At 41.5% G+C, this 466,806-nt stretch overlaps 4 protein-coding genes across 10 annotated transcripts; 3 read left to right on the forward strand and 1 right to left on the reverse strand.

Moving 5' to 3' along the window:
* Positions 1 to 21,133: 21,133 nt before the first annotated feature.
* Positions 21,134 to 47,259, forward strand: SYNM (synemin). Its single transcript, XM_055326317.1, has 5 exons — positions 21,134 to 22,041; positions 29,892 to 30,016; positions 39,793 to 39,863; positions 43,070 to 45,495; positions 46,356 to 47,259. The coding sequence occupies exons 1-5, from the start codon at positions 21,214 to 21,216 to the stop codon at positions 46,692 to 46,694; spliced, it is 3,789 nt and encodes a 1,262-aa protein (XP_055182292.1). The 5' UTR covers positions 21,134 to 21,213; the 3' UTR covers positions 46,695 to 47,259.
* Positions 47,260 to 50,111: 2,852 nt separating this feature from the next.
* On the reverse strand, positions 50,112 to 143,451 carry TTC23 (tetratricopeptide repeat domain 23). 3 transcript variants are annotated; one of them, XM_055326318.1, is made up of 12 exons: positions 143,261 to 143,451; positions 128,057 to 128,256; positions 123,452 to 123,575; positions 120,436 to 120,586; positions 120,121 to 120,246; positions 100,980 to 101,157; positions 83,039 to 83,144; positions 72,563 to 72,690; positions 67,677 to 67,826; positions 59,754 to 59,876; positions 53,146 to 53,228; positions 50,112 to 52,382 (listed from the first exon to the last, which is right to left on the reverse strand). In XM_055326318.1, the coding sequence occupies exons 2-12, from the start codon at positions 128,234 to 128,236 to the stop codon at positions 52,268 to 52,270; spliced, it is 1,464 nt and encodes a 487-aa protein (XP_055182293.1). In that variant the 5' UTR covers positions 128,237 to 128,256; positions 143,261 to 143,451; the 3' UTR covers positions 50,112 to 52,267. The 3 variants fall into 3 exon arrangements, with proteins under 3 accessions (XP_055182293.1, XP_055182296.1, XP_055182295.1); XM_055326320.1 differs by lacking the exon at positions 59,754 to 59,876 and having other exon boundaries at positions 50,114 to 52,382; XM_055326321.1 differs by lacking the exons at positions 59,754 to 59,876; positions 67,677 to 67,826 and having other exon boundaries at positions 50,113 to 52,382.
* Positions 143,452 to 145,692: 2,241 nt separating this feature from the next.
* Positions 145,693 to 306,022, forward strand: LRRC28 (leucine rich repeat containing 28). 5 transcript variants are annotated; one of them, XM_055326365.1, is made up of 10 exons: positions 145,693 to 145,775; positions 149,643 to 149,870; positions 168,310 to 168,350; positions 184,152 to 184,189; positions 185,078 to 185,215; positions 240,314 to 240,520; positions 258,549 to 258,651; positions 282,650 to 282,825; positions 284,646 to 284,805; positions 305,715 to 306,022. In XM_055326365.1, exons 2-10 carry the CDS (start codon positions 149,703 to 149,705, stop codon positions 305,785 to 305,787), a joined length of 1,104 nt encoding a protein of 367 aa, XP_055182340.1. In that variant the 5' UTR covers positions 145,693 to 145,775; positions 149,643 to 149,702; the 3' UTR covers positions 305,788 to 306,022. The 5 variants fall into 5 exon arrangements, with proteins under 5 accessions (XP_055182340.1, XP_055182342.1, XP_055182344.1 ...); XM_055326367.1 differs by having other exon boundaries at positions 149,643 to 149,718; XM_055326368.1 differs by lacking the exon at positions 145,693 to 145,775 and adding an exon at positions 145,807 to 146,100 and having other exon boundaries at positions 149,643 to 149,718.
* LOC129510308 (G2/mitotic-specific cyclin-B1-like) lies at positions 227,737 to 229,150 on the forward strand. The gene is given in 2 exon segments (XM_055326364.1): positions 227,737 to 228,668; positions 228,671 to 229,150. Coding segments are annotated over 2 exon segments (1,281 nt in total). The 5' UTR covers positions 227,737 to 227,782; the 3' UTR covers positions 229,066 to 229,150.
* Positions 306,023 to 466,806: the final 160,784 nt, after the last annotated feature.

A 466,806-nucleotide genomic window follows, 5' to 3' on the forward strand; every position in this document is an offset into this window, starting at 1 on the left:
TTGCCTCAAGTCATGATCCTGGGGTCCTGGGATCGAGCCCTGAGTTGGATTCCCTGCTCAGTCGGGAGTCTGCTTCTCCCTCTGTCCTTTCTCTCACTAGTGGTCTTTCTCACTGGCTCTCTCTTTCTCTCTCTCACAAATAAAGAAATTAAAATCTTTATAAAAATAATAAAACATGAAAAAGTTGTCAATTCTAAAACATTTAGAATTTCTTCATTATAAGTGCTAAAATGTTTTTTTTGGTACAGCTCTAAGAAGACACATTGATATTCTGACAGGAAGTAATTTAAAGTAATGTTTATTTGAAAATAATTGGCACTCTTATGATGATCAATTCTTCCCATCTGACGATATGCTGTGCCTCGCTATTTATTCAAATACTGTTTTTATGTCTTTAATAAAATGTTATGTCTTTCTTCAGGGAGGGTCTCATAATTTTTGGCAAATTTTTATAATGAAATAAGATAATGCCCACAAAGCATACAGTAACTATTTTTAAGGGTTAGCTATTATTATTGTTGCTGTTACTTTTACTATATTTATTTATAATCATTAAATAAAATTATAGAAAAGACAAAGCTTAAAAAATTCCATACTGATGAACTCACATGGGTCCTCAATATTGTAAAAATGTCAGTTCTCTCCAAAACTGATCAATAGACTCAATGCAATCTCAATAAAAGTTCCAGAATTTGTGTATATCGGGTCACAAGTTGATTGTAAAATTTGTATAGCAATACAACGTGCCAAAAACAGGCAATCTAATCTTGAATAAAAAGAACAAAGTAAGAGGACTTACACTACAGGATGTCCAGTTTGGTATGAAGCTCAGTCATTAAGACAATGTGTCACTGGAGCACAATTAGACAAATAGTAGACTAGAATAGAGAGTCTAGAAGTACACATACATGCTCAATTTATGACAAAGGTGACGCTTTTGTCATCAGAGCAAGGAAAGGATGATCTTTTCAGTAAATAGTGCTGAGTCAACTGAAAATCAATATGGACAAAATTTATGTTGATTTCTATAAACACACTATGCAAAATCAATTCCAAATGGATTGTAAATCTAAATGTGAAAGGTAAAAACAACAAAGCATATAAAAGATAACATAGGAGAATATCTTCATGATCTTGGGATAGGCAAAGATTTCTTATACAAGACACAAAAAAACCCATGAAATCTGAAGTAAAAGATTGATAAACTGACCTATATTAAGAACCTTTGTTCAGCAAAGGATACTGTTAGTTGGTTCAAGATAAGATCAATCAATGTAATACATCATATTAGAATTAAATAGGCTAGAATAAAAAATATGCTCATCTCAATAGATACAGAAAAATCATTTGACAAAATCCAACATTGCTTCATGATAAAATGATTAACAGACTAGGAATAGAAGGGAACTTCCTCGATCTGATAAAAGCATTTATGAAAACCCCACAACTAATATATAATTAAGGTAGAAAGGCTGAATGGTGAAATGGTGAAATATCTAACATTCTTTTAAGATTAAGGACAAGGCAGGGATATCTACTCCCACCCCTTCTATTCAACATTGTTCTAGGAGTTCTAGTCAGGACAATTATGTAGGAAAGTAAAATAAAAGGCATCCAGACTGGAAAGAAAGAAGTAAAACTATCTCTTTTTGCAGATGACATGACCTTGTATATAGGAAATTTTAAGTAATCTATGTTAAAGGAATCTACTAGAAGTAATAAATGAGCTTGGCAAGGTTGCAGGATATAAGATCAATATACAAACATCAGTTGAATTTCTATGTATTAGCAATTTCTATGTACTAGTAATGACTAATCTGGAAATAAAATTAGGAAAACAACTCCACTTACAATAGCCTCACAGGAAATAACATACTTAAGAATAAATTTAACAGAGGTACAAGATTTACATACTAAAAACTATAAAATGCTGTTGAAAGAAATTAAAGAAGACCTAAATAAATGGAAAGACATCCATATTCATGGATTGGAACATACAATATTGTTAAGATAGCAATACTCCTCAAGCTGTTCAACAGATTCAATATAATCCCTATCAAAATCCCAGATGCTTTTTCTGCAGCAATTGACAGGCTGATCCTAAAATTGATATAGAAATGCAAGGAACCCAGAATAGCCTTTACAATTTAAAAAAAAATGATGTAGACTTCCTAATTTCAAAACTTAATGCAAAGTTACAGCAATCAAGACAGTGTGGTACTGGCATAAGGATAGCCATATAGATCAATGGAATAGAATTAAGAGTAAAAAAATAAACCCTTCATTTATGGTCAGTTGATTTTGACAAGGATGGCAAGGCAATTCAGTAAGAGAAAGAAGAGTCTTTTAAACAAATAGTGCTGGGACAACTGAATTTCCACATTTAAAGAAATGAAATCAAACCCCTACCTCACACCATACCCAAAATTCACTCCACGTGGATGGTAGACCAAAGCTGAAAGTCAAAACTATAAAACTCTTAGAAGAAAACATAGGTGCAAACTCATATATAGCCCTGGATTAGGCGTGGTTTCTTAGCTAGAACACCAAAACCACAAGCAATCAAAGAAAGCAATAGATAAATTAGATTTCATCAAAATTAAAAATCTTGTAATCCAGAGAACACTATCATCAGAGTGAGAAGACAACCCACAGAAAGGGAGAAAATATTTGCAAATCATATATGTGATGAGGGACTTATGTCCAGAATATAGTGACTCTTATTACTCGATGATTTTTTAAAAACCCAATTTAAAAATGGGCAGAGGATTTGAATAAACATTTCTCCAAAGAAGCTATACAAAAGGCCAGAAGGTATATGAAAGGATGCTAAAATAATTTGTCATTAGGAAAAGGCATATCAAAACCACAATAAAATACCACTTCATATCCTCTATGATGGCATAACCAAAAAGACAGACAATAAGTAAGTGTTGGCAAGAATGTGGGGAAATGGGAACTTTCATATCTTACTAGTGGGAATGTAAAACAATGGACTGTTTTTGAGAAGTTTGGCCATTCCTCAAAAAGTTAAACATAGTTACCAAATAACCTAGAAATTCCACTCCTAGTTTTAAATCCAAGAGAATTGAGAACATATGTTCACACAAAATTTGTACACAATTGTTCATAGCAGCATTATTCATAATAACCAAATCGTGGAAACAACGTAAATGTCCATCAATTGATGAACAAAATCTGTTTTATTTATACAATGGAGTAGTATTTAGCCATAGAAAGAGATGAAGTGCCTAATTCTATAACATGGATGAACCGTGAAAACACTTTGTTAAGTGATAGAATCCAGACACAAAAGAAGCATATTGTATGATTCTCTTTTATATGAAGTGTTCAGAATAGGCAAAAAATAGAGTAGTGATTGCCAAGAGGGAATAACAAATTTCTTATGGGTTGACGAAATGGGGTTTCTTTTGGGAATGAGGTTTCTTTTGGGCTAATGAAAACATTCTGGAATTAGATACTGGTGATAAATACACAACCTTGCACTGAAATGTACTCTTTAAATAGGTGTGTTTTATGGTATGCAAATTACATCTCAACTTTAAAGAGACACCAGTAAGGAGGGGAAGAGGAAGACCTGGAGTAGGAGAAGATATTTGCAACACATATAACCAGAGAGGTATAACCATAGATACAATAGAGAGGACTGATATCTAGAATATGTAAAAGAGAAAGAAGAGGGATCCCTGGGTGGCGCAGCGGTTTAGCGCCTGCCTTTAGCCCAGGGCACGATCCTGGAGACCCGGGATCGAATCCCACGTCGGACTCCCGGTGCATGGAGCCTGCTTCTCCCTCTGCCTGTGTCTCTGCCTCTCTCTCTCTCTCTCTCTCTCTGTGACTATTATAAAGAAATAAAAATTTAAAAAAATTAAAAAAAATTTAAAAAAAGAGAAAGAAGAGGTAATCAATGAGCAACACACACACAACCTTACAGAAAAAACGGACAAAAGATGTAAACAGACATGTCACAAAAGAGTAGCCAATAAATATATCAAAAATCACCAGCAATCACAACATATAACTCTAACCCTAAAACTACAGTCAACCCAAAACCTAAACCCTTACACTTATACACCTGTTATAATGACTACAATTGAAAATGTTGAAAAACTCCTGGGACATTACTCTCTTTATCACCCCCATAGGGAACCACAGCTCTGACTTCCAACCCCATAGCTTACTTTTGTTTGTTTTTGAATTGCATATTTGTTTGAGTATGGCTTCTTTGGCTCAACATTATGTTTGTAAAACTAATCCATGCTGCTGCGTGCAGCAACAGGTCATTCATTTTGGTTGCTGTATTCTATTACCTTGTATGAACAGATCTCAATGTACTTATGTATTATTTCTGTTGCTGAGTCTTTGGGTTGTCTCCAGTTCTTGGTTTTTACAAATTAACACTGCTATGTGGAATGAAAGAAATCAGATATGTACGAATGTTTAGTCTGTGATTCTGTTAAACTGGCTACACCAGTCTATGGTTTTAAAGAAGGGAGAGGCTGGTGCCTCGGAGGGGAGATGAGGGAGGCTCCTAGGTGCTGGTTGTCTTCTATTTCTTCATCTTGATACTGGAACCGGGTGTGTTCATGGTGTGATAATGTGAGTAGTGTGCAATTAGGATTTGTGCTCTTCTACACTTCATTTAAAGTCTACTTCAAGTGGTGCCTGAGTGGCTCAGTTGGTTAAGCATCTGACTCTTGATTTTGGCTCAGGTCATGGTCTCAGGGTTGTGAGATTGAGCCCTGCATTGGGCTCCATGCTGGGTGTGGACCCTGCTTAAGATTCTCTCTCTCTCTCTCTCTCTCTCTCTGCCCCTCTCCTCCCACTCTCTCTGAAAAAATAAAGTTAAAAAATAATAAAACCCACTTCAAAAACACAAAATCCACTTGTAACCCAATTGAGCAATATATTTCTTTTGCTACCCATAAGTTACTAAAGCTGCTTTATGAAAATGAGTAAGCTGGAGCTTCTCCAGACAGAGGCCAGCCCTACAGGTATTTCTCTTGGGTATTTATAGGGTTGAGTTTTCCTGCTAGGTTACCATGCCTTTTGGTTTTAGTTCCTGGATATCCTATGTTCCCTTGATTCACCAGCTATATATAGTACTTCCTTGGATCTTCACCCCATTCTCAAAGTTGGTGGTGGTGGCTTTTCTATCCTTGACTGTAAGTACTAAGAGTTGATAGTATGAATAACAGTAGAATCCATTCATTTATGGACTTCTTTTACTGTAAGTAAGTAAATTGTTAGCAGTGATGCAGAACTGGGTGCCATGGTCATAAGAAAAATAGCCATGCAATGGAATATTACTTAGCCATCAAAAAGAATGAAACCTTGCCATTTGTAATGAGGTGGATGGACCTAGAGGGTATTGTGCTAAATGAAATAAGTCAGTCAGAAAAAGACAAATATCACATGATTTTTTTACTAATATGTGGAATTTAAGAAACAAAACAGATAAACATGAGGGGAGGGAAGGAAAAATAAGACGAAATGAGAGAGGCAAACCATAAGAGACTCAACTATAGGGAGCAAACTGAGGGTTATTGGAGGGGAGGTGGGTGGGAGATGGAGTAACTGGGTGATGGGCATTAAGGAGGGTACATGATGTGATGAGCCCTGGGTGTTATATGCAACTGATGAATCACTGAACTCTACATCAGAAACTAAAAATATACTATATGTTAATTGATTGGTTTTAAATTTAAAAAGTATTCATTCATTAATTGTCCTCATTTCTGTCATATAACTTAAATAAAGATACTTGTTACATTATAAATCGCTAGATAAATCAGAATGAAAAGCCACATGGCAGTATTATTTCAACAGGCCCTGAACAACCACACTGGTGGAACATATCAGAAAAACTAATGACTTGGGGCTCCTGGGTGGCTCAGCAGTTGAGTGTCTCCCTTCAGCTCAGAGTATAATCCTGGAGTCCCAGGATCAAGTCCCACATCAGGCTCCCTGCGGGGAACCTGCTTCCTCCCTCTACCTATGTCTCTACCTCTCTCTCTGTTTCTCATGAATAAATAAATGAAATCTAAAAAAAAAAAAAGAAAAGAAAAGAAAAGCTAATGACTTTACACATGTACTTTATCCATATCTCCACTTGGCTTTCTGATAACCACAGGATTAGTTATATACTATGTATTTTCATTTATTAGGATTTTTTTTTAACAGTGAACCAGAAACCTGACACATGTGCCTAAATTCAATGCCTTTCAGAAGATGAGAAAATTGCTTGGAAATTGATATTTAGTTGATATTTAATAATGCCTATTAAATTGATATTTCGTAATACAATCAAGTCTCACTTGTCTCTAGTGGGGGTGTACCTATTCTTTATTATCCTACAATATTTTTAATCCCCAAATGGTTCCTTGAAATCACCCTACATCCCTCCCTGCCTGTTCATCTTTCCCACGTCTGTCCATAATGATTCCTGACCAATTGTGGGCTCATTCCCTTACACTCCACTCCCATCATGGCACCCAGTACATCCTGTCAGGCTGGCAGTGCCCACCTCAGGAATCAGAAGCCATCTTGGACTGCCTTGTGTCCAATGACCAAACAGACCCTTAGTTTAGCAATACTTCCTCTCTTGCCCTTCTTGTCCAAGGCCTTTCTGTGTTAGATTCACTGAGACAGTCAGAAATTTCCCCTGAAATCTCATCACTTTCTCCAAACAGTCCCCTGTCCTTTGGGGTGCCCCAACCTCCCTGGGGTTCCTTTGCCAGGAACAGAAGCCCTTCCTTGGAAACCACCACTCTATTCCTGGCGTCCTCAGCAACTCTTCTCTCCACCAAGTGTGAATGAAGACTCATTTCTAGTCTGGGGGCCAAGGGCAGAGAGCAAAAAGTGCAATCTTTCTCCAGAAGAATCCGGAGTTCTTCTGGATCTACTACATAGCCATGGCTCCTTCTATAACTTCCACAACCCACGGAAAAGCCAAGACCAATGCCCTAATCTTTATTTTTCCTTTCTTTCTGCTGAGTCATCCTTTCCCTGAGCACTAGTGGAGGGGGGTGGCTGTTATTTCAAATGTTATCCACTGTCACCCCCAGGATCAGCCCTGGGTCTGTGGTACTTCATGTACAACCAAACTCCAGGTAATTACCCCATCTCCACCTGACCCTATAATCATGTTGGCTCAGGCATCCTAACATGGTGTCTTGCTTTACAAAGTTCAACATAACTTATTTCTGGATTTGTGTGTTACCTTGGGTCATCTTTGTACTGCGGCCCTCCTCTAACTCAGCAGGTGAATTTTGCGTCTGCTGCTCTTCACTGAGATCCCTGTGGGGATGCTAAGGCGGTCCCAGTGAAAAAACATACTTAGGACCGAAGACATCTCCTGGAACTTTTTACCCTAAAGAGTTACCTGACCCACCCTGTCACACTTAACAAATTGTTAAAAACTCTGTGGCTTGGTTTTGTGGCTGCAACACATCAGTGACATTTGCTTCCTTTCTTCGTGATGGTTATGTTATGAGAATGAGACCATGTTTCCATCACCAGTAAAACAACAGTTAAGATACCTTCACAACTATTACACATATATCCTGAGACTCAGCCTCGGAAAAAATAACCCTCATGTGCTGTACAAAGGGGGAGAAACGGCTCTTTAATACACTAGAAAATGCCTGTTTCCCTGCCTTCCAAAACTCCATTTCCTAGTATTTCCATTTTGACTGGATTTCTGCTCTTCATCCCCCAAGCATATCTTTATTCCATTAACAAAGAAAGCAGCCACATAGAGGAGCAAAAGTGTGTTCAGCTGTGTGTGGTCTAAGACTTTCAAAGCAATCTCTTTAGAGGAGCAAAGGATCTGCCTCAGGAGTCTTAGTGAAGTAGCCCGATTTGCTTGAATCCATAGGAGGTTTGCAGCCACAGCACCCTCTGGTCTTGAGTGTCCCTTGCAAGACTTGACCAGCAGGCTGGGCATGGAGTCAGCTTCTCCCTTGGCCCTCTGTCCTCATACATTTTATTTTTTGGCCCAGTCTCCCCCTTTATTCAGTAGCAATGCCAAAGCCTGAGATTTCTTTCATTGTCAGTATTACTTACCTAGGAAAATGCAATAACAGCCTGTCCGATGAAGGGGATGCTTTGAGAGGAATACACTTTCAAACTCCCAGACTCATCTCCCACCCATCCATGCCTCTCATCCTAATTCCCTTATCACATTCACCTCTGTCCTTTTTTTTTTTTAAAGATTTTATTTAATTTTGAGAGAGAGAGAGAGAGAGAGAGAGAGAGAGAGAGAGAGAGAGGCAGAGACACAGGCAGAGGGAGAAGCAGGCTCCATGCAGGGAGCCCAATATGGGACTTGATCCCAGGACCCTGGGATCATGGCCTGAGCTGAAGGTAGACACTCAGCCACTGAGCCACCCAGGCATCCCTCACCTCTGTCATTTCAATAAATCTCTCTTGCTGATGTCCTTCAGGAAGCCTGAAGCAGGGGTATGTGAGTAAATCAGACCTCTCGATTTGCTTTACCTGTTTCAGACATTCTCCTTTGCCTCTTGACCCCTTTTTACACTCCTCCCAGACTCATTACCTCCCCTGTTTTCCACTCATATTACTGAGGCCATAAGCTGTTTGTTTTTCATATGAGGAGCTACTGGGGCTCATACCCACAGCCAGCGGAGATGCACACTTTTATTAACCATGCTCTTAATTTTCTTTCCCACCGCCCTGTTTATTGTGGGACTGTGGTCTCATTTAAGACAGAAAATCACTTATTGTCACTTATTTTTTTTCTTGTTGATTTTTGAAAATCGAAGTATAGTTGACATACAATATGATATATTAGTTCTAGGTGTATAGCACAGTGATTTGACAATTATATGCGATACACAATGGTCACTGTAATTACCATCTGTCACCATTCAAGGTTATTACACTATTATTGACTGTATTCCCATGTTGTACTTTTCATCCCTAAGGCTTACTTATTTTATAACTGGAAGTTTGTACCTCTTAATCCCCTTTACTTATTTTGCTCATCCTTCCACCTCCCTCCCCTCTGGCAACCACCAATTTGTTCTCTTTATTCATGAGTCTGCTTCTAGTTTTTGTTTATTTGTCTTTTAGATTCCACATAAAAGTGAAATCATATGGTATTCGTCTTTCTTAGTCTGATTTATCACTTCTTGTAACTTCAAAAGATGTCCTTTTTTTTTTAAGATTTTATTTTATTTATTTTTTTAATGTAGACTCCATGCCCAGCATGGACCCCAATGCAGGGCTTGAACTCACAATCCTGAGATCAAAAACTGAGCTGAGATCAAAAGTTAGATTCTTAATCAACTGAGCCACACAAGAGCCCTTAGATTTTATATTTTTAAGTAATTTCTACACCCAACATGGGGCTCAAACTTACAACTCCAAGATCAAGAGTAGCATGCTCTACTGACTGAGCCAGCCAGGTGCCTCAAAAATCTTTTCTCATTGCCAGGCTGTCCCTCCCCAGCCTCCAGCTATTTTTCTGGAGATGACTTAGCATGCTTCTCATTGCTGCCCTGCCTTACATACCCCTGGGATTTCACTGGGCCTGTGGCCACCTGGGTAGATATGCGCAAGTGGTACCACTGCTCAAGACAAATCTCTCAAGATGAACCTGTACAGAAAAAGGTGAGCCTGTACCTTGTTTTTATTCACCACTGAAGAAATATAAATTTTGCAAAAATGAAGAACATCTGTATTATTCCAATCACCTAATTTATCCATATTTCTACCCTCATCTGAAATAAAGGATTCAGTGAAGCAAAATCAATATAGCTTTGGGAACTCTTACAAACATAGACAAAATAAATATTGTTACTTGAAACATATTTTGACATATTTTGTATTCTCTGTGGATTCTGACTGAGATGGAAGATGAAAATTGTTATAAATCAGGCTTTTCCTGAATGCAATAGCTATATTTCCAAATAGTGACTTTTTAGGCTTATAGGATTTTAGAGCCTGAAACAGTTCATATTAGTTCTCTATTGCTACATAAAAGATTATCTCAAATCAACAAATACTTATTATCTCCCAGTTTCTGAGGTTCAGGAGTCCAGACTTGTTAGCAGGCTTATTCTGGCTTGGGTTCTTTTAAGTGGTTGAAGTCAAACTGTGAGCCAGGCTGCAGTCAGCTTAAGGACTTGGATTGGCAAATCCACTTCCAAGCTCACTCCTGTGCTGTTGGCAGCCCTTTGTTCCTTGAAGGCTGTTGGCCTGAGGCTTCAGTTCCTCACTGCCAGCTTCTCCAAAGACTGGCATTTGACCTTCCTGAGAGTAGGTGATCCTAAGGAAAGAGTGACAAAGAATAACCCAAATTCAGGTGTCATGCCCACTCTACTTGGTACAGTCAGGGAGTGAATAACAGAAAGCAGGATCCTTGGGAGCCATGATGTGGGCCGGATAGCATAGAACCTTAGAGATAACATAATCCAGTTCCCTCAATTACAGCCACGGAAGCTGTGGCCCATAGACATGAATTGAGTTGGCTAAGTTCATACCTTTGGTTGATAGCCAAACCAGGACTTGAACCTGGAGTTTCCATATTTCAGGACATTTCAATTTAGCAACTACCTATTTTACTTGGTGATTGTCAAAAGCAAAGACCGGACTAGGCAGCATAGAGATTCCAGGGTGAAGAATATACTCATGATTCCTGCCCACCAGGACATAGGCTGAGGGAGGAGCAGAAAACACTGAATGAGATTACCTGGAAGAATGGAGAACATTTCCCTGGAGTTACAAATGAAGACGCTAGAGTTCAGACCTGCAGTCAGAAGCACCATCAGGGAAGATTTTGTGGATATGGTGATATTTGAGTTGGGCCTGAAAGTAAGGGTGGCTTTAGGCCAATGGGGACAAGTGGGGTGGGGCTGGGCTGAGAGACCCTGATGTCTCCAAACCTAACTGTATGAGGTTCAAACACAGCAGTATTAGTCACAGGCCCAAGCTCTGAATCATTTTATTGGCTACTGATGACTAAAATTTGGGGTTGTCTGGGAGGAGGACTCAGATGGCTTTTCTGAGAGTGCCACTTGCCTTAGCTGCGACTGCTGTTTTTACTGGTGGAGCTCATACTCTGTGATCAAGAAATTAAAGCAGCTACCTGACCATGGCTATCTAGGTCATCAGACAGTCTCCAAATTCAGTGGAGAAAAGTGTAAGTACAGTTGGTGAGTCAATGTTCATTTTGGAGAATCATCTTTGCCCACTGATTTACCTGCCTGTGAGGTGGTCTTTTTTTTTTTTTAAGATTTTATTTATTTATTCATGAGAGACAGACAGAGAGAGAGAGAGAGAGAGAGAGAGAGAGAGAGGCGCAGAGACACAGGCAGAGGGAGAAGCAGGTTCTGTGCAGGGAGCCTGACATGGGACTTGATCCTGGGACTCCAGGATCAGGCCCTGAGCTGAAGGCAGCACTAAACCACTGAGCCACGAAGGCTGCCCTGAGTTGGTCTTTGAGATGTCTTCCTGAGCAGGTGGTAAGAGGTTAGAAAGCATGGACTAGGGCTGGGGGCTGCAGTTCCCTGAGAGAGACTATGAACTTTCAGAAAGGTGGGGGCAGTGGGATGACTAATGGAGGTCAATTAAGAATGCTCCATAGCTGACATATTAGCCATCACATTTAGAAAAACCACGGGTGTTGACAACTGCCAGGTCAATGTTACTGATTAAAATTATAGATAGCATCATTTAGATGAGGAGTTTTGAAGTTATTGTTAAAACTCCATCAATGAGTCCTAATGTTAAATTTGTAGATCCAAACCAGCATTAAGAAAGATAAAAACATTGGAGGGATAAGTATTGTTTTGTAGAACTTTTGTTTCAGTTACTTTCATGTGTATTCAATGTAAGCTGTATTTCCTTTCCATTGTGGTCACCAACAAAGCAGTTTGAAGGCCACCGATGGATAATGATTTGTTCACTATGAGAGGAGAGAGAGGCAGCCAGGTCCAACAGATCACGTTGAATTCTCTGCTAAAACCCAAGAGTTCACTATGGGAAACATACCACAGTGAAAAGGGACATGATTTTAGACAGGAGTGTATGCAAATATGGAAAGCTTGATCAGTTATGTGCTTATTTAAAAATATTCTAGAAACCTATAAATGACATTTCAAATGGGTAATATTGCTCCATACAAATGTCTTTAAAAAAAGAAAAAAACAACTTTGGGATGCCTGGGTGGTTCAGCAGTTAAGCATGCCTTCGGCTTGAGGTGTGATCCTGGGATCCTGGGATTGAGTCCCACATTGGCTCCCTGTGGGAAGCCTGCTTCTCCCTTTGCCTACATCTCTGCCTCTCTCTCTGTATCTCTCATGAATAAATAAGTAAAATCTTTTTTAAAAAATAAGAAAATCAACGTTGTTGAGGTATCCTTGACATACAACAAGATTCATTCATTTTAAGTGTGTAGTTCAAGGAGTTTTCACAAATGTATGCAGTGGTGTTACCACCACCAAAGTCAAGGTATGGAATAGTTCTATTACCCCTGAGAAGTTCTCTTATTTCCCTGTTTTCATTCAAAATCCTTCTAGCACCCCCACTTCTGGGGTGCAATAAAGAAGCCAAAGTATCTAGAGTTGAAGTGCAAGGAAGAGCAGATCAATATGTATTACGGATCTATGTCTTTTTTTTTAAGATTTTATTTATTTATTCAGGGACACACACACACACACACACACACAGAGGCAGAGAAACAGGCAGAGAGAGAAGCAGGCTTTGTGCAGGGAGCCCAGTGTGGGACTCAATCCTGGGACTCTGGGATCACACCCTGAGCCAAAGGCAGATACTCAACTGCTGAGCCACCCAGGCATCCCAGGATCTTTGTCTTGTAGAGCCTTGAAGATCATAGGAAGCCAAGGATTTTAGATTTAGTCTGAATGAAATGGGAAGGTATGGGAGGGCTTTGAGTAGAGGAGTAATCTGAATTAGGTTTTGAAAAGACTACAGAGAAACTACATGTACACCAGGGTTGAACAAATAAGTTAATATACTGTAGATAATAAGAACTAGGCTTCTCACTGTCAGAGAAGGAAGTTATAAATAAATAAGCAAAGGGGGGAAAGAAGGTTATAATGAACCTTGCAGGTTGGAATTGGAAGGATCAGTATGGGCTCATGTTTGTAGATAGCTAGCTAGCTAGCTAGCAAGATGACAAAAATATAGACATATGTGTACACATGGGTTGTGTGTACATTTTGCCATTTTAACAATATTAAATCTTCCAATCCATGAACATGGGATGTCTTTCCATTTGCTTAGGTCTTCTTTAGCTTCTTTAGTTCAAGTTTTGTATTTCTTTTTTTTTTAAGATTTTATTATTTATTCATAGAGATGCAGAGAGAGAGAGAGAGAGAGGCAGAGACACAGGCAGAGGGAGAAGAAGGCACCCTGCAGAGAGCCTGACATGGGACTCAATCCAGGATCTCCAGGATCACGCCCTATAGGCAGCGCTGAACTGCTGTGCCACCGGGGCTGCCAAGTTTTACATTTCTTTTGTTAACTTTATCCCTATGGGTTGTTTTTTCTTGGGGGGGGGGGTGTTGGAGTGTGTGTGTGTGTGTGTGTGTGTGTTGGTGCCACTGAAAATGGAATTGTTTTCTTAATTTTTTTTTAATTTTTTTTTATTTATTTATGATAGGCACACAGTGAGAGAGAGAGAGAGGCAGAGACACAGGCAGAGGGAGAAGCAGGCTCCATGCACCGAGAGCCCGATGTGGGATTCGATCCCGGGTCTCCAGGATCGTGCCCTGGGCCAAAGGCAGGCGCTAAACCGCTGCGCCACCCAGGGATCCCCTGTTTTCTTAATTTTTGAATTGTTCCCTGCTAGTGGGTAGGAGTATTGATAGTTCCTGACATGCTGTCATGGTGTGATGGCTAATGTCTTAGCAAATTGAGACAAATTATAGGCAGAAGGCAGGCATTAGCCGATGCAATATTGTGGGCTTTTGAGAGGGTTGGAGAAAACGTGAACTAGAAGGAGTGTGGAATTCAGTGATTTGCCAAGTGCCACTGAGTCACTAAGAGAGAAAAATGTCCATCTTAAACTATTCCTCAGTGATTGAAAGCCAAGTGTGAGAGTTAGAGCACCTAGTCAGTTGTTCTCCTGCAGGCAGGAGGCAGACAGAGGGGAAGACGAGGCACAATACTTATGCATAGAGGGGGTAATAGTTCTGAGAAGCCTGCATTCTCATTCCAGGCAAGTTTCCTATATTGAAGTCAGGGCACCAATGGGGCAAGAGTGGGACTCAGAGATTTGGGACAGAGGTACTTGGGTACTGTAGGCAAGAACCTAGGGCCTCCAGATTCCCCTGCACCCACAAAGTGACCCATTCCCACTGGTGGAATATAAAACCCCCTCCCATCTCCTTTGAGAAGATGATACAGAGGCCACACATGAGGCAGGTGCCTTCCAGGACAATGCTTGCCTTTGGGATTGACCACCACCTCCCTCCTGGCCTCCCGGACCTATATCTAGGGAGAAACCTCAGCATACCTGATAGGGGAAGTGCTGGGCCTGCATAGGAAGGAAAGGAGTTCAGTCCCAAAGCTGTTCCAGGCCCTGGCTGTCAGCAGGGATGAGCTGGGAACTGGGTCAGGACCAGCTAGAAATCTGGGTCAGGGGGCATCTATTGGTGTGGGGGCACCCTCCTGTCACAGGGGCCCTGGACAATTGTGCCAGTCTGCTGTTGGGCTGGTCCACTTTAAATGAAGTAGAGATGGCAGCAGGATGAGAGAAAACTAGAGGAAGGGAACAAAAGTTAGCAGAAGTGGGCATCAGTCCAGAAACACAGCAGGCTAGCCATGTTTGTGGAGGCTGTGTGGACACTCCATCTACCAAAGTGGAAAGGCACACACGGGCGAGGGGCAAGACATCATTGAGAAGCTCCCTGGTGCCTGTCTTCTGCAAGAGGACAGATAACCGGTAGGAGAGGATATAGGACTAGTATCTCTGGTAGGGATAATAATGCAGTAGTACTGCTCATACCCTAGCATGCATTAAAATCCACTGGAGGGCTTGTCAAAATACAGAGCATTTGAGACAGTAGGTCTGAGCTTGGGGCTGGAGAATGTACATTTCTAAAATGTTCTAGGTGATGCTGCTGGTGCTAACCCAGGCACCGCTGACACGCTGTGGACACAGGCCTGGTGGAGGGCAGGTGGCAGTCTTGTAAGTGTCAGAGGCAAGATGAGTACAATTACCATAATGAGCTGCAAGGTTGGAAGGGGTAGGGGAGATGACCTAAGGGATCTACAGAGATGATTCACAGAACATGGTGTTCCTAGGGGAAAGATAAATGGGGCTGCTGACAAAAATATCACTAATAAATACATAATCAAAACCACCCCTATGCTAAGTCATCACTCAATTTTCTTATGGTAAGTCATGGCCCGATTTCCAGTCCTGAGTCAGTTCTCACACCCAGAAGCCACCCGGTGAAGGCAGGACCTGGCAAACTCCATGGTAAGTCAGTACAGTTGTGTTCCCCTGAGCCTTCCCCCAGGGAATGACAGCCATTCATACTGGAGAAAGGGGAACAGCACTTCTTTCCAAAGTATTTGAGTACCCACAGCCAGCTCCAAATTACCAGATATTCAGGGACCCAAAGCACCCGTATGGCTCTCCTGTTAAGAGTAGGAATATGTAAGGGTCATGTCAGAAACAGAGCCCTAACCCAAGACACAACAGGCTCAGAAGAGCAATCTGAGATGGAATTACCTATTTGAGGGTCACTGGCCTGTGGTTGATATTTAAAGCCATGAGACTGGATTGGAAATCAAGATGGAGGCAGAGAGAAGTCTTGCTGAGCAACTGGTGGTTGCCAAGAAGGAGAGGAAGCACACACTTACAGGGCTACTAGGGGAAGACAGCAGCCCTCCTTGAGCCTCTGCACTCCCCAGACCCTGGGTCCCAGAGCAAAGGGGTTGTGTCTCCCTCTGCTCTGTGTCCCCAGGGCCCCAGCCCAGCCTCCAGCACGGAAAGGGAACTTAATAACTAGCTTTTGAATGATCTGGTCATGGCCACCATCAACAAACTCCACGGAAAATGTATTTTTAAGGGCAGTAATGGCAAACGTGCTGTTCCTCGTTGATAGCAGATTCTTCTTTTTTTAGTTCTGAGGATGAAATGTGAGTCTTGTTTCTCTTGGGAAGATTAACCAGGGGAGGTCTCTCTGCCATTTGGGGCCCTTCCCAAGTTCATTTGTAATGTATATGACACGACTTTCCAAATTAGGGGAGGGAGGTTATGCAGGTTAAGTTACTGTGCATTTTTTTCATATGACAAATGCTATTTTTGCACTTTTAAAAAGGCAGCCTATATGTATCCCCAGTAAACACCTGCTGCGCTCCTACGAAACAGTGATAAACAAATGATCTGCCTTCTTGAAATAGCCAGAGAGCTGTGACAGAGTGGGGAACACTCCCAGCTCCAAGCAAGAGTGGCTGGATTCAAATAGTTTTTTGAATGTATTAGGGCATAAAGACGCCTTGTCCTGAATGCCTTTATATTCTCTATTTAGTCTCCGTAGCAATCCTATGAGGGAAGAGTTATCCTCACTTTACAGACGAAGAAATGGAGTCTGGAAGGTTCAAGACTAGTCCCTGTTTGCTCTCCTGCCCTCCCTAGCCCCACTCAGCTGTGGACTCCGCTGAGCTGTGTGTCATCTGCGTTGGCCCCTGGATCCCAGGCATCACTTCCTGGCCTTCCTGGCAGACCCCTGGCTATGAGCTTCAGGGATCCACCCAAGAGGATGACCAATATTTTCTGGGTGCTGTCCGCCAGGTGCTATGTGACAAGTTTCTCACAGTATAACAGCCAGTCTAGTGGAATGAGTAGGAGCAGGGATGGCTCAAATCCTGTACTTTTTACTTGCATGGCTTTGGGCAAGTTGAATGCTCTGTGGCTTAGTATCCTCGCCATTAAAATAGAATTGCTAATACCCACTTCATACATTGCTGTGCTGCTGATATGAATTAATCCACGTAAAGCCCTCAGAACTGTGCCTGGCACATGGTAAGGTCTATGCAAGGACTAGTTCATCCAACCCAGAGGCTCTCTATGTGTTACTCTGTCTTCATTATTACGTGGATAAGGAAATGTGCTCAGAGAGGTGGTGGTGCCCAAGGTCCTGCTGGTAGTAAGGGCCAGGACATGAAAGAGCTCAATCTACTCTATGCCACTGCGCCCAGCTCAGACCCAGTGCATTTCCCCCACCCTGCATCCCTCATTTTCTACCTCGCCAAACCTGCAGAATAGCAGGTGTGCCTCCCAGACAAAATTTGGGTGTGCAGGCAATAACAACAGATCTGTTTTTCCCTATATTTCAGCCTGATTTCTATTTAGGGCCCCAATTTCCATGAGGGTGATGAAAACTCATCTTCTATCAGTTCAAGGCTCTATCCTCCTTCCTTTGGGCTGCACTAGCATTCTTGAGGACTTAACCAGTGCCAGGGCACCGAGGTTGAGGCCTACCTGGTCCTCGTGTCACTTGCCTGTGCTGGCATCCACCAGCTTTCCACTTCACCTCACAGGCCCTTGGTCTTCATCCACCGAGGCAGAAGCTGGGACGGTGGGCTACCATGAACAGTTGAATGGGTTGCCTACGGCAGAGACATACCTGGATGATGAGGTGAGTGGGAATAAAATCCAGGCTGTGCTGTGCTTGCTAAGCTGTGGATGTAGGTACAGGACCACTTCTCTCCTGAGGAAAGGATACTTTTTCTTTGCACCAACAGACTATCCACTGGCCAGGCCATGTACCTCTGACTCTTTCATCTCTTTTTTCTTATTTGCACAGAAGGCATCTTGGAGCTGGTTGTGGCCCTGCTGGAGTCACCCCATTCTGTGTCTAAGTGTCTCCCTTAGGCCCTCTGCCACTTCTGGGTGGTGCTCTGTCTCCTGGCCTCCCTCATGCTGGGGGTGGACACCTCCAAAAGATTTCCCCGGCCATGACTGCGGCCCTGCCCCTCAGGCCTGCCATCCCCCCTCCAAGGATGCACCCGGGGAGCTGGGCACAAGGCCCCTGCTCTTGGAGCTCACGATATAGCTGGGATTTTGCTGTCTCCCTGAGGCTTTGCTGGGAAAGGGGTACAAGGCTCCCCTCCCTAGAAGCTCTCTAGGATCTACTGTGCTTTCACCACTGCCCTCCATTGCTCCTCCCCATCCCCCACCTTAGGGAACCGTTTCTGGTCTCCTGGGAAGAGAGACTTCCCTCAGCCTTCTGCTCTGAGGCCTTAGGATTTCCTTCCCGATTTTGATCTAGTCAGGAGTCCTCTTCAAGCCCTTAAAACTCGCCAGGAAGACATTTCTGTCCTGGCTTTCTGCCTCCCCTCAGGCAATGGATTGAAGGGTGGCATGAACTGTTCGAGGGAAGTCCATAATCCTTCCACCTTGCTTGGGAGGCCCACCACGGCCCGGGGCACAGTGTTTCGGATCCTCCAGGTAGAGAAACCACCCGCTATTCCCACTTCCCAATCCCTACACAGGCCCTCCCTGCTTCTAGAGCTTTCCCTGAAATTCTGCTGGGAGCCCTCTCTGCTTCTGGGCCGCAGCGCCTCTGAACACAGACTGGAGCCGTGCCCGCAGCGGCCCTGGAGCCCTTTCTAGGCTCGCCATCCTCTCGCAGCGCCCCCTGCCGGGAGGTTGGGACAACTGCCGCTCTCCCTCAAGGTGCGCGGAAAACTTACCTCATTTTATTTTTAACAATGGCTGTTTAACAACTGACTCACAAAGTTCCTGAAAACTTAACATTTGGCTCTTACAAGCCGGTAAAGCTGGGCCCAGCACAGCACTGCTAGGCCGCAGTGACTTCTGTTTCCACAATGAGAGGCATCTGCAGGAGATGGGAGGGCAGGAAGAGGGAAGGTTTGGGCTTTTCTTCACCTGCTCCCTCCTGGGATGCATTCTGCAGCTCCTGCTCCTCTAGGGCCCCCCTTCCAGAGCTCCAGGCTCCTCCAACACTTCTCCCTTCTTCTGCCCCTAGGGTGCTAACAGCTCTTTGGCTTCCAGCTCTTGCTAATTCCTGATGCTTCTGCATCCCATCTAACCCTTTGTAAAGTCTTCTCGTTACATCCCAGTAACCATTCCCTTCCTTTTGAGTGTGCCTCTGTTTCCTGGCTGGACCCTGCCTGGTCAAATCTGCCCCTGTGGTCACAACTTCTAATACTTCTGTTCCCAAATTTAGGGACTGTGTGTCCTCAGGCAAGTTGCTCAACTTCTCTGAGTTATAGTTTTGTGAGAATTAAATTGATGCAGCAGGACATTATTTTGAGGGATTAACCAGTGGTACTTTTGCTTTTCTCTTGCTATTGCCCAGTGCCCTATTTCTCTTTCCCCAAAGTGGGCCACTGTACCCCAAACCAGTCATTTCTCAAGGACAGAATTTAGAGCAGATTTAGGGGGAAAGTTTCAGCTTTCAAAGTTTAAGACCATGATGGGCATCCAGGCAAGGAAAACCTAATGAGTCAGAGCAAAGCATCCTGCTGGGAGACCCACTGGGTCCTGAGAAGGCCCTTCTCACCTGCCTGCCAAGCCAGGAGAGGTGGGCCAGCAGAACCTCTGGTAGCCTGGCGAGCTGAAGAATTGAAAATAAATGGCAGTCTGCTGAGTCCAGGTAGCTGTGCGAGCTTGCCACAGTGCCCTGGTGTCCCGGCGTGGTCCAGGAAAGATGCTTGTTGCTGATAGGACCCCTGGACAGGTCTGGGTAATGACATCGTAGCAGCAGTGTGGCCTGAAAAGCAAGGGCCAGGTGCAATGTGCACCTGGGTGAAAGGAGAAGGGTGAACAATAACAGGGGTCCAGAGTCCCTGCCCCAAGCCTTGGCCCCTCTTTTTCCTCCCCTAACTTAGCCTTGGCAGAAAGGGGGAGGAATTCTAAATCGAAAGATACTTCTACTACCCGCAGAATAGAGTCTGTGATACGAGTTCTCTAGAAAAACAAAGGGCCACCTCTGCCCCATTTGTGGTTGGAGACTTATGCCTGTCACAAGGAGAGCCCTGGAAGCTGTCTCAAGGGACCTGCCCTGGACCAGCTTGCTGACTAACTCACCTTTCCATGCCAACTGCAAAGTCAGTGGATGACTCTCCGGGCCTACCCTATGCACTCTGTCCCCACCAATCCAGGGGTACTCCAACCAAAGGCCAGCTACGTTTGTTCTCATGCTCCCCAATGCTACTGGTACCTGTTCGTTGTCATTTGTGACTTCAATAACTGTCATGAAAACTAATGAAATGCAAGCGTGCAAAAGAGAGCTATGGTTTCTGTGACAATTAAGTGGAGGCACGATGTTGGGAAAAAAAGCAGCTGTCCCATTAGGTGGAACAGTGAGAATCGTAAACGTTTGGTGAGATAGGAGGTGTCCAGGAAAATTCTGCACTCGGAGAACCTCACAATCTTTTGTAGTTCCCGCTCCAAAAGAAAGAAACTGATATTGGAAAGTGTAGACTATGTCTTCTACGGGTAGTTTGTACAAGGCACACGTGGACCTCTAGTCAACCTATAACAAAAGAAAGGTCTTGGCTGTATACAGAAGCCGTGGCAAGTGAATGTGTATTTATGTACTAAGTTAAAATAGAATATTTAATGCACATCCATGCATGCGTATGCATATGTATGTGTATTGGATTTGTGTGTGTACATTATATGTACGTATATAATTTTTAGGCCTCCGAGCTTCAGAACCGTGGATGAGAAGTCTCCCGTAAGTGATCAGCTGTCTCACTTAGGGGCGGCTCCTGTGTCTTTCCATCGGCGCCGGGACACTCGGGTGCTGCAGGTGCGCGTGTCGGGGCAGCAGCGGGGAGCTCTCCTCCGCGTCCCTTCTCCGAGGATCCCTGCCCAGAGAGCCTGCCGCCCGCCCGCCCGCTCGTTACTGGGCTGCTATTGGGCGGCGGGGCCCGGGACTGCCCGCGGGGGCCGGGGCCGGGAGCCCGCGCCGCGCCCGCGTCACTCCGGCAGGGGGCGCCGTCGGGCCGCAGGGCCCGCGCCGGGCCGCGCTCTCATTGGCTGGAGGCCGCGGCCCGCGCCCGCGCCCGCGCCCGCTCCCGCCCGCCGGGTCCGCTAAGTGGCGCGGCGCGCCGGCTCCCGCCCCAGTCTGCGGGCCTCCCGGGCAGCGGCGGGGCCGGAGCGGCGCCGAGGAGGGGACAAGACCAGGGCAGGAGGGACCCGGCCGGCGCAGCAAGATGCTCTCCTGGCGGCTGCACACGGGCCCCGAGAAGGCCGAGCTGCAGGAGCTCAACGCGCGGCTCTACGACTACGTGTGCCGGGTGCGGGAGCTGGAGCGCGAAAACCTGCTCCTGGAGGAGGAGCTGCGCGGCCGGCGCGGGCAGGAGGCCCTGTGGGCCGAGGGGCAGGCCCGCTTCGCCGAGGAGGCGCGCGGCTTGCGGCAGCAGCTGGACGAGCTGAGTTGGGCCACGGCGCTGGCCGAGGGCGAGCGCGACGCGCTGCGGCGCGAGCTGTGGGAGCTGCGGCGGCTGGGCGACGAGGAGCGCGCGGCCCGCGGCCGCCTGGACGCCGAGCTGGGCGCGCAGCGGCGCGAGCTGCAGGAGGCGCTGGGCGCGCGCGCCGCCCTCGAGGAGCTGCTGGGCCGCCTGCAGGCCGAGCGCCGCGGCCTCGAAGCGGCCCGCGAGCAGGACGTGCGGGAGCTGCGCGCGCGCGCCGCCCGCCTGGCCCTGAGCTACCGCGCCCGCGCCCCCGGCCCCGGCCCCGGCCCCGGCCCCGCCGCGCCCCCGCCGCGCCTGCGGGAGGTGCGCGACGGCTACGCGCTGCTGGTGGCCGAGGCGTGGCGGGAGACGGCGCGGCTGTACGAGGACGAGGTGCGCGGGCTGGAGGAGGCGCTGCGGCGCGGCCAGGAGAGCCGGCGCGAGGCCGAGGAGGAGACGCGGCTGTGCGCGCAGGAGGCCGAGGCGCTGAGGCGCGAGGCGCTGGAGCTGGAGCGGCTGCGCGCGCTGCTGGAGCAGGAGCTGCTGCGGGTGCGGGGGGAGTACGAGCTGCAGGCGGAGGAGCGGCAGGTGGGTGCGCGGGGACGGCCGCAAGCCCGCCCCCTGGCCGCGGCGCGGGCGCGGGGCGCGGGGCGGCGGGGCCCGTGGGTGGGGCCCGTGGGTGGGGCCGGCCCGCAGGGTGTCCGCTCGGCCCCAGCAGCTGGGCGCTGAAGGGGACCACCCCCACCCACCCGTAGGGCCTGGTTGAGGCCTCGGGCCCGGCGTCTCGCCAGCCGGGGAGAGCCGTCCGCGGGCGGGTCCCGTCCCTGTCATCTCGTTAGGTTGTCACTTCTGTAGCTTTTGCCCCGAGCGCGTGCATCCTGACAGAACACCCCGGCCCCGGGCAGCGCTAGGTTCCCTTGACCTGAATCTCACAGAAGTCCGCCGCGCAGCCTCTGCGACTTCCAGAAACGGCTCCGCAGCGACAGCGCACTCCTTCTCGGGTGGGTCTCCGCGCTGCGAGGGTGTCTAGGCCGTGTCAGGTCCCCACCGGGAGCCGTTCAAAATGACAGCCCCCTCCCCTGGCTGTGGGGCGCCCCTGGGGAGAACTTAACCGGTTCTTACTTTGCCGGAGGGATTTCCCGGCAGGAGGCAGCGGATTCGGCTCTCCGGGCCACTGCCTCGTTTGCTCTTGGGAGGGGCAGCACTTTCATGCAGAAAAGAGCTCACTCCGAGGTGTTTTTCTCACGGTACAAGCAGACAGCAGATCTCTGGGTAGTGTAAAGGTCGTGGCAGGATGTTATTACAAGTGCGGGGTGACATAAACAGTGACTGTTTCAGAGAAGCAAAGCCCAAACGTCTGACACGGACAGGGTGACACTTGTGGCCGATCATTGTCTGTACACCCAGTCCAGTCCTAGGATTGGCCCTGGTCCTGCCTAGCCCAAGCCACATTTGCAAATATCCCCCAATCATACTATCAGTGGTTCTCAGGTTGACAGTTTAAGATAACATCCACACAAGTTCAGAAATTTTATATATATGTAAAATCTTATATATATAAATCTTATATATGTCTTATATATAAACCTTATATATATAGAAGACAAATATATATATATATTTTTAAAGATTTTATATTCATGAGAGACAGAGAAAAAGAGAGAGAGAGGCAGAGACACAGACAGAGGAGAAGCAGGCTCCATGCAGGAAGCCTGATGCGGAACTCAATCCTGGGACTCCAGGATCACACCCTGGGCCTAATGCAGGTGCCAAACCACTGAGCCACCCAGCCCCCCCCCTTTTTTTTAAATATAGGAAATAAATGGAACACGGGCCTCTTTTTTTTTTTTTAATATAGGAAGTAAACAGGCCACAGTGGTCATGGCCTCGAGGACTATGGTGGTGTGACAGGTGTCCACCAATAATCAGCAAATATCTAGCGACTACTCCTAGCTCTGAGTGCTGCGTTTGTGTTTCCGTATTCAAAGAGCTGGAGTCAAGATGGGAAATCCTATGAAGCAGTACAATACTAAATTGTTTGGAATTTACTCTTTTGGAATGTGGGTTTTGTTGGGCCTCTGCCTCATAATTTTCAAAAGCATTTCCCTCCCCACCCAGGGTTGTAGGTAGAGCAAGGACAGGGACTGGCTGAAGTGTGTGCTGATTTCCAGAGCTTACTCTAGATGCCTGAGTGCTCCCCTCTCCAATGATGGCAGCCGGAGATGCTAGTTCCATAGGGCCCCATGCTCTGTGTTGGCTGGAAGTTAAAAAGTATCTTGGTGGAAGCTTTCTCGGAGCTTTTCACCAAAAAGAAGTGCCTGCCAAACTTAACAGTCCACAGAGCCTTGAGCCTGGCTCTAGGGAACCCCAACTCCCGCCCCCAAGGCCCCTGCTGTGCCAGCAGGTTTGGAAACTGCTTCTCTGAGGTGTGTTGTGTGGGCAAAATCCTCAACCATTGGAATCATAGCTCACTTGGCTCGATTTAGACCTTGAAGCTCTGGTTACAGGGTTCCTTTTTAGAAGTAGGACCCTGTCCCTCCTAAATAAACCTTAGTGCAACCACAGATATGAACAGAGCTCCTCTGACTGCAGCAGAAGTAAGCACCTGGGATGCGCATTCAGAATCACTGTCCTGCTCTTTGATAGAGGAGACCAGGGCCCACTGGGGAAGTGCCTTCCCTGGGGTACACCTGATGGGGACTAGGATCCTGCCCTCAACAGTCTGGTAATACCTCTTGCATTGAAATTCACTTCTTTGCCCTAAAAGTAGGGAGCAAGGAATGCCCACAGGACTTGGATTTTTTTTCACTTCCAATTTGTGTGGTTTCATTGTATTGTTTTCTTACATGGATCTTGAATCTATTCCAGTTAGCCTTAAAGCAACCGAATTACAAATGGCATTCCCAAAGATTCAACACCAAACCATTAGTATTTTTTTTTAAGGGTAAAAATACTAGGAGTTTTGCTAAGGAGTAAGTGTCCATGAGTTAACCCCAAACCCTTGTTTTTTGTTTTTGAAATCCTATCAAAACGTGGTGGGGCTAATATACTGTAGTAAATGTTTCCTTACTAAGAACTAGCCTGTATCAAGCACTTCTCATGTGCCAGGTACCACGGGAACCAGGCCCTTCACGCGTATTCACTCTTAGTCCTCACCTTGACCTTAGGAGGTGGATACTCCTATTAGTCCCATTTCACAGATGATGAAACTGAGGCACTTAGGTCACCTAGTGTGTAAGTAGCTAAGTCAGTGTCCTCTTCAGGTGCCAGTGTCAGAGCAACTAACCAAGGATCCACATTTCTGCTCTTCTCTGTTCCATAAAAGGTAAACATTTGACCAGCATTCTCTCTGCATTTGTAGAATAATGATAGTTGTTTTTCCTTAGGGCTAGCCCAGAGGTGCCCCCTAAGCTGAAATCCCAGAATACTTTCTGACTCTTCCAGTTGGCTGTTGTCAGGATAGTTTTAGTGTCATATGTGTTTTATTTCCTTTTTGTGTAGCCTGTGGTTTAGTGGGAACCGTCCCCTCCCTCACCTGGAGGCAGAGCCCCCACACAGTGCCCCCACTGTCTTCCTGGCTCTAGGCCTCCTCTGTAGCCTGAGTGAACAAGATGCTGGCTGGGACTGTCTTACTGAGAAAAGTGGTTCTTCTGCTAAGGGCTCCTCCTTAGGCCTTCTCTTTCTTAGGCCCCTCCCCCCAGATCTGCCAGAGAGGAGTTTGCTGAACTGACAGCCAAATCCCCAGCATTTTATACGTGGTTTGGATCACTTGAAGCCTGAGCGATACACTGTCTCCCAGTTCATAGGAAGGAGCTTTGGACAAAAACTTAAGATGTTTGTGGTTTATGCCAGCCTTACCTTAGAAACACTGAGATTTTTGCTCTTGAAACTGAGCTCTTAGCCTTTTGAGGCTATCAAAGGTGTCTATGTCTCCAAAATGTGACTGAATGAGAACTTTCTTTTGACTGGAATGGGGATGGGTTAGCCGCCCTGCCTGAGTCTGAATTTTGTCTCTGCCACTGTTTGGGTCTCAGTTTCCTTATTTGCCAAACAGGGGTAATAAAAACAACTCACAGAGTGGACACATTCAGTTCATTCATTCATTAGACTGCTATTGAGCACGAAGTGTGCCAAGCTTGGTTCTTTTTTTTTTTTTTTTTTTTAAAGATTTTATTTATTTATTCATGAGAGGCAGAGAGAGAGGCAGAGACACAGGCAGAGGGAGAAGCAGGCTCCCTACGGGGAGCCCAATGTGGGACTTGACCCCAGGACCCCAGGATCGTGACCTGAGCTAAAGGGAGACACTCAACCACTGAGCCACCCAGGCATCCCCCAAGCTTGGTCCTTAAGTGATAAGGATATAGCAGTGAACAAAACAAAAACAGAGAAAATCCCTTCCTTGCCTTCAAAGGTCTTTTTTTTTTTTAATTTTTATTTATTTATGATAGTCACACACACAGAGAGAGAGAGGCAGAGACACAGGCAGAGGGAGAAGCAGGCTCCATGTACCGGGAGCCCGACGTGGGATTCGATCCCGGGTCTCCAGGATCGCGCCCTGGGCCAAAGACCGGCGCTAAACCACTGCGCCACCCAGGGATCCCGCCTTCAAAGGTCTTGAGGTGGAAACAGTGCACGGTGTCCAGGAAGTGGATGTGGTGGGGTAGGGTGAGCAAGGGGGAGAGTAGCCTCTACAGCACTTGGGCTTTGGCTCTGAGCAGCATGGGGAGCCCCTGGATGACTCTGCGCAGAGGTGAGTGGTGACCTCACTGTATCTAAATGTGATTGCTCTGCCAGCTGTGTTGGACACAGTCTGTGGGACAGGAGTGGGAGCAGGGAGCACTTTTTAGGTGACTTCTTTGCCAATCAAGGCAGGAGGGGCTGGATGCTTGGACCAGGGGCAGCTATGAGGGGCTGAGAACAAGCTCTCTGAGGTTGAAACCCTCAGGGTCTGCACAGATGGATCAGATGCAGTAGAAGAGAGGGAAAGAAATCAAAGTTAACTCCAGTGCTTATGGTCTAAACCGCTGAAAAAAGAGAGTGCTCCTTGCTGGGGGGGGGGGGGGGGGAGGGGGATGGAGCAGGAGATTTGGTAGCTCTGGGTGGGAGATCGGAGTTCACTTTGAGGTGCCTCTTAAATACCCACTAGGTATTGTAAGTGTATTGTCTGGACTAGAGCTATACAAACTTAGCATTCCATTGACTCTTGTTATGATGACTGCATTTAGTTTTGGTGTCTAAATGAGGGTATCACAGTATTTAAATTCCCTCAAGCTCTCCCAGTCCAGATTCTGAGTGACTGTGACATTTGCAGGCTCTTCTGTTTTGTCTGTGTGGCTTGCTTGGAGGAGAGCAGCTCCAGTTGGGTTAAGAAAAAGGGCTTTCTCTGGACACCTAACAGCAGCATGCTCTCCCTGAAACAGACCTCCGTTGCATCATCACTTGTGATGCCATCCAAAAGGTCCCTAAATAGCAATCCAAAGAGGTGACCTCTCTACCCAGCTTTTATAACAGGAGGTGGAACTGCTTTTGCTTGGTTAGAATCAGGAGCTGGTGTCTCTTGCTCCAGTACCTCTGGCCTGGCCCCCAGTTTGAGAACTTCTGGTAGAGTCAAAGCCAAGTTGAAGCTTTCTTCAACCTGAAGGATTGGTTACAGTTTCTGTTGGAGACTGTTAGGAACCAATAAGTCTGAATGGTGTTCCTGGTTCCAAAAGTCAAGTCATTTTCCTTTGACAGTTTAGGGAGAGTTGAATCACATGGAAATGCTGTTGGGACTATACTCATTTTGAAATCAGAGTTTGATTTCCCCCCCTTGATTTTGCGGGGCACAGACCTACTCTGTGCCCTTTGGGAAGAAAGAGAGTCTTCATTTCTACCTCTTTGGCATGACTGGGAGATCCTGACCTGCTCAGGAGGTTTGTGGTTGGAGAAGCGTGTGCATATGATACTTTTTTCTAAGCAATTTTAATAGTAATTGAAGTTCCCTCTATAGAACAAATTACTATGATTTTCAAGTTTTGATATTCAGGTTGAATTTCCTGTAGTAGGATGGAGTACTCTCTGTATTTTTATAGCATACCCTACACTCGAACCTTGTCCCTGGGATTATCCTCCCTCTAAAATGGGGGAACATGGGATTTGAACACAGGACTTAACTATAGGGATGCCTGGGTGGCTCAGCAGTTGAGTGTCTGCCTTTGGCTCAGGTCGTGATCCCTGCGTCCTGGGATTGAGTCCTGCATTGGGCTTACCACAGGGAGCCTGCCTCTCCCTCTGCCTATGTCTCTGCCTTTCTCTGTGTGTCTCTCATGAATAAATAAATAAAATCTTAAAAAAAAAACCGATTTAACTATACAGTGTCTGAATGTCATGGCTAAATTCTGGCAACTACATCACTTACATCAAGACTGGCTAGTGATCTGTTTTGGCGAACCTCTTTATCTACTTATAATGCCAGTTTGGGAGGATATTAACATAGATCTAAAAAAAAAAAAGTAGGGGCAGCCTGGGTGGCTCAGCGGTTTAAGTGCCTGCCTTTGGCCCAGGGTGTGATCCTGGGGTCCCGGGATCGAGTCCCATGCCAGGCACCCTGCATGGAGCCTGCTTCTCCCTCTGCCTGTGTCTCTGCCTCTCTCTCTCTCTCTATCATGATAAATAAATAAAATATCTAGAAAAAGGTAGATCTACCCTGGGATGCTAGCTAGAGGTTCTTAAATTTACTCCTTTGTTTTATTTTTTTTAAGATTTTATTTTATTTATTCATGAAAGACACAGAGAGAGGCAGAGACACAGGCAGAGGGGGAAGCAGGCTCCATGCAGGGAGCCCAATGTGGGAGGCAATCCCGGCTCTCCAGGATCACGCCCTGGGCTGCAGGCGGCGCTAAACTGCTGGGCCACCAGGACTGCCCTACTCCTTTGTTTAAAAAGCTGAGAGGTTTCAGGTTATTATTATTATTTTTTTAAGATTTTATTTATTTGAGAGAGCCTGAGCACAAGCAAAGGGGGAGGGAGGGGCAGAGCCGAAGGAGAGGGAGAAGCAGACTTCCCACTGAGCAGGGATCCCGATGTGGGGCACGATCCTAGGACCCCAAGATCATGACCTGAGCCAAAGGTAGACGCTTCACCAACTCAATCACCCAGGTGCCCCTTTCAGTTTTTGTTTTTAGCATGAGAGAGAACACAGAGAGAACCTAGAAACAATCATTAGCTGATATAGAACTCTTAGGGAGGCAGGATTATTTACATGCCGATTGTGCATCGTTTAAAATGGTAGATCTAGTGTGAGATCTTAGTTTATTCATTGCTTTTGCAGATCTTACGTATTTATTGTGGACCTTTAATGCATTGCCTGGTACCTTTGCTGGAGGGATTACATGGGGAATGGAAATAGATCCCCTCTCCTGATTGTCTTATTTTTGAATTCCACAAAGATAAATGTCTAAAGATGTAGCCAGTTTAGTTAATTGTATTCAGAAATAAGGCTGTTTTCCATTACCAACCAGAAGTTAAAGAATATGGACTCATTTCAGTGTTTAAATATTTGCTCAGTTAATTATTCCCCAGAGCAACTATAAAGCATTAATGCAAAACTGTAACACGGAGTAATGCAAGACTCTAAAATGGGGCCAATGAAGTCACTGTGTGTACCAACTAAAAGATATTGCTGATTTAAAATAGCACATTTTGAGGAGATTGCACCGTCTCCATCACTTCAAGTCCAGTTCACCGATTGTGTGCTGTGTGACTTACAGGGGATGGGCATTTTTCTAGAGATGGGGGGTGCAGGTCATGTCCTTCAGTGTCTCCCTGCCAGAAAGAGAGGGACAGACAGAATTAGCAGGTGTGAGTGGACACACCCTAAGGGCTGGGAGCATGTCAACAGGTGCCAAGGGAGTGCTCAGGACCGACATCTGCCAGGTACAGTCCCCAAAGAAGATTCATATTTTGGTCTGAATTGACATTTATGCCCTGAAGACATTCCTGTCTTTTCTGGGTGGAACAAAGAGTTCTGTGAGTGTACCTGCTTCTTGTTGGGGGAAAATCATGAGTACGAGGGATATTCTGTTTCAGATTGGAGCAACTTCTGTTGCAGACTCCCTGCTTTCTGGTCTGGGCTTCCTTTGAGTAGCATCTGCGTTGACTTTTCCTAAGTAGCCTGATGTCTGAACTGCCATGTTTAATGAACTTCTAAGCATTCCTTCTTACTAAAGAGTAGGAACAGAGAAGCCAGTGTCCTGTCAACATCATCCGTATGTAGTAAAGAAAGAAAAAAAATCTTCCATGGGGAAGAATACTCTATTTAAAATCACTCCTTACAATGATTACATGATTAATAAGCCTAGAGATTTTTTTTTTCTTTTTGCATCCTGAACTGTTGGTACCTGCATTTTGACCACATGGAGCTCCAGCCCTCCGATCTAAAAGCCCTTTGTTCTTTTTAGAGCGTGATCGCCTGCCTGGAGGATGAGAAGGCGGCCCTCACCTTGGCCATGGCTGATCGGCTGCGGGAGTATCAGGAGCTTGTGCAGGTGAAGAATGGCCTCAGCCTGGAGGTGGCCACATATCGGTAAGGATGCTGTGGGGGGACCGCCTTGGCGAAATCACCTGGAGCCTCTGGGGTCCCTGTAGCTTTGTGATAATCAAAGAGCAGACCCCTGGTGTGGCGTGGCAAGGAGTCCAGGGCCAGAAAGAGAGAGAGAAGGAAGAACAGGGCCGCACTTAGACCACTGAGCAGATGCTGTGGTCCCCACCCCACCCCACCCACGATGCAACTAGCAGAACTCACACCCTTGCCTAGTGTTCGTGTGTTCTGGGTGCTGGGGACAAGTTTTGCACATGTCAACACCTTGGATCCTGGGAATTAGGTACTGTGATTCCAGGGGGAGTGAGCTTTGCTCAGAGAAGTTAGGGAGCTAGAGAGTGGAGGCCAGAACTCAGACCTGGACAGGCCTGAGTCTACATGCCGGCTGCTCTGTTGCTTCAGATCCCAGGGCTCTGACTTGACTCTCCATGGGTTTGCCCTGAGTAACTGCATTTTTGCCAGAAGACAAACATTGTACTGAGGCAGCTGGCTTTGTTTGTCAAGATGATGACTTGGGTGTCGGGAGAGGGAGTGGGGTGGTGGTGGTGGTGGTGGTGAGCAGTCCAGATGAAAAAGTGTCAAAGCCTTCAAAGGGGTTGGATGCTGGGTTGGGCAGAGAAGGCAGTCCCGAGTCCCTGGAGCCACCTGTGGGCCAGAAAGCGGTCCTTCTCCTTGGCAGTGTCTGTCCTGCCTCCGGGGGTTAAGCAGTCTTTAGTTGGGGTGGGGCTCCTTATTCCCTGCAGATTTCATGCTCAGTGAGGACTGGTACAGGGAATGGCCAGATCTCAAACACTGACGACAGCAGAAGGACTTTTGAGACACCCAGATTCCCCACTTTGTGAGGATAGTAACAGCCACTAACATGACTGAGCGCTGACTGACTGCCTTTGTGGCTGTTGGCTGCCATGGTACCCTCTCTGGTGGGTGGGTACTACTTGCGCCATTCATAGGGTGAGGGAGGGGGACCTGGAAGCCAGGGGTCCAGGCAGGTGAGACAGCTGTGCCTCACCCACCAAAGCATGTAAAGTGGTCACAATGTCCCCTTTGTTTCCCGGAAATGTGAGAGTATAACTTAGTCGTGAGTCTGAACAAGCTATGGAAACTTTGCCTCTCGGCGGGGGAGTGGAAGACATAATAGGAAATGCCATCTTCCGACGGCATTACTGCTAAGAGATCAGGGGAGTTGAACCTGGAGAGGATAAGAAGGGGGCTGAGTCCACTTCCTTGGTTAGGGGCAGAGCTGGGACAGAGCCCAGGCCTAGTTCAGCACTCCTATGGGCTGCCTAGGGGCCCTTTCTCATCCAATCTCAGTGGAGCTCCTGGGCCCTGCAGTCTGGCTTTTTTGGGCCATGTGCCTCTCCCTAGTCAGGGGGATGGAGTACTCTGGAGCCTGGACAGGGCCACCCTCCTGTGAGCTACATGGATTGACACGGGGGTGGGAGGTGCCCCAAACTGGCACCATCCTAGAGAAGATGTTGGGGTTGCCCCAGAAAACCCACATCTGTGCCTGTGTTCAGTGACCTCGATGTCAGGTGACTCTTCCCTACAGAGGCAGTTGGATTGTCCTTGTAATGGTTCTGTAGGTGGGATACAGAGACTTTGATCTTGTGCTTCTTCTCTCTGGGATTTGAGCCCTTTTCTTCTTCCTTTTGTCTTACTCCTTGTTCTCTGTTGGGAGGAGTCAGAGGGCTTGGTGGGTATCTTGCCTGAACATCTGGGGCCTCACTCTTTGGAGAGGCAGGTCACAACCCTGCTCGTTGAGCTTTTTTTTGAGGGCACTGATGGGGAAGCTTTTGTGCTCACGTCAGCAGTCTGACTGTCGGCAGGGACAGAGTTATGGCTTCTGTCTGTTATGCTTCTTTCTGTCTGTTGCTGGCATTGGTCTAACCCAATTAGGAATTGAGTTGGCTACCTCCTAGCCATTGAGAAGGCATCAGTATTTTCCGGAAAGTGGGTGATTGATTTCACTGTATGTCTTTCTGAAGTCCAAGTTTGCACATGGAAAATGAGGAGCCTGGCACTGCCCAGCTACAGATGACAGGCCCAGTGCCTGGAATAGCTACAGACCTTCCCGCCTCCTAGGGCTTAGGATTCAGTCTGGGAGATGTCCACAGATATAAAAGCTATGGGAGGGGTTGCCTGGAGGGCTCACTCTGTTAGATTTCCACCTTCAGCTCAGCTCATCATCCCAGGGTCCTGGGATTGAGCCCCACCTTGGGCTTCCTGCTCAGTGGAGACCCTCTTCTCCCTCTTCCACTCCCCCTGCTTGTGCTCTCTCATTTTCAATCTGTTAAATAAATAAATAAATAAGATCTTAAAAAAAAGTCATGCAGGCAGTGGAATATAACCCAGTTCTTCTTAGGCACGAAAAGTCTAGCATCTTTATCACTGCTGAGTGTCCTGCAGAAGAGCCCTTGTCATTGCTGATGTGACTCTCCCTATATTTTGCCCTGTTGTCCAAAGGACGGGTATGAAAATTCCTACTTTTGCTCTTCTGACCCTTTTACAGGTGCCCATTTAGTCTTTATAAATCTCTACTGCTGCCTTTGAGGAAGTTGACCTTCCTTTCACACCCTGCCCTAGTGAGTACAGCAGGGACTGTCAGCCTCTTGGGGTCCATGGCCCAGGGCTCCATGCAGTGTGACTCCCCGCCAGCCCTGTCCAGAGGGTCTAAGGTGGCTGGCAGTGTGACTGGCATGGCCTCTCTCCTGAGATCGTGTAGATTTGCTCCACATCTTCCCCGCAGTGGCTCTGCCCCCAGCATTGCGTAGCTGATGGTCATTATGTTGACCTAGCATCTCGTGTAAGGAAAGGATCTGTGGCTCTTCAAAGTTGGAAGCACATCCCAGTACTGCTGGAATTTGTCAGCTATGCTGAAGCCAGCTCTCAAGTGTCATGGACAATTCCAAACCCAGATAACTTGGCCCTTTCCGGTAACCTTCAGTGTGAAGAAGAAACAGTAATAACAAGATAGTATAATTTCCAAAGGAAGTGTAGACTTAGAGTCTATAAGTAAACATGTAATTTAATAAAATAATGAAATTAGGACAAAGCAAACCTCGGCGTCTGAGGCTGGAGGGATCTCATCAAACCCTGCAGGCCAGTTGGTAGCCAGGGAAGACACTGGTGTCTGGCTTCACAGGCGAGTGTGAGAATGAGCCCTCTCCTCCCACACTATAGCTGATGATTGGCAGCATTCCAGGCTGACTGACACTGAGAGACCAGGGAGAGTACAAGAGAAGGTGGCCTGGCACAGGGGACCCGTGTTTGCACTCACCTGCCTGTCACCAGTGGAGTCGTGTGGGGTTGAGGGTGCTTGTCCACCACCTGTGTCATCATGAGGCTTTTCCTGGACTGTGAGTGTTTATCACACTGGCAGCCGAGTGGTTAGAGGGGAGATGCTCTGACAGGACAGGGTGAGGTTCTCAGCCGCATCTGAACCTGGCAGTCACCTAGACAGCCTGTTAAAACATTGGCCCCTGGGCCCATTCCTAGATGTTCCAGTCAGCTTGGTGCTGGATGGGCCTAGGTGTGGTGGTTTTACAGCTCCCAGGAAGATTGTCAGGAGTGCAATGCGGATGCAGGGCCTCACTGCTGCAGGGGCCCACGGGCAGCATTGGGATCGCTGGGCATCTCAAGCCTGTGGAACTGTAGAATCTCAGGCCCATTCTGGACCTTCTGGTCAAAGCCAGCCTTCTAACAAGATGCCACGTGGTTCAACAAACTCACTGCTATTTGCAGAGCAGTTCAGGAAGCATCCTGAAAGCACTAAGCCTATCTGTCTCACAGTAGTCTAGAGATGAGGTGAATGATGGGCAGGCTTAGTGGCGTGCAACATGCTGTGGGGGAGTGGTGGATGAGACATGCAACACGGGCTTCCAGGAAGATAATTTGGGAAGGGCTTCCAGGCAGAGGGGCCAGTCTGGGCGAGGACCTGAGCACTGAGCTAGCATGGCATCTGTGGCAATGCCAGGCATTTAGGCTTCCCCGGGGAGCTCGGGGGCCTGACACGGAGGGCTGTGTGTGATGGGTGGGCAAGAGCCGCACCTGTGAAGCCAAGTGCCCTCAGGCTGCTCTAGAGACACTGGAAGGCAGGGTGCCACGCCAACTCAGAGGGGTTCACAAACCCTCCAACCAGTGTGGCTTGGCATTGAGGGTCATGTGATATGGACAAGGCTGCTTAGACCTAAGTCACCTCCTGAACAGTAGGAAACAAACGTCTCATAAAACACTCGAGTGTGAGGTTTCTAGAGAGGAGAAGGGAGTTGTGAGGATCCGGGAAGGCTTCAGGAGGGAAGTGAGATTGAGCTGGGTCTTGAAGGGTGGTGGAGATTTGAACAGACATTCAGGAGAAGGGGTGGTGGGGAATAGGGAGGTGGCATGTGGGGAGAAGCTGACACGGGTGGCCGAGGGAGGCCCCCTGCATAGGCTGAGCAAGGCCCTGGAGCCTGGCTGGGAGGAGTGCAGAGGTTCCTGGGTGGGAGTGTGGGAGAAGGCACCGCTCATCACATGCTCTTGCGGAGGAGACCACCAGAGGCCAGCCCTATCCATGAACTACCTGCTCGTTCCAACTTAGTTCATAATCAGAATGCGGTGAAAAACTGGGGCAGGAGTGCCCCAAACCCCTCCCTTCCACTGCCAATGCAAAGATCTGGCCCAAAGGCTGAAGATTGAGAACTTGCAGAAGCCCAGCCAGAAAATAGTCTCTCCTCCCTATCCCTCCCTGCCCCCCCGAAAATAAAGAGAACAGAACCCAGTCATTAGGAAGAAGCTGTTAGAAAATATAATGGAAAAAAAAAAAAGAGACTTGAAACAAAAAAATCTAAAAACACCCAGGAATATACCAAGTCCAAAGCCCACAAACCTGCGGGCTTTGAAAACTGTGTGCTCAAGAGGCCCATCCTGGCATTTTGATCTGGGGAACAGACAATGCATTCTCCCTCAAAATTTGAAAAAGAATTGCTTTTTTTTTTTTTTTTAATGTTTTGGGACTGAAATCCATAACAGTTACTCTAAATGTCACTTGAAGAAATGGAAAGCAGGGCAAGATGATTTTTTTTCTTAAAGATTTTATTTATTCATGACAGACACAGAGAGAGAGAGAGGCAGACACACAGGCAGAGGGAGAAGCAGGCTCCATACAGGGAGCCTGACGTGGGAATCGATCCCAGGTCTCCAGGATCAGGTCCTGGGCTGAAGGCAGCGCTAAACCGCTGAGCCACCTGGGCTGCCCCAGGGTAAGATGATTTTTCAAATGGAAAGCACTGAAGGGAGTCTTGGCTGGCCAGATGCAAAAATGCAACACAGAGAAGTGCTGCCTGGATTCTTTTTTGGGCAAAGTCCTTCTTAAAAGGTTAGGTCGGATACAGCAACATCAAAACATATCCTTTGTTCCTCCATACAGTGGGGACATGCAAACTTCCCGTTTCCTCTTTCTGTGGGGCTGGGAGCAGAAACAGTGCGTTTTACCTGGAGGAAGTCAGTATTCAGTCTCTGGACCTGGATCTGGACTGCTAATAAAGCAATAGAGCTCACTCCCCACTGCTGGCGATTCATCATCGTAGTGGTATTTCTGGTCGTTCTATTATTGTTTTAGGCCTGCCTCCACCTTCTCATGTACCTGTGCAAAGGAAAGCCCTTTTTTGGAATTTCTCAGGCTCTTGGAGAGATACATTTTATTTCGCTAAACTGGATCCGACACTTTTTTTTTTTTTAAGATTTATTTATTCATGAGAGACACAGAGAGAGAGGCAGAGACACAGGCAGAGGGAGAAGCAGGCTCCCCGTGGGGGGAACTGATAGGGGCTTGATCCCAGGACTCTGGGATCATGACCTGAGCCAAAGGTAGACATTCAACCACTGAGCCACCCAGGTGCCCTGATCCTCCTCTTTTGAAAACTTATCACCAAGTATTAACATGGAGACTTTAGCTGGTTTATTAGGTAGAATGGCTGAAATTAGTAAAATCTTGTAGTTTCAAGGAGAGGAGACAGAGAGGAGTAACCCATATGTTTGGCTGCTGGCCTCCCCCCTCATCACTGCAGAAACCAATGGTGCTCTGATGACCAGGATTTTCGATTACCGAGTCTCGTGCCCTCTTGGGCTACTTCAGTTAGCTGAATCAGCTTGCTTCTCGGGTTAGTCGAAGATGGTAGTCATGATGATTGTGACAGTTTATTGAGCCCCTACTCTGTGACAGCCACTATTGTAAGAATTTTCTAGTTAACAACCCCCACACGCCTGTGGATGCTGCCTGTTTCAGAAATGAGGAAACTGAGTCATAGGGGGTTTGAGTGGCTTGCCCAAGGTCACAGAACTAGGAAGTGGTAGGTCCAGGATTTGAATCCAGGCAACCTGACTCTGGAAGTTTCTCCATCAACCACTCCCAGTGCTTCCTTTCTCTATTTTATTAAGTAATCTTGGGCTCTCTGTTGATCATTTGATTTTTTTTTTCTTTCTTCAGTCTCTAGAACTGATGGGTAGGTTTTGATATGTGATTTAGAGCCACATACAGAAGGAATGACCAGAAGTGGCATGTATTATCTTCCGTGTGATGCCTGTGGTATGGGACAGGGCCTTTCCAATTGGGATGATGATGCTGGTCCTCTCTCCTGGCTTCCCCCTCCTGTACCCTTGCACCCAGCCTCCAGGCCAGTCAGGGTGGCAGGTGGTCCCTCACCCTCTCTGGAGCTTGGGGGTCAGAGGGGCAGTTCTGAAGCTCCTCCCAGCTCCATCACCTTTCCATCCCACCACTCCCTACCTGCGTTTAGCCAGGAAGCACTTTGTCGACCATCCCAGTAGGCTCCACTGGCATCATTTCTGGAAACATCTTCCCTCTTCCCTCACTCTTGTCTACATTTATCAGGGGCGTGCCTTGTGCCCCCCAAGGTGGATTAACAGCAGCCAGGCCCTGAGGTTCCATTAGGATAATCTATCCTGGACAGAGAACCTCATCCCACCCGGGGCCCTGCTCCGATGGCCGGTGGGGTCTATTAGGGCCTGGAGCCTGGCCAGAGGCCACATTAGAGCTCACTTATGCACTATGGATTTGTCCTGGACTCCTTAGTGAGGCCAGGGACTTGGTTTTCCCGCACATGTTTGCTTATTTTCCTGCTGAAGAGGCTGCCAACCTGTGGGGCTGAAACGTTTGCTAATAGCTCGTGATTCAGGGGGTTGGCATTTCACACAGTCACCACAGCTTGGAGGCTGTTTTCTTCCAATGCTCTCAAAATAACCAGAGAACGCTCTACCCTTTCCTTAAAGTTGCATGAGTCCATTCCTTAAAAATGTGCCTTTTGGAGCTTTTGAGGAAATTTCTGGCATCTTCTCAGCAATCTTATTTTGCCTCTTTGAGCTGTGCTGGTGGAGGGCAGGAGCCATGTGTGTCATGAGAGGTGTCTTTAATTAAGGAGTGAATTAAATGACGGTTGCCAGGCTATGTGCTGGGTGCTAAGGTGCAGAAGGTAGCACATGCCCCTGCCTTCCAGAATTCAACCCTCTATAGCAGGACTAAGTTCCTCCCTTGGGGGGAGCTTCTCTGTAGGGAGTGTTTTGGTTGAAGTCATCAAAAGATGCTGAATATGCTTGCATTAATACAGCCTGGGAAGGGGGCTGTCTGTCTACAGGATTTATTCTTTTGAAAGTTTGTACGAAATGCCGACCTCTCAGGCCCGGCAGGGAGATCTGAGCAGCCTGTAGGAACGGGCGCCCAGGCTGCCTGGGTTCCATCTGACTCTCCTTGCTGGTGAGCTGGATGCCTTTGGCCGGGAAGCTGTCCCTGCACTACAGTCCTCTTACCTCTGGTGCCAGATGCTTATCGTTGGCCTTGTGTGGGGGTTGCTAGAAGGGCCTCCTGAGGTAGGAGATAGGAGGTTCTGAGCTATGCTTGGTACCCAGTCTCAGCCAGGGCTGGTAACCAGCATATGAGCACACAAACTTCTCGGGGGACTGGCACCTGCTCCCAGATAACCAGAGCATCCTACTCAAGGTCCGGAACTCAGTCAAAAAAGTTTTAGAGATTTTATTTATTTGTTTATTCATTGGAGACACAGAGAGAGAGCAGAGACATAGACAGAGGGAGAAGCAGGACTTGATCCCAGCACCCCAGGATCACAACCTGAGCTGAAGGCAGATGCTCAATCACTGCGCCCCCGGGCAACCCCTCAGTCAACATTTGATGGTGGTTTGGATTTCCCCTGAGAGGAACAAAAGCATTCCTCTTTGAGGGATGGGGGAAGATAGTCCCTCTGCCCCTGCAGGGGATCTTCTTTACCCTGACTGCCCTCATCCCCTGCCTGGCCAACCCCCCACCCCCGCCCTCTGCCCCCTGCCCTGTCACGGAGTTCTCTGCTGAGCTGGACTCCTCACAGGCACTTTCTGCCCTGGCCATGGTGGCTCCAGCGAGAAGCCCTCTGGTACCTGAGGCTTCCTGCTGAGTGGGCCGAGGGAAGACCTGCGGTAGAACGTGGCCTTCTCACCCAGGTCTGCCCGGTATGCCGCAGTGTGCCGCCTCTGCTGCTGCTGTCATCCCGGGCACAGACCCTCACGGAGTCTGGCTTCTACCCTGAGCTTTCCTCTTATTGTATACAGACCTCAGAATTTTCTCAGCGATGGAAGCTATTTGTGTTCCTGGAACCTAAAATGCTGGGTCATGAGGATATGAGATTAGTGGGTTGGTGTCCCGTTGCTTGGCTTTTGCCCCTAGTGGAAGGGCTGGGGCTCTGGACTGGGCCCCTCATCTTCCTGAATGCACCCACGTGCACCTTGGGGTAGACTCCCACTGGCTGCCATCTCTCCTTTTTGCCTCAGACGGGCCCTCCCGTGCTGTGCTCCGCCTGCCTGCGGGGTCCTCACATGGATGGGAATCACCACGTTTGAGTCAGTGGAAATAGAACTTGGCTCTGGTTTGCCTGCACTGCTCAGTCCCTGCTGGGAACTGGCGTCCCTCCTCTGTCCCTGTGCCCAGAAGTCATGGGTAAGAGAGCCATTTCCAAGTGGGCCCTGCCTCTGGTTCCCATTTGCCATATACACTGTAGTCTTTGGAAGTGAAGGTAGTGACTTCACACGTTGCTCTAGCAACCAAGCAACTGTTGTGCCCACGGCAGCCAGTGCCTTGGGGGTTTCTCTGAGTGATGGACACCCAGGGCTAACCTGTCCCAGCTTGCTGGGTCCTTTGGGGCCGAAGCCTGACACGCCACTCTATCCTCAGGGCTCTGCATTGTGCATATGAGTGACAACTTACGAAGACTCTTTGGTGTTAGGCTTGTAGATGTGGCCACAGGGATGGCCCTGTCAAGTGCTTTTTGCTGTTCTATTAGAGGAGGTAACAGGATGCTTTTGTGGAGGACACAGGGTCACTGGGGTGGTGCTGGTGGAGGGGTGGCCTGAGCTCCTCCTTTTCCTCTTCTACCTGTCTGCTTTCCAGCTCTACCCTTCCCTTTCAGGGAACTCAGCGTGAAAATCACATATGCCGTCTGGCTGCCTTATTTACAAACAGATGGCAGCCCTTGCTCTGCTCCTAGTCAACCCCGAACCTGTGACTCCAGAAGGACCCCAGTGGGAGTTGTAATTATTCTGGGATCCTCGGACCTGGGGTCACCAACCCCCGACCTCCTCTCCTGGGCCCACGCCTTTCTGTTTACTCCTCTTCCTGGGTTTAGAAGGGCATTCTAGAAGGGCTTGCCTCTCCAAAACTTCTGAAGCCCTCACCCCTCCTAATGTTTCTGATGAGTTTTTTTTTTTTCCTTAAATTATTTTTACAGAGCCTTACTGGAAGGAGAGAGTGATCCAGAGATATTGATCTTGACTGAATGCATTGAAAACATGCCACAAGGTAAATAGAAGAAAAGCTAATTATTTAAGATGTTTTCCGTCTGAACAGGTTCATTCCATGGTTCAATAGTGCAGCTTCCTCTGTCTAGAAGAAATTGGGCTCAGATATGATTTTTTTCAGCTACGTGTCGTTTATCCCTCTCTTAAGTCCCAAACAGATTTTATTTAATGGGCCATGGTTTAAATAAGAATATACATGTAAACGCATGGAAGAGTGCTTAGTAAACTCATTTATTCATCCAGCCAGGGTGGTGAGGGAGGAGCAGGGGCTGATGGGGAGGCCCAGAGGAGGAGACACTGGATGTGTACTCGTTTATCACACCCTTTGGAGGGAACAGCCTTTACAGACTAAAGACTTATGGTTTTAACATAAGTCTGGGGAGGTATTACTTTCTGGAGCAGGGAGTCAGCACTCTGGAACTTGTTCCGCCATGAGGGGCGGAGGTGGGAATGGTTACACGGTTCGTATTACCCCAGGTTGGCCTGAGCAGCTCAGGTTGATGAATGCAGCAGGTGTCCCTTGGTGCCCTGAGGTCTGTCTTGATTGAGGCCCAAAGCTAGAGAATAAAGCTCACATCCCTGTAGCTGCAGAACTGACAAATTAGCGTTCTTTAGAAAGACACTAATGGGGCCCTGGGTGGCTCAGTGGTTGAGCATCTGCCTTTGACTCGGGTTGTGATCCCGGGGTCTTGGGATTGAGTCCCGCCTCAGGCTTCCCACGGGGAGCCTGCTTCTCCCTCTGTCTCTCTCTCTGTGTCTCTCTTGAATAAATAAAATCTTAAAAACAAAAAAGATCTAAGAACCTGTAGGATAACGAGGGAGAGAGAGAGAGAGAGAAAGAAAGAGAGAAAGAAAACTTCTAAAGCCCCATAGTACTTAAAGCACTTTCTGGGTAAAGAAAGGCAGAGGGAATTACTTGTAGTATATGCTCAGTGTATGCCTTCCTTATCAGAGTTTCAGTCTCCCGGGAGTGTTACTGTATTCAAAGTCATGGCACATGGGGAATGCATGTATGTGATTCTTCTATCAGGAGGATATTTGGTTAACAGCCAGTCTGGATAGATAGATGGCAGATTTTTTTTTAAAACCAATACTGTCCACCTTTATTTTTCAAAATCAGCATCTCTATTCAGCACTTGACAGCTTTGAAACTTCACTGGGTTCAGAACAATAGGTTTGGTTCCCGGTGTCTGGTATCTGTGACTAGTGTGGATTTGGTCGTTGACAGTATCCAGCAAGTTTGCTTTCTGATTTGGAGGGTAACGTTGAAAAAAGCCTTGATATCATTCACCTGATTTCAAGGTTTACTTAGTGACATATTTTAGGGGAGGGTACAGGAATCTGCAAGTCCATAGCGTCACTTCCGGGGAGAGAGGAGGAAAGAGCTGTGGCCAGACTTGGAGACTTAGAGGAGAACCAATGGTTGAGGTCAAGACTTGCGAATCTTTTTTTTTCTTTTTTTAAGATTTTATTTATGCATGAGAGACACAGAGGGAGACAGAGACATAGGCAGAGGGAGAAGCAGGGTCCCTGTGGGGAGCCCGATGCAGGACTTTATCCCAGGGCCCCAGGATCACAGCCTGAGCCAAGGTAGGTGCTCAATCACTGAGCCACCCAGGTGCCCTGTCTTTCAGATCTTTGACCAGCTGTGATCGTGGAGCCCAGAGAGAGCCCAGTAAGAGGGTGATTGGGTGCCTCTGTTAACTTGTTTTATTCATTAACTGTTTTGTCAAGCTTCTTAAAGGATACAGAAACCTTACAGAAAGCTAAAGTTAAATTTAGCTTAGTAGTTATGGATTATGCCCAAGCAAGTAGCATTAGAGTAAAGAGGACTGAAAAAAAAAAAAAGGAGGACCAGTTATGAACTCTTTTATTAGGCTTTGAGCTTCCAGATAGTTCTGTGTCCTATGCCCTATACATGCCCGTTAACTGTTCACTGAATAAATGTACAGATGTGTTCCTAGATAATGAATTTATTAATGCTTGTGAATACCCTTATGTTTCTTTTGTAATACTGTCCAGAATAATGCTGGCCACTTGCCTGCAAGATGATATAGCCTGAAACCAGTCTGCCGTCTTCCGTATTTCTTGGTGAACCTGAATTAAAAACCAGATGGTTCCTACACATTCCCAGGTTGGGGGTGGGGGGGCTCATCTCCTGAGGCTTCTCTGTTTAGGTTTAGTATGTTGATCTGAGAAGAGGAATCTTCATGGAAAATGTCCTGGCTTGGTGTTTCTCCTGTCCTGGGATCCATCCTAAAGGGACCCCTGGCTTTGGCTGCAATGACAGGGAGACCCAGCTAGGGGAATAGGCTTTACAGGACTTGGCCAGATGGGGTGTGGTAGGCATGAGAGGACACTCTCAGGGTGGAAGGTGTGCCTGACAACCTTCTAACCCCCAGCTGCCATTCGTAAGAGCAGGTACCTTTGTGGAGTTTGGATACCTCCAAGGGTAGCAGCCTCTGTGGATGATATGGAGCCAAGCAGGAAGCCCAGTGGCCTGCCTCCCAGGATCATGGCATTAAAACAGACCATAGTGTTGGTGACTGGTCAGCTTCCTGCTCTGGCTCATTTTCCAATGAGAAGTTTGTAAAAATAGCAGTGTAAAAATAGAAGAAGTCAGGGAGCCTTAGAAAAAGTTAAAATTCTGCAGGACTCGTTGGCTCAACAATGGAAACCAATGGGAAATAAGAACATATGAAATAGTGGAGGGACAGGCCAGTTACTGTTAAGTAATCCTGGACTTTGTAATTATAAAGCTCTTCTCCATTGAAATAAGTCAAAGAAACTTAGATCAACAAAGTGGAAATAAATGTTTCCAGATCATCAAGACCTTGTGAAATTTCAGCCATGAAAACAGGCGCCCCAACCTCTCTGATGCATGTGCCCTGCTCTACGATCACACACTTGATAACATCTGTTAAGATTCATGACGTTTTGAGATCAGTAACTTGAGAAAAGGGTGGTTTCAAAGCAAGCATAGTGCTCTATTTTATTGTGGCAGCATTAAAAAAAAAACCAAAAGATATGATTTGGGGATTGAAAATCTCTCATTTATAAGGCCCTTTCTGCCGTAATCTTGTGTCTTTATGACGAGGTGATAGGATTTGACCTTTGATGATGCTTTTAAGATGAAAGAAGGTAAAAATAAAATAAAAATAAAAAAATAAGATGAAAGAAGGTAACGATGACTGTCATTTTCTGCAGAGCTCAGGAGCACGCCCTATGGATACACCAACACGATGTTACAGAAGGAAAATGAAAGGAATCTGTTTGCAAGGCAGAAAGCCCTGGCGGCCAGCTTTAGCCACAGCCCAGTGCGGCGCTCTCACCTGGTGCCACAGTCCACCGTGGGAAGTGCTGCCGGAAGAGGCTTCCTAGGCTCAGAATATTCTTCCCGTACCACCAGCCGGCAGGAAACAACTTACGAAAAAGCTACCAACTCTCATGAGAAAACTGCCAAGGGTCACACCAGCTTCAGAACTTTCTCTCCCACGCATGGTCTTTTAAGAGATACAGAAGCTCCCGTGAAAACATTCCTCGATAGGCCCAGGACTGCAGGTACGAAAGATGCCTCCACTCCTGAAGCCAAAGAGCCTGCCATAGCCCCAAAGTCCTCCCGAGAATGCCGGGATGACGTGTCAGCAGGTGCTTCCAGAAGCACCTGGTCAAGCGAGAGGACCGTCATTGTGGGACAGAAGACAGAAGCTAACGCCACGAGGGAGCAAGACAGAAACAGGCCAGGAGCTGTCCAGATGAAGCGAGAAGAGAAAATGTTCGATTCCAAGGAGAGGGCTTCAGAGGAGAGAAACCTACGGTGGGAAGAGCTGACAAAGTTAGATAAAGAAGCAAGAACGAGAGAGAGCCAGCAACTGAGAGATAAGGAGAGAGGGAAGGAGCCAGTGAAGGAAAAGAGTGCAAGAGAAAGAGAGGTGCCGATCAGTCTAGAAGTCTCCCGGGATAGCTCACCACAGGCAGCCCGGAGAACTTTGCAGACGCTGCTGCAGGAGGACGCATGTGACGGTGTGGGGACCCGGGAGGCCGGCTCCAGGCTGGGCCCCGGTGTCCCCACCAGCTCCCTGAAAGGCGAGTCCACCACTGAAACCGTGGCTGAAAACATTGTGTCCAGTATCCTGAAGCAGTTTACCCAGTCTCCAGATACAGAGGCATCTGCCACTTCTTTTCCAGACACGAAGGTCACGTACATGGACAGGAAAGAGCTCCCCGGGGACAGGAAAACTAAGACCGAGATCGTCGTGGAGTCGAGGCTGACGGAGGAGGTGGACGTTTCAGACGAAGCTGGCCTGGACTACCTTCTGAGCAAGAATGTGAAGGAGGTGGACGTGAAAGGGAAGTCGGCCGAGCGGATGCTAGGAGACATAATCAACCTGGGGCTGAAGGGAAGAGAGGGGAGGGCCAAGGTGGTCAACGTGGAGATCATTGAGGAACCCATGAGCTATGTCAGTGCTGAGAAGGCAGAGTTTTCTACCCCATTCGAAGTGGAGGAGGTGGACGACGTGTCTCCCGCCTCCAAGGGGCTCGTTGAGGAAGAAGAGAGTTATGGAGAAGTGGATGTCATGGTCTCTGGTCGTCAGCATAAGAAGACCAAGCGGCCCCATGAGAACGAAACCCGAGTTGAAGAAGTCATGGAGGCCAGTGACTCGGAGGGAGGAGAACAGAGTTATTTTGTGTCAACACCAGATGAGCACCCTGGGGCACAGGACAGGGATGAGGGCTCCGTGTATGGGCAGATCCACATCGAAGAGGAATCCACCATCAGGTACTCTTGGCAAGACGAGATTGTGCCAGGGACTCGGAGAAGGATCCAGAAGGATGCTGTGTCGGGGGAGGCAGTTGTGAAGCCAGCGGATGTCTTTGAACCCCCTCATGGGGAGGACGTGGGCTTTATTCACTGGACGGAACAGGTTAGAAGTGGTGAATTTCATGCCGAACCCACCATCATTGAGAAGGAGATCCAGATACCACCTGAGTTCCACACGTCCATCCAGGGGGCCACCAAGGAACCCAGACGCCAGCTGGTAGAGGTGATCGGGCAGCTGGAAGAAAGCCTTCCGGAGCGCATGAAGGAGGAGCTGTCTGCCCTCACCAGAGACAGTCAGGGCAGCCCGGAGAACGTCTCCATCGATGTAAAGAAAGTCCACACCGCTGGTGGTAGGTCCGTGACCTTGGTTGCGCAAGTCAACCTCTCGAAAACCGTGGACGCCAATCAGCTAGACCTGGAGGAGCTGAGCAGAGATGAAGCTGGGGAAATTGAGAAGGCTGTGGAGTCAGTGGTACGGGACAGCTTGGCCAGGCCGCCTGGAAGCCCGGACAGGGAGAGTGCGGCCGAGGTTCCTGCCGCCGGCCTTGGCTTCAAGCGCTGGGCCACCCAGGAACTGTACCGTCCCTACGGGGAGGAGGACCGGGCCGGCCTGGCCTCTCCCAGCACCGAGGCCGCCGCGCCCCAGGGCCCCGTGTCAGCCACCGTGGAGGTCACCAGCCCGAGGGGCTTTGGCCAGTCACACGTGCTAGAGGATGTCAGCCGCTCTGTCAGGCGAGTCATGGTAGGCCCCGCCGGAGTCTGGAGGACGGAGCAAGTCTCTCGAGAAGGACCCACTGCGCAGGTTGTGGAGGTGAGTGGGGAAGGTGACTGACGTCAGGCAGCCGGCTTGGCCGGGGCCACCTGGTCTGGAAGGCACCCCACCCTGGTTCCTGATCAAAGACGAGTGTCCAAAGAAGTCGTCTTCCAAGGGTCTATCCCTGCCTTTCAGGAGGTGGGGGGCCCAGGAGAGGCTGACCCCATAGAGCTTTCCACACACACACACCCACACCTCAGAGAAGCACAGGGTTTGCCTCCAGTCTCGTGCTGAAAGGGATATTGTTTTTCAGAGCCCCATTTCTGGGCGGGCACAGGTGGTGATTATTCTCAAACCGAAGAGTCAGTGGGGACCCAGCCTTTTGTAAAGCAACTTCAGGTTGACCCCAGAGAGGGGTTCAGTGAGCACATCGGGGCACAGCCCCGCTTCTAGACCGAAGGCAGTGGGGCTTCTGAGAAGCTTCTGTGCCTCCCGAAGAGGGGTCAGGGAACAGCAGATCCATCAGGCGGGTCAAAGGCGGGTCTCCGAGGTATCAAGCCTCTGGCCGGAGAGAATGAAGGGACTCGGGAGGCAGTGCCCGCAGAGAGGGCTCAGCAGGCGTGAGCCAGGCTCCTCGCAGGTACGCTGTGGGCAGGCAGATGCTGGTGACTGGAGTGTCCAGTGGCCTCAGGAGGCCCGTGTGGGCAGGAGAGACGCTGGGCATGAACAGGCACCCTGGGCTGGGCCCCGCAGGAACCCGACCCTCTGAACAAGTTGTCCTCCGTGTCCCGTTCCTGGATCACTGGCACCTGCCGGTTCGGCGGGCTTCCCTGAACCAGGCTGACTTAGCAGACGGCAGCAGTGCACTAAGGCATGTTGCACTGAGACCCAAAGGCTCCTCTCCGTTTACCTTTCAGGTGGATGTGAGCGACACAGAGGCGACTCCCCGCTGGACGCAAGAGACCTCAGTCTTCTTCCCAGGGGGGACAGAAGCAGCAGTGCAGGGCGCCCCTGACCCCGGTGCCTGGAGGGACGTGGGTGGGGCAAGCGCCTGGGTGGCCAGCGTGAGTTTCCAGGGCTCTGCCGGGGACGCACGCCAGGTCCCCGGAGACCAGGCCAAGGAGCAGGCTGAGTTTGACAAGACGGTGCAGCTCCAGAGGATGGTAGACCAAAGGTCGGTGATTTCGGATGAAAAGAAAGTCGCCCTCCTCTATCTAGACAACCAGGAGGAGGAGAGTGAGGGACACTGGTTTTGAGACGTATGTTGTTTTCCCGAGGTTACTTACCTGGTAACGGGGCAGCACACAAAGGCCTTTACTAATTTGAAGGAGCAGGGCTCACTCATGTATTAAGGCTCCTTCTGTTTCTCCAAAGGGCGCTCTGGGCTCTGTCAATTTACTTAATAATCTGCAAAGTTTGCAAATCAACTCACGCCATTGAAGGCGTTGGGAGTTTCATTTTTGAGGCGGAACTTGGAACAAAATTAGTTTTTATCGCTTCAGTCTTAAAAGTTCCTTCTCCTGGACCAGAGTCTCTCCACTCCTAGAGACAATTTCTACCAGTTTTGCTCCTGGTCACAGAAATGCCTCGCATCTGTCTGAAATCACAATTAACTATCTGTAGGTAAGAGGTCTTTATGGTAACAAGATCAAAATATATTTACGAGTCCATCTTACTTGCATGTGCGAATACGAAATAACAAATAACCTTTAAAAGGAAAAATGCATACATTTTTTCTCTTCTAAGTCTTCTCAAAAAGAAATCCTCGGAAGGAAGCAGATTGCTTCTTCTATTATAAAAATAAATTCTAAATGATTTTTATCTTTAGGAGAAAGTTAAATTCACTTTAAGACCCAAATGAATTGCTTTCTATGCGTAGAGCTTTAAAAAAATATATAGTGTTTTATTTATGCAGAGGACGGCCTCAGCCTGTTGTGGTATTTCAAGTCCACACATTTGCTATGTTTGCACAGGTCCCTAGGACCCTGCACTGTGCCCTGTGTGTAGGGGAAATGACTCTTGGGAGTAGCTTAGAGTACTTTTTTTTGCAGCATTAGGTGGTTAAGTAGCACACAGTCTAAATAGTTCTTTTTTGTTACACCCAAAGTTCTGGAGTCTCCAGCTCCTATCAGAATATTCTTGAGCTTCTCAGCATTCTAGCCCTTAGCACCTAAACATTTAGTTTTCCTGGTGGAAGGCAGACCCCGAAGACCATAAAGAGATCGTTGATGCTCAGAGGAGAACTTGGATTGCCAGATGGTCGGGTGCAGGGTGGACGGCGCCTCCCAAAGAGGCCCTTTCAACCCACCTTGAAAGGGGCCAAGGTCTTCCTGAGCTCAAAGACTTAGTGATGAAAAACCACTGCCAACCTCAAGGAAGTTTTTGCCTTTTCAACAGAAATCATTATAGTTGGGGTGCTTTGTTCAGGCAAGTGAATACTAATATAGAATAGAAGATGATGTTTTGGGGGAAGCTGGGTGCCCCTACTGCTGCCCAGCACTTGAAGCACCCAGGAAGGGCCCTAGCGGAAGGCAAGGGCCCTAGTGGAAGGCAAGGGCCCTACCTTCACAGGCCACAGGATGCTGACCTGCAAATACGTACCATCGAGTTCACGATATTAGAGTAAAGGGTGCTTTACTGGGTTTGTTTCATTTTACATAGGGCATTGCTTTTAAGGCTTCCATCTTTAAAGGGATAGTCTCACACAAAAGTATTATCTCTAGTATTAGCACAGTATTATTGTAATCCAAGCTAGTTTCTTGCACATGTTGAAACTGTACTTCTAGCACAGAATCAATCCTAGAACTGCCGGTAGTGAGCTGAGGAATAAGGATTTGAGGTGACATCAGCCTCAGGTGGGGTATGGTGATGGGGTGGTGGTTATGGCACAAGGGTCTTCCCCCTGGGTGGGAGGCGGTCACACAGTGGCTCTCGGATCCTCTCGAGACCTCCCTGTCTCCTCAGCCCCCAGAAATGGCTACAGCAGATAGTTTAGGAGCGCGCATTTTCTTAACTAAGCGGAGGAGAAATGCAGCAAAGCTTTCAGGATGATCTAATAAACACTGTGAATCAGAGTATAGAGAAAGTTGACTTGCAAGTTTAATAAACCTTTGTCATCTGCCAGATGAACTAGCGATTGTCACAAACTGGTACAGAGGTGACAGCTTTGCAAGCAAAGACTTTTCATTTGTAATACAGTCAAGGATGGGCTGATTTTATGTTAGCCATAATGGGTGATGGTATTTGTGTAAGTGATTTATTGGTCAGGGTGACAGCTTGCCATTCTGACGGTAAGACAGACTGATGATGGGGGAGTCTATGATGTGAGTGAGTCCGAGTGGCCTTAGTTTAATGTCCCTCTCCTGCCTTGTGATCTGGTAAATGAGTGTTGATGTGGAGAGGTTATTAATATCATGACCCACCTCTATTTGGAAAAATAAATCTATCTTAGGTCTTAATTCATATTTCCATGTTAGATCACGAATCTTCAAGAAGTAGCCTGCCAAGGGTATTCACCAAGGTGGACTCCTGAGCTGTGTTTGGTTACTTGGTCTCTGGATCACCTAGGAGCAGGGCATGTCCTCCACCCAGTGCTGGTCACCCTACAGCTCCGAGTCCTTTAAAACCAGTCACTCTGGAGACACTAGAAATCAACTTGCGGTGGGGTGGGGTGGGGTGGGGTGGACAGAACCAGTATTTACCATTGTGGAGACAAAACAGTATTAATAGAACGTTTTTCACCCTCCCACTGGTGGTTTCAGTATTGTTTCAAATGTATATTTAGGATGGAATCATCTAAGAAGCTGATCTAAGCTCCTGTTCCCTACAGAGGGAAATGTCACAAGAATGTATAAAAATAAAAATCTAAGGAAAAAAACCCTCCAAATTGTTCCTAGAGAGAATGTTTTCCTGTAGGTGTTTTTGTAGTTTCTATTTAAACTCTAATTAAAACCTGTGTTTACAGCATTGTTTAAAAAAAATTTTTTTTTTTTTAATGGTGGCAGAGAATCACTGGGGGGAGAACATGCATGAGAAGTTCCAGTTCCCTACCCGAATCAGAACTTGATGTTAACACAGAACCAGAAAGCATGGCAGACAGAGCAAAACTCAGCTGCTTGTGTTCAAATGTAGACTGGACAGTTTGTGGTAAGAATGTGGTCATCACAGCCTGGAAGGCTCGTGCCCGCAGGGTGACCAGCCATCCCATTGCCTGGGATGGAGGTGTCTCCCGGGACATAGGACTTTCAGTGCTAGACCCAGGACAGTCCTGGGCACACCAAAATGGTTGGGTCGCATAGGTGCAAATTGAAGGAGTTGGTTAATCGTGGCCATTTCTTAGGCGCTTGAAAGACTTGTAGTTGTTTTGAGACTTAGGCACAGTTATTAGATACCCTGACCAGTGCATAGCTTTTTACCACAAAGACCATGAGGATCTATAGTCTGCTTCTCTTGCTGAAGTTAACACATTTAATAGATGGGAGACACTGGGGCAGGACGTGCCGAAATCCATTCTTTCCTGGGCTTTTTTTTTTCTTTTTTAATAAATTTATTTTTTATTGGTGTTCAATTTGTCAACATACAGAGTAACACCCAGTGCTCATCCCGTCAAGTGCCCACTTCAGTGCCCGCCACCCAGTCACCCCCACCCCCTGCCCACCTCCCCTTCCACCACCCCTAGTTCGTTTCGCAGAGTTAGGAGTCTTTCATGTTCTGTCTCCCTTTCTGATATTTCCCACTCATTTTTTCTCCTTTCCCCTTTATTCCCTTTCACTATTTTTTATATTCCCCAAATGAATGAGACCATATAAGGTTTGTCCTTCTCCAATTGACTTATTTCACTCAGCCTGGGCTAAGTTTTTTAAAAATATGTTTTAGTTTCTGCAATTGCAACATCTTATCCTCCAAGAGGTATAGAGGAAGTCACATCAGAATCCACTTTTTTCCAAAAAAGCCCAGCATGGACTGTCTGCTCAGGCTGATGCAACAGCACAGCACAGACTCACAGAGTGGGAGGCTCACACAGTGGACACCTCTCTCCCTCTGCGTTCTGGAGGCCGGAAGTGGAAGATCAAGGTGCTGGGGGCCTCAGTGCCCGGTTGGAGCTGTCTGGTTCGCAGATAGCCATCTTGCCATATCTTCACGCGGTGGAGAACGCAGTCATCTGTCTCGTGTCTCTTCTGATCAGGGCACTACTTCCATTCATGGAACTCTACTCCCATGTATCCCATCACCTACCAGAGGCCCCACCTCCTAATACTTTCACACTGAGGATTAGGGCTTCGTCATGAATTTTGGAGGCACACATTAAAAAAATAATAAAATGCTTACTCCACCATCCACATTGAAACCCATGTCTTCAATCAGATGGGACACTTGGTGAGTAGTGACCATGTCTCCTGCCTTCATCCCACAGGCCTATCTGGGATAAGTGGGAAGGAGTGGGAATGGCTTGTGTGGCCAGTTGTCACAACTTCCAAAGGGGACAAGGGACCCTGCCTCTCTCTCCACCCTGTCACAGGCCTTTTTGGTTTATTAACACCCTTCATTCTTGAGGTGGGATCCTGCACAAATGGAACCAGAGTGGCTCTGGGTTTCCCATTGGGTACTGGAGTAGAAGGGGGCCTGTGTGCTGCATCCTGTCGCCATCATAGCACCAGCTTGCAGCCTTGCTGGATCATGGTCCATGGGATGACGGTGGGAAGGAGAAGGAACAGCACTGCGCACTGTGTGTACTCTACACCTCTTTCCAGTACCGGCTCTCATGGTTGACTGCATGAAGAAAGGTGCTCAAAACTTCCCACTCTGCTTTTCCATTCTCTAGCGGCAATGACCTCCCTGGAGACGGAAGGCCACTGTGGACACAAGCGCTCGTCCTGCTCCACCCACCCCTCCCTCACATGCTGAGCCCAGCTGAGCCATACCAGCTCAAAAAGGAAGCTCCAGAGGGCAGCCATGTTTCTCCTGCCTGGAGTGGAGGCCACAAGTCAGCAGCCCTCCCCTGCAGCCTCTCCAGGCTGGCTGCCTCGTCTCTTTTCACTGCCTCCCCTGCCCTCTAGCCCGTTTACCACCATTCCCTCCCTGCCTCGCTGAACTGGGCTCTTTCCCTCCGTTACCGACTCATTTCACCCTTATGTGCAGTAGGTAGTGTCCATGTTGGGTGGCAAGCTCTGAGGGGATGGGGACAGCATGTCTTGGTTACTCTTGTGTCCCCAGCTCTCACCACTTGCCTGGTGCACACTGGGTGCTCAGCCACTTTCGGTCAAGGCCTTTTGCATGAGTAAAGGAAAGCTTCCTCATGCTCCTCTCTGGGCTCCGAGGAACTCTGAGGCAGGCTCCTTTTAAAAACACGTAACAACCCCAGTACTTCCAAGATTCTTCTTATTATCATTTTATCCTCAATCCCTATTATCTTCTTATAAAAGGGGCTTTTCCCTGTCAGAACTGTATTGTTTCTAATCTGACTCCAGGTCTACACAAGAGGCTCTGTATGTATAGATACCGTACATGGTATTCCCACACAGCAAGTTTCAAACTTCTGAAGAGAAGCCTTTTTTAGCCCCCGGTAGTACTGATGGGTAAAAATTTTTGTTGGCAAGAAAAATTCACTTGGGCGGTAAAAAAGAAAAAAGGCTTTATAGAAGCACCAGATGGCCCGAAGGGTATCCGAGGTCCCAGTGTGGCCCACAGGGAGTTCGCAGCGTAGCTCCGTTGCCTGCCGCAGCAAACAGCCTGGACAGTATTGAATCCCATCGCCCTGTGGGAGAGGTTTACGCGGCACCCTAGCCGTCGGCTCCCAGGCACGACTGAAGCCTTCTCTGGGGTGGGGGCCTCAGTCCGCTGCGCTGGGCCTGGCCTTCCCCGGCGCACCGTGCTGGGCCACGCTGCTGCAGAACGCCGCTTCGGCTCTGGGGGTCTGCCTGGGTTTCACGGCCACCTCCGGGGCCCTGCAAAGGAGGAGGGGGGTGAGCGTGCTGCCCCTCGGACCTGCACACGGGTACCCTCCAGCTCTTGCCGCTGTGAAGGGAAGCCAGCAGTGGCTGAGCTACTCCAGTGAGGACAGAACCCTGGCACAGGAACAGAAAATGCCAATTCCTTGGGCGCGCTCTCACGGAGCCGCATCAGCCGAAGAAGCTTGGCGGGCGCGGGCGGGCGCGGGCGGGCGCGGGCGGGCGGGCGGCTCTGAGGCAGCGCCCCCTGCTGGCTGTCCCCTCGCCTTCGGGCCTCCCGGGATCCTCCCTGGCGGCCAGCGCAGGGCTCCGGGCCGGGCCGCAGGCTCGGCGAGGGGCGGCGTCTCCACAGCAGAGTGAGCCTACTGGCTGAGAAAGACCTGCGGCGGCCTTCAAGGTGAAGTCAGGGGGCTCTCAGGCACCCCGCCTCCGGCCGGGCACCCCGGGAGGAAGGGAAGCCACAGGCGGGCCCGCTAAAGCACTGCGCCGCGCCGGGGCCTTCCAGCAGGGGAGATGACCTGCAGGTGCCGGTCGCCGGGGGGAGGATCCCAGGGGGGAAGCTAATCGCTCCCTAGCATCGGGGCAAGGGAGATATTTCGCGGCTGGGTTTTCAAAGAAACCACTGGTCCTGCGTAGTTCATGAGTTACAGGGAAGTCACTTAGTAAAACTTTCCACAGAAAGTTCCACACAGTCTCACAGAACCAGCTTCCTTTGAGATCTGAATGGCAAAGGAAACGGTGGGAGGGGAAGCCAACTCACTTGGCCAGGACGTCCATGGTCTGCTGGGTGGCCAGAGTCCTCTTGTCCTGTGGTCCGTATAAGAGAGTCTGAATCTGAAGACACTGCAGAACACCAGGTAGTGATCATGAGATTGTCAAAATGTCTCTGCGAGCATTTCATCAAGTATCATTCTCAATAAAGAATACTTCATTCACAGACCCATGCTTGACGGGACTGGTGCATTCTCAGGGTTTCTCACGGACAGTCTGACCTTCAGTTTGGACGCTCTGAGGGATCCAGGAAACAACTCCCTATGACTAGCTGTATGCAAACTGTGTTTAAAGTGGTATTTTTAGAAAATAAAGGCAAGAACATTGGTATTGACTGGAGATCTCTACTTTCCATTTTTAAATGAATCTTATTATAGCTCAGAAAAGTGTTTTAATGGTTTTGTTTTTTTCTTTTGTTAAAAATGCTTTATCTTATATGGGTTTTCTATATTCATTACTATACAGTAATTTCTTAGGAATTAATTGATTTAGGAGTTAAATATTCAGCTTATGTATATCCAGGGCTAGCTTTGCCTTGATTTCTCCCTTCTGCTTATGGAGCTGCCATTTGGTTGCTTGTACCAGGCTAGGGCAAACTCAAGGAAAGGATAAAGAAAGTTGTGCCCCCAAATGGCCAAACCCAAGAATGGTTTTCATCCAGAGACCGACAATAGACCAATAGAACATGGCAGAGAGTCGAACACTTGACAGATGGCAGGAGTGCCTTGAAAGGTCTAGGGGGAGGAGCTGAACTAGTCAATAAATGGAACTTTTATTTTTTTTTTTTAAATTTTTTTTTTAATTTTTATTTATTTTATGATAGTCACACACACAGAGAGAGAGAGAGAGAGAGAGAGAGAGAGAGAGAGAGGCAGAGACACAGGCAGAGGGAGAAGCAGGCTCCATGCACCGGGAGCCCGATGTGGGATTCGATCCGGAGTCTCCAGATCGCGCCCTGGGCCAAAGGCAGGCGCCAAACCGCTGCGCCACCCAGGGATCCCAATAAATGGAACTTTTAGATGAAAATATTGGAGGTCTATCTTTTTCATCTTGAGGGAGGGAAGTATTTCTTAGACAATATCCAGACAAACCAAAAGTAAAAGACTGATAAAATTTAACTGTATTAAAATTCAAAACATCTACGTACCAAAATTCATCTTAAGCAAAGTACAAAGAGGGAAAGTACAAAGTACAATGAGGGAAAATATTCGCACAATACTGAGAAAGGGTTAGTATTAACAATGCATAGAGAACGCGTATAAGATAATGAGAATAACAACCCACCAATAGAAAATAATCAAATAATATAAACAAATTATTCAAGGAAGTTGAAAATTAAGTGGCTAATAAACACACCTAAGCCCACTAGTAATCAGAAATGCAAACTGAAACTTCAATGAGGTTGTTCCTTCGCCTATTAAATTGCAAAAATAGTCTGATAATAATACCAAGCTTTGTCAAAGGTATTGAGCAAGAACTCTTACATACTGGGCAGTCCAGGTGGCTCAGTGGTTTAGCGCCACCTTCAGCCCAGGGTGTGATCCTGGATACCCGGGATCGAGTCCCACGTTGGGCTCCCTGCATGGAGCCTGCTTCTCCCTCTGCCTGTGTCTCTGTCTCTCTCTCTCCCTCTGTGTCTCTCATGAATAAATAAATAAAATCTTTTAAAAAAGAAAAGAACTCTTACATATTGATAGTGGGTATTGAAATTGGTACAACCACTTTTTTAAAAAAAATTTTATTTATTTATGATAGAGAGAGAGAGAGAGAGAGAGGCAGAGACACGGGCAGAGGGAGAGGCAGGCTCCATGCACCGGGAGCCTAACATGGGATTCGATCCCGGGTCTCCAGGATCGCGCCCTGGGCCAAAGGCAGGCGCTAAACCGCTGCGCCACCCAGGGATCCCGGTACAACCCCTTCTTAAAACAATTTGTCACTATTCAGTAATGGATAGGTAAATTGTGATAAATGTGTATTGTATATGTACAGTATCATACAGATTTTTGATGTGCGTATATGTAGCCACATAGACGAATCTCGTGATTCTAGAGAGGAAAAAAAAGCAAATTGCAGATGGCTGCATTTTATATTATTAAATATTACATATTGTTATAATATATATTTTATATATAATTTACACGAGGTTTAAGAAGCATGTAAAAACAAAGCCATTGTAAGATAATTAAGACAGCTTGAGAATGATATCAAATTTAGGATAGTAGTCATCTGGAGGTAGGGTAGGAAATGCTTATATTGAATAATGAGCTCAAAAGTGTTACATTCTTCCTACTTTTCTGCATATCTGAAATACTTTATATTTTTAAAATATTGAATTGGTTTTTCTACATGGTAACAGCTTGAGTCAAAAAAAGTGTGAGGGTTTGGGGACTTTGTACTGAAGACTGTTTATTTGTTCTAATCTGCCAACATTTTTAGGTCTTTGAGAGAATTAAAATGCAGGCAGCCAAAATCCTTTGTCTAAGATATGGAAAATATCAAAACCTTCTGAATGTTTAGTTCAGTCTGAGGACTTGAGAATGTGGTTCTGGAATCTGAGAATGTGGCTGTCTTCTGGAGGAAAGAAGCATTATTAGATGGAGATGTGACACGGTTCTTTTTTAAAAGAACAGATCTTCACTCTGCTGAATTATATATAACACCAGGAAGTAGTGCACTTGTTCTCTTATTCCATTTAGCTTATAATCCAATATCTCCAAAACCCCAGCCCCTCCATCCAACAAGTCCCAGCCTTTCTGAATCTGCACTGGGGCCCTGGCCAGGCCTGGCCTGGGCAACGTGCTGCTCATTCCATGGGTTTGAGCCAGAACTGCTTTAATCCACAGATAAACTGCTGTGAACTTGGGAAATGCAGGACCCTGAGAGAGTTCTCTATTGCTTTTGGGGACGGGTTTCTGATACCCACGACACTTAACGTAAACTCTTTCAACCCTCCTCTCCTGCATGTCTCCCAGCTGATGGCAGCTTGGGGGTGTCTCCCCGCAGGGCACAGGGCCCGGGAGAGGAGTTGCTTAGGAAGGAACTGCAAGCAGGAAGCCAGCAGGCTTTCCCCTCACCCATGCCTGGCAGTGAGAGGCCTCTGTCCAGGGCTAACAAGACTTCATTTTCTCCTGCATGGCCAGAAAGACCTTAACTCAGTATAAAAGATCAGGTCTAATTTTAAACGCACCTGACTCCTCTGTGTACATATTTATGAGCACCTCCGATGCAGCTCGTTTTGAGATGAGCTCATGCCAACATGCCTTTGTGCTAATTCATTCATTGTGACACTAGAATTTTACTGACATTTTAACAATTATTTGAGATGTTTTGAGGTCTCAGGTTACCCTGCCTTAACAGATGGCCTCCTAAATCCAAAACTCAGGAGGAATTTCCATCCTACCCCTTTGGTTACTGAAGCTTCTCCCTGGCCCCTCATTCTCTCAGGAAAGATATACTGGCAGCTAAATATTCATGGATTCCTGGGAACACGGACATGGCGATTGACAGTGCCTCTACAAATTCTCACTAGTTTTACTAACTACCTTCATCCCAGACCCTGTGTGCCGATCCTTTTCCCCGGAGAAAATGTTTGTAGAGAGATGGAGGTAGGAGAGAGGGCCATAATCAAAACTCAAGCCCAAAAGAGGTGAGCCCTGCCCATCCCCATCCCTACTCCCTAGACCTTGGCAGTCAAGACTCTTCTCTTCCTGGCATTAATAGATTTTTTTAAAGGCTACTTATCCTCATTGAGATTTGCCCCAAATTGTAGCTGAAGCGAGAAGAGTTGTAAAAGAAAGCCAACTAAGAGGGAAACGGGTCCTCAGCCCCTGCCTAACCTCCTTTATGATGCAGCACCCAGGGATGCCATACGGGGCACATCAGGAAAGAATCATTTACCCGTTAGTTGGAATAGTCTTCAACAGCCACCTTTTGAAAAGAGTGAAATAACCCCTTACTGACCCTTACTAGAAAATGTTTACAGAGCTGCGTATGTATCGGAGAAACATAAATTGAGTTTTTCAATGTTCTGCTCCTCTTAGCTAAATTCGCTTAAGCACTTCTGCGTGAAATAGGTATTTCGATTTCTTTTGTTAAAAATACAGACATTGACAGAGGCAAAGTCGATAAGTGTTAATGGAACCCCCTGGGAGGCCAGCATTGTAAACCCTTCTCTGAACTAAGTAGAGAACTCCCAAGCCCTGGTTGTAGAACATTCTATGCTGTAAGTCAAAACTGGTTTTGCACTCTCCAGATTCTTCCAAGGCCTGTGCAGTCCTATTTGAAATCAGCCTCTACAGGGTGTTTCTCATTTTTCCTTAAGTGAACAAGACACCCCGAAGTTTCCAGAATCCAGATGAATTCTGGGGAGTCAAGGCATTGCTGTTATTCTCTTTGATTTTATCTGCAGGGCTTGGGAGAAGTCATTTGGGTTTCTATTATTCCTTAAATGCCAAATAAGCAGCTTTCCTCCAGCTGTAGAAAGACAGAAGGGGGCACCCACTTCTACACTAGCCTGCAAGCTGCCCCTGCAAAGGCTGTGTTTCTGTTGCTTGCCTTTTGTGCTGCTTGCCAGGGCCCTGGCTATCCCCTAGCACCCAGATATGTGCAATAGTTGCTAGGTGAATGAATGATTAAACAAGTGGACAAGCAGGAAGCTCCTGGGTGGCTCAGTTAAGCATCTGCCTTTGGCTCAGGTCATCATCTTGGGGTCCTGGGATCGAGCCCCATGTTCGGCTCCCTGCTCAACGAGGAGTCTGCTCGCTGCTCTCCCTCTGCCCTTCCTGTTCGTGTGTCCCCCGCCTCCTTTCTTGCATACATGCTCTTTCTCTCAAATGAATAAATAAAATGCTAAAAACGAACAAGTGGACAAGCTGTTCATATGAAGAAATAGGGCTCCAGGGATCCATCACTGTGGATGGGAGCTTCACTGTGGGCGCAGCGTTACACACCTTCACCCTCCAAATCCAGGCAGGTTCAGTAGCTACAAGAGTGTTGTTCACTAGGTGCTGCTTCTCTTAGTCATTTTTGGGTGCCAAGTTAGTTAAGACACAACTTTAAACATCTGAGGTGAAATTTTAAAAAATTCTCCTTGACATGACTGAGCTTGGAGAGCTAGGTTTCTAAGGGGCCTGGGAGACAAAACAGTTGGGATTAGAGCCATCAGGTAGTGTCTTCCCAGCTCTGGGCTACCTCTGTGGCCCAGACCTCATGCCCTTCCCAGTGCGGTTGGAGGGGTGGCTCTGGGCTGGGGGGATGGGGGGCCAGCTACAGCATGGAGGTTAGCTGACTCAGTATACTCTGGCTTTAGAAAGCCACAACAGCTAAATGCCCAAACTCACAAAGGAGTGAAGCTTCTGGTTTGGGCAGGAATCTCTGACAATCTGCTGTCCCAACTCAAGGCCATTTATTTTCATGGCAAGTGCCTCTCTGCAGGATGGGATTGGGGTGCCTTAGCCCTCCCTTCCTCCATCAACTTCCAGCCTGGTAAGGGTCTGTGCCAAGCTTGTCCTGCTATTACATGTATTTTGTCCTTATATGAGATGAAAAACAAAACCAGAGAAAGGTAAATTAAAAAAAATACTCTAATTCTCAAGATCTGAAATCACTACTCTTCTTTACACATTATCTGCTGCAACGGTACGCCCATGGCAGAGAAATCACCCAGAAATTCATGAGTTGTGTCTCTGTTTTCATGTCAATTCTCAGAACTGGTATGAAGAAGAGAAGAGGTCAGAAACCAAAATACATGGAAGTGTGAAATGTTTTCAGTGTTTAGAAAAACACAAATATACTTTCATTTACTAATCTTTACCAGGCAGGCAGAAGTGATTTACTTAAATGATGACCTTGGGAGGACTGAAAGGACAAACCGAAACACAATTCATCAGGGGGCATTTTCCTACAGAAACAGGGACACATTTTCCACACAGAAACAGGGAAGCTCGGCTTTCTGGAGCCCTATCCAGGAACCAACCCTTGTCCTCACCAGGCCCCCATCTTCCTCCATCTGCCCTTGCTCCTGCGGCAGATGTGTGCAGAGCCCCTGCAAGATGCCACCCTGTGTCCACCTCAGTGACACAGCAGGGAGGGAGGGGCAGGCTGAAGGCCTTTGTGGGGTGACATGTGAGTTGAGGCCTGCAGGATGGGGAGTTGGCCAGCCATGTGAAGAGCACCAGGTCAGGGGAAGGTGAAGGTGGTGGTGGTGATGGGGGAAAGTCCCAGGTAGAAGGCCTGGAGAGTGTTTGAAGGAACATACTCTGATTCTCCTTCTCTCTCTGTCTCTCTCTTTTTTTCCCTCTCTCCCTCCCTTCCTCTCACACGCACGCTCACTTGCACACATGCACCCTTGCGGCTCCCTTACCTGGAGACCCACTAATTCCAAGACCCACCTGCTGCACGGGTGGGTGGGAAGCCTCCCAGACAGGAAGACAGATAAGGTGGGACCAGAGACATGGCAGATGAGGAAGAAAGGGAGGCCCAGGGACTGCCACTCACACAGCTGCTGAGAGCGGCCCCGTCTGCAAAGCTCTCCCCTAGTGCCTGCTGAGTGCCAGCCTTGGAAGTGTGCATGCCATCCTTGTCTCCCTCACTCCTCACCTCTGAGCTGCCATGTGCCGTGGCTTCTACATCCTTATCGACATCCCTCGACTCCCCCACGACTTTGCTCCATCCCCTGGCCACTGTCTTGGAGCAAGCTACCATCATCTTTCTCCAGGACAACTGCAACACAAATATTTAGAGGACACAGGCATCAGCAGGACTTGCTATTGTGGGGAATCCTGCTGCGCCCGCACATTATCAGTCCAGGCAGCCAGTTTTTTGCATAAAAGTCGAACTTGCCCATTTTGGAGCCAGACAGAGCAAGAGATCCAGACCCTCTTCAAGCAAAGCCCTCTGATCTGCCTTCTTGAGGCCCATTCCCTTCCTGATGTGGAGCTTGGCCGTATCTCCTGCGTCCTTCCTGAGCTGGGGCACTCACAGCAGCCATTCCTGGCCACCACTGTGAACACTCGCAGAAGGTCACACTGAATTCAGGCAGGAAATTTTGCCTTTCCCTCCATTGCTGGCCATCTGCCCGTGAACTCCTGGGTGTCCTGCATCTGGTGAGGCTCTGACAAATCACCTGCGTCAGGCCGGGACAGTCTGTCTGGACCCACAGTTCTGCGCTCTCCAGACTCTGACCACAGTTTAGGAACTTTGAAGGCTCTGAGAACATAATGAGCCAATAGTAAGTGTTCTGACAGCTGAGGAGCTTCCGATGTTCCAGCGAACATCCCCCCCCTTGCGTGGGGGCAGCCTGTGTACACCACTCATCTGTGTTTTCTAAGGGACAGCAAAGGTGGAGGGTGCTGCATGTGGGCTGCCCTCATTGGGCCTTTTCCTGGCAGCTGGTGATATCATTCCCATCTGGCCTGTAGCAGGCAAGAGAGGCTCATGTTTTCCCCACGGAAGGTCAAAAATGGACCTATAACCATCAGCTCCCACTGTTAGACTCTATCAACCGATCTACAAACAGGGAGGAGTGCCTAGAACATCTTTAGGGGTGCTTTTCAATCCAAGAACAGGATTTTTTTGATGTGAAATTCATGTTGTCATGATTTTACTCTCTTTCAAAAAGGATTTGAGGGAATCTGCTGCAGCCCCATGGTGGGTTAGTCAATGACCATTAGGAAAATCCGAATCAAGAACAAATAAGACCACACTTGAAAACAGTGTGGGCTAATATGCGGCTCTATGGAGACTCCAAACTTGCTCTGGATTTCCTGGTATCCAGGACAACCAGGAAAACATTACCCAGGCTAAAGGGAAAGTAAAACTAAGTGGTCTCGTGATGGAATGGCAGTGTGTGAATTATGAATAAAATAGAGCTGTCCAGGGATGGCTTTCTCATCTACAATCTATGAACAACAACCATCTGCCTCCACCTCTCTTCAACCGATTCGTTATCTCATCGTTATGAATTTCTTGGAGAGAGGTCACATAAAATTATGTTATTCTTTTATGGAAATGTTTAATGTTCGCATATGTTCACAGCTGTGAAGCAGTCAGGCAGTGGATTGACCCCTAATTATGATGGTTATTTATGAGGGAGGCCAGATGAAGGGGGGGCTCCACCCCAACTTCATCTTGTCACTGGGCCCAGGATGAGTCCTGAGAGGCTACTGACCTGGGAAACAGTCTTTAGGAAGGCTTTTTTTGCAGCCTTTCACCTGGATGAAAATGTTGGCAGTGATGCCCATCCTAGAATCAAACCAGGTCTCTATGTTGCAAAAGCATGTGGAACTTTTGCTGTGGAAATTTCCATTTGAAGCCAACAGATTTCTCCAATTGCCTCCTGCAGGCAGATGCCTTTGAAAAACAGATCAATAATACGGTTTTCCTTTCAGTAATTTAATCCCACGGTTTGCTTGGTTTCTCATGCTTTCCTGTTTTTCATGCCCACAGGACTATGCCCGGGCCACTCAGCACAGGAGGGCATGTCTGGAAAAGCTAGTATTCACTGGGTTTCTGTTCCAAAATTAAAAACTTGGGGGATTCAGCTGTTGTGAAAAAAAATCAGAGAAACACTAAGCCAGCAGCTTTAGAAAGCTGTTGCTGGTTCCACAGAGTCCAGTGCTAAGTATGGCAATGGAGAAAGTCTGGCTCAGCAGCAGATATGCAAGGGCATGTTTCAGGTCTTGTGTGTGTGCCCTAGCATTCATGGTGTAGCCAGCCCTGTCCTCAGATGAGCACAGAGGAGTGGCAGCGAGGACTGTGTGGACCACAGTGCACACGACCAACAGACATAGAAGTTTCAGCCTTTTCTTCCCACATTCTGGCAAATAACCAGATAGCTTTAAAATGTCAAAGCCATTGTGTTCAGGACTGATGGTTAATGAGGCCAAACTGAAGGGAAAAAAATTGCACTAACTTCCACTGCAGACTTTGGGAGTGATGAAACCTGACAGTTTCTTGAAGCTGACCTGATTTTAAGCCCTGTGGATGGGCATGGGGCCTAGAGCAGTAATCTCAACCTTCCCCCAAAAGCTAAAATGCAGATCCTTGGGCTCCTGGACTCCTGCCCCGGATGCAGATTCAGAAGGTCACCCTGATGCAGGGCTTTAAGATCCTATACTTGGTGAACAGTTGGTAATAAGGAAAGCATGTGGGCTTAAAAGGAACCTGCCCATAGACAACTTACTTGTTTCCAGGCGCTTCAGGCCCCTTGCCTGTAAGACAGGACTACTTGGGGCACCTAGGTGGCTCAGGTCATGATCCTGGGGGTCCAAGGATCGAGTCCTGCATCAGCCTCCCTGCAGGAAGCCTGCTTCTGCCTCTGCCTCTCTCTGTGTCTCTCATGAATAAATAAATAAAATCTTTAAAAAACAAACAAAGAAACAAACACAGAGCTACTAACATCTGACTTGCAGGGCTGCAAGAATTGGGAATGATGTATGGGCTGCCCTGGGCAGCAGCCAGCCTGGCCCCAAGCCTGTGGGTCGATAGTGGTACCTGCCCAGCTCCACTGGGGATGGTGGGACTTTGTGAAGGTTCGAGTGGCCCCTGCCCAAGTTTCTTGGGCATTTGGTCACATTTGCCAGCTTGCCCCATGCCTGGGGTCCCTCCCCCACCTGGAGTTGAGTGGCCAGGCTGAACCCTCGGAAGAGGAATCACAGTGGAGACTCCTTCCCAAGGGCAGGCAGTGCCTCGGCTGGGAAAGCTCTGCCCTCTCCTCCTCCTGGTGCACCCTGGCACCCTGGACTCCACTGGATCTGCTGCTTTCCAAGACAGCCTCGCTTCCTCCCCTCATTCTGTCCCCGGGACAATGTCGGGGGAAGAAAGTCTGGGTGTTGCTGTTACCTCCATTTCACAGATGAAAAACCTGCAGCCTCTTGTCTCAATTCCTGGCCCATTCCAAGCCATTCTCAATGTTGTCCTCACTATGATTTTTTTTTTTAAATCTGAAGTATAAATATAGATCCGTGGTCTATATTATCTGCTTAAAATTCCCTTCTTGGCTTCCAGCTGCTTAGAGCAATGTTCAGGAAACCTCTTCTGCAAAGCACCACAAGGTAAATATTGTGGGCTTTGTAGGCTGAGAGACAAAATTGAGGCTTACGGTGTAGGCACGTATGTAACAAGAGAGAGCAAATGTCCTCAAGTTTGTTTTATCAGTGAAATTATGAGTAGGTTGTTTTTGTAATCTAATTTTACTAAGGAGAAGAATGGGTTTCTTTTTTGGTGCAGGTGAGATTTCACTTAGTGGGGGTTCAATTAGTGCTCCTTCTACTCCAGTCAATTTATGATCACCTATAAAATGATGACAGGTTTTAGGACTATCTGCAAAAACCATTTTTAACTCAGCTTATGTCCTTAACTATAATGAAATAAACACAGGCAGTGAAGTGGCCGTTGTTTGGGACCCCTGCTTAAGGGATCAAGTCTCAGCCCCTTAACCTACAACCATGGCTGCAGGGAGCTGCCCCCATGTCTTTCCCAGATGATTCCTGAAACATGGTCAGCACCATCTAGTTTGTGCTTCTTTAACAGGCTTCACTCTCTTGCCCCTGAGCCTCTTCTTCCACTCCATTTCCAACCTGGGAATTCCTGTCTCTGTTAGGCTACACTCTTTTTCAGGACTACTTATCCGTGGACACCTACCCTAAGCCCCTTCCCTCCCCTAGATCCCAGGGTGGACCTGGACAATTTAGCACATGCTATTGTAGTTGGGGGTTTACAATCTGTAACTCCTTCACTCTCCTTGGGATGCTCTCAAAGGGGTAGCTACTCCACGCCCACTGTACGCATTGCACGTGCTTCAAAAATAGGGAGGGGCTCCACGGACCCTGTCTCAGGTCTTCTGACTATGAGGCTGTGTTTCCTGCACTATCTCCACCCTGGACCACCCAGCTGCCTTGAGGGCACCATGTTCTTACAGCTTACCCCGCCCCTGGCCTCAGCTGACTGATCCAGAGTGAGCACTGGGTTCAAGCCAGGCTTATAGACCTTTCCCTGAGAACTTTCAAGCTGGGACTGAGAAATGGCACAGGGATAGGAAGTAAAACTCTGGAAGGCTGGCAGCCATGATCTCCATCTTGAGGGGAGACACAACCATGACAGAGGAGGAAGAGGATGTGCATAGAGAAGCAGGCAGGAGTTCTGGACAGAGAGAGCCTTGCAACATTCTCCTGAAGCTCAGCTACATCCTGCTCTGCTAATCATCTGCCTATTGGCCCTTCCTTGGAAACCACAAAACAGACACCCATTTATACCTGAGCTAGTTTGTTTTCTGTCAGTGATAATCCAAAGACTCCTTCTTATCCTGATCTTGGCATTCTCCCCACTATGCCACTGGTTCCCAAATGTTTTTAAGCATAGGAAGCCCTGGTTCAAATAAAATCTTACTGAGGAGCCCAAGATGTGAACTATGTGAAATGTAGAACAGATGGTGTGGTCTGTACTGCTTGGTGCCAAATTTCCACTCTGACAACTCCTGACTTTGCAATCAATGCTGAGACACCTATCCTTTTAGCCTCATTTTTTTCTCTTTGTAAACAAAACAAAACAAAACAAAACAAAAGAAGCAAAAAAAACAGAATTAGAGGTATCCAACTCTTCAGGTTGCTATAGGGCTTAAATGAGTTAATATATGTAAATTGTTCAACCCAGGGATATAAAAATCGGTCAATAATTATTAGCTCAGAAGTAAGGGATAGAGGAACCCAGGGCAACTGCCACCTTCACTGCCCTCCTCATTCTTCCCTCAATAATGTCTTTGGTACACGTATAATGTTCAAATTATCTGAAATGATTTGTTTAAATAAATTACAGTACTAGCACAGAGAAGGTGCCGATAACTACTGTTGACTAAGTGATAATAGTTATATGTATCATCTTGTTAAAAAATAGGCACCACTCATGTTCCCAGATCTGATGCCTTCTGCAAAAGTCCTAAGAAGAGAAGGCTCAATGCATAGGGCAGCCTACTCAGAACTAAAGTTAATTCTTTTGGTTTGGTCAGTTATGTTACTTAGAGGTTCTCAGGTTTTCCCCTTTTTCAAAATTAATTCATGTAATGAAAACACAACATGACAAAACTTATGAGATACATTTAAAGCAATAAGAAAAGAAAAAGTTACAGCCTAAAAGCACTATCTCAGGAAAAATGACAACAAATGAATTTAATTCCCAATTCAAAAAGATAAGAGAAAACTCCAAAAAGGCAAACAAAATAAGTCACAAAAAAAGAAGTAATAAAGATAAGATCAGAAATTAGTGACAAAGAACAGGAAGGTGATTGACCTATGGAGTTTGAAAAACTGACAAAAAAGACAAACCACTAACTCAGTCATTGAAAAGTGAGGAAATTCAAATATAAAATGAAGAAATTAAATGGGAAGGTAACTATTAAAAAAGTAGAAATTTTAAAAATTCATGAGATTACTTTGTAAGTCAATTAAAATGCAAATAAATCTAAAAAAATGATAGTGAAATAGATAAATACAGGTTAATAAAATGACCTCATTGGAGATAGAAAGCTTCAACAGAGCATTTTTTTTTTTTTTTACAGAGGAATAGAGAAGACTGTCAAGAAATTCCCTGCCATCCAAAAAAAGCAAGCCTAAAGAGCTTCATTGGAGGTACAAAACTTCAAAGACTAGATACTAGTTTTAGTGCGTGTAAATTCCTTCAAGCATAAGAAATAAAGGTAAACTTCCAAATTATTTTTATGAAGCAAATATAACATTGTACTTAAACAAATATCACTTACCAATACTGGTGCAAAAAGTCCTAAAATAAATGTTAGCAAACAGAATCAACATGTTGAAAAAATAGTTCAATAGGACCAAAGGGGATTTACTCCAGGAATGCAAGGTTGGTTCAATGTTATAATATAATACACCTTTGATAAAATCCAGCATTTATTTCTATTAAAAAAAAACACTCATGAAAATAGAAACTGATGAATACTTCTTTATCAGGATAAAATATATAAAACTTAGTCCAAAGCCAGAATCTACTATATGAAGAATCACTAGAGGCATTTCCACTAAGATCAGAACAAGACAAGGATGCCTATTATCTACACTATTACTTGTTTTGTACTAGAGGTACAAACCAATGCAATCAGACAAGAGAAATCAGTTAGAAGCATAAGAACTGAAGCATAAAACAGAAAGTAAAACTAACTGCAGATGATGTAACAGTACACCTGAAAAACCTGAAAGAACCAATGCTCAAATTAACTGAAACAAGAAAAGAGATAAGCAAGCTAGCAGAATATAAAATAACAGAGATAAACCAATAGTTTGCATACACATAGACACAAGCAGTTAAAAGATATAATAGAAAAGATATAATTATAAACTCCGTTTATAATAGCATTAAAGAAGAGGAAATGCTTAGAAATCAGCCTAATAAGAAATGTGCAGAACTTATATAAGGAACACTTTAAAAATGTGCCTGAATGATACACAAGTAGACATGAACAAATATAAAGACTACCCCTTGTTCTTGGGTAGAATAACTCCATATCATAAAGATGTCAGTCCTCTTGAAGTTGTTATAAATAACACAATGCTCCAAAAAAATTCTACCAAACTTCTTATAGAGCTAGAGAAGTTGATTACTAAAATTCACATAGAAAAATAAATATACAGGGATGCCTGGGTGGCTCAGTGGTTTAGTGCCTGCCTTTGGCCCAGAGCCTGATCCTGGAGTCCTGGGATCCAGTCCCACATCGGGCTCCCTGCATGGAGCCTGCTTCTCCCTCTGCCTGCATCTCTGCCTCTCTCTCTCTCTGTGTCTCTCATGAAAAAAAATAAATAAAATCTTAAAAAAAAAAGGAAAAATAAAGAAAAATAAATATACAAAAATGTCTAGAAAGCCTGATACTCTAGAGAGATAAAAAACCATGCACCGTTCAGGGAGTTGAGTCCTACCAGCTATTAACCCATACTATGAAATCTCTATAATTGAGATAATGACACACTGGAATTTGAGTAAACAGAGAGACAAATAGAAGAGAATAGAAAGCTAGGAATATACTCAAGTATATATAGAAGGGTAGTACATGATGAAGGTGTTCTCTTAAGTCATTGGAGCACAGATGGGCTCTTTAATAAAATAATGCTAGGCAACTGGGTAGCCATTTGAAAAAAAGATAACATTGGATCCTTACCTCACACCTTCCATACAGACAAACTTCAAATTTAAAAAGAAACAAACATATAAATACTAAAGAACACACACAAGAATTCCTCCATAAACTGTGTGTACAAAAGGAGTACAATAAAAGATTGATAAAATGCAGTAGGCAAAATTTTAAAAATATTTGCGTGGTAAAAAAATAATTGATAATTCATCTAACAACATAGGTGTATAAGTGGATTACTGTACTGTTTATCCAAAGACTGTTGGCTTAGATTGACTGTGAAAGTGGTGTCATCTTACCACATAAGCCTCTGTTAAAGTTTCATTTAAAAACAGCATGGTGGAGGGAGAGAATTTTCTCCATATTAGTATTGGCTCCAGCTTTACCTTCTTCAGTTTCTTGTGGGCCCCACTGTGGTTCCCCTGAGCCAGGTCGGTCCCACCCAACAGCCGGTACGTCTCTGCCACCTTGGGACTGAGGTCACCAAATACTGCCACTTTGGCTTCCAAGGACTCTCTCAGGATTGAGGTTGCTTTCTGTGAAAGGAACAAAAGCTAAAGTTTGGTAAGAAAGTTCAAAGGCTGATAAAGATCAATGCCTCTTAATAAAATGGTGTAACTGGAGGCTGCTGAGTGGCTCAGTTGGTTAAGCAACTAACTTTTGGATTCAGCTCATTAGCTGGATTCAGCTTATGAGCCCCGAGTCAGGCTCCACACTCAGTGGGAGTCTGCTTGGATGTTCTCTCCCTCTGCCCCTTCCCTCACTCATGTACTCTCTCTTTCTCAAATAAATCTTTAAAAAAAGAAAAAGAAAATGATGTAACTGATGTGTATTTTCCCTTTTCAGGGGTAGTGTCTCATGAGCTAGGCCCACTTTCCTCTTTAAACAGGACACAGGAAACAGCATGGATGGGGACAGAGAGGTGTTAACTCTGGAGAGAGAATGCATGAACGACACTTGGAGAACAAAGCCACTTCAGATATTACAGGAATTGATTCAGCTGAGTATTAGGAGCAGATGCTAACATCTATTGTGTCCTCTATGTGCCAAGAACTGTGCTGGACAGTTTACCTGTGTGAGGGCATTTAATTCTGTCTCCTCTAGATAAGTACAATTTTAATCCTCACTGAACAGAGGAGGAAACTGAGGCACAGAGTGGTCGAGAAACTTACTCAGGATCAGACAGCTCCGCAGGGGCAGACCCAGGATCTGAATCTGGCCAGTAATTTTAATTCTTTTCAGTGATGTTCTTACATAAGCAAAAGTCAGAGTTTCCTGGCAATTTAGGTCCTTACAAAACATCCAGAACATATTCCAGGGTTTTCTATTTCTCATAAGAAATAGTTTAGGAAACCAAAAGGAAACATTCTAACATGGAGAAAAATTAAATACGTTTGATATTTTGTTTGGTTTATCAGATTTACTTACACCAACGCGGAATAAAAAACATGAGTTGGTCAGAAACCAGTATCTTCTGACATTAAGCTCTTTAGTCAGACACCAAGATGTACAAAGGGAAAGCCCTGCCTGTCCATCCCTAACATTTCTCCTGAATTTCTCCCATACTCTTGTATAGGAAAGCCTGACTATGGCTATAGAATACAAATGCTGACTTTGAGAGCCAAATAAGTCTGGAACCAGTTAAAGGGCTTTCCCCACCGAATAGCCCTGAAGACATCCTGATAAGCGCTCCAGAGACAGAAGGAGCTGGCAAAGCTTTACACGTTTTATTGGCAATAATATGAGTTAAGTGCCAGGGAGGGGTGAGGGGTGTGGAGCAGCGAAGGCATTGATGATGCAGAAATAATTTCTTGGTAGAAAGATGAAATCACATAGGAGCAGAGAAACTGTAAACTGTGAAGTGTGTGACCTACCTCGGTGCATGGGGAACTTGCCTGATGCTAAAGCCTATCATGTCCTTTGTACTGCGATCCATTCCCAGCATCTCTGAGCAAGGATTTGGGATGGCGCAGGTGCTAGACTTGGCAACTTGTCCATGCAAATTGATTGTCAGGTTTTGAGGAGCCAATGATAGAAAGAAGAGCCAGATTCTTTTTCTAAATGAAGCTTTCAATGCCATTTATAGCCTGATTGGGGAAACTAGAGAGAGACATGCATGAACTTGAACGGCAGGTGGAGAGGGCCATGGAAGAGAGATGCCACATGGGTGGACTGACTGTGTCAGTCTGTTAAAGTTAGAACAGCTTTATGGAGAGGGATGAAGGAAAAATAGGACCTGGGTGGGCTGAGGAGAAGGCATGGGAAACTGGGAGCCCAGGTATGAGGTAGGAGAAGGACAGGGTCAGCCCTGAGGGCTCATCTGACTCTAACCCAGAGAGTAGGAAGGGAAACAAGGCATGAGTCACAGGATGGGCTGGTGGTGGTGGAGAGCTTTCATGCCAGGCTCAGGAGTTTTGATTTTCTTACGGGGAGTAAGAAGCTGAAGAAAGTTCTTGAGCAGGAAAGTAGCTAAACTAGAAGATAAACTCACACAAATGGCAGAGTAACATTTTACTTTAAAAGGCATTTTCCTTCCCAAAGATCACCTTCCTGTTAGCACAGGATTCTGCTCATGTATGGGTTGTGACCACATCCGGGGTAGTCTGAGCACGGGGCCGTGCTCATGCCTGGGACTGTCATTGGGCCCAGCCTTGTTGGTCAACTCTGGCTAGAATCCAGAAAGAGGGCTGCGACCAGGGTGAGCACCGTGCAAAGCTACCACATTCGGTTGGATGGGTTGTGTCATGCACAAGGGCAGGAAAATGAGGACAGCTGAAATCCAGCCTGTGTGCCGCTCTCCAAGCAATGTGCTCTGGCACAAGCTGCATCGACCTGAAGAAGACACAGCTTTTTCTATTCTTACCAGGGCACCAGAAGGGCTGGCAGGGGATTGAACAAAAAGAGCCAGTTTGCTAAAATCTCCAAGAGAGGTTGAGGGGAACGAGGTACATCTTTTAGTTCAGTACCACTGATGTGGGTGACTAGGGCAAGGGCAGTGAAGTGTGGCATCAGTGACAGACACCAGGGCAGGATGCCAGACAAGAACAGGGGAGAGGGCAGATGTCCTGTGGTAGCCAGAGCAGTCAGGTGACCCACAGCCAAGCACCCATCCACCCATCTGCTCATCTGGCTAACCATCATGAGCAAGAGGATCCCTGCTCTCACCGAATTCAGTCTAATCACGGGAAAGATAGTACATATCCACACAAAACTTACTATTCTCATTATATTGTTTATTATTCCTATACCATGCTTACCATATTGTTTTTTAATTTATTTATTTGAGAAAGAGCGAGACCTTGAGTGGGAGAGACAGAGGGAGAGGGAGAGCATCCCAAGCAGAGCCCAACAAGGGGCTTGATCTCACAACCCCAAGATCATCACCTGACCCGAAACCAAGAGGCGGATGCTCAACCAACTGTGTCACCCAAGCACCCCTTATCACATTATTATGTCAAAAGGATTCTATGATGAACAACAATGGGAAAAATCTAATGAAGAGTGGGGAAAGGAATCAGGAAAACTGATGAGTCCTCAAAGACAGATCTGCATTAGCTAAATCAGTGAGGATTAGAAAGGCCAACGTGGCCAGAACAGATTAGGGGAGGGGGGAAAATAAGACTGGAAATGTCAGCAGAATCCAGATCATGTGGCAGGTATTGTGAGATATACAGGATTCTGATTTATTTTAAGGGCATTGAGAAGCCACTGGAGTATTTTGCAAACAGGGGTTCATGGATCAGATCTGCATTTTGAAAATATCACCATCACTTCCTTATTCATAATGGATGAGAAAAAGGCAAGAGTGAAAAATGCAGCTGGGGGACCAGAGTCTGAGTGGTCCAAACAGGAGGTGACGATTGGCAGAGGTGGATCTGGCAACCAGGACATTTTAGAGGTTAAAATGACTGATGAGCTGGAAGGGGGAAGGCATGATATGGGCACACTCCCCCTCTTCCCCTCCAGGCTTCTGACCTGAGTACTCTCCAGAGAACTTCTACAGATATTCTAGAATGTGAGGTCCTTGGAAGGCCCCTTTCTACTTAGTTGAGTGATCCAGAAAATCATATAAGCTCCATTTGTTATGGTTACTGTCGTCCTACTTTGGCCTGAGGAACATGGATGCATCTATATTAAATACCTATTTTCCAAGGGGTAGTAGAAGGGGAGGCGGTGGGGGCATGAGGTGACTGGGTGACGGGCACTGAGGGGGGCACTTGACGGGATGAGCACTGGGTGTTATACTACTATATGTTAGCAAATCGAACTCCAATAAAAGAATATATATAAAAAAAAAAACCAAATAAACCCACGTTCCGTAAACTCATATCAATTGAGAGAATGGTGCGGGGAGTTAAGGGCTAAAATCTCCAAGAGAGGGGGGAGGTCTACAGAACAGCAGAAGAAATAAATGTTTTTTATCTCAAGGATTTGCCTTGATAGGTTAAAGTTGAAAACAGATATACCTATATAAATCAAGCCGCAGCAAGTGGCTTTTTGGTAGCTGGTTTTGCATGGAATAAGTTTCCAAGGGTTTAATTAAGTGAATATAAACTCTGGGTCGTCTTCCATTTTGACATAAAGCATATAAAGCATACAAGCCATAAAAAAGCATGCTTGTATGGTTCAATGGACCACGAGCTGTAACCTCTGTGCTGCATAGTTCTCATTAGATATGTAAATTCCATCTATAACCCAAAATAAGGAGAGAGGAATCAGGCATATTATCTACCACCCCCTATCCCAGACATAACTGCAGGCTATGATAATCAGGGTCTGCCCATTGGGTTTTCAAGGTTTCTAGTCCTTTAAGATCCTTTGTGGGGGGGGTGAGGTGCATGGCATTCTATTCTCATGAATAGTTTTCATTTCCCCAGACTGAGTATCTGGGAGCTGCTGAGAGAGGCCACCTGGCTTTATTTATCCCTGTCCCAATGGGAGCTTAGCACATGCCTTGGACATGTAGGCTTAATGGCTGCTTGCAGAGTAGAAAGAGTAGCCCTTTGTTTTTTTTTTTTGTTGTTGTTGTTGTTTTGTTTTTTTAAAGAATTATTTATTTATTTATTCAGAGAGAGAGAGGCAGAGACACAGGCAGAGGGAGAAGCAGGCTCCATGCAGGGAGTCTGATGTGGGACTCAATCCGGGTCTCCAGGATCATGCCCCGGGCTGCAGGCGGCGCTAAACCGCTGCACCACGGGGGCTGCCCAAGAGTAGCCCTTTGTATAACAACTCATGTAAATTAACTAGTCAACTCTGATCCAAACTCACTTACCTCTTTTTGTCCTATGACTTGTAGAAAATGGCAATAATCATCTTGAATTGAAAGAAATTTGGCTTTTCCCATTCCTTCAGCATCCTTAAGATTCGCCATGCTCTCTTGAAAATACTGCTCGGCCACATCTGAAGAAAAGTACCATAACAACATTTGAAGATTGCTTATAGATTTGAAATGGAAACAGGATCAAAATGCTTTTAGTGGTGGCGAACTATTTGAAAATAATAAGTATTTAGACAAGAGGACCTAGTTAATCTACCTGTTTCTCAGCAAAGATTTAGGTCTCAGAAGGATACAGCAGTTTACTTCCCTTGGTTTTCATACATTTTAGCTCTCCAGCAATATGGTAAGCAAAGCTAATGCAAACGGGGAAAATAGTCCCCAGACCTGAACACATTGGTATAGTTTTCCGGTCGATTAACCATTAATTCTTCCTTTAACTCTGGTTGCTGCTCACTGAGGGGAGGGCTCCAAGGGTCCACTTACTTTAATGGACTCTGTTATCTTAGAACCTAGTTTTACAACATTAAAATTTGGGAAAATATGGTTGATATGCCATTGAAGGAAGAAACTCAATCATTCCAAACATATAAACATACTGATTATAATACAATGAAAGTATTTTTAAATATATGCCAATCTTGAAAGCAAGAAAAGGAAAACCTCAGGTATAGAAAATGAAGCAACTGGAAGCCAGAGCAGTGAGTGGAGGCTGAAGCAGAATAGTCCATGAAGGTATGAGAAAAAAAGGTATATTCTATAAGAGTAAGGACTGGAGATGAGGCCTGAGGACTCTGTGTGGTAGGAAGATGGAACAGAGCTCCCTACAAAAAGGCAGCGCAGTAGGCAGAATTCTAGGATGACACCATATGCCCCTCATCTTTGTCTAGTTCCTCCCCTGTGATGGTGAGTGAAACATGCTAAAATGATGAAATATTACTCCTGTGATGAGGTTATGTAAGAAAAATAGCATCTGAAGCTGGTACACCACACAGGGGGCAGGTACATGTGTGAGGTCTCCATCTGCATCACCTACTTGGTTTGGAAATTCTGAACCAAGAAATTAACTAGGAATGAGTCTGAAACTGGAGAAATCATAGGGTACCAGCATAGAGGCTAGCAAATTTATTCTGTGAAGGATCAGATGTATATATTTTAGGCTTTGGGGGCCACCTGGGCTCTGTCTCAGGTATTCAACTCTGCTGTTGAGGCACAAAAGCTTCCATAAATGTATGGTAACACGTAAATGAATGGTCATGGCAGTGTGCCAAGAAAACTTTATTTACTAATACAAGTGGCAAGTGGGGCCAGCCACCCCTGCTCTAGCAGAGGAAAATGCGGTATCTTTCTATCTTGGGAGCAAACACGGGATTCCCCCTGAAGCACCTGCTGTGGACCACCTTACTGCGACACATGACAAGCATACAACTACTGCCAGAGAAGATTACGACCCACATATACAGTGGTCTACTCGACATTTCCTCTTGAAAATCTCACGTGTATCGTGTAGTGCAAATAGATATGGGCAAAAAGATAAAACATAATCTGCTTCTTTATATTTCTTCTACATGTGCTTATTTCCCCCTTATCATCTCTAATGTTGTATTTGTGCTTCCTCACTATTTTGATTAGACCAGCTAATGTTTTATCTAAATTCATGTTTTTTCCAAAGTATCACCCCTTGAATTCATCTTTCTCATATGGTGATGTGAGTGCCAGGTGCTTCCAGAATGGCCTGCATGAATACAGCACTCCAGAACTCACGGAGGAGCAGGAATTGGGTCAGCCTGTGCAGCGAGAGTGAGTGTTCCCAGGGCTGCACTTTGAGGTTGCCCAGGTTTGGGCTCTGCCTCTGCCGCCTGCTAGCTGTGTGCCCCCACATCACTGACCTTAATGCCCTTGTCTGAAAAGGGGGAAACTAGTACCTTCTTTATAGGGTTGTTGACAGCAGTAAATGGGTTCATGCATGTAAACAACTGAGGACATGCCTAACACCTAGTCCATGCTCAGTAAATGGTAATCATTTAAATTCAGGGACAGCTTTGAGGATCGTGGTCATGGACCTCTCTTGCTCATGCTAGGAAGACCAGCAGGCACACCAGAAGCAGAGCGGGACATTAAGACATTACGAGGATGAGAGCTCTATGAAGACAGAGTGGTCAAAACGCAGAGAACACGGGGCTTGTGTGTACTGCAGGCATGCCTAGAGAGTTCTGAGAACACCTAAAATTCACCCTGATCATGCTCCCTTTAGAAAGGAGACAAGTCAACATCCGCACAGCATGTCTATTGAATCCAGTCCACCTAGAGAAAAGTTAGGCCTGAGAATAAGTAAGTTTCATTTCTCTGCAAGGTCTACTTTGCTTGGCACCTAGGCCATTGCTGGATGGAAGCAGGAATTCTGCTGTGAGGTGAAGTCTTCTGGAGAGATCTCAGCGCCAGCTACACTGCCCCCTCCCTCACCCCCAGAGTTTGTACGGAGACAGAAGTTGATTGAACTGGAGTCCCCTGTTCCTTTCTTTCAATGGGGCTCTGTCCACTGCAAGACCAGTAGGTGTATCTCTGAGTATTTACTCAGAAGTTTCTCTTGGTAGGAGAAAATTCTACCAAGTAGAAAATCTCTTTACTTGAGTAGACTCATGGAAGAAAGCATCGCAGATTTAATGCTCCAACTAAGTATTAATTTTGGCTACTCTGATAATCTTGTGACAGCAAATGTGAGGATGATGTGGCGTTTATTCTGTCGATTTTAAAAGCATTAGAGAGATGAACATGCCAGGTCTAAAAATTAACAAGGATAATATGGAGTGGAGGACTCTGGCTATTTTGATTTTCTGTCTAATTGGGAATTAGCCAAAGAATCTGAGCTCTTCTTCTAGCGTAAAGATCTTTCTGAGTCTTTGTTCCCCTGAGATGAGCCCATACCACCAAGACTGACAGATGTCCAGGGCGTAGGAAGGGGTTGCGGCTGGAAGAGGAGGGACTGAGTTTCAGACCCTAGGCTTTAGCAGAAGTGGTGCCCCACTCAGACAACGGGGCAGGCAAGAGGGATGGGAAGCATTTCCCTCCCCTTCCTGAGTAAGGAGCTGGTCTCTCAGACACAGAACACAGCTGTGCTTAATACCCTTCTAGCCCCTTACTTGTAATGTCCTCCCACCTCTTAGGATATCTTCCTCCCAGCAGTCATATGCTGACCAACTTAAGTTGGTCCTCTAGCCCTGAGTACCACATGCCCCCTTCCCTTAGCGTGGCTGATCTCACAGAGATGCTGTGAGAGAGGATGTGATGCGGCTCAGCCTAACTCCAGCTAGTGCCTAAATGGCCCAACCTCTAACTCAGGAAGGCCTATTCATACTTTCCAAAGAGGATAATCATTAGCATGCATGGATCTCTGGAAGAGGGAGTGAAAGGAAAGGAGGACGGGAGGGAGGGAAGAAGGGATTAATTACTGAAATTAAGGTTGGGGGGGGGTAACTGAAGTGAACACTGTGAGGTCCTAGGCCAGGTGGGATGGCAGAGCCGTCTCTGCCCAGAAATCTGCTCTCTGCAGGTGCCGCCTGCAAGGTCGCTCATCAGATGGAGTGAGGATGGAGGAGGGGTTCCTGATAGCTGTTGTCCCATACAAGTGGGCCACAAGTCAGGCATCATGTCAGGGCCCTTGTAGATCAGCACAGCCTCGAGCTGGGGAACAGAGGAAGGTGTAGGCATCCACTGTGGGTGACTTCCCTGTCTCTAAATTTGAAACTACTTTTTCTTTACCTGGGATACAGGAAAACTGCTTTATTGCAAGACCCTGATGTATTTCCCTCACCTGTCTAACCCAAATTAGGTTTTTGAACTGGGAACCACATGATCAAGTCTTTTCGGGGAGAGCAAATTTATCCTGTTATTATAGCTAAGGAGTTACTCCCTGATAAGCAGTTTGTTTTTCCGGGGGTGAGCACCCCACTGGACGTCCATCTCGGACAGGTGACAACAGGATTTTCCAGAGAGATGGAAGGTCAAACAGGGTGGGGAGATACCACATACCCCTGCACCCTGAAGCCATGAAGCGCCAGAGATTTCAGTACTCTTACAATGGCCATCCCTAACTTTAAAAACATCTTCTAGAATCATCTGCAACCTGATGCCTGTGGCCTGGCAGGAGATGAGGTCATTTTCTAAAGCACAGAAGCATGACATAGCTTGTAAATCTGAGCCCTGGTAGCACAGGTGTTCCCAGGCCATGAATCTTCTCCCATTTCCACTACAACACAATGTTCAGTTTGTCTGTGAGTTAGAGTGAGGGAGGAAGTGTGGCCTGTTGGGCAAGGGGGCTTAACGTCTCCTGGAGGCCCTGCTGACTCTGTTCTGTCTCTAGTTCATATACAGGCAAAAGAAAAATCCCAGGCTTTGTTCAAAGTGCAAGAGGATTGCAGGGTTACAATCTGACATACTGGAGGTTAGAAGGCTTTTAATTCCAAAAAAATTCCAAAAAAAAAAAAAAAAAAACAAAAAAAAACCAACCAAACAAATTCCAGTAACCCTGGGCTCATTTTCTTGAGGCTGTGCTAAGGCAAGAGCTGAACAGTGAGGATAGCTTTCATCAAGAGGGAGGCCTGCGTGTACAACGTGACAATTATCTTTTGTTAACAGTCTTAGGAAACAGGCTGTACTCCATACTCACTGTAAAAGCATTAAGGACCATAGGGAACCTAGCCTGGCAGTAACCCAGAGGAGCTCCATCACCTAGCAAACAGACTAGACCCATTTAGACACTATTGGGGGGGTGCCACAGACTCTGCATAGGCAGCTGACGCGAGGTCACCTACTAGCCCTGGTGGGGGTGGAGGGTGAGGGTGGCCTGAGGGCATAGGAAGCCCAGGTCAGGCTCGCCCCTCACCTCAAGGCCTTCAGTGGTCCACACTGGAGACCCTTTTTGGGAAGAACACTTTCAGAGGCCCTGGACATGGCTTCTGAGTGGCAGACCTGCCTCGGCTTACTAGCCGGGCAATCCCAGGAAGTCCAAAGCCATCTCTGAGGGGCAGGTTGGCATCAGTGGTTTCTTCACCACCTACTGAAGATAGTGGGAGGCAGGGTGAGGCTTCTTCTTTGGCCTCGCCCACCACTTGCTCTCTACAGCTTCCCCTATCTCACATGGTCTTTGGGGCACAGAGTAGGCATGGATGCTGACATCTGCTTGTGGAGCTCAGAGGCAGGCCAGGCCCAGGATGGCTGGGCATTTTGTAACAAGAAACGGGCCTTGCCTAGGAGCCAAGGAAGGGTCCCTCGGAGCACACAGGGCTCAAGGGGGATGTGCAAAGGCTGAGGAGGGGAGGAAGATGGTGAGGGAAAGAATGAGGAGGAAGAGAGAGAGGTGGCTGGGTGTTGCCAGCCATGGCTTACACTCATTTCCCCCAGCAGGGCTGTGCCACACACCCCACCTGGAGGCCTCTCCAGGTTGGAAGTGGGGTGGGGGAAACAGTCAGGGCAGTTGAGGAGGGCCACAGGAAGGTGAAGGACACCTGACTGTGGCTTCTCTCAGGTGGCTATGTTACCTGATAGGAGTCCATCAGGGCTGGGCATGTGTGTGTATTCCAGAACCGGTCTGACTTACTGTCTCCATGGGACACACATGGCCCAAGAAGTATCCATCACCCAGGGGACATGGAATGAGCTGGGGGGTGGGGTAGGACCCAGAAGGGAGGCAAGCTGAGAAGGAAGAAGGAAGGAGGAGGAAGAGTTAAGAAATGGGAGGATCGTGGAAGTATATAAAATAAGAGACATCATCAAGACACAATGTCTATTTTATGTCTGCTGTGAAAAATGTGGGGAGAGCCTAGGATAAGTGGGGGCCAGGGAGATTTATATATTTGTGCATAGGGAATTACACCTTGGGAATGCACCCCATGCTCATGAGTCTGGTCCACATAGCCAGGGATCCCACCCCCTGTCCCCAAGGCTCCAACAGAGCTCCTTCCATTCTGCTGTGTCTGGACCCAACAGAGCTCAGGCTACAGATGGAGCCACTTCCAAACAAGGCCGCCTGTGCTCAGCAGGCTCTGCCTCTCAAAGGCTTACACTGAAATGCACTTGGCTTCTGCCCATTTCATTTTAATATCCTTTAGGAGAAGAGTTATAAACACAAGGCCAATGCCCTCAACACTTAGCAGGGTTGGGAGAGCTGTTAATACCAAGTTTGTCTATGGCTGCTCCGGGATGCAGGCCAGGCTCAGGTTAGTGACATTCCAGGCGCCTGAATTGGAAGTCCTTATGCAATCACAATCCTTCGTGACTTCTAGGGCAGTTTTGTCTGCATAAGGAATGCAGGAAAGGCACAGAGCAAAGGGATTAGCTTGAGCATAGAGCCTGAAACACGCCAGCTTCTTGACCAGAGACACTTCATTTGTCAGAGGGCGATGCCTTCAATGGGCATTTAGCAAGCAGGCTACGGAGAATCCCCAAATGAACAACTTTTCTCATTAAAGATTCTTTAAAAAAAAAAATCTGTACTCTGCATAGACAGGTTTAAGAACAGGGAAACTGAGCTGAGGTCCTTATGCACTTGGATTTCCTGGGCATTTGGTGAAACATGCAGATTTGCTCCCAGGGGATCTGGCTGTGATTTCTGAACTTAGTGACTAAAAGTCCAGGTCATAGTTCTGCCATCCTGGGTGAAAGCCAACTAGTGTGTGCATGTGTATGTGTTTGAGGGGGTGGCCTCCCTTTAGTTGTCAAAGATAAGTTCCAAACTCCCCCCTCTAATTCCCCCTTGCTAGAGGCAGCAGAGGCCTAGCCTAGAGAGCCCCCCAGCCGTGGGTGGGCTTCTTTTGTTCCTGCTGAGGGGGCATAGGCCTGTGAGGAGGTAACAGAGGGAGGACATGAAACACCAGGCTCCCTGCAAGCCTCCCACAATGGGGATGCGCCTGCCTGGGTGAGGCCCTCGTTCCTGCTTCCAGAGGCACACTAATTTTATGCTTGGAACATGGGTCTTCTCAGCCCGCACCACATTCAGGCACTGTGGGTAAGAGCCAGAACAATCTCTGTATCTTAAAATGCTGGAGGAGCAGTCGATTTTCCATAGCCTTTCCTATAATTGCCATCAAGGGAACCAGGATTCTGATACATATGGTTTTCAATCTGGTTCACACAGTGGGAAGAGTTGGGTGGGGGGATTCTCTTTGCCTGTGTTTGTTTCTGTCGTGCCCATTTTGATGGTCGGTTTGAGGCCTTGGGGACAAGGGCTGTGCTGCCCTTTGCACTTGCTCCAGGGCTTCATGCTGCTGCCCAGCAAGCAGCTGTTGTGATCTAGTTTCACTGCCCAGTTTCACTTAGCGCTGACTTGCCTTTAAGGCTTCAGTAAATTTTCTTCCTGATGGCACCAGGGTGATAGCCATTTCATGTGTTTTCTGATTCATAGAAGCTGAGCCTGAGAAGGGCTTGTCTAGACATCCTATGGACTCATGGGGACTGTGTCCTTTTTTGGGCAGAGCAGTGAGTAGACAATATAGTTTGACCGAAGTGGCAGGTAGGGAGAGTGGGCTGTGTTAGCTCACTTGTAAAGTGGGAGGTCATGTCCTGCCTTTAAGTTGTTGAAAGGATTAAATGAGCACATGCATAAGACTTCTAGCACCTACATACAGGGCCAGCTTGACTCCTGCTACTATTGTCACCGTTAACATGATCTTACCATGATTCCTGCTACCTACATTTCTAGCAACCAGTCCACTCGGCAGAAGTGACCCCCCCTTCCCTAGTCTAAAGCCAATTGCAGCTCCACGCTCCTGGTGAAAGTTTTCTTCCATCTCTACACTCCTCCTATAGTTCAAATTCTGACTGGCAAGTCAGCTTGTGGGGTTCAGGCCACCAAAGGCAGAAGGGGAGCTGAGACCCTGTGCATGCTCCTAGACTGGCCCCCACCCATCTCTCTGGGCTGCCTCCGCTCTTCTCATGTCCTTCCTCTGTCCCAAATGCCACAGACTCCTAAGCAGGCCTAAAGGGAGGCAAGCAAGGAAGGAGAAGGGGCATGTGCAGCCCTTTTAATATAATATAAAGTCAAGAGCCTGGGTTCAGGGGCACCTGAGTGGCTCAGTGGTTAAGCATCTGCCTTTGGCTCAGGTCGTGATCCCAGGGTCCTGGGATTGAGTCCCGCATCAGGTTCCCCACAGGTATCCTAATTCTCCCTCTGCCTATGTCCCTGCCTCTCTTTCTGTGCCTCTCATGAATAAATAAATAAATAAATAAATAAATAAATAAATAAATAAATAAATAAATAAATAAATAAAATCTTTAAAAAAACGTCTAGGTTCAAACCTGTTACTCCCTGGCTATGCGCCCTTGGGGAAATTACATATCTCTGTGCCTCAGTTTCTCCACCAGAAACTGGAAGTACTTACACCAATCTCAGGGAAATACTGTGGGGATTAATTGATTTAACAGATGTAACTGGTTAGAACCATACCAGAATACACCAGGAAAGCATTAGCTGTTACTATTACTATTCCTGTGTGAGGTCACTGAATTCTCAAAGATCTTGTTACTACTGTCATTCTCAGTTACAATACACTATATTTAGACTAAAAAATGTAAAAAAAAATATGGATTATCTGCTTCTGTGAATCATGCAAAGCAGAGTGGCCTAACTTTGCAGCTAGAGGGAAAAAACATTTCAGGACACAAGTTCTACTGGACCTGACCCAATCCATCCATTTATTAACTAGCTGAGATGCTGGCAAGCTGGAATCCTTCCAGGCATAGAGGGTCTTTGGGCCTTGGTCTCCTCTAGCTGTTTGGTATTCTCTTTCTGAGACTTCACCCAAGACTTCCCCATCCCCACTCCACCAGTTTAAATGCTCAGAACCCTCCAGTTGTCTTGAACCCACGAGCCCCAGAGGATGGCAGGAAGGATCTGACAAGCACATTACACACCTGCTGTCCAGGTCAGACATTACACGTCTGACCCTCACGCTTGTTTTGCCACACTCAGAGCCAGAAACATATTTGAGTTAGTTACCATCAATTATACATAAAAATCTAGATTTTTGCCTTCTCTTGAAAGAAGTGACAGTGATAGGCTAGAGCCCAGAGATCACTGCTCACTTAACAGGGCATGGCCTCTGCAGTTTGCTACAGTCCTCAGTGCTCTGTATTGTCTCTCTTATGTTACAACCAACAATAGCTGCCATTTCCAATTGCGCTTGCTGCTCCTACTGTACTGTCAAGACTATCTGTGTCACACTGCTTCTGTGGTTCTGAGAGACACGTAGATTTGTGACTTCTGCTAGTCAGATTTCCGTCAGACATGTGTTGGCATCTTAACTGTCTTAATTATTGGCAATGGAAGGTTCTTCCCTATTAATTCCTTATTAAAGTAATTTTCAGTACCAATAACCTGGTTAAAAAGACCTGCCGGCTCTTGGAAGGTTCTGAAGTCGATTGTTTTATATGGAGTATTTCAGAGAGAGAGAATCCGAAAGTTTGCCTGCCTTCTCGCTCTATTCCTAGATAGGCTGCTCTAAAAAGGTCCTCAAAGCTCCAGGAGACCAGAATGAGGAGTCTGTAAGGCAGGATGGACAAGATGGGTAAACCTCAATATACACTCCACCAGCTCCTCCCTGGACTGGAGCCCCTGCCTGGCCCTGGGATCTGTGCAGACCAGGCTGCTCACAGAGGTGCCCCTTCATCCTTGCCTGCCCGCCAGCCTCTATATCCTAGCCCAATTCTTGCTTCCTGGACCCCAACTATTCTGGATCTCAATTTTAGGCCTGTTGGCACATTGGATCTTATTTTATTACAGTACATGATTATTTTCATCTTATTGGAATACACCCCTTAGTCTTCTGGATGATGAGTTATACTGTTTCTGAATATTCTGATAAAAAAAAGTCACTGGAATATGTGTTATCCATCAACAGAGGCACACTGTATGCTCTGTGTCCAGAATGCTGGATTAAAGAACTCCCCAGGCTCACTGCTCTACCTATTCCATGGGGCTAAGAAAAACCATATGAGTCATAAATGGCAGCTTCCTCTTGGACTCCCAGAACCATGTAAGTTCACGCTGATGGAAAACTCAGTCCTGTGAAAGTCTGTGGGCTGGGATTCTGACAAGTCAGGTCTGTTGCCACAGTAGCGCCACAACAATTTTTAAAAATAGATCACCTTTGAAAGCAGAGCAGATTTCCCTGTAATCCCATCATAGATTCTCTGGGGCTCTTAACAGCTCCGTTTGGATGAAGATTCACTTTATTTCAAAGTAAAAGATTAGAGAAAGGCCGAATAGGACAGAAGCCAAAGGCCACTGGTGAAGCTAACACAGTGGCACAGCTACGTATGGCCATGTAAAGCCACCAAAGCTCGGCAAAGGATCGCGATGTCACAGCTCAGGCCACCTGCTCACCCCTCCTAAAGGCAGCTGGTTTACAGGCCCAGCAGCATGCCTGCAGGACAGGCAGAAAGCAGGCAGCAAGGGACGCCCACAGGCTTTGCACTCACCATGGTGCTCGGGTCTCCCAGAAGCGATGGAAGCGTGGGCGACAAAATGTGCGGAGACTGCTGCCTCCTCTTGAGAGGGGTTTTTGCTTAGCACGATGAGATGTGCCTGTCATCAAGGAAAGAAGAAACATGTCTGTGTTGGCGGCAGCAACAGGGAACTAACTGTTTTTGCAGTGATAAGCAGAAAGCCAAGGAACTTCCTAGCTAGCTAGATGATTCTTAGGAACCTGGATTTTATTTTTTAAGATTATTTGAGAGAGAGAGAGAGAGAGAGAGAGAGAGAGAGAGAGAGAGAGAGAAAGGAGCAGCAGACTCTCCACTGAGCTGGGAAATGATGTGGGGCTAGATCCCAGGACCCTGGGATTATGATTTGAGCTGAAGGCAGGTGCTTAGCTGACTGAGCCACCCAGGCGCCCCAGACCTGGATTTTTTAAAAAAATTTTATTTATTTATTCATGACAGACATGGGGGGGGGGGCAGAGACACAGGCAGAGGGAGAAGCAGGCTCCATGCAGGGAGCCCAACATGGGACTCAATCCCCGGTCCCCAGGACCACACCACCACAGGCGGTGCTAAACCGCTGGGCCACCCCCAGACCTGGATTTTAAAAGCATTGTGAAGTAGAGAAAGAAAGGCTGAGTCCAGATGGTTTGAAGCTGTGAGCAGGGCTCTTCCCTAAGTATATCATTTAAAAGTCTACTCCTGAGTGTGGTATCAGCCGAGGGGATATGAGGAAGCTGGGAGAAAGGTTTCAGGAAGAAAGGAGATGGGTTATGGAGTGCCAGTGCTGTGCAGAGGAGGTGAGCAAGCACAGCCCCCTGCCTGCCCTCAGCTCAGAAGGGGGACTCAGTGAAGGTATTAGCAGCCTCTTCAGTGCCTGATCCAGCAAGACAATTGGCCTGCATCCTCTTCAAACTGGCCCATGGGGCTGCCTGAGCAGAGAAAACAGCTCAATTCCTTGAAAATAAAGCCCAATTTAAAATTATTTAAGAGAAAAAAATAAAGCCTATGATCCCAAGAATATAAAATAATGATAATCCTCTCAAAAAGAATACAAAATACGTTTCTCCAAATAAAAAGATATCAAATAAAAGAGAAAATAAATATATGTTGAGAAATATATAAGTATACAATATACAAGAAGATATATACTCATTTGACTGTTGACATTTAAGTTTTTAAAAATGCTATAAGTAATAAGGTTATATTCATTCAATAAACACATAATGACCGATCACCTAGGGCAGGAGAGGCCAGGAGCAGAGTGTGGGCAGCAAGAAAAGGCCCCATGACTTTAGTGAAAATGCACTAATTCGAGATGGTAGGTAGTTCCCAATTAATTGTACTAGAGTACTGTGAATTTTTAAGGAGAAATGCCAGATTGGGACAGGCAAGACATACTAGTAGTAACTAAGATTCCTTTTTCACTTGTAGTATCGATTTTAATTCCCTCCTTTTTTTTTAAAAAAAAAAAAAAAAGCTTTTATTTATTTCTTTGAGAGAGAGAGAGCAAGAAAAAAAAGAGAGAAAGAGAGAGAAAGAGAGCAGGATCAGGGGAAGGAGCAGAGGGAGAAGCAGACTTCCTGCTGAGTGTGGATCTCATTGCAAGGGCTGGAGGGGCTCCATCCCAGGACAGATCATGACCTAGGTGGAAGGCAGAGGCTTAATCACTGAGCTGCCCAGGCGCCCCTCAATTTTAATTTTCTTAACAACTTTTGCTATCCATGTTTTGTAGATGAGAAAGCTGAGGTTGCAGAAAGGGTGACTTGCCCAAGATCACTCACAGCTAATAAAGGATGGAGGTAAGACTCTGACCTTGATACTCAGACTTCAGATTTGTTTTTTCTCCCACCTGGACCCCTGGTGGCAGACACCACCAATTGATGTCAGCACACTCCCCCAGAGAACTGATTCATTCAGCCTCTAGGAGCTAAGATTAGTCCTGGGGAGCTGGTCTAGGAGATAAAGCCACACCATTAGAACTTTCTAGTCCAGACCAAGCAGTGAGGTCAAAGTCATAGAGACGGTCCTCTCATGATCAGCTGAACACCATTTCTGAGTTGATAATCAGGGTAGATGCGAGACTGTCACCTCATTTGTCATATGTTAAAATTAACTGAGTTACTTGCTCTAGACTTTTTATGACAGGGGCTACTCCAAATCAAGATTGCTGGTAATAACTTTAATTATTGTGTTAGAAAAACCAGAATTTCATATTCATAAATGTTAAGAATATCCTTTATCTTAAAACTACTTTTATTATTATAGGACATAAATAAATTGAACAAGTAATTTTGGTGACCTCCCAATTAGTCATTATCCTCAATTTGGCCTGAAGCTTTGACTGGAAAGCACTTTTCAAATAATGCTCACTCCAAAAAGTAAAGACAATTGGAGCCACAGGGATAGAATCAAAGCATCACATGTTCAGAGTTTGCAGAGAGGACAAAAGAGAGAGGAAAAGCCTGCCCCACCCCAAATGCAAACTGAATCCTGTTTATTCGGTGTTTTCCCTGGTTAACTATCTCCACAATCAACCACTGAGGAGGGCACCCAGCAATGCCAGAAAACATTTAACTCATAATGTTACAGAGACTTTTAACACACAGTACTTTAGATTTATTAAAACCCAAATTCAAGTTTAAAAAGATTTTGTATTTGTTTTCCACTCAGTATTATAATTCAAGGCAACGTCAAAGATAGGTATCTATCAAAATTATTTTCAAATGAATAATTACACGTTCTGAAAGTTCTGTAGGTCACCTTTTGCCTTTGGAGGCAGGAAGCAAAATCTTCCAAGAGCAAAATGCTCACAATATCAAGAAAGTGGATCCTGAGAGCTTAAGGGGGTCTAAATTTCAGAAAAATTTTCATAACCTCAATATTTTTCTGTGAGATACTAATAGAAGCAAACATTTATTATTCATTTTTCAGAAACTCAATCCCTGATCTAATTTATATTTGATGTTCATGAAGCTTCTAAAAATCATATGCTGGTTTAACATTGAGGGAATAGTGGGCAGGAAAGGGGAACCATGATGTTTAAATTGTGCAAGATTAGCATCTCATTGACTCAGTAAAATTAAATTCAGTTTAATTTAATGCAGTCCTATTCAATTTACCTTAATTTTTAAATGTTTTCTACACACCAGATTGTGTCCTTCATCACTCTTGGGGCCTTATCACAGCTTATTCTGTGCTACCTCTGGACCACGCAGCTCACAGACTGCCTCCCACCCCCTGGCTCTATCATGTCCTGCCACAATCAAGTCCATGCAATTTCTAGTCCTCTATCCACTGACTATCCATCACATCCTTCTCACTATCCATCTGCCCCCTCCTGTTGTCCCCTTCCCTTCTTGGCCAGCTCGGAGCTCACCACCCCTCACTGTTGATATAAAAAAATGCCCTCAACTTCTCTGAAGCATCATTTCAAACAGAAAAAAAATGAAAAAGGGGGAATCATCTAAATATCCATGAGAGGAAAATGAATATATTGTGGTTTATTTATACAGTGATTGAACTCTACCTATGTATGTTAACATGGTTACATTTTAGAAACATATCAGTGAGTGGTAAAGTAACTTGCAAAAGGTTGCAAACATCATGGCACCATTGAGTTTCAAGTCTCTGTTTTGAAGCAGAAAGCAAAAACAAAAGCAAACCCAAAACTCTTTCATTTCAAACAGAATCTTCCATGTTCTCTAAAATACAGAGCAGGTAAGGGTGGAGCTGCTCTTACTGGAGCAGGTGGAGAGGGCCTAGAGGCTCACCCAGCTGCCCCCACCTGGCTGCCCGCAAAAGATCTTCCATGGAACCCGAGGGCTCCGGATGATGCAGGCTGAGAACCATAGCTCCACACCATACAGAAGGCCTTCCCAGGGAGTAAGTGCAAAGGCAGTTGACAGAGCTAGTGATTAGATTACCCAATTTCCCAAACAAAACCACTGTCCACAGTTCTGGAACAACACTTTGCTTGCTAAGAGAATACAAATATCCCTGTTGTATACATCTGAGAGCATTTAAGGACTAGTCATTAGTGTTAACAGAATTACAGGAGCCATGCTTGCCTCTCTGGCTTTTATGCAGGAGCCCAAGTAATGGGCCCTACTGGGGATGTGTGGTTTGACTGCATTCATTCCTCATCATTTATTAATCTCCCAGGGCTCAAATTTCTCCTCCCATCCTTTGTTGATTTCAGTATTTTATGGTGATGTTTATCAACTGTCATCTTGAAGCTGAGAGGGAGTGTTTAATATTCCTAAATCTCTTGAGCTGATAGCATGTTGTACTGGGGGAAAAACAAAAATCAAACCTTTAATATCCCATTTTGAGCTAGGTCCTTAATCGAAAAACCTCATTCACAAGACCAACCACCTCCAGCTCTGCCAAGGTACAGAGCAGCTGTTCCCTCTGGTCTTCCTAAGCATTTCTGGGGGAAACCACGGATTCCACCGCGCCAATCCAGCTGTCAAGAGATACAGCCAGAGCTAGAGCTGGCAGGCTCTTATCTAGCTGAGCCTGTCCCCTTGGATTTGTGAAATGTGTAATAGTTCTTGAAGAGAAAACTTGATGACTAGTAAAAAGGATGTTTCTATTTATGCAGGCAGACCCCATTATGTGAACACTCAACTTAAAACATGCAGTGTTCTGATGGCAGAACCCCAGCTCTTGGCAAGGAGGGAGGGATGGATTCTTTTCCCATTTGGCAATAACTAGGGGATCACTGACTCAGAAATCTCCTCTCCCATAGCAAAGTGAAGAGTACACAAGTAGCTCAAGGAACATTTGCGGATGTAAACTGAGTCCATTTACCCTGGAGACATGAACACTAAAGGGGAAGGCAATAGAAGTCTCCAACTTACTAAGTGTACAGCTGAGGGCTCACACAGTGGGAAGGCAGAAACTCACACTGATTAAGCACCTACTTTTGACAGGCATGGTGCTACGTGAAATACGTACACCTGCTTGCTCACTTAGTCTCAGAAGGAGTGGTTAAGAGTGATGTCAACAGCCCAATTTGTAGATGGAAATATGAAGCCTCCGGGATTCATATTCATATTCATATTAAGGTCTGTGATTTCCACCTGCATCCTCTTCTAGTTTAACATTTGGTTATTAAAGAGTAGAAGTTATAGAATGATGATTTTCTAATCAAGGTAATGAGAGTCAGAGAAATAGTTGCTAAGTAGCAGACACAGCCCATAGGTTGAATGGGCTGGCAAGCAGGAGACTGAGCTGCCATATATGTGGGTCCCAAACGGGCTTCTGAGAACTTACTGCAGAGGGACACCATGATGTGGAGTTAGGCAGTGGGTGATGGATGGAGCAGATGTTAAAGGTGCCCCACGTGTCTGTGTGTCTGCTTTGATTCAAGTCAGTGCTTTTTTTTTTTTAAGATTTTATTTATTTATTCATTAGAGACACACAGAGAGAGGCAGAGACACAGGAAGAGGGAGAAGCAGGTTCCCTCTGGGGATCCCAATGTGAGACTTGATCCCAGGACCGCAGGATCACGCCTTGAGCCAAAGGCCAACGCTCAACCACTGAGCCCCCAGGCATCCCCAAGTCAGTGCTTTAATTCACCCGAAGCTCAAGTTCCCTTGTCATTGGGAGGTGTAAGCCTGCTGCATTTCTTTTATAACTGACCGGCTGTGCAGCTACATGGCTTTTCCTCTTGGCCTTGCCAAAGCTGGCCACTCCACCCTTCAGCTTCGGGCAGATGGCCTCGGACAAGACAGGCTCATGTTGTAGCCCAAGGCTGCCACTTCCTTTCATCTCCTATCTCTGGCCAGGAGGGAAACCTCTAATGGCACCTACACCACAGGGGTCTGGGGCAGCCAGAGAGCCATGGCTAAGTGAAAGATGTTGCTGGGACTCTCTGAGGGCTGGGGGAGTAGATGAAAGGGAAATCACTGGGTATAGAGGGCATTCAAAAAAATGAGTTTCAAGGGCCTTATACTAAGCCAGTTTCTTTTAATAGAGAGAGTGCTCAGTGGCAGCTCTCCAGTTGTCAATTTTAGCTCCTCCCAAAGGTTGGGGAGTAAAGGTCCTATTCTCTGTAAGGGTTAGCACCAAAATAGACATGTTGGGAACTTAGACTTTCACCCTCCTTTTGGTTTTAAGCATGTGTTTTCTTAAAATGTAGTTAGATTTTTTAATTATAAGAGTAATACTGGTATATAATATTGAAAAATCCTAAGTGGTAAGTTAAAACATCCTCTCCCTTCTGTCTATGAGACTCCCTATCTTTTCTCCATTCCCAGTCTGACTCCTTATAGCTATCCCTATCAAGCATCCTATATGTTCTCTCAGAAATGCTGATATGCTTATACAAACACACACATATATAGGCGCATGTTCTTAAACACACACACACGTGAGATCATACCCTGAATCTACCATCCCCCAGAGCCTCCCCCAGCTCAGCTCCATCTGCCACTACCCTCTGGGCTCTGCCACACTGGCTCCTCCCCGCTCTCCTCAATCTTTGGGGTCTGTCAGAGCACTGTTGGGAGTTCTCACAGCACCCGGTACCTCTTCTCTAGTGCATGTCATAGTTGCTAGTCTACATTCATCTGTGTGATTATTCAGGTAAGGCCTATGTCATTCCCTGGGCTGTGCCTTGAGGGCAGGACCCTCCAACATGGTACCAGTATGGACCATTTTGCCTGGCACATCATAGGGTCTAACCAGTTGTTGACTGAATAAACATTCTGGTCTACATCTGGCTTTTTAAAAATAATAATGTACTTTGGGCATCTTTCAAGTCAGAACGTATACATACATCTCATTCTTTTCAGTGGTGCTATGGTGTTCCACCACATGGATTTCATAACCAGTCCCCCTTGATGGATTTTAAGAGTATTTCTAATTTCTAAAGGCTCACTATTGTCAACGACACCATTTCACTGCTTATACATCTTTGCACATGTGTACATATCTATCTGTTGGGTTAAGTTTCTAGATGTGAATCTGCTGGTCAAAGGGTCAATGCATTATAAGATATCAACTGTTTTCCCCCAAAGTGGTGTCAATCCCCACTCCCAGCAGTGTGTAAGGATGCTTGCTTTCTTGTACTCCTCCCATCATGGGGCATCATTAAACTCTTTTATTTTGCTCCCAGCAGGTGAAAAATGGCCTCTCCTTAGTTAAATGCATTTCCTTAATATCAAATGATATTGACAATTATTTTTGTATGGTTATTGGCCATTTGTAGTTCCTCTTCTGTAAACTGACCATTTCTGCCTTTTGTCTATATTTCTGTTGACTTGTCTTTTTCATCTACATTTTTAAAAATATTTTTTTTATTTATTTGAGAGAAAGAGAGAGAACATGAAAGGGAAGGGCAGAGGGAGAGAGAGAGAGAGAGAGAATCTCAAGCTGACTCCCTGCTGAGCATGGAGCCTGATGAAGGGCTTCATCTCAGGATCCTGAGATCATGTCCTGAGCCAAAACCAAGAGTCAGATGCTTACCTGACTGAGCCACCCAGTCATCCCTCATCTAGATTTTATAAGAACTTTTTCTATATGTCCTTTCTTTGATATTTATTTCTTGACTTTATGATATCCTGTTACAGAGATAAAGTTTGTTTTTATGCCATCAAATTCATCTTTCTCTTTTTTCTTTCTTGTCTCCCTGTCTTTCAATCTATACCCGTATGTACATATGCAGAGAAAAGATATTATAAGGATCACCACTGGTTACTCCTGGGAGCAGAGGCCTTGGATGACTTGTAACTCATTTCTTTGTATTTTTCTGCATGGCTTGATTTTTTTTTAATATAAAGAGCATTATCATTTTTATGAAAAAGAACAGTTACTTAAAAAGAAACAGTATGGTACCTGGATTTATATTATCCTTAGAAAACTTTTATAAGGCACAGAATCATAATTGCATTCTGTATCTTTTGTAATTTTAAACAGGAAAGGCTAGTATTTTCAGAGATTTGGGAAATTATAAAAAAGCACATTATTAAGCAAATACACAGCCATGAACCAGAACCAATCAGAGGTGTTGCCATTTGCTGTGGCATCTGAAGCTGGCAGGAGCCCTGTGTGAGCACCTATCAGCTGTCACTTAGGTCTGGCTGAGGCTGATAACCTGCCCAGAGGAACCTGAAGCCAGATTTTCTGACCTCAAAGCATTTGGAGTGACTGATAAATTAGTTCATGATACTTTGTGAATCAAACTTCCCCCAAATTTGGGAACTACTAAAAAAAAAAAAAATTGGGAACTACTGAGAGGCAGAGCCACCCTGAAAACTGAAAAGAAATATATGCAATTCAACTGTCAAGAGATGGAAAAAAGCAACGAAGCTCATGTGGCATTCATTTATACCCCCTGAAAACACACACCCCCAAAAGCATTCTCACAAAAATGAAATCCTGTGATTTTCCTTTTGGACAGGAAAACAAGGGTCTATTGCCAAAATCTGCCATGAGTTGTTTTAGGAACAATCCTGCCTGCAGGTTTCCTCACAGACCCCTCCTCTCAGACCAATGGGGGCCAGGGCAGCTGGTTCACCAGCCCCTGGGATCACTGGCTTCTCTGGGTGGTGGCTCCAGGGGCTTGTTATTTTTCTCCACTTTAAAAAAGGGTTAGTTACTAAAATACTTTGGAACTTGTCGACATTCTACAGAAAATAAAAGGTCTTTTCTCTCTAGGCGTTTCTGTCACTCCAAAGGAATGAAGAGTGGAAAACTGGAGGAGAAAATAAACAAAACCCCTTTTCTTTGCGTGCACTTAATAAATGGCTCTTAGGCAAGGGCTCTCATGGAGAGCTGCACCCATACCTTTCTGTATCTAGGTAAAGCTAAAGCTCTTAAAGAGGAGCCTTGATACATGTTTAATAATCACTGTTAATAAATAAAAGTAGTTTATGCTGGCAACATGCCGAATGGTTCACAAAGCACTTTCCATTTTGAACCTTTGAACAGTTCTGTGAAGTGGATAGGGTCTTTTGTATGATTGTGTTTTTTGTGTCTTTGTGTTTTTTGCTTTTTGTTTTGGAAAGGTTAAATGACTGGTATAATCACACAGCTGTCAAACAGAAGAATCTGGACTCCCACTCAGATTTTCTGACCTCACATCCAATGCTATTTCAACTTCACAAAGCTATCTCTCTAATAATGATTGGTAAGTATTTATTTAATCTAATAACCCTCTAATCTTTATTAACCTCAAGAATAAACAACAATAAAAGTCACCTATTAAACTTTACGGGTATTATAAAAATGAGTGAATTACCCTTTAACTCAGAGATATCCTTCTAATGTAAGATGCAGAATCAAATGTAGTGAAAGGAAGTGTTGAAAATGTGAAAGCATTAAGAAAGCTTTTGCATGGCAGAAAAGCATTATGAAGCCACAAAAAATATATTAGAACTAATAAATGAGTTCAGCAGGATTGCAGCATGTAGGGTAAACATATCATTTGTATTTCTACACACTAGCAATGAACAGCAGGAAAAGGAAATTAAGAAAAAACACTTTTGTTTCTAAAAGCGTCAAAAGAACAAGATACCTGGGAATACATCTCCCAAAGGAAATATAAAACTTATACTACAAAACATGATTGAAAGAAACTAGGGAAGAACTAAATAAGTAAAGATACCTTATGTTCATGTATCAAAAGCCTTAATATTATGAAGATGTTAATACTTTCCAGTTGAAATACAGCCTCAGTCTTTTTTTTCCCAGAAATTGATAAGCTTATCCTAAAATTCATATAAAAACATAATGAAGCCAGAATAGCCAAAACAATCTTAAAAAAGAGTAAAGAAGTTGGAGATGTCACACTTCTGGATTTCAAAACTTACCATAAAACTTGTACATGAATGTTCATCGTAGCATTATTCATAATATCCATAAACTTACTACAAACAACAGTAATTGAGAGTGTGGTACTGGCATAAGGATAGACATATGGATCAATGGAATCAAATCAAAAGTCCAAGAGTAAACTCTTACATTTATGGTCAATTGATTTTGACACAGGTCCCTCCCAAGGTAATTCAGTGAAAAGATAGTCCTTTTATAATAAATGGTACGGGGACAACTGGAAATTCAGATGCAAAAGAATGAGATTGGAGTCCTATTTTACATCCTGTAAAAACTTAACTCAAAATGGATCAAAGACCTAAATGTAAAAACTAAAACTTTAAAACTCTTAAAAAGAAACAGATACAAGCTTTCATCAACTTGAATTCGGCAATGGTTTCTTAGACTTGAGGCCCAAAGCATAAGCAACAAAAGAAAACAAGGATAAATTGGACTTCACTGAAACTAAAAACTTTTGTGTTTCAGAGGATGTGATCAAGAGAGTGAAAAGACAACACAGAATGTGAGAAAATATTTACACATCATGTATCTAGGGTCTAGTATCCAGTATGAAGGACTCCTATCAGTCAACAATAAAAAGACAAATAACCCTATTAAAAAGGATGGAAAAAAGATTTGAGTAGACATCTTTCTATATAATAGATCTATATAAACTGATGCAAAACATCATGAGTCATTAGAGAAACTAAAATCAAAAGCATGGTGGGATATCACTCCATATTCACCAGAATAGTTGAAATAAAAAGGACATAGTAATGTGTGTTGGTGAGGATTTGAAGAAAGTAAAATTCTCATGCATTGCTGGTGGGAACATCAGATGCTGAGGCTGCTTTGGAAAACAGCTCAGCAGGTCCTCAGAAAGTTAAATATTGTGTTACCACATGACTCAGCAACTCTGCTACCAGCCTTACATCGAAGAGGACTGAAAACACATAACCATATAAACACTTGTATGTGAATGTTCGTAGTAGCATTATTTGTAATTACCATAGAGTGAAAACAACACAAACATACATCAACTGATGAAGAGATGAACAAATGTGATCTATCTGTATAACAGAATACTATTTAGTCATAAAACAGGAATGAAATAGAGGCACCTGGGTGGCTCAGTTGGTTAAGCATCTGACTCTTGATTTTGGCTCAGGTCGTGATCTCAGGGTCGTGGGATCAAGCCTTTCACTGGACTCTGTGCTCAGTGGGGAGTCTCCTTGAGATTCTCTTGCTCCCTATCCCTCTGTCCCCCCCCCCATCTCATGCATGCACTCTTTCTCTCTCATATAAATAAAAAAATCTCTCTCTTTTTTTAAAGGAATGAAGTATTGATACTTGCTAAGCATGGATGAACTTTGAAAGCAATATGCTAGACAAAAAAAGGCAGACACAAAAGGCCACATATTTATAGGATTCTATTTATATGAAATGTCTATGGTAGCCAAATCCATAGAGTCAGAATGTAGTTTGGTAGTTACCAGTGGATGAGTTGATAGAGGAAATGAGAGAGTAATTCATACTGGGTGCAAGTTTCGTTTGACGTGATAAAAATGTTCTGCAATTAGATAGCAGTAATGCTTGCACCACTTTGTGAATATGATAAAACTACCAAAATGTACACTTTAGAAAGGTGAATTTTATGGTATATAAATTAGCTCAATAAAAATACCATGAAAAAAATGCAAATGACAAATTGGGTGAAAATATTTATGACATATATCAGAGATAAAGGGGCTATTAGTATGTGTAATATATAATGACTTTTAACAGTTAAGGGAGATTATATAAAAATTCTATTAAATGAAAAAATTCTAATCAAATGATATGAAAAGAAAATTCACAAAAAATATATTAAGAAAATGCACTGACTCTATGAAAAGATACACAATTCCATTTTACAGATTAAACAGAGATGTTACTTCTTGCCTATCAGACAGAAAGTAATTCAAAAGCTTGACAGTAGGGGCACATGGGTAGCTCAGTGGTTGAGCATCTATGTTTGGCTCAGGTCATGATCCCAGGGTCCTGGGATCCAGTCCCACATTGGGGACTCCCCATGGGGAGCCTGCTTCTCCCTCTCCCTATGTCTCTGCCTTTCTCTTTGTGTCTCTCATGAATAAATGAATAAAATCTAAAAATAAAAGCTTGACAATAAGCTTTTTTGGAAGAGGCTGATGGGGGAAATAAGCAGGCTCTGGCATTGCTGATGGGAGTGTAAGTGGTAGAAGACCAAGGAAAGGCAGTATCCTGCAAAACTACCAGCATAGGCTCCCTTTGACAGAGCAGTCCACTTCTAGGAATTTACTCTGAAGATACAACTCCAAAAATCTAAAAATTTCTGTGCATTAAGATTATTCACTAGAACATTATTTGTAATTACAAAATATCAGAACCGGACAGCCCTGATGGCGCAGTGGTTTAGCGCCGCCTGCAGCCCAGGGCGTGATCCTGGAGACCCTGGATGGAGTCCCACGTTGGGCTCTGCATGGTGCCCGCTTCTCCCTCTGCCTGTGTCTCTGCCTCTCTCTCTCTGTGTCTCTATGAATAAATAAATAAAATCTTAAAAAACAAAAACAAAAACAAAATATCAGAACGTATCTAAATGCCCAAACAGAAAACTATTTGAGAAAAACATAGTATGTACATAAGATGGATTATCATACCTTTGTACAGATGAATGAACTGCTATAAAGTGATTTCCAGAATATACTGCTAAGTGAAAAAAGCAAATATATGCACAATAGGTAAATAATTTGGTGGGAAGAGGAAGGGACATTCCTAACAGCGGAATGTCAGCTGATAAATGTGGATGTAATTGCAGAAAGGAAAATCATTAATCTGCAACCACTGCAGTAAAGAGTGGTTTGGGAAAGATTCATCAATGCATGCCAAATGTAGAGAAAATTCGCAAAGGAGTGGTATATTTACAAGGTCTTAGAAATGATCTCTTTACAGAATGCTTATTGGCTGCAAGGGGAACAATAGATACCATATGGTGAGGAATCACTGTGATTGGGTGATAAATTTAAAGTCACTAATGAAGGACAGGTGGATGTTACGGGCTTCCAGATGTACTCCTCTAAGAAATACAGTATCCTTTTGTAGTATTCTAGCTGGGCATGCACTGGCCAAATCTAGTCAAGAGAAAATATCAGACAAGCCCAAACAGTCTATGAAACGACTGGCCTGTATTCTTCAAAAATTTCAATGTCAAAAGAGACAAAGACAAGCTGAGAAACTGTTCTAGATTAAAGACCAGAGGCATATTGACTAAATACAACACATGATCCTGGACTGGATCTTTTATTGGAGAGAAAAAAACTGCCATAAAGGACAGTATTGGGACAACTGACAAAATAGAATATAGCCTCTACCAGTATGAACATTCCTGAATTGGTAACTGTATTGTGATTACCTAAGAGACTATCTTTGTTAAGTAATCAGGGATAGAAGGACATGGTATATTCAAATACTTTCAGATGGTTAAAATACGTAAATAGTTACCACTCTGCACATACATATGCATGCATGTGTGTCTATATAGATAGATAGGGAGAACAGATCTGGGTGGGGGGTGGCACCCGGGTTCAGTTGGTTGAGCTTCTGACTCTTGGTTTTGGCTTATGTCATGATATCTGGGTTATGAGATCGAGCCCAGCTCGGGCTCCATGATCAGTGGAGAGTCAGCTTGAGATTCTCTCCCTCTCCCTCTGCTCTCTCTCTCTCTGTCTCTCTTTCAAGCAAATAAATCAATCTTTAAAAAAAATAAAATGGTGAATCTGGGCACCAAAACAGGAGGCACTATTTAACCCATTTTCCATTCACATAGTGCCAAGGCTCCCAGAAGTGATAAGGCCTAATACACTGGAAGGGAGAATCCCTTTGATGATTTATTCCCCTAAGCCAGTGCTTCCTAAACCATGGCCCAGGGAACACTAATGTCTCATAGATGTATTTGACCCTCCGAGTCTCAATTCACAATCCACAGTGATATTTTAAATGTACTGTAAAACCATGTGTTAGAGAGATCTGTTTGGTCTTAACTTAATAGTTCCCAAATTTATTTAATCACAAACATCTTTTCTAGGAAGACCTATGAATTCTTGTGAGATGTGTGAGATGGTAGTATCCTATGGAACACAGTTTGGGAAATGCTTTTCTAAACGAAATTTGAATTTGGAATGCATACTGTTGGGTCTTCGAAACCACCTATCTTTTATTCCAGTGGATTTTGTTATGGGTAATGACCCTGCCTGGGGGACTCTGAGCATATTATTACTTGATATATTTCTTTGAACTTTAGAAACTGGTACAGTAAGGACTGTGCTGAGATTTTAAGGGCAGAGCTGGATAGTGTCAGGAAACATTTAGGAAAACTGGACTAAGGAAAAAACTTTAAATTAAATTTGAGACTATATTCTATAACATGGAAGTAAAACAGTATAAAAGAATTGGCAAGGTTGGTATGAAACTTGTTCAATTAAGAACAAAGATAAACCAACTTCTGGTGGTGAGGTAAATCAAAATAACCATTTGGCAGAATGTCAATCTGAATAAAAAACGATAAAATATTCACATCTTTCCTCCTAGTGGTTTAATGTCTGGTAATTTATACTAGCAAATAATCAAAGAAAAAAACTTTTTTGTGTAAGAATAGTCATAATTATGGATACTAACAAAAAATGGCAAGCCCACCAAGTATTCTTGAACTCAGGATATGGTCTCACTAGCCACACAGTGACCTTAGCCAGAAACCTGGCCCAAGGTGGGACTCCGCCTCCTTCACTCCCTTAACTCCTATGCCCACTGTTTCTACCCTCTACACATCTCTCAAGTCTGTCTACATTCTTCACCCCCTTGATACCACGAGTCCAGGTGTCATCATCTCCTACGTGGCCGGCTGTGGCTGTCTCCTGATACTTCCCTGATTACTTCTTTGCCATCTAGTCCATTCTCCATACTGCAGAATGACCCTTCTGGACTGATAATCCTATGAGGTCTGTCTTCGTGCTTGAAAACCTTTAACTTCCCTTAGGATGAAGCTCAAATTCCTTAGCATGACTTTCAACACCATACTTGAAAGATACCAATCTACTGCCTTCACCATTCCCACTGCCCAGGCAGTTCCCTTAAATCAAGGTGCGTCTCACCTCCAGACCTTTGCACATGCTCTTCCCTCTGCCTGGGCTGGCTTTCCTCACCTCTTAGTACTTTGTGAAATGGATACCTATAATTAACAACTCAGGAAACAACAGATGTTGGTGAGGTCTCAGAGAAAGGGGAACCCTCTTATACTGTTGGTGGGAATGCAAACTGCAATAGCCACTCTGGAAAAGAGAGGTTCCTCAAAAAGTTAAAAATAGAGCTACCTTATGACCCAGCAATTGCACTACTAGGTATTTTCTCCAAAAGATAAACAAATAGTGATTCTAAGGGGTACATACACCCCAATGTTTACAGCAGCACTATCAACAATAGCTAAAATATGGAAAGAGCCCAGATGTCCACTGACAGATGAATGAATAAAGATGTGGTGTGTATATGTATACACACACACACACACACACACACACATACACAAAAGGCACTCTTTAACCCTGAGTCATGGAATATTACTCAGCCATCAAAAAGAATGAAGTCTTGCCATTTGCAGCGCCCTGGATTGAACTAGCGGGTATTGTGCTAAGTGAAATAAGTCAGTTTGAGAAAGACAATACCATTTGATTTCATTTATATGTGGCATTTAAGAAACAAAAAGATGAACACAGTAGAAGGGAAGGAAAAATAAAATAAGATTAAAAAACAGAGAGGGAGGTAAACCATAAGAGACTCTTAACTCTAGGAAACAGACTAAAGGTTGCTTGGAGGGCAGGTTCTGAGGGATGACGTAACTGGGTGATGGGCATTAAGGAGGGCATGTGATGTGATGAGCACTGGGTGTTATACACAACTGATGAATCACTAAATTCTACCCCAGAAATTAATAATATGCTATATGTTAACTAAATTGAATTTAAGTGAAAAAATTTAAAAAGTAGGTACTTGTGTTTATTACCTTTGCTTCCTTACATCTCATTCACCATACAATCTGGTTTCTGCCTCATCATTGCCCCAATGTTTCCCTCAACCAAATCATCAAGGAAAGAAAAAGGAAAGGAAGGAGGGGAATTTTTAAAATCCTTTGTAGCACCATATATCAGGCACTGTGCTAAGCACTTTATGAATAATCATTCATTTATCCTCCCAACAGCTCCATGTCCTTCACAACAGCAAATGGTATCACAAGACAGAAGATGCCACTTCCACTTTTACTTTTATTCATGTTTTTCCACCAGATTCTTCTCTGCTTTCTTTGCCAGGTTATCCTTCTTGACTTGACCAATGAATACTTAAGTTACTCAAGGCTCTGTTATGTCCTTTTATATTCTTGTTCAATAACCCCCCTGGGTGATCACATCCTCTCCCAAGGCAGCTATGCATACAAATAGATGACTTCCTGACCTATTTTCTGAGCTCCAGTCCTGATTATCTAACTGACTTAGCTGTCATTTTCATCTGTACGGGCATCTCAAGCTTGCCATCGAAACTTGAGCTTACCATCTCTCCATCACCTATCACACCTGCTCCCCAACCCCCTACTGTACCTGGCACAAACATCCACACAGTTGTTTAGACCAGAAATCCAGGAGTCATCATTGATTCTTCCCCATACCTTCTTTCACCACATACAATCTATCTCTATACCTCATTAATTCTGCCTCATATATCTTCGTCAAACCCATCTGCTTCTCTTCATCCTTGCTATCATCATCCTGTCCAAGTCACCATCATCTTCAGCTTTCCTACTTGGACAGTCTCGTAACCAACCAGAATAATCTTTCTAAAAACTACTGGGTTTGAATCTGGGCTATGCCATTTATTGGCACTGATAGTACTCCTGGGAGTATCACTCAACCTTTCTAATTCTTGACTTCCTTATCTATAAATTGGAAATAAGAATATGTCACAGGGAGATAGTAATTAAAAGAAATAATCCAGATAGCAAGACAGAAAAGGACATTTTAGTAAACTATAGATGGGCATACAAATGGTTGGACAAATTTAAAAAGAAAGAGTAATGCAGAACTTGCCATCACATGTCATTGCATCTCACTTGAAATAACAAGAATGAGTTCAGTCTATATTTTACAACTTTAACAGGGAAAAATTCTGACAAAAACAATTAAAAATGTTCTCTTTGCAGATGATGCAATACAGAAACACTGAACTCACTCTGATGGTTAATTTTATGCGTCTACTTGGCGAGGCCATGGTGCCCAGTTTTTCAGTCAAACACTAGTTTAGATGTTGCTGTGAATATATTTTGTAGATGTGATTAACATTTACAATCAGAGTTGGAGGTAAAGGAGATTGCTCTCAGTGACGAGGTGGGCCTTATTCAATCAGTTGAAAGCCTGAAGAGCAAAAAGCTGAGGTTTCTTGGAGAAGAAGGAATTCTGTCTCAAGACTATAACAGAAATCCTGAGTTTTCAGCTGGCCTGCCTACCTTATGGATTTCAGGCTTGTGCACCCCCACAATTGTGTCAGCCAATTCCCTAAAATCAATCTCTCCTCTCTCTGTATATATCCTATTGGTTCTGTTTCTCTGGAGAACCTGATTGACACACTCACAGAAGAATCCTAAGATAAAGTAGATTAGCAGCTAATAAATGACAACTCTAAGTGGTTTCAGGTAAGGATTTTAGAGTCTAGTAGAAAAGAACTAATCAGTTTGATAGCATAAGATCTAAACAGATAAACATGAAAAGATAAAGAACTTCAGAAAATAAGACTTGAATTATGCCCCTAATATGAGAAAAGCCTTCAGGGAGTCTTGGCCTATTTGAAGACGATGCACCTGGTAACAAAGGACCACTATCCTGACCCCATACTCATCTACCCAGTCATCTATATGAAGACTTTGTTGAACATTTACTCCAGGCCAGTGTTCTTATCCAGAGCAAATAACAAAACCAGGCATTCTCAGAGGTGCTATTCCACTTATGTCTATAAAAAGCACCGGGAAAGGCAGAAGAGCTTTGGTGGCCAGTATATTGTAGCTTACCTGTAGAAAATGGTTGATGGATGCATCGTAAAATCCCAGGGATTGCTCTACACCTGCTAATTCCCTCAATATTGATACACACTCAAGACTTTTTTCACCTCTACTGATCTCAATATATTCTAAGGCCTCTTGGTAGTGAGGCAAAGCTTCTTTTGACTTCTTCTGACTTTGATACATCCTGAAAAAAAATCAAAGAGATTATTTTTACAATAATTAAATAGAAAATATATAGGTGAGAAAAATAGGTAGTGGTTAGGATTTGGCTCTCTGATCCCTGTTGTCCAGGTTCACTGCCTAGCCAGCTAAGTTTTTGTTCTCTCCGAAGAGGCAGCAGGGCATGGTGGTAAAGAGGACGGACTTTAGAAGTTTTAAATCCTGCCTGCAATATCTATCAGATGTGTGAACTTCCAGTTGCTTAACAGCTTTCTCATCTCTAAATTAAGAATCACAACAGTGCCTACTTTATTGAGTTATAATGAAGATTAAATTAGTTAATACTCATCGAAACACCTGGAACCATCTCCAACCCATAGTAAGTGCTACATTGCTGTTGGTTTAAAAAACACAAAATAACTTACCGAACAATAATAGCAACCATAAAAAAATGCCAAGATGCTGATAACTAACCTGTTGAGAAATTATAGAAATTTCCCAGCATTGGTGAGGGTAAAAGCATTCTCATTAACTGTTAGAAAGAATATAATTTGAGCATAAACTTTTCTATATCAAAATTATACATACATAAGTACACATATGTTTCTGCTAATGGCAATTTTAGTAGTCTATTTTAAAGAGATTCTCTGGCAGAACAAGAAGATATGTATAAGAATGTTTACCTAAGCACTCTTTGTAATAGTGGAAAAGTATAAAGCATTTAAAATACACAAATAGGAGATCATCCAAGCAGATTACATCTATACTGTAGAATGCCACATAGCCATTAAAGTTAATGTTGATCCAAACTTACCAATAAAGGTGTATAAAAGGCAGAACACAAAAATGCTTTGTATATCTCATGCAGGTGAAAACAATCTATCTCATCTATATGTACACACATGCATAAAAGCTATCTAAATGGACAGTAAAATGTTAGCAAGTTATCTCTAAGGAGTTGGTTGTGATTTTACTTTTCTTATTTATACTTTCCAAATTTCCCATTTTTCTTCTATGAAATTCTATTACTTCGACATCAGAAAAATGTTAATTTAAAAATTATAGGTAAAGATTCTTGTAGTTTTTTGGGATAAAACAAGAAAATACATATTCCTATATTTTGTTCAGCAAACCTAATAGCAGACATTTAAGAACAATCTTCTCTAAAATATTAAGAAATAGAAACTTTTTCTTGCATGAAAAAATTTCATATGTAAAATTCATCATGAAAGGTATGAACCCTTTCTATGTTACCCTTTGCCCTAGAATCTTTATTACAGAAAGACCTTACAATTCTCAACCACCTATGGGTAAACACAGACATAATGTGAGAAAGTGACTAAGAAAACACACACACAAAAGTAAGTCTTGTTTTCAACTCAGTCATTGGAAATTTGTCACAACTATTTTTGTTCTTTAATAAATTTAAAAGGAATTGATTGAAAGAAGTAAAGATTCTGTAGATTTGTGGTTCAGATAGCCATTGTAAAATAAAATCCTGACTGGATGGCTTATAAATGAGGATATGTTCTATAATTGGAAAGAAGTTTAAAACATGCGAAGAGGTCAGGGGTATGTTCCTAGATCAAATAGGATCCAGGTTGTAGCTTGTAGTGACTCTTAATCTTAGAAACGAAGAGACAAATAGGTGACTGAGTAATACAGGACTTGCCTTCTGACTCTTATTGAGCTTTGGATATAGTGAGTAATAATTAGCTTTGTAAGTATCATATTTTGTTTTTGAAGAGAAAACCCATTAGCATCTTTGGTGATAGAAAGAGGCTTTGAAACATATGGCTGATAACAAATCACTCAGCCAAAAAATTAGATTCCTGGTCGACAAATGTTTCAGAATAATTGAAAACAGGAGTCAGCAAACTATGGCCTATGCACCAAATCTGCTATTTTTGTAAATAAAGTTTTATTGGCACACAGCCACACCCACTTGTTTACACTTTGTCTATGGCTGCTTTTGCACTAGAATGGCAGAGGTGAGTAGCTGCAACAAACACCTACAAAGTCTGGGCCTTTACAGAATAAGTTTGCCAACCTCTGCTCTAGAATCTAGAGAAAGCTACACACTTTCAAAATGACTTCAGATATTTTTCTATCTAATTTAGCCTAGAAAACTCCAACAATGGCACAAATATTTGAGCAAAGGGAAAAAATCATCTTCTTCCTTTCTCATGTTCATAAATAATGAAGCATGTGCCAAGGAAATAATAGGTCTTTTGTTTGCAAGGCTGCTGTAAAAATCATAGAAGGGTAATAAAGCAAATACAAATGCCAAGATGACTTCATTTGAGCAACAGCTTTTTTTTTTTTTGAAGTTTTAATTTATTTATTCATGAAAGACACAGAGGGAGGCAGAGACATAGGCAGAGGGAGATGCAGGGTCCCTGTGGGGAGCCCAATGCAGGACTTGATTCCAGGACCCCAGGACCATGTCCTGAGCCAAAGGCAGATGCTTAACCACTGAGCCACCCAGGCATCCCATGAGCAACAGTTTTTAAAGACAGCAATATTCAAAGCTTAGTAATCAAGCTTATAAATGCAAAAAAAGTAAACAATAACAAGGCACAAGTTAATTCATATAACAACAATTGTTCCTTTCCTGAGATAGAGCATGAAAGAAAAGTATTTGAGAGTCTGTAAGAGGATAACTTGTAGCCATTTACCTACTTTCTTAGGCAAAAGTAAAGCATATCACTCCAGAAAGTCATCTTTCAGATACCTGACCCTTGGAGACAAATTTATAAAAAACAAAACAAAACACAGGATGAAAGGCAGGACCATCAGTTTATAAGTACTACAGCAGGAGCATAAAACCTAAACTGTAGGGGTTTTTTTGTTTGGTTGGGTTTTTTTTTTTGTTTTGTTTTGTTTTCAAGAGAGAGAGAGACCTTGCAAGCAGTAGAAAGGGAGAGCGAGAATTCTAGTAGGTTCCACGCCCAGTGCGGAGCCTGAAGTCAGGCTCTATCTCATGACCCTGAGATCATGACCTAAGCCGACATCAAAGTTGGATGCTCGACTGACTGAGCCACTCAGGCACCCCCTAAACTGTAGTTTGAACATCCTTGTGGACCAGGCCACAGAGCCTTGTGCAAGGAAAAAATGTCTCTGAATCCTGGCTTCCTCATCTCAACACTGGTATCCAATAGGGTTGTTGTGAGAATCAAGGAAAATGTCTGAAATGCTTTGCAAACTGAGGCAAGTCATACAGATTGGTATGTCATACAGATTGGCCTATACATCATCATACCTTTTACCCCTCTCAACCACTAGTCTATATGGAACTGAGCACTACAGTCTTGGGTTGTTCTTCTGTTGAAATGAGCTCTACCATGGTCTCACACTCACCCACTAAGATTTTGTAAAGTCCAAATAATAAGCATAATCAGTCAAACTCATGTGCCAGTGAGGCAGGCATTTTCTTATCCAGCTGAGCTTTTAAAAGATTTGAGAATAATTTATTATAAAATACATATTCCTCATCAAAAGAAAAGATACAGAAATATAATATATGTATATATTTTCAACATGCAAAGCTGAGTATTGTACAACTTGATATATATACTTCCAGATGATTTTTTATGAATATTTTTTAAAAGGATCAAAACATTTTTGAGCCTGCTACTTTCACTTAATCATATATTAAAATGTCACAATAAATGCTGTAACATCACTTTAAGTGGTTGAGTGGTGTCATATCAGATTTAATTGGCCACCCATCTTCAAAAATAGTATTATTTAGGAAGTTTAAAAATGGTTTGTGGAAAATTTTTACCAATCATATTTCTGAGGAGGGACTTGCATCCAGAATATATAAATAACTCCTGCAACAAAATAAAAAAACAACCCAATTTAAAGATGAGCAAGGTTTCTAAATAGCCATTTCTCCAAAGATATACAAATGATCAATAAGCATGTAAGGAGACATTCATTATCATTAATCATCAAGGAGATGCATATCAAAACTACAATGAGATGCCACTTCACACCCAGTAGGACAGTGGCTATAATAATGACAAAGAGGGCAGCTGGGTGGCTCAGCGGTTTAGCGGTTTAGTGTCTGCCTTCAGCGCAGGGCATGATCCTGGAGACTCAGATGGAGTCCCACGTCGGGCTCCCTGCATGGAGCCTACTTCTCCCTCTGCCTGTGTCTCTGCCTCTCTCTCTCTATGTCTCTCATGAATAAATAAATAAAATCTTAAAAAAAATAATAATGACAAAGAAAGTTAGTAACAAGTGCTGACAAGGATGTGGAAAAATTGCAACCCTTATGTACTGCTAGTGGGAATATAAAATGGTATAGCTACTTTGGAAAATAGTGGCAGTTCCTCAAAAGTTTATTTATTTATTTTTTTTTCTCAAAAGTTTAAACATAGAATTACAGTATGACCCAGCAATTCCACTCCTACATAAATGTCCAAAAGAAATGAAGACATATATCCACATAAAAACTTGTACACAATGTTAGTAACAGCACTACTCATAAGACTCAAAAAGCACAAACAACCTAAACATCCCTTAAGGAATATCCATTCTGAGCAATGAGTAAATAAAATATGGTATATCCATGAAGTGAAATATTACTCAAGCATCAAAAAGAAGTACTGATAAACCTTAAAGCATGGATGAACTTGAAAAAAGTATGAAAAAAAGACCAGTCACATACAACCTAACCTAACCTTATGCCTAAAGGAACTAGAAAAAGAACAACAAACAAAACTAAAAACCAGCAGAAGGAAGGAAATAATAAAGATTAGAGCAGAAATTAATGATATAGAAATTTAAAAAAATAACAGAACAGATCAATGAAACTAGGAACTGGTTCTTTGAAAAAAATCAATAAAATTCATAAACTTCTAGCCAGACTTATCAAGAAAAAAAGAGAAAGGACTCAAATAAATAAAATTACAATTGTGAGAGAATAAATACAAATAATTACAAGAGAATATTATGAAAAACTATATGCCAACAAGTTGGACAACCTAGAAGAAATGGATAAGTTCCTAGAAACACATAAATTACTAAAACTGAAACAGAAAGAAATAGAAAATTTGAACAGACCAATAACCAGCAAAGAAACTGAATTAGTAATCAAAAAACTCCCAATAAACAAAAGTCCAGGACCAGATGGTTTCACAGGTGAATTCTACCATATATTTAAAGAAAAGTTAATACCTATTCTTCTCAAACTATTCCAAAAAATAGGGACGTCTGGGTGGCTCAGTGATTGTCTGCCTTTGGCTCAGGACATGATCCTGGGGTCTTGGGATCAAGTCCCATATCAGGCTCCCCACAAGGAACCTGCTTCTCCCTCTGCCTATGTCTCTGCCTCTCTCTGTGTGTCTCTCATGAATAAATGAATAAAATCTTTATAAAAACGATTCCAAAGAATAGAAAAGGAGGGAAAACTTCCAAATTCATTTTACAAGGCCAGCATTACTCTGATATCAAAATCAAAGACTCCACTATAAAAGAGAACTATAGGCCAATATCCCCGATGAACATAGATGCAAAAATCCTCAACAAAACACTAGAAAACCAAATCCAACAATATGTTAAAAAATCATTCACCACAATTAAGTAGGATTTATTCCTGGGCTGCAAGAATGATTCAATATTTGCATATCAATCAATACAATACATCACATCAATAAGAATGGATAAAAACCAGATGATAATTTCAATAGATTCAGAAGAAAACATTTGACAAAGTACAACATCCACTCATGATAAAAATAATAAAAAAAATCAACAAAGCAGGTTTAGAGGGAACAGAGCTCAATACAATAAAGGCCGTATATGAAAAACCCAGTTAGGATCATCATTAATGGAAAAAAACTGAGAGCTTTTTTTCCCCAAGGTCAGGAAACAGACAAGGATGTCCACTCTCACCATTTTTATTTAACACAGCACTGGAAGTCCTAGCTGCAGTAGACAACAAAAAGAAACAAAAGGTATCCAAATCAGTAGGGAAGGAGTAAAACTTGCACTATTTGCAGATGACATGATAACATTATATAGAAAACCCAAAGACTACATCAAAAAACTGCTAGAACTGACAAATTCAGTAAAGTCGCAGGATACAAAATCAATGTACAGAAATGTGTTGCATTTCTATACACCAATAATGAAGCAGCAGAAATAGAAATTAACAGTCCCATTCACAACTGCACCAAAAATAATAAATACTGAGAGATAAACCCAACCAAAGAAATGAAAGACTTATACTTGAAAACTATAGAATACTGATGAAAGGAACTGAAGACAACACAAAGAAATGGAAAGACATTCCATACTCATGGATTGGAAGAACAATATTGTTAATATGTTTATAATTCCCAGAGCAATCTACACATTTAAAGCAGTCCCTATCAAAATGCCACTGAACAAGAGTAATCCTAAAATTTGTATAAAACCACAAAAGACCCCAAATAGTCAAAGCATCCTTGAAAATGAAAAGCAAAGCTGGAGGCATCACAATTCCAGACTTAAAGTTATATTATAAAGCTGTAGTAATCAAAACAGTGTGGTACTGGCACAGAAATAGACACATGGATCAATGGAACAGGATAGAAAACCCAGAAATAAACCCACAGTTATATGGTCAATTAATCTTCTCAAAGCAGGAAAGAATATCCAACGGAAAAAAGACAGTCTTTTTAACAAATAGTGTTGGGAAAACGAGACAGCAACATGCAAAAGAACGAAACTGGGGCACCTTCATGGCTCAGTCAGTTCAGTGTCTGACTCTTGGTTTCGGCTCAGGTCATGATATTAGCATTGTGAGATCAAGCTCTGAGTTGGGCTCCATATTTATTACAGAGTCTGCTTAAGACTCTCCTCCTTCTTCTACCCATCCCCCTGCTTGCATGCTCTCTCTCTCAATAAAATAAATAAATCTTTAAAAAAAGAAAGAGAATGAAACTGGACCACTCTCTTAAACCTTACACCATACACAAACACAAATTCAAATCAGATTAAAGATCTAAATGTGAAACCTGAAACCAAAAAAATCCTAAAAGAAAACACAGGCCGTAACTTCTTTGACATCGGCCAAAGCAACTTCTTTCCAGATATGGCTCCTGAAGAAAGGGAAACAAAAGCAAAAATAAACTATTGGGACTGCATCAAAATAAAAACTTCTGGATAGTGAAGAAAACAGTCAACAAAACTAAAAGGCAGCCTAGGGAATGGGAGAAAATATTTGCAAATGACATATCCAATAAAGGGTTAGTTGCCAAAATATATAAAGAACTTTATAAGATGCAACAGTCAAAAAATGAATAAGCCAATTACAAAATGGGCAGAAGACATGAACAAACATTTCTCCAAAGACATATGAATGGCCAACAGACACATAAAAAGATGTTCACCATCATTAATCAACAGGGAAATACATATCAAAACCACAATGAGATACCACCTCACACCTGTCAAAATGGCTAAAATCAACAACACAAGAAACAAGAGTTGGTGAGGATGTGGGAAAAAAAGGAACACTCGTGGAAATGCAAACTGGTATAACCACTGTAGAAAATGGGATGGAGTTTCTTCAAAAAGTTAAAAATAAAATTACCCTACCATCGAGCAATCCCACTACTGGGTATTAACCCAAAGAATACAAAAACAACAATTCAAAGGGATACATGCACCCCTATGTTTATAGTAGCATTAATTACAATAGCCAAATTATGGAAGCAACCCAAATGTCCACTAATTGATAAATGTGGTATATTTATGCAGTAGAATATTATTCAGCCATAAAAAAGAATGAAATCTTGCTATTTGCAGTGACATGGATAGAACTAGAGAGCACAATGAAAATGCTAAGCAAAATCAGTGAGTTGGAGAAAGACAAATATCATATGATTTCACTCATATATGGAATTTAAGAAACAAATGAACAAAGGGAAAAAGAGACAAATCAAGAAACAGACTCTTGAGGTGCTGGTTGCTCAGTGGGTAGAGCATGCAACTCTCAATCTCAAGATTCTAAGTTCAAGTCCAATGGTGGATGTAGAGATTACTTAAAAAAAGTTTTTTAAAGATTTTATTTATTTATTCATGAGACACACACACACACACACACACACAGAGAGAGAGAGAGAGAGAGAGAAAGAGAGAGAGAGAGAGAGAGAGAGAGGCAGAGACACAGGCAGAGGGAGAAGCAGGATCCCTGTAGGGAGCCCGACGTGGCACTTGATCCTGGGTCTCCAGGATCATATCCTGGACTGAAGATGGCGCTAAACCTCTGAGCCACCCAGGCTGCCCTACTTAAAATTTAAAAAAAAATTTTTTTTAATTAAAAAAAAAAAAAAGACTCTTAACAAACTGATAGTTGCCATGGGGGAGTTGCATGGGGGACGGGTAAAGTAGGTGATGGGGATTAAAGAGTGCACTTGTGATGAGCACCAGGTGTATATGGAAGTGCTGAATCACTATATTGTACATCTAAAACTAATAAAACACTGTTAAAAAAAGAAAAAGAAAAAAAAAAGGCCAAGTCACAAAAGGCCATACATTGTATGATTCCATGTATAGGAAATGTTCCAAATACACAAATCCAAAGAGAGAGACAGTGGGTTAGTAGTTATCAGGGGCTAGGAATAAGATGGTAATAGAGACTGTTAATGGGATAAAAAAATCAAAATGATTTCGACAAGGCTTGCGTAACTCTTGTTAATATAGTGAAAAGCACTGAATATATTTCAATAAATCTGTCCTTTAAAAAAGCTTGTGAATGGGCAGCCTGGGTGGCTGAGCGGTTTAAGTGCTTGCCTTCGGCCCAGGGTGTGGTCCTGGAGTCCCGGGATCGAGTCCCACATTGGGCTCCCTGCATGGAGCCTGCTTCTCCCTCTGCCTGTGTCTTTGCCTCTCTCTATCATGAATAAATAAATAAAATCTTAAAAAAATAAAAAAGCTTGTGAACATTTGGAAGCAAAGCTAAATATAGATGAGATTTAGTGGTACCCATAGAGCTAGTATTTTTTTGTTTAAAAAATAATTGTAATAACGTTAAGCAAAAATAAAAATATTTTTCTCTTCATGTCATCCTTGAACCAGTCATATCTAACCAGCACAAAGGAGGTCAGAAAAAGGTGTGTGTGCTTTGGCTTTAAATTGGTCCTGCATGATTAGGCAATCCTACTCATCTGTTTTAGGGTGGAGGATTAGGAGAGCAGAGAATGCTGTGGGTCCCACTGCACCTGACACTCAGCAATGGGCATTCCCCAAGGAGGCCATAAATTGGACACTGAGCTACTGGCCTCACTCTAATCTTTCGGGGCTATAAGCATGTTTCCTGATGAGCTCCGAAGCCTGGGTGTCCTGGGGGAATGCCTAGGTCTATGAAAAGTATAATCCTAATGAGAAAGCAGGAAATTCATGGAGAAAAGAGCCATAGAAAACTATTCTTAATGTTGTATTCTGGTAAATCAATTACTCTGTGAGTTTAAATATGTTAATAGATTTCCTATTATGACCTCTGCAAAATGGAAGAATCCAGACATTGGTGACAAACCTGGAATCTTTTTCCTTTGGCTGATTGTTTCAAGCCAATAAATTGTGGTTAAGGAAATTAGCTTGAGTGCCAGTGAGTTATAGAAGAAAGGTAAGTTCTATATAGCCCCTAAAGTTATCCAGATGAGCAGAATTCAGTGTGTCAAAGATGGGCTTGAATAGAAAGTCCAATCCCCAGCCACGCTGAATGCTGCCCTCTAGGCCATCTGGGGCATGGTTTGGGAGTCCTGGTCTAGCACAAAAGAGCTCAAGCTCCTGCCTCCAGGGCCTGGCTTTGCACCCACAGACTCCTGCTCCTAGGTTCTGATGGACATCTGCCCAAGGGGGCAAATGGGTATTTCATTCCAGTCCACACTCTGCTTAGTGAGCTGGTGCTTAGACACAAAGCTAGGTTTGCCTGGAAGACATGGCACCTTTCCCAATTCTAACAAAGGCTCTATCCACTTATCTAACCACATACAAAGGTAGCACAGAGATGACAGTGGCTCTGCTGCGACCTGAGTTTCCTTGGACTTAATGAATTCAGATGACTCTTGAGTGTCACCTAAATCTTCCCATCTGGCTTCCGTGATGCCAGCCTCCTGTCAGCACCGCCTTTGTGTCATGTGGATCTTTCCTCTGGGTGTTTGCTAAGCCTTCTAGCTGGAACGTTCCTTCTTCCATCTCTGCCTGGCAAACTTCCATTCATCATTCTAATTACTATTCCTCTTTTAGTTTTAGCCTAGCAGTCTCCTCCTTTAGGAAGGCTTCCCTTATAAGGGCCAGGACTAGGGTGGGACCAGAAAGATACCTAGGACACACCATTTAAGGTGGCACACACGCTCAGGGGCAGGCAAGTGCAGGGTGGGCACCTGAGTGTGACTCCATCCTTAAATGCTGGCTTGGGTATTAGGCTTTCTCATCTTAACTCCTGCTCTGTCCCCCGACATCCCAGGATGGGTTGGGTGCCTCTGTGAATACCTACTGCTCTCTCCTTGAACTGTGAACCTTCCCTGCTCAGGAAACACCCTCCATGCTATATAACTGCCTGGTAACTCGGTGCCAATCCCTTGAGTGCTGGGCTCTATGAAGGCAGGGTCCAAGGCTACCTCACTGGTCTTGGCATCCCAACACCTTGCAGCATCTGACACAAAGTGGTTGTCAGCTGTCTGATGGAAGGAGGGAGGAGAAGCTGAAGAGGGAGGGAGGAGGAAACAATCTACAAACTTTAGACTCTGAGGCAACAGAGTTCATACCTAAATTTTCATAGATTCCAGAATAAGGTTTAGGACAAAAATCTTCAAAAGAAAAGCACATGTTTTCACATTGATTTGGTAGCAAGAATATTGTAGACTACTGATCTAATGAAAGCTTGGGGAAGTTGTTGACATTTTATAAAAGGTGGAATAAAAGAAACCTTGTAGGAACCTACTACGGTTTGAATTGTGTCCTCCTATCCAAATTCTTAGGTTCAAATCCTCACCTCCAGCACTTGAGAATGTGCCTTTATTTGGGAATAAGGTTGTTGTAGATATTAGTTAAGAATATATTATACTAGAGTGGGGGGATCCCTAATCTAATATGACTGGTGTCCTTACAAAAGAAGGCATTTGGAAACAAAGATACATACAGGGAGAAGGCCATGTGAAGATGAAGGCAAGATTGAGGTATTCCATCTATAAGCCAATGGACATCAAAGGTTACTAGGAACCCACCATAAGCTGGGAAAGAGGCCTGGAACAGATCCACCTTCACAGTCACTAGAAGGAACCAATCCTGTCAACACTTATCTATGACTTCCAGCCTCCAGCACTATGAGAGAACTTTCTGTTGTTCAAGTCACCTAATTGGTGGTACTTTGTTATGGAAGAGCTTGCAAACTAATATGGAACCCCTGCTTGCCAATTCCAGGGCCAGAAACACCTCTTCCTTCAGCCTCCTAATAGAAGCACACTACTTAGACATGTGAGCACCATTTTTTTTTTCTAATCACACTGTATTCAAGTCCCACTTTCTATTATCTCCCTGCCTGTAAATTTAATTTGAATATCTGCTGAGAAGGAGACCCAGAAGCAGGCAAATTCAACAGGAACAAACACGTGACTTTCACTGACTACAGTTTTGCCTCTGATATAAGAATATCCAAATGAAAGCACACACACATCACGAATCCCATGACATCCAGCCAGCTGAACTTGGCAGGGTGCTAACCCTGAGGGTATGTGATCACACAAGAGGCTTCCATACTTGAAAGTGACCTGTTGCCATTTCTGAACACTCTAAACTTAAAAGATTTTCTCAGCCTATTATTTGCTTCAAGTTTCTAACTACTGAATTCTTCAGACCCTGAGTACTTCTTTCTCTTATAGCTAAAACAACTTACCTCCTCACTTAGGTCATCCACAGAGGGTAAAAAATTAGATCACTCACACTATTTACATGAAAGTTCTAAGTGGATTAGAGAGGCCTAAATTTAAAAAGCAAAACTTGGATATGTTTGAGAGAAAAATATAAGGAAAAGTAATTCCATGACTTTGGGTAGAGAAGGATTTTTTTAAACAAGATACAAAAAAAATAAATCAGCATAGAAAAGATGGGTAAATGCAGTCACCTTAAAAATAAAAACTCCTCTTCATAAAAAAATCCACAAAAAGAAAGTGAAAAGCCCAAACTACACCCTGGGAGTACATACAATATATGGAAGCAGCAAATAACTTGTCAGAAATATGAAAAATGTCTACAAATTACTAAGAAAAAATATAAATAGTCCAACTAAAAAATAAGTAAAAGATACAAATAAATAACAACAGGAATTCCAAATGTCCATCAAACATGAAAAGATGATCAACCTCGCTATTAGGGAAATGCAGTTAAAGGAATCATATGATTGGCACAGATAAGAAATGTGACAGTATCAAGTGTTGGTAAAGTATAGAGTAAGGGGAATTTCCATATCCTACTGGCAAGAGTATAAATTGGTGTTTGGTAAACTTGGTCAAGTTGAGAATCCGGGTATTTGTCAAGTAAGCAATTCTACTCCTGGGCATAGACCTCAGGGATAATCTTGAACGTGTGCCCAAAGAGACAGTATAAGAGTGAAACTGGAATTTCATCCCATTGAATTTACATGTCTGCTCTGTGAACTCTGATGATTAAGTTAGGGGAAAGTCAGACGGATAAAACACAATGTGTAGGCTTAAAATGAAAGGACTAGAAAGGCATATAGTGGCTCAGTCAGTTAAGCCTCTGCCTCTTGATTTTGGCTCAGGTCATGATCTCAGGATTGTGAGTTCAAGGTCCATGATAAAAATAAAAATAAAATGAAGAGACTAGAGATACATGTAACAGGTGACACGGATACCTCTCAAATACAAATGTAATTGGGGGAAAGCAAGCTACAGAAGGAAATACACATAGAAAGTTTTAAAAATGAGAAATGATAGTATACATTTTCATGTACATATATATACATGAAATATATATAATATAAATACACATTCAAAGGAATGAAAAACACTAAATTAAGCATAATAATTGCCTATAATGTGGGGGATGGTAAGAAAAGGGGATTGGGAAGAACACAGAACAGGCCTCCTTGTATCTGAAATGTCCTATTTCATAAGCTTGGGAGTGTGTATGTATTTGTGTAACAATATCTATACTTTTATACTGTTCAAAAGATGAACAAATACAACCCTCTCTTGTTTAGTGTGTGCAAAGAATGAAGCTTGTTCTAGGGCTCTGTCCCAGGGTCCTGGCACCCACACAACTGCCAGAAATGGAGACTTATCAAGCTAATGTCATCTACAATGAGCCTTCCGGAGCTCATCAAGAGTATGCTGTTCATGTAAAAGAAAAGACAAAATAGAAAATTAAATTACTTTAACTTCACAATATATGTAATAAAGAAGGAACAGAGGGGGCACTCTATCAGGGAATGCCTAAATGATGGCCTTACCTCCACCAACTCACAGCATCAGCCAATTTCAGATAATCTCATCTGTCTCCATTTGCTTGTGTGTAATGTTTGGGATGGCAACATTTTCTCCTTTCCATTTCTATCTGCCTGCTGGGAATGCTCTGAGGATTGATTGTCTAGTGTGCCCATAAAATGTTTAGGCAGCTTCAGGAAACACCAGACAGATAAAAAGATAGAGTTTTGAACAACAGAATGTGGCAGTATGTTAATTTGGCAGGTTCACAACTTCAACCACAACATATTTTATTGAATGAAAATACATCCACAGTAATTCTCCAGAGCACGTGATAAGACACTATCTCATTTCAGATGGGCTTCAGAAGATCTCACAGGGATGGAGACTTGTTTTAACAGGACACAAACAAATGCAATCTCTCTGGTATTACTAAGACAACAGTTTCTTTTTAAAAGCTCTGGAATTTGGGAGTGTCTAGGTGGCTCAGTTCGTTAAGCGTCTGCCTTCAGCTGAGGTCATGATCCCTGAGTGCTGGGACTGAGCCCAGGATCCTGAGATTGAGTCCCGCATCAGGCTCCTTGCTCATTGGGGAATCTGCTTCTCCCTCTCACTCTGCATCTGCCTCTCCCTCCACTCATGCTTCCTCTTTCAAATAAATAAATAAAATCTTTAAAAAAAATAAAAGCTCTGGAATTTGGCAAGAATATGGAGCAACAATGAAAAGCAAAGCCTTTGTGGGAAGGTTGCTGATAATCGAAATCTGATGAGAAATCAATCCAGAAAAAAGACAAGTGGGATTTTCTACAGTCAAAGTGAGAAAAGGCTTACATGTAGGTCTCTTTATCTACCCTCTGGCACACACAGGAAAGGCTTTGCTCTGTAGAGGGTATTGTCAGGTCTTCATTCTGCACCAGCGAATGTATCTGTGCCATGGTAAGGAGCCCAGACACTCGAGTTTGGTAGAACTGGCTGTGTTCCCAGCGATATGACCCTGGGGAATGACCCCCCTTCCTTCTCCTTGGTTACTCCATTTGAAAATGGTAGTACAAAGAGCACCCAGCCCATAGGACTAAAGGAGACAAGGTCTAAAAGGCGCTTCACAACAGCCTGACCCAGAACGTAGCCAAGAGTTAGTAGCTGGTGTGGTTATCTAAAACCACTGTTATTATTTGTAGTTTTTAAAGGAAATGTGTATTATAACCCTGTAGTGTTAGAAAGGGAAAGACAAAAATATAGTGCTCTGAAATTTAAAGCTTTAGGAGATTCAAGGAATAGAAATCAGATAAAGTATACGAAGGTAATCTGTGCCATGGTTGGGGCATACTTCTTCACATTAAAAAAACCTGATTTTTAAAAAATCAGATTGTGTGTAAGGGAAGAGCATTTCTTTAATCAAAGTAACATTGGATGAAGAAGAGCACCAGAAAAAAAATAAATCATTTCCTTCTTTGTTAAGCGAGCATAAGGCATGCCAGACAAATAGTGTCCCATGGGAGGAGCTGACAGGAGAAATATCTCTTCTGGAGAAAAGCAGGGCATTTCCCAGAGGAGAGGAAGAAGCAGGGCTTGGAATACACAAGCATTCATCAGAGCCTTTATACCCCAAAAAAGAGAGGCAGAGATGATTCTTTAAAGAAACACATCTACAGAGGTACAAGCTTAGACGCCAAGGACCTCCAGGTGGTATGAACTTAAAAAACAAAACAAAACAAAACAAACAAACAAACCAAAAAAACCCTGAGTCCTGAAAGCAAGATTTGGAGATTACTAGTTTGAATACTGTAGGATCTTTTTTTTTTTTTTTTTTTTTAAGATTTTCTTTATTTATTCATGGGGACACACAGAGAGAGGCAGAGATATAGGCAGAGGGAGAAGCAGGCTCCCTATGGGGAGCCTGATGTAGGACTTGATCCCAGAACCCCAGAACCATGACCTGAGTCAAAGACAGATGCTCAACTCCTGAGCCGCTCAAGTGCCCCTGAATACTGTAGATCTAAAAGCAAAATAGTAAATTTTGTGATTACTGAAGTATCAAAAATTCTCAATAAAAGCCATTGGTGGATGCTTTAAGGGGAAGCACCTGAACTAAGTCGAATTTTAGCATCCCAGTGAGGTAGCAGCAGGTAGTTAGACACGTTGCCCCATCGTTTATTCCATTACCTTCTACCTCTTTCCAGGAAGTATCAGCCAAGGGAGAAACCTTCCTTATCTCCTTTCCTCTTGGGAAACCTTATGTTAGACTCACTTTCCAAATCTTACCACCATAATGGATCAAGTAGAAGCAAGACAAAGAAACAAAGTCAAGCTTAAAAATGAAAACATAAGACTATCAATTTTAGCTTAAGCAGTTCACAAAAGCAAAGACAGGGAGTGCTTAGCTTTTCCCAAGTCACAGGACAAGAATAGAAGAGAATATTGCATGCTAGGGGCAGTCCTGAAGTATGGAATCTTAGCATGTGGTATAAGCACATGCTTTAAAATCAAACCATTTCCAGGGTGAAACCATACAAAAAGAAATGTTTAAATGGATAGTAACTATAATAATAACTACTTTTTAAAAAGGGTCTACCGGAGTGCCTGACTGCTCGGTCTGTAGAGCATGTGAGTCCTGATTTTGGGATCACAAGTTCGAGTCCCATGGTTGGTGTAGATATTACTTAAAAAAAATCGTGGGGCATCTGGATGGCTCAATCGGTTGGGTGACCAACTCTTGATTTCAGCTTGGGTCATGATCTAAAGGTCATGAGATGCCGCCCTACTTCCCCTCCATGCTGGCCATGTTGCCTCCTTAGCATTCTCTCTCTTCTCTCCCTCTGTCCCTCCTCCTGCCCCCCCTCCAACCTCTCCTCCCCCCACCAGCCTCCCCTTCCCCTGCTGGTATGTGCATGAGCACTCTCTCTAAAAATAAATAAATAAACAAAAATAAATAAATAAACAAAAATAAATAAATAAAATCTTTTAAAAAGGGGTTTACCATGTACCCAGATGCTTTAATGTGGGGTCTATTTCATCACCACAGCAAACCTTGGAGTTCTGATCGTTCCCACCTTAACAGGAGAGAAGAGTAGGGGACTTGCCCACAGTCTTACAGCTGGGAGGGTAGAATGGATGCTGATTTGAATATGGGGCTACCTGACTCTAAAGCCCACACTGTTGGCTACACACAATGTCACCTTCCTTCGAGATACAGGAGCTACCCTGTTGATGCTCTAGTTATCACAAGTACGCTGAGAGCTAGTCAGCACAGCAACGCCAGGCCACGTGCTCACTGAGCTAGCTGTGGAAGACTCCAAAGATGACACGTCACACAGTCCTAGGGAGAGCCTTGACAGGTCACACATTCTGGAGCAGCAGTAACCAGGGTAGAAAATAATTCCTAAGACAGGGGAAGCAGTTGTCCATTTTCACTAGTGAGTTTATCACACGTAAAAAAGCAAGGGGGTGCGCAGGAACGTGTTTTGGATTTACTCTCCAGAGTTAATTAATAATTAGTGAATAGGTAGTAGTACTGGAAAAAGGAGGGCAGGTAGAAGGGACAAAGCTTCAGCCCACACTTAGGGATAGAAGGCATGGAGCATGAGTCACCCGGCAGCATTCATCTGTCAGCTCAAGGAGAAAAGAACTGGCTTGGCCTGATGGGCACCATAAAAGGCGAGGCAGAAGGAGGAAGAGGATGCATGAAAGATACCCTTTTAAGAGGAACACAAATCCCCTGAGAGCGGCTTGAAAAATCATCCTGGTCTTGTACTACCAAGACCTGGAAAAAGAAAAGGCCCTTGTGGTTGTGAACATAAATAGAAATGTACAAAAACAAAGCCTCGTAAAGTTTCTAAAACAGACCCGTTTGGGCAAAATATTCACAATTCAAGGAGGAAACGAAGCAGAGTGATCAAAAGAAAACTATGCAGTTTAAACATGCAAGTTCCAGTGACTATGACACTGTGAAGAACCAGGACGTAAAGAAGTGGCAGTTTAGAACAACTCAGCTAAACACAAAGTAACTTTGCAGGACAGCAGGGAACATTCCCTTCCACTCTTGCTGGGTATTCTCGCAGATGTGTTCGAGGCACGCCATCTGCTGGCAAGATTGGGTACTGCTAATTTGGAAAGAATTAGAGGAGGGGCCACACTCTGGCAGAGGATGGTTTACCCTCTTTTTTGCAGCAACAGGGCTGGACACCGAGTTCTCGTAACATTATTAGGTTTCAACGGATGCAGAAAATATCAGATCTTGGACCTCTGATTTGCTTATTTCCTGTCTTACAGTGCAAGCAGAATACCTACTTCTGGGCAGGAAGAAATTCTAGCCTGGCAGACCCTCTCAGAGATTACTCTCTTCTTCCTCTCATTACATAAATGGAATCATTACGTAGGAATTCCCTTGGGTGTGGCTTCGTGCACTATGCCTTAGGTTTGTGAGTCATCCACGATGAGAAGCCAAGGAATAGTCTGATCATTTTCTTTGTAAGAACAGATCACAATTTCATGTATTCTGCTTCTGATGAACAGTTGGGTGGTTTCTGATTCTTGGCTATTACAAATAGTAGCCTGGACATTCTTGGCTGTGTCTTTTGTGAACGCATGTGTGCATTTCTCTTAAATTTGGGAGTGATACTGCTGTGTCATAGACAAACATTCAAGTTTTGATGAAAAGCCAGTTTTCTAAAGTAGTTATGCCAAATATATTCCAAACCACAACACATGAGAAAGCATATAAGAGCATGGCATCCTGACCAACACTTGATATTATCAGTCTTTTTAAAAAAAATTAGCCATTCTAGTAGAGATGTAATAGTAGCTCATAATTTTAACTTTCTTTTCTCTGATGACTGATGAGACGGAACCTTTAATATGTTTATTAGCTATGTAGCATCTTTTTTTGGGGTGGTGGTGGTGGGTGCAGTCTCTTGCCCACTTTTCTTTTTTTTAATTTTTTTTTAAATTTTTATTTATTTATGATAGTCACACACACACAGAGAGAGGCAGAGACATAGGTAGAGGGAAAAGCAGGCTCCATGCACCGGGAGCCCGACGTGGGATTCGATCCCGGGTCTCCAGGATTGCGCCCTGGGCCAAAGGCAGGCGCTAAACCGCTGTGCCACCCAGGGTTCCCTCTTGCCCACTTTTCTATTCAGTTGTCTTTGTTTTACTGATAAAAAGGAGTTCTTTACAGATTCTAGATATGAGCCCTTTGCCAGTTACGTGTATCACAAATATCTTCTAGCTCTCTGTGGTATGTAACACATGGTGATTTAAATTCAGGAGAGCAGGTGAGAGATACAAAGTCAAGAGAATGACGTCAGAACTCTAGGACCCAGGGGTGAATGTGTCAGCACCACATATTTAGTGAATGGTGTCACTAATGTATGTGACTTGGCTGTAGCTGCTGTGATGAGCATGGTCTTCTTTTGCTTCTGGACAATGGCCATGGAGAAGCCATGGACACAGCATCACAGAGAAGTACCATCTGCCTGAAGACAGATTCTTCTGGCAGATAATCTCTGGCCATCATGTATTCGAAATGCCCTAAACCAGAAACTTACTGTGCAGATGACAATTTGATCCGTGCTTGAATTTCTATCCACTCCTCCTTTATAATCCTTCCACACTGCAGCAGCTCCTTTGCAAGTCTCTCTGCCTTTGACAAATTCTCTGAAGCTTCCTTAAATCTGGACTGTGTTTAGGAAACTTCATACATGGTTCTAGACTCTGGGACCCCAGTTCCTAGACATCCTTGGCTCTTAAGGTTCCTATCCCCCTTCCTAAGCCATCTGTCACCTTTTGATTTGGTCTTGATAATGAAATATAAGCATTATGGGTGGCATTTCTACGTGTAAAGATGAGAAACAAAAGGATACTTCTGGAGGGAGAGTAAGGCTCTCCCCATGGTATGGAATAGCTCAATCGAACACTTAAAAACATCTGTATTGTCGTTATAGGGAGGCATGAGGGAGTTGGTAAGGATTTCTTTGGCTTTTTCTGCATGTTGTTTCGCTTGCAAGGACAGTCCTGTGGACAAAGAAAAAGAGGTTTCAGTTTCTCTTTCATGTCAGCAGGACAAGAATATAGTTATCTGTGGCTAGGAAGTCCAATGAGGTCTCCTTCATGTATTGGCAGATAACACACAGAGAAGTATCAGGGTAGCATGAAATATTGTCTGGACTATAAAAACCAAAGAAGTAGTTTACATCTAGTACTCAAGTTTTTCCCCAAATGGTCTTTCTAGAAATAAACAGAATGAGTGGGAATTGAACAACTTTGAAACCTCCCCAATATCAGATATAAAATATGTTCTAAATAATTATAAGAAAAAAATGGAATGCAAGGACTATAGCATTCTGGGCAGGAAACAGGATATTCGTGAATTTTAATTCTGGCTTTGTGACAGCAATCTTACTGAAATACTAAAAATTCTGAATCTTCTGCTTATCTATCCATAATCATAACTTCAGAGACTTATTTTAATGTAATACAAATACAATGATATCTACAAAAACTTACAAATGCAATTCCAATGACAGAATGAGCTGACATGCTCCAATCTCTTATTCCCACAAGGTTATTGACTAATACGAATCAAAATGGAACAAAAATGAGAAAAATAATCCCTAACAAGAACTAATTCCCCAGTGCATTCTTGGGTTCTTCCATGGGCTTATTAATTTGTGGTAAGGGTAAGAGTGGGGGTCACAGTTAGGTTTCAGGGCTTTTCACTTCCCCATACTCTATCCTCCTCCCCGACACTGATGTCCTCTCTTCCACCCACATCCATACAATTCTAGTCTTATGTTTTTCCATTATATGAAATTTTATCTCAAATCTCTAAAAAAAGCTTCCAAAATACAAAACCAATTCTGTTCCTGCATCTATAAAACAGAAGAATATATTTTCTGATGGGGAAAATCCAGGGTATGTTCTTCATGTGGGAACTCTTAGAAAATTTTGTCTAATTTTTAATTTAAATTCAACTTAATTAACATATACTGTATGATTAGTTTCAGAGGTAGAATGTAGTGATTCATCAGTTGCGTACAATACCCAGTACTCATTACTTCAGAGAATTTCATCTAATTTTTTCAAAGCACACATTTAATCAACCTACCAGAAATTTCTTAGTGCCAATTACACATGAGATATTACAAAAGATAATGGTGCACTGTATTATCAACTTTGGTACATCCCCTCAAGGAACTCAGTCTATCAGAGGTAGCATGGGTTGAGGATCAAGCGCACTGGCTCTGATATCAAACTTCCCAGAATAAGTTCCCTGAACCACTACTTACTCTGAAACGTTGGCTTCAGCTTCTTCAACTATAAACAAGGATGATAATATTACCCTCCTTGTAGGATTATGATGAAGAATGAATGAGAAAATGCATGGGAGACAGCACGGTACCTGACATTCAGTAAGGCTTCTATAAAGAGTAGATGTTTCTTTTACTTTAAATTGAGAAATAAAGACTATCATGCAGAAAGGTAGCAGGCTGTGGAAGAAAAGCATCCTTTGAAATCCCAGATGCCAGGCCACTGGAGCTGGCATCCAAAATCCTAGGTCTGAGTCTCAAATCATCTACTCCTATATATATATATTACTGAAGCAAGCTGTTTCAATTCACTCATTCATTCTGAATCTAAAAGTAAAAATATAGGAAGGGGATGTTCCTTCTAGGGGAAGGGGAAGTTCAAAACTAGATGATCTCCAGGGTCCCCTCTGGCTCCAACAGTCTTTGATCTAATAGGTGGGATCAGTCGATAATCAGATTTAGCCATATTTATTAAGAGGCAATTCTGTGCTAAGCATGGTGGTGTTTTCCACTTTCTGTAATTTTATGTATTCTCTGGACCAGTCCTGGGAGGTTAGGTACCGCCATCAACCTTATCATTCCTTTTCAGTTGAAGAAAGGAGTACAGAGATGTACTCTTGCACACCTAGTCCTGGGATGCCCATCAGAAAAGAGAAGACATGATATCCTGTTGTTTTTGCCTTCCCTGCATCCATCCCCTTCCTCTGTTTTCTTTTGGGGACAACTAGCCCCCCACACACACACCCAATTTACGTGAGTTAGCCAAAGTCAGCCTGTCTCTTAGGATCTAGTGGAGCCAAAAGGCAGATCTAGCCAATCAGACCATTCCTTGCCTTTGACATATCATCCAGGTCAGCCCAATTAGAATCCCCAAATCCTGAGATTTGGGTGGAAAATGTTCTTTCTTTCCTGGGAATGCTGATGAAGGAAGTTTAAAGCTTCTTTTTGCAAGCCTTACTGCTGCCATGTAGGCAAAGACTGGGTAAGAATGAAGTCCACAGAGACGGAAACAGAGCCCAGTGGTGGCAGAAGAGAGAAACACAAAACTGATAACGTTGTTTGAATACCTGGATCTGGCTAAGTCTACAAGCAAGTTTTACCCTTGGCTTTTCAAGCTATACGAACCAATACATTACCTTCTGTTCACTGCCAACTTGATTTAGTCTCTTATTTATGTATTTTTTTGGGAGTGAGGGGTGGGGTCACTTACAGCCAAGAGATTCTCCCTCAAAACAAATGTGAATGGATCCTACTTCAGGTCCCTACTCCATACCTTGGGCCCCTTCTACAATGCTTTCAAAGCTAACACATTCTCTCCTAAGAACCCTACTTTTAAGATCATAAAAAGGATCTGCCAAAGCCATCCAAAGGGCTAAAATCATCCTTCTCTTTTTTATATGTCAAATGAAAAATCTTATGGACTTTCTGAAAGGAGATGGCTCTTCAATGTGTGGACATGAGAATATTCAAGAAAACTTAATCCTTCTAGTTAAATTTGACTTCTAGAGTCAAATTTGCATGAAAGTGCAGAAACCAATGGACTGATCTTCCCCATCCAAGACGAACTCACCTTTCAGCTGGAGGTAGCCTTGAGCCAGATTAATATGTGCCTCTGCTAGTTTCCAATGGGAGTCACCATAGCAAATTCTCGTCAGCGCAATGCAGCGCACAAGCTCATGGACAGCCTCTTTATACTGTGACGGAGAGAAAATGGGCTTTACCAGTTAGACAACTGAAAACACAGAGTTGAAAAGCACAAAGTCCACTGTACTTTTATCCAGCGTGTATTTCCTGAGTGCCTACTATGTGCTGGACATGGTTGTAAGCATTTGGGATAACATTTGAGAACAAAATGGATAAAGATCTTTGTGAGGCAGTTGGCTGTTTATCTGGGGTGAGAGAGATGATAAATGGCAGAAACAAGTAAAATTTATAGTATACTTATGTTTATAAAACATTTAAATTTGTAGTACATTATGAAAAATATTATAAAGAAGACAGAGAAAAAGCAGAGCAGACTTGTAACCATTCCCTAGTTTTTCCAGCTGCTCAGCTATGAATGGCTACCACACATTTAGGCACCAGTGGGCAAGTTGGTAGTGGGTTTTCAAATAACACTTGCTAGTTCTCAATTCATATACCTTTCTTAGCAGCCTAGGATATCAGCACAGCAATGAGGTTGGCAGGACTGACAAAGAGATTTCATTAAAGGAATCAGAAGTCCATTTATATTCAATGTCAGGACAAAGAGAACAGGGACCTGGCATTTCCAGCTTCAGGTCAGCTCAGAGCAGCAATACACTCAAAGCAAGGCTGGTAGCTTTAAAATATAGCTCCAGAATTCTTTGATTCTTTCTGTCCAGTGGTAGGGGTCTATGTCTCCTTTTTTTTGAATCTGGGCTTTTGAATCTGGGCTTTGCGGTGCCAGTTTTGGGTTCCCTAGGTCTTAAGGAACTAGAGGCTTCCACTTTCTGTTTCCATTTACAACCAATTATGGGCTGAATTGTGTGCCTACCACCCCCCAAATTCAAATGTTGGAGGCCCAAGTACTTCAGAATGTGATAGTATATGCAGAGAAGGTCTTTAAAGACATAAGTTGAGATGAGGCTATTAGGGTATGGCCCTAATCCAGTATGACTGATGTCCTTATAAGAAGAGGAAGAGAGGGGTGCCTGGGTAGCTGTCGGTTAAGCTTCTGCCCTCAGCTCAGGTCATGACTCCAAGGTCCTGGGATCAAGCCCCACATTGGACACCCTGCTCAGGTTAGGGAATCTGCTTCTCCCTATCCCTCTGCCTGCCGCTCTGCCTATTTGTGCTCTCTCTCTGTGTCAAATAAATAAATACATGAAATCTTAAAAAAAAAAAAAGAAAAGAAAAAAGAGGAAGAGACACCAGGGAGGGGCACGTGCAAAAAAAGAACTTGTTGGGACAGCGAGGGAACATCCTCTGATAGCTAAGCCTCCAAGTGACATCAACTCTGCCAACACTTTGATCTTGAACTTGTAGCCACTAGAACTCTGAGAAAATAAACTTCTGATGGTGAAGCCACCTAGTCTGGGGTATTTTGTTATCACAGTCCTAGCGAACTAGTAACCTAACCACCATGCCATGAGGAAACTTAAGTGGTCCCATGGAGAAGCCCATGCAGAAAGGCACTAATAGCTGATATCAGTCAACCATAGGAATGCGCCATCTTGGCATTTATGGAGCAGAGCACGGATCTGTCAGATGTTTTTTTCTGCCAAAGACATTATTGAGATAATTTGAGAAATATATATAAGGTTTGTAGATTAGATGATAATATTGTACTAATATTAGTTTCCTAACTTAAATCACTGTACTGTGGTTACCTAGAGTTTCCTCTAAGATATTCAGGGGTAAAGGATCATAATATCTGGAATTTACTCTCAGGTAGTTCAGAAAAATAATGATATGCACACAGAGAAGTAAAGCAATAAAGCAAACATTAACAATTGGTGAATCTAAACAAACAAACAACAACAACAAAAAAAACAATTGGTGAATCTTGTAGACCTTTCTGTAAGTCTGAAATATTTTAAAATAAAAAAGTAGAAAAGAATGGATATTTTAAAAAACCAGTTACATCATGTTAATACTTTCTTGAAAATACTTTTAAGGTCTCCAGGGCACTTAGCTGGAGACCTGCAAGGTTCTAAGTGAACTCCTTGTCTCTCCTGACATTTCATGTCAGACCACGGCTTCCTCTTTCACTTCAAACATGTCACATTCATGCCCTCCTCATACATTTTACATGTGCTATTCCCTCTCCATAGAACCCTTCCTTCAGCTTCTCCATGCTGGCTCCTTCACTTCTTAAGGTCTCAGCTCATATGCTGCCTCTTTACAGACAGGCCCACTCTTTCCCTAATAACACTTGACACAACCTTCGGCTTGCTAGTTTATTTATAATGCCGATAACCCCTCAGCTCCACAAGGCCTTCAACCTGTCTATGTTGTTCACCACTGTAACCAGGGGTTCCTCATCTGAACTCCAGAACACAGAAAATAATTTAGTACCATTCTAGATCCATAGAAGAGAAGTTACTTCTTTATGGACGTTAAATGCCTTGGAGCATTCAGGTTTAATTCTCTTGCAGACCTGTGGTTGAGAGAGGCTGCCAGCCTAATGCCTACCTAGCACAGACCCTGACATATAGTGGGTACTGAATAAGTATCTGTTGCATAATGAATAAGCACACATTTAGAACCAAATTCATGTCTCCTCTCCATAATCCTGTTCTTCCTCTTGTATTCATTACAGTGGCAAAGGAACTGGCAAGCTAACAGTCACCCAAGCTGGCTGAGACCTAAGTCACGGATTGCATACACCCACTCTGATTGGCTCTTGCCACTACAACCCTTATGTCCCCTCAGTTACCAGGTCCCACTGATTCACATTTCCAAATTCCTGTCTGATTTTAGCATCTCTATTGCCTCTGCTGTAGTTCAGGCTGTTACAATTCCTGGCTGAGATTATTTTTTTAAGATTTATTTATTTGAGAGAGAAATAGAGAGAGAGAGAGAGAGAGAGAGATGGGGGGGCAGTGGGAGAGGGAGAGAGAATCTCCAGCAGACTTCCCACCGAGCAAGGAGCCTGATGAGGGACTTGATCCCAGGACCTGAGCCAAAATCAAGAGTTGGATTTTCAACCAACTGAGCCACCTAGGTGTCCCCCTTGCTGGGATTATTTTAAATATCCTCTGAACTGGGGCGCCTTCTCCAGTTTTCCTCCTTCCTCACCCATCCTCCACTCAGCTATGTGAGTAACCATTCCAGAAACTCAAACCTGCTCATGGCACTCCTACTTGTCATCCTATGATAGTTTCCAACACTTTTAGGAGAAAATCTAAACTTTTTCTCTGGGCATTAAATACCCTCTGGGCCCTAGCTCCTTCTATAATCAATCTCATTTCCTGTCCTATGTCATTAAAGCCTGTATTCCATGGAAACAACTCGAGAGTACAAGGATGGATGAATGAATAAAGAAAACATTGAATGACATTGAATATATGATGGAATATTATTCAACCATGTATCAGAAGGAAATCACAGATACTGTATGATCTTACTTATGTGTCGAATCTTAAATAACAAGAACAAAAAACCTCACAGATGCAGAGAACAGACTCGTGGTTGCCAGGGGTAGGGGGTGGGTAAAATGGATGAAGGTGGTCAAAAGGTACAAACTTCCAGTTATGAAATAACTAAATCCTGGTGATGTAACATACAGCATCTGTGACTATAGTTAATAATACTCTATTCTCTATCTGCCCAGAACACCATTGTCCTCTTCCTTACCTGGCCAACTCGTAAACACTGTTATCAGTGCTGTCCAAGTAACTCCCATCCCAAGAAGCACTTTGGTTGCTCTCCATTCACTATCTCCATGCCCACTGCTTACCCTCATGCCATGTTGTGAACTGGTTTCATCTGAACTTGTGTCCATCACAGAACTTATCACATTGACTGCCATTGTCTGCCTCCTGCCTAGCATCCCAACCAAACCATGAGTCCCTCTGAGGCAGAAGCTGTAGCTTTCCCATATGTGCCCCCAGCACCTGCATAGCACCTGGCACATAGTAGGTGTACAGTAGCTATTTGTGAAAAAAAAAATGGATGGACAGTAGGGTCTAACATAAGTGGTGGTAGAGAAACGCATATTAAATGAACAAGTGAATGAGTAAAACTTCTTTTTTAATTTATTTATTTTATTTTTTTGAATGAGTAAAACTTTGAGGAGAGAATGGGACAGATGTATGTGGAAAGCAAGAAGATCAAGAATGTAAGAATTGTAAGCTGTAGAAGTTTCATCGCTTTGTGTTATATTCCAGTGCCTAGAGCTGGCACTAGGGGGAGCTCAATAAATAGGTCTATACTGATGGAAAAAGACTGATAGGTCAAACCTACAACCAGTTGATCTAGTATACACTTGCCAGAGTCAGGGTAACCGTGTTTGTTCCTTTGTGCGGTCATTTAGCAGGTATGATGTTGACTGTGCCAAGTGCTGTGCCTGGAGCCCTGATGGCCTACACCCACTCATTCTGTGATAAAGGTACTCTATATACTCTCTTGTACCAAACTTCTTAGGTTAGAAATGTAACCTAAATTCTCACTAGTTACCAGAGCACAGGTATAGAAAATGAAGGGTCCTTACTTTGTGACTGCTAGAATAGGACTTCGCTTTCTCTTCACAGAGGTGGAGTTTCTCTCGAGGAGGCTGGAAGAGTGCTGTCTGAGGCAGTTTGTTTTGGATCTTCTTTCTAGGCGTTACGCTGACAGCAGCAACAATTTCATCTAGGTGATTGGATATGTGGGTTTCCTTTGATTCTTGCATATTTTTATAGACATTGTCCTCTAATTTTTAAATAAGAAAATAAAGGTGTTAAATGATAATTTCCATAGTTACTTACACAAATACACATTTTTCCTAGAAATTGATGCTAAATCTAGGAAAATTTTAATGCTCTACCCATGACTTATTTGAAATTAGCAGTATTCCATCAAAAAAGATCCTGATAACTGGTACTAACTTCTTTGTAAAACTTTCAGGCTGGTTTCCACTTTTAACTAAATCAAACACTGCTCATTCATTCAAATATACATATTCATATATATTTTTTACATATGTATATACAGGAGAAATCAGGCAAGCCCAAACAATTCTCAAAGAACCCAGCGTAGATCACCTGAACCCCAATTGACCTTGAAGCAGTAAAAAAATGACGTATTAAACTTTCACTTCTGGTCAAGATGGGGCAACGGGACTAGATTTATTCTCTTTCCTGAAATAACCAACCAACCAACCAACCAACACACAAAAACAAACCAAAAAACCTCCACATAGACAAAAAAGCTATGGAAACATGGTTTTCAAGAGATAAGATATAAGGGCAGCCCAGGTAGCTCAGTGGTTTAGTGCGCCTTCAGCCCAGGGCATGATCCTGGAGACCTGGGATCGAGTCCCACGTTGGGCTCCCTGCATGGAGCCTGCTTGTGTCTCTGCCTCTCTCTCTCTGTGTGTGTCTCTCATGAATAAATAAATAAAAATCTTTTTTTTTTTTAAAGAAACAGGATATCAACCTGATCAATGGAAAAAAGAAATAAAGTGAGATCCATGATTTCTCCAATGTATTGCTTTGAGGTATTCAGGACATGCAGGGAGCAGAAACACAGAAGTAGCCTGGTAGACTCTGCGTTGAGGAACTAGAGCTGAGGATCTGGGGAGAACAAGATAGCTAGAATTCATTGGATAGATTACTGGAGAGGATATAGATGCAGAGATAGAGGATTCTTGAAATTAGCAGAGGGACCATTACAAATAAGGGGAGAGAATACTGATCAGCATGTGAATAATAAAAATACTTGAGTCTGGGGAAAGATTCATTTAATAATATTAAAAAAGGAACAGTGCCTGGCATTCACATAGGGTTAGCAATGCCTGTTCCCACCAACCAGACTGGAAAACTCATAATTCCTGATGTATTGGGTAAAGCACTCAGAAGGGTTTTGTTTCACTAGTGTGAAATTACCCTTACCCTACCTTACCTGAGCACTGCTTAGACTCACCCAACAAAGCATAAAAATAAGACCTAAAAGAATCAGCCTATTTCTAAAACTTAACTGCCCCAGAAGACAAACTCAATGATGTATAGGAACACAAAAATAGCTAGCACACAACAAGGTAAAATTCACAAAGTCTGACATCCAATCAAAGATTCCTAGGCATGCAAAGGGAAAGGAAAACATAAGCCATCATGAGAAGAATAATCAATCAATCAGAACCCAGAACTGACACAGATGTAAGTTAGTAGAGTATTAAAGTGGTTATCATAATTGTGTTCCATATGTTTAAAAAGTTTAGAGATACATAAGATATTTAAAAAAGGCCCAAATTGAACTTCTATATATGAAAATTCTATGTGAGATGAAAAATGCACTAGAGGGATTAATGACAGATTAGATATTACAGATGAAAAGATGACTGAACTTGTAGACACAGCAATAGAAACCACCTAAAAAAATCATGAGTTGTGAAACAACTTCAAATTGCTTAGTATATATGCAATTTGAGTCTTTATAGGAAAGTAGATTGTAGCGGAGACAGAAAAAAATATTTGAAGAAATAACAGCCCAAAATTTTCCATATTTGAGGAACAGTAAAAAGCTAGAGATTCAGGAAGTTCAGTGAACACTAAACACAAGAAACAGAGAAAGCTACACCAAGGCATATCATAACCAAATTGCTCAAAACCAAGGTAAAGAGAAAATCTTAAATGTTAGGGGAAAAAAACATATTAGTATGAAAAAAATAAAAGATACAGACGATAGCATATTGCTTGGAGGAAAAATGCACATGAGAAGGGAGTGAAACAACAGACTTAAAGTATGGAAAGAAAAACATTTGTCAAGTTAAGATTCTGTACCAGTGAAAATATCTTTTAAAACCAAAAACTGAGAAAATTAATCATCAGCAGATATGTACTCCAATGTTCTTCAAGAATTAGTAAAGAAAGTCTTTCAGAAGGAAGGAAAATGATAGCAAATGGAAGATCTAGATCTACATAAAGGAATGAAGACAATGGGAATGATACTTACATGGGAAAATATGTAGCTGTTTTCATATTATTTAAATCTCTTTAAAAGATAACATTTTTTAAGGAAAAAATAATGTACTGTGAGGCTTATAACATGTGTATATAAGTGAAATGTATGACAACAGTAGCATAAGGACTAGGAAGGAAGAAATGGAATTGTGAAGTTCTTACACTGTATATGGAGTAGTATATTAATTGAAGGTATGACCTATAGTATAAACTCTAAGCAATCATTAAAATAACAAAATAAAGAATTATAGGTAATAAGCCAACAAAGGAGATAAAGGGCTCATAAAAGCAATCCAGTAGGGGTCCCTGGGTGGCGCAGTGGTTTAGCGCCTGCCTTTGGCCCAGGGCCTGATCCTGGAGACCCGGGATCGAATCCCGCGTCGGGCTCCCGGTGCATGGAGCCTGCTTCTCCCTCTGCCTGTGTCTCTGCCTCTCTCTCTCTCTCACTGTGTGCCTATAATAAATAAATAAAATTAAAAAAAAAAAGCAATCCAGTAGAAACTAGTAAAAAAGTGGGGAGAGGGAACAAAGAACAGATGAAACAAATAAAAAATAAATAGCAAGATGATAGACTTTATCAACAATCAGATTAAATGTAAATGGTCTAAACCTCCCACTTAAGAGATAGACATCAACAGATTAGATAAAAATGCAAAACTTAACTGTATGCTGCCTACAAGAAATTCATTTCAAATAGAGAAGGACAAATTAGATTAAAGGTAAAATGATGGAAAATAATATCCTAAAATTAGTCAAAAACAAACTTGGATCTATATTAAGATCAAAGTAAATTGTACAGCAAAGAATATTATCATAAAGAAGGTCATTTTATAATTGTAAAAGGTCAATTAGTCAAGAAGATATAATCATTCTAAGTGTTTATATACCTAGTAACAGTTTCAAAATATGGGACCCCAAATTGATGGAAAAGCAAGGAGAAATAGACAAATCCTTCATTATACTCTGAGATTTAAATACCTTGCTCTTCATAGCTGATACACCAGGTAGGCAGAAAATCAGTTAAGGATACATAAGACTTGAACTACATCATCAACCAACATGATTTGACATTTACTAGAATATTATACTCAAGAAGAGTAGAATACACATTCTTTTCAAGTGCACATGGACACTAAGACACATTTTATTCTGGGTGGTAAAACAAGTTTCAGTAAATTTATAAGGATACAAGACATACAAAATATATTCTCGATTATGACTACAAAGGGATTAAATTTTAAATCAATAACAGAAAGGTATCTGGAAAATGTTCAAATATTTGGAAACTAAATAACACAATTCTAAAAAAAAAAAACCCCAACCACGGTTCAAAGAAGAAATCAAAATACAATGTATTGGCATAAAATGTTCATAACATTCCCATAATAAACTTATAATATTTGTAAAATTTTGGTTCTTTGAGACCAATCATATTAATAAATCTCTACCCTGACTAAACAGGAAAAAAAAGAGAGGAGACAAAAGTCACCAATATCAGGAATGAGAGAGATGGCACCACTACAAATAGATTCTACAGATTCTACAAATGTGTCTCTATTACACTAGACACACAAAACATTAATGTACAATCTAAAAGAGAGGGTTATCGACAAAGATGATCAAGTAAGCTGATAAACACACACACTGTTTCCACAACAGGATATGTTGTTCTATGATAAACATGGACAAGTTTCATTACCTCGGTTCTCCTCAAAGGCTTGAACATGGTATAATTCCTTGTGAATAGAACTCAGAGGGATACAGTATGCAACACTTTACCTAACTTTTTGGACCATGAAATCCTCTTTTCTGGAGCACTCATTAACTCTTATGCAACTGGTACTTTCTGAGCACTGTTTGGAAAGCCAGGAGGTAGAGGAAGACTGGAAGGCTGGAGCCAGGCTTAGAAGACATTGATTTTAGGTTAAGAGTTTAAATGACTTTATTTGGCAGGTAGTGATGAGCTCCTCAAGGTTTTATCAAGAAAGATAAGTGACAATTCTGAGACAGATCTGTTAATTAGTAGGCAAATATAATGGAAACTACAGGCAGTAAAGTGGTCACTGATTTTCAAACTTTTCTTTTACCATCTTGACAACTGTTGGCATATCTATATTCTGCCTACAATATTAACTTTTTCTTTAAGGCTACAACTTTTTAAAAACCTAAATATTTACTTCAGCTTCACCCTAAAAAAATAACCAGATATATTATGGGTTTGACATCATATTTTCTCCAATACATGTTAAAATAAAAACACAAGTATTAATAATATTTTAAAAGTTGGTCTGTGTTCCACCTAACATCACATTAAGCATCACCAATTGTAAACATTGCATACCTTGGGAAATTCTAAATTTGAGCAACGTTTGACAACCATTTTTAACCATGGCCCTTCATGTAAGATTTCATCGGTTTTACTTTCTATAATTTATATTCTGACAAAGCAGGTATTTTCCCTAAAGTTAAAATTAGAATATTTTATATGCTTCTTAAATCATCCCCCTAGAAATTTTGGTACCCTCTTCACTAAGTGGGTACGGTCCTGCAGCCAGCCCTTACCACCAGTCACACGAATCACTGAATATTGTATAGAATGAATTCAAGTGCACAGCAGCAGTGAGAAGGGAAGTGATGGGAAGGATAAGAAGAATTACTGAAAGAAATAATTACTCAACTTGAGAGCTGCTTAGATGTAAAAACTGAAGAAGGGAAACAGTCAAAACTGACTTTGACATTTTCATCCAAGAACTCTAGATAGGTGCTGGCACACTATGGCATGGGCCAAGTGCTTCCCACTGTCTGTTTTCATAAATAAAGCTTTACTGGAACACAGCCCTTTTAATCCATTTACATCTTATCTATGGCCACTTTTGTACTACAACAGCAGAAGTGAGTATTTGTGATAGAAACCGTATCGCTCTCAAAGCCTAAAGTATTTATTATCTGGCCCTTTACAGACAAAGTTTACTGACCCCTAAAACACAGTAATGTCAAGGACAGAAGTAACAAGATAAATGAGAATGATCCTTTTAATAAGATAATCAATTTGGTCTCAGCCAGATCGAATTTGAGGCTATGGGAGAAAATTTATATAAGAATGTCCAACTCAAAAAAAAAATTTAAAAAATTAAAAAAAAAATGTCCAACTCAAAAAAAAAAAAAAAAGAAGAAGAAGAAGAAGAATGTCCAACTCAGAAGTTAGAAATATATCGGGCCACCTGGCTGGCTCAGTCAGTAAAGCATGTGACACTTGATTCAGGGTCATGAATTCAAGCCCCATGTTGGGTATAGAGCTTACTTTAAAAAATTTTTAGAAGAAAAAAGAAGCTAAAAATATATCACTAGTCCTGAGAGACATCTTTTTAAAGATAATATTTTTCCTTTCCTTTTAAAAAAAATTAGTAACCTTCTATGCCTTTATACAAATAGGATTTGAGATGTCTAGAGGTTAAGTGTTGAGCAGTTAACCTGGACCTACTTACCAAGGTAAAGGTGGCCACCCCTTAATAATCCAAAATAGAGCTTTACATTTTCACCAAGAAGGAAGAAAGTCAGAACTTTTCTTTCTTTCATGAGACAATATAGAATGAAAACATGAGAAAGGGAAGAAATTGGTTGAAGGCCAGTCTGAGAAAGCTTCAGAGGCCAATCAATCCCAGCAAAACACATTCTTGGGTAGCCCTTCAAAACGTGGAAGGCTCCTCTTTTGATTCAACATCTAAGCTTTCCCTAAACCCTGCTGTACAGAGACTCCGAGCTATCTCTGATGCCAAAATGGTGGCTGACTTTTTTTCTAACAAGCTCTTGACTTAAGCTTTCTCATCTATTCAGCCCACTAGTTGATGATTTGATCATTTCAGTAAGTGTTATGGTCTACAAAAAGAGCAGGAGATTGGGTTTGGGAATCTGAGATTCAAAAATCTGTGCTGGCCCAACTACTCACGTGATTTGGGCAATATCAACTGGTATTTACATAACCCTTTATGCTTTCCCATATTTTATCTTTTGTGGCCCTTGCCATAGCCATGTGGGAGACAGGTATGATTATCTCTGTTTTATAACTGAGGACAATGAAGCTGACAGAAGCTAAATTACTTGCCCCATGTCACACAGGCAGAATCAGGACTCCAGTCTTCTAAGAATTTGGTGGTTTCCTACCACATCATTCTGACTTTCATTGACCAGTCTTTAGGAGTGGGAAGCAAATATTCTTGCTTTGGAAACCCAAGATGGCATTTAAAAAAGTAATCATACACTTTTATAACAAGGAAATGTAACATCTTCAACAAATCTAACCACACTTTCTTATCTTCTACTTAGGGGAGGCAGAGAAGAAATTTTAGAAGCTATGTGAGTAATATGCTCTGTAATATTTGCTACTCTGGGCCTTGAACCTACTGCTAAACTTTGAAATTGAGCGGATTTTTCTTTCTTTTTTCGGCTTAACTTTAAAAGTGGTTTGTCTCACATTGCCTCTTAAAATATTAAATCCTTAAAAGAGCCATTTTAATCCAAGCACTCACAGGCTGGATCTAACTTGCACATGCTTTTTTTTTTTTTTTTTTTGGCCAGAAAGGGGAAAAAAAAAAATTAAGCCATTACTTTAAAATTAGAAGGTTCCCATATATGTAAGGATCTGGCATTTGAGATTTTTGGCTTCCTATAAAAACAACACTATCGGGCAGCCCGGGTGGCTCAGCGGTTTAGCGCCACCTTCAACCCAGGGCCTGATCCTGGAGACCCAGGATCGAGTCCCATGTCGGGCTCCCTGCGTGGAGCCTGCTTCTCCCTCTGCTTGTGTCTCTGCCTCTCCCTCTCTCTCTCTCTCTCTCTCTCATGAATAAATAAAATCTTAAAAAAAAACCACTATCAATACTGAGCCTATGTCATCACAGGCAACAATCCATCAGGGGGGAATGGCAGAAGCCATGGCGATTGCCAGTTGCCACCACTCCCTATTGCTCCTGGACAGGGAGGCACCAAAGTAGTTGCCATTTGTCATTGCTCCCGTGTTGCTTTATCCTTATAGTAAAAGAATAGGTCTCTGTAACCATACCTCTCTTTCAGAGTGAAAGGCTGACATAAAGGGATATGGTTTTCCTAGCCCATGCCACTTGCCACTCGTTTCCTAGATGTAATCTGATCTGAGCCATCACTGATATAAGATTATCAGATACATCACTATTCTATAACCACTAAGAATAAAACCACAAAGCTATTCAACTATGACTTGCCATCAATGGTAACATGCATTCCAATTTCAGAGATGTTTAAACACCAAAATGTGCATCTCTGCCAATTAAATGAGGCACGGTACCTGCCTGGCTTTTGGAAACATGTGAATCTATGGCCTTGCTTTAAATATGTGTCTGTGTCAATGTGTGTTGCATCTTATAGTAACATCTTTAGCACAGACATCCTCTTCAGTTCACTTACTTGGAGCTACATGCTTATCATCAGTCACTTTTGTTTTCTTTGTAATAGCCATAGGTGGGGCTTAAATTTTCATTAGAAATCAGCCCAGGGCCCACACACTACCCTCTCCCTGCCAGCCTTGGGTAAAGCTTCCCAGGCCTCTCAATCGGCTCCCACAACTGCCAGTCAGACATATCCAATCAATTGATGCTATTCCTTCTGCCAGACCTGTTCAGTAGAATGCTGAAGCACATGATCAGCCTCAGAACAAAATGGGAGGAGGAAGAGGTCTGAAGTGGGGTCTCAGTCTTCCATTTCAAGAGGTGATGTTCAACAATTTAATAACTGGTTTAGCAGGAGGACCAACCAATCTGTATAGATGGCAACTATGCTGGAACTAGGTTCAGAAGGTCCCCTGCTGTTACAGGTGTTAACCCTTGGGGGCTGACTTGGGGGAGGATGTAGAAAGCTTGAGGGCGGGGCAGGAGCCCCCAGGGCAGTGGCTCCTGGGAAATAACAACCATTATGACTGTATGAGAGTGTACTGGTTAAAAAGCAACCTTGCCCATAGGTAAGCTGTGGCATCAGCAAGCTATGAAGTGGAAAAACATTCTGGAAGGATACAAAATATCAAAACCGAATTGAAAGGAAATAAAAAATCTGAATAGAACTATAACAAACAAATAATTTAGTAATTTACACAAAGGTAAGCCCAGGCCAAGATGGCTTCAGTGGTAAATCCTACTAAACCTTTAAAGAAGTAATATGAATCTTTGCAAACTCTATCAGAAAAATAGAGTTTGCTACTCTATTCTGTGAGGCCAATATTATCCTGCTACCAAAGCCAGACAAAGACATAATAAGAAAACAAACCAATATCCATGATGCTTTTGAACACAAAAAGTCCTCAACAAAGTATTAGAAAAATCAGGCAAGATATAAAGAAGATTATATATTATGACCAAGGGGGATTTATCCCTGGAATAAATAAATAAAGCTGGTTGGTTTAACATCTGAAATCACTAATGTAATACACCATATTCATAGCATAGAGGGCAAAAACTGAATGATCATATTAATAAATGTAGACAAAAATTGGCAGGATACTTCCTTCATCTGATAAAGGGCCAATAAAAACTTTTTAAAAACCTAATGCTAACATCACACTTAATGGTGAATCCTTCTCTTTTTAGACTGGAAACAAGGCAAGGATGTTTGCTGTCATCATTTGTATTTAAGACTTAATGGATATTCTAACCAGTGCAACAAAGCAAGAAAAAAGTAAAAGGCATGCAGATTAGAAAGGAAGAAAAAAAATTTTAGTTGACATGATCTTCACACACACACACAATTCAGTTGACATGATCTTCACACACACACACACACACACACACACACACCCCAAAACAAAATGAAAACAACAGCAAAATCCTACTAAAACTGTTAAAACAATATCAGCAAGGTCAGAGGACACAAAATAAACCAAAACTGAATATCTATCAATCTGAAAATGAAATTAAGAAAACATTTCCATGCACAATAGGATCAAGAAGAATAAAATACTCAGGACTACACTTAAAAGAAGTACAAAACTTTTACACTGAAAATTATATAGCATTGCTGAAAGAAATCAAGGGACACTTAAGTAAATGAGATACATTCCACACTCATGGATTAGAAGCCTTAATATTATTAAGATAGCAATACCCCCAAATTGATCTATAGATTTTATATAACACCTATCAAAATCCCAGCTGTCTTTTTTTTTTTTTTTTGCAGAATTTGACCTTAGATTTATATAGAAATGTAAAAGACCTAGGATAGCTAAAACAATCTTGAAAAAGAACAAAGTTAGAGGACCATTCTTCCCATTTTAAAAACTTACTACAAAGCGACAGTAATCAATACAGGGTGATAATGTCCTAAGGACTGACGCTATATGTTAATGGAATAGAATTGAAAGTCCAGAAATAAACCTCTACATTTACAGTCAATTATTTTTTGACAAGAGTACCAGGTAATTAAATGGGAAAAGAATAGTCCTTTTAACAAATGATGCTGGAACAACTGGATAGGCACATACAAAATAACAAATTTGGACCCCTACCTCACACCATATAAAAAAATGAACTCCAACTGAATCAAAGACCTAAAAGTAAGGGCTAAAACTGTAGAGCTGTTAGGAAACAAAGGGATATGTATGAGCTTGGGTTACACAAAGATTTCTTATGTACAATACCAAAGGCACAATTGATAAAAAGAAAAAAATAAATTGGACTTTATCAAAATTAAAAACTTTTGTTTCAAAGACACTATCATGAAAGTTAAAAGACAATTCACAAAATAGGAGAATATATTTGCAAGTAATTGTAGATATATCACATGTTTGATAATAGACGTTAATCCAAAATATATAACAAACACAATTCAAAAATAAGACAAAAACCTAAGTAAAAAATAGGCAAAAAATTTGAAAAGACAATTTACGAAAGAAGATATATGAATGACCAATAAGCTCATGAAATGTTTATTTTATTTTATTTTATTTATTTTTTTTAAATTTATTTATTTATGATAGTCACACACACACACACACACACACACACACAGAGGCAGAGACACAGGCAGAGGGAGAAGCAGGCTCCATGCACCGGGAGCCCGATATGGGATTCGATCCCGGGTCTCCAGGATCGCGCCCTGAGCCAAAGTCAGGCGCCAAACCGCTGCGCCACCCAGGGATCCCTCATGAAATGTTTAAAATCACTAGTCCTTAGGAAAATAAAAACCAAAACTATAATGAGAACCACTTCACACCCACTAGAACAACTATAATCAAAGATACAGACAATAAGAAGCACTGGCAAGGATGTAGCAAAATTAGACCCTTCATATGCCACAGGTGGAAAGTAAGATAGTACATTCAGGTTAGAATGAGGAATTCCTCTCAAAGGTAAACACAGAATTACCACATAAATCAGGAGCTCCATGCCTAGTATATATCCCCAAGAGGCTGAAAACACTTGTTCACACAAAAACTTGTACACATCTTCATAGCAGCGTTATTTACAATAGCTAAAAAAGCAATCCAAATGTCCATCAACTGGTGAATGGATCAACAAAATGTGGTACTGTACCTATGACAGAATATTATTTGGCAATAAAAATGAAGTACTGATACATGATACAACATGGATAAACTTCAAAAACATGCTCTATGAAAGCCAGATATGAAGACCATATACTTAATGATGCTATTTATGTTAAATGTCCAGAAAAGGCAAACCTATAGGAACAAAGTTTATTAGTGATTGCTTGCACCAGGGTAGGAGTGGGAAATGTCTACAAATGGGCACAAAGTTTCTCTGGAGGATAGAAATCTTCTAAAATTTGAATGTGATAATACTTGCACAACTCTGTAAATTTTCTTAAAAAAAACCACTGAGTTGTATCCTTAAAATGAGTGAATTTTACGGTATATAATTAACATCTCACTAAAGCTATTAAAAATAGCTATGAAACCACAATGCAGGTTTATGTGTAATTCTGGCTTTTAAATATCTAATATTACAAGACTTTTCTTTTTATTCTTTTTTAAAATTTTATTATTTTTTCTTAAAGATATTATTTATTCATTTGAGAGAGAGAGAGAGAGAGAGTGCGAGTGCACGCGCACACAACTGGGGGGAGGGGCAGAGAGAGAAGGTGTAGAAGACTCCCCGGTGAGCAGGGAGTCTGCCCCACCCCTGGGCCTGCATCCCAGGACCCTGGAATCATGACCTGACCTGAAGGCAGACGCCTACACGACTGAGCCACTGAGCACCCCTACAAGACTTTTCTAAGATAGGGCAGCCCCAATTCCCAAAGACAATGTGGCAGAGGCTCCCAAATCTGAAAAAGCAATCCTAGATTAGTATCATGGTTCCATGGGGGCAGATGGGTAGCTCATTTGGTTAAGCATCTACCTTTGGCTCAGGTCATGATGCCAGGGTCCTGGGATCAAGTTCAGTAGGGAGTCTGCTTCTCCCTCTGCCGCACTCCTGCTTGTGCTCTCTCTGTCAAAATAAATAAAATCTTTAAAAAAGTATTATGGGGGGATCCCTGGGTGGCTCAGCGGTTTGGCGCCTGCCTTTGGCCCAGGGTGCGATCCTGGGGTCCTGGGATGGGTCCCGCGTCGGGCTCCTGGCATGGGGCCTGCTTCTCCCTCTGCCTGTGTCTCTGCTTCTCTCACTCTCTCTCTGTGTCTATCATGAATGAATAAATAAATAAATCAAAAATAAAATAAAATAAAAAAGTATTATGGTTCTATGAATAGGTAGATCAAATACATTAGTGCCTGGCACCTATTGGGCCTCAATAAATCTTTACTAGATGAACAATTAAACCATCTTCATGGTGTGATTTTTCTCTCCAAATACCTCATACACTTGGTATCTGAAACTGTTAATCAGGGTAATTTTTTTTTTTAACTAAAGAAAACTTAAATAAATGCCGATGTCCCCAGAAGAAAACCTGCTAACAATTAGGTGGGCAGGATTGGATGGGCTAAAATGAGGGAACATATTAACCACTTCATGCTACTGACTCACTTGGTTTGGGAATAGGGCTTGGACAGTGGGGATGTATGATTCACAGTAACTCAGAGATCCAAGCTTTAAGTAATGGGAGTCCTAGCAGGCAGACCAAGAAACTGGAAAACTGGGGATGAACTTTCCACCATCATTGGCCAGAAGTGACATAGGTCACATGGGCTAACATTTCATTTTCTTCCCTGAACTGGCTAGCACATAGAGGGGAGTAAAGAGAGATTTGATGAGCACTGCAGCCCACCATACCAGTCATCTGCAGCAGGTGACTGTCTCAAAGTCCTTTTCCACAACCAGAGATTCTTCCTTCTCCGTCTACCTAAGTAAGAACCACTGATCAACAACTTAGGATCCTTTGAAGCAGGTTTGAGGCAGGAGACAAACACCCTGTTTAGGGTCTCTGAAGCACTTTGCTTTGTGGGGGTGGGAGTAGAGTGGGGGGGCTAATTCTTGGTTCACCTTTGTTTGCCCAACACTGAGGAAACTATCTGGTAAACAGGGGCAACTCACTGAGTGTATGTAATTTAGTCTTGACTCAGAGAAACAGGTCAAGTGAAAGCCTCCAGTACAAGAAAGAACACCTCCCATCCTCCCATGGTGTTCTTCAATCATAAGGTTGTTTTTTTTCTGCCTTTTTGTTGTTGTTGTTGTTGAAATTCCTTCTATTCAGTTCAATAGAACCAAGAAATACACATAAATCTGAGACAAAAGGAACAAGAACTGATCCAATATGAACAACCATGTTTACTGTGTTAATTGCACCGCAACTACCACTACACCTAGTAAAATTTGTATTTATACCTCTGAATAAAAAAATAAGCTCAATGCTTTAGAAGAATATAAAGGAATGCATTAAGATTCATTAGTCTGCCACCAGAAAGTAAAGTTACTTTGATAAAATCTCTTATAAGGCTGCTACCAATCTGTACTCCATTATCTAAAGTATTTAATCCTTTAATTTCGTCTGTTCTTGGAACCATCTTAAATTGCTCTATCAGCTTAATCTTTTCCCATTACTACTTTCCTTAGGTCTTACTCCTGCTGAAAACCCAGGACCAAACCCCTTAATTCTGACAATTTTGACTCTTCATGCAACTTCTGACGTCCTACCTTTTTATTTTCAAAGCCCAAAAAGTCCCCAAATGAACCATGAGTCGATTATTCTTTATGCTCACACATATGTGCTAACAACTCATCCACTACCTGGGATGCTACTTCCCTTCTTTTTTATTTACTGAAATATTGCCCATTGTTCAGGACTGAATTAGGTTGTAAGCCAGTTGTGAAGCTCTCCGAGTATTTCATCTCACAATAACCTATGCTCTTGGGGGATCCCTGGGTGGCTCAGCGGTTTAGCGTCTGCCTTTGGCCCAGGGCGTGATCCTGTAGTCCCGGGATCAAGTCCCACGTCGGGCTCCCTGCATGGAGCCTGCTTCTTTCTCTGCCTCTCTCTCTCTGTGTCTCATGAATAACTAAATAAAAATATTTAAAAAAAAATAACCTATGCTCTTGAAGCACCTGCAGTCTACAATCGGCATCTATGCATCAAGAACTGTCCAGAAGTTTTTATTTAAATGTTTTGAGCCTCGTTTTCCCAGCTAGAGTATAAGCTTCCTGAGGGACTTAACCTTATTATTTTAAATCTCCATATAGGGGATCCCTGGGTGGCTCAGCGGTCTGGTTCCTGCCTTTGGCCCCAGGCGGGATCTTGGAGTCCCTGGATCAAGTCCCACATAGGGCTCCCTGCATGGAGACTGCTTCTCTCTCTGCCTTTCTCTGTGTCTCTCATGAATAAATAAATAAATTTTTTTTAAAAAAATCCCCATATAACAGAAACCATTGCATACCCACTATAGATTGTGCCCTGTAGAGATATAGATGTGCCACTAGCTATATTCATTAAATGAACACATGAAGAATCTTTAAGATGCTGTATTTTGGAGTTTTATATTGAGTTGAATCCTACAAAAAGGATTATGTTGCTATTTCAAATGTAAGTTATTCTTGTTTATCAATATTTTCCTGAACTTTCCTATTTTAGTGTTTTTTAAAGATTTATTTATTTACTTATTTAGAGGAAGGTGCCTCACAGGGAGCCTGATCCCTGTAGAGGCAGGCACCCAACCACTGAACCACCTAGGCGTCCCTCGTATTTTAGTTTTAGTGAAAATGTCATTCTGAAAATATAAACGTTGGATTTCTTTTTTGAGAATTTATCCTTATGTTAATTACCTACTGATTCTGCTTCATGTAACAATATTATATTTCCCTTGGTCCTTAACAGATTTGTCTCTGAATTTCCTAATCTACAAATACACACACAATTTGGATCCAAAGCTGACTCTAATTTTTTCTTATATCTTTTCATAGATATATATGCGGTATATAACATACAAAAATACCCATCTCACTTAAAAATTACAATAGTACAAAGTGTCCCTCTAAATCTGTATTAAAGCAACAACAAGCCACAGCTTTTTAGGTATATAATCTATATAATAATCTATATATATATAATTAATCTTACTACCTTGTTCCCTTTACCATTCAAAAATCCACTGATTATTTGGAAATAACATTCTTCCAATATCACCCTAAAAACACTTTCTGAAAACTGCTCTTCCGGTCACTCTTAGATTGTGCCTGATTTTATCTAGTTTTCCTTTAACGCTTATTCCTTTAATACTATCGAAAAACCGGAAAAGTTTCTTAAACTCTCAAATCTCTGTGTCGTAAAATCCTTTGTCAATTTACCCCGCACGCAGAAGAGGTTCTCCTTTTTTTCCAGCGAATTACACAGTTGTCTCCGCAGCTTGATTTGCCAGTTTGGTTCCCGCTGTATCAGTTTGGGATTCTTTGTACAAATTAATAACCACGAAAAAGTCAAAAGCAAGGAAGTTCCAGACTAAATCATAGCTGCGTTTTCCCATAAAGCAACCTCACAAAACTCCAGCCGAAGAATGAATGATAGAGCATGCACCAATAGGGAGTGGAGAACAGTATTTTGTCGAAGTTTTCAACCCAATCCTGGGGAGCCAGAGGTGGGAATTTTACAAAGGGGTTGTCTTTTTCTTGGAATTTTTTTTTAAAGTGATACCGCGCTGCCTGTTGATGCTACAGTTTGCTAAAGATTGCAAAATAGGTAGCTTAAGGATTTTTTAGTGTTTTGAATTAGGCAAGATGTGAAAATCAACACACCTTTCAATGGACATTCTGACACACAGAATCACTTGGTTATTTTTGTGTCCTGAAATTTCAGAGGTGTAGAAGTTAATGCTAAGATGTTTCATTTTTTTGCGATCAAACATTGGATGTAAAGTTTATTCATTAAAATATTTCCTCTTTTTTTTTTTAAGAGATGAAAGCTAAGTGGCTAACATCGATCGCTTTAAAAATTTGTCGTTCTGTTTTTAATCATTTTGGGGGTCACTTTCCAATATTAGGAGTAAGTCGTATTATTTGGAGTGATCCTTAATACCTTATTTTTGTTGTTATACAAGCTGTAGGCTTCCTCATTGTAAATTTAGCAAAAAAAAGTTCTTAAGTACTACAAATTCTTAGGTATTTAGGAAAGTGGGGACGCCTGGGTGGCCCAGCGGTTGAGCGTCTGCCTTCAGTTCAGGTCCTGATCTGGGTCCTGGGATTGAGTCCCCCATACGGCTCCCTGCAGGAAGCCTGGTTCTTCCTCTGCATGTCTCTGCCTCTGTGTGTGTCTCTCATGAATAAGTATATAAAATCTTTTTTAAAAATGTGTATCAAAGTTCTTAGAACTACATGACATTCACCTTGCCATATACTTCAGTAACTTCTGAAGACCAGTTTAACATATAAGTAATCAGTATTTTATTATAACTCGAAACTTGTTTTGGACAGGCGTTATTTAGTATGAATCTGCTTTTCAGATTATTCATCTCTAATAAACCAACGCAAACTAGTTATAGAATCAAGGTTGATTGTCAATGAATGGCTAAGAAGTCAACAGCAAGCTTTTCAAAGAACAATAAATGATAGCAAGTTTCACAAGAGGAAGCTTTAAAACTGTTCACTTCAGAAAGTTGACATTATTAACAATTTTTAAAAATATTTTATTTATTTATTCATGAGAATACACAGAGAGGAGAGAGAGAGAGAGAGGCAGAGGCAAAGGCAGAGGGAGAAGCAGGCTCCATGCAGGGAGCCCGATGTGGGATTCGATCCTGGATCTCCAGGATCACGCCCTGGGCTGTAGGGGGCGCTAAACAGCTGAGCCACCGGGGCTGCCCAACAAAATTTTTTTAAAAAATAAAATTATTTTAAAAATGTTCCCTAACAATATTTGGAATTCTTTTTACCATCATAAAGTTCTCTTTCTTTGATGCGTCCTTCCGCTGACATAGGAATAAATATTTTCATCGTGAAGAAAGTTATCGACCGCCTACTCGGCCATGCAAGGAATTGCCGTAATATTTAACTCACTAAGCTCAGATGGTCCTTTGCAGCGGTCTTTTCTCACAATAGACCTCAGGGATCTCCAGAGCAGAGACTAGGTCAGCCGCCTCCTTTTTGGAGCAAACCTGCCAGCGCGCACAGTGAGCCCTCAAACCCCACGCTGAGGCTCACCGCTTGATAATCAACCTTGACCATATTACAGGAACCCACCGGACCTCAGTTTTTCATTCGTTAAACGAGTATAATAATAGTACCTGTGTCATGAGATTGCTTTCAGGGTTTGGGGAGATTATGCACAGCTCTTAGAACGCTGCCTGGCACACAGCAAGCGCTCGGGTGTGATTATTGTTGTGTACAATGAATGCAAGCGGGAGTGCCTGAATGAATGTATGAATGAAAGAACAGATCCGGTATCAGCAACTCCTGATGTTGGAGCGGTCTAAGTGGAACCCTCCAAAAAGCAAAGCAAAGCAAAGTACTGGGATCGACGGAGCAAGACCCCAGCCGGAGCCGGAAGTCAATGCTGAGCGGCGGGCGGGGCAGGTCTGGAGGAAGCCGCGCTCTCGGCCAATAGGCACATCGCTTGGAAAACGAACCTCTCGTCCAGGGAGTTTTGAACCCGCGAGAACAGAGGCGAATTATCGCGATGTTCCGTCTTCCTCCCCACGCCTCCCGCTTCCCCTCGCTCTCCACCGTGCGGGTTCCGCCCCGCCCTGCCCCGCCCCTGGCCGGCCGCGCCTTGCCCCGCCCCCTCCGGCTCCCCGCCCCGCTCCGCCCGCAGACCCTCGGCTCGCAGTCCAGCGCCGCCTGCCCCCGGAGCGCTGGCTCTGCCGGCGCCGAGGTGAGTGCGGCCGCCTGTCGCGTCGTTGGCTCGCGTGGCTCAGGGCCCCCTGGCCCGGCGCCCGGCCAGCACGCCGGGTCCGGCAGAAGCGTCGGGGCAGCGGCGAGTGGTCCCCCGGCCCGAGCGGGGGCCGGTCCCGGCCTTGGGTCGCCATAGTTGCCGGGCCCTCCCCGCCCGCGGCGGCCGGGGAACCCCGACACCCGGGCTGTGAAATCCCTGCCGCTGGGCTCCCTGCTTCCAAACCGTAACGACCTTAGTGTTTGGTTCACTCGGGCAAAGCGGCAGGTGTTTTTCCTGGTACTACTGAGAAAACAGCCTTTTACAGGTGCTTTTAATATACAGTTTTGCATTCTCTGATCTCCAGTATTAGGCAATTGGAGTGAGTATTCTGCTGCATTAAATACGGAAGTCAGTCCGAGGGTCTCCTTTCCTTTTACACACACCTGCTCAAAGTGTGTGGCATTCTCTTAAGGTGGGAGGGTTCGCTGATTTGTTTTAAACAATAAAGTGGATTGGTGTTTACGTAGAAAACTTGTGGCGGTGCAGTTGTATCTATTCAGTTAATATTATGAAGTATACCATTTATCTTCAACTGTAGGTAAGAGGTAGCCAAGGGAATTTGTGTAAGAAAATGACCAATACTGCTAAAGGCTGTATATTGCCAGCGAATGCGTTTTGAAAAGCCATTAGCATTGTTTATTATTGGCAGCTTTCGGATTTCGTTTGTGCAGATTTTATCTCCCAAGCTGCCTTTGTAGCCAGATGCATTTTAACGAGGTGTAGTGATGTTTTAAAGGAGCCCATTCCCAGCCGTCAGGATTCAGAAGGAAAGCAGTTAGTTTCACCGAGTTCTCTCACTGGATCTTCCATCAGTGAGGGTGGATTTTGGATATAGTTTTACTTTGTAGTCTTATATTTGTGTAAGCTTTGCCTACCACTCCGGTGACGAGAGGGAAGAAACACAGGCCCCTTGAAGCGCCTGAATGGCTATACTGTAAGGCAGGGAGGGCACAGGCTTTGGAGTTGGCCCACCTGGGTTAGAATTCTGGCAAGTTGCCCTCTGAGAAAAATTTCTGTTTTTAATCTATATAACAGGCTAAATAATGTCTTTTGCAGTGCAGAGTCTTACGGATTAGGTATCTTTATGGCACATAGCAAGCTCTTGAGATAGAGTATCTACAAGATGACCATAGATTACAGAGTGAAAAAAATCTACCTTGCGTCTTACCTGTCCTACTTTCATCCTCTCATCAGCTGTTTGAGGGCCTGCCTTGTGCTAGATACTGTGCATGGACAGGCGTGCAAGAGTGAGGAAAACAAGATCTCTGCCCTCAGGAGCTTGCAGTCCCTTGGCTACATTGATCATAGGTACACCAATAAATATTAAGATTACAGATTGCAAGGAGTCATATATAAAAGGGGGGGGGCTTCTCTGAGAGAATAACAGGAGAATAGTTTTGGATAGGGAAGTGATTTTTACTTTGAAACTTGAAGGCTGATGGGACAGTGCTTTCAAGGTAAGTGGAGAGTAGCAAGTGGTGTGAAGTTTGGATCTTGAAAGAGACTAGACAGAAAGGACTAGAAAAGCTCAGGAGCTTGGTGAGAAGCCAGGGAGGGTGCTGCCAGATAAGGCTGGAGAAGCAAATGGGGCTAGATTGTGAGGAGCCCTTGGTGCCTGATAAGAGTCTGATTTTCTAAAAAAGCTTTTGAAGGCTGTGTTTAGTTGATATGTGTGCGCTGGGGAGTGAGTTTACCCAGGAGAAGGAGACAATGGGATTTACATTTTAAAGGCTCACTGCTAAAATGATTAATGTATTAGAAAGTGACCAGAGTGGACACAGGGAGACCAGTAGTACAGATGGCCAGGCAGGAGATGACAGTGGCTTTTGGTTTTGGCCGGTGGAGAGATGTGGATGGATTTGAGATGTATTTTGGAGATGGAAACCACCGGTGTTAAGCTAAATTGGACAGGGCAGGTGAAGGACAGGATGGAATCCTTCATGACTTCCAGCTTTCCGGCTTACGCAGCTAGGTGGATAGAGGTGTGTGCTGTTAATTGAGATGAGAAACACTAGGGAAAATTCAGATTGGTGATGAAAATCAAAATGTATTAAATTGAAGGCACTGGTGAGACATCTAACCTGCTTCCAATTCACTACTTCAGTGAATAATAACCCAGGAAACCTCTTCCCATGCAGTATCATGGGTATTATTTCTAGTTTAATTCTCCTTGTTCTAGACATGAGAGAATTAAAATACAGAAAGATTGAGTATGTTGTTCAAAGTCACATATGTCTTATAAATTAGGTGTGTAAGTAGGATCAGTATGGGAAAGTTTTGAATTCTCATGTTGCGTTGGGGATATTATTGACTATTCCATGTTGTCTGTCCTTTTAAATAAAATGGCAAGTGCCTTTTTATTAGCTAGGAGTTGGAATTTGGAATAATGAAAAATAACCAAGAAAGTTACAAAACTGCTTTCGAAAGCTTATGTTACTATGTTTTGCACTAATTTAGTGTTAATTCCCAGGGGAAGATAGTTTTTTTTAAAAAAAAAAAAATTCTTTGAAAGATACTTTCTATTGGGGAGTTTGAGAAAGGATGCCCAGGAAAATGTAGAATCTTTGAACAAAGCTCAACTTTTTAGTGTTTTCACATTTCCTTAGTATTACATAGAGACCTGTGAGTTTGTGTATGTAGAAAACCCAGGTTTTAAAATACATGGAACAGCCTCATCTCTACTCCAAGGTGGGGGAAAAAATCTTTGCTTTTATCCTTTATGAGCTGTTTGACCTTGGACAAATTACTGAAGCTCTGAGTTTGTTTCTTCTTATGTTAAGTGATTGTGAGTGAAATTTGTTTTTGCTCTGTTCCTTGTTGGATGAGATGGCAAATGTTATTTCTCTTCCTACCCTGTCACTTTCAGAGGTAGAAGGGAATTTAATCTGTTCTGGGTTCTGGCCTGTACCAATAAATTGCTGTCTCCATTTTTTATGTTAGGCAACTGAGGCTTGGAAAGATAGTAATAAAATAACACAGGGTTCTTATTTCGTAGCACAGTATTTCTTCTTTCATTGAAATAATAAAACCATATCGTCCTGGACATGATTCTTTATTACTTCTGATAATCCTCAAAGCTAAGAAGAAAGAAAATAAAGAGATAAAAAAATTAGAATATAGGACAATATTCTAAAAATAGTAAAAAATAAAGAAAACGAAGCTGTCAGTGATCTATTTTGTATGTATTTATCAATATTTTTGAAATACCTTAAGCTGAACATAAAATGGGGTAGTTCAAGAAGGAAATGGGTTTGCTGTATCTGTTTTTCAGCTATCTTTGGTTGCAGGTTATGAAACTGGTTTCTTTCTGTTAGATATTCCTGTTTGAAGTTGAAGAACTATTTTTTTTTTTTTCATTTGGGACTGTTGCTGCTAAGTGCTAAGTAAGCTTAAATAGGGCATTTTTAATAAAAAGTAGCTGTTTTTTTTTTAGATTTATTTATTTATTCACGAGAGACCACAGAGAGAGAGAGAAGAAAGAGAGAGAAAGAGAGAGAGGCAGAGACACAGGCCGAGGGAGAAGCAGGCTCCACGCAGGGAGCCGGATGTTCGATCCCGGAACTCCAGGATCACGCCCTGGGCCGAAGGCAGGTGCCAAACTGCTGAGCCACCCAGGGATTCCCAATAGTTGCTCATTTTAATCTCCTATATATGTGTGATAAATTTAGTTGTTAGGAAAGAAACAAATACAGAGATTGAATGTGTAATTCTTTTTTTGGTGTCTGCAAATAGTCATGTGTGCTAAGTGGTTTATTTGGCAATGCTGATGAACAGTATCTTAATTATTCAATTTCTTTTTCTCTTTAGAAATGGACCAATTTTGACAAGATGTAGTGCTGCAGTGTGCCTGATGGGATATGTTCAGTTATGGCATCTGAACTCTGTAAGACGATCTCTGTGGCAAGGCTGGAAAAGCACAAGAATTTGTTCTTAAATTATAGGAATCTGCACCATTTTCCATTGGAGTTACTGAAAGATGAGGGACTACAGTACTTGGAGAGGCTCTATATGAAAAGGAACTCCCTTACAACCTTGGTACAGTATTATATTGCATTTAAAAAAATCATTTAGAATTTGGGCCTGACCAATATATATTTTACAAATTCTAAGATATTCAGACTAAGATGCATATCCCTTCTTATATAAACAGGTAATAAAAATGCAAGTACAGGGAGGATTCATTATCCAAGTCCCTGCAGGATGAGGTTGAAGGAAGGGTTGTATAGGAAAGCAAAATATTCACAAAATGTACCACTCCTACAAGTAGTCTCTTCCAAAACCCCTCTTCACTTAGCCCGTGCATCTGTCTCTGCTGTCTTTGTGTGATAAACTTCCAAGAGGATTTCTGGATGTTAACCATATCCAATGGACAAGTTAAAAAGTAAAGAGAAAGGCCAACAAAGTTGACCTGAGTTAGAGGCGTTTAAAAAGATGATTTGAAGATTAAAATATTAAGACAGGCATTTGGGAAGCTTGACGTAGTCTTTCTTTTTTTGGGAAGAAAAGCATAACAAACCCTCCCAAACAAAAAAAACCTTTATGGTTACACTATGAAAAATCAAATGATGTTAAATTGGGCTATCATCCAGTTTATTGGAAGAATTTTTGCCACAAAAGCAACATTTAATTCACTCTTTATGTTGTGAGAATAAGTGCACAGTTATCACTATAGCCTTACATTTTTATTATGTATAGGGTTAAAATTTTTTCAAGAGGATGTCCTACTCTGGCTTCTATTCCCAATTACATTGTGAAATTTGGTCTCTGTTTTAAATGGATGTCCTTTATGTGGCCTTTTTCTGGTTATCACTTGATTTCATTTGAGTCTTACACTCGAATTCTTATTTTTACTTATTTTATGATATCTTGTTTCGTTGTGAACAGATCTATTTTTCTTTTTTTTTTTAATTTTTATTTATTTATGATAGTCACAGAGAGAGAGAGAGAGAGGCAGAGACACAGGCAGAGGGAGAAGCAGGCTCCATGCACCAGGAGCCGGATGTGGGATTCGATCCCAGGTCTCCAGGATCGCGCCCTGGGCCAAAGGCAGGCGCCAAACCGCTGCGCCACCCAGGGATCCCCAGATCTATTTTTCAATCCCTTCTCTATATTGGTCTATCCTAAATATCTGAAAGTATGCCTTACCGGCTTCATTTAAATGGAGTGTTTTCCTGGAAAAGTTTTATTCAATCTGTCTAAATTACCTCTGATGAGTAGAGAGCATTAAATTTGTTTATCTTTGCTGTTTCTGACAGTACATGGAAATACATCTTTTATTTTTTGTGTTCGGCATGTTGGCATATATGTTATTTTGAGTGCCTAGTTAGATTTTTTTAAAGTAGATTTTTCAGTTTTAAAACTTCAACTATCTTAAACTTTAGTAATACAGTTATATTAATCCTTTTTTCAAAATCATCATTGCATGAGGTGAAACTATTTTCCAAGTGTTGTGAGAAATGATTTGTCAAGGATGATAGCCCAGATTTTCCCATGTATGTTATTGATGTACAAACGAAAAGTTGTGGGTGAATTATGTCTTAATTATTAGTCAAAGTCCACCGAGAGTTTGCTCAAAGAAATCAGCTTTCATTTATGAAAGTTAACAGTGAGTTTTTGGATTTGTGGCAGTTTCTCAGCTGCAGTTTTCAATTAATGAAAATATTTAGGTATCTGTTCTACATTTGTAACCAGCATTCATAATGGCCCATAAGCATCCATTTCAAGTTCATGGTTTGCCATCTTTTTGTTCAAAGATTAAGTTGTTGCATATGTTTATAATGATAGCTGTATGTGTTTTATTTGAATGCTTTTTAATGAGCTAGAACATTTGATTCATGTGTATCAAAGAGCTTTTAAATTGTAGAGTGTTGTACAGATATCAGGGTGGTAGGAAACATAGTGGCCGTCCCTTCCCTCTCAGGACTGACATAAGACAGCTAACATATCCAGTATAGTCTGGGAATGGCTTACCACACAGGTTTTGAAAGCAGATGAAGTAGTACTTATCCTAGGGTGCTCTAACTAGTGACTTCAGGCTTTTAGAATGTTTGTGTTATTGATATATTTCCTAAAGAGGATTAAATATATGGAATTTGACTTGCAACTACAATGCTGTCTAAAGGGGAGGGGCAAAAACACGTTATTGGAAACCGATGGTGTCTTAATGCATTATGGGTTTTGACCTTTTTTTTTTTTTTTTTTAAGGAAGCTTGGAATTCTTGTCAATAATTTTCATTTTCACATTGTTTTATTATTTTTTTAATTAACATTGTTTTATTATTTTTTTAATTAACATTGTTTTATCTTTTTACATCCTTTCTCCTTAGTATTCCCCTCTCCCTTTTTTTTCTTTTTTAAAGATTTTATTTATTTATTCATGAGAGACACAGAGAGAGAGTCAGACACAGGCAGAGGGAGAAGCAGGCCCCATGCAGGAAGCCCGATGTGGGACTTGATTCCGAGGCTCCAGGACCACATCCTGGGCCAAAGGCAGGCGCTAAACCCCTGAGCCACCCAGGGATCCGCCCCTCCTTCTTTCCCCACCCTGTACAGTATGAAACATTTCTGTGAGAAGAGAAGTCACTAGTGCACCACCTCTGCCCTTCTTCCTTTTTTTTCTTGGTATGGCCGTGGTATATGTTTTGCAGGATGATTGTATGTTAAATGCTCAAAATTTGGGGAATGCCTGTATTAAAACTAAAATACAGCAAAAGCTCTTTTTATACATTTAAAAGAATAAACTTTTCATATTTTAAATACAAAATGATACATGCCCTAATATCAGTGAACATAGAGGAACATTGGAAGGTAGCTGTCTCTTCATCCAGTTTTATACTGTGGAATAACCAGTGTTAATAGTTTGGGTAGGTCCTACTGCTTTGCTTTTATTTATGTAATTATATACTTTATCTCCTTCTTAAACAACAAAATAGAATCATACAACACATACTTATTTGCCAATTTCTCTTTCTACTTCCTGGTATTCTCATTCCACTAACCTCTAGGGCAAGAGATATGTACACATCTTTGTATGTGCATGTGTGTTTGTGTTTAGGACTGAATCTTAAAAGTAGGATTAATGGATCAATGGGTAGGCACATTTTACATTTTAAGGTTCTTTTTCTTTTAAAGATTATTTATTTTAGAGAGAGAGAAAGCACATACGTGAAAGGAGCAGAGTGAGAGGGAGAGAGTCTGAAGCAGACTCTGTGCTTAGCGTGAGCCCAATGCAGGGCTTGATCTCACAACCCGAGACCATGACCTGAGCCAAAACCAAGAGTCCAACACATAACCAATTGCACCACCCAGGCACCCCATTTTTTTTAATAAATTAATTTTTATTGGTGTTCAATTTACCAACATACAGAATAACACCCAGTGCTCATCCCGTCAAGTGTCCCCCTCAGTGCCCGTCACCCATTCACCCCCACCCCCCCGCCCACCTCCCCTTCCACCACCCCTAGTTCGTTTCCTAGAGTTAGGAGTCTTTATGTTCTGTCTCCCTTTCTGATATTTCCCACACATTTCTTCTCCCTTCCCTTATATTCCCTTTCACTATTATTCATATTCCCCAAATGAGTGAGAACATACACTGTTTGTCCTTCTCCGATTGACTTACTTCACTCAGCATAATACCCTCCAGTTCCATCCACGTTGAAGCAAATGGTGGGTATTTGTCATTTCAAATGGCTGAGTAATATTCCATTGTATACATAAACCACATCTTCTTTATCCATTCATCTTTCAATGGACACCGAGGCTCCTTCCACAGTTTGGCTATTGTGGACATGGCTGCTAGAAACATCGGGGTGCAGGTGTCCCGGCGTTTCATTGCATCTGAATCTTTGGGGTAAATCCCCAACAGTGCAATTGCTGGGTCGTAGGGCAGGTCTATTTTTAACTCTTTGAGGAACCTCCACACAGTTTTCCAGAGTGGCTGCACCAGTTCACATTCCCACCAACAGTGTAAGAGGGTTCCCTTTTCTCCGCATCCTCTCCAACATTTGTTGTTTCCTGCCTTGTTAATTTTCCCCATTCTCACTGGTGTGAGGTGGGTATCTCATTGTGGTTTTGATTTGTATTTCCCTGATGGCAAGTGATGCAGAGCATTTTCTCATCAGGCACCCCATTTTAAAGTACTTTTATCAGTACCATGAGATCCTTGAACAATGCCAGGGTTAGGTGTGCTGACCCCTTGCTCAGTTGAAAATCCATGTGTAACTTTTGACTCCCCCAAAACTTAACTACTAATATAGCCTACTGTTGACCAGAAGCCTTCCTGATAACATAAACAGTTAACACATATTTTGCATGTAATATGTATTATGTACTGTTACTATAATAATGTAAGCTAGAGAAAAGAAAATGTTATTGGGGCACCTGGATGGCTCAGTGGCTGAGTGTCTGCCTGCAGCTCAGGGTGTGATCCCAGGGTCCTGGGATCAAGTTCCGCATTGGGCTCCCCACAGGAGGCCTGCTTCTCTCTCTGCCTATGTCTCTGCCTCTCTCTTTGTGTCTTTCATGAATAAATAAAATCTTAAAATAAAGTGTTATTAAGAAAATCATAAGGGGGTGCCTGAGTGGCTCAGTTGGTTGAGCATCTGACTCTTGATTTTAACTTAGGTCGTGATCTCAGCATTGGGAGACTGAGCCCTGTGGGCTCTGGGATCAGCAGGGAATCTGCTTGGGATTCTCTTCTTCCTCTTCCTCTGCCCCTCCCTCCCCAACCCCACATGTGGGAACTGGTGCATGCTTTCTCTCTCTCTCAAATAAACAAACTTAATAAGAGAAAATACAGTGTTGTACTGTATTTATTGAAAAAAATTCATGTATTAGTAGACCCATGTTTTATAAACCTATGTTATTCAAAGGTCAACTGTATTTCATTATACAGTATTACCACTTATTTGCATAACTGGGAAATCTTAAAACTTTTAAAAGCATGAATCAATTTATATAGGAATTCAGTTATGCAGTTAATAGGTGAATAAGTAGTATTAGGAAACATAATTTTGGCTCCTAACTCTCATCTTAGAAAATGTTTTTAAAGAATTTGTCTATGGCTATTTTAAATGCAGTTCAAGAATTGTGAAATCTCACCTTTGTGGCTGAGTTAGAGGATAAATAGGAGAATAGGAGATATAGGTTCTGTGTTTGTCAGGTGATACATATTCACATGACTGTTGAATGAATAAATAAATGAATATAAAGTAGATTAATATAAGGACTATTAATACAGGCATAAAGGTTCCAGACTGAGAGCCTTTGAGGAAAGGGACTCTGTCTTAAATTTTGTATCTCTATGCCTGGCCCAATGCCCAACATTTGTAGAACACAAAATCTAATTCTATGTAGCAGGATTGTAGAAGAGTTTTTGAAGAAGGTGCTGTTTACATTCACACTGAAGAATGATATTGGCAGGAGTTTAGGAGAAACAGTATTCATTCAACATGTATTTATTGAGTACTTACTGTATACTCTATACTCTTCAAGGCACTGACTTGGAACAAAGACTTATGGAATTCTCCTGGAATTTTCATTTGTTGACATCTCAAGCTAAAGGGAAAGTATGAACTATGACTCAAAGGCAGAAAGTTCAGGGGACAAGTCTAGGTGCCTATTTTGCCTAGAGCAGTGGTTTTTTAAATGTGTTCTTCAGAGCCTGATAGTTCCTAAGTAGGGTCGAGGTAGAGAATTATGGGGAGACTGAGCAGTGGTATGTCTCCACTTCCACCAGAAAAGCTCTCCTTTTGTTTGCTTTGCATATTGATGTTCTCTAAACCAACCCCGACGTGGGTGGGATATGTAATATCTAGTAAATGTTTTCAAACTCCTTTTAGCAGAAACATTTATTCAGAAAATTCACTAAGTAAAATAGGTACACTGAAATTATTCTTATTCAAGGGATGGGATAGGCGAGAATCTTGTTTAATCGGCCTTCCCTTCTAAGGAACTGTATGGATTGTCTAGGAAACCACAGAGTAGAATTGAGAGCAACTAATTTAGCATAGCTGACATGAAAATTCTACATTCTATCTGGCAAGGCCAACTGCCTGGGGAGTGAAGATTTGTAGAGAACGCAGGTTTGAAATGATTGTTGTAAAGAATCACATGGCAGTTTGGCTAGAGAAAGATAGTAGGATCCTTGGCCTTAGCAAGCTGTCGGTTGCTAGGCTCACGGTGGAGCCATCTGCTTACTTGGGGGATTTTCTCCAGCAGTACCCACCTGTCTGGGGTATGAAGAAGGTGCGCTGTTGCATTCCTGCAGGCTTAGATTGTTTCCAGGTGGATACAACCCAAGTGCAGATGGACTAAGGAGGTTCAGGAACTTGGCAGGAGTGACTGGGGACACAGATGATGGGATATGGAACATGAGCTGGATGGCAGGCAAAGAAAGAAAGGAGTGAATAAACAGAATAGAGGGACCAAAGGATCCACAGACATGTATCATGTATGCCTGAGTGAGCTAGGGGCATGGAACATGTGGTTGTGGAGAGAAACTTAAGATGTGGAGCAGTTTCAGGCAAAGGCCAGGTATGGTGTGCAGGATGAAGGAGGCTGAGGTGAAGACTACCCCTATCCCCCCCTCAGTTCCCCCACCAGAAAAGCTGGAGCGTAAGAGTTGGAGAGAAACTATGGCTTGGAAGCTGCAATCACCAGTTCTGACTCCTAACTTGGAAGTTCCTGAAGGTAGGTAGGGAATTAGCAGTGGAAACATTTGAGGACTATAGCCTCAGGAAGAGGGTATTTCAGTGTTTGGTAGCAAAACCTGACTTTAGGAGATAATAGACCCCTGGGTCCTATGTGCTTAACCTCTTTGGACCTCAGTTTTTTTATTTATAAAATAAAAGAGACTTGGGGAAAAAAAGAAATCTCAACTTGAAAGCAAAATCACTTAATGGACCTGTCAACTTCTCTTAATGAGAAGAACAGACAGGAGATTTTCACGGGGACATGAAAGAATGACCTACCCAAATACTAATGGAGCTCTCATCAGTTGCCAATTTTATTTATGAATGGACAAGAAAGAGACATCTTTTAATGAAAGAGGGGAGTTTGGCTTATGTATAAGCAATGACAGCAGATGGATTTTTTTTTTTAAGATTTTATTTATTTATTCATGATAGAGAGAGAGAAGCAGAGACAGGCAGAGGGAGAAGCAGGCTCCATGCAGGGAGCCTGACGTGGGACTCAATCCTGGGTCTCCAGGATCAGGCCCTGGGCTGAAGGCGGTGCTAAACCGCTGAGCCATCTGGGCTGCCCCAGCAGATGGATCTTGATTAAGTAATTAATCTATGCAATAGGAGAAAACTTAGCTTAACAGTGATATGCTGCTGGGATTGGAGGGAAGAAAAGGTCTGTTCATTTTAGAACATTCTGAATTAGAACAGGGTGTAAGGCAAGTGGTTCCTTTCCTGTTGACACAGGAGAAAGCATTCTTGACCTTCCCTATAAACAGGCAAGCAAATCAGGAGAGAAACACAAAAATGTATAACTTCCAATGGAAGGTAAAACATTGATCATCTTTAACCTATTAGATTGGCAAAGACTAATATCTAGTGTTGAAGATACTTGATGTGGAAGACAATAAGAAAATGCTCTCCCATACTATCAGTTGGAGGGGACTGGCTGAATATTTTTGGTGTATGGTGTGACCACATCTGACAACATTTTGCATTAAGTATGCGTTTGAATCAGCATTTTTCACTTATAAGAATTTATATAATTGAAAAAAGTCAAGCAAGCCAGTTTGTTTATCACAGCATTGGATATAATGAAAAATTGTGAAAACCTAAATGTTCATCAATATGGGATTTGTTAAAATCTGACGGCATCTTACATCATTTGAGTCTTTAGTAAGTTCCAGATGCTGTCTTAATTTATGTGTATTAAGTTAATTAATCCTCAAGACAATCCTGTGAGGTAGGCACTATTATCCCTATTTTATAGGCAATAAGCTAAGGCATTAAAAAGGTCATAGATCAAACTTAATAGTGATTGTAGCTGTGGATGGGGGCAGGCAAGAGAATGATGGTAGGAGCTGGAAGTGTGTAGAAAGAAAGGTTCTATTAAGTTTGGTTTATATTTTATATATTTTTCACTACATACTTATTTTTACAATTAAAAACCAATTAAAATAAGATCATTGGGGGTGTCTGGGTGGCTCAGTCAGTTGAGTGTCTGCCTTTGGCTCAGGTCATGATCCAAGGGTCCTGGGATTGAGCCCTGAGGGGGGCTCCCCACTCAGTAGGGGGTCTGCTGCTGCTTCTGCCTCTGTCTCTCCCCCTACTTGTGCACATTCTCTCTCTCTCTCTCCCCCCTCAAATGAATACATAAAATCTTAAAAAAAAAAAAAAACACCTCAAATGAGATTTTTGAATATAGTACCACTCAGATGTTTGCTGGCTCTCAAGTTGTATTAATCAGTGAGTCTAGATATTTTGATGGATATAAGGATGGTAGGATGGTGATGCCCGTCCTTATGCTGTTGACATTGATGGCTCCTACAACGGGTGGCTGGGTTGAGGGTGAAAGGGGTCGAAGTCTGGGAAAGTTACATAGCTGTGCCCTCCACATCCTTTGGAATTTGGGAAAAATAGGATCTGGATTAAATGAACATAAGAATACCCTGAAGGGAAAGCAGACAGAAAGTGGTAAAAGAGCATCCTGCCATCAAGTGAGGCAGAAGAATGTGGGAGAGCGAATTAAGTTTTGTTTTTGTTTGATTCACTTTGAATTCCAAATAAGGAGGGGCTTCTTGTTTTTCTGTAATTTGTTGGGCCCTTCCAGCTTCAACCACTGTTGGGATACAGAGCCTCCATAATCACTGCAGTTGCTCTGTCCTTGAGTTCTACTTAAAACTATCTTTGTTTTTGTTTGTTTGTTTTTAGATTTACTTATTAGAGAGAGAGAGAGAGCGAGCAGGGGAGGAGCAGAGGGCAAGAGAGAGAATCTCAAGCAGACTCCCCACTGAGCCCAGAGCCTGATATGCAGCTTGATCTCACAACCCTGAAATCATGACCTCAGCAGAAATCAAGAGTCAGATGCTTAACCGGCTGAGCCATCTAGGTGCTCTGCATCTTAATTGTTTCTTAAATTGAATGTGTGGAAATAGTCATGTCAAGTGGTAAAGCATTCAGATGCTCTGTTTTTGTATTAATCCTGATGTGTATATATGATACTGTCCTGTAGGACATTCATTACAAATATATCCTATCTCAGTAATACATATATGTAATACATATACTTGAAGAGTACGAGTTTTGTTATAAACCAAAAACTGCTTTTCATACTGGATTTTCAGATTTCATCATTTTTCCCCTTCATTGTTTCTGGTTAATTGACAGTTCCTGTCAAATAGTTACCAAAGTATTTGAAATAGTTTGGAAAATGAATGTCTGACCTGTAACATAATTCTGTTTAAGTTCATAGAATTTCAAAGCTAGATCATAGAATTTCAAAGTTAGATGGGGCTTTATAGATAATTTAGACAGCTCTTCTTGAGGAAAGTAAGCTTAGAAAAGGTTAGTGGGTAGGTCCAAAGTCACTTTTTACGGCCAGTTAGAGCAAATACCAGGTCTCCTAATTGGTCATGTAGTCTTTCATTTTCATCCTGCAGGTATTAATTGATGACCCATTTCTAGTCTAGCATCATGTAGTTACATTTTAACTCCATTTAACCATGGCAGAGCAATGAGGTATTTCCCTGGTAAGTGAGTTTTCCTAGTTAACCTCTGTGAAGTGTACCTCTGAGGTTCACTGTGTAACTCTTCTTGATATAAATGGTTTTGAAATGTGTCATTCTATACTTTCTTAAAATATAGGGAGCATGATTTAGCCTACTCTATGTGACTCATAGTTTCTGCCTTGGGAGTTAGGAAGGGAGGGTTTAGGAAGAGGTGGCAGGCATAGAGTTCTTTCCCTTATACCAGACTATATCCTTGTGCACTGGAAAGGTTCTGTTTGCAAGTTGAAGGCTCAAAAGCCGTTGCTATGTATGTGTTTCCACAAGTTGAAATTCATTTTCAAGCGTTCATTACAATGCACACCTGTGTATTGAAAATGAGGTACCAGTTTCTAAATGTTAGCCCCATCAAATCAGTCAACAAATACATATATAAGTGAGACATTTGAAATATTATACATTGAGCTTGAGCTATGCCCCCCCAATAAAAAATTATGTCATAATCCTAACAGAATTATTCATGCTAGGTGTAATTTTTAATGTTTCATTTGGTTTTATGGAAGTAAATGTTTAATCTTTTTGGTATGTGTACTTTCCTGTTGCTTTGAGCATTCCATTCATAAAATACTTATTGGATGCATATTAAATAGGTTTTTTAAAAAAATAGAAAGTAGGAGCAAACGATTCTCAAACTTTCAACCCTTGTTTATGATATTTATTTAACTTACATTTTTAAACAAATATTGTTGAGATTAATACTTCAAGAGTCATATCAGTAATTTTTGTTTTTCTTCTTTTAAAAAATGTTTTCCTTGGTAATTTAATTTTTTTCACAATCCAAATGCACACTTTAGTTTTGTAAATATACTGAATGTACAGTTTTAATTTTTTTTAGCATATTTTTTGTAGGGGTGTTTGCTAAGTAAAATATAATGGTCTTCAGTTTCTACATTTTGGTAGTTTTGCAAATATTCTTGTTTTTGTTTTTTTAAGAACTAACTTTAGCCTCTATAAATGCTCAATTATAATGAAGTAATATTAATTCGTTAGTGATTATAACTACTTTTTAAATGCTTGGTAGCCACCATGTCAGGATAAGATAGGGGATATTTCCATCATTGCAGAAAGTTCTTTTGGACCAGTGGTATGTTTAGGAAAAAGAACACATTAAAATCAATAATGCCCAAATGTCTGTTGACTAATGAATGGATAAAGAAGATGTATGTATACACATACAGACACACATACATATACACACAATGGAATATTACTCAGCCATCAGAAAGGGTGAAATCTTCCCATTTGCATTGACATGGATGGAGCTAGAGTGTATTTTGTTAAGCGAAGTTAAGTCAGAGAAAGACAGGTACCATATGATTTCACTCATACGTGGAATTTAAGAAAACAGATGAACATGGGAAAAAAGAGGCAAAGCAGAAAACAGACTCTTAACTACAGAGAACAAACTGAGGGTTGCTGGAGAGGAGATGGGTAGGGAGATGGTCTAAATAGGTGATGGGGATTAAGGAGGGCACTTGTGATGAGCACGGGGTGTTATATGGAAATGATGAATCACTAAATTCTGTACCTGAAACTAATATTACAGTGTACATTGAGGAGATGCCTGGGTGGCTCAGTGGTTGAGCATCTGCCTTTGGCTCAGGTGATGGTCCTGGGATCAAGTCCTGCATTGAGCTCCCCACCGCAGGGAGTCTGTCTGCTACTCCCTCTGCCTATATCTCTGCCTCTGAATAAATAAATAAAAATCAGAAAAAAATTACAGTGTATGTGAACTACCTGGAATTTAAATAAAAACTTGAAAAACAGTAATGTAATTTTTATCATTTTTGTCAAGAAAGTCAAAATGCAACTGTAGTTAGTGATAGATATTTGTAGTGCAAAGCAGTGAAGAAAAATTGTTTCAGCGTTCTTTTTAGGCACCTCAAAGACAACTTCAAAAACAAAAGAACTTGTCTGCACGTTTGCAAAATTTTCTTTACCTCATTTTTCTCCTTTCCCTTTTGAAGTGGCTTTGTTAATTATAATAATTGTAATGCTTTATATTCAAGCATTCTGTGAATTTCCAATGGATTTTTGTTTTAATGAACTCAGGACATGAAATACCTGTGCAGATTACTTTGGAGGAGAAACTTCAAGAAATTTGAATATTTGCACAGACTTTTCATTGCTTTTCTTTTGGACACAAAGAATGAAAGATGTTAGGCTCATATTTCCAAATAAGCAAAATCAGCATTTTCCCATAAAAACCCTGACCTAGGTTTTGGATTATCTTTTTTTTTTTTTTATTATTGCTTATGAATAGATTACCCATTATTTGCACAGCATGGTCACATTTTTTTCCCCCTGGGAAACAAGATATCAGTGTTAGCTTACAAAACATATGTAAACTTTCAGTGTGGTACTTGATCTATCAGTGATTGCACTTGATAGGAGAGGTCTTCTTTTAGCAAGAGGGGTTAGTGAGCTATTAATGCTCTCAAACACATTTTTCCTTGTCCCTTTTTCTCTCTAGCACCTCCTTTCTTCCTGTATATCCCATTTTCTCCCTGAAAAGTGTATAATGCTTTGTAGAGTAAGTCAAATGAAAACCATAGGTAATAGCATTCCTTTGTGCCACTCATTTAAGAAGAAATTAACTTCACCACCAGAGATGTGTTGTTGGTCATTTCAGGTATTGAGAACCTACTGTGTTTTTCTGTCTCCAGGAAACACCAAGGAAATAGGACAAGTGTTTAAGACAAGACTGATGTTTTTTTGGACCACTTAAAGTTTATCTGGAGAGAAATTTAAAAAGAGGAAAATGAGTAATTAACAGGAAGTTAAGCAAGAGACAAATGGGTAAATGGTAAAGGACAATAGGGAGCAAATGGTAACAGGACTCTGGAAAGTCTTTATAGTACTGCAGAAGATGAAAGGATGTGCTGGTTAGCTCTCTGTTCCCGTAAGTCTTCTGGTTAGTGTCTGACTCTGTGGAGGAATACTGCTCTATGATAAATATTAAAAGGAAGAGAAATACAGGAGGAGGAACGGGCTGTGTTGTGGGCAGCAAGAGGTCTACCTTTGTTGTTCCCACATAAACACATAACATTTGACTCACACTGATATACTTGCTCAGAAGCAGTGACATCAAATTACTGATCCAACTAGAAAGTTCATTGAGTGAGCAGCCTGGGTGACTCAGCGGTTTAGCCCCACTTCAGCCCAGAGCGTGACCCTGGAGACCTGGGATCAAGTCCCACATCGGGTTCCCTGTATAGAGCCTGCTTCTCCCTCTGCCTGTGTCTCTGCCTCTTTCTGTGTCTCTCATGAATAAATAAATAAAATCTTAAAAAAAAAAAAAAAAGTTTGTTGAGTATGTTGTGATTATAAGTGAGGTTCCTTTTCCCCCTCAATACCAAAACTTCATTAACTTTATTTTAATTGAAAAATAATAAAGGGGCACCTGAGTGGCTCAGGTGGTTAAGTATCTGACCTTGGCTCAGGTCATGATCTTGGGGTCCTGGGATAGAGCCCTGCATCTCTCTGGCTCTCTGCTTAGTAGGTCGTCTGCTTCTCCCTCTCCCTCTGCCCCTCCCCCTGCTAGTGCTCCCTCTCTCTCAGATAAATAAAAATCTTTAAAAATAATAGTTGTAATTTTTGAGATGAAATTCACTTAATGTAAAAACCATTTCAGAATGAACAATTCAGTAGTATTTAGTATCTTCGCAGTGTTGTACAACTACTGCCCCTGTCTAGTTCCAAATATATCCATCCAGAGTAAAATGCCTTACCCATTAAGCAGTTTCTCCCCATTCCCTACCACACCCCTGCCCTGGTAACCATCATACTGTGTTCTGTCTTTATGGATTTGTCTATTTTGGATAGTTCATATAAATGGGATTATTCAGTATGTGACCTTTTGTCTGGCTTCCTCCCACTTAGCAAAGTTCTCAGAGTTCATCCAAGTTGTAGTGTATTGATCAGCTCTTCATTACTTTTTATGGCTCAGTAAGATCTCATTGTATGTGCATACCACAGTTTATTTACCCATTCATCCATTGATGGACACTGGGCTCTTTTTTACCTTTTTGGTATTGTGAACAGTGCAGCTATGAATATGTGGTGTACATTTATATTTTAATTATTTTGGGTGTATACCTGGATGTTGAATGGTGTCATATGATGACTTTAATTTTTTGGGGAACTGCTGAACAATTCTACCAGCAAGGTACAACGGTTCTAGATTTCATCTCTTCACCAACACTTGTTATTTTCCGGTTTTTAAAATATTATTACAACAGTGGGTGTGAAAAGGTGTAAGATGATACCGCATTGTAGTTTGGATTTGCATTTTCCTAATGATAATGACGTTGAGTGTCTTTTCATGTGCTTGTTTGTCATTTGCTTATATTTAGAGAACATTCACATCATTGCCCATTTTCAAATTGGGTTATTTGGGGCTTTTTTTGGTAAAAGTTATTTATATATTCTGGATGCTAGACCTTGAGCAGATACATGATTCATATATATTTTCTCCCATTTTAAATGCTGTCTTCACTTTCTTGTAATTCACGTTCTTGTAAGACCCTTTGATGCACAAAAGTTTTTAATTTTTATGAAGTCCATTTTATCTATTGTTCCTCATGCTTTTGGTATCTTATCTGTGATTCCATTGCCAAATCCACAATGATAAAGATTTACCCCTATATATTTTTTCTATGTTTTATGGTTTTAGCAGTTATAAGTCACTAATCTATTTTTAATTCGTTTTTGTATATAGAGATAGAGTTCCAGCTTCATTTGACTTTTTATAAATGCTATTAGAACAAAAATACATTTAATTCATGTCTTCTTTAATGTGTTTTTAGAGATCAGGATGGAGCAGGTTTTTGCTGAACCCTGAATTCTAGTGGTTTTTAACAGTACAACTATTTCTTTTACTCACACTGCATGACTCATATTGCTTGGGGACTCTGGTTGATGATGTCCACAGTCAGGGATGAAGGCTGACAAAGGTTCCATCATACAGTTCCGTCACTAGGAACTATATGAATTATATATAACTTTTTGTATTTCACTTTAAAATTTTATTTTTTTAATTTAAAAAAGTTAATTAAGATTTGATCCTGAAGGAAAACAAAACATTTCATTCATACACCAACTCAATAACTCATTAAGCTTTCTAGTTTTTGTGGCAACTTTCAAAGTCATGAATTAAGTATATTTTAGTTCTTACAGCTCAGACTCTTTAAGGCTACCACTTCAACATAATTTCATTGACCAAAATAAGTCAAAGTAATCCTACCAGTCGCCTAGAAGAAGAAGAAAGAGAAGTAGGTGGTGTATAGTGTTCATCAGAGAACATCACTGAATGTAGTGTTCGCAACATATTTGAAGTGTTGGTTCCAAAATACACAATTTAAAAATGTTCCCATTTAAGGACGGTTTTCCTTCAAACAGTTTAGTAAAACATCATTGATTCAAAACTAGAGGTAAATTTTGTGTTTAACTGTGCTTGCTCAAGTATACTTTTACATTATTTGTACAGAAAAGTTATTTGGCTGAGTGTAATGTGGGATTTAATGAAGAGAATTTTGGCTTAGTTTAGAAAACAATTTTTAACTAGTTTAGGAGGAAGTAATTCAGTGATGCTTACCAGTAGGTGTCAGCCACAGCTCATGCAATGGGGTGCCTATTTGTCAAGGTTTTTTGGGGAGGTACTAATAAGGGTTTGGTTTTTTTTTCCTCACCCGGTATCCTAATGAACTGCAGTTTTCTTAAGGTCAGCTTGCTTATTTTTAAATAAAAACACAATGTATCTACTCTGTTATATAGAGTAACTGCACCATTAGCAGGAGAAACACTCAGTGCTTAATTGTGTGTGAAGCTGTATACTGGAAAGAGCTAAGTAAGTTCTCATGAGAAGATTAGAATACTGTTTGATGGCACCAAATAGGCATCTGGAAGGAATGACCACAGGTCCTGTGAGTCAGCCAGATGTGATACTGATTGTCACAGATAAAACAGTGGAGGTTTTTTTCTGGATAAGTCTTTCCTTTTCAGGGAACAGCTGTTGTATTAAATAGCCTCTTACTGCTACGCCCCCTCTACGTTACCCTATCCCTAGCTGCCAAATAGTTTGCCTAAAAAGCTTTGTATGTATGCCCATAAACGGAAGTGCATATTCTCCTTAATAGAGGAGATACCAATACTGAAACATTTTGAGATTTTGGACAGATCTAAGAGTAACATCTGAGGAGAGACTTGTCCTGAAGAATCTCATTGCATAGATTGATTTCAAAATGCGTGTTTTCTTTTTTTAAGAATCACCATTTGAAAACTGAATACAAGTGATTTTATTAAAAAGTGAATATTTGGGATGCCTGGGTGGCTCAGTTGGTTAAGCATCTGTCTTTGGCTCAGGTCATGATCCCAGTGTCCTGAGATGGAGTCCCTCATTGGACTTCCTGCTCAACGGGGAGCCTGCTTCTCCCTCTGCTGTTCCCCTGCTTGTGCTTTCTCTCTCTCTCTCTCTCTCTCTCTCTATCAAATAAATAAATAAAATCTTTTAAAAAATGAGTATCAATAAATGCTTCATTGTCTTCAGTATTCAGACAAATCGTGAATATTTGTATTCAGTATTTGACTGTCATAAAAGGACGAGATATATGTATATATAAGCAACTTTGGATGCTGTTGCTAAAAATATATATATATCAGTATGCCAACTGAAATTAGTAATGTCATTTCCTTGTTTAAAATAAACCATTGCATTTTTATTGTGTTCAGAATTTTTTTAAAAGATTTTATTTATTTATTCATGAGAGACACGGATTGAGGCAGAAACATAGGCAGAGGGAGAAGCAGGCTCCCCACAGGGAGCCCGATGCGGAACTCGATCCCAGGACCCTGAGATCACAACATGAGCCTAAGGCAGATGCTCAACCACTGAGCCACCCAGGTGCCCCTGTATTCAGAATTTTATTGTAAAAAGTTTTCCCATAGTGTAAGATAAGCTCTAACGATCTGTTCCACACCACTTTCTACAAAATCATCATAGACCTTTGTACCCTATGGCCCAGACATATCAAACTGAGTGTTTAAAACCCAAATTGGATAAATAATGATTGATTACTCAATTATGTAGGAGTTTATGCTGTGAGTACCACATTTTTAATGTAATTTTTTAAATTATATGAGACATAACATGCTTACTGGTAAATATTGAAATACTAAAGTAGATGGAGAATAGCAACCCTAGTCCTTTCCTTAATGGTAATCATTGTTACTAAGTTTATGTATGAAAAACGGCTTTGTTACAAACAGAAAACTTTCTAGTCTTCACTTTTGTTTTTCTATTAACATGATTTTTTTAGAGGGGGGAGGGGCAGAGGGAGAGAGCAAGAACCTTAAGCAGGCTCCATGCCTACTGAGTCCTATGTGAGGCTGGATCTCACGACCCTGAGATCACAACCTGAGCTGAAATCAAGAGTTGGATGCTTAACTGACTGAACCACCCAGGGTTCCCTACACAATTGTTTTTATAACAGGATTTTTGAAAATGTAAGATCTGTTCAGGAGTACTGTTAGGGAGTTACGGCAGAAGAGATTGTCTTTGCAGTTTCCCAAACATACCTCCCTGTCTCAAATTTGCATATGTTGCTTCTTGTGCCTAGAAAGCAAACCAGTGGCACTCTTCCTCCCTGCCCCACAGCTACCTCTGAAAATTTATGTTTGTCTTTCAGGACTCCAGCCACACCTAACTACTTCTAAAAAAAACTATTCCTGATTCTTTGTTATTGCTAGCTAGCCCACTCTACAGTATGTTTGAGTGTAGGTGCTGGTTTAGTCTCAACAACCCCTGTCTTTGTGTTATGTAAATTTGAACTGGGTGTGTGTGTGCAAGTGTGTGTGTATGTGTGTGTGTGTGAGAGAGAGAGACAGACAGGCTGGCTTTCTGTGAGTGGAATTTCTGATCTTTTCATGGAAGGGCCATTCCCTCCAAAACTTTGCCTCTGTGTAAGGCACCTAGATTCATCCCAATCTGTCTTCCCAATGGCCTTTTCCCTAACTGCCACAGCATACCCCTCAGGACCTGGTGGCCAAGATCTGCCACTTCCCTGGATCATGAGCCCCAGCTTACTCTGGTTACCCTGAGTTTAGGTAGGTCTTGGTTTCTGGCACCTGGGGATTTCCCTTATTTTTTTTAAGAGGCACACAATTTGGGAGTTTGGAGGCAAGGAGGTGGGGGTGAATGTTAGTTTTCTTGGGTGCTATAACAAATTACACAGGTTAGGTGGCTTAAAACGAGAGATTTATTCTCTTACAATTCTGGGGGCCGGAAGTCTGAAATTGAGGTGTGGGCAGAGTTGGTTCCTTTTGGGGGGTCTGAGGGAGAGACTCTATTCCTTTCTCTTTACTTCTGGTGGTTGCCAGTGATCCTTGTTGTTCCTTGCTGGTGTCACTCTAATATCTGGCTTCATTGTCAGTTGGCATTCTTCCCTGTGTGCTGTCTGTTAAGAACAGTTTAATTTCTCCCAGGACTCTGGTGGAATACAGGGCTTCTGGTTTCTCTGAGAGACATTAATTTTAGGTGTTCAAATTTATAGGTTTAAATTGTAGTATGAGCTATATAATCATAAAACCCAGACCTACTGCTTTATTATTTTTGCATTACTTTCTCCAGATTTACACCCCTCCCCCCAGAAATAGTCCTTTGTGTTTAAGCTCATTAGAAATGTTTATACCTATTTCAAAAATAAAATTTAATTCTGAGTTTTTAATTTTCAGCCAGAAAACCTTGCTCAGAAGCTTCCAAACCTTGTGGAACTGTGAGTCTGTTTATTCAACTTTTTAAAAAAACAAGAATGAAAATAATTTTAAATTATTTGAAATAATAGGATATACAATTTTAATGTATTTATTATTTTTTGGTATCGTGGTCGTCATGTTCATGTAGGTAGTTCTGCTAACTCAGTAATATTTTAAAGTATTTTACCATTTAAATTTGTGTTTTAAATGTCTTACCTTAAGGTAGTAGAGATGAACTTTTTAAAACTATGAAAGATATTTTTTTTTCTTGGTCACAAAATCCTTCTGGACAGTGTAATTGAGAAAGTTTTTTGCTGTTACCACTACTACATGTGTTACTTGATATAAACATCTAACAGTGTTAATGATTTAAAATATAGACTAAAAGCCTACTTCCCTGTGTCCTCCATATCTCTTTTGTTCTTTAGTTCTTTTGACAGTTACTTCCATAATGCTAAATAATATGTTTACACCTTTTTTGTTGTTTTTAAAGATTTTATTTATTTATTCATGAAAGATAGAGGCCCAAAGACATAGGCAAAGGGAGAAGCAGACTCCACGCAGGAAGCCCGATGTGGGACTCGATCCTGGGACCCTGGGATCATGCCCTGAGCCAAAGGCAGACAACCACTGAGCCACCCAGGCGTCCCTACACCTTTGTTTATTAGTGCATCAACTTTAAGTATCTGTTGATTTACCTATAAGGAAGATATTTAGAACCTTCTCTTTCCTTTCTTTCCAGCTCCCTCCAATTTTTGTTGAAGGAGGTGTTTTCATTGCTGTTTCTTGTTCTTTATTATTTGGCATGATTTTGAAAAAGTAAAGGAAGGAAAACTAACTTTACACCTCAATCTTTAAGCTGGGAGTCTGTCATTTCTTCCCCTCCCTCCATCCTTTTATTTTGAAAAATTTCAAACTAACAGAAAAATTGAGAGCATAGTACAATGAACTTCCATATATGCTTCACCTAATTTAACCAGTTAATGTTCTGCCACATTTTATTTCTCTTTCTGTCTCCTATCCTTTCCCTCCCTCCTTCCCTTTCCAGTCCTCTCACATGCATGTAGACACACACACACACACACACACACACACACACACATACACACACAAATTTTGGATATTATGATACTTCACCCCTAAATATAACAGTATGTATCTACTAAGAATAAAAGCAATTTTGCATGTACTTATATTATCACACATTAAAAGTAATATTCTGGGGCGCCTGGGTGGCTTAGTCGGTTAAGCATCCAACTCTTGGGTTGGCTCAGGTTGTGACCTCAGGGTCATGATATTGAGCCCCTAGTAGGGCTCTTTGCCAGATGTGGAGTTTGCTTAAGGTTCTCTCTCTCCCTCTCCTGCTGCCTCTCCCCCTGCTTACGCTCTAACAACAAGAAAAAAAATAATACGAATTCAGTAATATCATCTAATATACATTGCATATTTAAATTATCCCAATCTCTCCCCAACTTAATGTCTTTAGTGTCCAGATTTGTCTGATTTTTTCCTCTTGATTAGAATCAGTTTAAACATCTTTGATTTTCTGCCTCATTTGCTTTATCAAGTTTTTAATTTCATTCTCTTTATTTTTCTTTTAAAGATATCATTTATTTGTTTGAGAGAGGAAGAGAAAACAGGGGGAGGGTCAGAGGGAGAAGCAGGCTCCCTCCTGAGCAGGGAGCCTGATATGGAGCTTGATCCTAGGACCATGGGATCATCACTTGAGCCAAAGGCAAGATGCTTAACTGACTGAGCCACCCAGGCACCTCAATCTCATTCACTTTATATATGTGTATATATATATTGTTGTGCCCAAGATTGTGAATCCGAGAAACCAACAAGGAGCCGACACCGATGCAAACACACGAGGGTTTATTTACAAGCTCGAGCTTGGGTTCAAGTATACCTGACACAGCGGAGCAGGGACTTGGACCCCGAGGTGGGTTTCAGCTTAGTTTTAAGGGCTGGTCTAGGGGACCTCCAGAAGGGGTGGAGCAATTCCTCAAGTTCTGTTTACATTTTGATATGGGGCCTTCAAGGGCATTGAGCTCTCTTCTTATTCTAATATGGCTTCCTGCCCTTGGCTTGGGCTCTGTTCTTATTCTAATATGGAGCTTCCTGCCCTTGGCTTGGGCTCTGTTCTTATTCTAATATGGAGCTTTCCTCCCTTGGTTTGGGCTCTGTTCTTATTCTAATATGGGGCTTTCTAGGACGTTAAACTATAAGCTGTTTTTTTTTCTCCTGTAACTGAAGTAATGTAAATTTCAGCTCTTATTCACATGGGCCTGGGACGGCTGTACTTGTGCTAACCCTGAACTTAATGTGGAATGGCCTTAATTTTCTCGGCCTCCACAATATGTGTGTATTTTTTGAAGCTTTTGAGAGTGTTGCATACATCATGGTTTTTTACCTCTAAATAATCAGTATGTATTTTCAAGAAGAAGGAAGTCTTAAAATTATTTTAAGTCTTTATGTTTTTAAAGGTTCCTTATAGTTTCATTCATATAGGATTTGAATATTTCTAAAGTTTGTTCCTAAACATTTAATATATAATCTTTGCTATTATAAATGAATTTTCTTACCTGTTACCTCTTTAAGTGATTATTCTTTTAATATTTGAACACCATTTGTTTTCGTGTGTTATCTTTATACCCTGATGCCTTGCTGAAATCTTATTGTTTGAGTTAGTTTTATGGTTGATTCCTCAGGTTTTTTAGGCATACCCTCTTGTCTGAAAATACAGATAGTGTTATTCCTTTTTTTTCTAAACCTTATGCCTTTAATTATCATCTCTAGTCTGAATGCATTGGCTAGTCCTTTCAGAACAGTGTGAAATTGTACTAGAGATGGTGGGCATCCTTGTTTTCTTTCTGACCTTAGTAGGAATGCCTCCAACATTGCCCCATAAGAAAAACACTGGCTTTACGATTAATGTATATGTATTCTATTGTGTTAAGTAAATATCCATTTGTGTCAATAATCTATTGCTGCTTAACAAATTACCCCAGAATGTAGTGGTTTAAACTGTGGGTAGGGGTGCTTAAAAGAATAAAACACTTACTGTCTCCTATTTTCTGAAGGTCTAGAATCTGGGCTTGGCTTAGCTGCATTCTTGGCCTCAATGTCTCTTTCAAGGCATGCAATCAAAGATTGTTGCCCAGGGCTACTGTTTTCCCTGAAGGCTCAGCTAAAGAAGTATCCTCTTCTGTGTTTACTCATGTGGTTGTTGGCAGGATTCAGTTAATCTTAAATTGTTGGTCTGAAGGTCTCAGTTCCTTGCTGGTTGTTGGCCAGGGGACTGACTCCCTTAGTTCCTTGCCAATTGGCCTCTCTGTTGTGTCACACACAACATGGCAGCTGGCTTCCATCAGTTCACAGAAAAAAGAAGAGCCAGAGAGGGTATGCAGGTTAGTCTCTTTCTAATCTAATCCCATCACTTTTGCTATATTTTGTTAGAAACAAGACAGTAGGTCCAGCCCAACACTTAAGGGGAGGCTGTTACACAAGGGCCTAAATGCCAGATAGTAGAGATAGTGGCGACTATCTTGGAGGCTGCCTAACACACCATTAATTCCTACTTTCTCAAGAATTGTCATTAGTAATGGGTGTGGAATTTATTCAAAACCTTTTTCAGAAAAAAATTCTTGAGGCCTTCAGGCAAAACAGTGAAACAATCATGAAGATGAAGAAGACTGTAGTATAATACTCCAAACTGTATTATGTTTAAAATGGTGGTTGCATTCAAGCTTGAAGTGTTTTTCTTTGAGCCCTTTAGAAGTATTTTTATGTAATATATATGTAGTTAATTGTATATAACATATGTATTATATATTACATATAATATTACATATTTTGTGTTACAAAATAAATGATATAGAAGTATACATGTTCATATATAATCTAAGTTATGTAATATGAGTGAATAAATAGTATATAATTCTGTATTATGTATATTATATATAATTTGGATTTTACTACTTTTCCACATGTATTAATATATCATTTTTCTCTGGCTACTTTTAACATTTTCTTTTTTGGTTTTCAGAAATTTAACTATGATGTACGTTGCTATAATTTTGTTTGTATTTATGTTGGACTTTGCTGAGCTTCTTGAATTTGTCTTTTCCCAAATATGATACATTTTCAACCATTATTTCTTTGAATATTTTTTTATACACTATTCTGCCTTCTTCGGCACCATTTACACATATGTTGTATCTGATGATGATGTACTACAATCCTCTAAGGCACTGTTCATGTTTCCTTCAGTCTTTTTTCTCTTTGCTCTTTTTTTTTTCCCAAAGATTTTATTTATTTCAAACTGAGATATAACAGGAGCTGAGTGGGGGAAGGGCAGGGGAGAAGCAGACTCCCTGCTGAGCAAGGAGCCCCACATGAGGCTCAATCCCAGGACCCTGTGATATGACCTGGGCTGAAGACAGATGCTTAACCAACTGAGCCACCAAAGCACCCCTTCTCTCTGCATTTTACATTAGACTATTTTTATTGAGCTTTCTTCAAGTTCATAAACTCTTTCCTTTGTCATATTCATTGTGTTATTCACCTTTATTCAGTAATATTTCAGTCTCAGATCTTATTTAGTTTATTCATTCATTCATCTGACCATCTGTCTTCCCTCCCTTCCTTCCTACTGAAATTTCCCATCTTTACATTATAGGCATATTCTACTTTAGATCACTATGTATAGCTATAATAACTACGTCAAATTTCCTGTCTGCTAATTCCAACATCTTGGTCATCTTGAGCTTGATAGCCATTGTTTGTTGTTGTTGTTAATGGACCACATTTTCTTGTGTTCTCATATGTTGAATAACTTTAGGTTCTATCCTGACAATTAGGAATGTTGTGTCTTGAAGACTGTAATCTGCTATATTTGATATTTTTGCTTTAGCAGGAAATTTACCTGGTTTAACTCAAGCAGTGAACTGTTTCTTGGAAGGCAGCTGAAGTCTCAGTACAGTTCTTTTACCTTTAACTGTAGCTTTTTCCATATTTGTATGTTCTAAGATGGCCAATGATTTAGGCAAAATTTAGAAGTAGAATTTAGGGTTTTCCTTCCCTGGCTCTTTTTTTCTGGTATTCTCCCTTTAATTGCCAGTGGTCATGGTTGCCCTGAACCCTGTCCTCCTATTCTTTAGAGTAGTAAGACTGATGTTTTCTATCAGAATTTTAGCCACTTTGCCTGGTAACTGTCTATACCCTGCCTTTAAGGTACAAAATGCTGCTTAAAAAACAAAACTCAACTCACTCACTGCAATTCCTTCTTCTAAGTTTAGATTCTTTGCCAGAATTGGCTTGTTTTTGTTTACACTGCAGTACCTTAGAGGTGTGTGTGCGCGTGCATGGATGTGCATGTGTATGCATGCATTAGGATTTTAGTTGTTATCTGCCAGAGGAGAAGTCCAGTAGGAGTTTATTTTGCTGTACTGAATTGGAACTTGCATTCTTTTCTTCTAACTACTTTAACCTTTTCTTTTAACTGTCTTTATAATTCAAGTGGTTTCTTGAAGTCTGTATTAGTTGGTTCTCTGATTTTTGACCGATCTGACAATCTGGGCAGTTTAACTGGAGTGTTTTAGATCATGTTACATTCAGTATGATTACTGATATGATTGAATTTAAGTCAACCATCTTACAACCTGTGTTCTATTTGTCTCAGCTGTTATTTATTTTTTTCCCTCCTTTCTTTCTTCCTTTAAAATTATTTTAGTGTTATGAAGGATCCCATTTTACTACCACTGTTGGATTATTAACTTTCAGTGTTTTAAGGTTGATATTGTGCTGCTTTAACCTGTTACAATATGCCTTCACATAATGTACCACTTCATGTGTAACAGGAACTTTATATCAGTACTTCATTCTTTGTGCTCTTGTATGTCTTACATATGTTTGTGTTTGTGTGTGTATCTATCAGTATACATATACGTGTACACATCATGTATGTCAGTCAGGGTCCAGTTAGGAGATAGAAACCATTCCCTTAAACAGGAAAAATTAAAGAGTTGTTGACTAGTAAAATGTTATTAGCTACTAAAAGAGGTTAAAAGGAGTCTAAGGTTTTCAGAATTAGTAAGTACAAAAAGTAGGTCTTCTGGGCTGAGGGAAAGTAGACAATGAAGGGAATAATGACTGAGGAGAACACCATCCCCTAGGCTGATATTTAGATCTCTTCGGCGGAGGTCTGGCTGCCACAAGAACATACAGCCTACTGGTGTGAAGGAGCTTGCCAGATGGTTTAGGCTGGAGCTGATCTTTAATATCAGCTCACTATTGCAGGAGGGTTTTGGTAATCTGGAGCTGGTCTGTAGAAGCAGTATGGCTAGTGGGGAAGCAACTGCCTGAAGTGTGAGCAGAGCTACCACAGAAGTGGCCACAGGGTGGTAAGACTGTTGGTTGAGGCTGGTTGAAGCTGGTCTTTAGAATTCATTGCTGGGTAGGGGGAGAGTGGCCTGAGGGTGCAGCCAAGAGCTGCTACAGAGCTGGGCCGAGGGAATTCATAGTTTGAGAATGTGGCTTGAGGTTTTCCAAGAGGGCTGCTGAGGTGAGTGCCTCTGGGCCTTGGCTCCTGTGCTAAGTAAACAACTGAAGGGGGACTGGACCCAGAAGGGAGGGCCTTCCTGCTGCTGTCATCTCGCAGGGTCACTCCGGGGCCCTCTTTTGACAGCTTTACATTAGGCCAGTTGACAAAGGAGATGTGTTGACAGGGTCTAGCTCTACCAGGCATAAGAGATAGATTTTGAGCTGACAGACTAAACTCATAACTGACAGAAGTCATCATTTTAATATTGAATTTAGGTTGTTAACTTAAATTTAAAATGAGAAATATCTTTTATTCTCTCAGATTTACCTGAATAAAGTCTTTATTTCTCCATCTTTTTTTTAAATTAAACTTTTTACTTTGAGATGATGGTGGAATCACATGTAATTGTAAGAAATAATACAGAAAGATCTCGTGTACCCTTCTAGTTTCCACCAATATTCACATCTTGCATAATATAAGATAAGCACCAGAAAATTGACACTGGTGTTATCTTACTCAGGGTTCATCATTTTCTGTGTAGCCATTTGCGTGTGTGTGTGTGTGTGTGTGTGTGTTCTGTGCAATTTTTTCATGTATAGATTTGTGTAATCACTACCATAGTCAAGGTAGAGAGAGTACTTTCATCACTGCAAGGATTGTTTGAGCTACCCTTTCATTTCTCTGCAATCCCCCAAACCTTGGCAACTACTACTCTGGTCTCCATCTCTATCACTGTATCTGTTTGAGAATATTATATAAATGGAATCATAGTATGTAACCATTTGGGCTTGGCTTTTTTTCATTCAGCACAATCCCTTGAGATCTGTTGGAGTTGTTGCATGTATCAGTAGTTCGTTCCTTTTTGTTGGAGAAGTGTATTTCATGGTATGGATGTAATGCAGATTCTTTGACCATTTACCCATTGAAGGGCATATCAGTGGTTTTGTTTTTATCTGTAATAAATAATGCTGTTTGGCACATTTGTATACATGTTTTTTTGTGAATAAGTTTTTCTTTCTTCATTCATTCATTCATTCATTCATTCATTCATGCATTCATGAGAGGCACACAGAGAGAGGGGGAGAGGGAGAAGCAGGCTCCATGCAGGGAACCCGATGTGGGACTTGATCCTGGAACCCTGGGATCACACCCTGAGCCAAAGGCAGACGCTCAACCGTTGGAGCCACCCAGGCGTCCCATGTGAATAAGTTTTCATTTCTCTGAGATAAATGACTAAGACTGCAATTGCTGAGTCATACCATAATTACATGTTTCATTTTGTTGTTGTTGAGATATAATTCACATACGAAAAAATTCACCCTTCTAAGTATAAAATTCAGTGGTGTTTAGTATAATCACAAGATTGAGCAACCATTAGCACTATCTAATTCTGGAACATTTTCATCACCTCAAAAGAAACCCACTTAGCATTCATTCCTCCCTTTTCCCAATCCCTAATAACTCCTCAGTGACCAATAATCTGCTTTCTGTTTCTATGGCTGTGCCTGTCCAGGACAATCATACAATATGTGGCTTTTTTAGGTCTTACTGTTTTAACATAGCATGTTTTCAGGGTTTGTCTATGTCATAGCATGTTTCCGAATTCATTATTTATAGATGTGTAATATTCCATTGCATAGATATACCATGTTTTGTTTATTCAGTCTTTAGTTGATAGACATTTTTAGTTGTTCCCACATTTTGGCTATGGTGATTAATGAAAGTGTGAATAGTCATGTAGAAGTTTATGTATGAACATATATTTTCAGTTCTTTTGGGTTTATACCTAGGAGTAGAATCGCAATGCTAACTCTGTTTAGCCTTTTGAGGAACTGACAAACTATTTTCCAAAACTGCATCATTTTACAATTCCACCAACATTATGTGAGGATCCTAATTTCTCCACATCCTCATCAACACTTGTTACTTTCTGTACTTTTGATTATAGTCATCCTGGTAGGTGTGATTGGTATAGATTTGTTTTGTATTTTTCTGACTAATGATGTCTTTTCATGGGCTTACTGGCCATTTGTATATTACTTTGGAGAAATGTCTGTTCAGATCCATCCATTTTTAAATTATGATATTAGTCTTTTTATTGTTGAATTGTAAGATTTCTTTATATATTTGCTTTATATATTTGAGATGGCTTTACATATATTTAAGTGCTTTATATATTTGAGATATATAATTTATATATTTGAATGCTTTATACTTTTGATACTTATCAGAACAAGCTTTTCAAATATTTTCTCCCATTCTGTAGTTTACCTTTTTACTTTCTTGATAATTTTTTATCTGGCATCTTATGTCGATATCCTATATAAGAAACTGTTTTTAATCCATCATCATGAAGATTTAATTGTTTTTCTTATTCAGGCTATATAATTTTAGCTCTTGCATTTAGGTCTTTTTTTTTTTTTTTTATAAATCTTTTTTTTTTTTAATTTTTATTTATTTATGATAGTCACACAGAGAGAGAGAGAGAGGCAGAGACACAGGCAGAGGGAGAAGCAGGCTCCATGCACCGGGAGCCCGACGTGGGATTCGATCCCGGGTCTCCAGGATCGCGCCCTGGGCCAAAGACCGGCGCTAAACCGCTGCGCCACCCATGGATCCCTGCATTTAGGTCTTTGATCCATTTTGAGTTAAGTTTTGCGTATGCTACAGTGTAAAGGTCTAACTTGTTTTGTATGTGCAGGTCCAAATAGCTCCTCACCATTTATTGAAAGGATACTCTTTCCCCATTAAATTGGACATGTGGGTGAATTTCTGGATTCTCAGTTTTATTCCATTGATCTATATGTCTGTCTTTTTGCCAGTAGCACACAAACTTGATTACTGTAGCTTCATAGTAAGTTTTAAAATTGAGGAGTCTGATTCCTCCTAATTATTCTTGTTTTTCAAAATTGTTTTAGCTTTTTTAAGTCCCTTGCGTTTCTATATTCTTATTTTTCAAAATTATTTTAGCTATTCTAAGTCCTTTGTATTATTTCCATGTGAGTTTTAACATCTGCATCTTTATTAAAGAAAAAAGTCATCTGCAATTGATGATAGTGATTGCATTAAATCTTTAGATCCATATGTGGAGTGCTGCCATCTTAATAATATGTCTTCTAATCTATGAATGTGAGGTGTCTTTCAATTTAGGTCTTCAGTTTTTTCAACTTTTTTTTGTTTGAACATTGAACACTTTTCAGTGTAAAAATCTTGAGCTTCTTTTGTTAAATTTATTCCTAACTATTCTTTTTGATTCTATTACACATAGAATGGTTTTCTTAATTCATGTTAGAATTATTCATTGTCTTGTATATAAAAAATACAACTAATTTTTGTATGATGATCAACATATTCTTCAACCTTGAACTCATTTGTTTTTTTATTTTTATTATTTTTTTTTTGTGGATTCCTTAGGATTTTCCATATACAAATCATGTCATCTGCCTATGAAGATAGCTTTGATTATTTCTAATCTGTATCCCTGTTATTTCTTTTTCTTGCTTAATTTCCTTGGTTATAAATAGAATGTTGAATAAAAGTGGTGAGACTGGGTATCTTTGTTTTGCTCCTGCCTAATGTTAGGGGGAAAGCTTTCAGTCTTTTGCCATTTATTTGATGATAACTATACATTTTTCATAGGTATCCTCTATGTTATTGAGGAGATTCCCTTCCACTGCTTGTTTGTTGAGATTTTTAGCACAATAGGATTTTTGATTTTGTCAAATGGTCTTTTTTTCATCCATTGAGATTTTATTTTTTATTTTTTCTGTTAATATAGACAATGTAAATGAAAATGTATTACATTGATATTTGTATATAGAATCAATCTTGTATCAGTGGGGATAAATACCATTTGGTTGTGGAATATAATCCTTTTTATATGTTGCTGGATTTGGCTTATTAGTAATTTGTTGAGAATTTTGCTTCTGTATTCATAAGGGAAATTGGTCTGTGGTCTTCTTGTGATATCTTTGTCTTCTTGTGATGCATCTGGCTTACTATTTTGTTGAGGAATTTTGCTTCTTATTCATGAGGGAAATTGATCTGTGGTCTTGTGACACTTATCAAGCTAATATTGGCTTCATAGAATGAGTTGAAAGAGTTCTGTCTTTTCCTTTCTTTTTTCTTTCTTTCTTATTATTCTTTAAAGTATCTGCTCAGTTACCTTTGTGGTCAGCTGCTGATTAGGCAGAGATTTCCTTAGTTGCCTGAGTCCAGTAGGTCTCCCAGTCTTTGCTGAGGAGCTTTGTTTTTGTATGGCAGCAGGCCCTCACCTCTCAGCCTGGTATTTCACAACTTTGCCTTAGCTACTCTGTCTATGTAGGAGTCTCAAGTTCAGCAGAGGGGATTGTTTAGGGTCTTTTCAACTCTTTCCTGAGCATTTGCACATTTCTGGACCTGCCTTTGACCTTGTAGACTTCCAGAAATATACCAGAGCTTTTCAGAGCTCCTGAAACATCTTACCCAGCTTTTCCATTCAAGGTTTTTGGTTGTCTGTTATTTGCTCCAGCGGTATCTTTTGACTCAGGTGGTTTTGAAGTTAAACAATAGCCCATAATTTGTTTCAACGGGGGGAAAAGGTTTTTTTACTTGGGCAAGTTTCTAGGCAGATCAAGTTAAAAATAGCTTTGCAAGTGGGGGCTTCCAAGGAAATCAGGAAACAGGTCAAATGATGGCAGTTCTCTGGGAGTGAACTGTAACTTGGTTCTGTCCCTTCAGGCGCTAGCCAGGCTGCTGCTTTTCAGTTTGATTGTGGGCTTGATTTTTTTGTTGATTCTGCTTCTGCAGAACTGAAAAATGAGGGATAGAATTAGAGGAAGTGAAAATGCTCCAAAGTTCACAGCTCATTGTGCCTAATGAGATTTCGCCATTTTTCTCAAATAAACCCTCCCTGTATCACTTCGGTTAATTTCCAGAGTTTTGTACATAGATTTCTTACCATTTTTGCCAGTATTCTTGTTGATTTTATGCAAAAGAATTTTTGAAGGTCTTTACTCTTTTACTTTTGCTCCAGATTTGTAGTTTCATAAGAAATTCCCAAATAATTTTCTAAGTTGGCTGCACCTTTTTACATTCTTCCAAGCAAGATGTGATTGTTCTAGTTTCTCCACATCTTGCCAATATTTGGTGTTATCATTAGTTTTTATTTCTGTCATTTTGATAGATGTGTGGTTTTATCTCATTGTGGTTTTCATTTATATTTTTCTAATGGTTAATGATACTGAACATCTTTTCAAGTATTTAATGGTTATCTGTATCTTTTCTTCAGGCACATTTACCTGTTGCTCATTTTCTATTTGGATTTATTTTTAGTCTTGAGTTTTAAGAGCTTTGAAATATTATAGAAACCAGTTCTTTGTTATATATATTGTTTACAAATATTTTCTTCCAATGTGTATTTTGTCTTTTCATCCTCTTTATGTTCCTTTGCAGAGCAAAAGTTTTACATTTTGATGAAGTCTGGTTTATCGATTTTTGTTTTTATGTATCATGTTTTTAGTGTCAATTCTAAGAACTTCTTGTCTAGCGTTATTCCCTGAAGGTTTTCTCCTGTGAGAAAAATCTCACATTAGTTTTTTCTCTGAAGGTCATAGAGTTTTTGTTTTACATTCTTCTTCATAGTTTAGAAGTTTTGTTTTGGTCTTCTGGAATTAGGATTCTTGAAGACTTTTTTTTTCCTTTTAGCACTTTTATGTAGTTCATTATCTTCTGGCTTACATAGTTTCTGTTGTGACATCTGCTGTTATTCTTATATTTGTTCCCCTGCATGTAATATGATTTGATTTTGATATACCTTGTTGTAGTTTTCTTTTTTCTTATATTTGACATTCATTGAACTTCCTGGGTTTGTGTCTTTATAGTTTTCATCAGATTTAGCAATCTTTTGACATACTCAGATATTTATTGTTTAACTCTTATCTCTGGTCCCTGTTTCTAGAACTCTTACATGTTTGTTAGATTGTTTAATATTTCGCTTAATCACTGACACTCTTCAGTCTTTTTTTTCTTCAGTATGGACAATTTGTATTTCTCTGTCTTCAATGTCTAATTTGCTGTTAATCTCATCTAGTGAAGCTTTCACTTTGTTCATTATATTTTTGATCTCTAGAAATTCTGTTTGGTTCTTCATACCTTAATACTTCTCTTGCAATGTTCATATTTTGCTTTAATTGTCTGGATATACTTATATGATCCAACTTATATAGTTGTTCTTATGTCCTTGTTTTGCTAATTTTATTGTCTCTGTTATACTGGATCTGCTGGTATTGACTGTTTTTAGTCATCGTTGTTGGTCACATTTTCTTGATTTATTAGCCTAATGCTTTCTGATTGGATGCCAGCATCCTTACAAGGTTTACATTTCTGAGTCTCTAGACTTTGTTGCCTTCCTTTTTCTTGTGCATTATTCTGGCATGAAGTTATTTACAATTTAGGTTGATCCTTTCATAGCTTGTGTTTACACTTGATTAGGACCAGTCTAGTGTAACCTCAATGCTAGGGGTAGTTTAGCCCTATTACTGAGGCATGGCCTTTATAGGATCTGATTTGAAAGTGCCCAATAATCAGCAAGGACTTGATACACTTGCTGCTCAGAACTTAAATGCCTTCTAGCCCTGTATGATCTCTGTGGACCACTCAGCTGATAGATTTTCAGTCACTTTTTGCCTAGGCTACATTTTATAATTCAGCAGTGAGTCAAAGGATCCTTACTTAAATTATTAAAGGTGTTTTTGGTTTTTTTTGTTTGTTTTTTCCTGTAGCATCCTCTCCTCCAGAACTCCACCCCTCTACCCCACAACTTCCAGCTGTCTCAGTTTCCCTGAATTCTAACTTGTGTCTCCATAACTCAGTGAGTCTTACATACTTTGGAATCCCATTCATGTACCACAGTTCACGGTTTGCCTCCAGGCAGAGAGCTAGGAACATTGTGTGGCTTGCCTTATTTCTTCTCTCTTGGGTAACATAATCCTAATTGCCTGCTTTTAATATCTGAAAATAATTGTTTCATATATTCCATCCAATTTTCTTGTTGCTTATAGCAGCCAGGTAAATCTGGTCCTTGTTATGCCATCATGGCTGGAAATAAAAGCCCTGTTTTTTTAATTTAAAGAAAAATCCACTTTTTTTATTTTGGAACAATTTTATATTTATGGAAAAGTTGTAAAGAGAGTACAGAGTTCGAGTATACCTCTCACCCAGTTTCTTCTATTGTTAACATCTTAAAATTCCATGATACATTTGTCAAAAATAAACTGACATTGGCATGTCACTATTAAGTAAATATCTGTATCTAATTTTATTAAAAAATTGCCAAACTACTTTCCGAAGTAGCTATACTGTTTTGCATTCCCACCAGCAATGAATGAAAGCTCCTGCATTATAGGAGAATATGATGAAAACTAGTTATATTGAAACACCAACATTTTAATTACTTTGAAATTACAAAAAATGAGCAAAGAGAAGTGACTTAAAGTTGCTAAATCTTTGATTATAGATGACTCACAATAACTATAACAGTGACATTCATGGTACTCTGATTGCCCTAGGAGCTTTACATTTCTAATTCATTTAATCCTTACAACGTCCTTGTTGTTAGTATTCTTATTCTCTGCTTCTATAGATTATGAAAGTGAGAAGTTGAGTAATTTCCCTTGGTGACATGGCTACTGTGGTGCATTCATTTTGGCTCCAGAGCCTGCTCTCTGATCCATCCCACCAGTGATGGTGATTCTTTATCAGTTGCACATCAGAAAAACTTGAAGAGTTGAGATGGTGTTTCACTTGGTAGGGCAGGATCCTGGGCACCTGTGTTTTACAGTTAGGATTGGGAACATTCTTTTCTTTCTGTAGACTGCATTTTCATTTTACTGTAGATAAATGTGTTAAAATATACTTTTTGATTTCATTCGTAAGTGAGCTCCTTAGTTCACATTTTGATTTGGACATTTTAACGTCCTTTTGCATATATTTTGTGGGTAATTGAAAATCAGTAGTCTCTTTATTTTGGTATCTAGCCACCTTGGCTTTTGTGTAACAAATGCAAACATATGTGTAGGTATGTGTGTGTGCTTGCACACTTAATTACATATGGTCTTTTGGCACAAAGAAATTTTAGAGTCACCTGTTAAGCAGTTAGGTAGTCCTGCCTAAAGTTAATGTTTAAAGAATATTGATTTTAAACTGTGAATTCATTTTATATACGCAAAGCAAGGAATAAAATATATGATAGAATGGAACAATTGTTTCAATTGTGTTAGACCCAGCTGGTTAATGCCTACACAAAATCTATTTAATGCATCACTAAATAATCTTAAGTGTATTACTGTAATGCCTTTCTTATTTTGTGTCAGTAACATTGCAACATTTGATGTTAGGCTTAAAAATGTAGAAGAAAATTTCATATTCTTTCAAAATACTTTATGAAGATTGATTTATGAGATGTAACAAATACAACAATAGGTTTGAAAATATAAAAAATATCTAATTATTTTGTCTCAAAATCAGTGATATAAATTTATTTTTTAAAACTATTGCTAGGTGCTCTCTAGTTGTCACCATTGTTCTGCTCTGAATAGTTGGCTGCTGCTGACTTCATAAAGTCTCCACCAGAGTGTGCTAAAGATACTTTAGTGGGAAAAGTGTTATTTACTAGGCTTGTCTGGACTTGTTAGCAAGGGTAACCTTTCTTTTTTTTTTTTTTTTTTTTTTTTTTAAGAAAAGAATTTGATTCTTGTTTATGAGATTCCTTTTGCTGTGAAATAAGTCAGTATTTTTACAGATACTGTAAATGATCATTATTTAATCTCTCCAGTCTTGGTTCTCAAATCAGCATATTCGCTGGAAATAGTTTTGATTTATTTTGTGAAGTTATCCTTTAGAAATTGAAAGTTGCATTTTCATTTATGCAATGTTGATTTTTCTTTATGCAACGTGTTTTTCTGAAAACCTGAATACTTTAAAACGAACTAGAAAAACTAGTAATTTGTTTTTTGAGTTTAAGAAATATCTCAACATATAGCTATTGTGAATGCTTTTATTTTAAAATAACAATTTAAGTCAGTAAATAGGTTTAACATTGCAATTCCAGGATAAAATATCATTCTCAAGGTATTACTTGTGATGACCACAGGTTTTGTGTCATGCACTAAAGAGTCTGATAGAAAGTTTTCATCCCTTTATATTGGATAAGTTTCTAAGTGAGCATTTTACAGATTGATTATCTAGCAAAAGTACTGGTTGATAGCAACTCCTTTTTTTTTCTTCTCTCCTCCCACAGGTACCTTCACTCAAATAACATAGTTGTAGTTCCAGAAGGTAAGTGGACTTTCAGTTTTTAGTTAGGAGGTACCATAGTTTATACTTTCCTTTATAACAATAGAACAAAATTTGATTGCTGTATTAGGGAATTTTAGTTATGCATCTTTAATTTATTAGTTTCAAAGATTGTTCCCCCTAATTAGTAAGTTCAGTTAACCATTTTGATAAAATAAATAAGTCTGAAATGATTATAATTGTTAGGTAAGTAATAAAATAAAATTTTAAAGATTACTTTTTAAATCTGTTTTTATTATTTTTAAAGTATTTTGTACACTCAACATGGGCCTCGAACTCGAACCCTGGGATAAAGAGTCACATGCTCTACTGACTGAGCCAACCAGGCACCTCAAAAAGATAAATTTTTTTTAAAAAATTTTATTTGCTTATTTTAGAGAGGAGGGTGCAGGCAGGGAGAGGGACACAGGGAGAAGGAGAGAATCTCAAGCCGACTCTCTGCCGAGTGTGGAGCCCCACACAGGGCTCAATCCCATCACGCTGCGATCGTGACCTGAGCCCAGATCAAGAGTCGTTCATTCAGCTGACTGAGCCACGCATGTGCCCTGATAAATTTTAAACTTAATAAGTCCAGCTAACAATTTTGGTTAGACAAAAATAGCTTATATATCATTTCATGATTTATTTATTCAAACAGTACTTTACACTGTAACATTTTTATTGTGCTTTTTAAGGTATCATATTTTATATCAAGTTGAAGTCTTATCACTCCTATAAAGTTTAGTTTGATCTATGTTTTTACTATTTATGAGCAACAGAAGCAGGGAGATCAAGTATTAACATATTTTAATTGGCAGTACTTGCATTAAAGATTTGGCATAACACTTTGGTAAAACTGATTTTGCCATTACCTCTCTTTTCTTTTTGAAGCCATTGGATCCCTCGTAAAACTCCAATGTTTGGATCTTAGTGACAATGCCTTACAAATTGTTTGCCCAGAAATTGGTCGTCTAAGAGCTTTACGTCACCTTCGATTAGCTAATAACCAACTGCAATTCCTACCTCCAGGTAATCATAGTCTGTAGCACATGATAGTTTCTTGTCTATTTACAAATCTGTTTTTATTCCCGTTTCTCATTGTGTGTCTCAACAGCGGGCTTTGGGTATATTTGTGATTTGGGACAGTCCATTTGTTTGAAGATGAAACTAAGGAATGTGGGTGAAGTGTGTTCAAGAGTCTTTCCCTGATGCAGACATTAGAAGGTGGCATTTATGTTTTTAGCTACAATTACTACAATTATGCATTGCTATCAGCGCCCCTTCCAGTCATTCCTCTGGTGAAATATTTATACAAAAAGGTAATTCAAAGAATTTAGATGAACTCTGCATGATATAATCATTTTAGTATCCAAAAAGGAAATGCAGTGTTGTCTTTCTCTAGTAGGATAACTGATGTACATTAACTTTGATTTAATAAAAATCTTAACTAGAATTTCATAGCAGAATTTAAGTTTGAGTCCTAGAACTAAGAACTAAGAACTAAGTCCTAGAACTAAGAACTTGTCAGTTCTGCCTGCTGAACATCCTCTTAGAACGTGATGTACATATGTATAGTCCTGAAATTCTGCACTCTCCTGAGCTATCATTAAACCTGTTGGCTTTCTTACAAGAGGCATCCAGGGGCCTTCCTTTGTGAATCCACACATTTGCAAATTCTGTCATATGTCATTTCCCATATTTTAAAAAAAAAGATGTTAAAAAATAAAAAAAAAAACTTGTGCCTTAAATATTGTATGAAAGTTACTCTGCATTCAAGAATGAGCAGAGAAAAAATGCGGATGTCACATTGCTGAGGATTATTTCTACTTAGTAACTCAGGAACACCAAATCTCTTAGTTCACCAGTCTCTTAGTGTATCCGGGTGAAATGTATGAGTCTACCAAAATTACAAATTACTACCTGGTATGGAACTTCAGGGTCACATGAGAATGTTAAAAACTACTTATACTTAATCCATGACTGAAAAAGTCTGTAATAATTCTTTGTGATATAAAAAATACTTTCTCTTAAGTCTTTCAAGTACAAAAATTTCAAAGTGAAACACAATTAACTTATTAATTTTTATACTCTATGTGCTGGCCTTAATGTATAGGTTCAGTATTGTTTACAAAAATAGTATAGTGGTTGACTCTGCTTAAAAGATTCTTTGGCCATATATAATTACTGTCTTACATTTTCCAATGATAGTTAATATAAAAAATTTCAATAAGTTGTAGGAATCTGATCTTTCCTTTAGAGTTTATTGTATGTAATCGGGCTCAATAGTGGGGTTTATCATTCTAGCTTTCATCAAGTTTATAGATTCAAATGCTCAGGAAATTAGATTCTCTTTTGGAGATTGCCTAGAAAATGTATCAGTAAAGATAAAGTTTGGGTTTTCATATTCTCATATATGAAACTTCTACAAGATATGTAAAATCAAAATATATGGATATAATACTGTATTCAGAAGCCCCTTTTATATATATTTAAAGAGCATATGAGAAATACAATTCTGTTAGACCATTGTTCTTTGTATTCTATTTTTTCCTGTAATATAAGAGCATTTTGTGGTAGAATGCAGTCATTTCCTTCCATTATATACTCTTAGAGGTTAAGGATGTGCTACTAATATCATTGACTGCTTCCTAATAACCAGTGAAGGGTATAGGTTTTCTGATTGCTTGCATCTTATTTTTAATTTATATCTCACCTGTTACATAATAGATTTTAAGTGTTTACTTCTGGTTTTATTTCCGTAGCTTTCTTCTGTTATGTATGTTAGGTTTTGCCTGTTTTGGGTAAAATTATATATAGTAATAGCTGGGTTTTGAATAGAACTTTTGGCTGAGTTGTGTGTAGATTTTTTTCTTTCTAGGCCATCATGAGTAGCAATGGACTAGATCTTACTAATTATTTGATTCACTTTATTTATCTCTTTATGAGGTATTTTCCTATGTTATGATTTGAATGGCTGAGTGGCTAGGTATATATCCTCCAGATGTCTGATCATGTTGGGCATATACAATGGGAAAGTATTCTAAGTGTAGTAAAAAAAAAGAGGAGGGGAGGGGATCCCTGAGTGGCTCAGCACTTTAGCGCCTGCCTTAGGCTCAGGGTGTGATCCTGGAGTCCTGGGATCGAGTCCCGCATCGGGCTCCCTGCATGGAGCCTGCTTCTCCCTCTTCCTGTGTCTCTGCCTCTCTCTCTCTCTCTCTCTCTCTCTCTCTCTCTCTCCGTGTCTCTCATGAATAAATAAATAAAATCTTAAAAAAAAAAAAAGGAGGGGGACTCCCATGTTGTCCCTATTTGATGACGGTAGACACCATTGTTAAATTTGATTGTTAGCCCCTTCTACCCAGTCCAGGATTGTGTATAGACTGCTACATGTTATATTCCTTCAAAAGGCTTAACATTTCATTATGTGCATTTGTTATGGTTGAAAAACCTTTGAATATAATTTCATATTCAATATTTAAAGTTTGAAAACTTTGATATCAATATTTGAAAAATCTAGATGTGTATATAGAGTTTTAAGATTAGGGTCTAAGTATGAATTACAAGGGGTTTCATGAACACCCTGAAATTTGCACACAGTTTGATATTTATGAGTATGTACATGTTGCTGTGAAGAAGGTCCAATGTTTTCATTAGTTTCTTAAACACATCCGTGACTCATATGGTTGATTCTATTGAGTTGTCTGCCAATACAGACATGGTAGCAGCCATGTGGACTGGGATCCATTTTCTGGGATGTCACTTAACCCCATTCTGTTAGATTGAATGTATTGCCGTTTTCCTACCTTATGACATAGCTTTATCTCTACAGTTGATTGGTGTTAGTGTAGGTACCTGACCCAAGCGGAACACTTATCCTGGGAATTTTGGATCCGGCTGGTGGGGGAGAAGGAAAGAGAGTTAGAGATATCAGGGGAAATGAAAGAAGAAAATCAGTTTCTTTTTCTCTCTGGGCTACTGCACAATGCCGTGTAATCTTCTGGGGTGCTGGGAAGTAGCCACACAGACTGGGAAACAGAAAAAGAAACATGAAGCAGATATGTGGAGAGAAGATGGAGGCAGAGACTTTCTAAGTTTTCTTTAGTATCCCAGTCATTGGCTGTGTCCTTAAGGCCCATAGGCTTTGTGCTTAAGAGAGCTCTAGTAAGCTTCCATGAATTGCTACCAAAAGAGCTCCATGTGACAGTGCTGCCCTAAAGGCTTACAGCAGCCATTCTGGGGTATAGGATTGATTGTTTCTTGAACTCCCTTATTTACTTAACTGTTAATATTTCGAAATTGCAAAAGCTCTTATTAGTAGAAGGAAGTCCAGGGTTAGCAATAGCAAGATCAGTAGTATGTCTGTAAAGCAGTTCATTCTGTCATCTGTTTTTTCCCCCCTCTATACAACATTCTTTGCACCCTATTAGATGTCTTCCCCCTCCCTCCATCCCAGCACAACTAGTTTTTTTGGGAGGAACAGAGAACACTGGTGTGAAGTGGTGACAGGATATAGGAATGTAGAGACAGCTTAGAGTGTGTTATTAAGCCAATGCAGGGGAGGTACAATTTTTCCTCTGCCCTCTTAGTGTCTCCAGCTGGGCCCAAGAATTAACTGAGATAAGACAGATCAATAAGAGAAGTACATAAATTTTATTTAGTGATTTTACACGTACAAAGGCACCTTCATCAGAAAAATAAAGACCCAAAGAAGCAGATAAAGCCAAACAACTGTGCGCTAGGTTGGATGAAGAGTAGTAGTTGTGAAAACGTAACAAGACAAAGGGGTGTGGCCTAGGGCAGTTAGTTGTGAAACAGTGACTAGGAACAGTAAGAGTTAGTTTAACAAGGTTGATTTGTTAAGATCTCCCTTGGTCTCTGCTCTCCATCTCTGCTGATGAGAATGTCTTCCTTCCTCCTGGTATAGGGAAGACACCTTTTATATGGGAGTTATATCTTGTACTTCTAGGAAGAAAAGAGAAGGTCAAAGTGCCTTCTTGCATCTGCCATTTTTTAGCGCATTTAACTCAAAATAATTAATATGCCAGACAGGCAGATTATGGGGTGGCACGCTCTGAACTCCTGTATGAAACACATGGAATCATCCTGCTCAAGTGTTGAGAGGCTTAAGCAGTTAAACATCGACTCCCCAGAATTACTGGTTCAGAGTTGCTTAGGGAAAGGGTACTTGTCAATGTGTTACCTACATACATGTGGCAGAGCTGCAGCCTTCTGTAGAAAAAGCCTCAGCCACAGGGATAGAGATACTGGCAGCGAAGCACTAACCAGAGAACGCGCAAGTGGTAGGGCTGAGTCACATATGCATGGGGCTCCAACAAATTCCGACAGACGTGCACCATAGACTGAAGAAAGGTTCTTGATACACATGCTTTAAATATTTTCCTGACTTTATCTATAACCTGGCCTGAAAGGGAAGGCGAATTTAATAATATGGATTTAACTTGGATCCAAGATGAATAAACAATCATCATTCAAAAACAAAATCTTCCCAGCTAAAATTATTGAAGTCATGGGTTTTGTTTTATTTTTTTTTAAGATTTTACTTATTTTTTTATTTGAGAGAGAGAGAAAAAGAGAAAGAGCAAGCATGAGCTGGGGGAGTGGCAAAGGAAGAGGGAGAAACACACCCTGCCGAGTGGGAGCCTGGTGTGGGGCTCAATTCTAGGACCCTGAGATCATGACCTGAGCCAGAGTCAGATGCTTAACCCACTGAGCCATCCTGGTTCCCCTCAAGTCATGGTTTATGGTACAAGAACTTTGGAATCTTGAAGCATTATTTTTCTGAGCAGGCCTAGTTCCCTTTTAAAAAAATTATTATTTTAATAACTTTGTATTTTACTTGGCAGTGAGTTTTATAGGTTTGTGTCCAAATACAGGAAGGAAAAGATTAAATTAAGAATTTGGCTTATTTTTTTCAACTATAATATTTAAAATTTTAATTTTTGATCTTTATTTTTCACACATAAAATATTTTAAGGTATGCAACATGAGTTTTTGATATATGTATGTGGTGTAAATTGATTACCACAATGAAACTAAAATATCCATCACCTCCTGCAGTTACTCTGTGTGTGTAGTGAGAACACTTGAGATCTACTCTTTTAGCAAACTTCAAATATGCAATAAATTATTGTGTATTAGTAATACATTGTACAATACATTAATATAAGTGTATTAATACATTATTATTAGTTGCCTTTGTTTTTAAAAAAACCTTTTATTATGGAAAATTTGAAATACAGAAGTAGAATAGAACAATGTCTTCTCTTACAGTTTTTTTTTTAATTGAGGTAAATTTTTCATATAGTGAAATGCTCAAATGTACAATTCTGAGTTTTGACAAATGTATATACGCATGTATTCAGCATCTTTGTCAAGATACAGAACATTTCCATTACCCCAGAAAGTACTCTCATGTCTCTTCCAGTCTTGGTTGCCATAGGCAAACACTCTTCTGATTTCTGTGACCACAGATTAATGTGATCTGCCATTGAACATAATATAAGTGGAGCTGTATTTCAAGATGCATTTATTGGTAGTCCATTCTGCTTTAATTTGCAGGGAAGTATTCTAATGTTTGAATATATGGTAGATACATTTATTTCCCTCTTGATAGATATGGGTTTCCTCCAGCTTTGGACTATGATGAATACCACTAATATTAAACATTCTTATGTAAGGTTTTCTATGGATATTTGTTTTCATATCTATCTATATATATATATCTCATTATGATTTACTTAGGATGTTGTACTACTTAGCATAAATTGTAAGACTCTTCTAGTAATATACTTCTATATATCCTCATGTTCTTATATTGTATTTTTTTCTATATATGTTATGAACCCCACAATATAGTGTCTATTTTGCAAGTCAACTGTCTTTAAAGGAAATCAAGGGGGGAAAAAAAAAGGAAATCAAGGGGATCCCTGAGTGGCTCAGTGGTTTAGCGCCTGCCTTCCGCCCAGGGCATGATTCTGGAGTCCCCGGATCGAGTCCCGCTTCAGGCTTCCTGCATTTAGCCTGCTTCTCCCTCTGCCTGTGTCTCTGCCCCCCCCCCGTGTGTGTGTGTGTGTGTGTGTGTGTGTGTGTCTCTCATGAATAAATAAATAAAATCTTTTTAAAAACCTAAAAAACCTAAAAAATAAAGGAAATGAAGACAATAAAAAAGATATTCTGTTTTATGTTTACTATTTCCCATGTTCTTCGTTATTTCCTGTAGTTGTATAGTTGTATTTTCTACCTGGTATCATTTCTCTTCAGCCTGAAGTACTTCTTCTAGTTATTACTTGTAGTGCAAGTCCTCTGGCAATGACCTCAGTTTTCTTTATGCAAAACTGTCTTTATTTTTGAAGAATATTTTCTCTGGATATAGAATTCTCAATTGACAGGATTTCTTTCTAGCACTTTATGAAAGTGACCTGTTGATACAATGATACAAAATTTGTATCATTCTTAGCTTGTATATAATATCTTTTTCTATAGTGATTTTAAAATTTTTCTCTTTATCTTTTGTTAGCAGTTTGTTTCAGATGGGCCACAATGTAGGACTTTAAAAATATCCTGGTTGGAGTTTTCTTGATTCCCCAGTTGGGAAGTTTTCTGTCATTATTTCTTCAGATATTTTTCTGCTCTGTTCCTCTCTTTCCAAGAGCTCCAGTCACACACATTAAATCATTTGATATTGTTTCACAGGTCACTGAGACTTTGTTCTTCTAAGAAATTTTTTTTTTTCTCTTGATCTGAAGGTGTATGACATACCTGATGATCTGCCTTCTGCTCACTGACTTCTTTTGCTCTCTCTGGTGTGTCATTTATTAAGCACCTCTTCCTCTCATGGCTTTCTCCTCTTTGGTACCTTGTCCTACATTTTCCAGCTGCTTCAGCTCCCCAGGTCAGATCTCTGGCCCTTCTGCTCTGTGAGACTGCTGAGCTCTGCTTGGGGTAGCTCTTCCTGTGCTGTGGCCCAGAGTGTACCCTATGGCAGAAAGCCATGTCCCAACACGAAGTTCAACTCTTGAAAGATCAAAGTTCTGTGTTTCTTGTCTGTTCCTTGAAAAACAGTTACCTCATATATTTTTGAGTAGTTTTATTGTATTTTGGTGGGGAACAAGTCTGGTGTCAGTGACCCTGTCATGTCTGGAAGTGGGTGTCCATTACATGTTCTTTTATCTCTCATCTGATTGCTAACCTGCATGCTTTCATACATATAAAGTATGTACTACTCAAACAATTGTATACTGCCTTCTACTTTTAGCATCAAAAGTGGAATAATATTTGTTACAGAACAAATTTAAACTCATTTTATTACAGAGGCTTTTTCTAACTTCATCAAGTAAAATTATGTGATTCATTAGGTAGACAAATACCATGCACTTGCAAATAAAAGAATATTAAGGAAAGATTTCCATCAGTGCAGAGCTGCTTGCCAAATATTTTTGTGATTCACCCTTTGGTAAAGACCACATGGGCCAATGGACATTAGAAGCATCTGCTCACTCTTGATAGTCGACAGAAGCCTGATGCTTTTGTGATTTGCTGTGAACTCCCATGAGAGAAGGTTGTGGTAACAAACAAACAACAAAATGTAACCAGGAGTTAGAAAAGATGTTGCTTACATCTGGCATATAAATCAGCCTATTTTTTTTTTTTTGAAAATTTTTTTTATCCTTGAAAAGTTGTTTTGTATACCAAAAAAGGAAAGTTTTTAGTCCAAATTTAAAACATTAAAGCAACCTATGTTGTATTTAATAATAATTTTTTTAAATAATGAAAGCATACAAAAGAACATATGTCTGCAAAAATAAAATACACAAACAGAAATATGTGCTACATTTAACTAGCATGAATTGTTCCAAAAATTCAGCCTTCAAGTATGGTCAAGTTTATTATTTTTTTCTTAAATTGTGTTTCTCTTCTAGTTGAGCCTCTCATTGCTTTATTGAAATGAAATTTAGTATCTCTTCTTAGATCTTTCCTGTTGCTGCCTAAATTGTTCTGAAATCTCTGTGCTCATTGGTCTAATGTAGAGGTAGGGAGGAACAGATCTACCCTCTTCCTGTAGAGCACATAGCAGGAACGGATCTTGGTCATGCTAGGGCTTCCACTGTTGCTCACTGCCCCATTTGTTGAGACTTTATTGGCGTAATCTGACATATGATAGCAGCTGCTGTGCTTCTTCAGGAGTGCCGACCCCACTCCTGTAGGTACAGACTGGTCACTAGTAATACACATTGGTGTTCCCTCTGTTAGTTTCTAGGGCTGCTGGGTACCTCCAGGAGCACTGGGTCAGCCCAGGTTTCATTGTCATCTCTTCCATTGTGCCTGCCATTCAGAGATCAACTCAAAGGGAAAATAGAGCAGCTCTCTTCTTGAATCCTCAAAACACAAAGAATCTTATTGAAGCCCCTCCCGCAAATTATCATGGCTCTTCACCCCATATTACCATCCTTGGTGGCCACCACAATAATTTGGGATAATATACCTTCCTAGGGAGACTCAGCTTTTCACCGATTCCATATCAGTGCTGGCAAATTAACTATCACTTTTCTCACTAATAAAGAATCTAAATAGTACTGGCAGAGCACCCCTCTGGTGTCACCAAGGTATATATGTATAGTCAGCAATATATATAAATAGACTTCCTCTATCTTATAGGGCTATTTACATTACCTGGGGGGCACTGACTTACTGTTTCATCTACCTAACAAAAAATTTTTGTTGCTTCAGAGTACTCATGCTCTGTGATAGAGGAAGGCCTCACCTTGGTGAACAAAATTTAGACCCAGACTTCAAAGGAGCTTATGATGTTTTATTGTCTAATATTTTAGACTAATATTTGTACTTCCAAGGAAGAGGGTAGACAGAGAGGATAGAGAAAAAAAGTATTGTATTAGTACTCAGTTATCTGGGTACAGTCCAGAGTGGTTAAGATACCTGTTGGACAACTAATGGACAGAGGGATAAAATCTAACCATTTACACATCCTCAGCTTGCTAGATTTCCATTAACTAATTGAATAAGTTGTCTACCAGAGTCCAAAACTCATATTCAGAATTTGTTCTTTCATTGTTTCTTATACACATAAAGTTACTTTATTAGTAACTTTGTTATACATAATACTCTGTTAGTAAGGTAACTGTATACCATAGCTAAATACATATTGGTAACTTCATAGTAACATACAGATTTTTTATTCAGGTTTTTATATAAAATTGTCTCTGCATACTACATTAGATAAAACACATTGATTTCTCAGAAAGAAATATTTTTATTATCAATACTATTACATATTGTATAATCTCGTTACAAATGGAGCTAAAACTTTAAAATTTTACTTAAAAACTTTTCCAAAGTTTAAAAATTGGGCAAACACGTTGGAATAAAAATGGCCATTAAGATTCTTCTAAAAGAAAAAAAAAAGTTTTGTTTTCTGGACCATGCATCCTTTTCCATGTCAAGTAAATACAGAAACGCTCCTTTTTAGGAAAGATGTGAAGGGCAACTGCAGAACACATGCCAAATGTCTGAAAAACAAAAGTTCATTGTGATGATACTTTAAAAAAAAAAGGCAAAAGGAGAAAAGTTAGTCCTTTAGACTTAGAAATTCTCTCCCATCAATCATACTATTGGCTAAGGCATGTTGAATTCCTTTCCATGGCCCATTCCTTTGTGAAAAGATTTAAAAGCAGCTAACATCATAATAACAACGACCCAATTTGAAATCCCAAGGGGAATACTTCCAAATTTACTTTACATCCAGGACTGTTATTCTTCCCTCTTTGTGTACAATTAATTTTCTTCACCGAGGTCTATTATGAGCTTGGGGTCGATGGAAACTGTGAAGATAGTACAGAGATCATTTGAAGAGGATTTAAGAAGTCATGCATGAAGTTGAGGGACTGAGCTGATGTGTAAGGTGGTATTCAGGACCAAATGATCTAGATTCAAGTGTTTCCCATTATTTTCTCTCTGAAATATATTCAACTCATAGTCTTTCACACACATTCCTTTTAGGATCATCTTTCTAAATTTCAGATTTGAAAACTACTTTGGCAGTTAAAATAATTTGCCAAAAGTATTGTGGTTGCAGTGATAGAAGCTCATAATGGGTTCATAACCATATGTTTATTGTAAATACCAGGAATTAGGGATATTTTTTAAAAAGCTGATAAATATAAGTGATCTTCCTCTTTAGGAGTGAATGTTCTTGAGAACCTATAAAATGTATTTTTTAGGAACAACTTATTAATGGGAATTCAGAGATTGAATTGTTATTTTTGAATGTAAATCAGCTTTCAGTACTTTCAAGGTGGTGTGGAGTAATTTCTTTTTTTTTTAAAGATAGATAGATTTATTTATTTATTTGTTTGTTTGTTTGTTTGTTTATGAGAGAGAGAGAGAGAGAGAGAGAGGCAGAGACACAGGCCGAGGGAGAAGCAGGCTCCATGCCGGGAGCCTGACGTGGGACTCGATCCCGGGACTCCAGGATCGCGTCCTGGGCCAAAGACAGGCGCTAAACTGCTGAGCCACCCAGGGATCCGCTCCAGGTGGTGTGGAGTAATTTCTATCATAGCTTTGGTATCTTGATAAAACTCGGGATTCATAGTTCATTTTTACTAAAGAGATTTTGAGTATTAAATGTATTTTTATATATTAATAGTGATTTGATTTGTATTTGTGAACCAGTCTCTTGAAAAAGCAAGTTTTAAATAGGTACATTTAAAAAGATTATATTTTCATGGTTATTTTATAGCTATCTTTTATTTTAACCTTGATTTCAGTATATTTTGTGACATCAGAAAATTATAGTTTTAGGTCAAACTCTATAATCATGAAGAAAAAGTAACTGGCAGAATATAGATTATGTGCTAAAATAGGTATTTCCTAAAAAAAATTGTCTTCAATATATAAAATCTTTATTTTGTTTCATATTTTATTTGAACATACTTGTTACTTACTTCATCTTTAAATTGTTTTAACCTATTAAAGGTTTTAAGTCATATTGTCTATTGTGCGAGTAGTTTTAAAGGTAGTGATTGTTTTAGTGAATGAAAAGCTTTATGATTTGCCAAGAGTTGATGTAATGAGAAGTAATTAAACAAAATTAAGTTTGATATAGTTTGTTACCAACCCCCCCACATACAATTGATATCATAGTTTTTTGTTTAATCCTTTTTACTATTCCTTTTTTAAAAATCAAAATTTTACACAGATATGTTGATGTTTTTAAACAACTTGTGTTTTCATTGTGTATTTGTGACAAGACTTGAAGTCAAAACTGTGTCTGTCAAAGAGTTTAAAAAATGAATGTCCTTACATGCTTATAAGTGTCATTAGCTGGTTGTATGTCTTCTCTCTTTCTTGGCTAGATCTGCTGACATTTCCTGCTCCTGCCTTATTCTGAAAGAGAATTAAAATCTGGCAGGTTTTGTTTTGATGACTTTTTTCTTTTTAATCCCCAAAGTTTGGTATTTATTACTTTAGTGTGAACTTACAATATCAGTCTTAGTGTCTTAGTATTTATTTTGGGGGGAGTAATGGCAAGTTTGGTAGAAGGCATATTATTTACTTATATATTTAGGTTCTTAAAATGTTGAAATCAAGTTTGTTGGAAATAGTAGCTGAAAGATATATATGGATATTTTGAGTAATCTCAGAATTTCTTTTACCCATTTTTACCCCTATCTAAAATTCAAATGTATATTTTTATGAATGAAAGTATAAGTTTTTTAGAAGTCAAATAAGTTTAAAAATTGAATTATTAAAGCTTCAGTTGAGTAACCAAGGAAATATTTTTATAATTTTCTCTTGACATGACTTGAAAAAGATATAAAGCAGAACAAAAATAACTTGGAGAATATTTTCAAAAAGTATGCACAATCATGCATATTGTTGTATATATATCCAAAACCCAAGTTAGGGTTTCTGTGGTGGTGTTCTTCTATTGCTTGCTCTCAGTAGGTGACTGAATATTACCTGTTTGAGTATGTGAGACAATTTTTTTTTTTTTACAAATTTTTCTGCATAAGCAGTGAAGGAAGACTCATTAATATTGTCTTACTTACATGGAATATTGCCTTAAAGTCTGTACACACCAAGAGGGACTGCTCTTGTTCAGAGATAAATATCCATGCTTTGTTCACGTAAAGTGAAATGATCCAGTGGCATAATTGAATATATATTTTATACATGCTAAATTTAAGAACCAAAAATTTATATTACAGTTAGCAAGTGATACATTGAACATAGACTATAAAATGCTGTTAATTTTCTTTTTTTTTCTTTTTAAAGATTTTATTTATTTATTCATGAGAGAGAGGCAGAGGCACAGGCGGGGGGGGGGGGGGGGGAAGCAGGCTCCATGCAGGGAGCCTGATGCCGTACTCGATCCTGGGTCCCCAGGATCACGCCCTGGGCTGAAGGCAGCACTAAACCGCTGAGCCACCCAGGCTGCCTGAATGCTGTTAATTTTAAATGAAAGAGAAAAATGAAAGTTTTATTCTGTTTGTTTTTTGAGATTCTTAGCATAGAAGATCAAATCAGCTTTGCAACCAACAGTTGGTACTAATTTTACCTATTCTGTGCTTTTTAAGAATTTTTTTCTAAAGTGCCAATCATCATATCTATTTTATTTGAATGCTCTTGGTTTGCCTATGATATCCTGTGAAAATGATTTCGGACTTTATGGCTAAAGCTCTTTGAATTTCCTGCACTTAGAATTCCATGGAGCTTTAAGAACTGTGAACTTTCAATAGAGCAAAAAAGCATAATGTCACTGAATCCCTCTGTCTCCATTTTCTTACTCAGCATGGTACATAGGTTTTAACTTGATGGGTCCTGATATATCTTCTACCGTCAAAATACAACATCCTTAAATTTATGCTCATGCTGACAGGTTTCATTTTGTGAAGGGCATGGAAATCACTGTCAAAAATCTTTTTTCTGCTGCTAAAAAACATGACATAATACAAGGTATGAGTGTTTATATATCATGTCTGTTTATCTCCTATTGATAGTTTAAATTTCTAACTACTTGTAAATTAGAAACTGTTAAGTTATGATATAGAAACAGTAAAGCAAGAAGTAGCACTTTGATTTCCTTATCTCCGGGCCTCTCTCTCTAATCGATTTACACAACTTGTATCCCTCAATATCACTTTTAAAGTCCTCTAAACAATGTCTTGTTAATCTTTTTTTTTAAAATATTTTATTTATTTATTCATGAAAGACAGAGAGAGGGAGAGGGAGGCAGAGACACAGGCAGAGGGAGAAGCAGGCTCCATGCAGGGAGCCTGATTTGGGACTCGATCCCGGGTCTCCAGTATCACACCCTGGGCCGAAGGCGGCACTAAACCGCTGAGCCACCCAGGGATGCCCTATCTTGTTAATCTTTTTAACGATGTCAGTTATGTTGTTCCTGGCATGAGTGACAAATTGATTTGAACTACTGCCCATTGATTTTTTAAAAACATCTTTATAGAGATAATTTACGTAACATGAAATTTACCATTTTACATGTTCCATTTGATGAATTTTATTTGAATGTGTACAGTTGAGGAACCCTCATCACAGTCAAGTTCTAGAATGTGTCCTTCATCTCCAAAAGTCCCCCAGTTCCTGTTTGTCGCCAGCCCTGGTTCTTAACTCCAGCCAACTGCCAATCTATTTTTATAGCTTTGCCTTTTCTAGAAATTGCATATAAATGGAATCATGTAATATGTAGCCTTTTGTGTCTTGGCTTAGTTTACTTAGCATAATGTTCTTGTATGCAATTTCTTGTTTTAGTAGCTTGGGTTTTTTTTTATTGCTAAGTAATATTTTGTTGTATGAATATGCCGTATTTTGTTTATTCATTAGGCGATTGATCATTTAAATTGTTTTTAATTTGGGCAGTTATGAATAATACTGCTATGAACATTTGTGCACAAGCTTTTTGTGGGTAAATGTTTTCCTTACTCTTGGGTAAATATCTAGGAATAGAATTGCTGGATTTTGTGGCTAACCAAGTTTTTCACTTTGAAAGGAAGTGCTAAACTGTCTTCCAAAGTAGCTATACCATGTACATTCCTGCTAGCAATGTGTGAGGTTCTAATTCTTCCATATCCTTGCCAACATTTGGTATTTTCTCTCTTCTTATTGTGGCTGTCCTAGTGGCTATACAATAGCAACTCATGATTTTATTTTGCATTTCCCTAGTAATTGAAGATTAGGCATCTTTTTTTTTTTTTCTTCACAAAATTCATATGTTGAAATCCTAACCCCCCAATTAGGAATTGGGGCCCTTGGGGTATAATTAGGTCATTAGGTCAGAGCCTTCAAGAATGAGATTGGAGCCCTTGTAAAGGAAGCCCAAGAAAACTCCCTCAGCCTTTCATCCATGTCAGGTCACAGTGAGAAAATAGCCATTAGTGAGAAAGCAGGCCCTCACTAGACACCTAATATGCCAGGTCCTTGATCTTGGATTCCCCAGCCTCCAAACAGTGAGAAATAAGTTTCTGTTGTTTTTAAGTCACACAGTTTATGGTATTTTTGTTACAGAAGCCTGAACAGACTAAGGTAGTATCTTTTTCTTGTGCTTATTTGCCATTTCTTTGGTGATGTTTATGTCTTTAGAAATCTTTTGCTCAATTTTGTTGTTTGTGGGTTTTTTTTTTTTTTTAAGATTTATCCATCTGTTTTAGGAGAGAGAGATAACACATGCACACACATACATGTGCGCATGCACAAGCTGGGGGAGAGGCAAAGAGAAAGGGAGACAAGCAGACTCCCTGCCAAATGGGGAGCCCTACTGGGGACTGGATCCCAGGACCCTGAGATTATGACCTGAGCCTAAACCAAGAGTCAGATGCCCAAGCGATTGAGCCCCCTAGGTGCCCCTAAGTTGTTTTTGTTCTTATTATTAGTTGTAAGAGTTATTTATATATGTTCTGATGTTATAGGGTAGTTTTCACAAAAAAAGGTAAAGATCATGATTTCCATACAGATGTAAACATTTTAAAATGTGTTAAACCTTTTATTTAACCTGTTAATAAGAAAACTGGTAATGAATGATAACCGGTTCAAAAGAGGATGCAAAAAACAGAACATTTATAGATTAAGAATGTTGAAGTGAATGTTCAAATGGAAGCAAAGCTGGTTTTCTCCACAGGGACAGAGAGTTGTCTCTCCATTGGACATAATTATTTTTGTGTTGATAAACAAGGATTATTTTACATTGCTATCAATAATTATCTACAACTTAACAGAGTTATGAAATAGCTCTCATAGAATGAGAATCAAATAACTTGGAAAGAGGTGTTATAGACTGGGGATTAGCAAAATCTGACCTACCTAATGTTGTAAATAAAGTTTTGTTGGAAGACAGCCATGCCCATTCATATACATATTGTCTATGGCTGCTTTTGTGCTACAGTGGCAGAGTTGCATAGTTGTGGCAATGGTTCACAAAGCCTAAAATGTTTACTAAATAACCCCTTACAGCACATTTGCCAAGGCTACTCTTGTCTGGATGCAAGCCCTATAGCATATGTGTAAATATTTTCTCCTAGTCTGTGGCTTGTCTCTTCATAGTCTCTTCAAATTGTTCCAACACAATTTGTTGAAAAGACTATCCTTTCTTTGTAGAATTTTCTTGGTACCTTTGTTGAAAATTAGTTGTCTATAAACATATGTGTTTATTTCTGATGTTCTGTTAGTCTTTATGTCTCTCCTTATGACAATAACACATTGGCTTGATTACTGTAGCTTTAATGGGAAGTTTCAAAAGGAGGCCATGTAAGGCTTCCAGTCTTGTTCTTTTTCTTTTCAACTTTCTTTTGGAAAATAAGTTTCATTGATTTTTTTATAATTGGGGAAAATTAATTTTTCCTTCTTTTTGGGTAATTCATCTATATACATGTTTATGTAGCAATAAGGTAAAAATGAGGGTCTGAAAAACCTTTTATTACACTGATCGATAGGGACTACACTATTGAGTACAATTTCTAATCAGTCATTACTTGCTTTTTATTTATGTAACAACATGAAGCTTGTGTCTCTATCCTATTGTGCCTTCCACAGCACGGTGCCTCTTATCAATAGTATAGGGGCAGTGAAAGACCAGACAGGGGGGCCAAATGGACATGGTTTCCATTGTGGCTTCAGTAGGTTGGACAGTTGAAGGATAGCCTTGAGACCAAGGGAGATGGCTTCCTCTTGTCTAGTCTCTGTGGACCTGCTTCTGCTCTTCATTGATGGCCAGATCATGGTGGTAGGAGTTGAGAGAAATGAAGAGAAAGGCTCTGAGTTTTGTCTCACACCAGATTACCTAAATGCATTTCAGTGTTGTATAAAAATCATGGAAATATGTATAAAAAGATTAGATGAGGGCAGCCCTGGTGGTGCAGCGGTTTAGCACTGCCTGCAGCCCAGGGTATGATCCTGGAGACCCGGGATCGAGTTCCACGTCAGACTCCCTGCATGGAGCCTGCTTCTCCCTCTGCCTGTGTCTCTGCCTCTCTCTGTGTGTCTCTATGAATGAATAAATAAAATCTTAAAAAAAAAAAAAAAGATTAGATGAAAGGATACCAAACGATCAGGATGGTTACTGCAAGAGTTTTCTTTATGATTCCTTTATAAATATGAAAGTCTGTATCACTAAAGGTTGGGAAGTAAATATTGTGAACATCTTTTTTTTTCTTTTAAGTCATATTTGATTTTTTTTTTTTATTTATTTATGATAGTCACAGAGAGAGAGAGAGAGGCGGAGACACAGGCAGAGAGAGAAGCAAGCTCCATGCACCAGGAGCCCGACGTGGGATTCGATCCCGGGTCTCCAGGATCGCGCCCCGGGCCAAAGGCAGGCGCCAAACCGCTGCGCCACCCAGGGATCCCATTAAGTCATATTTGATAAGTCTTTCAGGACCCATTACAATGCTCAAGTTTTAATTTCTTTTATAATGTGTAAATTCTGGCACTTATATACATTTCATCCATATAAAACTAGAGATTTTATAGCATATATTTAATTTTTAAATTCTTACATAGAACTAAAGTAAGTACTACTTTGAAATTTATCAATATTTAACAAAATGCTTATTAAGAAATATCACTCAGATATTGCTAGAATTAAAATACTGCCAACACCCAGAGGAGTCAATCTTTAGCTTTCGATAAAGTATCAGGTGTGTTTAAAATACTTTAAGGAATGTTGTTTAACAACTGTCATCTTTTGAAACCTCTCTGATATGCTAATTAGGGGAAAGTGAAATTTGGAATGTGGAAAATTGTGTTTTTCCTTCCATATTTTTCTGTCATTCTAACATTTGAAAATAAACAAAGTGACTTTGTTCTTTTGAAATCTTTCCTTGTGTTCCTTCACTCGGGTCTCTGAATGCTCTACTTAGTTTCTCTAAACAGTGCTCTGCATAAAGTATGTTAGTAGATCTTTGTAAAAATTGTGATGAATAAATTCCCATTTCTTCCTCACTGCTTAAAAAAATAAGGCAGTATTTCAGTATCTGTCATTGAGACATTAAGCCTTGAATGGTAGTAGTTTATTTTCAACATGATTAAGGCTATTCAGAAGGATACTTTTGTTAAATGTTTGTATTTCTCTCTTTGTCTTCATTTAATTGCTTCTTAGTGTTATTCCTTATTAGGTTAAATTACTTTGGTATCTCTAATTAAAAATTAAATATCTTATAATGATCCGTCTTTTAAGAAGACAAGCCAAACTAATGATGCCGGGCCTTTCCTCTTTGCTGTTGGCTCAGATGTTGCCTGCTTTGGTTTCCTAATTTAGTAACAGAAATAAAACTATGCACGACTGGGCAGGTTTGGCATGCTGGCATGCAGCCAGGAAGCATGGGTTTCTTAAGTAAGTAGACCGATGGGGATTTGCGGAAAACACAGATTACGTTACATGAGCTTTGCGCTTTGCAAATCCCGAACTATTTAAAGGAACTCAGTTAAACCATAGCCACCGAAATAAGAGTTAGTCTTGTTTAAACACACATGTAGACTAAATGATATATTGTTTCCTTTCCCCAAATTACTCTTCACCTTTGTTTTTACTCTTATTTTTATATAAAAAACACTTTCTCTCTTTTAGTAAATAATACATCAAATTTCATTAACTCTATTTAGTTATTTTATACATTTGTAATTCCTTTCAAAATAGCATACAATGAATGAGTTGGTAATATAGATATGTAGTATGATTCTGTGTGAGAAAATGAAAGAAAACTCTGAAAGAGATTTAAACAAAAAGCTTGGTTTTACACATCGCCTCTGGCCCCTGCTTCCTGGACATCTCTGCTACACTGTGCAGGCATAATTAATGTTCTGCATCATGCGATGTGCACTGTGCTCTGGGTGGGGCTGCGGTGGCGCTTTCTTGAATATTTGAGCACTGGCTGCTTTTCCTTCCTGTTGGTGCCTCTTGTCTGGCAGGAGTCTTCTTTTAAGGCTCATTGCCTCTGAATTTAGAGGAGAGCCTTGAGGTCTAAGGATTTTTTTCCCACTTTTTTTCTCATTCAAATTTTTATGTGTTTCTTTTAGATTCTTTTATTGTCAGATATGGCCAGGTGCCCACTCTGGTCATCTTTTTAATTGGCTTTATACTGTATGTAAACACTGGAGGCAGGCAATTCTGAAGCATATTTTCATAGAGCAAGAGAGTATTTCATTCTTTATAAGACTTTTGACAAATAGGGATGAACAGTTGATTCTTTTTTCACATTTGGTAGGACATGGGTAGAGTATGGAGGAGAATATGATGTGCATGATCCAAATCATACTAAAGCATTATTAGTTGTAATATGGAACAAAATGGATTTATTTATTTTTAATTTATTTATTTACAATAGACACATAGAGAGAGAGAGAGAGAGAGAGAGGCAGAGACACAGGCAGAGGGAGAAGCAGGCTCCATGCCGGGAGCCCGATGTGGGACTCAATCCCGGGTCTCCAGGATCCCACCCTGGGCCAAAGACAGGCGCCAAACCGCTGAGCCACCCAGGGATCCCCAAAATGGATTTAATATAAAACTTAAGTAGTCAAATTACATCAACTTTAGAATCAGTAAGATTTCTCGTTGCAAAATTGCCATCTAAAAAAGAAAGAATACTAAACATCACAAACTTCTTGACCAAAAGTGCTCAGAAGGTTACTAATCTCTAAAAATAGTCTGTTTCTTAAATGACTTATTCCTCAGATTTTGTAAATAACTGAATAGGGCAGATGCCCTGTCCTAGCATCAGGATTCCTCCCTTGTTCTTTCCTTCCCTATTTTATTCTTCTGCCTCTAGTTTATTCCTATGCTCTTAAAATCCACATGCTGGGGCATCTGGGTAGCTCAGTTGGTTAAGCGTGTGACTCTGGATTTTGGCTCAGGTCATGACCTCAGGTTGTGAGGTCAAGCCCTGCATCAGGCTCAAAGCTCAGCGGGGAGTCCACTTGAGATTCTCTCTTTCTCCTTCTCCCCTGCACCTTCCCCCCAACATGCTCTCTCTCTCTCTCTCTTTCTTTCCCTCTCTAAATAAATCTTTCTTTAAAAAGTAAAAATCCACATCCCTTGGAGACTGACTTAGAGTTTCTCTGCCTTTGGCCTTTTGTTTGCTTTCCTGAGAGAGGGGCACTGTTCTAAAAAGATTTTGGCTGACTTAGGGGTGGGCAGAGTGAAGGTCTCCATTGTCAGAGACAGAAAAGGATTAAAAGTATACACTCAATGGGGGCACCCAGGTGGTTCAGTTGGTTAAGCATCTGACTCTTGCTTTTGGCTCAGGTCATGATCTCCGAGTTGTGAGATAAAGTCCCAGGTCGAGCTCTATCCTCAGGGAATCTGCTTGGGATTCTCCTTCTCCCTTTGCCCCTCTCCCCTTACCCCTCTCCCTTGTAAATAAATAAATCTTTAAAAAAATAAAAAATGAAAATATATACTCAGTAAATTTTCACAAAGTAAATACAACTTACAAAGTAACTTCACAAAGTAAATACAACCAGCAACCCAATCAAGAAATGAAATGTTACTAGAGCTCCAGAAGCCCACTTGTGCTTTTTTCTAGTCACTGTCTGCCCCCCTTCCAAGACACCACTATTCTGACTTCCATTACCATTTCAGTCATAAAGGTAAATTAAAGATACTGCAATTGAGAATCTTGCTAAGGTGCAGTATACTATACTTATTAATAGACCATAATAATATCCTTATTATATCTGACCTTGGTCATTATGGACCTTTATTCCACTTGTGATGGAAGGTCACTGGAGGATTCTGAGCAGAGAAGTGAGATGATGTGACTTCAGTTTAAAAGGATCACTTAGGGGATGCCTGGGTGGCTCAGCGGTTGAGCGGGCTGGGCTGCCTTTGGCTCTGGTCATGATCCTGGGGTCCTGGGATCAAGTCCTGCATTGGGCTCCTTGTGGGGAGCCTGCTTCTCCCTCTGCCTGTGTCTCTGCCTGTGTCTCTGTCTCTCATGAATAAATAAATTAAATCTTTAAAAAAAAAAAAAAAGAATCACTTAGGCATCTGTATTCAGATGGAGCCAAGGACAAACACTGGGAGTCAAGTTAGGAGTCCACGGAAATAACCCAGGCAAGAGATGATGGTAGCAGAACTGTTGATGAGAAGCAGTTGAATTTGGGTTTATTTAGTGCTTTATAACTTTCATAGTGTTTCACTCATTTTCTTTTGTTCTCAGGGCAGGTTTTATCCTGATAATAAAAAAGGAATCTTGCGGCGCAGAAAGGTTACTGAGGTAGAATCAAGACTAAACAAGGTCTTCTGATTCTTGGCACAGTTTTTTCCAAGCTGTTACCAGAGATACATAGTAAATTAAAATCATTTTACTATCCTGTGGTACTGTATTAGTTATCTATTGCTACATAACAAATTGCCACGAACCTTAGCAGCTTAAGAAAACCCATACATTTCTTATCAGTGTCTGTGGATCAGGCATCTAGGCACAACTTACCTGGACCCCCTTACTTAGGGTCTCACAAGGCTAATGTGAGGTTGACAATGCTATGGGCTCACCTGAGACTCAACCGCAGGAGGGTGTGCTCTTTTTTTTTTTTTTTTTTTAAGATTTATTTATTTATTTATTCATGAGAGACACAGAGAGAAACAGAGAGGCAGAGACACAGGCAGAGGGAGAAGCAGGCTCCACACAGGGAGCCTGACATGGGACTTGATCCCGGGTCTCCAGGATCATGCCCTGGGCTGAAGGCAGACACTAAACCACTGAGCTACCCAGGGATCCCCGGGAGGCTTACTGAAGATCCATTAATACTGTTTACTGTGAGGGACTGGAATAAAAATTATTGAAGTCGCAGAGTGAATCCCAAAGATTCTTTAAAGAATGGTGCCTTTGTCTTTTTGTCTGTAGGAGCCCTCTCCTCACATCAGCTTAAGATACATACACCAAGTATTTGGAGTATGAAAAATTTGTTCATCACAGTCTGTAAGAGTCTTAGTATCTGGAGAGTGTGTTAGTGGGTGTTACCTCATTTTGCTGCCTCTCTTAAACACACTAATTAGGCCTGTTAATAGCTATTTTCTATTTTACTTCCTAATTCACTTTTACTTTACTACTCTTAGTCCAGTGTAAGGGTGATATTTTGCAGATTCTTTGGCTTATGAATTAAAAAAAACCAGCTTTGGAACAAACCTTTGAGTTCAGGAACAAAGCCACTCTGAACCATGATCTAAATCTCCCATCCTACAGCTTTTCTGAATTCTTCCACAGCTGAGTTGATTCTTCTGAACTGGTCTTCTTTTTTATGACATAAAACGGAGGGAAGCTGTCTGTAAAAAAGCTTTTTGGTACTCTCCTTCACAGATTCTTCTTTTAGGCTCTTCCCGTATGCTTTCTGCTTTGGTTATTTGAAGACTTCTGTTTACAAAATTGGAAGACTGGGTAATTCAACCCAACCCTCTTTTAAGGACAGTTAGAAACTAACTGGTATGTGTGGGGGGTCTCTTTTTAAGGCCCCAGTGATCTAACAAGGCGGTAGAGAATTCCCAGGCCAAAGAGATTGCCATCTTCACAAGCTGTTTCCCACTGAAACAAACCTGAGTTGCTTGGTTGAGGCGCAAGACATGTTGTACCTGAAAACAGGCAACAAGTCAAAGACTAATGGGGTTATGTGAAAATAATACAGAAGTCAAAGGTGGTCAGTTTAACCATCAAAGAGAATAATAATTGAAATGGATTGAAATGCATCAGATATATAAACTTTTATGTGCTCACAATGATACTCTTTAAAAAAAGAAAACTTACTGTTAAACTCCAGAGGTTGATAGGGTACCAACTTGTTCTCTGAAAAATTTAAAGGGAAAGAATTAAACATTATTCTGCCTTTCCTAAACCAATTACATTTCAGGGTAACTAGTTGAATGAAGGACAATTTTTCTATATGGAACAATTATAGCTAATAAATATAGAATGTTGAAATTAGGAAATTCAACACTTTGTAATATCTAATGAAGTAATACATTGCAACAAATATCATTAACAGCTTCCTGAACTACTAGGTAAAAAGTTGGTAGAGAACTTTATTTTGGATGGATTGGGCTGATGATGCCTAGATCCACTAATTAATCTTGACATCACTGAAAGTGGGTCAAGCAGATATTGTATCCTTCTCAGTGTTACGCAATTGGAAGTATATAGCCCTACCCTTAAGATACAATCTTACCAAAGAAGATTGAACCTGAATCTATTTAAGCTTTTTTAACTACCATTTTATAGGGAATACAGGGATAGGTAAATATTTTAAATGACACCATGAAGACATAATAAATCATATTTAGAATGTTGGAAATTCCTCAGTAGATACCCAATTTTAAAGATAAAACATGAAAAAAAGGAGGAGGAAACTGTTATAGATTAAAAGAGACTTAAGAATCCTATCAGCCAAATGCAGTTGTTGGGCTCTGTTTAGATTTTGATTTAAATCAAACATGGTGGGCAGTCCCGGTGACCCAGCAGTTTGGCGCCACTTTCAGCCCGGGGTGTGATCCTGAAGACCCGGGATCGAGTTCCACGTCAGGCTCCCTGCATGGAGCCTGCTTCTCTTCCTCTGCCTCTGCCTGTGTCTCTGCCTCTCTCTCTGTGTGTGTCTGTCATTAATAAATAAATAAACTCTTAAAAAAAAATAAGTCAAACATGGTAAAAACACATTTTTTTGTAAACACTAGGGAAAGTTGATCATGGATAGTGTATTAGAAATATTAAGAAATTCTTGATTTTGGGCAGCCTAGGGTGGCTCAGCGGTTTAGTGCCACCTTCAGCCCAGGGCATGATCCTGGAGACCCAGGATCAAGTCCCACATCCTGCTCCCTGCATGGAGCTTGCTTTTCTCCCTCTGCCTGTGTCTCTGCCTCTCTCTCTCTCTGTGTCTCAAATAAATAAATAAATACATAAATAAATAAATAAATAAATAAATAAATAAATAAATATTTTTAAAAAGAATTCTTGATTTTTTAAAAGTATAATAATAGTATTGTGGGTTTATTTTTAAAAAGTCCTTATCTGTTAGAATATATACTGAAGTATTTTTGCAGGTGAAATATCTCATAAGGTGAATCTGAAATAAAGCAGCGTTTGTACGGATTGCAGCCCAGCTTCCAGTCACCTGGGCTGTCAAAACTATGAAACCTGCTGACATTACATTCAGGTTGCTTATGTCCCCAAGTGCCTGGCAGCAGCAAATAGAAATTTTCTCAGGCAGAAGATAACATTATCCTAGGTCTCAAATTATTTCTGCAACCTGTTTTTCAAATCTAAAGCTAATCTAATGGAATGCATATAATAACGTACTCTGCAACTGAAGAATACACATTCTTTTCAGTCACTTGGAACATTTACAAAAAATGAACAAGACGTAGAATACTGTCTTTGTTTCAGCTGCTCTGCCATTGTGGCCCAAAAGTGATCAAGGACAATGTGTTAATGATGCATGTAGATAATAAGGGAAACTTTATATAGAAACTTGGATGGTTGGCCAGAATTGGCATGGGAGTCAGAGTGTGCTGCTGCTTGACATACATCGTCAAATAATGAAAAGGTAAGTCTCACCATGGGAGCAGATATTTGCAATACATCTAACTGACAATGGACTTATATCTGTAGTGAACTCCTACAAATTATATTGAAAAAGACCAATGGCTTAGCTTAAAAACTCAGCAGGAGTCTTGAATAAGTACTTCCCTAAAGAGGAAATCGAAATGCCCAATTAATGTATGTTAATATGTTTAGCTTTTTTAGTCATCAGGGACATACAAATTGAAACCACAATAAGATTCACTAAATATCAACTAGACTCCAAAAAAATGACAAAACTAAGCATTTACAAACTCATAGAACAATAAGGGCTGTCATACCCTATAGCGTTGAAGATGTGCATTCCCTGACCAAGCAGTTCTCCGAGATTTATGCCTATATGTGAACCAAAGGACATGTATAGTGATGTCCATCAAATTCACAATATTCATAATGGCCCCAAACCAGAAGCAACACAAGTGTCTCTTAATAAGAGTATAGATGAAATTGGTTCATTTACACAATGAATATTATACAACAGTGAAAAGAGGCAGGCAGCTACATTTCACAATTTGTTTAAATCTCACAAATATAATATTAAACAACAGAAGCCAGTCACAAAGAATGCATGTTATATGATTCCAATCATATAAAGTTATAAAATAAGTAAAACTAAATCCTAGTCTTCAGGGATGTTTAATTGGGTGGTAAAAGTGAAAAGACAAAGGGGTGATTTTCATAAAAGTCAGGATTGAAAAGTCTCTTTTCGGGACTTAAACTTGCAGGGAGGATGTAGTTAGTTGAGTCGGGCAAGTGCTTCCACTATTAAGGAAAAACTGGATAAGTTGCAAAAATCCTGTTTTTAAAAGCACCAACTGGAAGCAACTTTGAGACATGAAGTGATTATTCTTATTTATCTTTGTATTTCCCACAGCTTTTGGCTCCCTGCCTTTCACATGGGTAGTCAATTAATATTGAATGAATGAAAACAAAGAGGGAAAAGGCACATATCTGGAGTGGAAGATGGAGAAAAATGTTTGCTGCTTCCCATAGTCAAAATTTAAGGAGAAAGAACTATATTATCTGGGTACCCAAGGGAGAGAGACTTGTCACACTGGATCCTGCATGGGACCCTAAGATGTTGTGCTATAAAAATTTGATAGTTCTGTTTCAGTCATCTGTTAACTATGTATGTTTATGATATAGACATTTAAAAACACATCCATTATTTATGTTTTGGGAAATTTTTCTGCCTTGTAGTCTTACCTCTTGTTATCTTTTGTACTTTTTTTTCCTAGTGAATTTTGGAGGAACCATGATGCTGGTTCATTATCTTTGGAATCCTAGAATCTTAGCACAGGAATAGACCTTATATGGACCTATTTCCTCATGAATAGATTGAAGTTATATGTTTTTGGCAAGAATAGCACCAAAGTGATCTTGTGTTCTCACTGCATCATATCGGGGAGTATATGATATCACTGTGTTTTATTACTCACGATTGCTGCTGATTAACCTTGATCCCTCAGTTAAGCTGATGGCTATTAAGTTTCTCCACTTTTAATTTTCCCTTTGTAATTGAAAAGTATCTTGGAAATACTCTGAAACTATGTCATTAAGCTGTTCTCAGACCTTCACTATCTGATTTTAGCATTCCTCAGCATTGTCTTTACTGTAACAGTAGTTACTATGGTGTTTGCCTAATGTAACATTTGCATTTCCCTCATTCCTTCTACATTTATTAATTGAAATTCTGTAAGGAATCTTCTGTCTTTTATTTCTTACACCAGTTAGAACTCATAGATATTTATTTTATTTGTTGGGTTGTAATCCAATGCCATTATTTTGTTGTTCAGATTGTCCCAATGTTAGCGTTGTCTGTTTTTTTTTTTTTTGCATAAAGTTATTCATAATGGTCCCATACAATTATTTTCATTTCTGTAGAATTATTCCTAATTTTGGTAATATGTGTTCTTTCTCCCTTGCTCTTTCCCTCTCTTTCATTCTCTTTGGTTAGTCTAGCTAAATGTTTGCCAATTTTGTTGTTCTTTTCAAAGAACCAACTTTTGGTTTTATTGGCTTTCTCTGTTATTTTTCCGTTTTTATAATTTATGGATTGCTATTCTGATTTTATTTCCTTCCTTCAACTTACTTTGGGTTTGATTTACTTTTCTTATTTAAGCTTCTTGAGTTGAAAGCTTATATTATATATTTTTAGATTTCTCTAGCTAGTGCAAGCATTTTAAAGTACAAATATGCTTATTAAAGCACTACTTCTGCCATTTCTCATAAATTTTTAGTATTGTGTTTTTGTTTTCATTCAAGATATTTTATAATTCTCTTCATGATTTCTTCTTTGACTCATGAGCTTTTGAGAAGTGTGTTATTCAATTTCCAAATGTTTGGGGATTTCTCAAATTTCTATGTTGACTTCTAATATAATTTTGTTGTGGTCAGAGAATATACTTGTATGTTTTCCCTTTAATTTAATAAGCATTGTTTTATAGTCTAGCACAGAGTTTGGCAAACTATGCCCCACAAGCCAGTTCTGGCCTATGGCCTTTTTAAAAAATGGTTTACAAGATAAGAATGTTTTTTACAATTTAAAAGGTACTTTAAAAAAAAAAAGAAGTTATTATATAATGTTAAATGTGTAAATACATCAAGAAGATATAGCAATCATAAATGTTTAATTTGTCCAACAGTGGAGCACCCAAATAAAGGGAAAACAACAAAAATAAAAGGAGAAATAAAGATTAATAAAATAATAGCTGGGAACATTAATAATATTCCATTCTCAACAACGGGTGCATCATCCAGACAGGAAATCAAATAAGGAAGCCTTGGATTTGAACAATACTGTAGACCAAATGGACCTACCAGATATATACAGAAAGTTCTATCCAACAGCATTAAGAATACATTTTTTTCTCAGGTGCACATAGATCATTTTTTGGGTTAGATCGTACATTAAGCCACAGAACAAGTCTTAGAAACTTCTAGAAGATTGAAATAATACCCGGTATCTTCTCTGACCACAATAGCATGAAATTAGAAATCAACAGGAAGAAAACTGGAAAATTCACAAACACATGGAAATTAAGCAAGACTCTCCTAAACCAGCAATAGAATAAAGAAGAAATTATAAAGGACATTAAACAGTTCCTTGAGACAAAATGAAAATACATCATAACAGAGCTTGTGGGGTGCAGTAAAAAGCAGTTTTAAGAGCAAAGTTTGTAGCAGTAAACATCTACATTAAGTAACACTAGGGGTGCCTGGGTGGCTTAGTTAGTTAATCATCCGAATCCTGATTTTGGCTCAGGTCATGATCTCAGGGTCCTGAGATCAGATTCTGTGCTCAGCAAAGAGTCTGCTCTCCCTCTCCCGCTGCTCCTCTCCATGCTCTTGCCAGCTCACTAGCTTTCTCTCTCAAGATATATAAACCTTTAAATAAAAAGAAATAGTAATCTCAGATTTTTAGAAACATACAACTTACCAAGACTGAATCAGGAAGAAATAGAAAATCTGAATAGACCAATTAATAAGGAGATTGAATCTGGAATCAAATATCTTCCAATGAAAAAAATCCTAGGACCAGATGCTTTCACAGGGGAATTTTTCAAACATTTAAAGAAAATACCAACCTTTCTCACACTCTTTCAAAATATTGAAGAGGAGCGAACAGTCCTTACTTATTTTACAAGGCCAGCATTATTCTGATATCAAAACCAGAAAAAGGACACTACGGAAAAAGAAAATTACTGGCTGTCATTTCTGATAACCCTACATGCAAAAATTCTCAATAAGATACTAGCAAACCATTTCAGCAGCGCATTAAAAGAATCATTCACCTTGATCATGTGGGTTGCAAGGATAGTTCAACATACACAAATCAATGTGATACACCATATTAATAAAATGAAAGAAAAAGAATCATATAATCATTTCAATAGATGCATAAGAAACATTTGACAAAATTCAACATCCATTCATAGTAAAAACTCTTCAACAAATTAGACATAGAAGGAACATATTTCAACATAATAAAGGCCATGTATGGGGATCCCCGGGTGGCACAGCGGTTTAGCGCCTGCCTTTGGCCCAGGGCATGATCCTGGAGACCTGGGATCGAGTCCCACGTCGGGCTCCCGGTGCATGGAGCCTGCTTCTCCCTCTGCCTGTGTCTCTGCCTCTCTCTCTCTCTCTCTGTGTGACTATCATAAATAAATAAAAATTTAAAAAAAAAAGGCCATGTATGATAAAGTCACAGCTGACATACTCAAAGGTGAAAGGTTAAGAGTTTTCTTCTGAGATCAGGAAAAACACAGGGTTGCACACTTACTACTTTTATTCAACATAGTACTGGAAGTCCTAGTTGGAGCAACAGGCAAGTAAAAGACATAAATTACAGAATTGGAAAGGAAGAAATAAAATTTATAGTGGCAGATGACATTTTATGTAGAAAAATTTAAAGACTCAAACTGTTGGATCTTTTTTTTTTAAGATTTTATTTATTTATTTTTATTTATTCATGAGAGATATATATAGAGAGAAGCAGAGACACAGGTAGAGGGAGAAGGAGGCTCCATGCAGGGAGCCCAACGTGGGACTGGATCCCGGGACTCCAGGATCACGCCCTGGGCCGAAGGCAGGCTCTAAACCACTGAGTCACCAAGGGATCCCCTAAACTGTTAGATCTAATAAAGAAATTCAGTAAAGTTACAGGATACAGAATTAGCATTAAAAAATCAGCATTTCTATACACTAATAACAAAATTTATGAAAAAAAGAAAGAGGGACGCCTAAGTGGCTCAGCGGTTGAGTATCTTCCTTTGGATAAGGGCATGATTCCAGAGTCTTGGGTTCCAGTACCACATCAGGCTCCCCACAGTGTGCCTGCCTCTCCCTCTGCCTATGTTTCTGCCTCTCTCTCTCTGTCTCTCATAAATAAATAAAATCTTTTTTTAAAAAAGAAAAAAGAAATACAGCCCATTTACAATAGTGACAAAAACAATAAAATACCTAGAAATGAATTTGCTTAGGGAGGTGAAAGATTGCTGTACTGAAAACTACAAGAGACTGATGAAAGGATCAATGAAAAGTTTTATATGAAAACTCATATAAGGGGGATCCCTGGGTGGCGCAGCGGTTTAGCGCCTGCCTTTGGCCCAGGGCGCAATCCTGGAGACCCGGGATCGAGTCCCACATCAGGCTCTCGGTGCATGGAGCCTGCTTCTCCCTCTGCCTGTGTCTCTGCCTCTCTCTCTCTCTCTGTGACATAAATAAATAAATAAATAAATAAATAAATAAATAAATAAATAATTTTTAAAAAAAGAAAAGAAAACTCATATAAAAGGAAAAGTATCCTGTATTTATGGATTGCAAGAATTACTATTGTCAAAATGTTAGTACTAGTGAAAGCCAGCTATATTTTCAGTGCAATCCCTACCAAGATTCCACTGACATTTTTTTCAGAAGTAGGAAAAACACTCCTAAAATATATATGGAATCACAAAAGACCCAAAACAGCCAAAGCAATCCTGAGAAAGAAGAACAAAGCAGGAGGTACCACGCTTCCTGATTTCAAGGTATACTATAAAGCTGTAGTCATCAAAACAGTATGGTACTGGTATAAAAACAGATCAATGGAACAGAATTGAGAGCCCAGAAATAAACCCAAGCATATACAGTCAACTAATATATGACAAAGGAGCTAAGAGTACTCAATGGAGAAAAAATATTCTCTTTAATAAATGGTGCTGGGATAATTGGATATTCACGTATAAAACAATTGCACTGAACGCATATTTTACACCACTTACAAAAATTAAACTTGAAATGAATTAATGACTTAAATGTAAGACCTGAAACCATGACACTTCTAGGAGAAAAAAATGGGAATAAAACCATTGACAGGTGTTGGTAATGATTTTTTTTATATGTCATCTAAAGCTGAAGCAATAAAATAAAAAATAAACAGTTGAGGCTGATCAAACTAAAAAGCTTCTCAGCAGCAAAAGAAACCATTAACAAAATGAAAAGATGTATGAGACATAATAAAAATAACAAAATTACATATTTATAATCTTAGCAGTAGTTCCATTAAATATAAATATTCTAAACACTACCATCAAAGGTCAGAGATTTTCCAACTTGATAAAAAGGAAAGTATAATTATGTCCTGCCAAAAGAGATAAACTTTGAAGTAAAAAATTGAGATAGATGAATAGGTTCAAATAGGTCGAAAATAAAAAGGAAAAGACAAACCTTGCACACAATAAGTATTAGCTGCATTAGCTATTTTAAGAACAGACACAACAGACTTTAAGACAAAAAATATTACTAGAGTTAAAGAGAAAATTCATAAGGATAAATTGGTCAGGGCCACCTGGGTGGCTCAAGTCTACCTTCTGCTCAGGTCATGATCTTGGAATCCTAGAATGGAGCCCTTTGTTGGGCTTCTGGCTCATCGAGGAGTCTGTTTCTCCCTCTCCCTCTGCTTTTCCCCTGTACCTGCACGTGCGCTCGCTCTCTCTCTCTCTCTCTCTCTCTCTCTCTCATAAAAAAAAAAGATAAAATGGTCCTTATGTCAGGAAGATGTAACACAATAAATGTATACACACTTCACTGCAGAGGCCCAAAATACAGAGGATGACAGGATTAAAAGGGGAAATTGACAACTAAGCAATTACAGTTGGAAGATTTTAATACTCCTCTTTCCATCTACCAAAATAACCTAAGGATATAGAAAACTTGTACAAACACTGTTGACCAACTTGACCGAACTTACGTGTATTTCTCTCTCCACTCAGTAAGAACAGAATACATACTGTTTTCCAGTACACATAGAATATTCTCCAAGATAGATCATGTACTATCCATAAAACAAATCTCAGTAAATGTAAAAGAACTGGATTTCTTCCTGTTGATTTTAATTGCCATCTGGTATTATTTTTTTTCAAGTCTGTAGACTTTCTTTAATATTTTATATAGGGCAAATCTAGCAAACAGTTTTTTCACTTCTTGTTCATCTGAGAATGTCTTTATTTTGACTTTATTTTTGAAGGATAGTTCTATTGAATATATAATTCTTGATTAACTTTTTTCACCATTTTAAATATGTCTTTTAGTGTCTTCTGACTTCCGTGGCTTCTGATAAGAATTCAATTTTTACTTGTATTTTTCTTTATGTTTGAATGATTTTTCTCTCTTTGTTTCAAAATTTCTTTCTTGTATTTATCTTTGAGCAGTTTGACTATGATATGTCTAGGTGTGGATCTTTTTATGTTTGTCCTACTTGGAATTAATTGAGCTTCTTATGTAGATTAATATTTTTCATCAAATGTGGGACACCTTTGGCCATTTTCCTTTCACATTCTTTCTACCACTTTCTCCCACTTCTCTCTTTCTGGGATTCCCATTATGCATGTGATAGTATCCCACAGGTCTCTGAGGCTCTGTTCAGTTTCTTTTGATTTTGTTCCCTCTGAACTCCAGATTTGATAATCTCTGTTGCTATGTCTTTGAGTTTATTGATTCTTTCCTCTGCCATCTCAAATCCATTCATAAGACCATCTAGTACATTTTTCATTTCAGTTTTCACTTTTAGAATTTTTCTTTGGTTCTTTTTATTGCTTGTATTTTTATGTTTAGATTCTCTATCGATTGAATCATTGTCATCATATTTTTCTTTAGTTTCTTGGACATAGTTTCCTTTGATTCTTTAAACATAGGTATAACAACCACTTTGAAATCTTTGCCAAGTTCAACATCTGGACTCATTCAGAGTCAGTTTCTGTTGATTGCTTAAACATTGAAAAACTTTTTTTTCTCCTGGCAGTATGTCACATTTTACTATTTTTTTCCATGTCTTGTATTTTGTTGTTGTTATTGTTGAAAGCTGGAAATTTGAGGTAATATATTGTGGTGACTTCAGATTTTGATAGATTTTTGAGTTATTTTTTATTTATTTGTTTATTTTTGTAAATTTCCTGGGTTTAAATTTTAAATTGCCGAATGCCCCCCTCTCCATGGTATACAGCCTCTGATGATTCCATTCAGATTTTAGTCTAATTTTTATTTTTTAACCTGAATTTGTAGCTGTTGACACTGTGTATAGTTTAGGAGTAGCCATTGATTTGATAAGAGGTTTGCTGAAACACTTCAAGCCCATAAGACTTTTGTCTTCTGTTGATTGAAATGTGTTTGGACTAGAGAGTGCACTCAAAGGCAGTCAGTTATCACATCTCCCTTGGCTTTTACTTTCCATGGACTCCCCTGCACTACACATAGTTTCCCAGTTACCTAAGGATTTGTGGACAACATATCTAGCACTTATTTGACTCTCATTTCCAGAATCTCTCTCTTTTTTTTTTTCATTTCCAGAATATCTTAATTAAATTTCTGGCTGTTCAGCCATTCATTCCAACTGGTCTGCAGTCCCAGGCTAACAAAACAGATGCTTTTTATTTTCCTCATTCTTTTCCTACAGAGTTTTGCTACTTGTAGCTGAAAAAAGCTGTGAGATTTTTGTCCCCCACCCCAAATCAAAGATGCCCTCTCTGACTGCCATGCTGGTGGTTTGGTAAACTAGTGTTCTTGAGATTGAGATTGGTAGTAGGATGGGATAGGAGCCACTCCAAGCAAGAAAAGACTGCAGACTCCCAGTATTCTTGAATGAAACTTTAACAGGTTTTCAAGAACAAACATTTCTGAATTTATTGTCTGCCTTTGGTTTACTTCCAGAACCTTGAAAAGATTTTGTTTTTCAGTTTTGTCCAGTGGTTGGTTATTTATTTATTTATGACAGACACAGAGATAGAGGCAGAGGGAGAAGCAGGCTCCATGCAGGGAGCCCGATGTGGGACTCCATCCTGGGTCTCCAAGATCACACCCCAGGCTGAAGGCAGCACTAAACCACTGGGCCACTGGGGATGCCCCACTGGGCCACTGGGGATGCCCAGTTCTGTCCAGTGTTATGCTTGTTTTTGGTGGAGAGGCTGCTCACCACAATGGATGCCCACTCTTTTTAAATATTCACAAGCCATTTATTTAATTAACTATTTAAAATGTTGAAGGGGCTCCTAGAGCTGCAGAATTCCTATTTTTATAATGACTTTTGTGGCAATATCTTTCTGTCCCTGGTTCTCTAGCACTGAACAAGGTTCTGTGTCTGTAGTTATTGATAAAAACCCTGAGAATATACTTCTTATATATTTTTTCAATATCTTGGGATGCTTTTTCTCTGGCTAAACTGCTTTAAAGTGTGTGAAAGTCTTCATATCCCCTTTACCTAACCTGGGCTTTAAGTGCCTCTCTCTAGGATAAGTTTAAACATCATTCTCATTCCTGGAAAAGGTGGAATTTTATTTATCATGTATAACTTAATTATTCTTGCTTCAAGTATAGCTTGAGAAATCTCTTTGGTATCCTTAGTATTTTTCTGAAGTGTGTGTGGCTCATCTCTGACAATGGAGTTTGCCCCATTCTTGCAGATTCAGGTCTATAACTATTCTCAAAGACAAATGTAAATCTTTGATTATACTTTACTAATAGGGCAAAATGTATATATAATCTCAGATCTTGGATTTTATGTATTTAGGGCACTATGTTTTAACTTATTTTTTTACTTAGGGCATTATTTAATATCAGTTTTTATTCTCTTTACTCCAAAAGAATAAAATAATAATAGCTAGAGAATGGCTTTTGTTAGATTTTTCAAATTTTCAGAGGGTGAAAAGATGCAGTTTTTATTATAAAATGGATTTAAACAAGTATACATGCAAGTCATGTAATAATTCCCAGAAGAGCATAGTATAACTTAAACATTGACTATTTATTTAACATATAAAACATAATTGAGTTATTGAGGACAGCAGCCCATCAACAGACAATAGTGTCTAGGCAACAGAAAAGTAAAGTCATTCATTTTATTGTTTAGGTGCCATTGTTTCTGTGATGCCAAGAGTGTTTTGGTGTTTTAACCTTATTAACTTTCTTACAGTGTAGTTATAAGCTGAACTTGCAGTGGAAAGTTGCTACCATCCTAAAATGTTTGTGATAGGCAACAGTTCCAGGATTCCTATTGTAGCAGTGCCTTGGGCAGTCCATATGTTTGTTTGCTTTCTTATTAAACTTAATTTTGAGATAAGTATAGAATCCCATATATTTTCTTATGCTTTGACCCAGTCATATTTTTCTTTTTAATTTTTTCTACCTGTTAACCTAATTTTGCAAAAATTAGATATTGCTACTTTGGGCATAATGAGAACAGGCCATGTAGAAAGTTTTGAAGTCTGAAACTCTGTGACACTCATTCTGTTAAGCACCAACTAGGACAACAGTCATGATTAAGATAAAATATTAAAAACACTCTCTTTGCATACTAGTAGTCTATTTCCCACCCAGAAACTTTTTGTGACAAATTCATATTTTAAAATAAAAGTATTACATTTTGAAAAATTGAATAAAGCATCAAATTAGCAACTTTTATATGCCATTAATGGAATGAGCTCATACTTTCTGCAAATGTTAATAGTGCATAGGTATAATTAAGTTCTAATGCCATATTGGCTCAACTAGTAAGCCGTTTGTAAAATTTGCAGTGACTGTTGACAGATTTTCTAAAGTTGAAAGCTGTTTAAGTTATTTCACTTATTATACTTTTAGTCACTCATAAAAATGTAAGTTAGGTAATATATACTGTTTTTATCTGTTAATGAAAGCAAATACAAAGGGATTAAAAATTATTTGATCAGTAGTTATACCCATATTTTTGTTGGGTCATTTCAAATCAAGATGCCTTTTTTCTCTTAGTTTCATTTACTAGTGTTCCATCTGAAACTTTTTTCTGAAGAATTTCTATGGTAGAAGCCATTTCTTTGGGAATAATGAAAATCCTATCTTTGTGAAAGAATTTGAAGGGATTATGGATATGGTGTGTTCCATATATTTTTAGTAACTTTAAATTATTGCTACTGTAATGGCAACATGGGCACAAGGAGCTAAATGCCTGTTTGCCTAGAAGGAAGAAAGCAGAAAGTTGATGCTTGATGCGGTAAGAGTTACAAAGACAGAGGGGAGGTAAGATTAAATTTTGAAATTCTTTGCATATTCTTCAGAAGGGCTGCAAAAATAAAATAAAAATATCTGCAAAAGTGTCTTGAAAAGCCCATAGCTAATACAAGCTTGGACCTCAGGACAGTGTTTTTTAAAGCTGACAGCCTATAGTTATAATAATCAGGGTCTCACGGATATCATATGTATATTAAGTGTTACATTGACCACTAGTGTTAAAGCCAGAATTTCGTATCATATTTTTATTTCTTTCCTTTCAGCAGAGTTCAAGATAATTCCTTTTTACATTTCCTATACAAAAGTAAAGATTAGTGCTAATATTTAGAGTGCTAGACCTTTCTTATGAAGTATATAGAAGACAACATGCCTTAAATGTTGTTGATCAGCATTTTCTAAACTTTTTCTACATGTTTTGTGAAAAAAAGTGTACTGTGGTCAAAGGAATAGGAAACTTGGCAAATCACAATTAAATGAGTTTTCTGCTTTGATAACTCTGTTTTAATATGCTAAAGTGCATTTTATCAAATGGGAGCATATTGTTTCTCCTAAACTTACTCGATCATGGGAGCATTGCTCTAGTGTTCTTGTGAATGTATTTGGGAGTAAACACTGCTTTAGATGAGCAATATTCCAGAAACTCTATCACAACTGTTATTGCAAACATTTAGTTTAGATAAAATTAATGGAAAAAGTAAATATGGACCCTTTTTTCTACCTTTTTTTTTTTTAAGGTTGCTTTTAGGGTGTTGTTTTGACATAATTTCTCATTTTTTGCTAAACTGCCAGTTCAAATAATTAAATGAAAAGAACATAATATCAATTAATTTGGAAAATGTTAAAATTCTTGGAAATTTTATGTGTAACTAATTCATTTCTGAAAGAAATACAGCTTATAGAGTATAAATCATGTGTTCACATTGAACTGTTTGGTATTCTTTATGTGCTTACAGATTTTTATTCTTTTTGTTCGACTGTTCTGCTACTTCCTGTTATTGAGGGACTTTTGAAAGGTTTCTTAATGCAGCGCACAACAAAAGATTTATAACAGTACAATCAAAGGCTTTGAACTCCCATGTATACTAACTGGCTTATAGCTAAGCAGTGGTACTATTTTGTAGTATTTTTCCAAAGGGTTAGGAATAAACGGAAATCTGAATAAATATATTTTTATGCATTTTCTTTCCATATAATAGCACCATACAGTTTTGTGTAATACTTATATTTAACAGGAACTGTTTAAATTTTTTCATTTTATAATGAAAGAATTTATAGGGACTTTCAGCAATGTAGTTTTGCAAAGCAGCAAGTATATGCATACTTACTAAATCTTTGTTTTTTATTGTATTGTATTTCAGTGAACTGAAATGTCATTAGGAAGTCCACATTCTTAGAATTTTAATCACAGATCTCTGTGTGATCATTCTTAGCCAAAGTAAACACAACTAAAATATATATACATATATCTGTAATACAAATGTTTAGAATTGTTGCATCTCTTGTTCTAAGGAATTCCAAAGTGTGTGATGAAGCATTTTATATTATTATAAAAATGACACATGAGGATAGATATAAATATTTAAACATTATAGGAAAGTTTAAAAATAAAAAGTTAGCATTTTTCTCTACCCTCATTTCATCTGTTGTTGTTCAACTATTGAGTACTTTCAGTTTTCATTCTGCTCTGACTTCGACTAGAACTATAAATAATTGCAGGTTGTAAATCTAGAAACTTGTGGATGTACAAATTCAAAATTCCCTAATGTCAGATTTCTCATATTAATAGTGATTATATGAGTTTGCATAAAGGGTACACATTTAGAAATCAGAACTATATTTGAATTTAATGTAGAATTCTTTCAATTAATGGAGAGTTTTCTTAAATCTCAGGTTCATGTGTTTTTCCTTGATATGTTTTTTCTTTGGTTTCTTGGTGTTCTGTCAGTATCAGTGGAGGTCATTCTTTTTATCAACAATTTTCTGCTTTTCAAGGTAGTTACTATCTTATGGGAATTTTAAACTGGACTGGATCAATTTGAAATGTATACACACTAAAATTTTTCTCTTTAAGGTTTTTCCCCTATTTTATTTTGAGTTTAGAAAGTAAGATGAAAGCAATCATTATAATGATATTCTTTTCAGATAGTGAAATATGGATTGCTTTTAGCTATTCTCTGCAAAGTAGTAAAATAAAAAAATAAAATTTTATTCTGGATAATGACGCTATGATATTTATGCCAACAGTGGTCACCTGGTGGTCTCATTCAGGTCAAAGCCTAAAAACTCCATTGTGCTACCTTGGTAAAGACATAAAAAGCCTCCCTAGAAGAAATCTGTGAGGCAATCACTGAAACATAACATAAAATGAAAATGTGCATATGTTGTCTTCATGACTCTGCAGAATGAGGCAGATGAAGAATTTTTCCAAGTATTAATCCATGTCCTGGCATAAAACAGTAATAAAGATGCTAAATTTTAGAACAAATGCCTTTAAGTTTTAAAGACAGTGTATCTGAAAAAGAAATATATGCCATTTCTTTCTAGCAATTAGTTATAATTGCCACTTAACAATAATACTTTCTACTTTTTCTTGTCTTCTGCAAAATTCTCATTGACATTTTGCTAGGTACTTCAAATGCCAAATTGACTATTTGGTTAGATAACCAATAAACACCTGGTAAATTACTTATTTTAAAGAACTTTGAATGAGAGTCTAGTGTATAATTTAATCACACACAAAGCACCAGGTAAAATGTCAAAACAATGTTATTTTATACTATCTTTAACATTTAAAATTTTCTGTTGGGAATTAATTGGCAAGCTTGACAGACATAAATATTTAAGTCAAATCAATTTTTGTGTGCTTTTTGCAGATATCATGTGTTTCAGAGCACTTTATTTTAAAGCTTCCAAATAATATTATCTTTCACAATTAAGAGGACATCTTCAGTGCTAGTTTGATGTTCTTAACTTTAAAAAGTTCTTGTATATTGTCTATATTAGGCAAATGCATAGTTAATAGATTTTTTTCAGTGAACTTTCTGGTATCATTAATTTTATTCTCCGTTGTGATTATGCATTATTAAACATAACCTGCCACACATCCAAAGTTATATATAGCAAGCCCCTTATGATTGTGGACAATTTTGTCCTATACTGGAAGACCGTAAGTCATATATTACAAAGGGTATTAAAAATGTTATTTATAAGTCCCTGTTTAATTCATAAACCATATTCCCTTTAAAATAATATAATTGGTGAGTAGGTTCTGAAGCAAGTCTCCTAACACTCATTTATTTCATGGTGCCTTTGAAATACATTATGCACCTGCTGTCATAGGAGGTAAGCATGCAACTGCAGTGGAATATAAGAGTGAAGATGGAGAAACACACTGATACTGTTTGGCCTCCAAAATAGTCATTCCCTGCAGTCTTACTGTATCCTGTTGCGAACCAAATTCAGGCTGTTTCTGGTCCATTAAGTGGACCAATTAAGGAATGGATTTAGTTTTTCGAAACTGGGTAGATGTGATCACGCCTTCCCAAATGTGAAAAGGATATAATACTTGAACAAATGTACCCAGATTCTGAATTCACGAAGTCAAATTATTGTGAATTCCTTCAAATTAATTATCTGAAAGACACACTTATTCCAACAAGAGTCTGTGGTTTGTAGTTTAAATAAGATTGGCTGAAAAATAAATAATAATATTAAGATTGGCTAATAAAGCTTTTAAATAATTTCCAAAAATATGAAAGCAGCACTGTTATGAGAATGCCCCTGAGCCATCATTGAACATGTTCAACCTGAGTGATTCTGAGGATGCCAATTTTATTTAAACATTAAAATTTTTTTTATTGTTTTGGATTTGCCTTCAGAGTTTGAGGCATGTTGTTAATAAAATTGGTGTTGGAAAACCCTGTCCTTTTTAGGGTAGATTTGATTCCTAGATTCCATGAAGCAATTCAAAATCAAGATCTTAAGATAATTCCAAAACAGGAATTTCAGAAAATATGAATGAAAACATAATTACTTTGCTTGATGGACAGTATTTGTTTATATACCTTATGAAATTTTTGCTGAAATTTTAGTTACATTATTTCATCATCATTCTTTATAAATTATGTATATTATATTTATTTCTCTACAATTTTATCAACTATAGGAAATCACATATTTGAAAATGGTTGGGATGCCTGGGTGGCTCAGTGGTTGAGCATCTGCTTTTGGCTTAGGTCGTGATCCTGGGGTCCTGGGATTGAGTCCCACATCAGGCTCCCCACAGGGAGCCTGCTTCTCCCTCTGCCTATATCTCTGCCCCTCTCTCTATGTCTCTCATGAATGAATAAATGAAATCTTGAAAAAAAGAATTTGAAAATACTTAACAGTCTCGGGTTATTTAATATGTTGACAGCTAGTCTTCTATCAAGTATCTCTCTTACTGAATACTCCCATCACTTATGTCCACAGGTAATTATAAGGCATTGGGGAAAACTTAAATTATGTTCAGTGTGTGATAAACCTCTGGCAGTCTTGGATTTCAGAAATTCTTTTTCTAGGATTTGTGAGTCTCAAAGTTCTAAAACAGTTGCAATTTTGATAAACAAATTGGAATCACAAACTGTGGTTTTTTTGCAGCCTACAAGTCTAGTCTGTGGTTGCTTAACAAATGAGACAATTTAAGGGATTCATTAATTAAGTGAATAAGAATATTTACTGAACACTTACCATGAAATAGAAACTGAGGTGCCCAGGTTTTGGCAATATATACAGCAGTCAGTGCTTCTGCTCTTGTGAAGTTTATTTTCTAATGGGAGGCACTGACTGTGGTTTAATAGGTAAATCAGTGAATAAATAAAATAAAGACCATAGTAAAAGCAGGAAAGGAAATAAACGGGATTATATAATTGAGAAAACTCAATAGTATTTAATTAGAGTGCCAAAGAAGGCCATTGTGAAAATAGGATAGTTTGAGGAGTGGGGCAAGGGTTATTCCTGGCAGAGGTAATAGCCAATTCAGAATCTCTGAGGGAAAAAATTTTTTGACACTTTCTTGGACCAGAAAGAAGGGCAGGGTAATTGGATTGTCAGAGGTGAACAAGAGAGGCAGGCAAGGGCTGACTGGGGGACCTCATTGGTAGTAATGTGGCGTGTAAGATTTTATGCATGTACAGTAGAGAAGCCAGGACAGAGTTTTGGACAGGGAAGGAACATGATCTGGCTTACGTTTTATTTTTTTAAAAGATTTTATTTATTCATGAGAGACACACAGAGAGAGGCAGAGACATAGGCAGGGGAAGAAGCAGGCTCTCTGCAGGGAGCCTTATGCAGGACTCGATCCTAGGACCCCCGGATCACTTCTTGAGCCAAAGGCAGATGCTCAACCACTGAGCCACCCAGATACCCTAGCTTCCATTTTAATACCCCTTTGGCTTCTGTGTAGAAAATGGATGGGAAAGGGGCAGAACAGAAGCAAGAAGACCAGTTATGGAGGCTGTTGGGTGAGTTCAGACAGGAAATGATAAGGTGCTGAGCTCAGTGTGAAACATTAGAGGTAGAGAGAAGACATTCGGGGCAGATTTTACAGTATGACCTGTCACTGTACTCAGCCTTTGTTCTCTGTGTCTATCCTGTGGAGGAAATGACAGCTTTTAATGATGTTCCCAGATTTGGTCATTAGCCAATTCATAAAATATCATCGATAAAATAAAAGGCTTTATTATATACTTTTTTGTTTGAGTAAAAAATAATTTTAAAGGGTTCAAAGGGTAAGCTTTCTTTTTACCTAGTCTGTGAACATATTTCAGCCCACCTGTGGTAAGAAAGCCATTTCTAGACAGGCTGCTTATTTGCAGAGTGATCAGTCTGGATTTAAAAAGACAAGTACAGTATTCAGAGTGCTTAAAGAATTCTAGTTCTCATGTCAGATAAGTAGGTTAAACTTCTTAAGGAAATATTCATTTACATGTTTGTTATGACTTTAGAATAGGATTTGATCCCAATTGTCACAAGTAACATCTATGAGGTTGTATCATTTGGTTATTGCTGTTAACCCCATGGCATGAGACATCTGTATGCTGTTGTTAGCTCTCCTTCAAAATGGACTAACAGGTGATGGGAATCTGAGTTTTTTATTTTTTTATTTGTCCAAGGAAAGTAGTCCTGCCCATTTCCTTAAAGACATCTTCCTCCTGAGAGCTCCTTTCCTGTGCTAGACATAACAAACGCACATACTGTGTTCACATTTGCTTCTGTGACAGAACTACATCCATTTAAAACATATTTATATTCAGGATTTACACTTAGAATATGAAGTGGTATAATGAGCTGGAAATTACAACTATTTATTGTTTCTGCATGCATTATTGAATTTTACAGGGTATTTCATTCAATTATTTGGGGTGCGTGTTTCTATCTTTTCTTTTTACAGATGATTTTTTTTAAACATCAAGCCAAGGTTTTAAATATGTGAGTAAATACAGGTTTGAATCTGTATCTACATACCAGAGTATGTATCTCCACAGCCTAATCAAAAGAAAGAGAATGAATATAAAGGGAGACATCCTTACTGTATATAGGATGGAATTTGGCATTGCAATATTGTCTTTTATTTCTCTGTATGCTCTTCCTAACCCAGTGTGCTTTGGAGTTCAAATTAAAGCTATTTCTCGTGGTACCGGAAAAAGCCAACGCTTGAAAATACTAAGCCTTGTTATTGACTCTCTGTGGTCATTGGCCTGGCATGGAGTGGGTGGCTTCCTTCCCAGTCCCACTTAAATTTTAGGTTAGGTCAGTGTGTATCAGCAGAGTGATGATTTAAAGGGGACTTACTGTTTTTTCTTTTGAAATTGGTACTCTAACATTTTTATGCATTGTGTAAGTAATTACTATGTGGCAATAATGAAATCATTTTCAGACTATTCTATAAGTAGTAAGAAGTTTTAAGGTATTGTATATTTAGTATAAAAGCAAACAGTATGAACAACTGTGAAGGTAGGATTATTCTAGGTATGTGAAGGAAATAAAGCGTACACACTGATGTTTACTCTCTGAGGAGTGGTGTGGGGACAGGGAGACCAGCTGAAAAGAGTCCAATTCTACTAGTATTCCAGAAAGAATACATTGTAACTCTACATCAGTAATACTGCATTAATTTCATAATAACGTAGTAATAAATGCTTTTGAAGGTGTCTGCGTTAAATTTATTAATGATAAAATTAATTATAGAAATGTAATAGGAAATGTAATGATGCCATATTTTTAAAAAGCCTTCAGAAAAATGCAAGTAGCGCATTATTAGAAATAAAAACAGCTGAGGAGTGCTGCGGAGGAACGGCTGTTGACCCGCGGGCCTCTGCTCCCGGCTCCCGGCTCCAGGCTCCCGGCTCCCGGCTCCCGGCTCCCGGCTCCCGGCTCCCGGCTCCGGCTCGTCGGCGGCTCCCGCGCTCTCCTCTCCCCCCGTGAAGACGCGGCCATGGCGCTCCGGGTCACCAGGAACACAAAAGTGAATGTTGAAAACAAGGCGAAGATCGGTATGGCAGGGGCGAAGCAAGTGCCTCTGGGCTCTGCTGCAGCCTCCAAGCCCGGCCTGAGGCCAAGAACTGCTCTGGGAGAGATTGGTAACAAAGTCAGTGAACAACCACAGGCCAAACTGCCTCTGAAAAAGGAAGCAAAAACTGCGGTTCCTGGAAAAGTCATTGCTAAAAAAATACCAAAGCCTCTGGAGAAGGCACCTAAGCCTGTCCCTGTCCCTGTGCCGGAACCAGAGCTGGAACCTGAGCCGGTTAAAGAAGAAAAACTTGCGCCCGAGCCTATTTTGGTTGATACTCCCTCTCCAAGCCCGATGGAAACATCTGGATGTGCTCCTGCAGAAGAATATCTGTATCAGGCTTTCTCTGATGTAATTCTTGCGGTGAATGATGTAGATGCAGAAGATGGAGCTGATCCAAACCTTTGTAGTGAATACGTGAAAGATATTTATGCTTATCTGAGACAACTTGAGGAAGAACAAGCAGTCAAACCAAAATACCTACTGGGTCATGAAATCACTGGAAACATGAGAGCCATCCTAATTGACTGGCTAGTACAGGTTCAAATGAAATTCAGGTTACTGCAGGAGACCATGTACATGACTGTTTCCATTATTGATCGGTTCATGCAGAATAACTGTGTGCCCAAGAAGATGCTGCAGCTGGTTGGTGTCACTGCCATGTTTATTGCAAGCAAATATGAGGAAATGTACCCTCCAGAAATTGGTGACTTTGCCTTTGTGACTGACAATACTTACACTAAACACCAAATCAGACAGATGGAAATGAAGATTCTAAGATCTTTAAATTTTGGTCTGGGCCTCCCTCTACCCTGCATTTCCTTCGGAGAGCGTCTAAGATTGGAGAGGTTGATGTTGAGCAACATACTTTGGCCAAATACCTGATGGAGCTATCTATGTTGGACTACGATATGGTACACTTTCCTCCTTCTCAGATTGCAGCAGGAGCTTTTTGCTTAGTGCTGAAAATTCTCGATAATGGTGAATGGACACCAACTCTACAGCATTATCTGTCCTACACTGAAGAATCCCTTCTAAACGTTATGCAACACCTGGCTAAGAATATAGTCATTTTGAATCATGGGCTTACAAAGCACATGACTATCAAGAACAAGTATACCGCCTCTAAGCATGCTAAGATCAGCACTCTGGCACAGCTAAATTCTGCACTAGTTCAAGATTTAGCCAAGGCTGTGGCAAAGGTGTAACTTGTAAACATGCATTGGAGTATTGTAATATCTGCAAATAAAATTGGCACCATGTGCCATCTGTATATATTATATGTTACCTTTACTTACTTTTAATAGAGCTTGTGGTCCTTTTTAACTTCTTACACCTTAAAAAAAAAAAAACAGCTGAGGAACTGATTGAATTATATACATTTTATGCCAAAATTTATTTCTAATGTCCAGAGAATCAATATATGGAATGGTTAAATTTTTGTTTTGATGTATATTTTATTAACTTTTAGAAAGAATTTTATTTTTGAAAATAATATGTGTCACTTTTTAATTTTTAACATATATGTTAAAATATGTATTTTGAGTTGTGTAACCACCACCAGAGTGAAACACAGAGGAATTCCAATATCCCCTGAAATTTCTCTGTGCTTCTTGTACACCAGCCTTCATCCACCCCCATAGTACCTTTAGACTTTTTAGAAATTTTATTATTTATTTTCTTCTGCTTACTTTGGGTTTAGTTTTCAGTTTTTTCTCCCATTTCTTAAGGTGGAAGCTTGGGTAAGGAGTTTGAAACTTTCTTTTCCAATGTAGGCATTTAAAGCTTTAAATTTTACACTAAGCACTTCATTAACTGCATCCCATAAGTTTTGGTATGTTGTATTTTTATTCAAAAATGTTTTGTAATTTTCCATGTAATTTTTTATTCATGGATTATTTAGAAGTGTTAATTTCCAAATATTGGCAATTTCCCAGACTTCTTCCTATTGGTGATTTCTAACTTAATTCCATTTTGTTTAGAGGACAAACATTGTGTAATTTCAATTCCTTTAAATATGAGATGTGGTTTTTTTGTCTAGTGGATGTTCTGTACTGGAGAGTGCCCCATGTACACCTGAAAAGGATGTGTATTCTGCTGTAGTACACTGTAAATGTCAAATTAGGTCTGTGTGGTTTAAGTCTTTCACATCCTCGCTTATGTTCTGACCAGATGTTGTCAGTATTGGGAGTAAAGTGCAAAAATCTCCATCCGTCATTGTTGAAATGTCTGCTTTTCCTTTCTGTTCAGTTTTTGCTTTATGTACACTTGGGTTTTTAGGGTACATATACTTAAAAATTGTTACATATGCCATGAGCATTAATCACTTTACTGTCATGAAGTGTTTCTATTTGATTCTTAGTAATATCTCCTGTCTTAATGTCTAACTTTTCTGATATGAATATAGCTGTTATATCACTCTTCTTGTTTTTTGCCTGGTATATATATTTTGCATACTTTTTACTTTCAGCCGATTTGTACAGTTACATCTGAAGTGTGCTTCTTAGAGGCAGCATATTGTTTTTTAGGCCATCTGACTTTCTCATTAGATTTGGATTGTTTTGTTTGTTGACATTTACTGTAATTGTTAATATGGACATATTTACATCAGTCATCTTATAGTTTGTATTCTACACAACTCATATCTTTTATGTTCCTCTCTAGCTCCTTTATTGCCTTCTATTAATAAATATTTTTTCATTTTTGTCTGAGGTGAGGCTGACATAAAACATTATATTAGTTTCCAGTGTACGACATAATTATTTGATATTTGTATAGATTGCAAAATGATCACCACAAAAAGTATAGTTAACATCCACCATCATAGTTAACAAAATTTTTTTTCCTTGTGATGAAGATTATTAAGATTTGCTGTCTAGGGACATCTGGCTGGCTCAGTCAGTGGAGTGTATGACTCTTGATCTCGAGGTTGTGAGTTCCAGCCCTGTGTTAGATATAGATGTTATTTAAAAATAAAATCTTTTTTTTTAAAAAAAGGATTTACTCTCTATCCAGTTTCAAATATACAATATAGTATTATTAACTGTAGTTACTAATGCTGTACATGAAATCCCCATAACTTATTTTATAACTGGAAATTTGTACTTTTAGATCCTCTTCTCCCATTCTGCCTATCCCATCCCCACCCCCCACCTCTGGCAACCACTCTTCTATTCTCTGTATCTATGAACTTTTTAAAAAGATTCCACATATAAGTGAGAGATATTTGTCTTTCTCTGACTTATTTCACTTAGCATAATGCCCTAAAGGTCCATCCATGTTGTCACAAATGGCAAGATTTCATTGTTTTTTATGGATGAATAATATTCCATTGTACATTTTCTTTATCCATTCATCCATCAGTGGATACTAAGATTGTTTCCATATCTTGGCTATTGCTGCAGTGAACATGGATAAGTGTTCTTTGTTTTTGAGTAAGTGTTCTTGTTTTCTTTGGATAAATGCCTGGAAGTGGAATTGCTATATAATATGGTAATTCTGTTTTTAGTTTTTTGAGAAACCTCCATACTGTTTTCCACAGTAGCTGTACCAATTTACATTCCCATTAAAAGTGCACGAGGATTCCCTTTTCTTCTCACCAACACCTGTTATTTCTTGTCTTTTTTGATAATAGCCGGTCTAAAGAGGCATCAAGTGATACAACATTGTGGTTTTGATTTGCATTTCCCTGATGATTGGTGAAGTTGAGAATCTTTTCATGTGTCTTTGCATGTCTTCTTTGGAAAAATGTTTATTCAGATCTGCCCATTTTAACATCAGATTGTTTGGGATTTTTTGCTATTGAGTTGTAGGAAGTTTTTTTTTTTTTTTTTGGTTGGTTTTTTTTTAGATGTTAATCCCTTATCAGATATATGACTTGCAAATATTTTTTTCCCATTCATAGGTTGCCTTTTCATTTTCTTGCTGTGCAGAAGTTTTTTAGTTTGATAAAGTCCCACTTGTTTATTTTTCGCTTTGGTTGCCTTTGCTTTTGGTGTCAGATTAAAAAAATCACTGCCAAGACCAACGTCAAGGAGCTTACTGGCTGTTTTCTTCTAGGAGTTTTATGGTTTCATTTCATTTCATTTTATGGTTTCGGTCTTATATTCAAGTCTTTAATCCACTTTGAGTTTATTTTTGTGTATGGTGTAAGATAGTGGCCATTTTCATTCTTTTAAATGTGGCTGTCCAGTGATCCTAACACCACTTATTGAAGAGATTATTCTTTCTTCATTGTATATTCTTTGCTCCTTTGTTGTAAATTAATTGACCATATATGCATGGGTTTATTTCTGGGCTCTCTATTCTGTTCCATGCATTTATATGTCTGTTTTATGTCAATACCATGCTTTTTGATTACTATTGCTTTGTATTATAGTTTAAAACTAGGGAGTGTGATACCTCCAGCTTTGTTCTTTTTTCAAGATTGCTTTGGCTATTTGGGATCTTTTGTGTTCTCATACAAATTTCAAGATTATACGTTCTGTTTCTGTGGAAGAATCCATTGATATTTTTGATAGGGATTCCACTGAATCTGTAGATTGCTTTCAGTAGTATGGACATTTTAACAACATTCTTTAAATTCAAGAGGATAGTATATCTTTCTATTCATTGGTATCTTCCACAGTTTCTTTCATCAGTGTCAGTTTTCAGTCTACAGGTCTTTCACTTCCTTGGTTAAATTTATTTCTAGGTTTGTTTTTTTTTTTTTTTTGATGCAATTGGAAATGAAATTGTTTATTAAATTTCTCTTTTTGACAGTTCATTATTAGTGTATTAAAATGCAACCAATTTTTATGTATTCATTTTTTATGTTGCAACTTTATCAGTCTAACAGTTTTTTAGTAGAGTCATTAGAGTTTTCTGTATATGCTATCTGCAATTAGCGACGCTCTTCTTTCTTTGCAATTGGGATAGCTTTTTTTTCTTGCCTAATTGCTGTGGCTAGGATTTCCAATAATATGTTGAATAAAAGTAATGAGAATGGGTATCTTTGTTCCTCATCTTAGAAGAAAAGCTTTTAGCTTTTCACTGTTGAGTATGATAGCTGTGGTTGTCATACATGGCCTTTAATATGTTAAAGTAAATTTCCTTTGTACCCACTATGTTGGAAGCTTTTATTATAAAACAGTGTTGAATTTTGTCAAATGCTTTTCTGCATCTGTTGAGATGATCGTATGATTTTTATCCTTCATTTTGTTAATGTGGTGTTATTACATTGATTGATTTAAAGATGTTGAACCGTTCCTGCATCTGTGGAGTTAAATCCACTTGATCATGGTATATGATCCTTTTAATGTGCTATTGAATTCAGTTTATTAATATTTTGCTGAGAACTTTTGTGTCTGTCCTTCTGGAATATTGGCCTGTAATTTTCTTTTCTTGGGACACTTCTGTCCGGTTTTGGTATTGAGGTAACATTGGTCTCATAAAATGAGTTTGCAAGTACTCCCTCCTCTTCTGTTTTTTGGAAGAGTTTGAGACAGACTGGTATTAATTTTTCTTTGAATATTTGGTAGAATTTACCAGAAAAGCCATCTGGTTCTGGACTTTGTTTGTTGGGAGATTTTTTTATTATTGGTTCAACCTTCTTACTAGTAAATGGTCTGTTCAGATCTTTTGTTTCTTCATGATTCATTCTTGGTAGGTTATATATTTCTAGGAATTTATCAATTTCTTCTGGATTGTCAAATTTGTTGGCATATTATTGTTAATAGTACTCTCCTTTGTATTTTTTGTGGTATAAGTCTCCTCTTTTATGTCTGATCTTATTTGAGTCATCTTGTTTTTTCTTGGTGAGTCTAGCTAAAGATTTGTCAATTTTGTTTATCTTTTCAGAAAATGAGCTCTTTATTTTCTATTTCTTTTTAGTCTATATATCATTTATGCTCTGATTTTTATTATTTCCTTCTTTCTATAAATTTTGGACTTTGTTCTTCTTTTTCTGGTTCCTTAAAATATAAAATTAAATTTGTTTATTGGGGTTTTTTCTTGTTTCTTGAGGGAGGCATTTTTTGCTAGGAAGTTCCCTCTTAGAACGGCTTTTGCTGTATCTCATAAGTTTTGGTATGTTGTATTTCCATTTTCATTTGTCTCAAGGCATTTAAAAAATTTTTTTTCTTGATTTTTGACTCAGTTGTTGAGTAGCATGTTGTTTAATTTTCACATATCTGTGAACTTTCCAGTATATTTCTTATAATTGATTTTTAGTTTTTAGATTTTTTTTGTTTTTTTTGAGTCACTATCATCATACTTTCCTTCTTTGGACTTGTTCATTTTAGTCTGTCTGTCCCCCTCCCTTGCTTGCTTGCTTCCTTGCTTCCTTCCCTTCCTTCCTTCCTTCCTCCTCCTTCCTTCCTTCCTTCCTTCCTTCCTTCCTCTTCCTTCCTTCTTCCTTCTCTAGACCCAATATGGGGCTTGAACACATGACCCTGAGATCAAGAGTTGCATACTCTACCTAACTGAGCTAGTCAGGCACCTCTCTTTTTAGTTCTTTCAGTGTATTTATTATAGCTGATTTGAAGTCATTGTCTGCTAAATTTAACATCTTGAACCACTTAGAATCATTTTCTCTTTACTCATTTTTTCCTGAGTATGGGGTTACACTTTCTTATTTTATTGTATATTTCATAATTTTTAATGGATATTTTAAATAATATATTGTAACTCTGGATTCTGATTTTTTTCCCTACCTGAGGATTATTGTTATTTCTATTTACTTATTTGATATTCATGGTAATTTACCCAGACTAAACATGAAATCCATTTCCCCCACAGAATGTGACCATTGATTTCTCTGTGGGGTTTTTTGTTTTAATTTTTAAGCCTAGCTTATTAGGATTTGTTCCTATTTCTGTATAGCTTGGTGGTCAACACTTGGAGTTAGTATGGCTTCTCTCTTCTGACAGTAGGTGCATGTGGGTTCAGAAACCCATTTAACATTTAGGCAGTTTCCAAATGTACTCTATTGTTTTTTGTTGGTCTCTATCTTTTCTCCTCTGTACACATGTGCAAGTTCTCTATAGACCTGGAATTTGTAAATCTACAAATATAGATATATGTGAAGAGTCTATCCAATAGATCATCCTGTTTTATAGCCCATACCTCCTTGTTAATTTTCTGACCTATCTGCCCAATTCATTGCTTGCCTCAATCAAGAACATCTCACAGCCTCATAAAATCATTAGCCTCTCTTATTCACTTGTGACCAAGATTATTACTAATTATTAAGGACAGTACTGGGTGTGGGTTTTTCACCTTTTGCTCCAAATCATGTCAGCTCCCTCCAGCAGTGAAGCTGCTAGTGTTCATACCCTCTCTGCCATATTAGAATTGGGTAGAGGGATGGGAGCCACCCCAAGTGAGCTTACCACATATTTCTGCACTTCGTTTTTTTTTTTTTTTTAATTTATTTATTTATGATAGTCACAGAGAGAGAGAGAGAGAGAGAGAGAGAGAGGCAGAGACACAGGCAGAGGGAGAAGCAGGCTCCATGCACCGGGAGCCTGACGTGGGATTTGATCCCGGGTCTCCAGGATCGCGCCCTGGGCCAAAGGCAGGCGCTAAACCGCTGCGCCACCCAGGGATCCCCTCGTTTTTTTTTTTAAGATTTTTAATTCATTTATTCATGAGAGACACAGAGACAGAGGCAAAGACATAGGCAGAGGGAGAAGCCGGCTCCATGCAGGGAGCCCGACATGGGACTCGATCCTGGGACTCTAGGATCACACCCTGAGCTGAAGGCAGGTGCTAAAATGCTGAGCCCCCAGGCGTCCCATTTCTGCTCTTCTTAGTGGAAGTGCTATAGTTTTTCATAAATACGTGCTTTTCCATTTGTTGAAAACTTTTGGTCAGTTTCCAGAGTACTGAAATAGTTGCTTTTGACAATTTTGTGGAATTTTATAGTTACTTTCTGGGCAGAGGATTTGGCAGCCTCCTCACTGCATCCTACTGGAAGGTACAGCTTTCCTTTTTGTTTCTTTTTTGGTTATGGTTTGCATGACGTGTTTTTATCACTTTATATTTAATCTATTCATGTATTTATATGTTAAATGGGTTCCTTTTATACTTGGATCTTGTATTTAAATCCAATCCAGTAATCTCTTTTAATTGGTGTCCTCAGGCTATTTGCTTTCAATGTTCTTATTGACCTCATTAGATTTAGGCCTACCATTTATTAGATTTCTGTTTGTAATCTCTACTTTTGTCTCTATTCCCTCTTTCCTGCCTTTCTTGTTATTATCCAAATATATTTTAGTATTCTGTTTGAATTCATTTATTGGCTTTTGGGGCTTATCTCTTTTTACCTCAGGTTTATTTCCTCTTTCTTGAATTCAAATTAGAATCTTAGATAACTTTTGTTTGACTCAATTGCTTTCTAAAAATGTAATTTCCCCCAAAAAAGAAGAAAGAGGGAAACAAATCATAAAAGACTCTTAAAGATAGAGAATAAACTAAGGGGTGATGAGAGGAGTTGTTGGGGGATGGGCTGATGAGTATTAAGGAAGGTACTTGCAGTGAGCACTGGGTGTTGTATGTGGGCAATGAATCACTGAATTCTGCTCCTGAAGCCAGCATTGCACTGTATGTTATCTAACTAGAACTTGAATTAAAAAGTTGAAAAAAATGTATTTTGCATTAGCTGAGCTTAAGCAAGTATATTATTTAATTGATTATTGAAATTAAGATGCCATACATATGTAGTCTTAGATTTGCAGCCTGGTATAAAGTGGTCATGAAAATTATGTTTAATTGAGTCTACCTGAGAAGCTATTTAATTTTTATTTTTCTTCCTTTCCCTTTTGACAAAATCACTAAATAACAATTGAAAAGGCCTAAATAGTAAGCTACGAAGAATAATATCATTTTTTGTACTTATTCATTTAATATATGCAGTCCAGAATGTTTCAGATTTAATAAAATGCTTTTATTCATCTCACATAGGAAGTAAGAAATGTCAGCTTTTCATTCTTCTTCCCATTCCTCAGTACTTTGACCTTTGGTACGACATTATGTGTTTCCTTTTTTTGGTCAGAAGTTTATTAATTTTAATATCTGAAATATGTGTGCATGTCTGCCAAAGCAGAGTATAAATATTGATGTTACCGCTGTCAAATGTAAATCATCACATTATGGAAAATTTTAAATCATGACCACATAGTATTTCTCCATCTCACAATACAGTAAGACAATACTGAATTGAAATGGTGGGCAGTTGGGGCACCTGGGTGGCTCAGGTCAGGCTCAGTCAGTTGAGCTCCTGACTCTTGGTTTCAGCTCAGGTCATGATCTCAGGGTCTTGGGATCAAGCCCTGCTTAAGGCTCCCGAGTTTCTGTGTCCCTCTGCCTCCCCTTCTGCCCCTCCCCCCACTTATACCTGCTCAAGTGCACATTCTCTCAAATAGATAAATAAATAAATAAATTTTAAAAATAAATTAGTGGTAACAAGCCTTAGTAATTTTTGCAGCCACATCAAAACACTATTTTACACATTTAATTATTTTGTAAATGATTAAAATAATTTATTTTGCTTGCTTCCATATGATTTTTAATAGATTTTTCAAATTTCTTTCAAAATATGGTTTGATACTGCAATTCAGAAGTATTGATATAATTTTAATTTTTTCATAAAAAATTAAGTTTTAGTGTTAGCCTCACCATATCTAGAGTTTAATAACCTAGAAACACTAAAATTATCTTTGACCATTTTTTATTTCACTATTTTCTGTTTCCAATCAAGCATACCTCATACTTTTCTTAAAATATCTCTGAAATTCTTTAAATTTGTCATGTTGCCTCTGTCTAGTCAAATGTCTCCTTGTTTTCTCAGCCTTGAATCTCTTTCCATTCCACTGCTTTTTATATGTCCCATCATTCTAGTTTTTACAAAAGAGCACTGTTATCCTGTATGAATCTTCAGGAGATGTCATGTTCTCACGGCAGTAAGTCCAAACCTCTCTACCCAGTATTCATTATCACTCACGTCTCCACGAAGCCCTTCCTAAGGAACTTATTTCCTACTCTTCTCCCATGGGTGTCTTTGATACTTGTTAGGCTTCAGATAGCCCCTTGTACATGCTGTGCTTATTATTATTTCACTTCTGTGCCTTCCTGATCTTTCAGCCCCACCCCCACACCCAGCCCCTGCTGGCAACTATCCATTTTTCTTCTCAGCTATTCAAGTTCCTGTCTCCGCCAGTACATTTTGCAAAAGTTTCTCCAACCCCTCATTTACATCTTCTTTCTCTGACCTCCTATCACACAGTATCTCTCTTTTTTTTTTAAGATTTTATTTATTTTAGAGAGAGAGCAACAGAGCGATGGGGGCATCCATGTGGGTGGGAGGAAGGGCAGAGGGAAAGGAAGAGAATCCCTGGCAGACTCTGTGCAGAGACCCTGATATAATGACCTAAGCTGAAATCAGAGTCCGACACACTTGACCAACTGAGTCACCCATGTGCCCCACACATTGTCTCCTATATGTGCTGTGACTCTCAGTGGTAGAGATCCCAACTGATTCTCTTGGCACCTGGCCCTGGGATGTGTAGCTGTTTGGTTGCACTTCTGTCCTATTTCACTCCTGTGGTCACTTTATAAAGTGAGGTGAGGAAGGTTTCTTGTTACTATTTATGCAATGCTAGAACATGATTCTTCCCACAACTTCTTACCCCACACACCCCAAATTAGAAGCATTTTTTTTGTGTGTGAATTAGACAGGTAGATTGGCAGGCATATCTAAATGAAATACTATGCTAATGGAACCAAGAATGAAATTGACTCCCGTGTGCTTCAGTTAGGTTCAAGTAGAACAAAACTCCAATTAAGCATCACAGAGTGTTCCCTGAATCCTCCTTACCCATCTTCAACTGCATATATTGCTCAGTATTGGGGAAACTGAGCAATAAAGTGTGAATTTCCTGGCACAAATTCCTTGTAATATTATACAAACAATGAGAAATTAATACATTTGGCACTTCTGTTACTTTTATTAAAACTAGTCACTAAAAATGTTCTGGGTAACAGTCTCCAACAAAGGCTGACAAACTTTTTCCACCTCTATAATGGCAAGACTAAATATTTTAAGCTTTGCAGGCCACATATGGTCTCTGCCACATATTCCTTTTTGGCTTTGTTTTTTGTTGTTGTTGTTTTTTTTTTTTTTTTTTTTTTGCCACCTTTTAAAAATGTAAAAGCCAGTCTTAGCTTGCAGGCAGTATAGAAGCAGACCATGGGTCCTAATGAGTCCTCTGAGTCCTAATTTGTCAACCCCTGGTCTGTAGCAGTAAGAACTGTTAATTGGGGATCCAAGAGGACAGAAGACTTTCTGTCTAGTAGAGAAGACATTGCTAACACTAACCCAAACCCTGAATAAACTGGGATGTACCTGGGAGGGGGAGGTGCAATAAAGTGATAGGAACATGGGACACCTTACCCTGAGGGGAACGGCTCATGGAACAGGGTTAGGATCAGAGAAGACCAAGAAATGGCCTCAATGGACTGCAAATTGGAAGTTCCGTCATGTGAAAGAAGTAGACTTGCGCTACATAGCACATCCTGTGGAGCCTTGAGTGGATTGTACTGTCCTGATAGGGTAAATGTCCATTCCCTAGAGATTGCTTAGCAGAGCTTACTCTGCTCAGAGAGCCTTCCTGGCAGTGATTTCTCCCAAAAAAGGATAAAGTACTGTGTAAAGAACTTCCAAACCTTCATACTTGATGATTTGGCATAATACAGAGACATTAGTTGTACTCACCACGGAACAGATTACAGTAGGTACTGATAATGAGAGAATGTTAAAGCAAATGAAAGGACTTCATTTGGATGGAATGAAAGTAACTCTTCATAGGATGTGTACACTTTGGGTTTTTAAAAAGGAACCACATGGCCAAATATATCTAAAAATATTACCTTACCTTCCAGCCATTTCATCCTTTTATATTCTTCACCATTATGAAAATTTCCAAAAGACATCCTAATTCTCTGTCCAGAAGTTTTTTTCTGTTTAGTTCATATGAACAAGATATATTTGCTGAGGTACTATTTATGTTTTAAGTCCCTACTATTTACTTAGGTAAATAGTAGAAGGTCAAATAAGAGTAGCAAAGACTTCCAGGTACCTGGAAGTGACTGTGATTATTCTTTTCCTACACTAGCAACAACTTTTGATTCATCGACAAGCAGAAGCCATGAAAATAGACTTCTGGCTCATATTCACTACGTTGTGTATCTCCTTTTTCTAGGCGAGCACTCTTTTCCATTAGAAAAAAAGAATATTCTAGCAGGCTAATTTATAGATACCTACCTCTATTGGATTCTTTACATACTTTGACATTCATGTCTGTGGAAATTGCTGTAGCTACTGATTTTATTTGTTTTGAACTGTTAACAGTATTGATTCGTTTGATTTAATTAATTTAATCAGGATGCGATTTATCTTAATTTTGATTTTGGTTGTAGAGGTTGGCGATTTGAAGGAGCTGCAGACACTAGACATTTCTACCAATCGTTTGCTAACTTTACCCGAGAGGCTTCACCTGTGCCTTTCTCTGCAGTACCTCACCGTGGACCGAAATCGTCTATGGTGCGTGCCGCGCCATCTCTGCCAGCTGCCCAGCCTCAATGAGCTCTCCATGGCTGGAAACCGTCTTGCATTTTTGCCACTTGGTAAGTGATCGTGTTTGTCTGGCAAAGGAAAAAAAGCCAAAGACCAAAACAGAAAGTCTTTGTGTCCTTGCCTAGGAAGGAGAGAGTAGTTTCCTTCATTCTGTTTATCTTGAATTGTCTCTCTAAATCCATTTTGGTAGTGAACAAAGCATCATTCCCCATTAACAGAGTTTATTTCAATCCAAGATTTCATCTTTTAAAACAAATCTGTGCATAAATGTTGTTTAGGGACAAAATACAGGCAATACGAGAGGATTTACTCTGAAAAAGGAATGAAAGCACACACGCGCACACACACACACATATATGTATGTATTATATACCTAAGACCATAACATCAACAGAGGGTATTGAGCAATAGGAAAGGATAGCAATATGAAAGGATATCTGGTACAAAGATATCCATTTAGATGTTGAATTCTGTGTAGAAAAATTTGTATTGAGCATCCTAATGATTAGCATTGCCAGATAACCAGACTACACAATTTTAAAAACTTTACAATTGGCTGAACTGCCTGCAGAGCTCGAAATGTCACAGTTGCTAGCAAATAACATATTATTCACTGTAGATTTCTGTAGCCGGCCCATTTTAATAAAAGAATACATTTATTTTTACTGAGAATTAAATTATTTTGTTAACTTGTAAGAAACAAAGGTGCCATTTAAAAAGAAATTAAAATATGAGGCCCCACAGAGACCTAAGCTGTCATAGTAAGCCTCCTATGATTTTACTCATAAAAGCATTTTTTATAATGAATAATTTATCCCTGATGGCAGTGAAGTAAATAATTTACTAGTCTCTGAGAGGAAATATTTTCTACCATAATACAGTACACATATTATTTTCAATTAAAAATAACTGGAAAATGAAAATCAATTTGAATAATACCAAATAATTATCCAATTATCCAATTTAAGAAGATTACTTTCCAATAAATATAATTAAATTCTATACTTATAAAATTAGCAAAATGAAATAAAACTATTTCAGAAGCAAGTTATATTTCTAAGAAACCAGAGCTTTCTTTCAAGTGAGAAAAATATCAAATATAAATAGATTAAAAAACATAAAAGTACTGCTGGATAAACCACAGGTTATAAAACAACTACAACAGTCAAGAACTAAGCTACAAACCAAAGATCCAGGTTCTAACCTAGATCCCCCCACTTCACAGTGGATGACCTGGAGTAAATCACCAAAACCTCTCAGAGCTTCATTTACCTTATCTGTGAACCAGAAATAATGTTTATCCTATTGACTCTAGAGTTATTTTGAAGTCTAATAAGATAGCTTATATATAAGAACCATATGCAGATGACCCAACTGAGAAGATAGCTTGTGGATTATCATATCCTCCTTTTTAAAAGTTCTGTCCTCCTTCTCATATTCAAGACCCTCTGTAGTAACCACCAAAACTTGTATTTACCACTTCCTTAGACCTGCTGCCTGTACCAATGCTGACTGCCTACCAAGTGATGGCTAGGATGGCATAGTCAATGCCCATCAGTGAATCAGGGAAAGGGGGGAGGTGGGGTAGTGAAGGATGTGATGATTTGATCTGCGTGATGTAGAACTCAGTGGTCTAACGCCACCATTCAGGGTCAAGCTGGACATCCCATTACAAGCAACCATGCTTTGACTCTCAGGTGTTCCCAGAAACAGATTCACTTGTTAAGTCTGGACTTGCCCATACTATTGTTCGTAGAGTTACTATTCTTACTATTGTTACTACTGAGCACATCTATAAGGAGTGTATCCATTAGTGATACCATTGCAACTATTTATAAGAACAATCATTTACTGAATTAGGTATTCTGTTAGGCATGGTACAGACGTTCTCTAATTTAATTATTATAGAACCTGTTATTACAAAACCTATTGACAACCTTGGTTTACAGATGAGGAAATTAAGATACAGAGAAGTTTAATTAACCTATCTAGAATCACAACTAGTGAGAGACAAAACTGAGTTGCAGACTCTCTCTGATTCTAAACTCCACAGTTTTTCCACTATGACATGCTATCTCCACATCCTGGGCATGATCCCTCTGCAGGGGGACTTCATGTGGGAATGGGGCTGAACTTAAGGCATCTCGGTTGCTCAGTAGAATAAGTGCCCAGGTCTTGATTTCGGCTCAGGTCATGATCTCAGGGTCATAAGATCAAGCTCTGCGTCAGGTTCATGCTAGGCATAGAAGCTGCTTAAGGTTATTTCTCTGCCCCTCCACCCACCCCTCTCTCTGTAGTTCTCTTTAAAAAAAAAAAAAAAGGGAGTAGGGCAGAACCATACTGAGCATCTTTCTAGTTGTATAGCCACTTCCAATGTCGTTTGGGCAACCATTTTGTATTCGAATACTTCTTTGGCCCCTCTCATTGGCCTGATTCAATCTTTATCTCCACTTGCTTAGCAGGATCCGTCTGCCAGAGGAAATGGCCTTGTCTTACTTACCCACTCTGGGAGCCAAGTGCTCCCAGTTACTTGTTTCTAATCTATCATCAGCAGATCCTACAGCAGGAAAAATCTTATAAAAGCTTAGGCCAGAGACCTGTTTTCTAGCTCTTTCTTGGGGTTAGCCATTCTTACTTTGCCTGGCCTCTTCAACCTCAGTGGAGTTCCTGATTCCTTAATTTTGAAGTTGTGCAGTTTATAACTTATTTTCCTTGTATTCTTGTTTCTTCTATCACATATGCTTTTATCTGAAGCCTAAACCATTCATCCAACAACTGACTTTATCCTGCTAGTGGCTCTATTCCACAGCCCCGTTCTCATGTCTCATACCAATGGTATACTAACCAGAGTGCCATCTAGTTCTGGAACCCTGGTTCAGCCTAGAAACCCATATATACTTGGACTTTTTAAACTAAATGAATCTCATTTACCAGTCTTTAGCCTGTGGGCCCTATCTCAGGTCCAACCAAGCTCCAGGCCTTCATCTTGCCTATTCTCCCTACCTCACTGTAGATCATCCAGCTTTGGCTCCTTATTACCCTGGTCGTGCCACTCCTTCTTTCCCGTCATTTTAGCAGTGATACAGCCAAACATGTGCTGTGGTGGGATGGCAGTGGTGCTGGGAGAAAAGAGGTCATTCCAGCAGGAACTTGACCATTGTTGATTTGCAGTGCCAAGGAATGGCCTTGTATATTATGCTGAATGCCTATGGCAACAGATGGCCAGAGTGGCAGTAGCTGGTGCAAGGTGATAGAAATGATTGTTAGATAGATTGGTAGAAGATAGAGTCCACTACACATCACTGCTCTTCTGCTTTAGCACCTCAGTTATTTATTTGCTGGGGCATCTTTGTTCACTGTGGTAAGTGCTGGTTTGGGTGAAGGAGTGGGCGTTTCTTCAGCACTCCGGTTCGGCGGTGAGCAGAGCCTTGCAGATTGGTTTCTGTCTCTAGGTTTCTTGTCACCTGCGAAACCTTGCCTGTGTTTGGAGAAGTTTTCCTTTGTGAACTAGTCAATATGGTGTCAAAGAGCTTGAGAGGCAGGGGGATCTGCACTGGGCTCTGAGGAGGGTCTCTCACAACAGTAGGGCTATCATAGCTCTTGAGCCTAGGGCCACGGACAGCCCAGGAGATGGAAGCAGTTTCACACTCCTCTGGGTACTATCCCAGCTTGCAAGGCTCATGGCAGGACACAGGCCTGTGGATAGGTTTGATTTTACCATAGAAAGATATACAAGCAAGAGGAGGAGGATAAAAATTGTCCACCAAGAAAGAAACAGGCTGCCTAAAGCAATGCTCCACCCTGGTCTCAGACTGATCTTTTGAAAACAGCAGGAGTACAGGGCTGGAAAGCAAATATGAACACTGGTGGCCTTTATACCCTGTTTTATTGGGCAAACCTTTGTAAGGAAGTAGATGAGACAACCAGAAATCAGCACCACCTTGAGACAGCCAGAGAGGGCTTTGGGAGATTGGAGACTGGATAATCTGTGAAGATGATGGAAGTGAATCTGAGGAATATCAGCCATCTCCGTGTTCTTGGTTTTGTGGGGGTTTTTGTTTTCTGTTTTGCCTTTTAATACCACAAGGGTGGCTTTGGAAGGGGAATTCAATTAAGTCTTTTGGAGAAAAATAACTAAATCCATAGCTGTCCTTCCACAGAGTTTGTGCACTTGAAACCTTTCTTTGAACTCCTTTCTGATAAACAAGAGCTGTCTAATGCTATGAACTATGGCGGACAGAGTCAAATGAAGTATGTGGCTGCTGGCACTGCCTTTCCTCAGAGAACTGAACTGTTCTTGGAAACCTAGCAAATGGAGATGCCTCTTTACAAGAGTGAGGACGTAACTGTGTGTATACATGCACACACACATACACATAACTAAAGTTTTCAAATAGAAGTCTCATGTTTAAATGTGATTCTGCCAGCATAGTACAGGAACTCGAAGTCTTATGAAATGGGTAAAATAATACTTCTGTTCTTGATTAGAGGTAGGAGTCCTACTTTGGGGAGTTACTTACTGAATTTGGTTCCTTTACGAAAGAAGGTTGACTTAGAAGAAAAGCCGGTTTTTATGGGGCTTCTTAAAAGAACGTCATATTTCAGCATATTCAAAAAGAACTACAGAAGGTACATGTAGGATGACTTAAATAATATGTAAGACTAGCTAAACCATAATGCTCTTTGAGTACATTCTTTTTAAGATGAACAGATGCATCAAGAAAGAAGGATGTTCCTATTCTAATGATACCATAATTGAGTGACAGGTTAGTCTACAAACAGAAACTTTTTCCACAGTGGTGACTATTAATGAGGAAGACAGGGAAACTAATCACTTGAGTCTCATGCTATGAGATCTACTAGAGGTTTTGAAATGAGAGTATTGGTTGTTGATTCAATATAGTTCTGCACACTAAATAGCTCCCAGAGTTGTGACTCACCTCTGGGCTTCTGAAAGCATAAGAAAATACAAAGGAAAGTTTTTATTTTTTCCTCTGAGGCTTTTTTTACCAAGTGTTCCTGGTTTCTCTTGCATAATTAATAAGCCCGATTATTCAGTAATGTTCACAACGTATTTAATGATGAATAATAGATATAAATATTGTGAGGTCGCCCAGGCATGAATTGGCTGTGGAAGAGCATCCTTTAGTTAGCCCCCAGGAAGTGCTGTGTCATCTAATCTCAATGGTAGTAACTTCTCTAGTTTAAGAAAACGAGAAAGCAAAAGTTCCACCTACGTTAGCAGGTGGAATTTTTTTTTAAGATTTTTATTTATTTGAGAGGGAGAAGGAGAGCATGAGCTGTGGGGAAGGGCAGAGGGAGAAGCAGACTCCCCATTGAGCAGGGAGCCTGATGCAGGGCCAGACCCCAAGACCCTAAGATCATATCCTGAGCTGAAGGCAGTCACTTAACTGACTGAGCCACCCAAGTGCCCCAGCAGGTAGAATTTTTGACTGTTAGATAAACAGTGGACGAATTCTTAACCAAGAACATTTGGCAAATGACACTGAGATGTATAGAATATTCTAGTACATAAACTACATGTAATGAACCCAAAACTTAGCAGAGAATAGCTTTCTGCTAATAAGGGAACTATTTGGGTTTCTAAACCAGTTCTAGAGTTGGTCCTTGGAGATTCTGGTAGTGCAGTATATATTTTCTCCAAGAGTTATGCTTGTGCTTGCAAATGAGATGACCACTCCGTTACTGTTATGGGTTGAACACCATGACTTTGATAGGGAGGTAAAACCGGCCTTTTTATCACATAAGAGGAGATCGCTACCAATTTTCTATAGTAGTTGTAGTTACTTTTTCCTTTATAGGGATTGGATACCTTGTGTAGGAAAAAAAGTAGTTTATGCCAAATAGGGTGCAGTTTTAGAAGTAGCTTCCAGGGCAGCCCCGGTGGCACAGCGGTTTGGCACCGCCTGCAGCCCGGGGCATGATCCTGGGGACCCGGGATTGAGTCCCACGTCGGGCTCCCTGCGGGAAGCCTGCTTCTCCCTCTGCCTGTGTCTCTGTCTCTCTCTCTCTCTGTTGCTCATGAATAAATAAATAAAATCTTTAAAAAAATTAAAAAAAAAAAGAAAGTAGCTTCCAGGCATTTTCAAAACTTATGCTGAAATCCCTTCTCTCATTGCAAATGCTATATAAGACACAAAATCTGTTAACTGTACTTGTTTTTTTCTATTGTTTCTTGTTCTTGTTTGCTGTGTGTCAGCTTACAAAGTAGGGAAAGAATTTCTTTTTCCTATTTTTTTAAAAAATATTTAAGTCAGTGCATGCAGTGAAACTACTCAAACTTCAAGCCAGTATAGAAATTAGATGAAAACCGGCTAATAATCCTGTAATCTCAGACTTAGAGATGAATATAAACTGTACTTTGCTGAACGACGAATGTATTTGATCTGCAGTTTGAAGAACTACTGCCTTGAGGTCATTGTTTAATTGAAGTATTTGCAAAGTTTTGTAGTCTTAAATAAGTCAGTGCTTAAAAAGTTTGTTCTAGGACATACCAGAAGTCCCAGTGTTTGAAATGAGTAGAAGTTATGATGACTGCTTTCCAAGGAGAGACCCAAACATGCCACTAAAATCATGTAATGTACCGTGTTTTGTGGGTATTGTTGGGTATGTCTCTAATCAAAAGGCAAAATGAAAAGGAGAAGACAAGGGTTTGAAAACAAGGCTCAAAAACTAGTTATGGAAAAAAGTGAGAGAGAAATATCCTGTTTTTGAAGTCCATTCAGACCTTGTTTCAAGAATGAAGTTATTATAACTCTTGTATTTCTTCAGGAAATGGATGTTCATTGCTCTTTTTGAACTCTATCTTCTTGCAAGTATTTGTAACAAAAATTTTCCGCTACTTACTTATTTGACCCTTTTCCACTGTCTTTTTTTTTTTTTAAGATTTTTTAATTTATTTATTCATGAGAGACACAGTGGGGGATGGGGGGAGACACAGGCAGAGGAAGAAGCAGGCTCCATGCAGGAAGCCCAACGTGGGACTCCATCCCAGGTCTCCAGGATCTTGTCCGAGGCCCGAGGCAATGCTAAACCTCTGAGCCACCCGGGCTGCCCTTTTCCACTGCCTTAAATGATACCTCTGCTTTTTGTTTTCTTTCATCATATTGGGTCTTTGCTTTTTGCTTTAAGGTTTTCTTAGGAAGTTAATATGATTATTTAATATGGCTTCTGCAGCATGGGCCAGACATTGACTGTACTATGCTAATGTGTGAAGAGAAAAGTTCACCTACAGTATATTTTTGTCTAAATTTTGGAATAGGATTTAGGGGTGGGAAAGTGATTAATATGAAAAAGTTAGCCCTGTTTTCTTTAATACTATTTTATAATAAGAGAGAACTACTGCTCATTCTTTAAAAGGTACAGATGTGATATTGCTATAATGTCCATACTACCCAAAACAACTTACATATTCAATACAATTCCTATCTAAATACCAATAGCAGTTTTCATGGAACTAGAAAAAATAATCCTAAAATTTGTATGGAACCACAAAAGACCCCAAATCACCTAAGCAGTCCTGAGAAAGAAGAACAAAGCTGGAGATATCATGCTGAGAAAGAAGAACAAAGCTGGAGATATCATGCTACCTGATTTCAAAGCTATAGGAATCAAAACAGTATGGCACAGGCACAAAAACAGACCTGTTTTAGATCAACAGAACAGGATAGGGAGACCAGAAATAAACCCACACTTAACATGGTCAGTTAATTTCTGACAAAGTGGCCAAGAATACACAACAAGGAAAAGATAGTCTCTTCAAGAAATGGTGTTAGGAAAACTGTATAGCAACATGCAAAAGAATGCAACTGGACAATTTTATTACACCATATATGAAAATAAACTCAGAATAAATTAAAGACATAGATATAAAAGCTAAAAGCATAAGACACCTAGAAGAAAACATGGTCATTAACTCCTTTGACATTGGTCTTAGTGATATTTTTTGGATCTGTCTCCTCAGGCAAGGGCAACAAGAGCAAAAATAAACAAATGGGATTATATCAAACCAAAAATCTTTTGAACAGTGAAGGAAACCATTAACAAAATGAAAGGGCATCCTAATAAATAGGAGAAGATACTTGCAAATGATGTATCTGATAAGGGATTGACATTCAAAATATATAAAGAACTCAGAAAACTCAATATCAAAAAAAAATAAACAAACTAATAAAAAAAATGGGCAAAAGACCTGAGTAGACATTTTTCCAAAGAAGACATACTGATGGCCAGCAGACACATGAAAAGATGCTCAACATCACTCATCATTAGGGAAATACAAATCAAAACTGCAATTTGACATATCACTTCACACCTGTCAGAATGACTAGTATCAAAAGATAAGAAATAACAAGGATTGGCAAGGTTGTGAAGAAAAGGGAACTCTGCTCATTGTTAGTGGGAATGTAAATTGATGCAGCCATTCAGGAAAACAGTATGGTGGTTTCTCAAAAACTGAAAAATAGAACTACATTATGACCCAGCAATTCTACTTCTAGATATTTATCCAAAGAAAAGGAAAACACTAATTCAAAAAGATGTATGTACCCTTATGTTCATTGCAGTATTACTTCTAGTAGCCGAGATATGGGAACCATCTAAATGTCCATTGAGATGAATGGATAAGGAAGATATAATATATATGAATATTAGTGATAAAAAAAGAATGAAATCTTGCTATTTGTGACAACATAGATTGACCTAGAGGGTATCATGCTAAGTGAAATAAGTCAGAGAAAGACACTATATGAATTCACTTTTATGTGGAATCTAAAAAACAAGAAAAACTAACAATCTAACAAACTTATAAACTCTCTATGTGGTTTGTTCATAAATATAAAGATCATAGATAGCTACCAGAAAATAAACTAATGGTCGCTGGAGTGGAGGCGGTAGAGTAATGAATGCAATAGGTGAAGGAGATTAAGAGGTACAGTCTTCCAGTAATAAAATAACACACAGCAATGTAATGTACAGCATAAGGAATATAGTAAAAAGATACAGATGTGAAATTCAGAAAAATAAGTAGATGTGAAATTTAGAAAACTAAGGATCCCAAATAAGATCTTTGAGCAGGATCTTTCCCAGCAAAGTTTTTGTTAATTTGATTTGGGAACTCAGAGTTTTTTAAATAGTGGCAAGAATGTACAGTACTAGGGAAATCTGGAAGATGTTGTCTAAAGCAAAAACCTGGAGTTTCTATCAGTCATAGTTTTCAGCAAAGTTCTTCAGGTTTTTTTTTTGGGGGGGGGGGGCAGAGAAAAAAAACAGGTACTAGTCCAGCTGGGCAGCAGCTCAGGAAGAGATACAGATCGAAGACATTGTGCTCTTCACACTGTTTCCATGGCACTGGAAGGCTTGCTGTTTTAATTCCTGAGTCTGCTGGACAGTCAGCATGAAATCTTCTCTGAGGGAATTCTTGAATTACTTGGTATTTCTTGAAATTACTGCTGTAAATCTAGACGTCAGAACTACCCCCACCAGCTATCTGATCTTTTAAAAGAAGCAAAGAGGGAAAAAAATCAAAAAATAAAGAAGCAAAGGGATTTTTTATTCGTCACATATCTCCTTGGCAATATCTCCTGATATCATACCTGGATGCTTGTGCACAGTGCCTGTCCCCTGATAGCCACACCACCCATGCAGCTTGCTACGGAGTATTGTCTGCTACATTATGTGGGAGTTCCCTGCTTATATGGAAATGATGTGCTTGGGAAGCTTTCTAACTAACATCATGGTGAACCAGGCTGTCTGCTTTTAAATTCCAGCTCTACCATTTAATTGCTGTGTGATCTTGGGTTTAGAAAGGCTAATTAATTTGTCTAAGTCTCAGGAACAAGGTAAAATGAATACCTAATTCACAGCACTATTGTAAGAATTAAATACGATCCATTTAAAACACCTGTGTCACTCATCAGTACTACATAAGCATGTGGTCAACATGAACTATTTTTATTGTTTTGCTAGACTGTTAGAAAGGGTTGGAGCTGTGTATGTCTTCACTTTTGTACCCCAAGCACCTAGCATAGTGTCTAGCTGATTGCTCGTAGTAATTTCTTTGTCACCTAAACTATGCAACACAAAAAGAGATGCTGGGGGACAAAAGAATTAGAGATGCTGATACTTGCATATTTAAACCAACAGCAAAAGAAGCCTTTAGTCATTCAAATTCATTAAAATCCATTTATTTTAACAGTTGTGATGATCGGTGTTTAAAGCATCTTATTAAATTATAATTCACTGTGAAATCTTACATTGTACAAATTGCGTAGATCAGAAAGAATATGATTATGTAAAAGATTTAATGGAGCATGTATGCATGTGTTTAAAGAAACTAACAGGTGTGTCAACTGTACTTCAAAGATTAAAAAAGAAACTAACACTGTTAAGAAAAGTCAGTCTTGGGTAGCCCCTGTGGCTCAGCGGTTTAGCGCCTGCCTTCAACCCAGGACGTGATCCTGGAGATCCGGGATGGAGTCCCATGTCGGGCTCCCTGCATGGAGCCTGCTTCTCCCTCTGCCTGTGTATCTGCCTCTCTCTCTCTCTCTCTCTCTCTCTCTGTGACTATCGTAAATAAATAAATTAATTAATTAATTAATTAATTAATTTAATTTAAAAAAAAAAGAAAAGTCAGTCTTAGGAAAAAGTAGCTGAAAAGTTCTCTTCATAAATGCCATGTAGGTACATTTCAAACTTATTTTAAAGATGATTTTTGGAATACACTATAAATTACTCCGAATTTGTTGTGAAGAAACCCACATTTCATAGTTACATTAAAAATGTAATCATGGGGATCCCTGGGTGGCGCAGCGGTTTAGCGCCTGCCTTTGGCCCAGGGTGCGATCCTGGAGACCCGGGATCGAATCCCATGTCGGGCTCCCGGTGTATGGAGCCTGCTTCTCCCTTTGCCTGTGTCTCTGCCTCTCTCTCTCTCTCTCTCTCTCTCTCTCTCTCTCTCTCTGACTATCATAAATAAATTTAAAAAAAATAAAAAAAAATGTAATCATGATTCGTAATATATCTGATTGAACTATGATAATTGGTGTGACATAGATAGTCTTCCAAACAACCTATGTGGATCTATTGCTTTGATGTTGTAGTTTTTGTTCCTCCTTTTTGTAGAAAAGGATACAGCATTCACCTTCTGAAAAAAACAAATGAGTTTTATACTGGTTAAGTATACAGTAAACAGATGCTGTTCTAGCCCATGCTGTCATTCTGTGCTTGCTTTTTTTTCTTATTTTTAAGATTTTATTTATTTATTTGGGAGGAGGGACGGGGAGAAAGAGAGAACAGGAGTATGAAAGCCTAAGAGCAGGAGGAGGGAAAAACAGACTCCCCACTGAGCTGGGAGCCCTACTCCATCCGGATCCCAGGACCCTGAGATCATGACCTGAGCCAAAGGCAGATGCTTAACTGACTGAGCCACCCAGGCACCCCCATGCTTGCTTTTATAGTATAGTTAAAAAAGCAGTAACCTAAATACACAGAAGCATTTTGTTCCATCCTCAGCCAGAGCCTTGAAGTTGGGGGGAAAGAAAAGGAATTAGAGTTTGTGCAGGACAGCTAGCTTTTGCTAATTTCGAAGTAACAATACTTTGATCTGTGGGCCTGGGGAAAAAAAAGGAGAAATATTGTGGACACGGTACAGCACTTTTAAAAGCCACATGAAAAAGTTCTGTGTTGCTTTAGCATCTATGCATATGGACAACTTCCTTACTTTATAAAGTTCATGTACTGAGCATTTTTGCATGGGAACTTTAAAAAATATTATTACCTGGTATTCTTATTGCAAGGTAGTGGTATATTAAAATTAACAGAAGGAAGAAAGCAAACCAGCTCGTTAGCTAGTCCATGAATGGTTTCTTCCAACATTAATTATCAAGTGAAGATTTTCCTCTCTTAAGAACAGAAGAAATATTTCAAAGCTTTTTCAGACATAAAATACTTGCATTTCAGCCTCATTATGATTAAAAATACCATTCCATTGTGTTTGGGATTTTGCCAGCGGAAGAGTCTTTGGCTGAGAGCATGCACCCTTGAGGCTATCACAGCTCTGCCCTTCCAGCCTGTGACCTTGACGGGTGGTTGAAAGTGTCTCAGCCTGCCCAGTAGGCTGTGTGTGCTGGGTCAGCTAAAGCAAGACTTGCCTGCTTTTTTTTTATGATCTTGGACTCTGTTTTGTGATCTCTTTATAGTCAGAGGAGAGAGGTAAAAGACTAAGATGTATCTAGAACCAGTTATTATGCAAGGGATCAAGCTTGGCGTATACATTGTTGAGGCATCATGACAAGCCTGTGAGATAAGTAGTATTGTCTTGTTTTGCAGAAGAGATGACAGGCTAGGAGCATGTCATTTGCCCCTCATGTCCTGAAGCAGTTAGAAAGTAGAAAGGCAGGATTCAGACACTTTTCTGACTCCATAGCCCACTACATCCTGTGATTCCAGTACTGCTCTTTCTAACTCTGTATGAAATTGTGTTATTTGGAAAGGCTAAGTGTCTATATTAAATTCTCATGTCTGTATGGTGTTACACTTACTACTGTGTGACAGATTTGATCACAGCTGATTTTTCTTTCAGCTTCAGTTGAAAACAGTCCATTCCATTAGGGGCATATATAAAAAAGGACATTCCCCCAAGTGGTCAGGAGATACAAAAAGAATTCTCTGGAATATCAGAAATCTAAAATAAGATCTAAACCAATTAGCATTTTTAAATCATTGACTCTTCATTTTTTTTCCCTATAAAACTAGGATAGGAAGGAAGACCAAGCCATATAAGAAGTAGGCAACATCAGCTTTTATTTACTTTTGTATTATGATCTGTGCACGTAGACCATTTCATTTGCACAGGCTCTTTTTGTGTGTATTAGAGGGGAGAGGTGCTTCCTCTGTCATGTCTCATTTTGTGTCCTTGACTTCAAGGGATGAATTGCTGTCTCTAGAGGCTGTTGCCTCCAACTCCTTCCCATGCAATAACTATAGAAAAGTGTTAATGCCTTTTGCTGCATGCTAGGGAGAATTCTCTCTTAATTGGCCTTTTGCTGTAGGGCCATACTTCCAAATATGTCACTACTAATAATGAGAATAATAAAAATTGCCATATATTGGAGAAGGTGTATGGCAAAGATTCTGCTTGATAATGTAGAAACTTTGTTAGTAATTCTCACCAAACTTAAGAGACAGTGTTATTGGAGTGCCTGGGTGGTTCAGTCAGTTGAGTGTCTGACTCTTGGTTTTGGCTCAGGTTACCATCTCAGGGTTGTGGAATCAAGCCCCCCCTCAGGTTCCACACTCAGCAGGGAGTCCACTTGGGATTCTTTCTCCCTCTCCTTCTGCCCCCACTCTTTTTCTCTAAAATAAATAAATATATCTTTTTCTTTTTTTAAGAGCATTGTTTTCTCCTTTATATGATCAGGGAAACTGAGGACACCAATTAGGAAATAGAAGAACAGGTATTCAGATCCAGGCTGTCTGACTCCAAGACTGTTCTTAACAACTTTAATTAGTATTCTGCATGCTTTACCTCTGCATAAGCACCAGTAAAGAATCTTTCCTCGAGTCCCATAGGGACTCCAAAGGCAAATCTGAAACGAGGGCTTTTTGCATTTTATCAATGCAGTTTCATTTTGAAAAAATTTTTTACAGTTTTCTATGTGCCTTTAAAGTCCACAGATGTCTATTTGTGATGACAGGATTTGTAGGCACATCAGAGAAGTAGTGAAGAAATCTAGAATAAGAATTCTTTGGGTAATATCGAGACCTTTTTCAGTGCAAGTGGATTCTTGGTATTTCTGTCTCTATTTTTTCCACCTGTGTTCTATAAATTTGTAGCTCCTTATACCAGTAGATACGTTTATATATGTTTATTAATGTAGCAATACACATTATTCATATGAAGTGTATATTCTTATGCTTAAAAGAATATGGTGATTTAAATTTCACAGATTACATTCACTCTCAGTTGTCATAACAACGTGGTAAGGTTCAGGGACTAGGCACTACTATACCATTTAACGCATTGCAAACTGAAGCTCTGTTCACGTGGTTAATAAGTGAAAGAACAGACACATGAACTATGAACAGACAATTCACTAAAAAAAAAGTTAAAATGGCCCTCAGACATATTTGAAAACGTTCACACTCGTAATTAGAGAAATGCAAATTAAGACAATGCCAAGATATCATTTCTCACCTATCAGGATGGCAAAAAATTTTTAAATAGGATAATTTGCTTTAAAAATTGAGGTAGTGAGAAAGGCAATGCCTTCATGCATTGCTGGAGGGGAAGCAGACTGGAGGGAAGTACCTTCTTCAGGAGGGAAGTACCAAGAATCTACCCATCTTTTGACCCTGCAAGTCCACTTCAAGGGGTCAATGCTGAGGGTACACCTCCCTTAATACAGACATAGATGGACGCATGGATTCTTATACTGGTATATATTTTATAGGTCTGTCCACTGAGAGATCCTAGAAGCAATGGTACCCCTCTAGTAATGAGCACATGGCACTCAGATCTTGGTTTATAAACACACCCCAATAAAAGGAATCAAGGCTCCTTGGAAAAAGTAGTTGATTTCAGGGCTAGAGGAATTAAAAAACAAGCTGAGTTTGGAACATTTTGTGTCAGAAAGTAAAGAAGTGCTCAAAAAAGGATGAAAACTTGTTAAAAGAACATAAGAGCCAAGCTTAGACTGCTCCTAATTGCCAAAACTGGAACATTTATTTTGACTGATAAAATAAATCATAATGGTATTGGGTTTTTTTAGTTCTTATGATAAAATAAATATCCATCAATCCATACTGATATAAAAATCAAATAAATAAATAGAAAGAAAGGGAAGGTTCTGCCTTACAGAATAGCAGTTAATAAATGTAGACAGGGACGCCTGGGTGGCTCAGTGGTTAAGCGCCTGCCTTCAGCTCAGGGTGTAATCCTGGAGACCCGGGATTGAGTCCCACATCAGGGTCCCTGCATGGAGCCTGCTTCTCCTTCTGCCTGTGTCTCTGCCTCTCTGTGTGTGTCTCTCATGAATAAATAAAATCTTTTAAAAATAAAGACAGAAAAATGGTAGTAGAAAATCACCATTCAATAAAAACTACACAGTAAGTGTTGCAAACAAGATCCATTGGATGTTAAAGTTAATATGCAAGATTTTGAGGAGGAACAGGATTTTTTTGGTTTTTTTTTGTTGTTGTTTTGTTTGTTTATTGTAAAGATTTTATTTATAAATGAGAGACACAGAAAGAAAGGCAGAGACATAGGCAGAGGGAGAAGTAGGCTCCTCTCAGGGAGCCCAATGTGGGACTCAATCCCTGGACTGGGATCACACCCTGAGCTGAAGGCAGATGCTCCACCACTGAGCCACCCAGGCATCCCAGGAACAGTATATTCACATAGCCTGGGATTGTAGTAATCTGAAGGCTTAACCTGGGGCTTGCAGAGGCTGTGGCCCCATTCCCTCTCCAGAGATCTGCAGGTGGGCCCTCATAACCAGGAAGTTGTCTTCTTCCAGAATGAATGATCCAAGATAGAGAGCAAAGAGGAAGCCACAGTGCCTTCTGTGGTTTACTGGCTGAAATCACACACCGTTTGTGCCTATCCTGCTTGTTAGATATTGTTAAGCTACCACACTGGGGAGGGGCATCTCTAGCCAGCAGCCCAGAAATTATTTTTTCTCTGAGAGTTGTCACTTCCCCTTTTGTTGCCTCCCAGCACTCCCAGCTTTGGTTACTCTTTTTGTGTCTTACTCCAGTGCTAGTCCTGGACAGGATTATCAGGATCATTGTGAGAGGATGAGCAATGGGAAGGAGGCAATATGGACCCTTCCCCACCCTCTCCCACCAGGAACCCTTCCTCACCTCAATCTTCTATCACCCCCTTCCACTTTCTGTACCAGATTGTTTGTCCAGAACCCATCTGTGAACCCATAAGACTTTCTACAAGCCTCTAAGCAGTGATTGTATTGTATAACAGTTAACAGTTTTTCCTGTCCATCTACATCAATATGATCTCTTATTAGATATCTTATAGATATCTTATCTATCCCCCAAAGCCTACCATTGTGCCTAAAAAGTCCTTAATGGGTAAATGGGTTTTCTTTAGAAATGTAAATACACTTAAGAACTTCCCAATTCAGTTATCTGGGCCTCTGTTTTTTCCAAACTATAGGACTAGATGGAAGAGCTTTTCTTTCAGCCTGTTGCCTCTTGGCACTAGCAGAACTCCAGAAATTTTTTCAAAGATTGTGTTCTTGCTTCAGGGAGTAGAGGGTTTGGCAAGACTGCTGAGGACTCTGTTTTGTGGTAGTGAAGACAAATAGCCCCACCCAGTGAGTGCTAGGTGTGGAAAGGAAGGCTGGTCAAACATTCTTGCACACACAGTAGGCAGGAAGGGATTACCTCAACACTTGGAAGTGTCACTGCTAATACCTATGTTGGGCAAAGAGCACCTTCAGTACTCTGCCTGATCTCTTCACCAAGTCCTCTTCCAGCTAGTGCTCCCCCCCCCCCCCATTGCCCAGCTGCTTCTGGGAAACCTCTGAATTCTGTTTCTTCTGGAACACCTGTTCCTGTTGCAGACCCTGCTTTCTGGACCCCCTTTCTCACCTCTTCCCATTCCTGGTACATACTGTTATTTTTTTTTTAAGATTTTATTTTATTTATTCACAAGAGACAGAGAGAGGCAGACACATAGATAGGCAGAGAGAGAAGCAGGCTCCCTGCCAGGAGCCTAATATGGGACTCATCTCTGAACCGGGATCACACCCTGAGCCAAAGGCAGACGCTCAACCACTGAGCCATACTGTTAAATACCAAAAAGTCAACTGAGTACATTTGAAGATTTAATTGGCTTTATTAAATGATAATGGGGCAGCATCCCATCTAGCAAGTTGAAAGGAGCTCCATCAAGTTGCAGAAAAGGAAAGTTTTTAAAGGCAGAGCAGGAGCAGTGAAAAGGAAATTATTAGGAAAGTGCATTGTTTTAGGCAAGGTTGCCCTGCTAGGGCAGAATGGATGGGGTCTAGCAGTAAATTTCCTAGTGCTCACCAGGAAATTCCATATTGACTAGTTAAAGGTTACATTCCTCAGGGAGGTTGAAACTACAATTAGATTAGGTATTAAGGCCCAGTTTGGTGACGCAACCTAGCATAAGTGACTTCATTCTGAGCCTATGGTTTTCTTTGTAACAATACCCATTCCAGTCCTTACTGGCCTACAGGTATTTTCCACCTATTATTTATTTGTTTGTTTGTTTATTTATTTATTTATTTAAATTAATTTTGCCAACATATAGTATAACTCCCAGGGCTCATCCCATCATATACCCTTCCTTAGTGCCTATCACCTAGTTACCCCATCCTCCCACCCACCTCTCTTTCTGCAACCCTTTGTTTGTTTCCCAGAGTTAGGAGTCTCTCATGGTTTGTCTCCCTCTCTAATTGTCCACCTATTCTTCACACCTCACTAGGGGACTGGGATTTAGGGTTCCCTTTACTTCCTCCTCCCTCTTCAGCCTTGGGCAGTTTATCCATTCCTACACTGGCCTAGCTCCAGAGACTTCAGCCCAGCCAGGGCTTGATCCCTATCCCTCCCTCACCCCTGTCTCTGTCTAGGAGAGGTGAAACAGTAGGTGATACAGGGGTAGAACTAAGCCTGGTGAGGCTAACCTGCCACCTTTGTTCATATCACCTTTTTTCTGCTGGAGGAAAATGAAACTGAATGCAGACTTACAACAAGTAGTATTCTTAAAATTGTTAATAAAAAGTCACAACTTTTATGGGGGAAGGAAATTTAATCATATTCTCTTCACAGTTATGTCATTTTATAGTTCAAGAAACCAGATGAGTTGAGTAATTTTTCTGTGGTCACATTTTCTGATGCAGAATCTAATATTCCAGCTGACATAATTTCACACACAGAGTTCAAGTAAATCTGTAACAATTTGTCCTCGAGAATAGAAATTTTGACTCATTCTAATATTATGGATTACATTTACATTTCACACTGTACTGATACGTATTTATAGGAATTATAGTACTTTTCTTTTTAATCCAGATTTAGGTCGATCTCGAGAACTACAATACGTGTATGTGGATAACAACATTCACCTGAAAGGCTTGCCGTCCTATCTGTATAATAAAGTCATCGGGTGCAGTGGGTAAGGCTGATTTCATGTTTTGTACTATAGCTGAACTCTGCCACATTTATTTCTATTTCATTTTTTGATTCCGATGTAACTTAGAAATTGGTAGACTGCCCTGGATCAGATGCCTGTTCCATTCTGTCTTTGGCCTTAATATGCTAAACCAAATACTAGAAGCTAAGAATATTGAGCAAGCAATTTACCATATTATACTTTGAGTTCAGTCAGTAAGCAAGTTGTTTATTATTTTCTGGTCAAAAATGAATCCATGTATACCTTCATAAACTCCATAGTATCAGTCCCTGAAAGTGGAGGAATCACCATGAACTTAAAAGCTTTCCTTTCTCTACCCTCCTTGGCAGTGACAGTTTTACTACAGGAATAGCTCTAGTACCTAGAACTTGACCATTTCAAAATATTTAGAATGCAACATGTGACATAGTCTCTTAATACAAATCATGATCCTAGCAACCAAAACAGATGTTTCAGTTCAAAGGATATGATAGAGTTTTATTTTCAGAGCAGCAATAGTCTTTCCTTCTCAGTCCGGTTTCTGGAAAAGTGGTTTCAGCCTCTCCTTCTAGAATGTTGGGATGGAACCACCTTAAAGTGTTTCCCAGAGTGGTGTGAGATTAATATAGGACCACTCAGCTACCAGAGCCAGTTTAAACGGGCCTGCCTTCTCTCACAAAAACAGCCAAAGGATACTTGGGATACCTTCAAGGCTACTTAGCATATTTGACTCTGTACTTGTGATTCCAGCACCCTGCATAACCTGGCTCATACTATATGTAGTTCTGGCAAGAAGAGAGATGACAACAAACTTGTGCATAGAAGACAGCCACTCCCCTGTTGGCCTGCCTCCAGGGGATAGGCACTGAGCAGCAATTGCTCCAGAGAGGGCATTCCTAGGACTAGTGGCCTTCCCTTAGGAAAAATTATACCATTGTTATCTTGGAAGAGCCTTCGATGACGCTTCAAAGTGCCCATATAGGCTGATGAAATACAACCCCAGAGATGTATTTCAGAACCTTCTGTGAAGTGGAGATAATAGAATGTGCAGTGGGGTTTTTAGCTTAGTGATTTTTCGACAGCTGATTATATGACAGCTGTTAATACTACTCAGTCATTAATCCTAATGAGTTCTTAAAGGATCTGTAACATAGCCTAATTCTTCCAAATGGTAAGTAAAATACCTTCTATCACCAAGATACGTGGAATGATGCAAGCGTGCTCCAAGGTTGAAGGCAGTTCTTCCCACACCTAAGCCTTCAGAGACTGCACTGAATTAGGAATTCAGACTGCACACAATTAAGGAATAGCTTTTACTTAAGATAAAGAGCCTTCTACTTTGTCATGTATTTGTTGTGTTAGTGACTGCCAGAAAGTTTTACATATGCTGAGTAGAGAGACATTTTTTAATCCTTTACTTGGTATTTGGTAGCAGGAGTATTGAACTTTATAGTTAATTTTCTTTGAGAAATATGCAAATTATTAAGTAGTAGTCTACATTTATTATTATTAACATCTTCCTTTGGAAGTAGCAATAAAAAATAAAACAGTTATTCAAAGGATAGTATAAAATAATTGAGTTTGTAATATTAGTAGTTTTTGGAATAGAGGCAGCTCCACTTACAAATGAACTGTGATCCAAAAAGCATTTTTAGTCTGTTGGTGTAAGTCAGTGCACTTGTTAGAAGCAACTCTGGTGGTTATATTCCTGGCCAACTCATTAAAAGGTCATTTAACAAAAAATAAAATAAAATAAAAAATAAAACGTCATTTAACCCATTTTGCACCCCCCGAAATTATATGATATTTTATGGCAAAATGTACTCCAAATTCTAATAGATGATGGCTCTGAAGGTTTGGCAACAGAATTAAGGGTCCCTCTTCTTTTTTATCTCTTTTATCTCTCTTGTTGAATATATGCAAAGGGCCTTCCCCTTCCAAGTCAAAACAGGGCTGCATTGGGAGAAGGAAGGACAAGGAGTAGAACAAGATTCTGAGGTAAACCTGATATATAGAGCAAAAGGGTACTTGAGGCCTAGAAAGTGTGCTTCTTGATTCTGAACAAGAATCTTGGTCCACTTAGCTCATTCAGTTAATATTTATTGAGCAACTACTCTGGTCACTATGTTAGACAATGGCCATACAGTGATGAGTAATGCAATTTTTAATATCTGTCCTTGTGGACCATATAATCTATCCAGGAATCTAAATAACAATAAATAATTGATCAAGCTTAGTGATAATTCTCTTTAAGGAGATGATATTTAAGCTGAGAAACTAAAAATCAATACACTTGGTTCTCCACCGCTCTCACCTATGCTTCTTCGGTGTAGGCCTGGAGTATAAGAACACACTAGCTTCTGTTGTACTGTACCATCTCTGAAACAACTACATTACTTCTTTCTTTCTTTTTTTTTTTTTTTAGATTTTATTTATTTATTCATAAGAGACACAGAGAGAGAGGCAGAGACATAAGTAGAGGGAGAAGCAGGCTCCCTATGGTAAGCCTGATGCAGGACTTGATCCCAGGACCCTGGGATCATGACCTGAGCCAAAGGCAGACACTCAACCCCTGAGCCACCCAGATGTCTCTACATTACCTCTTCTGATGAAGTCTAAGAGAGGGCAGCCCAGGTGGCTCAGCGATTTAGTGCCGCCTTCAGCCCAGGGTGTGATCCTGGAGACCCGGGATCAAGTCCCATGTCCAGCTCCCTGAATGGAGCCTGCTTCTTCCTCTGCCTGTGTCTCTGCCTCTCTCTCTCTCTGTGTCTCTCATAATAAATAAATAAAATCTTAAAAAAAAAAAAAGTCTCAGAGAATTAGAGCAACAGAGCAAAATGAACACAGCACTTTAGGAACATGAGGCACAATATGAAAAAGTCTGCTATATGTGTAACTCACATCTGAGAATAAAATACAGAATCAGATATAAAACTATAAAGCATAAATATAGCAAATGTACAGTTTTAATAAGTCTTAGAAATCTTATACGACTTATTTGTCGTATAATTATTGAGCATTAACTAGCAAGTCAGCACTGTGCTAAAAATTGTGGAAAAGACAAAGATAACTTAGATGTTTATCCTAATATATAAAAATAAGTGTTGATACAAAAAATAAATAGCTTAAGAGAGGTAGAGTGATAGAAATTTAGAGCATGGGACTATCTTTTATGACCTGGCCTTGAAGTTATACACTGTCATTTCTGTTATATCCTGTTGATTACACAGGTCAATCCTATCTATTGCGGCAGGAGACTACTTAAGGGAGTGAGTACTAGGAGGGGAGACTCATGGGCGCCATCTTGGAAACTGGGCTGTCACAGCTTCCATGCATTCAATGCTCTTTGCCAGCTTCATGGAAAAGTATGATTTTTATTTTGTCTGGGTCTTTCTTACTGTTACTGTAGGAGTAAATGTCTTTAGTTCTTCTGTATTTTACCCAGAAAGAGAAGTCCTTCCTATTAGAATTGTAGAGAATGGTAATTGGCATATTTGCTTACTTAGGAAAACATAATGGTAAAAGTGATCCTATACCGGTTCTTCTTTCAGTTGTCTGATTATATGCAGAAAACTGAGCCATTGCTTTGCTTTTCCTTATGTAAATAAGCAATTACAGCTGGATTTGATACAAATTTGGTTTAATGACTTGATTAAATGGTTTGTTAATATAACTATTCAAGGTAACAGAGTTGTTTATGTGAGAAATGCATTCTGAGTTCTGAGTTAAATCAGCAGTCTCTAAAAATAGCCTTGGGGCACCTGGGTGGCTCAGTTGGTTGAGTGTTGGACTCTTGGATTGACTGAGGTCATAATCTTGGACTCAGTGCCCAACACAGAGTCTGCTTGAGATTCTCTCCTTCTCCCTCTGCCTTCCCCTCAAATAAATAAATAAAATCTTTAAAAAAATTAAAAAGTTAAATAAATAAATAAATAAATAAATAAATAAATAAATAGGCAGGCTTGGGACACCTAGGTGGCTCAGTGGTTGAAGGTCTGTCTTTGGCTCAGGGTATGATCTTGGAGTCACAAGATCAAGTCCCACATTGGACTCTTTGCAGGAGCCTCCTTCTGCCTCTGCCTGTGTCTCTGCCTCTCTCTCTCTCTCTCTCATGAATAAATAAATGAAATCCTTAAAAATAAATAAATAAAATCTTTAAAATAAATAAATAGACTTTATGTCACAGTCTCTTTTTATGTGGGGGCTGCCCCCCAGCCAATAAGAACCAATATTAGATACCTGAATCACTCCTTGTGGGGCAAGCACAAAGTAGTATGGCTAGAGATAAATTGACAGATTGAACTGTCAATCAAGAGACAGTTTGAAGTTTGATTCCAACAAAGTAATTAATTGTTTATTTAAACAAAAATATTAATACTCCTTTTAAGTTTTAGAGGAATGTAACAGAATCCAGCATCTTCACAGTATAAATACATCTTTCACAGTATCCAGGATACAACCCAAAATTACATAACATGAATAATAAGGAAAATGTGACTGACCCATTCTCAAGGAAAAGACAATTAGCAAAGACCAACCCAAGAGGACCCAAACTGTTGGAATTGATAGATGGGGATTTTAAAACAACTATTCTCAATGACATAAAGAAAAATAAGTTTGTAGTGAATGAAAAGACCAGGGGAAGAAAGGGAATTATAGGAAAGAAACAAATGGAAATCTTAGAGTTGAAATACAGTATCTGAAATATTTTTCTTACTGGGCTTAACAACCAAATGGGTATAACAGAGGAAAAGTCAGTGAGCTCAGAGGTAGATGAATAGAAATTAATCAGTGTGAAGAACACAGAGAAAAAAGATTGAAAACAAAAATGAACCCAGCATCAAGAATCTGCCAGATTATATTTAAAAAAAAGCCTGATAGAGGTATAATTGGTGTCCCAGAAGGAACAGATTTTTCCTAATTTTTCTCTTGCCTAAGAGAAATGCGGCAAAAATGTTTGAAGAATTAACATCTGAAAATTTCCCAAATATCAAAGACTTAAATTTACATTGAAGCTCAGCAAACCCTAAGCAGTACAAATTATGAAGAAAATGATGCCTAAGCAAAGCTGCTGAAAACCAAAGATAAAAAGAAAATCTCAAAAGACGCCAGAGAAAAATGACAAATTACATATAAAGAAAAATTCAAAAGACTGTTTGTTACCTTCTCATCAGAGACTGTGAAGGCAAGAAAACAGTGGAACAACTTTTTTAAGGTGTGAAACAAACAAAAAAATACAATCAACCTAGCATCCAGCAAAAACACTTTTCAAGAATGCCTTGCTCTTGTCTTTGGTCTCGATTCGCTTCTGTATGTTTGAGCCCCTCTGCTTGTTCCTTGAGAGCAGAGACGGAAAATACCTTTCTCACTCCTGCATCATTTCAGGTAATCGGGATGGATATTTCATCTCTGATGAGGTCAAGGGAGATTGGCCATGCACAGCAGAAGGTCCCCTAACTCATGTGAATTCCTCCTTTACAGCCCGCATTCCTCATAGCTGTGGCTCTTCTCCACCATGAAGCAGAGAAGGCAGTTAATAGATGTATCCTAAAATGAATTTAATTAGCCCTTTATATCCTGTGGTGAAGAGTAGGAACTTGTCAAAAGGAAATTAGACATTATATAAAACAGAATCCGCTTACTTGTTAATGGGAGCCTTTTCAGTGGTTTCACTGAGACACCTGTCTTTTTAATTATGGAAGATGAGGAAAGCATTAGGAAAAATCTGACTTTCAGTTTTCTAAACCTTTTTTTGTTACTCTATATTGTTAAATTCTTTGGGAAGTGTCCACATACAGTTCATGCGTGATTGTATAAAGAAGCAGCAGCTGTTAAGGCAATAACACTATGAAGTATTTCACAAATAACTGGCTCGTTTTTTATTCTGCTTTTTCCTTGTTTTATCGTTTTGCTCAGGGTTCTCATACTATAGTGTGGCTATAAAGTTTGGAAACAAGTAATATTATTTTACCACATATATTAGTCAGGGTTCTCCACAGCAACAGAACCAATAGGATGTGTGTGGGGGTGAGGGGGAAAGGGAGGTGATTTATTTTGAGGAATTGGCTGCTGAGTCTGAAATCCGCAGGGCTGGCTAGAGACCCAGGGAAGAGTTGATGTGGCAGCTTGAGTATGAAGGCAGTTTGGAAGTGGATCTCACTCAGTCTTTTTTTCTGAAGGCCTTCTGAGGCCCACCCACATTATAGAGAGTAATCAGCTTTATTCAGTCTACCAATTTAAATGTTGATCTCATCCATAAAAATATCTTCACAGAAACATCTAGTCTGGTGTTGGACCAAACAAATATCTGGCTACTGTGGCCAAGCCAACTTAATACAAAAATTTAATCATCACACCATGTGTTGTAGTAGATCATCAAAAGAATCATTTATTGTGTGTTTACCTATGCTTCCGGACTTCATGGCCACACTGCATAGTAGCATTTTGGATATGATTCTCTCATCTTAATTTTCTTTGTACTAGGAAAGAGACAATCATTATAAAGTAAACTTGAGATTCATTTCTTCATCTTCACAGAATGGTTCATAAGGGTGATCTTTCCAACCCATGGAAATATTCATACCAAGCTGCAGGTGTGTTATTACAGACTCTCATGCTTATGTGATTACACAGGGCGAACAGAGGTTCTGAGAGCAAGAGGCAAAGGCAAAGTAAATACCAAAGGCAAAAATTGCAAAAGTTTTCACATAAACCTTGACATTATTTGGCCAATGTGTAGCTGGTTTGCACTAGTGTACCCATTCCAGCTGTTAAATTATTGACACTATTAAAGTATTTCTACCCAAGCTAGTGAATAACTCTTGGGCGAAGTCACCTGAGCTCCCCAACTCCCATGTCTGCCTCTCCCCTAAGGTCCACAACAAAGGGTTAATGAGTAATAGAGCAGAAGGCTCCAGGACCTGCCTTAGAAGCATGATACTGTTTGGGCTTTTTTGTTTGTTTTAATAATGTACAAGCATGTACAGTTCATGCTTTTTAGCATACATTTCTGTGAATTTTGACAAATATATAGAGTCATAAAGCCACAACTATAATCAAGATACAAAACAGTTCATCTACTCCAAAAATGTCCTCTGTGTCCCTTTGAAATGAACCTCTCCCCTCCCATTCTAGCCCTGGAAATAATGGTCTGTTTTGTGTCCCTATATTTGCCCTTTCTATAATGTCATACAAAGTGTACTGATACAAGCTGCTATACACATTCATATATGGGGTTTTGTGTGAACATAAATTTTCATTTCACCTGGATAGAATACCTAAGAATGTAGTTGCTGGGTCATATGGTAAGTGTTATGCTTAGCTTTATAAAAAACTGCTGATCTGTTTTCCAATTTGGCTATGCTATTACTTATTTCTGTCAGCAACTTATGAGAGTTCTTATCAGATTCTTTTTCTTTCAGACATCCTGATAAATGAGTAGTGATATCTTATGGTTTTAATTTGCTTTGCATTTCTCTAATGACTACTGACGTTGGACCTCTTTTCACATACTTATTTGCCCTCCATATATCTTCTTTGGCCAAGTGTGTTCCAATCTTTCACTCACTTTTTACAAATGGGATTGTTTTAAGTTATTGACTCTTGAGAGTTCTTTATATATTCTGAATACATGTCTTTCATCAAGTATGTGATTTGCACATATTTTCTCCCAGTCTGTGGCTTGTCTGTCATTTTTACAGACTTAGCAGGTATGTATTGTGACACTTCATAGCACCTGCCCACCCTAATACACACACACACACACGACTCAAGATATATTGAATTTAATCCATAAATAAGACATTTTCCAAAATCCTGTTTGACAGATTACTGTCATTTTTCCTATATAGTCATGTCCTTAAACATGGCGATCTTGTAATATAACCAAATAGAGCTATTTGTAATGCTTATGAGGTCGCTAGCACATCTCCTGGTCCTGAGACTTCTAATGGACCCCTTTGAGTACCCCCAAATTATCTCCTTTTTGGCACTAGTATGGATGACTCAGTATTCTTTTTCCCATTTCTTTTTTATCTTTTCTCTTTCAGGCTTCTTTAACTATGTCTGTGTTTGGAACTGCTTAGCTATCAATATGGAAACTACTAGATAAAAGAGAAAATTGAACTCAGATGAGTTAACAGCAGCAGAACACCTGTAATACAGTTAGAAATATGTGATAGAAACTTAAAACGTGGTAGATCATTGGTAAGAGAGGATTATCAGGGAAGACTTTATAAAGGAATTAGATTTGGGGACGAGTCAGATTTATATTTGGGATGACCAGATATGGAAATTTTCAGGCCCAATTTGGTCTGTAGGCAGGAGTGGCCATGGTGCATTTTAATAAAGACAGTATTGCCTAGAGCAAGGCGTATAATTCAGAATCCACAAGGAAATGGTAAGGTCACAGGCCTCCATAGGCACCTTTCTTCTTACATTGTCCTCTTTTTGCATCAACTAAGGTAAGAGGGTCACATTTCTTAAAAGTTGGCTAGAAGGCTTCCATATTTTGACCCTGCACATCAATGTAAATTTCATTAGTTTACCACAAGAACATTACCAATATTTTCGAAGCTCCTATGTGCATCTCTCCAATTGTACGCTCTTCCCCAAGGTTAACCACTATCCTGAATTTTATATTGGTCATTCATTTATACTCAGTTTTGATTTTGATATATGTAAATACCTCCCCAGGTAGTATATTGTCAGGTTTTGTATCTTTGTGTAAATGGCACATGCTGTATATATGTCCCTGTGACTTACTTTTTTTTCATGTAACATTTTGTTCTTATTCTCCACTTTCTTCCTAATTTTTCTGTTCCTCTTCAGAGGAAAACTTTTTGAAAGAGATGCCTATACTTCCTGACACCACTTCCTTCCATTCTCTCATCCACCCACACCAATTGGGTTTTGATAACACAATTCTACACCAAAGCCAGCATTTTCAGTGTCACTAGTTACTTCCACATTGCCAAATTCACTTCTCAGTTCTAATCTTTTGACCTGTCCAACACTTGATCAGTTTCTCCTTCTTCAACCCCTTCACCACCTGGCTTTCAGAATACCATCTCTCTGGTTCCCCTCTTCTGCCACTGTCCACCCCTTCTCAGCCTTCTCTAGTGCTTCATCCTCATTCCCCTGTTCACAACATGCTGAGATCAGGACTCAAAACTCTTCTCCATCTGTATCAATTCTGATTGGTCACTGATTGGTCTGATTGGTCACTGATTCCCAAGCAAGAATAGCAGTTCTCCACTCCAGGGCATTTGGAAATGTGTGTAAATTGGGGAGGGAGTAGGCTTTAAGACTGGGATTTCTACTGACATTTGGTGGGATGCTAAATATCTTGCACACAAAAGTTCTAAACAATTAAGAATATGTGCCCCCCTGAAATGCTGACAGCATCCCTGATGAGAAACATTGCTAGGTTATTTCATGCAATCACAATTATGCTTTAAATATTACTCATGCATGACTCCCAAATATAGAACTTCAGCCTAGACCACTTGCCTGACCTCCAGACTCCTACATCCAACAGCATCTAATTGGCATTTCCAGATGGATGTGTACAATTAAATGTTAACATATCCATAATCCAACTCCTAATCCCTTGCCCCCCAACTCAGTCTTTTATAATCTGCTACATCTCAGTTGATGGAAATTCCATTCTTCCAGTTACTCTGCTCCTAAGCTCGGGGGGATCTTCTTTAATTTCTCTTTTTCCCACAACCAACCCATCACATAGCCTGTTGGCTGTACATTCAAAAACATATTCAGTCTCTTGCAACTTCTATGAAATATCACCTTGACCTAAATTACCATCATCTTTCACCTGGATGATAATAAAGGTCTTCCTCTTTCTGTCTCAACCACCCTGAGTCTGTTCTCTACATGGTGTCTGGTGATCCTAGCAAAGTCATAACTCAGATCCAGTTATGCTCTACTCAACCATCACCCTTGGTATTCCATATACTTAGCATAAAAGCCAGAGCCCTTGCAGTGACCTGTGGGCCTCTACATGACTTGTCTTCTGGCTCATACCTTTGAATTCCCCTACCACTCTCTCCCTTCCTCCACTTTGGCCATATTTACCTCCTCCCTTCTTGAGCACACCAGACTCCTGCCTCTTTGCACCTACTTCTCCTCTATCTGGAATACTACTATTCTCCTAGATTTCTTCAGTCTTAACACCACATGTGTTATAGCTTCCATCAAAATTCTCAATATTAGAGCTTATTACACATATTAAGAATGGTTATTTTAAAGTTTGTATCAGGGATGCCTGGGTGGCTTAGTGGTTGAGCATCTGCCTTTGGTTCAGGGCGTGATTCCAGGGTCCTGAGATCAAGGACTCCATGTGAGGAGCCTGCTTCTCCCTCTATGTCTGCCTCTCTCTCTGTGTCTCTCATAGATAAATAAAATCTTTTTAAAAAATAAATAAAAATAAATAATTTATTTTTTTAATTTATTTTTTATTGGTGTTCAATTTACCAACATACAGAATAACCCCCAGTGCCCGTCACCCATTCACCCCCACCCCCCACCCTCCTCCCCTTCTACCACCCCTAGTTCGTTTCCCAGAGTTAGGAGTCTTTATGTTCTGTCTCCCTTTCTGATATTTCCCACACATTTCTTCTCCCTTCCCTTATATTCCCTTTCACTATTATTTATATTCCCCAAATGAATGAGAACATATAATGTTTGTCCTTCTCCGATTGACTTACTTCACTCAGCATAATACCCTCCAGTTCCATCCACGTTGAAGCAAATGGTGGGTATTTGTCGTTTCTAATGGCTGAGTAATATTCCATTGTATACATAAACCACATCTTCTTTATCCATTCATCTTTCGATGGGCACCGAGGCTCCTTCCACAGTTTGGCTATTGTGGCCATTGCTGCTATAAACATCAGGGTGCAGGTGTCCTGGAGTTTCATTGCATCTGTATCTTTGGGGTAAATCCCCAACAGTGCAATTGCTGGGTTGTAGGGCAGGTCTATTTTTAACTCTTTGAGGAACCTCCACACAGTTTTCCAGAGTGGCTGCACCAGTTCACATTCCCACCAACAGTGCAAGAGGGTTCCCCTTTCTCCACATCCTTTCCAACATTTGTGGTTTCCTGCCTTGTTAATTTTCCCCATTCTCACTGGTATGAGGTGGTATCTCATTGTGGTTTTGATTTGTATTTCCCTGATGGCAAGTGATGCAGAGCATTTTCTCATGTGTGTGCTGGCCATGTCTATATCTTCCTCTGTGAGATTTCTCTTCATGTCTTTTGCCCATTTCATGATTGGATTGTTTGTTTCTTTGGTGTTGAGTTTAATAAGTTCTTTATAGATCTTGGAAACTAGCCCTTTATCTGATACGTCATTTGCAAATATCTTCTCCCATTCTGTAGGTTGTCTTTTAGTTTTGTTGACTGTATCCTTTGCTGTGCAAAAGCTTCTTATCTTGATGAAGTCCCCAATAGTTCATTTTTGCTTTTGTTTCTTTTGCCTTCGTGGATGTATCTTGCAAGAAGTTGCTGTGGCCGAGTTCAAAAAGGGTGTTGCCTGTCTTCTCCTCTAGGATTTTGATGGAATCTTGTCTCACATTTAGATCTTTCAACCATTTTGAGTTTATCTTTGTTTTTTGTTTTTTTTTAAAGATTTATTTATTTATTTATTCATGATAGACACAGAGAGAGAGACAGAGAGACAGGAGGAGGGAGAAGCAGGCTCCATGCCGGGAGCCCAACGTGGGACTCGATCCCGGGACTCCAGGATCGCGCCCTGGGCCAAAGGCAGGCGCTAAACCGCTGAGCCACCCAGGGATCCCCCTTGAGTTTATCTTTGTGTATGGTGAAAGAGACTGGTCTAGTTTCATTCTTCTGCATGTGGATGTCCAATTTTCCCAGCACCATTTATTGAAGAGACTGTCTTTCTTCCAGTGGATAGTCTTTCCTCCTTTATCGAATATTAGTTGACCATAAAGTTGAGGGTCCACTTCTGGGTTCTCTGTTCTGTTCCATTGATCTATATGTCTGTTTTTGTGCCAGTACCACACTGTCTTGATGACCACAGCTTTGTAGTACAACCTGAAATCTGGCATTGTGATGCCCTAGATATGGTTTTCTTTTTTAAAATTCCCCTGGCTATTTGGGGTCTTTTCTGATTCCACACAAATCTTAAAATAATTTGTTCTAACTCTCTGAAGAAAGTCCATGGTATTTTGATAGGGATTGCATTAAACGTGTAAATTGCCCTGGGTAACATGGACATTTTCACAATATTAATTCTGCCAATCCATGAGCATGGAATATTTTTCCATCTCTTTGTGTCTTCCTCAATTTCTTTCAGAAGTGTTCTATAGTTTTTAGGGTATAGATCCTTTACCTCTTTGGTTAGGTTTATTCCTAGGTATCTTACGCTTTTGGGTGCAATTGTAAATGGGATTGACTCCTTAATTTCTCTTTCTTCAGCCTCATTGTTAGTGTATAGAAATGCCACTGATTTCTGGGCATTGATTTTGTATCCTGCCATGCTACCAAATTGCTGTATGAGTTCTAGCAATCTTGGGGTGGAGACTTTTGGGTTTTCTATGTAGAGTATCATATCATCGGCGAAGAGGGAGAGTTTGACTTCTTCTTTGCCAATTTGAATGCCTTTAATGTCTTTTTGTTGTCTGATTGCTGAGGCTAGGACTTCCAGTACTATGTTGAATAGCAGTGGTGAGAGTGGACATCCCTGTCTTGTTCCTGATCTTAGGGGAAAGGCTCCCAGTGCTTCCCCATTGAGAATGATATTTGCTGTGGGCTTTTCGTAGATGGCTTTTAAGATGTTGAGGAATGTTCCCTCTGTCCCTACACTCTGAAGAGTTTTGATCAGAAATGGATGCTGTATTTTGTCAAATGCTTTCTCTGAATCTAATGAGAGGATCACATGGTTCTTGGTTTTTCTCTTGCTGATATGATGAATCACATTGATTGTTTTATGAGTGTTGAACCAGCCTTGTGTCCCGGGGATAAATCCTACTTGGTCATGGTGAATAATTTTCTTAATGTGTTGTTGGATCCTATTGGCTAGTATCTTGTTGAGAATTTTTGCATCCATGTTCATCAGGGATATTGGTCTGTAATTCTCCTTTTTGGTGGGTCTTTGTCTGGTTTTGGAATTAAGGTGATGATTGCCTCATAGAACGAATTTGGAAGTACTCCATCTCTTTCTATCTTTCCACACAGCTTTAGGAGAATAGGTATGGTTTCTTCTTTAAACGTTTGATAGAATTCCCCTGGGAAGCCATCTGGCCCTGGACTTTTGTATCTTGGGAGGTTTTTGATGACTGCTTCAATTTCCTCCCTGGTTATTGGCCTGTTCAGGTTTTCTATTTCTTCCTGTTCCAGTTTTGGTAGTTTTGTGGCTTTCCAGGAATGCGTCCATTTCTTCTAGATTGCCTAATTTATTGGCATATAGCCGTTCATAATATGTTTTTAAAATCGTTTATATTTCCTTGGTGTTGGTAGTGATCTCTCCTTTCTCATTCATGATTTTATTAATTTGAGTCTTCTCTCTCTTCTTTTTAATAAGGCTGGCTAATGGTTTATCTATCTTATTAATTCTTTCAAAGAACCAACTCCTGGTTCTGTTGATCTGTTCCACAGTTCTTCTGGTCTTGATTTCGTTGAGTTCTGCTCAAATCTTTATTAACTCTCTTCTTCTCCTGGGTGTAGGATCTATTTGCTGTTTTTTCTCTAGCTCCTTTATGTGTAAGGTTAACTTTTATATTTGAGTTCTTTCCAGTTTTTGAATGGATGCTTATATTGCGATGTATTTCCCCCTTAGGACTGCTTGTGCTGCATCCCAAAGATTTTGAATGGTTGTATCTTCATTCTCATTAGTTTCCATGAATCTTTTTAATTCCTCCTTAATTTCCTGGTTGACCCTTTCATCTTTTAGCAGGATGGTCCTTAACCTCCACGTGTTTGAGGTCCTTCCAAACTTCTTGTTGTGATTTAGTTCTAATTTCAAGGCATTATGGTCTGAGAATATGCAGGGGACGATCCCAGTCTTTTGGTATCGGTTCAGACCCAATTTGTGACCCAGTATGTGGTCTATTCTGGAGAAAGTTCCATGTGCACTTGAGAAGAATGTGTATTCAGTTGAGCTTGGATGTAAAGTTCTGTAGATATCTGTGAAATCCATCTGGTCCAGTGTATCATTTAAAGCTCTCGTTTCTTTGGAGATGTTGTGCTTAGAAGTCCTATCGAGTATAGAAAGAGCTAGATTGAAGTCACCAAGTATAAGTGTATTATTATCTAAGTATTTCTTCACTTTGGTTATTAATTGGTTTATATATTTGGCAGCTCCCACATTCGGGGCATATATATTGAGGATTGTTAAGTCCTCTTGTTGGATAGATCCTTTAAGTATGATATAGTGTCCCTCTTCATCTCTCACTATAGTCTTCGGGGTAAATTTTAATTTATCTGATATAAGGATGGCTAGCCCTGCTTTCTTTTGAGGACCATTGGAATGGTAAATGGTTCTCCAACCTTTTATTTTCAGGCTGTAGGTGTCCTTCTGTCTAAAATGAGTCTCTTGTAGACAGCAAATAGATGGGTCCTGCTTTTTCATCCAGTCTGAAACCCTGCGCCTTTTGATGGGGTCATTAAGCCCGTTCACGTTCAGAGTTACTATTGAGAGATATGAGTTTAGTGTCACCATGATAACTATTCAGTCCTTGTTTTTGTGGATTGTTCCACTGAATTTATTCTTAAAGGGGAATTTTAAGAGTCCCCCTTAAAATTTCTTGCAGAGCTGGTTTGGAGGTCACATATTCTTTCAGTTCCTGCCTGTCTTGGAAGCTCTTTATCTCTCCTTCCATTTTGAATGAGAGCCTTGCTGGATAAAGTATTCTTGGTTGCATGTTCTTCTCATTTAGGACCCTGAATATATCCTGCCAGCCCTTTCTGGCCTGCCAGGTCTCTGTGGAGAGGTCTGCTGTTACCCTAATACTCCTCCCCATAAAAGTCAGGGATTTCTTTTCTCTTGCTGCTTTAAGGATCTTTATCTATGGAATTTGCAAGCTTCACTATTAGATGTCGAGGTGTTGAACGGTTTTTATTGATTTTAGGGTGGGATCTCTCTATTTCCTGGATCTGAATGCCTGTTTCCCTTCCCAGATTAGGAAAGTTTTCAGCTATGATTTGTTCAAATACATATTCTGGCCCTCTGGCCCTTTCAGTGCCCTCGGGAACCCCAATTAAATGTAGGTTTTTCTTCCTCAGGCTGTCGTTTATTTCCCTTAATCTATCTTCATGGTCTTTTAATTGTTTGTCTCTTTTTTCCTCAGTTTCCCTCTTTGCCATCAACTTGTCTTCTATGTCACTCGTTCTTCCACCTCGTTAACCCTCATCGTTAGGACTTTTAGTTTGGATTGCATCTCATTCAATGGATTTTTAATTTCTGCCTGATTGGATCTAAATTGTGCAGTCATGAAGTCTCTTGAGTCCTTTATGCTTTTTTCTGGAGTCACCAGTAGCTGTATAATAGTGCTTCTGAATTGGCTTTCTGACATTGGATTGTAATCCAGATTTTGTAACTCTGTGGGAGAGAGGACTGTTTCTGATTCTTTCTTTTGAGGTGAGGTTTTCCTTCTAGTCATTGTGCTCAGTGCAGAGTGGCCAAAAGCAAGCTGTATTGGGAAAAGGAGAAAAAGAGAGGAGAGAAAGAAGGAAAGAAGAGAGAAAAAGAAAAAAAGAAAAAAGGAAGTAAAAAAGAAAAAGAAAGAAAGGAAAAAAAGGGTGGGGGAAGGAAACAAATCAAAAAGAAAAAAAAAACAAACAACAACAACAACAACAAAAACCACGGGGGAGTATCTTCTGATTCTGTATACTTTAAGTCCCTTGACTTCCCCTGGAACTTGTCCGTCTAGTTGGTCTTCTGGGGGAGGGGCCTGTTGTGCTGATTTTCAGGTGTTAGCACTTGGGGGAGCTGCTCTGCCCCCTGCCTGGTGCAGGGCTCAGTGGGGGTTGTTTACCCCATGAGGCCCCAGGAGGAACAACCGCCGTGGCAGGGCCAGCTCTGGAGCCCTGGATTCAGCCCCCGCAGTAATTACGGAGCTCTCAATCTGCAGGGCCTGGAAGCTCCAGGGCGGGGCCGTTGATCTCAGCTCGGGGCAGGAGCGTCCTTGGGGTCCTGGGCCCTCCCGGCCAAAAATAAGTAATTTAAAAAATAAAGTTTGTATCAGATAATTCCATCATTGTGAATCTTTTTAAAAATCTTTTTTTTAATCGTTTTTTTCTCTTTATTTTCTTTTAGGCCGTTTTATCTACCATTGTACCTGGTTAATTTTGATTGCCTGCCAGATGTGGTATATAAAGAACTGTTATATTATCATATGCCTCAAATTATGTTATCTCCCTATAGAGAGGAGTCAAGTATATGTGTCTTTTATCAATCTATTGCTTCTATTGCTCCAAACCAACTTTTTTCCCTGGAACTGGCTCCTAGAGAACTTTCTCCTTTGTCATCTGGATTAAGATTAATATCTTCTTCAATAGAAGGCCATAGAGGGGGGAATCCCTGGGTGGCTCAGTGGTTTAGTGCCTGCATGGAACCTGCTTCTCCCTCTGTCTGTGTCTCTGCCTCTCTCTCTCTCTCTGTCTCTCTCTCTGCGTGTGTGTCTCTCATGAATGAATGAAAAAGAAAGAAAGAAAGAAAGAAAGAAAAGAAAAAAAAAAGAAAGAAAGAAAGAAAGCCATAGAGGGATACTTCAAGGTCAAAACAGGAGGAAGGCATTTCCCTTCATGCATCTAGGCTGCTGTTTTCTGCACAGCAGCTAGCAAAGGGAGACCCAGAACAGTCCAGCAGAAACCCATACTCTGCAGCAAATTTCTCTGTTCCTTGGCAGACCACTCTTGCAGACCACCTGGTGATCTGCCACCCAGGGAGCTGATTCTGTGAACCAGCTAGACCCTCCAGCTTGTTTTCTAGCCCCTAGCAGCAGGTCAGACTCTCCAGCAAGTTTCTCTGGTACCTTACAGGCTGTATCTGTGAACTGGCTTCAGTGTGCACCCCATAGCTCGTTTCTTCTCCATAGCACTGCGTGCTCCTGTGGTGGCCATGCCCTTCCCGAATAGGTCTAGAGGGGGAGGCATTCTAAGCCGCTAAGTAACTTTCTTGTTCATGCTCCCTAGTTTCTAGAGGCTTCTTTCTGATTAACAATTCTTATAATTCTCCCTCTTCAAATTCCTAGCGTGGTTTTGCCTCCTGGCTGGACCCTGGCAGACATAATGACCTTCTGGCAGTTTGCAAGGCTCTTTTCCATTGCTGGCAGGTTTAAATCCATTTCAGAAATGGAGATGATTTGAAGTTAGGCTTCAGTCCTTGAGATGGCCTCTACTTTCAGTTCCTTCTTACTCCAGGAGTCCTTTGTGTGGATGATTTATCAGTCCTTCATCTTCCTTAATGGACTCTGGACACCATTTTTTGTCCCTCTGGCTCCCTTTAGGCTGTAAGATGGTGCTCTGCTTCCAAGCAATCTTTTCAGTAATTGACAAACACCCTTAGGAAAGAAGTACCCCCAGATGTTGCTTTGTGTGCCTCAGATTCTGTTTTGTTACCTGGCTTGTTATCACAAGAAGTGAAACTTCTTTATAAATCTATTCATCCCTTTCATATCTGTCTTATTAGTTCCTCTTTTACGCTTTTTTTTGAAAGATTATGTATTTGAGGGGAGGGAAGAGCAAAGGGAGAGAGAATCTCAAGCAGACTCCATGCTGATCATGGAGCCCAAAGTGGGGGGTCTATCTCAGGATCCTGAAAGCATGACCTGAGCCAAAACCAAGAATTGGACAGTTAACTAACTGTGCCACCCAGCTGCCCCAGCTCCTCTTTTATTGTAATGTTGTGTATTTTTAATTTATTTTATTCTTTTAATCAGTACATGCCAGGCACATTTTTATTCGAAAGAACCAGATTTGGATTTGTTTATACTTTCTATTCTTTGTTTCCTTTTCATCAATTTCAGCTCTTATGTTTTTCAATATCGTATTCATACATTGTATTTATTTTGCTTTGCATCATCAGTACAATTTTACCTTCAGTACAATTAAGATAATAAACATACACATCACTCCCAAAGTTTCCTCAGGCCTATTGGTATTCAGTCCTTCCTCCCCCGTCCTATCTCCAGACAACTATTGATCTATCTTCTGTTACTGTACATTAATCTGTATTTTCTAGAGTTTTACATGAAAGCAATCAAACAATATATACTCTGTTTTGGTCTGGCTTCTTTCGGCATAAAGATTTAGAGATGTATTCATGATGTAGTGTGTATCACTAGTTCATTCTTTTTGATTGCCATATAGAATTCCATTCTACAGACATGCTACAGATTATTTCCATTCACTTGTTATGGACATTTGTGTTGGTTCTAGGTTTTGAGTTTATTACAAATAAAGCTGCTATAGTCATACATAAACTGTCCTTTAATGGTCCTAGTCTTAAATTTACTTGGATGCATATCTAGAAGTAGAGAATCTGGATCATATATAGCCTTAATTTTTTAAAGAACTGCGAACTTTAAAAAAATAACTATCATTTTACATTCCCACCTCAATATAAGAGATTTTCAGTTCTTCCCTATATTTGCCACTTTAGGAATAATCAGTCTTTTAAATTTTATTCATACTAATTGTTCTGCAGTCATATTTCACTATGGCTTTAAATGGCATTTTTCTAGTGAATAAGAATGCATATATCTTTGCTTGTCTTATCTGCCATCCATATATCTTCTTTGACATAGTGTCTATGTAGATCTTTCCCCCATGTCTTTTCTCCCAGTCCATGGCTTGTCTTTTTATTATCTTAATGGGGCCTTTTAAAGAGTAGATGTTTTTTATTTTGATAAAGTCCAGTTTATCAATAGGTGCCTTTATGGATCTTGCTTTTGGTGTAACCCAAATCACAAAGCTTTTCTTCTGGGTTGTCTTCTAGAATGTTTAAGGTTTGGGTTTCCATTTTGATCTATGACTTATTTTGAGTTAATTTTTGTATATGGTACAGGTATGGCTGTTTTTTCTTTTTTTCTTTTTTTTTTTGCATATGGATATACAGTTGTTACAGCACTATCTATTAGAAATACTATCTTTTCAACACTGTACTGCCTTTGTACCTTTGTTGAAAAATTGTTATCCTTATAAGTGTATGTCTATTTCCAGAAATTCTCTTTGCTCAGTTGATCTATTTGTTTTGACACCAATACACATTGTCTTAATTACCATTGTTTTACTGTAAGTCTTAAAATTAGGACTAATTAGTGTTAGTCCTCCAATTTTTTTTCAAAGTTGTTTGACTATTCTAATTGTTGCATTTCCACATAAATTTTAGAATCAGAGTTTCCATTTATATTTTTAAAAAAACCTGTGTGGTTTTTGACTGCATTGAATCTATAGATCAGTTTGAGGAGAATTAATATCTTGCCAATTTTGAACCTTTCACTCCATGATCATAATAAATATCTTCATTTCTCAGCAATATTTAGTAGTTTTTAGTGAACAAGTCATGAACATCTTTTGTCAGATTTATTCCTAATTATTTCATATTTTTCTATTATATATGGTATTTAAATATTTTTCAATTTCCAATGTTTATTGCTATCATTTAGAAGTACAAATAATGTTGTATATTGACCCGCATGCTCCAAACTTGCTAATAAGCTCACTTAATAGTTCTAGTAGTTTTTTGTTGTTGGTTTGGTTTGGTTTGGTTTTTGTAGATTCTGTTGGACTTTCTACATATACAGTAATGTTTTTTGGGGAATAAAGGCAGTTTTACTTCTTCCTTACAAATCTGGTTGCCTTTTATTTCTTTTTCTTGCTTTATTACACGGGCTATAACCTCTGTACAATGTTAAATAAAGGTAGTGAGAACAGACATGTTTGTCTTACTGAACTTATTGGGAAAACAATCTTTCACCAAGTATAAACTGTTGTCTTGTCATAGTTAGCTTTATTCAGATGAATAAATTCCCATCCTTTCAAATTTGTTAAGTTTTTTTTTTTTAATGAGTGTTGAATTTTGTTAGACTTTTTTTAATCTATTGAAATTATCTATGGTTTTTCTTTTTTAAGTTTTAGTATAGTGGATAACATTGATTTTTCTAATGTTAATAAAGTCTTGATTGGTAGGATAAACCTCATTTGGCCCTAATGACTTGATATATTGTTGAATTCAGTTTGCTAAAATCTTGTTTAGACTTTTCCCAACTATGTTCAAGAGTGATGCTGAGTTGTTTCTTTTTCTTTTTTTTTCCTCTTGTAATGTGTTTGTCTGGTTTTTATGCCAGGACAATTCTGGCTTCATAGAATGAGTGGAGAAGTATTCCAGCCTATTAACTATAAATTCAGTGTCTTAAATAAATATAGCACCGTTCATCTTAAATCTTTCTGGAGTGAGCCTGATAACTTTAGTCCTTCAAGGACTTTGTACTGGCATAAACTTACTTGTTGCCTAAACTGGGCAATAGCTCCTTTCTCCTTCCTGATACTGATAATTTGTGTCTTCTCTCTGATTAGTCTGGTTAGAAATTTATCAATTTTATCGATCTTTTCAAAGCTCCAGCTTTTAATTGATTTTTCCTTATCATCCCATTTTCTATACCATTAATTTTTTTAAAAAATTCTTTATTTAAATTCAATTTACTTGGGGATCCCTGGGTGGCTCAGCAGTTTAGCGCCTGCCTTCAGCCCAGGGCATGATTCTGGAGTCCTGGGATCGAGTCCCACATCAGGCTCCCTGCATGGAGCCTGCTTCTCCCTCTGCCTGTGTCTCTGCCTCTCGCTCTGTGTCTCTCATGAATAAATAAATAAAACCTTCAAAAATAAAAAAATAAATTCAATTGAGTTAACATATATGGTATTCTTAGTTTCAGGGGTAGAATGTAACAATTCATCAGTTGCATGTAACACCCAGTGCTCATTACATCAAGTGCCTTCCTTAATGCCCATCACCCAATTACCTCAGCCCCTCACCCGCCTCCCCTCCAGCAACCCTCTTTGTGGCCTGTAGTTAAGAGTCTCTTATGGAGGGATCCCTGGGTGGTGCAGCGGTTTGGCGCCTGCCTTTGGCCCAGGGCGCGATCCTGGAGATCCGGGATCGAATCCCACGCCGGGCTCACGGTGCATGGAGCCTGCTTCTCCCTCTGCCTGTCTCTCTCTCTCTCTCTCTGTGTGTGTGTGACTATCATAATTAAAAAAAAAGAGTCTCTTATGGTTTGCCTCCCTCTCTGCTTTTATCTAAATTTTTCCTTCCCTTCCCTTATGTTCATCTGTTTTATTTCTTAAATTCCACATATGAGTGAAATCATATAGTATTTGTCTTCCTCTGTAATTTATTTTGCTTAGCATAATACCCCACTATCCATACCCCAATATCCATGTCATTGTAAATAACAATATTCCATTCTTCTTGATGGGTGAGTAATATTCTAGAGTGTGTGTGTGTGTGTGTGTGTGTGTGTGTGACATCTATCCATTCATCTGTTGATGGACATCTGGGGCTCTTTCCATATTAGGCCTATTGTAAACACTACTGCTATAAATATTGAGGAGCATGTACCCCTTCATTATGATTGTATCCTTTGGAAAAGTACATGGTAGTATCATTGATTTTCTTGATGTTCTTTATTTCTTTTCTTCTATTAAGGTTTAATTTGCTCTTTTGTTTCCAGTTTCTTTAGGTGAGAGCTCTGTATGTTACATGTCCTTCTCCTAGGAAGTAATTATATATATTATAATGACCTGTACTGCCTATTCTGATATCTGTCAGTTCTTGGTTGATTTCAGTTGCCTGATTTTTCTCATTATAGGTCATATTTTCCTGCTTATTGGAAAGCCTGGTAATTTTTTACTGGATGGTGGACAGTGTGAATTTTACCATGTTGAGTGCTGGATATTTTTGTATTCATACAACTATTCTTGATATATGTTCTGGGACACAATTAAGTTCATTGGAAACAGTTTTATCTTTTCAGATAGGGCTTTTAGGATTTGTTAGATGGGAATGGAGTAGTATTCAGTCTAGTACTAATTATTCCCCACTACTGAGATAAGACCCTTCCATGCACTCCACCTAATGCATCATGAACTGTGAGGTTCAAGTCTGATTGATAGGAACATGCACTGTATTCAACCCTGCATGGAAAAGATGAAAAACCTTTCATCTTTTCAGCTGGTTCCTTGTCCAGGCTGTTTCCTCACATGCCTGTGCTGATCAGGACTCCTCAGAATACTTAAGGGGGACCCTCTGCAGACCTCCAGAGTTCTCTCTTTGTGCATCCCTCTCCCCTGAGGTTCTTTCTCCTGCAAACTCTAGCTGCTTTGGACTCCCTGAGTTCTTAATTTCTTGTCCTCCATTTAACATGCCTGTCATCCTGTGATGGAATTCCTCTTCCCTGATTCAACTGTACTCTTCAGTCGGGTCTCTGCTCAGGTGTCAGCTCCTCAGAAAAGACTTCCTTTGATTAATTCAGCTCTCCCTCCCCTCTCACTCTTATTTTATTTTTACCTTTTCACCATCTGTCTCTCCTTACTGTAATAAATAAGCCTGTTCTGATCTTACATATGTACCTAACAGAAGTGTATGCTCACCTGCATCAAATAATACAAAAAATGTTCATGATAGCCCAATGCTGGAAACAGTCTATCAGCTACTACAGAGCAGTGAAAATGAGTAAACTGTAGTACATGCAGCAACATAGATGAATCCCAGAAATACAATGTTGACATAAAGAACTGGGTACAGAATATGAGATGCTATTAAAAAAGGCAAAATCAAACTATAATGTTCAAATTTGAAGCAGTGGGTCTCTTTTGGATATGGGTTTTTCTCAGGAAGGTGTCTCAGAATGACCTTCTGAGGTTCTTTCTTTTCAGCTGGGTGGAGAAATTGTTTGAGTGATGTCAGCTGAGTCAGATATTGTCTCCTCTAGGAAATCTTCCTTAATTCCCTGGACAATCAGTCACTTTATCTTCTCTGACCCAACATTAGAACAATTATATTGTAACTCTTACATTTTCCGAAGGAAAGTCATCTTGTTTGGATTTGCTTTTCTTTTGTTTTGTTGTTATACTCTTTAAATCTCTTTAACTGGGTGGCATAGAGCTAATGCTCTAATTTTCTGGTAAAAGGAATTAGCTGCCAGCTTCTGCAGCCCAAGCCCATGGCCTCTCCCTCATTGCCTGTCTCTGGTTGAGGACAGACAGCTTACCTCAGATTGTATCTGGAGAACCAAGGTTGGTTCGCACCTGTTTATCATTAGAGAAGTAAAGTCTTGAGACTTTTAGGTAATCTGGTGGTCCCAGATGAGAGATAGGATGAAGTTGGATTCCATAGTTTTGGCAGTTGTAGGAACAAAGCTCCTCTGCCTCCTTTCTAATTATGAGTGGCTGTGGGGGATAGGACATAACTTAGTGTAGTCAATAGGCTTTGTCATGAATAATTTCCGTACAAGTTTGTGGAAGGATCCAATAAAGTTATCTTCTACCATTAAAAATCAATTTGCTTTATGGGGCTGCTTCCCCCGCCACAAAAATTTGGTTAAACCAAAGTGCTGTAACTTAACAGAGCACTGTTTTTTTCCTTTTAATTTTGAAAATTTCAGTAGACATGAACTTGGAAAGGGTAATGCAGTGAGGATCAATGGCTCTTCCAGCACAAATTGTGTCAGTCTCACAAAGGAAAGTTCCTTCAAAGTTTGTCCTTACTGGAAGTAACTGTGCTATAGCTGAGTTCCAATTGATGAGTGTACATTTCTGTGCCAGGTTTTATTAAAGAACCCAGGCTAGCATCTGTTCACTTTGAAAAGAATTCTGGCAATTCGGCAGTGTCTTAAAATTTTAAATGTATATTTTGATTAACACATTTTTATTGGCACATATATTCTTTTCCTTTCTTTCTTTTTTTTTTTTTTTTTTTTTTTTTTTTGCTAATAATACTGTGAATGTGTCTTTCTGCAGCTGTGGGGCTCCCATTCAAGTTTCCGAGGTAAAGCTGCTTTCTTTCTCATCGGGGCAGCTAACTGTTTTCCTGCCTGCTGAGGTGAAGGCCATAGGGACAGAGAATGACCATGTTCTGCCTCTGCAAGAGCTGGCCATGAGGAGTCTCCATCACACCTACCACACTTTTCTTAAAGGTACACAGGACTTTCTGCCTCTTAACCAGTGAACTTAGAAATTATGTTTCATGCTGTGCCTATTATGGTGTCCATTTCTTACATAACGTAAAATTTACTTTAACCAGTTTTAAGTGCTCAGTTAGTGGCATTAAGTACATTCACATTGTTGTACAATGGGGCCTTTTTTTAATTAAAAAAAATAATAAACTACAGTTTTAGTATTTTATCAACACTGCTCCCTTTGGCACCCCCTGCAGACACAGAGGAGCGTTCACTCAAATACAGTCTTCAGTCATAAAGGACGGAGGTTAAAAGTTAAACCATGTGGTTTAAATGAAGGAAATTGGTGTTTGGGAACATATCTGGTGGAAGTGAGAATGCTGGCAGACGTACTTCCTTGAGTTGGGGGAAAAAATGCCAAAAGCTTATCCTGAAAGCAAAATGGGGGACCTCCCAGCAGAAGCAGGTTTCAGCCAGCAGCCTCCTCGCATCTGAGAAATTTCATACCTAAAGGGAAAGAAATATCAGGAGTCCCTGGCAGTATTACCATAGCACGTTAACTCTTGGTTTGGAGAGGATTTGGCGGTACATAGATTTTATGGGTATTGTGATATGTGTCTCAGAGATGCTTTAAGAAAGCAGGAGGCAATTTTAATAAGATACATTCCAAGTGCTTTTAAAACTGCTAAATGTTTTGTCTTTGCTTTAGAAAAAAATAAAGATCCATCCAAAAACATCTCACATTAACCCTCTAGGAATGTCTCATACAATGTTATTTTTTTAATACTAAAAGGACAACTGTAATTATTCACCTAGGGGTAAATTCTGTTTTTATAAATGGTTATTGATAAAGTTCAAATAGATATAAAGGATGAGAAGATAATTTGTGTTTCCTTCCCAAAGATAAGTCAGTAATTTGTAGTGTGACCATTTCCCTCTCTGTCTCTTGGATGTTTCCCGTCCATGGCAATCCAGAGTGCTACACTTGTGTTCAGGATTCCTGGGCCATGGGGATGTTTTGCTTTCAGTGTTTCTTTTGTAGAGCTCCGGCTAGACTGATAAGGAGACACCCTCTCTATAAATGACAGCTTGCGGGAATGAAACACGGAAGAGCTTGTTTCGTTCTTTTTCTTTTCTTTGATTTCTTTGTTTCCCATTTTCATTCTTTTCAGTAAATATAGTTCAACTTGAGTAATGCTAGATATCCAGTTGACTTAGGAAGAATTTATTTTTTTTTAATATTTTTTTAATTTTTTTTTTATTTATTTATGATAGTCACACAGAGAGAGAGAGAGAGAGAGAGAGAGGCAGAGACACAGGCAGAGGGAGAAGCAGGCTCCATGCACCGGGAGCCCGACGTGGGACTCGATCCCGGGTCTCCAGGATCGCGCCCTGGGCCAAAGGCAGGCGCCAAACCGCTGCACCACCCAGGGATCCCCGACTTAGGAAGAATTTAATGAAAGTCAGTGTTGGTCTTTGATGCCAGTTCTTTTTCAGTCTCAAGTCTGCAATAGAAAGTTTTTACAACCCTTCTCTGGGTAAATTAATGCCTTTTTTATCTTTGTTCTTCAAGAATATTTGGTCTTATTCTTTTCTTCTACCTCAAGACAGCTTCTATTTGCTGTTAAAAGAGTAGATTTTGGTTTTTCTCTTAGTATCAAAGAGGTTAAAAAATCTTTCATTTCCAAATAATTCTGTGCCTATCAGATAACAGTATTTTCAACATGCAATACTTTTTAACTCACTGAACTGACTTAGTAACAAAGAAACATGTCTTAAATCTAGCTTAAGGAAATCTGATTTTTTAAATTCATGCATGATTTTCTCTTGTGTTCCAGATTTGAACTTTCTGTCTCCAATCTCGTTACCCAGAAGTCTCCTGGAGCTGCTGCACTGCCCCCTGGGGCACTGTCACCGGTGTAGTGAGCCCATGTTTACGATTGTCTACCCCAAGCTCTTTCCCTTGAGAGAGACGCCGATGGCAGGGCTGCACCAGGGGTAATCATGCCTAAGTGGGCACCAGGGCTTACACCTGGGCAAGGGGTGGAGGCCATGCGTGGAAGTATTGTTAAGTCATCAGCTCTAAAGGTGCATAGAGTGCTTCCTGAGATACAGCTGAATGAAACAAAAGCACATTTTCAGCATCACAAGAAAACTGGACTTCCCTTTATTACTTTTTTGGTTGTATACAGAACAGTTTTATTGTATGTATTATTTAGAGTAGCTTATTCTTTGTAGGAGCGTTTTCCTGCTATTCCCTATTCACAATGGTCTTTAGGCAATAAGGAATGTAAGAACAAAATATTTGTTATATAATGGGACCAGCCCAGCCCTTCTATTTAATTGGCACTGCTAACTGAAAGTGCATGGCTCAACATCATGCACACACATTTGTGTGTATGTGCATGTGTATGTGTGTTTCTGTTTTGAATTTCTAACACTTCCAAATGCCATTCTCTTGCCACTCTCTATTTCTTGGCACAGTGCCTTGAATTTGCTAAGAATGTTCACCAAGTAAAAACCCCTATCCTGGTAGTTTAAAAAAAGAAAAGTAGACAATTAAAATTAGGACATCAAATGAAAAATCCCCATTAGCACAACCTCAGCATATAGATATTCTACATTTAGGATTTTCTAAGTTCATATTTTTCAAAGTTAAAAAAAAAAACACAACAAACTGTAACACCTCACTTATTCATCAAATGATATTTTGGGTTAGTAACTTTTTCAGATAACTTGTTATTCCTATTCAGTGCCAAGAGCGTTTCCTTTATAAGCATTTTTATAGAATGAGAAGGGAGCCTGGACGGGTTGCTGGACCTCTCCGAGTCTCAGAATGGGATTAGAACAGCCTGCTGGGGAGGCGAGAGCATCATGAGGATTGGCACATGATGAAGGTGAAACCCTGACATATAATGGGTGTCCAACAAACAGTAGTTCCCTCTACTATCTCTCTAACCACTCCCTTGCAAAACTACATTGATCTTTTTCCAACCCTGAATGATCCTGTTGTGTTATACTTTTCAGTACCTGTTTTCACTTTCTGCATTTTTAAGGTGTCCTGTTTTGTTGCACCTGCCCACAAGAAGCCTTCCTTCTAAACCTTTCTAAATGAGTGACTTCCAGTCCAAGATGACCACATCATCAAATGTAGTGGCGGCATTCCATTTAGATTAGAGTTAAAAGGACTGAGTCAGAGTCTGAGTGTATTACTACATGAATAAAATTGACATGAAATAGGCAGAGTCGAGGAGAGCCCCAGTGCATAGCAGTCAGGTGCAGGGGCTTGGACCAGGAAACCATGGGCAGAGCACTTAACATCTCTGAGCTTCAGCCTTTCATTAATAAAGTGAGCATAATATCTGCTTAATAAGGTCATTGTGAAGCAAATGAGATCATTCATGGAAAGAGCCTAGCCATGTAATACTAAGCAAATGTTAACTATTTTAATATTTTTTCTTAAGCTCAGAGACTTTAAAGTTTCTTGTGTGGATGTATGTGTTTTTAGCAAATGCTCTTCGTATTAGTAAAATACCATCAGAGAGAATTTTAACTAATTCATTAAACTATAGTGAAACCCTTATGCATTATTGTACAATTTTCTGTAGAAGACATTTTTCTTACTGAAAATATGAAAATGAAAACAGTTCCGTATGGTCAGGATACTCTGTCAGTAGCTGATAACATTCTGAATACCTATTCAAAAAGATAAACATTCTTTTTATCATGGTAATTAATTTGTGAAAATAAAGTAGATACTTCAAATGAAGTCATTTTTGTGTTATCTTTATGTGAAATTTGGGAAATGTATTCAGTATTTGAGTATTTTATTTACTATTACTTACTTCTCTGCTACAACCTAAAAATTCAGTATGAATAATCTTATATTGTTTCAGAACATAAATATAATAGTATGAGCATAATAAAATGAGTATATTCAGTACATAGGATTTAGGCAATGCCCCTTTGTTGAGCAAAGCCAGAAGTGCCTGTGTTTATAGCACAGATGAAATGCCAAGATATAAACATGGCCTTCTGTGGTGAGTTAATGCTAGGGTTGAAATTGAGAGTTTGTGGCTTTCATTTGGTCCACCAGACTTTGCTCCTTCCCGTGTTGCTATGGAGATTGTATTAAAAGCATTGACTTCAGTTTCTATCATAGTCTTTAAAGTACTTTCTTTTGTAACTAAAAACCAAATACTTGAATTCAGTAGCTTACTGCTGAAAATAAAATCAAAATTTTTAATATCATAAACTCAGCTCTCTATAATAATATTTTTAAGTTTTATAATATATTCAGGTCAGTTTGCATTGCTTGCCATAAAATAATTGTATTTTATGTATCAGCCAATATCTAAATTAATATGGACATCTGGCATTATTTTAAAAGAACATATTGGATATTCTTCTAAAATACCAAGTCCCATACAAGTGTTAGTTTCAACTTAAATTTAATAGAGTGCAGTAAAAAGAAATTACGGTATTTTGCATAAGCGATGCCCAAACCTTCAAATATCTATAACAGAGAAGAATGACTAGTGTATTCATGACTGTGAATCCTTATACTCATAGCAAATTTTCATTCCCCAAACTTATTTATGTTCATTTATTAAAATGGAGAACAGCAACATAGAGGGTTATTTATTATTCCCCACACAGTCATGACTTACACAAATTCTATATTTCCCATTAGGAAATCAGGCTACTGAAACTTTCTCAGAAGTATGTATTCGTTTGCTAGGAATGCCACAACAAAATGCCACAAAACTGGGTGACTTAAATAATAGGGTATCTATTGTCTCACAGTTCCGGAGGCCAGAAGTCTGAAATCAGGATGTCAGCAGGGCCGGTTTTTTCTGAGGGCTGTTGAGGGAAGGGTCTGTTCCAAGCCTTTCTCCTTGGCTTGGAGATGGCTGTCTTCTCCCTGTGTCTTCACATCATCTTCTCTCTCTGTCTCAGTGTCTAAGCCTGCCCCCCCTTTATAAGGACATCAATGATACTGCATTAGGGCCCATCCTACTGACTCATCTTCACTTACCTAATTATCCCTGCAGTGATCCTGTTTCCAAATAATATCACTGTATACTCTGCTCAGACTACCATAACAAAATACCATAACTCACTGGCTTAAACAACAGAAATTTATTCCTCGCAGTTCTGCTGCTGGAAATCTGAAATCAGGGTGCATGTGGTGAGAGCTCTTTTCTTGGTTTGCAGGTGACCACTTTTTTGCTGCCTCAACATGGCAGAGAGAGTGTGGGCACAAACACACCAGCTTTCTGGTGTCTCTTCTTTTTATAAGGGTATGAGTCCCATTACAAGGGCCCTGTCCTCATGACCTCATCTACACCTAATTATCTCCAGAAGTCCCCAACTCCAAGTACCATCACGTTGGAGGTTAGGGCTTCAACATGGGAGTTTGGGAGAGTACAGTTCAGCTCCTAACAATCTGGTCCAAAAATGCAAAATAAATTCATCCCATCCCAACACCCCCAAAATCCTAACCCATTCCAACATCAACTCATAAGTTCAAAATCTTATATTAAATATCTAAATCAGGTATGGATCAAACTCAGATATAATTCCTCCTGGGGCAGAACTCCTCTCCAGTAATGAACCAAGTTATGTGCTCCAGTATGTAATGTTTGAACAAACATAGGATAGACCTTCCTATGGCAAAAGGGAGAATATTGGGAAGGAAAAAGAGGTAATGAGTTCCAAATATGTCCAGAACCTAGAATCGCATTAGATTTTAATGCTTGAGAATAATCTTTTGGCTAATACTCTGTCCTTTGGGCCCACCACAGTGTAGGCCCCACCCCCTCAGCCCTGGGTGGGGCCCTGCCCTCTAAAATTAAGAAAGTTGCCCCATCTCCTTTGGTCATTCCTCCCTTCCCTCAATTGCTCTCTTGCCCCTTTTTTGCCAGGAGAATTCCAGAAGCCTGACAGCCTTTCCTCATTGTGTCCCATCCCTGTCCCCTTAAGTGCAAGCTGTCAGCATTTCTGCTGAAATGACTGATTGTATAAACAGTTGTCCCTTGGTGTTATCTCCAGAGCAAGCTTTCTCATTAGTTATAATATGGATAGGCTGAGAATTTTTCAGAACTTCAAGTTCTGGTTCCTTTTTGCCCTACAGTGTCCTCCACTTAGCTCCCTCCTCTACCATCTTACTGTAAGCAGCAAGTAGAAACCAGGCCATGCCTTCAACCCTTTGCTTAGAAATCCCCTCAGCTACACATCCAGGTTCATTGCTTATAACTTCTGCTTTCCATCCAGCAGAATACAGTTCTGCCAAGTTCTGTGTGCTTTATAAAAGGGTCGCCTTTCTGCAAGTTTCTCATAACATATTCTCCCCTTTTATCCAAACCTCAGCAAACACACCTTCAATGCTCATCTTCCTAGCAGCATTCTGATGACAACGATGTATGTGTTCTCTAAGACAGTAGGAGCTCTCTCTACAGCACCCTCTTTCCTTTGTGAGCCTCATCCAGTACCCTCTAATGTCTGTGTTTTACCAACAGTTTTTTCAAGGCACTCTAGGCTTTGTCTACCATGCAGCTCAGAACTCTTCCAACCTCTGGTACCCAATTTCAAAGCCACTCCTAAATTTTTAAGTATTTGTTATGGCAGCTTCTCCCTTCCAGTAACTATATCTGTATTAGTTAAAGGTTGTCCAGAAAAACAGAACCTATACCTATATCTGCATATATAGACAGAGATTGATTGATTTTAAGGAATTAATTCACACATTTGCAAGAGTTGGCAAGTCCAAAACCATAGGGCAAACTGGCAGGTTGGAAATTTAGGAATTGAGTCCAAATTCTGCAGGGCATAGACTTGAAACTCAAGCAGGTCACTGTCTTAAAGAAAAGTCTTTCTATTTCTTTGTTCTGTCCTTAAGGCCTTCAACTGATTAGATGATGCCCACCCACATCATGGAGAGTAATCTGCTTTATTCAAAGTCTACTGATTAAATGTTAATCACATCTAAAAAATACTTTTACAGCAGCATCTAGATTGGTGTTTGACCAAACAACTGAGCACCTTGGCCTACCCAAGTTGATACCTAAAAGTAATCATCTTGGCATTCAGGTTTCATTTAATCACCAAGGTGTTTTGGGACAAGAACTACAAATGGCCCAGAATCTCACTGGTTCTTCCAATATCACTGGGTTAAGGATTATCTGTAACAGATATTACAGTGTACAGGTATTGGTATGGTGACATCTCTGCTTTTGTGCAGGGAGGCCGAAGGCTGGAATAGAAAGAACGTACTGGTTTTTAGGGGTCAGGAGATCCAGCTTGGAAGCTGAACTGTATTTCCTCTCCAAGCACTATAAGACAGGTCTGTTACTAGATTGAATTATTTAAAAAAAAAAAAAAAAAAAAAAAACTTAAAATTAAAGAATTTTAAAACAAGACTGAATCATAGCAATCATGTGCCTTGGCACTTACATGTGGTTCAACCTAATATAGTCTCCATTTTATAGAGGGTGGAAGGAGGTGGGACTGAGGCATAGGAATATTAGAACCTGGGCCAAGGTCTCATAGCAGAGCTGGAATTTGAACCCTAGCAGTCTTGCTTCAAATCTGTGTTTCAGACACTATGAATCACCATAGTGATTCACCAATTAGCTACTAATTGAATCACCATATAGCATGAAGAAATTTTGAAGTGGTACTCATAAACACAAAATGGATACACTAATATTCTGAACAAGATACCTCAGAAATACATGCATGTGTGCAGGATGTACATCTAGCTCTTATCTGTGGTTGTCTTGGGAGAGAGGAATGTGGGGTTGTAGGATAGTCAGGAGGGACTTTAATTTTCAATTCTGTATACTATAGAATCATTTGCATATCGTGACAATATATTTTTACAAATACACAAAACCAACGATTTGAAAATAGAGGGGGGGGGACTTTTAAAAAACCCTTTATTTAAAACTTTATATGGGTTAAAAAAGAAAAGATTCTTCAAAAAATTTTAAGTTTAGTTAAAAATATTTTTAGGGGTGCCTGAGGGGCTCAGTCAGTTAAACATCCAACTCTTGATTTTGGCGCAAGTCATGATCTCAGGGTTGTGACACTGAGCCCTGTGTCAGGCTCTGCACTGGGCATGGAGCCTACTTAAGATTCTCTCTCCCTCTGCCTCTGCACCACCTCTCTCTCTTAAAAAAATTTTTTTTGTAAGCAGGTTGCATAGCATGATCCAATGTTTGTCAAATATGGGTACCACTATACATGGTAAAACAGTGCTTTCAATGTAACAGTGATTTCATTTGAGTAGTACTGAATTTTTATAAAAAACTGGAATTGCTTTAGAAATTAAAAATATGTTTAATTGTTAAAACATTAGTAGACTAATGGTTTTATTTTTATTTGGGGGGAATGACAAAGCATATCTATTCAATTCATTATCATTGAAGCAAAATTAGAAAATACGATTCTGCAAAAGGAAACTATTTCAAATGGAAGTACTACCACGAGAAATGACCACTGGTAATACTTTAGATTAAAGTGGACTCTCTCTAAATCCACTTCTTAACTAAGGATCCATTGAATCAGATTATTGGTATTCTCCCTATTTCTTTTTTTTTTTTAATTGTGGTAAGAGAATTTAAACAGGAGGTCTATTCTCCTAACAAATGTTTAAGTGCACAATATAATATTATTTAACTATAGGTACTACATTCCACAGCAGCACCCCAGAATTTGTTCAGTGTACATGACTAAAACTGAACAACTACTCCCATTTTTTCTTCTCCCCTAGCCCTTGGCAACCACCATTCTACTCTCTGCTTCTATGAGTTTTACTTTTTTAGATACCTCATACAAGTGAAATCCTGTCCTTCTGTGGCTGGCTTATTTCACTTAGCATAATCTCCTCCACGTTTGTCCATGTTGTTGCGTATGCCAGGACATCCTTCTTTTTTAAGTCTAAATAATAGTCCATTGTATATTTATACAACATTGTCTTTATACACTCACCCATCAATGGACACAAGTTGTTTTTCTATCTTGGATATTGTGAATAATTCTGTAATGAACATGGGTATGCAGGTATTTCTTTGAGACTCTGATTTCAATTCTTTAGGTTATGTACCCAGAAGTGGGATTTATGGATCATATGACAGCTCTAATTTTTTGAGGAACTGCCATACTGTTTTCCATAGGCACTGTACCATTTTACATTCCTATGAAGAGTACACAATGATTCCAATTTCTCTACATCTTTTCCAACACTTGTTATTTTTTGTTTGGTTGGCTTTTTTGTTTGTTTTTTATTTGTTTATAATAACCATCCTACAGGTATGAGATAGGATCTCATTGTGGTCTTGATTGGCATGTCCCTGATGATTAGTGATGTTGAGTACTTTTTCATATACCTGTTGGCATTTGTGTGTCTTTGGAGAATGTTTGTGTAAGTGCTTTCCCCTTTTTTAAATCAGACTTTTTTTTTGCTATTGAGTTATAGGAGTTCCTTATATTTTAAATATTTACCCATTATCAAATATGGGATTCTCAAATATTTGTTCCTGTTTTATAAGTTGCTTTTTCCTTTTGTTAATTGTGGTTTTTGCTGTGCAGAAGCTTTTTAGTTTGATCTAGTCCCATTTGCCTATTTTTGCTTTTGTTGCTGTGCTTTTGGTCGTCATATCCAAGAATCATTGCCAATTGTCAAGAAGATTTCCCCCTATGTTTTCCTCTAGGAGTTTTATACTTTCTGATCTTACAAATAAGTCTTTGATCCATTTTGAGTTGGTCTTTTTGTGTATGGTGTTGGATAAAAGTCCAGTTTAATTCTTTTGCATCTGGACGTTCAGTCTTCAACCATTTGTTGAAGAGACTGCCCTTTCCCCATTTGTGTTCTTGGCTTCTTTGTGGAAGGTCAGTTGACAGCGTATGTGTGGTTTATTTTTAGGCTCTCTGTCCTGTTCCATTTGTCTGTATATCTGTCTCTATGCCAGTACCATACTGTTTTGATTACTGAAGGTTTGTAAAACATTTGAAGTCAGGAAGTGAGATTCCTCCAAGCTTTGTTCTGCCTCAAGATTTGTTTGGCTATTTGGGATCTTTTGTTGCTTCCATGTGGGTTTTAGAACTTTTTTTCCTATTCCTGTTAAAAAATGCCATTGGAGTTCCTTCCAAAGAGCTCAGAATAACTCATCCACTCATTTATTAATCTGTCCAGTCAGCAGATATGCAGTGAATGTGCCTCACAATCATGTAGGTAATGACACTATGGCTTCTCAGCTGCCTTTGAGCTCAGAGTTAGAGTTTGGTTTTCTTCAGGAAATCACTCAGGTCTTTGAGGCCAGAGTGATTCCATGACACAGCCAGATGTTTGGGTGACTGCCTTGGGACAGAGGTCTGTTTGCTAGAGGCATGCAGAATTCTTTGTCTTAAGGCTTCCCAACAACATCTTTCAGAACAACTTAGTACTCCTCCCTTCTTTATCTTAGGGATAAGGACTTTATCTGTAAATAATCTCTTCTGATTCTTATCTGGTCAGATCACTTAACAAGATGTTTCTCATTTCTATACCCTTGCTTTTTATGACCATTACTTTCTTCTGTGAAACAATTAACATCAGTAATACTGACATTATTTGCTTACTTGTGTTTGGGATTTTTTTTTCTTCCAGCAGAAGTGTATTCATTGGCACACTTTTAAGGTGACTTATGTAAGTTTGCACAGGTAAAAGGTTCTTCACCTAAGTAAATTGTTCGTAACTGTTTAATCCTTGTATCACTCAACAGTTAACGTACTGACCATCTGCTATGTGCCAAACTCAGTACTAGGTATTGGGGATTCAGCTGTGACCAAACCAGCTGATCCATCTTTCCCCATACATATTTCACCCCTAACATTCTAGGGCATGGACCGATCAAATATAGATACCAGTATGTAGTATGTAAGCCCCTCATTCTGCACATAGGTTCTTCCCATGAGAGACAGTCAACTGTTAACATAAATGTAACAAGCAGTTTTGTATATGTAACAAGTTACAAATGTAACAAGCATTGTTTTTTTGTTTTTTGTAACAAGCATTGTTAACAGAAGTGCAACAAATGTAAATGTGTCATGAGATGATTCTCCCTTAATATGTGCACAGGCTTAGGATATCATCCGATCAATTCTGTCTAATAAATATTTTTCTTCTGGCTTGAATTTCTGTATGAGTCAAGGCTATGCTTTTTGTTCCTAATCAGGAAACACGTTTGCAAAGAAAATACCATATTTCTTATGATTTTTTGGGCTCCAGTATGTGCCAACCACATTGTGATTTTTTTTTTAAGAATAGTGGTATTTCTGTATTTTAAAACTAAGCTGAAATGCTCTTTTTCCTGCCTCGTCTATAAATAAGTTCAAGATTCTAAAGCAACAAATGTCATATCTGATGTTCTTTGTAGGATTTACTAGCATCTTTTTTTTTCCTAACTATAAAGTTTATTGCTTAGCTCAGAATTTCTCCCCTATCACATCTCTGGTGCCACAGTTCTGGAATTTTAAAGGATCAAACCAGCACAAATCCATTCTTAAGGCCGATACAATATGTTTTTAGATGAATCTCCCAAAAGTAAGTACACAGAGTTGGGATTTTTTTTTTTTTTTTTGTAGCACAAATATGACACCTCCAGGTTACCCACCCTACCCACTTCATCCCTCTTCCATCGTAAGAACTTAATGATGCCAATGGGCATTATGCTTCAGGAAGTTAGAAAAATTCCACATCTTTATAGAGTTGGATTCTTTTGCTTAGAACCTTTATTTTTAAAAATTCAGTGCCATGAAATGTATTGCTTCTATGTAACATAGTTAAGAAAAAACAGGGAGAGTTTAGTTAGGTGATCCTCAAAAAATCCACTTATCATTTAAGATCATTTTATATCTGATCTTCATTTCAGTTGTGATATATACAAATATATACATTCTGGTGTAGCAAATTATCTGAAATAGGGTTCCAACCAACTTTATTTTTTTTTCTAAATTAAGGTAATACAAAGTATCTAATAGCTTAAAATTTATATAGTTTCCTGAATTGAGAAAATCTCAAAAGTGATTTCATCTTCTTATGAGTGTAATTTGTAAAGCAGAAGGCTTTAATTTTGATGGGGTCAAATTTATCCATTTTAATTTCATAGTTAGTGCTTTTTGTGTCCGAAGTGATCTTTACCTATCCCAAGGCCATAAAGATGTTCCCTATTCTGTTCCATTGATCTGTGTCTATCTCTCTGTCAATGCCAAACTATGTTGATTCTGTAGTTATATATTAGGCCTTACTGTCAAATAAAGGGATATTTCTTTATTCTTACCTTTCCAGATTGTATTAACTATTCTGGACCTTTGGGTTTCCATATAAATTTCCATAGGCTTATCTTTTTCTCAAAACAAGACCCTTATACTGGATTTTGAAAATAACTGCATTCAATCTATAGATCAACTTGGAGAGAATTAACATCTTTACTGCCAGTGTGTGAATACTGTGACTCTTCATTTATTTAGGTACTCTTATTTCTCTCATCAGTATTTGCTGATTTTCAGCATTCAGATCCCTTAGTGTTTTGTTAAATTTATACCCTAATATTTCACTTTCTTTGTGTCTATAAATATTATATTTTTAAATTCCAGTTTCCATGTGTTCATTATTAGTATGTGGAAATGTGATTTATTTTTGTATTTTGATGTAACATGCCTGCAACCTTGGTGAACTTGCTTAAGAGTATAGGAGTATTTTTTGTAGATCCTTTGCATTATCTATGTATACAATCATATCATGCCATCTGAAGGTAGAAATTGTCTTACTTCTCCCCTTTCCATTTTGTATGCGTTTTATTTTTTTCTTGCCTTATTGCAGTGGTTAAAACTTCAAGTACTATGTTGCTTAAGGTGATAATAGTAGACATTACTGTAAAGTGTGATATTAGCAATTGGGTTGGTTTTTTTTTTTAAGATTTTATTTATTTATTTATGAGAGACACACAGAGAGGCAGAGACACAGGCAGAGAGAGAAGCAGGCTCCATTTAGGAAGTCCAATGTAGGACTCAATCCTGGGACTCCGGGATCACACCCCGAGCCAAAGGCAGATGCTCAACCGCTGAGCCACCCAGGTGTCCCAGCAGTCGGTTTTTTGTAGATTCTAATTATCAAATTGAGAAAGATCCCCTCTATTCCTAGTTTGCTGAGACTTTTTATCATGAATGGGTGTTGTATTTTCTCAGATGCTTTTTTTGAGTCCGTTGATATCACACACATTTTTTTCACTCACCTTTTGATATGGTGGATGAAATTGATTTTCAAATATTAAACCAGCCTTACATAGCCAGAATAGCTCCCACCTGATCCTGGTGTATAGTTCTTTTTCTACATTTCTGTATTAATTTAGTTAAGGATTACTTTGTTGAAGATTTTTGTTTCTATGTTCATGAGAGAAATGGTCTGTAGTTTTCTGGTAGTCATTGGCTTTATTTTTTTTTTAAAGATTTTATTCATTCATTCACTCATTCATTCATTCATACATTCATGAGAGACACAGAGAGAAGCAGAGACAGGCAGAGGAAGAAGCAGGCTCCATGCAGGAAGCCCAATGTGGGACTCAATCCCAGGACTCCAGGATCATGCCCTGAGCCAAAGGCAGACGTTCAACCACTGAGCTACCCAGGCATCCTGTCATTGGCTTTAGAGTCAAAGTAATACTGGCCTTATGAGTTGGGAAGTGTTCCTCCTCTTCTACTTTTCTGCAGGAGATTGTGTAAAAATTCCTCTTAACTCTTCTTTAAATGTTTAATAGAATTCTCTAGTGAAATCATCTGGGCCTGGAAGTTTCTTTTTTTAATTACAAAGTCAGTTTCTTTAATAGTTATAAGATTATTCAGCCTGGATATTTCATCTTGGTTGAGTGTTGGCAATTTATAGTTTCAAGGAATTCATCTATTCTCAGTTTACAAATTTATGACTATGAAGTTGTTCACAATATTCTCATATTTTTAATGGCTTCAGGATCTGTACTGATATCACCTGTTTCATTTCTTATATTAAGAGAGTATTCCCTCTGTTTATCTCTCCCAGTCTTCGTGAAGATGTATCAATTTTATTGACCTTAATCCTAGTGAAATTTTTCATTTCATTGATTTCTTTATTATTTCTTCCTTCTGCTTGCTTTGGGTTTACTTTGCCTTTTTGGGGGGTAGGGGTTGGAACAGCAGCTCAGATTATTGATTTGAGACCTTTCCTTTTTAACAAGCATTTAAATACTATAACTTTCTCTCTCAGCACTAATTTACTATGTCTTAAAATTTTTGATATGTTGTATTTTCATTTTCATTGAGTTTATGTAAAATTTTATATCCTTTGAGACTGCCTCTTTAATCCATGGGAAAGTAATCATTTGACCCATGGGTCAGAGAAGGTCAAAGAACTGTTTTTTATTGCCATATTTGGAGATTTTCCTGTTGTCTTTCTGTTGTGGATTTCTAATTTGATTCCATTATGGAGAGAGAACATGCTTTTTGATTTTTACTTACTTTAGGCTGTTCTTCATAAATTATTATTTATTCTCTGACTTTTTCATAGAAGCTCAGGTTATTGATTTCAGAGCTTTCTTCTTTTCAAATACATATGTTTCATGTGCTACAAGCTTCCTTCTAATACTGCTTCTGCTGCATACCACAATTTTTTGATTAGTTAGTTGTAATTCATTTTCATTCACTTCAAAATATTTTTTAAAGATTATTTTTTTGAGAGAGAGAGCACACGATAGGGGAGAGGCAGAGGCAGAAGGAGAGAGAGACTCTTTTTTTTTTATTTTATTTTATTTTATTTTTTTTATTTATGACAGTCACAGAGAGAGAAGGAGAGAGAGGCAGAAACACAGGCAGATGGAGAAGCAGGCTCCATGCTCCGGGAGCCCGACGTGGGATTCGATCCCGGGTCTCCAGGATCGCGCCCTGGGCCAAAGGCAGGCGCCAAACCACTGCGCCACCCAGGGATCCCTTTTTTTTTTTTTTTTTTATGACAGTCACAGAGAGAGAAGGAGAGAGAGGCAGAAACACAGGCAGATGGAGAAGCAGGCTCCATGCACCGGGAGCCCGACGTGGGATTCGATCCCGGGGAGAGAGAGACTCTTAATCAGACTCCACATGGGGCTCAATCCCATGACCCGAGCAGAAATTGAGTTAAGACGCTTAACCAACTGAGCCACCCAGGCACCCCTCAGTTCAAAATATTTTAATTTCTCTGGGGAAGCCCTGGTGATGCAGCGGTTTAGCGCCGCCTACGGCCCAGGGCATGATCCTGGAGGCCTGGGATCGAGTCCCGAGTCGGGCTCCCTGCATGGTGCCTGCTTCTCCCTCTGCCTCTGTCTCTGCCTCTCTCTCTAGCTGTGTCTCTATGAATAAATAGATAAAATCTTTAAAAAAAATTTTTTTCTGGAGACCTGTTCTTTCACTCATGTTATATTTAGAACTTAATTGTTTAATTTTCAAGTATTTGGGGATTTTCCATCTGTCTCTCTATTATGAATCTCTAGTTTAATTCCAGCAGTGGTCTGAGAACAAAGTTTGTATGATTTCTCCTCCTTTAAATTTTTTATGGTACGATTTTATATCCTAGAACGTGGTCTATCTTGCTGAATAATATTACACACAAGCTTGAGAAGAATGTGTATTTTTCTATTGTTGGATAGAGTATCTATAAATGTCAGGTCCATTTGATTAATGGTGTTGTTGAGTTCAATTATATTTTCTCTGGTTTTCTGCTTTCTGGATCTATCAGTTACTTAAAGAGAGGTGTGTTGAAATCTACAGCTCTAATAGTGGGTTTGTCTGTTCTTCTTACAGTCCTATCATTTTGTGCCTCAAATGTTTTGTTCTGTTATTAGGTTCACACATTTCACATTGTTTTGTCTTTTTGGAGAATTAACACCCATATCATGATGTCATGCCCCTCCTTATGTCTGATACTTTTCCTTGTCCTGAAGTCTACTTCATCTGAAATTGATTTGTTATTCCATCTTTCTTTTGATTAATGTTAACATGCTTTATCTTTCCCCCTCCCTTTACTCTTCACTTGTTCACATCTATATGTTTAAAGTGGGTTTCTTGTACATAGTATATAGCTGGGTCTTGTTTCTTCATCCACTAATATAGTCTGTCTTTTAATTGGTATATTTAAACAATTCAGATTTAAAGTGATTTTGATTTAGCTGGATTAATATCTACTATGTTTATAATTGTTTTCTATTTTTATATTTTTTCTTCATTTCTCCTGCCCCCTCCTTTCTGCCTACTCTGATTTTAATTGAGTATTTGCATGATTCCGTTTTATCTCCTCTTTTAGCATACCAACAATTATACTCCTTTTTAAAAAATGTATAGTGGTTTCCTTAGAGTTTGCAAAATACATTTTTTCACTAAAGCCCATCTTCAAATGACACTATATTACTGAATGTGTAGTAGAGGTGTCTTGTAACAGAACATTCTGCATTCCTCCCTATCATCCTTTATGAAATTGCTGTCATTCATCTCACTATCCATCTGTGGTACTCATACTATACATTGCTACCCTTACTACTTTAGACAAGTTATGTTTTAGATCAATTGAAAAATTGAAAAATAAAGTACTTTACTTTTATTTATTCCTTCTCCAGCAGGCTTCCTCATTTTTTTAGATCTGAGTTTCTGACCTATATCATTTTCCTTCTCACTGAAGAACTTCCAATCTTTCTTGCAGGGCAAGTCTGCCTGGCAGTGAATTTTCCTCTTATCAGTTGCTCTGGAAAAGTCTTTATACTCCTTTACTTCTGGAGGATAATTTTACTGGGTATAGAATTTGAAGTGATTTTTTTTTCTTTGTCCACACAAAATATTCTCTTTTCTTGCTTGCATGAAGTAAGTCCACTGTAGTTCATATGCTTGTTCTTCTATAGGTAAGGATAACTTCACTGGGTATAGAGTTCTAAGTTAGTGATTTTTTTTTCCTTTGAGCACTTTTACTCTGCTCTTTTCTTGCTTGCATGGTTTCTAATAAGTCCACTGTAGTACATATACTTGTTCTTCTATATGTAAGGGTTTTTTTTTTTTCCTCCTCTGCTTTTTTGAAAATGTCCTTTTTCTTTTTTCTAGTTTGAATATGATATGGCTATCTGTTGTTTTGGGGTTGTTTTGTTTTGTTTTTGATATTCTGCTTGGTGCTGTTATGCTACTGGATCTGTTACTAATTTTGTTAAGTTCTTCACCATTACTACTTCAAATTTCTTTTCTCTCTTTCTTCTCCTTCTAGTATTGTAATTATATATGTATGTTGCACCTTTAGAAATTATCCCACAGATCTTGGATTTTCTGTTCTACCTTTCAACATTCTCTGTCTGGTAATACCAACATCTGTGTCCTATCTGGCTCTGGTTCTGAAGTCTCTTCAACATGTGCTTTTTCTTGCTTCATGTCATATCTGTAATTTTTTTTTTTTGTTGAAAGTCAAGACATGTTGTATTAGGTAAAAAGAATTGAGGCAAATAGTCATTTAGTGTGAAATTTTATGTTAATCAGGCTAGGTGTTGGGCTCTGTCTCATATTTGCTGTAGGTGTAGGTGCCAGAGGCTTCAAATGCAAATCCCTTTAGTGTCATTGTTTTAGTCTCCTTGCTTGACTTTGGGCTCCATCCTATATACTACACCTCAGAGAGTTAGCATCTCGTTGTTTTATCTGTAATCCACTGTTCTTATGCTAGGAACCAGTTAACTCGGGTGCTAATGTGTGAGGGAGGGAAGCGTTCTGAAATTTTATTATATCTCGGTGTCTTAATGGGCCTGTGTCTGGGCTGTGACTTTCACAAGTCTCTCTCCTGTCTCATCGTTTGCTTTCCCCACTTAGGTGATATGGATAGGCTAGAGGGGTCTGGAGTGGGAACAATGCCCTTCTCCAGCTGGGATAAAGCTCTGATAAACTCTTTTCCTCTAGAGAGCAGTCCTTTGTTCTGGACGATGCTCTGGGCATGTCACACAATAACTACTTCTTTCCTCTTTCTGACTGAGCGGCAAGGGAATTTTTAAAAATTTTTTTTACCATGACAGCCTATAGCATTTCTGTAGGTAAAAACCCAAGAATGTGTGGGACAATGCTAAGATTGCAGCCCCAGGACTGTCTGACTCTCAGGCTAGCCTATATTCAGCCTCCGGCAGTTCTAGAACCTTCTGTCCAGGTGAGCAAATCTCAGCTGTGACCTGTCCAGGTGTCAATCTCCAGATTGACCTGTCTCTCTAGACTTTGAGGTTGCTCTTTGTCCTACATCCTTAATTCTCTGGTGGCTGGAAGAAAAGTTCTTGATTTTCAGTTCTTGTATGGCCAAGAGTAATAACTTCTAGGCTCTTTATCAGAGATGAAACCACATGCATCCTCTGTATCATTTCAATTCTTTCCAATTTGTTGAAATATGTTTTAGAGCCAAGGATACAATCTATTCTGGTGAATGTTCCCATGGACATTTTTTTTTGGGGGGGGGGGGCGGGGAGGAGTGTATTCTGCTGTTGTTCAGTGAAGTGTTCTATATATGTCAATTAGATTCTTTGGTTCAATTGAGTTGTTTAGTTTTTCTGTACTTTTGCTGATTTTCTGTCTAGTAGTTCTGTCAGTTGCTGAGTGGGATTTTGAAGTATCCACTCTAATTATGGCTTTGTCTATTTCCTCTTTCAGTACTTTTATTTTTCAAACAGCTTTAATGAGATGATTCACATATCATACAATTCACCTGTTTATACAATTCAGCAGTTTTTATATATTCATGGATATGTACAGCCAACACAATAGTCCATTTTTCTCACCCTTCAAGAAACCTTGTACCTTTAGCTATCATTTTCTATTCCCTCATACCAGCATGAAGCAACTACTTACTTTGCCTCTACAGATGTCTCTGTCCTGATCCTTTGGCAAGGGGGAAAAGGCTTATCTTGAAGATCATTGTTTTTGCCTGTGCCTATTGGTGGTTCTGGGTTTCTCCAAGCATCCTATCCAGCTATATGGAAGGCAGTAAGAAAACCTAGGGAACTCACCACTGCTGTGTTGCTTCCCAAGGTCGCTAAGCTGTCCACATTCCTTCTGTTTCTCAGAGCCTTCCTATTCATGTTTGTTGTGTTTAGGCCAGTTTATTGTGTTTTAATTGTAAGAGGAAGGACCTGGAAGGACTGGACTACTCCATCTTGGCAGAACCAAACGTCCCCACCCAAATACATTTTGCCATGAAAATCCAAAGGCACCCACAGTGTGTATCTGTTTCTTCATAATGCCATTCCAGATGTAATTCTTCTGAAACTTTAGCAGTGCAGCAGACACCTGGCCTTTTAGAGGATTTCTCTCTCACCTCTGATAGGCATGTGTCATATTAAATATCAAGTGTGTTTGCTGCTTCTAGTTTGTATCCCCCTCATCAATACATACTTTTAGTTTTGGCAAAGGAAATGCCTTCTTGGCTCTCCCAAAGGTTTTCAGGAAATGGCTGACCAAGTTGCATCACATACATCAGATCCACTTCAAAGTTCTTGTTTCTCTGAAGCTTAGATCTCTTACCTCCATAGTGGGAAGCATGAGTTCCAGCATTGCTGCTCCTTGACTGTAGGGCCTTTACTGACTCGGGACTTCTATCAGCTAGTATAGGTGGTCAGGCTAACACATTAAATCCTGAGGCATATGTGAACACTCTTGTTGGCCTGATCCAAACTTAAATTTAGTCTTGCTGGCTAATTTACTTAGAATCCATTTGTGTGCTTGCTCTCCAGGACCTGCTAATAAAATTTGGCAAGATCCTGCAACTTCTTCATGTATGTTCTCTCTCTTAGTAGCAGGCCTTATAATTAATTCTCTGGATTGTGCTGGGATTTTACACCCTTTGTGGCCCTACAGATGGTGACTGGTGGGTCCTGAGGAGAATAGGCATTTCCTTTTTGAGGTGACCACCCAGATGAAGTCAGTGAAATATCTTTACTCAAGGCAATGCTCATTGTCTCGGAAGGTAAGAAAGGCTGTTTCTGGTGTGAAGAAATTCTTAGAGATACTGGAATTTTCAAAGTTCTTAGCTTTGTGTCTGTACAGAGGTTTTAATTTCAAGTTTCCAGGTTCTATCCCTTCCCAGCCAGCATCTTTACCTTAGTATGAGACTATATAGGGGTATGCAACTTGTATGTTCAGGCTTCAGACATTTCCTTCCTATGGCTTCATAGAATAAGAATTCCTTTAGAGCCACAACAGAAATGTTGATTCTGTATCTATGCCTTGAGTTAGCAGTTCAAGGCACTGCACTTAATTGGGGGTGGGGATGGAGATTGAGGTGGAGGAGCAATAATCTCTTAAGCAGTCAGAAGCCACCTCATGCACAATCTCTGAATTGACTGTGATGCCATAGCAATCAAGTTGCACAGTCACTTGACCTCAGCGCCTTACCCTCCCTTGGCAGTCTGTTTAAGTGATGCTTTGAGTACTTATGATGCCACACCATACTGCATGTTAGCAGTGTCCCATTTTTCCCTAGTAAGCATTTGTGCACTGATCAACCCAATTCTAGAATTCCATCTTGATGGACTGTTTCCTTTCTTGTAACACTTACTAAATCAGTTGGGAAACTAGCTAGAATAGAAAACACACATTACCTGAGATTTTGAAGAGAATTGAATGGAGAAGAGAATGAATGGAGAGGGACAATTTGCAGAAATTGAGGCAGGATTCAGAGCACCCACAAGGATGATAAAGTCCCTGGAAACGTACAACAGTAGAAGCTTTACCACCCTTAACCTTAGGCCTGACGCATGAGGAAATCTGGAGGCTGCTGAAAACCAGAGCCAACAGAAGGGCTGTCTGGTAGGAGCTCTAGTCAGAGAGGTAGAGACAGAGTGCAAATACTCAATCTTTCCACAAAAGCAAAGAGAAACCTGGTAAAAATGGCCACAACAAAATTTTTCAGAACTCTGGAAATTAACAAAAGGCTTACAGCAATCTAGTGTGCATTTACTCAAGAAAAGTGGCTAAATCTCAGAACAGAGACCTTTGTGATATAGTAAGCTTTCACAGCACCATCTTGTACTCTGAACCTTGAAAATCAAGAATTTGCAATCCCAGGTAAAACCAGCATTCTGGTTCCGCTGAAAAGGGGTAGAGGGAGCTAGAGGAGCTTCAAAGGTCCATCACCAGAGCATGGTCTTTGTCCTTTTCTGTGGTTCACTGACAGACCATGCTTGCCAGCTTATCTTTATTAGACTTCAGTCAGAGCTCACCAATACAAAAAGCCTCTTCTCTGAGGGTGTTTGTCAGAAATTGTCAAACCAATTATAGGCAACTGCTTAATGTCACAGCTGCCTGAGACCATGAAGAACTGTTGGGGCTGAAACAATAGACTAACCATAAAGCTGGAAAAGGGAATTGGGGAAATAAGGTTTCTGTAGGGGCTTTAAAAACCGCTAATATATCCCTTGGGAGTCTGTATGGCTACATGCATGTATAGGGATGTGAACATGCTCAGAAAAGACTCGGGGAGGCTCTGAGCTCTCTTCTCTTGGATGATTTTGAGGCCCTCTGCAAGAAGGAATCAAAAGCTGAGGCTGATTTGGCACTACCTGGCTGAGTATTGAAGTGTTACTGGAGCCATTCAAGAAGGGCCACCCAGGGGAGCTTTATCCTCCCATCAGCCAAACCTAGATGGAAGCTAGTTGGTAAGGGAATCCAGAATAATTGATCCAGAAATGTAAGGCAAAAGAGGTAGGTCTAGCTCTTGCCTTGAAGGCATTTATCAATCAAGATGAAAATGGTAGCAAAGCTTCTTTTGGAAGACTGTCAGAGCCCAGGGGAGAAGAAGTCAAAATCCACAGAGAATCAAAATGATGAATGGTTGCCAGAGACTTGGTGGGGAGTGGACTGAGGAGGGGGTGTGGCAGTTGGCTGCAAATGAAGATGAGGAACTTTGGGGAATAAAAAATATTTCCTCTCTTGATTTTGGTGTTAAATAATTGTATATTTTTCAAATCTCATTCAACTGTGTATGGAAAGCAGGTGAATTTTCTCATATGTATGTTAATACACTTCAATTAACTACACTTTAAAAAGAAGAAAAAAAAAATATTCAACTTTTCTCTCCTTCATCCTCCTGCTCTGCCTCCGCTGACCTAATCCAGTCAGAAACCAGCCATCAGGCAGCTTTGGTGATAGGGTCTATAGACATGACCTGCTTGGGCAACAGAGAAAACCAACACTGGATTAAGGGGTGGGGAAACAAGACGATCACCACAGGAGGTCTTGTGGAAACAACAGTAAACCATTTTCTCCTGGTGAGAAAAGCAGGCCCTCCCATAGCTGGAGCTGTCCAGAGTGGGTCAGAGGGCTCATGACTCAGTGATGAAAGGTGCCAGATGGGGATGGGATTCCTCTGCTATGTGTGAAGAAGACCCTCAAATGCTCTTAGTAAGATTCTAAAATTACCTCTCCAAACAATCCTGGGTGAATACATTGGTAAGATAAAGTCCTTAAAACCTTTTTTTATTTTTTAAGTTCTTCAGTATTAAGTGCTCCAGCTAAATGGGTGATATTTTCTGTTACCCAGTTTTTAATAACATATTTCAAATTCTATTATTGCATTGTTGGTTCTAATAAGCAGAATTCAGACCATAACATGGAAAAAGCTTATTTTTTTCTTAGCTGCTAACTTGGGGGTTATGAGGTCATTTGAAAACCACTAAAATGAGCTTACGCATACCTCACCTGATTCCAGTGTTCAGTTTTAAAAGGAAATTTACATTTCTGTTGTGTACTTTTTTGGCCATGCCTAATCCTTTGCTTTAACAAAGTAAATGACTGCCTCTAATGGAAAGAATCCTGAGACTTTAATCTTGAACTCACAGTGTTCTCTCCCTCTTTTCCCCTTCCAGGAGGACAACAGTTAGTTTTGTGGCTTACTGCTGCTCCACCCAGTGTCTGCAGACTTTTGACCTACTGAGTTGATAAACACTCAAGAGCCTCAGGAGTTTTGCCAACTTGACACTGCAGTGGCCTGCATATCATACGCTGTTTGTGTGGCAGAGGGACAGGACAGTCCAGCCTGGCGGAACAGGCCCTCACATCCTGTCCTGTCAAATGTGGGGGACTACAGAACTCTCTGGAAATGTCATGATTGAGCTTCAGAGCTGAAATGCCTTCACTCTTCCCCCAAGTTGGAATATATCCTCCCCCAAATTAAGGACCCTTTGTCTTCTGTGTTTTTCTTTTTATGTGAGTGTGTCTCATAAGCAAACTATTTAGTGCAATGTGCCTCCCCAAATCTTGAAAGCCAAGTTTCAGTTCCCTGAAGTCCTCTAATTTGATAACAGAGCCAAATTAACTTTTGAACACATATACCTTCACAATACTTTTAATCTTTTCCTCTCTTTTTTACCCAGAGAATTATTTCCCCCAGAGATTATCCTCCATGTTTTTAGCGAAGTTCAGCAAACTCTATGGCCTCCATAATAGGGAGTGGGGGGAGGGGGGAATTGGCAGTGAAGCTAGACTCCAGTGGAGGCCCTGCTAGGGTCCTAGCATACACCCTCTGGAAAGTTACAACCTTGTTTATAAGTTTTGCCACACATTAAGAGACCTTTGTGAGGATTTTTAAATATAAAAATGTAGATATTAAGTGAAATACACTCTTATTTTGGAAGGCTATTTTGAGAAAAAAAATTTACATGAGAAGATTTTGAGGAATATTTGAGGCTTGAAAAGATCTGATCTTTGTAGGATTAAACATTTTCTGGCTAATGAGAAAGATAAAACATCAAAATATGTCCTCCAGTGCTTCTTGTTAGATGGGCTTATGATTACATCTATATTAACTTTGAAATATATTTGTTACATGTGAAAAACTGTCTTCAGCTCTTCTCCCAATTTTTTAGCCAGGTGATTCTAAGTACAACCTGTGCACATTTATTTAAATACCTGATGCATTAGGTTATCTTCATTTTGGCCATAGAGCCATCTAGAGCCCTAGATTCTTTATGTACTTAACCCACTATTGTGCATATACCACTGGGAAAATACAGAAAAAGTGGGTCCAAATTCAGCCTTGGACTTTTACAAAAAGAAAAAAAAAAGAACCATAAATGGAAAGTCTGTGAGATTATACTCTGACAGAAGAAATGCTCTTAATGGAAGAGCCACATATTTGCTCTTCCTTTGAAAGGATAGCATTTTAATGTTGCTTTGCTGCCAGATGTTCATCTGGTTGCTGCGAAGCAATTCTTTTTTAATTTTAATTATACAGAGTTTTCTCTAACGCAGAACTAAAAGGGGAACCAAGATTTACTTGGTAGGAAAATTATTTCCAAAAAATTTCAGACTTGTCAAAAACTTGGTTTCTGGAATTTTATTAGCTGCCCTAAATCTGTAATGCTAAGCTCTAACAGTGCTAAAAATCCTACATGGTTACTGACGAATGTGTGATCTCTTCAGTCACACCACCTGCTGCCCGGAAAGCGGACTATCCACGTCGAGTGGTGAAGACAGAACGTTACCGTGTGTTCCAACTGCATTTCCACTGTTCTTCCTTCCTCTTGTCCCTTTCATAACTTGGCCTGGTCAGCCTTCACATTTCAAAGGCTTTTAGTATAATAGGAACTGAGGATCTATATCAAAATATAACACTTCTTTCATCCTTTGGAATAATTGAAGTTTTAGTGTAACCTCTACATGTATATAAGTTGGCAGCAGAAAAATGTGGCATGATGGGATCCCTGGGTAGCTCAATGTTTTAGTGCCTGCCTTCAGCCCAGGGCGTGATCCTGGAGTCCCAGGATCGAGTCCCACGTCGGGCTCCCTGCATGGAGCCTGCTTCTCTCTCTGCCTGTGTCTCTGCCTCTCTCTCTCTCTCTCTCTCTCTCTCTCTCTCTCACTCTCGCTCTGTGTGTGTGTGTGTGTGTGTGTGTCCCTCATGAATAAATAAAATCTTAAAAAAAAAAATGTGGCATGAAACTTCACAAATGTAATTCGGGCCCCAGTGGCTGCTGCCTATCATTTAAGTGACAGTAAATACACTGCAGCTTCTCTCTACTTCACCCTCTACAATCCTGTGTCTTAAAACGGAGCTGTGAGATGTGCTAACCTGATGTTCAGGATTCTTGTTGAGATAAGGATATAAGGCTTATGTTTTAACTTGTTTGAAATTTTACAAAGACACTTCCAATCTGAGCACCCTCTCTGTACCCATGATGAACAGCGTGCATCTGCTACCTGCAGTTGGCTAGCAGACAACCTGCTACTCTCAATCTTAATCCTTGGTGCAGCACCAGCTTAACTGATGAGAAATGGAACTTGAAATCTGGCTTCCTGGGTCTTGTTCATTATAAAAATTTTGTACTGGAGTCACTGATATCACTGATGTCATTCTTAACCCTTTGATACCATAAAGAAATGTTGTAGACGATAAAACTGCCCTACATGCTACATGTATTTGAATGGAGTCCAGAGCTTTGCAGAAAATCCTGAAGTCATTATATGTGTTTTCTTAAGTAAAAGTTATACTGGAGAGAAATACATTATGCAATTATAGTAATGCAAAAAAAAAGTGACTTACTTGGAAAATATAGTCTGTTCAGGTACATTTACCTCAGTAATCTGAGGTGTGTCTCCATGCGGGGCTCAAACTCACAATCCTAAAATCAAGACTGGAGCTGAAATCAAGAGTCAGATGCTTAACCTGACACAGGTGCCCCTTAATGGTAAATTTTTAAATCTAGGATACCCTGATGGGTATGGGCCTTCTTATGACATAGTGCAAAGCAGGTCCATTTTAAGTGATTACCCCTATTACTGTTCTTCAAAATGCCTAAATGTTATCATACCAAAATCCTTGATCACATAACATTGTGTAGATGAAATGTTGCATCTTTAGTGAAGAAAATATATATTTTGAGCACACTTCAAAACTTTTAAAAATGATCAATACACAACAGAGCCCTGGCTGGTGGAGGATCCACTCTGGTTAATAGAGAAGAGTGATGACCTCCTTTGTTATCTAGCCCTCCTCTTCCAGAAAAGCCAGGTATACATTAAATATCTCGGACAGTGTACTAAAACCTTTCACATCTGGCTTGTCTGACTAATGTGCATCTCCCTTTTCCACATTAAGTGTTATGAATTAAATTTTTCACAGTCTGAGAAAAAAGGCTTCAACATCAGTTGACTATGAGGCTTTGCATATAGTTTTCTCTAAAATGTATACCTATTTTATCTCTGGGGACTTTGGAAAAACTATTAATAGTAAAATTAGATTTCTCTTTCCTGAACTGAAAAATCAGACATTTTTATCTTCACTGTAGAAAGCTTAAAATGATGCATTACTTCAGCAGAAGTCAAAACATTTTTGTTCAGATGATTTATGAACATGGATTCCTAACCGGGCCAACACTAATGCAACCTGATGTAATTAAATATTGAGATGTAAATTCATTTCACAGACTTGTAAACACACTCTTTTGAGGAATCTTATTTAAAAATGTATCCTTACATAACCCTGGCCATTTTACTATGCTTTTGTTATTATTGTGGTTTCCACTGACTCCTGCTTACTCCTAATGAAAGTCTCCTACATTTCACTAGGAATTCAGTGAATACCTTGCTTGCCTTCTCTTAAGCAGAGGGGATTTTTAAAAAAGATTTTTAATTTAGTTATTTATGAGAGACACAGAGGCAGAGGGAGAAGCAGGCCCCTGAGAGGAGCCTGATGCCGGACTCTATCCCAGAACCCCAAGATCATGACCTGAGCCGATGGCAGATGCTCAACCACTGAGCTACCCAGGCATCCCCAGAGGGGATTTTTTTTTTTTTACAAAGTCTGTATTTTTTTGAAAATATCTCCGTGTCTATCGACAAATCATTCAAGTGTCACTGTCCCTACCCAGAAAGTACCTCCCTGTGTCATCAGCTAATAGAATTGAATATAATGCAAGTGTCTCTAAAAAAGGGACTAATCATAGTTCAGTGACTGTTATCCTTGGTCAGGAAAAGAGATTCCTTTACAGCCTAAGATGTTCTCTTTGAAGTATGACTATATGGTGAACTTTGGAGACAGAAAAGTACTGGCTACCCAGTGTGGTGGCTAGGCAGAAGGTAGAGCATTTGAAGATCATTTCAATATGTAATTAAGAGACTTGCAAGGATTGACAGGTTGTTTTTTTCCATTCACCTTACAGTAGCATGTGGAGTATCCTTGCTGCCTGTGTTAAAGAATATCAGATTTGTTTCTCATAGCATTTTTGAGATTAATAATCCATGATCAGTCTACTTTCCTTCCTTCCTTCCTTCCTTCCTTCCTTCCTTCCTTCCTTCCTTCCTTCCTTTTATTGCATAATGAGAGGAATTTTTGGATGCCTGGGTGGCTCAGTGTGTGATCTTGGGGTCTGGGATCAAGTCCCACATGGGGCTCCCCCATGGAGCCTACTTCTCCCTCCGCCTGTGTCTCTGCCTCTCTCTCTCTCTCTGTCTCTCATGAATAAATAAATAAAATCTTTCTTTAAAAAAAGGATTTTTTTAAAACTCTGAGTCTGTCTACTGCAAAACTATGGCAACATTCACTTGGACTGTGGACATTTTCTAAAACTTATATTGTATCCAGTTTGGTTGTTCTCACAGTTATTTCTGTTTATAGAATAGTTGAGCTTGAATCATGTTGATGCCTAGAAATGTTGATGATAGTGGCTTCATTGTTTTAGCCAGATTCATTTTAAAAATAAAAGGGCATTAAATGCTTAAAGCTAGCAAAAATGATGGAGTAAGGACCTCCAAAAATTCTCCCCTCCATAAAAGCAGGAGGGAATTGTCAAAACATGTCAGAATCAATTTTTCTTCAGAGCTCTGGAAATTAACCAAAGGTTTACAACAATCCAAGGAATATTTATTCAAAAGAAATAGCTGAATCTCAATAAGAACAGTAAGATTTGTAGCATTCTAATTTGCTCTATTTCTATCCCACCTCCCAACTCTGCTATCCTTGAAAACCAACAATCTACAATCAAGGTAGAAGCACCTGTGTAGAAGCCACTGGAGAGGCAGAAGGGGGTTAGAGTTCCTTCAGAGCCTCATTCCCAGAGAATTGTCATTATTTAACTTGTCTGGTGACTACGTGAAAGATCTCCTTTGCAAGGCTGTCTTTATTTTGCCTGATCAGAGCTTACTGGGTGTGAAAAGGCTCCTCCACAGGGACATTTGTTAAAAAACAAATAAAAATCAGAGGCAATTGTGGCTGCCTGAAGCAGTGGTTAGCCATCAGAACAAACAACAGGCTAACCAAAAAGTTAAAAGGAAAAACTGGGGGATGAGATGTTCATAGCAGCTTTGAAAATCTCTGACATTCTCATGAATTTGGATGGCAATGCTCATGTATGGGACTTTACACAAGCCAAAGATTATATGCTTCAGGGAAGACCTAAGAACATCCTAAATTCTCACCTTAGGTTGACTTTGAGGATCTGCACAGGCAGAAAGTTAGGCTTAAGTGAACATTCCTGGCTGAATGTTGAAGGGTGTCCCAACATGCACACAAAGCCCTCAATAAAGACTAGGAGGATTATTGGTTTCAGGTTCCAATCATTAGCTCACCACAAAACCACCTGAGTGAAACATAACTGACCATTATTACAAAGAATATAGACTTTATAGAAATGAGTCCCTATGCAAACAAAACCCAACAACTTCATCAAATCCTTGGCAAAGGGGTAAGAAAATCTAATTTTCAGGATTACCCCATTATTATTTAAAATATTCAGTTTTCCTCAAAAAACTGTGAGACATGCAAAGAAATTAGAAACAATGTCCCATACATAGGGGTAAAAGTAGTGAATAAACTGTACCTGAGGAAGTCCAGACATTGGACTTTGTAAACAAAAACTGTAAATCAGCTATTTTAAATATGTTTAAATAGCTCAAGTATGAAAATGATGTCTCACTAAATAGAAAATATCAATAAAAAGATAAAAATTATAAAAAAGAACCAAATGTAAATTCTGGCATTGAGATATAATAACTGAAATGAAAAATTCCTGAAAGGTACCTAGCATCAGATTTGAGGAAGCAGAAGAAAGAATTAGCAAACTTGAATATAGGTCAATTGGGATTATCCAATGTGAGGAACAGAAATTTTAAAAGAATGAAGAAAAATGAATAGAGCCTCACAGGCCCATGAAATACCATTGAATGTACCAACATGTGCTCCCCATTGAGGGAGAAGAGAAAGACCACAGAATATTTGAAAAATAATAACTAAAAACTTCAAAATTTGGTGGAAAACATTATTTTACATACCCAAGAAACTCCAGGAATCCCTAGTAGGATAAACTCAAGAGATTCATGCCTGGACACCTAATCACACTGTCAAAAGATACAGACAAGGAGAGAATCTTGAAAGCAGCAAAGAGAAGCTACTCATGTACTGGGGATTCTCATCAGAAATCATGGAGGCCAGAAGTCAGTGGGATGACATACTCAAAGTGCTAAAGTACATGACTATCGAACACTTCTATATTCAACAAAATTATCTTTCAAAAATGGAGAAATTAGTACATTTCCATATAAACAAAAGCAGAATTCATTATTAGCAAGCCTGCCTTACAAAAAATAATAAACATAGCCTTTCCAGCCAAAATGAAGGACAATAGACAATAACTCAAATCCACATTGAAAAAATAAAGAGCACTAATAAAGGTAACTATGTACATAAATATAAAAATACAGTAGAAATGCATTTTTTGTTTGTAACTTTTTTTTTCTCTGAGACAACTATAAATGTATATATATCTGTTAATGGACACAAAGTGCAAAAACATAAAATTTGTATGATAATACCAGTACAAAGGAAAGGGGAGGGAACAAAATTTTTGTATACTACTGAAATTAAGTTAGATGTTAATCCAAACTGGTTTGCTATATATTAAGATGTTAGTTATAATACTCAGGGAAACCACAAAGAAAATAACTAAAGAATATACAGCAAAAGATACAACAATGGAGTTAAAATGGGACACTAGTAAATATCAACTAATGCAACAGAAGGCATGAAAGTAATGGAAAAAGAGAGGAACAAAAAAGGATAAGACATATAGAAAAAGAAATACAAAATGGCAGCCTAAATCCTACCTTAGCAGTAGTTCCATGAAATGTAAATGGATGAAGCACTCCAGTTAAAAAGCAAAGATGGCAGAATGTGTAAAAATCATGATCCAATTAAATGCTGCCTATATGAGACACACTTTTGTCAATGATACAGCTAGGTTGACGGTGAAAGGATGGAAGAAGATCTATCATGCAAACTAAAAGCTAGAATGGGCATATTAATATCAGACAAAATAGAATTGAAGACAAAAATTGTTACTAGTGACCAAGATATTACATAATGATAAAAAGATCAATCCATCAAGAAGTAATTATCCACATATATGCACCTAACAACAAAGTTCCAAATACATGAAGCAAAAACTGATAGAATCGAAGGGCAAATAGACAATTCAATAACAGCATTTGGAGACTTTAGTGCCTCACTTGCAGGAGTGGACAGAACAACTAGACAAAGTCAACAAAGAATTAGAAGACTTGAACAACACTTAATGCTGGGTAGGGCTAACAGACATCCATAGAACATTATACTCAGTAACAGTAAAATGCACATGCTTTTTTTTAAACTTTTTTTTATTTATGACAGTCACACTGATAGAGAGAGAGAGGCAGAGACACAAGCAGAGGGAGAACCAGGCTCATGCACCGGGAGCCCGACGTGGGACTCGATCCCAGGTCTCCAGGATCGCGCCCCGGGCCAAAGGCAGGCGCCAAACCGCTGCGCCACCCAGGGATCCCCAATGCACATGCTTTTAAAGTGCACATGGAACAATGGAACATTCCCTGGGGTAAATCATATGTTAGTTCATTAAACAAGTCTTAATATTTGTAATAGGATCTCAAATCATACAAAATATGTTCTTTGACTACAATGGAATGGAATTAGAAATAAATAGCAGAAGGAAATTTGGGAAATTCACAAATATGTGAATATTAAACAATGCATTCCTAATTTAACCAATGGATCAAAGAAAAAATCACAAAGGAAATTAGAAAATTCCTTAAGATTAATGAAAGTGAAGATACAACATATCAAAACATATGGGATCCAGCTAGAGCAGTACTTAAAGGTAACATACAGCTATAAATGCCTATGTTTACAAAATAAAGGTCTTAGATGAATAACCTTAACTGCAACCTCAAGAAACCAGAAAAAAATAGCAAACTAAACCAAAAAGAAGCAGAACAAAGGAATAATACAGATTTTAGTCAAAATAAATGGGATAAAGAGGTGGAAAATAATAGAGAAAATTGAAACCAAAACTTCAATAAAAAAACAAAGGGAACAAAAGCAGGTTCTTAGAAAAAAATCTACAAAATAGAAATGCCCTTAGGGAAGCTTGGGTAGCTAAGTCTGTTAAGCATCCAACTTTTGATTTCAGCTCAGGTCATGATCTCAGGGTCATGAGATCAACTCCCACAGGGGGACTCTGCACTCAGTGGGGAATCTGCTTGAGATTTCTTTCTCTCCCTCTACCCTTTCCCCCCGCTTGTGCTCCCTATAAATAAATAAATAAATAAATAAATAAATAAATAAATAAACAAATAAATAAAATCTTAAAGAAAAATAGAAATGCCCTTAGCTAGATTAGAAAAAAAATAAACTCAAATTACTAAAATTAGGAATGAAAAGTTACTACCCACCCTTTAAAAATAAAAGAATTGTAAAGGAATTTGTATGCCAACAATTTAGGAAACTTAAAGAAACTTGTAGAAAGACACAAACCACCAAACTGACTCAAGAAGAAAAAAAATTAAACAGATCTAAAAAAGAGATCAAATTAGTAATCTAAAAAGTTCCCACAAAAAAAGTCTAAGAATGAATATATCTTCACCAGTAAGTCTATAAAACATTTGAAGAATAATTAACACCAGTTACTGACAGACTTGTAGAAAATGATATAAAACCCTATATTATTAGAGTGAAGGACAGAAACAACATGATTATCTCTATAGGTGCAGAAAAAACATTTGATATCTGACAAATGTTTTAAAATTAAGATATTTAGGGGTACCTGGGTAGCTTAGTGGTTGAGTTACTGCCTTTGGCTCAGGTGGTGATCCTGGGGTTCTGGGATCAAGTCCCACATCAGGCTCCTTGCAGGGAGCCTGCTTCTCCCTCTGCCTATGTCTCTGCCTCTTTCTTGCCTCTCATGAATAAATAAACAAAATCTTAAAAATAAATTAAGATATTTAACAAAGTAAAACTAGAAGGGAACTTCCTCAACCTGATTGATGACACCTCTGAAAAACCTATAGCTAACATATTGGTGGCAAAATGTTGTAAGCTTTCACCCTGATACCAAGAACAAGACCAAAGATGTCCCCTCTCACCACTTCTATTCAATTTTGTAATAGAAGTTCTACCCTAGGCAATAGGCAAGAATAAATGTAAAACCCAGTTTGGAAACAAAGGATTAAAACTATATTTTCCAATGTCATGATCTTGTATCTAGAAAATCATAAGGAAGACACACACACACACACACACACACACACACAGAATTAGAGCTAATAAAAGTTCAACAAGGCTGTAGGACACAGAATTAATATATGAAAGTTAATTGATTATTAATTTTTTGATTATTTTTTGATTATTTTTGATTAAGTTTTTGATTATTAACATCATTATTAATTGATGCATTAGCAATGAACAATCCAGAAAGGAACTGAAGGAAATTAAATTATATTTACAATAGGATTAAAAAGATTAAAATACCTAGAATAAATTAACAAAAGAAGTACAAGACTTACCTACTGAAAACTACAAAGCATCACTGAAAAAATTAAAAACCTGAATAAATGTGAAGAAACGCTATGTTCATGGATTCGGAAACTGCCATATTGTTAAAATGGCAATACTCCCCAAATTAATCTACAGATTCAGTGCAAATCCCTATCATAATACCAGCTGTGTTTTTTGCAGAAATTCATAAGCTAATCCTAAAATTCATATGGAAATACAAGAGGCCCAGAATAGCCAAAATAATCTTAAAAAGAGGAGCAAATCTGTAGGATGCACACTTCCCAATTTCAAAACCTCCTATACAGCTACATTAATTAAGACAGTGGCCCTGGCATAAAGATAGACATGTGCATCAATGGCTGTGAAATGGATGGAAACTCAGTGTTAACAACCTATCGAGTTTCGGAGTCAGTCCCCCTGGTTAACACCAGCATCAGGCCAATACTGCAGTAATTTAAAAATTAATGAGCCTTTCCACTCACCTAATCCATCAATCAGTCACCATTCCAATGTGGCCCCTCAGACCACAAGTAAGTAAGGTGCCATGAAATTAATGTGTTTGCAGATACAATCAAGTGGAAAATTCTGTAAAGTACTAGGGAGTCATATTTACTTTTCCCTGGTTTGCAAAACTGTCTTGGTACCATTCTTTACCTCGAACAAAAATGTACAGGGAGGTATTCTTTCCTAAAGGTCTTATCTTTTAAGCATAGTTATTAAATATTTGTGTTTATTTTGTCAGGTATTCCAAAATACCTTAATCCAAGGCTGTTCATAATTCTCTGAAGCCGATAAAAGGCACTGTTAGATTTATTGGCCAAATAACTTCCCCTCTTTGAGGATCTGCAGTCTAATTTAGTAAACCAAAACTATGTCTAGATTTTAAATAAAATATAGGGAGTTTTATTTTTATTTTTTTATTTTTATTTTTTTAAATATAGGGAGTTTTAAATATAAGGAGTTTTAAATGGTATGTAAGAAACAGTAATTATAACTTGCTCTCCTCAGGTGTATGTTCTTTATTTTTAGTTGATTGGACTAGTAGAGAAAAAAAATAGCAAATCCAATTGTAATGTTGTGAGTATAATCTTACTATTTGAAATAATCCAGGTAAGTTGTGTTTTGAGCTATACTGATGAGTCTTGTACATTGATCATATAATTAAGTCATGCATAAAAGTGCTTGGTAGACTCTCCTAAAAGGAAAAACCTGCTCTTTTTTATTTGCCATAGGAATATCCCTTAATCTCAGTTTTCCTGAGAGAATTCTCTATCTGTATAATTTTTTATAGCATCTAATTTCTATTAAAGTAGTCTGTTTCTGATTACAAAGCAATGTGACAGGCTAGAGGAAAACGTGAAGAAAAAGGTTCCCATCTTAGTAACCCTCCCACCCCTGCCAATCTTTGGATGAGCATTTGTCTATCTTTTAAATCAGAATTGTCTATGAATCCCACACATACACGTGTGCTTACATGTGGCATCTTAGTATACATACTATTTTATAACCTGCTTTCTTTACCTAATACATTATAAAAACCCACATCAATAAATATAATCACTGACTGTAGAGTATTCCATTTCTACCAATATTATATGATACCATATATATATATATATATATATATATATATATATATATATATAGTATTGTGAGACAAAAATATGTTTTTGTTCTATTGTAGTTGAAATTAAAATTTTTTTTAGTTTCTTTCGGGCCAGCTCATTTGGGAAAGCATATGGGAGAATGACACTTCTCTAAGCAAGCATTAGATTGCTACTCATTTTATAAGCACACATTATCAGTTGAACTCTTTTCAACCAGAGCAATCTTAAAAAAAATTAAGCCTTTTATTTAATGTCAAATTCTCTGGGACTAGAGACCTGAAATAGGATTTAATTCAATGTGTGCTTTTTATTTATGTCCCTGTCTACTATGCCACAACCACTTGTAGTTTTCAATAAAGAGGTTTCTCCAAAACATTATATATATATATATATATATATATATATATTATATATAATGTGCTGGAATTTGATCAATTAAGCTGTTGTTTCATATTAAATTCACAGCCTTTACATCCGATCCATGACCAAAATATTTACAGTTAGCCTAATAATGTGGGGTCACTGCAAAAATAAGATCTGGAATCTGGCTTTAAAACCAGGCTCTCACAGACAGAGCCGCATTAATGACAATGAGAAAATGGCATCGGGAAGACCAGGTAGCAGCAGGAGGGGCATGAGTCAGCCACAGAGGAGAAACCATAGCCTTTGGGGGCTGTTTTTCCAGCTCCCGTCCAAGTGACAGGAATTCCGGAGACTCAGGAAATGTGAAGAGCAAAGAGATGAGAGGAAGGAGAAAACAAAGTGGGGAAAATGATGACAAATACCATTGTTTGGGGAAGAAGACGTTACTTAAAACCAAAAAAAATGAGCATATGGGCATCATTTTACCAGTACCTATGTTTTCTTCTCATACTCTTTTTAAAAAAATTTATTTATTTATTTATTTATTTATTTATTTATTTATTTATTTATTTGCGAGAGCTGGAGTGCAGGGGTGGGGGATGAGTGGAATGGAGGAAGGGAAGGAGAGGGAGGAGGAAAGAATATCCAGGAGACTCCCCGCTGAGCACGGAGCCCCCACATGGGGCTGGATCTCAGGACCCTGAGATCATGACTCTGAGATCAGGACCTCAGGTGAAAGCAAGAGTCTGACACTTAACCCACTGAGCCACCCAAGTGCTCCTCTTCTCAACCTTTTTGGGCTTTAACAATATGTACCCCACTTAGGGAAAGAGAATCCAAATTTAGGGAAGGAAATTGCATGGAGTGCTGCTGGTGTTCTCTGCCTCTGGCACACCACGGTGCTGCCAGGACTCGCAGGGCCCTGAGTTTGCTGGAGTCAGGGGCTCCCCTCCCTGAGGCTGGGACTGCTTACAAGTGTATTTGCTGGGGGGTGGCCTGGAGGACGTCTTGGTGGCTGGTGGTGGCAGCTCTCTTGAAGCACCTGGGTTCGGTAATCCACCTTAGATGGAAAGTGAGCCTGTCTCCGGTACCCCGGAGGAGGCTAAGCCAGGGGACTATCTGAAGATGAGAAGAAGCCTTGAAGTTTTTGCAGATCTTTAAACAAGCTCTAATTGAATGAGATCTACGATTTCAGAAGAAATGGCGCAAGATCCTTTCCCAAAAGTCCCTGGATTTGCAGGCTTGGGTAGGGAGAGAGAGGGACAAGGAATTCTGAAACTCACTCCAAAGGGAAGCATCGAAACGTGGCTTTCAGGAGCTGCAGCAGCATCTGATAGCATAAATATCAAAAAGAACAAGAAATGACTTGAGTTTTGCCTGTGCCCTGTGGCCACCTCCAGGGGTTTGTCTTCACATGCCACCTTCCTTTGGGACAGTCCTGCCCAGTCCCATATCTTCGCGTGGATCTCACCAGGGGATCTGAACTGGCAAACTCATTTCAGAGAATGCAGAGAATTTCTTAAATAGAATTCATCGTGCCACGCCCCACCCCACCCTCAGGCTTCTCACACGTTCTTCTCCGCCCCTGTGCCAAACTCAAGGATGATTTATGCAACCGTGGATGATTTCTGCTTCAGATCAGTTTCTCTGTGTCTGTTAGAGAGTTCCCATTATTTGCACAGAAAGATTTCAGTGATCCCAACCAGGAGTTGTAGTGGCCATAATTTGCAAACTGCATTTTTCCACATGATCAATGCTAAAATCCCCGTTACTCTACTTGGATACAAGGAGCCTGCGAGACAAATCTGAAAGTTTATTTTTGATCACTGTTATGTCCTGTTTTTCACTAGAGTCTGAAAGATCCAACTGAGCTCAAACCTTAATCTGAAAACATTCCATCTGGTCCTTTGTCACCATAAACCGCTGCTGAGACACTGAACACTTCGTAGTTTTAGTTAAATGGCTTCCTTCTTTTTAATCAGCAGCTCCCTCATATCAAAACTTTTTAATAGTTATTTTTACTATTTGAAGTAACATACAAAGCGTTCACCTCTCAGTGATATCCTGGTTCCTCTCAATAAAAGAAAAAAATCCAAATGAGACCGAGAGCTAGGAAGGGAGCTCACTCAGACCAGCAAACCCAGGGGGATTTGAAGAAAAAGAAAAACAAACAAACAAAAAAATATTCAATGCCAGCCAAGTTTGTAAAGCATTTAAAAAAATTTTCCTCCCAACCCTATCCCATCTTGTACTTAGGAAGGAAGAATGGGGGGTATAAATAATGAATGAATAGAATAAATAGGTATGACAGTGATGACGTGTGTAAAAACAACTGGTCATACTTTCAGATTTGTGAAGTCAATTCTTCAGTTATGGTTTGCCCTAGATAGAGGCTTAGGAATATTCGGATGTGTATCTGTTACACGAAATAATCACTTCAGTTCTAAAAATACTCTCCTGCTACTAACTCAATTAAAAAAAAAGTGCAGCAGGAAAGCTTAATTAAGCTTTCTAGGTTGTTAAATCTCTGCTTCCAGAAAAAAATATACTATTCTTAGAGTCCCACAGTCCAATTGCACAAAACAACTAGTGTATTATCAGTGAAGGAATGGTTCCTTTCTTTTGCTTAGCGCTGAGACCATTGCCTGGGATTTTAATCGAGTCATCCCAGACGGCACTGGGCTGCTGAGGAGAACGTTGTTCTACTACTAACATCAGCTTCAGGAGAGCTGAATTGACGAGAGGCCAAATTCCTTCAGGAAATTTGGGACTAGTTGAAACCATCTTACCCCACCTTGCTTTGATGATGGCAATTGATGATAAGTTTAATTTTTCAGCACCTGGTGTTAAGAGCACAGGCTTCTCAGCTCCAAAACAACAACAAAGAACTAAAGCATCATTTACAGATTGGCAACATGTCCCAAAATCCACAGAGGGAGCAAAAAGGAGTAGGGTGAGGAGAGAAACTTGATTCCCTTTCCAGACATCATAAATGAGAAAATCCAACCTTCCAGAAAGCCACACCAAACAGTCAAGAAGCGAGGTGTTGGGGGCTGTGGGCAAGAAACCCACAGGCAGGGCTGGAAATGGTTTTTAGTAGCTTCAAAAGCCAAGTGCAGGAGATGCAGCCTGGGGACAACACCTTGTCCCCCAAGCACAGAGCTTGGCTGAGATGCTAATAACCTGCCCTGGGTTCAGGCCAGACCACCTGTGGTACAGGGCACAACTTGGTGCGGGGATCTGCACAGGAACAAGAGCCCCGAGACTGGAAGAAAACCAAGGCTTTCCAGTGCCCTAAAAAACCAGCCAGAGCCAACTAACAATACAGCAAAGAACTGTCTCTCCTTAGCGGTCCTGAGAGATTGGGAGGGTGGATATTTCAGCCTACGTTTGTCATAACAGGAAAACAGTGCCAAGGAAAACTATGAGATACAATTAAGTTTCTCCATCCATTCATTTGATTGGAGGACACACTTCAAAATGGCAGGCAGGGTGCTAGGCTCTGGAGATTGGAAGGTGAACAGTCCAGAGCTGGGAGCCTGCCTCCAGGGAGCTGATAGTCTAGTGAAAGAAAATAGTAAACAAAAACAACAAGGATGGCAAGTGTCAGCAAGGCAAACAGAAGGTTCCAGGAAAGGAGCTAACTGGCCAGTCTGGGTCAGGGAGTCTGCAAGATGAGAAGAAACCAGCCATGGGAAGAGCTGGGGGAAGAATGTTCCAGCCAGAGACCTACATGGTGGGGAAGCCCCTGGCTCACTCCAGGAGGGACCAAGGAAGACCAGCCACTGGGGTGTGGCGAGCAGGGGGGCAGGGGGCAGGAGGGCAGGTGGGCCGGGTTGATGGAGACAGGACCGCGGGGGCCTGGCAGCAGCGCTGCTAAACCAACTGAAGTTTCCTCCTGGGGACCATGAGAAGCGGAGAAGCAGCAAGCGTTTGGGGCAAGTTGACATTTCATCACATTTTCCATGCCACGTGGACTGGAATGGGGCAGGCCCCAGGGCTGGGGTAGAGTGGGGTGGGGTGGCAGTGCTTAGGGCCAGGCGGGCTGGAGATGAAGGGAAATGGACCAAGTAGAGACGGCACGAGGTACACCCTGCAGGGCTGGTGACGAGGGCGGGGCGAGGGAGACAGAGATGCCCAGGTTTCCCAACATCTCCTGGTTCCCCCTGCATCTCCATCACCCTCTCACTCTGCTTGGGAGAGGGCTGCCGCCCACTGCCGCACTGGTCTTCCTTCTGCATCACCCGTGGTCTTCACCCTCGTCTCCCGCCCGACAGCTCCGCCGCCGGCCTCTCGCTGTCTCTGGCTCCTCCTTCTCTTTCCACTCACTGCGTCAATACAGACCCCAAGGCCTTGGACCGAGGGTCTGCTCAGTACTGTCTCGACCACCCTACATCAACCACTGCCAAGAGCTGCCACCTTCGCCATGAACAAAGTGTCCTCTCAACTCTGCAGCCACGCCTGACGAGGTCCCTAGGGTCTGACCTGGCCTCGCCCCAGACAGGCCCGACCACGCCCCGAGAAGGCCCGACCACGCCCCGAGGCAGGCCCGACCACGCCCCGAGGCAGGTTCGACCACGCCCTGAGACAGGCCCGACCACGCCCTGAGACAGGCCCGACCACGCCCCGAGGCAGGCCCGACCACGCCCCGAGGCAGGCCCGACCACGCCCCGAGGCAGGCCCGACCACGCCCCGAGGCAGGCCCGACCACGCCCCGAGGCAGGCCCAACCACGCCCCCGAGGCAGGCCCGACCACGCCCCCGAGGCAGGCCCGACCACGTCCTGAGGCAGGCCCGACCACGCCCCGAGGCAGGCCCGACCACGCCCTGAGGCAGGCCCGACCACGCCCCGAGGCAGGCCCGACCACGCCCCGAGGCAGGACCGACCACGCCCCGAGGCAGGCCCAACCACGCCCCCGAGGCAGGCCCGACCACGCCCCGAGGCAGGCCCGACCACGCCCTGAGGCAGGCCCGACCACGCCCCGAGGCAGGCCCAACCACGCCCCCGAGGCAGGCCCAACCACGCCCCCGAGGCAGGTCCGACCACGTCCTGAGGCAGGCCCGACCACGCCCCGAGGCAGGCCCGACCACGCCCTGAGGCAGGCCCGACCACGCCCCGAGGCAGGCCCGACCACGCCCCGAGGCAGGCCCGACCACGCCCCGAGGCAGGCCCAACCACGCCCCCGAGGCAGGCCCGACCACGCCCCGAGGCAGGCCCGACCACGCCCTGAGGCAGGCCCGACCACGCCCCGAGGCAGGCCCGACCACGCCCCGAGGCAGGCCCGACCACGCCCCGAGGCAGGCCCGACCACGCCCCCGAGGCAGGCCCGACCACGTCCTGAGGCAGGCTCGACCACGCCCTGAGACAGGCCCGACCACGCCCTGAGACAGGCCCGACCACGCCCCGAGGCAGGCCCGACCACGCCCCGAGGCAGGCCCGACCACGCCCCTGAGGCAGGCTCGACCACGCCCTGAGACAGGCCCGACCACGCCCTGAGACAGGCCCGACCACGCCCCCGAGGCAGGCCCGACCACGCCCCGAGGCAGGCCCGACCACGTCCTGAGGCAGGCCCGACCACGCCCTGAGACAGGCCCGACCACGCCCCCGAGGCAGGCCCGACCACGCCCCGAGGCAGGCCCGACCACGTCCTGAGGCAGGCCCGACCACACCCTGAGGCAGGCCCGACCACGTCCTGAGGCAGGCTCGACCACGCCCTGAGACAGGCCCGACCACGCCCCCGAGGCAGGCCCGACCACGCCCCGAGGCAGGTTCGACCACGCCCTGAGGCAGGCCCGACCACGCCCTGAGACAGGCCCGACCACGCCCCGAGGCAGGCCCGACCACGCCCCGAGGCAGGACCGACCACGCCCCGAGGCAGGCCCGACCACGCCCCGAGGCAGGCCCGACCACGCCCCGAGGCAGGACCGACCACACCCTGAGGCAGGCCCGACCACGCCCTGAGACAGGCCCGACCACGCCCCGAGGCAGGCCCGACCACGCCCCGAGGCAGGCCCGACCACGCCCCGAGGCAGGCCCGACCACGCCCCGAGGCAGGTTCGACCACGTCCTGAGGCAGGACCGACCACGCCCCGAGGCAGGCCCGACCACGCCCCGAGGCAGGCCCGACCACGCCCCGAGGCAGGCCCGACCACGCCCTGAGGCAGGCCCGACCACGCCCTGAGGCAGGCCCGACCACGCCCTGAGGGAGGCCTGGCCACGCCCCCGAGACAGGCCTGACCACGCCCCAAAGACAGGCCCGACCACGCCCCCAAGTCTGGCCCGATTTCTGCGTCTCAGGAAAGCTCCAGGGGTTCATTAAAACACGGTTGTGGTGATGGCTACACAGTTCTGTAAATTCAATTCTACACTGAAAATGGGCGAGTTTTATGGTATATGTTACCCCTCAGTGAAGCTTTAGGAAGCAAAGGTCCCAAACTTCCATATCCATGCCCTTGTCACCAGGGAGCCTCCGCTCAGACATGAATCACCCTTAACTCCTCCTTCTAACTTCCCAAGTCCCTTAAGTTGCCAGGCAGCCAACCCTCGCCCACCCACCAGGATTTCTCAAATCCAGGTCCACCCCCATCACCACCCCTCCACAAAACCCTGCTAGGGCTCTCCATGGCCACCGCCACCTAGGGAGAGTTGGACCTTCGGAAGAGTGCTTTGGGTTGTCACATGGATCTAAGGCACTGGGTTAGTGGGTGGGAAAGGAGGAGGGAGAGCTTCACCCATCAGACTGTCCCCTGTCCTGCAGGACTTTAAAATGTCTTAGCCACTCTCTTACATATACGAAAGTCTGGCCTGCTGCTGCTTATCCTAATGCTAAGTCATTCGTGTGTCAACTTGTTCTTCTGTTCTTTGTTTTCCCAAATTTCTTATGCAGAATGCCTTCTTATTCTATTTTCTCAAATTCAGAATTCCTCATTCTGTCTAGATGTCAGCAGCTGATTACCTCACCATGTCTTCACAATGAAGGAGCAGGGCAGTCTACAAACATTCATGCTTGGACCTGGAGCCAGCCGGAACCTGGGCCCTGTCCTCCCAACAAGAGGGGCTGCCCCCCCTCCGACCTCCTGCTCAGCCCCGCCCTCCCCCAGGGACAGGTGGTTTCTCTGCACCTTTCCTGTCCCAGGATCTCAGTTGACAAGCAGCTGGCACTCCCAGCCTACTCCTACAAACAGCTGGCACTACAAAGCAGACTTCCTGGCACCAAGCGGCCTGGGTATTCCCCCCTATAACCAAGCTCACACAGGCCCTATAAAAAGGGACAGCAACAGAAGTAGGGTTCCTCCACCAGAATATCCGCCTGCCAGGCCCTGCCCCAGTGTCTGTGGGATGCAGGCGGATAAGGTCATGCCTCCTCCCCCTCTCTTGCTAACCTTGGCCTTGTAAGGGTCTACATCCCCTGGTAAGGCCTGTTCCTTAACGAGCTGGTGACAGTGACAGTGTAGAGTCCAGCTGCCTCCTGGAATACACTGTGCTACCCTTTGCTTACTCTGCTCCATGGGTCAGATTTCTTAGGACTTCTTCACGCCCTCCTCCTCCCTCACCCCCGGTGGGGGCAAGTGCCCCTGCTCACCACTGTGGGTCAGAGGCCAGCTCTCCCTTCCCTGACTTGCAACATTTCATTCATAGCCTTCTAATGCTGTAGATCACTTCCTTTTCTCCATATGAGCCTCCCACTTCTCCCACAGCAGTGCTTCCCACGCAGGGTCCTATCGATGCAGAAATATTTACTGAGGATCTGTGATATTTAAGAGACTATCCTAGGCCTTGCAGAGACTTGTACATAGGAAATGTGGCCCATACCTTTGAGAAGTTTGTAATACTATTCATTTATAGCCATTAGAATTGAAAGACCTCAGTAGAAAAGGGAAAGGGAGAAAGGGAAGAGACAGCATTTATAATCAGATACGGATAAGTGTCACCTTGTTCAAATCTACTATGTGTTCCCTACTGGGACATTGTGACATGGTGACTAAGCTAGGGGTGCTGACCATAGTGGTCCTCCCCAGGAACGTCTCCGCAGGCTCAGCAGGGACAAGGTCCCATCCTGCAGGCCTCAATACTACCCTGTGCTGCAGGATTGGAGAAAGCAGTTTACCCAGGGAGAAAGAGAGCCCTCCATGAGGTCTGTGAGGTGCTTGCTTCCTTCTTTCTAAGACCCAGATGGGGGAGGGGGAGGGGCAGCTTCCGGCCATGACAGAGGGAAGCCCAACTGCCACTCCTCTGGGACCCTTACCATCCTGGCTAACCGCAAAGGCCAGACAAACATCTTCTAGAATGAACTAATGAATGAAGGTAACAAATAAGAATGATGCCCAATGTGCCCAGGCATGGGCTTGGACTTCTGGCTGACCACTTTCTCACTGTCCCACAGTGTCACATCCTTACAAAGCAAGAGGATGGACTGGGCCCAGGAGAAGGGAGGAGAGGCCTGAAGAATATTTTACTCTGTTCTTTGGGAAACATTGCTATTTCCAGCCTAGGCACACTGGTCATCTGGACAGGCTGTGACTGGAGGAGTTGGTCATAACATGGTCAAGGGACAAAGGGACCTGCTCATTACTGGGAGGTGAGAGAAGATAGATATGGTATTGTCAGAGTGAGCGACACACATCTCCTGGGCCAGGTGATGCTTGCAGATGTAAAATGGCGGCATCAACATCTTCTTGCTCAGAAAAAGAATTCTTGTACCTAAAAACATCTTAGTCAAAGAAGCATTTGCTTTGTCCTGAGGCATTCAGTGGGCCTTACAGGCCAGAGGTTTGTGACAAGAATTTTCATCCTTGCTCTGAAAGCAATGGCAAACTTCCAGGTGGACTGCGCAGCCCTATCAGGTCTCCCCAGGCTCCCCGCCAACTGCCACTCTGTGGCTTGGATATGCCAGGGTTAGCATCTTAAAAATAAAGACTCCTTCCAAATGAAAGCTAGAACACACTCACTGATATTTCTGCAGACAATGAGGAAAAGAGCAGATTCTCTAAAAAAAGAAGAAGAAAAAAAGAGTCCTGATGCTTATCCAGACCCAAGCTAGATTAGCTGGTTGGTTCCATAGGCTCGAGTTGTCCTTCTCAACCTCTCAGCCTCAAATTGGGGACCTTACCTGTCCCCACCTTCATCCAGCATGGCACTGTGGGTTGCTCTGAGGAAGCTTTCGGCCCATCCAGGTGGACAGCTGGGACTAGATGGTCAGACACACAGGGTCAGAGGCCCCAGGACTAGGTTGGCAGGTGCAGAGCCAGCAAGCTCTTCCCTCCCATCCAGTCAGCCATGCTGTCTGGGGCCTACCCATCCTGCCCCCGTCACACACCTCTCCCCTTCAGTGCAGGCTGGTCAACATGTCTGAATGGTATTCATCCTGTGCAGATACCCTGCCTCGCTGGAACCACAGGGGGCATGACGGCCAGTGGTGAGGGGCTAGAGAACACAATGCTTCCGGCCACAGGCCAGTGAGGGCTCAGAAAGACCCTTTGACATCTGTCCCTCAGGACCCAACGTGATCCCCATGTGCCTGAAAGATTCATTTCAGGGACACAGGGCTCAGAGTGCCTTGGAAACCTGCTTTTATTAAGTAACAACTGTTTTATTGTTCCATTTTTCTCGATAGTCTTCTGACAGAGCCTCACGTCAGACTGAGTGGCCTGTGGGTACATGTAAGGCCCTCCTAAAACCAATGTGCGTGGTCTGGGATGTGGGCACACTCAATTCATACTCACATCAAGTCCAGGGCCACCTTCCCTCTCCTCATGCTTGGTACTTTGGAAACACTTGGCTTGACACACTTCTAACAGCTGACACAAGTTACTTGGCTGCCTTTGCACCCCAAACAAGGTCAGACAACAAACCACATCTCCCTGTGCAGCCAGGCCTCCACCCCCGCCAACCCCAGGAATGACTTGGAAAAAATAAAATATTAATGGCAGTGTTAATATTGTGCCCTCCCAATATTCTGGCTCCTTTGACGGAGGCAGCCTGTCCTGTGAATCTGGCCTGGAGTTTCTCTCCTTCTTTGTCACGTGTTTACGGGCAGAAAAGTGCCACGTGCAATGTGGTATGGTTTTCTGGACTCTGTGGGGGATAGTATCATTCTTCGACCTTTTTTTTTTCCACTTACTTTGCTTTGCGAAGATGCAGCCTGTCAATCCATTTTGCTTGTGGCTCCCCCTGAGCTCCTGGCCGCCGCCTGCACCATCAGAAAGAACCAGCATTCTCTGGCTCTGAGGGTGAGTCTGGCTCCTTCCACGCCACAGAATGATCATTTTAGTGATAATGTCACTAGAAGAAATAAAAAGCAAGTTGTGTTTGCCCAATTGGAAGTTGACAGTGGGTTCTGCATGCTGCTTTAGGGTGACGCAAAGGTCTTCAGAGCCAGCTGATACCTAAAAGACAGTTTCCAGATCTGGTGACACCCCTGGCCCCCTGAATAGCACACTGTGCCCAATCCTGGCAAGGAGCAGAGGGAGCTTGGGAGTCCAGGCAAGGTTGGGGACTGATGCTCTACCGGCTTCTCCTGCCTCCCTAGCTGCTGCCTTATTTAAACACACCTTTAATCTGTCCCTGTCAAAAGCACGGGTCTGGCAGGCGGCAGGGGCTCCTTCCATGCCAACAGCCTCCTGGTAAGATGAGCCCCACTTAATCTTTTTAGAAGGGCTCTATTTTTTTTTTTTTACCAGTTTCCTTTCCTTGCAGACCTGGGGTCCCTTGCCCCTTGCCCCCCAGCCTCTGTCCCTCCCCTGCCGGGTCTCCAGCCTGGCCCAAGCATCCCTGCCCCTGCGCAGATGGTTGTGCCCCAGCCCCCCCCAGCCCCTCCCCCCCCCCCCCGGGTCAGCCAGGCAGCCGTGATTGGTTGAGGGATCCAGGCTTAAGCCTATCAGCACGTGGCATTACCCCGGGCCCCAGGACTGATCCTCGAATGTCCGGCTGGGGCTGTGTGAACCGGTGGAGATGTGAAAACAGTTCCTCCCTCCCAAGAGCAAGCAGGGAAAGAGATGCCCTTCCGTTCTCTGGACATCTGGGTATGTGGGTGTGAGGCATAGGACTGCTACCATTTTGCCACCACGAAGGGAGCTGGACTGAGAATGAAGCCCATACAGTTAGGAAGGGAAAGCAGAGAGAACTGCTGAGAGGTGGGGCCAGAGTCCCTGGATTAACCCAGCCCTGAAGCCCACCCTACTACTGGCATCACTTATGTGAGAACAGACTTACCTGTGGTCTGGTATCTTCATGGAGGCAGGTTCCTTTGAATGTGGGTGAGCAAGAGCTGGGGGCTTCCTCGGGCAACACCCACCACCCCCATACACACAAAAACTCACTTTCTAGCAAACATACCTTCTCTGAGACTGGTCTGGGTGACTCGGGGATCACTGTTGTATATTGATACCATGGACTGATTTGCCTGAATTAACAGGTGTAGCAAGCTTCCCTTTGGCCTTGGCTTTGCCCATCCTGGATCTTTTTCCAAATGCTCCTCTCTGGCCCCTGTTAAAACCCTCAGCAGAAAGACTGAGGGCAATGGGCTTTGAGACTGGGGAAGAGAGTGAAGCCACTTGGATACCACCAAGGCCAGCCGCCAGTCCCTGGTGAGAGCACTCTCTCCTCATAAGGAGGAAGCCCAGATTCACCACTTGGCAATCCCATCACAGGCCAGAGAGCAGGTCAAGTGTGCCAGGCTATCTGGATTCAAATCCTAGCTCTGACCTTTGTTAGCTATTTGACCTTGGACAAATTACTGTACCACTGTGCCTCAGTTCCCTTACCTGTAAAATGGCCAATTCTGGCCTCAAAGAATTGTGAGAACCAAATGAGTTGATTTTTTGTAAGAAACTTACAAAAAATTTGATTTGCCTATAGTAAACAGGCAATCAAATTTAGTGATTATTATTTATAGGAATGGAGACTCAGTTGAATTGGGTTCTTATTTTATATTTTTTGATGATGCTAATTTGCTTTCTTCCCTGGGGAGAAGTGTCTGAAGGACCCTGGCAATGGACATCTGACCCCTCCCAGCTGTACTTGGAGGTGTGAGGCTTCCAGAACTCCTACACTCGTACAGATTCTCACACTCACACAACATAGACATGAAGAGGAAGACAGAGTGGGGGAGTATCTCGCTACACCCAGGGCAGACCAATGATGGAGGGCTCAGGACCCCTGTTCCTCCTGAGGCAGAAGTCCCCAAATGACTGCAATCATGTTCCTTCCAGCCTGGCATGATGAAACTTGGAGTTCAAGGTAAACTGATCAGTAGAAACTAAAATGAAGGGGCACCTGGGTGGCTCAGTGGTTGAGCATATGGCTCAGGATATGATCCTGGGGTTCTGGGATCAAGTCCTATATCGGGCTCCCCTCAGGGAGCCTGCTTCTCCCTCTGCCTCTTGCTGTGTCTCTCATGAATAAATAAATAAAATCTTAAAAAAAAAAGTATGCTGGAGAAAATGAGGAGGTAAAGACACATGCTGGCAGCTTTGCTGAGCACCCATGATAGGCAAAGCATAGTCAAGGGCCCCAGGCCCCTCTAGGATGGGTCTGGGACCCTCCGGGTTGGGTCATATCCAGGCCCTTCTGCTGGAGCTCACCTCCTTGTGGTTCTCACCATGAGAGTCCACCAGACAGTGTGCACTCCCATCACTTCCCTCCTCTTCCCCCACAGACAGTGACTCCCATCCCTTGCACTCTCCACCTCTGTGGCTGAACCATGAGGCCTACAGCTCAGAGAAGGAGAAGCCCAGAAGCTCAAAGTCTGTGCTGCAGAGCTGCCAGCCCTCCAGGCTGAGGAGAGCTGCCTCGCCTGAGGACACAGTCCTTTCTAAGGGCAGCCCATGTCTAGTGACTGGTCTCCTTAAGATATAAACCTTGGTCCCCTGAGCCCAACTTGGGACAACCCCAGCACCAGGGCACCTGAGATGATATCACAGCTCACCTTCTCCCTCTGCCAAGTCCTGCTCAGTCATCTTCCTTCCTTCCACCAGGCTGAGCCCCAGAGGACACCCGCCCGACAACCCTCCTGCAGGCCAATCTCTACCTCACAGGCAACTTCCCAGGGAAATCAACTGTGGGAGGTTTCTGGTTGGGGTCAGGGTGAGGAGGAGCTCAGTGTCTGTCTTTGTCATCCGTAGAGTCCCTGCAGAGCTGGGAAGGAGCCTGCAATGTCAGTGCTTTCCAGGAAGGCCTCAGGACAGCACCCATAGGGAATGAGGTGGGCCAAGCCTGCGCGGGGCGGGGACAGGCCTAACCAAGCCATGGTGAAAGGGAACTAAGGTCACCAAGGCTCAGCATGGTTTGCCAGTAGAATCCCAGGTTCAGGACAAAGCCACCTCACTTTAGCTGTCACCCTCCTAGGGGTGAGACATTTTGTTTTTGCTACCAGCTATGGGAAATAATCTATGTAATCTTTGCCCACCTGAGGGGAGTATATGCCAGTTGCCCTGACGCCTAGTAGGACTGCTGTGAGGGCTGTCATGTCAAAGAAAGTAAGTCTGGAATGGAGGATGTTATAGACTGAATGTCTATGTGCCTCCCAAATTCAGATGTTGAGATCCTAACCACCAATGGGATGGTATTAGGAGGCCTTTGGCAGATGATTAGGTCATGAGGGGCCTCCCAAATTCAGATGTTGAGATCCTAACCACCAATGGGATGGTATTAGGAGGCCTTTGGCAGATGATTAGGTCATGAGGGTGGAGCCCTCTTGAATGGGGTTAGTGTTTTCGCAAAAGAGACCCCAGAGAGCTCTCTTCCCTTCCAATATGTGAGGACACAGGGAGAAGATGGCTGTCCAGGAGCCAGGAACTCAATCAGCTGGCACCTTAGACTTCCAGCTTCTAGAACTGCAAGAAATAAATGTCTATTGTGTGTAGGGCAACCAGTCTGTGGTATTTTGTTTTATCCACCCAAAGAGACTAAGATAGAGGGTATGAAGGGGATCCTAGGGAAGTTCTCTGAGGTCCCCCAATGGCTTGCCCAAACCTAGGGAGCCACTAGTTCAGATGCTGAGCTTCAGAGATCTACTCTGTAGTAGAAGAGACAAAATTTAGACACACCAATTCGAATTCTATTTTTGGATACCTCCTAGTACCAAGTACCAGGCTGGGCATTTGAGGGATGCTAGCTGAGCCTGCTCTAGGACCTCGCAGTGTGGCCATGGCACGTCCATATCACAACAGTATAAGATGTGTCTTGGCATGTGGTATCTTAGCAACTACACGCTACTCTGTGGAGGAGAAACATCAGGACTGTAGGTGTCCAAGTGAAGGCATGATGCTGTCTCCATAGAGCATAGGAAAAGCTGTAACCATAGGACCAATGACACAAGGAAATGGCCATAAAAATGCTCAGAGTCCCAAGGAGGAATCTGAACAAACAGGCATTGTCACATCCTTCTTTAACACAGGCCACACTATTTCTGTAAGGGCTGGGTCCCCAGGGACCTTGTCTTCTTCCTGTCATCTTTGTCATATCAGCACCAGCACAGCATTTGGAACTTAGTGGAAGCTCAGGATCTGTGTGTTGGAGGAATGACTAGACAAGACAAAGGTAAACAGGTGTATTAGTTAGCTGTAGCTGTGTAACAAATCACTCCAAAATTTAGCAGCTTAAAACAATAAATGCTTATTATCTCACTCAGTTTCTGTGGGTCGAGAATTTCTGGGAGTCAAGTGCAACCTAACTCAGAGCCTCACAAGGCTGCCATCAAGGGTGTGGGACAGGTTCTCAGGCCCAATTGGGGCTGCAGAATCTGTTTCCAAGTTCTCTCCTGTGACCACCAGCAGGTGTCAGGTCCTTGCTGGTCATTGGTTGAACTGACATCAATCAGTTCTTTGCCACATGGGCCTCTCTATGTTGCTGCTCACAACAGAGCAGCTAGCTTCTCACTGAGCAAGGGCTCTGAAAGGGAGAGAGAAGGAAGGTTCGAGGGAGGCCACAGCCATTTGGTCATCTAATGATCTTGGACAATCCATCACCTTCGCCATAGTCTGTTTAGTAGAAATGACTCATTAAGTCCAGCCCGAAGTTAGGAGGGGAGGATGGCCCCCTCCCGGTAAATCTGGTTCCTCCCTTCATGGGGTCCTTCAGGCCTGGGTTTGTTTGATTTATTTATTTATTTATTTATTTATTTATTTATTTATTTATTTTCTAAAGATTTTATTTATTTATTCATGATAGTCACACAGAGAGAGACAGAGAGGCAGAGACACAGGCAGAGGGAGCAGCAGGCTCCACGCAGGGAGCCCAACGTGGGATTCGATCCCGGGTCTCCAGGATCGCACCCCGGGCCAAAGGCAGGCACCGAACCGCTGTGCCACTCAGGGATCCCCCAGGCCTGGGTTTTAATCATTTCACCCTGGCCTCTCTGTGCCCAGCCCTCTTCCTGCACTTGCTCCCCAACTGTGCTGCCTCAGTTTCCCCTTTTTGCTTTTTTGGGAACCACGTTGGCAATTTATGATAAATGCTCTCTATTCAAAAAGCTGGTGGCCTTGCAGCCTCCAGCTGTGCCCTGAGTAATTCAGTGAGGGAGAGGCCGGGGTCTGCATGCTCAGAGAACTGCCCTGCACCTGGGACTTCACTCGAGTTCCAATATCATTCCCCCTGGGAGTCCTGCGAGGTAGGTGTGAGCATTTCACTGGCTCTCAGGCAGGCCTGGTGGTGGTTGTAGGCCACACGGTTGCAAGCGTCAGCCACAGCCCCCCTCCTCCTCTGCTGTGGAAAGAGAAGCCAACTCTCTCATTCCTCCAGGGAAGATAGGGACTTGAAACTCCAGGGTCAGGTTGCTTCCACATTTGGAAACATTTCCTTCAGTCTGTGAGGACATGGAGCTGGGGTGGTTTTTTTTTTTTTTTAATATTTTATTTATTGATTCATAAGAGGCACAGAGAGAGAGGTAGAGACACAGGCAGAGGGAGAAGCTCCCTGTGGGGATCCCGATGAGGGACTTGATCCTGGGACCCCTGGATCATGACCTGAGCTGAAGGCAGATGCTCAACCACTGAGCCACCCAGGTGTCCAAACTGGGGAATATTCAAAGGAGGTGCTGGGGTTTTGAAATTCATGGCTGGGATTAGGGGAGGGATATAGAGTATCATATGGGGTGGCTCTAGTCTTTGCACCCTACGCGCTCAGCACCTCCTGGGGCCTCCTGAATCGGCAGCTCTGGCCCTGGCCACAGCTTGGCTGTCTTCAGACACAGGCCAGCGGCCAAGTCAATGGCAGGACACTGCGGGACACCCAGCTTGTTGGAGAAGATCTCAGAACACTCTTACACTCAAATCCGCCCCTCAAATTAGGAACACATTTACTTGCACAATATGACTTCATTTTGTTTACACACAGTTAAAACACAGCCCATGGGTTTACTATAGACTGAGATGTTGTGAAAGGATTGGCCCTTTCTGAGCTTTTCTGTAAGGATTAATTTGCTGCTTGCTCATTGCCTTTGTCATCTGCCAGCATTTGCACCCCAGGCAAGCCACTGTTCACAGTGATCGAAGGTTTAAGGGGTAACTCAGCAGGGGAATATTTAAACCCAGGAAAAACATTCTAGTAGACACTGTTTGGTTCCTCGTTCAACTTCCATTACCCCTTCTTCTATCTCAAGAACTCAGATTGTCTGTTAGAGTGAGGTCTGTCCTCTTTCTTGGTAGAGGCCCCAGGGGACCCCCATGTAGCAAATCTCCCTGGAGGTCATTGTGAGCGGATGGGGGCCACAGGGCACTCCTGGACTGGGAGTTTGGGACCACTCAGAGCAACCACAGGGACAGAGCAGGAGCTGCAGTGCAGCCCACCCTACTGCCCCTCACCTCTGGACCCCAGTCATACTAGCCAGAGAATTTTTTTTTACTATTTTATTTATTTATTCACGAGAGACGCAGATTGAGAGAGAGAGGCAGAGGGAGAAGCAGGCTCCATGCAGGGAGCCCGATGCGGGACTTGATCCCTGGACTCTGGGATCACTCCCTCGGTCGAAGGCAGGCAGGCGCTAAACCGCTGAGCCATCCAGGGATCCCCCAGAGAATTTCTTAAACCCATTTGAGCTGCATTTCCTATTACTTGCAGCCCAAAGCATTTCGACTACTACAGTTCGACACAACAGCTGTTTCCCCTTTAAACTGATGAAAAGTCATCGTGGGCATCATTACAGCAGATTCCCTTGTTCTGATGTGATTCTGAATTGAATACAGGTGTCCAAGCCCTCTCACCCTGCCCCCGCCCACCCTCAACCCAACCACCACCCACGGCCACTCGACAGAGAGCACCATACTTTTCTCTGTCTTCATTCAGGTGTCCCCTGAAACAGACCCCATGACAAGGACATGGTTGTGGATTTATTTTATTTCTCTTTTCTTTTTTTTCTGTCACCCCCATGGGTGATGTATTTTTGAGGTGATCCCAGAAAGCACCGGGTGGGGATGGGGAAGGGAAATGAAGGAGGTAGGGTGAAGAATGTACAATGCAGTGTGTCCACTGCCAGCAACGGGCTCAACCCCCTGAGCCCTAGTGAGATACGGGAAGCTGGCTCCAGTGGGCATTTATCCTCGAGCGCCCTCCCCATGGGATGAGAGGCCATCGGAGGCACCAAGCTCTCTGGCACTTCTGAGCGGCAACTTCCCAAGATGGCAAGGGGGACAAGAAGAGAAGTTGCCAGTAGGTGTCTCCTGCCCAGCAGGAGAGCTGGACAGGCATCGCAGCCTCTGCTCTGTGCTGCATCAGGGAAGCCTCCATTTCCTTATCTGTAAAGTGGGGCTAGAGGGAGCACTAATAAACGCACCCCCCGCTTGCTTGCAGGGTCTCCCGGAGTGCAGGCTGTGTGAGGGGCGGCTCCCTAAGTGAGGAGTGCACCTGCCGCCGGCTGCCTGCTCTATGTGGCTCTGGCTTGTGCTTTCTCTCCTGCCACCCCCACTCCACTGCCTCCTCTTGCACCTGCCAGCAGCCCGTGGCCCAGCTCTGTGCTGAGATGTCCGGGCACGGGGGCGGGGAGAAGAATGCCAGTGGGCATGCTGTCTGTTCAGTGTCAGCAGCCGGGACCCAGCCCGATCTGCAGAGTCACTGCCACCCACCTGTGCCCACAGGCCACGTCACTTGGCCCTCTGGCTTGAGCAGCCACCTGCTTCCGGCCCTGGGAGGCCCAGCACCTGACCTTTCCCTCCCAACATCATTTTCCATTCTGCTGCATTTTTGGCCAGGCCTGAAATACTTCTCTGGGAGCCGGGAAGGATTGTTCCAAGGCTTGTCATTGTTTCAAGATCAGGTGGCCTGAGTCTCAAAAATCCGACAGAAACCAGAACCTCCTCTGAGTCACTGACACCCACAGTGGGGCTTTGGGTGACTGGCAGGGATAGAGCAGAGGGCGGGAGGAGGCTCCCTTGCCCCCATCTGAGCCCAGGATGCTTTAGCGGGGCCCTCCCCGCCTGCAGTGGAGCTTGCATTCTGTAGCTCAGGCCAAGTGCCAAATTGGCATGAGGGGCTGGCCCCCAGCCTGGGCCTTGCTCTTCCTTAGCCAAGAGGAGAAGGTGGAGGCCCCTCTTGGGCAGGGAGGATGCAACCGGCCCACCATGAAGCCAGGAGGAAGGAGGTTTCCTGGCCTGGAGTTCACATGGCCAGGCCCACGGGAAACCCGTCGCAACCTTCCTGGCCGGGGCATGGGAACTCCAGACCCTTGGGACCACTGCTGATCTTCTTGGAGCCCACTGACCAGGTCTCCACCCATCACCGCAGGGGGCAGCTCGTCACTTGGGCTCCCTCTAAACTGTCTTCTTGATATCTGTGTCCCCTGTGTACCTGGAGGAGGGGAAGAGCTGTCCACTGAGGATACTCAGCTCCTCCCCGCAGCCTCTCCCTCTAGGAGAAGCATCGTTAGAAGTTAGCTCCTGGGTTGGCAGTCAGCAAATGAAAGCTCTGCCCCTCATCTGCCCCACATTCTTTCAGGGGCCTGGCAAATATCTATGACTCCAGGTGGGCACTGTTCGGGGTCCCAGCCTCAGCCCCTGCCCAGGCTGCTTGTCTATTTCACACTAAGGCACGCCGCTCCTGCTACATTCTTCCATTTTCAGAACCTGCCAGGGCCCCACAGGCCTCCTGGGCCCTCCAAATGTCCTCAGGTGGGGAGCACAGGCCATTCCTCCTCATTCTCCTGGATCCCCAACTGGGGAGCAGGTAAAGAAGGGGCACTATCTCTGAGCCAGTGCCCCTAAGAGCAGGGCCACCTGTCCTGTCCCTGTCATTCCCTTGGCCCTTCCTGTGGTGCTGCCTCTTAGCACCTCAGCAGAATCTGACCTGCCTACCCTCCACTGGCCTCAACCCTGCTTCACGGTCACCTGCATTGATTAAGTACCTATTGTGTGCCATGAAATGGAGCAAACATAAACGTCAGGCCTTTAGGGCACAGTACCAGCATCTGAAAGACATTTCCCGTTTGACACACATTCTTTGGATCCTTATGATTACACACACCCCACCCACCCCACCCCACCCCACCCCACCCCAGGGAACAGAGTCTTTGGCATCTCCCATTTTCCAGATGAGGAAAGGAAAGCTTGTGTGAGGTCACATGATAGTGGAATCAGAATTGAGCTGGTTTAAGCCATCATCTTCACAGTGATGCCAAGTGGCCCATTTTTTTTTTCAGGAGTTTATCGGTGAGTTTGGAGATGAGGTGTCCAAGGTGAGAGCTCTTTTGTGCTGTTGAAGCTGGCCAATAACCATGCAAGTGTAATCATAACCATGGGCCTTCCAGAGGACCTTGTTGAGAAGGGTCCCTGTCACAGGGCCTGGTGGGGAGAAACAGGTACAGCCTACAGCACCTTGGCCGGCCAAGCTGCTCTAAAGGGACGACAGGGGCAGGACGGCTTCATGTGCATGGCACACAGATGGGCCAGAGGGCCACACCCTGCGGCTGATCAAGCTGGGCTGTGGTGGAGGCTGGAGTGTTCCCTGAGTGAGGGGTGGGAGCAGCCTGGGGGTGGGGCAGAGGGGAAAGGTTGCTGGCTAGAAGGACCACTTTGGCCATATGGAAGATGACAAGGGCCTGGCAATTGCATTTTAAAATGTGGAGGCAACCAGATAATTCGATAACAAGCCTGGCACATTTTACTTGTAGTCACTATAACCATCCTGCACACTAAAGGTCCCCAAAGGCCTCAAACTCACTTCTCTTCCCACTCCTATAGAGTATAATTTCAGCCTCCAGAATGGCAGCTCCTCACCCCGTGTCTTCAGTCAGTAGGTTCAGCAGGCCCACACTAACCCCTACTCTGCACCAGGCGATGAGGACAGCTCCATACCCGCCCTCGTAGGCAGTTTTGAGGCCTCCCAGACTCCTCTCTGGCTCAGGCATTGGTTGAGGGGCAGTTTTGCTCTGTGAATTATGAGTAAAGCAAAGACCCTCTGCAGCATCAGCTTCACTGTTCTCTGCCACTCCCATCTTTACCTCCTCTTACCACTTGGACCCCTTCTTCTGATCAAAATCTGCTCTCTGGAAGGATCAGAGTGCAATCATTTACTCTCTTTTCGAGCCAACATCTCAGCTTGTTCATCATTGCATCTTGAGTTGACACACATAACACCTGGCATATAGTAGATGCTCAGTAAGCTAGAAGAAGAAAAGGAAAATGTTTCAGGAATGGATGGATGGCTAACTGGGCGGCTGCATGGATGTATGTATGCATACCTGTGTGGATGGATGCATGCATGCATGAATAAATGGATAAATGGATGGATGGATGTGTGGATACATGGGTGCATGGAAGGATGAATGTGAATGTGTAATAGCTCTGCTAGGCAGAAAATCAATGGAAAATGTCCCCTTGTATTGGAGACAGGTGAGGAGATGGTTCTGTTTCCTGCTTTACCGGTCCCCTCTTGGGTGTTACTCTTTGGGCTTTCTGGATTGTGATGGCAGGGAAATAAGTCGACTAAGTGACCAGAGCACTCACAGTCCCAGGTAGTTATGTGTGATCTGGGGCAGGGTGTCTCTGGGTCAAACTGAGGTAGGGTACAGCAATCCTACAGGGATCTGAGTGTGAACGGATGCTGCAGAACAATGCATCAGATGTTGCTTTGCAGAGTCCCAAATCCTTCCCAGATAGAGTGGGAGTCAGCACTTCCCTATTTTATCTGATGATACTAGACATCTTTTACCTCCTGGCCCCATTTTTATCTTCTGGTCATCTGCCTGATGAGGCCCAGACTGTAGCAAGATGGTTTCCAGGGCCCCCTGCTCTCCACTGACTGGCCCCTGGGTTTCATGAGCCACAGTGGTGAAGGTACTTGGATTCCAGGTTTTCTTCAGAGCTGCAAATCAGACCCAAAGGAAAGCTGCCGTGAAATTTTTATGTACATATAAAGTTTGAGGTCTTTGGAGACCTTTGCTGAATGTGTCTACATATACATTTATACAGACATTATAGAACAAGTGTATACAGTGTATATACACACACATACATATAGAACTTTTTGTAACAATAAGAAACAAAGTGCATTAATCTCTGGAGGTCTGAAAACATTTTCAGAAACTCAGAAGTGAACAATTGAAACAGAAAGCTCACAGTGGTGGCCCAGCCAGGGGGCTTGGAGCAAGCTTGGCTTTGAGTTCCCAAATCAGATCCTGATGTGGGCTGTCATGTGGCTTTGTGGTGGCCGGAGGGGCTGAGCAGGTGAGGAGGGGGTATTCATGGTTGATTGTGGTCTGGAGTAGGCTGATGATGTCATTAGCACTGTCAACGACTCAGTGATTGGACACCCAGTGGGCTGCCTTCCTGCCCCCCAATGCTCCCCAATGCAGGATCATGGGACTAGTACTAGCCAATGATCAAAGTGACCCATGACACTTTCAGCCTTATGTCTGAATGCTGGTGTGAGACCTTCCAGAGACCTCTTTCCCTCTGAAACAGAAGCTGGCAAGGTTCAAGATGGTGGCTGTCCTGGTCCTGGACATCAACCTGGTCCTGGAGAGACAACAATGATCAATAATCGCCCTGGCAACCATCATGGGCATGTGCCATGAGCAGGAAAGAAACCTTTGTTGCTATTAGCCACCAAGGTTTGGGAGTCTTTTTTTTTTTTTTTTTTTTTTTTTTGAGTCTTTTGTTACTACAGTATAACTTAGCCTATCCTGGCAGGTTTGAGGTCCAAATGTTCTCAGTAATCCCAGAAAAATCGCCCGGCTTTCCTTCCAGTCATGGCCAGAATGTGCTGGTTCTCAGGTTCTTGAAGGGTCTAATCTAGTTTTCCCGGCCAATCCCTGGACTGTTCCAACACCTCCACCACCACCCCTGACTCAGAAAGCCCCCCCAACCAGTCACTCCAGGGTCTGTCCCCATTCGTAATGGTTCTTGCTTGCTGAGAGGACTGTGATTTCAAGTGAGGCTGAGCAATCGCAGGCGAATGGGTGACCTCGAGGGAAGGCCTCTCCTGGAAGCGTGGGCCTCAATTGGCATAAAAAGCTGTTTTCACACTTGCCTTATTTTTTGCTGAGAGCTGCTGGTCTCCTCTGGATGTGCAGCTGGCAGGGAGAAATCTCTCTCCCCGGCGCACTCCGTGTTAAGTAGGGAGCTGAGGTGTGCGTGCACAACCTTGCAGGTGCGGCCCTGTCTCCTCATCCATCTGAACCCCCTGTGCATGCGCCGCACACCCTGTGTGCACCAGCCCTAAGTGACCTCAGGCTGGGCAGCCCACCAGACAAGCGTCCCTCAGCTCCCGACCCTGGCAGGCTCAATGGGGAGGTGGTTTTTAAGAGCCTTCTGCTTATCGATCTCCGTGCAGTGAGCTTCAGCTCCCTCTGCCACAGAGGGAGGCTAGAAACCACCACTCTTTCATCCCCATGTATTTCCTGTGGGCTCTTGGCAAATTGCTGGCTGTGTGACCTTGGGCTCGTCCCCTCGCCCTGGCTCTCAGTTGTTTCATTGGTGATACACCTGCTGGAAGCCCCCAGGGCACCAGTGGCTGCCGGGCAGGAGTGTCTTACCACTCACCCAGCCTCCCCACATAGGCGGGACTCTTGACCACTCATCAGATGAGGATTTGGAGGCACCAGGAGGTTAAGTGGTAGAATGGAGGTCACAGAGTGGTGGCATTGGCTGAGAGGAGGTGCCTAACACAGTGCTCACCTCTGAGGTTGGCTCCGACTGACGACTCAGACATGCTCCGCTGAGATGCAGTCCCTTTACATGAGGTACCCCTTCCCCAGAGTGTATGCCCTGTCTCCGGTTGCCCTCGAGTGTGGCCTTATTATCCTCTCCTCCATCTCGCTCCCTGAAGGGGAGCAGCACAGGAAGGCTGGGGCTAGCCATGTCCACAGCCACAGGGAGACTCAACCGGCCAGCCTCCCTGGGGGGCTTGGGACCTCACCTGGACATGCGCAGAAGCTGCCACCGGGTACTGTGGCAGGCAGGTAACAGGGTCTGGGTGAGGCCCGCCCGAGGGAGGCAGGGCACCTGCCAATGCAGCAGTGACCACCCCACGTGCTCCGTCCCATCTGCTGGGTGCTCCTCCTCCCAGCTGCCCCAAGATGGGCACCCAGCACATGGCACAGGCTTAGGATCCTAAGGAGGTGGCCTCCAGGGGTGAGCCCAGGACAGGAAAAGGCCATTGCGACCAGGGAGAGATGCCAAAGACAGGCATCACCTTGGCCACACTCATGCTTAGAGCTGGTCTGTTCTCTGTGGTGGGGCGGGGCCAGGTGGAGCCTAGATGCTGGCCAAGGACCCAGATGTGCTGGGCCCCACGACAGTCTCGTCACTTCCCCTCCTGCAAGACACTGCTCTCCTCTCCCAGCTGCTGAGTGAACCGTGCGAGGAGCCAGAGGCTGGGATGGCTGGGTGAGGACCTCACTGAACGTAGGTCCAGACTCCTGGAGAAAGCAGCCCTGCATCTGAGAAATCCACTCAGCCCCAGAGGATGGAGAACAACACCCAGCGTGGGTGTTCGGCCTTCAGCGAGCACCACGCCCTCCCACCCCCTGAAAGCTATTTTTGCAGCTTCCTGGCTTGGTTCCTCTCGCTCCACCCCCACCTCCCTCCTGGGTTAGACCTGAGCTGATGGAAATAGAGGCCACAGTCAGGGCCTCCCCTGGTGAGGAATGGAAGGCCTCCTTGTGGAATAGCATGGTGGGGTGGTCAAGAGGCCCTGATTTAACCAAGAAGACCAGATTTAACCCCCTGGATCCCAGTTAAAATGGAAAACTGGGAAAATCAGAATAATTGTGATTCAATCTACCTCTCCCCATCTGAGCAGAGCTTGGTGGGGCTCCTCCTGGCTCTTTACTGGGCTCTGGGGGTTTCTGGTAACTTCTCCCATGGTAGGGACCCCACAGAGCTGCAGGGGCAGATGGCCATGTGCAGCCACTCACCCTGGCTGGAGAGGCCAAGAACCTGTGATGGCTTCTATCCTACCTCCTCTAGAGAGAGGTGGGGGACTAGGAAGTCACCCCATTGCCAAGGGGACGAGTGGTCAGTATCATTAAATGACACTGCAGACTCAAAGCACCCAGTCCAGAGTTTGTCTCCTATCCCATCACCTGCCAGCATCCTGATGGACAGCCCTGGGACAGCCTGACCACCGCCCTCCACCATACCCCACAGTGGCCACCATGCAGACCCTGGTGGCCAAGCATGGGAAGAATTAGACCTGTCAGAGAGGGGTTTGTGTTTTTGTCACACATTCAGAAATTATTTCTATTCATTTTTTTCCAAGACCTTATACCTTTGACTTGTAAGAAATCTACCTTCTAAAAGTCCACCTGGGATACTTGCAGAGCTTCATGGCCACCCTATTTAAAATAGCACCCTCTGCCCCAATCTGCCTGGATTCACAATAACTCTCTGCTGCTTTATTTTTCTCCATGGCATTTTGTGCTCAAACCACCTTCTGTGTTTTATTTATTTATCTCATTTAGCATCTCTTCCCATCCCCACTCCCAGTAGAACAGAAGCTCCCTGAGCGAGTGCTGTGTCTGCTTTGTTTACTCTGTATCCTCAGAATCTAAACCCCGCCAGGCATGCCGCAAGTGCTCAATTCATATTTCTAGAAGGGACCCAAAGGATCCTTTCCTAGGAAGAGGTGCCGCTCTGATAGCAGGTTAGAGAAGGAAGACCTTGGGGTTCCCGTCATTACAGGAGCCCTCTGGCAGCCCCTGTCCTGGGCTAGACCCAAGCGCAGCCCCTTCCCCATCCTCACTGCTCCTTGGGAGGCCCTGTGGCCTGGCCTCCAGGTGGATGGGGGGACCTTCCTCAAGATGCACAGCAAGTGCTGGCTTCCTGACTTCCGCTGTGCTCTTCCTCTTACTGATGAGGAGGTCTGCAGACCATCGCCCGGCAGGTCGTCAGCCACTCAGAACCTCCAGCTCTCCCCTGGGCCCATGGGACCAGAATCTGGCTTTGAACAAAATCCCTGGATCATACGGTTCAGTTTGAGAAACCCTGGTTGCCTGCCCACAAATGCTGTCTTCTCCCAGGCTCAGGGAAATGCTTTGCTGAAATCATCCTGAAGGTTTTTTTGTTTTGTTTTGTTTTTTTTCTCTGCAGCTACTAAAACAGCCCCCAGAGCTGGGAGGGATGAGCCTTAGTGTTACCGCATGCGGAAACGGTGAAGGGCAAACCCAGCAATTAGCTACAGAGAGTGGGGAGCCGAGGCAGGCACGATAGACACCCGGGGAAGGGCAGCAGCCGTAATTGCAGGGTGTGCCAGCAGCGGGGACGTGCAGGGGGAGGAGACATTAAGAAGGCAACCACCTCTGCGTGAGCGTCTGTCGGGGATGAGGACCCATGGGGATGGCAGGGGAGGAGCAGGGTGACAGAGGTGCAGGAGAACATGTGAACCTAGCAACCCGGGGGCCTCCTCGGGCCTGTACCCAGCCCTCTGCCCAGGTCCACATGTTGGCCCCAGCCTGCTGGGGCCTTTGTCTCTGCTAGGCTGGACCCCTCGCTGCCCCACCCTCAGTGGATGACACCCAAGGAATGCTACCCCAGGGACCTGCAGAGACCTGTACCAGGCTTCTTGACAGCTGGAGGGTCAGGCTTCCAGCTGGCGGCTCTGTTTGCTGCATCTGAATTGGTTCCAGAGAGTTCTAAGCCTTCAGGGAGATTTATTCAAATGGGGGTTCCATCAAGGGGTGTGGAGGCAACCACCAGGGCAAGGAGGCTAATTTGATGGGCTTCCAGCCCCTTGCCCTATCTCCCATCCTGCATACCTCAACTTCAAACCAGGTAGCTCTGCTCTTGTCTGCTTTACATATTGGGATTCTGAAAGAGATTTCACTTTAGACATAAGTTCCTGCTACTTTTAAAAGAAGAGAGAGAAGAAAAATGTGTTAATCCAATGTCCTGTCTTTTTGCAGATCAGAAAGTAAGTGGCATGCCCAAAGTTACTTGGTAAGAAGTAAGGTCTAGCCTCCTTCCTCCACTTCACAGCTGCGGAGGAGGGAACCCCTCCCCAGGCAGATTACCAAAGCCTGCTCGTTTTCATTGCCTAAAAGAAGAGGAGGGTGCTTTCAGTATAGTTAACTCCCCTAAAGACACACATAGGTTAGAGGCTCTTCCAGCCTCTCCTGCTCTCTCGACCCAGATTGGCTTCATCCACTGCTAATCGGTCATTTTCAGGGGGGCAGGTACCAAGATGCTCCCCACCCTGGGCCACCCAAATGCTGCCCTTCTGGGCTTAAAGTCCCACAAGGAACCCAGACAGGAAACAAAAGTGGATTTGATTTCACCCATGATCTGTGCATCTAAGGAAAATGGACGCAGTTGGGGCTCATCCACAGCTCAGATGGCCACACATCCTTGCAGATCTGCGCCCACCCCAGGACCTCTCCGCTATCCCAAGTCAACGCAATCCGATTCATTCTTCCTGTGTCAAGGCAAAGCCCACTGCTTCCTGTAGCCTTCCCAGTGCCCCAGCCACAGGCCACTGCCTGCACTGAGCTCCCAGGACAGCTGCCCCTCCCACAAGGAGGACCCCATCCTCCTTGGCCCCACAAACTCCCTGGCCCCACAAACTCTGCAAACTCCCTGTGCCGTGTACATGGGATGGCCCAGTAGGCCCTCTGTCGTGTTGAGCTCGTATAGGATGAGCCTCTGGGACTATTTTGAGTGTGACCCTGGGGAGGTATGTAATTCCTCTGGGTCCCCTTGTTCTTGACTGTAAAATAGAAAGCACCAGAAGATCTCTCAATGACCCCAGCCTGACCTCTGTGGCCTAAAGCCCTCCCTCCAGGGCCATCTCCATGGAGGTCGTCAAGTCATAGTCCATGTGGGGACACTGGCACTTGGGGACAGCTCAGTCTTCTTGGGGGACTGTCTTCTGCTCCCCAGTGTGGTTCCAGTGGTCACCCCCTCCTCCCTACAGCATGGGTATATATGAGAGTCCTTTCCTGGCATCTCATACCGGCACTAGGCTGGAGCAATAGAAGCCCAGGCCAAGGGCTGACAGCCTCCTGAGTCTCCCCGCTCCCTGCTCCCAGAAGAACTTGTCTCCAGTAGGAGAGTGAGGTGCACGTACAGGCAGGTAGGGTGCGGAGTGATGGAGGCAGAGCCAGTCTCTCAGGGCAATAAGTCTGGGAATCCTGTGCCATCTGAGCCAGGTCTTAGCAAAGGCCCTCTGGCCATCCCCGCTGCCTCCTGGCTTGGTTCTCCCTCCCTGACCCCTCTGTAGACCTGCTTTCTCTGCATCTTCCCAGGATGCCTTGGGAGAGCAACAGCCACTGGCTTTTCCACGTTGCACACCTTGTGCGCCCAGCCTCAATGCCAGGGCTTGGATTTGGATCCATCTGCAGTGGGCCCTGGGCATTGGGTGGCAAGGTGAGACCACTGCCCAAGGGAGAGAAGCAGAGCTGGATGAAGGGTCAGCTCCATCGCTGCCTGGGGAGCCCCTCAGCCACAGCCCGGGAAGACCAGGGAGGGAGATGTGACCAGGGGCACAAAACTCGATGATATAAGGCAGGCAATGCCCTTGGTGCCAGAGACCCCATGGAGCGGGCTACGCTGTATGCAGGGCTCCCTGGAACCTCTCTCCATCACCCCTTCTGGTCCCTGGTTCCCACTCCAATCACTGGTTCCTGCTGCCTCCACCGTGGCCCCCTCCAGCCATGAGGAAACACCTGGCATCTGCACCATGCTGGGTGAGGCAGGAAAGCAGCCAGCCTCTCACCATGGGCTGGGCTTTCCTGCCTGCTGCATTTGGAATGACTTCCTACGTGGGAGGTACCCCAATGTCTAGCGTCAGAAGGTGAGGAGTGGGTTCAGCACTGGGTTGCTGAAGCCAGGAGCCTGTCTAACCCTCCCTGGTTGTCAAGACTCGTTCCCAAGGGAACAGCAATCTTGCACAGTAGTTCCCCCTACCCCAGCCACTTATCTATGGATTCATTTTCCGTGGTTTCAGCCACCTGTGGTCAACTGTGCTCTAGAAGCAGATGATCCTCCTTCTGATGTCATCAGAAGGTCAGTAATAGTCTAACACTATGTCACAGTGCCTCCATCACTCACTTCATCTCATCACACAGGCATTTTTATTTATTTTTTTTAAGATTTGATTTATTTATTCATGAGACACAGAGAGAGAGAGAGAGAGAGAGAGAGAGGCAGAGACACAGGCAGAGGGAGAAGCAGGCTCCATGCAGGGAGCCTGATGTGGGACTTGTTCCCAGGTCTCCAGGATCAGGCCCTGGGCTGAAGGCAGCGCAAAACCGCTGAGCCACCCAGGCTGCTCGCACACAGGCATTTTTAAAATTTTTTATTAATTACTTTATTTATTTATTTATTTATTTATTTATTTATTTATTTGAGAGGAGACAGAGAGAGAGAACACATGAGCAGGGGAAGGGCAGAGGGAGGAGACTCCCTACTGAGCAGGGAGCCCTAATGCAGGACTCGATCCCAGGACCCTGGGATCATGACCTGAGCCAAGGGCAGATGCTCAACCACTGAGCCACCCAGGCACCCCTCATCTCACATAGGCATTTTATCATCTCACATCATCACAAGAAGGGGCAGCACAGTATAATAAGATACTTTGAGAGAGAGACCGCACTCATAGAACTTATATATTACAGTGCATTGTTACAATTGCTCTATACTTTTGTTGGTTACTGTTTTCATCTCCTATTTTGCCTAATTTATAAATTCAACTTTATGTATTGGAAATCTGTGCTTTCAGGCATCCATCCACTGGGGGTCTTGGAATAGATCCCTCTCAGATAGGGTGGGGAGACTACTATATTCCGCACCCTGGGCTTGCCCCTTGGGGCGCCTTTGGCTGAATGTAAGTGCTTTTTCCCAGCTAGTGTGATGAACAGCACCTGACCTCTGAAGTCCTGAGACTTTTCCTGAGTCATCATGGGCCTCCCGGCTGCCTGGAATGGCCGTGTGGCTAAATACAATCTTCCCTGTCACCTTCCTGCTGTATCTGCTCCATTCACGGTGCCGGGAGCCGAAGTCACACTGTTAGGTGGGCTGTGTAACAGCGATTTATTCTAACATCCGGATTTCCACCCAGTAGCACCAACTGTGTGATGACCCTCTCCTTGAACACGTGTTGCAAAGGAGGTGGCAGGGCAGTTCCCTGATTTGGGGATGGGGGGGTACCTGCACCATAATTGATTTCCCTGGAACCATCTTGTTCAGGACTGCCCAGATAAAAGCAGACCCTGCATTATCCCCCCCACACCCGAGTTGGCCCAAGACCAAGCATCCTCAGACTTGGACTGTAGGTCCCCATCTGGGGCGGGTTTGAGGCTACTGTCCTCCCCACCCCCACCTTGGCCTCTAAGAAGTTCTGACATAATGAAAGGAGGTAAGGGGGGGGTGGTACCCAAAATAAAGGCCTCTGAGGATGAAAGCCCGAATCCAGTCTTTCCACTGAAAAAAGACTTCCATTTGTTCTTGGGTAGAGTTTAAAGAACAGAGTATTGTCCTTGTAAAATGGTTTCATTTTAAGCCTTTACTTTGGGGGTTTGTTCTGGTTTTGTGCTTTCTCTCCTCCCTGTGGCAGCTGTTCATGAAAGGCTGGGGTCAGGCCAGGCGTGTTGGGGGGCGGGAGCTGCCGGCTTCTCTTTGATTTCTCCAAGAACAGCAGGAAGCTCGTTCTACCTGGAGATGTCTGGCTGTCTCCTTCGGGCCGGTCCCAGACTTTGCTGAGAATAATTCCTCCTTGAAAAAAAAACATAACAATTCCCATTAAATGTTTCAGATCGTCCATGCCAAACTCAAAGCTCAGAGAGAGGGCTTTGAAGGCTTTTCACCGAACAAAAATAAAACCCTTTGCAGACATTGGAGGAATGTTGCTGAAATAACTTGCAGGTATATATGAAATCAGCTGAGATATGTAAGTGGCAGAACAACAGCCCTGGTTCCCAAGGTAGTGAAGCTTCCATGAACAAATGGTAGAACGAGGAACATGACTGGGAGACAGCCTGCTTCTTGGGGTTTTTATGATTTGATCCAACACTGGGTCAGTGTTGCTGCTATTGATCACCTCCATTAATGAAGGAAGCAGGTAATCCCAAACAAGGAGTGATCCCCACGCCAGAGGCTCACCCCCTTCCTACCTTCCAACAAGGTAGTGGGGGTGGAGGGGTCCCAGGCCCGGCAGAAACCCATGGTGATACAGGGGAAAGTCTGCAAGGTAGTTCTGAGCCTGGAGCCCAAACCACACGTACCCAAATTCGGTTCACTCATTCATTTATTCATTCACTCAGTAAACATTTATTGAGCATCTACTATGTGGCTAGGCATCGTTCTAGGTGCTGGACATACAGTAGTAAAAAAAAAAATTCCTGCCGGCCACACTTGTAGACATCAGCTATGTGGTCCAATAAACCCAGACAGAACACCTGACAGTCCTCTGGGGCGTACTTCTCAAACTGGAATGTGCAGACAAATCATGTGGGATCAGGTTAGAAGCAAAAGCAGAATCTGGCCAGGAGGTGAAGATGGGGGCCTGAGGCTCTGCATTTCTAACCGGCTCCCAGGCACTGTCGTGCTGTTGGCCCACAGTTAGAGCAGCGAGCTGTCTGGGTTCCATCCCAGCTCTCTCATCTGCTGTGTGATCTTGGGCAAGTGTTTCACCGCAGTGTTCTTAGCTATATAAGAGAGGTTGAAATTGTCCTCACTGCACAGAAATGCATTATGGAAATAAATTTCCATTTTTTCCCTTTCCTTACGCATGCTTGAAGCCTGCTTTTCCATCACTATAGATAGACTCAGCGATGCATCTTCATAGCTTGTCCTTGCCCTGACTTTCCCTATCTTTCCCACCATACTGCTACATCTGTTTGGTTCAGAAGGCTCCTTCCAGACCTGAGAAGCTGGAAGGGTGCACAGCTTTGTCCTTGAATGCCACCACTTGGGGTGGCTGGGCACGGGGATGGGAGTGTTTCTCCATAACACTGCTGCAAAGCATTGCATCGTCCATAGCCACCTAGCAGCTGGGGAATCAGAGCAGACAGCTGTGGACTACAACATCACAGGGGGACCATTGGGATCTCACAGAAAGATGGAAGAGTAGGGGGTTATTCAGGAACCAGGATCTGGGGTCAGACTGCCTGGGGGCAACTCTTGGCTCTTCCATTGAAGACCTGGGTGATCTTAGGGTCCTTACTCTCCCCCCACTTCATTTTTCTCATGGGTAGAATAGGTCCATCCTAGTGTCAGCTCCCAGGCATGGTTGACCTCCATTTCTCTACTTTCTTGAGATCCAGTTTTGAAGCAGGTCCACAAGGGATAGAGACATCTGTCCCAAGCAGGTGGCATTTTGACTTGGAACTTCAACCTCCTGGATGGGTAGCTTTGCGATGTGCATGCTTATAGTCATGGTCATGTTGACAAGGCGAACCTCCACTCCAGAGGAAGTCTGAATGTCTCCAGCAGTGATAGTTCCAAAGGGGGAAGAATGAAGAGGAACCTAAGGCCTGTGATCCACTAGGCAGGGCAGTGATGCCTGAGATTCTTCATCTAAGCAGCAAGGAGCCTGAGGACCCAAGCTGGAGTCAGGTGCAGGCAGATGCGGCTGCATCTCCCCGCCTTCAGCATACTCCTGAGGTGCACAGCAGGAGCCCCCAGCCTCAGTGGGAACCCAGACTGCCTCTGTTGGGGAGGCAACTTCAAAGACACTGGGTAATTCATTCAAGCTCTCTGGGTCTCAGGTTTTTATCGTATATAACGAGAACATCATCATTGGGTTGATGGCTCCTAATGACAGGGAGGCACCCATCTCCTGTGGCCCAGGGTCTGGAATATCACTGTAGCTGGTGTGTGTGGAGGGTTCATCTTGGTCTAGTCCCCACCTCAAACCTACGTGGAGGCTTCCTCATCTACAGAAACACAATGCAATGTTTAAGACATACTTACACTTAAAATACACAAAAGTATTATTTTTCTGAAATTCAGCCTTAACCAGTATCCTATATTTTATCTGGCAACCCTACAGCAGACCCCAGGCTCACCTTGAGTCTCTGCTCCCACCCTTCAGCCTCTCTGGAAGCCTCGCCCACCCTCCTCCCCGTCCTACCCACCCATGTGTCCCTCCTTGGTGGGGGGAAGAGGACGTTGTGTCTTGCCTCGACACTACTATTAAAATACAAACTCTATGCCTATCTTGGGCTCCCTTATTGATTTGCAAAGAGCTCTCTTGGATTTTTGTTGCTGTTGTTACACACGTGCCTGTCTTCTGCTGTTTTCATTCCCACTAGAACTTTCTGAGAGTATTTCTATGACTTCTGAAAGTAATCATTGTGTGGCCCCTCTGACTGACCACAAGGGAAAAAGTTGGATGTGAGGACTTGAGGAGAGAACCGGTCCAGGGATGAATCTTTTGGGCCACTGTCTGTTTGCACAGCCAGCCTAGGCACTGCCATCACTTGGGGTGCGGCAGGGGGATGGGGAGGGTGACCCAAGGGGCTGTACCAGATTTAAGTGCCCTCAGGACATCTTGTTTGGAGTCCAGCTGTGTGCATGGGTGAGGCCCATTTAAATATTTAAAGTAGTTAATAAGTTCCTTTTGGAATAGAAAATGCATGTCCTTTTTTTTTTTTTTTTTACTCAAACAGTACAAAGTGGAATTTAGTGAAACCTCACTCCTACCCTATCTCTAAGCTCTTTGTTTATTCTTTGGAAGCCAACACGAGAGCCAATGCCTTTTGTCTAGCCAGACACAAATTGGGCACGTTTGCTTCTTTCTGCTTGGGTGTGTTTTGTGCATTGCTGTAGCTTATAGGAGGCATTATTCTGCTTCCTTCCTTCACCTTCCTATCTTGGAGAGCATTCCACCCCCATCCCCTCCCTCTGAGGTCATCTTCAGATGTGTCACCCAAGGCCACAGGGAAGGTGGCCTCAGTGTCTACCCTGGGGGAGGACCTGGCACCAGACTTTCGTGAAACACTTGGATAGGCCCTGGGAATGCCACTTTCTTCCTGGAACTATTGGTTCAGATCACTAACTAATATTTACAAGAACAACTTAAAACTTAACTTTGTATTCAGAAGAGAGTCCAACCAGTGGTGTAGCTTTGAGATTCCATCGGATCTTTGTTGGTATACTTAGAGCTGTTTCTACACACTTTTAATTAGTGTATACATGCCAACTTTTGTTTTGCCCCCTCATAAACATTTCCCTGTACTAACACAAGATCATATCTTTTTGATTTGCAATGGAAAAACTGTGTCACTATTTTTTTTTCCATCACTCAAGCATCTATGGAGGTCATCTTATTGCCAGGAGTTCTCTCACTGGTGTTTGAATACAAAAAGGAATGTGAGATATGTCATCTGAAAGCTGCTTAACTATTAAATTGGCTCAGCTCTCATTTGCTCTACCTAGAAAGATGAAAAGTAGCAGTAGTCATACAGCCCCCTCTTCTACTTCAGAGGGCAGCAAGCAGTGGAACAGCCCTGCCCCCGCCCCCATCTTCGTCACACATGCCCTTCCTTGCAAGCTCTTGGCGTGGAAAGGATTAGCAAACTATGTCAAAGGCCAGAAGCAAAACTCACACCACACACTAGCCAGGAAAACACTCCCCTCCCCAGGCCGTGCCCTCTCTCCACCAGCTCCAGCATCACTAATGTCTGATAAGAAATCACTGAGCAGAGCAGTGGGTGCTTCGGTAGCTAACTCTCCCTTTCATGGAATTTGGTTTAATACTTACTGGATTAAGTTGAAAGGGGCACCTGGGTGGCTCAGTGGTTGAACATCTGCCTTTGGCTCAGGTCATGATCCCAGGGTCCTGGGATTGAGTCCTGCATCGGGTTCCCCATGGGGAGCCTACTTCTCCCTCTGCCTGTGTCTCCTCTCTCATGAGTAAGTAAATAAAGTCTTAAAAAAAAAGAGAGAGAGAGAGTATATGATTCCCCCCCTTGGAGGATGATGAGGCTGAGTCTTCAGGACAGATTACCATCAGAAATTTTATTTAAGGGTGAATCTTGAGCTCGGTGCAGACATGGGCAACAGGAGATCAGAGGTCACACAGTGCTGGAGCGAGAGGGGCATCACCTAATCAGAATACATGGCAGTGAGTGGGCTGGTGTTGGATCCTGGAGCCCACTGCCTGGTGATGGTGGGGGGGGAGGGATGCAACAGGTGTTAATCCTTTAGATGTGGGTACCCAGGAGGGGCCCTGGAAGGGGGCTGGGGCAGCCAACAGTGGGAGAACCAGCAACAGTTATTGAGCCACGGTCTGAGAGGGCAGCTGGGTTAATACCACTGGGAACACTAGCTGAACATTAGTCCTAGTGGTAACCAAAGGTGTGGGCTCGCATGGGTGGCCCACACCTTCTTTCTCTGCACCTTCCCTGAGGCGATCCTCAGCAATCCTGTGTCTCGCTCAAAGATCCAACTCCACAGCAAGTTAATAAGAAAGAGGTAACATGCTGAAGATTTTAGGGGATCCAAGAGAGGTTGTCACCCGCATGTAGCGAGCATGATTCTTCAGGAATGAGGCCCGCTCTCCCACCAGCAGTTGCCTCCTATACTCTGTCCGTTTCTCCCACACAGCCTCTAAAGACCTTCCTAGTGGTCCTGAGCAACTCTGCTCTGATAACAGTGGCTGATAATTTATGGTTCCAACCAGGGTGCTCTGGAAGTGAAAAGGGGCTTTTAGCAACCACACCAGGCCCAAACCCAGCAAACCATGAACTTCCGTCTCCTCAGCTCTGACTTATACACCCCACTTGGTGCCACAAAAGCTAGTGGTTTGCTAAATAGGTCTGCTATTTTCCTCATTCTCCTTGGAGACAAGAACAGCTTTCTCCTGGTGAGTTGATTGGGCTGCTAAGAAAACATTTTCTCCTTAGCCTTCCATGTATGTTGTCAGAAGGAAGAAAGGAAATTTTAAAATGGGCATTGTATGGGCAAGTCTTCGTGTGCAAGGAGCTCCATGTTCGATCTCATTTCACTTAAGCCTCACAGGCCTGGGGGAAGGTGGGAATGTCCTCATCTTATAGACAAGGACATTTGGACACAAGGAGGTCCCAGGCTGTTGGTGGCAGGGCCAGGATGTTAACCAGCTCACCAGCTCGAAGGGGACACTTTACTAATTTTTCTAAAAGGCAAGAAGGGAGCTATATTCGGAAGGCTATCGACCCTGAAGCATGTGTTCTTCATAAAGAACTCTGCTTCCTGCCCCTTGACACTTTGCCTTTTCCTCCACAGACCTTTCCTTTTTCACATTTGACCCTTTTGAAATTTTCTTCATCAGTGGGCTGTTTCTGCCTGGTTTTGATAGCCACATTTTTATTTACATGCAAATTCACAGCAAGCAGCTCGCATGTGAGTACTATTCTAATTATTAAACTTCTATGGCTCATCAGAATGCTGTATCGTAATTGGCTGCAAGATTGTCGATAACCCACAATAGCCTGATTTGTAGCAGAACCAATTTTTACATCTGCATAATAAAAGGGAACCGGAGGCCAGGCGAGCATACACCTATTTTATATGTGTTTCTTCAAGGTCAAATAATCTTTTATTCCCTTCCCGATCTACATATTCATAAAGACCTTTGTACAATTAATGAGACAGAAGATTAAATGGTTGCAGATTAAGAACAAACCCTACTGTTCTAATTAGAGTCAAAGTTATTTAGTCAATCAGATTGGAATTCCAAATTCACACTTGCTAACGCAGAGGTATAGCCATGCCAACACACACATCGTCTTTCAATTGGCAGCATGTGTGTAGCCGCTGGAACCAGGGCAGGAAAGCTGGAAGCCCTGGTGATTCTTTCTACCTCCTCCCAGAGATGGACCTTGGTGGCTAACTGCCCCCAATAGTAGAGGAATGGAGGAGGGGGAATGGAATTCCATCAGTCATAACAAGGCAATGTTGCTTGATCCTGTTGGTAATAGAAGAAGAAACAAAGTCTCCCAACATTGGTTGGGTTGTAGATTTTCCCAGGACTCCTCCTTTGGGAATCTTAAGGAGTTTTGACAATCAGTGAGAACTTAATGGATGGGGTCTTGGGGCATTGGGCAGGATACAGAAAGAGTTAAGCTGAGGTCTCTTCTGTTCGAGAGCTTGCAACTTTCTTTGGGATGGCAAGTTCCATACATCTGTAAAGGCAACAAATGGAGAGGCGATTTGAAGTAGAGTCTTCATTGGGGCTTCACAGAGTCCTCCAGTAGTGTTTCTCAAAATGCCATTCTGGAACCTGTAACCCAACAAACTGGGACCTAGCCAGAGTGAAGATTCCTTATCCTACTCCAGACCACCTGATAAGGCCTGGATACCTTTGGTTTCGACAAGCCCCAGATGATTCTGATACATACCATGGAAATCACTGGCTTTGGAAGATCCATGGATGGGCTGATTCGGAGAATCCATTAACTCCTAGGTATGGAACACATTTTATTTTTATATAGATTGATCTGGAAAGACTTTGATAGCTTCCACCCAGTTTTCAAAAGTGGCCATGCATACAAAAAAGGGGGTAGTAATCCCCTGGATAGAGAAAAGAGATTAGGAGAACAGAATTTGGCCAAGCAGTGGATGCTGGTAACTGCATAACCCAAAACAAACTACAGAACCTCTCCTGTGCAGTGAGATAGTTGGCTGTCCTTTCCTTCCAACCCCGATGGCACAAGTGACAGCACCACACGAGGTTATAGGAGAGAGAGAGAGAGAGAGAGAGAGAGAGAGAGGATGACAGATCTCTCTGGGATGAGAGCTCTTCCTAGCAAAGGAGGGTTCATTTGGTCCAAAGACAGGGGGTGCATTCTGGTGGGGACGCAGAGTACAGCCTCCTAGGTGGAAAGAAGCATGGCCAGGGGAGGAGCCAGGCATGGTCTGGGAGTGGAGTCCTCTCTTTCTTGGTTAAGCATGCTCAGTCTCCCTCTGTCTCTCTGTCCATTATTTCCCCAAACTTGGAGCCTGGTTGGTCCCATTTGCACTTGGAGCAGACAATGCACCTTCTCTGGCTTTGAGCACCTCCCCCATCCCAGAGAGCACAGAGTCTTACTCCAACCTTCTGGATGATCGCTAATGAGATCACGTCTGCCTCTCAGGAAGGGGCGATTATCTTGCTTCACCAGGTTATTACTCTTTACAAGTGGCGCTCGGCCTGCCCGGCTATTTGCCTGCCCCGGGCCACATGCACCTGGCCAGGCAGCTGTTGGAGCCACTCCTCGGCAGCTGGCTCATTAGCAGACATGGCTCTCATGGTGGGCAGAGATGGGTGGGGGGTAGCACCCAGGCCTGTCTGGGTGGGAGTGGCACATCCCTCTCACCATGCCACTCCCATACCGCCTCACATCTGGGGAGCAGGTGGGGAATCTGCAGGCCCTCAAGACTGGGGGTAGGATTCCCACCCAGGCAGAGGTCCAGGTGCAGTAGAGGGGCAGGGCCCTCATCCTGTGGAAGGCCCACGAGGCCTCTACCCTGCCCTGCATGGAGGAGCACGATCACAGCCTGCAGGAATAGTACAGGGATGCACCAACAGCCTCCTGTGCATGAACTTGGCCAGCAGGCTTGCCCTCCACTTGAATGTGTTGCTTCTCCAGCTTGTGAACCCTGATTGCCATCCCTGAAGCCACACTCCAGCTTCTCCACATTTCTCTGCGTGTTCCTGTCCTTCCCCTTGGTTTGGTTCCCTCCCAGGTTGGGATCGGGTAGCCAGCTTGCAGGGGTAAAGAAAGGGGGACAGAGGCAGGTGCATTCTGGTAGTCCCAGGGACACGACTACCACCCCCAGGAGGCCCTGGCCAGCCGGGAGGACTGGAAATCTCACAGCCCGGCCACACTATCTTGTCCTCATCACCCGTCCCCCATGTTAAGCTCTGTCCACCCATCCTGGGGCCTCTGGAGGCTGCTGGCTTCCTGTGTGCCCACACCTGTTGCTACTGCAGCTGTCAGCAGGCCTCAGGGGGTCTGTGGTGGGGGGAGCTGCTTTCAGGAAGTCCCTGGGGATGTCCCTGTCCACACCAGTTGATGGGAGGGTCCTTGCATTGTGCCAGAGCATCTGTCCTTAGCTTTCATCTCAGTCCAAACCCAAAGCCTCATATGATGTCTTTCTGGGAGGACAACTGTGAGGGAGAGGAGACAGCCAACAGAGCAGTTGTCTACATCTGGGTTGTGGGCTTCAGCACCCAGGAAGGGGTACACGAGACCCCCCAGTAGCCCTCCACCCTACTTGGGAGCTAGAGAGTCACAGGCTGAACCGGACTGCCCAGAGCACGTCCCTTCTGAGCACCTGCACTCATCTGCTTGGGCGGCTCTATTCAAATAACCACGGACAAGGTGACTTGAACAGCAGAAAGTTGTAGGTGCCCAGGTGGCTCAGTCAGTTAAACGTCTGACTCTTGGTCAGCGTAGGTCATGATCCAAGGGTTGTGGGATTGAGCCTGGCATCAGGCTCCATGCTCAGCACAGTCTGCTTGAGATTCTCTCTCTCCCTCTGCTCCTCCCCCCACTCATTCTCTCTTTCTCTCTTAAATAAATAAATAAAATCTTTTAAAAAATACAGCAGAGGTTGTTTTCTCACAGTTCTGAAGGTTGGAAGTCCAAGATCAAGGTGTCAGCAGGGTTGGTTCCCTCTGAGGGCCCTAAAGGAAGGATCTGCTCCAGGTATCTCTCCTTAAATGGCCAAGAGATGGCCATCTTCTCCTGTGTCTTCACTTCTTCTTCCTTTTGTCCATATCTGTGTCCAAATTTGCTCTTCTTATAAGGACAACAGTCGTCTTGGATTAGGGCCTGTCTAATAACCTCATTTAAATTTAATTATAATGGGACACCTGGGTGGCTCAGCAGTGGAGTATCTGCCTTTGGCTCAGGTCATGATCCTGGGATTGAATCCTGCATCGGATTCCCCGCAGGGAGGCTGCTTCTCGCTCTGCCTGTGTCTCTGCCTCTCTCTCTGTGTCTCTCATGAATAAATAAATAAAATCTTTAAAAAAATAATTTAATTTAATTTAATTTAATTTAATTTAATTTAATTTGATTTGATTTAATTATCACTTTGAAGGCCCTATCTTCAAATATCGTTATATTCAGAGGTCCTGGGAGTTAAGACTTTAACATATGGCTTTTGAAGGGGAACAAGTTGAGCCCCTGATAGGATTCCAGAGATCACAATTTCTCTGGGGCTTGCTGTCCTCCAGGACAAAACTGGTCCTTTCTCTGGGAGGTGGACAATCAATGATGACAAAAGCAAGCATGGAGCCAAGCAGCGCCACTCATTCTTGAAGTCAGGAGATCGTGGATCCATCTCATTCAGCCTCCTGCTCCAAAAGACCACCAGTTAATCTTTCTGGTTAATCTGGAACGTTTCACCTTCTTTGGGTTGAAAATGTGGGGAAAGAAAAAACACACTCAACCTGATTTTATGAAGTAGATGCCCTTATTCCTACTTTAAAGAGAGGCAAAGTGAGGGCCAGGGTCACCATTGAAATGGGACAGCTGGGATTTGAATCCAGGCTGTCTCATCCTGGAGCTCACAGCCCTACCCAAGAACCTAAAGAAAGCATAGTTTCTTTAAAAATTTAAAAAATTTTTTAAAATCTCAAAGTGAGAAAGGCTTTTTATTATTTATTTATTTATTTATTTTTAAAGATTTTATTTATTTAATCATGAGAGACACACACAGAGGGAGAGAGAGAGAGAGAGGCACAGGCAGAGGGAGAAGCAGGCTCCATGCAGGGAGCCCGACTTTGGACTTGATCCTGGGTCTCCAGTATCATGCCCTGGGCCGAAGGCGTCGCTAAACTGCTGAGCCACTGGGGCTGCCCAAGAGAAAGGCTTTTTAAAGCATGACAGAAATCTAGACGTATTAAAGGAAAAGATTGATAAACTTACCATCCAACAAAATTCCTTTATGGCCAGGGAAAGCCACATGTAAAATGTGACAATTACCATTTTCCTTAATATATAATGAACTCTTCCAAATCAATAAGAAAAAGCCCAATAACCCTAAAGAAAAACGGGGGCAGGGGAGGGAAGAAAGAAAAACTAGGAACGGGGAGTTCACAGAAGAAATACAAGTAGCTACTAACATGCAAGTTAAAGAAATGCAAATCAAACATTGAGTCACCATTTTTACCTGTTGAGCAGCAAAAAGATAAGGTTTTACAATTCCAGTACTGATGAGAGATTGGGAAAGGGAAATTTTTCTATATTTTGGAAGGGAGAATAAGTTGATGGAACCTGTTTAAGAGGTATCTAGAATCTAGTAGAATCCAAAAAAATCGGCTTGGCAAATACCATTCTGCCCAGCAACACTGCCGTGGGGTACGTGTATCCCCTGCTTTTCGAAAGTTCACATTATGCCGCTTCACTTTAATGAAAGACCTGTATTAATACCTGATTTTGAAAATCAAGAGATATCCCATTGAACACCAATAAAAATTAATTTATTAAAAAAAAGAGATATCCCAAAATATTTTTGCTTTTACTTGAAAACTTAAAATTCAGTGTTTGTTTTGCAGCAGGCCCTTATAGAAGCAGCATGCACCCCAAGCAACAAGGATGGCCCCACCACACTCCCTCCCTGGGAATTAGACTCAGCATCTCAGCATCAAACCACCAGAGCTTTGAGCTTATCTGGCAGCATCTGAGCCTTATCTCAATTTACTCCTTGCATCCATTACCATGAAATATCCTAAGGTATCAGAAAAGCCTAAGGAAGGTTTCTTTGGGGTCTAAGAATGCTCAAACAATTTTCCATATAAATTAATGCTGTTTGCTTCTTTGCTTCACACCCTTTTGACTCCTGAAAGGTTTCATAGGAGAAGCTCTGATTTTGGATAATGGGGCAAACCTGTCTGTCTGCCCACAGAGTCTCTAAGAATGGTCATTATACCAGCCTTTGAAATAATAAAAAGTCTAGAAACATCCTCAAAGCACAGATAGGGCAATGACCTGTTGAATTATGCCCCTCGATCCCTGGGATGGAATTCCACCCAGGTGTTAAAAAGACCATGGTCAATTCCTAGGTTCTGGCGCTGGGGTGGGAGAGGTTATGGGCGGTGACCCAGGATATATTTATTAAGTGAAAAGGTAAAGTGCTTTCAGGAGCTGCGTGTAGAAGCTGCCTCCCATTAGTGTGAGAACACGAATGGAGAAAGGCTCCTTCAGGGTAGAAGCACCTAGGGTGAGAGGTTTACCTTCACTGTCTCCTTCCTTCTCGGTGGCTAGGGTTCTGAGGTTCCCAGGTGTATCCCAAGCCCCTGGAGGGTCTTGTTCAAACACAGCTTGCCAGCTCTCCCCCACCCAGTGTGTCTGAGGCAGCAGGTCTAAGTATGCATTTCTAACACATTTCCAGGGACCATGTTTGAGAACCACAGCTGTAGTGTTTGAAACTTGGTGCCATGTAGGGTCCAGGTTTTATGCTTTTTTTTAAATACATATTTAAAAGATAATCCTTGGCCTGGGACCAGGCCTGGCCTTGCACCTTTTCTAGATGACTCAAACCAGCAAGTGCTTTTCACCTTGTTGGTCAGGAAACCAACTCACTACCAGTGTCTAAACTCGGTCTCCTGCCTTAATGGGCACACTGCGTCCCCCAGGGTGGCTGAGCTATATTCGGAATAAATCTCCTAGGTTCTGCTGGAGACAAGATGCCAGGGGACCCTGCCTCTGGAGCCTTCTCTCTAGGATCAAAGCTCCAAATCCCCTCATTGATAGAGCAGCCCCTTTTGGGTTGAATAATTCCAAATCATGGGATCAGCATCCCTCTCTTCTCCCCCTTCCATTCCCTGCCTCCAAGTTAGAGCAATGCAAAAAAGGAATGGTTGACACCTGTCCCTGTGGAAAGGTGACAACTTCACTGTGATGAGCCAGAGGAAAATTTGGAGACTGACTCCTGGGACCCCGTGCTTCCAGAGACTCTCGGCTATTTAAAGCAACAGTGATTTCCCATCCTGAGAGGAGAGGTGCTTGCGAAGGAAGGCCACATTTAATGAGGAAGATGGGGTCCTCCTGCAGAAGACTTGCTCTGGGTGATGAACGTCCTTTGGAGCCTCCCTGCTGTGACAGTGAATTCAGGGTCCTTGAGACAGCCCCCAGGTCACCCCACGATGGAGTGCCAGCAGCTATGACCCAGATTCCCTGTTCAGAGGTTGTGGGTGCTCTTGGCCATCCTCCCCCCCTAAATAAGTGGGACCGAGTCCCACCCACAGCCCCCTCCCTTCCAGCATCCTGGCAGGCAGAGCCCCAGAAGGACCCCCACCAGAACAGCCAGTCAGTAACACAGTGCCTTGACCGCATGCCCGCTGAGTGGGGTGGCAGCGTCCCCGGGCCACTCTGTCCCCGCAGGTAGACCTCCCAGGAGAGCGTTCCCAGCCCCTTCCACGTGCCCTCGTGAATGTCCTCCCCCCTCCCTGCCCACCAAAGCTGTGACCTGGTTCCCCTCTCTCCATCCTTTACATTCTCCCTCCATTTCTGTTTTCAAAAGGGGGAGAAAGCATTTTGATTGTGAGGCATTTCCAGGGTTGTCGAGGTTTGCCAAGTGCTGGGTCTTTTGTTTGCCCTTCTCTCCCTGCCCCCGCCTGAGTCCAGGCAACGTTAATATCTCTGCTTCACAGGTGAGGAAGTGCTGACCAAGGAAGGTCCGGCTCGGGCCAAGGTCAGACGGCCAGGCACGGTCCCGGAGAGGGGAGCCGGGGTGGGCGTGCAGGGGGCAGGATGCGGACGGAGACCCCAGCCTGAGGATGGGGGGGTGCGGCTGCCAGCCTTCGGGGACACTAGTTTCCCTGGAAGCTCAGAAGAGAGGAGGACACGATGCAAATCCTACTAGCAGGAAGGCCTAAGGTCTGCATGGAGAGGCTCTGAGGCAGGAGTGGGTGAGTCAGGGTTTAATGCCCGGCACTTTCAACCCTTCAGTCATTCCCATGACCCTCATTTGATTCTTAGAAGGATCCATGGGCAGTCGGGAAATAGCATAGAAACCAAGGCTCCTGGGCACAGGGACGTGTCCCAGAACACTCGGCTCATCCTTGGTGACCCACATGAGCTTTCCCCAGTGTCTTTCTCCCAATGGCACAGTTTTCTGGAAGCAACCTGGGCTTTTTGGGGCCACACATGGGTGGGGAGGATCAGGAGGTTCTGTTCTGCCCCGTGGTGGCCCGAGGGACTCCACTGTGGCGTGGCCACACCCATGTAGTCCTAGCAGGTGCAGAGTCCACCATGACCAGCCAGGAGCCAACTCCACCTCCGCCTCCTGCTGCCCTACCTGGATTTGGTGTCAGACAGCTGCACTACCAGCTTCCACAGTAGCTGGGATGTGTTCAAGGTCACCAGTGTGATTGAGGTTGCCACTGAGTCTCACGTGGCAGGGTGCTGGGACGCTAGGGAAGCGCTGGGTCCAGACACAGTCACCGCCCTGTCTCCTGGCTGCTTCCTGCTCTTCCTGCCTGAATGCAGAAGCGAAATCCGGCCAGGGGTGGCCGCCTAGGGACTGCGAGGATGGCAGAGGCCGGAGCTCCAAGGAGTCTGGCACCCTGTGCCCTCTACCCTCACAGCACCACCAGCCCTGTCTGCTTCTGGCCTCATTCTATGAGAAAACAAAACTCCTAGCCGGCTGCGTGGCTGTGGTCGATTGTGTTCAGGGGCAGCTGAACAGAATCCCAGTCCCCAAGGCTGTGGAGCCCATCAGAAAGGAGGGGCCCCCTGGTGACCCACGGCCCTCAGTCTCAGATCTGGTTCTCGGAACCTAGTGCCTGCCTCTTCCCCCACCGCACATCCCCAAGCCCGGTCCGGGCCCGCAGCCCCTCCCTGAAGCTGCCGGGAGCTGTGAGCCATGCCCACCCACTCTGGTTCTGCTCGTTCAGCCATGGCTCTCCACCCCTGCTAGCTACTCTGATGAGGGACTTCTGTGGGTGCTCAATCCCAGGCAGACAGGGGGACAGTCCAGCAAAGCTTTACCTCTGCTTTGCCCTCCACAAGGGTCAGACTTGCCCATCTCCATGAGAGCTCGGGACAGCCCTAGGTGACCAGGCAGCTGCTGCTTGCTCCTCCCCAGGCACGAGTGAGGCAACCATTGATAAAGTGACTTGCTGGGGACATGTGACTGGTGAATGGTGGAGATGTAGCCAGAACCAAGTACTCTTGACCTGTGGTTCTCAAAGGATCCCTGAGCCCACATCTGAATTGCCAGGCACTGCTTGCCAGGCAGATTCTCAGGTCCTACTCCAGACCCATTGGATTAGGATCTGTGGGGAAGGTGCCCAGGGAATCTGCAACATCAAGCATCCCCCACAGCCCTGGCATGATTCTGGTGTACCTCAGAGCACCCCAAAGCCCAAGGACCTCTTTCTTCATTGAGCTGCTTCCCCACATGAGGGTCAGATCTGTGAACTGTCAGGTGCAGCCTCCACCTATGGACTGACCCTCTGGTTCCAGAAGATGGCTCTGAGCCAAGCCCTTTGGGAAACAGAGGTTCTCACCAGGGAAGCAATAAAAGTCCCAGTGGTCAGGCTGAACTTCAGACCAATGAATACCAAATCTCTATGGTGGGACCCAGGCCAATGGCAATTTTTAAAGTTCCTCAGGTGATCCCGAGGCTGAGAGCCAGCTGTCCCTATACTGGGTGTGGGTCCCTAGCAGGCACCATGGAAAGCTGTCAAACGCAGGTGGCCAGTCTCCACGCCCAGACTGTCTCTTTTAGCAGGACTTGGGATGGCCCAAGAATTTTTATTTTCAAATTCTCAGGTGCTGCTGCTGCTGGACTAAGCACCACACTCTGGGAAACACTGAGTAGAAAAAAGAAGGGGCAGAGGGAAAGCTAAGAAAGGTTTCATTTGGCCATTGAGTTATGACTTGCTCTATCAAGCAGGACCCACCTGGTCTTATTTTCCTAAGTGTTACATGTGGCTTCTGAGATGAGTTCTGAGTCCACCTGCTGAGATGGCAATCTGTCTTTTCTAACATAATTACAGTCATAAAGATGGAGAACTGGGATTTGCATCCGGGGTCCCCAGGGATGGCTGGGCAGGTTGTGCACTATACAAATCCAGTGGCTACCATGCACATCGATGGTGAGCTGTGCCTCCCAGGAGTGTCAAGCCTAACAGGCTTCCTTCTGAAAGCTCAGAGTGTCACCATGGAGATTGCCACACAGTGCCTCAGAAATTGTGTGCCTGCATTTTATTTAACTTGTCACCCCTGTGCCCCTCACCATTTCTGCAGGAGATTCCCCTCCCTCGTGGGTACCAACCCCAGAATGACTTGGGCCGAGACTGATCTGGTTTGTGTGGAGGGCAGGGGCCTCTCCCCTACATGGGCTCACCAGACACCTCTATCTAGAACCAGGTTCTCCTGAATACCCGGTCTGCTCTGCCTGGCTGACCCTGGCACGAGCTGCTCTGCCGAGGCAGGAGCACATGGCCTCCCTCCTCTGCCACTTCATGCTGCTGATTATCCCTCCTCCACAAGGAGATAAACCTGCTGGAGGAATTTGTTTTCTCTGACAACAACGCTGCTGTGCCCCACAGACTGCAGGCTGAGTCACCAGCAGTGCTGGTTTCCTCTGAGCCCACCCCCACCCTCACCCCCACCCCACCCCCACACCCTGTGACCTGTCTGGGCTTCTCCCTTTCATGAGGCACTTCCCGGCCTGACATACATGTCCTGGATGTTTCTGTCTTGTGATTGGGGCCCAGCTGCCACTGCATTCCTTCCATGATACTTGGCCTCTGTCGGGGGGTGGCCCTGAGTGGGCCGGGGGATCTTATCAGAGGATGTTCTGTTTGGGGCCCAGAGAGAGCTTACTGGCCCCAGCAACATGCTGCTTGCCAACTTGCTTCTTTGCAGAGAGAGAAGGCAGGTGGGCAAGACACCCAAGGGAGTGAGTATCTAACTCACCAGGGGGAGCTAGGACTTTGCCAGGTATGAAATAGTTGAGGAAAGAATGTCCCAACCAGCTGATGCCTCCTACATTTATATCTCCAGCCTGGCCCTCTCCCCTGAACTCTGGGCTTATAAATCCAACTGCTTCCTCCCCAGACCAGCACTCCTGATTTCCACCCCCAAAGCTATTCCTCCTAATTCCTCAGCAACCCTCTCCTAGCACAGGCCAAAAGCCATGAGGGCATCCTTGATGTTTCTATTTTTCTTACCACTTATATCTGAAGCTTCAGTAAATTCTACTCACCTTTCTCTCAGTACACCTGAGTTTGACTATGTGGCTGTGAAATGTCACCAAAGACTCTGGCCAAGACCACAAAGGCACCATGAGAAGCCCTCCCTCTCTTTCACCTTCTCCCCCGAGACAGAGAAGAACCTAGAGTCACAGGGCAGAGGTGGCCCATGGGGACATAGGGCTAGTAGCAACATCCTTCATTAAGCCCTAAATGTGGGGCAAGACCTCAAGAAGCCTCCTGAGGTCTTCTGGAGGCTGGGACACCTCCAGAGACTTCCTGAGGATGACTCAGATTGCTGTGTTCTGGTCAAGAGGACCACCTATAGCCAACCTCTATCTGAAGAAGCCAGCCTCCACAATACACTTCGCCGGGCCAGGCTGATGGCGGGCAGCACACCTGGTCTCAGTTAACGAGACTAAGCCTAGCCAAGTGCTAACAGAATGATGTCTGTCTCATTAAAGCCAAGTCCCACATTTCGCTCGATCCCAGAATGGGAGGCAGGAGTGTCAGAAGGGAGGAGGCACACAGATCGGGTTCCCTGGCAGCAACTGAACCTTTGGAGCTGCCACCAGCTGCAATTAGTTGTTGCTGCCTTTAATTTCATGTCGGGAAGCCACGGGTGATGGAAAAAAAAATTGGTCCCATGGGTAGAATGCTTTTCCGATATGCATTTATTAGCAGAGCTTCTGAAGGTGTCACGAGTCGAATGTGAGGCAGCTGCCTCTAGAAGTGAGACCCACATGCGGGGTGAGAATGGTGGATGGAGGGTCAGGAGGCGAGATGCTCAGGGAAAGACTTCTGATAGTAAGGGACCTTTCTCTTACCGTTGGGGACATTGCTGCAATGATCCTCCTCCCCTGGCAACCTCCTGACCTGTGCCTCCTTTCAAATCTAGCAGGGCTCTCTGAGGACCCATCCAAACAGCTGTTCTCCTCTAAATCATGAGCCTGGGAATTTTGGTACAGGTGTACCTTGCTTCACATAACCGATATTAATTAGCTTTGTTATAAATCAAATGCTGTTTTAAGTGCACCAAGATGGTTTGATATTTTAAAGTAACTTTATAGAGAACCATTTTCAAAGGCTCTCAGAGCCAGTTATACTCAAGTTCATGTCTCCTCTCCTGAAAGCAGGCTGGAATATGTGGCTGGGACATTTTATGATTCACACCATCACAGACATTCACAAAATGAAGGAAACTCAGACATTTTCACTGTGGTTTCCAAATGCCATCTCCCCAGCTCTTCTAGCCATGAAACTACTTCTTCAAATGAAATCCTATCCAGAGGCTGAGTGAATAGGACAGGGGAGAGGGGGAGCAGTTTCAGTTGAATCAGGGTGGAGAACCCAAAGCTCCACCTGCCTAACACCTCAAATAACTCCCTATCTTACCCTCTGAAGTCCCTAGCATCCCATGGACTCCTCAGTTTGAAAGGATTGTTCTCAAAGTGCCATGAGCATTCTCTCTTACCTTCAGTTTTACCTCCAAGAGTCTAGATCCACCCACTGGAGCACATATATTTAGCACATCTTCATTTATGACAGCAATTTTTTAAAGAGGAAATCAGTTTAGCTCCCTACCCTCTGTATTGTCAGTGGAATATACAGGAAGAGCCTAGACTTCCACCCCTGCTTGGCAGCAATGTGGCATCCCCCCCCCTTTGGGGTAGCACCAGTGGAGATCTAATGGGGACCTGGAATTCCCACCCTGGACCAACAGTCAAATGGTACCCCCTTGGGATCCCTGGGTGGCGCAGCAGTTTGGCGCCTGCCTTTGGCCCAGGGCGCGATTCTGGAGACCCGGGATCGAATCCCACGTCGGGCTCCCGGTGCATGGAGCCTGCTTCTCCCTCTGCCTGTGTCTCTGCCTCTCTCTCTCTCTCTCTGTGTGTGTGTGACTATCATGAATAAATAAAGAAAAAAAAAGAATAAAAAAAAAAAACAAATGGTACCCCCTTCCCTCAAGTGTTAAGAGAGGCCAAGTGAGGGAACCTGGACTTCTCTCTATCTGGCAGTAGTGAGGCAGCATCCCCACATTTGCTGCTGGAGCAGTCTCAGGAAAAGCCAGCTAAAATCAAAGGCCTAAATAGGATCCAGACTCTCAGAACATAATACCCAAAATGTCTAGAATTCAACTGGAAGTCACTTATTATATCAAGAACCAGGAAAGCCTTAACTGGAAGAAAAGAAGACAATCAATATGCCAATACTGAGTTGAAAGATTTGTTGAAATGATCTGACAAGGATTTTAAAGCAGCAATCATAAAATGCTTTAATAAGCAAATTATAAACACATTGGAAACAATGAAAAATAGAAAATCTAAGCAAAGAAATAAAGGTGTGCCAAATGGAAGGGGCACCTGGGTGGCTTGGGCAGTTAAGTGACCAACTCTTGATTTCAGCCCAGGTCATAGTTTCAGGGTGGTGAAATTAAGCCCCATGTCGGGCTCCAGGCTCGGTGGGGAGTCTGCTGGAAATCTTCTCCCTCTGCCCCTCCCCCTGCTTGTGCATGCACATTCTCTCTCTCTCTCTCTCTCTCTCTCTCTCTCTCTCTCTCCCTCTCTCTCTCTTCCTCTCTCTCAATTAAATCAATCTTTTTACAAAAGTGCCAAATGAAAATGTTAAGACAAAAAAACCCAATAATGGAAATAAGAAATTCAGTGGAGAATGCAGAATGGAGAGGACAGAAGAAAGAAATCAGTGAACTTGAAGGTAGAACAATAGAAAGGATCCAGTCTGAACAATAAAGGGAAGATAGACTGAGAAAAAAAATGTTCAGAGCCTCAGGGATCTGTGGGATTATAACAACAGCAACAACAACAACAACAGCAGCACCTCACATTTATGTCATTGAGGTCCCAGAAGGAGAGTAGAAAGCAGACTGGACTTAAAAAGTACTTGAAGACAAAATAGCTGAAAACTTTCCAAATTCGGCAAAAAGACTAAATATAGAGATTCCAGAAACTGATCAAGTGCTAAAAAGGGTAAACAAAGAAATCTTGGTATAGACACAATATAGTGATACTTCTGAAAACTAAGAACTAAGGAAAAATCCTGAAAGCAGCAAGAAAGAAATTACACCTATTTATAGGAGAAAAACAAGTCACATGATAGTAGATTTCTTACTGAAACAAACAAACAAACTTAAGGACATCAAAAAGAAGTATCACTACCTTTTCCAAGTGCTAAAAGAAAAAAGTTACAACCAGTATTCTATACACAGCACAAGTATCCTTCGAGGCTTAAGAGGAAATCATTCCTCTTAAGGAATTCTTAGGTGATGGAAAACTAAGAGAATTTGTCACCAGAGACCTAAAAGAATGACTAGAGGAACTTTCCCTAAACAAAAAAGAAATGATAAAAGAAGGAATCTTGGAACATAAAGGACAAAGAACAATGGAAATATACAAAATACAGGCAGATTCAATACATTTTCCTTTCCCTCTTGAGTATTCTAAATTGCGTTTGACAGTTAAAGAAAAAATAATAATACTGTCTGGTGTGGTTCTACATGGATGTAAATAATATATTTCAGACAATTATATTATGAATAGAGAGAGGTAAAGGATGTAAACGGAAGTACAGTTTCTAAACTTCCTCTGAACTGGTAAGATGTCAATACCAGTAGACTGTGATAAGTTAGATACAATGTAATAACTAAAGTGGCCACTAAAAAAGTGACACAAAGAGAGTCACAAAAATATTACAGATAAATCAAAATGGGATTCTAAAAAATGTTCAAGTACCCACTGGAAGATGGGAAGAAGAAAATAGAAAAAAACCAAGAGAATAAATAGAAAACAAAAAATAAAATGGCAGTCAAGTCCTCACAGGTCACTAGTTACATTACATGTAAATGCTCTAAATGCACCAATTACAAGACAGAAATTGGTAGAGTGGATTTGACAATTTGACCCGACTATATGCTGTCTATAGGAAGCTCACTTCAAATATAATGATATAAATAGGTTGAAAGTAGAAGGATAGGAAAAGATATGTTATGCAAACATTACTTAAAAGAAAGCAGAAGTAAAAACTAATACCAATTGTTGTGGGCCTTATACATAACAGAAACTCTCATTCATTGTTGGTGGGAATGCAAAATGGTATAGCCAGTTTGGAAGACACAGTTTCTCACAAGGCTAAACATAGTTTTACCATACAATCCACAATCATGCTTCAATTATTTATCCATCAGATTTGAAAATATATGTCTACACAAAAGCATGCATGTGGATGTTGATAGCAGTTTTATTCATAATTGGCAAAAACTGGAAGCAATCATGACTATGTCTTCAATAGGTGACTAGATAAACCATGGTACATTCAGACAATGGAGAACTATTCTGTGATTAAATGAAATTTGTTGTCAAGCCACACATACAAAAATGGGTGAATCCCAGGGAATCCCTGGGTGGCTCAGCAGTTTGGCGCCTGCCTTTGGCCCGGAGTGTGATTCTGGAGTCCTGGGATTGAGTTCCACATCGGGATTGGGCTCCCAGCATGGAGCCTGCTTCTCCCTCCTCCTGTGTCTCTGTGTCTCTGCCTCTCTCTCTCTCTATGTCTATCATGAATAAATAAATAAATAAATCTTTTTAAAAAATGTGTGAATCCTAAATTCACATTACTAACTGAAACAAGCCAATCTGGAAAACTGTATAATTTCATTTATATGACTTCTCAAAATGGCAAAATTAGAAATATAGTAGGCATATTGCTGATTGCTGGAGTTTTGAGAGGGAAGAGGGTTGAATAGGTGAAGAACAGGGGATTATTTTTAAGGCTAAGAGAGAATTCTGTATGAGACTGTAATGGTGGATTTCTGACACTGCATTTGTCAAAATCCATTAAACTGATCTTTAATGTATGCAAATTTTTGAAAATCATTTAGGAGATCAAGAGACCCCGGGATGGAAGGCACACTATGACAAAACAATATAATCATATTACAAATGCATGAAACAACATCCCTGAAGGGAATGGGGGAGAAGATGCTGATCTAAGTAAGTTTGGGAATGAATGGAAATTGTACAACCAAAGGCACTGTATACAAACACTGTATTTTCATTGATCAAGTTGTTTACCACAGGGATATGGGTTAAACATTCTGAAAGATACACATGTATACTGGAATTGAACAATTAAGTAAATGTATGGGTGGTCATTGGAAGTCAAATTTCTCATTGTTGGAATGGGACATTACAGACAAGCAAAGGGAGAAGGCTAGAATGATCCATGGGGTGATAGATTAGAGTTGGAAATATCAGTGTGAACTCATGTTTAACTTAATATAAATATGGATGCACATATATAGAAATATTTATAGGTATGTGTATACACACAGATTAGTATAAATAAGTTCCAGGGATAAAAAGTAGAACATAAGGAATATAGTCAATAATATTGTCATAAAGTTGTATGATGACAGATGGTAACTACACTAACCATGGTGAGCATTGCATAGTGTTTCAAGTTGCCAATTCACTATGTTGTTGTACACCTGAAATTAATACATTGTATATCAACTATACTTCAATAAAAAGAATAACACAGGTTAAGACACACACATAGATTTCCCTGTGTTCTCAGCCAAAAGGGTCTAGAAGCATGACATCCTGAGAGCATACCTAGTGCCCAGATCTTGGTTTCTAATATCATTCTCTAGTGAAAGGAAGCAGACTTTGCTGGAGAAATCGCCAATTTTATAGCTGGGAAAGGAATACACTAGATGATCCTTGAGCATCCTGTGGTGACAGAAGGTAAATAAGTACTGAGCACTAAGTGAACAGAAAATAAAACACAGTGATAGGAGTATGTCAAAGAGATACTAGAGGCAGTTGAAAGGGCTCCCAAGAGCTAAAGCTGAAACAGTTCAAGCAACAAAATAAGTTAGTCTTGTCTTATAAATCAAAGCCTCAAAAGTGTGAAGCACAAACTGATAGAACTGAGTGGAAAATAGACAAATTCGCAATTACAACTGGAGATTTTAGCACTGTACTCTCAACAATTGATAGCACAATTAGAATTCAGCAAGCATATGAAAGAAAGAGCAACATTATTGACCAAGAGGATCTTATTGATACTTATAGAGCATTTAATTCCACAATAGCGGAATATCATTCTTAACAATAGCCCTTTGGAACATATGCCAAGATGGATTATATCCAAACAAAATGAAAATAATTGAACCTATACAGAATGTGCATTCTACCACAATGGGATCAAACTATGAGTCAATAGTTTGATAATAGAAAGATAACAGGAAAATCTCCAAATACTCAAAAATTAAACACATGCTTTTAAATAATCCATGGTTCAAACAAGAAATCTCAAGGAAAAAATTTAAAATATATTGAACTAAATAAAAAGGAAAATATATCAAAATTCATGATATACAGCTAAGGCAGTGCTCAGAGGAAAATTTATAGCATTACATGCTATAGTCGATAAAAGGATAAGTCTCAAATCAATAATCTAAGTACCTACTTCAAAAACTAATAAAAAGAATAGCAAAAATAAGGCTCAGAGAGAAGAAAGGAAATTATTAGATTATGAGCATAAATCAGTGACATTAAAAACAAAACAAACAAAAACATGAGAAATTCAATGAAACCAAAAAGCTCATTCTTTGCAAACATCAACAAAATTGACAACTTTCTAGCAAGACTGACAAAAAAAAAGACACAAATTAATAATATCAAGAACAAAATGGGAAATATCACTATAGAGGGAAATAAACACTGCAGACATCAAAAGGATAATAATGGGATAGCACAAACAATTCCAAAGATATAAATTTGACAAATTAGAGAAATGGATCTATTTCTTGAAAAGTAAAAATGACCACAACTCATCCAATATGGAATAGATCATTTGAATAGCCCTGTAACTATTAAGAAAAATAAATTCTTAATTTTAAAATGCCCCCCAAAAAATGCCCCTAAAAGAAATCTCCAGACACAGATAGTTTCACCACAGAATTCTACCAAACCTTTAAGAAATTAACGCCAGTTCTATACAATCTCTAAAACAAAATAAAAGAGGGAACACATCTCAATTCATTTTCACAAAATGAAGATAGTATGAAGCTAGTATTACCCTGATACCAATACCAGACAAAAACAGTATAAAAAAAAAAACACAAAACTAATGTCACTCATGAATATAGTTGCAAAATTTTAGCATATAGAATTCAGCAATTTAGGAAAAGAATTACATACCATGATCAAAGGCATATCCCAGAGATACAAGGCTGGTTCAATATTCGAATATCAGGAATGCCTGGGTGGCTCAGCAGTTGAGCATCTGCCTTTGGTTCAGGGCATGATCTTGGTCTGGGGATTGAGTCCCACGTCGGGCTCCCTGTGAGGAATCTGCTTCTCTCTCTGCCTATGTCTCTGCCTCTCTCTCTGTGTCTTCATGAATAAATAAATAAAATATTTTTAAAAATCAAATATCAATCAGTGTAATCCACCATGTCGTAGGCTAAGGAAGAAAAATTGTATGATTATATCAAAGGACTGAGAAAAAGCATTAAACAAAATATGATATATTAGACTAAATTTCATGGTTTAATGAAAAAAAACAGCAAAGAAAAAAACCCTCAGCAAAGTAGGAATAGAGGACTATTCAGGAATAACTTCCTCAGTTTATTTTTTTTAGATTTATTTATTTATTTATTTATTTTGGAGTGAGAGAGAGAAAGCAGGTGGAGGGGAAGAGGGAGAGAGAGTCTTAAGCAGACTCCCCACTGAGCAGGAGCTTGACATGAGGCTCAATCTCATGAACCTAAGATCATGACCTGAACTGAAATCAAGAGTCAGAAGCTCAACCTACTGAACCACCCAGGCACTCCATCCACTCCATCAGTTTTATAAAAAGCACCTACAGAATACTTACAGCTGATATACTTAACCAGGAAAGACTAAATACTGGGAACAAAGCAAGGATGTCCACTCTCATCACTCTAATGCAGCATAATGCTGGAACTTCTATCCACTGCAATAAGGCAAGAAAAGGAAATAAAAGGCAAACAATTTATAAAAAGATAAATAAAAGTGTCCCTAATCTAAAAATATTAAATAAAAGTGACACAGCTTAATCACAGGCAAGAAATAAAAATGTACTTATTTATAAACGACATAGAAAATCCCAAGGAATCTACAAAGACCTTTTAGAACTAATAAGTGAATTCAGAAAGGGTGCAAGCTTCAAGATAACCACACAAAAATCAATTGTATTTCTATATACTAATAGCACTGGCAATTAAAAATACACACAATTTACAATTGCTCAAAAAAAATGAAATCCTTACATGCAGATTTAACAAGGCATAAAGACTTACATACTGAAAACTATAAAACTCTGATGAAGAAATCAAAGATCTAAAAAAATGGAGAAACAGACAAGATTTGTGAGTTGGAAAATTTAACACAGTAAAGGTGTCAGTTCTCCCCAATTTGATACACAGATTTAACACTGTTCCTATCAAAACCCCCTACAAAGATTTTTTGTAGGTTCTGACAAAATTATTCTAAAATATGTATGAAAAGCAAATGAGCTTCTAAGAATAGCTAAAACAATTTTGAAAAGAAAAGAGTAAATCATGAAAAAGAAGAGTAACCAAGACTGTGCAGTGCTGGCAGAGAAATAGACAAATAGATTAACAGAACAGAATAGAGAACCCAGAAATAGATTCACACAAAAATGTCCAACTGATTTTTAACAAAGATATGAAAGCAAGTCAATGGAGGAAGGATAGTCTTTTCAACTAACGGCGCAGGGGGAGTTGAACATCTATAGGCAAAAAATGAACTTGGACCCAAACTTCACACCTAATTCAAAACGGATCATGTACTTCATGTAAAATGGAAACCCTAAATCTTTTAGAAAAAAATGGTAGGAAAATCTTTGGGATTTAGGGTGAAGCCAAGAGTTCCTAAGCTTGACACCAAAAGCACAACCTATAAAGGAAAAAAAAAAAACTGATGAATGGGACTTTTTCAAAATTTAAAATTCTGCTCTATATTGGACCCTGTTAAGAGAATGAAAAAACCAGTTAGAGACTGGGAGAAAATATTTGCAAACTATATATCTGACCAAGAATTTATATCTAGAATAACATACAAAGAACTCTCAAAACTTAATGGTAAAACAAAGCAAAGCAAAAGTCAATTAGAAAATGATATGAAGGGATCCCTGGGTGGCGCAGCGGTTTGGCGCCTGCCTTTGGCCCAGGGCGCGATCCTGGAGACCCGGGATGGAATCCCATATCGGGCTCCCGGTGCATGGAGCCTGCTTCTCCCTCTGCCTGTGTCTCTGCCTCTCTCTCTCTCTCTCTCTGCTATCATAAATAAATAAAAATTTTTAAAAAAAGATACGAAGAGACTTTGTATCAAAGATGTGCAATACCATTAGGCATCAGGGAAGTGCAAATGAAGACTACAATGAGGTATCACCACATACCTGTTAGAATGGCTGAAATAAAAAATAGGAACAACATTGAATGTTAATAGAGAAACTGGATCACTTACATGTCACTGGTGGGAATGGAAAATGTTACAGCCACTCTGGAAATCAGTTAGGCAGTTCCTTATAAAACAGGACATGCCATACGACCCCTTATTTGCACTTCTGGGCATTTATTCTAGAGAAATTAACTGTCTATTTCCACAAAAACTTGTACATGAATGCTTATAGCAAAGTTACTGGTAATATCCCCAGACTGTAAACCAGTGGATGTCCTAAAAAACAGTGAATGACTAAATAAACTGTGACAGACCCATCCTGTGGAGCAGTATTCAGCAGTAAAAAGGAACAAAATACTGGTACTTCCAACAAGCTGTATGAATGTTCAGGGAATGATGCTAAGTGGAAAAAAAGCCAATCTCAATGGTGACGTTCTCTATGCTCCCATTTATATGGTATTCTTGAAATGACAAAATTGGAGGAATAGAAGATTGGTCAGTGCTTGCCAGAGGTAAAGACGAGGGATGCAGGGAGTCGGGACGAAGATGGAAGAGAAGTAGGTATGGCTGAAAGAGGACAACAGAAAAGCCCCTAGTGACAATGGAAATCTTCTGCATCTTGACTCTTGTTACTAGTGTCAATATCCTGGTGGTGACCTTGTACTGGGTTTTGAAAGACGCCACCATTGGAGAGAAACTGGGTAAAGGGTACATGGGATCTCTCTGTGGTATTTCTACAACTGCATGCGAATCTACAATGATCATAAAATAAAAACTTTAATAACAAAATATTTTTAAGGAAAACAGTGAAAATGTCTATTGTGAAGAGCCTAACTAAATGGACTCAGGATCATTCCTATGCTCATTTGTATCATCCAAGGTAAACATCAAAAATGAAGGAGCATCAAATCAGGTGGGTGAAAATAGCAAGGCATAGAGGAATATGTGCTTGTGATTCTTTTTTGACAAAACAGGCTATACCTTAAAGTATTTTATAAATGCATAGAAAAGCTCTGGGCAGGTACGTCGTGAAGTGTCCACAGTGATTCCTCGTAGGGAAAAGAACTGGTTGGGAGACAAGCTTTCACTTTTAACAAGAAACTGGTGTGAAACAAACAAGAAAACACTTCATTTTGTAGATTAAGACGCTGAGGTTTCACAGAGCTGAAAGCAGTGGTCAAGGTCACCAAGCTGGAGAGAGGTTCAGAGCTTGGCTCTAAACTCAGACCTTCTGACTCAAATCCAGAGAAGCCGAGGCAGGAAATCGGCAGGACGGCTCCTGCAGGCTTGCTGCTGTGCAGTGGACTGTCCTCAGATAAGGAGCTCTCCGGAGAGGAAGAGCCTGGGACAAAGAGGATCTGCAGGGATGTGGAGAACAGGAAATGGCGCCAGCTGGGGTTTTCCCAGCCTGCTGATGAGGGCAGCTCCAGGAACCCAGCAGAAGGGCAGACGGGCCAGGAGCATGGATTTCAGGAGCTGCCCAGCCACTGGGTCAGGCTCTGGGCAGGGCGCTGGGCAACCAAGGTCTCCACTCTCAGGGATCTCATCTTCCAGGCAGGAGACCCATGCATTCAGGTCACCAAGGTGAAATGAGATCCTGAAATCATGGCTGTTGGAGGCCCCCTCTAGAAACCTCAAAAAGGCCACATTTTTGACTGGGTCCCTGAAAAAGGATGGATAAGAGTGAGCTGTGTAGAGTGGGAAAGGGGTGGTTTTCCAAGTGAAAGCATCATTGTGGACCAGAGCATGGAGGCAGGGGGTAACCTGTGGCTAAAACCAGAAGTGGGTGCAGGCCATCAGCAGTAAGCTTGAGGTCCCATGTTGACATTTTTTTAAAAAAAGATTTTAGTTATTTATTCATGAGACACAGAGAGAGAGGCAGAGACATAGAGGGAGAAACAGGCTCCCTGCAGGGACCCCAATGTGGGGGACTCCATCCCGGGACCCCGGGGATCATGCCCTGAGCCAAAGGCAGATGCTCAACCATTGAGCCACCCAGGCGTCCCCCATGTTGACATTCTCTTGTCCTGCAGACAGTTGAGAGCCATCAGAGGTTTGTGTGCAGGGGGGTCACAAGGTCAGTGTGTATTTCTGGGAGTGAGTCTGGCAGCTGGGTGGAGGGGAAGGGGAAGAGGCCCAGGAAGTTGGGAGGGCCTGTGCTGTAGCAGCTAGGGCACCCCGATGATAAGGTAGAGGTCAGGGAATCAGAAAGGCAGGAATGGCTTTGAGAAATATATTTGAAATACATCTGAAAAATACCCTGTAGGCCAAAGGAACAGAACTCAGTGTGGGGAACCTGTGTTGATTTTTGGTTACCCAGCTGCCGTGCTCCCCTCTCACCCCCGTCTCTGCTCGCAGAGCTGTGATTTACTTTGGTGACGTCTTGGAGAGATTCTCAGCCAAGGGCCCTGCCACAAGCCAGGCTCTGCCATCTTTACCTCACGTCCTGAGGCTTTGACTCTTGAGACGGGGAGTAGATGCGAATGGAGCTGGTGAAATCTGTGCCCCTCCTCCCCTATTACAGAGCTCTGAGTCTGCATCTCCAGTCTTCCCTTCAAGCCCATGACCTTCCTTTTTCTCAGTGGCCCCTTCTAAAGGGCCTTGGTGATGGGTGGGCTGTGGCCACGTTGGATACAGGACGGAATCCCCTTGGTTTTCAGTTCTAACCACTCTGAGAAGATTCTTTAGAAATTCTCCTGGGTCTTGTGGGCTTCTTTCTTCATTCTTTCTATGTGGTCTGATTTCTGCTAAGTTTTTGAATCCTCTATTAACGCTGACTCATTCGCACAACACACATAACTCAAAAATTAAAGAGTTACCATGGCCCAACCTCTCAGACTATGTCCCTGCTGGTGGTTTCAAGGGAATATTATAACCATTCCACTCTCTGAGACACTGGGTCAGGAGGGCCTGCTTGGCTACAGTGGAATGAGCCTATTTAAATATTTATGACAGCCGATTATCCCAAGTACCTGAGCACACCTGAGTGATAATGCCTAAGTCAACTTGTGGATGGTGCTAATTGCCATTAGGACTTGGGCTAAAAGTTGCTCTGGTGGAGAAGGGACAGGAAGCACAGCAATGTTGCCTTTGGAAGACTTCTGGTGGTAGGGAGGGGATTTGAGGGGGCTGAGGTTTGTTGAATACCTTCTGTGTGCCTGGAATAAAGCTAACTGAACCAAAGGACTCTGTACATGACCTCGAGTTCTCACAATAACCCTGAGGGAGACAGGTCACTATTTTATAGACAAGAAAATCAAGGTTTAGAAAGGTTACACATTAGTAAATGGCTGATTATGCGTAAGAATCTAGTGTGTCTGATATCAAATGATGTACTTTCTGTCCCCGCCTCCCCCCACATAACCCCCCCCTCTGCTATGGAAGGGAGAATTCCCAAGAAAAGGGAATCTCAGGGTTCCAACTCCTGCTGCCTGTCCAAAGCACATCTGGGAGAACCAAGCTTTGCATCATGCAAGAAAACGACCAGACTGAAGAAAGCAACCCCCAGATGCCTTGCTAATGCAAGGTGTAATGAAGAGAAGGGGAGAAAACATGGGAGAGCCAGGCCTCCTAACTGCCAGGGTTCTGTCAAGCTGTTCCTGGCATCAAGAAGTCCTGGGAGTGCCATTTTGATCTCAGGAACTGGACATATCCTTTTTCAGTGTCTGACCCGCTCACAATGTCTGTTCTCTGAGCGCTGGGCCTATCCTCCACCCACCCACAGGGAAGGGCTCCTGGCATCTGTATCCACATATATAACCCTGCCCCTGGACCCCTGGAGGGCTGGATCAGGTGTGAACACTCAAACCAGGCTGGCCCAATTAGTGCTTGGTGAAAATGGCTGGTCTTTTGGAGAGAGAAAATAGAAACTCAGAAGCCTTGCAACGACTAACTTCCACCTAACAGCATGTAACACAGAAGACGGGTTGGTGGAAAGAAGCAGAGGCAAGGGCAGTTGTGGCCTGTGACAAGGAAAGACAGGAAGTAGTTTTCTGCATTCTTGGCACCTTCTAGGCCTGGTTCCTAACTCTCCGGAGGCCCAGTTGTTTGATTTCACCTTTGATTCCAAGGAAGCACCCAATTTCCTTCTAATAAATTTCATGGGCTTGTTTGAAGTAGACTTCTGTCACTTTTGACCAAAAATGCCCTGACAGTCCCAGGTGAGGAGGTTGTGTCCCTGTGAAACACCAGACTTTAATTCCTCAAGGATCTTTCCAGAGGATCTCAGAGGGGCTGGGAAGAGAGGGGTCCAGTCCTCTTACACTGTTGTGGTTGATCTTCTCATCCTGACACTGGGTGAAGTGAAACAGTTAAACTCCAAGGACATTTATCACAATAATTAAGCCCTATCAAAATTAAGCAGGCATCACTCTGCCTATGATAACTGAACCTTTCAATGTCAACTCCAAGGACTCATACACAGCTTCTGGGTGTAATTCATCTGTCGAGACTGTTCTGTATTAACCTACTAATCTATGTATGGCTAATGACTCAGGACTGTATGTTGACCTTGACTTCACTTGAAGGTTTTCATTATAGCTGTCCTTGCAAATAAAAAGCAGAGATTGCAGGTGAGTGGTTTGTCATAACACTTTTTTCCCTTCACGACTTAAGTATGTAAAGCCTTCTGGTTCATCCTTTGCCCAATATTCCACAATCCTTCTTTGGATTCTTCCCCAAACTCAGGGAACCCATTGTTCCTGGTGCCAGCTCCGCCAAGCCCTCCACTGCAACCATGACACCATCGTTTTCCTTCTGCTGTTGCTGACTCCCCAATACCCAGCCATTTCTAGCACCATATGCCCAACATGGGGACAAGCAAGCAAACCAGCTCTCCCCTGACTTCATGGGGCGAGGACCCTCCCAGGAGCTCTGACTCCCCAGTATTGTCAGACTTTTGCTGGGAATTGAGGGAAGACCCGGGGAAGTGAGTGGTGGCAAAATGGAGTGGGGAATGGAGAGTGCAGGGGAGGGACAGGGCTGTTTTGTTTCACCCTCTCCTGACCACTTTTCCAGAGAAGTTTATCAAGGGGGCACATTCACTGCTGCCCACAGCAAGGAGCCTCTCCTTTTCCCTGCTAGCTGCCACCGATGGCCGTGGTACAGATGGTCCCTGTAGCTGCATTTTCCAGGGTTGCAGATCAAGGTAGCAGCATTGCTCGTGCTGTGACCAGAGGCCTGAGAACCACCCTGGTGTGTATAACCTCAAAGCAAAGGCTTTGCCTTTTATTGGAAGCCCCATGCAAATCACAGGCCTCCAAAGGCATTTATTAAGTGCCTGTTTCTTCTTTGTCTACTTGGATGCTAGACCAAAGAGCTTACATTTTTAAATTTCACTAACTGATTTATACCCTGCCCATTTCCCAAAACGGATGACAATAAAACCACAGGTACAGTGTGGCCAGGAACATTTACTCAACAAAGGAGGGGAACAAAAGCAGAGAATTATGCCCAGCCTCAGCCTTTCAGGAAGGAAATATCTAAGATTTCATTCTCTGGGTGTCTTTAAACTTCCCCAAGATGTAAGGGCGACTTTCCTTTATTTCTGGAAAGCTCCTCTGTCCCCCATCAGAAAGGCAGCACCCCCACACCCCCACCCCCATGTGGCTCCTCTCTGAGGGTCTGCTCCCACTTGGAGGAATTGTTCTGTCGCAGGCGGGCGGGTGGCAGCAGCTGAAGCCGAGGTGCATTTCTAGCCCCGCCACTCTGCAGTCTTCTGTGCGGCTTGTCTCTGCCCTGTGGGCTGCAGCACAGAAGGCCCGGGGAGGATCGCGTTTCTCAGCTGAGTCTCCACGTTGCAGACAGGTCCTCCGAGCTGTGCCCTGGCCTGGTTTGCAGTGCATCTTCACCTCCCTTATGGAAATCATGGTGGAAAATGAGAGGAAGCATGCTCCGCCGCCCTCCCACACCCTCCCACCCACACTGGTAGTTCACTTGCCTGACACCATGGACACCAAATGAGCACAGCAGTCTGTGCCCTCACGGGAAGCAGGCAGACACCCAAATAGTGTCCGGAAGTGAAAGGAGAAGGGGAAGGAGGTGGAAAGCGCTGAGTGTGGGCTTCAGATGGAGCCCACCCACCATCTGCAGAGTTCCTGCAGGAGCCCGGAGCGCAGGGACATCCGGTGGACAGGGCCTCACACACTCGGGCAGAGAGGCGACGGGGGACCTTGTTTAAAGTCCCTTCTGTTGACTTTCCTTGAACCTTCAGAACAGGAGACATCACACTTTGTTTCTATCAGCAAAGCATGCTTAGATCTGTGATCGCAGAGGCCCACCTGACACCACGGCTGTGTCATCTTGTTTATTTCGTGGCCGTGGCTTGAAGGCACCATGGAACGCAGCGTTCAGACTTTTGTTCTGCCATATGCTTTCTGGTTTTAGTTTCTTGGGACCTTCCTGGGTCTCATTTTTCTCTGCTTATCAGATGGGGATAGACAATAGCTGATACCCAGGATCTTGAGAAATTAAATTTAATTAAGTATACATGAAATAAATCCCACATATCTGTGTATATCTGCATTCTTATTCATTTATATACACATACCATATATATATATATATATATATATATATATATATATATATATACACACACACTGCACTCTGCGTCCCCTCCCTGCAGAGTGCTCCCTGGCGGGGGCGTGACTCAGGTTCTTACAAGAGGACAGCTGCCCTGGGGCCCACTTCTCTGCTTGCTTCCCCACCCCACCCCACCCCTGCCTGGCAGCAGCTGAAGCCAACTGGGATGGGCCAAAGTTCCGGCAGCTGGCCCTGGACGGGAACTCAGAGGCCTGACCATGGGTAGGGTGCTCCCTGTGAGGAGCCCAGACCTGGAATGCCTGCTTGTGAAACCCTAGCCAGCTGACCTTTGGGGCAGGGTGTGAAGCGGAGCCTGCCTGGGCCGCAGAGGCTGGGAATGGAGGAGGCATGGAGTGGCGGGAACCAGTGGGTCCCCCATCACTGCCCAGCGATGTGCCCTTGACCCTGGCTTTCAAGCCACTGTCCTCTCAGCAGCGTCTTCAGCCCTGAGCACACGAGCACACTCACTGCCAGTGGTCAGATGATAGTAATACGAGTAGTAGCAACCTACTGTGCGTTGTCTGGGCTTTTGCTCTCCTCATGCTCATGCTCTCTGAGCCCCTCCTGTGTCACTGCCAGTGACTTCTGTGTCTCCAAAGTCTGACCCTCTCATCTCCCAGGTGTACAGAGCCCACCCGAGGCTCTCTGGGCTCTGCCTCACTCTCTCTTCTGCTTCATACTTATCACCACTTGACATGTGACATATGCACGTGGTTGTGTTTATTTACACAGTGTCAAGAATGTAAGTGTGGGGGGGGGAGTGGCGTAGGTAGGCCTGACATGGAAGGAATGCTCAGAAAACAGGCATTACATGAATGAATGGATGAGGAAACAGGCCTAGAGAGGGTGAGAAATTTGTCCAATGTCACAAAGCTGGGAAGTCCTTGGAAGGCGGGTTGGAACTCTATTGTTTCTGAGTCCTGGGGACTCCATTGTCTGAGCTATCATCCCCACTCCTCTCTGCTATTCAGAGGCCCCCTCACACCTCCACAGGGGAAGCTTTACCTCTTCTATTGATGATGCCCCCTCTCCTGCACCCCTACTCAGGTAGTATCACCCAGAGGTGCCCTGGTGGGCTGAGGGGCCCCAACGGTCCAATTGGTGGCTTTTCCTAAGCAGACAAACCTGCTGAAGAAGAAAATGACCATGTCACCCATAAACAGGGAGGGCCCTAGCAGGAACACAAGAGAGCCTCCTCCAGCCTGCTCCTTCCAAAACCTGGGAACCCCAGGCATTGGCAGCCTTTTGAAGACAGGCGAGACAGCTGTACCTGTCTTGTAGATTCAGAATCTAGGTCATTCTGCTGCCTCCTTTCTGCCTCTGGAAAATGAGCAGGATTTCTCCCAGGGTCTCAGAATGAGAGAGAGGACCATGGGGGGAAATGTCTTAGTAGAACCCACACCCTGCCTGCTGCTGTCAGGAACATTTCATTTCAGAGCCAATATAATTTATGAGATGCAAATGGATTTAGCATTAAAAAAAAAAAAGACTTGGAAGGGGTACAAAGTGCGCCTCACACCCTTGTGCTGAGGCGTGTTTGGGGCTTCATTAATCATCTCAGACAAAAGAGATTTAATCGGAGAGCTGGTCTGGAGAGTGCCCGCATCTTTCACCAGGCAGGGAGCAGCGGGCGCTGGCTGCAGGCCTGGCCTCTGGAGCACGGCACTTGTGCTTAGCTCTGGTCTGAGTCACGCAGGAGATGAAATTACAGAGGTTCCTGCACATGATGAATCAGAAAGCAGGATCAAGCCAAATATTTGGACAAGCCTTGCCCCGCGTGGAACAGGAGGGAGACTTAGCAGCCAGCAAGCGGCCTGCCAGCAGCCTGCCCAGAGATCATTTCTGACAAAGTGCCGCCATGGGGCAGGCTGCTGCTTAGGAGGGAATTAGCTCTGATCCATAAAAGCACCCCGCTGTCAGGTCGGCGCTGGGGAAGGAGGCCCATGAGCATCCCAGGACCTTGAGCCGTGATTCACTCTCACCCTTGGATGAGGGGGCTCATCAGGGCGGCGGTGTGCAGGGTTGGGGGTGTGGGAGGTGGGGAGGAGATGGTACACTTTGAGTCACCCCAACCGCCTTCTCTCTCCAGGAGTCATCAGGATGGCAGGCAATGAACGTTTCCTGCACCAGCGAGGAAGGAGGAGGCCACATGGCCCTCCCACCACTCCTGCCTTCACTCTAGTTGGGGACACAGGCAGACACGGTGTTGGCCACAAATGAGGAAGGAAGTGAAGCCCTGTGCCCCATGGCCAGGCTTTTACCACGGGGATGACTTTCACAAGAGGCCTAATTGCTACCCTTTGTAGCTTCAGAGCTATGAGTTTTTCAAGGCTGTTCAGAATAATAAAACCAGTAATAATGATGCTACCTTAGGTTTGTCTGGAATCTTTTTTCTTTTCTATTAACTTTTGAAAGAGCTCAACATTTGCTGGGGGCGAGGGGATGATTTTAAGCTACCCTCTCCTCTTTGCAGGGAAAGCTCCCAGGAGCCATACTACTAGTGTGCTTTGAAGAAAGCAAACAAATTTCTAAAAGATAACAGTTGGTGTTAATGAATAGCATTAGTAGCTCACACATGCTGGGGGCTGACTCTGTGCTAGGCCCAACTCCATGCTCCCCATGAGAATGTCCTGACTGAGGCTCACAAGAACCCCTACAAGGTGACTGCTGTTATCTCCCCATTTTGCAGATAAATAAACAGCCTCAGGGAGCTTATATAACTTACTCAGGACCATGAAACTAATAAGTTGCACAGTCAGAATTTAAACCCAGGCAACCAGATGTCCAGATTACAGGCGACCTCTCGACAGCTCTCCTAGTATACAAACCCATGAGAAAAATGACTGTGGGAACAGGTGAAAGCAATGCCCACAGTCCAAGCCCTCGACCGAGTAACCAGACCTCAAAAAAACAGACTTGATGACTGCCGTTGGGAGCCTGGCTTGCCCTGAAGCTTGAGGAAGGCTGAGCAGAGCTGGCTTCCTCAGGGACCAGACGGTCCTTACTGGTTAATCAGAGTCTAGCCCACATGGGCCAGCCTGCTCCCTCGGAGACAAGACTCAGCAAAGATCTTCCCTATTCAGACACCCTCTGAGACAGCAAAGCTGCTGAGCTGGCTTCGGGGAGTAGGAAAGGCCTGCATTCCGGAGTCACAGGGCCCCAGCTCCTGCCCCCATGAGCTATGAGACTATTTCCGTTCCCCTTGCTGTGTAAAGCCTCAAACCTTGGTGGCAGGAGAAACTGATCTTATTACACTCGCAGGTTCCCTGAGTCAAGAATTCAGTTAGGGATACAGAATGATCCTTACTTAGTAATGTCTGGGGCCTCATCTGGAGACGGGTGGACACAGGGTAACTAGTAACTATGGCTAGGGGCTGGGATCATCTGGAGTCATCTTTGCTGCCAGGTCTCTGTTCCAATGTCTGCTCACATGTCTCACGTACTGACTATCAGCTGGGACCTCAGCCAGGACTGTCACCAGGATATAGAAATGTGGCCTCTCCATGTGGCCAGGGCTTCCTCACAGCATGGTGGCCTCAGGAAAGTCAGAGTTCTCATATAAAAAACTGTTTTTGTTTGCGAAGACTGCCATAATAAAGTGCCACAAACTGAGTGGCTGAGTATAACAAAAATTTATTGTCTGACAGTTCTGCAGGCTAGAAGTCCAACATCAGGGTATCAGCAGGACTCCTTCTGAGGGCTGTGAGGGAAGGCTCTGCCCCAGGCCTCTCCTTGGCTTGTAGATGGCCTGCTTCTCCCCGTATCTTCACATGATCTTCTCTTCATGAGCATCTCCGTGTCTGAATTTCCCCCCTTTACAAGGACACTAGTCAAATTGGATTGGGGCCCATTCTACTGACTTCATTTTAACTTGATTACCTTTGTAAAGACGCTATTTCTAAAGAAGGACACATTCTAAGGTAATGAAGGCTAGCACTCCAACATGTGAATCTAGGGGTAGACACAATTCAAGCCATAACAACCTGTAACAACAACTCAAGGTTGTTCCCAAGGGAACCTGCAGAAACCCACATGGTCTTTTCTGAGTAGTCTTGGAAGTCGAGCTTCACGCTACCAGTCACAAGCAGGTCACTAAGTCCAGCTCAGATTTAAGGGGAGAGAATAGAGATCCCACCCCTCCGCTGGAGGAAGGTCAAGAACTTTTTTTTTCAGTAGGTATGATTTCTATTCCACTCTTATAGGCAGAGGAAGCACATCTTAGAGCCATGAAGTATTTCACCCTGTGTCAGTCAGTGGATGCAGGGCCAGTGTCAGATCTCAGTGTGCATGGGTTTTAAAACTCTCCCAGTATCCTTGCACAAGTTACTCAACCTCTGTAAGCCTAGATTGTCCCACATATGAAATGGTGATAATGATACCAAATTCAGTGCTATTTCAAGGATTGAATGAAGTGAGTTAAGTAAATTACCTGGCACATTGTAGGAGATCAATCAATGGTAGTTTCTCTCCCCATCCCCCTCCTCCTTCTTTTCCTCCCCCCTTCCTCCTCCTCTTTCTCTTTCCCCTCCTCCTCCCCCTCCTCTCCTCTTCCCCTCTTCTTTCTCCCTCCCCTCCTCCTCCTCTCTTTCTCCTCCTCCTCCCACTTCTTATCATCATCATCGTTAATCTTAGCAGTGGGAACATAATGACAAAAGCTTTGGGGGGTAGGGGTAATGGAAAAGCAACCAGATCAGAAATCAAAATCCCTGGATCATAATTTCAGCTGTGGATGTTTACAACTGCTAACGTTTATTATGGACTCATGCTGTATCCAGCAGGGAACTGAGCATTTCCCATCTGATTCTGTGTAAGCCTCATACCAGCTAACAAGAGGCAGAACTCAGATTTGAACCCATGCTCCAATGCACCGGACCTTTATGCTACCCTACTTCTGACCGACCATCCGTGAGCATTCTCCAGCTATAAAAATATATAACCCATAATAATGTAACAACCCATGTAATAACATAATGATCTATGTTCTCCTGTGGGTAAAGATTCAACTTCATTTATTTTTCTATACCTGAATCTATTTCCTATCTTCCATCCCTATTTCTCCCCGGTAACAAAAATTGTTACCTAGTCATTTTCACAAAAGCCCAGTAGAATTCAGTCATTTCTCAATTTAGGTTAAAGCTTGTTGCAACATAAGGTTTTCTCCCTGGGATGACATCTCAGTTCCACGGCAGATTTATGGATCATCATGCCCTGGATACACCTGGTTTGTGAAGGTGGTAGAGACCATACAAGGTTTTCCTAATTCCTGTTACATCTCCCTCCTCCTGGGCACAAAGGAAGACCATTTTCCATCCTCCTTTGTAGTTAGGTTGGGGTCATGTGATTCATTAGTTTGGGCAGAGGGGTTGTGAGGGAGATAATGTATATCATTTCTTTGCTGAGGTAATGAAAAACCCTCTTTGTAACTTGCCAGTCCTTTCTTCCTTTGCTGAGGACACCCCAGAAGTTGTAACTAAAATATAGCTTACTGGACCCCTGAGTCTTCACCTGGAAGGGAGCTGCTCAAGAGGAGATCCAACGGATCAGACTGAAATGAATGAGAAGCAAACTTTCATGTACTAAGCTATTCTGGGTGCTTCTTTGTTACTACTACAGTTTATTATATAGTCTAGCCTATCCTGAGTAGAACAAGACCTATGTTGTACTGGCCTCCATGGAGATACACACTGTTCAATGTTAACTGTCAACATTGATTCCCACTGGTATCTGTGGAAGCAACCAGCACTTCCTCATGTCAGTGTCTATGGGCTTGAACACCTGGCTTCTGGTTTGCATGGCTCCATCAGCCACTAATGACTCTGTCTTCTTGTCACACCTCCAGCATCTATTGGGCCCCAGCTTCCACTCTCTACTTACTGCCACATGAATCTCAGGGGCATATAGGGCTTTTGGCTGTTCTCCCAATGTCTGTGGGGCTACAGGAAACCCGACCTAGGGTTTCACTCAAATGTCCCCACACTAAGGACAGGGCACCTGGGTGGTTCAGTTGGTGAAGCGTCTGCCTTTGGATCAGGTCATGATCCTGGAGTCCAGGGATCAAACCCCATGTCAGGGCTCCCCACTCAGCAGAGAATCTGCTTCTCCCTCTTCCTCTGTCCTTCCCCCCAACTCATTCTCTCTCTCTTTCTCTCTCTCTCTCTCCCTCTCTCATTCACACACTCTCTCAAATATATAAATAAAATCTTTTTTAAAAAAATGTCCTCACACCCATCTCTTTTTTACTGCTTTCCTACCAGGAATCTGCTTTATCTTCCCCTGAGCTCAAGTCATCTTGGCAGCATAGGACAAATCACGGCTTCTCTCTTGCAGCACCTTTGTGCTTGGCCTTGGGAACCTGAATCTGGTCTACATGACAGGTGGCTTATTTGACTTCTTCTGTTCTCTTCCCATTCTACTATTTGGGGACTAAACCTTATGCTGCAATTTCTTAAAATTCTTTAGTTTCTCTTTGAAACTCAGCAAATCTCTTTTTTTTTCGTTTTTCTTTTTTTGAATTTTCAAAAAGCCTCACTCTGTAATAGTTAACTTTGTGTGTCAACTGGACTGCGCCATGGGATGCCCTTATACTCAGTCAAACATTATTCTGTGTGAGTCTGTGAGGATGTTTTGGATGAAATCAGTTTGGGTTTTTTTGGTTTTTTGTTTGTTTTATTTTACTTATTTGAGAGAGAGAGTGTGTGTGTGTGCGTGTACAGAAGTGGGGGAGGGGACAGAGCACAGGGAGATTCCCCACTGAGCAGGGAGCCCAGGACAGAGCTCGATTCCAGGATCCTGAGGCGATGACCTGAACCAAAGGCAGATGCCTCCCAGATTGAGCCACCCACACACCCCTGGATGAAATTAATATCTGAATTAATAGACTCAGTAAAGCAGATAGTTTTCCCTAATGTGGTGGGCCTCATCCAATTAGTTGAAGGCCTGAATATAGAACAAAAGACTGAGAAAGAAAGAACTCCTCCAGCCTGACTGCTGAGCTGGACCATTGGTCTTGTTCATTCCTCAGACTGAAACTTATACCAGTGGCATGCCTGGTTCTGAGGCCTTCATACTCCGATTAGAATCACACCATTGGTCCTCTTGGGTCTCCAGCTTGCCCAACCTTTGTAATCTTGGGGCTTTTCAACCTTTGTAATCACGTAAGCTAATTCCTTATAAATCTTAATAGATAGTAGATAAAAAGTAAGATACTGATACATGATAGATATAAGGGAGAGAGATCATATATATACACATACATATACATACACTGTCTATCTATCACCTATATCTATCTATCTATCTATCTATCATCTATCATCTATCATCTCTCCTATTGGTTCTATTTCTTGCTCAGGAGAATGCTGACTATAAACACTCTTGCATAGCAAAACGTCTAGATTTACAAGGCTATTTTCTATTTTGTAAGTTTTAAAAGTTGATTTTGAAACTTCAAAGCCAAGAATTTGATGCCTTGATATTTGTATTCTGTGGTGCCTTCTCTTTCCCAGGGAAAGGAGATCTGTGGAAGAATCAGAGAAATAAGAAAATATTGGGGGGGGGTAGTAGAAGGAGGACACTGAATTTTTATATCTAAACATGATTGTGCAACGATAATAAGGTACATTTGCATAATGCTGACATGCTTTACTCCACTTAAACTCACCACAGCCTGACATATAGAAACTAGCTGTCTTTAACAAATAAGGAAAGGGGCTTAGGAAGTTCAAGTGCCTTGTCTAGCATCAACTGGCAGTGCTTGGGCCTAGGGAGGGTGGTCTTTCTTCAGGATCATGTCTACACAGCCAGAAAAAGAAGCCTCCACAAGGAGAACCCAAAGCCAAAAGCACTGAGCCAGTACAAGCTGGGGCAAGATCTAAATGTGTGACTGTGCCCAAGGAAACCTCAAGAATCCTCAAGGCTAGAGTTTTTACAAGCACCCACTGCTATGTGAGTCAAAGAAAGAAAAAGGAGGATCTAAGAGTGTAGAAATTCTGTTTGGGTCAGTGCTATATTCTGAGGCCCTAGAACAGTGTCTGGTCCCCAGCAGTATTCAGATGATATTTGTCAAATGTGTGAATGAAGTAAAAAAATAAAAAATAAAAAAAATAAAATAAAAATAAATAAATAAATAAATAAATAAATAAATAAGATCTACTCTCAGGTTCCTCATCATCTGACTGAAATAACCAATTTCACAAAGACGGGAAATAGGAGAGCCACACCAGGCAAAAGAAACTCTAAGCAAATATGGACACGACGAAGAGAAAAATCAGGATGTGAGTGAAGGCACTGGATATCATAAATGCCACACATCTGTGTCAAGGATAGCCTCCGTGTGACTGTATCGAAATCATGACACCTGTGAGTTCCATTTTCTGTTAGCTGGTATGAGAACTAAGGAGAGGCTCACTTTGTCAGGAAAAGTCTATTTTTAAGCAAATCAGAATAAAGAGTGATTCTAAAGAGTGTGCTCAAGCTGCAGGAAATGGCTACTCCAGAAAGGGATGAAGGGTTGGGAATTTCTATGAAGTAAACCTCACGAGGAAAAGGAGAGTGTGGTCAGACCCCGAAAGGAGATGGGAAGGGTACACCAGACGTAGAAGAAACCCCACAGTGGGGTGAGGGGAAGGCACTATAGAGAAGAATTTTGTCTTCTGAAGCTTTTTCAACTGAAAATAATGTGTGTGTGTAATGCTCTGTACCACGTGCCACTGACGTGCCAAGGAGGTCAAAAAGTGCCTGGAGAGGTTGAATTTCTTGCAACAATGATGAACGATGTAGGACTTCTAGTTCCTGGCCAAAATGGAACTGACCCAGAGTCAAATGCACATGACTACACCTCTCTCACAAGGGTTAGTAATGTAAGTATTTAGTGCCTAGAACATTTGATCACCAAACATGACTCAATCTGAAGGTGCTCTGGGCCAAGGTGAGGTGGGGTAGGGGACCTAAACAATTTGGCTCTGGAGGAACAGGAACTGAGCATTAGTCCACTCTGTATAGTGTCTAACCCAGTCATGGAAAACTCATGGCATAGATGCTGTCCTTCTAGGCTGTGCCCATGGCAGACATTACTAACAGATTACAGCACTTTTTTTCATCAAGGCTGTCAAACTCCACATCCTTCTCAAAATTGCACTTACTGTAGCCACTACCAATGGAATGTTGATTTAGAAGATTAAATCAGTCTGCCTTCCCTGGCCTGAGCCAGAGGCCACAAACAGACAGACAAGGAGATGAGCTGGGTGTGGATGGACATAGGATAGGGTTGTTGGTTTGTTTGGGGGGTTTTTTGCTCACAAAAGATTTTTAAAAGATTTGAATTACTTGAGGACATTTTTCAGTTGAGAAATTTCACAGATAGCCAGATTTCTGGCTTCTCTTGAAAAACTAGAGTGACAATACTGAGGCACTCCCCTGAATGGTAGCAATTGCCTGTGGTTGGGCCAGCTGAAAATGGCAAGAATCTGAAGATGGCCTGTGTTTGGGGCCCACCTCTGCCACATACTTATTCATTGTGCGACTTTGGACAAGTCCCTTATCTTTATGGGCCTTTAGCTTTTTCATCTGTAAAATGGGCATAACAGTAGTGTTTACCTCATGAAGTGGTTATGAAGATTAATTAGAACAGTGCCTAAAATAATAAAATAAAATAAAAGAACAGTGCCTAGCACATAGGAATCACTAAAATACGTTTAGCTATTATTGTTCAGCCTTTGAAGTTTCTATAAACACTCACGAGCCTGTGTAGAATGTGGCACCCTAAGAATTGTCTCACAGGTGAGGAACTGAGGCACAAAAGAGCCTGACAATGTTCTCAGACATGGGAGTACTCAGGGTCCTTCCTGGGTGAGGGTCTCTGAGGCCCACCTCAGGCCTAGGAAGGAACTTTCTGTATCTGCAGTGCTTGGGCACACTCAGGGGATCGGGGGACATATTTGAACTCAAGAAGAAGAAAGTACATGCTTGTTATTTGGATTTGCTGGTCAAGGGTTGGCCTAGAGGATGCTCCTGTCTCGAAAGAGTTAAAAAGATGAAGTTAATTGGAGTTGAAAATTTGGCTGGAACACATACTCAAAGCTGTTGGAAGAGGGGTCAGGCCTTCTCTTATGCCATAGTTCAGTGTGTGGAGATTTAAACACACACACACACACACACACACACACACACACACACACCAAAAGTGAAAACAAACAAACAAACAAAACTTCAGAGCACCAAGGCAGGCCTGAAGAGCAAACGTCATCCATTTCTACCCCTCAGCTCACTTGGCAGCTTTCTGTGCCCTTCTTTTTTTTTTTTTTTTAAAGATTTATTTATTTATTTATTTATTTATTTATTTATTTATTTATTTATTTATGATAGACATAGAGAGAGAGGGAGGCAGAGACACAGGAGGAGGGAGAAGCAGGCTCCATGCCAGGAGCCCGACGTGGGACTCGATCCCGGGACTCCAGGGTCGCGCCCTCGGCCAAAGGCAGGCACTAAACCGCTGAGCCACCCAGGGATCCCCTTTCTGTGCCCTTCTGAGTGACAAAGGGGAATGCTCTTCTCTCTGCCACTCAGAGACTTGTGAGCCCTGGGTCCCACAGACCCTCATCCCAGGGACATCCTGCTGCTTCTAGGTGAACTTCCTGCAGCTCCTGGGGCTCAGAGTCCTCTGAGACCACGGCGGAGATTGTTGGTGAGGCCCACAGGGGCCTGGGCAGCATGTGGTGCGGTGAGCAGGCAGCCAGGGGGGACATAGGGTCATGCGAAGAAAGAGGCGTTTTAGGAAAAGGAACAGATCTCTCCTCCCCAGGGAGACTGAGCCCAGACTGTTTTTAAACTGCAGACCTTGTTTCCTTTCTCCTTTGGAGAAAAAAGGCCAAGGGATCTTGTTGAAATTCATCCAAATGGGTCCCCCGCTGCCCGTCCGGGGCCTCTCATGTTGCCAGCTTTGCCAGCCTGTGTTTTGGGAGGTTTGGCAGTTTTGCAGTGAGAGGCCATAGGTTTGGATACGCCAGTACTGGAGGGGAGGGAAGGAGGGAAGGGAGACATCTCATACGGAAGGACACAGGAGGGCCTCAAAGTAACCAAGCCCAGCTCTGCCTTCAAGGAGCTTGTCTGCTGGAGGTGAAAGCGAGCACGTGGATCCCATAGATTCTGCAAGACCTCCAATCCCGGGAAGCATGCAACCATGCTCCCCAAGTCCTGTCTGCAGGAGTGAAGAGCTCTAAGGTCGCTTGAGCTCCTGCGGACCTCACCTTCAACCTCTTTCCTCTGACTATGTGTCATCACAGGAGGAACATGCAATAGCCGAATAATTTTCCTGGAGCAGGAGAGAGTGTTGGGGTGGGAAGGGGAGTGGGCAGGAAGAAAGAGAGGGTGGGAATGGGTGGGGGTTGGGGAGCGGCGTGAGCACTTGAGGAGGCAAGGGGCCTGCCTGTGCTAGGCATAGCTGTCAGCAATGCAGGCAGCGTGTGCGTGTGGCACCCTGCCCAAAGGAGAAATCTGAAATAGCTTTCTGTGTGGAGCTCCTGCTCCTGCGTGTTGGCCCCACCCAGCTCAGAGCCAAACAGCCAGGGAAGCCAAGGGAAGCTAGCCTCAAACCCCTCAGGGGAGATGGAGGACTCTCAGGCCAGGTATTTGGAGCAGGTATAAAACGGACAGTTACGACTCAGATGCCCAGGATAGTAACGTTCCCTACTTCCTATAGTAGGACGCAGGGTATTGAAGAGTTGGGCCTCTACTCAGTAGCAAGAAGGTTAACCTCAACCCTCCAGGAGAACATGATCACACTGAGCTTACAATTTAGCACAGTGAGCTCAGTGTCTATGGAGAAATGCTTAGGCTTTCCTGTTGGTGCTGGAAGCATGGGGACATCCATGTACAATCTTGTCCGAGGGGCTATGCAAGCTCCCTCCATTCTGGGATTCCCAAGCCTGCTGGGGGTCCCTATCCTTCCTCACTCCAGGGACAGGGGGTACAGAGGCCACACACTCAAGCCTCAACCCTCTCTCACTTTCCCTCTCTCTCCAGACTCTTCCTCTCACCTAGGAAAATGGGATGCATGGAATTCCTGTGTGGCCACAAATTGCCCATATGTTATACCCTGCTCCTTTGTCCCTCTGTAGCTTGAAACCAAAAACTCTTGTAGAATAGCCCCACTCACAGAGGCAGAAAGCCGAATGATGGTTGCCAGCGCCCAGAGAGACAGGATGATGAAAAATTGTTAAATTGTTTCAAAGCTTCAGTTTAGGAAGGTAATAAAGTTTGGAAGATGGTTGGTGGCAAGAGTTGCACAACATCATGAAATGTGCCAGAACATATTAAGACGGTAAATTTTGTCATGTGTATTTTACCACAATAAAACAAAACTCCATGTTTGTAGTCTCTCTGGCTTTGACTCTTGATATTCAACAAAGTCTTCTGGAATTTAGAAGACTTTTTTCCTCTCAGGTACCTGGCTCTTAGAGTTGAAAAGTTTAACTCTTGTTTCTGGAATGGTCTTTCAAGAAGCTAGTCCTGATGTCAAGAGATGAACATTGTCTTTAATCCAACTGTAAATAATCGGAATCCCTTCTTGCTAAGCCAGGAGGTCACTAACAAAGAAGTGTGCCAAAATTAGTTTTAAATACTACTTCTTATTTTCATGAACCATGAACCTTCTGAGTAGGTCAAGAGATTTGAATTTAGTCTGTCTCTAAGACTGGTTGAAGTATCAGAGTTTGCATCAGCCGGTCCTATTGTGATCAGCTGACAGGATCCCAGAGCTTTAAGAAGGAAGGGAGATTATCTTTGTGTATGGTGCAAGAGAGTGGTCCAGTTTCATTCTTCTGCATGTGGATGTCCAATTTTCCCAGCACCATTTATTGAAGAGACTGTCTTTCTTCCAGTGGATCGTCTTTCCTCCTTTATCGTATATTAGTTGACCATAAAGTTCAGGGTCCACTTCTGGGTTCTCTGTTCTGTTCCATTGATCTATATGTCTGTTTTTGTGCCAGTACCACACTGTCTTGATGAACACAGCTTTGTAGTACAACCTGAAATCTGGCATTGTGATGCCCCCAGATATGGTTTTCTTTTTTAAAATTCCCCTGGCTGTTTGGGGTCTTTTCTGATTCCACACAAATCTTAAAATAATTTGTTCTAAGTCTCTGAAGAAAGTCCATGGTATTTTGATAGGGGTTGCATTATACGTGTAAATTGCCCTGGGTAATATTGACATTTTCACAATATTAATTCTGCCAATCCATGAGCATGGAATATTTTTCCATCTCTTTGTGTCTTCCTCAATTTCTTTCAGAAGTGTTCTATAGTTTTTAGGGTATATTTTGAGAACCATTTGAATGGTAAATGGTTCTCCAACCTTTTATTTTCAGGTGGTAGGTGTCCCTCTGTCTAAAATGAGTCTCTTGTAGACAGCAAATAGATGGGTCCTGCTTTTTTATCCAGTCTGAAACCCTGCGCCTTTTGATGGGGTCATTAAGCCCGTTCACGTTCAGAGTTACTATTGACAGATATGAGTTTAGTGTCATCATGATATCTATTTAGTAAATGTGAGACAAGATTCCATCAAAATCCCAGAGGAGAACTCAGGCAACACCCTTTTTGAACTTGGCCACAGTAACCGGAGAAGGACAGTGTATGTTCTCATTCATTTGGGGAATATGAATAATAGTGAAAGAGAATATAAGGGAAGGGAGAAGAAATGTGTGAGAAATATCAGAAAGGGAGACAGAACATAAAGACTTCTAACTCTGGGAAATGAACTAGGGGTGGTGGAGGGGGAGGAGGGCGGGGGGTGGGGGTGAATGGGTGACGGGCACTGAGGGGTACACTTGACGGGATGAGCACTGGGTGTTATTCTGTATGTTGGTAAATTGAACACCAATAAAAATTAATTTATAAAAAAAAAAAAAGAAGGAAGGGAGAGGTAAGAGTTTGGGTAATCAAAGTGGCAGCTAATCTATTTATTTAAGAACTTATAGTACCTTGGGGCACCTGGGTGGCACAATAGGCTAAGTGTCTGACTCTTGGTTTCGGCTCAGGTCATGATCTCAGGGTCATGAAATTGAGCCCTGCCCTGGGCTCCTCATTTAGCATGGGGCCTGCTTGAGATCCTCTCACCCTCTCCCTCTGCTCCTCCAGCTTGTGCCTGCTCTTTCCCTCTCTCTCTCTCTCTAAAATAAATAAATGAATATTAAAAAAAAATAACTTGGGCAGCCCTGGTGGTGCAGCGGTTTGGTGCTGCCTGCAGCCTGGGGTGTGATCCTGGGGACCCGGGATCGAGTTCCACATCGGGCTCCCTGCATGGAGCCTGCTTCTCCCTCTGCCTGTGTCTCTGCCTCTCTCTCTGTGTCTATGAATAAATAAATAAAATTTAAAAAAATAACTTATAGCACCTTGCCCTTCATTTCATTCAGCACCAGGAAGAAACTATTCCATAGTCTGCTGACTCCTATAGTGTATTAGTTTGCTTTTGCTGCTGTAACAAATTACCATAAACCTAGAACCTAAAAGAACATAGCTGTATTATCTTACAGTTCTGGAGGTCAGAGGTCTGAAATGGGTCCCACTGGGCTAAATTCAAGGTGTCAGCAAGGTGGTGTTCCTGATGGAGGGCCCAGGGGAGAATCTGTTCCCTTGGCTTTTCCAACTCCCAAAGGTTACCCACACTGTTTGTCTCCTGGCCCTTTCCCCGCAGTCACATGACTCTGATCTCTGCTTCCACCATCACATCTCCTTCTCTGACTTCCTGCCTCCCCTTTTTTTTTTTTTAAGATTTCATTTATTTGTTCATGAGAGACACAGGGAGAAAGAGAGGCAGAGACACAGGCAGAGGGAGAAGCAGGCTCCACGCAAGGAACCTAATGCAGGATTCGATCCCAGGACTCCAGGATCATGCCCTGGGCCGAAGGCAAGGTCCAAACAGCTGAGCCACCCAGGGATCCCCCTGCCTCCCTCTTATAAGGACACTTTTGATGACATTGGGTCCATCTGGGTTACCAAGGATACTCTCCCCATCTCAGAATGCTTCACTTAATCATATCTGCAGTCTCCTTTTTGCCATGTAAGATAACTTATATAGAAGTTCCATGATTAGGGCATGGATTAGGGCATGGATGTCTTTGTGGGGCCTGTATCTGCCGCCATCTTTAGTTTCTGTTGAGAAGGCAGCCCACATCATTTTTCGAGGCCCTGCCAGTACCTGCCACTGTCATAGCAGCATTTGTTACGGGCCTCATAGCTGCCTCTGGGTGAGGTGGTGCTCCCTACTCTCTCAGAGAACATGAAGCAGAACTATTCCTCCCCCCACATGCACCTTAGGTACAAGGGAAGCTGGGAAATGGATTCTTTTTCATCCGAGAATGGAAACTACAGAAATGAGGGTGAATTTTAATGATATGTTGTTTGCCACATTGGATTGTTATCTCTTCCTGAGCAACTGCAATCAGCTGAGCTTGCACTGGACTTGGACGGACATCCCACAGGTGGAAGCGCCCCAAGCCCTCAGGTGGAGAGATGCCTCACCGCCCCGAGGAACCCTTCTCCTGCCTCATAGAAATGCCTGAACTGGCTCTCTCAGAGATGCCATTGGCCCTGTGGAAATTGTTCTTCTTGTGGCCTCTCCATCTACCACGTCAGGACTGTTAGGCCATGTGTTCCGGAGCACCTCCCAGGGCTGATCCCTGGGGAGACTACCTGCAAGTCAGCAGCTGAGCCAATTAGCTCAGTGTGGGTGCTTCACCCAGTGGCCTCCTTCACCACTTCCAGGAAGGCCAGCTTCTTCTCCTGCTGCTGTCAGCAGATGCAACCCCAGGTCGGGTGTAGGATGTCGTTCACCAAGGACCCAGCAACCTTGAATAAAAACAACAGAAAGGTTAGAAATTCTAAGAAGATGAGCCGGACTCTGGAAAGGAAGAGCCTGGCCCCGTGCTCAGCAGATGGACCAAGGATGTGATTCATTTCCTAAATGGGGCCCACCTAGCATCTGCACCAAGGATAGTGAGCACCCAGCTTCCAGGCCTAGGTAGGCCCAGCCCCACCAAGGCCATCAGCAGAGCTGGGCATTGTAGGCAGAACACCCAGTTTTGCCAAGCTGGGATGGGGTGCAACCCTCAGATGCTGAACTATTTGGAGGATGTGAGCCTCGGTTAAGGAGGCAGAGGCTCAGAGCCATTGAGATTTGGGACACTGATGTTGGCTACCTTAGTCACTTGGGGCTGGTGACATGGCACACATCAATCCTGTGCAAAGGTCCACTCCCCTGGGGAACTGTTTACACACTGGAACCTCCCACAGAGCCAAAAGCTGGAGGGAGAGAGCCCAGCTGCCAAGTCAGGCCTCTGACAAAGGGAGGCCAAGGGGAACCAGTGCACTTTCAACAAAGCGACTGAACCCTACAAGATGTTTGTTGCCCAGAGGGTGGGTGCAGCCCTTTGTCCCGGGGGCAGGGTGACAGTGGCTGCTGGCCAGACTTGAGAAACAAGGAAGCAATCCAGAGGATGCCAGTCCAATCCTTCAAAACAAGGAGACGTCCACATTTGTAATTGAGATGAGAGAGGGAACTGCATTATTTATGAAACGGCTGGGCCTGGAGTTGAGGAAGGAGGAGGCCTTTAGAGGAGAAAGTGGTTTCAAAGGCATCCGTATTTTGCTGAAAAAAAAAAAAACACAAACTATGATTTAGGGTGTGCTGAGGTTTCGAACCGGAGATGATTCTAGTGCAGTTGGAGACCACGGATGGGGGCCAAGGGTGTGGGCAGGGCTGCCAGAGGGACAGGGTGGCAGTGGCGGGCAATCTTGCAGGCTCCCTGTGAGGGAGGGGATGTGCTACAGCGGTACATGGGCGTAAAGGGGTATGTGTCTGAGTGCGTGTGAATGCGTGTGAGTGCGTGTGTGTATACAGACTTGAAATGCACCAAGGGACAGAAGGAGGAAAGGTGCACCCCCAAAGACTCAGAGCCTTCTGGGACTTGTGTGTTAATTCTGTTTACCTGGCTAATTTACTGTGAGAATTTGGGCCCAAACTGAGAAAAGAATCTTTTCTTTTGAAGAAAAGAATTCTTTCTTTTTGAAGTATAATAAATTAAGGTATAAGATAGTCAGTTTGATGAGGTTTGGTAGCAACTGCCACCAAAACAAAAACAGAGAACATATTCATTATCTAGAATGTTCCCACATGCCCTTGACCGCTTTTTGAATTGTGTCAACATAGATCAATCTCGCCTGTTCTAGAAACTCTTAAAAATGCAATTGTATGTAATGTACTCTTTTGTGCCTGGCTTCTTTCACTCATCAAAATGTTTTTTTGAGATTCATCCACGTTGTAGGCTTAATAGTAAATGGTTCTTTTACTGCTGAGTAATATTCCATTAAAGGGAAATACCACATTCTCTTTATCTGTTCAGTTGATGGGTATTTGGGTGGTTTCCAATTTTTGATTCTTATTAATATGACTACTATGAACATGTGTATAAGTCTCTGTGTAGATCTATGTTTTCATTTCTTTTGAGTTTGCACCTAAGAATTTTTAAGTCAAGGGATCCCTGGGTGGCTCAGCAATTTAGCACCTGCTTTCGGCCCAGGGCATGATCCTAGAGTCCTGGGATCCAGTCCCACATCAGGTTCCCTGCATGGAGCCTGCTTCTCCCTCAGTCTGTGTCTCTGCCTCTCTCTCTGTGTGTCTATCATGAATAAATAAATAAAATATTAAAAAAAAAAAGAATTTCTAGGTCATGTGTAGATACATATTTACCACTCTAAGAGACTGTTAACCGGTTCTCCATCCACTGGATTATGAGTTTCAGTTGCCCCACATACTTCCCAGCATTCACTGTATTTTATTTTAGCCATTCTAGTAGATGTGAAATGGAATCTCAATGTGGTTTTAATTTGCATTTCCCTGAAGACTAATGGTGTTGAGCACCTTCTCACGTGTTTATTGGCCATTCATTGATCTTCTTCATGAAAGGCCTGTTGAACTCCTTTGTCCACTTAGAAAATTAGGCTGTTTATCTTTTTCGTGTTGTTGATTTGTAGGCATTCTTTATATATTCTAGACCCGCCAAAGGAAGGTTTGTAAGTCAATGCTACCCCAGTTCCTTAAGCTGAATAACTGCCACCCCTCCATCCACTCCATATCACATCCTTTGGGTGATATACTGAGTTTAAAATGTACCCACTGTAACCCAAATGGCAGAAATGCTAAATTCTACTTAAACAAACCCAACTGCCTCATGAGGGTCTGTCTTTTACTGAAAGCAGAAAACAAAACACATGAACAAATAAAAAAAACTCATCTTACTACTTGGAGGTAAATTATTTCCCATTTAAAGACAGTCTCTTTCATATAATTACACAATTCAGGATTTAACTTAGCTGAACAAAGTTCAAAGTCCTTCTTAGATTTCTATCATCTCAAAAGTATTTCTGTTCCCACAAAGGATGATCAGGAAGTGACTTACACTCATCATGGCTGCAAGGTTAGACATATTTAGTCTGTTCTCTGTCCTCCAAACAAAAGTTGGATTGTATGGGAGGCACTTGGGGTTGGCCCTTGGTCTCTGGATGACAGCTCCAAGCTGGACTCATGCTACTACTGACCATGACCTTGCCTTGGCCTCCAGGTATAGCCTCCACTTGTCTCCTACCAGGCTACTACCTCTTCCTGTCTCCCTTGCCCCCTTAGCACTACTGCTCCCCATTCCCAACCTCTACAGAAAGTTCTGGATGTCGTGCAAGCCACACGGTAGACCCAGGGAGCCTAGTCTATAGGATCTCAGATTCCCTCTCTGCCTAAATAGGCCACATCAGCATTTCTCTCTGCTGAACTCACACCATGAGGGTGTAGGTCACCCTGCAAGGCACTTTCTGCCTGGAATTCTACACCTCAAATGGAGCACAAGCTTTTGGATCCTTCCTCAGACTGTCTGATGGATCCCTAATATGACCCTGAACCCTCACAATAGTGTCTTAGTCTAATTTTATTGGCTAAAAATATCTCCAGTCTCTGCCCCCCACATCCTCATCCAGGAAGGGTCATTCCCTTACCTGTGAGATTGGGAACTTTTCTTGTCCATCCTTCCCTACTCTGTGATGTATGGTAAAAATTCCATGTTCACCCTCCAAGATTGATATACTTAAAAGAAATCTGATTGATGCTCTCTCAGTATAAATAAATATATAAAAATAAAAATAAAATAAATCTATTTGGGTTTAGGAAAACCTTTCCTCTCTCAATGGCCTGATCTTGCAGTTGAAAAGCTGACTTCCTATCCCATTGGTTCTGAGTTTATTTGGATGTCTGATGCTAAATGTTCTTTCTTCATTCCAGTCTCTCCCCTCTCCTTCATTCCAGCTACTACTCATGAAAGTAATGAAAACTGTGGCTAAATAAGGGGAAATTACAAAGAAGAAGTGAAAAAGAAAGCACATTGATATAAGTCAAAGTCTTCATTCTAACACACTTACTTCAGAGGCAACCAGGAAGGACTTTTTGAAGGAAGAAATATCCTTCAAAAAAAAAAATCATGGGGTGCCTGGTGGCTCAATCGGTTATGCATCTGCCTTCAGTTCAGGTCATGATCCCAGGGTCCTGGGATGGAGCCCCTCATTGGGCTCAGCAGAGTCTACTGCTCCCTCTCCATCTGTCCCTTCTCTCTGCTTGTATACTCTCTCTCTTCCACTCTTTCTCTGTCAAATAAATAAATAAAATCTAAAAAAAAATTTTTTTTAATCATATGTTCCTGTACTTAGCTCCAACTGTGTTTCCACTTTGGGTCCTCCTGCACTGGATGTGCCTCTAGATATTCCAAGGCCTTCAATCCTCAAATCCCCTTCTTGACTCCCATTGGTCTATTAACTCTGTACTCAGCATTGTTCCATGCCATGTAAGGATTTTCTCTAGTGTCCAACTCCATGGGATCCATCCACTGTTAGGCAACAAAGTGGCAGGCCATGAACCCCGAGGGAAGGCATGCTGAGAAATCCCCAAACAGATTTCTTGATAATGCAAATGAGCTTAACTAATTCTGAACTGGGAGCACTGGGACAGCCAGCCCCTAAGATGGCCAAAGTGAGCCACATCTCCTGGTATCTATGCTGTCATACCCTCCCACAATGATCAGAGTTGGTCAGTGTGACTGATGGAATAAGGCACAGTGATGGTGTGCCATTTCTGAGGCTAGGTTATAAAAACATTGTGGTTTCTGCCCATCTCTCTCTCGGGTCACTCACTCAGCGGGAAACCAGCTGCCACGTTGTGAGGACACTAAAGTAGCCTTGTGGAAAAGTCTACGTGGCAAGAAACTGGGGCCTTCTTTCAAAAGCCACATGAGTGAGCCATCTTGAAAGCAAGCCCAGAAACACAGTGGCAGACAGGGCTTATCCATCCAGCCCCATCAGCTCATGGGAGAAAAAGCAGAAGCCTACAGAGGCTGGATAACACATCAACGTCACATATCTGCCCAGTGCCTAAGCCACACCTTGACTCATTGTCCCATTTTAGATTAATGGATCAATCTTTAGCTAATAGTGGTTTCTCAGACTTCACCATTCAGGTTTCCCATGTGCCCTGGCTTCTATTTCCTACTGAGCTTTGTCATCAGGAAAGAGCCCAGGACACCCTCTTGCGGTAGGTAGCCTGGGAATGTGGGCAGGTGGTGATGAGCATCTAGTTTGAGAAGACAACATGATGTTGTGTGAGGGAGTGCCTTGAATATGGTATGATGAAGTGTGGCTCCTGAAGAAGCAAGCCAAGGCTGCCCGGGACACCTGTCAGAACCCCTGCCTTGAGTTCACAACAGGCAGGGGGAGAGCACTGAGCAGCACACACACAAAGGAGGTTGTGTATCATAAGCCCAGGCATTGTGGCTTCTAAGGGAAGGGGCCAGTAAAACAAGGGGCTCGGTGGGGTCGATCTGTCCACTCATACTTGATCAGAGGAGATGTTTCTAGAACACTGTGAAGCTGGAAGGCACAGAGGAGGGGCCCTGCAATGCAAACCGGGTTCGGGGGTTAGCACCTAATGACCCAAGAAGGCTGATCTTCAAAAAGAAAAAAACTTGCTCAGTGGGCTCTCCGGAACCTCTGAGTGTCTGAGCTTCCCAAACCAGAGGCTGAAGTGGTGAAGGCAGATGGAAATGTATCGATTCTTTTGGTTTTGTTTCACCTCCTTTTCATTCAAGGCAGCATTTTCTTCCCAGGAAAGCTGAGAATTTTCCAGAATATGGGTCCTGGCCCTTCTACATGACCTGTCTGGAGGCATTACTTTTAAAGGCCAATTTGCAGCCATGTGTATCTTGCCAGCAAGTTCAGAAATGTGACCACATCAGGTCCAGAAATCCTGGAGTTCTTAAAGAGAAAGACACAGCTGAGTTGGAGGAAGGATGGGTCTCCATCCCCAGACCCCATGCCCTTCCAGAGCCTCACACACATCAAAGCTAGGGTATCCACAGGAGGTAAAGAGGATATAAGTTTTACAGATTCATGCAGGCAAATAACTTACTTTATTTTTCTATAATCAAACTTAGCTCCCAAGCCCTTGTTAATGTTCAGTTACCATAAGATTTCCTCAGTGCCCTTTGGGTAAAAACTGAATCAGGGATTTTTTTCCCCCATTCCTCTTTCCCTTCCTTCTCTCCAGGTGTTGAGATTGAGGAGGATGCATTATTGAATTGGGAGGCACTGTGTGGCTGTGACTAAAGTATCCAATGTTCATTGGCCTCAGGACATTGGCATCTACCAGACCTGCATCTGCGGCCCTTCTGATCTCCAGTCGCCAGACTCAAGCAGGTCCCTCTGTGTCCTCTTTATCCCACCACCAAAGCTCCCCAGCTTGCTCTGAGACACACCTATACACCCCTCTGTGGCACAGAAACATTGGCTACCCCAATAATTGGAGGTGGAGGCTCTGGAGCTGAATCTTGGTCCAACTACTGAGGCCCCTCAATGCTGTGGCTGCTCCTGCTCTGGTGTCATGGAGCAGAGGATTGCTTCCCCTCCCTGCCTCTTTCCACCACCACCCCCCTTTTGATTTATTTGTTGAAGAAACCAAAGAATTGGCTTTTTAAAGAGTATTGTTACTGTTTAAAAAAAATCCACTCAGAAATTCAAACTGTAGAGGTACCTGGCTGGCTCAGTGATTGAGTGTTTTGCCTTCAGCTCAGGTCTTGATCTCAGGATCCTGGGATCGAGGCCTTCATCAGGCTCTCCACAGGGAGCCTGCTTCTCCCTCTGCCTATGTCTCTGCTTCTCTCTCTTTGTCTCTCATGAATAAATAAAATAAAATCTTTTTTATAAAAAAAAAAGTAAGTAAGAAATTCAAATTGTGTAGGGGATGCAGACCAACAAGGAAAATAGGAAAAATAGGAAAAAAGGATAGAGAAAAGGAATCCCAGTGAGAGGAGTTGTGATGTACTTTAAACAGATGCCCTTTGCAACAAAAATTCTTAGCAGCAAGCACCAGAAACCAATTTTGGCCAAATTATGAGAAAAGGAGTCTGTTAAAAGAATATATGATAGCTCACATTATCATGGAGAGATCTAGAAAAAAGGATCAATGCTGATCCTTGAAGAACCAGTCAAGCCACCACACAGAACTGGGCTGTTGGGGAAGCCCAGCCACTGCCACCAAGCACACTCGTCTCTTGTCCCAGGAGCTGTGCTTAGCTGCCACTGCTACTGAGGCCACCCTGGCTCTTGCTTCCTGAGTCACTGTGCTGTGCAGTGGCCTGGCAGAGACAAGGCCCCTGCTTAGAGCTCTGGTTGCAATGCAGACTGGGAGAGGAAGTATCTGACCATCACAGTACCTATGGGAGAGGTGGTTTTGCTCCTCACAGACTCATCCAGTCAGCAGTTCTCCAAAGAAAGATGCTAGAGAAAAGTGAGAGGAATGGCCAGGGTCCTCTTTTCACACAAGAAACACATGAGAGGTGGGCTAAGAAGGTTCTCTGGTAATCTCAGATGTTCCACCCGAGGATGGGAGCCAGACAGCAGGTTGGAGGCTGAAGACAGAAAGACATTTGGCCTTGGGAGACGTGGGGGTGGGGGCCAAGGCATGACAAGGGCCAAGGGCACGGGGAGCAATATGAGAGATGAGAACCATAGTGAAAGAGCTCACCTCTGAGGACCATGTAGGGCTAGAAGATATGACTGAAAGAAACACCACTGTGCCCAAGAGTGTTTGACTGGCCAAGAGTAAAGTTATTTAATAAGAGACTGTGCACCCCCCACCCTTCCCTCCCATTACTCAGGGTGAAGACAGGTTCTGCTGAAACTATGAGAGCCAGGTAAGAGGGAGAGGCAATGACCTCGAGTTTTGGATGTGAATATCAGAGACCACCTCCCACCTCCCCTGAGAAAACATGGAAGGGGCAGGAACTCTAAGGCTGAGTGGTGGTCATGGCTCCAGGTGGGCACATGTGGTGGCTCCCTGTGGTTCCACATGGTGACCTTCAGCCTGTAACCTCTTGTCCACAAGGATGGTATTTCCACATAAGGGTCATCTCCATGCCCCAGAAAAGGCCAACACCAGCCCTCAGGAGACCAAGAAGAAACATGGCAGGAAGAAAAGAAACATTTCAGGGCCCCGCTCTGGCCTTTCCTCACCCCCTGGGAGCACACCAATCACCCGTGGATGTGACCCCCACCCTTTTGTCCCACTCTTAGCATCACTGGGTGCCAGGGATTGCCGTCCTCGCTGCTGCCACTGCCTTTCTTTGGTTAGAAACAAAACGGCCACATCAATTCAGGTTGCTGTTAGGAGCTTTTAAAAGAGATGTCGGCTGCACTTAATACACAGTTGGGGCCAAAGTAAAAGCTGGGTAAATGCCCGGGCTATTCAGCTGGAAATTATATCCTGCTCAAGAACATAAATGTCACGCTCCCCAGGCCCCAGCACAGGCACACTGCCTCACAGCGCCGGTTCCTCAGGACTCCAAATTTTCTGACCAATGGCCCTTTGCTGGCCTTCAGACACAACCTGTCTCTGTTAGGAAGGCCAAGCCAACAGGAAACACAGGAGCACTATCATTGACCTAATCTTTTGGTTTGTGAAACCAATCCAAATGAAAATGCATCACTTCAGAAGCCCCAGAAAGGACCTGCTCTGTGAATTCTTTCAAAGGTCATCTTAATAATTCAAACCACTGGCATGACCAGGGGAAAAATGCTAATCTCATATGGTTGAAAACACCCACAGGCAGGTGCTGGTTGCTCAGGAGAATTAAGACTCACATGTCTTCAGAGCCTTAGTTCCAGAGATGGTGGGACGTTTACGGGGTTTTCCTTTTGTGTACTCTATAACGCTGTGTCTTTAACTGGATGCAATCACCCCATGGCCAACTGAATAAGTGAAATCATAAACACAATCCAAGATAGATTTACAGACAAAATTTGGAAGATGTTTCCTTTGGTTACACAAGTAAATCAAAGCCAGAAGTACAGCAATCTGAGGAAGACTGAGGCCTGTGCTAATTCCCAGGATAAAGGAATCCCACCAAGCTTATCCTTGGCATCCTCAGTGCCCTCTTTCTGAGGCCTTCTCATCTTTGAGTTCCCTCGTGGGTCCCACTCCCACCACCATAGAGCAGAAGAGCCCAAAATTTGTTCTCAGAATCATTTGAATTCAAGTGTGAGCGACTAATATTCAAATCTGAACAAAAGAAGCTTCCTGAGAAATTTCATAGATCCTTGCTGGGAGATTGGGGGAACCTGCCTGGGGAAGGTGTTTTCACTTGTCCCCATTTCCATGATGGGACAGAATGACCAGACTCACTGGGTCTGAAAAGAAACTTCAATTCTGAACCTCCCTTCATGCTTGGCCTTGGGGTAACCACTTGGGGTGCTTCTAAGGTTCCTCATTCCACCAACAAAAAGGAAAAACCAACAGACCTTTCAGACTGGGGATGAAGTAGGGTCCTATTTGTGAGGGTGTCTAGCACATCACAATGTTCACAGGACTTAAGAATCTGTAACGAGATGCCTGTGACCCAGACACCTGCTCCTCCAGGCTGTGGCTAGAGCTAATCCAGTGCAGGAAAGCTTCTTGTCAGTCAAGGGCTGTTCAGAGGTTGATGTTGTGAGCAGAAAGCCAGTCTCTGGTGAGTGACCCTCACACAGCCTCTGGGAGCTTCCAGGACCCATGGTGCCGAAGTCTCTCACTTCCACGGGTCCTGGGCATGAGTCCTCCTCACGTAGTATTTATTCACTGCCCTCCTGGAGCTCGTCCCTATAGGCCTGGCCTCAGAATGAGTCAGATTATACGACACCAAGCTCTTTTGTTCAGAAGTGATACAGGACATGGAGTTCCTGTGGAATTAGCTCAAAATTAATTTAGCCACAATGGCTTATTATTAGATTTAATTGTAAATGAAATGATTCGCCAGGGACTTTTTACTTTGTAAACAAGCACCTCTGAGTCTGAAGGGAACTCGTGTGTGGCCTTTTTTGTTTGTTTTTAGGGTTTTTTTGTTTTTTTGTTTTTTCTCTAGTCTCTGCAGATTTTCACAAAATTGTGGCCAAGCAGAAAAAGTGAAACGATACCACTTTGGATGAGAGGCCACTGCTGCCAGCCACTGTTTTAGGTGTCCCTGCTTTTGACAGAAGGGATCTGCTCCCACACAGCCTGCTGGGCACAGGAAGGTGCACTTTGCTGCAGTTAAAACCTTGTCCAAAAATCACCCTGACTTCCTTCCAGAATCCCCTGTGCTTCTGCAGAAATATCAACTCGGCTGAAATTAAGGAGTCCAGGAGCACCCAGATGGCTCACTCAGTTAAGCATCTGACTCTTGATTTCAGCTCAGGTCATGATCTCAGGGTCATGGGCTTGAGCCCTGCATTGGGCTCATTGCTCAGTGGAGAGTCTGCTTGAGATTCTCTCTCTCCCTCTGCCCCTCTGCCTGCTCACACTCTCTCTCTCAAATAAATAAAATATTTTTTTAAAAGGAAAAATAAGTTCTGGGCAGTCCAGACTACAGTTTCCTCCAGAACTCCTGTTGCTAGGTTTCTTAGAACATGGTGCCATGCCATACCGTTGGTAGAACATAAAACTATTGCAGACATATACTTCTTATTTTGATGGTTATGTGTTCATCTTAAGGCATATTAAAACAAAACTCGCTCCTTAAAGTGATGCATAGTAATGCACATATATTGAAGTTAAAAGCCAGGTCCGTTTGAAGAGTATATGCTCAATAATAAAACAAGATGGTACACGACAAAAACCGCGATGGGAGGTTGCTAATAATGTCTTGGAGCTTAGCTCCTCGGAACGTGGTCATCAGACAGCATCGCAGGCATCGCCTAGAAATTTGTCAGAACTACACGATCTCAGATCCCACCCCAGACTTACTCAGTCAGAACCTGCGTTTTTAACCAAGTCCCTAAGGGATTAAAATGCAAATCAGAGTTTGAGAAGCACAGCCTAAGAAAGCCCTGGGATAGCTTTCCATGGTGCAGCTATTACTTGGGTGGATCAACTATGTCTAGTTGAGCCCACTCTGGCAAAATTGGGTGGACTTCTGCCTGGCAATAACAATTATTTTGAATATTTGTGCCCCCTCCTTCCCAATCACAACAAGATGTTTTTATGTTTCCACTGTGGATGGGACCCAGGGCCTCCTCTACTGACTTCCTGTTGCCTGCACAGAATCATGAGCCCAACTGGACCCAGAAACAGAGCCCAGGGGTGGGTGGTATCGCCCACAAGTGGGCAACGGGGCCGGGGGCAGGGGACAGCCTGGGATGGCCCGGGACATGGCTGAACCTAAAGTGGATGCCTCAAGGACCTATAGGGAGGCTGCCAGCTGCAGGGGCCAGAAGATAAGAGTGTTAATTTAGCTTTGGCTGGCATCCAAAAAGTCGAGCAAAGTGAGGCCTCCAAGCTAAGGGTATAAATAAATAAATATATAAATAAATGAAAAATAAGTTGGCAGATGCTTATGCTTCCCTTTGTAACACTAGCTGCTCGTGTTCGGCACATCCTATGTGCCAGGCACCATGCCAGGAATCTTTTATTGTCATTCTCTGTTCCTCCCCTCTCCCAAACCTCCTGTAGGTCAGAATTGTCACCACCGTGTCCCAGTGAAGTCCATGCGGCTCCAGAGGTGCCTTGCCTGTGGTCACCCAGCCCCCCCTCCCCGTCCCCCCCCCCCCCCCACTTTCTGCTGAGAGCCAGCTCTGGGCAGGAAATGGAAACATGCTGGTCATTTTTTTTTCCTTCAAGGCAGCAGCATAACCAGTTTTCCCTAGCGGATTCTGGATTGAAAGAACTCTCGGGTATCCTAATAAGGTTTTAGAACAGAAAGGAGTGTCTCTATCACGCTCAGCTTTGCTAACACCATCTCATCAATCCTCTCAGTCCTTTGATGCAGGCACAATGGACTGCTAGCCATGCGGTAAACTCGCCGACACCTTGCAAGAGCGTCCCAGCAAGTTGCCAAGATGCTAGTCCTCTGGCGGGTGCATCTATGACTAATAGCCCCGAGAGGCAGGAGCTTGCTGGCATGCCAGAAAGAGGAAATGGGGCCACTTTGGGAAAGTGCACACAGCGTGCCTGCCTGATACGCAGCCGGCACTCAGTACATGGGTGACTCCTCCCTGGCTCCCTCTGACCATTTCATGTCGCATCCTCCACTCGCCCCACAGACAGCTAGAGAGAGCAAGTCAGCCTCCCTCCACACAGGAATGGATTCTGCTGCTGGCAGTGTGGAGAAGCTCCCTCCTAAAATGCTGTTTCTCGAATATTTTTTAACCCAGGCCCCGTTTTGAGACATGTAAACACTGTATGCCCTGCTTTAGTATTATTGGAAATGTCTCGTCATAGTCAATACTGTGATTCAAAGCCAATCAAGTAAATTACATAACTGAACATGCTTTAAGGAAACTACCTCTTCCCCCCTCCCCAGGATCCTGCTGTGACCCTCTGCAAGGACAATCCAACTGCTCTCAGCTGAGTTTTGATAGATTAAGCAATTGTCATGACATGATGAAAAGATGTGGACAAGACAACAGACCTATGCTTGTTATCCTCTGCTCAGCAAGCTTGGCTGCCCTGCCTGGCATAAAAGACTTGCCCTTCCTCCCTGATAAGCACACGGCCAAAGGCAGGCCAATCATGTTGCCTCACCTGCCCCTGGCTGCAGCGATTGGCCCAGGGTGGGGACCATAAGACCTGACTTTCCTAGGATTTTTCAAACTAAACGGGTGGGGGTGATTATATTGAGTGAAATAAGTCAGTCGGAGAAAGACAATCATCGTATGGTTTCACTCATATGTGGAATATAAGAAATAGTGAAAGGGACCATAAGGGAAGGAGGAGAAACTGAGTGGAGAAAAATTAGAGAGGGAGACAAACCAAGAAAGACTCCTAACTCTGGGAAAGAAACACAAAGGGTTGCAGAAGGGGAGGTGAGTGGGGGATGGGGTGACTGGGTGACTGGGAGGAGGGCACATGATGAGATGGGCACTGGGTGTTATACTAGATGTTGGCAAATCAAATTTAAATTAAACAAAGCTTTGTGGCCACACACAAAAATAATAGTAAAAGGGTGGGGGGAGGGGAGGAGAGGGGAAGGGAGGTCAGAGGGGTGGGGAGGAAAGGGGAGGAGGGGCAGTGAATGGAGAGTTTTCCCTCTCTGGTCTAGAAGCTAGATAGAGGAGAACCTAAAACCCAGGCATGGCATCTGCTGCCACAGGGAGTAGTGGTCTGAGTCAGTGAAGTCCACCTGCACAGAGAGGCCAAGGGAAGAGGTAAAGGGAGTGCTGTGGGGCAGCGGACTCTCATCTGGGTCCTGGCTCCATTCGCCTCCACAGTTTCGTAGCTGGAGGCAGTACATTTCTCTAATCATAACTAGAAATTGTTCACTTAGGGTTCTTTCTGCACTCCAAAGCAGGAGTAGCTTAACTAAAACTAGAAGTGTTGGGGAGGGTTCCAGAATACCCCTGGACATTGAGGCAATGGTCTCTGAATGCCAGTTAATTTGCTCTGACCCTTCCCTGCACATACATGGTTTTCTTCCTCTGCCTTATCACACGTCTCCTGGATCTCCCAGTCCTTTTCTTGCCTTCCCCGCAACTCCTCTAATCCTCTTCCTTTTCACTGCCTAGTTTCATCCACCCAAGCCTTAGACTGCTATGTACTTTTGGTTGTTGGCTCATCCTTCCCATGGTATTTTTCCCCCGGGGAAATAAGGGCACCCACATGCCCCTGTTCCTGGGCCTCTCTAAGTACTCCCCAGCTCTGCACTGTCCGGCTTCTGGCTGGGCTGGACCCTGGCTGTCCCCCCAAAACACACTTTGGCCTGATGTGCCTTCTTGGTAGGGGGTGGGGGAGGCTGAAGCCACAGCAGGCTTGACAAATGCACACAGGAAGCAGCCCCATTTCCTCAGAAGCTGCCCGAACTTCTGTGATACAATTTTAGCATCTGGCTAACCAAGCAAGTTGGGGCTGATGTATTTATAAAATCATTTGTTGGAGAAATGATATTCTAGAATCCCATCTGTGATTTTTTATTTTCTCTTTGGTGTTACACATGTTTGGGAGGAGAAGTAGATTAAAGCCATCCTAATTTAATTTACATTCACCTAAAGACAAGAGACACCAACAGGCGACATGGTATAAATCCAAATCTTCAGGTAACAAATGCAAATGTGTGTGAATGGTTGTATTATGAACTGGTGTCCGTGAGCCAGGCGTTTCAAATCCCATTCAATTACATCAGCTCATACAAGTTCCTTACCTTCTCTGAGCATCATTTTCTTTATCTGCAAACCCATGGATGTGAAAGTTTGCTGGTGTGAATTCAAGATAAAATAAGCCACTGACCCTGAGGCTTGCTTAAGCCTCATGTATGAGGGCCAAGGGGCAGATCAGGGATACAGAAGCAGAACCAGATCTTAATTTCCAAACTGAAGTGGAGCTTTTTGGGCTCGATAATGTCGTCACTTGGGTGAAAATCTCTGTTAACCACATTGTGTTATATTACATAATGCTTTGTAAAGCTTTGGGGAACAGTAACCGTGCTGCCATAATTCAGCCTGCAAACAACCACCGCATTGGAATAAGAGAATTAGAGAACTTTCTAAACCACTTGCCATCCAAGAGAAGTACAAACTTCCCGTTTGGATGGGCACTTACAAATTATGAATTCGTTGGGCTTTCCACTGCCTTTGGCACTCTCTTTCTTTGCATTTTCATTAAGAATGGGCTTTAAGGATTTCCAATTGTCTAAGTAGTGACAACTTTAAACCAACTGACTTTTCATTAAGAAAGAAAGTCTCCTAAGGTAACTGTAAATAATAAGACTAAAGTTTTCACTATGGAGGAAGGGCAGGAAAGCCTCATTTTACCACCTCCCCTTTGTAAATTTTTAACACATTTTTCTAAAAGGCTATTTTGAAAACCCAGAGCTTTGGGTTAGTGAATGAACCCTTCTTTTTTTTCTACAAAATATAATTTTGTGGTGAAATGGCCAAACGGCTTAGAAGGAGAAAAATAAGATCTTGTGAAGAAAATACTAGACTTCTAATAACATTTCTCTGAGATCCATTCATATTGCAGGCTTTTTATAAGTTAAATGTCGAATTCTAACCCACCTAGGTACACCCTGACTCTATAAATACACACACACCTAACACTGCTAAAAGAAGTAAATGTGTGCTGGGAAAATATTGGAACAATGAAGTTCCTGAGAGAAGCTTGTTTTTTCAAGTTATTAAAAGAAGGTGGCAAGCATTCATGGGGATATGAAAATTTAATGTCGTCTGAAGGAAACTCTTGAATATGGTTAACATCGCTGCCAAAAAATCTCAGCTATGTTATGTCAGAATGTTCAATTGCAAGCTACACTTTAATGAATGGAAAGATAGGGTAACAGCAGGAAGTTTCTGCAGCAACATATAGCAACCTGGAAATGCAAGTTCCCAATGTTGAACTCCATGGTTCGGGGGCTCTGCTGTCAGGTCATGTGACCTCCCAGTTGACAACCACGGCAGCGGGGGGGGGGGGGGGACACCACATGCCCACAAGTGCCGAGTCTGGAAAAGCAGAAACATGCTCCTCTCCACGTTCTTCTAGACAACACTTCGATGGAAAATAAACTCACTTTGCTCTTTCCGAAAAAGTCGATGTTCCAAGAAACACAGCTCTGGACTCAGGGGAAAAAAAAAATCAAATACTTGATCCCCCTCTCTTCCATGCAGCTTGCTTGCAGTGTGATGTTGCTATTTTTATCAACTCTCTTCAACCCAGCTGTTGCTTCATGTTAACATGGTGAATGGTGTGAAAATCCCAGCAGAGTCGCGCGAATCCCAGAGGGACCTGTCTTCTGTCATTTCTAGAGCAGATAAAATGTCATGAGCTTCAGTGGGGGGTATGGGTCAGGGACATTTCACCAATGAAGGCAATGAGAACATTTCTGACATTTAAGTGATGTGAAGCCAGAGACCAAACTTCCTCCTTATCAGCCTCAACTAAAAGCGTGCTTGTGCGCACACACGTCCAGTGGCCAATGAGGTACCAGGGATCGGCATAGAAAAATTGGAAGCAGGTCTCTTCACATTTGAGAGGTGGGCCACGGTTGTGCCAGGTGCTGGACGTATGGCATCATGAGGTTGGGAAAATGGGAGAGAGTCCAGACTGGAGGTTGCCCCAGAGAACCCACTTCCTTTTTCTGACTTAGACTGTGACTTTTAATTTTAAACCCACTCTTTGTATTTCCTCTGTGAAAATAACAGCATTTTGGGCGAGACTGTGTATAGGAGAAAAAAGTGCCACATAGAACTTAAGACGATTTAAAAATACAACTCTAATTGCAGGTTTGTTTTTCCATGGTTTGGCAAATTAGGAGGGCAAATTGGAGGGGCAGTTGGAACTTGCCCCAGGCATAAAAAGGCTGCTCACTTTACCCGTCTAACATTATGGTCCATGAACATTTCAAAAACCTATGAAAATACGATTTTAGGAGCTTCCTTTTGGAATAGCAACAACTTTCTGCTCAAGAATATTTTGTGTCTGAGTGCCCCAATTTTGAATAAGAGCATTGGGGGATTTCAATTTCTCTCGTTCTTCTTTCTCCATCTTTAGTATGAGGACAACATGATACACCTTATTACTCCCAAATTCTCAGATTCTCTTAGGTCTGATGAAAGAAACCAATACTTCACAAAGCCCCCTAGGATCTGCAATCTCTGAGAGACCGAGGACAATCATTAGAGCTTCTAGATTTCTATACAAAACTCGATCCACTGTTGCTTCACAATACCTTGAAGATTAAGAAATAATCTAAAGGGAGGCTAAAGCATGACAGATACTGTGGTTCAGCATATAGTCCATTTGGCCCCCCTCGTGGGTCTTTCTGTACCTCAAGCCTGGAGATCCAACAACTGCTTTTTCCAGGATCCCTTACAGCTCAGCCTTTGGATATGACTTTGTTTGGGCCTTCTGGGTACCCTTGCACAAAGTTTGGGAGGCAGAAGTAATGTGGAGACCATATCTTTGTTGCTTCTGCTGACAAATGTTGCAGATGATGTGTTAGATTGTCCTGCAGCATAAAATTTTCAATCTTGACCTCCAGAGGCAGAGCACAGAGCACTCAGTGTTTGGTGGTGTACATCACAAATCACAACTTAGCTTGAGAACCAGGTTTGCAATAGCTTTCTGAGCACTAGATTGCAACTAAGGAATTGCAACCAGATTGTGACCTACCAGCAATGTGTCTAGGACAGCTTCTGGGTGCCCATTCCTCCCGGATGCGGCAGCCCTCCAGCTCCACTCATGCCTTGGTATGCTGGAAGTTGTTCCTTGTGGCCCATTCTGGACCCTTCCAATGAATTTGTAAGCCCACAGTTCCTTCTATTAAATTCCCTTCTGGGGGATACCTAGGTGGCTCAGCGGTTTAGCGCCTGCCTTCAGCCCAGGGCGTGATCCTGGAGTCCCGGGATCGAGTCCCACGTCGGGGTCCCAATATGGAGCCTGCTTCTCCCTCTGCCTGTGTCTCTGCCTCTCTCTCTCTCTCTCTCTCTCTCTCTCTATCATGAATAAATAAATAAGATCTCTTTTAAAAAAAACCTTTAAAAAAATAAATTCCTTTCTGCTCAACATGACTACTGTGGTTTCGGATGTCTACAGGTGATCCTGACTTAGAAAGTGCACATCATGAGACTGTAAAAATTTGGATCCCAGTCCCTGCTGCATCGTCATTAATGACTAGTTGCCGTCTGCCCAATTCCTCCAGTGGCCCAGTCGTCTGCCTTGTCAGCTAATGTCATGGCCTCTACCTCCACAGAGAAAATGGGGAAAATTAACTCCTTCAACTTTAAATATTTATCTGCCACCAAATGAGTTTCACATCCTTATGCATTCCTCCATGCTCTAAAAGAAAACGAACCCATTACCAGATATCTCTACAAGTAATGCAGAGGGTGGGTCTCTGAGCTTTCCCAGCATACACCACAGAGAGCTCTCCCCAAATGCTGGCCCTCACTGTCCTCCCACAACACAACCTCCCTTCTTCCTGCCTCCCCTCCATGGTGCTCTTTGCCTGAGGATGTACCCACAATCTGTGTCACCTGTCCATCAGACTCACAGGTGGCTGGTACCCTCTTGGTACCATTTCCCCTGTCCCTCCTTCACTTCCCTGTCAAGGAAGCTCTGAAAGGTTCAAAGCTTCAGAAGTAGAGTTTTTCCTATTAGTCTGACTGGTTTTCTCATGAGAAAATTTCTGGTGACCCACATTCTTTCCCCAGCCATATAAGGTGGCATTGGAAGAAAATACATAAGCAAGGCAGATTTTTCTAAAGCAGATGGCTATAATCTAAAAAGTCAAGAGAATGTACTCATTCACTTTTTTTAAAAAAATGGACTGAGGTGAACTTCACAAGGCATAAAATCAACGATTTTAAAGTGAACAGTTCAGTGGCATTCAGAACACTCACAACGTCATACAACCACCTGTTTACAAGTTCCAAAACATTTCTATTATTCCAAAGTAAAATCCTTTGTCTGCTAAGCAGTTATCCCTCATTCTTTCCTCCCCCAGCCTTGGCAACCATGAATCTTCTTTCTATTTCTACAGATTCACCCATTCTCGATATTTCATGTAAATGGAATCATACAATATGTGATCTTTGGTGTCTGGCTTCTTTCACTTTTGTATGTTTTCAAAATTCTTTCACATTGTAGCACATATCAAAACTTCAATCCTTTTTGTGGCTGAATAATATTCTATCACCTGTGTATATACTAATTTGTTCATCCATTCATCCACTGTTGGACATTTGGGTTTTATCTACCTTTTGGCCATGGCTAAAAGTGCTACATGGACAGTCATGTACAAGGATTTATTTGAGAAACTATTTTCAATGTTTAGGGGCATATACCTAGGAGCAAAATTATTGGATCATATGGTAATTCTATGTTTAACTTTTTGAGGAACTTCCACACTATTTTCCACCATGGATGAACCATTTTTTACGGTCCTAAGAGCAAAGCAGAGGAGTTCTAATTTCTCCACATCCTTGCCAACACTTCTGACTTTCCAGTTTTTGGTGTATTTTTTTTTTTTTACTATAGCCATTCTTATATGAAGTGGTATCTCAATGTGATTTTGACTTGCATCTCCCTAATGGCTAATGATGTTAAGCATCTTCTCATGTGCTTATTGGCCATTTGTGTATCTTCTTCAGATGAATTATCCAATCATTTTTTTAATCTAAAAAGTTAATGGCCTTTGGAACTAGGGAAACTTGAGTTCGAATAGGTTCAACAACTTAGGAGCACTGTAACTTTGGGCTGAGTATTTCTCAGGCTTCATTTTCTTCTTCCGTGAGAAACACAGAATAACCCCTCATTTCTGGTTCCTTGGCATCCTCCAGGTCTTGGCTTATACTGTTGAATCAGAGAGGTTTCCCTGATACTCTTTTTTTAAAAGAGGTTCAAGTGATATTCTGTCTTACAGTATATAATTCTTTCCTTCATAGCACTTGACAGAGTCTGTAATTACATATTCATTTGTCTGTAAGTTTTGGTCATATGTTTCCTCTGCTAGATCTTTCACTCTTTGTGATTGAGAACCATTGACTATCTTGTTCACAACTGTATATCCACAGCATAGCACGGTATCTAGCATATAAGAGGCTATGTGATGTTTGTTGATTAAGAAAAAAATAGTAAATTACTAATGATATTTATAGGGAATGTAGCAGAGTGCCTAGCATGTATTAGATCAGTGGTTCACAATGGGAAATTTTGGAAATGTGATTAGGGGTAGAGGGGGATGTTTGTGGTTACCACAATAATTGGGAAGACACTACTGGCATTTAGAAGACAGAGACCAAGAATACTAGACAATGCCTATGGGGCAACCCTGCAATGCAAAGAATTGTCTCACACCCCACACAGCTTTAGAATATTCTACCAGACATTGATGTGGGGGGGGGGGAGGAAATCTGTCTGTAATCATCTGCATTTATAATACTCTCTTATACATATAAACAGAAAGTAACATTTGCACATTTTAATATGCACTGAATTTTCCAGGAACGCAACTATCACATAAATTTAGAAAAGACTGTATTTCATTTTGTTTGAAACTCCATTGAGAATTGTTCATCTTTTCAGAAGATCACATCTCCATTAGCAACACTGCTTATGTTATTCAAACCCTCAATATAACACATTAGGCTCAGGCTGTATTTGTAAGTGTGATTCTACATATTGGTGCAAAAAACTGATTAGTTCATTATGTCCCTCTAGTCTGGACATGCCGAAGTATCTACACACTGAGATACATGTTATTTTACTATAAATTAATTTCTTCCTTCTTTCTTCTTTATATTGTATTTATTTATAGCAGGTTAATCATTCTGAAATTATGTATGTAGGTAAGTTATCCATGAATTTTATTGCAGGAATTTAAGAAAAACAAAAATTTTGTTTTAAAGGAAAGCAGTGAGTCTAGTAGGAATTAGAACTGCTAATTTAGGGGGACTTGGGTGGCTCTCGGTTAACTGTTTGACTCTGGTTTTGGCTCAGGTAGTGATTCCAGGGTCATGAAATCGAACCCTGCATTGGGCTCCACGCTCAGCACGGAGTCTGCTTGGGATTCTCTCTGACTCTCTGTCTACCCCTCCCCCTCACACATATGCACACACCTTCTCTCTCTCTCTAAAAATAAATAAATCATTTTTAAAAAGGAGCTGCTGTATTAGATGCTTTTTTTCTAATAATAATAATAATAATGGAATTATACAGCTTTGTCTGAGGTAAATAGCAAGAGAAATAAGACCTTTAATTTATTCTAAGATCTTACTTTCTTATTCATTGCTAAAATGCTCCTTTACCAAATGCCCAGGGACACTTCTCATATTTTGTGCCCTCCAAGTCTTGGTGCCTAAAAGGAAAAGGTACTGTGAGCAACTTTTTTTTTTTATGATTTTAGTTAATCATGAGAGGTAGAGAGAGAGGCAGAGATATACGCAGAGGGAGAAGCAGGCTCCCTGTGGGGAGCCTGGAGCAGGACTCGATCCAAGGACCCCGGGATCACGCCTTGAACTGAAGGCAGAGGCTCAACCACTAAGCCACACAGGTGTCCCATGAGCAACACTTCTATACAGTCACTCAAAGTGAGGTTTGTGCAGCAATAATTATACAAAGTCTGGATGGTGTCTGAGAGGCATGTGATATAGGAGAGAGTTCTAGAGATTACACACTGGACAGATCTGGGTTTAAATCCTGAATCCACTCTTGAGTAATGATATTACCTCAGACTAGTTGTTTAATTCCCCGAGCTTCATTTTCCTCAGCTATAGAATGGAGCCAATGACATTTGACTCCAGAGTTGCTAGGTCATGAAATGGGACCATATACACATGGGATCCCATCCCATGCAGCTGTGTGATAGGTACTTCCTGTTAATTTCTTTCTTCATCCTCTAATCTCCCAGATTGTTCAGATAATCGCCACCCAGAGACACAGGTTCTATATAGCATATCCTGAATATGAACTCATAAAATGATCACACATGAAGACATCACTGTCTTGAATTAAACAAATATATTTTTATACTATGTTCTATGCATCTTGCTCAGTACAAACTTTAGTCCAAGGTTACTAAAAATACAATTTGCCAAGAAGTCCAAGGTTACTAAAAATGCAATTTGCCTAAAAGCATTTTCCAGGAAGTCCCTAGCTTTCATCATTCTGAAAGGAGACTGAAAGCTCCAAAGGTTTGACAAAATCACTTCATTACCTTTGAAACAATTATCAGATGAGCAAGTTATTTTTTACTTTTACAGATACTTAAGTGTGTTAGATAAGCTAGTGGTTGTCAGGCACCAAGACTCAACCACTGTCTATTTGTTGAATCCTTTGTGAATTTTTGGAAGAAGCAAAAACATTCTCTGGCTCAAGGAACTGTTGAGTAAGTTTAGGAGAAAAAAACTTTAGACAGCTTCAGAACACTTAGCAGCAGTGGAACTGGACATGGTTCAGAATGAGCATGTCAACACTGAAGACATTCAACAAAGAGTAGAATTCATACAGAAAGGATGAACTTGGAGGAGATAAGGTACTCACTGTATGGTAAGTGGATATGTATCTGGGAATAGCATGTATATGAAGAAAAAGATTACAAAGATCTCTTAACAGAGTCAACCAAATATGTTGTTGGATTGTGGTCAATTCGATCTTTCTAGTAGAAACCCTCATTGAAGCCAACTCATTGACATTCCTCCAGCAAGTATGTATTGAATTCCCAGTATATGTCAAGCACTGAATAAGCAAAATGAGGTTGTCTGTGTGAGCAATCAGACATGATTCCCATCCCCAGAGAACATACATTCTAGAAGGGTAGATAGACATTATCTAGTTATACATGTGCAGCTGCCTCCTGCAATACAGAAGAGAGCCAGGGGCTACAGGAACATAAAACTGCACAAATTCCAGTCTGAGATGTCCAGAAAGACTCTCCTGATGTAGTGATGGCCCAGTTGAACTTTGAAGGATGAAATGAAGTTAGCTGCGTAAAAGGGAAAAGAACATTCTTGACCAAAGAAACAACATCTGTAAAGGTTATATTACTTTTACCTTTTACTGTATGTATAAAGAAAATATCCCCCTAATCTTAAAAAATACTATCCCAAGACCCCAAAAAGACAATGGTGTAGAGTCCATAAACATTGTTGAGACAGGGACAACTGATATGACCAAATGGTCCACTGGATCTTTATCCAAGATAGAGATTTGGGTTGAAAAGAGGCAAAGAGGTTAGTCTTGGGGCAAAAAAATACAAGGTCGTCAGGATTCAGTAATGGTGGCCTGTACACAGTGATGGAAGCTATTCTTCATTTACTCTGAACTGTAGCTAACCAGAGGGAACAGAGAATCACAGAATTTTAGATACAGAAATGATCTGAGAAATATTTTTTCTCTTCTCTTTTACTCTCAAATAGCCAGATTTTTGCTGTACCATGCCATCTGGCTAAGAACTTCTTGTTACAACTTTTTAAAAAGGATAAAAGTAATGCATACATTTATTTTGAAAATTGGAAATTATGAGAAAGAACAAAGAATCAAAAAAGTACTCATAATCCTATACTTATTTTATTCCACTATGGGATTTACTGCCATTTTGTAAACCATGTCTCTTTATTTTTGGATGATCAGATTGCTTCTTTTTTCTTTCTTTCTTTCTTTCTTTCTTTCTTCTTTCTTTCTTTCTTTCTTTCTTCTTTTCTTCCTTCCTTCTTTCCTTTATCTTCCTTTTCTTATTTTGCTTATCTTTTTCTTTTTTTGCTACTCAAATAAGGCTGTCACAAACATTTTTCTTTCTAAAGTTCTGTTACATATAATACTATTCCCTCTTAGTATACATTTCTAGAAATAGTATTTGGACTCGGAGAATTTGAATATTTTTGATACATCCTGCAATGATTGTCAATGACTGCTGAAGTCACAAGATGAGATGTTGATGGTGCAGTTTGTAAAAGATGAGTCAGGCAGAAAAAAAAAAAACTAAATATACTGATCAATCTTAACATCACTAAAAATGTGACTGCCAAACATTAGGTTCACCCCTTGATTTGATGCAATGGATAATACACAGCCCCACCTATGAAATATTCTTGCCAAAAGTAAAAACAACAAACAAGCAAAAGAACTGAACAGAAATTGAGGCACCTGGATGACTCATTTGGTTAAGCCTCCGACTCTTGATTTCAGCTCAGGTCATGATCTCAGAATTGTGAGATCAAGTCCCACCTCAGGCTCCACAATGAGTGTGGAACCTGCTTGAGATTCTTTCTCTGCCTCTCTCTCTCTCTCTCTCCATCCCTCCCCCCACCCGCTATTGCTCAAAAAAAAAAAAAAAAAGAACTGAACAGAAATCTATCAAGCCTCTGGGATCTAATTCCAGTTTACAGAACATACAAGGGACAAAGGAGTAAGTTAAGTAATACCACAAGGAAGCAATCAAATATAGAATCTGGAAAAATATACTTCTTATACATAATTTAGGGTTTTTTTCCCCAACAAATGGCATAAAAAGAAAGCAGGAATTTTTGTAGATTAAAAAAGTTGGAGAAACATAAGCAAACTCAACCTGTGGCCCTCTCTCGGACCTTAATTCAAATGAGCGATTATAAGGAGCATATTTGAAACAATGGGAGACATTTGATCGTGGCCTGGGCATTTGATGACTCTGGAGTAATTTCACTAGGAAGGAGAATGGTGTTATGGGTATATAGAGTAGTTCTTATCCATGAAAGATTCATATTTAAGAATATACAGGTGACATTAGAAAAAATACAGGTTTTAGGGTGGATACATTAAACATGTTTGTCAAAATGTGGATAAATGGTGAGGCGTACGTAAGAATCATGGTTGCCAGTGTTGAAAATTTTCTATAATAAAAAGTAAAAGGGCACCTGGGTGACTCAGTGGTTGAGCGTCTGCCTTTGGATCAGGTCGTGATCCTGGGGTCCCGGGATCAAGTCCCGCATCAGGCTTCCTGCAGAGCCTGCTTCTCCCTCTGCCTGTGTCTCTGCCTCTCTCTGTGTGTCTCTCATGAATAAATAGTCTTTTTTTTTTTTTAATAAATAGTCTTAAAAAAAAAAAGGTCAAATGTGTTGAGCACTGTGTGTTATATGCAACTGACAAGTTATTGAACACTATATCTGAGACTAATGACATACTGTATGTTGGCTAATTGAATTTAAATTTTAAAAAAGGGTCAGACAAGATAGCTTCAAAAATGTGGATGGTACATTATCTCTGAAAAAGTTTATTTAGTCATTATATTAGACGAGGAAAATAATGATCATCTTACAGGATTAAACTTGGGAGTTACAAGCCAAAGCCGACAGAGGGCATTTAATTTGGTCATTTATAAAAACCAAGGATAAAGCTTGAAAGCATTATACTAAGTGAAATAAGCCAGACAGAAAGAGCAAACGTATGATTTCACTGAGACACCTAGAATAGACAAATTCATGGAGGCAGAAAGTAGAATAGATTTTACTAGGGGAGGGAAACGGGGAGGAAATGGGAAGTTGTCTAATGGGGACAGAGTTTCAGTTTAGGATGATGAAAAAGTTCTGGAGATGGACAGTAGTGATAATTGTACAACATTTTGAATGGGCTTAAAATGAGTTAAAATGGTATGTTTTATGTTATGTATATTTTACCACAATCAAGAATAAATAAACACTCACAGAGAAGCAAAGAAGCATAGTGGGCAACGGAAGAGTTTCCTGCCTCAGCTCATTTGCCCCACAAATGATGTCCTTTGTGGTTGTGCCATGAATAACAAAGTATTTCTAGCTTGTGCCTATCAAACCACAGTCTATTTTACAGTCCAGTGCTTCACAAGCTTGAGCAGGCATCAGAATCACTTACCTGGTTTGTCAAAACTCAGGGTGTTTCACACACAGATTTTCGGATTCAGTAGATCTGAAGAGAGGCCTGAGGATCTGTGTTTCTGCTAAGTTCCTGGTTGATGCTGATGGGAGACAGTTCTTTGAGAACCTCATTTATATATAAGTATAATATATTCTTTCCATTGTTTAAAAAAAGTTCTAAAATGCTTCCCTAGTTGCCTGTCTACAATAATTGAGTCTTTCAGATGCAGAGAAAATTCAATTCAAATAATCTAAAGAAAAAAAAATGTTTAATAATTCCAATAACTTAGAAGTCCAGTGGTAGGACAATTTTTAGGTACTGTTTGATTAATTGACTAACCCCTTCTCATTTTGGGTCAAATTGTGTCCTCTCCCCAAAAGATAGGTTGAAATCCTAAACCCCAGGGCCTTAGGATGTGACATTATTTGGAAATAAGGTCTTTACAGAGGTAACCAAGTCCAAATGAATCACTGGAGTGGACCCCAATTCAATATGACTGGTGTCCTACAAAGGGGAAATTTGGACACAGAGATAGACATTCACACAGGGTGAACATCATGTGATGACAAAGGTAGAGATCAAGAAGATGTATCTCCAGGCCAAAGCAAACTGCATAGCAAACTGCCAGAAGCTAGGAGAGGGGCCTGAAACACAGTCTTCCTCACAGCCTTTCAGAAAGAAACAACCCTGCCAATACCTGGATCTCAGACTTCTAGCCTCCAGAACTGGGAGACAATAAAATTTTGTTGTTTAAGCTACCCCTTTTGTGATTCTTTGTTACAATAGCCCTAGGAGAAGCTAATATAATTTTTTAAAAGATTTTCTAGTTTTTCCCTCTTCTGTGATTGACTTCATCCCAAGCCAGCTCCTTTCTAGGTAGTAGCAATGACTTCAGCACATCCCAGACTTCATACCCTCACGCATATCCTCACATTCACTATTGGGGGTTAGAGTCTGTTCCTACAGGACAAGAAATGAACCCTTTTCCAGGACCCCAGAAAACATCTCCTGAGTGTTCAAATCAGACCACGTGCCCATCCTGGAACCAACCACTGTGGTCAGGGGAATAGAATATGCTAATTGGCCCAAGCCGATTCTTGAAGATGAGTGATAAGAAAAGTGTGCTTCATTTTCTCATTTATGTCTCATAGTCATGTCTCATTTAAGAAATCGCTTAACTCATTGACACAAAGGTGCCTGTGTTTCCTTCTAAAAATGTAGTAGCAATAGCTCTTATATTTAGGTAATCATTTCTAGGTAATTTTTACGTATGATGTGATATAAGGAATCCTTTCTTTATGGGATTACCTGACATCTTTGCTGAAATTTAATTGACCATATACGTGTAGGTCACCAGGTGGACTCTCAATGCTGCTCCACTGAAATATATTTCTATCTTCAAAGGAATAGCATCCTATCTTGATCACTGTAGTTTTTTACTAAGTTTAAACTCAGGTAGTATGAAGGCTAAGACTTTGTAAGCACAAAGACTCAAGTTGTGGGTCCTTTGCTTTGCCGTATGTTTTAAAGTCACTTTATCAAACACTACATACACACACATTCACCAAAAACAAAGCCTGAGAGTTTAATTCATACCACATTTAATTTACTGATTAATTTTAATTAATTAACATTGTAAAATGTTAATGTAAAATGTTAACATTGTAAAAATGTTTCTGTTCATAAATATGGTATATTTCTCCACTTATTCATGTCTCTTAAAATTTCCCTTAACAATGATTTGGAGATTTTAGTCTATAGGTCTTTCACATATTTTATAAATATATCCTTATTTCATATTTCTTTTTTATTTCATATTTCTAGTGTTATTATAATTGGTACTATGATTTTAACTGCCAATTTTTATTTATAAATATAATTTATATTTTTATTTTATTTTAATTTTTTAAAAGGATTTTATTTATTTGAGAGAGAGAGAGATAGCAAGAGAGAGCATGAGCAGGAGTGGGAGAGAGAGAGAAGCAGGCACCCTGACATGGGGCTGAATCCCAGGACCCCAAGATCATGACCTGAGTCAAAGGCAGATGCTTAACCAACTGAGCCACCCAGGCGCCCCTAATTAATTATTTTTATATTTGTATTATATGATACCTCCTTGCCAAATTTTGTTTTTGTAAATTCCTTAGGATTTTTCTATGTACATGATTGTGTCTTCTGTGAACAAAGAAAGTTTACTTTTTCTGTTCAAATCTATGTAACTTTTATTTCTTTCTCTTGCCTTATTGAATTGACTAGGACCACCAGTGAGACATTGAAAGGATGTATTATGAGTGAACATCTTTACCATGTTCTCCATTGTAATGAGAAAACAGCTATTTTGAGGTACTGCCTATGTATTTTACGGTATGACAACTCTGTTCACACCCAGAGTCTGGACATTTAGATAAGGACCTGAGCTTAGGATTCCCACCACAAGTTCCCACTTTGCTTTCCCCAGGGCACCTCTTAAAATAACATCGAGTTGAGCCCACAAAAGGTTAATGACCTCCATTCTATCCATCTTATAAGTATTAGGTGCTTGCTACTCTGGTTTCTGTCTTCTGCTTAATCATGTCCTAGGATGGATGACTACCATTCCCTGGCTCATTGTGCCTTCCTCCCCCCATTTCTGGGATATGTAAGTAATAAATCTTGTGACTTTATTTCCTTTGTGTGAATATATTGAAACTGCATTTTCAGTTTTCACTTGCCCAAAGTGGCAACTCAAATGCTGAAGGAGCTACCTGCCAACCCAATGTGGGTGGTTTGTGCCTCCTCATTCAGTAGGTCATAATCTGCATATTCTTAATTTAATACACCAGCTATGCACCCTCCAACACACTGGTCTTAAGTATAAGAATAAAGTCTTTCACAATTAAATATATAAGCTATAGAGTTTTGGTAGGTGCTTTATCAAGTTAACAGGTTTTCCTTCTAATCCTAGTTTATTGAGAGTTTTTTTTTATCATAAATAGATGTTGATTTTTATCAAATACTTTTCCTATATCTATTGAAAAGATTATGGGTGGTTTTTTTCCTTCAAATCTGTAAATATAAAGAACTACTTTGATTGGTTTTCAAATGTTAAATGAACCTTGTATTCCTGGAATAAACATTGCTTGGCTATGATATTTATTTTTTATATTGCTAGTTTAAATCAGCTGAAGTATTGTTAATATCTATGTTCATGAAGGATATTGGTAGTTTTATTTTCTAATTTTAACTTTTTCTGATGTTAGTATCAGGGTTATATGGACCTCATAAAATGAGTTGAGAAGTTCCCTCCACTTCTATTTTATGGACCAATTTGTATAGAATTTGTATTAGTTCTTCCAGACTCCCAAAAGATAAGCAGTTGTTCACCATAAGTCACATTGTTTATACAAACAGTTTAGGAACAACAAGCCACTATTACCAGTTTTGGAAATGATATAATAACCCCTCAAAATTCAAGGTCTCAAACATCAACCAAAGGCTGACCTTTCAAGAAGATCTATCTGTCTAAGGATAGCAGTCTTAGGTTTTCTACATTGACTCTTTTCTGCACACATGGTACATTGTTTCCATCCTTTATATTTTTAATATATGACTTAATATTTTAAATGACTTTCTTATAAGCAGTATATATTTGGATCTTGCTTTTTAAAATCTAATATGACAATCTCTGCTTTTTAATAGGAATGTTTAATAGATCTTTCATATTTAATGTAACTATCAATATGGTTAGTTTAAACTTATCCTGCTATATTTTTACTATTTGTTCTATTTAATGTTTGTTCTTTTTCTCCTCTTTTCCTGTTTTCTTTGGGATTAATTGATTTTTTTATTGATCACATCATATCCTCACTAGCAGCTTCTCAGCTATACCTCTTGGTGTTATTGTTTAGTGTTTGCTCTAGGGTTTACTATATAAAGAGAGTATATAGTATACTATATATATATAATTGAAATAAGAATAAGATAATTTGGTGATACACAAACTACATACAATAGTAAATTAAAATAAAGCACATTAATAAATTACAATAAATCATCTATAAAATTATTTTAATATTATTTTAAATAATATTATATAACCTATACAACATAGTACTCTTCCAATATTATACTTCCACTTCTACCCTCCTGACCCTTGTGCTATGGTTGTCATACATTTTACTTCTACATGTGTTAAAAGAAACCAGAGTAGATTATGATTTTGCACTGAAAAACCAATACCTTTTGAAGGGATTAAACATAGGGAATGTTTCTTTTTGCTGTAATAATTAACTTTATTAGAAATTCTAGAAAATAAGATATTCATACCTGACAACAGCAAATACCAAAACCAAAGTTCAAAAACTGGTAGTCATCTTGATTTAACTATAAGTAAATTCTCCATCATTTAAGTGAGCAGTGTCTATGGTAAACAGTGAGTACGAGACAAGCATAATTGAATACACATCACTACCCTCTTTGTTTTCATTCACCAAATATTTACTGAGATCACAGTGTGTATCTAGCATATAAACATTATATCCTACATAAAAGTTTTTTTTCAATTGCCTTTGAGATTTTTATTCACTAAACCAGTACCATCACGTACTTCAGATGCTCCAAGTTATGACCCACATACTACAAATACACAACACTAAAAATTGGACATTCACCTTTTACTGGTTTCTCTGAAAATTCTGGTTTCAATGCAAGAAATCAAAGAATTTTAAACAGCTCAAGTTCTTATTTACTAACTACAGTGGCAGGTATATGATTATATCTTTCTCCAAACTGTACCAATCAACTTTTTAATTAAATTATCTTTTTAGGGAACCTGGGTGGCTCAGTTGGTTGAGTGACTGACTATTTGACTCTTGATCTCAACTCAGGTCTTGATCTCAGTGTCATGAGTTCAAGCCCTGTGTTGGGCTCTGCACTGGGCATGGAGCCTACATAAGAAAAAGAAAATAAGAAAAGAAAAAAATTATCTTTTTAATATTTTCATTGGCACCATACTATTATATTTTCTTTATTGAGGGAATGGACATCAAAATTATACTTCATATGTCTTTTTATTATTAAGTTCCAGCTTTTTTATTTATACAGGATATTGAAAGTTGTAGAGGAAGCTCATTGTCCATAAAGGAACAGATAGAATAGATAACAGGATTTCTGTTCAGGAGTCTTTCTATTATGCTTACTGTTGTGGTATAATTTTGTGGTTTTCATTCATTTCACAACATAATAAATTATAAACTCATCTCTAAGGATTTGGTCAGAGGACTATGAATTTAAGTTACTTGAAATAATTCTTTTTCTGTATGAATATATTATGAATTTGATATAGTGTTCATTAGTTTATGTTCAGCTTTAATGTTTGCTCTTTTTTTAAATTAAATCTTTTTTTTTAAGAGAGAGAGAGCACACAGACATGAGAGGGTGGAAGGGAGAGGGACAGAGAGACAGGGAGAGAGAGAATCTTAAGCAGGCTCTGAGCCCAGTGGGGGGATCCCAAGTAGGTGCTTGATCTCATGACTCTGAGATCATGACCTGAGCCAAAATCAAGAGTCAGGCATTCCTTTTTTTTTTTTTCATGAATAATTTCCTTTAACCTTTCTTATGATGCAGGTCTACCAGAAAAAAAAAATCCTCTTGCCTTTTATTTGTCACTTTTTGCTTTTATGTTTTGAAAAATCCTGTTGTCGGGTGTATAATTCTAGGTTGACAGGTATTTTCACTCAGTAGTTTAATTCTGTGGCCCCATTCTCTAATGGCTTGCCTAGTTTATAACTAAAAATTTACTGTCTTTCATTTTTTAAAATTTTTATTTATTTATTCATGAGAGACACAGAGAGAGGCAGAGACATAGGCAGAGGGAGAAGCAGGCTCTGCGGGGAGCCCAATGTGGGACTTGATCCCAGAACCCCGAGATCATGATCTGAGCCAAAGGCGGACGCTCAACCACTGAGCCACCCAGGTACCCACTGTCATTCATTCTTTTTTTTTTTCTGTCATTCATTCTTATCACAGTTCCTCTATATGCAATATGTTCCCTGCCTTTTTTCTCCCCTAGCTGCTTTTAAGAGTTTTCTCTTTGTTCCTGGTTTTTAGCAATTTGACTGTTATGTGCTTTTACGTTGTTTTATTTACATTTACTCCTCTTGGGGTTTGTTGTATTTCTTCCATCATGGTTTTAGAGTTTCTATCAAATACTATAATCGTCTTCATCAACTTTTAGTGTCTATTGACTAGTTTTTATTCTAGTTATAGAATATATGTTTTTACTTCTTCCCATAAATGCTAGTTTTTATTTTCATGCTAGACATGACAAATTTTATGCTTGGTGCTCAGTTCTACTGTATTTTTGAAATAGTGTTAACCATTGTTCTGACATGAAGTTAAGTTTCTTGGAATCAATTTGATCCTTTCAAAGTTTGCTTTTAAGATGTTATTGTAAGTTCAGAGCAGTCTTTAGTCTTAGTCCCACTACTACCCGATGTCTTCTGTATCTAATGATCTTTCCATCTGGCTGATAGGACCATGAACTAGTTCCAGTACTGTGTTAGCTCCAAGAATTGTTTGGTCTTCTACTATGTTAATCTGTTCAGGCTGCCATAGCAAAATGCCACAGCTGGGTGGCTTAAATAACAGAAATTTACTTCTCACAGTCCTGAAGGCTAAAAATCCCAGATCAAAGTCTGGCAATGTTTGGTTTCTGATGATAGCTCTCTTCCTGGCTTGAAGATGGGCGCCTTTATGGTATGTTTTCACATGGCGTTTTTTTGGTGTGTGCAAGGCCAAGGAAGGGTGGCAATGCAAGGGAGAAAGAGTGGGATAGAAAGAAAGAGGGAATGCTCTGGTGTCTTTACTTATAATGATACTAATCTTATCAAGTCAGAGCTTATGATCTCATTTAAACTTAATTACTTCTTTACCCCAAATATAGCTACACTGATAGTTAGGATTTCAATATGAATTTGGAGAGAACACATTTGGTGTATCACAACTGCTTTCTAGTGATTCTTTTTCTGGTTTGGAATAGTTCCCCCTCCCCATACATATGTGGATGAGTACTTAGACAAAGATTCAAGGGTATCCCTTTACATACCTCCAGTATTTTTTTTTTTTTTTTTGTGCATCTCTCTCCTCTCTAGTATTCTACTCTGGAAATTCTAGCTGTCTTGACCTCTCAAAACTCTGACTCCATAGCTCAGTAAGACCACTGGGTGGTCAGTAAGACCACTGCCTCTGTGTAGGTTCCCCAGCCCTGCTTTGCAGCCTAAACCCTGCTTCCAGCATATAAGCTGAACCAGTCATAGGGCTCATCAGCTTTGTTTCCTCTGTTTTGAGAATCAGAGTCCTGTGCTGCCTGTTGTCAATCTTTCAAAAACATTGTTTTATATATATTTGTCTGGTTTTCTAGTTGTTTAGGTGCAAGAATAAATATAACATCAGGTATGCCATCATGTCTAAAAGCATAACTGTATGTTTCATACAGATTACTTTAATAATAATTATTATTTTATGCATGAAACATTGGGGCATTCAGCTTCTTTACTTTCCATAGACTTGCAGCTACCTGAAAGTGTTTGAATATATTTGACATTTTCCAATAAGTGTAAAAGACATTCATGTCTTTCCCTAATATAGCATGGAAAGCAAAAAGCAGGAAAGACAGTGGGTTTTAGATACCTGGAGTTTCTAGTTTCTTTCATTTTCACCCAATTAAAAATTATTTTGCCACAGCAGCATTTGTTCCTTAACCACCACAGGAACAGCTACATTCCAGTCTTTATTTTACATGTTTCATTGCAATACTGTGTTTATGTAAATTATCAAAGACTGTTACCACACTATGGCAGGCAGGCATGTACACTATATATTCTATTTTTGTGATAAGGTCTAAACTGTATTTGTCTAACCTAATTGGATAGGAAATTATCTGGAAAAGCTAGCTGGTATAAGTGAAATAAAATTTGAATGATATTTTTTTAAATGATTTTATTTATTTGACAGAGACAGAGAGAGCAAGAGAGAGAGAGCACAAGCAGAGGAAGTGGAAAGGAGGGGGAGAGGGAGAAGCAGACTTGTCGCTGAGCAGAGAACATAACGTGGGGCTCGATTCCAGGACCCTGGGATCATGACCTGAGTCAAAGGCAGGTACTTAACTGAGCCACCCAGGCCCTCTTGAATGTTAATTTTTATCTAGAAGCACTTTTCCAGAAACTGGAAAGTACCCCTTTCTCGAGTTTCATTTTCAGATATTAGGCTCTAGAGCAAAACAATGTTCATGAATGAATATGTCATGAGAAGTTCTGTCTCCCTCCTATTCCCAATTTCGGGCAAAGAATCATTTTATATCAGATCACCTGAATGGCTCAGTTGGTCCAACACCCAGCTTTTGGTTTCAGCTTGAGTCATGGTCTTATCATAGGATTAGGCTCAGCAAAGGGTTTGCTTGAGATTCTCTCTCTCTCTCTGCCCCTCACCCAGATTTCTCTCCCCCTCCCCCAAAATAAATAAATAAATAAATAAATAAATAAATAAATAAATAAATAATAAAACCTTTTAAAAGAAAGAATCTTTTCATATCAACATCACTTTCCAAAGTTTGGACTCTTTCAAGTTCTTCTTATTTTACTTGTAACTATGGAAATAAATCATAGTGGTAAGATGACATATTATTCCTTTTAGCTTCTTCTAAAAGCTTTGCCATTTACTTTGTGTTGGTTCTTATTTTCATTTGAGTTCATTCTACATCTGCATGTTGATCATTCATTGTGTATAAACCCTCTGTTATGCATTAAGGAGATTTCGAAATAAGACTCTACCCTGCCCTTAATCTAGTAAGGAAAAGTAACATGCAAGCAGCTAACATGCAAGTGGTAAGAAGTGTTAGAGAAGATCCAAGTGGGCGATACTGCTGCAACAATACCACTGAAGGATTTTTTTTTTAAGATTTTATTTATTTATTCATGAGAGACACAGAGAGAGAGGCAGAGACATAGACAGAGGGAGAAGCAGGATCCCCACGGGGACCCCAATGCGGGACTCAATCCCAGGAACCCAGGATCACAATCTGAGCCAAAGACAGATACTCAACCACTGAGTCACCCAGGTGCCTTTTTTTAAAGATGAAAGACTTTTTATTCTGATAGGAGATAAGTGGGAGGAAATGGCTTGGGCAAAGCTCCATATAGTGTTTTTGTACAGAAACCAATGTCTAATGTTTGATGGGAGCTGAAAATTTGGAACAACATTTCAGACTGAAGGTAAGATAGAATATTCCTTAAGGAAAAGGTTTATGTTCCTAAGCAAGCAGAAGAGCATCATAGAAGACCTGGATCCAAATCCACTTAGCAGTTATGTGATCTTGAGAACTTAACCTCTCTGAGTTTCCTTTTCTTCATCTATATAATATGATTAATAATATCCACCTCCATGAATTTTCATTTTATATATATATAAAATGTATACACACACACACACACACACACACATAGATCTTCGTTGAATTATGATGGAGTTATGTTCCAATAAACCCATGGTTAAGATGAAAACATTGTAAGTCAGAAATGCATTTAATGCACCTAATCTACCAGACACTATAGCTTAACCTAGTCTATCTTAAATGTGCTCAGAACACTTACATTAGCCTGCAGTTAAGCAAAATCATCTAACTCAAAACCATTTTCTAATAAAATGTTTAATATCTAATGAAATTTATTGAATACTCTACTGAAAGTGAAAAGCAGAATGGTTGTAAAGGTACAGAATGTTTTTAAGGGTATCCATTACTTAATCTTACGATTGCATGGCTGACCAAGAGTTGTGGCTCACTCCTGCGAATGCCCAGTGTCATGAGAGTATTGTACCACGTATCACTAGCTAAGGAAAAGATCAGAATTAAAAATTTGAAGCATGGTTTCTACTGATTGCTCATTACTTTCACATCATCATAAAATCAAAAAGTAGTAAGTCAAACCATTGTTTGTTGGAGACCATCTTCATCTATCATCTATCTATCATTATCTATCTATCTATCTATCTATCATCAATCTATCTAATCTATCCATCCGCACACAGAGAGACCAGAGTTAGAGAAGATTCAATAAATAGAGACTAAACTGATGATTAATTAATAAAGAATTAATTAAGAATATGAGGCTATTTGGGGAACTTTAGACTATTCAAGGAATTACTTTGATTACAAATATTTGTTAAGATTTTTGCATCTATGTGCATGAAAGATTTGAGTCTGTGGTTTCTTGTATGGTAATGTCTTTCTTTTTGTTATCTGGGTGATGCAGACCTCATAGAATGAGGTGAGAAATATTCTTCCTCTTCAGTTTTCTGGAGTATTTTGTAAATTTGACATTATTTCTTCTTCAAATGCTTTGTATAACAATCAGTGAAGCTCTCTGGGCCCTTAGATTTGTGCTTGTGTGTCCATGTGTACTTGAAGATGTTGCTCCCCCATCTTCTTATTTGCATTGTTTCGGGTGATAAATGTGCTCTCATCTTCATCTTTGTTCCTCTGTAAAGTATCTTTTTTCTGTGGATGTTGTAAGATTTTCTCTATTTCTTTAAAGATTTATTTATTTATTTATTTATTTATTTATTTATTTATTTGAGAGGGAGAAAGAGTGAGCGTAAGCAAATGAGCAGGAGAGGGAGATGGAGAGGAAGAAAGAATCTCATGCAGATGCCGCACTGAGTGCAGAGCCTGACACCGGGCTTGATTTCATGACCCTGAGACCATGACTGAAGCTGAAACCAAGAGTCAGATGACTGACCAACTGTGCCACCCAGGTACCCCAGATTTCATTATAATGTACTCTGATTTTCTTCCTGTTTCTTGTGCTTGAGTTTCATTCAGCTTTTTGGATTTAGATTGTGGGTTTATAGTTTTTATCAGTTTATTTTAAATTGGGAGCTTTACTCCCTAAAATATTTTTTCTACCTTCTCCTTTTACAAACAATCCAATTACACAGATATCAGGCCACTTAAATTTGTTTCACAGTGTACAGATTCTCTGTTCATTGTTTTTCATTGTTTTTTTTTTTTCTCTTGGTGTTTCATCTTGGATAGTTTCTGTTGCTTTGTCTTCACGTTCATTGAACTTTTGTTCCATAGTATCTTATAATCCTATCCAGTATATTTCATCCCAGACATGGTGATTCTCATCTCTTCAATTCTGAGAGATATATATATATATATATAATGTGTATATAAATATGTATTTATGTATATAATTACATATTTATGTATACATATTTTATATAATTTGTTGAGGTAAAATTGGTATGTAACATTATATAAGTGTCAGGTTACAACTTTATAATTTGACATCTGTATGCACTACAAAGTGATTGCCATTACAATTAGTCTAGTTACTACCCATCACAATACAATTGACCATTTCCACCCATTTTTTCCACCCTCCCAATCCCATAACCACCAATCTGTTCTATGTATCTATGAGTTTGTTTTTATTCTCTTGTTTGTCTAGGTTCCACATGTGAGTGAAATCATATAATATTTGTCTTTCTCCATCTGACTTATTTTACTTAGCTTTTTTCACTTACTTTCAAGGCCCATCCATGTTGTTGCAAATAGCAAGATTTCATTCTTTTTTATGTCGTAGTATTCACATATAAATACATATATACAATTATATATATACCAATTATATATACGTACCAATTCTTCTTTATCCATTCATCCACTGATGGACATTTAAGTTGTTTCCGTTTCTTGTCTATTGTAAATAATGCCACAATGAAATAGAATGCATATATATATATATATTTTTTTTGAGTAGGCTCATGTCCAGTGTGGAGCCCAATATGGGACTTGAACTCATAGTTATTCAGGACCTAAGGTGAAATCAAGAATAAGATGCTTAACCAATGGAGCCACCCAGGTGTCCCAAGGGTGCATATATTTTTTAACTCATTATTTTTTGTATTCTTTAGATAAATACCCAGAAGGGGAATGGCTAGAACATATGTAAGTTCCATTCTTTTTTGTAGTTTCTATACTTTTTTGAGGAATTTCCAGACTGTTTTCCATACTGGCTGAATCAATTTACATTCCCACTAACAGTGTACAAGAGTTCCTTTTTCTCTACATCTTTGCCAACATTTGTTGCTTCTTGTCTTTTTGACATTGGCCATTTTAATCAGTGTGATGTGGTATCTCATTGTGGTTTTGATTTGCATTTGTCTAATAATTAGTGGTATTGAATGTCTTTTCATGTGTCTGTTGCTCATTTGCATGTCTTCTTTGGAAAATTTTGATTCAGATCTTCTGCCCATTTTTAATTGGATTGTTTGTGTTTTGTTGTTGTTGTTATTGAGTTTTATGAGCTTTTAAATATATTTTGGATATTAATTCTTTGTCAGATATATGATTCACAGAAGTCTTCTCCCATCCAGTAGGTTGCCTTTTTACCCTGATAAGTTTCTTTGGCTGTGTAGAAACCCTTTAGTTTGATGTAATCCCATTTGTTTATTTTGCTTTTGTTTCCCTTGCCTTTGGAGTCAGATCCACGAAAACATTTCTAAGACCAATGTTGAGAAGTTTACCACATATGTTTTATTCTAGGAATTTTATGGCTTCAAGTCTTTTTTTTTTAAGATTTTATTTCTTTATTCATAGAGACACACAGAGAGAGAGGTAGAGACACAGGCAGAGGGAGAAGCAGGCTCCATGCAGAGAGCCCGACATGGGACTCCATCCAGGGTCTCCAGGATCCCGCCCTGGGCTGCAGATGGCACTAAACCGCTGCACCACCGGGGCTGCCCCTATGGCTTCAAGTCTTACATCCAAATCTTTAGTCCATTTTGAGTTAATTTTATGTGTGGTGTAAGATAGTGGTCTACTCTCATTCTTTTGCCTGTGGCTTTCCAGTTTTCCCAACATCATTTATTGAAGAGATTGTTCTTTCTCCATTTTATGTTCTTTGCTCCTTTTTGTTTTTGTTTTCCTTGCTCCTTTTTGTAAATTAATCTTCCATACATGTGGAAATTTTGGTCTTAATTCTGGGCCTTCAAGTCTGTTGCATTCATCTGTGTGTTTGTTTTTATGCCAATACCATACTGTTTGGATTGCTATAGCTTTGTAGTATCGTTTGAAATCAGGAAGCATAATATCTCTGACTTTGCTCTTTCTCAAGATTGCTGTAATTATTCAGGATCTTTTTCCATACAAATTTTATAAGTATTTGTATTAGTTCTGTGATAAAAGTCATTAGAATTTTGATAAGAATTGCATTGAATCTTAGATTGCTTTGTCTTAGATGGACATTTTAACAATATTGATTCTTCCAATCCATGAGCATGGTGTATCTTTTCATTTTTGTGTGTCATCTTCAATTTCTTTCAACAGTGTCTTATAGTCTTTAATATATAGATCTTTCATCTTCTTGGTTAAATTTATTCCTAGGCATTTTTTTCTTTTTGATGCAATCATAAATGGAATTGTTTCTTTAATTTTCTCTTTCTGATAATTCATTATTAGAGTATAAAAATTGTTTTATATCAACTTTGTATCTTGCTACTTTATTGAACTCATTTATTAGTATCAACATATTTTTTGGTGGAATCTTTTAGGTTTTCTATATATAGTATGTAATTTGCAAATAGTGACAGTTTTACCTTTTTCCTTTCAATGTGGATGCCTTTTTTTTCCTTGCCTAATTGTTCTGGTTAGGGCTTCCAATACTATGTTGTATAAAGATGCAAGAATGCACATCCTTGTCATATTCTAGATCTTAAAGGAAAACCTTTTAGCTTTTCACCATTGAATATGATGTTACCTATGGCTTTTATTATATTTATGTCATAAATATATGGCCTTTATTATATTTAAGTATGTTCCCTCTTTACCCAATTTGTTGAGTTTTACCATAAATTAATATTGAATTTGGTCAGATGCTTTTTCTGCATCTATTGAGATAATCATTGTGATTTTTATCCTTTTTTTTAAGATTTAATTTAGTTATTTGAGAGAGAGAGAGAGAGAGAGAGAGAGCATGTGCAATCAAGAGCAGGCAGAGGGAGAGGGAGAAGCAGGCTTCTCTCCGAGCAGGAAGCCCAATCCCAATGTGGGGCTCGATTCCAGGACCCCAGGATCATGACCTGAGCTGAAGGCAGATACTTAACCGACTGAGCTACCCAGGTGCCTCTTTTCATTTTGTTAATATGGTTTATCACATTGACTGATTTGCAGATGTTGAGCCATTCTTACGTCCTAGGAATAAATCCCACTTGATCATGGTATGATCTTTTTAATGCATTGGTGAATTCAGTTTGCTAACAGTTTGTTGAAGATTTTTGCATTGATGTTTGTCAATGATATTGGCCTGTAATTTTCTTTTTTTGTGTTCACTTGTCTGGCTTTGGAATCAGGGTAATGCTGGCCTCATAACATGAGTTTGGAAGTGTTTCTCTTTTTTTGAAAGAGCTTTAAAAAGACATTAAATCTTCTTTGAATGTTTGTTAGAATTCATCAGTAAAGCTGTCTATCCCTTGACTTTTGTTTGTTTGAAGGTTTCTGATTATTGATTCAATCCCCTTAATAGTATTCTATCTATTCAGATTTTCTATTTATTCGCAATTAATTCTTAGAAGACTTTATGTTTCAAAGGATCTATCCATTTCTTCTAGGTTGGTCAATTTGTTGGTATATAATTGTTCATAGTAGTCTCTTGTGATTCTGTGTTTGTCTGTAGTGTCATTTGTAACTTCTCTTTCATTTCTGATTATGTTTATTTTTTATTTTTTAAAGATTTATTTATTTCTTTATTCAAGAGAGACACAGAGAGAAGCAGATAGGCAGAGAAAGAAGCAGGTTCCCCACTGACTGGGAGCCTAATGTGGGGCTCGATTCCAGGACCCCAGGATCATACCTTAGGCCAAAGGCAGATGCTCAACCATTGAAGCATCCAGATGCCCCTCTGATTATGTTTATTAGAGCCTCATATCTTTATATACACTGGACAGCATATACATATTATATACTGTATTCTACATCAAAGTAAGCTAGAGAAAAGAAAATGTTGTTAGAAAAATCATAAGAGGGGGATCCCTGAGTGGCGCAGCGGTTTGGCGCCTGCCTTTGGCCCAGGGCGCGATCCTGGAGACCCAGGATCGAATCCCACGTCGGGGCTCCCGGTGCATGGAGCCTGCTTCTCCCTCTGCCTGTGTCTCTGCCTCTCTCTCTCTCTGTATGACTATCGTAAATTAAAAAAACAAAACAAAACAAAAAAAAACCTTAAAGAAAAATCATAAGAGAAAATATACTTACAGTACTGTATTTATCAAAAAAAGTTCATATGTAAATGGACCTGCACATTTCAAATTCTTGTTGTTCAAAGGTCAACTGTATTTCCTTTCTGTTCTTTCTTTCCTTCCTTCTACTGCCTTTAAGCTTTGTTTGTTCTTATTTTACTAGTTACTTTAAGTGTCAAGTTAGAGTGCTTATTTGAAGTTTTTGTTTCTTGAGGTAGGCTTGAATATTATGCACTTCCCTCTTTAAAACTGCTTTTGCTACATCCCAAAGACTTTAGAATATCATGTTTTTATTTTCATTTGTCTCCAGGTATTTTTAGGTTTCTGCTTTGATTGTTTTTCAATGACCCATTGGTTGATCAGTAGCATGTTATTTAACCTCCACATTTTTTGTGATTTTTTTCCAGTATTCTTCTTATAATTCATTTCTAGTTTCATACTATTGTGTTTGGAGAAAATACTTGATATGATTTCAGTCTTCTTGAACTTATTAACACTTGATTTGTGGCCTAACATGTGATCTATTCTGGACAATGTTCCATGTGTACTTGAGAAGAATATACGTTCTGTTGCTTTTTGGATAGAATGTTCTGTATATATCTATTAAACCTATCCTTATTAATTTCTGTTTGAATAATCTATCCAATGACATAAGTATGGTGTTAAAGTCCCCTACTATTATCATGTTGTGGTCAGTTTCTCTTTTTAGGTCCATTAATATTTGCTTTATATAGCTTGGTGCTCCTATGTTGGATGCATGTATATTTATAAGTGTTATGTCTTCTTGTTGGATTTACTCCTTTATCATCATGTAATGTCCTTCTTTGCCTATTATTATAGTCATTGTTTTGAGTCTATTTTGTCTGCTATGAGTATAGCTATATCAGCTTTATTTTTGTTTCCATTTGCATGGAATATCTTTCTCCATCCTGGCACTTTCAGTCTGTGTGTGTCTTATGAAGTGAGTCTCATAGGCAACATATGGATTCGGCTTATTTTTTTCACACTTTCAGCCACTTTATGTCTTTTGATTGGAGTTTAGTCAATTAGCATTAATTATTGATAGGTATGTACTTATATTTTGTTTATTATTTTCTAGCTCTTCTCATAATCCCTCTCTGTTGTTTTCATTTTCTACTTCTCTCTTCCCTCTTGGTTCAATGGCTTTCTTTAATGTTATGTTTAGGTTCCTTACTCTTTCTTTGTATAAGCTTTTGATTTGTGGTTACCTCAATGTTCACATTAACAGTGTGATTTGAGTTCACAGCAACTTAAATTTTAACACATTCCAAAACTTTACATTTACCTCTCACTACATTTTATATTTTTGATGTCACATTTTGTATCTTTTTTTATGTATCCCTTAACTAATAATTGTAGTTGAGTTAGTTTTACTATTTTTGTTTTTTTAAACTTCATAGTTGCTTTATAAGTGATTCGCCAACTCTCTTTATAATATATTTATTTCTTCCAGTGAGATTTTTACTTTTGCATGCTCTTTTGTTATTAGGTAGTGCCATTCCTTTTCAGTTTAGAGAAGTCCCTTTAACATTTCTTGTTTCATGGTGATGAACTCCTTTAGTTTTTGCTTCTCTGAAAAACTCTTAATCTCTTCAATTCTAAATGATAACTGTGCCAAGTAGAGAATTCCTGGATAGAAGATTTTCGTCACAGCTTTTTGAATATACCATGCCATTCTCTCTTGGTCTGCAAAGTTTCTGCTTAAAAATCTGCTGATAGCTCTATGGGGTTTCTTTTGTATGTAATAAGTTGTTTTTCTCTTGTCTTCTAGCCCACTGATCTGATATTCAGCTTCACCTAGTCTAGTGTATATTTTAGTTTGCTTACTATATTCTTTAGCTCTGTAACTCAGTTTGGAACTTTTAAATTTTTCCTGTGTCTTTTTTTAAGATCTCATTGTGTTCATCCATTTTTCTCCATAGTGCAGTGAGCATTTTTATGACCGTTATCTTGAATCCTTTATTAGGTAGACTGCTTATCTCCATTTCATTAATGTCTCTTTTTAAATGTTTTTTCTTTTTTTTCTTTTGGAACATATTCCTCTGCCTCCTCATTTTGTCTGACTCTGTGTGTTCATTTCTATGTATTAGGTAAATCAACCACTTCTCCCAGTCTTGAAGGAGTGGCCTGGTGTAAAAGATGCCATGTGGAGCCTGGAAGAGCACTCCTTTTTGACCACTAGAGCTAGACATCCAAGGGGCATCTCCTGTGTGGCCTGCACATGCCCATCTCTGTGGCAGGGTCATGTCTGCAGCATGAGGCTGGTGGGGCATTGGTGCTAGTACCAGACCGGCTATGACATGCAGCTGCACTGCAGTGTTGGGTAGAACTGATGGCCTGCCTGGCTGCAACTGGCAGCTTCACTGGGATGCAGATGTGGGTGAGGCTGTACCCTGACCTGGCTGGGATGTGTGGTTGCACTGCAGGAGTGGATAAGGCTCTCAGCTGGACATGCCCACCAGCTCTAGTCGGTTAAACGAGTAATTCCAAAATAGTATCCACTGGCACCAGACAAGCTAAGATGAGGTTGCAAATATGGCATTTGCCAATATTCCTATTTCTGGAGAAAGTCCCAGTGGTTTCCTGGCTTGCTGGCAGGCACCTTAAAATTACTAAGGTATGGGGGTAGAGGGTGGGACATGGATGGCTCAGTCAGTTAAGCATCTGACTCTTGGTCTCAGGTCATGAGCTCAAGCGCCACATTGGGCTTGAGCGCCATGTTGGGTGTGGAACCTAGTTAAATAAAATAATAAAATAAAATAAAATAAAATAAAATAAAATAAAATAAAATAAAATAAAATAAAATAAAATTAGTAAGTGGGTCTCTTTCACATATGGTCTGGGTGCTTTTCAAGTTGGTGTTTGTGCACTGGGTCATGGGGTATAAGTGAGTCTGTGCCAATTCTCCTTCCTTATAGTTCTCTGGTTTTCCTGGATATAATCTTCATTGGTTTTCAAAGCTGGGCATTTCGGGGCCTCATCTCTGTCACACAAAACCTAAGAGTTGGGATGCCTGATATGGAGCATAAACCCCTCACTCCTCAGGGAAAAGTTTGGTGCTTTTGAAGTCCCTCCTGATTATGTATCACTGCGCTTGAGATGTGGTATTTCTGTTGAGACAATGTCTCTGCCTTTCCTACCCATCTTGATACTGTCCTTTTTGTCTTTTGTTGTGGAGGTCTATTCATACAGTTTTCTGGTCTTTTTCAGAGTAAATTATTCCATATGTGTATATTTGTTGTATACAAGGGAGAGAATAATAGGTTCAGTATCTTCCTATACTGCCATCTTGAAACCAATTATCTAGATAGATAGATAGATATAGATATAGATATACATATATAGATATAATCTGCCATGTATCTACTTCACATGCTTAATTTTTATTTTCTTAAATGCACAAAATAGCTATAATTTAACTGTCTTTACTGGCTACTAATTATATCACCCATGTCATTTTTGGGTCAGTTTCTACTGATTTTTTTTCTTATCATTATTCATATTTTCTTGCTCTTTTCATAGAAGGTACTTTTTATTGGATACCATTATTATGAACTTTATCTTGTTGCATATTGAACTTTTTGGTATTTCTATTACTATTAATATTCTTGAATTTTGTTTTTAAATTCAGTTAGGTTACTCACAGATCAGTTTGATTCTTTTTGGATCTTACTTTTAAGCTTTTATAGGAGAGACCAGAGTAGTATTTGGTTTAGGGCTAAATTTTCCCCCACTACTAAGGCAAAACCAATGCCCAATAAACTCTTCCCTGTTCAGCTGAACTCTGGGGATTGTTTCTTCTAAACCTTTAAGGTGCTTCTTTCTTCAGCTGTGGGTCATTTTTTCTCATTTGTGCTGATCTATCCTCAGATGAAGATTTGAGAGGATTCCTAGAAAATCTCCAGAGTGCCCTCTCTATGCAACTCTTTCTTCTCTGATATTCTGCTCTGCAAACTGAGGCCACTCTGGCCTCTAGGATGTCCAGCTTCTCAATCCAGGGAGACTGCCAGACTCCACTTGTATTCCCTCTCCCTGCACTGATGGCTGGAAATTCTCTTCTGGCAATATGCTTGGGGATCATAGAATTCCTCTTTTTCACTTCCTATCTCTCAGGGTCATTATCCTTTGTTGCCTGATGTCCAGTGTCTTGAAAATAGTTTTTTCACATATTTTTCTCAGTTTTAAAGTTTTATTAGTGGAGAGTAAATCCAGTCCCTGATATTCCCTCTTGGCCAGAAGTAGAAATCTTCAGAGGTAGTGAAATGCCAAAGATTTAGCCTCATATTGAATGTGGGTGAAAAAGAAAGTACCACATTGTTTATTGCAGACACTTTACATTATTTTTGTACCATGGACCCTATAGACACTTTTAAACCCATGGACAGAGACTTCTGGGTGGCTCAGTGGTTGAGCACCTACCTTTGGCTCAGGGTGTGATCATGCAGTCCCGAGATGGAGTCCCACATTGGCCTCCCTGCGTGGAGCCTGCTTCTCCCTCTGCCTGTGTCTCTGCCTCTCTCTCTCTGTGTCTTTCATGAATAAATAAAATCTTAAAAAATAAATAAATAATAATAAATAAATAAAATATTTTTAAAATAAATAAATAAACCTATGGACAGCTTCTCAGAATAATGTTTTCAAGTATGCAAAACATAGACAAATACCCAAAAAAAGAAATTATAGTGAATATGGTTATTAAAATATTTTCCTATGATGTTGTTCTATAGTAATAACTACTTCTTAATGCCTTAAGTGACAACATCTAGCAAGGAGTCTAATAAGTTCTATAACTTTCAAGTAGTAATGAATATAAACAGTATTCTGAAATATGTGAAACAATTGCAGTGTGGTTTGAATATATCCCTACTCTCTATTAGTGATCACATCAAGGTACTGATAATATTACTGTGGTTTGTTTCCAAATGCATTATGAAAGGAAATGCTAATTTCAGTCAGAAACTAGTAAAAAGAAACCCACAATTGCTCTCTCATTCAACTTGAAGGACCCCTGAATTCTATCCATAGACCACTTAGAGGTCTATAGATCCAGAGTAAGAACACCTATTTTAATCCATGGAAACTGGAATGCCTGGAAGTTGTAGGTTTTACACCATTGGGTAAGCTTATGAAATGGCAATGATTTTATTTGAACCTACCACAGAGTGAGGTACCATGGGGGTAGTTTTGGGGCAAAGTGGAGAAAAAGTGTTCATAGGACAACTGAGAGAGTCCTCGATGCCAAAGTGGATCTTCTTTCTACGGCTCCCAGACCAAGGAACTTTATCCCCAGGGCTGAGGAGTCTACCTGTCAAATGACTTCTTGCCCAACTCCCATTCTGAATCTCCAGTCCCATCACTCATAACTGACAAATTGGGCAGGTCTGCTGTTTATTTTTGCCTCTGGTCTTTTGGCCAGGCCACAAACTCTTGGATTTTTGAATACACAGTTCTGTTCCTATCCACTGTGTCCCAACCAGAAAGTCACTGTAATTTTTGGTTTTGTTCCCATACTCCCTCCAAATGTCATTCGTCATATCCTCCTTCTCATTTCTGCCTTGAATAGGCAGTCATTATGATGAAGCCAGGCCTGTTTCAGAATTCCATGAGAACCACAGTGTCAGGCTGTCACAACTCTGGATCTGGAAGTGGAAAAGGCTGTGATCTGGCTGGCTGGCACAGTCCCTGTGAGTCATTGTGGAAACAGTGTCCCCAGATGCTGCTGAGAGAGACCGGGCTGCTGGTGAGTGCATCTGTCAGATGAGATCCTGACCCCCTGACATCGTCAAACATTCCATAATATGTGGGATGTTGGGCCTTTCGTCTGGTATCCTGGTTACATTAAAATTTGGGTTGTTTTATTCTATTTTTGGTTCTCTTGCAGTTTCCAATGTGTTAAAAAAAACAAAATACTTTTTTCAGATTACAAAAATAATACATATTCATTGTACAGAGATTGAAAAAGACAGAAAAGCACACAGAAGAAAATTCCATCACCCAGAGATATAGATTTTTTTAATGTGTTGTATTTCCTGTAAGATGTTATTCAGATTATAGTGTATACAATACTTTGGTAAGAGGTGTTTTTTTTTCAACTATAACAGTGTAACTCACACAGTTCCATTTTTAAAAATACAGAATTATATCATTTTTGCCCCAAAGGAGATGTTACATAAAATACCTAGTCCAACATTCTCTTTCTGAAAATGAGAAAACTGAAATCCCAGGAGGATAAGTAATTTGCCCAAGGCTCATGAGCCACAAAGTCAGGAAAAGAACCTGATTTTTGTCTTTGTATCCTGTTGCCTTGTGACCTGCCCATATTCGTGCTCATCTTCTAGCTGTACTCATCTCCAGACAGGAGCTGAAAGGGCTCTGGCTTCTCTGCATTTTGACTTGGAGGAAATGTAGTGGAGTTCCTGGACTTAACTGAATAGGAAATTTGTCCCTGCCTCAGATCTTGAGTTAGGAAATTATCTAATTTTTTAAAATTCAGTCTCTGTAAGGAACTTTAAAATTTGAGAGGGAAAAGCTTCCTCCCTTATGAAGATGATTTTTTATTATTACTTGGAAACTAAAAAGAAAAATAGCCATTAAACCAAGAAACAGACTCTTAGCTATAGAGAACAAACTGATGGTTACCAGAGGGAGGTGGGTGGGGCTATGGGGGAAATAGATGATGGAGATTAAGGAGTGCACTTGTCATGATGGGCACTGGGTGATGTATGGAAGTGATGAATCAGTATATTATACACCTGAAACTAGTTACACTGTACATTAACCATACAGGAATTAAAATTTTAAAAATGGAATAAACTATTGGGACAACAGAAACAATAAAAATTAAAATTAGCACTGTATAAACTTTTTTCAAAAATTGAAAAACTGGGGGATCCCTGGGTGGCTCAGTGGTTTAGCGCCTGCCTTTGTTCGGCCCAGGGCATGATCCTGGAGACCCGGGATTGAGTTCCATGTCGGGCTCCCTGCATGGAGCCTGCTTCTTCTCCCTCTGCTTGTATCTCTGCCTCTCTCTGTCTCTCTCTCTCTCTGTGCCTCTCATGAATAAATAAATAAAATCTTAAAAAAAACCAAACTGTCATTACTAGCAACCTAGTGACTTTACTGTCGTTTTTAAAAAGATTTTATTTATTTTTTCATGATAGACAACAGAGAGGCAGAAACATAGGCAGAGGGAGAAGCAGGCTCCCTGCAGGGAGCCCAATCCGGTACTCGATCCCAGGATGCGGATCACAACTAGAGCCAAAGGCAGATGCTCAACCACTGAGCCAACTAGGCATCTCTTAACTACTGTCTTTAAACTCATTAACAGCTATTTAATTGCCCTTTGTAGTATGCATATTTTCAAGAAGTGCAAATTCACCTTGGAAAGTAAGGGAACTGTATAGTACAGAATGGTATAGTACACTATGGCACATAGTATAGATAGTATATAGTGTAATATGGCACATAGTATAGATAGGGTAGTATATCTATCTATCTATCTATCTATATATCTATATATATATATATATAATATAGTAAAATTAATATGGACTTCAGTTTGGTGGGTATTGATTCAAATCCTATTTGGGCATCTATCTTGCTGGCTATGTGATCTTGGGAACTGAAATTCTTTGAGTTTTATTTCATCATCTGTAAAATGAGGATAATAATAGCAGTTATCCTAAGATAAAGATCTAGAAGAAAGTAACACACAAGAAGAGGTGAGATACAAATTTCCAAATTGGTGATTATGATATTCTAAATTATTGACTATGATATTTCCTACTGATTATTTGAATTACTGTACTAAAGAATTATGGTCAGGGGGACAGGATAAGGCTTCCCCCTAAGTATTGATGCCAATTCCATAACAAGGAACCACCGAGAGTCAGATTGCTACCCCAATTCACTACTTTACTATTACCTTCTCATTATTTTATCTTATAAAATAAAAATCAAATCAATAAAAAATTATGTAATTGAAATATTAAGAAACATAGGTAAGAATTCATTTTTCAGAATATCCAAGAGCTGTGGCAACAGGATGTTTTGACTTCAAGGTCAAAGAACAGGGTCAGACTTCAAATAAGAACATGGTTGAGTAAATCTTTCCCGTGGCCCTCCAGGAAATCCTGCAAAAGCAGAAAGGAGAAGGGGAAAAAAAAACTTACTCTATTTTCAGTGAAACTAAGACAGCCAGATATTATATGCAGACTCCAAAATATGTGCAAGTAACATCAAAATAGCTGATAGTAAACAAAGCTACAAGAAGAATGGGCAGAAAAAGGCTCAGCAAGTGGCCAGATAGACTGAGGTCCAGGGGGCAGATCTGGAAGTACCAGTAAAAATAAATGAGAGGCTCTCCTTGTAGTGTAAATTTTTATCTCCCATTTTCAGTAATAATATCAAAATCTATAGTAAGCAAGAATGGCCGTAGAAATACTCTTGAACCTGATCTGATTCAAAGAAGAGTCTTTGAGTAGAGCTACTCAAGGAATCACAAAGCTGAGCCATGTTTGCAGGAAGCCGTCAGTCTCTGTGGTAGCACAGAAGGAGACAGTCTCTGAGTTATGAAGCTTGGAAGGCAATACTGGCCCAATTTCTCCTTCCTATACTCTCCTCTGCCAGAAAACTCTTAGTTCAGGAAAATCCAAGCCATTCAAAGATGAATAGGTTTTAAATGAATTAGCAAAACACCAATAGAAAGATATTAAAATTCTAAACACAATATTAGCACATCTAGTCCATTAGTAAATTAAAAATACTATCCTATCTACAGTTAAGGGTGGGATTTGTCCCAATTCAAGAAGGAAAAAAATTGTCTTAAGAGGCACAAGAAAAGCAGTTGAGAAAACTTAATGTCTGTTCCTCCAAAAACTGCTTAGCAAACTCAAATCAGAAGGAAATTTTCATTACCTTGAGTAAAGGTAGTAATAGTTATTAGAACTATTCACTAAATTTTCTGGTTTTTCTCCTTTCAAGCACAAGACATAGTACCAGAAAGATTTACATAAATTCAATAGGGCTCCTATTTCACACTACAATTAAAAATAATTTTTAGAATACATAACAAAAAATATTGTAAATAATTAGAAGAAAACATGGGGATGGGACTCCTGGTGGCTCAGCGGTTTGGCCCGGGGCGTGATCCTGCAGTCCCGGGATCGAGTACCACATCAGGTCAGGTCCCCACAAGGAGACTGCTTCTCCCTCTGCCTGTGTCTCTGCCTCTCTCTGTGTGTTTCTCATGAATAAATACATAAAATATTTTATTTTATTTTATTTTTTTACATAAAATATTTAAAAAAAGAAAACATGGGGAAATGTAGTCATAACTTCTGAAGATTTTCTTAAGCAAGGTCCATATAAAGAATGATTCATATATTTGGCTACATAAAAATGTATTCTTTCTGTACCACAAAGGAAAGTACTCAAAAGTCAAAAAATAAGGATGGACCAAGAGAAAATATTTTGATATAAATACAGGAAAAGTATCACTATTTAGATCGATGCTGTCCAATAGAACTTTCTGGAATGATGGAAATGCTCTCTCTGTGCTTCTCGACAGGATAGCCATTAGCCACATGTGCTACTGAGCACTTGAAATGTGACCAGTGTGACTGAGGAACTAAATTCTAAATTTTAGTTAAATTAATTTCAGTTTAAGTAGACAAATATGGCTAGGGGTATTTTATCAGATAGTGCAAATCTAGAAAATATAAAAAGCTCTACAGATAAGAGATAGCAATCCAAACAGGTAAACAATTGACCAACTAGCCAAGGATATGAACTGACAAATCACAGAAGAAATACTTATGGCTAATAAATATATAAAAATACTTAACCCTTCTCCTTCTTTCCTTTGAACAAGGAAAATGCAAATTTAAATGTAATATGATTCTTTTTGGTAAAATTTCAGAATTCACTAATATCCAGGGTTGGTGAAGGTGAAGAGAAATGGTTACTTTTTTTTCATTGTTGGTAGAACTATAAATACACACAGCCTTTTGGATGAACAATTTCGCCAGATCCACTGAAATCATAAATGTGCATATCCTTAAGCTAGCAATTACTAACATTTTTACCGAACTTAATAAATTTGTTCAAAGACTTACCTAGAATAGAACATACGTAAGGTAAAAAAATCACCTGGAATAGAAAATATGTAAGGAAAAAACACGAAACTTTGAAAAAGAAAAACAATGTGAGAGGAGGCTTTTGCCCCACCAGAAATCTCTTTCCTAGAAAAATACTAAAGATGAGCACAAAGAAGCATAGGTTAGGTAGGTATTCATTAAAGACAACAACCAGATGCATTTGAGTTTTGATGATGTTACAGGACAACTTGAACTCTTCCACACTGCAAGAGGGGGTGGAGATTGATATGATCACTTTGGAAAACTGATGTGTCTACAAAAGCTGAACATATGTATACCCTAGGGATATATGCAACAGAAATGTGCATGTATATTTGCATCAAAAGACAGGACGGAAGAACATTCAGCACAGCACCATTCATAAATAGCCTCAAACTGGAAACTCCCCAAATGTCTGTCAATAGTATCATGAAATGGTAAATTATAACATATTCATATGATGAAAAACTCTATAGCAATGAAAAAGGAATGCATGTACAATATTTATATGCAATCCCATAAATTAAACTCACAAATATGAGGTTAAGTAAAACACACTAGAATAAGAATATCCTTCAAATGATTCCATTTATGTGTTACAAACAAGCAAGACTAACCAGTGGGGTTTGCAGGCTCTGACTTCAAGGAAAGAGAGAGTAACTGGTAACAGCAGCCATTCCAGCAGGTCTGTCCCCTTATAGCATCTGCTCCCTGGTCTTTTCTAGAAGTGGGGCCCGTTTTCCACAGGTCCATCTCTCACCAGGATGCTACATCAGAGGTAGAGATTTATTTCTCCCTCTTACTCCTGAGACCCATGCCCTGAGAAACAGGAGCTTACTCTTCTGGCTCCATGTTTCCCTGCTTCATTTCAGTTAGTCTGAGCTGGAAACCCCAATAAGGAAACCATTTTTCTGTTGTGTTATCTGGTCCCCAGATGGAGGCATCTGACTAATGAGTAATCTGCTTAAACTATGCCTAGCACATACTAAGCACATATGTAGGTGCTTGCTCTTATTATTATTATGCCTTACATATCCAGATGGGACATTTACCTCCCTTCTCTCATCTCCAAGGCATAAATAATCACATGAAGAACTTTAGGATATCCCAATATACACCTAAGTTCCATAAAGTCTACTTTTTTCTGCATCCCATCCATTTAAAAAACGTTTATTTTGATTGTAAATGTTTCAAAGTTAGAAAAAAGTACAAAAAATAATATTACACACATCCAGAAAGCTTCCACCTCCCAGATTTAACAGATGTTGGTATTTTGCTATATTTGCTTTAGCTCTTTGTGGTTTGGGTTTTTTTTTTTTTTAAGTAAACAGAAATAACTAAGAGTCCCTCCTCTTGATTCCTCCTTCCTCCCCTTTTCTTTCACATTCCAAAGGGCTTCACTCTCCTAAAGTTAGTATATGCTACCTCCACTTTAACTGTAAATGCACCTATTAAACGAGAGTCACAACGTAACTTTTAAGCTATTAATTGAAATAATATACAATCCCGATGATGACCTTTTTCAAAATGTCTTAGGCAAAGAAAGGCAAAGAAAAAGAACCCTCCAGAAATGAGAAAATGTCCATTGATAGTAGATGTGGTGAGGTGAGGGGGCACTGATTACATACAGAGTATTTTCTGCCTTGCACAGAAGTCTTTCTGTGTAAATAATTACTAGGACCATAGCCCATCTAAAAGCTCCTCTCAGAATTTTAAGCACTGGTATCATCCACCACAGCCACCGCCAACACATGCTTCACAGAATCTCCAACAGCTGAATGATCAAGGTATCAACTTCTGGACTACAGTAGTTATGGGTGACACTTGCTAGAGGCTACTGGCCTGTTTGCCTGAGGCCAGGACAGTTGTGACCTGTAGGTGAAGCCCCTGTGGTTACCCAAACTCCTTCTTACCTTCAGATAGCTGACCCTGGGCTCTTTTTGTGACATTCACAGGAATTTGTAAGAACTATGCTGACAGGTGCCCCAGCACCTGTTTGAGGACTGGGCTGTCACATGTCATGTGACATTAGAGATGATGAGCTGTTCTGGTCCTAAAGTTTCCCTTATACTATGGATTCCCTCTTTTTCTGGAGGGGCTCCTTGAATGTGGCCCCTGTCTCCTGTCCCTAGAGAAAGACTCCCTTGGGACTTATGAATGCCTTGTTCCTAGCATGACATCCATTTATTGCCCAGACAAGAATTTCTAGGGAGTTCCATGTACAACCCTACAGAAGCTGCTGTGCACCCTGCCATCCAGGAGGAGAGAAACAAGGGGAACAGATACCTCCAGCACACAGAAACGTGAAAGTGCTAAAGGAATCCAGACAAGGGAATATGTACCCTAGAGCTCTCACAATTAACTTTGGTCCCACCCCATCTGTCACAGCTGCCAAGAAGATGAAACATGGGTGCTCTGACATCTCTGGAGGGCCCTCTGGGGAACTCACAATGATGACCTTGCAGGTAGACACTCTGGCACCTTCTTGGCGATGTCAAATATTAAGCTTTCTGGGGATGGGAGAATGGCACCTGGCCCGGAACCTGGCTCCCAGGGACCTACTCAGGTACTCCTGGTTCTTGGCTAACCTGAGATTACATTTGGGTGTGTCTTTCTCAAGCTGTTTTTCAAAGGCAACGGCCTATACTCCTAGTATTTCCTACTTCTTCTCACTGTCCCATAAAAGCTTACCTTTTCGGGTGCCTTCTTATGAAGGCCTTATTGTTTTCTTTTTTGGTACTTTTATTGGTAATAGAGTAGTTGATATAATAAAATGTATTACTATAAGAATTTTATAACTAAAAGTACCATTTAGTTCTAGAATCATTCATCTAATTTCTGAGTGGATAGGCTCATGGAGGCCCAGGGATTATCCACAACTGAATGCGATGTTATATGTGCATGATTTTTCAAGAAGGGGAAGGCCCAAAGCTTTCATCAGGTTCTTAAATGTTCTTTGACCTAAAAAAAAACAAAAACAAAAACAAAAACACATAAATAAACATTCAAACCATTGACCTACTGTATTGCATTCATTGATCTATTTTGCATTCAACCAGTGTAGATAGAATGTATCTGGCAATCAAGGGCAGCCAGTAACAAAGCAGACCTAGCCCTACCCTCTGGTGTAGCTAAGAATTTTATAGGGTAGAACAACAAACAGGTAAATACACACAACTAATTACAAATAATTATGAGAGCTGTGAGGAAAGCAGAGTGACAGAGGTAATGGGGACCTGCTTGGAAATGTGGTCGGAGAAGTTCTGTCCACTGGGGTTTTAACTGAGGTGTAAAGGATGTTTAGGAGCTAGCTCTAAAAAGACAAGAGGAAAAGCATTCTAGTCAGAGGGAAGATCTTGTGGGGGAAAGAGACTTGAGGGCTCGAGCACTGGGAGAGGAAGGATGTTGGATGGGATTGGAGGGGTAGGAATTCTGCAGTGGGTACCATGTAAGCCACAGTAACCAGGTCGAGTTCTACAGATGCAATGAAAGTCACTCTAGGGGATCAAGGAGGGGACTGATATCCTAGTGCTTCTATTTCAGGACTACTCGCTCCTCCATGCCTATGGAGAGCGGGCAGTGAGAGAGGCAAGAGCCAGTGGACAGCTCTCCAAGTGAGAGATAATAGTGATTTGGCCCAGAGAGGATGGAGAGGGTAGAATTAGGATATGAGCTCTAGAAGGGTAGATTAGGGAAAATCTGATGAGACTTGATGATGGGTTGGATGAAGGAGAGAGAATGAGGGCAATTAGGATGATCGCCACGTGCCTGGGTTGAGCAACTTGCTGGATGGGGCTATTTCCCAAGATGGGGAAGCATGGGGGAAGATCATGTTTGGGTTTCTCAGTCCAATTTTCAAAATACTGAAACTGAGAAGAGGCTGAGAGGTGTAAAATGGTCACACTGGGCATAGGAGACTAAGCTTACTAAAGAAATGTCTGAATGCCATTGGTGTTGGGTGCCCATTTGAGGTTTAAAATCATGAATAAGGGCAGCCCGGGTGGCCCAGCATTTTAGTACCACCTTCAGCCCGGAACCTGATCCTGAAGTCCCAGGATCGAGTCCCAAGTCGGGCTCCTTGCATGGAGCCTGCTTCTCCCTCTGCCTCTCTCTCTCTCTCTCTCTGTGCCTCTCGTGAATAAATAAAATAAAATCTTAAAAAAATAAAAATAAAGTCATGAATGAAATGTGAAACCATGTCTCTCCATGTTTAGCTATTTAGGTACAGTCAGTAAGAGGGCAAATGATGAGCTCATCACCAGTTAGGGTATTGCCAGCTAATTATGATGAAGGCAAAGGGAGGCAGTAACTATAGTTGACTCTTGAACAACATGTGTTTGAACTGCATTTTAACTGCACTCAAATTTTATTTTATTTTTAAGATTTTATTTATTTATTCATGAAAGACAGAGACAGAGAAAGAGAGAGAGAGAGAGAGAGAGAGGCAGAGACACAGGCAGAAGGAGAAGCAGGCTCCATGCAGGGAGCCCAATGTGGGACTCGATTCCGGAACCCCAGGATCATGCCCTGAGCTGAAGGCAGACACTCAATTGCTGAGCCACCCAGGCATCCCCGTACTCAAAATTTAAATACAGCACAATACTATATGTGTATTTTCTCTTTCTTATGATTTTCTTCATAACATTTTCTTTAGCTTACTTTATTGTAAGAATCCAATATATAATACACATAACATATCAACTATGTGCTAATCAATTGTTTATTCTATTAGTAATGCTATGGTCAATAGTGGGCTATTTGTAGTTTTGGGGGAGCCAAAAGTCACACTTGGATTTTCAACTGTGTGTGTGTTGGGGGGTGGTGGTCAATGCTCCAACTTCTACATTGTTCAAGGTCGACTGTATAGTGATTGCAGTAGAGACTATTAAGGGCTCACCAAAATCCAATCCTCTTCTTCTTGGGAGCATGGTTGGACTACATCTCCCAGACACTCCTGCAGTTAGACATGATGATGTGCCTGGTTCTAGTCAACAGAAGGGGAACAAAAGATCTAAGGGCCACTTTCAAGCCAGGCCACCGAAACCTTCCATAAGTGTGTTTCCATGCTCTTGTCCTTATTCAGCTATTTATGTGACCACTAGAAGCAGCTTGGGAGCTGCCATTGAGGATGGCAAAATTGCAGCCACTCTGTGTTTCAGAGATCTGCTTAAAGCTGAATAGTCCCCTATTACATATACAACACTACCTGGAACTCTCTGGATTGAGCAGCAAAATTTCTCTTACATTGAACCATTGCACCTTTGAATATAATTGTTACTAAAGTGGTTCCTGCACTAACTTTACAGTAAAAAATCATGTCAGAGGGTGAAGAAGGGATGCTACTTGATGGATCAGGGGCCACGTGGGAGCCCAGCTCTTCATCTGAAACCTCAGAGAGCTGAGTGGATTGTCTGGAGGAACTAGGGAAGGGTTTTCAGTAAGGGCTACAAATTAAAATCAACCAGAAGGCAGCCTGGGTGGCTCAGCGCCACCTTCAGTCCAGGGCGTGATCCTGGAGACCCGGAATCGAGTCCCGAGTCAAGCTCCCTGCATGGAGCCTGCTTCTCCCTCTGCTTGTGTCTCTGCCTCTCTCTCTCTCTGTCTCATGAATAAATAAATAAAATCTTTAAAAAATAAAATTAAATAAATAAATAAAATAAATTGGAGACAAAAAAAACAAAACAAAAACAAAAAACTGATGCTCAGGCTGTCCCCCCAGGCCAGTTGAATCAGATGATCTGGAGGGAGGGCAGGGCCCAGACATTTGTTGAAGATCTCCAGTTGATTCCAATGCACAGCCATATTTGAAAAGCACAAAATTAGAATGAAAACCTGAGTAGCCTGACTTATGAATCTTTGTCCCATAGGGTTCTACATGCATTTTATGACCAATAGGGCACCTGCCTGAGCCTTACAGCTAGGTGAGAGACATTGAATCCCAGCCTTGACAGACAAGCCAGGAGAATAACTGTATTTAAGAACCAGAGCAGAGGATCCCTGGGTGGCGCAGCGGTTTGGCGCCTGCCTTTGGCCCAGGGCGCGATCCTGGAGACCCGGGATCGAATCCCACGTTGGGCTCCCGGTGTATGGAGCCTGCTTCTCCCTCTGCCTGTGTCTCTGCATCTCTCTCTCATTGTGTGCCTATCATAAATAAATAAAAAAACAAAAAAAAATAAAAAAAAATAAGAACCAGAGCAGAATGCAGATCTTTGTGAGATGCCAACTGATTACAGAGAATGGCCAGGAACCAGCATCTTGCTTTTCCCACCCCAATCCCAATATAGGTCCATCTCAGGGAAAAGGGGGTGGGGGTGGGGGGTGTTCTTGAATTAGATAAGATTCAACTTTATTTTTTTTTAATTTTTATTTATTTATGATAGTCACACACACACACACACAGAGAGAGAGAGAGAGAGAGAGAGAGAGAGAGAGGCAGAGACATAGGCAGAGGGAGAAGCAGGCTCCATGCACCGGGAGCCCGACATGGGATTCGATCCTGGGTCTCCAGGATCGCGCCCTGAGCCAAAGGCAGGCGCCAAACCGCTGCACCACCCAGGGATCCCAAGATTCAACTTTAAATAATCCATTTTGTCCCCATGTGGCTAAGATTTTCCTTATCTGCTAATAAGAGAAATTTTTGTTTAAAGATATATTTTAGACACTGGATTACATGGGTTTGGAAACGTGTACCTGCTTGAATGCATTTTAATTGTGAGTATTTTATTTGAAATCAGCCTCTTTTGTCAATTCTAGGGCTTGCTGAGCTGGTGAAGACTTCAGGTCTTGGTCCACAAGGGTGAGATTTTGTGGCAATTGGTCTTCAAACCAGACTGGCTCAGTTCATGCTCTTGATTTTTGCTAAGGAGCTGCCTGAGTCCCTCGCCCTGGTTAGCTGGTTTGCAGATATAATGCAGTGTAAATCTACCACCTCAGCTAACAGGTGACTCAAGGGGTTCATGTCTGTCCCCATGTCTAGACCATCTCTACTTCCTTTGTAGAATGAATGACATTGCTTTTTGCTTTTAGTAGATGCTTAAAAATACTAACAGATTAAGGGACAATGGTAACTATAATAGTAATGAAAATGATAATTATGATAAGAAGACATATTCTATTTATAGTTGTTCCATAGCATCACTCACTTCTGAAGGCTCTTCTCTGCCCTTTTACTGTAAATTGACTTGGCCATAATTTTTCAAAACCCATTTTAATTAAATTGTCTTTTTAAATTCCATTGTCTCTTGCCTCTTCTAAATTTGTAGATGTTTTCTAAGTTTCTAATTGTATATATAATCTTATATATTGCAAAAATGTATAATATTTATACATTGTGTACACTTTTATAAATAAAATGCAATACAAAGAAAAATATTTTAGATGGTCCTTGCTCTCACCATCCTGATAACCCCTGTTGAAAAACTTAAAATAATGCACCCACAGACACATAGAACCTTTAAGCAGTGTGTTAGGGTATGAAATGCCAAATAGAAGCTGCCTATGACACTCCCTAGGCCCCCTGGCCTCATCCCTTTCCCCAAAGAGAGACTTAACTACTGTTAGGATTTTCTTATTATTCTTTCCAGAAAGTGAAATGTGCATATGCCAAGACGGAATTTAAAAGATTCTTTTTTTATAATTCACACTGAAAGGAGCTTGTTATATCCACTGTTCTGAAACTTGCTTTTTTTCCAGTGACATATCTTAGAGATCATCTCATATCAGCATGTATGGATTGACTTCATTTTTTAAAAAGCTTTTATTTATTTATTTGAGAGTGAAAGAGCATGAGCAGGGGGAGGGGGAGAGGGAGAGGAAGAAGCAGACTCCCAGCTGAGCTGGGAGCCAGACTTAGGTCTCGATCCCAGGACCCTGAGATCATGACCTGAGCCAAAGGCAGACACTTCACCGACTGAGTCACCTAGGAGTCCTGGATTGATTTCATTTTTTGACTGTAGCTGAATATTCTACAGAATGACTGGGATATAGTTTATATAACATTTCTCCCGGATCTTTGTCTTATTTCAGATTCTTGCCATTTATAAATAATGCTGCAGTGGACATCCTTGTAGATCTACCCGGAAAAACTTTTGGGGTTAAAATTTATGCGCTAAACTCAAATTGGTATTTAAAATATCTTAAGAGATAATTGATTGTTCAGATCTTTAAAACTACATATTCAGGCTGTAAGAGCGGTATATCGCTGAGGTTATTTATGTTACCAATACATGTGAGGTAGGGAAAGAGCATTTGCCTTTCTGCACTGCCAAGTTCTAGAATCAACATGAGCAGAGACAAGCAGTAGAGGAAAAGCTACACTTTTCTTCACTTCTAGAGTCAACACATCAGTGATATTTCTGTCCCTGGGTGACCAGAAATGGCCCGGGAACTTGTGAATTCAAAGCACTTTTTCTTGTCCTTAAGCTTACTCACTGTGTCTGTCATTTGCTCTAAGCAAGGAGGAGATCTGAAGCAAAAATAGAGAAGTGTCTTTTGTGGAACGTGCTGCTTTCTGATACCCTGCCTGGGAGAGCTCGAGAATGCACATTGAAAAACTGCTTAATATGTAGTACAGTAAATATAGACTCGATGCACATGTAACATTTCCATCCGGACAAAAGGGTTATATCCAGTCTTCCAGTCTCCCTTCTCAGAGGCAGCCACTGTTGTTACTGATGAAAATTTGAGAGAAGGATTTCTCAACTTTGGCACTGTTGACATTTTGTGCTGGATAATTCTTTGCTGTTAGAGAGGAGGAGCTGTTCTGGGCACTGTGGCATGTTTAGCAGCATCCCTGGCCTCTACCCACTACTAGACATGCCTTCCAGTTGTCTCCAGATATTATGAGATGGTCTTCCTATTGAAAACCACTAGTTTAGACACACACATGCACACATACACACACACACACAAAAAAACACATATTATTATACTATTAATTATGTATATATCATATAGTGGAGGTTGAGGCTAAAGTATCTCAATGTGAACATCTTTCATGTTACAGTAAGTCTAGGGTTTCTCATTGAATTTAAGCTTGATTATTGAACTTTTTAAAAAGGCTATACCCAGTGCTTAAAAAAAAAAGCCATTTTCAAACATCTAATTTGATGAGGATATACTGTTTCTTTTTATACTGTAGCTTGAATTAATGTATTTTATATTCTTTTGTAGTCAAACATAACTCAGACTTCTACATAACTTAAAACCACAGCCTGTCAGTATTATTCGAATTGCAACTTCTGTAACAGATTTCAGTCAATTTGGATTATATATGTTCTTATAGTATATACTATGGTATATACCGCATATACTCTTATATGATTATACCATACATTATTTATCCTATCTCACTTTGATAGGTATTTGTTTCTTTTTTTGAATTATTTTGCTGCCAAAAGCAATTCTGCAAAAAATATACATATTTCTATGGGGTTGATTCTTAGATATGGAGTTGCTGGTTCAAGGGTATGTGCATTTAAAATTGTGATACATATTAACCAAATTGCCTTCCAAAGACAGTGTACCAATTTTCACTCTAACAATGCACGAAAGTGCTGTTTCTATACACCCTTGCAAACTCAGTGTGTTAACAAACTTCTTCATATTTTTAAATCCAAAAGGTGAAAAAATGGAGTCTTTCTGTAACTACAGCTTTGCTGTGTTCAGTTCTAGAACAGGTATTCTGATGAGAAGTTGCTCAAAAATGTACCCTTTTGAATACCCAAAGGCCAGGACACAGAATTCTAGTGAAGAATTTTGATGAAGCTCTTCAATCTTTTATTTGGCAGGCTGAGTCCAACTTACCCCAAGCTGCTGAAAACTTGCAAATACTTCTCAAGGAGAGGACCCAGCCCATTGAAACAGTGTGTTTAATTCACACTGCAGCATGATTTCTGGAAAGATATGTATACGTTAAATACTTTGTTGCAGTTTTCTCTGGTAGTCACCCTCTTGGTGCTGAGAGATGCTGTCTGCTTTAATCTCTGTGCTGAATTACAGATATACATGATCAAATAAAGTCAAGACAGGAATCAAGCCCCATAAAAATCTTGCCTACAGCATGTACCAAAAAAAGCCAGTTGTGCCAAGGCTATGCAGGCCAAGCGAAGCCAGGGGTTGTGCAATTACCCAGCAAAGGTTGAAATTTCTGACAAAAACAGGGACCTCATTGAAAATGTAAGCATAAAAATGAAGCCTCATTATATATTTTTTAAAAAGGCCATTTTGATACTTCTCTAATATGAACATTGAAAACCATGGCTTCTGACCTCCAGTATTTCCTTTCTCTGTAAAGCCCAGGATAAAATAGATTTTCCATTCTCAGATTTTCTGGGTTGGTCACTTTGGCTCTAACTTAAACCAAGTTTTCAAGCAGTTACATCAGACCAAAATGTTCCACACTTTGCTGCTGCCTGGTTAAAGACAAAGATCCATTCTTTTACTCAGGGAACACTTATCCAAGCCTACTATGTGTTAGGTCCTCAGCTATAATCCCGCCAAGGCAATAATGTATAAGATGCCATGGGGTTGGCGCCAGACCTCATATTAAAGAAGTTCGTCCGAGAGAAATTGGGAGCCAGGGGTGTGGTGAAGCTTTGCCAGTTTGCACGGAGGCCTGCAGAACCACCAGCAGGGAGCTCTGGGGGTTTATCAGAGTCTGGTGAGGGCTCCATTAACACAGCTATGCGAATGGCAGGGCTCTGTCTACCCCGTGCAGTGCCACACGGCTGCACAGGGGAGCATGAAGAGCTGTGGGAATAAAGTTTTGTAATAACAGAAGGGTTCTCCTGGTTCTTACAGGAGAATGTGATTTGTGTGTTTTGAATAATTGTGTGGACTGGCAGGGATATGAAACCTATTAGGTTCAGGACCAGGTTGGGTATGGCTGGTCTGGCTGATGAAGGAGCTAGCTGGGCAGTGGGCACATGTCTGTGAGAGCAAGGAACTCATGGTTAGGACCCGGGGAGGTAGGTAGCACATGGAACTTCATGCTTTACAATATAATCTGTTCGGTTTCTTTTCTTTATTCATTCATGAGAGACAGAGAGAGAGAGAGAGAGAGAGAGAGAGGCAGAGACACAGGCAGAGGGAGAAGCAGGCTTCATGCAGGAAGCCCGAATAGATCCCCGGTCCCTAGGATCAGGCCCTGGGCTGAAAGCTGCGTTAAACCGCTGAGCCACCCGGGTTTCTTATTGGCAATCTTCGTTTTGTGTCGCTTTGCCCTCAGGAGCCCAAGGTTAGCGCTGAGGGGAGGGACTAAATTCCTGCAAGTAAATAGTCTAACTACACGCAATCAACACCTGCTGTTCAGACATTGTGATGTCTGTTTTCTTTCTGTCTGTCCGGCAGGCAGGTCTCTTTCCTCTGATAATAGCATCCCACTTTGGAGAAACTACATCCCTAACTCCCAGTCCTTTCACATCTCCTCCCAGGACTCAGGGCCGGGGGTGGGGGTGGGGTGGGGTGGGGGGGTTGGTGGTGGCTAGTGACCAGAAAGTGACCAATCAGAGCGTTCTATCACCCTGGCCACAGTGACTGGATCGGAGCCAGACATGGGACCCAGGCCAGGCTTACCTTTGGGATCTTGCTAATAAAATTTAAAGAAAGCTCTTTCTCAGGGGAAATTGTCTTAGTCCTTTCCGGCTGACAGCAAAATATCGTAGACTGGGTGGCTTATAAACAATGAAGTTTATTTCTCACAGTTCAGGAGACTGGAAAGTTTAAGATTAATGTCCAGACAGATTCAGTGTCTGGGGAAAGCCCATTTCCTGGTTTATAGGCTGCTGGATTCCCTGTATCCTCCTATGGCTGAAGAAGCTAGGGAGTCCTCTTTCATGAAGAGAGATGCTAATCTCATTCATGAAGGCCCCACCCTCAATACCTTATCACTTCCCAAAGGCCCCACCCACCTCCTAATATCATCACACTGGGGATTAGATTTCAACGCATGCATTTAGGGGCACAGAAGGGTAAAAGAGGGGAGGGAGAGAGAGAGAATATGAATATATAATATTTAGCTTCCATTCCAGCAATGTTGGAATTGGAAACACTCCTAAATCTGTCAAACAAGCCAACAAATTCTCCCTCTTTTAATTTTTGGCTTAAGTTGATTTGACTTGAGTCTCTGTCATTTGCAGCTGAAAAGTGCTAACATTCTGACAGTTGCCTCACCTATGCCTTTTGAACAGGAAGGAAACAATTTGTGCCCTCTTTCTGTTCTTCAGACAAAATAAGCTCAGTCCCATCTCGGGGACTTTACTCTTATCTCTGCCTGAGACACTCTTCCCCAGTTCTTCATTCACTCAGCTCCTTTGTCACCCAGCTTAAGTGTCACTGCCTCAGAGAAGCCTTCCCTGAATCCCCAGCTCTGGTATCCACTCCGTTACTCTAGCTCATGGTCTTGTGTTATTTTTGTCATGGTCCTTACCTCATCTGACACTTTCTTGTTTATGTATTTTTGTATTGTCTGTCTATATGACTAGAAACTTCATAAGAACATGGAGCTTTTCTGTAGTTCCAGGGCTTAGAACGGTGCCTGGCTCATAGTTAGAACTCAGGAAAATTTGTGGAATGCATCAATGAAAAACCACATGTTTAGCTACTACTGGTATGCATACATGTAAGTGCTTATGTGGGTGCTTTATGTAGATTAATCAATCCTCAATATAACCTTTAGTAAGGATTGTTATCATCCTATATGCACAGAAATCAGAGTTTGGAGGGGTTGAGAAACTTACCCAAAGTTACATGCCTGGGAAATGGCAAAGGTGTAATTTTAAAAAGGACATTTTAACTCTAAAATGCATGGTCTTATCTTTTCATTGACTCCCAGATTTGTCTCAGTCTTCTAAAATTCTGACAGATAAAAATCCTTGTTAGATTTCAAATTGCTATTTGGGAATGATTTGTATAATGTGGCCACCACAGAGAGAACTGACTTTTTTTATGAGATCTTGAGGGACATACAGGCTTAGAACAGGTCTAAATGGACATCCTATTAGACATGGTGTAGCCTAGTAATATTCGGGATGTGTATTGAAAGAAATTATTAGGGGGAACTAGGATGGTTCCAGCCTTTAGAAGAAACATCTATGACAAAACTACACAAGCAGAGCAGACAATAGAGAGAGATCACATATTCATGGGGTAGATGTGAATGGGATACTGGGGAGGGTAGTGAAATGTACCTCCTCTTTGGATGGAATATAGAAAGTGAACAGAATAAACTCAAGGTATGGAATTACTATAATTGACATATGAATGCATTGTTGGTTGTAGAGAGAATCACAAAGTCTGAATAAACTCTGTGCTGAAGAAAAAAATACAATATAACAAATGACAACATATAATAGAAATTGAAAGACTTATTTGAAGTTCAATTGCATAAAACATCCAGCTGTCAAAGATTCAATTTCTTACATTTTTAAAGTTTATTTAATCTTTATGTAGACTTTGACACATAGACTACAAATTGAGCAAAGGAAAAGTTCTTTTATCCCCTTCTTTGAGAACCTGAATTCATCCTTTTCATCATCAGGCAGTCAAGAATAAAAGCCTACATGATATTCAAATAAGAAAAGTGAAAACAACATTTTTAAGGACTGAAAAAGATGTAATAGGCAATGTTAGAAGTTAAACATGTGTGTGTGTGTGTGTGTGTGTGTGTGTATTTTACACTTTGATATTTAGGAACAGCCACGTGGCAGCCATGGACTATTGTTTTGTGTAGTAACTAGAAACATTTTATTTTCTGTGTTTTTAACTCTTAATTCAGAACAATGATCATCTCAAAACATACATACTTATAAACATTTTACCAATAGTTTTAATATTGACCAATTTGAAGTTGAGCCTACTATTGTGAGATATTGTAAAAATGCTTTCTACAAGTTATATGAATTCCTTATATGGTTATTGAAGAGTTGAGTAAATTATAGGATACTAAAATATTCTATCTCCTAAAAATTTTTTTATCTTAAAATAGTTTTTGACTCACCAAAAAGTTGCAAACATCATACAGAGCATTCTCCCATCTTCCTCCAGGGTTATCTTACATGAGGATAGCGCAATTTTCAAAACCAGGAAATTAACATGATGTAACACTATTAACTAAACTATAGGCTTTATTCAAATTTTGCTAGATGTCTCTCTAAGGTCTCTTTTCTACACCAGGATCTGATCCTGAATCCCACTCTGCATATAGCTGTCAGTTATTTTATAGAATGTCCCTCAATTTGTGCTTGGTGTTCTTTCATGATTTGATTCAGGTTATAACCTTTTGGCAGGAACACCAAAGAAGGGTTGTGCCCCTCTCATTGCACCATATCATGGGGTACATGAAGTCCATATACTTTGTTACTCGTTAACTTGGTTAAGGTGGTGTCTGCTGGGTTTCTCTATTGAGAAGTCACTATTTTTCTGTTTGAAATCAATAAATGTCTTGTAGGGAGCTACTTTGAAGCTATGTGGATGTCCTTTCTCTCATCATCCTTTTACCCACTAATGTTTGCATCTATTGATAGTTCTTGCTTGCAACAGGTTAACTGTGGTGTTTGCCTGAAGGGGGTTTCTGTATTGCTCTCATTCCTTCTGCATTTTTTTTTTTTTTTGGAAAGAATTCTCCAATAAGCAAGATCTATACTTTCTTTCCCATGTATTTATTCAATCAATTATTTATATCAGCATGGTCTCATGGATATTTATCTTATTCCATAGGTTATAATCCAATGCTAGGGCTATTAGTTGCTTAAATTGGTTCAACTTTTGCCATTGGCAGTTCTTTCAGGTGAGCTCCTGTGTCTCTTTGACATGCCCCCACCATTTTTTTTTAAGCAATCCCCTGCTTTCTGGCACCATAGGTTTATCTAGTTTGTTTTCCTTTCCCAGTTCTGGAATCAACCATCTCTCCAAGGAGCTCTGGTTCCTTTTACTGGAAAATGGCATTTATTTATTTATTTTAAAGATTTTTATTTACTAAAAAAAAAAAAAAGATTTTTATTTACTTGAGAGAGACAGAGTGTGAGCAAGCATGAATGGGGTAGGAGGGTGGTTAGAGGAAGAAGGAAAAGCAGATTCCCCACTGAGCAGGGAGCCCAACGAGGAGCTTTATCTCAGGATCCTGAGGTCATGACCTGAGAGCCCAAGGTAGATGCTTAACTGACTGATCCCCCCAGGCACCCCTGGAAAATGGCATTTGGATCTGAGCATTTATCATGGAACTTGCAATAGAGAAAGAAAGCACAAGAGGTCTCTGTCTTCGCACACATACATTAATGATGTATACAGTCCAAAGTGGATACATAGTGATGTATACAGTCCAAAGTGGATTATATTTTTGTCTTTAGATTTAACTCAAAATGTGGAATTTTGATTTTCTGAAATATTTACAAGTCCTTAGATCCTATGTCAGATTTACAAGTAAAATATACAAGTAAAGTAAGTCACTTTAAAGTAAGATGTAGTTTTTATATGTGGTATTTCTAAAAAGGACACAGTTACATTTGGAGAATTCACTAATTTGGGGTAACACATTTAAAACTTTCCATTTTGTTTTTACACCTTAAAAAAATTAAGTATAGTTGACACAGAATATTACATTCCTTTCAGGTATACAACTTAGTGATTCAGTATCTCTATAATCTGTCACCATACAACACTATTATTGGTCATATTGCCTATGCTGTACCTTTCATCCCTGGGACTTATTTATCCATAACTGGAAGCTTGTACCTCCTATTCCTCTTCACTCATTTTGCCCATCCCCCTACCTCCCTCCCCTCTGGCAACCAACAGTTTGTTCTCTATATTCTCTGCTTGTTTGTTTATTTATTCGTTTTGTTTTTCAGATACCACATATAAGTGAAATCACATGGTATATGTCTTTGGCTTATTTCAGTTTGCATAATACCTTCTAGGTCCACCCCTATTGTTACAAATGGTAAGATCTCATTCCTTTTTATGGCTGAGTAATATTCCATTGTATATGTGCCACTTCTTTCTCCATTCATCGATCAATAGACACTGGGTTGCTTCCATATCCTGGCTATTGAAAATAACAGTGCAATAAACACGGGGGTACATATATCTTTTCAAATTGGTGCCTTCATTTTCTAATATCCAGCAGTGGAATTACTGGATCATATGATATTTTTATTTTTAATTTTTGGAGGAAACTCTATATTATTCTCCACAGTGGCTATGCCAATGTGCATTCCACCAACAGTGCACGAGGGTTCATTTTTCTCCACGTTGTCACCAACACATATTATTTCTTGTCTTTTTGATTCTAGCCATTCAGACAAATGCAAGGTGATATCTCCTTAGGATTTTGATTTGCATTTCCCGAATGATTAGTGATGTTGAACATCTTTTCATATATACTTATGCAAGATCGAGACTTCATGAAAAGTACTTATTGGGACACTTTGCCTGGTTCACACCATATTTAATAAATATTAACTTTGTTTAAGCATCAGGGACACAAGATTGAACATGCCATGGCCCCTGTCTTCTAGCAGTTCACAAATTAAAAACCCTTCGAGGTTTCCCTAGTTGAGATAAACTTACTTTTTTCTATTAACCCATTCTTTTTTACTGTTGTCCCTCTCATCCTTCTTCCACTCCATAAGCTATTTCTCTTTTTTTCCAGCCCATATACTTCAACTTCAAAATTCTGCTTAAATTTCTCCTCCTCTAGAAAGCCCTCCCTACATTGTTCAGTCTCATCTAATCGTATCTTTCTCCAACCCCACAAGAACAAGGACATTTTTGTCCTGTGGGCACCTCGATTTCAGCATGAACAGAACTCCTCCTCCTCCTTATGTCCACCCCTCTCAATCTCAACTTCCTCCAGTAGTGTTCCCCACTTAAATGATGTTTCCATTATGCACCTGGGAGCCCAAACCAAAAAATCTGGGAGGCAAACAGAGACTCCCCTATCTTCCCTAATCCCACATTCAGCAAAAGCAAGGTCAGTTCTACCTTCCAGCTATCCCTTTGTTTTGCTCCTGCTCTCTCCTTAAGGTCAGGCAACTGTCTTCATGTAGGTCCTCTTTCTTCCTTACCTTAGTGACCATCTGCCTTGAGTGAGTCTCATGAAAAAGCAGATCCCAAAACAAGGATTTTGGTGTGGGTTGTTTATTTGGGAGGTGATTCTGGCAAGGGCTCTGAGGGAGTGGGGATGTGGGACAGAGGAAATGAGGAGAGACAATGAAACATGGCTGAGTGGGTCACCACAGAGGACAACTGGGGGCCCGATCCACTGTGACCTCCTTCAACCCCACCCTTGAGAGACTTTGGGGAACATGCTTCAAGAACTGTCTTCCTGAGGCATGAGGAAGCTGACCCCAGCCCTCTCATAGGGCCGAAGCGTGCCCTCAATGGAGTCACACAGGAAGGTATCAGCATGTGTGGGATGGTCTGTGGAGCTCTCTGGAGTCGGGAAGTGTGCGTGTGGGTGCTCTGACAGCAGTGGCTGACTGATCGTCCTGCCTCCAGTCCTGCTCTCTCTCACCTACTCCCAACTATTGCCCTAAGTGATCCTTCTAAAATGTCAAATAGATCAAATTATTTCACCATTTGAAATTTGTATTTCCCAAATGGTCTAGCTGGATTTACTAAGGCTCTGCACTATCTCACCCTTCCAGCCTTATTTCCTACGATTCCCGAGCACTTAATCCAGACTCCAGGTGCACTATACTAGCTGTGGTTTCCCTCTTGGGCCACACTCAAGGGGCTCTGCACAGAGCAGGCCTTTTGCCTAAAGGCTGCTGCTGATAAATATTTAAGGAACCTTTATTTCATTGTCTGTTATGTGCCAGGCACTGTGCTAGACATTTTGGATCAACAAGGAATGAACCACAGTTCTTGTCTTCAAGGAACTCATTCTCCAAAGGGGAGGAGATAGACATAAAGTACTTCAACTCAGCGTTATACTACAGAAATGCTCTTAGAGAAAAACGGTGCCCAAGAGGAGACTTGATGGGTATAAAGGGAGTTTACTGTGCACACAGGAAGAAACGGCCTGGCATGTGCACAGAAACTTCTTAGATTTCTGAATGGGGATGGTGAGGTGTCTGGCAGGAAGAGACGAAGGCAATGCTGGCCAGGTGGTCAGGGATCCCTGCCTCCAAAGGAGTTTGGGCTTTATTCTTCAGATAAAAACACAATGAGGGGGCCCCTTCTTCATCCTTCTGGACACTTTGTAGTTTCACTGTGGGACTGCCTCCTCTAAGAAGCCCTCCAAATATAATTCTCTTCCCTTCTTAGATACTCATCATCTGTGCTCTTCTAGTGTCCTTGAAAGCCTCTCTCTTGGTGGTTAGCAGACTGGCTTGTGTTTCAAGGTGGCCTGCCAGCCCCTTTGAAGGAAGGGCTGTTCTTCCTCACCTCCATATCACAGTGCCTACCACAATGCTGAGTCCTTTAAGTTTAGACATACCTGGATACCTGAGTGTCTTAAGGGGGCCAGAAAGAGTTGGAGGAGTGACAGACACTGCTCCTCAGAAGTCCCCTCGAAGCCAATGACACATACAAGTGTTTTCTGCACATGGTCTATGCCACGCTGAGTGCTAGAAGTTGCTGGAGACACCGAACTTCAGATACATGCTTCTGAGACCTGAATAGAAGCTGTGATGATTTCCTAAAATTGGTTATTCTAATTAGAAACAATAGTGATTATGTTTTGCTAATGTATCTTACAATAGCTGTGGTTTGCAATTTTTAAACTTTCTTCCATTTTCTTTTCCTGCTTTCCTTCCTTTCTTACCATTCCCTCAAATTCTTAAACAAATCCTTTGACATGTAGGAGGTAGTGGGGAGAGAGGTATTCTCTTAGGTGATGCCATCATTTTTTTCATTTCGACTTTGGCTGGAGTCACGACCAAGTTCACTGTCTTATTTTCTGGAGTGACCAATATAGCATTTGGATGAGCTGGGAGTGAGCAGTCTGAGCTAGTCTTCTGTGTCCCAGGAGGGTCAGCTTCTGGAGGAGTGGGAGATGGGATGGAGCAATGAGAGGGTGAAAATCTCTTTTGAACAGTGTGTTCTCATTGCCCCTCTTCTCCTTCCAGGGTGAAGGGCGGGCGCGCAGGGGCGGGGGGGGGGGGATTGAGGGAGCTATTGCTCACTGTCCCCTCCACGTCAGACCCTAGGCTTTGAAGGAAAAGTATCAAAGTCTTTTCCTGGAGCAGAGAAGTCAAATGCAGTTGCTTTTGCACTTCTGGCAGGTTAAAAAAAAATGCATTTCCACATGATTTGCTGATTTACACCAAATTTTAATCTGTTTTCAAAACTTGCCTATAGTCCTTGCTGTTGGTTCTTCTGAAAACTGATACCGCGGGGCTCTGAGGAGAGCTCCAGGTTTATTTCCCAGGGTCTGGTGTTTGTGTGCTGCTTTTGTGTTGGGTTCTCCCCAGTACCTTGCCCCGTCCTTGAGAGAGGAAGCCTGGGAGCCTGCAGCTTCCTTTGTAACTTCCCAGTTCCTCTGCCCAGCCTCTGTGCATCTGCTCACCCACCCGGATCACTATGTTTCAAAGTGCTGCAGTACCGAGGTTCTCATCTTCCAACGAAAATAACCATTTGGGTTTGTGTTCATTGCAGAGGCACCTCTGGGTGCACATGGGGCTGTAGAAACTCTTGTAGAGGTTAGCAGGCTTCAGAGCGCAAGGGCCAACGACGGCTCACCTCTCAATGACCTTTGTCGACAAAACCAATGACCCCACAAAACAGAAGGGCGGTCCCTAGCACACGTCCCTTGCACTCCTCTCAGAAAAGTCGGTGTGCAGAGTGTGGTTGGGAGTGCTCAGTGCTCTCCCCTTAAACTGTGACCTCAAAGGGTCACTGTAGCGCTCAGCTTCCCTTTCCTCTTCTGTAAAATGGGAATAGAAACCGAACGAATCTACTTCACGGGGGTGTTGTCAGGAATACAGGAGCTTTCAGATGCAAAGCGTTCGCCACAGAGTTTGGCGCTCCCGGCACACTCCAGCCACGCCTGTTAGTAATTCGCTCTCGCGGATGAGGAGGTTGGGTCTCTCCCGGGACGTGGGGGCGCTTGGCTCGCCGGGCTGAAGGGGGCTGCCCACCCCGGGCCCGGGTCCGGGTCCGGGTCCCAGCAGCCGCATTGTGCCTGTTCAGCGAGGGTGACCCGGCGGCCGCCCCGACGCGAGCACAGGTGCGGCCCTGACCACAATGAGGGCGTGGGCGCGTGCGTGGCGAGCAGAGGTCTGCGGGGGGCCGGTGTGTCCGGAGGGCGGGGCGGGGGCGGCGGCGG

Source organism: Nyctereutes procyonoides, unplaced genomic scaffold (assembly GCF_905146905.1).
Source record: "Nyctereutes procyonoides isolate TBG_1078 unplaced genomic scaffold, NYPRO_anot_genome, whole genome shotgun sequence".
NCBI classification, from domain to species: Eukaryota; Metazoa; Chordata; class Mammalia; order Carnivora; family Canidae; genus Nyctereutes; species Nyctereutes procyonoides.

What these genes read in the sequence shown, in the direction of transcription:
- SYNM (XM_055326317.1), top strand. Translation starts at nt 21,214, where the DNA reads ATGCTCTCCTGGCGGCTGCACACGGGCCCCGAGAAGGCCGAGCTGCAG. An exon ending in CTGGAGGTGGCCACATATCG is followed by an intron (nt 30,017 to 39,792) that starts GTAAGGATGCTG and finishes TTATTTTTACAG; the next exon opens with AGCCTTACTGGAAGGAGAGA. An exon ending in CCACTGCGCAGGTTGTGGAG is followed by an intron (nt 45,496 to 46,355) that starts GTGAGTGGGGAA and finishes TTTACCTTTCAG; the next exon opens with GTGGATGTGAGCGACACAGA.
- LRRC28 (XM_055326365.1), top strand. Translation starts at nt 149,703, where the DNA reads ATGGCATCTGAACTCTGTAAGACGATCTCTGTGGCAAGGCTGGAAAAG. An exon ending in CATAGTTGTAGTTCCAGAAG is followed by an intron (nt 184,190 to 185,077) that starts GTAAGTGGACTT and finishes TTCTTTTTGAAG; the next exon opens with CCATTGGATCCCTCGTAAAA. An exon ending in AAAGTCATCGGGTGCAGTGG is followed by an intron (nt 258,652 to 282,649) that starts GTAAGGCTGATT and finishes GTCTTTCTGCAG; the next exon opens with CTGTGGGGCTCCCATTCAAG.
- TTC23 (XM_055326318.1), bottom strand. Translation starts at nt 128,236, where the DNA reads ATGCAAGAATCAAAGGAAACCCACATATCCAATCACCTAGATGAAATT. An exon ending in CCTATTCTAGCAGTCACAAA is followed by an intron (nt 123,576 to 128,056) that starts GTAAGGACCCTT and finishes TCTCCGTCACAG; the next exon opens with TATAAAGAGGCTGTCCATGA. An exon ending in CCATCAACCATTTTCTACAG is followed by an intron (nt 83,145 to 100,979) that starts GTAAGCTACAAT and finishes CCTTGATGACAG; the next exon opens with GCACATCTCATCGTGCTAAG.